Here is a 576,716-nt window from a genome sequence, read left to right on the forward strand (position 1 = left end):
GCTCGTGACGTCAAAGCGCAGTGAGGTCTCGGGAGGAGGGGTAGGGGGGGCGAGGGGAGGAGAGAGGGAGTTTAATCTGCAGCTCTAGCTATTGTATCTCCTGGTGAAATCAGGAGGGAGAGAGAGAGAAAAGCAGGCAGAGGAGCCTGAAAAAGCAAAGCCAAATAAGCTTCTGTGATGGTTTATCTATCAGCAGCAGCAGCAGCAGCATCTGTAATCTCAAGCTGAGTGTGCACGGAAGAGAAGCAGAGAAGGGGCCTGGCTACGTGCAGCAATGACCTTTCTCGCCTGGCATTGGCGCTCGAGCATCAGGCAGACCCGAGAAACCTGCTAAAGCCTTGAAATGAATCTAAAAGGGATGGAGGCGACCAGGTTGGCTGGCTCACCATCTCTGGGGACCCAACAAGCCTCTTTCTCCCCATTGCATTTTCCAGGCCTTGTCCACTTTCAGGTTTCGGCTCAACAGATTTAAGACGAGGCAGGTAAAGCGCATCAGACTTGCACCAAATGCATTCTGGATATCTGGAGGGAAAGCATTTCAGAGCAACATCTCTCTAAGACAAAAGCAGCACCTGTCCTTTTATGCCTTGCACCCTGGTTGTTTTTATCCCCACGTTCTAAGATGAGCCTCAGCATCCTGGAAAAGGTGCAAAAAGTGCAGCCCATACGTGTCTTGTTTTGTTTTTAAAGAGCAAGCACATCTGTGCAATTCTGTCACCTGAATTTCACAGCCTGCGGATGCAGGATGCACCTGCTGAAATTCCTTTTCCTATACTGCTATTAAAAGTCTGAATGGGGCTGGCAAGTGTTTTAAAATGAACTAGGAGTTAGTGTGACGCAGGTGGCGCTGTGCTCTAAACCACAGAGCCTAGGGCTGATCGGAAGGTCAGTGGTTTGAACCCCCATGACGGGGTGAGCTCCCGTTGTTCGGTCCCTGCTCCTGCCAACCTAGCAGTTCGAAAAGCACATCAAAGTGCAAGTTGATATATAGGGACCGCTCCGGCGGGAAGGTAAACAGCGTTTCCGTGTGCTGCTCTGATTCGCCAGAAGCAGCTTTATCATGCTGGCCACATGACACGGAAGCTGTCTGCGGACAAACGCCGGCTCCCTTGGCCTATAGAGCGAGATGAGCGTGCAACCCCAGAGTCGTCCACAACTGGACCTAACGGTCAGGGGTACCTTTACCTTCCATCTGGACACTGCATAGCTGAGATGGCTGCCAGGTTCTTTGTTTTCAGGAGGAGTCAATGGTTGCCCCATCAAGAGCAGCAGGTGAAAGCAGAACTGAATGATGTTGCAGTGTATCTGCTGCTTCCAAGAGCTCCTCTAGTTTAGGGTTCCAGCCAGTCAATGATGCAACTAGGATACTCCATCCTGGTTTTCCTTTTTCTTTTTTCAACTGAATCGTAACTTTCTGTGGTCATCTTCAGTCCTCATTGGGCTTTTTTTAAAGTGTGTCCAATTTATTTATTTATTTATTAAAATAAAGCTATTGCCTACTGACTGCTTCTCAGTGGGCTAAATTTGGCTCCAATCCGGTCAGCACTCACACCTGAATTCGCTGTTAGTGGAAGTGATGATCAGTTGATATGAACCTGGTAGAGAATGGAGCAGGGCTACCCGTGGAAGCAAAAGGGCACGTGATGTTTGGCCGTAGTGCAGGGGGTTTGTTTTGTATGTGAATGATTCCTTGGAGGCTAAGTGGCTCAGCAGTTGAGCATCTGCTTGGGATCCAGAAGGTCACAGGTTCAATCCCTGGTATCTCCAGGTAGGACTGGGAGAAAAACCCTATCTGAAGTTGTGGAGCGCCACTACCAGTCCGTGTATGCAGTGCTACACTATGTAATTATGTGTTTTGTGTTTTTATATTGTGAGTTTATCCTTTGAACCGCCCTGAGACGGGCATAGGGTGGTATACAAATTTAATAAAGAGTAATGACAATACTGAACTAGATGCAGAGGTTTATCTAGGGGTTGGCAAACCAGCCTCTGTCCAGGGGTGCACAAATCACCCCAGAAATCTGTCTCCAGTTATCTATGTAAATTCACGAGTTTAGACACAAGCTGGGAGCTGGATGGTAGGAGACATAGCAAAGCAGAATGTTGGAGGCTGTGGAATGTAAGACGTATATTCTGGGGTGATGCACCACTGCTGCCAAGAAGTGGGAGAAACATTGTTTTTTCCCAAGGGAGGTGGAGGTGCTGATACAGTTATTTGCCAAGGGCACAAGGGACCCTGGGTACGCCTCTGGCTAGACGGAGCAATGGTCTGACTCAGCACGAGGCAGTGCACTATGTTTCTACATAGCGGGGTTTGCCAAACTTGGGTGTCCAGCTGTTTCTGGACTACCATCATCCCTGACCACTGGTCCTGCTAGCTAGGGATGATGGGAGTCCAAAAACAGCTGGAGACCAGAGTTTGGGAAACCCAGCTATGTAGCAATTGCCACTGGAATGGCTCTTCCATGGACCTAATGGAAACAAAAGGTTTATCTTTCCCCCCAAAACACACACACACACACACACACACTGTTCACATGAGAAGAATGGAGGAAAGAAGACATTTTAGCTCCACTCTGGGCATATCTAAATTTTTATATACGTAAGCTTTTTACCAATTCAGCCACCAGGCTGTCCTCCAACAAATCCTGAGAAATGTAGTTTGATCTGCAAAGCTCTCTGTTAGAGACCTCCAGCACCCCCCACCCCAATGATTGCACAGGCAAAAACTATTAAGGCTGCAATCCTATATGCTAGGTGGTGAGCAGTCTGTGGCCCTCAGATGGATTTTATGTGGCTTTTGGCCTGATTTCAAAAGATATCATATACTGAGCCTTGGGGAGTGGGATTGCAGACTTTGCCATGAGTGCTCAGCTTTTGCGTATTGACCTGAAACTACTTGGAAATGGAAAGAGAAAACCTTTTGCAAAGCTTCTCAGAATGAATGCTGTTTTCAAGCCGCAATTAAGGGCTAACCTTTCCTTTCCCCTTTTCGCTCCCATCAATCTCTACCAGCTGCAAGGAAAACAGTACTAAGCGAGTTGATAAGTTGCCCGGGAAATGGCAGAAGACAAGTCGGCCGCTGGTTTCAAACACAGATGAAACAGTGCCCTGAAATATATATATATCTACATCTATTCCGTCTTCCTGTCCGCTTTCAATTTTCATAATGTTTGAAAATGATGGGACAAGATACGGAGTTACAATCACCGGCTATCTGGCCTATGTAAATACAGAGGGGGTGAGAGGGAGCTGCCAGCTCAATGGACAAAGTTATAGGACCTGTATAGAACTGTTTTTCTCCCTACTTTCCATGCTTGCAGCTAGAACAAGATGTATGACAACCAAGCTTGAGGGCAAGGCTTGGTTGTCAGCGATGGTGAGTGATGCAGTTCAAATCTACATTCACTGGTTCCTGGCAGGAGACCTACCTCCTGCCACGTGACAACATTTCTTAAAAAGCCCTTACACTGCACTCTGGATATCACAAGCCTGAATTAACCACCTTGCCAGTTGCCTGTGGCGAGTAAGAATTACCTCCAGGAGGGAAAATCCTTTGTAGACTACAAAAGAGTCCTCCTTTCTTTCCTTCCTAAATTTGAAAGCAGCACTTACAAATTACAGCAACAATAAGAATACCAGAGTGGGGGGAATCCGGAAGTACTGGCTGATTGAAAGAATCACATTTCCAAGTCCTGTCTAAATAACACTATTTTTAGATGACGTCGAAAAGAAGACAGGTATGAGTCCTGCGAAGCCTCTACTGGCGGGGAGTTCCACAGGGCAGGAGCTTCCACACTAAAGGCTTGGTCCCTAGTAATGGCCGGCCGAACCTCAGGGGCACGGGGAAGCTCAAGAAATGCACCTTCAGAGGATCTTGGTGACCAAAGTGGAGCGTAAGGGGTCAAATGGTCCGTACCAAGGATGGAGACTGTGTGGCGCTCTAGATGCTGTTGGACTACAATTCCCAGCATCGCTGAGCATTGGCCACACGGTCTGGAAGGGGCATATGGGAGCTGGGGTCCAATTGATTTGATTTATTGCATTTCTGTACTGCTTTCCATTCAAGTGAATCCCAAAGCAGCTTACAAACAAAAAACAGATCTATAGAACGCTGTTTGAAAAGCAACAACTAAAAAATAAGCTGAACATCGCAGCTAAAGCAAAAGTCATATGATATGATTAACAAATCAATGCAGCATTGATAATCTATAAGGCAAAAATAGCAACCCAAAAATAAACTGAGCTCTTTTAAGTTCATACAGACCTCCATGACTCATAATCTTTCACTCTATTCAGCTCATTAAAATCATAGCTGCCAAGTTTTCCCTTTTCTCGCGAGGAAGCCTATTCAGCATAAGGGAAAATCCCTGTAAAAAAGGGATAACTTGGCAGCTGTGATTAAAATACACATCCACATGATATCTGTGGTAGCAACCACCTCCTGAAGCTTCCTTGGGCTGGAGGTGGGGCACCACAGGTGAAACCAACCACCCGCTGATGGGAAACTCACAGTTTTTCCTCTGGAAACTGCTCCCTTAGGAAGATTGATGTTATGACGCTGGCCCAATCCTCTGCCAACTTCCCAAACACAGAAGTATTGATACCACTGGTCTTGGAACATGAGTTTTCTGACTCTTGAAGGACAGTCTTGAAGAAATATGTCCCATTTCCCTCTTTACTCAATAGACAGGAAGCAGCAACTGTTCCCTCAACAGACTTGCTGGCACAGTCACAGCCCAGCTGCAAATGCTCGAAATCAACTTTGTGGGGGTTGCTTTTGGGAGAGTTTTTAAACCCTCTGACTGACATGCCAGAATGATTGACATTGATGTGGACAGATGGGTCAGCAAAAATGGATACTGTTGTGACGTGGGGTTTGTGATTTCAGCTCTCTTGACATAACATGCTGGAGACAGTTCTCTAGTAACAGCTCTTTATTAAAGCGAACAAGACTGACTGTGAGGGCAGGAAGGCTACATTTATAGGGACAGGGACTAGCTAGAAAGGGATACATTTTGGAGGGAACAATATCAGGCAATCACAGTGCTGCCTTTTGGAGGGAACCAATAAGACAGAGGATCCAAATACAGCAGCTTAAATGAACCAATAGTAGCTGTACCCTCTGGAACCAAAAGGCAGTTACTTTATCCTAATGCAAATACAGACAATAATAATACAGAGATAAAATCCTTTGACTCAATACACAACACCCCTCCCCCCCTAGTGAGCACAGCAGACGTAATCCCTCAGGTACTGTGGGGTCCTACAACTTCTACTTGATCTCCTGACAACAGGTGTTGCAGGTTCTGGATTGGGTGTTACCTGTGGTGGAGGGGCTGCTATAGGGGTTTCGTCAGGAACAGATGGAGTCCCAGACATCTCAGGGTCCCCTACCTGTACCTCGTCATCCTGAGGACTAGCAGACCCTGGTTCATTTGCTGAAGCCCCTGGTGACTGCACCTCTGGGCCATCTTCACTCTGGTCTCGCAGCTGTGCGTCATTAGCCAGGGATGAATTATCTGACTCCTCCCTGCTGAGCGCCCGGCGCCTCAGCTGATCTATATGTCTCTTCCAAACCTGCCCATTTTCCAAGGTCACATAATAGGACACAGGTCCACTAGCCCGGGTGATCACACCGGCCACCCACCGCGGACCTCGTGAATAGTTCCTCACCCAGACCAGATCTTCAGGGGCGAGATACCTTGTTGTGTCAGTCTCAGCCTGGGGGGTTGCTCTTGAATTACGGTTTGGCATTTTATCTGGGTGGACATAATCCAGCACCGTTACCAGTCTTCTACCTAAGAGCAGCTCGGCTGGCGACTTGCCCATCGCAGTACACGGCGTCGCATGCTGCAAAAATAACATTCGCGCAATGCGAGCCGACCAGTTACCCTCCATTAAGCGCGCAATGGATTCTTTGGCTGTTCTTACTATGCGCTCAGCCTGCCCATTGGAGGATGGGTGAAAGGGCGCGGATGTGACCCCTCTTATGAAGTTATCAGCCAAGAATGCCCTGAATTCTTGGGATACAAAAGCTGCCCCATTATCTGATACAATGGTCTCAGGTAACCCGTGGGTAGCAAACAGCTGCCTCAACACCTTGATTACGGCAGCTGATGCCATGCTAGGGACCATCGCCACTTCTAACCATTTGGAATATGCATCAACGATAACCAAAAAGACCTTCCCTTGGAATGGCCCAGCAAAATCTATGTGCAGCCGGCTCCAGGGAGTCCTGGACTGCTCCCACCAGTGGACTGGTGCTCTGGCCACTTCTGGCCGCACCTCTTGGCATGCCTTGCATGTTCGTACCCATTGTTCTATGTTCTGGTCCATTCCAGGCCACCACACATAACATCGGGCTAGCGACTTCATCCTGACCATTCCCGGGTGTCCCATGTGAAGCGTCTCAAGAACCCTGTTTCTCAGTGGTGCTGGGATGATCACCCTATCTCCCCATAGGAGACAACCCTTATGCATGGACAATTCGTGCTGCCTTGTCGCATAAGGCCTGAATTTTTCTTCATGCGGACCACCTGGCCACCCCTTCCCCACCCAAGTGAGCACACGGGAGAGAACAGCATCTTTCCTCATTTTCTCAGCTATATCAGTAGCTGTTACAGGAGCCCCCAGAAGTGTTTCTAGCATCATAATGTGCTCCGCCGGAGCAGGATCCTCATTGCTCCCGCCAGGAAGGGGCAATCGACTCAGCGCATCAGCGTGGCACAACTGTTTCCCTGGCACATGGGTCAAGGTGTACTGGAACCCATTCAGGAATATTGACCAACGCAACATTCTGGGGGAGAGAATTTGTGGCGTTTGTTTGTTTGGGTTGAACAACCCTAACAGTGGTTTGTGGTCCGTTTCAATGGAGAAATGGCGACCGTACAAATAATCATAGAACCTTTTGATTCCCGACACAATTGCTAGTGCCTCTTTATCAATTTGAGCATAGTTGCGCCCCGTGGGTGACAACATACGGGAATAGAAAGAGATGGGCTTTTCCGACCCATCCGGTTCCCTATGACTCAGCACAGCCCCCAGGCCGTATTGAGAGGCATCACATGCCAGGACCAGCGGCTTCGACTCATCATAATGAGCAAGGACGCTCCTGCTACTCAGCATTTCTCGCAAGGAGTCAAAAGCCTTCTGCTGCTCCCGCCCCCATCGCCACACATTCTTTTTCTGCAAAAGTCTATGTAATGGTTCAGCTACCGAAGCTTTCTGGGGTAAGAACGAATGATAAAAGTTAATAAGTCCCAGGAATGACTGCAACTCCGTCTTGTTCTGTGGTCGTGGTGCCTCGATGATGGCCTTAATCTTAGCATCTGTGGGGTGGATGCCTGATGCATCAATCTTAAACCCCAAGAAATCCACCGTTGGCACCCCAAAACTGCATTTTTCCTTTTTCAGTTGCAATCCCACCTCCTTGAACTTGAGCAACACTGCACGGACACGCGCAACCAGTTCCTGTGGGTCTTTTCCAGCAATCAAAACGTCATCAAAAAATGGCAAGACCCCTGGCAGACCTCTTAACAGGCGTTCCATGAGCCCTTGAAAAATCCCTGGGGCCACACAAACTCCGAACTGTAATCTGTTAACTCTGAACGCCCTTTTATGTGTGACAATAGTCTGTGCTTCCGCTGATTGTGGGGTTACTGGCAGCTGTTGGTAAGCTTGTGCCAGGTCAATTTTGGCGAACACCTTGCCCCCAGCCAGTTTAGCCAACAGATGTGATACAACTGGAATGGGGTATGAGTTTCCCCTGAGTGCCTTATTGATAGTACATTTGTAATCTGCACATATCCTGACTTCCCCATTTGCTTTAAGGGGCGTGACGATTGGAGTCTCCCACTTAGCAGAGTCCATGGGTGAGAGAACTCCCTGCTTGACCAATTTATCCAGCTCTGCCTCGATCTTGGGTTGCAGTGCAAATGGCACTCGCCTTGGTTTGAGTCGGATTGGGGCCACCCCGGGGTCCAACTTGAAGTCAACTGGGGGCCCTTTATAACAACCCAGTTTTCCATTAAAGAGACCAGCAAATTCCTTGCATAATGCCTCGCTCATCTCAGGGCAGGTTTGGATTGAATTAAGCCCTGAGATACTCAGTCCCAGGGCGGGGAACCAGTCAGTGCCCAGGAGACTGGGGCGACTGCCCTTCGCAATCACCAGTTTGAGTACAGCCTGTTTGTCCCGGAACTGTACTCTCACGGCACACATTCCCATAACATGGATGCGGCCTGCTGAGTACGACTGCAAGGTTGCCGGGAAGGGCTCCAGAGGGGGCAACTTACCCCTGGGGAAGAATGTCTTCGCGGTCTGGTCCGACACAATGGTGAATGCAGATCCGGAGTCCACCTCCATGTTGCACTGCTGACCCTCAATCTTCACCTTGACGTGTGCCTTGCCTTGCGCTGAAAACTGCACGGCCCTCCCGTTGATCTCCGTTACGTAGTGGCAGTCCTTTAGAAAACGAGTTGCTGTGGGCGGTCTGCGATGCTCCAGTCTAGGTGCTCCTGTCGCTCCCGACGCCGCCGATCTACAGACCCTGACGATGTGACCCGTCTTTCTGCACGTCCGGCACATAGCATCCCTGAAACGACAACTCTTCCGCCCATGGTTTCCGCCACAACCTGGGCAACTGCCTCGGTGATCTTTATGCACTGTGCAGGCCTGACGCACCGACTCGACCCCACGGACTGGGCTCTGGCTTGGAGTAGCCTCTAGCTCGTCCATGGCATGCGCAACTTCTATCTGTGGCTTAGTGGCCTTGCGACTGGCATCAAGCTCCTCTCTTTCATAATTCTCCATGGCGGTGGCCTCCTTCAAGGCTGAAGCAAGGGTAACCTCTTCTTTAGCCACGATGCGTCTTCTGGCTTTCTTGCTGCTCAGACCACCAACAAACCGATCCAGGAGAGTCTCTTCCAGATTTTGGAAGCCGCAGTGCTGAGCGAGCTTCCGGAGTTCAGCCAGAAATGCGGATACAGACTCCCCAGCATGCTGCTGCCTCTTATGGAACTCCATCCTCCAGGCCATCTTGGTCTCAGTAGGCGCCAAGTGGCTTGTTAGGCAGGCAAGAATATCTTGGAGAGATGTCTCACTCAGCTTCGCTGGAGCAAGTAATGCCTTGGCTAGCTTGAAGGTCTCGGGCCCACAGTAGCTCAGGAATGTGGCCCTTCTTTTGCTGGCATCGGTGATCCCTTGAGCCACTGCAAAGAACTCAAAGCGTTCGACGTAGTCTTCCCACGTGTGGGGCTCTGATGGCTGGAAGGGCTCCAATACCCCTGGACATTGTCCTAGCGGGCAGGGTCGTCTTCTCAGCTGGCCAGTGAGTCTTGTTCTACGCTGCAATCCAGACTCTGAGGCAGGGCTGTGTTTAACCGCTCCTCAGCATTCCGGATCCCATCCTCGTCGCCAGTTGTTGTGACGTGGGGTTTGCGATTTCAGCTCTCTTGACATAACATGCTGGAGACAGTTCTCTAGTAACAGCTCTTTATTAAAGCGAACAAGACTGACTGTGAGGGCAGGAAGGCTACATTTATAGGGACAGGGACTAGCTAGAAAGGGATACATTTTGGAGGGAACAATATCAGGCAATCACAGTGCTGCCTTTTGGAGGGAACCAATAAGACAGAGGATCCAAATACAGCAGCTTAAATGAACCAATAGTAGCTGTACCCTCTGGAACCAAAAGGCAGTTACTTTATCCTAATGCAAATACAGACAATAATAATACAGAGATAAAATCCTTTGACTCAATACACAACAGATACGGTCAGAAAAAATCTTTGAAGTTATTTGCAGGAAGGTATTATAAATAGTATCAGTTGTAATACTAAACGTGACATACCTCAGGATAGACATATCCTTTCAGAATTTGCGTAATCCTGTTTTAGTTGGTGGCCATCATTGGAAACAAAAGGTTCTATCTGCAAAATAAGCATCTTGCTGAAGATTCTCTAGTTCTTTTGACATAGCTGCCAAGTCTCCCGTATTCTCCAGGAAATCCCCGTTTTTCCAGCTGTTCTTAGCTGAAAAAACTGATTTTTTTGTTTTTTCCCGGTTTATTCTGGCGCGGCGGCCATTTTGGAACTGGGCGGAGCATGCTCAGAAGTGACTTTTGATGCTGCTTTGCCCAGTTCCAAAATGGCTGCAGTGCGACTTCTGGCGCGGCGGCCATTTTGGAACTGGGCAAAGCAGCATCAAAAGTCACTTCTGAGCATCCTCCGCCCAGTTCCAAAATGGCGGCAGCACTACTTCCGGTCTGCTACTTCCGGCCCGGTCCCTTATTTCTCCGACAGCAACTTGGCAGGTATGTCTTTTGATTGCCCCAAGATTCTTATTTTGAACACTCGCGAGTGAACAGGTGGAAGTAGTCGCCCTAGTTGCCCTCACCATTTGCCAATGAGGTTAACTGCCGGTGCAGTTATCCAGCAGAATGGATTGTATTTGCTAGCCCACAAAAATAGCTGGGAGACAACGGAACCCAAGTTCTTTCGGAGGTAGCAAAGGGTCCCAAAAGTAATTGCAGTATTTGTCTTCCAAAACAACCGAGCTAACAGAAAATTGCACCGTCCTGGTAGCTGCTTTTTGCGATAAAGGAATTGTGCTTCCCACAGACCAGCTCAGCCTTATCAACTCTGCAATACATGCATATCTAACAGTTGGTTACACTTTGCTTCTTGCAGTGCCATACCGAGATGAACCAGCCGGCGGAAAGATGCCTTGAAAGGCTGACTTATTTACTGTGTGAATAAATAAACATGGCTGCCCCCCATCACATCTAGCCTGACCATTAAACAAAAGGCAAAACCTCATCATACAGAGGGTTGTATGACAGCACCGTGTTTTCTTTATAAGCTCATAAACTGCATGCCTTAAGATTTACAAGATGGCTAATAAATCAGAAATTATAAGCCATACCTTTTTTTCTTTTTTATTCGAAGGGGCGGTAGCATTGGTGGCCAGAGCCAATAGCTTTCCCAAACATATTAACAGAAGCGGAGGAACTAATCTGAGGCATACCATGCAAACTAAAGAAATAAAGAAATGGAAATAGGGATAGAAGGTGGAAGGCTGGGAGGTCTGGTGCTGAAGTACTCATTCATTTCCATTTTCAGTTCAGAGTTTGTTCATACATGTAATTAAAGGGTAATGGAGTAGACAGAAAATTTATCTAGTCAGATAACCACATAAAATAAAAAATAGAGGGAGTCAGAAACGAAGCCTACAAACACCCCATATAATCCACTAACAGGATGCAGTCCTAAGCAAGTAGCATCAAGCAAATTTTTGAATGAATATTGATCGGCTGTACATCATCTTATTTGAGTTGCCCTGCAAATCTTTGGGAATAAGAGCAGAATCATATCTTATTGAATACAGCAGAATTTCCTCACTTGGGATTAAGATCCAAAATAACCATTTGAGCTATTGTGGCTGACTGTCATGGAGTAGTTGGACACAGAGAGGACTGGTGGGAGGAACCAGCTGGGGAACCACCCAACCACTGTTCGTCTCCCAGAACCAGAAGAGGCATGAAAACGACAGAGGAGTGGTTGGCTGCATGCAGAGGCAGTCTCTGATTGCTTGGGGAAAGCCTTGGAGGGGAGGGGACTTAGATGGCTATGAGGAGTTGGAGACAATTAGTCTTGGCAACTGATTTTCATGGGTAAAGACCATCGGGAATGAGCTGCTCTGCTCATTAGGCCTGACAATCAAGTCTGCGGAGATAACGTTTTTGCTAATAAAGAGTTAACTCCAGCTTTGAACAGTGTGCTTACCGACATTTTATCCAATCAACAATCCTGTAAAGTAGGTTAAAAAGGTAAAGGACCCCTGACAGTTATGTCCAGTCACAAACGACTCTGGGGTTGCGGTGCTCATCTTGCTTTACTGGCTGAGGGGGCTGACGTTTGTCCACAGACAGTTTTTCTGGGTCATGTGGCCAGAATGACTAAGCTGCTTCTGGGGAAACCAGAGCAGTGCACGGAAACGCCGTTTACCTTCCTGCCGGAGTGGTACCTATTTATCTACTTGCACATTGATGTGCTTTCGAATTGCTACGTTGGCAGGAGCTGGGACTGAACAACGGGAGCTCACCCCCTCGCGCCGACCTTCCAATCGGCAAGCCCTAGGCTCAGTGGTTTAGACCACAGCGCCACCTGCGTCCGTAAGGTAGGTTAGGTTGAGAGATATTGACTAACCCAAGGTCACCCTCAGAGGTTCATAAATACATCATTTTATTTGTGTCCTGCCATTCCATGGTTAAAACCATGCTCAAGGCAGATCACAACATAAAAAATACTTATTTCCATAAAAAAGTACGGGTAGTTATAAACAACAAAGAAAACAACAAAAAGTACAGTACACAAATTGAAACAATTTCCACATAAATCATAATACTGTATGATCTAAAATAAATGGGCACCACAGTTCAAGAAGGATACTGACAAGCTGGAACGTGTCCAGAAGAGGGCAACCAAAATGGTCAAAGGCCTGGAAACGATGCCTTATGAGGAACAGCTTAGGGAGCTGGGTATGTTTAGCCTGGAGAAGAGAAAGTTAAGGGGTGATATGATAGCCATGTTCAAATATAAAAAGGATGTCATATAGAGGAGGGAGAAAGGTTGTTTTCTGCTGTTCCAGAGAAGCGGACACGGAGCAATGGATTCAAGCTACAAGAAAGAAGATTCCACTTAAACTTTAGGAAGAACTTCCTGACAGTAAGAGCTGTTCGGCAGTGGAATTTGCTGCCAAGGAGTGTGGTGGAGTCTCCTTCTTTGGAGGTCTTTAAACAGAGGCTTGACCATAGCTGCCAAGTTCTCCCTTTTTTAAAGGGAAATTCCCTTATGCTGAATAGGCTTCCTTGTGAGAAAAGGGAAAACTTGGCAGCTATGGGCTTGACAGGCATATGTCAAGAATGCTTTGATGGTGTTTCCTGCTTGGCAGGGGGTTGGACTGGATGGCCCTTGTGGCCAACTCTATGATTCTATGAAATATACAAAAAATTAATTTCAATAATAGAAAGAATCCCAACAACCCGCTCCCCAACAATACCCCAACCCAAGAGTCTATTCTGCAGCCTCAGCTTTTGTAGCTGGAGTCAGTCAGGCCAGGTGGGAATAGGTTCATAGTTGAGTAGTGATTTGAACTTCAGTCTCTCCAGACCTAGTCCTACAATACATGCCATGGAGAATCTGCCTGCAGCTGGAAAGCGGACAGAAATAACATCACCTGGGACCCGGGTTATTCGGGTGATGTAAAAGGAAATTAATTTTTGATCCAGCACCTGGCTGGCTCACAGCCAGCACCATCTTTTGACTTTCTCCTCAACTTTTCCTCCTTTCATGTGTGCCAGAAGAGATAAATATTTTAATCGCATTGTTATTGCAGCATCCTGCCTGGAACTGAATCCCTTACAACAGACGACAGTTGCTCTCCGAGCAGATGTACGGGAAGAAACTCTCCAACTTATTAGTTCTGCATCACACCTGTTTACTTGTGTCAACAGGAATGATGGGCACTTTGAAAAAAAAACAGTGGCATATTTTCTTTCTCATGTCAGATTAGCACAGAACCATATGTTTTATATTGATTCTGGCATGAACCAATGCTCAGGTGATGTCTCTATGCAAAATTCACCTGAGCTGGAAAGAGGCATAAATTCCCACACCAGTGCAGCATTAAGGCTTGAATAAGGTGAGTTGTCCAAAGCAGAAAATTATGACTCGGTCACACCAGTCCCCCAATGATTCACACTCCCTACAACTGGAGTGTGGTTTTAGCTCTCCTCTTAAATTATAGTTCAAGCTCAACAACACACAGGAAGACAACAGGGGGACCATTGCCTGGAGTTTTGCAGGCCTTCAGTGTTACCATGATTTGTCATGCGCAAGATACATTTGAGGGCACCCCCCCCCTTACTTAAGAACATTTCAGCAAGCAGACAAGCATCTGTTCTAGTCACCAGCCACCACTGCACATCAGATAGGATGTTTTTATCACTGTTTTTTCAACTGTGGTTCTTACGAGTTGAGTTCTTGACTCTTTAATGTCCCTTCTGTTCTGCCATGATTGCCGATTTTTTTTTAAAAAAAAACCTACATTGGCTCCCAGTACGTTTCCGAGCACAATTCAAAGTGTTGGTGCTGACCTTTAAAGCCCTAAACGGCCCCAGTCCAGTATACCTGAAGGAGCGTCTCCACCTCCATCGTTCTGCCCAGACACTGAGGTCCAGCACCGAGGGCCTTCTGGCGGTTCCCTCGCTGCAAGAAGCCAAGTTGCAGGGAACCAGGCAGAGGGCCTTCTCGGTAGTGGCACCCGCCCTGTGGAACGCCCTCCCACCAGATCTCAAAGAGAAAAACAACTACCAGACTTTTAGAGGGCATCTGAAGGCGTTTAATGTTTAATGGGAAGCGTTTAATGTTTAATTAGGGAAGCGTTTAATGTTTAATAAATCATTGTATTTTAATACTTCTGTTGAAAGCCGAGAGTGGCTGGGGAAACCCAGCCAGATGGGCGGGGTATAAATAATAAATTATTATTATTATTATTATTATTATTATTATTATTATTATTGTTATTGTTATTAGATTGGTGGTTGTTTGTATAACTTGGTATGACGTTTCATTACTGTAAGCTGTGTTAAGTTCTTTCTGCAAGGGAAGAAAGGGAAGAAAGGCAGGAACAAGCAAATAGACTAGGACCTTTCCAGTAGATCATACTGCATGGACAAATCTGTATGAGACGTCTATGTCCTTTGGGTCAGGAAGCAAAGTGGCCACTTACCAAAAAGAGAATAAATGCAGGTGATGATTTGCATGAAATCTGCATATGTTCATGCATATGGATGGATGCAAATTTAGAAATATTTGCTACTGTTTAAATAGACACACATCTTTCCCGAACACTGTGACCAAGTGACCTGTGTGCCTTCTCAGTCTGCTCTCCCTTCTTTATCTTTAAACTGAACTTGCGCCAGACAGCCCTTCAAAGAAGAGGACAGCTTCAAAGAGAAGACGTTCCCTTCTAAAGTAGTACATGTGGTTTCTCTAGCGAGATGTGAGCAAAAAGTTAGATATGAGTCTGCTGGTAGACCCCGTTTCTGGCCCCTCGTGGTTTGGCATCAGTAAAGGTAAAGGTACCCCTGACTGTTAGTTCCAGTCGCAGATGACTCTGGAGTTACAGCGCTCATCTTGCTCTATAGGCCGAGAGCAGGCGTTTGTCCACAGACAGCTTCCGGGTCATGTGGCCAGCATGACTAAGCCGCTTCTGGCGAACCAGAGCAGTGCACGGAATTGCCGTTTACCTTCCCGCTGTAGCGGTCCCTATTTATCTACTTGCACTTTGACGAGCTTTCAAACTGCTAGGTTGGCAGGAGCTGGGACTGAGCAACGGGAGCTCACCCCGTCGCGGGGATTCGAACCGCCGACCTTCTGATCGGCAAGCCCTAGGCTCTGTGGTTTAACCCACAGCGCCACCCACGTCCCCTTTAGCATCAGTACCAACAACAAAACAGCTTTTTCCACCTGAATTAGGGTGCTGAAATGAACAAAGCTAACCAGTAGTGGACTTTTGTGCCAAAGGACTAAGTTAATAGTTCTGTTAAGCTTAAAGGCACCCCACACTTTAATTCTAATGATATGTTTTTTGCAGCTGGGTGTGGTTGGTCGTTCATGGATTTCTGGTGAATAAAACAGGCCAGCGAGCCCAAAGTCTGCTCTCCCCCAATAAAGGTATTCAGATCTTAAGCCATCAAGACTTGGGCTGTGGACTTCCCACCCTGCTTAGGAGCAGCATCCCAGAGGCAGCGAGCTGGCCACCTTAGTATGTGAGGATGGGGCTAGGCCCCCCAATCTTCAGAGACTGTGCCTCCCCAGGCCTCCCCATGGTGACAACAGGCTAGTAAGGCCTTGCAAGCCTCCCCCCCCCGATGCTCATGACATCACACATGTGATGTCACATGCATGTGATGAGTTTGCCCTCTGCTGGCCATGGATGGTAATGGAACAGTGAAATGGATGGATTCCATTGATCTGTAGAATATTTCACAGTTATATGCTAGGCAGTGCATTCTGGGTAAATTAAAATGGAGAGTGGCCATTGTGGATGGGAGGCAAGATTAGCTCCTGTTCAAAAGCAGCACTGCTGCCCATCCAGCACTAAAATTGTGCCCAAGGCCAGGGTGTGGGGAAGGTGATAGGTGATGTTGCAGAAGAAAAGGTGCAGCTAAATTGGCACTGTTCCAAGGCACCCCCCTGATAGCTAGTGCCAACCCTCTTTAGGGGGCCCACTTTACTACAGCACCAGCCAGCAATCGGGCCAGGAGCACATTTTGTTATTAGGCAAAACCCTACTACTCCTAGAAATTCTAACGGTTCTAATTTTAGCCATGGTTCCACAGCGCCTGAAATCATTTGCAACTGTATACCAGTAAAATTGTTTGCTTTTAATTATTTATGTGGGGAGACCTCCGCGATGATCCCTTAATCCTCACCGTTCCATTGTCTTCCATGGAACTTTGCTTGTTAACACACAGCCCACTCAAGGGAAAGTCTGGGAAATGAGATGCAAAGCTCAGGGGGGTGGCACTGGCAAAGCCTGTGAAATGAAAGCAAACCCGAAAGGATTTGCCACAACTCCCGCCATCAGCCGTTCACAAAAATTGTTGCCGGTTCCAAGCAGCTTTTTCCGGCTTCGTGGTTATATATCAAGGCATATTATTCAGAGGTGACAGGAACCTTGAATGTGAGGCTTCCCAGGCAATTAAGTTATAATACAATCATTGTGCAACTGTCATGCATTTGTTGCACAGGATCCCTCAGCGCATTTGCTCAAGGCAGCACTTCAGTTGCGAGGAATATCACATATTCCCAGGGCATGATGCCTACGTCATGTGATTGCTCTCCAGTTAAAATTCCCATTCATAGTTTGAATGCGGTGTGGAACATAGCGGCATGGTTCAGAGGCTCAGGCTAAATGCAGACTGCAGCTGCCTCGGTGTAGGCAGGCGGTGGGTAGGTAGGAAGCATTCAGACTGTATTATACCCATTCTGCACCAGCTGCCCATTTGGGTCTAGGCCTGGTTCAAAGGGCTGGATTTGACCTTCAAAAGCCCTGAACAGGAGAGCCCATTTCATGCCCTCCAACATTCCTCAGATTAAAAGAGGGGCATTTCTCACTCCATGCCCCCCACCCCACAATGGACCCTCCTTGACCATTCATTTTTCTGTGTCTCCCCCACCCTGCAGAGCATTTCCTATCAGGAGAAGGGCGACTGCCACCACCACCATAACAATGGGACGCAGCTGCTAATAATAATAACAACTCTGGGCGGCTTCCAACCAAAGATTAAAAATACATTAAGAAGAGAAGAAGAGAAGAGTTTTGGATTTGATATCCCGCTTTATCACTACCCGAAGGAGTCCCAAAGCGGCTAACAATCTCCTTTCCCCTCCTCCCCCACAACAGACACCCTGTGAGGTGGGCATAGCTACCAAGTCTCCTGTTTTCCCCGGGAAACCCCGTTTTTCTGGCTGTCCCCAGCCGAAAAAACGGATTTTTTAATTTTTTCCCCGGTTTATTCTGGCGCGGCGGCCATTTTGGAACTGGGCGGAGCATGCTCAGAAGCGACTTTTGATGCTCCTCTGCCCAGTTCCAAAATGGCTGCAGCGTGAACTTCTGGTGCGGCAGCCATTTTGGAACTGGGCACAGCAGCATCAAAAGTCACTTCTGAGCATGCTCCGCCCAGTTCCAAAATGGCCGTCGCGCTACTTCTGGTATGCTACTTTCGGTCCGGTCCCTTATTTTTCAGAGAGCAACTTGGCAGGTATGGAGGTGGGTGGGGGCTGAGAGACTTCAAAGAAGTATGACTAGCCCAAGGTCACCTAGCAGCTGCATGTGGAGGAGCGGAGACGTGAACCCGGTTCCCCAGATTACAAGTCTACTGCTCTTAACCACTACACCACACTGGCTGTTTGGCTCACCAATAAAAACTTCCCTAAACAGGGCTGCCTTCAGATGTCTTCTAAACGCCAGATAGTTGTTTTTCTCTTTGAGATCTGGTGGGAGGGCCGTTCCACAGAGCGGGTGCCACTACCGAGAAGGCCCTCTGTCTGGTCCCCTGTAACTTTGCTTCTCGCAGTGAGGGAACCGCCAGAAGGCCCTCGAAGCTGGACCTCAGTGTCTGGGTTGAATGATGGGGATGGAGACGCTCCTTCAGGTATACTGGGCTTAGGCCATTTAGGGCTTTAAAGGTCAGCACCAACACAAGCCCTCCACCGTCTTGAGAAAACCCATTCCCATTGATCCCAATTTCATTCATTGGTAGATACAAAATTTTTTAAAAAACCAATAAATTTTAGAAAGGGGCTAGATTAGACATGGATGCACACAGCATTATTATTATTATTTTTAAATCAAGACCCCCTTGCGCTCCTTTCCCAGTTTCTTCCCGCTCAGGGCGGTCCTGCCTTCTGCCTGCCCCTCAGAGCCGGAGCGTCATGTGGGGCTGGGCCTTGGCAGTGGGCAGCCTCCCTTCCTCCTCTTCTGCTCTCCAGCAGCTGCTCTGAGCTGCCCAAGACAGGATGGTTCCTCGCAGTTGCCGCCGCTGCCGCCATTCTCATGCCTTGGCACAAGCACCAGCTCATCCTTCTCCCTGACCTTGGCAGCGGCGGCACTGATGGGGAAAATAGGGACATTCCAGGATCAAAAAAGAAGCCAGGGTGTCTTTCATAATTCTGGGACTGTCCCTTAGTCCTCTCCCTGGGCCACAACCTTCTCTCTGGACAAGCCCCACACCAGCCTTGTTCAACCCCCTCCTTGAGTGCTTAACTGTGGCAGTGCTTGCCTGGATGGAGAGGTGCAAGTTCAGAAACCAACCAATGGCTTTTGTGTGGCTTGAATTTTAGTCTGTCCTACTTCATCACCATTCAGGTAGCAGCCTGTTATAAGGATTCCAAAGGCGGAAGGAGGAGGTAGCTGCAAACACTCCTCCCTTGATGTTACTCCATAACAACTGCACCCTTCTCCTCTCTGCTCCCTGGGCCTATAATACATGTATGTTGGACAATCATTTATTTTGGAATTTCCATCTTATTACAGAACATAGATGTAATTTTGCATATCCAAAGGTAATGAGCTGGAAAAGCATGCAATAAAACCCCAGTTTTATTTGATCGTAAATTTAGCACTTCTTTCTTTAATATTTGCATAATGACATAAGGGATACAATTTGCCTCTCTCTCCTTCCCCCCCCCCCATTACCATCAATAAAAATGGCTCAGGCATCTGTTTCCAAGATTAGAAAAGTGCTGATTTTCCAGCATGGTGATATGTATCTTAAAGGGAGCTTTCCAATAATTTCCTCACCCCTGCAGCTACCTGGGCCTCCTGGAAAGCCCCTTGAATGGGGGTGGGTGGCTTTTTCAGAGGCTCATGGATAGGGATGGGGATAAAGGTACAACGGTGAGGAAGAAGTAGGAAATCCTCCTTTTGAGATACATAAAATCATGCTGGAAAAAGGCTCCTGAGGGTGGGCGAGTATAGAATCATACAATTGTAGTGTTGGAAGGGACCCTGAGGGAATCTCAACTAAAGTATCCATGACAGATGGCCATCCAACCTCTGCTTGAAACACGGTGGATTCTCCTTCCTTGGAGGTTTATAACAGCGGGCGATGAGAATATAAAAAATGGTAGAGGCTTGTTTGCTTTTGCTAGGAACTGTGTTCCAAAGAACTGGTCCCACTACGTTAAAAGCCTCACTTCACGAAGAAACTCAATGACCTTGTTACTTAAGTCTGTTGATTTCAAAGGGTCTACTCGGAGTATGGCTAATGTTGGATATCGCCCAATATATACCAAATGAAGAATAAACTGCAAAGTGTTGAGTGCTGACGGAATGCACCTGCGGGCCCCGTTGCAAAGAGGGGAAAATGGAATCCAAAAGATGGAGTCAATTTACAGGGGGGGGGCCTCTCCAAACCATTTGGAGAGCACTGCAATTAAGCATTGGAACAAGCAAATGGCAAAATGGCAGTCTTTTCCAGCAGGTCAATTTTAAAATGCCTGTGCAAATAAAAACATTTTCACCTCGCATCTAAATTCTACCAACAAGGTCTCCCTGGGAGAATGTCCAAATTTCTGTCATTTGCTATGACTTCCTGCCCTACAAACCTGAAACAAAACAATTTAAAGAGACTGGTTTGCTTGGGGAGAAAAATGGCGTGAATATGATTATTCTAGCTAGCATTATTTGCTGACTCCTTCAATACAGCATATTAGCAGACATGTCAATTTAAAAACAGTGCGGAATGGATAATTTATGAAACCTCACCTATGGATTACACCAAGCCAGCTGGCATTGAATGATAAGTGAAATCGGGGCAAAGTATTTTGTTTTTAGTTAGCATTTATAATAGAACTGCTTTTTTAATATAGGGGGTAGCCAATCCCACTGCTGCAAATGCCACCGGACTCTGGCAAATAGCATCTCTTTCTGATTCCTTTTTGCATACAAGATTCTAGCTTGCATTTTCAACAATTAAAAACAGCAAATCCATCAATCTGAACCACTAAAGAGTGTTGGATTAAAGCTGCTTCCAGATGCCCCGTTTATTGAGCATTCATCCTGTTTTGTTTGCCCAAAGTCTGAAGGGAGTTTAGGTGACATCTATTTATTTAGCATTTGTTTTTAAGGAGGTTGTACAACATTGTGCCAAACTGTTGTTATCCTACACATCCCAGCAGATTTTGCAATCATCTTCCTCACTGTAGGAATGTACTGCTTGGGGAAAAAGCAGGCTTGTCAATCAAGAGCACCAACCAATTGTCATTTTGCAATCTGAAATTGCCAGTGTGTGATCGCACACAGAAATTGCACCGTTCAAGGCAGAAGGTGTCGGTGGTTTTCCTGTTCTTTCCTTCTTCTTTTTTCTGTGCTACTGAGAAGAATGGACAAGCCTAGAACGTGGTGGATTCATGTCTAACCCCCTGCCCCTTTATACAAACATCTCACGGGCTACCGAGAGTAGAAATGCTATAATTGGTAGCATTAATTCCACCATGCTTTCCACAGCCACAGAAACTTGCCTTCAAACGATGCCTGTTTCAGGCACTTATCCAGAGAACAGAAGGGGAAGGGAAGACGAGAGCAGAGTCTTCAGGTTGTCTGAAATGGCAAAACACCAGAACATTGCAACAGCAGAGCATAAGTCAATGCAAATCGTCACTTTTGGGGAGAACGCTGTTCCCAAAAATGCAACAAGTCTGTGACCCCCGAGACCCCAGATGACTACACCTCTGACTGAGAATCATACATAGAGCTGCCTCACAAAACTACCAAAAGGTTGGGGGGGGGGTTACTGACAAAGAAATAGGGTGAAGTTCTTCTCTCTTAACCTAACCTACCTCACAGGGTTGTTGTGAGAATAAAATGAGAGCCACCCTGGACTGTTTTCCCTTTTCAGGTTTTTTTTAAAAAATATATGCAAAGAACGAATTAGGTGTTTTAAGTAGAGAATATAGAAATGATGAAACAGAACCAATTATTGATGGTTCTGGGTATACTAAAATACTGTATAAGTTTTTGTTTTAACAAGTCTGATTTACAGATACAGGTAGGTAGCCGTGTTGGTCTGAGTCGAAGCAAAATAAAAAAATTCCTTCAGTAGCACCTTAAAGACCAACTAAGTTTTTATTTTGGTATGAGCTTTCGTATCTGACGAAGTGTGCATGCACACGAAAGCTCATACCAAAATAAAAACTTAGTTGGTCTTTAAGGTGCTACTGAAGGAATTTTTTTATTCTGATTTACAGAGTTACTATTTTCCACTCACTTCTCCACATCCTGCAAAGGAAACCATTTAGAGGGTCAATATTACAGGGACCCTGAGCTTCTTGAAGGAAGAGGTAGAGGGACAACATTGACACCCACACACCCACACTTCTGGAAAGATAAAAACATCCACAAGGAATTCAACTTTGTGGGGCGGGGGGGGGGGAGTCAGAAAATGGAAATGCTGTTCCTGAACAGCAATTCCTTTTTATTTCCTTCCTTGGGCTTACATTTTAGTGAAGCCTTCACATCCACCAATTAGAAAGGATGTACAGATCTGGAATCACTAGGGCTGAAAGGAAGAGCAGTTGGTTAATGGTTTCAGGGCCCCCTCTTTAAGCTGGGAATGAGGAGCTTTGGCAGGATGAGAGAAATGAGCTGTCAGGCTGTCAATACCTCACGCTTCACTCGTGTCATTCCAATTTGCCAGCCTCAGTTCCCCTGAGTCTCTGGGGCAGAGATGTTGGTCAGTGGAGAGATGCCTTTGTGGTACCAGAAGCGTTCTCCAGTCCTCAGGCTAGCGCTAAACAGCACTGACAGCAGACTGTTCCTCAGGAAAGCATGCATTATTATGGGCAAAGCGTCCAGTGGTTAAGAGCAAGAGAACAGAAGTTGCTTGTTGTTTTTTTAAACTATCAGGGCAAATGAAACTGTCCTTTTCAAAAAGAGAACAGCAGAAAGTCAGCTGCAGCTGAAGTAGCACTTTCAACTCAAAGAGCCGTAAAATAAATGTTGTGAGGAAATATCCTGACTTGTCAGGGGTTTACAATTCTACCGGTAAGAACCAAATCTAGAGCATGTTGTTAAGTCTCTAAACCTTGGCCACAGCAACGACTCCTACTTTTAAGAAATTTTTAAGGAAGTTTTTTTTTTCATTAAGGGGGAGCAAATTAATTTCTGCTCTGGTTTGGTCTAATGCTCCCTATCCTGCTGCATAGACTCTCAGAAAATTTTAAAGTAAAGGTATGGGACCGCTGGACGGTTAAGTCCAGTTGAATTTGACTATGGGGTGCAGCGCTCATCTCCTCTCTCAGGCCAGGGGAACCAGCATTTGTCCACGGACAGCTTTCCGTGTCATGTGGCCAGCAGGACTGAACCTCTTCTGGCACAACAAGACTCCGTGATGGAAGCCAGAGCGCACAGAAACGCTGTTTACCTTCCCGCCACAGTGGTTCCTATTTATCTACTCGCACTGGTATGCTTTTGAACTGCTAGGTTGGCAGAAGCTGGGACAGAGCAATGGGAGCTCACCCCCACTGCGCAGATTCGAACCGCCAACCTTATGATCTGCGAGCCCAAGAGACTCATTTAGACCACAGCGCCACCTGCATTTATTTCTAATGAAGTCATGATCCATTTTAAGACTTCTTAGAAGTGGTGTTGGTTTTTTGTGGTTTTTTTGGTCAACCCTCAGACACATCTTATTTTTCACATAGTTTGAGCTACGAAATCTTTCTGGTTGAAAATAATAATATTAATAATAATAATACTCTGTGTGTGCACGGGGGGGCGTGTGTGTGTGTGTGTGTGCATGCACACGCACACAAAATTTGTTTACTTATTTTATTTATATACCACCCTTCATCACAAGATCAGGGCAGTTCACAGAGTAAAAAAAAGGTCATCAGCAATCCTTATAAGCTAGTAGTAAGCAGAATGGATGTGTACTTGTATGGCAGAGATGACTACCTCTTAGGAGGAATTGAGAATATTAATCCCTTTTATTCATATGGAATCCACTGCCTGAGAATTCATTTCCTCCACAGATGTACCTAACTGTGCTGAGTCAACAGTGGTCTTTTTATAAAGCCAACAATGGCCTGGATGTATTTTCAGAGCCCACCACCCAAGACTGAAATATGTTCTCCACACTCCATAGCTTCCCCTTTCCAAGTCGCCTTCCTCTTATAGGGTTTAGCATTGTCAAGAACCAGGGAACACCACTGTCTAGCTCAGCCCTGCCGAAATCCTATCCTCAGCACTAGGTGCGCTTTGCCACCTCAGTTTCATGTCTGGAACATGGGGGGGGGGGGGAATTGGAGAATTCTCTTTAATCTCCTGTGAGGCGCACAGCTTAGCTTACTGGACAGGACAGAAAGCTCAAATGGACAGCCTTCTATTTCAGTAGCCCCAGGCAAGTGTCAAGTTACTGACCTTATTGTGAACAACTTTAGGGTGGCCATGTGTCCCCCTTTACAGAGAACAGTCCCATACCTGCCAGGTGCCCTGGAAAAAACAGGACATCACATATTTTCACATAAGATGGCAGTGGCCATTTTCAGTGCCACTGTGCTGGTCCCGTGTGTAATCCCAGAGGTGAGGTCCAGGTCTGGTCCACGGAGTCAGTCCGATGTAGCCAAAGCAGGGTGTAGGGCATGGAACCAGGCAAGGTCAGGAACACAGGCAGGATTTGGCAAACTACAATGTTTCACCCACAACCTGGAGTGGGGTCTGACCGCCTTTTATCCTTGACGGGGTAATGGCCGGTCTCGATCCCCGATGACTCACCACCCTGTCTCGCCCGGAGGCGAGCACTCCTCCTGCGAGTACTCAGGTCTCTCCTTCTCTTAGACCTGCATCTCTGCAGCTCGGGAGATGCCGGTGGATTACTAGACCCAGGAGCCGCCTCGCCACTCCTGACTCAGCCAGTAGTGAGTCAGCTGTCGATGATGACCTAGGTGACGGCTACGAGGTATTCCCCGCATCTGGAGCCAGGACAGGCTCAGCCCCCTGAGTCAGCCCAGCTGGTGCTTGTTGTAGGGGAATCTGTGCAGACTGAGGCTCCTCAGAGTCAGCCCCCAGACTTGGTTCAGCCAATGCTCGAGGCAGAGGATCCGGTGCAGACTAAGACATCTCTGGTTCCGAGCCCAAGCCCCAGTCCCAGGCCATCACAGCCGCAATCTCAACGCTGCACTCTCGGGCAGCATTCCCACCCACCCCCCAAAAGCCCTTTGGGGAGGTGAGAGCAAGGTGTGGATCGCAGGAGCATGTTCTGGAAGATGTGCATCCTTGTTTGGGGTTTGAAATTGTTGCACGGTGTGCAGACCTCTATTTGAAGTGATGCCAGAGGGCAGCCCTCTGTATATGAAAGGCTGCCCGTTCGGAGTCCAGTTTAGGGATAAGGGACGATAAGAATGGAAAGCCCAAGAAAAAAAGCAGGCGGGGCAGAAAACAGAGGGGCCAACATTAGGTGGTGCCAGAGCTAAGGGCTCCATGTTTTAACTTTGTACTCGTCTTCCTCCCGACTGGGTTCTGCAAGAGCAAGACTGAGACTAGGGAGGAAGAAGGCGACAGCCAGTGGAAACACCACAGGAACGGGGTGGATTTAGGGCAGTGTGACTGGCTCCACCGCACTGGGAGCTGCGCTGCAACTATGGGCGCTGCAACTATGACATAGTGAATTGAGCAGAAGCGGGGGGGAGAGGCAGGTGGCTGCTGAATTTTGGCCTCGCATAAGGGGCTTCCAAAATTCGAAAGACCAAAGTCCACCCCTGTTATAAGTCAGAAGGTAGACAGGTGGGGGGGGGGAGTGCCCCATTTGCCAATAGACCACCCTCTGCTGCCTGCTTTCCTGAGAGATTAAAATGTGGGTGATGCCATTTTGACTGCAGCAGCAACATACCTCAGAGGCAGAACATTGGAAATAGAAGGAATGGCGATACGCTCTTAGCCACTTCGGATTACCCCGTGGAAAGAAAGTCATGACATAAATCTTTATTTTTATTTATTCTTAACAAGATTTAATGTCATGACTTTAAAATCTCTCTTTTTCTGTGTGTGGCAGGAGAAGGGGGCCACATAGATAGCTTAAGAATCCCCATTATATTACAATTACAAATGGAGATATTGAGAATATTTTACCGACAGGAAGTCGACAGGAAGCAGCCGTGGTTTTCCTAACTATCCCAATACCTGTGGAGAATTTTCAACCTTGGCAAGAAAGAATTAGCTGGGAATATCAAAGGCTTGGCTGCACAGAATTAAGCTTGTTGCAATACTACTCCAAAATGCTGCCATCACCTGGCTGTACAGAGAAATTGCTTTTTTATATATTTTGCTGGAAGCCCTTCCAGAGTGGCTGGGGAAACCCAGTCAGATGGGCAGCATATCAATAATAAAAATGTTGTTGTTGTTGTTGTTGTTGTTGTTGTTGTTGTTGTTGTTGCTGCTGCTGTTGCTGTTAATGAAAGCACTGTATTTCAGAACATAGGAAACTGCTTAGCACAGAGCATGACTCTCAGTCCCACTAGACAGTGTGGCATAGTGGTTAGTAGAATGCCCGACTAAGACGTGGAATCAGTGGCGGAGAGCAGGCGTGCTGCCCCCAGGGACGTGGTGCGCGTTCTGGGGGCATGGCATGGCGCGCGTTTTGGGGGGCGTGGTGGGCCGCGCGCAGGGGCGAGCCACACATTTTGGGGGTGGGGCGCAGCACATATTTGGGGGGCGGGATGGAGCGCGCATTTTGGGGGCGGGGCGGGCTGCACGCAGGGGTGGGGTGTGCATTTTTGGGGAGCGGCGGGCAGCCGCAATGGCGCCACTGCCCCTATCTTCCCCACCGCCCCTATCTTCCTACGCTACTGCGTGGAATGCCTGTTCTAGTCCTGATGCAGTCATGAAGCTCACTGGTTTTCCTTGGGCCCAGCTACTGTCCCTTGGCCTACCTAGCAGGGTTGTTGTAAGGATAATGTGGAGAGGGGCAGAGCCACATTCTTGGAGGAAGGTGGGATATCAATGTAATAAATACTGTAAATAAAATTGTCTACGCTGACATGGCAGCGGCTTTCCAAATTCTTTTGCAGCCCCGCTTGGAGGCTGCCCACCTTTTGGGATGCCATGCATGTGCTAATGCACTTCTTCCGCTACCCAGGATGGGGGGAATGGGCAATTAGATATATGTGAAAAGAGAGAAATGCCATTTCCTTCCGCAAATATCACGCAAGAATATACTAAAAGCCTAGAAATGTACGAAGGGTAGCATTTACTGCGAAGCTTCCTGAGGCCTGTTGAAGTTTATTGAGGGGAGGGGGGGAATATCCTAATCCTGTTTGTATTCTACATAGTAATTAATATGCTGTTTTAGATGTGCAAATATTGAAAGGAACGATGGAGAGAAAAGCTCAAGGTCGTGTTTAACTATAACTAATAATATGAATTCTCCCCCAGAGCATGAACTTCCAGAGGAACAGCTGTATTAAGGCTGCACAGCAAACAGTTATACCTTTACAGCACATTTGAAACACATTTTCTCCCTCAGAGTTTTCTGGGCCCTGTAGCATGTTAAGGATTGCTGCAAATTGCAACTCCTGTGCGAATTGCAACTACAGTGCCCAGAATGCTTTTGAGGGTTGGAATGTGCTTCAAATGTGCTTTATGAAAATAGAGGTGTCCCCTCCAGCATTAAATCAAAGATGTTGGGTTTGACCTAGTAGTTAAAGCTCTATTTAATACTTGCCTCACTTTTCCCCCAGTAAATAATTCTGACATCTTGATCAATTTTATGGAGGTGCTCATATAAGATGCATTGGATTTGCGATTCCTTTTCGTAAGAGGAAGTAAATTTTGGTCAGAACAACTCCAGAGGAGCATGAATGATTCAGGGTTTGAAGAAATTTCTCTCTTTTTTGTCACCAACTAGTTATTCTTTGGTTCTTAGTGTGCTCAGGGATAAGTAAACCCTTAATTAAAAATGAGGTTTTCGAATGCTCCAAATGATCGAACGGGAGTGGCAAATAAACACAACACCTTTACCTGCCAATTATCTCTTCAGCAGCCTTGGAAAAGCAAGAGCATTCCCAATAGTTTTATTCTGCCGTTAGATCTGCGATAAGGTTTGTGCACTAAAGCACGACAGCTCGTTTTCTGAAGATAAATCTTCCCACGCTGTTTCATATAGAGCTCCTGGGAGGGCAGGGGAGAGAATCCAAATAACCCCTGATGTAGTGGGACAAATAAATGTTCCCGTCTCTCTCTTTTTCTCTTTCCACAAATAGATGACATGGTGAAGCCAAAGTGGGGGACGGATGGACGGGGATGATGCCTAGTTATTTGAAGACTGTCTCTGGTTGCCTCAAGCGACAATGGAGTGTGCCTCTGGGGGTGAAGTCAAACCACCAAAGCAATGCACAAGCTTGGACAGTATGTATGGAAGTCCTGGGCTCCCCACATCACAAGACCTCCTTTCGGCCTCGCTGATGTGGTGGGCATTTTCTAGGGCCCATTTCAACGCTCTCCCCTCAGCGCTATTAGCTGGTAGGTATAACAAGACTCCCTTTGATCAAAGATTATGCCCAGGTAACAGCAAAGAGATTGAAACAATCGGGCACGTTCTGCTACACTGTTTGTTATACCAAGAGACGAGAAAAGAGCTAATTGAACCGCTCCTAGCCAAACAGCCCGGTCGATCAGGAGAAGCTTACACCAATTATCTGCTAGCAGACACTGATATAGAGACCACTAGGGCTGTAGTGAAATATTGCTACTTGGCGACAAGAATAAGACATGCCATGACGAAAGCAACCACCAAAGATAAAGTTCCTAGTTCACCCATAGCAGATGGAGAGGTGACAGAGGCTCAGTTTTATAACAGCCATGTAATATGCTATACAATTTTAAAATTGTGTAGTGCTCAATATTATTATAATGTATGAATTGAATTGTATTTGCTGGTCTTTGACCGTATTACAGTTTACTACTACTACTGATGATGATGATGATGATGATGTGGCCCAAAGGACAGCAGAACAGTAGAATTTGGCACCAGCTTGGTTGTAGGAATTGCCAGAAGGAGACATACAAAATGGCATCCAACCGTCTTAGGGACTCCACTCTGGATTTGTGTGGCGTTTGATTCTTAGCCTTGTAAGTATTTTTACATTACAATTATATTCCCGGGGTGGTTTACAAACAATGTGAAGGATACTGTATATATATATTAGCTAAGATTCACAGGATAAGAATAAACATAGCTGTCAACCCTCCCTTTTTTTGTGGGAAACTCCTGTATTCCAAGCCACAGCTGTCAGCCTTCCCTTTTTTTGCTGGAAATTCCCTTATTCCAGCGTCGTTTCCCGCTGCTATCCTGGATTGTTAGATATACCGTAGACTGTCCCCGGGACAGGTGAGGCTGCTGATCCCTTATTTTCAAATCCGAAAGTTGACAGCTATGAGAATAAATTGATTCAGATATCGTTTAAAGAGAGTATGTAAATAGTAAGAAAGAGAAGATTCACCTGTGTAAAATCGGGTGAGATAAAACAAAGAAAGCAGGGTATAGTTAGAAATGAACAGAAATGATATACCAACAATCGGAAGTTCTTTTTTCTTTTTTAATTTTTTAATTTTTCTTTTTTCTGTTTTTCTATCTTAATTTTGTTTGTTTGAGTATTTTTTTGCTTTGATATGCTGATTTTTGCAGGTGTCCAACAATAATTTTTTTTTGCATTATTTCAATTCTATTTTATGTGGACTTTTGTGAAAGTTTGCTTTTCCTTCTTCTTTGAGTTTACTTTGTGTTATTCTTTGTTTATGTTATGTATTATGATTTATTATGTAATGTTTTTAAGAAGAATAAATAAAAGTATATTTTTAAAAAAGGAGAGAATAAATAAAGCAGGCATCATTTAGGGGTGGGCCCACTCCACCTTGCCGCCCGAGGCGAAATGGGAAGGTGACACCCCCGCCGAAGCCTCCGTTACCGATCTTGTGAGATCTCGCCGGAATAGACCATCACAATTGCACAACTCCCGTGGGGGGCAGGGGCAAGTGGTGTACCCACTGTCACTGAGAATAGTTTTTTATTAATATTAAGTAATATTACTTATAAATATATGAAAATACATACAGAGAGAAGATTGATAGAAGAAATCTGTGTGGGAAACAGAATAGAGTGGTTTTTCTCAGGGTTCTACGGTAGTTACAGGTAGGTAGCCTTGTTGGTCTGCTGTAGTTGAAACAAACAAAAAAATTCCTTCCAGTAGCACCTTAGAGACCAACTAAATTGCTACTGGACATAAAATGGACATAAATCTGACATCAGGAATCACAAGACAGAGAAACCAGTGGGAGAACACTTCAATCTCCAAGGACATTCTATACAAGATCTCAAAGTAGCTCCCTTATTACAAAAGAATTTCAGAAATAGACTGGAAAGAGAAGTTGCTGAACTTATTACCAAACTTAAAACCATGGAGAGTGCTGGTCTGAATAGAGACATTGGATTCTTATCTCATTATACAAGAGCCATCTCACCCCTTGCTTTTTCCTGTAAGACCAATTGCAGTCATTAACAGTCGTCAACAGGTTTACCACACCTATCAGCCAATCACCCATTCCCACCACCCTTCTGAGTAATACCCCTCCCCACCCTCTCACTATATAGAAGGGTCTGGTGACTTCTGTTTCAGAAAGCGCATACCGATGACAAACTTAGTTGGTCTCTAAGGTGCTACTGGAAGGAATTTTTTTATTTTTCTCAGGATATGAGGCTGAGAAAGATGGGAACTGTCCCAGATGGGAGCTGATGTGGATCTCTGTTTGCGAATTGAAGATAAAGATAGCATATAAAATTTTGTGGTTGTGTGGTTGTGTTGCTTTGTTCTTGTTCTTGTTCTTTTTACTCTTTTCCTTTTTATTATTTTGTTCTCTGTAGATATTAACTTTGTTTGACGTTTATTGCATTATATGTTGAAAACCTTTAATAGCATTGATTTTTTTTTAAAGTTCTATCTTCCCATATTCAAGAAATGGAAGCAAATTCTATAGGAGTATAGGTGTTTTTTTTTTAAAAAAAAAATGAAATACTCTCATGAACTGTTGAACTTCAGATACAGCCATCTCTCTAGGGTACTGGTCTTCACCTGGTGGGCCAGGACCTGCTAGTGTGTTTCGGCCTGATCCAAGGTGGGTCATAACAGGAGCTCTACCACCAAGCAAATATATGATAAAGGATTATGAAATAGGTCCCCAAAGTGGGTCCTGAAAGGTTGAAGGTACCTATTTGAGGGCACTCAAGGAAAACACTGGACAGGAGCAAGAGAAGTATTTGTGGTGAAATTTGCTACAGGAGAAATGAACCTGATTTTTGCAGAAAGGTGTTTTACCAGAAAGCGCGTTCTCCAATCAGGGAGAGCGCGGGTTGCGGAAGGGTTAAAAGACATCTCCTGGGTTGGGGGTGGTGTCAGATGAGAGGGAGTGTGTGTGATAGGATCCTTTGGGGTTGCTGTGACCCTTAAAACCTCAGCGTCCAGCAGTTAGTTTCACTTTTGCAAAGTGCTTCGGATCTCCCTCCCGCCCACCGCCTTTATCTAATGGTTTTTAGCCTGACATTGCTTTGCCTTTCATGGGGCCGCTTGCTTTGCAAGGGCCCAGTAGGGATTTTGCCATTTGGCTGATTGGCTGTTGCCATTTGGTTTTTGCCTACTGCTTAGCAAATCGCCACAACTTGTTAGGTTGGCGGTTAGGCATTGGTTAATAATTCTGGTTGGTGGAGGGGTATGGCATGGAGGTGCCTACCCCTCGTTAAAATGCTGCTCCACATAGAAGTATTCCGTTAAAGGAATCCTGGGGCTCCAGGGCTCTTGTCCATACACCCCCACAACGGGCGGGGCTGGGGCCATCACAGAGCACGAGCCTTGGGGAGCATTTCTGGTCGAGGGGAGAGTGCCTGGACACAGCTACCTCCTCTCCCATGGGGTGTTTACTTGACTTCCCTATACGGGTAGGGAAGTCGGAGCTGATCTGTCCCAGGCGGGGGACAGATGGATTAACCAATGCCTAAGCCAACACTCACATTTAATTGTATTTAAATAAAGTTGTGGCCAAATTAATGCCAAAACACAAACTAAAATTCTGTGTGTGGTGTGAGGTATTCGGGGGGGGGGATGTCTGGCAACCTTGATGCGCAACCACGGGTGCTAATGATTCACCTACCCCCTCTGACTTCTTTTCACATCATTGCATGTTTACTAAGCTTGAGAGAGAGGCATAGGCGTGTCCTCAGACATTCGATATAAGATGCAGACTGAAGACAACTCCACGGTGCTTAAGTAATTATGCACCACTTTGTGCTGCAAACAAACAGTGCTTTTTCAATGGCTGCTTAATTATCCTTGCTGTGCTCTATCATGCTGCCAAGCACTGGGCCTGGTTCAAAAGAAGGGACATGCGGTTGCTGTCTAGCGCTGGGTTAGTGAACCTCAGGCCCTGTCATGTGGTGGTCCAGGGTCACAGGGAGACGGAGACTAGGCTGGGCGATATAAGGTCTTCAACGTCGCAATGTATCACAATATGGTGATACATCACAATGTTGAAAAGGAAGGAGCACCAGCGTTGTAATTTTTTTCTTGATTTTGCTGTTTGTTTTATCTTTTGTAAAGCTCTTTGAGGGTGTGTGTGTGTGTTTACAACCCAACAATGTACAAATGTTATGAAATGAAGAAATTTGCCCCTGTATGTACACACAAAAAAAAGTGCAAATTTGGTGAAAGGCAACATGCAGAGATCTGCACAGCGATGCTTCCCTGATTATTTGCCCTTCCTCAGGCAGAAGAAGCAGAATTAGTTGGCTCCGTTTGCCATTGGCTCTGGTTGCTACTGTTTGCATACCGTACCTGCAACCCAGGGGTGAAAGGTATGGGCAACGTGCCCTGACCCACTTTTAGACCTTCCCTTCTGCAACAAGGCTGCATTTTGCTTCTTCTTTGGGTTTAGCACTAAACTTAATCACGTTTGATTTCTAATCCATTTCATGTGACATCATCAAACCACTAAATGGGCCCTGCAGTAATGGCAGTGCAAGCCACCCACAGGAGATTCAGGGAGATACATAATTCAGGATGGCTATTATTATTATTATTATTAATTTACTACCCATCACCCTAAGATCACAGGGCAGTTCACAACATAAAAATGCAAAATGAGAACACAAAATACACAATGAAAACAAGAACAAGGACCAAAACTAATAACTCCCCTCCCAGAAACACATTGAAAAAAGACATTGAATGTTAATCAACCAAAGGCCTGGTTAAAGAGAAAAGTTTTCATCTAGTGCCTAATGTATCTATGGGAAAGGAGGGTTAATACCAACAATAATTTAGAGCAGGTTTTCCCAAAGTTGGGTATATGTTTTGGACTACAACTCCCATCATCCCTAGCTAGCAGGACCAGTGGTAAGGAATGATGGGGACTGTAGTCCGAAAACTGTTGGAGACCCAAGTTTGGGAAACACTGACTTAGAGCATGAAAGGGTTTCAACTTAATGGAGAATGTGCAAATGGAGATGTGTGAAAGTTGAGATTAGACCTGGAGTCATTGTTTATTGGGGCCAGTCAGATGGATGGGGTATAAGTAATAAATTATTATTATTATTATTATTATTATTATTATCATAGCTGCCAAGTCTCCCGTTGAGAAATCCGGGATCAGCAACGGCGCGGCACCGGAAGTCACTTCTACACACATGCGTAGAAGCGACTTCCGGTGCCTGCGCCGCCCAATTTCCGGTGCCCAGACATGGGCAGAGCGGTACCCGAAATCGGTTCTCCCGAAATCGAAGCCTCCCTGGCAGGTAGGAAACTGGGGGGATTTACGGGATTTTTTTCTATTCAGGATAACAGCGGGAAACGGATTAAAATCCGGGGGTTTCCAGCAAAAAACGGGAGACTTGGCAGCAATTGTTGTTGTTGTTGTTGTTGTTTCCTGATAATGTCATAAATTAAATTCATGGCAGAGCTAAAATTTCAAGTCCATTTGGATTGCAACTGAGAAACCAGTGTGGTGGAGATGCTCATACAATACAGTATAGACAAATATCTCCACTATCACAATGCTTTCTGCATGCAACAGAGCAGGTCAGCACAGAGTTATGGAGCTGGCTGCCAGCAGCTCTTACGGTAGTTAAAGGGGAACTTAGAAACTTTCTGGCCTTTAATAGAAGTGTCCCATATGTCCATGTTCTACTGGCAGGTGCAGCCATTCCACTTCTCAAATGCCATAATTCTTAGTCCTAGGGCAAACTTTTAAGAGCGACGTGGAATATGCAAAACCAAAAACCTGTTTCCTGCTCTAGCAATGATTACCATCTGGCCAAGCAGTTGTTGGACATTGGCCATGGAATTCGAAATGGCTAATGCTGGCAGTGCGGCTGAATTTATCCCCTTTCTCCTAGCTTGGCGCTTTGCATGCTGGATGGCACAGCGCAGATTTATTGACCTCATTAAAACAGTATCCCCAAGCAAGATTTATAAGGAGTTATACCTTTATATGGAGGAGGGTCATTAAATTGTTGTCTGCCCGTTTTGCCAGCTGACAGGCTGATGTGCATATCCTCGTAATAATGGCCTTTCTTTTTCAGCACTCCCCTTGGAACAGTATAAAGCACAACGACCAGGATTTCCAATGTCAGATCCAACATAATCATTGCTCTTAGTTTTCCACCGCACATATAATGTGATGGCACTGTAATTAGAGCCGATTTATGACAAGGTGAAGTATTTGTTTACATTCCGATTATCCTTCCAACATTATGAGATAGGCATCAAGTGACGGGACAGAGATGTGGGTATCGCCTGCTCCTTTGCATGGCACTCGCTGCCTTAGAGGAGTGCAGAACCATAAAGAAATTAGGAGTTAGTCTACACATGCAACAGGGTGAGGCTGTAGAAAGGACCGTACCACTTCAGGCTGCCGGGGGGGGGGTCATTTGCGAATGCTTCCCCGTGGCTTGTTTTTTTTTAATCCTTCTCTGTAGGTACAAATGCCAGGGAATTCTGATGAAAATGGGAGCAGAAATTGCTGGAAGTCCACTTATTTGTTCTGCGTCCGGAATTGGCATATCAATGGGTATTCGCTGTTGGTTTTGCTTTATGATACATAAATTATTATGATTCCCACCCACCCCAATTTGTATAGCATGTCCTTTGCACTGAAGTGAATGGAGTGGGATAATGAAATGAGAACGCAACTTACGTAATTAAGCGGAAAGCGAGACAAATAATGTGGATCTTGGCAGAAGGCAAACCGCAGCTAAATGGAAATGGTGCTGCGTGCAACAAATGCAGAACTGAAAAAGAAGTCTTCTGATATCCATACTTGTAAGCAAAAAAAATTGGGGAGTAGCCAAGACTAGCACCATGGATGGAGAGGACCATGGATGGAAAGGATAGGATAAGGCTTCTGAATGCCAGTTGCTGGAAACCTCAGGAGAGGAGAGTGTGGTTGTGGTTGTGTTTGTGTCCTGCTTGCTGGTTTCCTAGTGGCATCTGGTTGGCCACATTGGGAACAGGATGCTGGACTAGGGAGTCAGCTACATTGGCAAAGAAAAATCACTTTATATGTGTGTTGTTTATGCCAGCGTTTCTCAACCGCTGTTCCGCGGCACACTAGTGTGCCGCGAGACGCTGGCTGGTGTGCCGCTACGTGCGGTGACAAGAAGGGCGATTTGCATAGTCACGTGCCTGGCGGCCGCCAAAATGGAACACTAACCCGCCGGAAAGCAATATTTCTCCTCCTCTTTCCCAAAGCTCAGTGCAAACGAGCCTGGCGGCCGCCAATACTCAACTCTAACCCGCCGGAAAGCAATATTTGGCAAGTGTTTCTTACATAATTATAATATAGGGCGGCACAGAGTTAAATTTTTTAACTTTTTTAATGGTGGTGTGCCTCGTGATTTTTTTCACGGAACAAGTGTGCCATGGCCCAAAAAAGGTTGAGAAACACTGGTTTATGCATTCTAACACTGTGACACCAGATGGCACTGTGGAGTTCTGTTTTTGCTAACCCGATTTCTCATACAAAGTTTGCAATGCGTTTAACAGAAACGCTTCTTTGATGTGTCTAGATCCAGCCTAGATGGGTCATTGGCCTTATCCAGCAGGCTCTTCTGATGTTATTACGTTTTAAGGTGGGGTGGGGGAGCAGATCTCTGCTTCAATGAGCTTCCCACATGAATATTATAATTACATGCTGATAAAACTCTTATGTCTGAATTTAGCCATGTACATAAGTATAGCATTTTGGAACGGGCTTCAACAACCTTGCTTCGACCTCACTTGAAGACAGCCTCTTATTTTTCTCTGTGCATGGTTGTGAGTGAACCAGTTTAATCTGGAGACAGCCAAGACAGGGACCCGTCAGGCAGAAGCTTTTCCAAAGGGCTCCAAACCGGAATGCTGCTGAGCACAAAACTCGGCAGTTCTGAACTCTGGAGGGATGAATTTACATAAGGTTAATCCTCTTCTCTTCCCTCTCATCTTCACACACAGTTCAGAGAGTGTCTGGATTTTAAATTAGCTTCTTATCCTAACAATGGAGAAGCTAATTTGTTTTACAACTTTCAGCAGACATTGTTTTTGTGATAGCAAACAGGACTTAGGACTCTCACTCTGCAATGGCTTCTGCCAGCTCCCCAAAGCAAAAGGCTGTGCCTGCAGAAGTAGGGGGTGGATACATGCCAGGCCTGTTTCTTTTTAATGGGAGTAATCTGAAAATTAGGCTGCCGGATTACTTAAACCATGGGGACTAGTAGCAGCCCAGTCTTGTAGAGTTCTAGTACAACTTCCATCAATGCTTGGAGAGAAGCCAACTCATCATCCCCAGCCAAGATGGCCACAAGTGATGCTGGAATTGTAGTAAGATTAGAGGAGTCCTGTTGGATCAGGCCAAGGCTCATCCAGTTCAACATCCCTTTCTCACAGAATGGCCAACCAGATGTCTTTGGGAGGTCCAGATAGGATACAAACACAGTAAATGCAAAGCCAGTGTGGTGTAGTGGTTAAGAGCAGTGGACTCATAATCTGGTGAACTGGGTTCGCATCCCCGCTCCTCCACATGCAGCTGCTGGGTGACCTTGGGCTAGTCACACTTCTCTGTCTCACTCACCTCACAGAGTGTTTGTTGTGGGGGAGGAAGAGAAAGGAGATCGTGAGCCGCTTTGAGACTCCTTAGGGTAGTGATAAAGCGGGATATCAAATCCAAACTATTATTATTATTATTATTATTATTATTATTATTATTTGTACCTGATTTGCAACCTTATTTGGGTGACCGCGGGACGGGTTATTGCTTTGTTTTCTTGTATTTTTATCATGTATTTTGTGTTTTTATCTTGCATTTTATTCTGTGAACTGCACTGAGATCTATGGATGGAAGGCGAAGTTTCTCAGAGCCAAACTAGACGTGACATAAAATGTGTGTTACCATTTAAAGTGCAGGGCTTTCTGGTTTCTGGTTTTAAATGCAAATGCCATCAGTGAGAGGGCTGATAACCATTGAGATTGCAGTAGGCATGGGAGAAGATTCAAACTTTCTCTTCCCTACTACAGTCTCCAAAGACACTTTTTGCATGGGGATGAAATCCTCATTGGCACCCACAAGGGTGAGAAAGAGGTTAAATTTATCCTCCCTGCTGATCATTATATCACACACAAGAGTTGATGCTATTTGCATTTTTAAAAAATAAAATAAAATTTGCTGCACATACATTTCTTGTCCCATCTGGGTTGGCCCTCCAGCAGAAGGTGAGATGAGGAGTTGGTACCTATCTACCATGGGAATCACTTCAGGTAAGTACGCTTTGGTTTGTAAGTCGTTTGACTGGTGTGGGTTGCCAAGGTTAAATGTTGCAGCTCTGCTCTGAGCCTTCTCTCCTCAGCATCATCTAAAGAACTCTCCCCATTTCCCCTTACAGGCGTATAACTAAGGGGCAGGCACACCAAAAAGATAAGACAGGAAATTAATTGTATGCTTGGCATGAAACGAAACCTATTATGAACTTTCATTGTCTGCAATTACACCCAATAGACTCTTGTACTTTCGTATCTGTTCCTTCCATTTGCTGCAGATTCTTTTTTCTTTTTTGATTTTTGTAGCTACGGTATGAGATTTTGTAGGTATTTTTGTAAGCCATCTATGATTCAGAGAGCCCAGACAGTTGGGGTTAAAGAGGACAGTGGCCTGAGGCTGTTCACCATTTTGACTGGGCTGTCAAGGCACTGAAATGGAGGGCGGAGGTTCCTGTTTCAGTCTCTGTTCCTTAGTCCCTGGTCCATTTCTTCCAGGGCCTTGCAATGGATGTTTGCTAGGAAAGAGGCAGTGCAAGAATAACTAAGGATATGTAGACTTTTCTTTTTAAGGATAAACGACCGATTGGCACAATTTTGACACTATACTTTCGTAAAACTAAAGAAAAACATTCTTGCATTGCAGGGGGCTGGACTAGATGGCCCTTGGGGTCCCTTCCAGCTCTACAATTCTATGATTCCATGATAGCAGATATAGGCCCATATATACCGTAGGCTGTCCATAATTGCACCCAATATTGCATTACTTTCTTCCATTTGCAACCAACTTCACTCTGTCCCCCATCCCCCAAAAAAGGTTTGTTCATTGTCTTTCAAACTGATTCCTGCGATCAGCTGCTGAAAGACATTCCCATTAGAGTGTCATTGTGTCATTTATGTGGCTTTTGACTCATGTGACTTAAAGGGCCACCACTGCCAAGACCCTGCTTGTCACTCCTGTCAGCAGGGAGCCTCCTCCAGAGGACATGACTAAGAGCAAGTTGGGTACTGAGCTGGCAACCCTAGCACCAGAAGGTAAAAAATCTTGCCTGTATCAGAAATCTGTTTGCATAGAAACTACCAATTTTAGTAGAACTGCTATGCTGTTCTAGAGTAGGAAGGGAAGAGACAACCCCCATCGTTCAGCCTGGACACTGAGATCCAGCGCAGAGGACCTTCTGGCAGTTCCCTCATTGTGAGAAGTGAGGTTATAGGGAACCAGACAGAGGGCCTTCTCGGTAGTGGCGCCCGCCCTGAGGAAAGCCCTCCCATCAGATGTCAAGGAAATAAGCAGCTATCCTATTTTTAAAAGACATCTGAAGGCAGCCCTGTTTAGGGAAGCTTTTAATATTTAATGCTGTATTGTTTTTAACGCTCGATTGGGAGCCGCCCAGAGTGGCTGGGGAAACTCAGCCAGATGGGCGGGGTATAAATAATAAATTATTATTATTATTATTATTATTATTATTATTATTATTATTATTATTATTATTAACTAAATTGAGCCTGTTTGCTGGCATGCACTGCAGCCAACTATCTATGTGTAGCCTTCCGCCAGCCATGCCAGGTGTTTGACAACCCTCCAGTGTTTGAAGTCCTAAGCAAGCAGAAAAACCAGAGAATCGTAACACACATGGATGGTGAGCTGAATACTGCTTGGTGGAAACCAGCAGCCTTGGAGTTATCCATATTCATGGGGATAGAATGGCAGGCTGCTTTGGAAATGCTGAAAATACTAATTGATGGCAAACCCATCATAGCCATAGCTGCCAAGTTTTCCCTTTTCTCGCGAGGAAGCCTATTCAGCATAAGGGAAAATCCCTTAAAAAAAGGGATAACTTGGCAGCTATGATCATAGCAAGATCCAGGCCCTGTACAAATGCAAAATAGCATGCTGTCACATTTCTGTGCGAAGGATGCTGCCAGAGGCAGGGTATCTCAGTGTTTTTGTTTATTATTACCTCATTTGGGTTGTGGCGGCTGCTGCTGCAGGAGGGAAAGGAAGACTGCTATCCTCTTTAAAAGATGGAGGTCAAGGCCACTCATGGGAGACAGCTGGAACTGTGTGATTGTGGTGCGCTGACATTTAGGATTTATGTGCTGGCTTGGACGCTGCTGGAGTGGATCATTTTGGTTCACCAGAAATTTGCATCCAAATCCCACAACTCTGCGTCTCCAGCGCAAGTGCTCCAGATTCTAGACGGACCATATCTTGACAGCCATCTAATTAATTTGTCAGATTGCACAATACAGTGTCCTTTAAGGGGGGGAAATGAATTTTAAGGCACATGGGGGAGGCAAGCAGGTATTTCACAGCACATGGCAAACCAAGTCAAGAGGTGCATTTAAGCAAAGGCTGTGAACCACAAAGAGAGGTCACATACATACCTTTGAAGCACATGGCTCCCCCCCCCCCAAATTATATATATATATAGTTAGTTTGTTTAGGGCAGTGTTTCCCAACCAGTGTGCCTCCAGATGTTTTGGGACTACAACTCCCATCATCCCTAGCTAGCAAGACCAGTGGTCAGGAATGATGGGAGTTGTAGTCCCAAAACATCTGGAGGCACACTGGTTGGGAAACACTGGTTTAGGGTGCTGGTAGTTGTAACTACATCTGTGTTTTGGATTTGTGTTTTGGTAGCTGCAATCAAATCTTGATTTTACATGCACACTAGGCACACAAGTATAATTTGCTGGCCATTAGCAGGTGGACTGAAATTCATGGGGGTACTGAGGACATTATTAGGGGATAAGCACTATAGTCTTGGTGAGCAGACTGAAGAAGCTTTTCAGACCTGTAAAAGCCTCTTGAGAGACCTTGGAAACCCACCAAGTTTACTGGAGATCAGTTTCTGTGAGTCTGCATGATCACAATCCTGCCTTCTAGAAAATTGTTTTTCCATGGCTTCCCTACTTTTCTCACTAAAAGCAAAAAAGGTGTGGGGGGGGGAGCAACTGCTGTTCAGCAGCTACAGGAGAAAGTGAGCACATTTTCCAAATGACTGCAGTTGAATTCAATTACTGGTGGGTTGCATATGCTCATAAAGGGTATGAATATTAAACAGAAGGTGTATGGCAATAGGTTTCTGATCAACGCATGGTTCTTGAGCAGAAGCTTTATTTTAAAAAAAATGACATAATGAAGGTAGGATTTTTCTTTTTAAAGCACTGCATATTTGGCTATGGATGAATTCATAAATTTTAGATTTTATATAAAATAAAATAAATAATGCAGTTGCTTTTACACCCTAGACTTTTGTTCCTTGTTAACTTACTGAAAGGAGAAAGATGTTTATTAGATGGCTATGTTAAAGTTTGTACGATCTTTGAAGCACCACTTTGAACTTCACATATCCCACCATTCCCCTTTTTTGTGGGAAGGAAGCAAATGCAAGAGGTTTATTATCAGACCCCTGGCAAATTGTTTTTTAAATAATTTTTTATTAATTTCCCATTAATAACATTCCAATTAATAACATATCAAATCTTACCAAATCATAACACAAGTAATAAAACCAAATCATAACACTAATAATTATATATTCCAAATTAAAAAGCCAATTATACATTCCAAATTAAATAATTTAAATGGGACTTCCCATGTTCTGGCTGGAAGTAGAGAATCTTTTATTTTTGTTCCTGCATTTTTCCTCTGTTGCTTATTCCCCATTTCTGACCCTTGGGCAAATTGAATTCCAAGTTTTTATTCCTGGTGACTTACCATGTGGCAATGGTGCACAGAGCCAAGCATTCCCCAGATAAAACATTCAATTTCAGTTAAATTTTTGCAAGCTTATGTTTGCTACATCACATTTCTGCATCAGTTTGCATTTTGGTTGTGTGTTTTTAAATGGAGCCTCACAAAAACTCATCATCATTTATTCTACTATATGCACTTCTGTATGAAATTTTGCCTACTATATCCGTTTTGTAAGCAGGTTCCCCTAGCAAAATGCATTTTGTACATTACTATCAATAATATCTGTATTTTTAATGTACGGTTTTCCCCAATATACACATCTCTGCAAATAAAACTGGTTAGAAAACTGCACTGCAAAATTTCAAGAATTTTGAAGTATAGCGGTATTTTGATTTGCTTACTGCTTCGGAAAGTGCAATTTGGTAGGTTTTCATATAGAGGTGAACCAAACTGAAACTCTCTCCCACCCCTACTCAGATCTAACCAGACAGCAAGAAAGTGAATGAGTTGAATAAACAGCTCCTTTGATAGAAACCTAGGCTGTGGCAATGCACAGCAGAAATTATGGGTTTTTGGAGGGAAGGGGGGAAATCACCTTGGGTTTTTTTGTGGGGGGGGGGGGTTCCAAGCATTCAACCATCCCAGTGTTTTTTTTTAAAAAAAGAAAGAATTCTAGCCAAATATGGATGGCAATAACCAATGGCGGAGGGAAAAAAGTGTTAATTTAGGCTTGCCAACTAATTGCTGGCAAGTTTCTCAGATGTATTTAATAGCTCTGAGGCAGATAAGACTCCAACAAGAGCAGGCTGGTTTGTTTTTCTGTTTGTCGAAGGTGTTTTTTTTAATCCCACCCTTCTCAAAAAACAAAACCAGGATGAAGGCTTCACAGCAGATGAAAACAAAGAACTAATAAATACGAAATACTAAAAACAAATAAAAATGGTAGATCAAAGCAGCATTTAAAACACACACACACACACGTTTCAACAGGAATTAAAATCATTTTAGCAGCGTGGGAGACTCCAACCATAAAGCTGTAATGACAGGAAACGTTTCCGAGTATCTCCTTGTTCAGGTACTGAAGGCAAGAGTTCACTATGGGCTTTTACCTCAGGATTCCATTATTTACCTCAGGCTTCCTCAACCTCGGCCCTCCAGATGTTTTTTGGCCTATAACTCCCATGACCCCTAGCTAGCAGGACCAGTGGTCAGGGATGATGGGAATTGTAGTCTCAGAGCATCTGGAGGGCCGAGGTTGAGGAAGCCTGATTTACCTCATTCCCCACCCTTCTCACCATGGAAAACCTGGGCCCACATCAGTCCCCCCCCACTGTGGTCCACAAACCCAGTGCAGCCCTGTGGCCCCTGGTAGCCATGGCAACAGCAAGGGCAGCATCTAAGCTGAGAGCACTCCTTCAGAGCATGGATACTCTTATTGCCCTCTCCTTCAGGATTCTTGCTAGAAACTGAAGCAACACTTGAGGGGGAGCTGGAAAATGGACACACACACAGAGAGAGAGAGAGACTCCATCAAGTGGTTTCTGGAATCACCTCTTTGCTTGCTTAATTGGCATTAAAAGGCCTCTTCTCCATCTTGCTTCCCCCTACATTGTCTGTGGCAGGTTCATTACAGTGTCAAAACAATAATAGCTTTCTGCTCTGAACACCTTTCTTGTAAGCAGTTTTCAGTTTACGCGCTGGCAGAGTTTAAGAAAAGGAAATGTGTCGGCACGTTCTGCTGACACTCAGATGGACGGCCTTCCTAGTTTTAGGTGCCTTGTCAGTGGTTATACTGGGCTTCTATCCTATGTGCACCCAGTCTTCTCAAAGACATCAGGCTGCCATGTTTCAGAAACCCGCCACAATCAAGCGGCAGACCCCCCCCTTCAGTTGCTTATGTGTTTGCTTGTGCGCAGTGGTTGCATCCATGTTTCTATAAACCACAGTTTATAGTTTCATCCATGGTTCTCTAAACCACAGTTACGAAGCCATAGGTAAGCATGTTATCCATGCATACCTAGGGTTGCCATATTTCAAACACTGGAAATTCCAGATGGAAAAGCTTATTTGGGCCAAAGTTGCTGAGCTTTTCTGGCAAAATATTTTTTTGGGGGGGAACCCCCAAGTTTTGGAGCTATTTTTAAAGAAAATCAGCAAAAACGGCACTGATGACATGGGTTGCCATACATCCAGATTTCCCCGGATATTTTTAGCAATTTCTGCCCAGACACTGCTTCCAATGGCAGTATTCCGAATATGTCCCTGCTGCACCTTGGACATGTGGCCCTCAGAAGGTAGCCTAGGGAGAAATGTGGCCCTCAGCTTGAAAAGTTTCCTTAATCTTGCTTTAATAGGGTTGACATATCTCCGGAATTTCCCGGACATATCCGGAAGCAGTGGGCAGAGTGATAAATGTGAATGTTACCTTTGTAATGTAGGCTTGTTTCTACACGTTCATTCATTCATACATACCCCTCTTGTGTTCCATCCAGGTAAACAAGAAGAATGATCCAGGACACATTCCAGATGGGCAGAAACACTCGAGGTAGGCGCAAGGCCATGTCAGTAAAGGGTGCAACCTGTGCCAGGGGGTTTGTTACCTGGGTATAATCCCAAGGGCCCACAAACTGGAGGTTCCTCATCCCTGCCTATTGGGTCCAAACTGGGAGACTCTGGCATAATGCAAGCCACCATCTCCTTGCAGGAGCTGGTCACAGAGATGAAGGAAGAGGAAAGAGAAGTCGAGGCATTCATAGGCTTGTCCACAGCTTCGTAAACTGTGGTTTCTGACAATTCAAGGATGAATGTCTGAACTTGGTCATTGTCTTGTTGGGGGGTAGTCAGAAATATCTGTAATTTGTACAGGGCCCACTAGAGGGAAGTAAAGGTATACATGAAAATCCTGGTGGACAAAGATTGGTTGCACTTTCTGTCACACTTTCTGCCTCAGCGAATATTTTCCCTGCAGTAATTTGTATCCCTTGGGCACTGTAACAGTTCACCTATCCATTATCCTGCAGCGCATGTTCATGTGTACCTATCAGGAGCTGGGGTGCAAAATATTTTGCAAAACTTAGGAGCCCATCAGAATTTTCAGAAACCAGCATGAAAAGAGGCAGAGATACATAAATAACACTGGTGGAATAGCTGGAACAAGGCAGAGTCGTGGATGGGATATTTAGCAATACGAGGGGAAGAGTAGAGTTCGAAGAGACTGCAACAGTAATCTAGTCCAACCCCAAGGAAGAACGCCAAGGAAGGTGAGTCCACAACCTCCCAAAGAAGACCGTACCATTGTTGAATAGCTCTCACCTTTATAAAGTTCTCCCTGAGGTTTAGTCGGAATCTCCTTTCTTGTAACTTGAATCCATTGGTTTGTGCCCTACCCTCCAGAGCAGGAGAAAACAAACTTGCTCCATCTTCCATGTGACAACCATTTCAAGATTTGAAGATAGCTATCATATCTCCTCTCACTCTCCTCTTTTCCAGGCTAAACCTACCCAGCTCCTTCAACTGTTCCTCATAAGGCTTGGTTTCCAGACCCTTGATCTTCTTGGCTGCTCTCCTCTGCACATGTTGCAGCTTGTCAACATCCTTTTTAAATTGTGGCGCCCAGAACTGGACACAGTATTCCAGGTGTGTAAAACCCTTAAGCTGTTCCACCTGCCTAGGGCTCCTCCTGCAACTCATGGTGTCTGTGGCTGGGTGAGAAGGCAAATTCCCCATAACATGCCTGACTTTTGCTGTGGCTAAGTGGATGGGCAAATGCCAGTGTTCACAATGTGAGCTTGAGTCCTGGGAGCTCCTTCTCTTTTGCGCTTGATATTACTTCTGTTTTATTTTTTGCTGCACATGCAAAAGGTGAACGGGGGCCATTTCCCTCATTCCCCCTGATGGGGCTCAAAATCCCATCTCTTGTTTTTCCAACCTTGTGGAGTGAATCCCTGGAGGTTGCTGCTGTCTGTGGCTGCCTTCATTGTCTGTCCTGGCTCCACCGCTTGGCTGTTTCTCAAAGCAGTTTTGCCTTCTCTGCATGAGTCTTGAAACTTTGCCCCGCAAATAGTGTGTGCTATTTGCAGGCCTCCTGCCCAAGGCACTCTCGATAAGTGCTGTGACTTCTTACTCCTCCTTTCTGTATGCATTGTGCTTATAAAAGTCCTTGCAAGGCACGTAAGGGGATATGAACCTGCAGGGATACCTTGAAACCTGAGGCCATTGCTGGGTGTGCCATTGGGGAGTGGAGGCAGTTTGGCGTCACCTTGTGTGTGCATGTGTGGTGCTCCAGGAGCATGTGCTGAGGGCGTGCCCCCATCATTTTCTTATGCGAGTGCTTTCAGATGACCTCTTTAATGAGCCATTCTCCTATTTGTTTGCAGGAAGGTTAGGCAATGCGGACTACATAATGAACTCTCGTTCCGATTTGTTTATTGGGAGGTTAGAGTAAGTTGCATCAACGCAAGTTTTATCCCACACTGTCCAGTACATTTCCCTGTTACTTTCCTTACTTTCCTTACCTATCACAATCAACTGTAATTGCACAAATTACGCACAAATACGCTTGAATCTCACCTCAAAACAGCAACAGTCTAAAAGCTCCCCACGTGTTGGAGGCATGTGAGCTAGAACCAGAAGAGAATTTCTGGTCCTAGCATAATGGGGGTGTTGCACTGCTCTGTCCAAGGAGGAGGAAACTGGTTAAGTACACAACAGCACACATGGGAGCAAAAGAAACCTGGTTCACTGACTCTTCGGGAATCTTTTTTAGGTACAGGAGGCAGCTAGGAATGTGGAGTTTTGCAGCAATGGTTGTGGATGCTGGGATTTTGATTAGGAAAAAATGTGTTGTCAGAATTGTCCCTGATAAGTGCCCTGTTAGAATTGTAACATTTAATAGAAATCATGCAGTATACAACAAATGCAAGTAAAACGCCAGATGTTGTTTCAACCCTTAAACTAACAATGTGGTGCAGAGCTGAAACAGCTGTTGTAATTTTGGGATGGTTTGCAACTCTTTTTTCTTAAGAAAATGCTTATGACACTTTTGACCTTTGCTGGCTTCTTGAAAAGTAGTCTGTCTAAAAGGTGCCAGGTAAAATTCCTTCTGCCCCTTTAAAATGACTTTTGTCCATCCCATCTCCCACTACAGTAGAGAGCAAGACTCCTGATAATACCAGAAAGCCAATATGGCGACCGATGGTGTAAGTATTAGGAAGGCATGGTCAGGAGAGGTCACAGCTATGGCATCCCCTACTTAATTAGTAGTTGGAAAGCAGGGCTGGAGAAACCATGACCCTCCAGGTGTGGCTAGACTCTAAATCCCATCATCCCTGACCATTGGACATGTTGGCTGGAGCTATTGGGTGCTGTACCTCAGCAGCATTTGAAAAAGACATTTCAGATGAACAGGCCTTTGCTACGGATGTGTATTTTGTATCATTTAGGTTTGCTTTGAATGTATCAGTTGTTTTGTGTGTTCTTAATTTTTTTATTTACTAAACAGTAAGAGCTGTTTGACAGTGGAACGGACTCCCTTAGAAGGTGGTGGATTCTCCTTCCTTGGAAGTTTTAAAGCAGAGGTTGGATGCTTTAGTTCAGGGTTGCCATACGTCTGGGCGGCAATCACTAAAATATCCAGGAAAACCCGAACGTATGGCAGCCCGTGCCGGAAGTGTAGATTTTGGCGAATATCATTAAAAATAGTTCAAAAACTCTTTGGACAATTCCCCCCCCCTTTTGAAATATGGCAACCCTATTTTTGTTGAGGGGAAACAAAATCCTTCCAGTAACACCTTAGAGACCAACTAGGTTTGTCATTGGTATGAACTTTCGTGTGCATGCACACTTCTTCAGATAGTTGAGGGGGTTAGACTTGGGAAGGGGTTGGTCCCCTTCCAACTCTACAATTCTATGATTCTATTATTTATTTTTCTCCTTTATTGTACATCACCTTGAGATGACTGTGAGGCAAAGAGGGTGTCCTAGAAGGACAGTGGCTTTCACCTCCATCTGATCCCAATACCACCTCACTTTAGTACATTAGTACAAGGGTACTACTATAGTACTATTAAAACATGAGCGAATATGGCAAAGAGAAACCCAGGACAAGGGGGTTTACTCCTGCTCAAATGCAGTGACAGCATCCACTACCAGCCTCCTTGCATAGGTCTGCCCTGTCTTCCTTCATTTAGAGAAAGACAGTGCAAGGTTGCAGCTGCACGGATATTACATTGGCACAAAGCACCTTGGGCATGAATTGGGCATTGCCAGTGTGCATGCAAGGGACTGAGTTCAGAATACAGGATTTGGTGCCCTGACTCCCTGTTTAAAAACCAGCTATAGACACACAGAGAGAGCTCTGCATTCTTCAGCCATGCAAGCAAGAAGCACTATTAGAATTCAATGTTCCAGCCAGGCAAAGAACTTGGGCAGGGCAGAAAGCAGAGCCAGTGAAGGATGTGTTGTACGAAGAGGAGATGTGGCCTCAGGAGGGTACTGGGGTTCTGAGAGAGAAGCCAGAAGGGCTGCATTTGGACCCTGTGCCTGAGGTTCCTCACTCCGGCCTATGACTTCAGAAAAGCAACAGCTAATGAAAGGAATTATGTATAAACATATACATATGAGCTGGGGGCACTTAGCCTAACTAGTATGGAGTATATAGGCATGTTGAGTCCAGAGTTTCCCCTTATCCTGTCACCACGAGCAAATTTATGATATTTATGGACCCATCACCAATATTTTTGGCACAGTCTGCTGGCAGAAAGGCCCAAAAGGGCATGCAAAAGACTTAGTACGTGCAGAGTTTTATTTCTCAGCTGTACGACTTTGTTCATTCTTCTTTGGTTTAACATCTAAAGGAAAAGAGCCAAGGGTGAAAAGGGTTTCCTTTGTTTATTTTTTAGAGCAGAACAGATGTGCATTCAAATACAATCCCTCATGTGTAATGGACACAGCTCGGCCTTGCAGCACAGACAAGATTGCATTAACAAAACCATCCGGAGTTTCAGATTTGCCTTCATGTACAGCTCGCCCACTTGCGTTGAAATATGTGCCAAACCACAGCCGACATTCATAGGAAGAAAACACTGCCATCAAGATGAATGAGAATCATAGGCATTTTCAGTGTTCAGCCTCTAAGACCTAACAGTAGAAGGGTCAAGTTAAAATATAAGATGCAGGCATAACCCTAAGATGGTTGGATGGCGCCTTGTTCGCCTCCTTCTGGCAACTCCTGTAGCCAAGCTGGTGCCAAATGTATTGCTCTGCTTTCCTTTGGACCCACATCAGTGAGGCCAAGAGTGGGGTCTCGTTTTCTGGGCAACCCAGGGCCTCCATACACACTGCCCAGGCTTGCATCCCAGGGAGGTTACTTTGGTGCTGCTAAAGCAGTGGTTTGACTTCACTCCTGGTGTATGCCATTGTCTCTCAAAACAAATGGATACCAACAACAACAACAACAACAACAACAACAACAACACATGTACTAGATAGTATGTATATCTACTGGCCCAGTACTAAGATGAAGGTCTACCGGGCTTTTGTGCTGAGCACTTCTTAGAATCATAGAGTTGGAAGAGACCACAAGGGCCATCCAGTCCAACCCCCTGCCAAGCAGGAAACACCATCAAAGCATTCTTGACATATGCCTGTCAAGCCTCTGCTTAAAGACCTCCAAAGAAGGAGACTCCACCACACTTCTTGGCAGCAAATTCCACTGTCGAACAGCTCTTACTGTCAGGAAGTTCTTCCTAATGTTTAGGTGGAATCTTTCTTCTTGTAGTTTGAATCCATTGCTCCGTGTCCACTTCTCTGAAGCAGCAGAAAACAACCTTTCTCCCTCCTCTATATGACATCCTTTTATATATTTGAACATGGCTATCATATCACCCCTTAACCTTCTCTTCTCCAGGCTAAACATACCCAGCTCCCTAAGCCATTCCTCATAAGGCATTGTTTCCAGGCCTTTGACCATTTTGGTTGCCCTTTTCTGGACACGTTCCAGCTTGTCTGTATCCTTCTTGAACTGTGGTGCCCAGAACTGGACACAGTGCTCCAGATGAGGTCTGACCAGAGCAGAATACAGTGGTACTATTACCTCCCTTGATCTAGATGCTATACTCCTATTGATGCAGCCCAGAATTGCATTGGCAATTGATGGAAGTGAGTCGTGGGCAGCTTAACACTCATCAGGAGCATCGCTTCAAAGCCTTCCACACACACTACATCAGGAAGATATTTGGCATCTCATGGCAGGACAGAATCTCAAAGAAAGATGTGCTCTCCCAAGCCCACATTCCCAGCACCTTCTCACTCCTGTCTCAGCAACGTCTACGCTGGCTTGGTCATGTACACAGAATGGAAGATGGCAGGATCCCCAAGGACATTCTCTATGGGGGAGCTGGCTTCAAGCACTAAGCCTGTTGGCAGACCAACTCTGCTTTACAAAGAGGTCTGCAAACGTGACGGGGAGGCTGACCCCATGAGTCAACAGTGTGATGCAGCAGCAAAGAGAGCTAACGCTATTCTAGCCTGCATCAACAGTAGTTTCCAGATCAAGGGAAGTAATAGCACCACTCCATTCTGCCTTGGTCAGACCACACCTAGAATACTGTGTCCAACTGGGGTGTTGATTGGGTTATTGTTTTTACTTTGATTTTATATATTGTGATCTTTTGTGTGAACTGCCCTGAGACCTCTGGGTATAGGGCGGTATATAAATAATAATAATAATAATAATAAATGTGAAAACTGATGTGGAAATGTGGAGAACTGACCTTAACAGTGGGGGGGGGATGAGAAACTGAGAGAAACCTAAAATGACATATTCACCTATTCCATGTGTGCCATTTCCCTGATCTAAGTTGCCTACCAAGCTGCTATTAGCCCTGCAATGGAAAAACCAAACCAAACCCAAAAGCACCTGTGTTGTGTCCATATATTTTCCAGTCTATTTATAGCAGCTTCAGGAATGGGAGAGAATTAAGACAGAAAAATTGATATAAACACGGACTTCCCTGCCACCGCTATTAAAACCAGAGGGGGACCCCCCCCTTCCCGCAACTGAAGACTGAAATGACAGGAGGCCAGTTGCGGCTATTCCAAATGCAGTGTAGTTTCTTTAGGATAGGGTTGCTAGAGGCAAAAGAGGGCAAGGATTGTGCACCTTTAATGGATGTGCAGAAGAGGAAATCTTAGCAGGTGCAGCTGGGACTGCCCTCCCTTAGGGTGCAATGAAATTTCCCTTTGGCTCTTGTTTATTATAGTTTACAGTATAATATCGGGCTACATTCCAGTATACACTTAACTAGGAGGCCGTCCTAGTGATCACAGTGGGATTTACTTATGTAGTGTGCACTCGGGTACAGTCAGCCCTTTTGTTGCAGGGGGTTGGACTAGATGGCCCTTGGGGTCCCTTCCAAAACTCTGTGATTCTATGATTCTAAGCCCATAATTTATGTGTAGGTTACATTCCAGGGGAACACGCCCATATTAGGTGGGATTGCTGAATTATTTTTTTTCCTGGAAGTCCACCCCCTTTCCATCTGTAACAAAATAAAAAATAAAATAAAAAATTTGAAGTGCATAACACTGAATGCATTCAAGTCAAATGTGTGTACGTTGCGGGCTTACTGTATGCCATATGGTATGTATTGCAAGGGTGGGGGGACCTTTGGCCCTTCGGATGTTGCTGGACTCTGATCATCCCTGACCAATTGCCATGGTGACGGGGGCTGATGGGAGTTGGAAGGCCAATAGAATAGAATAGAATAGAATAGAATAGAATAGAATAGAATAGAATAATTTATTGGCCAAGTATCAACCATACTTGGAATTTTGCTTTGACTACACTGCAATGTAAAGAAAAAACGTACCTCATACAACCACTATTCCCCCTCACAATACAACAGTACAGCGAAAAGACCTCATACCACCAATGGGCCTCCCTTCTGCCCACAACTACAGATTCAACAATTTGATGGCACAAGGAAAAAAGCTATTCCTGTGCCTAGACGCTTTTGTATATAGAGTCCTCTACCGACGTCTGGATGGGAGTAAATCAAGTGACGACTAGGATGTGAAGGGTCTACAGCAATTCTCTCTGCTCTCTTCCTGACTCGAGCGGCATGAAGTGTCTCTATTGGAGGCAAACTAACACCAATTACCCTCTCTGCAGTTCTTACTGCTCGTTGGAGCCTCTTCTTATCCAGCTTAGAGGCTGTACCATTGTTGTTGTTTAGTCGTTTAGTCGTGTCCGACTCTTCGTGACCCCATGGACCATAGTACGCCAGGCACTCCTGTCTTGCACTGCCTCCCGCAATTTGGTCAAACTCATGTTCGTAGCTTCGAGAACACTGTCCAACCATCTCATCCTCTGACGTCCCCTTCTCCTAGTGCCCTCCATCTTTCCCAACATCAGGGTCTTTCCCAAGGATTCTTCTCTTCTCATGAGGTGGCCAAAGTATTGGAGCCTCAGCTTCACGATCTGTCCTTCTAGTGAGCACTCAGGGCTGATTTCCTTAAGAATGGATAGGTTTGATCTTCTTGCAGTCCAGACGGTAATGGAATTACAGAGAACAGTTTCAATAGTACCTCTATAAAATTGGACCAGTGATTCTATCCCATTCATCTAGAAGGCCTATCCCTGAACCTGATGTATAGCTCTATGCTACAAATTAGTTAATCCCAGCATGCACACATATCAATCACACTCATGTAGCTTTCATTGCTGTTTTCACCATGAAACTAATAATAATAATTTCAGTAAGAAGACATGCATTGCTAGAAACTCCCCCCCTTTCACAGTCAGGCATCTGTTTTTTCATTGTACACTCTGATGCTCTAATGTGGGAGTGGTTGACACTGACAAAAAAGTGAAAATGCACACCAGAGAAAACTGAGACACTAATGTTTTTAAAAATTATGCGAGGGGCAGAGTAGGCAGAATCCAAATGGTGGTGGGCCAAAACGGATGAAAGCAAGTCCCTGCTGGGTTAAAAGGAAGCAAAAATGAGAGAAGCAGACTGAGTGGGTGGGGGGGGGTTGTACCAAGTTTTATGCATGTGGGGTGGATCTCGTCTACAGAGAGTTGTGAATAAAAAAGAAGTAGGAATGATTATTATGAAACCAGAGCAAAACAAGGATGGGGCAACCTCCTCCAGTTCTTGGAACAAAGCAATGACCTCTAGATTCCCTCTTGGACATTTCTGCAGAGGAAGATAAATGGAAATTATGTTAACCATCAGATGTTTACCATCTGGATTTTTCATGGTTGCTCCTGAGATCAAGAAGCAGGTGGATGACATTTTGAATGAAGATGGTGGACTGAACATTTCAAAACTGCACTGAATTACTGGGTTTCTTAGAATCCCCAGGCAACACTGGGTACAAGGCTGCCAGCAAAAGATAAACTACAATTAAACTAAAACTGCTACAGATATGGGAAACGTGATTGATGGTGCAGTCCTGCACCTCTACTCAGTAAGCCTCATTGAGTTCAAGAGGTCTTACTCTCAGGTGTGTGTGTGTGTGTGTGTGTGTGTGTGTGTGTGTGTAGGATTGCAATCTGTAATCAAATCTGAATCAATTAGCGCTGTTATTTCTGCAGCGTTGCAGAATCTGGAAACTTTAGCAATGAGAGGAGATGTTGTGTTTCCCTCAGTCCATGATAGCACTTACACAGGTGCAGTGGGGAGAGGACTGCAATGCACAGGAGGGTCATATTTCAAACAAACCCTGCTTCAGCTTAACCACAGTTTTAGGGTTCAGATATAATACTAAACTGGGGTTGACCCAAAGCAGAAGCAGAAGCTTGTGATCTCCTCACGGTTGTGTTGGAGGGGAGGGAAAGGGAGTGTGTGAGAGCCTGAGGCTCACCTAGGCTTTTTCTCATCGCAGTAATGCATCACCTATTGTGATGTCTGTGTGCAGCCACTGTGACCACAGGTAAAACACACAAGTACGAAAACATTAATCTCTTCTATGGGAAGAAATCAACTGACAGAAAAAAGGAAAGAACTAGCCAATTGAAACTTGTCAAAATTCAAACCAAGAGACGGATTATCTTCAGAAATTCACTACTTGGGGCAGGGTAAGCCATGTAAAGAACATTCTGCCTTCAGCTTTTGCAAATTACTTTCGTCTCTTTTCTTTTCTTTTTTCTTTAGAGAACAAAACCCCAGTACAGGGGTAGGCAACCTAAGGCCTGTGGGCTGGATGCGGCCTAATTGCCTTCTCAATCCAGCCCACGGACGGTTCGGGAATCAGCGTGTTTTAACATGAGTAGAATGTGTGATTTTATTTAAAAATGCATCTTTGGGTTATTTGTGGGGCATAGGAATTCGTTCATTCCCCCCCCCCAAAAAAAGTCTGGCCCACCACATGGTCTGAGAGACAGTAGACCGGCCCACAGCTTACCCCTGCCCCAGTAGCTACTTTGCTGTAGGATCTTCCAAGCCTGGCAGGGCTCATTCCAGAGAAGGGGTAAAGTGTACAGTATATAATTACCTAAGGAGGGCTGAATTACCCTCCAAGACAACATTAGGTACTTCAGTAACATTAATGTTCCCGTATGTACACAGTCCAATATTCACACACACATTTTCCTATCGGCCCTCCAGACATTCCTCTCCCCTGCGTCCAGGTAGCCCTGCAAGAGCATTTTTTGAAATGCCAAGTGACTGTTACAAGATGATATCATATCGAGTTCTGGGAAAATTATGATGCTGGTTACAGGAAGCTCCTACCTGTAATGTGTTTGTTAGAGCAAACTGGAATGTTTGTATTCATTTCACCAGAAGACAGCCCAAGAACCAAGAATACAGGGATTATTTTGCTAATCAAATACAGTGGTGCCTCAACTTACGAATTTAATCCATTCCGAAGGCACCTTCGTAAGTTGAAAAATTCGTAAGTCGAAAAACGCCATTGGAAACGCAATTTCCCACAGGAATGCATTGGAAACGGAAAAATTCGTAATTCGAAGCAACCCTATCTAAAAATTCGTAAGTCGAAAAATCCCTACCGTGTTTCTCATATTTTAAGACGTGCCTATAAAATAAGACATGGCACGATTTTCTGGAGGCAATAAAATATAAGGCATCCCCCAAAAATAAGACATGCTGGGGTACCATAGTGTTAGTGGTGGGAGCAGGCCTGCATGGCGCTTCTGCAGCGCGCACCTCGCCGAGCACTGCTGTCTCTCCCGGGTCCCGCTCAGTCGGGACTCCGCGCAGTGCACGCTGCTGTCTTTGCCGGGTCCCGCTGAGTCGGGGCTCGGCGCAGCGCGCGCTGCTGTCTTTGCCGGGTCCAGCGGGAGGCCCCGCCATCCCCATGCGGCGCAGCGTCCCTGCGGGTGCTGCCTCAGGAGCAGTGAAGCCACAGCGACCCTCCCGCCCTGCAGGCACCCCGACGCTCCCAGCGCAGCCATGGCGCGGTGACCCGGAACTGGTCCCGCAAGCACTTCCGGGTCGCCGCGCCTCGGGTTTCTACGGTAAGGAAACGCAACCCGGAAGCGGAGTTTGACCAATCCGCTCTAGGCTCCGATGGGGCAGCAGCCTCTATGCTTGTGCCATAGAGAGAGCGCCAGCTTGAAGCTCTGGTGCTGGTTTGTTGGCTCTGCTTTTGAGTCCGCCCCCACCCAGCACTGCGGAGCTTGGTTTGCGTGCAAAAAGCAACAGCGCCGAAGGAGATGCGAAGGTAGGAGGCTGGGAGGGGGAGAAAGCCACCCCGAGATAGGCACCCCGTTCTGGTTTAGCGCTGCCCTGTGAGTTTTAAAAGTAGTGGCTGGGCAAAGCCCCTCCAGCTGCTGCTGTTTTCAATGTCTTGAGTGGGCCACGTGTATGGAGATCCCGGGCTGCCCAGGTGACAGTACCGCCCTCGCGGCCTTGCTGATGTCACAGCGCTGAGTCCCGACCCAGCGGGAGCCGACAAGGGCAGCAGCGCGCGCCGCACCGAGCCCGACCCAGCAAAACTCTCTGAAAGCTTAATACCGGTAAAAAATTAAAAAGCTTAACAAAAAAATAAGACATCCCCTGAAAATAAGCCTCGGGGTGTTTTTTTGGAGAAAAAATAAATATAAGACATGTCTTAAAATGTGAGAAACACGGTATCTAAAACCGCTGCGGTTTTTTCCCCGGATGTCGAGGCATTCGTAAGCATGCGGCCATGACCCCCATTCGTAAGTTGAAAAATTCGGTTGTCAAGTCGTTCGTAAGTCGAGGTACCACTGTAGATTGACTTTTGTATAGAAGAGCTAACCATGGGGAATGGTTATTTTTGCTACTATAAAAGATTCCCCCCTGCCCCAGGCTCATTGGATACAAATTTCAGCTTTTTTTAAAAAAAGTTATAATGCCACATAATGTGAAGGCTGCTGCTCAAAAGATAGGTCATTGTTAAATTACCCACCAATTAATTGTTGTGAGTGCTACAAACCAGAGGGAGGGAGGGAGGATGATGATTTTTATTATTATTTTATATAAATGATTTTTAAAAGGAAGCCAGTCAGTTCATTAAAATTATGGTTTGTATGCTGACAGTTCTCAGAGAATAGGTAATCCAATTTTTATGGACTGAAACGTAGCACAAGCTACTTTATTAGCATTATTCCCACCACTTTCTTCATTAAAATAGAAAGGAAGCAGGGAGGCATGATTCAACTCCCTGTGGAAGCTAGACGACATAGGTGTAGAGACACATGCCTAGGCTTTGGTATTCTCACCATGTAAAGTGGCAGTGAAAGTGGGATCATATAGTTGGAGAGGGCCTTGTAGACCATCCAGATCCTGCTTCATGCATGAAATTCAAAGTGTACATACAGCTCCATATTTCAAAGATCATCCATAAGTGATTTACAATGCCCTAAAATATCACAAATAAAAGTCAAATACAAAAAAAGGGAAATAATAATAATAATAATAATAATAATAATAATAATAATAATAATGTGGTATGATAAATTACAGCTTTCAGCGTGCACCAGTTCACCAAGGGAAAACCACTGAGCTGAAATAATGGGAGAGGTCTGGGCATATTTTGTGGGGAAACAATATTACCTACTACTAAATCATAAAGACTTTCAGAGTTGTGGAATATGGACATTTCGTTGTCTTCGGTGGGATTTGTGTGTGTGTGTGCCTTTTCGTCTGATAAGGCACTGAGACAATACTTCACTTAACAGATGGAAAGGAAGTTGTTGAGTCTATATTGCTTCCTCTGGTGACTGAAGAGTTCTACGTTTGTCGTTAGTTTAAGATAGGAGTTTATTGCTATGGAAATATAAAAGCTTGGAAAATATAAATCACTCCATATCAACCTACAGTATCAGATTATTTCCTATGAATAAAAACGCAAAGAAGCTAATAAATAAATAAATCCCCCTCCTCCTGTAAAAACCATAGTTTGCAATTAGCAGCACTTATATGTGTTGAAACTTGGCTGGAAAATTATGTTGACGCCTTTCATAGCTTTCCAGGGCCCAGAAAGCAGAGATGCAAGCCTAGCCTCTTAATTAAAAGTCAATTATAATTAAGAGGCTGCCCTCCTTAACATCTCCAGTTTCTGAGTGTAAGAAGGCTGTGTAAAGGCAATTACAACATTAGACAAGTAAAGATGAGCATTTTTATTTTTATTTTTTTACCCCTTCAACATTCCAGCCCTCCACACACCCCTGCATGGTTGATCAAGAACAACAGGGAAGGGCAAAAAAGAATGAGGAAGGGAATATATTGACCAGAATGCATTGTTTCAGGTACTAACGTTTTTAAGAGGCCTGTAAAAGTAGAAGCGAGATCGACTCAAACACGTTTCTTCTGTTGCCAAGTGATATGTTGACATAAACCAACATATTTACATAGATACGTACAAGCCGTAAACTTGCTTATGTCAGTCAGTTTCCATTGATTTCTCTAGTAATGAGGCTCAGAGGCTTGAGGAAGAGGCTGGGCATGAAACATTTGTTTTAGATGGCTTTTTCTCCCAAACTGCAGGAGCGGCAAAATTGATCCGTTAAAAAACCTACCCCACTAAAAGAGGCCATGACTACCTGAAAGCCTTAAAATAAGAAGAAAAGAGAAAGGGGGAAAAGGAAAGATTTTGCTTGGTGCTGAAAATAAATAAAGATGGTGCCAGGTGAACTTCCCCAGGGAAAGCATTCCACAAACAGGGGGCCAGCAGTGAAAAGGCCCACTCTCATTTTTCAACCCTCTCTGCACCTTCCATGCTATACACATACAATTCTGCACACAATAAGATTGATGTATCCCGCAGACCCATTTGTGTGTTTGCCACTGTAAAGGATTTCTAACCTGACTTTCATACTGCCCTCACAAGGCAGTTTGCAAACCATTTTAAAGCACCTAAAAATGTAATGTTTACAACATAAGAGTTGAATTAAAACCCAGCAGCATTTAAAAATCATACTCGCACAGCATAATATTCTAAGTACAGACTGGAATAAAAGGGCCTCCACAGTTTTCATTAAAAAATACATAAGTGTCAAAGCCATACATACGTATTTCCCTGGCGAGTTCCAAAGGTGTGGAGACAGGTGATCTAAATTATAATTGTGAAGGTGCCAGGTGGACGTCCTGGCCTGGGGAGGAAATTCCAAAGCTGGGATGCCACCACAGAGAAGGTTATTTCTCCATCCACTTCACTTAGAGAAAGGTTTCAGAAAACCTACTTAAAGGGCAATCCTATGCATGTAGATGTAAACCTCAATGATAAGTAGAAGCCCTGTTGATTTCAATTGGGTTTACTCCCAGGCGTGTATATGATTGCAGCCTTAATTGAAGGGCCAGTATGAAGAAGAGCATCCTTTCCCTGCAGTCTAGGAAATTGTGATACCTCTGTCCTTCATATGAATATTCAGGGGGCTGCTTCCACTGTCCAGTATCTACCCAGAGTCAGTTGCCTCACTTTGGCTAACTGGCTTAGTCTTCCTCCATCATGCAACGAGAAGGCATTATATCAGGTTGCAACACCATTTAAGCCAGAACTGAGTAGCGCCACACAAGTTAATTTTTAAGCAATACACTTAAAGATGATGCCATAAACGGTGACTCTCTAAATGCATGTTTGCAAACTTGCTGCATCATACCAGCACACCAGTCAGAGAGCTACTGGAATGTACACTCACCAGCAAGCCTGAAATCACCTCTGTCTCATTTGTATGAAAACGACTCCCCTGCAGCAGCAGACCTGGCAGATGCGAACTTGAGCTGCTCTACTGAATTGCTGGCATTGGATTGAGAAACAGCAGTGTTAATTTACTTGCGACATTCAAGGCGAGCGTGAAATATACCCTATTGCATGCTGGTTTCCAAGCCTTGCTTACACCCTTAAGGTTTAGGGACCAATTTGAAGCCTGGATTCTGCCACTGGTAGAAGATGCTTCAGTTGCTGACTAGAATACAGTTCCACGAGTCAATTCGTTTTGCAGAAAATTCGGTTTCCCATAGGACTGCATTGAATTATTATTTTTGCCCCTAGGAACGCATTAATTAAATTTCAATGCATTCCTATGGGAAACCACGATTCGCAAGACGAATATTTCGCAAAACGAATTCGTCTTGCGAGTCACCATCAGATCACAAGACGCATTCATCTTGCGAAAAATTCGTCTTGCAGGGCATTCGTCTTGCGAGGTACCACTGTACAGACCTGTGTAATATTATTTTGAATACGAAAAGGTTTGAATTAGAGGGATGAGGAACCCAAGTCACCACCTCCTTTTCAAAGCATTGATTTCAGCTCCCCACTGATGGGATTCTAGGGCAGTGGCATAGCAGTATTTTCCAAATATCACCCTTTTGCATTTGTCTACACTCCTTTGACTCCTGGGCACAATTGGTGCATTGTTGGCACGTGAGCCTCTTCTTCCCTATTGCATATAGAGCTGCTTTGTGTCCCCTTGGCCTTCTTATTTTTGAATAGCCGATGGGGAAATCCTTTGCCTCCTTTCTATAGCTTTTGCCGTTTAATTCCGTCACCTCCCTTATGCCGTGAGTCACTTCACTGCTCGATGATGGTTCGTTTCCCTATTTCATTGCAAGCCATGCAACTTGTGTTATTCTTATTAGAGCCCTGCAGTAATGTGTGATGGGCCACAAACGGAACGCCTAACAAGTGCCATCCATTCGTCAGTAAAACAGTCACCTTGACAGGCATATACAGTAATACCTCTGCGAACATCCGCCCTGTCTAGCATCCATTCCGGCGAACATCCGCAGCAATCCCGGAAGTACCGGAACGGGTTACTTCCGAGTTTGCCGCATGCGCGGAAGCGCAAACCAACCCACACGCAGACACGGCACTTTGCCCTACGTGCTTTCCGGCTAGCGGCCAGGGCTCTGGAATGGATCCCGGCTGCAAAACGAGATACAACTGTATAACACTCTGCACAGGGCAGGTCCTGTTGTTGTTTAGTCGTTTAGTCATGTCCCAAGGACAATGCACACATGAATTCAACATAGAGAATAATTAACAGAGAGAAACACAAAAAGGGATATAAAATTAAACATACTGTCCAGACTTAAAACCACAGAAATCCAAGTATTACTTGCTGGCATATACCACTCAAAACCACACAATTAGGATCCAAAACCTGATGCAAACTTTCTGAAACAGAGATGCTGTCACACAATCTTTTACTACCTACAAGGAGAAAGGACACAGACCAATCCCCCCAAAGCCTTAATCAGCTCTGAATAATCTTTCCTAATCAGGGGAAATATTAATTGCACGTTTTTGGGAACTATCAATCACACCCAGGTTTATTTGCAGACCAACATTAAGCCAGTCCCCCAGGTTGGATGTAACAGGGAACACTGGTTTAACACAAGCCAGGATCTTTGCACTGAAACCAGCAGGCAATGACGGAGAAGAGGAAGGGCAAGGGAGGAAAACTCTGCTTTGCTGCTCATTCCCGGCTTCATAAACCATGGTTTACAAAACCTGCAATAATTGGCCAAACTGGGTCAGTGGCTTATTTATGGCCACTTAGCAAGTACATCACTGGGATGGAATTTTGAATGAGGCCCTCTTAGCTCACACTCTTAGCTACTATATTCAGCGTTGACAGATTTAAACCTTGCTGGATCTACTTTGGTTTGTTTAGGCTAGGAACCTGAGGTTAAGTGCAAAGTAGTGGCTTTGAGGCTCAGAAGCAATTACCTATTGCACTCGAACCATGCATGTGTATATATGAGGTACAGAACTACATTTCAGAACTCCTACAGATGGCCTGCTTATGAGCGCTCCTCCCCATTTCTTTACAGGGAAGTGCTATCCCACACATTCCCACACACTTTCCTTATCACAAAAAGCCTGGTCCTTTGCGGAAGCGGGTTTCTTGCACAAGACTTCCCAATCAAGTATACTTGTATGGCCTGAATTTGCTGGTGTGTGACTGAATCCCATCCAAAAACAGGGAAGTGTCTGGAAATGGCTGTAGTCACCACAGATCAGAAATACTAAAAGCCAAATTTTGTGAAGTGGAGGTGTTCGGGTTTTGCTGAGAAACGCATGTAAATCTACCAGTAACTCCCAATTTACCTTCTGCCCTATTCCCTGCACCACAAGAAACTACTCTCGTGGGGGACGGGGACCACTTGATATTGAAGTTGTTGTTGTTGTTTAGTCGTTTAGTCGTGCCCGACTCTTCGTGACCCCATGGACCATAGCACGCCAGGCACTCCTGTCTTGCACTGCCTCCCGCAGTTTGGTCAAACTCATGTTCGTAGCTTCGAGAACACTGTCCAACCATCTCGTCCTCTGTCGTCCCCTTCTCCTTGTGCCCTTCATCTTTCCCAACATCAGGGTCTTTTCCAAGGATTCTTCTCTTCTCATGAGGTGGCCAAAGTATTGGAGCCTCAGCTTCACGATCTGTCCTTCTAGTGAGCACTCAGGGCTGATTTCCTTAAGAATGGATAGATTTGATCTTCTTGCAGTCCATGGGACTCTCAAGAGTCTCCTCCAACACCATAATGGTAGGGCAGGTCCTACCATTAGGCAAAGCAAGGCAGGTGCCTCAGGCGGCAGATGCTGGGGGGAAGAGGGAAAGCCAGCAAGGTCTTGCAGGTGTTTGCTGCCCAGCACACCCTAAGCTAGCCCCCTGCTCCCAGGTGCAGTGGAAGGAGCCAGTGAAGTAAGATTTGATTGCCAAACCAATATGTTGAATTTGGGAGGGGAGGTGCACCAGCCTGCCCCTTTGTTCTGGGCAGCAAAACATTTTGAGCTGCTCAAGACCCTTCACCCCATTCTGCACTGTTTAAACTGATACGATACTGATTTAAATGTATGATGAAGATGAGGACCAGGACAATAAAGGTCTGTTTTCGCCCACAGATAATCTTTGCTGGATTGAGACAAATGCTTAGAAACTTTGCTGTGACAGGATTCTGGCAGTTCCTTTTTTCCTCAGCATGTCTGGTAGGGAAATTTCCTGAAAGCTATATGCCTGTGGGTCTTCCATAGGGACTGTTTTGCAAGTAAACACAGCAACTTTCCAAGCTGGAGCACTGAAGCTTGTAATTGTTTACTCACTCTCCTGCTGTAGCTCCGCTCCCAAAAAACACAAAGTCTGCATTATGTTTGCTGCATCAAGTCTCCTACATTCACATCCCCCATTTGAAAGAAACAACATATTGTGAATTATTGACAACAATTCAAAGTGAAACACTTTGGCAAAAATTATATTAGGTGCGACAAAAGAATAACAAGCAAAGCAGTGATACGTGAGTTCTTCTTTGGGTAGATAAGGATATTTTTAAATATATTTCTTATTGTTTTTTAATTGCACAAACATCTCAAGGTGATGGACAAAATGAAATAAAAACAGTGGAAAACGTTTTTTTAAAAAAACATAAACAGGTGAATTTAAAAACAGAAAGAGGAGATACCCAAGGCAGAAAGATCCATTCATCCAGTTGGGAAAGCTTGTTGGAACAAAAATATATTTAATTGTTTCCAGAAAGACAGATAGTGGGATTTTGAAGATGTACCAGCAGATCTCAGACAATATTCTGCTTACCCCTGCTCTGTGCCTTAATAAATGTCTCCTTAAGTCTCGAAGGAGCCACACGACTCTTTGTAGGTCTTTGTTATCTTAATTTGGAGACGTGTTCTTTGGAAGAGCTCCAGTCATTCCCACTATTGTTTTTGTGATCCAAGGAGTTCACTCTTTCCAAGTTTATCTTCATTGCCACTGGAAAACATCAGTTTAGGCTTTCACTGTTAAAAAACTCTCATGTTTACCCAGGCATGGTTGAAAAGTTCTGCCTCTGGCAACCTCGAAATGTTTAGTTTGAGGGTAGGTAATTGTTTTTAGGCGTTTCTAACGGGTTATTTTTAACTCCTTAGGGGAAAGAAACGGGGGGGGGGGGGGAGAGAGATAACAATAGAGGTGGCAGAACAGAGAGAGTTCTAAAAGCAGTGGGCCTGGTGGAAAGATGCCTGCCTTCATATAATTCCACATTCTCTTTTTTTAAAAAGATTACATTTTTTTGGTTCATATTGATATTCAATCTTTTGGCTAGGAAAGTGTATTGTTTCCAAGCCTCTTCATATTTGGTGTTCTGCATCCTCGGGGCTCTAGAGATCCATAGAAGGAATCCAAGGAACATCTGGTCCACACCCCTGCAATTCAGGAATCTCAACTAACGCATCCAAGACAGATACACCCAGTGCTTTTTTTTTTTAAGTAGAAAAATAGGTGCTGGTACTTACCATGAAGTTGTTATGGTAAGTGCCACACTTTTTAACAACAAAAAAGGTGCTGGTATTGTGTCCCACAGGATACTTCCCTTCCTGAAACCACACCAGAGAGGTGCAAAACATGGGTCATTTATTCCAGCAAGGTTTTACCTGTTCCCCCACCTGCTCTGGGCGCTAGCAGGGTAGTGTTGCTAATCCATCCACCATTCACATTGACCCAGGGCCCACAGCGGCCTTGTAGACACACCCCTTTCTTGCCCCTCTGTAATATCAGGCTTCTGTCCTTCATTCCTGCCGCTCAGGTAGTCCCGGAAAGAGAACGTCCGTTCGCCTTCATAACCTACCTCCTGAGGATATAACACAGATCTACTTTACTGCGGTAAGAATGACTAAGGTTGTGTATGCAAAGCAGTGCAATGTAAACTGAGCTAGAAAAATATGCATATTGTGGTTATTTTATTATTAGCAATAACTATAATAACAGGATTGAAAAAATGATGAATTTTATTGATGAGCTCTTGCTGGTTTTACAGTTATTTCATTTGAATTGTTGCATGGTGTGTTTTCAATCTTGTTTTGTTGGTGTATGTCACCTACAGAAGGTATTTTATTAGGTGGGTCATAGGTAGAAATAATAAAGCAAAGTATTATTTATTTATTTATTTATAATCCGCCCATCTGGCTGGGTTTTCCTAGCCACTCTGGGCGTCTCCCAACCGAATATTAACAACAATAATAAAAAGCGATAAAGTATCAAACATTAAAAACTTCTCTAAACAGGGCTGCCTTCAGATGTCTTCTAAAAGTCAGATAGTTGTTTATTTCCTTGACATCTGAAGGGGGGGCGTTCCACAGGGCGGGCGCCACTACCGAGAAGGCCCTCTGCCTGGTTCCCTGTAGTAAATAACAGCACCATCCATGTGAATTGTGCACTGCAAAGTAAAAGAGCTAGGCTTCCTGCTCTAACACCTTAAAATTCAACACTGGGAGGGGAATGCAAGCAAGAGAAAATTAGGCGTGCGTGCACACTTCAGTTATTGCAAAGCTATAGTTATTGTAAGGTGATATCTTGTAAGAATCCCATCCCCCCCCCCCAAATCTACACCTGGGGTTCCCAAACTCTCTGTGAGGAACTTGTGCGCAACAGATGCTCTCTCCTTTTAAGAACCTGCAAAGTGAGGACAGTCTGGAAGTGATGGGGGAGGAGGCATCTTAAAGGAGTGGAGAGGATAAGGGTAACCTCCCTTTGGTTGCATTTACTTTGATGGGTTTCATAGAGGAAAAGTTATTTCTTTGGCATGCAGATTTATACTGTAAACCACCCAGTGATCCTCAGATAAAGGGTGGTGTAGAAATGTAAATAATAATAATAATAATAATAATAATAATAATAATAATAATAATAATGGCAAACAGCAACCAGGGGTGACATCATACTCCCAGCTATGAAAAATGTGGCAGTGCTTGGTTGCTGCTCCCCTCAGCTGGTCTCTTCATTTCACAACTATGTGATTCAGTGAGGCTTCTTAGTCAATATCCAGAGGTTCTTTGGTTCAGAATGTATTTCTAATAATAATATTTTGTAATAATAATAAATAACATAGGAGCCAATGAAAAGAATACCTAGTAAAAACAACAAGAACAATAAGTTCTTACTTTTTTTGCATTGACTCCTGCATACACACACACACAGTGGTAGTGGTAGTGGTAATAAAGTAGTAGGAGCCAAGGCAAAGCACAGGAAAAACCCTTATTATTATTAGAAAAGAAAGTATTATATTTATTATCATCATCATCATTATTATGAGCCAATGCAAAGCACAGGAAAAAGTATCGTATTATATTAAATATAATATATTAGATATTATATTAAACGACGTTAAATCTTATTTTGTGCACAAGCCATTGCAAAGAATGGAAGATAAAAAAATGATCAATGTGCAGGAGCGAGTGCGAAGTATAGGAAAATAGAAAACCTAGCTTTATCATCTTGGAAAGATGGGCGGCTTTCCTGGAGCGTTTTGAAAAAGTTAAAGGAGAGGAAGAAACCACGTTGCTCTTGGCGGCGGCGGCGGCGGCAACAGCAAGCAGGCCTGGAGGTTGGCTTAGTAACCAGAGAGCGGCTAGACCTGCCAGGGCCCCAGAACGGGGCGGGACAGGAGGGAGAGAGCGAGCGGGAGACGGGATCCCATCGAGCTTGTGTCAGCAGCTTCCCCGAGGGGCGTGAGTGGCTAAGAGGCGGGCGGGCGGGCGGGGGAGGCTGCTTCGCGGCTGGCTACAATGGTTACAGCCCTGGAGAGGCAGCGTTAGGGACGCGCGCGCAGGCACACCGACACAACAAGCGCGCACGCACTCCGGGAGCAGCCGCTTCGGCTGGTGCCGGGAGGAGGAGGAGGAGGAGGGCGCAGACAGGCGCCGAAGAAAGACCCCAAGCCCGCATCGCCTTGCCTTGCCCTGCCCGCTTGCTCGGGCTCTGGAACCGCCGCGGCTAACTTGCAGGCTCGGCCAGGGAAACTTTGCGCCCTGAGCTGCGTCCTCTTTCGCCAAACAAACAAGCCGGAAGGAGGTGGGGGGGAGAGAGATGGGGGGCTCGGGGCGTTCAAAATAGCAGCCCGGGAGGAGATGCTGCCGGCGCCGAAGCCCCGATCCATCTGCTCCCCCTCTCCGGGCTCATCTGCAGGTTCCAGTTAGCGCCATCGTGGGGGAGGAGAGAGGGCTCTCCATCCCGTGCCCAGCGCTCCAGGATCGAGCTGTTTTGTTTTTTTTAAAAAAAGAAACTCAACGCGGCTGGTAAGTGAAGTCGGTGTATGTTGCCTTGGACGGGTGGGAGGCGCCGGCGGCGTCGTCCTGCCCTTTCATAGTCAATAATTATTTTTCGAGAGCGCTATAATACGGGGTGGGACTGTCCCCAGCTCCAAAATATCCCACAAATACTCTCGAGTCTTTAGTTCGTGTGTGCGCACTTGGGTATCTCTGATAAGGACTACTAAGACCATGATGCAGACTTGGGCTGCGCGCGCGCGTACTGATGGGCGCAAGTGAAAGTCTGAAGGGTGGTAGGCTATGTGTCGGACCCCCTCCCCCCTCCCCGTGGTGTGTGCAGGAGGGGGAAGGGAAGGCTTGTGGTGGGGTTGCTGTGATGATAGGGCGCAGCAGGGACACGGAGCCTTGGGCCCTCCAGATATTGGACTACAAGTCCCATCAGCCTTAACTATTGGCCGCACAGGCCGGGGTTGATGGCACTTTTAGTTCAAAAGCGTCCGAAGGTTTCCCCACCCCTGGAAGAAATTCCTAAAGCAGACCTTTTTTGTTGTTTGCTTTCTGTACTTTAAAAGAGTCGCTGGGAAATTGTGGTGGTGTGGAGGCATCAGTCTGTAGCCAGCTGCAGTGAAAGTGTGTGTTGGAAGGATCAAACCTCTCCCACGTTTGTAAACTACCAAAGGGAAAAGCCATCAAAGTGGTGTGGTTTCTGGAGTCGTAAAGAATCTGTTTCTACATGGATCACCCCCCACGTGGAACATACATAATTGGACTGGGAGGTGAGGGTGGAGATAAATGCCTTTGCTTGGTGTTGGGATGAGCATTTGTGAGTGTGTGTGAGAGAGATGTGGGCTGTGGAGAGACTTTGGTACAGATGGATTTGTTGGAAGGGAAAGAATAAATTTCATAGGGCACATTTTCTTTCACTGCTTTGTGTGTATGTGTGTCTTTTTTCACTCACCAGGCCTGCCTGCCTGCCCATCTCTCTCTCTCTCTCTCTCTCCCTTTTAAATAATTGTGGAAAATTTGTGTCTCATCAGAAGAATGCAAGGGAGGAAAGAGAATATTGATGCAAGCTGTTTTGCTGCTGTTGTTAAAGTTTCCCACTATTTCCTGTCCCAAAACCTCAGCACAGAGCAGAAATTTTGAGGTTCACAAACTAGCAGATGGAGAAGACATTTGGAATAAAACTTGAGCTTGGAAAGTTGAAAGTTGGAAAGTGCCCTGATACAAAAATTTTCTTCTGAGGACCTTGGCCTGCTCGCCTTCAACACTTACTCTGGGTTAATAATCCTGTTGACATTCAGTTGAGATTGGGAGAGAGGAGGAGGAGGGGATTTGTGGGAGAAAAGTTGGAAATCGGGGGAGAAATCTGCTGAGAAATAATACGGGTTTCATTTTTGATATTTATCTACCTGTAATCAACACCTCCGCAAAACCACAGCATAATCTCTCCTCTCATATTGGTGAGTGTGTCATTCTCCCTAAATTGCATGTTTTAAAAACAACAAAGGCAGGACTTGCTTCATAGAGAACCGCCAGGAGTTGCTCTGGAGCAGTCTGATTTTGGTTGGGAATTGAAACGGCGCAACCGGTTTTGTGTGTTGGGTGGATCCCAAACTAAATGCATGGCATCCAAAACTGTGGAGCCACAGGTGGCTGTTGACAACTGGTGTATCTAAAGCAGGCATCCCCAAACTGCGGCCCTCCAGATGTTTTGGCCTACAACTCCCATGATCCCTAGCTAAAAGGATCAGTGGTCGGGGAAGATGGGAATTGTAGTCCAAAACATCTGGAGGGACGAAGTTTGGGGATGCATGATCTAAAGCATCTTCTTCACGGCATGAATTGGCTGTATTTCTCCTGTTCTTGAGATATGGCATTGATTGTGATTGCAGCTTGGCTGGGTTTGTTGGAAAGAGAAAAAGCGGGTGGGCTGGGGGGTAGGATTTTCTGCTGGTGTTTTGACTGTTTGCATCTGGAGAAATTTGGGGCATACTTAACAAAGTAACTACAGTATTTTTAGTCCCACAGGACTGATTGCACAAGAAAATGTGGTGTATTGTTTTTCGTTCCTGGTAGGTTTCAGATCTGCAAGGGCCAGATCCACACCATCCATTTACAGCCCACTCACTTTCCCCAGAGAATCTTGGCAGCTTAGTTTCCCCCCTTCAAAGTTATAACAGTCTTTGGTAATCTTTCGTAATAGGGTGCCCTGCATGAGGCCAAAATCTTGCACGACCAAATAGATCTTATCAATTATGGATCTTCTGAATTTAAAATTCCCAGCATCCTTAGCAAACGACAGTTCCCAGGAACCTCTGGGGTAAGTCCTGTGCTTTGAATGTATGGTGTGGATCTGCCAGATCTACTTTTAATTATGCATAGAATATGGGCGCCATTGGTGAAATGTGGCCAGCTCTCTTATGGCAGGCTCTCTCCATCCAGCTCCTTGGATCCTGAGGCTTCTTAGCCATATATGCATTTGCTTCGGGGCCAGTGTTTAATTAATTTATTTTTAAGTGGGTCTGGGTATACGTTGGACTCAGCCCAAAGGCATCTCCAAGTGCCCCCCCCCCCAATTGGCATTGCAAAAGATCCCTGAACATAATTGGGACCATAGTTCAGTGGCAGAGCGTCTGCTTTTTGCATGAGAAGGTCCCAGGTTCAATCCTAACAACTCTCAGCACCTTTAAGAAACCACAGTCCCCATAATTATTCGCCATGATTAAAGTGGTATGGTAGTGTTTTAAATGTCTAGTGCAGATAGTGCCCTTATCTCAGAAAATGTGGAACTATGTGTTTGCCACCACAGTATACAATTTCACTTTGCTTTATGTGCCTCATCTGTACCTTCAGCCCAGTAACACGTATTGGAAATTTATATTGGAGATATAAATATTTCTGTCCTCATCCTAGCATTTTGTTTACTTAAGTGATGTTGATTGGTGAATGGAATTCTATTTGTCTTCCCATTCGATTCAGAGTTTTCAACTGCAACAGAACAGAAACCAAAGGGTTCAGGATCACTCAGTTTGAACTGGAAAAATGAGCAGGCAAGGAATGCTAAGTGCTTATCCACACTTCTTATTGTCCTGCTGTGGGAGCATTCTTTAGCACTCAATTGGAGAAAATTCGGGTTTTCTCTAGATTGATGTTTGCTCCGATTGAAAGCTAAAGTGTGGGTCTGACCTGGGAAAGCAGCGAGGCTAGGGGGAAACCGCTCTGAAAGCGCATCCTTTTTGGACATTTCTTATTTACAGTACTACTTTGCTCCTTTCACATGCTTGATCGTACCTTGCTCAAGACTGGCTGTCACTTAACCACAAATATACTGCTTGCGTGTTGCCAAGGTGGTGGTTGTTTTTCTTTTACACCGAGTAGTTTGCACATCAAACAAGAGGGCAGGAGAAATAAATGCTGTGGAATGTTGATCCATAATCATTACCGTAGCGAAAACGTAGGTTAGACAATTGCAAATAAGTCACACCACTTGGCTGTTAATAATCGTCTGATTTCTGCTATTAGATAAACACACAGGGCCAACCTCTGCTTTGGGAACAGGGAATCTGTGCTCCTCCAGATGTTGCTAGAGATTACAGTTTCCATCATTCCTGACTAGTACTGATGGGAGTTGTAGTCCATCAACATACAGAGGGTTACAGGTTCCCCATCCTTTCTTTATACTGATGTTTTGCGTTCAGATGGAATTCTAAAACTCAGGACATACTGTGCACAACTTACTTTTGCATAACTTTCGTTATAAAACTTTTAAGATCTTAGATATATAATAAATGTTCATAAATGTACCAAACAAACACGTACATAAATATATAAACCACATGTCTGGAGCAGCACACAGGAAGACAGTCCTGAAACCATTTTGACACACCTTTGTTCTGGGTCCTCCTCCTCTCTTCTATGTGTGAGGGGAGCACCCTGTTGCAACAGCTTTAATAAAGATCAGGCTTACTAGCTGCTTTGCTTCTCAATATTCTCTGGTTGGCCTCTGTTATTTTCTCCTACCGATGGAGAACCTACAAAGGTTTCTATAAGGGCTCTTGTGTACCCCATAAGGGAATTAGCGCAGATTTTGTATACAACACTTGGCTCAGTTTTCCAATTTCTCTTCTGAGAATCAAAGTATGCAGTATGTTCAGTGCACATGCCTTCTGTTTTTTCCTTAATTGGTTAAAGTTTTGAAATGTTTTAAATATTTTGTATTGTGTTTTTTATTGCAGATGTGTTTCTTGCCCTTGGCTCATTTGGGAGAAAAGGAGGGATATAAATGTAAATAAACAAATGAAATAAATAAAGGCACCAGGGGATTATTTTGCTGGTCACAGCAGCGCATCCCTTTCAAGCTGCAATTGGGATGGAAACTGGCGGGTCCGACTCCATTTTGCAGCTTAGGAAGAAAGTTCCCATTGGCTGAGCAGGAACAAATTTCCATCGTGTCTCAGGATAGAGTGGATTAAACCCTTCTGCACCGTGGTCAGGATAATAATATCATCATGTTCCACTCCCCACCCCCTGGCACATATAATAAAAAGCACAAGTTGCAGTTGCATACTACTTATTAAGTGGTTAGGGGCATGAGCGTAGACAGGGAGGGGCAGAGCCCCCCTACATCAAGTAAAACAATAGAAATACTTAACTGACCAATCACGACAGTTCTGCCCCTGCAACAAAGGTCATTCCTCCCCGCTAACAAAAATCCTGGCTGGGCCCATGGTTGGGGATGCACAATAGCTCAGTGACAGAACATCTGCCTTGCATGCAGAAGGTCCCAGGTTCAATCCCTGGCATCTCCAGGTAGGGCTGGGAGAGATTCTTGCCTGAAACTGGAGCTAAAGCTGATACCGAACTACATGGACCAATGGTTTGGCTTCTTCCGAAGTGTAACATGTAGTTTGGCTCCAAAAGAGGGGTGTTGTCTTTTGGTAAGATGTGCTGTGGTGGCCCCAGATGAGAGAGAAACTTTCCTTGTGGCAACAGTTTCCAGGATGGTTTTGTAGCTAACAGTTTATTATGGTTACAGGTAGGTAGCCGTGTTGGTCTGAGTCGAAGCAAAATAAAAAAATTCCTTCAGTAGCACCTTAAAGACCAACTAAGTTTATATTTATATATTAACTTTTGTGTGCATGCACACTTCTTCAGATACACACACTTATTATGGTATAAGCTTTCATGACTTAAGAGTCCATCAGGCCTTACAGATATCCCCTTAACTCAGGCATAGGCAAACTCGGCCCTCCAGCTGTTTTGGGGCTACAACTCCCATCATCCCTAGCTAACAGGACCAGTGGTCAGGGATGATGGGAATTGTAGTCTCAAAACATCTGGAGGGCCGAGTTAGCCTATGCCTGCCTTAACTGAAAAGAGCTACTTGCAATAACAGGCTACAAGAGCACAGACCCTGCAGCGAACCCAGTGGTCAGCTTTGTCCCTGTATCTTCTTATTGCAACATCATCAGCCATGTCAGGGGCTGCTTCACCTGTTCATCTTCCAGCATAGAACCATAGTGTTGTCATGTCGGAAGGGGAGCCTGAGGATCGCCTAGTCCAACCCTACAGGAATTGAACTTGCAACCTTGGCATTATTAGCACCATGCTCTAACCAACTGAGCCATCCAGGCTGATGCGTGCTATCACCTGGCAGCAATGCCCTTCTGTCCTACCGATGGAGGGCAAACAGATCAATCTCTGTGGAAAGGAATAAATGGACACAGATCTAACACAGCCGTTGGCAGCATTCAGAAACCAATAGGAAAATATTTTAGTTTCCCAGGATCCTTCAACAAAGGAACTTCAAAGGGAGGCTCCACCATGAAATTGTCAATGGGAACTTATCAGGGAGCTTGATATTATTTGCTTAGACCTGAATTGAAACAATGGTGTTTTCCCTCTCACTCCAGGTGTTAGACCTAGGATGATTATGTTATCTCCTGCTAATAATGCTGTGTGTATCTGGTTTACTCTTGAGCTTTGCATAGAATTGTCACGGAATACGTACCTATTGCCTTTCATGGTAATTTTGGCTCCTGTTTATATTACATTCCCCATCTATATGTCCATATATATGTGTGTGTGTGCACGCGCACACACACACACACACACACACACATGAATGGAAGATGCTTTCCCCTAAAGATGTGGTAGACATTTGCTGGGAAAAAAACATGGGCAATCAAGGCTTTCCAACACATGCCCTGAGGGATAGCTCAGTCAGTAGAGCATGAGACTCTTAATCTCAGGGTTGTGGGTTTGAGTCCCATGCATTGTAGGGGGTTGGACTAGATCAGGCATAGGCAACCTTGGCTCTCCAGATGTTTTGGAACTACAACTCCTATGATCCCTGACCACTGGCCCTGTTAGCTAGGGATCATGGGAGTTGTAGTTCCAAAACATCTGGAGAGCCAAGGTTGCCTATGCCTGGACTAGATGGTCCTTGCCGTCCCTTCCAGCTCTACAAATCTATGTTTCTGTAATTTAGAGGTGAGGACCAGGGCCTGACCTTTCAATTTGACACACTACGTGCTGGTACAGCTGTGGCAAACATGATGTGTGTGTTTTTTCCTCCTTCCCAGTAGGAAAGCATGGAGGAGTCTAGGTAGGAGGTTATGATCCCATGCATGTTTACTTTGAAATAAGTCCCACTTGAGTTCAGCTGAACTTACTGGCAAATATAGGATTTGTAGAAGTAACTGACTAGAAAGGGTCACAAACATGCTTATTAATAAACATTTCAGCCTTTATAATTAAACTTTTTTTAGACATTGCTTAACACTTGAAGGTGACCTTCGCTATCATGAGGACTTGAAACCTGATTAAAAATAATAATTACAAGGAACAAGAATTATGAAAGGCGGAAATGGCAGTTTCCTAACTCCAGGCATCTTCTGAAATAATATTGGCTCCATGGGATGCTTTGAAGCAAGTCCTGAATGGAGACATAAACAGCAAATGTTTAATTGGAACTTCCCTTCCATTTAGATTTTTCAGGAATGCTTCTGATAGCTCCTCCTTATACAAGCATGCTGAAACAGTTGTTAGGGATGACCAGTTCGAGCACAACATTTCCCACCTGTTTGTGCCATGGAACCAAATGTTATGAGGGAACCGGCCCTCCCTATTGATTTTTAATGAAAATCAGTTTATTACATTCCCATTGTGTGTTCCTAAACAAGTCTGCCTCATTTGAGCTGGGGAAATGATAAAAGAAACCTTGCAACTGTCTTATCAGTTTCTTGTATGGTATTGAGCAACCCCAGTGATATTTCTTGCAAGCAAAATGTGTTTCTTTATTCAGAGTGAATTTTATTCTGCAAGGCATTTCTCTCCATATCAGATTGTAGAGTCTCTAGCTATTTACAAATATGGTAGATCTGCCTTAAGATACAAAGCCTTAAGGTAGAAGTTGAAGCAAGGTGTTTCTCAGCTCTGTGAGAGACATATAAATTGAAACTGACATGACTTGTATCCCTGCTGGGAGGTGACTTCTGAAAGTCTTTTTTTAACACATTTTATAGTAGCAAATTCAGGTGTGTCACTGAATAACATGGAGCCGCAGTCAATCTTGACTTCTTGTTAGGTGTCAATCTTGTCAGGAACTGCTCATCACTTCCCTATGTGTTGAACTTTGTACCTGTAGAAATTCCTCCTGATCTGACCTAGTTCCACCTGCCCAGCCTGGCCATTGGCTCTTCATGGGTAGGAATGGGGAGGGGGGGGGGAAGGACTTGATTTTTTTAGATGAACCTTCCTTGGCAAAGCAAGGTCTACTGAAGTGCTAGCATACAGTAAGCCCGCAATTTACGTGGGGGCAAATTTCCGGGGATTGCACACCAATAGCCAACATTGTGTCACGGTCCGGTCAGCGGGCGGTTGAGGCCCTGGCTGAGGACATCAGGACCAGAGGCAAGATGGTGGTGAAGAAGCAGGAGCAGGTGCAGGGCTGAGGGTCCAGCAGCAGGCAGTCGCAGGGTCAAGGAACAAGGCAGAGGCGAAGGTCTGGGAGTCAAGGAGCAAGGCGTCGGCAAGGCAAAGGTCCAAGGGTTGAGGAGCAAGGCGTCGGCAAGGCAAGGGTCCAAGGACCAAGAGGCCAGAGGCAACCAGGCAGGGATAGCGTTGCTGTGGCAAAGAGCTGAAGGGAAATGCTGAGCTTTTATCCCTCCCAGCTCCTGCCACCAGGTGCAGTGAGGTATCAAGTGGCCTCACCTGAGTGGCCACTCCTTGCTTCTCCAGCACAAGCTGAGGCCTCACCTGAGTGACCACTCCTTGCTTCTCCAGCACAAGCCAAGGCAGGCCCCAGTCCTGCAAAGCACTACAGGCCCCAGAGCCTGACTCCTGCCCATACTCCTGGCACATTGCATATACAGTGTTACCTCTACTTACAAATAACTCTACTTACGAATGTTTCTACTTACGAATGGAGCTCCATCCACCATCTTGGATGCGGTTTAGATAGGATTTTTTCTACTTACGGATTTTTAGATAGGGTTGCTTCGACTTACAAATTTTTCTCCCAATGCATACTTATGGGATTCGACTTACAAATTTTTTCGACTTACAAATGTGTGTTCGGAACGCATTAAATTCGTAAGTAGAGGTACCACTGTAGTCTAAACACATGAGGTTCAATGGCGGATGGGATTGCCAAAGTTCTCTTTCCTGAATGCCTGTCCTCTTTCTGCTACCATTTTAATTTTTTTGCCAAAAATGTAAAGCTGGATGTGTACAACTTAAATGCACATGAGTGTTCATTCTCTGACCTTACCTCCTGGTTGGCCTCATATCCTGCTTTCTCTCTTGGCTCCCGGTTCCTGACTCCTGGCACTCTGGACCACTGCCCATGGCCCAGCCCTGATGCATGTGTATGTGATGTACACCAGGGGTAAGGAACCTTAGGCCTTGGGTGGGGGTCCCAAATGCGCACTCACAAGGTTCTCTATCTGGCCCTCTGGACTTTCCCCAGGCCACACCCCCTCTCAGGATGGCTTTGCACCATCCTTAAATGTTTTTGACTGGTTGCATTGTTTCCTTAACCTCCCTTAATGCCTCTCACTTGACTGGGAGAGGTGTGCATATGTGTGTCTGTACCAAAGTGAAATTTACATTCATTGCTCTGCCCACTTTCCCCTCCCTCTGTTCACACCCACCCCATCTCAGGAATGGGGCCCTCAAACTGAAAAAGGTTCCCTACTCTAATATACAGTGGTACCTCTGGATACATACCTGATCCGTTTTGGGCTGCCGTTCGCACCCCGAAAAGTACGCATCCAGAGCGGCGTTTTTGAGCATGTGTGAAGCACCGATAGAGCGCTTCTGCGCACGTGCGAAGCGCACAGACTGCTGCGCATGCACAAAGCGCGCAGAATGCTTCTGCTGATGCACGCGTGGCGAAACCCGGAAGTAAACGGTCCACTGCATTCTTAAGTTGAAAATACACAACCTGTAGCTAACGCAACCCGAGGTATGACTGTACACTTTTCCAAAATACAAATTTGCCCTCTCTTGGTGGTCACATTTACACTTGGAAAAATAATTTGTTATACTTCTAATAAATAAATATAACACTTGGAATACCTCAGAAGAGAACGAGTGATTATGAACGAATCTGACCTGATTGTGTGTCAAAAGTGGAACCTATCCTTGCGGAGAAATTCAACAAGTGCCCACCTGCCAAGTCATATTTGGTTGACTGTGCTGAGCTGTGGGGCCTGTGGCGAGCTATCTCTGTAAGACAGTAAGCCCTCTTCAGGTGTTCAGCCTGGACATGTGAACCCATTAAGGAGTCGGGCAGTGGTGGCTTGTACCCTTTGGAGCAGCTACAATCAAAAGCAGGGAAACCAACAGTAAGTGGATCCAGAACCAATGACAATGGCAGGGCCAACTAATTTGCCCCCCATCATCTTACTTGCTGCTGAATTCTGCAAGTGCAACACTGGGACCAAGGAGGAGAAAGGGAACAATTAAGGCCACTCCCCTGGACTGCTTGTAAGTAAGAAGGCAGACAGGTGTGTGCTGGCTAAAGGTAGACTGAGGTTGCTGGGGCAGTGCCCTATTCATCCTAATGGACCAGTCTCCAGCCAAGGAAGACATGCATAGCCCCTGCCATGTGCTGTCCTTGCTCCCCCCACTTCTGACATTTGTCTGAAGGGGCTTCTAAGCTATTCAGCTGAACAGGAAGTTCAGCAGTTGCCATGCATGGGAAATGGGGGGGGGCTGTGGCAAGTATGCGCCCCATTAAGTGCCCTGCATGCTTTTGCCCTCACCTTTGTTTAGGTTGAACACCTGAAGAGGGCTGCTCTTCCATGCAGCTCTGTGGAAAATTATGGCTGTCCAGAGAAGGCTGATTGCCGAAGAATTGATGCTTTTGAATTATGGTGCTGGAGGAGACTCTTGAGAGTCCCATGGACTGCAGGAAGATCAAACCTATCCATTCTGAAGGAAATCAGCCCTGAGTGCTCACTGGAAGGACAGATCATGAAGCTGAGGCTCCAATACTTTGGCCACCTCATGAGAAGAGAAGACTCCCTGGAAAAGACCCTGATGTTGGGAAAGATTGAGGGCACAAGGAGAAGGGGACGACAGAGGACGAGATGGTTGGACAGTGTTCTTGAAGCTACGAACATGAGTTTGACCAAACTGCGGGAGGTAGTGCAAGACAGGAGTGCCTGGCATGCTATGGTCCATGGGGTCACGAAGAGTCGGACACGACTAAACGACTAAACAACAACAACAACAACTTCAATATCAAGTGGTTTCCCCCCCCACGAGAGTAGTTTCTTGTGGTGCAGGGAATAGGGCAGAAGGCAAATTGGGAGTTACTGGTAGATTTACATGCGTTTCTCAGCAAAACCCGAACACCTCCACTAAACAAAATTTGGCTGTTAGAATTTCTGATTGTGGTGACTACAGCCATTTCCAGACACTTCCCTGTTTCTGGATGGGATTCAGTCACACACCAGCAAATTCAGGCCGTACAATTATACTTGATTGGGAAGTCTTGTGCAAGAAACCCGCTTCCGCAAAGGACCAGGCTTTATGCGATAAGGAAAATGTGTGGGAATGTGTGGGATAGCACTTCCTTCGTTGCAGCTTCATCTAATCTCCCTGTAAACAAATGGGGAGGAGTGCTTATAAGCAGGTCATCTGTAGGAGTTCTGAAATGTAGTTCTGTACCTCATATATACACATGCATGGTTCGAGTGCAATAGGTAATTGCTTCTGAGCCTCAAAGCCACTACTTTGCACTTAACCTCAGGTTCCTAGCCTAAACAAACCAAAGTAGATCCAGCAAGGTTTAAATCTGTCAACGCTGAATATAGTAGCTAAGAGTGTGAGCTAAGAGGGCCTCATTCAAAATTCCAGCCCAGTGATGTACTTGCTAAGTGGCCATAAATAAGCCACTGACCCAGTTTGGCCAATTATTGCAGGTTTTGTAAACCATGGTTTATGAAGCCGGGAATGAGCAGCAAAGCAGAGTTTTCCTCCCTTGCCCTTCCTCTTCTCCCTCATTGCCTGCTGGTTTCAGTGCAAAGATCCTGGCTTGTGTTAAACCAGTGTTCCCTGTTACATCCAACCTGGGGAACTCTGGCTTAATGTTGCAAATAAACCTGGGTGTGATTGATAGTTCCCAAAAACGTGTAATTAATATTTCCCCTGATCAGGAAAGATATTCAGAGCTGGTTAAGGCTTTTGAGGGATTGGTCTGTGTCCTTTCTCCTTGTAGGTAGTAAAAGATTGTGTGACAGCATCTCTGTTTCAGAAAGTTTGCATCAGGTTTTGGATCCTAATTGTGTAGTTTTGAGTGGTATATGCCAGCAAGTAATACTTGGATTTCTGTGGTTTTAAGTCTGGACAGTATGTTTAATTTTATATCCCTTTTTGTGTTTCTCTCTGTTAATTATGTTGAATTCATGTGCGCAGAGTCCTTGGGAATTACTGACAAATTGTATTTGTGTGTGTAAAATGAGGCAGAAAATGCACGTTCTTGACCTCAACCTACGTTGTCTATATGTATCGGTCCAAATACATTTAGGGTCTCACATGCAACTCTGATGATTTCCAATGTGCTTGATGGTTTTCCTTCCTTGGAACAGCTTATTATCAGGAGCAGGGATTCTCAAAACTCTTCTGCGGAGACTTCTGTCATGGCTCTCTGGTACTCCTTTCGAGACAGAAGGGGTGTGGATGTAAACCCATTAACATTTTGTAAATTTATTGCCTCTAAAAGTATATTCCATTAACACTGTTCATCACTCATCTGAAATCCTGCAGAGCGACTGCCAGTCTGTGTAGACATTACTGAATTCATTCACCTGGGTTATTGAACTACGTATTTAGTGCTCATTCATTTTCAGGGCTATATTTGCAGTCTTCAGGATCAAAATTGTGTTGGCCCTGTTAAAAACGAATGCAGACATTCACAGGATGCTGAATTCTGAGCCCAGCAGTGGGTACCACAATTGCAGAATTGTGGAATATACTCGAGCCTGCGTTTGGGCAACCAAAATAGCTTGGGAAGTTGCCATCTCTCAGTCTAGCCTACCTTACCAGGTTGTTGTGAGAACAATGTAGAGAGAAGGTGAACCCCTCCTTGGAGGAAAGGTGGGATATAAATGTTATAAGGATGATGAATAATAATATGGGCAAAAGCGCCTTATGGTGGTGACTACGGTAGTACTTAATTAAAAAGTACTTCGCTCTGCTCATATTCAACAGTGGTTGCTAGCTTGGATGGTTAGAGCAGGGTTTCCCCAAACTTGGGTCTCTAGCTGTTTTTGGACTATAACTCCCATCATCCCTAGCTAGCAGGACCAGTGGTCAGGAATGGTAGTCAAAAGACAGCTGGAAACATAACTTTGATAAACTATGTTTGAGCCAAACTCAGGGAAGATGGTGATACAGTGCTTTCATCGGATCAGCTTTGAATGGCCAGACCTTTCTTCATATATGTCAAAGTAACTCTTACTAAACCCTTACCTGTAATTTCATAAAAATAACAGATGAGAATCAAGGAAATAGAACCATGTAATAATGGTAGTGGGAGAACTGGCAAAACATAGGCTAATTGGTTCTTCTTTGCTGCAGTGTAAGTAAAGAGCAGAAATAATGAAGTGGCATTCCTTAAGTTAATTGTTAGTTAACAAACAACACACACATATCATTAACACATCCAACTGGTAAAGGAAGTTGGAACTTCTCAGAAGTATGCTTTCCCCCTTTGTAGTGGAGAGAAGTTGGACAAAGATGTTTTATATGGGCATTTTGTTCATCGAAGTGAGATTGGCAGAGATCCGTGTTCACGTGCTAGTGATGTTTTGCTGCTCTTGGCATTTTTTGTACCTTTGCTTGGAGAGGTGAAGAAAGTAGTTGTGCATGTCCCCTTAAACAGCTTGTTCCTTCTGCTGGTGGCCTGTTCAGACATTACTATGTCACCTGAGTGAGGTAGGAAAGAGACACTGGGCTTTTTGCATTCAGATATTTCTAAGCTGCCTTTCAAGTCTTCTCCAAGGCAGCTTACATTAATAACAACAGTTGGCCAACAGTTAAGCAGGTGGACAAGGAACCTCAGACTGAGACCAGACTTGGCAGCTTTGTATGGGAAGTTGAGTTCCTATTGGCTCTTTGTGTCACATGACTTTAGTTGGGCTTGAAGCCGTAGTGCCACCCTCTAGCCATATGCGGCAGAGGCACATCAGCCCCGTAGGGATCAGACTAGCAGCTCCCTCTCTGTGTGAGCTGTCATGGTAGTTGGGCTCCTTTGGTCCCATTTCCATAGTATCTCGTTCGCCACCCCAGGATGACGTTGTGCCTGAACACGCCCAATCAGATCAAAGGTCAAACCAAACTTTGCAAATTGGGAATGGTCACTTATGAAGATGCAACCCCATGCGACTTGTTCTTAACCATTAGGAAATGTGGCGAAGGGTGAAGACTAAATGTGTTGCTTTGGGTGAGACGAGGAAAGACTTATTAGTTGGAATGATGCTTTTCAGGAAATAACCTGAATCTGGTCTTGAATCACTAATGACGTGTTCATCAAAAACTGAATCACAGTATAGATGGTTCATTTCGGCTTCTTGGAGAAAGGGAAAAAAGGAGAGAAATCAAAGCATGTCTGAACATGACTGGCATTTTGTATAAAACTGTCCTGTGTCGAAAGTCAACCTGGGTTTGTTAGGCTGCCTGTGTACAATTACAGGTGAACTGATGATATGCTGTAAAATGGAAATGGAATACACAGCTGTTTCTCTCCTTGTTAAGTCTCTTTCCCAGCTCTGTTAAAAGGGTGGGTTGGGTGCAGAGAACAATGAGGTGCATTTATGCAATCTTATCTAGCACCAAGGTTCTGGGGTTTGTATTGAAACTTAACTCTCATCTCTCTCAGTGGAGAGGAGATTATGGGTGTGCGATCTGCTTTAATCTAGAAAGGCTTGTGCATTTGTAAAATGGCTAACACTTGCTTAACAAATTAAGAGCACCTATTGTTAAAATAGTGAAGGCCTACCTCAGTGAAGCTGAGGCTCCAATACTTTGGCCACCTCATGAGAAGAGAAGAATCCTTGGAAAAGACCCTGATGTTGGGAAAGATGGAGGGCACTAGGAGAAGGGGACAACAGAGGACGAGATGGTTGGACAGTGTTCTCGAAGCTACGAACATGAGTTTGACCAAACTGCGGGAGGCAGTGCAAGACAGGAGTGCCTGGCGTGCTCTGCTCCATGGGGTCGCGAAGAGTCGGACACGACTAAACGACTAAACAACAACATTGTTAAAAGCTGAATCATAGAATTGTAGAGTTGAAAGAGACCTCGAGGGTCATCTATTCCAACCCCCTGCAATGCAGGAATCTCAGCTAAATCATCCATGGCAGGTGGCCATTCAACCTCTGCTTAAAAACTTCCAATGAAGGAGAGTCCACAACCTCCCGAGGGAGACCGTTCCACTATCAGACAGCTCTTACTGTCAGAAAGTTCTTCTCCTTTCCTGTAACTTGAAGCCATTGGTTTGAGTCCTACCCTCCAGAGCAGGAGAAGACAAGCTTGCTCCATCTTCCACGTGACAGCCCTTGAGATATTTGAAGATCCTATCTCCTCCCAGTCTCCTCTTTTCCAGGTTAAACATACCCAGCTCCTTCAACCATTCCTCATAAGGCCTGCTCATTCCCCTCTGCACACGCTCCAGCTTGTCAACATCCTTCTTAAAGTGTGGTGCCCAGAATTGGACACAGTAAATAGGCTTTACAGTAGCTAACCAGGAAAGGCTAACCAGGAAACTTTAGCATCAGCAAACAACATTGCATATATGTCAAGGGCAGAGTACCTGTAGTTCTCCAGATGTTGTTAGACTTCAGCTCCCATCATCCCTCACCATTGACCATGCTGGTTGGGGCTGATGGGAGCTGAAGTCCAGCAACATCTGAAGAACTTACAGTTTCCTCATCACTGTCACACACTTTTGTTGGTGTTAGACATAGATGAGCACCAAAGGGTGCTCATCAATGGCTTCTCCTCATCCTGGAGAGTAGTGACTAGTGGGGTGCCACACGGTTCTGTCTTGGGCCCAGTCTTATTCAACATCTTTATCAATGACTTGGATGATGGGCTTGAGGGCATCCTGAGCAAGTTTGCAGATGACACCAAATTAGGAGGGGTGGCTAATACCCCAGAGGACAGGATCACACTTCAAAATGACCTAAACAGATTAGACAACTGGGCCAAAGCAAACAAGATGAATGTGGAGAAACAAGGAGAAATGTAAAGTACTACACTTGGGCAAAAAAAAATGAAAGGCACAAATACAGGATGGGAGACACCTGGCTTGAGAGCAGTACATGTGAAAAGGATCTAGGAGTCTTGGTAGACCACAAACTTGACATGAGTCAACAGTGCGATGCAGCAGCTGAAAAAGCCAATGCAATTCTGGGCTGCATCAATAGGAGTATAGCATCTAGATCAAGGGAAGTAATAGTACCACTGTATTCTGCTCTGGTCAGACCTCACCTGGAGTACTGTGTCCAGTTCTGGGCATCATAGTCCAAGAAGGATACTGACAAGCTGGAACGTGTCCAGAAGAGGGCAACCAAAATGGTCAAAGGCCTGGCAACGGTGCCTTATGAGGAATGGTTTAGGGAGCTGGGTATGTTTAGCCTGGAGAAGAGAAGGTTAAGGGGTGATATGATAGCCATGTTCAAATATATAAAAGGATGTCATATGGAGGAGGGAGAAAGGTTGTTTTCTGCTGCTCCAGAGAAGCGGACACGGAGCAATGGATTCAAACTACAAGATAGAAGATTCCACCTAAACATTAGGAAGAACTTCCTGACAGTAAGAGCTGTTCGGCAGTGGAATTTGCTACCAAGGAGTGTGGTGGAGTCTCCTTCTTTGGAGGTCTTTAAGCAGAGGCTTGACAGGCATATGTCAAGAATGCTTTGATGGTGTTTCCTGCTTGGCAGGGGGTTGGACTGGATGGCCCTTGTGGTCTCTTCCAACTCTATGATTCTCCTAGGTAAAGGCAATTAGGCCGAAATACTAGTCAGATGCTATATGTTTGTTTTTAAAGCGAATCTGGGAAATAGATTACAGTGGTACCTTGACTTACAAAGATGAACAATTCCGTGGCGCTCTTCGTAAGTCGCGGTTTTTGGATGTCGAAGCGCCTGTTCTGTGCATGCGTGAAGCGCGATTTTGCGCTTCTACGCAGGCGCAGAACGCGCGCATAGCGCGGGGCAAAAAGACTTCCGGGGTTGTCGACTTCGGAAGTCGAAACCTTCGGAAGTCGAAGCATTTGGATGTTGAGGTACCACTGTATTATGAGAGAAGGATAATTTTTTCTCCCCTCTATCACACACACAAAATACACTCCCAGTTGCATATTCTAAATTAAAGGTAAAGGGACCCCTGACCATTAGGTCCAGTCATGACCAACTCTGGGGTTGCGGTGCTCATCTCGCGTTATTGGCCGAGGGAGCCGGCGTATAGCTTCCAGGTCATGTGGCCAGCATGACTAAGCCGCTTCTGGCGAACCAGAGCAGCGCACAGAAACACCATTAACCTTCCCGCTGGAGCAGTATCTATTTATCCACTTGCACTTTGACATGCTTTCGAAATGCTAGGTTGGCAGAAGCTGGGATCAAGCAACAGGAGCTCACCCCGTCACAGGGATTCGAACCACCGACCTTCTGATTGGCAAGCCCTAGGCTCTGTGGTTTAACCCACAGCGCCATCTGCATCCTTTTTTATATTCTAAATTAAAAATCCCCAAATGTCATAACTTCTCATAGGGGAGCGACTCTACCCGCTTGATGAGTTGGGTTGCCCTTTTTCTGAACCATTTCCAGCCCCACAATATCCTTTTTGAGGGGTGGGGACCAGAATTATACAGAGAGTGTGGTTGCACCATAGATTTGTATAAAGCCATTTTGATATTGGCAGTGTTATTTTTCGATTCCTTTCCTGCCTTTATGAGTCAAGCTGTAACTTAGTTTCAGCTTGGCTCGTAAAGGATTTCTGAACTTGGGGACTTAGTATTCCAACCCCCGCACTTCCAAAATTTCCTACCATCACAGCTTGTGATTCCATTTCGGCTCACTCCCAGGCTAAAGGGCTCTTTAATTCCTTCCCAGAGCCCTTATGAGCCAAGCCCCTCTCCATGTTTCAGCTCCTCATGTCTAGATGCCAGGCCTGACCCAAGGCCAACTTTCTCCGCTGCCAGAGCAACAAAGGCTCTGGCAGAGTGTCCTTCTATATCCCTTAGTTTGAATCATAGAATTGTAGAGTTGGAAGGTACCTCGAGGGTCATCTAGTCCAACCCCCTGCAATGCAGGAATCTCATCACGTGTTCCCCAATCCAGTTTGAAACCAGACTTAGCTTTGCAAATGTGCTAGCAGTTTTATTGCTGCATGGCTGTTTGTTTCTCCTCTGCCCCATAGCCTGCCATAAGCTAGGGGCATACACATCTATCAACCGTGGTTTCTCTCAGTTTCTCATTTTTTTCAATCTTAAATTCAGTTCTCCTTGTTTCTGCAGCAATTTGCAGTTATTGCTCAATATTTTATTTTAGTTTTTATATTTCTTGCAATAAAGATATTCTTGCCTGCAGTTTTGACCAATCCAAGCTTTTTTATAACCATTTGCCCCCACCATATAATGCAGGCATCCCCAAACTGTGGCCCTCCAGATGTTTTGGCCTACAACTCCCATGATCCCTAGCTAACAGGACCAGTGGTCGGGGAAGATGGGAATTGTAGTCCAAAACATCTGGAGGGCCGAAGTTTGGGGATGCCTGATATAATGCATATTTTTGCATGTCACTCTCACTAATGTGTGCATTTTTATGCACCCTTTCCCCTAATGAATGGATTTTTGTACACATCGGCTGGAGAGCTGCATTGCAAAATTGAGAGGCGTGTGAATTTCAAAGGATAATTGTTTTAATTTGCTTCAGTATTGGTTCGAGTACTGCAAATTAGGTAGTTTCTCGTCAAAATGAAAACCATACTGGAGTTCTCTCCCATGACAGCTTATGTCAGGCACCCCCAAACTTCGGCCCTCCAGATGTTTTGGACTACAATTCCCATCATCCCTGACCACTGGTCCTGTTAGCTAGGGACTTTGGGAGTTGTAGGCCAAAACATCTGAAAGGCCGCAGTTTGGGGATGCCTGGCTTATGTGGCTGTGGATAAAGAGCTCTTTGCATGTGTCCTGAAGTGAGGAGCAGGGAAGAGGAGGAGGAGGAGGAGGAGGAGGAGGAGGAGGAGGAGGAGGAGGAGGAGGAGGAGGAGCTCTACCAAATCCTCTGCTGTTGTTTGCATTGAGGAGGTGGGCTGAAGAACTCATGGCCTGTCTAGACTTGCAGCAGGACGAGATTGCAGAATGGGCTGTACCACTTCAGTCTGAAGCTGGGTGCTCATATTTTTTCATGCACCCCTGCAAACAGTAAACCAGCTCAGCAGGCTGAAAATTAGGCTAGGACCCGTATCTTTGCTCTGTGAGTTTCCTAACTGCAGGGAGTTCTTTATATGGAGGAGCGTTAAAACTGGAATGCACCACCTGTAGTCTGGTGGGGTGAAGTCCATTGCCAGTTCTGTAATTTTGCCTGGGGGGGGGATATGATACCAGCATTGCAATGGGTGGCTGCTATTACTTTAAGCAAATAGAACGTGACTTATCTCATTATCGCCAAGATTATAGATGCTCTAATTTGCAACTTCTTGTTTTTGCAGTAGAACCTGTTCCCAACCATTAATTCTATACTCTAGTAAAGGTTTAATGCAATTATGGACTCCCCACCCCCCTTTTAGCCAGAAGGATGAATCTGGGAGGCTTGCTCCAGTACGGAATACAGTATGGTATTTAGTTAAACAACAGCAGCAATAATTGATGCATAGAAAGATTAAATGATAAACAAACCGTGATCGTCAACACCTTGATTACAGATGGCGTATGCGGCTAATTAACGTGGAACCTTGAATAAATAACAACCTGACAAGCCAGGAGCTCTGCTCTGGTTTGCTTTTGAAATATAGCACATTTGTAACATTTGCTATGCTTTCATTGTTTGTTTAAGCCTGCAGTGTTAAGGGGAAAATAATGAAAGTTGTCAACCTGATTCATTGCCGCAGTTATGCTGAACCACCTTTATTTAAGGCTACGGTACTTTAATTGATGCTTGAAACAATTTGAGGAAGTGGGCATGTATTAAGATTCTTGGTGGCTATAGCCTGTTGCGACCTATTCCTTCGGTGGTGTATTGAGGCCATAAATCTGCCCCGTTTCAGTGGAATTATAGAAAGAGCAGAAGAAGGGTGCCAATTTCTTTTTCTGCTTCTCACAATGCTGTTAAAGACACAGGAGCCCTGTCCAAAAGGTATGTTGGTGACCCTAAACAGAAGGCTCCATGTGTGAGGCTGTGCCATATGAATAAACACAGATGACGACACGCAGTGCCCTGGCATGTATGCAGAAATGCATTGGTTCCTTCATTGCAAGGATTTTCATTGGCCACACAAAAAACAATCCCATTGGTTCCACAGTGCCCTTTAGTTAAGGACACAGGGAATTCCAAGTTTGGAGGCACATTCGTGCATGCATGTATATCACTCCATGTCTCATTACTTTTTAAAATACAGTATATTTTATTAAGGTAATTTCAGTTAAAATGAAAATAAAATAAAATAAGAAGGAAAAATGAGAGGGAGAAAAAAAGAACAACAAAGATACATATAAAAGCGAGACTATGCAAAAAAAAAAGAAGAAGCAGCAAAAATGCAATATACGATATTCCCATACTGTCAGGGGGTCGTCATGGCTACTCTAGAGTAACTCCACTTGAGTCCAGTTTGTTTTTAAAGACTTTTATTGTGCAAGTATTTACAGTGCAGAGACAGCTTAAAACAGCGTTTCTCAACCGGTGTTCCGCGGCACACTACTGTGCCGCGAGACGCTGGCTGGTGTGCCGCGACGAGAAGGGCGATTTGCATTGTCACGTCGCTGACCCGCCGGAAAGGAAGCCGGCCGGGTCACGATGCGAGGCGAGCCGCCAGGCACGTGACAATGCAAATCGCCCTTCTCGTCGCCGCACGTCGCAGCAAAATTTAGAGTTAGCATCCAGCCGGAGGCCAGAAAGGGCGCCGCCGCCTCCGCCTGGGGAGGAGGAGGCAGGCGGGGAAGGCTGCGCAGGGCTTCCCTTCGCCGGGCCAGAGCAGCGGTGGCTGCCTGGGGCGGCTGGGAGGGAGGAGGCGGCAGCTGCGCGCCCGTGTCTGCCCGCCTGGGGTCTGTGCGTGCCGTCTAACGTGTCCCCGCTCGCTCCGCAGGCTCTGCGCCTGGTGGGTCCGCCTGGCTACCGCGCAGCAGTTCTTCAGTGGCATGCTTTACGTCTCCCCTCCAAACTAAACTAAATATAGGGCGGCACAGAGTTGGTGTGCCGCAGGATTTTTTTTCATAGAACAAGTGTGCCGTGGCCCAAAAAAGTTTGAGAAACACTGGCTTAAAACATGACCTCTCAGTCCCAACCAGAATCCGGCAATGGCGTATGTCTGTGCCTACACCAGCAAAGTAGTTGGGGCACCCCAAAATGCCTCCCCCTTGACCTGCGTCGCGGTGCTCTCCTTAACTCTTGCGTCGGAAGGAGCGATGCCCTCTCAGCCTCCTCCCTGTCAAGGCAGTGGAAGGGCTCTCCAGCAGCATCCTTGAGCCCTTGCCTACATCTCTCCTCCCCTGAGCTTCCCCATCGTGCCGCACGCTGGCTTCTCTCTCCCTCCGAGTCTATCCCCTCTCCCCTGGCTGCTTCAGACCCACTGCTGCTCCCTGTGCTTGACGAGGTGGATGTTAGGATGACGGGGGCTGGCTCCCTGTAGGGAGTCACCCTTACACATACATTCTTGTATAAATTGGTCTCATTACTTGGTGACAAAGGAAGCTGCCTATACTGTACAGTACTGAGTTAGGCCATTGGTCCTTCTAGCTGACTATTGTCAACAGTCCTGGCAGGTACTCTCCACGGCTTCAGACTGGGTTATGTTTCAGCTCTGTTTGGAGATGCTGGGGAATGAAAGTGGGAACTTCTGAGTGCAAAGCAGATTCTCTACCACTGATCCAGAGCCCTTCCAGATCTTGGAGGATGAGGACAGAACTGTGCATTTAAGGTCACATGTAGTTTGGCCTCAGAGGACAATGCGTGCTCTTTCCATGCCCTTTGACTACACACCCTCCTCCTCTTGTGCCTCCAAAAAATAGCTTGATGTAGGCTTCCATGTTGTTGTCTGTGTGTGAGAGAGAGAGTACCGCATCTGATACAGCGTGGAAGAATATGTTCCCCAGTCACCTTAATTTATGCCCAGGCAATTCATGCCCAAACAATGTGGAATTTTGTTATTTTAACCAGAGATCCTGTTGGGATAATCTGATTAAAATTTTGCCTGGAAATGAAAGGTGCATAAAAAGTCTGTGGAAGAACTCAAGAAGAGTTCAGAGACTGGCTTAAAAGTGCAGTCTGGGGAAACCGATCCCTTCCTCACCCCTTGCGTGGGCACTGAATGTCTTGCATCTCGCTGCACTGCAATTTGAGTTGCAGTAAACAATTTAATCGTCCAAAACTCTGTGTTCTGGATAGCTGCGTGCTGTGCTGTTCACCATGGTGTGGTGTCAGTCCTTTGATTGACCTTAATAATGAATTTTAAAGATTATCTCCTTATAAAGAGTTACTGGTGAGCGGGTGCCGAAAGTTCACTTCATCAACTACAGAGACTCATTGTCATTTATTGAGCTGCTTTGTGGCTGGTCTTTCACATGCCCTGCGCGGCCAAATCAGCCTGCAGGTTTAAACACAGGGCAGGGTATTAATGGGAAGAGCCAGGTTAGGAGAGTCAAGTATTAGAAGGGGGTTGTCTGTGCCAAAGGTATCGGTTTCGAATTTTGACTCCTCTTGTTGCATTCCTGCTTGACTTCTGTAACTGTCAGATTTTACCTGATGGAATCAAAATGTTATAAAGAGTTGTCTGATGGATGGATAACTCACGGTGGAGCAATGCCAAGGCTGGTCTGCTCAGTGCCAAAGATGGGAAAAGGCGAAGTATCTCAGATTTCTTTTGGAGAATTGCTTATTGTTAAGTGTGCAGATTTAACATGCAGCAAAATATGGAGACGTGGGTCACATCCACACCGTTTAAAAGCATATTACTTTCCCCCCAAATAACCCTGGGAACTGAAGCTTGCCTCCATAGCTACAATTCCCAGCACCCTTAACAAAGACAGGATTATTTGGGGGAAAGAAATGGTGTGCATATGGCATTATTATTGTTGTTGTTGTTATTGTTATTATTATTATTATTGCATTACAACCCTATGCCCATCTGAAAGATTCCTATACTGTACTCCACTTAAGGATAGTTAATCTCCTTCACCACATTGTCCAGCATTTCTTCTTCTTCTTTTTTAAAGAATATTACTCTTTAGGTTTTATATATGGAGGCGCTGGTTCAGTACACACAGAATGGTTTGGGCACAGTTACTTTTTTTTTTGACGTCTTGAATTTCTTCTCTCTTTTTGTACACTGGGACGGCCATAGCTTGATGACAGAGCGCAATGTTTACAGAAGGTCCCCAGGCTCTCCAAGAAGTGTTGGAAGAGTCTCCTGCCTGAGACTGTGAACAGCTGACTCTACACTGATTGGGTCTCAGTGCAGATTAGGGATAGGGGCCTTGTGCCTCTCCAAAGTTTGTTATTTGTTATTCATTTATTTAAAATTTTGTATACTGCCCTTCTTCCGGAGATCACAGGGAACTTCACAACATAAAAATACAAAATGAGAACACAAAATACATAATAAAACAAAAAGAAACCAATAAGCACCCCCCTCCCACAAGCACATTTACAATGTTAATCAGCCCAGGGCCTGGTTATAGAGACCATAGCTGCCAAGTATCCCGTTTTTCGCGGGAAACCCCCGGATTTTAATCCGTTTCCCGCTGTTATCCCGAATAGAAAAAAACCCAGAAATCCCCCGGATTTCCTACCTGCCAGGGTGTCTCCATTTCGGGTGCTGCTCTGCCCATGTCTGGGCACCGGAAATCGGGCAGCGCCGGCACCGGAAGTTGCTTCTACGCATGTCCAGACATGCATAGAAGCGACTTCCAGTGCCGCGCCGCTGCTGATCCCGCATTTTCAGCGGGAGACTTGGCAGCTATGTATAGAGAAACGTTTTCGCTTGGCACCTAAAGATACGTAATCTTTACAAGCCCAGTTTTCTTAGGACTGTTTTCCATACCAGTGATCCTTGGGGAGAGCATTTTAGTGGACTACAACTTCCATCACTCCTGATCATTGGCCAGGCAAGGTAGGCTGATGGGAGTTGTAGGCCAATAACTTCCTGAAGTGCCGCAGGTTCGCAATCTTTGCTGTAGTCAGCACAGAGCTAGACGAGTCAGTGGTCTGACTCAGTATAAGGCAGCTCCCCGCAGTCCTATATTCTGGCCTGTGGTAATTGCAGGATATTGTGACATCCAAATCAAGCAAACCATCCTTTGCACAAACCACAGTCTGCCTCCAAACCAGAATTTATTTATTTAGCGTTGAGATTTATAGCCTGTCCTTCGGTAAAATTCGCAGGGAGGCCTACAGAATTTTAACATGCAATAAAAAGTGTTTAAAAATATACGAAAAAAGAGCAAAATCAACACGAGGAGCAAAAACCATAAGAAACCCAACCAAGGGGGCGGGGAGAACAAGGTTAACATAACTAGAGCCCCTCAGAATCAGACCAAAGAGCTATCTCACGCAGCCTCTGGGCAGCTACAAGGTGGAAATGAAGGCAATGCAACTTGCCCTCTCCAGCTGTTGTTCCCCAGAAACTGGGTTTCCGGAGTATGCCTCCTCTGAAGGTAGTATAGGGCCATCATCATTATTAGTAGCTATTGAATTAAAGAGCCTGAAAAAAATAGAAAGGCAGTTAGTTGCCTGGCACCAAATCTCATTCTGGGAGCTTCAGTTTGTTAATGGTCCTAAGAGTTGTTAGGAAGACCCTGTTTCCCTCGGAGAGCTACATTTCTCAGAGTGGTTTAATAGCCGAGACCTGTTCTCAGGGAACTCTAGAAACTGTAGCTCTGTGAGGGAATAGGGGCTTCCTGACAACTGTCGGCACCCTTAACAAACTACAGCTTCCAGATTTATTTGGGGAAAGCCATGGCTGTTTAAAGTGGCATCATGGTGCTTTAATGTGTGGTCTGTAAAGAAAAATACACGGGCAGCATTTTCCCTGACTGCTCCATAAAAAGTAAACCTAGGGTCACATCCATTGAAAGTGTTCTCATACCAAGTGTAACGGTTAACACGTTCCCCGAAAGAATCCTGGGAACTGTAGTTTGTTAAGGATGCAGACACCACAGAGCTGCAATTCCCAGCACCCTTAAAAAAACTACGGTTCCCGGGATTCTACATGACTCTTAAAGTGTTACGAAAGTGTATTAAATATATGGTGCGGGCTCTGCAGTCAGATTCTTCACGTCCCCTGAGCGTGAAGCCACTAGGACTGCTGACAAGCACTTGGTGCAAATGTTCACATTTAGTTTTATTTTATCAAAATACTGAATACGCTGACTTTAATGTGCTGTTTCATACACGCTCATATTAACCTCTCCTTCATCATCGCACAATGTCTGGGCAGGAGGCCTGCTTTGATTTAAGCTGCCCTCTCCGCCACATCTTTGTTTACTTAAGTTGAATTAAAGTGATGTGGGTTCTTTTTACACTGTATCAGCTTTTTCGCTGACCTACACCAGAGCAATGCTTTATTTTGACTGGCCGGCTGCCCCTTAGCAAACGGGAGAGTTCCCAGCAGGTGCCAAAAGAAAGGGGGAAAGCAAGAGCCTCGGGCCTTCACAATTTAGTGGGCCACACCACTGAGTTTTATCTCTTGCTGCAACTGAAGAGAAGCAAAAATAGCCCTTGCATAAAATCATAGTATGCATACTTTGGGGATCAAGAAATGAGAAGTAACGGAGGGATGTAACCATTGGGTCTTGGCTTGCAAGGAATAGTGGGGAAATGAAGAAGAGGATTCTGGGATATTTCGTTTGGGGCGGTCCTCTTTCTCAGTGGGTGTATGAAGGAGTGAGTGGGGGGGGCTCTTTAGGCTGTAATTCTGTGCACAGTGCCCTCTGAGTAGGCCTTATTAAACACAGTGGTATTTACCTTTAAGTAAACATGCACTGGGTTGCAATTAGTTGTCTATATATATTATCAGTTGCACCAGACCACAAATAAGTCATCAGTGCGTTTTCTGCACAGAAGCTACCATATCATTGGCACCCAAATACTTAATAACTCTGGAGGGTATTTTTTAGGCATTTCCCCCTTTGCTACTCCTCTTGAGACTCTCTTGCTGTACTCTGAATAAAACTGAAGCGAGGAACTTCACCATAAGCTCTTCTGCCCTTGATTTTTTTTATAAATAATTTTTATTAAGAATTTTCCTTTAAAAATACAGAAAAAGAAAAAAAACATAGATAAAAAATAGAGAAGAAAAAGAAAAATAGACACATAATAAATTAGTTATTCCTTTGTTCAATCACATTCTTTGTGGGGACCTCCTCGGGGTCCCTTTCCCTGCGTTTCTTATTATAATTACATTTTAGCAAATTCTATTCCATTTTAATCACCTTATAAAGAAAAACCTATATAATCTCTAATACTTAACATGTTCATAATTTTCACAGTTTATTTAACACCTAATTCTATTCTTAAAATGTAACTTTTGCATACTTTTTAAAATATAATTTAAATTCTTTCCACTCTTCTTCCGTCGCCTCCTCTCCTCGATTGCGGATTCGTCCGGTCATCTCAGCCAGTTCCATAAATTCTATCATCTTCATCTGCCACTCGTCGGTCGTTGGTAAAACATGGGATTTCCAGTTCTTAGCTAGTAGAATTCTTGCCGCCGCCGTAGCATACATAAAGAAAGACACATTTTTACTAGGAATCTCCTTGCCAACTATGCCCACTAGAAATGCTTCTGGTTTTTTAACAAATGTGTTTTTCAACACTTTCTTGAGTTCATTATAAATTTTCTCCCAGAAGTCACTTACTAGGGGACACATCCACCACATGTGGTAAAAGGAGCCTTCTTCTTTCTTACATCTCCAACATTTATTATCATGATTGTGATAAATCTTAGCAAGTTTTACTGGTGTAAGATACCATCTATACATCATTTTCATTATATTTTCTCTTAGCAAACTACGCGCAGTACATTTAATATTCTCTTTCCACAATTTTTCCCAATCCTCCATCTGCCCTTGACCGCCATTGCCACCAGTCACTTCCCATCCTTTGGAGTCTCAGACATAGAAGCTTCTAAAGGAGGAAGATGATCTGTTAGTTCCTCCCTGCCCCCCACCCTGGATTTGGAAGTTCATTTAGACAAGAGTTTGTGCTATTTTATGTCCCTGCTGCGCAGCCGAGGGCATAATGCGTCCCTTTGTCCAGTAATTCTAATAATATGAAAGGATTTATCGTCTGCACATTGTGAAAGTTCCATGAACTCTGGTTTCTGGCTGTAGCACACTTGGCTTTCCATCATAACGAGGAGGTCTTATTTCCCCCACCTCACTTTCTGGCAACACATGCTCTTTCTGGCCAGCCGTAGAGTGTTTGAAGGGCATCCTATCATTTTCGAAGTATAAAAATATCCTGAGTGTATGCAAGCAGTTGGAAAGGAACCATCACTTTTCTCAGAGTCAGAATCATAGATTTGTAGAGTTGGAAGGGACCACGTGGGTCATCTAGTCCAACCCCCTGCAATGCAGGAATCTTTCACCCAACTTGGAGCTCGAGCCCATGACCAAGATGAAGAGTATCATGGTCTACCATTGTTATGTACTGAGCTGAATCCTAGAACAATAGGATTCAGAATCAGCAGCCTGATTGGCCTGCAGGAGTAGCCAATCAGGCGGCTGGTAGAAGTGAATCTGCAACCTGATTGGCCTGTAGGAGCAGCCAATCAGGCTGCAGGCAGAAGTCAATCCACAACCTGATTGGCCCACAGTTGTATCCCTGAAGTAGCCAATCACGCAAGGCCCATTGTGTAAATAATGTATATAAGCAGATGGTTTTGGGAAAAGAGCCATTCTTCTCTTCTTCTCCTTGATGACTATGAGCTGAATAAAGAGCATGAAATTCACTCTCGACTCCGAGTATATTTCAACCATCTAAGCAATCTCAATTCTATATACTCTCATGGCCCCTCTTCTTTTCCAGGCTAAACATACCCAGTTTTCTTAGGACTGTTTTCTGTACCAGTGATCGTATTTGTTGCCCTCCTTTGAACCTGTTCCAGTTTGTCTCCATCCTTCTTAATGCGTGGCATGCGGAACTGGATAGTTGGAAATATTCATTGTTAGGCCACAATGAGAAATGCAGTGCAAGGCCTATCATATCTGATTCATAGCACTTGCCCTTAGATGTCAGATATTTTTAACCAATATTTGTGCTTTTCTTAACATAGAAAAATTAGTCTTTAATTTGTTCAGATTATTAATTAGGTTCGAAGAGATGCGTGCATATATAGCATGTTTGTATTAAAAATCCAGGCCACTTTCAATTGCTTTTGGAAAGTGACACAATATAACTCAAACTTCAAAAAGCGAGACCTGATTTTTTTTAAAAAAATTAAATTAAAGTTTTATTAAAGAGATAACACAAATAAAATAACATAAAAAGAATATATGTTCTATTAAAATCTGATCCACTTTTTTAAAAAAATCAATTGAATAAAATGCAAATTCCCTTGTGTGCACCAACTTTCTTCTTAACATACACACACCCCTTTCTTCCTTGCCATAGTCGTGCGAGTAGCTTTCTCAGCTAATCTGGAGCTAAACCCTCCTAATTGCAAGATTTATGCTAGACAACATAAGCCTCTCTCTCTCTCAAAAAGAGGGGGAGGGGTTTGTCTCTCCATAAGTGAACAGTGCTTATAGGAAATGTTTGTGGTGCCAGACTATATTGTCATTGACACAGTGTTGCAAGCATTTGAGGCTATATGTCCGCAGTGCTGTTGTAATATTCTTCTAACCTTAACATGAAGGTGTGTTTCCTGATGGTAGCTTGCTATATTGATTGAGGCATCACAGCTGTACTAATGGTCTGGGGCAGCAAATTATAAATTTGCTGTTGCAGGAAAGTATTTGTTTCCTCCAGTCTGCGCCACATTTGTGCTTTTGTACAGATATATTTTTTCTTGCAAATCTGAATCAGTTGATACTAAACAAAAACCACACCCCTAAGTTTATAATGAGGCAAGTGTAGCACTGTGGACGGAGAATTGATTTCAACCCAGGTGACAAATTGACAAAGTGCTCAGATTGACAGGAGTGTGGGAAAGCAAACGATAGCTAGTCCCATTCAGCTGTTGTTCATTCAGCCCCATTCAGCCACCTCATGGGACCCACAGTTCTTTGAGCCATTTGTGCCTACCTGCTTTTTGGGCAACCTTCCCCAACCTGGTCCCAGGTAGACCAAAACGTCTGGAGGGCATCAGGTTGGGGAATGCGGCTTTTAAGGTGACCAGATGCAAAGGAGGACAAGACTCCTTTACCGTCTAATTCAGGGATGACCAACGTGGTTGTACTACAACTCCCACGATTCTTGGACCATTCTCCATGCTAGCTGTGGCTGATGGTAGTTGGAGTTCAGCAGATTCTAGAGGACACCACATTGGCGCCTCCTAGAAGAAGGATTTTTGGTAGCCGATGTTGTGCAGGAGTGAAATTCTGCTGAAATTCTCCTTTCTGCGGGGAAAGGCACCCTGTCCTCCTCTGACAGCAAGCTTGTTTTATCCTGCTCTGGAGGCTAGGACCCAAACCAATGGATTCGAGTTACAAGAAAGGAGATTCCAACTAAACATCAGGAAGAACTTTATGACAGTAAGAGCTGATTGACAGTGGAACAAACTCCAACAAGATGTGGCAGATGTCTCCTTCCTTGGAGGTTTCTAAGCAGAGGTTGGATGGCCATCTGCCATGGATGCTTTAGTTGAGATTCCTGCATTACAGAGGTTTGGACTAGATGACCCTCAGGATCCCTTTCGATTCTATGACTCTGTGACAGCAAGGAGACCCATCTTAAGTTGGTGGTGCGGCCCATTTGTGGGTCCTGACCCATCAACTGATGTATGTTCTAAATAAAACATCCCCAGCGTCCTTTTACCAGTTCAGACCATTAGCCAATTTTATTGCAGTAATTCTGCAGGGCACTAGGCAAAGGTCTTTTCCATAACGTGTGACCTGGCCATAGGAACATACAGGAAGCTGTCTTATACAGAGTCGGGCCAGTATTGTCGACACTGGCTGGCAGTGGCTCTTCCAGACTTCTACATTCCCAGCTCTACCTGGAGATGCCGAGGATTGAAACTGGGACCTTCTGCATGCAAAGCAGATGCTCTGCCACTGAGCTATGGCCCTTTCCCATCACTGATTATGCCAGGGAATTGAACCTGCAACCTCCTACAAGCAAGGAGCATGCTCTGCCACCAAGCTATGTTGGCTTAGACTGTAAAGATACGAGACCTGACAAAAGATGAATGTCAAAGTGGATGGAGCCTGTCCTGGTTGGAAAGTCTTATGGAGATTTTTAATTTTTGCACAGCCTTTCAGTGTAATTCACTGGAATAAAAAGGTACTGTATGTGTGCGACACTTTCAAAATGATTGGGAGGAAATAATATCTGAGCTGCTCCTTTTTCATTTTTCATTTTTCATTTTTTGCATATGAGACAACCCTATAATTAATTCTAGACTGAGACAGCTCTATCTTCAAGTTGTAGGGCTAGAAGCAACCTGAAGGTCAAACCAGGAAGTTCAGGATGCAGAGTCAGGAACACGCCTCTTGTGGTCAGGATCCTTCCTTTGCAGAGCATTGTTTTCTTGGTGACGCAAAGTAGGGAGGGACAAATCTGTCCATTTTGATTTCTCTCTTTTTTCAGACTTTAGTTCAGTTCTCCATATTTTTGTATGTTGTTTTCTCATTCATATATATATATACACACACACACACACATATACACATATATACATTTTTGTACACGTTACTTGGCTGGAGAACTGCATTTCAGAATTCGGAGGCTTGTGGATGTCTGTTTCAGTTCATTTATAGTTTTATTATTATTATTATTATTATTATTATTATTATTATTATTATTTATATAATGCCCTTCATCCAAAGATCACAGGGCACTTTACAATATGAAAACACAAAATACCTACCTACTGCTTTGGAAGGTCTGAGTTAAATGCCTTTAAATGGGAACTAAATCGTATTTCTAGTGCTCAGGTTGCCTTAACGTTCATTGTGGCAAGGTGTGACAGACCTTTGTGTTGCAAGGAATGGATATCTTTACTTTTCCCACTCCTGCCTCTGGCTTGTGTTGCCATGGTCTACTCGTTCTGCCTTCTGCACCCACTTGATGCCCTATGAAGTATATTACAGCAACTATAACAAACGTAGTATAGCCATTATAAGCAATGGCTCAATGGGTTGAGAGCATGCCTTGCATTCAGAAGGTCCCAGGTTGCTCAGTTTATCAGCTTATCAGAAGCTGGGTATCAAATAATAGGAGTGTTTATTGTAAGCCTGTTATTATTTACCTTAAAAGTATTGGGTTGGTTTGTTTAAATCTAACCTAAAGCATGCTTTGCTCACGTTATATACTGACTATATTGTTTTATAGAGTACTGTACTTAAATTTAGAGTGAGAGAGAGAAACTCTATACCAGCTCATTTTATGCTCTCATTATTGTGAAAGGAAGGAAGGGTAGGTCAAAGGTTTAAAGGAGCTCAAGGGGCATTACTTACTGTCTTGCAACTTGAACTGCTACACATTTTTGTGAACAGGAACATTAGTGGAACGTAGTCTTGTGATACGCCTATTCAGAATCAATGCTGAGTATTTTTAAACCTAGAACAACTTGTAAATTGGTTGTAGCCTTGTCTTTGAAAAGAAAAGAGCTGCTTCTTGATGACTAGGCAGGGAAGCAAAAGAAAAGTTCCTACATCTGTCGTCTTCATATAAGGATTTAGGCTGCATATGCAGTACACTCTCAAAATGCATGCTTGCCCCCAAAGAATACTGGAAATTATGGTTTACCCATCACAGAGCACAGTTCCCAGCTTTCTTTGGGGGTCATTTGCTTTACACATATGGCGTGTTCACAGCCTTTGTCTACCTGATTTCAGCCAGTTCCTCTCTCATAGCAGTGGGTATGTGGTGCTGTAATGGTTAAACTTGTCAGACTATCCCCTGGAGAGAACAAGGTTCATGTTCTGCAGGATCCACAGTTCATTTGTAGAGCAGATGTTTGCATGCCAAAGGTCCCATCTTAAAGACACATCTTAAAGTCCCACAAGACACAGTAAACCCAATCTTTGGTTGAGCAGGTCCAGGATAAATGTGTGGGAGCTCTTAGAGATGAGTTTGCAACCAGTTTGCTCCTCCCCAGTTGGGTTTGATCCTGCTTCACACTGAGCTTGGCTTGTCCAAACCAGGATTTGTGGTTCAGGTCTCTCCTCACTATGAGCTGTAGCCAAGGTTAGTTCTTCACTGCTTGGTGTAAGACAACTTTCTATATTTTAACTTTCTATATTTCTGAAATTCATCCTTCAAAGCAGTTCCATCTTTGAACTTTTATTGTTTCTGTTTTTATACCTCCCGAGTTTGTTTTCTTTCTTTCTTTCTTTCTTTCTTTCTTTCTTTCTTTCTTTCTTTCTTTCTTTCTTTCTTTCTTCAAATGCTTTCGGAAAACAGCGTGTGTTCATTTTGCTGTAGCTGATGCCAGTGTGATAGGGATCGAGGATGATTAGACTCCTCTTTGAGACATCTCTCTTTTTTTGGTGACTTGCCTGTGGCTGGTTACGGATATTGTGATTTCTTTAGAATGTTCTTAGGAAAGCAGTCATTCATGGATATTACAGAAATGCCTGTATGATTAAGCTATTAAGCTAGTTCCAACTTGCAATGACAAGCAGTTAAAAAAAGAGCATGTGGAACGGAGCCGGTGGTTGGAAGCTTGGTTCCCTGGGATAAAGGGAAAGCTGATTCCACAACCTTGTCCCATCTGGTGCCTGCGACCAAGTCACTTTAAAATGCACAGTTTCCTGCTGCAAAGCTGTCTTTGTTCCAAAACCTTAATCAGATTTCTAGGGATCCCCTCTATTGACAGTGGCAACCCTTCCCTAGCAGGACCCTAAAATAGAAGTACAATCCCGGGAGATTAAAATTCCACCTGTCCTTCAGGAAATCTCGGCTCTTGTTCAACCACAGAGAGAAAAGCTTTTCTAACAAGGTAGAAACAGTGTGTAGGGCAAGTGGTCTCAAGCTGTGAACTCAACGTTTTGTAGAGAGATTGCTGGGCTAGGTTGTTTCTGAGAATCAGCGTTGTATGAATGGTCTGTGGCTCCCATTTATCACACGATTAAGTAAAACCCAGTCAAGTCTATGCACCTAATCTTCCCTGGAAGCATGCGTGCCTTTGTCTGTGCTGTTGACTCATCATAGGTCATCAGTGGGGGAAACTCAGACCATTGAAGAATACAAACTTTTTCTTTTTGTAAGATCTCAGACCATATTTGCAACAGCCAGACTCAAGTCTCCTCCTGTTCTTTGCACCACCCACTATTGGGCAATAGTACAGCTTCCGGTTTAGTAGTTTTCAGGGTTATAAGACCAATATAGTTCCAGGAAGGGAAATGCCTAGGTGAAGGTTCGGGAGAAATTCAATTTGGTTCATATTCTAAGAGCAATCCTACCTCATTCACATGGTATGAAACAATATGCGAACCGAAACTCTGCCATTCTTTGAAATTATCACGTCTCCAAATTTTGCAGTGCTGTTCTCAAGCCAAGTAATAGGTACTAAAAAGCATATATTTGTGAAAATCACATTAAGATTGTGTACAGGTAGGTAGCCGTGTTGGTCTGACGCAGTCAAAATAAAAATAAAAAATTCTTCCAGTAGCATTAAGATTGTAAAATGTGTGTCATATCTACTTGGATTCCAATGGGGAACAGGCTTTTGCTGCAACTGACACCAGAACCTGCCAGCTTGAATTATTTTTGAGTTCTTCATGAAAGTCAGTGAGAGGGAGATAGGCACTCCTCACTAGGGAAGGCATTCCACAAATGGGGAGCAGCCACTGAAAAGTCTCTGTCATGGGTCAGCACCAGTCAGGCAGCCCTCAGCTACAAGGCCTCACCTGCCGATCATAAGGTCCCGGATGGTTGAAATTCGGGAAGGTGCTCTTTTAGGTAGTTGGAGTCCCAAGCCATTTGGGGCTTTGATTGCTAGTTCTAACACTTTGAATTGGGCCCGTTAGCTCACTGACAGCCCATGCAGCTATCAGGACTGGTGTAATTCTATTAGGCTACTCCATCTGCCTAGCACAAAGTGATAGGGTAGTCCATTTTCCCGAATTCTCTGCATGCAGCAGGTAGGGTTGCCAGACTCAATAGAGGACAGGACTTCTGTGCCTTTACTTGCCCTGCTCTCTGTTGAGTCTGGAAACCTTAAAGAGAAACCAGCAGACCCCTTGCTTGGAAATTAAACAAAGGGTCTGCTGGTTTCTCTTTAAGGTTTCCAGACTCAAAAGAGAGCAGGGCAATTAAAGGCACAGCAGTCCTGTCCTCTATTGAGTCTGGCAACCCTAGCAGCAGAAGACTTGGAAGGAGGGGAGACTGCAAATAGCAGCTAACTAACTGGTGCCATCCAAAACCTGCAGTCCCTTGATGAGAGGGGCCTGGGAGCTGCCTTGGGAGCACAATCCTGCCCATTCTTTGCCTTGCATAATACACCACAGCATTGCACTATCAGGGTGAGACCTTAGAACCTATTGAGCAACTCGGCATTTGAGTCATTCAGTGTCAAGTATTATTCAAGTTCTATGGAACTCTGTTTCGACTCAATATTTTAGACACAATTTGTTTTCTGTTAAGCAGCCATTAAGGCTTTGAATTACAAATGTCATAGGTCAGAAAGGAAGTTGAGCAATTATTTCTGCAGCTTCTATTTTCTGTTTTTCCTACTTGGCTTCCAGAAATGTCTTGCAATACTGGGATGTCTAGAGGGAACTATTAAAGGCGACCACAGCTGAACTAACAGAAGATGATAACACTAAGACAAGATTCTGCTAGCCTCTGTATTATCAGTGAAGTTAGAAATATTTGTAACTGCACTGATATTCCTATCTCCAAATATCAAGTTAAGACTGAATAGATAGCTAACCTATACTGTATTGTCTACGGTAGGTATAATAATCACCTTGACTAGTAGATGACATTTTATTTAATTGCTTATTTGCAGATGTTAAAGGATTTACAACTCATGTTGATTTGCCACCTGGATGTTGCTTGCATACTTCACCCCAGAGGACAAATAGCAGCTTTGGGGGAGTAATTTAGATTGGGGAAATGGCACAAAAACAGGAGATTTGACGGTGCCTCTCCTCCTGTCTGGCCTTGTTCAACCCTTACTGTTTGGATGTTTTGGATAAAATTTAGAGAGAGTGTGTGCTTGGTCAAGGAAGTCTGACTCTTTCATTCATTAGTGGTGCACGGGGGCAGAGATTAGTGGTTAGCTAAGGGCAAGGGCACGAACTAAGGCAGCCTTGGGCTTGGATTCAGTGCACGCAGGGTGCTGCTGATTTCATGACCACCCTTAAGCAATTGTGAGCAGATGGCAGGATCTTATATGCCTTCCTGCCACTCCATCCCTTCTGGACTTACATTTAAGCCAGCAGCAATTCCTGCTTTACTGCCATTCAAAACCAGAGTTTGAAGCATGGCAGCTATTAGCCCAGTTTGGACGTCATATTGAACCATGGTTTAGCATAAGGCGAGTGAGTTGCAATAAGCCTCAGGCTTGCACATTCCCCTGTTTGTCCAGCATGCCTGTGGAGGGGAGTTAGGAAGCCTTCCCTTACATTTTTTGATTGACCACATCTCATTGTTTTTGCAGCCAGCTGTAGTTTATGCAGGAGTGGAGAAACTGTGACCCTCCAGATATTGTTGGGCTACATAATCCCTCACCATGGGCCATTTTGGCTGGGGTTGATGGGAGCAAGAATCCAGCAACATGTTCCCCATCCCTGGATTAATGGTTAAACCGTGGTTTCAGATTGGCTTGTTAACCATAGTTTAGTTAGTTCAGATGCCGCAGTGAGCTGCGGTGAAGCAAAAGTGGAAGCCAAATCTTTCTAAATCACCCTTATAACCTGAGGCTCTGTGTGGCTCATTTGCATCCATCTCTAAACTATGAGTGTGGCATAACGTCTTGCTTCACAAAGCAGTCAGTTGTCATGTGGACCAGGTTGCATCCCGCAGTGGGTGGTGGTGGCCACCAACTTAGATGGCTTCAAGAGCAGAGCAAACAATTTCTACCAGTGGCTACTAGCCACAACAGCTATTCTCAGCCTTCGCTGTTGGAGGAAGTATGCCTCCGTGAACACCAGTTTTTGGAAATTGCAATTAGGGAGAGCACTGTTGCAATCATGTCCTGCTTCTGGGCTTCCCATGGGCATCTAGCTAGCTGCTGTGAGAACAGAGTACTGGAGTATAGCTGAGTTGGTAGACCATGAGACTCTTAAGCTCAGGGTCATAGGTTTGAGCCCCACGTTGGGCAAAATATTCCTGCATTGCAGGCGATTGGGCTAGATGACCCTTGTGGTCCCTTCTCACTATATGATTCTATGATATTCTATTCTATGACTTGATGGGCTATGGCCTGATCCAGGAGGACTCTGCTTATGTTCTTTGTTCCATAAATTAACGATAATTGACACTTGCACAATTTGGGATGAGGAAAACAGCACTTCTGTTCTTGATGGCAACCACTCCTGAGATCTAATGAGCTCATCTGCCCATTTAAGTAGGGTTACCAGTGCTAATGAACTCTTTGAAATCCTGCTAGTCACTTTTGTTTATTGGATTAGCCTTGGTTGCAGTTGCTTGGATCATATGCCAATTAGAAATGGAAGTTGTGAGGAGGGGGCAGACAAACCTAGAAAGACGTGCCGTTTGGGAGCACACTCCGCCGAGGTGGTATAAGACGGCCTGCAGAGGTGAATCCATCCCTTAATTTGAAGAACGCGATTCAAGAACCCTGTGATTACTTACAAGGGCAATTCGCTTTTACAAGAATCAAACTTGCCTTTGTAGTTGAAATTGAATACAGTTTGTTGAATCGCAATTTAGGATAAGGTGTAATGTGTTGGCTAAACGTGGCATTGTTGGAAGTTCAGTGCCTAAAAGTGGGTGTTCCAAAATACTCCTTCCCCCTACTCCTTTCTACTTTATATATCTATAGATATAGATATATATCTATGCTGTTATAAGAACAACAGGAGTTTGGGATTAGAATATGTCATTTGGTTATACACGAAACGTCCAGAAACAAGTTTGTCTCGTTCCCGGGTGAATCTGGGACATTTAAAAACAGAGGTGTGCGTGTTTCATGGGGGGGGAAAGCTTGCCGTTCACCCATTGTGAAATCACTTTGGCATTCGTGACTCCACTTCTGAGAAAAAGTAATGCGGGTCTAGTTCTGTGATCAGGGTGCAAGAGAGGAATGCGATGCGGTGCTCTGCTTGGCACTGATTAACTGGAGTGTCGTGAAGTAGGATAAGAATTGGTGTCGTATATTCCCTGCATTCCCACTACCCAGCCCTAGGGATGCTGTCCTCATATTTCAAAAGCTATTGGCTTAGAGCAGCAGGAGTAGCCAGTGCGGTGCTCTCTAGATGCTGCTGGACTCCAACTCCCATCAGCCCCAGCCAGCCAGCAGTCAGGGATGATTGGAGTTGTAGTCCCAAGCAACATTCAAAATTAGCTGGGACGCCAGTCGCATTTCACAACCGGCAGTTGGCCTTTTGCGACTGGATGGAGATGTCTGGGCGCCCGCTTTTGGCACCTAGCGTCTCCACCTGCCTGGCTGCAGCCAGCTGGTCTGCTGGGCACCGTGGCAGCGTAAGGCGCCATCTTTTGCTGCCGCGCTAGCGCAGACAATGCAAGTGGAAGGAAAACACACCCAATTACATCTCACATGGACCGGAAACAATGGCAGCAGCGAAGACTATACTCACTGGATTGAATTCTGTTCTGGACATGGGATGAATAAGGAAACGTTGGCAGTTTCTGCTCCCATTTATGTTTCCACCGGAATTTTCACCAACCTGGATGCCTTTAAAGGGGGATTAGACAAATTCCTGAAAGATAAGGCTATCAGTGGGTGTTAGTCATGATGACTGGGTGTCATTAGCAGTGTGAGAAGGGAACACACATGGAATACTAGTTGCTGGAAACCAAGTGCTGTTGTGTTCTTGGTTCCCAGGTGCACCTGGTTGGGCATTTTGAGAACAAGATGCTAGGTGAGCCTTAGGTCTTATTCAGCAGGGTTCCCCTTAACATTCCTATTTTTGGCACTCAGGGAGACGGTTAACCCCCCCCCCCCCCGCCCCGCCGTATAGCCCTGATCCTGCTCATCTAGCTAATGCTTAAAGAGTTTGAAAAGTGCTTATGCACATTTTAATGTCATTTGCTACTTGGTTTCCCACCAGCATAATCTTCTTATCACTATGTTCAGCCGACTCCCCAAGAACCACCTATTCGTTCTGACTTCCTTTTTCTAAAAAACAAAAACCCCAACAAATAAAAATTCACATTTACATAATCACATTCATAAGCGAAAATGCATTCGGTAAATATATTGCATCATGTTTAGAATATCCAGCAACACCGACTCCCTTGTATGATGCCGGGTCCAGTGAAGGATAAAGGGAAGCCAGTTTTTCTAAATGTTTCTGTTGAGTCAATTCTTCCATCCCGTAATTGTTTATATCATTTTATTCAGTACTATTAAGCCCCAGATTTTGGTCTGCCTTTGGTCTGTTGAGGGCATTCTATTGGTTTCCCATGCACTGCTCTGCACCTGAAGTTTTGCCTATTCCAAAATCATTAATATTTTTGAAGAATTTCTTGGTTTACAAAAGTACATGCCTCGTCTCTTTTTTTCAGGTTGTACAGTCTTTCTTACAACTCAAGTTACATTTGTTATGAGACATTCGTGTTGAGTACAGTATAAGGTTGGGGAAGAAGAGAGGGGAGAAGAAGGGTGGGGGTCTTGAGGTTTATATTCTTTTATAGAATAATAATAATAATAATAATAATAATAATAATAATAATAATAATAATAATAATTTATTTATACCCCGCCCATCTGGCCGGGCTTCCCCAGCCACTCTGGGTGGCTTCCAACAGAAATATAGTGTACATGTGGGGTTTTCTGTCAGTGTCAACTGAGTAGAAGGACAACCAGTTATAATTTTATTTACTTGGAAATAAAACTGCATTCTTTAATTAAGCAGCAACCCCACCATTTGCAGAAAAAGTTAACTTTGGCCATGATCCCTAGCTAACAGGACCAGTGGTCAGGGATGATGGGAATTGTAGTCCCAAAGCATGTGGAGGGCCAAGTTTGCCTATGCCTGTTCTATCTGCTACAATGCCATTGCCGTTACCAACCTTCATTTTCTTTAACTATTGTTCCTTGCATAATCATTAGTGGTTAAGGCTAACTAAAACTGCCCTTTTTTCTAGAGGGGTAGCTGTGTTAGCCTGTTGAAGCTTAAACAACAAAGTGTCTTGTGGCTGCTTTAAGAGTAATAAATTCACCGTGGCATGAACATTTGTGGACCACAGTCTACTTTGCCAGCGCATGAAGTGTAATTCCGAATTGGCAGACATATATGGGGGATAAATATCAGTCTCATATAACAAGCATGCTTAGCTCTAGTTAATGCGTGAAGGGGTTAAGACCATAGAGTAAGCAGTTCTGCCAGACTTAACTAGGTCACACCCCCTCACCTTGGGAGGAAGGGTTACCAAAGCCTTTGTTTAATCTCTTCCACCATGTGACTCTGATCAGAAAGTATATATGAGTTGGTTGTTCCAAGCTTAGACCGTGTTTCTATAATTTGTGTTTCTATACAAATAATTAAGAAACTCTTACTTTTTTGAAACTGTTTTGCTGCCTGTTTTTTCTTGCTGCTGTATTGAAAAGCACATGAATCTGACCTTTGAAGTGTTTGCAAGTAAACATTTTTAACTGACCAAGCATAAGGGGAACTTTGGAAGGAATTTAGAAGGGAATATCTTAAAGGTCTATCAGCCTATATTTCCAAGCTTTACTTTCTTGCATGTTTTGTGATTTGCTCTGCTGGGGCTCGCTTACCAAGAGAGTGTTTGTCCCAAACCTGGATCTAAGCATTCAGGGAATTCTTCCATTCATTTAAATCAATTACAAACATTTAAAAAACCCAACAAAATATGCACATAGCCGAGAGTTCGTGTGGGAGGGAACATTGGGAGAAAAATGAAATGAGAAAAGAACAGACAGTGATGTAATAACATAAAAGCAAAATAATTACAATGACCAGTTAATGAGGCTGTGCTGGTGATACCACACACTTCCTGGCATTGGTAAGCTAGTTAATGCACAAGACAAGGGGAGAGCGTCTGTGCTTCTCCTCCTAGATCTCACTGTTGGATTTGATAATACCTACCATGGTATCCTCCCAGACCAGGTTTGTAGGATAGGTATTCTGGGTACTATTTTGCAGTGGCTCCACTCTTATCTCCAGGGTTGGTTCCAGAGAGTGATATCTGAGGAGTGCTCTTCAGCCCCTGGTCAGTTATGCTATAGGGCAGGCATCCCCAAACTGCAGCCCTCCAGATGTTTTGGCCTACAACTCCCATGATCCCTAGCTAACAGGACCAGTGGTTGGGGAAGATGGGAATTGTAGTCCAAAACATCTGGAGAGCCGGAGTTTGGGGGCGCCTGCTATAGGGTTTTGCAGGGGACAGTTTCCCCCCCCCCCTGCTGTTTATCATCTACATGAAGCCATTGGGAGCAGAGTTTGAAGAACGGTGTCATGAACACACTAAGGACACGTAACTGTACATCTCCATAAAATTTGAATCAAGTGTGGCTGCTCAGGAGCTCTGTGGGTTGCATGAGAGTAATTAAACTGAGCTTTGAATCTTAGTGCAATGGAGGCTATGTGGGTGAGTGGTTTTCAAGTCAGGGAAATTGCCTCTTTTTGGATGAGGGTTGACTCTGAAGGAACAGGTGCATAGCTTGGCAGATGCTCTTGGATACGTGTTTGACACTGGGTGCAGTTTCATTGCCTAGGAGTGCCTTCTGCCATCTTTTTGACTGGTGCCAACAGTTGTGTCCGTTCCTGGATTGGGATGCTTTAGTTGTGGCGTTGGTCTAGGTCAGGCATCCCCAAACTTCGGCCCTCCAGATGTTTTGGACTACAATTCCCATCTTCCCCGGCCACTGGTCCTGTTAGCTAGGGATCATGGGAGTTGTAGGCCAAAACATCTGGAGGGCCGCAGTTTGGGGATGCCTGGTCTAGGCATTGGTAACCTCCTCCAGATTGGATTATGGCAATGTGTTGCACGTGGAACATCTTTCAAGGTTGGTTTGCATGCTACAGGTATAGCAGAAGGCCAAGGCAAGGCTGTTGAAGGGGGTGCTCTTTCAACGGTATGTGACACTGCGATGAATGAGCTGCCAGTACGGGAAACGTGTAGGGAAACATAGGAAGCTGCCTAAACAAAGTCAGATTATTGGCCCATATAGCCACAGCCTGTATGGGCAACATGACTGGAAACCTTTGTTTCTTTCAGTTGTGCTATATATATTTCCAATACTAGTTGGTTTATGATGATCCATTATTTTCCATGGTATTCCTTTTACCATTACCGGTATATCATGTTGATTAACTTCTTATCATGGACAGAGGTTGGGTGGTGATGTGTCTGGGTTTCTTTAGCTGTGTTTGCTGTACTGCAGGGGGGTTGGAATAGATGACCTTGGGATTTCTTTTCAACTCTTAAATTCTGTGGTTCTTTGGTTCAATTAAAAAAAAAACCTAACCTGCAACTTGCTTAATTTTCTTTCCCCCATCCCTGATATATTTTAGCCAAATTTGCCATGTGGGGCATCAAAAGTTGTATGAGTTCACTTTTCTCATATCTATTATCAAATCAAGCAAACATTGTCTTGGTAGTTTTATGGCAGAAATAAAGGGCTTTTAAGAAACAGCATCATTGTCAAACTGGTGGTTTTCATGGCTGCACCATTCTTTTCTTTACTACATCTGTGGCATATAATTCTTGGCAGTACATGATGATGGGATTACAAGCAACTATGAAATGGCTCTAGGCGAACAAGTGAACTCAAGCTATTAAAACATGAGCTTTCACTTCTGTTTTAGTCACAAAGGTTCAGACTTTCAACCTGGAAATACCAGCACAGGAGGACAAAACCCACGACTCAGGTTGGATTTAATATGTGCCACCTGAAGCACTCTAGAGCCTCTCTCACAATGGTGGCAACCTGTGAAAGACAGTCACGCAATTTTTAATGTGCTTATATTGGGGTGTGTCAGAGGGCCTGGTATGGCTACTCTAGAGTAACGACTCCAGCATGGTCTTTTAAGGTTTTTATTAAGTGCTGATTATTTACAGTGTTCAGAGCAGTAAAAATGCATCCTTAAGGTGAGGTGTCTGAACTCCCGAATGGCGATTGGCGCGTTTTCTTCCAGCACCACAGCTTTGGCAGACCCAACCTCTTCCCCCTACGTTTGCGTCGCAATTCGGGAGTTGGGGGAATTGGCCTCCCCCCTGTGCGTCCTACTTCCTGTCCCACCTGCGGCCTGGGCTCCACAACCTTGCCTGAGCCTCGGACACCACTTCCTGACTCTCCGCTGGAGGCAGAGCTCTCCTTACTCTCTCCCGCGCTTGGGGATGGGCTGGAACTTAAGATGGGAGGGACTTCCCTGTATCCCTCGTCCCTCACAGGGTGTGTGTGTGTGTGTGTGTGTGTGTGTGTGTGTGTGTGTGTGTGTTAATTAACAACTGTACCTGCAACAAAATGCAGTAGGAAGTGCTTCTTGTGGCTCCTTCCAGTTAGCCACAGCCCCTTCAATATGTTTCATTGCATTCATTAGGAATGAAACATAATGTTTCATTCAATGAAACATTAGGAAGAACTTCCTGACAGTAAGAGCTGTTCGGCAGTGGAATTTGGTACCAAGGAGTGTGGTGGAGTCTCCTTCTTTGGAGGTCTTTAAGCAGAGGCTTGACAGCCATATGTCAAGAATGCTTTGATGGTGTTTCCTGCTTGGCAGGGGGTTGAACTGGATGGCCCTTGTGGTCTCTTCCAACTCCATGATTCTATGATTCTATGATTCTATGATTCATTCCCTCTATGCCCCAGCAGTCATCAGATACTCTCAGAAGAATTTGTCCTCAGTCCTCAATAGGCAGTTCTGCAGTTTGTCCCTTAAGTTTTTACTATAAAAGTGTTATGTGCTTCTGGAAATTTTGGTGTTGACGCCTCCCTTTTTTGTGTGGATGGTACTGTTTTGACCACTTTAGGTTCCACACTTGGAAAACTGTGTATCTGAAGAAGTGTGCATGCACATGAAAGCTCATACCAATGACAAACTTAGTTGGTCTCTAAGGTGCTACTGGAAGGATTTTTTAAAATTTTGTTTCTACTACGGCAGACCAACACGGCTACCTACCTGTAATTGGAAAACTGAGTGTGCTTTCAATATATAAGTTTGGCTTCAGAATACAGTGGAACCTTGGTTGTCGAAAGCAATCCATTCTGGAAGATCATTTGACTTCTGAAACATTCAACAACCAAGGTGCAATTGCCGGTCGACAAAATCCATTGAAAAAATTGAGAAAAGCGCCTCGGAAGCTGTTTGACTTCCGAGACACATTCGAAAATGGAAGCATTCACTTCTAGGTTGTTGCCATTTGAAAGCCAAAATGTTCGACTTCCGAAGCGTTCGACAACCAAGGTTCCACTGTATAGTATTTGCTGCAGAATATCAACATTCCTTAAAAAAAAACAGGTTGCTATTCCTTATGGTTGAAAATACATGCTTAAAACGGTGTTTACTGTGCCTGGTGCTAAATGAAGTGCTGAGTGACTTTTCCAAGGAGCAGAGCTTCAGTATCCTGTGTAGCTTCCTTATCTGTCGTTGTGGCTTCCAAAAGCAGAATGAATTGTGTGAAAGGAAGAACTCATTCAAATGTGTTGTATTTGCACAATTTATCCGGGCTGAAGATTTTAAAATTCTTGTTGCAGAAGTTCTGGGGTTGTTTTTTGAGGCGATTCCTCTTCCCCCAGCATACACAGGTCTTGATAGCGGAGGAGCTGTTGAAACTTGAAAGCTGCTTTCTTGATAGCAGCTGGCTGGATACTTAATAAGTTCTTACCCATAAATTCTCTCATCGGTAAATCACTGTCTTGGGCAATAAGATTTATAAAACAGGCAACACCAATTATGTTTAGGGATGGTTCGCAAAACAGCCCAGAGGGAATCGCTGGTCGATTTTCAGCTGTGCTGTAGCGCCATCATTACAAGTGTCTTAAGTGGTGCTACTGCAGCTTCCGAATCGGCAGAGATCAGGTGACACACATAGCCAGTTGGGTCATATTAATAATAATAATAATTCTATACAGGGCAGTTTACAATATGAAAACCTAAAAATACATCCCATGATAACAAACAAACAAAAACCCTTACAGTTTGAAAGTCCATAGATATTTCATTTATCTAGATGCCTAAAGATATGTAATGAAAGCACCAGGCAGGCTTCCATGGGGAACGTACCCCACAAGCGTGGAGCCACCGCAGAAAAGGCCCGTTCTCATGTTGCCTCCCTCTGGACCTCTCATGGACGAGGCACACTAAGAAGGGCACCAGATGATGATCACAGGGTCTGGGTTGGTTCATATGGGAAGAGGACGTCCATGAGGTCTTGCAGTCCTGAGTTTTAAGGCTTAACAGGTCAAAACCAGTACTTTAAATTAGGCCCGGAAACAAATTGGCAGCCAGTGCAGTTATGTGTTGAAACCGTCTTGCCCTAGTGAGTGTACTGGCCCTAAGGAAGCTCTGGATTTTGTCCTGATGCTTCAGTCCGAGCAACTTGCAGTTGGTGAATTGCAGACAGACTGCGTTAGGGGAGGGGTTGTAGCTCAATGGCAAAGCCATACATACTTCGCATGCAGAAGGTCACAGGTTCAATCCTCTGTGTCTCCAGGGAGAGCTGGGAAAGGACCCTTGTCTGGAGAGTTGGTCAGCATAAGACAGTACCAAACATCTCCTTATTTTTCCCTGCCTGTCTCTGGGCTACTAGCCCTGATGTGAGAGACAGGAAGATTTATATGAGCACAAAAATTAACCCTACAGTTACTGAACTTAGCCAGGGCAGTTCTGTAAGGGGGGGGGAATGCTGCTTAGTGCATTTAAGTGAGAATAGAACCTATGGAACTGCCTTAGTCCCAATAAGACCTTTGGTCCGTCGAGTCCCAAACTGTCTACTCTGACTGGAAGCAACCCCTCTTCGTATGCCCTGTGCATGCAAGATGTTTTCAGGAATCTAAATATTGTGTTTTGTAGGTAGGTTTGAATTCCCCTTGCTTTTGTTGCCTTCAGAGCAAAATTCCTCCCGAATTCTATGCAAATAGTACTGCATCAGAAAGGCCTGAATGGAGTCCTGGCGCATTCTTGAACAAGTGTCATCTTGTCTTGATTCCTCAGATAACATGCATGTGTCACTAGCTGAAGCCCTGGAGGTTCGGGGAGGACCACTGCATGAAGAAGAAATATGGGCTGTGTTGAATCAAAGCGCGGAAAGCCTTCAGGAGTTGTTCCGGAAAGGTAAGGTCCTGACTTGCAGCAGAAGCTTTGCAGGGAGTGGGGACTTTGTTGTTGTTGTGTGTGTTGGAGAACATGGTCATGGATACCTGTATAAGGGCAAAAATGGGAATAAATATAGCCCAGTACATTGGAAGGTATTTGGTTTATTAAATCACGTCTGCAAAGTTAAATTTCTAGTATAATGACAAATAAGTGTCAGACATTAGTCTTCCCAGTGCCTCTGTATTATTATTATTATTATTATTTTTTGGGGGGGGGGACAAAACAGTGGGATGTTCTTGCTGGAGAGTGGAATAGAACAGGAGTAGGCAACCTAAGGCCCGTGCACCAGATGCGGCCCAATCGCCTTCTCAATCCAGCCCACGGACGGTCCAGGAATCAGTGTGTTTTTACATGAATAGAATGTGCCCTTTTATTTAAAATGCATCTCTGGGTTATTTGTGGGGCCTGCCTGGTGTTTTTACATGAGTAGAATGTGTGCTTTTATTTAAAATGCATCTCTGGGTTATTTGTGGGGCATAGGAATTCGTTCACCACCACCCCCCCCCACACACAAAAATAGTCCGGTGGACCGGCCCCCTGCTGAAAAAGATTGCTGACCCCTGGAACAGAATAACAGGGACCTGCAACAAAACACTGCAGTGCTTCCTTTTAGGGTGCTAGCCAACCATGTCCTTCTTGAGGCTACTCTATTCCATCACCACTCCCATTTTTATTTTCAGCTGTACTCAGTTTTTTTGTAGCTAATGAGGGTGCTCAGTCGTTGTTGTCGTGCTGTTGTTGGTTTTTTTTTGGGGGGGGGAGGCAGCAGGCGGAGGAGTAGCGCTGATACCTCTTTTATGTTCCGTCATCCTCATCACCCAAGTTTGCTAGTTCCATGGCACTGCCTGCATGTTTCTTTCCCCTTATCTTCATGAGCCAAAGGGCTAGAGACTAGATTTGATCTATATACAGTCGTACCTTGGAAGTCAAACGGAATCCATTCGGAAGTCCATTCGGCTTTCAAAAGCGTGGCTTCTGATTGGCTGCATGGGAAGCTGCGGAAGCCCTGTTGGATGTTTGGCTTCCGAAAATAGTTCGCGAACTGGAACAGTCACTTCCGGGTTTGTGACGTTCAGGAGGTAAAACGTTCAGGAACTTAAGCTGTTAGACTTCCAAGGTTTGACTTTATCATCCAAAACCGGTTTGAAATCCATATCATGATACAGTGGTGCCTCGACTTATGAATTTAATCCATTCCGAAGGCACCTTCGTAGGTCGAAAAATTCGTAAGTCGAAAAGCGCCATTGGAAACGGAAAAATTCATAAGTCTAAAATCTAAAAATCTAAAAATTCGTAAGTCGAAAAAACCCTATCTAAAACCGCCGCGGTTTCCGTTCGGATGTTGAGAAATTCGTAAGCGTGCAGCCATTTGCCCCATTCGTAAGTCGAAAAATTCGGTTGTCGAGTCGTTCTTAAGTCGAGGTACCACTGTATTGATTTCATAATGTTTGAGCTGACAATAGATAGCAAATCATGGTGTGTGTGTGTGTGTGTGTGTGTGTTATACAAAATCACAATGTGGGGAAAACCATGAAGCCAGCCAATACCTCTACATAGTTCCATCCTTATATCAGACATTGTGTTAGTGATATATCAGTATGTTCAGCTGGTATATATCCTGATGTTGAAAACCAGGTACCACCCTTCTAGAGACTTGCTTTTGGCTTTAATGAGTGATGAATGTTCTAGGAAGGGGTCTAGAATATTGGTCAGGGGGAATGTTCCCATAGCCTACCAACAAGCTACGGGTCAGAGTGCATGGTGGTAGCTCTAATGCCGCTGCAGCAATGTGGACCGTTGCGTCAGCCGCTTTTGATTTATCAGCATTAATGAAAAGTTGAGTTGGAGAAATGGCCGTTCTGTAAGTTCCCATCCCAAGCACTTGAAGCTCTGTGACGACACATTTGGCGCCGTGTCAAGGAGAAAAGCCTGGGGCAGTCTCTCCTCCTACTCCAAACTCCTTAATGCGAAAAATGAGTCTCAAAGGTCACGTTTTATTGCCGTTCCAAAAAAGCAACGCCTACAAGAGCCCACCGCCCTCTCTGTGAGTGCATTGCCAAGGTACTTGGGGGAAACGGTCCTTTATCTCAGTAAACCCAGTTGTGCACATCCTGTCATTTTCTCTCTCTGAAAAGTGGGGGATTAAGACCCATTTTCTCTCTTCTGCCTTTGCTTGCTCTTTCTTCATTCGTTTAAAATGCTTTCATTCTCACTGCAGGCCAGTTCACTATTGAAGGTGGGTCACACCAGCGGAGATAGGGGATCATTCTACAGTACTGTATTCTGCATTTATCCTAGGAGGAATATACATCTATATAGAGAGAGAGAGTAGAAATGTAGGGAGAGGAGGTAGCACAGTAATAACCTGTAGCTGACTGCAATTTATATATCCATCATCACTGCAGTAATAGAAATAATAACCGTGCCTAGTATTCCCATAGCACTTAAGACTGTTCAAAGCCACACATTTTTCTCTAGCTTATTGCAGCTCTGCAAAGCAGGTCAGTGTTCTTGTCTCCATGTTAAGGTTTAGGGTCCTCCTGACACTTTGGGAAGAGTCTGATGTGGTCTGAAACACTTTGTTGTTGTTTAGTCATTTAGTCGTGTCCGACTCTTCGTGACCCCCATGGACCATAGCACGCCAGGCACTTCTGTCTTCCACTGCCTCCTGCAGTTTGGTCAAACTCATGTTCGTAGCTTCGAAAACACTGTCCAACCATCTCGTCCTCTGTCGTCCCCTTCTCCTAGTGCCCTCCATCTTTCCCAAGATCAGGGTCTTTTCCAAGGATTCTTCTCTTCTCATGAGGTGGCCAAAGTATTGTAGCCTCAGCTTCACGACCTGTCCTTCCAGTGAGCACTCAGGGCTGATTTCCTTCAGAATGGATAGGTTTGATCTTCTTGCAGTCCATGGGACTCTCAAGAGTCTCCTCCAGCACCATAATTCAAAAGCATCAATTCTTCGGCGCTCAGCCTTCTTTATGGTCCAGCTCTCACATCCATACATCACTACTGGGAAAACCATAGCTTTAACTATATGGACCTTTGTAGGCAAGGTGATGTCTCTGCTTTTTAAGATGCTGTCTAGGTTTGTCATTGCTTTTCTCCCAAGAAACACTTGGAAGGCACCAAACTGGTGAAGCCACTGTAAAGGTGGCAACATTGGTCCAAGGAGCATGCCAGAGCTGCCGCCGCCCCTGTAGAACCTGCCACCTAAGGCAGTCGCTTCACCTTGTCTCATGGAAGGTATAGCCCTGATCCTAGATGCTTGGAAGAAGTCCCTCACTCTTGTTTGATTGGAAGGTTTCTACCCCAGTTTTCCCTTTTTTTAAAAAAAGGGGGGCGGAGCTCAAGGCAACGTTGCAGCTAGCGCAGAATGCAATGGCTAGGCTGTTCTATGAGATAGCCTACCGTACCCACAGGGACGAGGGAGAAATTCAACTTGGTTTGTCGTTAAAGGCGAACCTGCCTAATTTGCACATTCCAAAACAATATGAGAATTGAAGCACAGCCCTCCTTCAAAATACTCCAGATTTTGCAGTGTGGTTCTCCAGCCAAGTAATATGTACAAAATTGCATATACTTGGGTAAAGCATGGTTAAAAATGCATATATTTGCGGAAATGGCATATTAAAAATATTAGGCAAAATTGCATGCAAAAATAAGTATATCAGGAGAAATCCACACTAAAATGCAGATGCTTTTTCATGAGGACTTTTTCATGAACCTCTGTTTTGCTTCCAGTTTGATTGGCACACCACCCCCAAGTTTGCTTTTAGAGGGAACAGTTCTGTTCTGTACGCTCTGAGAACTCCTGTATTATTATTTTTACAATCTATAAAGGAAGTCTGAATTGTAAACCAGCCCTATGCACCTTCACCCAAAAAGATGCCTCGTTTTCTTCAACGCCAGTAACTTCCAAGGACTAATCCTGTTCAGAAAGCCCACTTGCGCAGTCTGGGAATTGCCTGGGATTCATGAGATTTACTGTCCTTGAATTCTGTGATGATCTCAAGCTTGATAGTATCCTCACAAACACACAAATAAAGCCTTTTTATTGATTCGCATGCACACTTCTGAATTGCACGCTTACTTTCGGATCCCTGCATTGTCTTCAGACCACTTTGAGGGAACTGCACAGACGATGTAGTAAGAGTTCCCTGTCCTTTCATCTTCCATAAATAGGGGTTTTATTATTAAGTCGTAAAACCAAACCAAATGGGGACTGTTAAAGCACCGTGCAAATGTGCCTTTCATTGCACATGCTTTTCTTGAAAAGTGGGAAGGAATTGCAGGTCTTGTGCAATGTTTTTGGTATTGATTAGTCACTCTGGAGACTTTTTAACCAGCCCGCAGTCATATATCTTATTGGCAATGTGAAATCAGGAAATGTTACAACCCACCCACTTCCCTCCCCTTCAGCCATCCCTTCAGCCATTTCTTAGCATGCTCTATTGTTGTTTAGTAATTGATGAATGGGATTTTGCGTTTTTCTCAAGGTGATTTGCAAACACTCCATAAAAGAACAACTAAAAACACCATTAAAAGCAGTTGCAAAGTACGCTTTAGAAACTGTACAAAATGAACAGCTAAAGGCAGAGAGACCTTTTCATCCTGCTGGGAAATCTTGCTGAAACAGAAATGTCTTCAGTTGTTCCCGGGAAGTACCTTTTGTTTCTCAATGGGGGTGTCTTTTTCTGCAGAACAGGGGCAGCCACGCTGAAAGCACACCTCTTGAGTTAGTGTGATTTTAAAGAAGAAACTCTCCTGCACAGCACATTGGCCTACTGGGTATAGAAGGGTGATCTCTCAAATAACCTCGCTCTTGAGATGTAGTCCCTTATAAGTTAGTGCCACAAACCTTGAACTTGGCCCAGTAGCTGATTGGCAGCCTGTGCAAATCCTGCAAACCAGGTATTACCATATTGGCCTGAATATAAGCCTCACTCCCCCCACAATTCTGACCGTGAAAAGTTAAAGTGCGGCTTAAATTTGTGACCTTACAAAAATTGGCTTTTACGATATCACTGCTGAAACAGACGTACGGTAAAACAGAACGGGCGTGAGTGCCTGCGGAATTTTAAGGGAGAAGCTTATATTCAGGTATTGACTTTTAAAGTTGTGGCTTATATTTGGGTGCGGCTTATATTCGGGCCAATACGGTATATACTGAAGAGGTAACAGGGCTTAGTGGGCTGGGAGAGTCTGTGGCAGAGAGAAGTCCAGAGGCAGAAGCAGAAACAGGAGAGAAGGGAGGCCAAGAGGCAGACATGAGTCAGGCTGGTGTAGAGGCATCTCAGGACGCAAGGGAGAAACGTGCTAAGAGGAAGGCACTCTTGGCAAATCCACACCGTGATCAACTCCCACCTGGAAACCTATGTCCCCACTGTGGAAGGACGTGTGGATCCAGAATTGGCCTCCACAGTTACTTACGGACCCATTGTTAAAATCGTGTTTATGGAAGGCAATCTTACTCGGCTACGAGTGATCGCCGAAGAAGAAGAAGAAGAGGAGGAGGAGGAGGAGGAGGAGGAGGAGGCATGGGTATCTCCCCCTCCTGCTGCAAAAAGCTCCCCCCTCCCCCGAACCAGGAGAGGCATGAAGCGGAAGGAGCAAAGGCAGGCATGTAGGCACAGTCTCCAATTGCTTGGAAAAACCCCGGAGAGAAGCCTTTGTGGAGGCAGGGGCGTTTAGTCTTGGCAAAGGCTTCATGGGGGCCAGACCTGAGTTGCTGTTCTCACTGGGCCTGACACTCCTGTGCAGATCTTGTTTTGCTAATAAAGAGTTTGCTTGGTGTGATTAACTGCTGGCTTGCTCCTGTAATTTAATAGACCTAGATCCATAGGGTTGAGATGGCAGCTATTGTGTCCAACTTTTGTACGTACAAGGTCATGCCTTCATTAAAACTGATGTGTATTCTCCAACATGTTGACCTCATACTGGAGCTCCTTTCCTCTTGGAGAAGCTCACACAGTTCCATTTTGACTCGGGGCCACTTTACACATCACAAAACCCTTCCATGGGAAGTAGATTGGGCCATCACTTGCGCACCAGGGTTCTGCTGCAATTAACACATGTGCTGCACATGGAGGGAAAAAGATGCATGGCCATTTGTCATTACCTCCATGCTGTTCATGAGCATTTTCCTAGAAGGAACTGTTCTGTGTGCAAGAAATCCTTAATGTCCGAAGAAGCCCCAAGAGAGCATCTCACCGCTCTAGGCTGAGACCCCCTGCTCCCAAGATATCTAGCAGGTTTCATTAGAATACTATCATTATTTATTATATTTAATAATAATGAGGAGGAGGGTGGCGTTAATTCCTCAGATGTTTATGTGAGAGTGCCCTCAAGCTAGCAGAGCACTTGCTTAATACCAGCTTCTAAGATCGAAGCGATAACAACAAAGCCACTTCTTGCTCTGGCTAGGATTCCCAGGCAACACTCCTAGACAATGGGATCACAGATACTCGGTGTATAACTATTAGAGCCTGGCTTCTAGCCCAGTATTGATGATGTACATCATGTTGTAGTAATATTTCCATATTTTTTCCCTGAGCCAAGGAACAGAATATTGTGAACTTGTTACTCCTGACTTGGAAAGCAACCTTTAAGACTGTCCTAATGCATGTAAGATAGAGGTGCATGTGTGTGAATTGTGTGTTTGGTGTTTATGTAGTCCCGGCCACTTTTGGGTCAGGCCCCAGCCACTGCTGGAAGATGACCACTGAGTGCTTTCCACTAAGGTAGTCCAACCCTCAACCCCCACCCCCAGTAAGAATGACATTTCTAAACTAATAGTCCTTGGTTTTTATAGCAACAAAAAGTAGATTAGGAATTGTGGTCTCCTATGGTCAGGCATTGGATGTTGCTCGGCCTGGGTAGCTCAGTTGGTTAAGAGCATGAGGTTGCAGGTTCGCTTCCCACATGGGACAGCTGCATATTCCTGCATTGCAGTGGGTAGACGATCCTCAGGGCCCCTTCCAACTCTATGATTCTACTCCTTATGTTGTCTTGATAATCTGGCCTCCGTAATGTCATCTGTGAAAGGAAGCGATTAATGCATTGACTTACAGGGTAGTTGTGTAGTTCAGTGCTTATCATGATGCAGAACCCAACAGCATTTGGGGGTGACGTCGAAACTTGAAATTGAAGGTGAGCCAACAGAACATGCCTCCTTGCGTACGTCGGTACATGGAGGGAACTAGATGACAGCTCAGTTTTAAACCACATTGCGTGCAGAGAGTTCAAGGTTTGATTCCAGCATTGTCAGTTAAAGGGTCTCTGGTGGAAGGATTCCTGCCAAAGACGTTATAAGGCCACTGCCAGTCAAGAGCAAACAGTACTAAGCTCAATGAACCAGTGGTCTGACTCGATTCAAGGCAGCCTCTTATGTTCAAGAAACATTAATAAGAACGTCAGAATTGTTTTGCTTAATAAGATCAGAGGGCCAGTGTGGTGTAGTGGTTAAGAGCGGTAGACTCATAATCTGGGGAACCGGGTTCGTGTCTCCGCTCCTCCACATGCAGCTGCTGGATGATCTTGGACTAGTCACACTTCTCTGAAGTCTCTCCGCCTCACTCACCTCACAGAGTGTTTGTTGTGGGGGAGGAAGGGAAAGGAGAATGTTAGCCACTTTGAGACTCCTTAGGGTAGTGATAAAGCGGGATATCAAATCCAAACTCCTCCTCCTCCTCTTCTTCAAGCTCAAAATGCTTTCTCCAGCAGTTGCCAGCCACATGCGCCTAAAAGCTCGTAAGCATTATGGACCTGTGGTTTGTCTCTTGCGCTTGGTAACGGGAGATGCAAGTGAGACCTGCAGCAAAGTCTTGCTGCTCCCCTTCTCTCTTCTTGGGATATGTCATTCCTCCTCCGGAATTCTGTTTTTAAACTATTGACAGTCGGTCAGAGGCAGGCTAGCTGCTCCGGCACCCGGAGCGGTGCACATGCTGTGCACCCGGGGGCGTCCTGGCGATGTCACCCCCCCCCAGGGATGACACCCGGGGTGGGCCGCACCCACCACGCCCCTCTTCCTCCGCCAGTGCAGTCAGTCAGCATTCTGTACCCATTGCACACGGCTCTTTCCTCCCTAAAGCTTTTTTGTACGCAGACCTTCCCTGAAATCTTTGGATTTGTGCGTGGAAGGTACCGTTCCACCCACGTAAGGATTCTCTCTCGGAGTTCACAGTTACTTGAATAGGATGCTGACTCTGAATGGTTTTGGGCGTTGATCGGCCTTGTCCTTTGTCAGCTCCAAAGTTATCTAAGCTGCTGATGACCACCGCAACATGAGAAATGTGGATTCTAAGAAGGCGCATCTGCAGGAGGCACACGAGGTCCCCTTGGTAGGGCTGCAAAGCAAGCCGTTTAACACAGTTTTCCATGCCCTAATTCATAGCATTAGCAGGAGTCGCTGAGCAGGGAGGGAAAGGCCAGCAATTTTTAACCTCCATTTCAACATCAAAATATATGCCAGGCTAATCTGCACAAAGATGCCTATCCCGGGCCAGTCCTATTATTCCACCTGTTTTAATTACCCGCATTAGCACTTGTCATTCAGAGGGTGTGTGCTGTGTCTTGTAGTCTTCTGTTGCATGCAGACGCATGCTGCGTCTTGTATGCTTCTACTGCATGAGGTCAGAAACAACAGGTCTTTCCAGTGATGTTTCTTTTATGTGTTATGGGCATCGGTGTATGTAGAAGAGCAGGTCTTTCCTCTCTTTTTGTGTCCCTTTGAAAAGTCAGTCAGGTGTTGCCTCTTTAAACAGGATAGCTTACCAAAACTGCAGAAGGCAACTCTTAATGGAACCTTTCTGCCCTTGCCATTTATACTGGCATTGTTGCTGTTTGATCTTAAGTTTTTAAGAGCGATTTTGCAGTTCATTGTCTGCTCCTTTGATAGGGTTGCCAGACTCAATAGAGGACAGGACTTCTGTGCCTTCAATTGCCCTGCTCTCTTTTGAGTCTGGAAACCTTAAAGAGAAACCAGCAGACCCTTCGCTTGGAAATTAAACAAAGGGTCTGCTGGTTTCTCTTTAAGGTTTCCAGACTCAAAAGAGAGCAGGGCAATTAAAGGCACAGAAGTCCTGTCCTCTATTGAGTCTGGCAACCCTATCCTTTGGTCATATGGCACTGTTGTTGGAGAGTTGAGTGTGGGGTTTTCCCTTCCACGCTAATAGCAGGTTGTGCTTCACTTGAGAACATTTCTGTGGCTGTCACATTCCTTAAGTACCCTCCTTTTCCTCCAGCTAGGAAATGCCTAGAGTTATGAATGAGGGGATGTTCAATTCCATGGCTTATTTTTAAAAAAAAGATTTAATGCCTAGTATTCCAGAATTTGAATTTTATGGGCATATAGGAGATTTGAAGAGGAATTACCATACTTTTCCGTGTATAAGACTATGGTTTTTCCCTTAGAAATCAAGCTAAAAACATGGGGTCGTCTTCTACATGGGTAGTGCATAGAGTGGATGTTTGATTGGTTGCTGTCGTGGCTGTCAGCGGCTACTGTGCATGTCATTGGTTGCTGCGTCAATGGGTGGTGTTGATTGGCCGACGCAATTGGGTGGGCGATTGGCAGCTTCTGCCGGCGGGGGGACAGACAGGAGGCAGATTTTGCGATGCGTGCGGGTGAGCGATTTTCGGCACCCCCCCCCAAAAAAAACCTCAACAACTGTCAGTAATCCCCCCCCCCGCAAAAAAGCTGAACAACTCTGTGCAATCCTCTGCAAAAAAAAAGCTCAACAACTTTGTGCCATCTCCCCCCATTTTCTTAAATTTCACTCCCCCAAAATAGGGGGTGTCTTATAGACAGAAAAGTACGATATATGTCTGCCTGAGCTGTGGCGAACCTGGTAATTGTGACAAAATCTTGTCAGTCTTGCTGTGTGAACATGTACAAGTGCCACCCAACCTCGCACAACTCTGTGCCCGTGACGTGTCGGGAGATTCACAGAATCGGTAGATATTCACGGTGTCGCTTATGCATTCATGACACTGTGACAGGTGGATGGGAGGTGGCGACTCTTGTAAGGAAAGGGAGTGCTCTTGCCTTGTCCCGGACTCACATTGCGAAACAGGGAGGTTCTGTACAAACTGTCAAGTCCTAGTTAGGGAACGTAAGAATAATAAAGACAACTCAATCCATCCTTTACAATTATCGGGCTTACCTAGCAACATAAAACTTTTGAAGATGTTCCAGTTGACCTCTTGTACTCACTACCAGTAACTGCAAACTTGTGTAAGTGAGCGCATATGTATGTATAAGAAACCTAAATGAGTTGTAGTGATCATAGCATGGCGGTGGGAGCTTCCATATTTAAGTGGAAGGTTAAAGTGCAGGGCTCCCTACGCCTGCAAATTAAAGAATCGGAGGACCTAGCCACCTTTTAATTTATTACTTTCCCCTCTTAGGAGCACCAGAAAGCATGCAAAATTACTCCCTCCTCCATTGTGTTTTTCACAACAACCCTATGAGGTAGGTTAGGCTTCATTGCTAAGTAAAGATTTGGATCTGAGTCTGTCCAGGACGTGTCTGACATTCTGACCACTATACCAGTGGTTCCCAACTGTTTCCCCCCCCCCAAAAAAAAGACCTCTTGAGAATTGCTAAGGGTCTTGGCAGAATTCCTTTTCTCTGTGTAGTATTAGTAGTAGTATTAGTAGTAGTAATTTGTTATTTATACCCTGCCCATCTGGCTGAGTTTCCCCAGCCACTCTAGACAGCTCCCAATCGAGTATTAAAAGCAATACAGCATTAAATATTAAGAACTTTCCTAAACAGGGCTGCCTTCAGATGTCTTTCAAAAATAGGATAGTTGCTTATTTCCTTGACTTCTGATAGGAGGGTGTTCCACAGGGCGGGTGCCACTACCAAGAAGGCCCTCTGCCTGGTTCCCTGTAACTTGGCTTCTCGTAGTGAGGGAACCGCCAGAAGGCCCTCGATGCTGGATCTCAGTGTCTGGGCAGAACGATGGGAGTGGAGATGCTATTTCAGGTATACTGGGCCAAGGCCATTTAGGGCTTTAAAGGTCAGCACCAACACTTTGAATTGTGCTCGGAAACGTACTGGGAGCCAATGCAGATCTCTCAGGACCAGTGTTATATGGTCTCAGCGGCCACTCCCAGTCACCAGTCTAGCTGCCGCATTCTGGATTAGTTGCAGTTTCCGGGTCACCTTCAAAGGTATCCCCACGTTGAGCGCATTGCAGTAGTCCAAGCGGGAGATAACTAGAGCATGCAACACTCTGGCGAGACAGTCCGCAGGCAGGTAGGTTCTCAGCCTGCATACCAGATGGCAATTACAATGCACTGTGCTAAATGCTGTGTGGTTTTTAATTGCATCTTTCTTCATTATGTTGTGCTTTGGGAGTAGTTGTTTTTGTTTTTGGTTGCCTTTGTTTTTGTTTCTATTGTGTGTTTTTATATTGTGACTCAATGTTGTAACTGCCCCAAGACCTGCGGGTATAGGGCAGCATACAAATTTAATCAATAATAATAGTAATAATAATACAACGTAAGAAATTAAAGGAGCAATAAAAATGCAGTTATAAATTAGTACGAACATTACATGCAGTGGATGTCTCCCATCTTCAACCCATCTACAACCAGAAACCCACAGACCTGTCATGGACCACCTGAGTGGAGCTCACAGACCACTGGTGGACCACCCTGTCCTGTCCACAGGGCTGAGTGGGTTGATTGTGGGGTCACAGTGCCCACAGTATGGCATTGTGGTGTGTGTTCCCCGGAAAGCAAAAAAGATGACTCTGTTAAGATATTAAGGACCAAGCAGAGATTTTCAGAATCTGCCCACTGTTTTGTATGGGTGCCGACAGGTTATTTTAGCAGAGGAATGCTCAGTTACTGTTTAATTGTGTTTTAATCTCGCCCTTCTTCTAGAAATTTTAAAGTATCCTCACAACAAACCTGCGAGGTAGGTTAGGCTGAGAGCGACTGACTCTAATTCACCCTGTTCGCTTTTTGTTTGGGTGGGGGCTGGCTGAGATGCTTAAGCAAGAGCATACTGTCTCTCTGCTCTGCCAGTGTGGTGTAGTGGTTAAGAGCGGTAGACTTGTAATCCGGGGAACCGGGTTCGCATCTCCGCTCCTCCACATGCAGCTGCTGGGTGACCTTGGGCTAGTCACACTTCTCTGAAGTCTCTCAGCCCCACTCACCTCACAGAGTGTTTGTTGTGGGGGAGGAAGGGAAAGGAGAATGTTAGCCGCTTTGAGACTCCTTCGGGTAGTGATAAAGCGGGATATCAAATCCAAACTCTTCTTCTTCTTCTTCTGCTGTCATTGAGTTGACACAGAGAGAGGCAAAGGAAATGGCTTTGCACCAGTAGTGTGATCAAAATAATTCTGGCTTTTCTTGAATTGTGAAATGGTTGCCTTTTCGTGGCATATGCAAACAGATTGCAAGAAATCATCTGCTTTTTTTTATAATGAGGCTGCATTGCCTTCATAAATACACGCTTTAAAAAACCGAAGAAACAAACTCCCCGCACTACTTAGTTGTCTTCTGGCACTGCTTAGTAAAACTCACAAGGCTTCTGTGACCAGGCTGCATAGCTCTAGAATTAGCTCACCGATCTGGTAGCTAATTGCTGAAAATCACACACAACTGACCAAGGGCCATACAAAAACAAAAAACAAAAAATTCCAGTGGTCCTGGAAAGAAGATTAAAATTCCCTTTTGCTGGAAGAACTCCTGCATTTTGAGGGTGGGGAGATTTAGCAGCAATAAGACTTTGGAGGAGGGAGACAGGGGAATCACTTGAGAGCAACTGTGCAGAGACAGAAACAGGAATGACTTTGGGGGTGGGGGTACAAAAGCACAACTCAACTTAAAAATCACTTTGTACGTGGACACTCTGCATCAAAAGGCTTCTGAGTGGGAGGACCCAAATGGCAAACCACTTCGTTTTCCTCTCTTGTCTCTGCGGAGGATGCAATGGTGCAAGGTATTTAGAAGGGGAACGACAGGAGTCTCTCGGGGCATATTATCAAGCAACTTCCTTTGTTTAATTGACATTTAGCTCAATTAAGGAGTGCACAGCCCTGTCCGCAGCCTCGACAAGGGACAGAGCAGTGGGCGGTTTTGCCTAGACGAGATCTGGGGCAAGACTCAGTCCAGGGAGAGAGGCCAGGCAGTGTAGGAGGTGAAAGAAGACCAGGCAAGCGTGCGAGAGGAGGACCCAGGAGCATAGGCCATTGACATGGCTGCCTGCCAGCTATTCCTTTGTTAGGAATGCTTACTTGGCTGATGGGAGCTCGATTGTTGGGACATGGTCTCCTGATATCCGGAGATCTCTCTTCAGGGCTTTAAAAGAGAGTCACCCCCACCATGAACTAAGGGGAAGAATAGGATGGTGACTTAATGGGTTGCCGAAAAGAGGAAATGCGTCATCTGGAAAGCGGGCACAGATTTGCCTAAACATTGCACACGTGAAGTTCTGTGAATAGAGATGGACATTTAGACATAATTGCTGTGATTTAAATAGGAATATACAACACTTCTCGCCTTAATGAGGAGGTCTGTATCCAGGACAGCTTTGTGCCTGCTCAGTCTGCTGTCTGGGTGATAACTGTTGGTTATCCAATACCCTGCTCACTTGCTCCTACAGTGGACGCTCGGGTTGCGAGCGTGATCCACGCAACCCGCGTCTGTGCATGCGCGGGTTGTGATTTGGCGCTTCTGCGCACGTGCGAATCGTGATTTAGTGTTTCTGTGCATGCCGAACCCAGAAGTAAAACCCTTCCCGTACTTCCGGGTTTGGCACAGAGCGCAACCCGAAAAGACGTAACCCGCAGCTGACGTAACATGAGGTATGACTGTACAGTTCTTTGACTTTAAACTAGACTAGGACTGAACAATGGGACCCAGGTGGCGCTGTGGGCTTGCTGATCAGAAGGTCGGCAGTTCGAATCCCTGTGACGGGGTGAGCTCCCGTTGTTTGGTCCCAGCTCCTAGCAGTTCGAAAGCACGTCAAAATGCAAGTAGATAAATAGGAACCACTACAGCGGGAAGGTAAACGGCGTTTCCATGTGCTGCTCTGGTTTGCCAGAAGCGGCTTTGTCATGCTGGCCACATGACCTGGAAGCTATACGCCGGCTCCCTCGGCCAATAATGCGAGATGAGCGCGCAACCCCAGAGTCGGTCACGACTGGACCTAATGGTCAGGGGTCCCTTTACCTTTACCTTTAGGACTGAACAGCCTTTCAAAGAGAGGTCCATCCCCTGTAACAAATGACACATGGGACCGCTTAGGAAGGAGCAGGCGAAGCAAACATTACGTTGCATTTTTAAATTGGGCCGAAAGGCAGAGGGAGAGCGGAGGGTTAGTTGAAGGTCCCTTGAGGGTTCAGAGCCTCTCTTTGACTACCCAGGACAGGGGTTTGAAAAACCCAACAACACTATGCACAAATAAATAAAGGAATAAATCTAAAGGCTTGTTCACACTTACCCTGAATTTATCCCTTTCCCTGAGGAAGTGAGAAATCATGCAACAATATCTAGGCTGCAGAGGTGGAATGTGTAGCTGCCACAGCAGGGGTACTGAATTAATTTTTCGTAGAGAATGCACAGCCAAGTTTGGTAAAGGAGAGGGTTGTAGCTCCATGGATAGAGCATCAGCTTTGATGCAAAGGGTCCCTGGTCCAAATCTTGGCATCTCCAGGTAGTGCTGGGGGGAAAGTCTTACCTGAAATGCTGGAGAGCCATTGCCAGCCAATAACATGCTCCAGTGGTCTGAATTTGTAAAAAGTGGCTTTCTGTGTTCGTAAAATCCTTAGCACAAAGGCAGCCAGGTCCGTAGCCAAGAAAGGTTTGTTGACCATTTTACCTACAGCCACTTCCTGATTCATTTTGCAGGGCACACTTAGAACCACAGCGAGAGAAATTCAGATTGGTCCATGTGTTCTGGAGTACGGTATTTTCGTCAGGTGTGCCCAGAAGGGGCGTGAGAGAGATAAGAAGCCAAAGAAGGGTTGCAAAGAAAGAGACAGGGTTGTTTCCATAGAACAATGATCTTAGCGTCTGTCAAGAAAGTGGTTGAGAATTGCATGTTTCAGTGCTCCCCCATACCTGAAGCAGAATGTGGTGCAGCTGTCTACATAGGTTGCTGAGCACATGACACATTTGATTGATGCCACACATCAAAATCTTCCTGTATGTGAAAAAGTAGCATGCTATGTCCGATGGTTCTAGCTGAGTCTTCTCCCAGGTGTAGTTCACTTTCTGCTTTCAGGGAGGCCTATACCACATACTGTTTTCTGAATGTTGGAACTGTCTCTTTTGTGACCACCCATGCATTCTCTCTCGGAGTCTGTGAGTGAACAAGGGAGAAGGAGTTGGTTTTCATATTTGATTTTCTACCTCCCCACTCACATTTTCGCAGTTATGTTCCTTTTGCGCTTGCTTCTCAAGAAACTTGGCAAGCAGTTGCATTTGTCTGTGTGTTTGGCTGATTTCAGTTTGGCAAATTTAGCAGGCTACCCCAGAAGAAGAAGAAAACATCTTATTATTTTCTTTTTGCCGTGGTTGGATTCAGATTAAAGTCTATTCTGCAGCTCTAGTTTGATCTTCAAGATGTTGCCTTCAAATATTTCTTTGCAAGCATTGGCCTTGTACAGTATACCTTTTCTTCTGGGCCAGCTTTCTATGACCTGGTGCCCTTCAGATGTTTTTGGGCAGCAACCCTCATCAGCCCCAGGCAGTGTTGCAAATGGTCATGGAGTTGTAGTCCAAAAAAAAACCAAACCTCCATTGAAACCCTATTTGTAAAGACAGCCTGATGGCACTGGGGGACCTTCACCCTATCATTGCAGTCCTATAATATGTTTTGAGAAATTGCACACTCAAAATACAGTCGTACCTTAGATCCTGAACTCCCTGGAACTCGGGACGTTTTGGCTCCCGAATGCCGCAAACCTGGAAGTGATTGTTCTGGTTTGTTCTTTTGGAACCCAGATGTTTGACGGGGCTTCCGCAGCTTTTGATTGGCTGCAAGAGCTTCCTGCAGCCAATCAGAAGCCACAATTTGGTTTTTGAATATTTCGGAAGTCGAACGGAATTCCGGAACAGATTCCGTTCGACTTCCAAGGTACGACTGTACAGGGGGGGAAACATTAGTTCATCTATTAAAGGTGATGTTGGATCCCACTTCATCAAGTATGGCATATGAAAATAGGGTGCAGAAGGAGGGGTGCAGACTGTTAGCAAATTCACTTAAATGGTACAGATGGAAATAAAGAAATCCTGATAGCACTTTACTGATGAGTTTCAAAACTTCTGATTTAAAAAGAAAAAATGGTATCTGGGCAGAGCCAGGAGGTAGAGACTGGCAGATTCTCAAGAGAACAGATACTTTCCAGATGCTATGTCTCAATACTGATGTGTGAAATGCCGTCAGCTTGCTTTTTAGCCCAAAAGTAAAGAAGCTGTGCAGGAAAGTGACTGGGAGAGCAACCCCTTCTCTGTAGCTTCCATAGCCAGTTGCCATGTTGCTCTACAACTGCCCACCCTGCCTATTGCAGATCAACAGAGGGTCCCTCTCTAGACATGATGAGCTGTGCTTGGGATGTTGCTACTGGGGCGGTTATATGCTCATGTGCTCTTGTCACTGAGCCCTTCTCAGTATCGGTTATTTCTGATGGAAGAATGATACTCCTAAATAGTAATATATATTTTTCATATGCATGCAACGAACCTCTTCTAATTTACAAGTTTGGGGGGGACTACGATTGACCACTCTGTGTGCAATCTACCACTTGGGTTTATACATGTCCTCTTCTCCTGTCATCTTATATAATGGCGATAACTCTCAGTTTCTAAAAGTGGGTGAAGATGGTATAAAAATGTCCCACCCACTCCCAAGAGTGGACAAGACAATTTCCCCCCCCCCCAGAGGTGTTGGGTCCTTTTAGACAGAAAGTAACCTCTGCAATAACTGGTTACTGGATACTGGTGTGGCTGACGGTTTGGTCAAGTTCTCTACAGAGAACTTTATTGTTACAAGGCTTGCCATTTCTAGGGGTAGAAGGTTTCCTCTCTTAAAAGGTCAAGTGTAGGCTGAATCATCTCAGAGTTTGCTTTTCCTCATGGCAACATTATTCAGGGAGCATGAATGGAAGTTCTTGTGAAGAGTGCAGCACTTTGCCTTTGCCACACAGATTCCCACCGGTACACCAATTAGGTTCTAAGTTTTGCCTTTAAGAATTAGTCCGGACAGGCACCGTTGCAATAATTTCTAGTTGACGGATTAGTTTTTCAAGCCGAAAAAGGAAACCTGAGGGAGGAAAGGTATTCCAATTTGGAGCGTTCCGCTCTGGCTTTGATGTTTTCTGAGTAATTGCACACACAAAACGACAGGGAAAGGAACATTATTAGTTCATCTATTCAAGGTGGCGTTGGGTCCCACTGTACAAAATGCGGCGTATGAAAATATTTCCTGCCTTCATAGGGTTGGGGAAGGAGGGGTGCAGACTGCTAGCAAAGCCACTCAAATAATGCAGATAAAAAGAAATCCTGTTTGGGGGCAACCGAATCTGAATAAGGTAGCAAACTCCTTTGTGTAACTGGAGAGCAGCAAAATCCAGGAGCAGAAGGAAAGATGTTAAAGACAGGGGTGAGTAGCTGGATCTGACAGTTGAGAGCTCAAACCATAGCCATTTGATAAGTGTGCAGGGGTGTGCAGCTGTCAGTCACCTGACATCGCAGTGACATCAACTGATCTGTTTTTGCCTGTGCTATTTACCTGCCATGCAGGTAAAGGCTCAGCCTAATAACATGAGATAAGCCCTGTTAAATCAGGCCAGTGGCCTATCTACTCCAGCATCCTTTTCTCACAGTGATCAACCTGGGTAGGGTTGCCAGACTCAATAGAGGACAGGACTTCTGTGCCTTTAATCGCCCTGCTCTCTTTTGAGTCTGGAAACCTTAAAATTGGAAATTAAACAAAGGGTCTGCTAGTTTCTCTTTAAGGTTCCCAGACTCAAAAGAGAGCAGGGCAATTAAAGGCACAGAAGTCCTGTCCTCTATTGAGTCTGGCAACCCTAGACCTGGGAGCATTCACAGCACTGGAATTTCTCCAAAGGGGAGTTGCAAGCAAGATGGAGCACAGCAGCACTTTGCACGCCTCAATGGTCAGCTGATTGGCAGTGCATACTGAGGCCCAGTTCACAGTGCTTTGCAAGCCCCGGCAATCAGCTGGTCATTGTTGCTTTCAAAGTGTTGTTCACTGGGGCTTTGCAGGCAATCAGCTGATAGTTGAGTGCCTGCAAACCCCCTTTTAGCCCAGCTGTATCTTACCTGCCCAAGCATCAGGGGCAGGGCTGGTGGGTGTGGCTTGGCCAAAATGACCTTGTGAGCCAAATAGGGAGGCTTATTAGAGGCACTAATTAGGTCTGTGCGCCAGAGGTGCCTTGGGACAAGAATGGTAATTAAATGCATGCATGAAAAGTCCTTTTTTAATACATGTCTGCTATCTTAATTGACACTGGTTCCCTCCTTCCAACTACAGCTGACCCCACTGCTCTGGGATTCATCATTTCCCCATGGTCTCTCCTGCTTCTTCCATCCGGCAGTGTATCCTTTACAGATGAAAATGTTTCCAGCCAAGACCTGCGAGCGTTCACGGCACCAGAAGTCCTCCAAAATCAATCACTGTCGTCTCTTTCTGATGTCGAAAAGGTATTGTGATCAGATCTTTCTTCTGTAGTGTTTCCTTAAGCTGTGGTTTTAATGATGTTTCATGGCTGGTATGTTGCTTTTATTTATAAACTGATAGCCACCCTTTGCTCCAGACAGGAGGAAGGATGGGATATGAAAGTATAAACCCAACAGATGCATGGTGGGTAGAGTAGAACATGGGTCGGCAAACCTTAGTAAGGCCCGTGGGCCGGATCAGGCCCAATTGCCTTCTAAATCCGGCCCGCGGACAGTCCGGGAATCGGCACATGGATCACCAGCGCGCACACGTTCTTTCCCTCTCCCTCCCTCTCCCTCCCTCTCCCTCGCACGGCGGCGCCTCCTCCCTCCCTCCTCCTGGCTTCTCCTCACCCTGCCTAGAGAAGGAAGGGGCTGGGCTTTGTTGCTGCCAGCCCCTCTCTGATGCCCTTTCACGCACCGCTCATCGTCAGTCTGCCGCCAGCCCCTGCCGCTCACAAGACACAGGATCTGCGGTTGGCTGAGCGCCCCTCTCGGGCGACCACCCTTTAAAGCAGTTCCTCTCTGGAGCCCTTTCGGGCACCACTCATCATCCCTCCGTCACCGTTCATTTCCCCCCAAAAAATATAGTCCGGCCCCCACAAGGTCTGAGGGACAGTGGACCGGCTGCCTGCTAATAATAATAATAATAATAATAATAATAATAATAATATAATAATAATAATAATAAATAAATAAATAAATTATTATTTATACCCCGCCCATCTGGCTGGGTTTCCCCAGCCACTCTGGGTGGCTTCCAACCAAATATTAAAAACAGTACCGTATCAAACATAAAAAACTTCCCTAAACAGGGCCGCCTTCAATTGTCTTCTAAAAGTAAAATAGTCGCTTATTGCCTTGACATCTGGTGGGAGGGCGTTCCACAGGACGGGTGCCACTACCGAGAAGGCCCTCTGCCTGGTTCCCTGTAACCTCACTTCTCACAATGAGGGAACCGCCCGAAGGCCCTCGGTGCTGGATCTCAGTGTCCGGGCTGAATGATTGGGGGGGGGGGAGGGATGCTCCTTCAGGTATACAGGACCGAGGCAGTTTAGGGCTTTATAGGTCAGTACCAACACTTTGAATTGTGCTTGGAAACGTACTGGGAGCCAGTGTAGATCTCTCAGGGCCGGTGTTATGTGGTCCCAGAGGCCACTCCCAGTCACTAGTCTAGCTGCCACATTCTGGATTAATTGCAGTTTCCAGGTCACCTTCAAAGGTAGCCCCACGTAGAGCGCATTACAGTAGTCCAAGCGGGAGAAAAATTGAGGACCCCTGGAGTAGAACCACACCTCCTGGTCCCATGGAGGCCCCATCATGAACATCTACACATTGTGTCTGCAAATGAGACCCAACTTCAGTGTACATACAACAGGGTTGGAACCTGCATGGGACACAGTGTGTGTGTGTGTGTGTGTTTAAAAAATACTGAATTTCCGTGTGCTGCTCTAGTTCTCCAGAAGCCGCTTAGTCATGCTAGCCACATGACCCAGAAGCTGTCTACAGAAGTGGACAAACGGCGGCTCCCTTGGCCTATAAAGCAAGATGAGCGCTGCAACCCCAGAGTTGTTTGAGACTGGACCTAACAGTCAGGGGTCCCTTTACCTTTAACTAAGCGGGAGGATGGTGGGAGCGAACCATGATTCGTTCATTTTGTGTTAACAGAGTCATTATCTGAGGACAAGTAACTAAGCAAATCAGTTTTGTGTCTTCAGTTTATTTGGCTCTTCATTTTTTTCCTCGGGATTAAAAAAAAAAGATGCAGGTCAATAACAGAGCATGAAAAAATAATCTTTTTAAGCACATATTATTATTTTAATTACAAAGTAAGTCCATCTCATAATACTGTGCTGCTAAGCACACCGTGTCTTCTAATTACTTCTGGCTTTCAATATTTTGCTTTGTTTCGGCTATAGTTCATCAAGAGAGCTTCTGAGTGGGAATCTGTTTTCATTTTCAGCTCCTGTTCCTGAAATCTGAGCATGTTCCACACAAAAAGTGCTACAAGCCAAAGCAAATTCCCATGTATGATGACCTCCTGAAATACAATGACAGGGTTGCATGAGCCTCTGGGTTATGACTTCATTCCTAAACCAAAGAAATGATGTACTCGGTGATAAATTTCTGGCAGGCTGCTGGACAGACAAAAGAATGCCTTGTTGGTCACTTGCTAAATTCAAACTAAAAAACAAACAAACCCACAATCGTATTAACTCTATTGTTGCCAGGAATATTCGGCTTTGTAGCTCATTTGAGGGATGTGCAGATTTTGAAATCCGCTCCTGCCTTGTAAAAAAAAGGAGCCAGACATGTTTTAGGAAAAGCATCTCAAAGAAACGAGTTGTTAGTTCTGTGTGCTCAGACTGAAGAGTTTTATATATTACTGCCAATTCTCCTAAGAAATCACTTTCTGCAGCAGCTGTTTCACATAAAATGCATCTCATGTGGTTATAAGACACCTTGGAATTTTTCTCAAGTGTCTTGCAAGACTCCATCTTGTATTAACCCCCTCCTCTCTTCCCCCCCCCCTGCGCATCGCAAGCATAATTAGATGCCTTTGCTACAGCATTAATTCCACACATGTCTCTTGTGTTGCAGATCCACATCTATTCTCTCGGAATGACACTTTATTGGGGAGCTGACTATGATGTCCCGCAAAGCCAGGTGAGTAGCGAAGGGATGTTATTGGGGGGCGTAATATGTTACCAGGCAACTTCCATTTGCTTTTCTTGCTGCAAAGTGGGATTGGGAGGAGGCAAACGGCTGGGGAGAAGTAGGAAGCGGAAGGCAGAATGCCTAACCTTTCCTCCATCCCAGCATGTCATGACCACAGATGGGAGGAACTGGTGCCAAATGGGAAAAGTATTCCTTTTTTTTTACTTACACTACTGCCAATGAACAAATAATTGGCATAATGTACAGTGCTAGACAGGGCATGTCATCAGAAGATAACCACCCACTTTGAAAGCTTGAAAGTGAAATACAAAACTCAAAGCCTTTGGTAGCTGGGAAGTCATCCTGTCAACCAAGGGTGTACACTCTTGAGTGTGGGTTTCCAACAGAATATACAAGATGATCAACTAGTAATACAGGAAAAAATGTAAGCAGTTCCCAGCTGTTTGGGTGTTGTCCACTAATTACAAGACTAGGCTGGTTCCAGCTGTCCAGTGAGTTTGCTTCCTTCCTTCTGACTCTGTTCGTATCATGTTTCTGTGTTACGGCCAAGTAGATCCAGACATACATAGGTCCAGTTTCACACATTCGCACACATTTATGGTTATCTGTAGTGCCAAATGATACCTTCCATGTGCAAATGAACCAGTTACTGCAAATGGAACTCTTCCTATTACCTGAAGACTTGCAGCTGAATGGCAGGCAGTGGTAAAACATGTCTGTGAGAACCTGCCCATTGCTGTTCTTCGGGACAGATGTAGCAACAGTGTTTGGGTCAAGGGAAGAGCCATAGCTCAGTGGCAGACCACATGCTTTGTGCGGAGTCCCTAGGATCTCCAGTTAAAGGGGTCAAGTAACAGTTGTTAGATGGAGTTGTTGTTGCTGTGGTTGTTTATTGAATTTATATACCACCCTATACCTGGAGGTCTCGGGGCAGTTCACAGAATAAAATTAAAGTATAAAACCACAAAATACATAATCAAAATAAAAACAACAACCCAATAACCCCACCCCACATTTTAAAAGAGCATAGGATGTCAATCAAATCAACCAAAGGTCTGGTTAAAAGGGAACTTTTTTAGGTAAAGGGACCCTGGACCGTTAGGTCCAGTTGTGGACGACTCTGGGGTTGTGGCGCTCATCTCGCTTTACTGGTCGAGGGAGCCGGCGTACAGCTTCCAGGTCATGTGGCCAGCATGACTAAGCTGCTTCTGGCGAACCAGAGCAGCGCATGGAAACGCCGTTTACCTTCCCACTGGAGCGGTACCTATTTATCTACTTGCACTTTGACGTGCTTTCGAACTGCTAGGTTGGCAGGCGCAGGGTCTGAGCAATGGGAGCTCACCCCGTCGCAGGGATTCAAACCGCCGACCTTCTAAGCCTAAAGGTGTATCATGAAGGCGCCAGGCATACTTAAACCATCGAGGTGTAAACTACTAGCTCCTGTTTTTTACTGGTTTACCAAAACTGTTTTCCTAGCAATATAAACAATTTTATCGGCATCATATTTCTTATGATTTGCCTCCATATATTTTTGTGCAATCATTCTTACAGTGCTTAAGATTGCAGTTGTTTTGTTTTGTTTGTGCTTTAACCATTTATATTGTGCTTTTATCCTGTATTTTTATCTTGTGATGAAGCACTCTATATAATTATAGTCTGCTGCATCTCTGTGTAAGGCTGGGAATGACCCTGACTGAAACCTTGGAGAGCCACTGATGGTCAAGTGTGGACTGAGAGTCGGGTCGCTATAAGGCAGCTCCCTTAACTTGATATTGGCATGATCTATTAAGAGAGAATGAAAACGAGGAGGAGGCAGATGCTAACCAGGCTTTTCTACTCTTTTCTTTTCACCACCAGCCCATTAAACTTGGGGATCACTTGAACAGCATACTGCTTAGCATGTGCGAAGACCTCGTTTATGCCCGTGTGTCTGTGCGGACGGTTCTGGACGCTTGCAGTGCTCACATACGGAACAGCAGCTGTGCCCCTTCCTTCTCATATGTGAAACAGTTGGTGAAACTGGTTCTGGGGAGTTTGTCTGGGGTAAGTGTTTACGAGCAAGTTGAGCAACCGTTGAAAGTTGGCAGAGCTACTGTGAAGAAATGGCCACCTCTTAGTCACCTTCCCAGCCTCCCTTAAAGAAACATCCAACAGAGTTTTCAACACAAATTTCAGAGCAGGATCTCAGAGGGCTCGTGAGAGATTTGCAAGAGAGCTAGTGACGAGAGACCACACACATACACACGTTGCTTTGAAAACCATTCCCCCTTTCCGGGAGTTCTTACTGAAGGCTCAAAGCCCTGCCCCCAAAAAGGCTCGTCGCCTCAAATCTTTGCAAAGGGGGAGGAGCTAACACAAAAGTAGGGGAGACTTGCCAGACACAGGAAAGGTATTGAAGACCTGCCTTTAAGACGTGGTTAAGATTGTCTAGAAAGGGATCGTGGGATTTGTAGTTCTTCCTCCTTCCTTGGTTTAATGACATAAGACTATAGATCCCATGCTCCACAGCCGTCATTACTTGCTGAGGAACATGGGACTATAAGCTTCAGGTGCCCATCTGCAGTGCCCCATGTAATGTGCAAATCCTCCTGTTAAAAAAACACAGGAATGCAAATCTTCTTCTCTGTCCCCTTGGCAAAAACTGAGGTCCATACTTGAGGGAGACAGTGGTCTCTGCTCTCAGACCCTCACTTGAGGGGGGAGATAATGGGGGTGCAAAGCGCCCTCTGCATCTCGTCTAGGGATTGGTGAGTCTGTCAGCTTTGGTTTCCCTCCTTTTCTTTTCAGTCTTTTTTTTTAAATAATGCAAACTGATGTGGAAATATGGAGAACTGTTCAGTCTCATGTTCAGTTCTCCATATTTCCACATCAGTTTGCATTATTTTTTTTAAAAAAGTCCACATGAAAATTCATCAAAGTTTAAGTACAAATTTCTCCCCCTATGCGTATGTTTGTATTCCTAATATATAATTTTTTTTCAAAGCAACTTCCCCTAATATAAAGAAATTTTAGTGTTATTTTCACAAATATATGCATTGTTATGCACGCTCTACCCCAGCACATGCGTTTTTGTACACATTAGTTGGCTGGGAAGTTTGGAGAATCTCAAAGGATGGCTGTGTTTCGGTTCTCACGCCATTTCAGGAAGTGCTGATCAGATAGGTTTGCCTTTAAATGTGAACTGCATCAAATTTCTCCTTGTCTCATGTCACCTGTACATAGGTTAGCATCCTCCAAGAGTTTGGCGGTGAAGGAGCACCCCCCACTACACACACGGGGTTCCCTCTCACTCACCCCCCCCAAAAAAATACTTCCCTCAGACTTTTCCTTTCAGCTGGCTGGGAGCCAACAGATATTCTAGACTTTCTCCAGAATGGTCATGTTTGCTTTCCTTGGAACTTCCCAGGTTTGCTTCAGATGAGCACGCTCCGAATTTTCAGCTGCTCATTTTAATCAGCTGAAGTCGCAGCTGCGAAAGGGTGTCTAAGGAGGAGGATCTTTTGCCTTAAATTGAGATGGCCTTTAAGTTACTTTTTCTGCACACCTACTCAGCTTGTTTCAGCCCTGAAGAATGTCGAGTTGACCCTGTTAAGTATGCACAACCTGGCAGGCTGAGGATATGGATAGCCCTGACAGATTAATGATGCCAAACTACATTAGCCTATATCCTCCTTTGTATGTCTAAATTCTGTCCAGTAAGTCAATTCATTCATCAGATCTCATAGGCCTGTTATTACTGTGTAACAATGCCTCAGATTTATGCTGGCAAAACTCGCCAATGATAAACTAGGGTGAAATTTGGCCTGCAGCATCTTGCCTTTTTAAATTACGCTGGAGACATGCTGCTGATATGATCAAATAATTGCACTGCTTACTGTTCTGTTTGTTTAAATTCGGGAGTGACAGACTCCCGAGTGCAGTCAGGGCCCAGACCATGTAGCAAGGAGACATACAGGGATGTGCAATGTGTGCCATGCAGAATGTTGACAAAAGCTGTGAGTCAGTGCAAGATACAGCTTCCGCAATGTTAGCCCTCTCCTTGGCTCCTGACCAGCACGTCTCGATTTCTGTTGACCAAATAATTGCAAGGCGTAAATATCTGTGTGTTTTGCCCTGAATACGAGCTTTCCCTGCTTGCTCGGCAGCCTCAGGCCTGCAAGGTCAATTGCAATCTGGTGATTTCTCCTGTGATATTAAGAACACGGGAAGCCAACTTAAACTGAGTCAAGCCATTGGTCCATTTAGCTCAATGTTGTCAACACGGACTGGCAGAAGCTTTCTCAGGTTTCAGACGAGGGAGGCCTTTCCCAACCCTGCCTGGAGATGCCAGGAATTGAACCTAGAACCAAGAAATCTCTTTATATTAAGCTCAATGACCAGTACTCAGAAAGAAACTTTGTAAAATATATGCCAAAACAGAGAACCATAGCAATAAAATGTCTAATGACTGCCTTGTGCTATAGAATGCTAGGGATATGAAACAGAATTGTCCATTTGCTAAAATGAGTCTTTGACAAGTTTTACATGCAAGTAGCACAATGGAGAGCTGGACCGTAAAGAAGGCTGATCGTCGAAGAATTGATGCTTTTGAATTATGGTGCTAGAGGAAACTCTTGAGAGTCCCATGGACTGCAAGAAGGAAATCAGCCCTGAGTGCTCATTGGAAGGACAGATCCTGAAGCTCCAATACTTTGGCCACCTCGTGGGAAGAGAAGACTCCCTGGAAAAGACCCTGATGTTGGGAAAGATGGAGGGCACAAGGAGAAGGGGACGACAGAGGACGAGATGGTTGGACAGTGCAAAGCTACTAACATGAGTTTGACCAAACTATGGGAGGCAGTGGAGGACAGGAGTGCCTGGTGTGCTCTGGTCCGTGGGATCATGAAGAGTCGGACACAACTAAACAACCAAACAACAACAACAGCACAATATTCAACCACCCTAGAAGAGTTGGCTGAGTTCTGATCTGAAAGGAGCATGGAAGCATATAATGCATAAAATGCTGCAAATGGTTTGAAATAGCGTGTATGGTTTTTTCAGATCTGCTTGATTGCTTTTTTCTTTTAACAGGTGGATCAACTTCCCTGCACTGGGGACAGAAAGGTGCAGACTGACAGGAGCCAGGCCATCCGGGAGAGGCTGAGAGGGAAAGGACTTCCCACAGGTGAGTGTTTAGCAATGAAGGGAGTGTTAATGTTGGGGAAATGCAGGGTGCTTTTTAATCTGCCTTGCAGACAGGTACACGGAAGGAAGCAGAGTTGCTCCTGGTGCTGTGACCAGCTTGACAGGTTTTTGCCCCTGAAAGCAGATTGCTCACTTCACAGCTAGATGCCACAGTTTAAGTGGCACACTGGTGATGTGGCAAAAATCTGAGCGCATGGTGGCAGCTTTGAGGGAAAACCTGAACATGTATCCAAAGTACAAGGGGGGCGGGGAGGGAGAAAATTCTGTGGTGCAAATGTAAATCCTTGCACTGATGGAATTGAATACTGCCCCGTAGTTCTGGAGTTGTGGAGAAGCGATTGCATGGCTACTTCAATGCAAGACATGTTCACACATTTTTTTGGTCAGGGAAGTATCTTGAAGCCAAACTAGATGCAATGCTAATGTCACGAGTGCAACTAGCGTGTCTGGATTTTATAGAGTAAAAAAGCCAATCGGGATAGGAGCTGCAGTGAGGTAGGTAGCTTTCCCCCCTACCTCCGCAATCCAATTAAGACTCCCCTGGAGCTAATAGTGGCTCAGAGTGGGGCGGGAGGGGGCTCGGCTGAATTGTGTTGTGAAGGGAAAGGTGGGGGGGGAATCTCCCCATGCACATGTGTGGACTCATGCTCACACATACACACTTGTGGTGGCTCATTTGCAATAGAGAAACATGTGCCACATTTAGTTTGATTCTCAGTTGAATAAGAGTCCTAGTATTTCACATGCTTCATACTATACAGTTCTTTGGGAGGAGGAAGGCATAGAAATGTTATACATAAAAGAAAAGATTAATCTGAATGCAGTTTTCTCCCATAAATACACACTTCTCTTCTCCTTAATACACCTGCCATGCTGCAGCCTGGAATAGACTCCCCTGACTTCTTCTCATGATGGTGAGCAGATGTAGAATCATGTGGGCGCCCCACACTTTCACCTGAGAATCTTAATCTCAGGGCCATGAGTTCGAGTCCCACATTGGGCAAAATATTCCCGCATTGCAGGGTGGTTGGGCTATTTGACCCCTCCAGCTCTACAGTTTTCTTCCACCCTGAACTAAATCCACATTGTTAATTCCCTCCTCTTACTTTATGTGCCATCTATCTTCAGTGTTTAACAAGTATTTCAGGGCACTTCTCCCATGTGAAGATTGAGCATCCAATAAAAGCAGGATCTATTTGGCTGTTTTGGTGGTGCAATGCTTGTAACCATGAGATGGATAGTGAGTGGTTTATATGCTAGCTGCAAATTTCTTAGACTGGTATTCAATATGAAAATATATATACCACCCCCCCTTTTCTTCCAGAGTGAAGCGATGCTAAAATATTTATCTAATTCTTTACGGTGAATTCCTTAACAATGGGACCCATGTGTCTGAATAGCAGGATTTGTCTCAGGGTGTCACTATTAAAGTAGAGCAATAGTTACAATTACTTTTAATAATGTACACAGAACTTAAGAATTTAATTCCCCTGCTGTTTAGTGAAAATCTTATGAAGGACTCCATAAATAAGCCCCTTCAGAGCATAATCCCAAAAACTTTGCATCTTATTCTGGGGGGGAAAGTGTGGACCCACAAGGAATTGTGGAAAGGAAGGGATGAAAGTGGGGAAAGGTTATGTTCCAATTCCACTTTCCACTGTTTCTGCTTGTCCCCATTCCCACCTTCCACCCCACATTCAACCAACCCCATTTAACCCTCCCTCTCATGTATCTCTACTATGTTTCTGCTTAGCTTGTTGACAGTCCTGCCTTCTACCCTCCAAAACACCTCTCCATTCTCACCATCTCCCCTCCTTTTCTCTTGGAAGCAACTGGTGAGAAGCAAAAGAGGGATGGAATATCTCAAAGGACCCTAGAATGTGCAACTGACTATCTAAGTGAAGCGAGGCTGGTACTATAGTGATGCCCTTTTTGCAGCAGCTGAAAACCTTGTCTATTTCAGCATCCTCGTGGGCAGTAGGTGGCTGGTACGAGTGGAGTGGTGCTCTGGAGAGAGCAGCTGGAAAGAGCTATGGACAACTAGATCTAGAAAAAGAACTCCAGAAACTGAAGCCAAAACCAGAATTAAGAAGAGACTGGCTGACAGTATTAAAAGCAGCTGTTCTAAGCTGGAGACTCAAAGCCTTGATGTTTTTTTTTGTTAAGAGAATATCGTTAGCAGCTTATCGTTGAGAGCAGTCAAGATAATGAGGGAAGCTGGATTCAAAACCGCAACTATGGTGAACGAGGAGTCAGGTTTTCAGCAGGGAGAGAGAGAGAGTAAATGTTAAAGACATTTGGCAGAAAATATAAATTAAGGGAAATTGGGTGGTGATGATTAGGCAGGGCAGAGAAGATGATCAAGAGAGCACTTTTGAAAAGAAATCAGGAGGTGACAAAAACAATCTCATGTCAAGAAAGTAAAAAGGGAGTTAGACATTAACATAAGTGTCACTACTTTGAAACTGGTCTGAGGTTTAAGGCCATGGCTTGCTGGCAGTGCGATTGCATCAGCGATGACAATTGATTGAGCGTTATATAACTGCGTATGCTGTTGATGTACTTTATCTTTGACAGTTTGGGGATAAAGGCTATATTTATCTCTTGGACTGAATCTAGTCCCGTCCTTCCAATGCACCCTTTGACTTTTTTCTTTTTGGGTCCATGTGGAAACAAGATGTATTTTCCTGCTGCTCACAACACAAAACTTCCATCGAAGTTTCCATCACTGTGAGCCATTGGCAATAATCAGGAGGCTGTCCCAGAATAAAGTTCAAGAATGTTTGGTGGTTTGTGGTAGTGCTTAACTGAATTTTTAAAAAACTGAGTCTACCACTGGCTGGTCTCTGTGGTCACTTTGAGAAGTACATGGCCAGGATTTTATAGGGAAGTTGCATTTTTTTTATTTCATGACAGGAAAAGACAATGAGCTAAAGTTGAAACAACCAAAGTTTCCCTGTATTGCCGTCAGGAGTTTGTTATGTCTATATGTGTCTTTGAGAAGCAACTGAAACTTAGGATTTCTCATGGGAGAAGCATATGGATTCCTTGGGGAGCGGGGCGGAATAAGAGATAAAAATACAATTTTTGTTGTGGCATATTCGAGGCAATTTAGTTCTTTCTGATAGAACACAGCTGTTTCTGCTATTCAGAAAATGGCAACTGATCTTACCTTATATATGCAACCAAAGTGTCCATCATACTGCATGAGCCCCTGTGGGGTATATTGCACCATAGTTGTGTGGTGTGTTTTTTTAAGCAGACATACATTTCATGCTAAAACCTGTAGGATTCCTGGAGGTGGGTAGCTGGGCTGCTAAGTCCCAGTTTTAATGGTGGAGGACAGATTTACAGTGCAGTTCTAACCATGTCTACTCTGATGTAAGTCCTATTGAATTCAGCACAGTTTACTCCCAGGTACATGGATTTAGGATTGCAGCCCTTGACAGTGCCATTAAGTGGAAGTCTTTGCCATTCACTCCTATAGAGAACTGTAACTATCAAGGTAGAGGCCAACTTTTGCTCCCTGTTCACTGCCGCTCCATCGTCTGGAGAAAAATGGCAGATATGTCTGCTGTCCATGAAGCTATGTTTTAAGTCTACTTCTGCAATAAATAAATGCAAAATATAACATTGCCATTTCTTTCCATTGAATTCATACATTATCTAAAGCTGTCAATCTTGCCTTGTAAAGAAAACCTTTCGTTGTTACTCTGTCCAGCCTTTCAAAAGCCAATTAAAGCATCGTTGTTTGTTGAAAAGCGGAAAAAGCTGTACATATCCAAGATGGATTCTTCTTGTTCCAGGAAGAAGCTTAGTGGCTGATGGCCCAGAGGTCCTCCCGGCTCCGTTCTTTGAACAGACCATGCTTAGCAAAAGGCTTAGTAAGTCTATGGGGTTCTTGTCTCTCAGAGGTCTTCAAAGCGAGGAAGACTTTTGCCAGGGTGCTTCCTCCGATTACAATTCTGGCCGTGAAGATGACATGGATGCCGGCTGCCCTTACCGGTGTAGAGCTAGTGACTTGGAAAGGAAAGCAGATTCTGGCCCCAAACGGAAAGTCTGGGCTTCCTCCTCAGATCTGCTGTGCTCAACTGACAAAGTGACCGAGAAAGACCATGTTGGGGAATCCCGCAAGCACTATCATCATGCAGGGACGATCCCAGTACGGACTTCGGCAGCTACGAGAAACAAGGAGGGCAGATACTCCGATGGGAGCATAGCCCTCGATATATTTGGCCCTCAAAAACTAGATCAGGGGCGCTATGTGCCAGAGACGTCGACATCAGCAGCCTTATCAAGTGCCTTTGACAGGATCAAAGAGAGGCAGAAGAAGTTGCAGTTGCTGAGAGGAGCCATGAATGTTGAAGGTCAGTGAATTTTGTGCCATACACATTGGAAGCTCCACCTGCACATTTGAAGCAGTCTCAAACCACTTTAAGCAATCATGGCTTCCCCCAAAGAACCTTTGGGACTGTAGTTTGTTGGGGGTGCTAAGTGTCAGGAGATCCTTATTCCCACCCCAGAGCTATAATTCTCAGAGATTCCTTGGGAAGAATCAATTGATTTGATAAACTGTTCCTGGGAACTGTAGTTTGTTAAAGGTTCTGAGGGCTGTTAGGATTCTTTGATGGAAGCTATAACTCTTAAAAGTTGGTATAAGAGTGTTTTAAATGTCTTGACGTAGTTGTGACCTTAAACACTTGAGTCTTTCCCTCTGCAGTTTGTGCTCACATTTGCTTCCTTGTTAGTGCAGACCAGAGGATGATTTTCCATTTCTGCATGTATTCGAGCCCAGTCTTCTTCAAACTTGGATCCCCAGATGATGTTGGACTACAGCTCGAATCATCTGGAATCATTGGCTAAGACAGCTGGGAATGATGGGAGTTGTCATCCAACAATCCCTGGACTCCCAAGGTTGAAGAACACTGCATTTAGCCATTTTAGGTTTCACAATATGAAGCAATTTTGGCAGCTTCAGCTTTGTGTGTGGAAATGCCATAAGAGCATAAACCAGGAAGTCCCTGATTCAAATCTCAACCAAGCCATTAGCTCAGGCATCCCCAAACTGCGGCCCTCCAGATGTTTTGGCCTACAACTCCCATGATCCCTAGCTAGCAGGACCAGTGGTCAGGGATGATGGGAATTGTAGTTCAAAAACAACTGGGGGGGACGAAGTTTGGGGATGCTTGCATTAGCTCTTTAGGGGGCCTAAGGGAAGCCAGTCTCCCACCTGCACTATGGAGATAGGCCACTGGTTGTTTTAAGAGTTGATGAAATACTCTGTGTTCAGTTGTTTGAAAGAAGTGGTGTGGTAACACATAAGTATGATTCATGGTCCATTTTAGGAGGCTTATTCCTACCAGTCCAAAATCTCCTCTTTCCCCTCTCCTATTATTCTTGTGCACGTAATGTTTGTGGAGTGAAAAATCCAACCTCTTCCAGTATTTCAGCTTCAGTGAAATGTGTGGTTGTTGTGTACACAGGCAACTCCCGATTTGCACGGGGGTTGTGTTCCATGTCATCGCGCACAACCGAAATACCCCGTTCCACCTTACCCTTTCAGTGACATGTCTTATGACATTTCCAGGTCTCTTCCAGTTCAGGTCTGTGTGCGATTGCACACATATCAGTCACACGATTGCCTGTACTACCATGCTTGCAAAAGGAAAATCAAGAGTGGAAGAGTATTATCATTCCTACTAACCGGAGTGTTTGTAATAACAAACACATGGTCACATCTGTTTCCCCGAAACACTTCCAGAATTATCCTGCAGAATTATCCACCCTTCATCAAGGCAAGCGAACAAGAAACATTTCCACAGTTCCTGGGCACATTCCAGCCAGGGGGAAATGTCCAAGCAGGAGCCTGAAGGAAAACCAATATGGGGTGTGGCTTGGTTTTGATGGTCAGATAGGGTAGGGAGAACTGAAGGCTGAATTCAACCTGTGGACTGGACCTGAGAAAAAAATAATAGTTTATTATCTAAGAGACTTAGGATACAAAAGGAAGGAAGAGGGTGTATGTTCAGGTACAACACTTTTGTTCTGTTACACAGTAGGTGTTTCATAACAACCAGGTAGAATTACCTTTTAAAAAATGTTTTGGAGGGGGAGGAGCTGAGATAATAATAATAATAATATAATAATAATTTATTATTTATACCCCGCCCATCTGGCTGGGTTTCCCCAGCCACTCTGGGCGGCTTACAACAAAATATTAAAATACAATAATCTATTAAACATTAAAAGCTTCCCTAAACAGGGCTGCCTTCAGGTGTCTTCTAAAAGTCTGGTAGTTGTTTTTCTCTTTGACATCTGATGCGTTCCACAGGGCAGGCCCTCTGCCTGGTTCCCTGTAACTTGGCTTCTCGCAACGAGGGAACCGCCAGAAGGCCCTCAGCACTGGACCTCAGTGTCCGGGCAGAACGATGGGGGTGGAGATGCTCCTTCAGGTATATTGGACCTATGCCGTTTAGGGCTTTAAAGGTCAGCACCAACACTTTGAAATGCTCTTGGAAACGTACTGGGAGCCAATGTAGGTCTTTCAAGACCAGTGTTTTGTGGTCTTGGCGGCTGCTCCCAGTCACCAGACTAGCTGCCGCATTCTGGATTAATTGTAGTTTCCGGGTCACCTTCAAAGGTATACCCACGTAGAGCGCATTGCAGTAGTCCAAGCGAGAGATAACTAGAGCATGTACCACTCTGGCGAGACAGTCTGCAGGCAGGTAGGGTCTCAGCCTGCGTACCAGATGAAGCTGGTAAGCAGCTGCCCTGGACACAGAATTGACCTGCGCCTCCGTGGACAGCTGTGAGTCCAAAATGACTCCCAGGCTGCACACCTGGTCCTTCAGGGGCACAGTTACTCCATTCAGGACCAGGGAGTCCTCCACACCTGCCCGCCTCTTGTCCCCCACAAACAGTGCTTCTGTCTTGTCAGGATTCAACCTCAATCTGTTAGCCGCCATCCATCCTCCAACCGCATCCAGGCACAGAGATGGCAATTGGTCATATAATAACTACCCCACAAGACACTGCTTCCGTTCTGAAATATTAAAATTAATGATTAGCTGTCACACACACACACACACACACACACACACACACACACACACACAGAGAGAGAGAGAGAGAGAGAGAGAGAGAGAGAGAGAGAGAGAGAGAGAGAGAGAGAGAGAGCCAACTGATAATGTTAGAATCTTAGTACATTCTATGGAGGCAAGCTTATGATGCAAGAAGCTTCTTCCTTGTTATCGACACCCTCAACAGTTTGTGCAAATTTAGCTTGTTTCTTTTCCAGGAAATTTAGAATTGCAAAATTTGCCTATAGAAATTAGGCTAAGTTGCAAAGGATAATTTCTATTGCAAATTTTTCAGTTTTGATTGGAAAATTTCCTGATCTCCTAGAGAGTGATCTGCTTGAGCATGTTTCTTGTACTCTTGTTTAGTAAACAAAGCTAAAAGCTTTGAAGCTTGCCAGCCCTGCTTAATAATTGTTTGCGGCTGGTGCACATTCATTTTTACTAATGAACTTACAAAATGGAAAAATTTCCACATAAAAATAAAGCGCTGGCAAAATTCCCTCCGTGCCCTCCCTACCCCCGCCCCAATCACTGGCACTTTGTGTTTATAATATATTGCCTAACCCTTGGGAACCCTCTTAAGCCTGACAGTATGATATTCAGATAACATCAGTTATGTATAAACAACAACCCCCCCCCCAATAGGCTGGATTTCACCAGCCTTATTGTAAAGTAAATAGATTTGTTGTGCTACTCTCTTGATGCCTGGTGATGGTTGCTCAGCATCATGCGCCAATTGTCCTTGTTCAGGGTCATTCTGTCCCATAGTGTGTGCAATAAGAGCTTTATATTAAAAGACCAGGCTTTAGCTGCATCATCTGCACCACGAGAGCTGTTTATTCCTTCTTGGCAAGCTAACGGCCCTTCTAGACGTCCTTTTTATGGTGCTCATGATGCTATCAGGGCAGTCAAATGAGGTTCTGCTTTCATCATGTTTGGGCTGCTTCATTTTCAATCAGTGCATATCCCATAACTTTCTGCTGAAATTCCATAACTTCTCATGTTTAAGATGTGTGTGTAGAGGCGGCGACCATTTTGCTCGGGGGTGAAGAGGGTATGTGTGTGCCCCGTTCCACGCCGTTCCACCCCTTCCTCCCTCGTTCTGCCTTCTTCCGGGTCCAAGCGGACCTGCGTGTCGGCAGTCATGCGTCAATTGGACGTGCCTAAAATGGTCCCTCCCTATATATGTGCGTGCGTTCCACTTTTGTTGCCCTATAGCCCTTCCAGACAGCCCCAGCATTGGGAAAACATCACAGAACAACTAATAAAGCAGAATAAGTCCACCACAAATGCGCTATTACTGTGTCAAGAACACATTGCAGAATACACCCACAATAAAACACCCATTGGGGAATGGGGTAGACCAATGATTCTTAACATCTGGAATTTGTCAGTATAGCATTTTGAAATTGGATGTCATTCTAACATATTTTCTCCTCACTCAGTCTTTCATGTCACGGTTGTGATGCTCGCTCGCCACCCAAAATTGCATTGTCTTCAAGTAAAAGTTGCACATGTGGTTCAGCTTGCGGTATTGCAGTGAGGGTATCTATAGAACAGGGCACATGTTTCAACTATTACTGCTTGAGCTGTAGCTGTGTTATTTCCTGCGTAAAATAGAGTGACCACCATTTCTCCCAATAAGTTTCTGTTCTGTGTCATTTTGAAGCGGGAATGCTTGGCTCCATGAGTTTAACGTGGGTTTTTCATGCATGAGCAAGTATGGCATAGTATGCAACGGTTATTGGTTAAGAGACACACAATCCCTGTCCTTTAAATGCAGTCATAAATCTAGCAGTGGTCCAAGCATATTTTTTGTGTGGTTAGTGTGGTCTTTTGAACTGGGTTAATCGTATTTTGCTGACTGTGGAAGTTGGCAACACAGACTACTGTTGTTTCAGGGACAGAATGGGTTTGATAGAACATGAGGCTTTCAGGACGAGCCACTCCTAGCTCCAGATATTAAGATTTCTAAATGATACTTGCCAGGAACTTTAATGTTATGTTTTTTAAAATCTTTAGCTAATGTCATTATATATTTTTACCAACATTGGGGGCGGGGGGAGCAGGGAAGGTAACTGATCTTTTTAATCATCTCCTTTAAAAAAAACCTAGAACAGTAGGGTAAATATGTCTCTCTCCAGATGTTGTTAGACTCCACTTCTCATCAGCCCCAGTCAGCTACTTGTTCCCAATCTTAATTTAGATCCAAAATGCTTGCCACAGATTATTTAAAAAGGTGGGAAACCTCAAACATTTATTTAAAAAAATATTAGTAATAAATATACAGATATGGACAACTGTTTCACAAAAATATTTACCTTGTTTTGTTTATGCATTTATGGCGTTTGTATGCCACCCCATAACATAAAGTTATTCTAGCAGCTAAGAATAAAGAAGCTAACAAAATTCAAAGGAAAGCATAAAACCATGAAACATGGAGGAAACCAGCATAAATGCAACAAAGCAGAACTTGTGGCACCTCAAAAACTAAAAACAGGTTTTAGAAAACCGAGGCCCAGACTGCTTTAGTTACTTAAAAGGCTTGGGTTATTCCCATTTTTAAAGAAGAATTCCCTCCCGCCCTTTTGGTATTGCTTGTTTTAATTATCTTATTTCCAGACACACACACACTTGCTGGTGATTTGTATAACATGTTTTTGAGAACTTCTGCATTGATAATTTGAACCTTGTTAAACGTAGGCCTTGTTGTTTCTGCTTTTATTCTTGATGTTTGGCAGCACTGAGCTCTCCTCCATGTTACGACTTTGGGGCTTACATCCATTGCCTTCAATAAGTGATGTGTTCTGTTAGTTTTGAGCCGAGGTTGTTACTTTCTGGGAGCACGTGCTTTCCTGATATTGTCAACCAGGCAGAACAAGCGCAAATTCAATATAGATTGGCACACGCATTGATTTTCCAGCCGCATTACTTGCTCTATGTCAGTCCTGGCTGGCTAACAACACTCTGTAGCTTTAATTCACAGATTCAGCGAGCGTTTGCTAGTTTTAAGTTGATCCTAAGGAATTCTGATTCAGGGTAGATCCACACCAGCTGAGGAAAGGTTGAGATGTCCTACATGTTACTAAGCTCCACCCTAGATGCAATAATAAAGGATAAACATAGCAACAGAAGGAAGATATCAGTGTACACTCTGTTGTGTTCAATATAATGATTGGTGTTGTCCATTCTTTGTTGCCATACTACAAGCTTATTTCTACAACAGAAAAAAGTGTAAACCTATACGCCATTGTCAAGATTTACTTGATCATAAAAGAGTCCTACTGGATCAGGACCACATGCTGTTTCCTATAATGGTCAACCAGAGGCCTATAGGTGCTCACAAGAAGGTCATTAGAACAATAGACCTATCTTAACTTGATTTGTTTTACTAGACCTTTTTACAGAAGGCCACTGCGAGTTAAGTTTTCGATATTTACTGAAACAACATCTTATCTATATTCTGTTAATAATCATCGTTGACTGCTTGATGGATATAGCAAATGGTTTCCTCTGAGTTTATGTCTCATCTTCTTCAGTCAGTACATCAATTATAATTAATGATATTTGGGGCCTGCTCTGTCTGACTGCTGCTAACTACCTTAAAGGGAATTCCCAAATTCTAGTACACATACCGTGTTTTTAAACTTAGTTTCTGAACCTGGGGAGCCTTAAACATGGCCAGAAGAAATGCCATATCTTGAACAGGGGTGATTTAAACAGAAGATTTGAGCATCATCCAGTGATTTCTTCTTTTTCATTGAGTTAGATCTGCGTTAGGCCTTTAAGAAAGTGGTGGTGGTGACAGACTATCAGAACCAGAACAGAGTAAACAATACTATGTTCTGGTAAATTGGCCGAGAGGTCTGCAGAATTAAGATGTTTTGCAGAACCATTTATGCCTCAACAAATTTCTGTGGCGACAAGTTCCAGAACATCACAATGATGACCAGCATTTCCACCCCACATCTTAAAAAGCATGTACAATGGTCATACAATGTATAATGGGTGCCATGTCCCTGTTGACCGTTCATACTCTTCTGTGTTTCTTTAAAAAATCTTTCAGAGCATGTACAGAGATATAAATCGTACCACAGTGACATATACAGCACGGAAAGTGAGACCCCATCGTTCATTTCTTCAGAGGCAGATTTCAGGCAAGGTAAGAGCCAAACGAATGCCAAAAAAAATGGCATTTAGTTGGGTTTCCTACACCACAGATCTTCAACTAATGGGCTGTGACTTGAGCAAAAGCATCACTGCTTTTATCACCAAAGGTGTCAATATCATATTTAATGTTGAATCTCCTCCCATCTCATTGCAAACCACTGATTAGTACCATTGTCTCTTCTCCTTTCACATCATTGGTTTTGGGAAAAGTACTAGGTAGGCTGCACAGGGAAATAAACAACAGAAAAAGAAAGAGAAGAGAAGGGTCTCCCCCAGACAACTTGTTTATTGAGCATTCATTCTGATTTGCTTACCCACAGCTAATCTTGAGGTTTTGCAGTGTCTGCTCTTTATTGAGAATTTCTGATTTGATGTGAAGAAGTTCTATGACAATGTGCTTTCCTCTTGATTTTTTTGCACAGAGGTTATACATCTTCCCACCAGTTGACCGCCATGGCACCCTTTTTAGTGAATCACTTTCTGAACCGCAAAAAGGCCTTTTTTATATAAATAGAGGGAGATTTGTTGCAACAGAGTGCTTTAATCTACAATGCAAACTGGCTTTATTCCAGTTCAACTGTCAAGGTTTTTCTGTTAATTGTAGCTTGGTAGCATTGAACTATCTGGTAAGGTCCTGTAGTTCCCCTTTACAAAGCCCAAAGGTAACCACATGGTAACCACAGAGTAATGGACAATCTCTTAAAAATACGACTGATGCCACTTTCCAGTGTTACCATGTCTCCGTAGATGTAACATGGATGTACTACCCCCTTGAAAAGTGGACACCTTCATCCAGTGAAATTTTTGATGCTACACTAAGATTTCCTGCACAAGCTTAAGTCGGGTTTTTTTCTTTTGGTCTTGCTTCTTTTTCATGTTCCAGTGAGAAGGTTTGAAGCATTGAGAGATGACTCCAGTGGTCCTTCCCCAGGAGCAGATGATCTTTCTTCATCAGGTCGAATACATGGACAAAGGTTGAGGTAAAAAAAGCATGAGAGTCTAAGAGTCTGCTGGATCAGGCAATGGCCCATGTAGTCAGCCATCTTGTTCTCACAGTGGCCGACCAGATGCTTGTGGTAAGTCCAAGAGCAGGAGGTAAGCACAATATCACCTTTCCTACTGCTGGCTCTCAGCAGCTGGCATTTAGAGGCCTATACCTCCTTCAGTAGTGAAGGTAGAACATGGCCATTGTGGTTAGTAGCCATCGGTAGCCTTATTCTCCATGAATCTGCCTAATCCTCTTGAAGTTCTCCAAGCCACATGTCACTGGATCATGTGGGAGCGAGTGCCATAGTTTAAATATGAGTTGTCTGAAGAGACACTGTGAGAAGAATGGAGGAATCATAGTTTTAACAAAAACCAGACAAAATCTCCAGGCCTAGTTCAGAAGTAAGCACATATAGTTTGACCATGAGTAAGCAGTCACCTTCCTGCCCACACCCTCCTCTCATACACCCAGTTGTAGAGGGAAATTCCTGGTTTCTTAGTCTCCTGGTTTGTCATTCTGGTTTTGTAGGGAGAATGCATGGATGGATTTCCAATTCAGGTGAATTTCACGTAACTTCATTTGTAAGTCTGTTCCATCCCATTTCTGCATTAAAACGTGGGTTTTGTTTTTGTTTTAAATACAATGGTATGAAAATGAGTACTTTTTGTCACACTATGTTTTTCTAAAAGATACATTTTAGTACATTTTTTGATGTGCAAATTCTTACTGCAAAATTCAGAGAAGTGTGGAATCCCAGCAATAATCCAAGAGGTGCAGATTAGGGCTGGCTCACTTAAAAATGCATGCCAAACTAAGTTCTCTTCCATCCTTCATGACAAGGCCTCGAACCTCACTTTTCTAGTTCGTTTATCATGGGTTACTGTGATTTAAGAGATCATGGAGTCTCTACCAAAGTCAACCATGTGAGTAGGAGGTGGCTGGAGAGTATAGTTCAGAAGCCCATCAGCCTTTCATACTCAAACTATGGTTTATTGAGTGACCTCATTACATCTGGACTAATGGGTGGCAGTCAACTAAGTTTCATTCAGCATAGATCCATTCAAATTAATGAACACGGCCACATTAGGTCCATGAATTATGGTGCGTCTACTCGGAGTAAAACTTAGTTGAACACCGCCCATTTTGTCTTCGTGAATTTGAGATGAACGAATTTCTTCCCTTGCCCAATGATTTATAGTCTTATATCCCACCTTTGCCCAAACTTGGAACAGTTCAAGGTTTCATCTGTAAATTTTGAGGCAGGATTATTTCTGACTAATTCGCCAAGAAATGTGTGGGCGTACATGAACTTTTCTGCAACTGTTTAAATAAAAAAAGGGGGGAAGGGTTGGTGGTTATTTTGTTTTTTAAAGAAACTATCCTCCCACTTACAGGAAAGAAGTATGTGTCTGGAAATTTGTGAGCGTGTAGGTGTCGCCTTGGGTCACCTGCCAGAAAAGTCAGAGGATGTGTAGGACTGGAGACCCTTCACAGGCCATCAGCTGAATACCAAGTCAGACCATTGGTGCATCTAGCTTAGTATTGTTTACAGCAGGGATATCCAACCTGGTGCCCTTCAAATTCTGGCAGGAGCAATACTTTCAAATGGCAATACAGGCTGGGGTTCTGACAGGAGCTGTCCAGGTTGGAGATGCTGTGGGGTTTAACCTGGGACCTTCTGCATGCAATGATCCTTTCCACTGCTTCATAATGAAATCGGTCTCACTTGAAATACATGTCAATCCATGTAGACATGAGGAACCAGTCTTGCACTTCAGTCTTGAACTGGAAACTGGAGGGAGCCAAACTCTAGTGGCAGTAAAATCTTGGTATGTGTCTGTAAGGGTGTTGTTGCGGCTACTCTTGAGTAAAGACGCCCAAGTCTGCTCTCTGTCTTTAAGAGTTTTATTGTGCATAGTATTTACAGTGCAGAGATAACAGAAAACATGACCTCTCAGTCACTCGCAGAATCCGGGAGTGGATGTTTCTGGCTACGGGACCAGCATAAGAGTTTGGGCACCCCAAAACACCTCCTCCCGACCTTACATTTGGTGGTGCGCCTTAATTTGGGCGTCGGAAGGGGCTGCCTGCTCCCCTCCACCTCTTGGTCCTTGCGGCGCAGGGGCTCTCCAACATCGCTGAGCCCTGACACTTCCATCCCGCTCACTTCCTGATTCCCCTCACCTGACCCACTGCTGTTGCTCTCACTGGGCAAAGTGCTGGTCAGCAAGAGGGGAGGAGGCTCCATGTAGGAAGGCCCCCGGAGAGTGTCCATGACAAAAAAAAAAAATTATTTGCGAATCTGAATATTTCACAAATAGCTGGTTCAATCCATGCACCTCTTCTCTTATTGGAGCTCAATTTATTAGTGTGCTCATTTAAGAGGTACTTGCTGTTGAGCATCATGTCTTGGGCCAATATGCCAAGGGACATGTTTCCTTGGGATTCAGCAGGTGAGCTGCTGTTCTGTCCCTGCTGAGTGCCTGTACCAGCAATGAATCCTTTTGAAGAGTGCAGTGATTTACGGTCCCTCCAATAAATTGATTTGGGAGGAGGTACTGAGAAGAATTGATGCTTTTGAATTATGGTGCTGGAGGAGACTCTTGAGAGTCCCATGGACTGCAAGAAGATCAAACCTATCCATTCTGAAGGAAATCAGCCCTGAGTGCTCACTGGAAGGACAGATCCTGAGCTGAGGCTCCAATACTTTGGCTACCTCATGAGAAGAGAAGGCTCCCTGGAAAAGACCCTGATGTTGGGAAAGATGGAGGGCACAAGGAGAAGGGGACGACAGTATTCTTGAAGCTACGAACATGAGTTCTGCGGGAGGCAGTGGAAGACAGGAGTGCCTGGCGTGCTCTGGTCCATGGGGTCACGAAGAGTCGGACACGACTAAACGACTAAACAACAACTGAGGCAGGTGGCGACTGATGAAGCTATGTGAAACTATAATAACTGCAGCTGTGGGACATAAATGATCGTCGGGGGCAAGGAGGACCACATTGTTGTCAATTTCAGTGCAGCGGGCATTGACATGGGCATTCCCTTGAGGATGATAAAGAGTCTGTCAAAACATGTTTTCTTGCTCCTCCAGCATTGTGAACACTTTTCAGAGGAGAAACCATTTTAACATATTTACCTGTATAATAAGATGAGGTAAGTAATCTACCTGTTGAAATTTCAGTACCAACAAAAACAGCTTTTAAGCAAAGCTGTAATACTTTTTCTTTTTAAACCAAGCTGCTGCACCCTATTTTGTTGTAAAACAGCCCCACCCTTCTTTATCCACCCACAGGAAAAAAGTCCTATTGACTGCAACCTTTCCTCCGGTTCTTAATCATTTCTGGGGCGTTCAAGTTCAGGATGACTACAACCGATGGCCAGTTCTGCCTTTTGTAATGCCATTGAGCATCTGAAATGATCCCTTCCCCTTCCAGTTACAACCCTTTGAAGATATTATCACTGGGTTAGCTGCATTCCCTTACCTTAGTATATTTTTGAGGGAGTCCTCTGAACTGGGAAAAAAGTCTAATTATAAGGCAGAGAGAAAATGAACAGAAACATTTGATACTTAAGCCAGTGTTTTTACTGCCGTCAGTCTAAAAAATGTTTTGGGTTGTGTCTCTCTTCTTAGTGCCGGTCTGTTGTGGGGCCTACCAGTGAGGGAAAGAAATAATGGATACAGCACACAGTAACCCTGTGTGTTTTGAGAGCTTCTGCTCAGAAGACGCCTGTTTCCCTCTCGTCAACCTAATGCGCAGCAGTGCCTCTTGAAGTTCATCGCTGTAGCTCTTACCTTCACCACAATCCCATTTTCCAGTTGACTGGTAATCCTACCAGCACTAAGTTAATAAGTAATTCCTATGGTCTGACTTAGGGAACTAAGCCAAGAAGTTCAGAGGTAGCATTATAAATTTAGGTCTGACCTTGAGGCCATGGATGGTATTGTTAGGAAAGTGGGGGTTTCTTTACAGTGGGTGTTTTGAGAGGCTGCTTCATGTGTTATGAGACTCCTACGCAGAAGGTGTCTTGGTGCAATAATTTATATGCCGTCTGGGTGTAGTCATCTGTGATGATTTTATGCACTGATGTAGTGGTTAGCATGTTGGGAAAGGACCTACGGTATGAGAGACCAGGTTTCTAATCCCTGCTCAGCTGTGAAACTCACTGGATGACCTTGGGCCAGCCACCATCTCTCGGCCTAGCCTACCTCACAAGGTTGGAAATGGGGAGGAAAAGAACCGTGTATACCACCTTGAGCTCCTTGGACCAAACAAACAAGTTATTGACAAATGTGTCAGAAGCCACAGTTGGGCGCATGTGTAGTAGTTACTAAGGGAGGACGGATCAGTCTGTTTCTAGTCCATTTGAATTTTGCCTGTGTCTGTTCACAAGCTCATCTCTCTGTGTTTGTTCATGCGTGTGTGTGTTTTCCTGTATGAAAATCTATACGAAAGTTCATATTTAAATACGTACTTACCTATGAATTTATGATAAATATGCACATAAGATAAATACCTATTGTGGATTCACAATGAAGTATTCATTTTATCACTGTGTTTAAAAACGTACACATTTCTAAACATTTTGCCCTAAAATGTGCAATTTTTAAAAATGCATCTTTGGTGCGTTTTTGAGCTGAATTTTAGAAGATTCGGGGCAGACAAAGTAAAGCATTTCTTCAAATAGCGCACCATTAAACTATGGGATTTGCTCCTGCGAAAAGTAATGGTGGCCACCGACTTGGATGGCTTTCAAAGAGCATTAGACGAATTCATGGATAAAACTTATCAGAGGCTACCAGCCCTCATGGCTGTGTCTTACCTCCAGTAATGGAGGCAATATGCCCCTGAATGCCGGTTGTTAGGAATCACAAGTAGGGAGAGTGCTGTTGCGTTCAGGTCCTACATACAGGCTTCCCGTGGGCTTCTGGTTGGCCACTGGGAGACCAGGATGCTGGGCTACATGAGCCTTTGGCCTGATGAAGCTGCTCTTATGTTCCTAGCATGCCTGATGAGTGCATTTCTTCGTGGCCAATCAACTTTCCTTCCCCCACTTCTTCTTCTTCCCCATCAATAGACAGTACGAAGCGCCACTTGAAGGCAACCTGGTGAGCCAAGAAGTAATGCTAAAGCGCCAAGAGGAGGAGATGATGCAGCTGCAGGCGAAAATGGCCCTCCGTCAGTCTCGACTAAGTCTCTACCCTGGAGAAGTGGTGAGGTCGCCGGTGCTTGACATGACAAGGGACCCCCTGAGAGAAATTGCATTGGAAACAGCCATGACCCAAAGGAAACTACGGGTAATGTTTAGGCATCTGTACTGTTGAGGGAACATCAGACGCATAAGTCACTGTTTTGTTTTAATTATTTACTTCTGTTTCTATCTTGCATTTAATACTGTGCACTGCCCTGAGATCTTTTGATGAAGGGCAGCATATAAATGTAATTAATAATAATAATAAGTGCAAATTTCTGGCTACAGAGTACCAGAATTTCTCCTCCTGCTTTGTCCAAAGTCACTAAAAATGCACACACAGAGACTTCCATTTCACCACTTGTTTTGACTTCAGGTTGAGCTACAAAGTGATTGTTTGCTTGCAGCTCAGTCTTCAGTGGCCGTTTTCAGTTAATCACGTCTCCATTGCTCATGCTTACACTCTCTCCATTATTTGAATTAAATGTGTTTGTATAAGTGCTTCACATTTAAAAGAACATAAAAAGGTAAAGGTACCCCTGACCGTTAGGTCCAGTCACGTACGACTCTGGGGTTGCACACTCATCTCGCTCTATAGGCCAAGGGAGCCAGCGTTTGTCCGCAGACAGCTTCTGGGTCATGTGGACAGCATGACTAAGCCGCTTCTGGTGAATCAGAGCAGCACACAGAAACATCGTTTACCTTCCCACCAGAGTGGTACCTATTTATCTACTTGCACTTTGATGTGCTTCCGAACTGCTAGGTGGGCAGGAGTAGGGACCGAGCAACGGGAGCTCACCCCATCGCAGGGATTTGAACTGCCAACGATTCAAACTGCCAACCACCTGATCGGCAAACCCTAGGCTCTCTGGTTTAGACCACAGCGCCACCCGCATCCCTTTTAAGAGAACGTATGCTTCTTCAAAAAATGTGTTGGGGGTTGGTGACCTTATGTTCTCTTAAAGTTTGTCTGTAAAAAAAAAAAATCTCATTCATACAGGCATTCCTTAGATTCTTACTGGGAGGCCTGCGTGTCCCAACAGCCATGGAGGTGATTAAGCAAATGGGTTGGGACTACCGTGTCTGGTTTTTTGACACCGGCATGTTGAGAAATGGTGAGAGCCATTTAGTCAGTGTTTTCCTAGAATGTCTCCAGGCTACCTACTGCCTGTTGCGGCTGTTGTTTCAAGTCCCTTCCAAGGCACTCATGAGACAAAGCAAAGGATCCTGAGAGCACAGTCTAAATGACTTCCTGGTATATTAGATGCATGACTGCATATGGTTTTCAAGCCTCAATTCCCCCCCCCCAAAAAAAACACCTTACCAGTAATTCCACAATTAGGAGATCAGTAATGACAGACAAGCTTGCCTGAAATACAACTTACCTGCTCCTATTATTTACAGTACTTATTTTATTGATTGCCTGCCCTTTACCCTGAGGTCCCAGGACGGGCTAGAGGATTAAAATGCAACTTTAAAAACAATTTAAAACAACCTTACTACTGATATTCCACCATAAAGGGGAGCATTTGTGGCAACTTGGAGACAAACAGAAAGCTTTGTCAGATACATAAAGTGTTGTTCTTAAATTTGCAATCCCCACATATTTCCCAATAGCTGCTGGTATCTCTGCTACCAAGTCTTTAGTTTTCCATTGTTAATGCCTCTTTTTTAAAAAAATTAAAATACAATTTACTAATAATAAATTCTGTGCTTTGTAGAATTTCTTTGGTCCCGAGTTTGTGAAAACTACTGTTGATCCATTCACCTCCTTGGACCTGCCAAAGTCAATCTTGGTAAGTTAAAAACAAAAATAACACTTACCGTAACTATATTGGCATATTAGTTTATTTATTTAACTAATCTGTAGACACCCTTTAAACCAGAAGCCAATTCTCCAAAACATGTTAAATTGCTTAGTCTCCCGTAAAATGTCCTCTTATATTTTGGTTCCCAACAATACACAGTCCTTTGTAATTTGTTTCATGAAACACAGAACAAGAAAGGGAAGAATGAAGACAATCGCCGAAAAGTAAATGTCGTGCTTTTAAGTGGGCAGAGGCTGGAGCTGACTTGCGATACCAAGACAGTATGCAAAGACGTGTTTGATATGGTAGTGGCCCATATTGGCTTAGTGGAGCATCATTTGTTTGGCTTAGCCACTTTAAAAGGTAAAGGCATTATTTCACTAAGGGGGGACGACGTGTAACACATCACTTTATGGCAGCAGCACAAGTGGTGACTTGCATGTGTGAGTGATCAATAATCACAAATGGAATATCCATATCATCCCAGAACCAAACTACACATTATAATGTACATGAGTGAGAGCATCTTAAAGGTAAAGGTAAAGGTACCCCTGACCGTTAGGTTCAGTTGTGGACGACTCTGGGTTTGCGGCACTCATTTCGCTCTATAGGCCGAGTGAGCCGGCGTTGGTCCGCAGACAGCTTCCGGGTCATGTGGCCAGCATGACTAAGCTGCTTCTGGCGAACCAGAGCAGCACACGGAAACGCCGTTTTCCTTCCCGCCGGAGCGGTACCCATTTATCAACTTGCACTTTGATGTGCTTTCGAACTGCTAGGTGGGCAGGAGCTGGGATCAAGCAACAGGAGCTCACCCCGTCGAGGGGATTCGAACTGATTGGCAAGCCCTAGGCTCTGTGGTTTAGACCACAGTGCCATCTTGGCCTCCTCCTAAAACAGTGGTTTTCAACCAGTGTGCTGTGGCACCCTGGGGTGCCTTGAATGATGGTCAGGGGTGCCGTGGACAACATTGGCCTCTGTCCCTCTTTTCCTTCCCTCCCTCCTCTGATGCCCTCTCATGTCTCTGCCGTGCAAAGGCTTGCACAGCTGTTTATTGCAGCAGCCCTGGCTACAAGCTCTCCGGGCGAACGGTACCTCTGGGAGGCACCTCTCTTTGGGGCCGGATAGCTCAAGAGACTAGGGATGGCAGCGGCAGCAGCTGCCCAGAGGACTTGCAAGGAGAGGGGAGAGGAGCCTCAGGGAACACTCCACAAGGGAGGGTGTTGGGAAAAGGGTGAGAGGCTGCCAGCTCTGCAGGCAAGGGGTGACATAATTGGGCTCCTAAGCCCCAGAAAGAGTGCAATAGGTTAAAGGAGCCGTGGACTCAAAAAGGTTGAAAACCTCTGCTCTAAAAGATTCCAGTAACAGACGCTGATCTCAATTGAGACCATAGTGCAAAGGCAGGGACTAATTTCCTCCTGCACCATTTTTCCTGATATAACTCAAGCCACATGCTGATGTTACCAAGGCAAACAGGATCGGGGGGGGGGGAGAGTTTTTGTAAGGTGTGATGCCACAAGTAAAAATTTTCCCAGATGATCTAGGTCAAGGGTGGAGAACCTCCAACCCCCAAAAGACAGTCTTGGCCAGCCAGAGGATCCAGTTTGGCCTCTTGAGGCCTCCCCCCCCCACACACACACCATGCCCACCTGTCAATCAGCTGATAGTGATGACAGCTGATAGACGGGAGAGCAGAGTTCAATTCTGAATGGGCTGTGGGTGCCTATTCCCAGTGAACACAGCCCAAAGAAAGCCTGTAAAATTAAGGTTTCATTCATGTATTTTTACTCGATGACCAATCGGAAATTGAGTAAACCCAACGCAAGTTTTGTAAAAGGAACAACTGCCAGTGAAAATAATGCCTTAATCAATTATTTCTGGGTTTCCTCCCTCTTTTTTGATGACAGAAAATGAGTTTTTCTTCATCGACCCCGAGTTGAAACTGACTAAAATAGCTCCCGAAGGCTGGAAAGAAGAACCAAAGAAAAAGAGCAAGAACGCAATCAACTTCACTTTGTTCTTCCGCATTAAGTTCTTTGTGGATGATATTAGCTTGATACAGTGAGTATGTGACCCACACTGCTATACATGCATTCTCCTGAGGGATTCGATATGCTTCTAAATGCACCTGCTCTCCCTGAAAACCTTGCACCCCTCGCCCAGGCAAACCACGGTTTCCCATTACATCCAAACCACCCTCCAAACCAAGAATTGAAAATTGGTTTCAGATCTTGATTTGCTATTCTGGCTCGGAGGTCGAACACGAAGGCTGGAGAAACTCTTTTCAGCCTCCCAGTGGCTGGCAGGGCCAGAGGCAAAAATGGGCAGAACAACTTCTATTTCGTTCCTTTCCCTTAGGAACAATAATGTTTGCTGTACAATGGCTTGGCTACAAATAATAATAATTATATAATTGATTTGAATGTGGAGAATGTTTTCAAATCTTAAATTTCTGACAGTAGGCTGGTTTCTGCACGCCCCTCTCTATCCTCCCATCGAAACAGGCAAGAGAGTCCAAGGGCACATTGTAGCCATGCAAAAATACTTAGGGTGCAAAGCTAGGGGTGTGGCCTGGGGAGAGTTTTGAGGGCCATATAGTGAAGCCTGGAGGGCCACACTTGAAACCCCCCCCCACAAGGCCTGAGGTTCCTTATGCCTGTTGTGCACCAGCCATAATTTGCTACTGTGCTTTGCCCAAACATAGAAGTGGCAAAGTGAGTTCACAAAGAGATGGCATGAACACAAAATTTGTTCCCAATCCTCGCAAGTTGTGGCTTGGAATATTGGAAGCATTATGTGCGAGTTGGGCACCATGTGTGGTGCTGCAGAGCATTTTTGATGATGGGAACCCTGGTAGGGTAACTCATATCTGTTAAGCAGGTAGTTAAGATGCTTTCATTCCAACAAACGTTTAGTGCGGGGATGGGGCACCTCAGGTCCTGGGGCTGACTGTGGCCCTTGAGACCCTTCTGTCTGGCCCTCGGGACTCTCCCAAGGTCACACCCCCTCTTCAGCCACACCCTCTTCTCTCCAAGCCACCCCTCTCCAGCCCTATTTCATTACCTTGCTTGAGTGCTTTTGTCAGGCTAGGGTGTGGCCTTGAATTCTCGCTTGCCTGGATGGAAAATAGAGGGTGTGTGCATATATTAACACTGTTGTTCCAGGCACTCTTGCTTCTGGCCCTGCCTACCCCTGGCAAGTGGCCCCCAGAAGGTTACCTAAGAAAGAACGGAGCCCTCAAACTGCAAAAGCACCCCCATCCATGTTTAATGTATTTTAACATTGCCTGTTGCAGATCTGGGTTTTAAGAAATGCACTCTTGTTTGAATTGCAATGAGATTTTTAATCATCGGTGGTGGGTGAGGTGTCCTCTTTAGAACCAAAAGGCAGTGTAAAAGTGTGCTTATAAATAAATACAGTATTGTTACTGTACAGTTCAGAGAAGTTTTTTAGTGTGTGATGTTGTATTGTGCTTTTACTGTTTTTTGTTGGGAGCCGCCCAGAGTGGCTGGGGGAATCCGGCCAGATAGGCAGCATATTAATAATAATAATAATAATACTCATGCCATCGGAATAAAGCCTTACTGAGAAGACTCTGCTTTGATCAGCATGCACTGATTTCCACACATAAAACAAATTCAAGCACAGACTTCTTCCCAAAAAAACCCACCCATTATTATTATTTCCACACTTTTCCCTTTGGCTATCTTGAGACCCCTTTGGGGGCTGAAAGGGGATATGCAAGTAAATTCCAACAGTGTGTGATATTGGAGGAAGCTTATTCCATCTCTTAACCATCTTGCTTGCACATTTCTCTGGCTGTGCTCTATGAATTTGGTTGCTCTCTAAAATGTGGGTTAGAGAAGGGACTGTGCTCAGGTGCCCCCTCTTTTTCTTCCACTAGGCATACTTTGACGTGCCATCAGTATTACCTGCAGTTAAGGAAAGATATCCTGGAGGAGAAGATGCACTGTGACGAGGAGACAGCCTTGCTGCTGGCCTCGTTGGCCCTCCAGGCAGAATATGGAGATTACCAGGCTGAAGTAAGGATAATCTTTCATTTGTGAGCAGCCTCTTGGTTCTGTTTTGCAGCTCCTGTGCCTGCTGTGTAGATCGATGCGTCTCAGTTTTAGAATCTAGAAGGCTATATAAATGCAGATTTTTACTGGTTCGGTTGATCGGCTGCTTTGAACACAGGGGGAAGAACACAAACAAGCTTTCAGGAATGAACCGCGTGATAGCCATAGAATCGACGATTAGCAGCTAGAAACTAGAGCTGGCTGCCTTAGCCCCTAGTGCTGAACCATGGTTTGGTTGCAAGGGTGGCTAGCCTGCTGGCTGCATCCATCCTGTCAAGCATGCAGAAGGGACCTGCCATGGTTGGCATCCTGTCTGTCTAGGGAGACAATGAAAGACTGCACCCAGGGGTGAAGTCAAACTGTTGGAGAGTTACAGTGGCTGTAGAGACCAATAAAGGAGAGACCTGTTTTGTTGCAGCTGGGGCAGATGAAGGCGTCCAGTTTTGCTGATGCAGATACATCATGGCATTTCTTCTCTCTGCACTCCTCCCAGCGGTCATTCCTCCTCTGGTCACTGCTGTGGATACACAACCTGACTATCAGTCTCCGGGCACTGCAGTCTTCTGCAAGGCGGGGTTGATGTTGCTAACCTTCATGTCAAATTTACAGACATCCTTGTGCTGCAGAGTTGGTCCACCAGCAGGCCTGGTGTCTGAAGCCAGCTCCCCATAGATCGCGTCCTTGGGGGTCCTGCCATCTTCCATTCTATGGAAGCGACCCACCAGCCAGTAGATAAAATCCCTGTTACTTTTGGAAGCAATGATCTTTAGGGTTTACATGCAAATTGGGGGCCAGTGTCTTCTCCATTCAAAGCCAAAGTGATCCAATTCTTTTTGGGTCTTTAATTCAGTGCTAAAGGCAGAGGAGGGTTTCCTGTTGATGTCACAGGAGGACAAACCTGAGGCCAGATCCGACTACTAGGACTACATTTCCCAAATCAGATGTCGCTGATAGGATGGTCGGGAGGCAAGCCCAGAGCAAGGCTTCGTGTGGAAACACAACTTGCCATTTGAGGGTGGGCAATCATGCTGTATCTCCATACAAGGATTGAACAAGGCCATCGCCCCTGATGCTCAGGCATAGCTGGGTAGCACCATTCTGCTGCTAGAGGAAGTACAATCTCTTCTATTTAGGGCTCTTGGGAGCGTCCAGTTATTGGGCATTCTTCTGGCCCACTAGCAGTTCTCTCACTTTGCAGTGGCATATCCTGTCTTTCAGTTTAAAGCAGGCTTCCTCAAACTCGGCCCTCCAGATGTTTTTGGCCTACAACTCCCATGATCCCTAGCTAGCAGGACCAGTGGTCAGGGACGGTGGGAATTGTAGTCTCAAAACATCTGGAGGACTGAGTTTGAGGAAGCCTGGTTTAAAGGTAACTGCAATATGTCCTCTTCACATAGGTCTTGAGCCAAGGGTGAGGAACCTTTATTTCTCCAGGGGTTGCTGAACTCTACAACTCCCATGCTTGCTGGGGCTGGTGGGAGTTGTAGTTCAGCAACCTTTGGAAGGCCAGTGTTTCCCTGCACCTGGTCTTGGGTTTTCTGAGGGTCAAGGGGGTTACATTTGCCACTTTCCAGCTTCTCGGTTGATGTTTTTATGAATAGGATCGCTGCTAGCTCCTAGGGAGGTGTGTCATCCATCATCCACATCTCTGCTATTCAGGCATTACCAGGGTGGCACATCATTCAGCCTGCAGCCGGGTTGGGTTGTGCCTGTGGATTCATACCTTGCTCTTACGCTTTTGCTTTCTGTTTCTCTTTTGTAGGTGCACGGCCTATCCTATTTCAGAACGGAACACTATTTACCAGCTAGAGTGCTGGAAAACCTGGACCTGTCTAATGTGAAAGAAGAATTGCCAAAACTGCATAGCAGCTACGCAGGTGCTTCTGAAAAAGAGGCAGAACTTGAATTTCTCAAGGTGAGTACAGGAAGTCAAGCGTGGAGCCCACCACATTCGTTTTCATTAGTGGTTTCCAAGCAGATGAAACCCAAGTGGTGAAAAAGAGAGAGAATGTAACGAGGTTGGGGAGCCTGAGGCTCTGAGAGCTCAGTGTGCCCCTCCAGCCCTTTCTGTCTGGCCCTTAGGATGCTCCCCATAGCACACCCTATACTGGTCCTACTCTTCGCCTTCCTCGATTTGCTTTTGAATGACTGGAATGTGTGTCCCTGAGTGGTGCCAGTGCCTTTTGCACCTGGGTGGAAAGAAGTCTGCATGTAAACCTCTGGCTTTTGTTTAGCAGAAACGCAGCCTGCTGCACAATGGAAAGGGTCATAACTGTTGCTCCGCCCACTTTTGCCTCTGGTCCTGCCCACAACTGGCATGTGGCCCCTGGAAAATTGCCCATGAGGCAATGTGGCCCTTAGGCTGGAAAAGGTTAAACACTCCTGAAGTATAGGAAAGCCACATTATACATTTCGGAACATCCTTACTGATTTTTGGTGACATCTTACACATAGGTTGCAGCTGGCCAGAGGTAACCATAGCAATTATTTTTCAGAGTAACAACCAAGAAATAAGATGTGTTTAAAATACTGTATCTATCTATCTATCTTTCTATCTATCTATCTATCTATCTATCTATCTATCTATTTAAAGTGATTTGTTTCAGATTTAATATGTATTCATTGGCGTAGAACTAAAGTCTCACACGCATACGTACAGTTTTGTTATTGAACATGATTAATGTACAATGTTGTATGTTCACATTTGTTTTTATGTGAAATAAGTAATGAGAACAGAGGGTGAATCTGATTGCAAGGCCACATTTTTCTCCTTTTGAACTGCACAATATCATTTTTACACTCGTCAGTATCCTCAAATTAACTTTTCTCACAAACATTTCTCTCTTTCTGTGCCTCCTTTCTCGTTGCGTAGATTTGCCAAAGGCTGACAGAATACGGCGTTCATTTCCACCGCGTGTTGCCGGAGAAGAAATCTCAGACTGGGATTTTGCTGGGAGTTTGCCCCAAAGGAGTTCTCATTTTTGAGGTCCACAATGGAGCCCGCACACCCGTCCTCCGCTTCCCGTGGAGAGAAACAAAAAAAATCTCATTCAGTGTACGTTGGTAACATTTCCTCCTCCCACCACCACCACCAGTACAATCACAGACTGGACAACTCAATGCCTGCCTGCCCACCCACCCAGGAAACTCCAGTTACTGTATTGGCCCGAATATAAGACGCATCCGCAAATAAGCTGCACCTTTAAAATTGAAGGAGGGAAAAGAAGGAAAGACAATACCCGGGCTGCTTCCTGGGGAGGGCATACTGCTTTGCTGGCAGCCTTCCCCCCTCTTTCTAGCGGCTCGGGGGAGGCTTTGGGGGGCAAGCGGGCTGCGCAATGTTGCCCTGCGTTCCTGGGTTGCTCTTGGGGGGGCGTCGGCAAAGAGACATGGCTCCCCCCCCCAAGAGCAGTCTGGGAGCATGGGGCAACGGCGCGCAGCCCGCCCACTACTCCCAAGACTCCCTGGAACCATTGGGAGAAAGGGAAGGTCTCGAATATAAGCCACACTTTTAACTTATCGCTGTCAGAATTTGGAGAAAAAGTATGGCTTATACTCGGGCCAATACGGTATCTACAGTATTGACATGCCAGCATGCCAGAAGAGAACAAGAGGAGGATACAGTGTGTTCTATAGTTTGTGGCAAATAGTTTAGTAAAAGCATCCCCAAACTTCGGCCCTCCAGATGTTTTGGACTACAATTCCCATCATCCCTGGCCACTTGTCCTGTTAGCTAGGGATCATGGGAGTTGTAGGCCAAAATATCTGGAGGGCCAAAGGTTGGGGGTGCCTGGTTTAGTACTACAGACTAGATGAACAGCAAGCCAGGCCATGTCATGCTAGAGAAGTTGAGGAAATTTGCTAGGCAGTCTGTCCCTGTGCAGTTGGAGGCATCTCATCCACTGAAGACCGATAATGGAGTGGGAGGAAGTTTACAGTATAGTTCTTCTGAGACTGTACCACTTTAGAATGCAAATGGGGGGGTACGGGGGTTGCATGCATAATTGCTTCCTTTCCGCCAGTGCCAAAATTCTTCATGATAGGCATTTAGACTGACCTTTTCCTCTTTGCTAAGCTACCATTCTATATGCAGGGAAGCTTTTCCCTTTTTCTTTTAACAGGAGGAGCTCTCAGACATACAGGCCTCCCTCTGTATTCTGAGGTGGTGGAGTCTGGGGAGGCTTGTGCCACATGGTGATGTGTTTTGCGCCCTGAATGTGTAGGTTGACTCTGACTCTCTCTAGTGTAAAGAGCAGAATCCAACTAATATTATGGCACTTTCGACTCCCATTGATTTCAAGCTGTGGAGTTGAAAAGGTGCTCAATTTAGTGTTCCCTTTTAGTTCTTCTGTTCCTCATTCTTAGCACCAAGTGGTGAACACTGAAAAGCAATGCCTGTGGGACCGAATTACATGTGATGTTAAGTTTGTGTAATCATTTGGAGATTAGCCTCAGTGATGGGTGGGTAGGAGCAGGAATGTGTCACACAAAGGGGAGAGTAGTATTTTCCCTGTACACTCCGCCCCCCCCCCCAGAAAAAAAATGTTTTTGGCATCAGTATAAGCTTCAGTTCTGCAGCAAATAGCAGATTTGGAAAAAGAGGATTGGAGGAAAGGACTAAGAATCCCTCCAAACTGGTGTTTTGCGCAACAGGTACTTTCTGCAACATGTCATTAACACAAAAATTGTGGATTTATACTGGGCCCGTCCACACATCATTCCGCTTTATTCGTTGTTCTGAGATGTTGCCACATTTTTGCCATCTGGTGGGACCCACATTCCCTGTAACGCAACGAGAGTGGAACAAAACCCAGAACATTAGTGGTATGAAATAGGAAAGGAATTCAGCAGTCACCAGCTGGAAAAAAGGCAGTGTGTCCACGCTGAAACTTTTCCAGGCGGAAACTATATTGAAAGTGGAATTGCATATAACTGCCCTGATAGAATCATGAGCCCAAACCATCCTTAATGCACAATAAAAGGGGCCTCTGGAGGAGCGCTAAACCTCCACACCATAATCTTGATCTTGCTTGTCCTGCACTTTGAATACTTTCACGTGCAGTATAACCCTTGCATAATATCCAGCTGAGCTATAATTGCATTTTCTGCACCTCACGTTTTGTAGTAATGAACAGTGTCGCTACAGCAGTCCAGTCAATTGTTTGCTTATTGCACGGTCGGTTCTTGAATAGTGATTCGCATCGCCCCAAAGCTGGAAAGTATCATATATATGTGTCTGTCTCTTACCTGTTTTTCCTGCTACAGAAGAGGAAGATAACTCTGCAGAACACATCTGATGGTATAAAACATGCCTTCCAAACTGACACCAGCAAGACCTGCCAGTACTTGCTACAGCTTTGCTCTTCGCAGCATAAATTTCAGCTCCAGATGAGAGCCAGGCAAAGTAACCAAGATGCTCAGGAAATAGGTAAGCACAACGGCTGGTGCTGTCCTCTTGCTCCTCCTGCTGCTGTTGCTAATCTGTATACCGTCTGTGTGTTGGACCTCAGCTTGCAGAAGAGAGAGCTACTCTGGGAACAACTCTTTGAGAAGAACGGCACATAACTCAGAAGCTCAAAAGCTTGCATTAGGTCCCCAGGCCAGGTTCAAGGTTCTTGCATTAATTTAGAAGGTCCTTAACAACTTGGGGTGTTTGAATACAACTGCCATCATCTACAGCTGTTAAATATAATTGCTTTAAAAAATGTAGGGAGCAATAAAGCATATACAGTGGTACCTCGACTTACGAACGACTCGACAACCAAATTTTTCGACTTACGAATGGGGCTAATGGCAGCGCACTTATGAATGTCTTGACATCCGGAAAAGAACTGCGGTGGTTTTAGATAGGGATTTTTCGACTTACGAATTTTTAGATAGGGTTGCTTCAACTTATGAATTTTTCTGTTTCCAATGCATTCCTATGGGAAATCGCGTTTCCAATGGCGGTTTTCGACTTACAAATTTTTCGATTTACGAAGGTGCCTTCGGAACGGATTAAATTCATAAGTCGAGGCACCACTGTATGGGCAAATAAATTAACATGAATGTTGCCTGCTAATAATAATAATAGTTCTTGCCACCTGTGTATATACTACATATTTGTTGTGAGAAGCTGACAAAGAGACAATAGTTCGGTGGAGAATGTTCAGCCCATGGTGTCTGCCAGAAACCCAGCTAACAAGGTCTTACGGTTAAGGAGGAGGAGGATTAGTTACAAATGGAGAGATAATGGTTTCTTTCATGTAAAACCTTTGTAAGGCGAGTCTTGTGTACAGCACTGGGCACTGAGCTTAAAAATACAAGAGATTCAAATTCTTGAAAGAGTGCAGAAGAGGACTGGCAGAGATTAGATGGAGATTAAGTGTTACATCGAAAGGCTTCAAAGAGCTGAAGACATTTCATGCTGGATAAAAGAGAGAGGCGGCGCAATAAAAGGTGTGTGCATTTGAAGAGCCTCACAGCACACCCCTCTGTATGCTCAGTCAGAGGTTGAAGTCCCAAGAAAAGTATGTGCAGGAGTTTTGGCCTCAGCCAGAAGTCCTGTCTGTCCCAAAACAGGTTGGCATTGTGAAGTTTGGTTACTTTAGAACCGGGTGCTGAAAGCTCAGCTCAGATTTGGGGAGAGGGCTTTGGAGGCAAAACTGCTTCCCCTCTTTTGCATTTCAGGAGACTTTGCAAATTTAGGTATGGCAGTGTTCTGGAATCTGCTGGAGTTCTTGAAACTCTGCCATTTTATATCTCCCAATGTACCCCATTCCGAGAATGGTAGCAGCCACAAATGCATGGAACCATCTTTTTTTTGTAGCAGCCATCGCTAACCCTCCCTCTTTAAAAAAATAAACCTTTGAGAGTGAGGCATTTGGGGCGATCTAAAATGGCAGCCTCTAACCCAAAAAGGCAGGGGTGAAAAAACATGGAAAGGGTATTCCAAAGGTGAGGTGCCACAACCCAAAATGCTCTGTTCCTTGTTTCCTTCACTACTACCTCAAAAGAGAGAGCCAGTCAGAGCAGGTCCTCTGAAGAACATCTTAAATGTCAGACAGGCTGATGTGAGAGCAGATGCGCTTTCAGATATCTTTGTCCCAAACCACTTAGAGCTTTGAAGATTCAGACTAGTGCTTTGAATTGTGCCAGACACAAATTAGCAGCCAGTGTAGGTCTTTAAGTACGGACAATGTAATTATTCGCATCACTGTTGTTTGTACTGGTGAGCAGCCAAGCTATTGTATCATGCATCCAATTTGCAGACGGGCTTTGATGGCAACCCCTCTCCCCCTGGATTGTGGACTGCTTTTTGTCCTAGAAATATTATTATTATTATTATTATTATTATTATTATTATTATTATTAAGACAACTGAAGGCGGCCCAGTTTCAAGAAGTTTTTCATGTTTGATGCTGTATTGTTTTTAATATTTGGTTGGAAGCCGCCCAGAGTGGCTGGGGAAACCCAGCCAGATGGGTGGGGTATAAATAATAATAATAATAATAATAATAATAATAATAATAATAATACAGTGGTACCTCTACTTACGAATTTAATGCGTTCCGAACGCACATTCGTAAGTCGAAAAAAATTGTAAGTCTAATCCCATAGGAATGCATTGGGAGAAAAAATTCGTAAGTCGAAGCAACCCTATCTAAAAATTCATAAGTAGTAAAAATCCTATCTCAACCGCATCCAAGATGGCGGACGGAGCTCCATTCGTAAGTAGAAACATTCATAAGTAGAGTTATTCGTAAGTAGAGGTACCACTGTAATACAGTGCCCACTGGTAAGTGTTATTTTTAAAACATTAACTCAGTGTGTGTGTGTGTGTGCATATAGGGCTGTGTGTGCCCTATGCATTTAAAGTGCATGGCATCCCCCCCCAAAAAAAAAAAAAATCCCAGGAAACTGTAGCTTACCCCTCACAGAGCTATAATTTCCAGCACCGTTAACACATTGCAGTTGCAAGGATTCATTTGGGGGAAGTCACGCTCTTTAAATGTATGGTCTGTACACACCCTAAACATCACCACCCATTTAGAGTTACTGCTGGATTGTGGCTGCTGAGTGTATTGAATTGGTAAACATTGGAGCCCCGTAGAGCTTTAAGAGGCACGGCTGACATATTTATTTCTTCCAGATTTCTCAGTCTACACAGAAGGCATTTTGAGGTGTGTTTCCTTTAAGTGCATAAACTAGTTTCCCATCTCCTTGCAGAGAGAGCATCGTTTAGGAGCCTCAACCTCCACACGGATTCTGTCAAAGGGTTCAACATGGGCCGTGCCATCAGCACCGGCAGCCTGGCCAGCAGCACACTGAACAGGCTCGCGGTCCGGCCGTTGTCGGTGCAAGCAGATATTCTCAAGAAGCTCTCCTACTCTGAACTCTCCCTCTTCCAGTCTGCCCAGAGCTGTTCCAGGGACAAAAACGAGAAGCTGCCCTGGGAGGAGAGGCCCAGAATCATGAGCAAATCCTTTCACGACCTGACCCAGAGCCAGGTGTCTGTCAGCCCACTTCGGAAAAACGTTATCGCCCCCGTGGACGCCTCTTCGCGGAGAATGGAGGAAATGATGGGGAAGATCTTCCAGCAGGTGCCAAAATCTGACGCCGAATCAGCGGCTGGAGGAGCAAAGCTCAACAAGTAAGGATCTCTCTTGCGGACTGGTTTTAACATGGCCATTCCCATAGGTACATCCCTTTGAAGGTGCTCTGTGTAATGTTTAAAGGAGAAATTGATATCGTGGCCCACCACATGCTGGGGGACTCCAGCTCCCATCAGACTCTGCCACCTTGGAGGAAGTTGTGGTCCATCAGTATCTGAAGGGCTATACAGGTTCCCCATCCCTGGTTTAAAGTCTCCCTTGCATAGCCTGAAACACAGGCAGTGCCTCCAAGCCACCTGTGCTGAGTGAAATCAGTGTGTGCATGGAGGGCAAAGCATGGGATAAGAGGCTTTTCATTTTTGCGCCTGCCACTGCCACAGGTTAAGCATTTCTCAGTGGCATTCGCGTGGAGGTTGCAGCATTTAAAGTGGTATTTTTTTTTACTCTTGCTGTACTCTTGGCAAAATCTGTGTACACCGTTTTTAGGGAGGGCGGTTAACCATTGCCACAGAAGTTCTCCAAGTCCTCTCTTGGTATTTACAGCATTTCCTAATGCCCTGCAGTCAATAGTTGGGATCCTTGGCCTATATTAAACGGTTGGTGTCTTTAGGCCAAAAGCAAGCAGAGATCCATTTTTAGACTTGTTTTGGATCGAAAGCGAATTCCTGAGCATTTTTGCAGCACTTCCACCTTGTTATATTTTCCTAAGCTTTTTACAGTTCAGTGACCCATGCCTCAGATGTCAGGGGCCAACCGTGTGTTAGGACGTACTGCAATTTTGCAAAATTGCAGGATTCGTTTTCATTCCATCTTCCTAAAATCTCTTCACAACCAGCTGTTTCATACTTATTCCCCTGGAGCTCTGATTCTATACACACAGAATAAACATCTCCATGTTCACTGATTTCCACTGGTGCATTCTTAACACGCAGAAATGGTGTTATCTTTACACCAGCTTGTGTTTTGTTTGTCATGTTTATATCATCATCATTATTATTATTTACTTTTTCCTTTGTTCCCTTCTATGTTCTGTTTTCCTCTCCACTTCTCTTTTGCTGCTTCTCTTTCGCCATTCCCCAACCACCTTTAGTTCACACTCTCATGCAGGTTTAAATTCCAGCCTAGAAAGAAGGAAAAATGAATCTGATTCTTCATCCACTGAAGACACTGGCCAAGCCTATGTTGTAGGTCAGCATTGTTTGATTCAGAACTTTTTTTACGATGAAATTTAGACCTAATTACTGGATTTCCAAAGGGTCATTAGTAATTAACTTGAACCGTGTACAGACCTAATCCTGGGATAGCTCAGTCGGTAGAGCATGAGACTCTTAATCTCAGGGTCGTGGGTTCGAGCCCCACGTTGGGTGAAAGATTCCTGTGTTGCAAGGGGTTGGACTAGATGACCCTCAGGGTCCCTTCCAACTCTACAATTCTATGATTCTATACTGTCATTTTTAGTGATGCTGATTCCCCCCACCCCACCCCACTGAAGAACTTAAGGACCACAGCTCCTCTTTATAAAAAGCAGATAGCCTGTTCCTAGATAAACATTGCAACAAGAACAGTTGCACTGCAATGGTTAGGAATGTAAGAAGCTGTCTTGATAACAAATTGGGCGGCGACTGGGCTGTCTAGCTCAGTGTTGCCAACACTGACTGGCAGTGGCACTCCAAAATCTCCAGCCCTACTTGGAGATGTCGAGGATTTAACATGGGACATTTTGCATGCAGAGCGTGTGGCTCTCCCACTGAGCTATGAACCCCTTAAAAGAGAGAGAGATCAGGGGACTTCACACACAGGTCCAGTCACTCATCTTGTGCCCCTGTTTAATATAGTTCTACTACCTTTGTTGTGGGTGGAAGCAGGCCCATGCAGAGCTGCTCTGAGGCTCGGGGCAGGATTCTTGTTAGAATAAAGTTATAAACTCGTGGCATGACAGCGAAAGTCTAGGGGGGGGGGCTGGCCTGCTTAGCCCTCCAGGGCCCAGGAGCAAGTGGACCCAGCTGCCCTTGCCCTCCATGGGCCTGGATAGTTCTTCCACTGCATGAAGCCCCTGTAGCGTGGTGTCACTTCCAGAACCATAACCTTTCTTGCATGAGGAATATCTGACTCTGGAAGACCCTGCAAAGGCACAAGTTAGATGGAATCTGCATGCATTAATGTACAGATATTCAAAACGGGGCCTGATTGCTTTGTGGAGATAAAATTGTTAAATGTTCATCAGATTGCATATGCTAAAGGATGCGTTTCATGTAGGAAGGAGAAGGCCTTCCTTTCCCCAAAACGTTGAAGCAGTGTCGAGCCCTATCATTAATGCCCCTCTTGAGTTGCGAGAAGAGTTATATTTAATTACACAGCGAATTCAAATGAAGCTTGACTTGAAAGGGTTCAAGTCCTTCGTGTTATGTCATGTTCCAAGAAATAAATACACCCTGCTGTATCTCAGTGACTCCCCTCCCCTCCCTTTCCCTACAGACGTTCTACAAACAAAGCAGAACCCACTGTTGTTGCCAGAAAGGGAGATCAGCTTGGTAAACTTGAAAAAAGATGAAAAGTATGGCTTAGGTGAGTTGATGTCACTTTGAAAGTCATGTGTAAAGACAGAAATGGTCAGAAATTAAGCATATAGCTTGATTAGGTGGAACAGGTTGTGGTGGAGTTCAGTCTTAAAAGTGCCTTTTGTTTTTTGAATGAAATGTTCCCAGGTTTAGAAAGCAATCAGACATTGGAACAGACTTAACACTTGTTGCTATAAAGTCATCAGCATGGTCTTATGTCCTACTTCACTCTACCTCTAGATTCCTCATTGGGGGTAAACTGACCATTAGCCTTATCTAAGATATTGGAGGACACCCCTTTGCCCAAGGGAATTCTTAGTAAACCACGGTCAGTGGATCTCTGAAAATCTCATGAAACATTGCATGAATGTTTTATAAAATTTACAAAATAACTGCTTTAAACAGGGTTTCAGATCACTGGTGGGGAGAAAACTGGAAAGCTTGACCTTGGGATTTTCATTCACTCAATAACTCCTGGAGGACCAGCAGATTTGCAGGGATCGCTAAAACCAGGTAAATCTTAGGCTTGCTACTGTATGTTGAAAGAAAGCAGTAGAAATACTGCCAGAATATTAAAAACACTGACTTAAAAAAACAAATATAATAGACAAAAGGTACTACATACATATTTAATGTTGAAATGCTAAATGTTGCCGTTGGCAATGACATTAGAAGTAATTGGAAGACACACTTGCCACTAATTTTGGAAAATGAAATGCATTGAACGGCCCTGTCAGGCAATTACCCTTTTTATGTAGGCGAGCTATATTGCTAACCATCTGCAATTGATGGCTGCCTGTTGTTTGGTTTGTTAGTTTATAGCTTAACAGCTCATCTTGGAAAAATAAAGTTTCAGTGCTTCTTATCAGGACCAAACTAGATGGTGATGTGAGAGAGATCCATTATCTTTCTCTCCCTTTGTTGAAACACCCCTCAGAGTGGGGTCTAATTTGCGTGGGAAAACATTGTAGGGTGTGAGTATTATCTCCTATCTCCCTCCCTCCCCAGAACCAATGGGGCTAAATAATAGCAACTTCAGAAGGGAGCTGTGTCGATCAGGGGTAGAGGCCCCTCTGTAAAAGCTTGAAAATGTATTGTTTTTATCTCCGAATCAATCTCTCACCATAGGGGACCGCTTGATATCAGTGAACAGTGTGAGCTTGGAAGGGGTCCACCATCACACAGCGCTGGAAATTATTGAGCATGCTCCAGAAGAAGTGACCCTTGTCATCTCGCAGCCTAAGGAGGGGCATACAAAAGGTATTCCCCTAAGTGTTATCATTATTGTTTGTCTGCCCCACCCCCTGCGGACCAACTTTGACAGGTGGCTGGGAAAACTCACCTGTCAATCAAATGGCATTATCCTGCCCTCCTGTCAGAGTCCCTTGTGCCTAACAGTCAGCTGGTTGTTGGGTGCTTGGAAACCACAGCACAAAGGGACCTGCCATACCTATTCTTACCAAAGCACAGAGCAGAGCTCTAGCAAGGCTACTTTCTGCAGAGATCAGCTGTGTGATTGATCCAGCCACGTGTGTACCTGCCTCACACCTGACATCACATATGAGGTAGGTAGGCATGGTTCAGGGAAGACACCCATGCTGGGCCAAATTTGACCCACTGGCCAGAGATTCCTCACCCCTGTCTTAGATAAATAGTTGGTGTAATCTGCAAATTCTGCTAAGTTTTTCTCCTTTCGTACATCTATACACAATAGCTCAACCCAGTTGCAGTTGTTGTTGCAATTAGAAAGTAATTTCCATGTTCCCCTTAAGGCACTGTTATGCAGCAGGTTTTAGCAGGAATTGGCTATACCTCCGGCCACATATCCAGGGGTTCTGCAACACTAAAACTTGCCAATTAACACCCAGCTAGCATAATTTATCATCCGATAAAATTAGCTTGTGGGTGGAAGGAAAGGGACAGCTTTGGAGCAAAGTTGCAAATCATTGGGGGTGGATGGAATTGATAAGCTGACATGGCTCATTAAATCAGGGTTTGTTTGTTTGTCTGTCTAAATATTTGTACCCTGCCTTTCGGCCCAGATAGCCCCACAAGGATGCTTGCAGTCATTAAAAGCAGACAGTAAAATTCCAAAAGCAAAAGTACAACAACTTATAAGCAGTAAAAGCAGAGAGAGAGGAGTCACCAAAAGGCTTTGCATGAGGGGAATCCAGACTAAAGGCCTGTTGAAGCAAAAATGTTTTTATAACCTGCTTAAAAGGCCATTAAGGAAAGGGTCAGTTTGGCCTAAAGTTTCCTGATCTGGGTGCCAATTAGGGGTGGTAAATCCAGCTTCCAAGCATGATTTAGGATCTTGGTAATCAGATTCTTAGTTCAGATGCAATAGGAAATTACACCATAATGCATTTTATTTATTATTTATTCGCTGGTTTGCTTGAAATTTTATTTTCCACCTTTCACCATGTAGGTCTTAAAAGTGGCTTGCAGCAATAAAAACATACAATATAGAAAAATTTAAAACTAAATTAAACTTCCAAAATTAAAAATTTAAATCCCCAAAGGAAATAAAACACGAAACAACTGAGAAGCATTCCGGTTGCAAAGGCCTCATGAAATAAGACAGTTTTTACCAGTTGTCTGAAGCTCAGTAGGGTTGGCACGCTTCTGATTTTTTGTGGCCCATGTAGGGCTGAGACGGAAAGAGGGAAGGATTTGGCTGTAGGATGGAGCACCCAGGCACAAGACCTGAGCATATTTTGGATTATTAAGCTGAGATATGTATGTCTCAACTGACCAGTATATTAGGTTATTTAAATAATGTTTACTGTTGGGAATTTCCCTTTCTCCTCAGCACCATCAAATCTCCTCAGCGGCACAAAGGGGTATTTTAAAAGGCCGCCACTGACACCAGACAATGAGGCAGAGTCGTCTTCAGAGGAACACAACCGGCCACTGGGCCAGCAGAGGCCTACCTCTGGGAGCTTATCTGGCCTTGGCTCAGGTAAACGGGACGGAAGCCTCAGCTCCCAAGACTCCAGGACTGAGAGCGCCAGCCTGTCCCAGAGCCAAACAAATGGTGGTTTCGGCAACCATATCGGCGACAAGCCCCAGCCGGAATACCAGAATTGCATCGATTCCCAGCTTGCCCCTTCCAAATTCAGCGAAAGAAGCGGAGCATCTTCGGAGGCAAACACAGCAAAGGCCAAAAAGGCTGGGATGGCGGAGGCTGTGGAGTATTCTGACCGAGGAGATTCTGACATGGATGAAGCCACTTACTCCAGCAGCCAGGAACCAGCAACAGCGGCCGCCAAAAAGGCATAGTCCATTTCTATACCACTTTGCTTTACCTCCGTACCATCCACACCATACCTTTAAAGCGCTATGGTGCTGCTTTAAACAGTCATGGTTCCCCCCCCCCAAGAATTCTGGGAACTGGTTTCTTAAGGGGCTGAGAGTTGTTAAGAGACCTCTAGTTCCCTCACGGAGCTGCCAATACCCAGAGTTCCTTGGGAAAGAAGATTGATTGCTCAACCACTCTGCAAAATGGTATCTCTGTGAGGGTTTAGCTCTCAGCTCTCTTAACAGTTCCCAGGATTCCTTGGGGCAAGCCACAGTTGTGAAAGTGGTATAAGAGTGCTTTAAATTTATTGTGTGGATGAGGTCTTACTATAATTACTGGTTTGTTTCGAAAATAAAACAAGGGAGTAAGTTGGACTAGGCGAGGATCTCCTACCAGCGCTTCCATTGCTTAACCGCTCTGGCACTTTTTACTAACACTTTGGGGGCTTATTTTCCCAAGGAGGAATTCCTTGCAAGCGTATATTAGCCTATGTGATCAGCAAAAGAAAAGGCAAGAGCTTAGTTTTGGTTCCAGAAAGCCCATTTCAGCATGCTTGCACTATTGATCGTGAGGTTCCCCACCCCGGCAAATCCCCACCTGCCTGGGAAATGGACACTTGAGATGCCTGAGCTTATAGAGGTCTCTTTCTGTTGTGGGTATGAATCATTTTAACAGGAAGGTTGCTGGTAAACAGGACAGCAGCACACTAAACGCTTTATAAAGAGTGAGATGCTGTTCCAGGTGGTGACGGCTGCCTTATGGGATAATCATGACGAATTCAGTCGGCAGAGACACGAGTCACTTACTCAACATTATTTCCTCTCATTGTACTTCTCCCCCCCTCACTTAATAATAATAATAATAATAATAATAATAATAATAATAATAATTTATTATTTATACCCCGCCCATCTGGCCGGGTTCCCCCCAGCCACTCTGGGCGGCTTCCAACAAAACAGAAATTCTAAAATACAGAAATCCATCAAACATTAAAAGCTTCCCTAAACAGGGCTGCCTTGAGATGCCTTCTAAAGGTCTGGTAATTGTTGTTCTCTTTGACCTCTAGTGGGAGGGCATTCCACAGGGTGGGTGCCACTACCGAGAAGGCCCTCTGCCTGGTTCCCTGTAACTTGGCTTCTCGTAGCGAGGGAACCGCCAGAAGGCCCTCAGCGCTGGACCTCAGTGTCCGGGCAGAGCGATGGGGGTGGAGACGCTCCTTCAGGTATACCAGACCGAGGCCATTTAGGGCTTTAAAGGTCAGCACCAACACTTTGAATTGTGCTCGGAAACGTACTGGGAGCCAATGTAGGTCTTTCAGGACCAGTGTTATGTGGTCTCGGCGGCCGCTCCCAGTCACCAGTCTAGCTGCCGCATTCTGGATTAGTTGTAGTTTCCGGGTCACCTTCAAAGGTAGCCCCACATAGAGCGCATTGCAGTAGTCCAAGCAAGAGATAACTAGAGCATGCGCCACTCTGGCAAGACAGCCCACGGGCAGGTAGGGTCTCAGCCTGCGTACCAGATGGAGCTGATAAACAGCTGCCCTGGACACAGAGTTGACCTGTGCCTCCATGGACAGCTGTGAGTCTAAAATGACTCCCAGGCTGCGCACCTGGTCTTTCAGGGGCACAGTTACCCCATTCAGGACCAGGGAGTCCTCCACACCCACCCGCCTCCTGTCTCCCACAAACAGTACTTCTGTCTTGTCAGGATTCTGCAGTCCTATCAGGGTAATTTTTGTTGCCTCTGTAGTCACAGACTAAAGAGAGCCTAGGGCTTGCCGATCAGAAGGTTGGCGGTTCGAATCCCCGTGACGGGGTGAGCTCCCGTTGTTCGATCCCTGCTCCTGCCAACCTAGCAGTTTGAAAGCATACCACTGCAAGTAGATAAATAGGTACCGCTCCAGCGGGAAGGTAAACGGCGTTTCTGTGCGCTGCTCTGGTTTGCCAGAAGTGGCTTAGTCATGCTGGCCACATGACCTGGAAGCTGTACGCCGGCTCCCTCGGCCAGTAAAGTGAGATGAACACCACAACCCCAGAGTTGTTCACGACTGGACCTAATGCTCAGGGGTCCCTTTACCTTTTATAGTCACAGGATTTGTTTACAGGCAAGGACCGTTTTTCGTGATCGAGCTACATTCCATTCACCCAAGAACACCCAGGGGTGGAAAGAAAGTCCATGTGGAGTGGGTGTGGTCTGGGCAAAGTCTTTCTTTGGGTGACATAGAGAAGTTCTCCATTCCCAGTGTATGGCGCACCCCAGAGATAATCTTGCTTTATACCTTCTTCCTAGGCAGCTATGTAGCAGAGGTCCTCAGAAATAGGAGCTTAGTTACATGCTGGTATTTCCCTCTTAGTCTGACCCTGGAATATCCCCCACCCCCACCCCCCAGCCTAAGGCAGTTTTCACAAAATACTTCTTTTATCCCGTTTTAACATCCTTTATCCTACCCCCCCCTCCCCGCTCCTTAGCCAAAACCTGCCCACCTGGTGCCTTCTGTGACCAGGTCATGTGAGGGTCCTGTAGGTCAGCTGACCGCTTGCTCAGGCACATAATGCTTTTATAGATCAGCTGCCTACACATGGCTGCATCACGCCGAGCGATTTTGGCAGTGTATCTGACCCATGCAGTTATTGGCATATGGATTCCTTCATTCTGAGAGATCTGTCACTGCAGATGCTTTGATCCATAACATCATGAACGTTGCCTGAAACACTCCATCAAATGGTAGTTGCATTTGGATATATCTGCTTAGATTTCGAGAGTGCTTCCCTGTTTTTACCTGTGTTGTGTTTGTGCATGCGTGAATATTTATGTACGTATAATCTCATTTTACCCCCGTTTCAAACCTTTGGCTATCCCTGCTGAATATGTAATACAGTCTCTAACAGGGTATACTCTCTTTTTTTGTCTTTTCCTCTCTGTTTTTTGTCTGTTTTTTTGTAAAGGAGCCTTACTTCATGAATTTGGCCAACTCAATGAATTCTAAAAAGTTTTCTTCACCGCCTCTTAAACCTGGAGATATCTTTGAGGTCGAACTGGCCAAAAATGATAACGGCTTGGGAATAAGTGTCACGGTACTGTTTGACAAGGTTTTTAGCTGTTTTCTCTTTTTTTCTCCACTCCAAGCGACCTGTTAAAAATGTATGGTTTACAGGGTAGCAGTGGACCTTAAAGAGGCACTGTCAAGTAGTTAAACCTGCTGCTAATATTTAACTTCTCTCAACAACTCTCAAGGCTGAGGTTCTGCATGACATTACATGCAAAGGGGAAGGATTCAGGGCAAGTTCTGCACATCAGGAGAAACCCGAGTGTTATGTTTTGTTCCTTGGAAAAAAAGAAACTCACACACAGAGTGATTTGGTTCGTACATCACAGTAAAGCAAACTGTTGTGCATCACATATTGTTGGACTCCAGCTAGGTATGGGGGAGCAATTCAGTTGAGTTCTCAGTTAAAGGCAAACCTCCCTGGTTTTTGCTTTCCAAATTGATACGGGAGCCAAAACACAGCCATCCTTCAAAATCTGCAGTTCCCTGATTTTTGCAGTGCCATGTAATGTGTAGAAAAACACCAGTATTTCCCACAGCACTCAGGATGTGCAGAGCTTCCCTAGTTCATGCATAAACTACAACTGAGATCAGAATTGAGTTTCCTAACGTATTACTATGCTGATAATGAATGGAAGCAACAGCAACAAGAATGCATAGTTTCCCTACTTGTATTTATAACACTGCAGAATTGCAGTTGTGACTCTCCAGGTCCCTGCAGAAAGGCTGCTGAAATCAGTGAATTACCTCTCAAGCTTAATTCTTGACTTTGTATGTGGCTCTGTTGCCACTTATTGGCACCTGACCGCATCGCCAGAGGAGTCGATATAGCCTAGTCACACATCCTCTGAGCTCCCTCTGCCGGTTGCGAAGCAGAATACTACCAAATACTTATATTTACGCACAGTTTCTCTGAGTTGTAACTCATGGGTGCTTTTAAAGGCAGCTGTGCCTTCTTTCACCTTGTTCCGCCCCCATCCCTTCATTCGCGCAAACACCCCACTCTGCCTGTTGTATCAAGCAGAATTTTAGTTGCACCCCACCCCAGTAACCTTGGGTAGGAGGCAGGAGGAACAGGGTGGAAGAACCTGCAATTGCACTGACTCTTGACTTCTCAGCATATTGACCATTTCTGCATTAGAAGCTGGCAGCAGTAACCTCACTTTTTGGCATGCCTTTTCAATTTTATAAGAACGTAAGCTGAGTTCTGTACATGATCCTTTGTACTTAATGGGCTGAAACTACTTGACAATGTCACTTTAAAGATGAAACTCCGAAAGCGGGTATACAATGCCGTTTCCTTGTGTTTATCGCTTTTTGTGGGGGTGTCTGAAAAGTGCTTTTTTAATGGCAATCTTTGGTTCACTTTCCAAAGATCAGATTGAAGGATTGCAACTCAGAATTTTGGAAAGCAGTTTGGACGAGCAGAGTTGAGTAAATGCAGAAGCGGTATTTGTGGCTCACTCAAGGAAATCAGCTCAGGCATATTCCCCAAGGCATTTGTCCAAATTATCTAGAGTTTTCATCCTTTTCAAAGTAAATCAGTTTGCCATAATAATTAAACACATTTCCTGCTTCCCTGTAACACACTTTAGAGTAGCACAGTATTGTGAGCACATTGGTTGCGATTTCTAATCTGAAACAGAAAGCAAATGTGTTTTGCTGGCCCTGTACTGAATACTGTCAGCTTGGAATCCTATTAACACCTACATTGGAGTGAACCTACTGAGCACAAGAGAGATTTACTTCCAAGTATGCATACATAAAATAAGGCTGCTAGTTTAAAAGCATAGGAAGCAGACACTCTTAAGGAAGGAGTAGCCTTTTGCTTAAAGCAGAGATGGGGAACCTGTAGCTCCCCAGTTGTTACTGAACTACACCTCTCATCATCATTGACCGTGCTGGCTGGGTCAATGGGAGTGGGAGGCCAACCATTCTGAAGAGCCACCCTCCAGTTTAGGATTCATAGACCCCTCCCTGCTCAAGAACCACGTTTCTTAAAGTGGACAGGTCCCCCCCCCATTGTGCTTTCTGCAATGTTGTGCAAAAAGAAATACAACAATTGAGCTTTTCCCTTTTTGGAGATGCAGCAGTGTGGAAAGCTTCACCAGTTGGATTCTTGCCTGTTGCGCAGCAGTCAAAGGCACAGTAAACTTAGCAGGAAATGGTGGCCGGCTTACTGCATTTCCAGACATTAAAAGAAACCCACCACCTAGCCTACTGAAGTTTCCTTTTTTTTTCAACTGTGCTTTCCATAACTCAAGAGGAAGAAGTGCATCTTAGTTTCCCCCTCTCTGTGTCTGTCTATATCGGAATGGCTGGACATGCATGATATACCTTCAGACTCATGCTTTGTTAACCTTCACAAATATTTTCAATAGTTCTGTTATCAGAACTTTAAACTAGAATTCTGTACCCAGAAGAAGCCTTGGGAACCATCTCTTCGCTTGCATGGGGCTCAAAAAAAAAAGAAAAAAACACAATTCCTTCTATAACGTTCTGGGTTTCATTTTCGGCTGCCGCTTGTCCTTGCTGATAGCCTGCATGAGTATGTTCTGGATTCCTTTAAAGGATTGGGTTGGTGCCTTTGGTTTTGGATATCTGGTTTTCCATGAAGGTTGTAACATTCGTCCAATTTATTAACCTGCAGGGTGGTGTGAACACCAACGTGAGGCATGGAGGCCTGTATGTAAAAGCCGTTATTCCTAAGGGAGCAGCTGAAGCTGATGGGAGAATTCAAAAAGGCAAGTATAATTAACCTTTATTTTCACATTGGGATTCTGCAGCTTCCTGGTTAGCAAGGATTCTTGGAGAATATGAGAAAAGGGGGCCTATCAAGACCCTACCAGCCTCAGTAGCTATTTAGGACCTCAGTGTACAGAGGCAGCATATTCCTGGATATCAGATGCCGGGGACGGGGGTGGCTGGTCAGATTCAGGGACATCTGGCTAGAAACAGGACACTGGTTTTTGGAGCCTTGGCCTGACCAAGAAGCTTCTTTTAATGTTTTCATTCCACTGGTGCTTTATCCTGCACAAGTCTTTCTCAAATGAATAGCTCAGAGAGGAGACTTATTTCGTTGAGTTGGGCTTAGCCTCTGTTTACGGGATTCCTATAAACCAGGCACGTCCAACAGGTAGATTGTGATCTACCAGCAAATCATTGGACGTCTGTGGTAGATCACTGGTAGATCAGTGGCTCCCCCCAAAGAAGCTGAACAACTGTGGCTCCCCTAAAAAAAAGCTCAACATTTTGGGCCCTTCATCCCCCCAAAAACGGGCCTTCTCTCCTTCCTAAAAGAAGTTCAGCAATTTGACCTGAACCCCACATAACAGGGCTTTACTACCTTAAAAAAAAGCTCAAAAACTTTGACCTGAACACCCAAGAAACAGGCTTCCCTCTTCCCTAAATAAAAGCTCAACAACTTTGACCTGAACCCCCCCAAAAGGGGGTAGATCACTGCCAGTCTTTAACTCTGTGAGTAGATTGCTGTCTCTTGGGAGTTGGCCACCCCTGCTATAACCCTTCGTTGTCGGTTCCTAGGTGACCGTGTGCTTTCTGTCAACGGGGTTACTTTGGAAGGAGCTACCCATAAACAAGCTGTAGAAATCCTGAGGAATACCGGCCAGGTAGGAGGTTACAGCCTTGTTCCTCTGGGGGCAATTCCTTTGTTACATTTCTAAGTTGCAGGAAGTTCCTGGGAGGAGGAGGAAGAAGAGTGGCTATTGCTGCCACCATCCACCAAGCCATTCTCAGCCATAGCAGAAGTGGCTTGCTCATTCTGGCAGCTGCTGCTCTCCCCCTTGGGGCAAAAGCAGCAGCTGCCAGAGTCTTCCCAGGAACTGTGGCTTTTGAAACATTAAGCGGTGCTGCTGCTGTCTTCAAAGATATGGTCAAGTATGTGGTGGCTCTTCCCTTCCAGAACTGTGTGGCAAAGGTCAAGCGAATCCTGGCGCCGTCCGCGTATTCTGGCTGCTGCTGCTGCAATACAGGGATACTTCCTTATTTGAGGTTCCAAAACTGGCAGAAGCAAGACTCAAATGCAAGCATTCATTTCTTAGGAGATTCACAACGTGAATTGGTTATTCATTCAAAAAAATTATTCACAAATCATTTCAGTTGCTGGTACCCTCATCCAGGAGCTAGTCAGAAGAGTTGTGTCTTTTCCTGTTTCCTAAAAGGAAACAATGACGTAGCAACACACAGTAGTGGGGAGAGCATTCCACAGGTGTGGAGCCACCACTAAGAAGGCCCTGGTGCTGCATACTTCAGCCTGTGCTGAATGGCTAAATGTCTGTACGCTTGTTCCTGCAGGAGGTTCGCCTGGTGTTGGAAAAGGGCCAGCCTCCAGCCGCCAGAGTCCATGCTCCAGTTACACCACAGTGCACACCTCCAAACCAGCCCAATCACGCGGGGGCACCAGAGAGACCTGTGAAGAAAATGACACAAGCCAGAGACTACAACTTTGTCACTGACGGTGAGATTCTGTCGGAATGCAAAGTGGGCTTGAACCTCAATGGGTTATTCTTATCTCTAGAATGGCAGGCCAGTGGACTGAGACATAACATGACATTAGAACGACTGCAGTGTCAAACCCTTTGAGTAGAATTGCCTGGTTGATTTATTGATTGTATTACTATTCCATTTCCAGTCAAATGAATACCAAAGTGGCTTACAAGCAACAAATAAATAACAATGATAGAATGGAATATCAAAAGTACAGTGTGAATCATATCATATAATTAACAGATCTTAATTAAAACGGGGACCCAGGTGGCGCTGTGGGTTAAACCACAGAGTCTAGGGCTTGCTGATCAGAAGGTTGGCGGTTCGAATCCCTGCAACGGGGTGAGCTCCCGTTGCTCGGTCCCAGCTCCTGCCCACCTAGCAGTTCGAAAGCACATCAAAGTGCAAGTAGATAAATAGGGACCGCTCCGGCGGGAAGGTAAACGGCGTTTCCGTGCGCTGCTCTGGTTCGCCAAAAGCAGCTTTGTCATGCTGGCCACATGACCCGGAAGCTGTCTGCGGACAAACACCAGCTCCCTCGGGCTATAGAGCGAGATGAGCGCCGCAACCCCAGAGTTGTCCGCAACTGGACCTGATTGTCAGGGGCCCCTTTACCTTAATTAAAACAATTGCCATCTATAAATCACTATTAACAGAGCAGTAACAAACAAACAAAAAAGCTAACATCACACTTACAGTGTGAGTCATAGTACAGTGGTACCCCAGTTTTTGAGTGTTTCAGAAGCTGAACGTTTCGGAACGTGAACGCCGAAAACCCGGAAGTAATTGCTTCCATTTTCAAATACGCGTCGGAAGTTGTACAGCTTGTGCTGTGGTTTTTTTCCTTTTTTCTCCATTGACTTTGCCAACCGCCCTTTGCACCTTGGTTGTCAAACATTTCGGAAATCAAACAGTCTTTCGGAATGGATTATGTTCGACAGCCGAGGTACCACTGTTTATGATTAACAAATCACTGGCATTTAGAATCAATATTAACAAAATAACTTAAAAAATAAACTAAACGCTATTAAGTTCACACACACGCACTCCCCTTCTTCCAATGACTCATAATCTTTCACTCTATTCAGTTCATTAAAATAACAGTAGCCCTACGGGGTGGTGCATGAGCTCAATTAAACCATTTGGACGAAACAGTAATGACCGTAATTATTATTAGCCCGCTTCTCCTTCAAGCAAGAATCATCGCTTACTTGCTTACCTGACCTACCTGTTCTCTGTTTTCATCACTTCCTGTTCTCTTCCCCCCCACACACCATTCACACCATACATTTAAAGCACTATGACACCACTTTAAACAGTCTCGCCTTCCCCCCCAAAATCTTGGGAACTCAACAACAACAACAACAATACTTTATTTATACTTTGCCCACTCTTGGAGGCTCCCAAGAGAATATTAAATTAAAACACGATAAAGCATCAAACATTAAAAACCTCCTTAAACTAGGGCTACCTTCAAATGTCTTCTAAAAGTCAGGTAGTTGTTCATTTCCTTGACATCTGATGGGAGGGCGTTCCACAGGGCGGGCGCCACTACCGAGAAGGCCCACCGCCTGGTTCCCTGTAACCTCACTTCTTGCAGTGAGGGAACTGCCAGAAAGCCCTTTGAGCTGGATCTTAGTGTCCGGGTTGAACGATGGGGGTCAAGGGTTTGTTAAGGGTGCTGAGAGTTGTTAGGAAGCCCCTGTTCCCCTAACAGATCTATAATTCTCAAGAGTTCCCTGGGAAGGATTGATTGTTAAAGCACATTGTAGCTCTGTGGGGGAGATAGAGGACTTCTTAACAACTCTCATTAACCTTTACAGACTTTCCAGTTGTCATTACTGATGTTCGTTTCAGTTTTCCCGCTTGAGACTTTGTTGCCATTGGAAGTAAACCAGGCCCCTCATGTAAAGAAAAGAATTCCTATCTGTTAGTGTGTGTATTCATATCCTGGGTTGTTTGGTTTGGTTTTTCCTTACCACTTGCCCTATGTTCCAATGGAATTAAATTATGAAGGTATTGTACCCTTTCTCCCAGTTCAGTTATTGTTCACGCTTGACACCCTCCATTCTGCACTCCTCCACGTGGCTTGGACTGCATCCACACCTATGTTTAAAGCACTATGCTACCACTTCCAACAGTCATGGCTCCCCCCCCCCCAGGGAATCTTGGGAAGCTACAATTCCCAGAGCGGTTTTGCTATCAACCCCTCTTTCCAGAAAATTCTGGGAATTGCAGCTCTGTGAAGCTAATAATCGTGTAACAACTCCCAGCATCCTTAATCAACTTCAGTTCCCAAGATTCTTTGGGTGAACCCATGGCTGTTAAAGTGGTATGACAGTGGCTTAAATGAATGATCTGGAAATAGATGGATGATGTGTTAATTTCTGGAGTACTGGCTGCTTTCGCTTGGTGGGCAACTTGTCCCAAGTTTCTAACGAGTGGTATAAAAAATGTTCTGTTCTCATACTTCTGCAGCAACCAGAGCATCTTAGGCCGCGTGAGTATCGATTTTTCTGCTTTCCTTTTGTTGTGGATGTGTACTTATGCATCTTGGTGCCTGAGGAGACTGTTTGAGCATGACCAGCGAGTGAGATCAAGCGTCTTCACGTGTCACAATGACATTTGCGATTCTTTTCTGCAGACAACACGTTTGAGGTGAAGCTGGTGAAAAACAGCTCAGGCCTAGGCTTCAGTTTCTGTCGAGAGGACAGCGTTTCTCCAGAGCAGCCAGGTTCCAGCATAGTCAGGGTTAAAAAGCTCTTCCCGGGACAACCTGCTGCAGAAAGCGGACAGATCGAGGTTGGGGACGTCATCCTGAAAGTGAACGGGGCGTCTCTAAAAGGACTGTCCCAACAGGTCAGCAACTCTTTGTGTCCGCTTGTTTCAGTAGTAGACATACCTTCCTGGTCAGCGTTTGTGCCTGATTTTCGAATCTCTTGTACATCTAGGAGGTTATTTCAGCTCTTAGGGGAACATCTCCCGAAGTCACCCTTCTCCTCTGCAGGCCACTTCCTGGGATACTGCCCGAAATTGACCCTTCTCTGCTGGTAAGAATGGTAGTCCATTGGGTGTTGTGAGTGACTTTTTATTAAAAGGTGCATCAAAAGATTCCATTATTATTATTATTATTATTATTATTATTATTATTATTATTATTATTATTTGCATACCGTCCTTCATCCGTAGATCTCGGGCCGGTTCGCAACATAAAATTACAATATAAAAAGCACAAAATATAGAACAAAAATAGACCAATAATCCCCTCCTCCTGCAATCACATTTAAAAGGGTATAGGGCAGGCATGTTCAAAGTCCTTTTTGGGGGCCCAATCCTGCCCATTAGTCGGTTTAATCTGGCCCCTGTGGCAGTTTATTTCCTGGGGTAAAATCCTAAAAAAAAACTCAACTTCAGTCCTAAAAAAAAGGTTAACAATGGCCCTTCACTTCATCAAATCTGGCCCTCTTTGAAAAAAGTTTGGACACCACTGGTAAAAGGTGATAATCAGCCAAAGGCCTGGTTGAAGAGGAACGTTTTCGCCTAAAGATGTACAACAAAGGCACCAGCCGAATCACCCTGGGGAGAGCATTCCTCAAACGGGGAGCCGCTGCAGAAAAGGCCTGTTCTTGTGTTGCCACCCTCCAGACCTCTCGTGGAGGAGGCACTAGAAGAAGGGCCTTGGATGATGATCGCAAGGTTTGGGTTGGTTCATATGGGGAGAGGTGGTCCTTTTAAGCTTCCCCTAAACAAAAAGTGTGTTTTTACTAATCTGGTGTAGGAGTTTAATATCCTCCAAAGTACTTTATGCAAACAATGAAAATCTGGGTGGGTCAACTGGGGCTTGCATGTGCATTGTGCATGACGGCGGCACACGCTTCCTGAAACCGCAGCCAACATGCATGGTCCTGATTCTGCCATACTTTCTTGTCCTTTTTTCCCTCCAGACACCTATCCATTCCCCTCAGCAGATTTTCCCTGACGTCAGCAAAGGCAACCCTCCGCAACCTAACGGGGAGCAAGACGACAGCTCTGACGAAAACGAAGCCGCGGACAAGGGCAGGAAGCGGATCAAGTCCCCCTCTCGAAGGGACAGCTACAGTGACAGCAGCGGGAGCGGAGGGGAGGAGCTTCCTGTGAATGTGGCCCAGATAGTGAGCACAAAGTGGAGCTCCGCCCTGTACCAAAACCCAAACAAGTCAGCAGCTGAGGCACCTAGTCCTTATGAAACACCCTGCAGCCAAGAGGAAACTATTCGCACCATATATTGTGCTCCTCATGAGACACCAGCGAGACCAGAAACTGAGAACAGGCATGTGCTGTTGACTCATTCCATTAAATTAATTTAGTCATATAGTTTTGTTTTTAACGTGATAAAATTCCTACTAGACTTGAAGGGGTAAACCATGTTTCCCGTGGAGTCCTAATTTTTGCATCCGTTTCAGTTGGGGGTGGAATTGCAGCTGCAGCAAAGGAGCAACAAATTCCTCTCTTTCCTCCAAGCCCTGTTCTGATAACTGAAAAGGGACTGACTTAAGAGAAAAATGCCAGGGCCAATTGACAGCAGAGAGGTAAACTCTAGGGTAGGGAGGGAGGAGAAATTTGACTCCATTTGCATCTGAAGGCGAGCTTACTAATTCATGCTTTCCAAAACAACACACGAACCAAAACACAGTCACCTTTCAAAATTTGCACCTCTGAATTTTGCAGTGCAGCTCTCAGGGCCAGGTAATGTGTCAAAAAAGTACATATACTAGGGTGAATATAAAACATGTGTATTAGTGGAAATGATGTGCACAAATGCATTGCATTAGGGGGATTTGGTTTGCAAGAATGTGTGCATTAGGTAAAATTGCATATAGAGAAGTGTGTATTTTAGGGGTTGTTTTCAGGAAACGCTGGTGAATTTTCACAAGGACTGTTTAAAAAAATAAATTTGCAAACTGAAGTGGAAGTATGGAGAGCTGAACTTAAGACTGGAAAATCTAGAAACTGAGAGAAACCCACACACCACTTTTGATTGAAAAATAATGTCCCAGTCCTGCTTTTCATGCAGGGCACTTGGAGGGTCCTGAGTTCAATCCCTGGCATCTCTAGGTATGGCTGGGAGAGACCCCTACCCAGTCAGCGCAGACAGCACCGTGCTAAATGGATAATGGTCTGACTCCTACATTCCCATGTAGGTGAACAGGGCAAACACATGGCTACAACGTGGCTACCTCCATCTCCTCTGCTTTGGCTGTGTGAATGGTCTTTTAAACCAGTGAACTGCCCTGAGGCTCCCATTTCAGAATCAAGAGATGGGTTAAATATATAATCAATAAATGACTACTGCAGCTGCCACTGTTGCAATGTCAACCCTCCTCTAGAGGCATCGGAGCACAACCTAAATTTTGATTCTTTTCTTCGTCTTCTTTTTCTTGTCCTTCAGTAACCCACCGTCTCTTCTCCCAATGGATTTGCCACCAATATCAAGATGTAGAACCTTCACATCTGGTTCAACAGACGAAAAATACAGCTGCTCCGTCTCTGAGCTTGTGGCAGCGCCAGGAGGCTTGGCGTCGCTTTTGAGCCAGCTTGAAAAACATGCCGATGAATATGAACCAGTAATGTCCCACTTTTCCTTCTCAGAAGGTGGAGGGAGGGTTGCGTGTCTTTCTAGGTTTGTGCAAACTCTGCAAAATGCTACAGTTAACCCGGTTCCAGCCAAGTGGAATTTTGCGCCGTCTGCCAATTTGCAGATCAGAACTCTACCCTACTTCGTTCTGTGTGGACTGTACCATGTTGTTTAATTTTTATTGAAATACTCTGTTGCTGCTCTGGTCAGTTAGGACCTCCTCTACCCCTTCGCAGATACTTTTAGGTAAAAGTAAAAACACCGGGTGATCCAAACAGGGATGTTTCCTTGCCTATTGGATCCAATTTTCATATTTAAAAAGAAATGCCTGCAAGTAGATTTCAAATGGGCTCCAGGTACAAACTACAGAAGCTATTTTTAGTGCATCCACTTAGAAACTGCCCAAAAGACACACGGTGACATGCATACCTGACCTCAATTATTTCCTCCTTTGTGTCATGCTATCTTGAACTATCCTTGTGTATTGGGGACGAGTGGATCAGTCAATTTCCGTCCTCAGTTTTGCACATTTTCATGCATAGATCTTCTCCATCCTGTTTCACATTAATCTGCAATTTTTAAAGAATCCAAACAGAAATCCATTATTTAAAAATACTGGTTGGCGTTCACATTGATTAACATGGCTAAGTTAGAGCCATTCGTTTCAGTGGGTATTCTCTGATTTAAAACTAAGTTGAATACCACCCATTTTGTCTTAATTTGCATATTTCTAAACATGCTTTAGAAATAAATATTTAGAAATAATATTTCTAATCATGCTTTAGGGACGGGGGTGGCGCTGTGGTCTAAACCACAGAGCCTAGGGCAGGCATCCCCAAACTGCAGCCCTGCAGATGTTTTGGCCTACAACTCCCATGATCCCTAGCTAACAGGACCAGTGGTCAGGGATGATGGGGATTGTAGTCCAAAACATCTGGAGGGCCGAAGTTTGGGGATGCCTGGCCTAGGGCTTGCCGATCAGAAGGTTGGCAGTTCGAATCCCCGCGACGGGATGAGCTCCCATTGTTCAGTCCCAGCTCCTGCCAACCTAGCAGTTTGAAAGCACGTCAAAGTGCAAGTAGATAAATAGGAATCGCTCTGGCAGGAAGGTAAACGGCGTTTCCGTGTGCTGTTCCGGTTCGCCAGAAGCGGCTTAGTCATGCTGGCCACATGACCCGGAAGCTGTACACCGGCTCCCTCGCCGGTAAAGCAGATGAGCACCACAACCCCAGAGTCATCTGTGACTGGACCTAATGGTCAGGGGTCCCTTTACCTTTAAACATGCTTTATGCTTAAAATATACTGTTTTTAAAACGTGGCAGAACATTTTTGAGCCAACAACTGCATTGCAAAATTCAGAGGAAAATCCAAGGGAGAGTTATGTTCTGATCTGCACGTTAGTCCAGGAGGTGAAAAATTGATTTGTTCACAGATATTGCATTCCTCAAATACCACCACATAGATAGAGAACACATGCAGATCTATGTAGCTGTGTATGTGTATTGTGTTGCTAGTTCTCAGTCTGATACGTGCTGAAAATGTGCTTCCTTCCAGGAGGTGGAGCTCCACGTTGTCCTGACTAAATCAGAGAAGGGTAGCCTTGGTTTCACTGTGACCAAAGGCAATGATAACGTTGGCTGTTACATCCATGACGTCATTCAAGACCCTGCCAAAAGTGATGGGAGGTTACAACCTGGAGATCGGCTGATCAAGGTGAGTTGGAATGAAGCAGAAGAAAAAGGACCACTTTGGTTTGTTTCCTGTTATGTTGCAAAACAAACCCACAAAGGGTCCAGAAGGTGGCAACACGAGAACAGTGGCTCCCCATTTGTGGAATGCTCTCCCCAGGGAGACTCACCTGGCGCCTTCATTACATATCTTTAGGTGCCAGGCAAAAGCATTCCTCTCGTTATTATGCTCTGTATCTTTCTGTTTTGAAGGGCAGTATATAAATTGAATAAATAAATAAAATTAAAAGATAAAACTTGGGGGAAAGGCAAAACAGCACCACTGAGGCTGTTGCTGCAGCAGGCTAAAGATGTTTGCAGTGGGCTAAAGGATTTGCAGTGGCTGTGCATATAGCCTGGTCTGCTGCAGGGACATCTCAAACCTAAAAGTTTCCACGATAGCCTTGTTGGTGTATATTTAGCTACAGTGGCTGTCAGTGCAAGAACAGTTTACTTAACGATAGCTTGTGACGGTTGAATTGGTTGTACACGTCCTTTCTAAGGGTGCATCACTGGTTCCTTTCAGAAGTATTATTCCAACAAGCGTTTAAACTTTCTCAAGGTGATTTGCCTCTATGCATTTTTTATGTTATCCTTCTGAGTGCTTGCTTTGATGTTGGTTTTTATTATGTATTATTTGGTGTTGTGCATCTTTTCTCCAGTTTTGCTTCTTGCAAGTTACTTTGAATGTGTTGTATGAGGAAAAATGGGATATAAATTGACTGGTATTCATACTGTTCATAGTTCCCTCTTCCAATCTTCAGTGTTTGTTTCTTGCGGTGTGTGTGTGTGTGTGTGTGTCATTACCTCACCTGAAGGGGTCCTTGTGCAAATCCCATGTGTTTTTGTAAACAGCTTTGAATCTACAATCAAGTGGTATATATAAAATTTGTGAAGTAAGTAAATAAATAAAATGTCTGCCCACTCTCCCCCATGACAAGCATTCATACATTTTGCCAGCAAATAATAGAGTCAGACAATCATTTCACCGTCTGGAAATGCTGCTTAGGTTGTTTAAATCATTACAGCATCTCAGGTCTCTCTCTTTCTTTGATATTCATCTTCACAGGTTAATGACACAGATGTCACTAACATGAGCCACACAGATGCTGTCAGTTTCCTCCGAGCTGCTCCAAAGACGGTCAGGCTGGTGCTTGGGCGTGTTTTGGAGTCACCCAAGATACCCGTGCTGCCACACCTACTGCCTGACATTAACTTGACATGCCATAAAGAAGAACTGGGTAATCCAAACTTTCACAGCACCTGCCCATCCCGTACTCTCTTGTTTGCAAATGCAAAATATGTATGATTCTGTTTCCTCTCCATCCCGCTCCCCCAGGCATCTCCCTTGCAGGTGGTCACGACAGCCTTTATCAAGTGTTATACATTAGTGATATCGCTCCAAAATCTGCCGCAGCCGCGGAGGGGACTCTTCGTACCTTGGATGTCATCCATTACATTAATGGGATCAGCACCCAGGGCATGACTTTGAAAGAAGCAAAGAGGACGCTGGAGATGTCGCTTCCAACAGTGGTGTTGAAAGGAACAAGGTACTTCCTAGGAATGGCTAAATGCTGTACTACTTATTTTATTTATTCCTGCCTTCCTTCCATGATGCAGCTCAAGGTACTTCCTAGGAATAGCTAAATGCTGTACTATTTATTTTATTTATTTATTCCTGCCTTGCTTCCATGATGCACCTCAAGGTGGCCTACATTGGACTCCCATCTAGGCACCTGACAAGAGCCACGTCGGCTTAATTTCAGTAATGTACATATATTTTGGGCTCAGGTTAAGACATGCTGAGGCCTTAAACTGTAGTAGAAATTGGAGTTCTTGGGAAAGTCCAGAAATAAATGATAAATTACAAGAACTCAGGCCAAAAGAAGATGGATTTCAAAAAAAAACCTTCACAAGGTTTTATTGATGTGATGCGGAGTTTAAATGGGAATCAATCCCAATGTTGAAGGCAAATAAAGGTAAATTGCAGTAAAGATCAGGACAAGGCCCTGTTTCGACTATTCTTCGTCAGCAAAGATTCACAGGTCAAAGTGTACACTTTGACCTGTGAATCTTTGCCCACGAGGCCTTAAACTGTGTCAAGTTTCAGAGGCCCCATAGAATAATGCCCCTTTTTTGTAGTGCTAAGAGAAAAGGCTAACGAAAATAAGAATAACCAAGTTTCATATTTGCATATGTACCAGAATATAGGCAAGGGTGCAACTAAAAGCAAACAATCAAATTAAAGCATGTATATTGAAATTTTTAGTCAATCCAGCACGGAGATCACATGAGATCTCTTTCCAGTTAATAATGTGGTGAAGAATTGCACTTCTTGACTACAGACAGATATCAGGTATATTTTGAACCGTTTGTACAAACTGTGCTTAAGAGTTTCTTGTTTTCTCAGGGATGGCCATCCAGTGTTTCCAAGGTCCAAAGGCCCCGATAGCTCAAGTCCAAGGTCAATAAAGCATAATGGTAAGGGCATAAATGTATACAGGTTTTACAAGTTTATTTCCTATTGTGCTGGGCACAGTTTCTCAAAAGTGGCAACAAGAGAATGGGCCTTTTCTGTGGTGGCTCCCTTGATTGTGGAATGCTCTGCCCAGAGAGGCTCACCTGGCGCCATCATTACATTTCTTTAGGCACCAGGCAAAAACATTCCTCTTTACCCAAGCCTATGGCTATTAAATAGTTTATGTCTTGTGAAAATGTGGGGGAGAAGACTGATATTATGATGACTATTTTATTATTAGGCTGTCCATAAGTTTGCTTTCTATTTTTATGCTTTTATCATTGATGCTCTGTAATGAATTTTTAATGATGCACACCGCCCTGGGATCTTCTGAGAAAGGGTGGTATTTAAATTGATATAACAACAACAACAACAACAACAACAACAACAACAACAACAACAACATCATCCTCAAAATTACATTTAAGAAAGATAAATAACTTTTAATCGCAAGAGATGGCTAAATTTCAAATTATAATTTGATACGTATTGGTTTGTTGGAAAATAACAAATCATGCAATTTCTACACTCTTCTCGTAGGTCATTTACTTGGAGAACCCTATGGCAAAGCAGAAATAGGACCTGAGCCATATGCACCAAAAGTAAGTAACTGAGAACAGTTTCTCTCTCCCCTTTGTTGCTGCAGCAGGAGGAATTGCGCCGCACAATGAAATGTTCGTGTTTTAAAGTGGAACAGCTTTATGCAGGGCAAATTTACATCAGTGGTGATCTTGGCTGTTCACATGGTCTTCAGCTTGTCAACAGCCGGAGCTTGATCCAGCAGATTTCCTTCCTTTTGAAGAAAGGGTATTCTTCTGGCAGATGAAATCTGTTTCTGACAGAGGAAATTCCTTCTGCCAGCGGGAGAAAGCCTTCCCATTAAGCATTTTTGTCTGTTCAGTTATTAATAAATATTAAATACCCAGTATTTAAGCAGAAGTAGACATGAATCAGATAATGCCATTTACTGGATTTCTTTTTAAATATTAGATTAGTCAAGTTTTGAAGAGTCTGGAAAAGCTTATTTAAAATTTGCATGTTTGATGATATCCTTCCTCTGTCTTTCTGTAAGCCGATTCAATCAATTGTTTAGCATTACCTAAAAGTGCAGCTTCCCTCATTTCCTTGTACTATCCCTGCTTTTGAATTCAGAGAGAAACCATAGTTGACTCTTAGGCCTGAACTAGGCAGGTTTTGCCTGCAAACCAGAACTGGAAACCGCTATCAAACCATGGTTCCCAATTTTGGTTTGTGGATATAGGCTATGGTTTGTACGAATCATAGTTTGCCTAGTTCAGATGTTAATAGCAAACCATTTTAAATTGGTCCGTCAGCAAGTCAGGGTGGGAAATGGAGCAAGTGATTGGAGAAAGGTTCCTTCATGCAATGCCAAACCATGGTTTGGCACTGTCTGAACCATGTCATACCTAGTTAGACGGTGACAGGGATTGAATCTGGGGCCTTCTGCAAGTTATGCGTGTGCTCCAGCAGCGAGCTGCATACTTCCTTGAAACGTGGGGCCAAAACACCTAAACCCATATTGCCAGCAGTACTTAAAGAGAAAACTGATGTATGATTCTTGGTTTTGTTAGGTTAATGGTGAAATGAACAACAGCCACTATCCAAAAGGGCCAGGGAATGTCACCGTATCTAAAGACATTAGTAGTCAGGCCTCTGATTTTTCCAGCTACAGTAACAACTCAGGTAAGGATGACAGAGTGGGACAATTTTTTTATCTTTCTCTTACAAAAGCTGTTAGGAGTGCACTGAAACAGTAAAACGAACAAGGGTGCTGTGCCTACATATTCTAAGTTGTATGGTCCGGATTCAGTATAATGTTCTTGAACAATAATGTTGTTAGAACTGTTGTTAGAACTGTACCTACGGGACCTCCTCTCCTGGTATGCCTTGCAGAGGACATTAAGGTCCACAAATGATAACATACTGGAGATCCTGAGTCACAAGGTGGTTAGACTGGCCTCGGCCAGGACCAGGGCCTTCTCAGTACTAGCCCCGACCTGGTGGAACGCTCTTTCTCAGGAGACTAGGGCCCAGCGAGAGTTGTCATCTTTTCGTAGGGCCTGCAAGACGGAGCTGTTCCTCTTGGCCTTCGGACTGACTCAGTCTGACCCCGATGTTACCCTCCCCTAAGGCTTTATCCTACAGATATTTAAATGAGGTTGCACTTGTAGATTCCTAATTTTAAAATTGAATTTTAACATTGTATTTAATCTGCATTTTAATTGAATTGTTTCTTTTATGCTTGCTTTGATATTCTTGTTGTTAGCCGCCCTGAGCCCGGTCTTGACTGGGAAGGGCGGGTATAAATAAAATTATTATTATTATTATTATTATTATTATTATTATTATTATTTGGATGCTATTCAACCAAGTCTTACTTAGCGTTGACCCGTTGAACTTAATCGGTGTGGCTAAGTTAGGTCTGTGATTTTCTCTGGGTTTACCACCCAAAATGCTGCCCAAGTATACATGGTGTTTTGCTGTGAACAGGCCTCTTCCTCAAGGAGCTTTCAATATAGATTTCCAGATTACACCAGAGGAAGGGTGTGGGAAACATGAAGAAACAGAGACAAATGAACGCAAGCAATGGTAGCTGAGTAAACTTGTATAGATCGCACAGCCCTATCATAATTTCATTCTTTTCTGAGGAAGGGGGCGGAAGAGTGAGTCTTCCTGCTTCTTTTTCAAGGATTATCCAGCACTGAGAAACAAAGAAGAGATTATCTAAAAATTGTATTGCCTTCCAGCAAGGGGAGCAGGTGCTTTGCAGCTCCATGGCTGGAGTGCACATGTTTCTCATTTTCTTCTCCCTGGCAGCAGCAACAACTATGTGACATTGTTTTATTTAAAGCAGAGGTGCAAGACGATGATTCTTACGATGCGGACGATCACAATGAAGTCATTCAGTACCTTTTAGATGTTGTAGATGAAGAAGCCCAGAACCTGCTAAACCGTAGTAACGCCGCGTCTGGGAACCACCTACCAGGTACAGTCAAGTGAGCCATTCCGGGGGGGTGGGGTGGAAATCCCACTAATAAGAGACAGTTCCAGAGTTGATGTACTTCGCAAGATTTAATTTTATTAGGCCTGCAACTCATTTCTTATTAGGTCGTCGCTATCTGTGATGCAAATGCCTTGTTAGTGCTAATTCGGTCTGCACGCTCATTAACTTCCAGGGAAGCTTTCTCAGCCAGAATGCTGATAAGCGTTGCTTAAAGTAAACCGTTGGCAAAATCGCTGATCTTTAGCAGTTGCAAAGTTCTGCCTAACGTAGTTTCAAAGCTGGAGGCTCCCATTTCAGCGTATCTTGGAAAATAAACACCGGCATGTTGTGTATTTGAAATGTTTTGTGTGAGTCTTGCTAAACCGCTGCATTTTTTTTTTCTTGAGAGAAGGGGCTTTTGGGTAGTGGTGCCACAGTTGTGATGATGTGTCATGAACTGGCCGGATGCAGAGGACTGGTGGGAGGCACCAGCTGGGGAACCCCAGGGGAAGAAGGCTCGGAGCCAGGGGATTGGTGGTGGGGCGATGATGAATGATCTGAGGGAGAAGAGGGAGCAGACTGGGAGGAAGAGGTGTCAGAGTGCTCGTGTGTGTGTGTGTGTGCGCACACACACACACACTCAGCATAATGAAAGCATAAAAGGCTCAGAAATAGGAAAGTCAGCAATAGATCCTTACCCTAAAGTCATTAGCTTATTTTCCAAAGCCCCTTCAAATGATTTGCTGAATAAATAATGTGGTTCCTTTAGTGTTTGCATTTCAGCTGCTGGTAGTCACTTCCTACCCTTAATTATTGTGCTTGGTAATACTATTCAGATAGCTAAGTGTTTAAGGAGCAGCATCTGCACCTTTTCCAAGTTAGCCCCATGGATGTAGTAAGGAATTCTTCTTCTTTTCTGGCAGGTCTCCTGTGCCTTTTATTAGTTGTGTGGCAGGCAGATGTTCAACAGGGGGCGATCTCCAGCAGCCCCCCACAGCCCTAGCCTTCATGAGGTTTTGTTAAATAGTGGCACACCCTTGCATTTAGTGAGTGATTAAAGCCTATCAGTCCTGATCATTTGTGTGGGTTTTTTTCTTATTTTTTGACACCGTGTTTCTCTCCCAGTAGAGGCAAATGGGAAACTTGCAGAAGAGAAATCAGAAGACACAGACTGCGATGGGTCATCGTTGCCTGACGATTTCCCAGAGGTAAAATAAATATGATAGCAGGAATTTTTTCAATATGTGGAATTGTTGTATATATGCAGCTATTTTTAATAGTTTTCACTTTTTTATTTTGTCTGTAACTGTTTTATTTGTTTTCATAATTGTATATTTTACCTCCCCCCCCCAGGACCTTACTTAAAGGGCAGCTTAAAAAAGAAAATACTGTATAAATGATTAAAACTGTGCAACCTAATCTGCTGATATGTGATTGAAAGCCATCCAAAATATTGACTGTCTGGCAATTCCCATATTGTTTTTAAGTATTATAGAAATTATTGGCATCTTTGGTGGGTATTGTGGTTGTCAGCACAAAATGGTGGCTGTAGGCAGCAAAAAGAAATCTAGTTGACACTATTCTATATTCTCCCATCGCAAAGAAAAGAACTGTATAGAGTAAAGCCCAGAATTTTTTTCATAGAAGTTTTCTACCTTGCTAGTTCCCTGCTATGTAATTATAACTCATTTTACAAATGGTCTTTTTTCTGTTTTTCTCCTTAGCCACCCCAAATAAATGGCTGTGAAGAGTATTGTAATAACAAAAGGATTTCTGAAAGGTGAGTTGTTGTTTTTTAAGGCCAGTCCTCCTTAATTTGGCTCATATTTACTGGTTTTGACAGCTCAAAAAATTGAGCCAGTTTCGTGACTTGAAAGTACCATTTTGGATGAAGCAGTTCATTATTATTGTTATTGTTACTATTATTAATCTTTTACTGGAGCCAGTGGTAGAAGAGCCATTCAATGCAGCATCTTACCTGATGGCCACAATCCAAAAGCAATTAGAGTTGCTTAAGCCCATCAAAAGGAATGCACCAAAGCATGCTTAATGATTCTGGATTGTGTCCTCTTGTCTGTAGGGATTCTTATGTTACATGGGACACTTCCTTCCTAGAAATAAAAATACCATGTGATAATATAGTCTTAGCCACACTTAGCATCATACTTGAAATTGGTGTTTCTTGCTGCTGCATGGAGCCCAACAGCTTGGGCTCCGTCTGCACTGTGCATTTAAAGCAACATCATACCACTTTATAAACAGACATGGCATCCCCCAAAGGCTCATGGGAACTGTAGTTAAGGTTTCTGAAAGTTGGTAAAGGTAAAGGGACCCCTGACTATTAGGTCCAGTCATGACCGACTCTGGGGTTGCGGTGCTCATCTCGCGGTATTGGCCGAGGGAGCCAGCATACAGCTTCCAGGTCATGTGGCCAGCATGACAAAGCCGCTTCTGGCGAACCAGAGCAGCACGGAAATGCCGTTTACCTTCCCACTGTAGTGGTACCTATTTATCTACTTGCACTTTGATGTGCTTTTGAAATGCAAAGGTTGGCAGGAGCTGGGACCGAGCAACAGGAGCTCACCCTGTCACGGGGATTCGAACCACCGACCTTCTGATCGGCAAGCCTTAGGCTCAGTGGTTTAACCCACAGCGCCACCCGCATCCCTCTGAAAGTTGAACCCTCTTCCCCTCACAGAGCTACAGAGTGGTTTAATGATCAGTTCCTCTCCCCAGGAAACTCTGGAAATTTTAGCTTACTGTGTGGGGTAGACAGGTCTTCCAACAACTCTCAGAAGAAGCCTCAACAAGCTGCAGTTCCCAGAATTCTTTGTGGGAAGCCACCCAATGTATAGTACGGGTGGGGCCGGGTATAATGGCCACATGTTTCCATGTTCTCTTCCATATTTCATGTGGCATGCCGTGAAGGTCAGGCTTCCTTTGCCATCTGCAGATTATGCTTCGTTTTCTGTGCCCTCGTAGAATGTCGAATAAGATGGCCATAAAAACACAAATGGAAGCTACCTTCCTCACATGAATCATATTAAGAATTGGCATATATAATCTAATTAAGTTGGTGGTTCCTACTTTCATTTGAACTTGCGCTGCTTGGAATGTTTTGTTTCTTAAGATTATTTTTTGTCCTTTGTGGTGGGAGGTGCGGACACAGTTTGGGGTCTTTTTAAGGAAATGTTTGTATTTTTAAGATTACCCCAGAGACCTCTGCTGGGTCAGGGAGATGACGATGAGATTACCTGGGGAAGTGATGAGTTACCGATCGAATCAATAAACCAGCAGCAGTCTGTTAAAGGTAAGCAATCAAAGAGAGAGGGGCCAATTCGCAATCTTTTTGGTCTTCTGCAGATTATTTACCTGTTTATTCAGTATTCATTCTGATTTGCTTCCACATAGTTTATACAGATGTTAGATTTTGTCCCATCTTTATTAAACAATTTATTCTGACTCTTATACGGGGCGGTTATAGAACAATGATGTCCTTGCTGGGTGCTGAAGTCTTTCTGTCAATCATCCTGTCATCCCACACTTATCCTGTCACTTCCCTAACCACAAAGACCTGGCTTTCTTTAAAAAGTGGGTTGATGTTATTATGATGGTTAATTACATTTGTATACCACACTTCATCTGAAGATCACAGGGTGGTTTGCAACATAAAAATACAAAAAGGAGATCATAAAGTACATAATAAAACAACAACCAATCAATAACACACACACACCCTTCCCACAAACACATTTAAAAGGCCATGGAATGTTCAATCAGCAGAAGGCCTAGTTATAGAAAAACATTTTTGCTTGGTGCCGAAAGGTATGTTATGAAGGCAACAGGCAAGCCTCTTTAGGGAGAGCATTCCACAAATAGGGAGCCACCACAGAAAAGGCCCTTTCTCGTGTTGATACCCTCCAGACCTCTTGTGGAGGGGGAACACAAAGAACACATATAACACGTTGCAGTAATCTAACCGGCATAGCTGCCAAGTTTTCCCTTTTCTCGCAAGGAAGCCTATTCAGCATAAGGGAATTTCCCTTTAAAAAAGGGAGAACTTGGCAGCTATGCTAACCGGTAATATCCCAGGTCTTTGACTAATTAAACAATCTATAGCCTTTTAAACTGTGGGGGGTTATTGTTTTTGTTTGTCATTGTGGTATGTAATTTTTGTACTGTTTTTTATATTGCGAACCGTGCTGCGACCTTTGGATGAAGGGGCAGTATAGAAATTTAATAAATAATAAAAACATTTAAAATACATAGCTATCCCCAAAGAAGCCTGCGAACTGTAGCTCACCTCCCACAGCACCCTTTGCAAACACGGTTCTTGGGAACCTTTGGGGTACGTCATGTGCTGTAAAAATACGATGTGCTTGTCTCTTCAAGAACAGTCCCTCAACCTCTCAGCACCAACGTTTGAGCTGTAAGACTACAGCTTACTAACCAATCTACCTTGTCTACAAAATGCAGTGAATTTGCCTGGCATAAAAGATCTTGCACTGTACTCATTGTGCAAGGAACGTTAACAATGCAGGTGGTTATTTATTAGTTTCTGTTAAATTTGAGCCGACGTTCACAAAAATCTGAGAAAAAGCGCTGTTGGTAGCAACCTTTGAAGCATCAAGCATGGAGGGATAATGAGAAGCGGGGGTGGTTTACCACCCAAGTTATTTATGGGAAGCCTTTAGAAAAGCAATAATCGTGATATGTTTTAATCAGCTGCTGACAGCTCAAAAGTGGCATGTGCTGCCATGCGGGTAACTGCTGCTGTATTTCATGGGGTGGCACCGTAACTGTGGGCTGCCCTCTTTTGGTGGATTTTTATAGGCTCTCATAGATCCCGTCTCCTTCCTCTGCCAGATTGCCCTTTGGTCACCGACGAAGAGCTTTCCGTACTCCCAATCGTCCAAGTACTTCCTTCGGGCAAATATACAGGGTCCAAATTGAAGTCAACTATCCGGATGCTGCGAGGCCTGTTGGAACAAGGTGTCCCTTCAAAGGAGATTGAGGTGAGTGTGCACTCTCTTGCGCTGTGGACACAATCGTAAGAGTTGGAAGGGACCCCAGAGGGTCCTCAAGTCCCCTGCAATGCAAGAATCTCAACTAAAGCATCCATGACAGATGGCCACCCAGCCTCTGCTTAGAAACCTCCTGGGGGAGACTATCCCACTGTCGAACAGCTCTTAGCCTCAGAAAGTTCTTCCTGAGGTTTAGTAGGAATCTCCTTTCTTGTAACTTGAAGCCATTGGTTCCGGCTTTCTCCATCTTCCACATGACAGCCCCTGAGGCGGTCAGGTGGTTTACATCTGCTTACACCACATACTTTAAGCCTGGCTCTGTCTCTTTTCAAAAAAATAATAATCCATGTATTGTTAAACGATGTTAGTTAACGAAGAGCCTACACGTCTCATTCCAGAATCTTCAAGACCTAAAGCCTTTGGATCAGTGTTTGGTGGGCCAAACAAAGGAAAACAGGAAGAAGAATAGATATAAGAACATACTGCCTTGTAAGTCCTGATTTCCAAAAGGCCACTTGTAGTTTAATTTATCTCTCTATCCTTTCCTGAAGGGTTTCCAAAGGACCCTCAGCTTGGTAACTGCGCGTGAATTCTCTGTGCTAGGAGATAATCTGTATTGATTGTGTTGATAGAGGTGCGATGGATGTTCCCCAAGGTGGGATTTGGTGAACTGAGGATGAAGGGGAGAGCGAGTGGGTAGGGTGGCTCCTTTGCGGCATGCGGGTCTTGGATCAGTGGCAGGCATGCCAAAATGGTTACCCAACCAGCTAAAACATGGTACACCAGCCCTGCATAGGTAGCCCACCTGACACTTGATAAATATCTTGTTTCACTTCCTGCTTGTGGTTTTGCACCCTTTCTCTCCCCACCCCCCTTTTTCTCATCCATAGAGGATGGTGACTTAGTGGGTCGCAATCTGCTTGGTCACTTTCAAGAGCCGTAGTTTGATATTATTTGGGGCGGGGGTAATTTTGTATTAAGAAAGCTTCTCTAAAGCTGGAGAAGTGCCAAATTGGAAAGCTGTGTTTAAGCACCAAGACAACAATTGCTGCCATCATTATATTTGGCACTGGGATGCAAGCCCTGCGTGCCTAGTATTAGGTGTTTGGGTGGTAACAGCATTCTGTTTGACGCCACAAGTGCCAAGCAAACTCTCTTGAGACTGAATCCCATGCAGCCTATTCCCTGAGAGCAGTTAATATGTGCCACTATATTCAGATATATTTAAAAGATCTCACTTAAGAAAAGGACTCCCAAACAAAACATAAGGCTGGGTCACTGTGACACATGCACGGACTGTACAGCAATTAATTTAGTATCCTGTCCTGATTATCATGTTGCATCCAGCGGCTTTTTTTGCATGAAAGTTTGTGCCTCACTAAACGGGCACTAACCTTTTACCCTGTGTCCGTTCTGCTTGGGCAGAGTTTACACACTATCCCACTGCTCTGTTGCTCATCCTCTATATTCATTTCCCAAGAGATACTTAGTGGGAGAGGCAAGTTCCAGAAATGCACAGCTCCATCAAATTTCCCAACAGAATCTGAGCTTTATGCAGACACAGTACAGTGTTACAAATTGCAGTATATTGAGACATTTATTTTCCGGGATGTGATTCCTGCTTGCTGCCCGATAATTGTATGCTAGGATCATTGCCCTATTATGCACGAAATGTATGAAAATCCTCATCAAAATAACGAGCTTCATATTCAGAAGTCCAAGATCTGAAGCCACCTCCTAGGAAGGTTCTTGAAGTTCTTCCTGAAGGGCTATAGCCTCAAGTTACTAGTCATCAGGAACTGCAGAGATGTACTTGAAAAATGTTGGTTTTTCTGCATGTGGTGTATTTGGCTGGGGCCAAGCCAACAGGGGCTGGTACTCTCTATCATGCCCCACTTGAGAGCTTCCCAGGGCTGTCCAGTTAGCTATTGTTGGAGACAAGAGTGCAGGATTCAGTAGAGCTGACCTTTGGCTTGACCTTGCAAGCCATTTCTTACATCGTTCTTCACCGTTTTCCCAATGCACTTTATTCAGACTTGCATCTAGGAGACAGCTTCAGAACTGACAGAGAAGAGGAGAAAGCAGGTGTGTGAATCTGACTTGAGTGTGCCGCTTTCTTGCATGTAAATGTCCCAAGGGGGAGAAGATTGCCTTCACCCCAACAGTGAGCTATTAAGTGACCTATCTCCATACAGTGGAACCTCGGTTTACGAATTTTCGGTTTACGAACGCCGCGGACCCATCTGGAACGGATTAATTCACTTTCCATTACTTTAAAAGGGAAAGTTCGCTTCAGTTTATGAACGCTTCAGTTTATGAACAGACTTCTGGAACCAATTACACCCATGCTTCGGGTTAAGTATGCTTCAGGTTGAGTACTCCGCGGACCTGTCTGGAACGGATTAATCCACTTTCCATTACTTTCAATGGGAAAGTTCGCTTCAGTTTATGAACGCTTCAGTTTAAGTACTCGGTGGACCATCTGGAACAGATTAATCCACTTTCCATTACTTTCAATGGGAAAGTTCGCTTCAGTTAATGAACGCTTCAGTTTATGAACAGACTTCCGGAACCAATTGTGTTCATAAACCGAGGTACCACTGTATTTGGAGTTCGAGCCCTCACTGCTGAGGAGATGCACATGCCTTTTGGACTACACTAGGAAGGAACTTGCACACCTGCTTTCCCACATATTTTAGCATTGCATTCACAGCTGTGCAAAGGCATTTTGAAGAAGCTATGAAATAATGTGATTTCATGTTGTTGTGTTTGAGGTTATGCTGTGAGCCTTTGGCATAGCTCACTAGTCTCTGTACTGTGACTAAGCCTAAGTATATGCAACTGAAATAATTATTCTTCCCATGTTTACACCTCCCTCCCCTGTTGCCCCCCCCCCCCCGTGTCAAATTAAAGATTGTAGACTCTTGTGGACAGAGTCCTCTTGAACTTCCTAAAACTTCATGCAAATAGATGTCATAGCCTCGCTCACCTCACAGAGTGTTTGTTGTGGGGGAGGAAGGGAAAGGAGATTGTTAGCCGCTTTGAGACTCCTCAGGGTAGTGATAAAGCAGGATATCAAGTCCAAACTACTCTTCTTCTTCTTCTTCTTCTTCTTCTTCTTCTTCTTCTTCTTCTTCTTCTTCTTCTTCTTCTTCTTCAGCAATAAAAGCAGCCATAACAAAGCACCTTTTAAATTCCTGGTTCCTCTGTTTTTGGAATTGCAGACGACACCACAAGGGTACCCCTGGGGGCCGAAGGTGGCTACATCAATGCCAGTTTTATCCGGATGCTGGTGGGGAGTAAGGAATATGTTTACATTGCTTGCCAAGGACCCCTCCCCACCACTGTGGCGGACTTCTGGCAAATGGCTTGGGAGCAGAACTGCACTCTCGTAGCCATGATGACCCAGGAAGTAGAAGGAGAAAAAGTCAAATGTCAAAGGTACTGGCCCGACGTCCTCGGAAAAACCACAATGATCAGCGATAAGCTCCGTCTTGCTCTGGTGAGGCTGCAGCAGCTTAAAGGCTTTGTCATTCGAGTTATGGAGCTAGAGGACATTCAGGTAAGGGGACAGGGTGTCACACTCTGAATGGCTTTGTGGGCAGTGGTGGAGCTTCATGCTTGGGCATTGGGGACGGAGAGCAGGCAGGGGCAGGGCTGGTGTGCATCCCGGGGGCATGGCGCACCGCACTGCGGGGATGTGGCACCCCACCGGGATCGCGCTGCCGGGGGCAGTGGGCTCCCCCCACACTCCTCTTCCTCCGCCAGTGTTTGTGGGAGAGCGGAACTGAGAAGTCGGGGGTGCGTGAGGTGCAGATTTGCTGTTTCGGTTTGTTCCTTGTATTATTAAACATGTTAGTCACGTGTCGTTTGAAGGTCTCCAAGCGACTTACAGCAAAGAAAACATACACTACTGTACATAATACCACGAGGGAAAGGGAATATAATACCTCAATATTAATGCAACATAATGTCCGTGGAAATACAAACAAACAAAAACCCCAGCTGTATAAATAGTAGTGAACAACATTAACAGGACTCAAATAGAGGAGGGAGAAAAGTCTACACGAGATAGCTGCCTATTGGGTTTTTTAAAAGTGACAGCAGAGGCTATGCCAGGGGCTGATTTTTGCATTTGCTTAGAAGCCTTAGAGACTTGTTACTCTTCACAGAAGCCTCAATTCTTGCTCTTTCTGGGGTTTTTTGTTTTAATTTAAAAATCTAGACTGGAGAACTCCGGCGTATTTTCCACCTAAACTTTACCGCCTGGCCAGATCACGACACACCTTCTCAGCCAGATGATTTGCTCACCTTCATATCCTACATGAGGCACATCCACAAATCAGGGCCGATCATCACGCATTGCAGCGCAGGCATTGGACGATCAGGGACGCTTATTTGCATAGACGTGGTGTTGGGGCTGATCAGCCAGGATCTTGAGGTGAGTGATTATCCATTCTCTTTCCTACAGTTATTTGGCTAGCTTGCTTATTTTACATCCACCTTCCTTCTAATATAATTGGTACGAAAGATACAACATCCCCGTGGGAAGCATAGCTTCAATTTTGATATATACTCAGAGAATTTACAGGTTAGCTACCCTAGGTGCCATTTTCTTCTGAGCTTTTAACGTTCCACTTACATTAGCACTAGGCTGCTGTTCAAATCTCTCTGCGCTTCAGAAATGTGTGGAAAGCATTTGTATAATACGGTGGCTCACACCTCTGGGCAAGACTAGCTGCATATCCTTAGCAGAAGGATGTATCTGAATTGAGCAAGTTTTCACTGACCTCAGAATTAGATGTTCAGCAGTGCACCCAAGCCTACTGGCATCTGTCAGGGATGTGGGTGGCACCATGGTCTAAACCTCTGAGCCTCTTGGGCTTGCTGATCAGAAGGTCAGCAGTTCGAATCCCCGCGACAGGGTGAGTCACATTGCTCTGTCCCAGCTCCTGCCAACCTAGCAGTTCGAAAGCATGCCAGTGCAAGTAGATAAATAGGTACCACTGCAGCAGGAAGCTAAATGGTGTTTCCATGCGCTCTGGTTTCTGTCACGGTGTTCCATTGCTCCAGAAACGGTTTAGTCATGCTGGCCACATGACCCTGAAAGCTATCTGCGGACAAACACCTGAAAGCGAGATGAGCGCCACAACCCCATAGCCGCCTTTGACTGGACTTAACTGTCCAGGGGTCCTTTGTCTTTGCCTTTCCCTTTTACTGGCTTCTTCCAAACATCTGCAAACAGCAGGGCAAGGGGGCAGCTTACAGTGGAGAAGCAGCAGATGGGAAGAGGGATACTCAATCATTCCCCCACCTGCAGACGTTCACCTGCAATCATCTGCCCCACCCCAGGCTTACTGGCGCATTTCTGCATTATTGCATTGGAAGGTAGCTATTTAGAGTGCCCTATTCTGGGCTCAAGGGGCACATAAAAGCAGGCCAGTTGCCACAGTACCATGGAGAGTTCCAAGTGAGCAACTTGCTCCAGAAAAGACTGAGGCCTTTGCCTTCAGCCCACCTCTCCTATGCTGTTGGAGAACTGCAGGCTCTTAAAGGGCCAACCCTTTGGTTTGAAGCCAGACACTTCCTGTTTGCTCCATAGCCCTCCTGCCTAGTGCATTCCTTGGGCTACTCTGCTGGCAAGGCAGTGTGGGAGGTTCTTAGTTTTCCAGGGGGTGATGAGGGTCACGGCTCTGGTTCTATAGTCTGGTGATTTGGAGATCTAACTCAGCAGCTTCCTGCCAGCCCAGCCAGCCCTTGATCACCACTGGCCGCCTCAGAGTCAGAAACTTAATGGAACTTCTCATTAGGGTCCCTGTAGCCATTGGTCACTGCTTAGAGTCTGGGGTCATGGCAAAGAAGGGGTTTCTGTGGAGGTTCAGCATCCACCTGCCAAATCTCCCCCTCGCCCTAGAGGTGTTTTGCAAAGGCCCAGAGCCAAGACTGCTGCTGAATATGTATAGACTGCCTTGGAGACAGAGTTTGTTAAGGGTGCTGGGAACTGTAACTCTGTGAGTGATGAGCATCCGCTCCTAAGACCCTTTGGGGAAAGTCAGGTACTCTAAATGAGCTTTATTTGTATGCCATGTGTGGATTCCTAGTTTTAGCCCTTGCACTGGTGCACTCTTCTAGAACACTTCAGCGCGTGCTTTCCAGACCAGTGGTGCCTACCAGCTTCTTCTTTTTTTTCCTTTGTCAGTTTGACATCTCTGACGTGGTGCGCACAATGCGCTTGCAGAGACACGGCATGGTGCAAACGGAGGTACGTGTGTCCTAACTCAGTTTCGTTTCTGGTTTCTTTGGGAGCTTTTCTCCCGCATATCCCTCTTAACGGCAGGCCAAATAGCAGGAAGGTGAGGAAATTTCAAAACTTGGATACAGGCGGCGGCACTGCATGTTTCTGCAGGCAGGTTTGGCACCGACAAGTGCATTTGCACTTTTGCAAGTACTGTGTGTAATCTGAGCCGTTTAATCCATGAGACCCCAGAATGTGGAGGGAATTAAGGCTCACGATGCATTCATAAGGCCCAAGTTCTATCCTTAGCATCACTGCTTGAAGGATTTGGGGGAGTGATGCTGGAAACAGCTTCCACCAAAGTAACTAGAGAGCTGTTGATGCAATTTGTTAGAATAGACTGTCTTGGACTGGCTGGCTCAGCCTGTCTCCAGACTGCCACTGTTTTGCAAGTGGGATTCAATTGCATACCAGCCAGTTTTGGTTCCCCCCCCCCCAAATCTAAGCATTCTTGCGCAACAAAACCACTTTTTTAAAGGAAAAACAAGGAAGGAAAGTGACACAAAAATGCATGATGTTAGATGACAATCATTTGACAGGAAGTTGTATAACCTCCGTGCAGACAAATCCAGATGGATGCTCAGTAACAGTCATACAAACAAATCAGAATGAACGCACCATAAAGAGATTGGCTGGACATGACCTCAGTTGAAGGAAGATCCTTATACAGTCATCTGCGGAGGAAATTCCTTGAGAAAGGAACATAAAGCACCCAGGGTCATGGAAACAACTTCAGGTGGCTGTGAAAACAACCTTTCTGAAGCCTTGGAGAACTAAGGCTAATTCATTTAGACCAGGAGTCACCAGCCTTTTGGGGCACCACAAAAAAATATATATCCATTTCATGGGGTGGGGAGGGGACTGCTGATGGACAAGCCTCCCCCATAGAAAAATCAGCAAAGCACCTACAAGGGCACCTCCCAAACCAAGAGCAGGCAGTATCCCCACCCCAAAAAGAAAATTCTCGCAACCAAAGATTGGAAGCAGGCCCCTGCAGGTACCTGAGTGTAATCTGTTCATGGGCGTTCGGGGTCCCAGGTACTAGGCTAGATGGACAGAGGCACATAGAAGCAGAGTAAGCTGTGTTCTAATGAGTCACAATATTGGTACATCTAGCTGGGCATTGGTTACTCTGATGGGCAACAGCTTTCCAGCGTATCCAACAGGTCTTTACCAGCCCTGCCTGAAGATCACAAGGGAGTGAACTTGTTCTGCAATTGAGGCAGGTCCCTCCCCCCAAATAGCTTCCATACGAAACGGCATAAGGCCTTCACGGTTCCTATTCTCTTGGGTTTGGCCCATTTGGCACTGACTGAACAAAGCAGGTTCCTGTTTGTTTATTTATTTTTTGCCCTAGATTAATAATGCTGGTCTTGCAGTGTCCCCCAGGAGCAGCATGGATGGTTGGCGACAGGCAAGGGGTGCGGATGGCGGGGTTGGATTTGCGACTTCAGCCCTCTTCCGAAGCACCTTGCGGAATTGCCCTGAAGGTTGTGAGAACGGACGGCACACTAGTTAAAGAAAGGCCCAATTGAAGAAGCAGAGCAAAGCTCTACACCAGTGAAATCTGTGGGGGGAAGGATTAGGATGCAGCTGTGTTTTGTGGGCTCTCCTGCATTGCAGCTGCTTTTTGCAGTTCAGAATTTGTGTTCCCGTGAGTTTATACACAGTTTCCTCCCTTTGCAGGACCAGTACGTTTTCTGCTATCAAGTTATCCTGTACGTCCTAAAACGGCTCCAAGCGGAAGAAAAGCCAAGAAGCAACTAAGCTGTTACAAGTCGAATATGCATTTAAGGGGGAAAGTGAGGTTCTTGAATAATTTGGGCATATCTACACTACAGAGTTAAAACAAGTTAAATGTCTATGTGATGTCTCCCTAGGGGAACAGTGGTTTGGTGGCAGACTTTGGACTGGGATACTCAGTGTCCTCATCAAACTACAAGTCCCAATAATTCTTTGGGGGAAAGCCATGGCAGTTAAATTGGGGGGAAACCTGTGTGTGTGTGTGTGTGTGTGTGTGTGTGTGTGTGTAGTGTAGCTGTGCCCTAGGTGAAATCTGCCAATAGGATTCCAGTTCCACTCTCTATTGAGTACCACTATAACCCCCCCTTTTTTTCAACAGGTTGGGGGTCTTTGTGCGCCATATATATTTAATAACGCTGCACATTTTTTGCAGCTTTTTCAAACTTTGATAAGCAATTAATTGACATATTTTTAAAAAAGAAAAAAAGCCCTGCTTCCTATTTTTTAAGAAGTATTACGTTTTCTCTCCCTCCCAACTATTTTATAGTATATTTCTGATGCAAGGGATGGGCAGTTGGGAAATGAAAACAGTATTTTTATCCTGGTGGTCTTTCTTACTGGTAAATTTTTATTAGTCTGTTTTTAAGCATTTTGTTTATAGCAGAGCAGTCCTTTTTCCAGCATTTTTAATAAAGTAGAGCTTTTTATAGAAAATACTTGAAATCAGTATTTAAGCTTTACGAAACAACTTACTAGCATAAGGAAAAATAGCAAATGTTTACTGTATTACACAATGTTTACTTTATATAGAGTCTTGTGTATATATTTATATACTTTTACAAAAAAAAAGTTCAATTATCAGATGTCTAAGCTTATAACTGCTGGGACGTCTCCACAGTGTAAATAAAACACTTTTAAAAGAGAGTTCGTTTTCATACGTCTTATGTCAATGTGACCTGTTTTTCTCTTCGGCCTCGGATCCTTCTTGCTTTGATCCCTTCCACCTGCTTTGCAGAATTCAAACATTTCTCAGGTATTTCAGTGGAATTGATTGTGCAATTTGACAGACACACAAAAGATAAAAGGCAAGGAAAGTTGCATGGTCATTTTATTATTTGTACCCCTCCCCCATCTGACTGGGTTGCCCCGGCCACTCTGCATCCATTCTGCAGTTACTACCTGAAGTCCCTCTCTTGTTTTGCTTCTTGGTAAGTTAGACCCCTATTTTATTTCATTTTATTTTATATATATTTGTGTGTGTGTGTGTGTATAAAATTATATATATATATATATATATATATATATATATATATATATATATATACACACACACACACACACACACACACACACACACACACACATATACATACATACACAACAATCTACTATATTACAGTTTGTCTCCCATCCCCTACTAGAAAAAAGAAAATTTAAAAATACAAAAAAAATTAAAAACAAAATTAAAAAAGACTTCCGGTTGTTCTCAAAGGAACTAGATCATACTTGTTCTATCTTACACAGTATCATGTTATCATTTTAATTCCTGAACTAATATAAACAAAAAAACAAAAAAAGGACAAAGATTGAATAGAAACATTTGTTTTAAATGTATTATCTCTACATTGCAAGACTCACTCAAGATCTGCTAGGTGGTTTTTGCTATCGCAGTAATTCTTCAGATATTCCTTGAATATAATCCATTCTTGGGACAAATTAGGCATGGTTTGGATCCAGCCACTTGTACATGGAAACTAGCCTGCCAAGAAACAGGATTGCTCAATTATGCTTCTCCACTTCACGATGTGCAGAAGGAATTGTATTGTGTTGTCCTACCTGAGATCCATATCTCCATCCATCCAGTAACTGACTGGATGGACAGGGAACCTCCAGGGGAGCAGCCAATGATAAAGATGGCAAGTGTGTCGATTGACTTTGCAGGGAAGTTGATAGCCAAAATATAGGCTGTCAGAGGCATCAGCCCAAATTGGCACATCATCCCCACAGCGATGCCTGATAGCCTCTTGATGTGGCCCCACATCTTCTTCATCTCTGTAGTGCAACCCATGGAGAACAGAACAAAACCCGCTATAATTGCTATCACAATAGAAAAAGCTAGATCATAGATTGTACTTCCATAATCTTGCCCATCTGTATCGCTGCTTGTTCCATTGTTAGTATACGGGATGCCACTGGAGTTGTTTGCCATCCTCTTTCCACGTTAGTCCCAGTCTTCTCCTTTGCAGCTGAGTGCTAGGAACTGCTGGAGTTCATCCCATCAGGTTACCTTTGCTGGGAATTGTTAATAGGTAACAGCACACACAGAGAGAATGCCTGTTGCCATTGACTACCTCAGCAAGCCCTTACTAATCAGATTAACTAAGGGCCAAATGAGATTTGACATTTGTCATATAACCACATTGCATAGCTGATCTTTGCGAAATGGTCAGTGCTGAGGATTCTAAGCCAGGCATCCCCAAACTGCGGCCCTCCAGATGTTTTGGCCTACAACTCCCATGATCCCTAGCTAACAGTACCAGTGGTCGGAGAAGATGGGAATTGTAGTCCAAAAGGGAGGGCTGAAGTTTGAGGGTGCCTGCTCTAAGCTATATCAGGATTGTGGCCCAGCAGGAGGTTACTTTAATCCTTTCCTCCTGCCATGATCCTGATTGAAAGGCAGCTGCTACTTGCAATGGGACCTTTATTCTCAATCTTTGAGAATTGTGAGCTTCGGTAGTCATGTTAAGCTTTTACACATGAACCTTTGAGTCCGCCCCCTGAGGAAACCATTCCTGTGAAACGGGGAAAAAGCTAACTGCCCGTGAGATGAGGTAAGAACGCATGGGAAGAGATAAGAACGCATGATACATTGTAGCACTTGATTATCGGACTTGATTATCAGACTTGATTATTGCACTTCATACTGGACTTTTAAGACTTCGAGCATGAGATTTTGTACACATTTTTGAATCTCTTTGTATATGTGAAGGTTGTTTGTGCATATACATTTAAATATTTGCACTTCACGGTTGTTTACCTTTTCATTGTTTTGCTAACATTCCCGTGTTGTCTGTCTGTTGCTGCTACATTGCAAGTAGCAGCTGCCTAGTTTGCATGATTTCTATCAAAGGTAAGACTTTTATATTGCCCCAACTTTGTCCCTGGCCCTGCCCATTTGGCCCTTAGAAGGTTGGATAGAGGAAAAAGTGGCGCTGTTTTACTGCAGTTCTCGCTCTCTCTTAATATTTTGAATATCATTATTAGCCTGTTTTAATAGTGTTGCTATCTAAAGTCACCAACATGAGAAAAATTGTTTAAATCAAAGGCACAGCACACCCAGCTAATAAAATTAAGGCAACGTGGTGATGATAAATTCTGGAGCTTAAATGGTCAAGTGGGTAATGTTTTCATGGCATCCCTGGGTCACCCCCAACCCTATGCAATTCTTCTGACCAGACCAGATCAACGTTCTTTATGGTGTGCAGTTTGCTGTTCCAACAGGTGTAGGGTGTGTCAGGCCTGGGGCCAAATCTGGCCCTCTACTTCTCTTCATGTGGCCCTCAGAACTTTCCCTAGGACATATCACTGGCTCCATTTTGCACCCCAAGTGCTTTTGCCTGCCTGGGATGAACTCTTGATAACGCCTCTTGCCTGACTGGATGAAGGTGGTAAACGAGTGTTTGTACAAACTAGGCTATTCTCCAAAGGTAAAATTTACACCTGTTGCCCTGCCCACTTTCCCCTCTGCCCCACCCACCACATGCATATGGCCCTCATAAGGTCACCCAGATGGAAATGTGGCCCTTGGGCTGAAAAATGCCCCTGCCCATCCCTGCTGTTGAAGATTGCATGAAGCAGCCCATTCCACTAACTGTGTGGTTAGGGGAAATTGTATGTGAAGCCTTCCCATCTCTTCCTTGCAGCTGGAAGAGAAGGTGGAAGAAGGAGCAAGTGAGCCAAAAGCTCATGCATGCATTTATAAACCATTATTTATCATTACATCTGACCCAGGACATTGTTCTTTGTCTTGCCTTCCCTGTATTGACCACCATTAGGCATTCGAGACTGCTTTTTCAACTCTGTTTTTAATAATTTGAATTACGTTACTAGATACACATGATCTTATTAAGGCTGCGGAAAGCCCTTTGTTAGCCTGCTCACTTTGTGCACTGACTGATGGGGTGAATAGCTTCTCTATTGTTGATATAACCACCATAAACGTGAGTCAAACCTAGTTGGGACCACTTGGTGGCAGTGGTCTCCTTGCCAAATATATCCTGTGCTTCAGTTCGGACGCCACTTGCTGTGCTAACTTGCAGTGAAGTTCAATCTTCTCAAGTCTTTGGCGTTGCAAAAGCCTGTTGAATTCTATTGCTAAGATTGGGAAACAAAAGAGAAGAATGGAACAAGATTCTCATAGAATCACAATTATTTAGACGTGTAGACCAGGAGGAGCCAGAAGTTGTGGGACTACAACACTGATTGTTCTTCACTATTGGCTATGTTGGCCACAGGGCTGACGGCAATCCATCATCATCATTAAAATGTGTATGCTGCCCTCCATCCAAAGATCCCAGGGCAATTCACAATTTTTTTTTAAAAAAAAGCATAATAAAACAAAAACCAAACCAAACTAAAATTATAACTTCCCTCTGACACATTTAAAAGGCCATAGGATGTTAATCAGCCAATCGCCTGATTGAAGAGAAACATTTTTACCTAGCACCCTAAACAGTGTCGGTCCAGTATATCTGAAGGAGCATCTCCACCCCCCATCGTTCTGCCTGGACACTGAGGTCCAGCACCGAGGGCCTTTTGGCGGTTTCCTCGCTGCGAGAAGCCAAGTTACAGGGAACCAGGCAGAGGGCCTTCTCGGTAGTGGCACCTCCTCTGTGGAGCGCTCTCCCACCAGATGTCAAAGAGGGGGGGGAAACTACCAGACTTTTAGAAGACATCTGAAGGCAGCTCTGTTTAGGGAAGCTTTTAATGTTTGATGGATTACTGTATTTTAATATTTTGTTGGAAGCTGCCCAGAGTGGCTGGGGAAGCCCAGCCAGATGGGCAGGGTATTTTCTATTATTATTATTATTATTATTATTATTATTATTACAGTGGTACCTCGGTTTAAGTACACAATTGGTTCCGGAAGTCTGTACTTAACCTGAAGCGTACTTAACCTGAAGCAAACTTTCCCATTGAAAGTAATGGAAAGTGGATTAATCCATTCCAGACAGGTCCACGGAGTACTTAAACTGGAAGTACTCAAAGATGCCAGGTGAGCCACCCTGGGGACAGAATTCCACAAAGGGGAATCGCAGGAAATGTCCGTTCTGGTTTGCCACCCTCTAGACCTCTTGTGTGGGAGGCACACAAAGAAGGACCTCAGGTGATGATTGCAGGATCTGGGCTAGTTCATATGGGGAGAGAGGTGGTCCTTGAGGTATAGTGGTCCTGAGCTTTTTAAGGCTTTATAGGTCAAAATCTATAGGAGAAGGAACTGACAACCCACTCCAGTATTTTGCCATGAAAACTCCATGGACATAAAAAAGGAGAAGCTTTGAGAAGGAAGTGAGAGTTTCCAAGGCATGCTCTGGTTCACGGGGTCACGGAGAGTCGAAAATGACTAAGACGACTAAACAACAACAACAACAAGGTCAAAATCAGCACCTTGAATTTGGCCTGGAAACTAATTGGCATCCAGTACAGAATTGACCATCTTTCCATGGTGAGCAACCTGGCCACTGAATAGCATAGCAGAGCAGGAATGCAGGGATCCAGTTCTTCTTTATGGCAGCAGAAGTGTGCTAGAACCATATTTGCCAGTATTGCAAACCTGGGGAGGTCAGGTGTCTGTCCTGGCACATGACCCCTTTGTCTGTGAACTTAACGGCTGATCAGGGATGTGAGCCAAGGTCTCCCCAGCCAAAGTACATTACACCAGCTGGTAGCCAAGGTGGCATGTGCTCCTATCACCCTGGACCACTAGCCATGCTTGCTAATTCACAACATCTAGAGGGTACCTTAATGGCAGTAGACCAGTCATCAACTTTTGCCATTTGGTCTTGGTTGTGAGGCTATGGAAACGCAGCAGGGGAGGGTGTCCTGCTTGAACACCTACATACACTTCAGAATTTACCACTGCACCACTTCCCAGTTCAAAAGCGTAGCACTCCATTGTAGCATTACAAACAAATATGTATGCCTACACCCTATGTACATGTTTGATACAAACTTCGCAAACTTAAAAAAAAGAAGAAGAATTTGGTAAGACCATCAGGCCCAGATAAAAGTGCCTATCCCTAATTTAAGATAAAAACACAACATTGGGGTCTCACCACTGCCTGTAACTGAATATTTAAAGTTCTTTTGCAAATGAATATGGTACAAAATTAAGGAAGAGGTCACCAAATGCGTGTTTAGATTAAAGGTAGGTCCAAAGACTATCGGATTAAACCAATGGCCCTCTCCTAGCAGTACATTCCACATATTCATTATGCGTTGAGTAAGCAATTGAAATAAGAAGGAAGCCCCAGGCCAAGAACCCTCCGCTCCGCAAAGTCCACGTATGTACCTTGTACAGAAGGGATGGGCGCCTTCAAAATAGTTTTCACGGGCCTCAGGTGAAAGGGGGAGCCCCAACAGATGTCATGATGGAGGGGGTTGCTGATCTTTTCTCCAGATGCTAGCAAGTAACGCCTTGTTAGTTCAGCAAATTCAAAACGGTTGTGCCTGAAATGTCAGCATTACAATTAGAGGTATGCATTTGGCAAGGGAATCCCCAAAAGTGCATATAAAAGTGTGCCTAAATTGGTTTTAGAACACCCCTCTTCCCCTGTTGCTTTCGCAAAAGGCTTCGCTAAGTATCTCCTCAAAAATCTATAATGCACAGGATGGAAAGACTGTTTTCTCTCCCTGTTCCATTCCTGTTTGCTCGACTTTGTCCACACTGAACACGCCTCCTTAAAGCATACACACATTTCACTGAATGCCAAGATTGGGCACCCATACTCCCTTCTGTTCCAAGCAGAACAGAGTTGCAAAAAACTTTTCTGTGTGTGAGTGCAACAGTGACTGACCTACCGGTAGGGGTCTTTTTCCCATTAATGGAGGTGTGTGCTAACAGGAGGGGTATGCCCACATCATTTTGTGATCCTCCTGTCTCTTTTTCTGCTCTTTTAGGTGTGCCGCCCATTTTGTGTTGTGTCACAGCCCCGCAGCAGCCAGTTTGTGATTGGTGCCCACAGACATTTGTCAAGATTCCAAACGTGTCCAGTAGCCCAGAAAGGATAGTGATCCTGTTCTAATCTGTACATGTCTCTGGAGATTTTAATATAGAAGGAACTCTATTTGAAAAATGCAGTGAAAAAATACATACACTTTATAACCACTGTCTTTCAAGACAGATTCTATTTTCTTCTTCCTGTGAAAATCAAATTCCATGATGGGTGGATGGTGCTGTGTGTTTACACCTGCACTTCAGAAACAGCTGGATATCCTATTGTGCTCACCTGTAATAGAAAAATAAGTGGAACATCTATCTATACAGGGGCAAGGAAAGACGCTGCTACCAGCTTTAGGAAGTGGTGATCACACCATTAATGAACCACCAGAGTCACCCAACTTCCTTGCCAGTGAAAAAGCTTTCAACAAATTGTGTCTTGGGACTTGGCAGGACCTACATCAGGGGTAGGAAACCTAAGGCTCGTGGGCCGGATGCGGCCCAATCACCTTCTCAATCCGGCTCACGGATGGTCCGGGAATCAGCGTGCTTTTACATGAGCAAAATGTGTCCTTTTATTTAAAATGCATCTCTGGGTTATTTGTGGGGCATAGGAATTTGTTTATTTTCCCCCCAAAATATAATCCGGCCCACCACATGGTCTGAGGGACAGTGGACCGGCCCACGACTGAAAAAGGTTGCTGACCCCTGACCTACATGGTCTGTCCATCTCTAGGTGAACTATAATTTTCTCAGAGACGAGTTGTGGGGAAGCTAGCATTGTGCTATACAATATGTACAAGAAAGAATAGAGGTTAATATATAGGCCAGGCACCCCCAAACTTGGCCCTCCAGATGTTTTGGGACTACAATTCCCATCATCCCTGACCACTGGTCCTGTTAGCTAGGGATGATAGGAGTGGTGGTCCCAAAACAGCTGGAGTTTGGGAATGCCTGATATTGGCTGTGTACATGAGGAACGAATGCCAGTGTACTGAAAGAAGCAAAGATCACCAGTGTCGAAGCGATGATTCTTCCACATCAACTTCATTGAACTGGTCATGTGTGAATGCCTGATGATTGCCTTCCAGAGCAACTACAGTACTCTATTCCGAACTTAAAAATGGTAAGCGTAATGCTGGTAGTCAACAAAAGAGGTTCAAACACTCTCTCAAGGCAAATCTTTAAAAATGTAGTATAAACACTGACAATTGTGAAACAGTGACTGGCCTGCGAGCGCTCCAGTTGGAGAACAGCCTTTACCAAAGGTGCCGTGGGCTTTGAAGACGCTCAAACTCAGGGCGAAAGGGAGAAACGTGCTAAGAGGAAGGCACGCTTGGCAAACCCTCACTGTGACCAACTCCCGCCCGGAAACCTATGTCCCCACTGTGGAAGGACGTGTGGATCCAGAATTGGCCTCCACCGTCACTTACAGACTCACTTTTAAAACCATGTTTATGGAAGACAATCTTACTCAGTTATGAGTGATCGCCAAAGAAAGAGAGAGAGAGAGAGAGAGAGAGAGAGAGAGAGAGAGAGAGAGAGAGAGAAGAACACTGGGAACTGTAGTTCAGAAGAACTAATGGGAACTGTAGTTTAGAACTAACACTGTAATCAGGAAAACTCCTGCACTATCCTCCATGTCTGAATTCAGGAAATGTGGGTTCCTCAGGGAGGCTTACCTGGCGCCATCATTATCTATCTTTAGGCACCAGGCCAAACACTGTCCTCTGTAACAAGGCATGTGACCTTTAACTATCTGCGGCTTTTTAGAAGTGGGTGGGATGTTTTAATTAATGTATCTACGTGTATGGTGGTGTTTGGCTGTCTGTCTGTAAAACGCTTTGGGTTGCCTTTGGCAAGATAAAGCAACTAACAAATTCAATAAAGGATTAGAGAGTCCAAGCAAGGGTGAAGCACTGGGCATAAACAGGGCAAAGGGACCCGATGGTGATGGTTCAAGATGCTGGCAGGATCCAATGGTGTGCTTCCTCCAGCCTCCAAGCACTGTCTTGCTTGACCCAAGTAGATATGGATTTGGCAGGCCCAAACACAAAGACTGCTTTCAGGTAGGTAGCCGTGTTGGTCTGACGCAGTCAAAATAAAAATGGTCTCTAAGGTGCTACTGGACATTATTATTATTATTATTATTATTATTATTATTATTATTATATATTACAAAGACTACAGCGCAGGGTGCTGTATGGGGAAGACAGATACAGTATAAGGTACCTAGGAAATATTTGTACCTCAGATTTGGAGAGCTGCAGCCAAAGGAAATGAAACTGGTCTAAATGGACCAATGGTCATACTCAGTGCAAGGCAGGGTGGGGAACCCCTGGTCCAAATGTGGTCTCCAAGTCTATCTGAGCCTTGAGACCCTTGCCTCCCCTTGGCTTCCTGCTCCTGCTCTCGGCCCTCCTCAAAGGAGTGTGGCGTAGGGCAGGTCCCCAAACTAAGGCCCGGGGGCCGGATGCGGCCCAATCACCTTCTAAATCCGGCCCGCAGACGGTCCGGGAATCAGCATGTTTTTACATGAATAGAATGTGTCCTTTTATTTAAAATGCATCTCTGGGTTATTTGTGGGGCATAGGAATTCGTTCATATTTTTTTTCAAAATATAGTCCGGCCCCCCACAAGGTCTGAGGGACAGTGGACTGGCCCCCTGCTGAAAAAGTTTGCTGACCCCTGGCGTAGGGGGTCTTACTAGGACCTGGGAGACCAGACTTCAAATTCCCACTTGGCCATGAAGCTCACCGAATGACATTGGGCTAGTCGTTGCCTCTTGGCCTAAGCTACCTCACAGTGTGAGGTATTAAATGTGTTGGGGGAGAATGGTGTCTCTCAACTATTGCCCCTCTCCTCTTAAAAGAATTTTACTGCTTACAAATTTTATATGAGGGAGTGTGGCTCTAACACTGAGAACAGTTTCCTACTCCTGTTGTAAGGCAGCTTTGTAGGTGCCCTATAAAGGTAAAGGTAAAGGGACCCCATACCATTAGGTCCAGTCGTGACCGACTCTGGGGTTGCGCGCTCATCTCGCATTATTGGCCGAGGGAGCCGGCGTATAGCTTCCAGGTCATGTGGCCAGCATGACAAAGCCGCTTATGGCAAACCAGAGCAGCACATGGAAACGCCGTTTACCTTCCCGCTGTAGCGGTTCCTATGTATCTACTTGCATTTTGACATGCTTTTGAACTGCTAGGTTGGCAGGAGCTGGGACCAAGCAACAGGAGCTCACCCCGTCACAGGAATTCGAACCGCCAACCTTCTGATCAGCAAGCCCTAGGCTCAGTGGTTTAACCACAGCACCACCTGGGTCCCTATACTGCAATCCTAAATATATTTACTCAAAAGTAGATCGTGCAATTGTTATAAGAATTCTAAGGTCCCAAATATAGAATAAATGTGCACAAGGTAAAACACACTATACAGTATACATAAGCATCTAAACCACATGTCTGAAATAGTTAGTGCAGGAGAGCAATCCTGAAGCCATCTTGACTCTTAATGACCCAAAACATTTCCGCTGTGGAAGGAAATATCTTGGAAAAACCTTTCCCAGTACTTCTTTTCACTTACAAATCCTTCAAATCCTGTCTTAAGAGCATATTTTGTGTATGAATAGGATAGGCCTGTGACCTGGATTCAAGAACTAAAGTATTTACCATCTCAAAAGGTGGCCAGGTAATGCAATCAGTAAAACATTGTCTGTTATCTTGGCAGAGAGGAGACATGTGTATGACTCTTTGACTGAGGGGTTGGGCAACTATTAAAAAGGTTTTTTTAAAAGTCCTTGTGCACCTCTGTTCTCACCTCTCTGCAAGAAGGAGGTGGGGGGACTCTGTTGCAACAACAACACCCAAAAAAGATCTGCCTTGCTTTCCACTGGATCCAGCCTTCATCAATTCTTCTCTGACTTAGGGGACCCAGGCCCTTGAAGAGCTGGGCAGCAAAAGCCAAACCCCATTTTTCCTATAACACCATGTTCAGTGGAACTTGCTCCCTAAAGTGTGTTTAGGATTGTAATTATAAAGGCACTTGGGCTCTGTATAAAACAATAAACAAATGTCTGTCATGTATTATAAATAGCTTAATTATTTTTCCTGCTGGATTGGCAATAATGGTTCCCTATTGTGTTTGCTACTCACTTTTTTCATAATCAATGATGGCCAGCTTAGTACTGTAACTCTTTCTTTTCCCCCCTCACAAGTCCATTTCTCTTGAGGATCTTAATTTTTGCCCTCAGGCCTGTCCTGTTGCCCCTGACACTTCCCACAGGTTTGCTTCTGATGTAATAAAGAGTATTGTATTTGTAAGGCATATGGCTGGAGGCAAATATGCTAAAATAAACTGAGGCGATACTACAAACTGATGTATGTGCATTTATTACTTTGACATACATTTCCCTAGAAAACTGGGGTGAGGTTACCAAGATACTTTGCCAAACAACATAAATGGCATCAACTGATGTTTAATTACAAATGTTTTGTAGTCTTCTGGTGTTAGTATTGCTTGTCTATTAGTTGTGGATTGTTCTGAAGAAGAAAAAGTTTTCCCTCCGAGCGGCTTTACAAACACATAAAAGCAAAATGCAATCGATACATGAACTATAGATAGACAGATAAAATTATATGCAGCACACATTTCAGATAAAGGCAGCATGAAATTAATTGCGTCAAGGATTAGGAATTTAACAAAAGTCTCGGGGTAATAAAAAGGATTTTGCCTGGTGCTAGAAAGATAACAAAATAATCACCCCGGCCAGTCTCCCTGGAGAGAGCATTCCACAGTCAGGGTTTCCCACCAGACATTTTGGCACCTGAGGTGAACTACGAAAGGCTTTTACCCCACCAGGGAACAAGTGGGGAGTGAAGATATACGCAGGGAATAAGAGGTGGGTGGGAAATAAAATCAATCTTACCCAACAGTTAAAGTGGGAAGGCTGTGCACGGGGCAGAAAGGGGCCTTTCACAGAGGGTGGGTTCCTCTGTCGTTTCACCTGCTAGGGATAGGAGGAGGCCATCAGCGCCTCCAAATTGGCTTTAGAGGCGGCATTGGGGAAGGGCTGCTGAGGAGGCACCAAATCTGGACTCCAAGAAGTGTGTGGAAGCCATTGCCAGGCCTGATGTCACCACTGAGAAGGTCCTGTATCTCATTGCCACTCCCTTAACATTAGTGGGAGTGCAGAGGCAGAGCCGTATTTAACATATGTGTCATCAGGGTGCAAAAAAATGGCCAGTGCCCCAAATTTGGGGGGGCAGGCCAAAGTTGTTGAGCTTTTTAGGGGGCAGCTCAGAGTTGTTGAGATTTTGTGGGGCACACAACTCTCTCCCATGCCGCTGCGGGTGAAGGGAGGAGAGCAATCCCCGCAAAGGCTTGGGAGGGAAGCTGCGTGCCTCGTGTGAGCAGCATGTGTGCGCTGGGCGAGCCGCTCCCAGGTACGCAGGAGGGTGGAGCCGAACGGCTGCCTCAGCACCCGCAGCAGAAAAGCCTGCAGTATTCCAACAGGCTCTGCTCCACTCGACAGCGGCTGTTGGCTGGCCTGGCTCTTCAATCCCCGGACTCCAAATCTCAGCCCTGGACTCTGGGCCTGGCGCCCCTGAGAGCCCGCACCCCTAGTGCCTATGGGTAAGACGGCCCTGTGCAGAGGTAAACCTCGAAAGATAATATTCAAAGTATAAACAGGCTGGTATAAAGGTAGATGACCCAAAGTGACAGGGCTCTATCCTGCCCCATTGCCCCATTGCCCTATTAGGAACTTCTCCCAACAGCAGGACATGGGGAAGAGCCTCTTCTGGAGAGCTTAAGGCAATTAAATAAAATGATCTAGCCACGCAAACTATTCCACATACCATCAAAAACCCTTCAACACTTCTAACACGCACCATGATCAGCACATGACAAATATATGTGAAATAGAAGATGGATGGAGATCTGCTCCCGCAAAATTCACCTCAGTCCCTCTGAGGGAATGATGTCTTAGTCCTGGAGCACCTTATGCTACTTGCATTCTAAAGAAGAAGAAGAAGAAGAAGAAGAAGAAGAAGAAGAAGAAGAAGAAGAAGAAGAAGAAGAAGAAGAAGAAGAAGAAGAAGAAGAAGAAGAAGAAGAAGACCCCTCTCCACACATATATCACAACTCTCTAAAATTCCCTTAAAGAAGTTTCCATAATGGAAGTCAATACTGCAGCAAACTTCCTTGTGAGGGCTTACCTATCTCTGGGGGTGGAAGCGGGTGGGTGGTAGTGTCCTTGGCATTCTGTCCCAACAGCAGTTTTAAAATTACAGGTAAACAAGCAAGGTCTATTGCAGGGGGGTTGTGCGCATGAATTTGCATTTTAGAGCATTTGAGCATTTTGAGCATTTGAGCACAAATGTAGCAAATAAATAAAAAAACTGTCTGTGTCATTTGGGAAGCAACCATATGGAACCATTATTGCAAAGTACCTGAATCAGTTTATATTTTTGTTCCTCTAGTGCAGTGTTTCCCAACCTTGTGCCTCCAGATGTTTTGGGACTACAACTCCCATCATCCCTAGCTAGCAAGACCAGTGGTCAGGAATGATGGGAATTGTAGTCCGAAAACATCTGGAGGCACAAGGTTGGGAAACACTGCTCTAGTGTAGGCATCCCCAAACTTTGGCCCTCCAGATGTTTTGGACTACAATTCCCATCTTCCCCAACCACTGGTCCTGTTAGCTAGGGATCATGGGAGTTGTAGGCCAAAACATCTGGAGGGCCAAAGTTTGGGGGTGCCTGCTCTAGTGCAGGATGCTTTTTGTTATTTTCACCCCACAGGCACAAGAGAAGGAATATACAGACTTTTTAATTACATCGGGCAGGCTAAGACTATTTTGCACGTGATCATGGGTGGGTGTGCAAATTCTAGGACTGCAATGCTAATGTAAAATTTATTACCCTAAATGTCCTGTTTTTCTTGGCAAGGGATTGGATGGGTGGGTTTATGGAGTGTTTTCTCTTTTAGGGGGGAGGTTTAAAGGAAGGGATATGTGAGTGGGCTGCAGGCTCCCCCTGCAAGGATTTCTATAGTTCTGCAAACCTTGGGATTTCTCCTTGCGCTTTGCTGAAACTTCCCTTGTGCTGGGATGGAGTGATGGTTTTGAGACCGGATTGAGTTCCAGCTGTTGCCAAGCAGGGTGGCCAGTTGTGCGCATACAACACAGCAGTGTGGATCCATTTGTTGCTTGCTATTATTGAGATCTCCACAAAACCAGCTTTGTCATTTTGCTTTTCAGTCTGCTGCCCTGTATGCATAAGGGCTTAAGGTGAGGGTGCTGGAGAGAAAGAGAGAGATGAGAATGAGAATGTGTCTGTCAACCTAATGGAACAGAACGTTCAAAATTTCTGTCGGCCCCAAGTTGTGCCAGTGAAATATTTGAAGTAAGCCAAGAGATGGATTTGTTTTGTTCCCAGTGCTGTTCCAACGAAGGGCATAACATTGTCCAAAGTGGCGCCTCGTCCCAGCTGGAAAGGGAGGCTGCAATTCCTAAGGGAAGACATATTTGAGTTACTTTGCTGCTCTGAGCAAGCACACATTTTAAATTATGTATCATGCTGTTGACGCATCCCAAAAATATTGCTGCCTTCAGCATCTCTTCATAGATGGCTGTATGTAAAGAAAGCTGTTAAAAGCAGGGGGTTTAACTTGGAAATACCGAAGCTATTCTAGCCTTCCAACAGGTTGCCTTAAATACAGTGGATGTTGTTATATATATTACAGTAAATATATATTTTGATGATATGCAATATCCAGACTCTCTATATTCAAGAGAACTTTACTTTCAAAAGAACTTTGCTTTCATAAACATACAACTGAGAAGAACATAGTGTATCTACAAACTCATGTTTATTCACTTTGTTCCTTATATAGAGCACACAGGTTTCTCCCTATTTTAGGGACCATCTTCTGTCTGCTTCACTTCAGACAGATCATGCTGACACGGACTGTCTCAGCAGTATCCAAAGGAGTCTCCCTCAGCAGCCATTCTCCCTGTTATGAAAAATGTACCCCAAAATGCGTTGCCTTTTAAGAAGGACAGACGCAGGTCGGAAGCTCCTAAATTTGCACTAAGTTCAGCTCCGCCAGGAAAATGACAGAGACCACACGATGCTGTCAGGAAAAACAAACTGATCCCTTTATTGCAGAATGCAAAGCTACAGCTGTAGGGTCCCTGCCTCTGGAAAGAAGGAAGGAACCCCGGGAAATGGTAAAGTCCCCTTATATACCCTCCTGTCCCTGCATGGAAATCTCTGGACTGGGAGGGAGGGGGAGACAAGGGCGACGGGTGGGGGATCGGATTAGCTGGGTGCGGAGATGACTTTTTCTTTCAGATGGTGGGATGTCAATTGCCCTTCTCCTGTCGCTGATGGTGCTCCCTGTTGTTTGGCAGGAAGGGCAATCAGTCGAGATGGGTGCAGAGGTGGGGCAGTTCCTGGCGATTTCCCTGGGGTGGAAGTCCGCCCGGCAGGTGTTTTCCTCTAGGCCATGGAAGGGTGGGCTACGTTGAGGATGGCAATTTATTTGAATAAAGTTGTTCCAGCTAATCCCTCTATTGTCCGTGTGTCCTTGAATGGGTATAGGGTGGTAGTAGGGCAAGGTTCAGGTGGGTTGGGATCATACAGGGTTCATACAGAAAATATACCTGGAAAACATACCTAATACAGGGATTTCTAATTAAAAGGTAGCAGTCCTGACATATACAGTTCTAAGATATAAAACAGCAATTCTAATACAGAGGCAGCGGATAGAGATTTCATGGTAAGAGAACATATAATAGGCTGTATTATTAACTTGAGTAGAAAAGTGTCACTTTGGATTTGGGGGGTTTCCCCCCCTTCTTCTGGAAACATTGTTTTGTTCTGGGCGGAGGGGAGGTGGAGAGGGGGAATGTGTGAGTTTATGCTAACTGTTGTGCATATGCAGATCCTTAAGCCTTCCTTCAGGCAGGGTCGCGTCCTAGCGGGAGGGGTGGGGAGACAGGGAAGATGGCATTGAACAGGATTCTGGGTATTGCAGCTGTCAAATTCTGTCACCCCTCTCTGTTCATTAATAATGGTGTCCTGCAACCCCCCCCCAATATGATTTTATAACAGTCCCCTCTCTGAGGCAATATTGTTGTGTAACAACCAATCATTGCCTCACATAATCGACAGTGACGTATTCTCCATTTCCCAGGTGGTACATTGGCACAACCTCGGGGTATGTGGTGGCGGCTCAAAGGGGGGCTTGGGAGAAGCATTTTATAAGAAATGGTCTGTGTCTTACATTTACGGGGATGGTCCACCAATGACTGAAAAATGCAGTTTCCTTGGAGTTTGCCTTTTGTGTGTTCTCAGGTGTCAAAGTTAGCTTTCTGGTCCCACACCTCCATCATGGCACAGCAGCAACAATCCCTGGTGAATCCCCTTAGGGCTTTCATATTGACCATGTCACCTGGCACTCACCATAGCTGCCAAAGGTTTGGACATGTCATGAGAGAGATGCCTTTGCCTTGGCCTTTCTATGGGATTTTTTATTATAGGCTCTGGTCTTGCACTGTAGGGAGTTGCTCAGTTGCTCTTAAAGGGAGAAAGCTACTTGCACCTTGGATACACTTGCCCAATTAGAATTGACCCAATTAGAATTTATACAGCCCCATAAAAACCATTCTGAAAAGGGCACATGTCCAAATTGGTCAATTTAATTCTATAAGGAATCATTCCTGGTAAATCAAGGCATATACACCTTCTTGTATCTGCTGTTTTCACGGATCCTGAAACTGCTTCTTGGTAAAAAGAAGGCTGGCACACTACAAAGTGCCAGGTGAGATAAGGAAATGTGGTCATAAATTGATCTAAATCTCAATAATGGACTATGCAATAGCCTGATCTATTAGAAAACATGAGTCCTCCATTGGGCGTATAAGGAATAATACCACCATACAATAACTCACTATACATTAAACATGAAAACAATTACACACAAAAATGCCCCCCTTTGTGGAAATAACATATACTTGTCAGACATAGGTCAATGTTTCTGCATAATATCACGTAACATAAAACATAATTATATATCAGTTGCATATCTTGAGGCCAACTCTTAACAGGGCACAGAGTTTTGAAGTCAAAAGAGAGTATATGTCCTTGCAATTCACTTTCCCCCCTTTGTCAGCCCTCCACCCCCCTACATAATAACACATAATACACAAAACCTACAAATTAGTAATTCCACCCCAGTTGGATGTCTTTGAGGAAATCGTGGTTTTCAGGCAGTTCTTGCTTTTTCTCACATCCTTAACCATTGGGCACATGGGCTTGAGGTCAGAAAGGGAAAGAAAATGTCCTTACAATTCAACTCCCTCCCCTTTGTAAATTTCCCCAATCCCCCTTTTGTCAGTCCATATCCTTTTGGAATGAGATTGTTGTGGCCAGTTTGAAAACTCTGGTGTCTGTTGTTGCAGGTAAAAGTCTTGTGGTCCGGAGGATTTGGGTTCAAGGTTTTTTTTCATCATTGCGTCTGTAGTAACATCTGTAGAAGGAGTATGCTGTAAGGGGCAGGGTTTGGGGTACTTAAGGGCACAGTTAGAAGAAGGAAAGGGCAGAGGCCAAAGGGAAGAAGAGGGAAAAAAGGGGGGGAATATCTCCTGGAGTTTTCTTGGGAAGCTGCAAACAATAAAATCTTGATGCATTAAGTATTTTATTCATCACATTTCTATATAATTACTACTGTTGTTAGCTGCTAAGTCTGTTTTCCTTTACCTAGGGGTTTATTATTATCATTATTATTATTATTATTATTATTATTACTACTACTACTACTACGGAAAGAATGACTTAGATGTTACATTCACATGTACAGAAATAAAGAGTAGAAATACAAAAAAGTAGAAATGCAAAATAATGCAAAAATAAGAACAAAATAATATTTAGATTACCACTCAAACAACAATTTTTTCAGATGGACTTGACACAAAAATCTCAGATTAAAAAAAAGAATTATTATCAAATAATATGAAGACATTATAAAGACCATACAGGTTAATATTGGACTGTAACCTAAAGATTTGAAGGTGAATGGTAAAATAATGGGAAAAAACCTTAAAAGTCATCATGTGCTATCTGATAAAAGAGAACTCTATGGGGAAAAACACAGATGGTACCTGAATAAAGATCAGTAATAAGTTTTGGAGATGCAGTGAATGAAAGACCTCATTCCACGTGATGGACTGATGGACATGCCCCAAAATATAACAAAACAAAACACTGACCTATGAGGAACCAAAATAAATAAATAAATGCTAAAACACACAATTTCTAACAATGAGCATCTCAAATGAAAATTAAGAGAATAGCAATCTAAAGTTGTGCAGGTATGGTTAGATTAATTTCATAGACATAATGGAAAAACTGATTTAATAAATGAAAGCAGATTATTTGTAACCTAAAGAGAAGCGTCAAAGTAAAGGAAATATATAAAACTATAGCGGGAAGTAAACTAATACAGCAGGGATTTAAGCTCGTTTTGCAGACTGTAAGGAAAGAAATTACTGTTTGTATCTCTTCACTCCCCCCCCCTTTTTCCTTTTTTTTTTGCTGTGGGAGAAAAGAATAGACACTTGTTACTGGGGTTTAGTCCTTCACATATCCTTTAGAAATGTTCTTCCTGGGAAAGCTGTGAGAATAATGTTTGCATGTTAGGTTGGAACTTTGCAAATGAAGGTGCTTCCTGAATACCCATTGGAAAGGGGGAACAGACCCTTGGTTTGCATAATCTGGAGTGTTTTCTAAGCCCTTGACTAAATCACAATCAGTGGTAGAATGAAGAGGAGACACTACAAACAACAACAACAACAACAACAACAACAACAACAACAACAACAACAAATACTCAAGAGATGAACTCAAAGTGGGAGTGCTGAGATATTTACCTCTGGAAAGAATTTTGCATATTAGATTTGGAATGATGGTCCAGCACTTGACCCTTTTGTTTTCTCAAGTGACCCCTGGGGTCAAAGACACATAAGGAAATTTAAACAAATTTCCCCCTGCAGGGCACAGGCCCTTCAGCATTTGGTTGCTGTTTTTGTTTTGTCTTTTAACCTTCTTTTTTCCTCTATTTTTCTCTTCAAGCTGGCATGGCCTCTGTGCATGTACAGAGTTTGTGATTCAGAAATCTATTGTACCACTTGAAAGTGTTGCAGCTGTTGGCTAAGTCACCATTTGAAAAGAGGTAGGGAAGGGTGAATAGGTTAGATTTTACACAGAAACCCAGCAATTTACACTTCCACCAAACCAGCAACAAAAGTGGTCAAATTAAATTCTATGGTCAGTTTAAATCCATTTCTATAGCTTTTGTATCCTGAGATATTTCTGACACCTCTTATTTCCTGTTCCTTGCTGCTTTGGAAGCAGACTTATAAATCTTAAACTTTTAATATATAAAACTTCAACATCCAGACAACCCAATATTTTCACAAGAAAGTTGCAATAAAAGTTTGGTTAAATTAAACTACTTAATGAAGTCATGGCACTAATTAGCCATGTTTACTGTACTATATAAACATCTCATACCCCAGGCAAAATAAATCTAGATTTGCCCCCTTTATCTACAGGGTTTTGGGGTGCAGACTTGTATTCAAGAATATTTCACAAATGTGGATTATTATTATTAGTGTGCTTTCCCTCTGGTCCTTATAATAATAATAATAATAATAATAATTTATTATTTATACCCCGCCCATCTGGCCGGGTTCCCCCAGCCACTCTGGGCGGCTTCCAACAAAACAGAAATTCTAAAACACAGAAATCCATCAAACATTAAAATACAGAGATCCATCAAACATTAAAAGCTTCCCTAAACAGGGCTGCCTTGAGATGCCTTCTAAAGGTCTGGTAGTTGTTGTTCTCTTTGACCTCTAGTGGGAGGGCATGACCCGCCCCCTTATGTATGGGTAAATGACCAGTCAGAATTCATAAATTGCAAATGTTTGTTTGTTTTCAAATAATTTCAGCCATGGGCAGACTAAAATTCCCTGCCCCCTCATGTATGGGAAAATGGCTACAGGGTCACAATTCATAAGATGTTTTCTGCCATTTATTTACAAGGGAAAATGGTCAAGACTTTCATATGTGCTTAAACTTTAAACCTTAATAGACAAAATGGTAAAAACCTATATAATCACTCCTTAGAAAACAACGACACTCTTGTTCTGACTCTGAAAACCAATAATCTTTCCTTGCCAGAAAGCAGAGCTGGGCTGAATTTCAACCCATCACCACATCAGACACATTGCCTTTCACATAGCTCTAAAATGGAAGTTAGAAGGGACCCTGAGGTCATTTAGTCTAACACTCTAAGATACAGGATTCACAAGATTTGAATGAAAATACCAACTTTATACAGAACCCTTTAGCAGATGAGTTATTTGAATAAAGTTGTTCCAGCTAATCCCTCTATTGTCCGTGTGTCCTTGAATGGGTATAGGGTGGTAGTAGGTCAAGGTTCAGGTGGGTTGGGATCATACAGGGTTCATACAGAAAATATACCTGGAAAACATACCTAATACAGGGATTTCTAATTAAAAGGTAGCAGTCCTGACATATACAGTTCTAAGATATAAAACAGCAATTCTAATACAGAGGCAGCGGATAGAGATTTCATGGTAAGAGAACATATAATAGGCTGTATTATTAACTTGAGTAGAAAAGTGTCACTTTGGATTTGGGCGGTTTCCCCCCCCCCCTTCTTCTGGAAACATTGTTTTGTTCTGGGCAGAGGGAAGGTGGAGAGGGGAAATGTGTGAGTTTATGCTAACTGTTGTGCATATGCAGATCCTTAAGCCTTCCTTCAGGCAGGGTCGCGTCCTAGCGGGAGGGGTGGGGAGACAGGGAAGATGGCATTGAACAGGATTCTGGGTATTGCAGCTGTCACCCCTCTCTGTTCATTAATAATGGTGTCCTGCACCCCCCCAATATGATTTTATAACACTCCCTCTCACACAACCATAGAGAAAAGCAGAAAACAGTTAAAAAACATCAGTTACCTTTTGCAGTAAGGAATGCGAAGGGGAAACACGCCGGAAAGTGTGGGATAACACCTGGTTTTTAATTTTTGTTAGGTCATCTAACCACCCCGCAAACAAATCAGAATGAACCTTAGTTAAATAACCAAAGCTGTCTAATCTCCCTGCAAACAAACAAACAAACAAATCAGGATGAATGCTCAATATACATGTTGTTTGGAAGCACTGTTAGATATTCAACCAATAAATCAAGTCTCCATAACTCACTTGGCCAAGTCTGTTAAGACACAAATAGCAATAACTCCATTACACACACACACACACACACACACACAGAGAGAGAGAGAGAGAGAGAGAGAGAGAGAGAGAGAGAGAGAGAGAGAGAGTGTTTGGGTGTCCCTCTTCCTGGACCAACAGACATGTGTTCACACAGTACGTAATGGTATATACTTCCAAGTTGTTGTTAGGAAAGCTGCATTTCATGAGGCTCAGAGCTGAGATTAAGGAAGGTGGTGGACTCTCTCCTTCACTGGAGGTTTTTAAGCAGAGTTTGGATGGTCATCTCTCAGGGATTATTTAGCTGGGATTCCTGCATTGCAGAGGGTTGGACTAGATGACCCTTAGGGTCCCTTCTGACTCTATGATGCACATTAACAACTTAAAATGCAGCAAGGTTGCCTCCCACACTGCATTATTTTGTTTAAAAAATAATTTATACTTTTCAACTTTATACATTTCATCAACTTCACAATCATTTTAACATTTCAAAACTTGACTTCCTTCCCCCTCTTTCTGCGGTTCCTTAAATTTATTTTTAATATCTTCTGCATATCCGAATTAACTTAATTTGCTCATTTATTCATCCACTTTAAGTATATACTCTTATAAAACTGCAGGTTATTACAATAATGCTGCCAATGTTCTGATCTGTTTACAATTTGTCTGTAAATATTCAACAAACCATTTCCATTCTTTTATAAAAAGTTTGTTGTCTTGGTTTCTTATTCTTCCGGTAATTTTCGCCATTTCTGTATATTCCATAAGTTTTTGTATCCATTATTCCTTTGCTGGGACTTCTGCTTCTTTCCATTTTGGGGCAAGTGTTACTTGTCCCACACTGCATTGTAAGTCACTTTTTTATTTTTGGCCCGCTGCATGCACCAGAGAGGGAGGGAGTGGGGAAGTTGTCGCCTGATCCATCAACATTACGCTTTCCATTTTTAAGTTCAGAATAAAATAGTTGCTTTGGAAGATGATCATCAGGCATCTGCACAACATGACTAGTCCAACAAAGTTGAGGTTGAAGAATCATTGCTTCAACACTGGTGATCTTTGCTTCTTCCAGTACACTGATATTAGTTCGCCTGTCTTCCCAAGCGATGTGTAAGATTTTTCGGAGACACCATTGATGGAATTTTTCAAGGAGTTGGAGATGGCGTTTATAAGTGGTCCATGTTTCACAAGCATATACAGTAGTAAGGTTTGTAGTACAATAACTTTGTAAACTTTGGACCCAGGTGGCGCTGTGGTTAAACCACTGAGCCTAGGGCTTGCTGATCAGAAGGTCGGCGGTTCGAATCCCTGTGACGGGGTGAGCTCCTGTTGCTTGGTCCCAGCTCCTGCCAACCTAGCAGTTCGAAAGCACGTCAAAATGCAAGTAGATAAATAGGAACCGCTACAGCGGGAAGGTAAACGGCGTTTCCATGTGCTGCTCTGGTTTGCCAGAAGCGGCTTTGTCATGCTGGCCACATGACCTGGAAGCTATACGCCGGCTCTCTCGGCCAATAATGCGAGATGAGCGCGCAACCCCAGAGTCGGTCATGACTGGACCTAATGGTCAGGGGTCCCTTTACCTTTTACCTTTAACTTTGTAAACAAGCATTTTGGTTTCCCTGCAAATGTCCCGGTCCTCAAACACTCTGCACTTCAATCAGGAGAAAGCCGCACTCGCAGAGCTCAGGCGATGCTGGATTTCGGCATCAGTGTTGGCCGTTGTGGAAAGATAACTGCCTAGGTAGGAGAAGTGAATGACATTTTCCAACGTTACACCATTGAGTTGGATTTGTGGCGCTGCAGAGGGGTTAGTTTGTACTTGTTGGTGCAGCACTTTGGTTTTTTGGATGTTGAGTGATAGGCCAAGCTTTTTGTAAGCTTCTGCAAAGATATATAGGATGGTTTGAAGGTCATCCACTGAGCATGCACACACTATCCATAGCTGAAGTTGAACACTGAAACCCCGTATCTGAAGAAGTGTGCATGCACACGAAAGCTCATACCAAAATAAAAACTTAGTTGGTCTTTAAGGTGCTACTGAAGGAATTTTTTTATTTTACTGAAACCCAGTGTTAGGGTTTAACCCCCGGTGAACTTTGCTTAGCTTAATGCAGCATGTTGTTGTTTTTTCCTTTAAAAATGTATAGGGAGGCTCTCATTTCGACTCAAGAAATCACCATTTTATAGTTCAAATCGGGGAAAAAATAAATACAGTAAATAGGCAAAAGTACATAGATTCACAAAATGTTTAGGGGTATGCGTTCGTCCCCCCAATTAAAAAAGCACTGGCTTAATGAATGTGGTGTCTTTTCCGGAGCATGCTGTTTTAAGTGTCACACTACCCTCCCCGGTTGCCTTATGTAATTAGAATAATATTTAGCGCGCCGGTTGATTTCCCAGGTCTCGAACCCACGGACTTGAGGGTTTTTCAGCGCCCACGGCGCTTCGGGCTTTCCCGGAGACGCTTCGGCTGCAGCGGAGAGGAGGGGGCGGGAGGAGGGGGGTCCGCCTTCGGAGGGGGGCGTGGTCAGAGCGAAGGAGGCGGGACCGGCAGCCCCTGGAGCTGCTCTCTGGTTGTCAATCAGAGAGGCCAGCCAATCCCGCGGCAAGCTCTTGCAGCCCGCATCTCTCTCTGTCTCTCTGCCCGGTGCAATGAGGCTGTAGCAGCTGCAGCAGCAACAGGTTATGAAGGGCAAAGGAAGCAGGAACGCGAGCGAGTAAGCAAGAGAAGCAAGCAAGCAAGCACAGCCTCCTCTCCTGGCTCTATTCATCTGCTGCCGCTGGAGGGGGGAGGCCAATCCAGGCTTGGCCCCCTCCCCTCTTCGTTCCTGATGGGGTTTGCACGGCTGTAAGCGGAGGTGAGAGCCCATTTTCCTACCTCGAAAAGATATACTGTATAAAAGCACTCAATGAGAAAGGTCTTTAAAAAAGCAAGCAGCCGTCTATTTCTGCCTTGCAAAAGCTACGGGGCGCTTTATTTATTATTTATTTAGGGGGGGCGGGGAGGTTATAAACTCAACTAGGCCCGTTTGTGCCGCTTTGAAAGCAAACAGCAGCAACATCCAAAAGTTTTGTTTTGTTCTTTTGTTTGCTTTTTGCTTTTTTGCAGAGAGTTCTCCGGGGCTGTCAAGCTATTAATCCCATCAAAGTGTGTGCCGTGGGATTCTGTTGGGGAATTGCTTGTTTTTTGTTTTGTTTTTAAAAAGCAATGCAGGGGCGATTCGGTCAAGGCTGCAAAACGGTGGAAAGTGCCTCGAATGACTGTGTGTATATGTGTGTGTTATTTGCCTGTGCGTTTTGGTGGTTTGAAAGACCAGGAGAAGGGCGAGGGTGGGGGATGCTGAGCAGTTGTCTCAATGGTTTAGTTTCTGTTGTTGTTATTTATTTACTTAAATGTTTCCTTTGCCCCTTTGGAAACTTCGGAAGCGTTTGCAACAAAAAACGCGCATCCCTCTGGGACAGGCCCCGTTAGCAAATGGAAGTATCCTCTTTGCCTTAAAGTAACTATCCAACAACCCAAATTATCTAAATTATGAGTTACAGTTAAAATGCTCTTTTCAAAATTTTCCACAGGGTTAGTAGCCATGGCAGACTGTTACTCTGCGAAAAGATTAGATGTTGCTATATTGTGTGTCTAGATATATATGCACCATGCATTCGATTTTGTGGTTTTAAAAAGTTTTGGATGTTCTGTAACTGAATAAAAAAAAGATGGCCTTTGTTCCTTCACTCAGTGTGTGTCTGGAAAAATATGGCCTGATAGTGTGCTGACCAGTCTTGGTGCACCCTGATACACAGGGTAGTGATCTAGTATTTGGTGTGTGCCTATATATGTGTGTACCAATTGTGTAACTTTGGGGTGTGGCTCCAGAGCCCCAGGAGGTGTGTGAAGGACTGGGAGTTTGTCCCAAGCCTAGGTATGGCCAACTTTGAGGCTATTATGTATACATTAGCGTATTTTGCATTTGCACATAGATTCGTAGAATTGTGCAGTTGGAAGGGACCCTGAGGATCATTTGCTTCAACCCATTTTAAAACAAAATCTGTGAAATGGTCTTTAATTTGTGCTTGGGGGTAGTAATGTGCAGCAAAACCGTCTTAAAATGATACTGAATGCTGAAGTGAGCTCCGATAATCCACCAGCAGATGAAACGGGTACAGGGTTTGTTATTGCTGTGCAATACAGCAGTTGTTGTTTATGTTAACAAATGGTTTGTCCTGCATTTATTTTTTAATACTCTAGTCATTTGTACAAAACTGCATTGAACTTTGGCCACTAGGGGCCGCTCATTCAATCTCGCTTCAGCCAAGGCCCAATCTCACTCAGTATATTTGCGATTTGCATTGTGCTATTCACAGATGATCCTCTGAACATGTGGATAAAGAGCTTTATTGCGGCATTGGTTCGCATGGGGGTACAGTCGACTTTCCAGATTCTGTACCCTTAATAATTGTAGCCAGGGCTCCTGTATCTTTAATAGTTGTGTAGAAAGGGGATGTTATTGTACAGCGCGTGTGATAAAAGCTGTGCCACCTTGTCATCTGCTCAAGGTACAGGAGACTGCATTCCTTCCTATGTACTAGGTCAGTTGATGAGCATAATAATAATAATAATAATAATAATAATAATAATAATAATAAAATTTTATTATGTTGCCCCCCCATCTGGCTGGGTTTCCCCAGCCACTCTGGGCGGCTTCCAACAGAAATATTAAAATACAATAATTTATTAAACATTAAAAGCTTCCCTAAAGAGGGCTGCCTTCAGGTGTCCTCTAAAAGTCTGGTAGTTGTTTTTCTCTTTGACATCTGGTGGGAGGGCATTCCATAGGGTGGGTGCCACTACCGAGAAGGCCCTCTGCCTGGTTCCCTGTAACTTGGCTTCTCGCAGCAAGGGAACCGCCAGAAGGCCGGGTGTGCAAATGTAGTAGCATACACCCCCCCCAAAAAAAAGAATACACACTTTTGGTATTTGCATGCCATATGCAAACAAAATCCATCCTGTTGCATGAATAACGATTTTGTTTGGGGGAATGTGTTGCCAATTTTAAATTGCACTAGAGAACAAATTAGTATGCTTCCTTCTCTTTCAAATGCATGCCATGTGGGCTTCTGTATGTCTTGCCATCTGTATTGCCATCACTTGCGGTAAGAAGCTTAAATCCGATTTTAGCTTGGACTCTGAGTGAAGCCAGAGAGTCACAGAATAATCCTGTTTGCTACTACTGTGTTTACTTCTTCTTGATGTTGCAAAGTGCTTTACAATATGTATTTGGGTGGATTTGCACAGGCTCTTTACTATTTTTCTGGAACTACAAATTAGGCAAGCCAAATGGTAAAGTTAACAGCACATCGACAGACGTTGCCTAATAAAACTTTGGGTCCAGTGATGAACAGTATAACTGCCTCAGCTTTTTGCAAACATTGGTGAGCTTGTTTGGCTAATTTCACTTCATCTGTAGCAATGATTCTAGCATTGTTTGAATGCAATCCTTTGCGGTGATGTAAGCCAGAACAAGTGGTTGTAGTCTAAAACATCAGAAGAGCATCACATTGGCAAACTGTGTTGTCCAAAAGCATCAGGAAAACACCAGGTTGCCAGAGGCTGTTTTTGTTTTTCACCTGTCCTATTGCAAGGTCTTGGATTGTAGGCTTCCATATAGGCACTAACAACAAAATACTCCCCTCCTTTGGCTTTTAGAATTATTTTTAACAAAATACAGATGAAACAAACCAAACACAATTGATAAGGTCCATCAGTTTCATTCTACCTTAGTCGCTGCTTGACTTGCTAGTGCAGTTGGGTGAGCCCTGGGAGCCTGAGCTTTCTGCTCCCAACCCATAATAAAATGCTTCCTTGGTGGTTTAGAATTTGTTCCAGCAGCCCCATCCTGTCTATCTTCTTTCTTGCACTTTCGTAAGTTCTAGCAGCAGACTTCTGCCCCCCCCCCCACTCCTTCTGTTCCAGATAGAACTCTCTGCATATCTTTTAGTACCTGGAAGGAAGCACTAACTAAATCATAATAGCCTGCAGGGACTCGCTCAAGAGAATCTTATCTGTAATATACTCTTTTGATGTACAGACAAAGATAAGAAAAAGAAATTCATGCCAGGGACAGGAGATCAAAGACCTTTCATGTCTCACAGGTTGGTGTGATGGGGAACCGGCTGGACCCACCAGGTCTTGATGTTTGTAGACTCTGGCTCACAGAGTTTCCACAGCCCAAGAAGCTAATAAAGTTTCTACAGCAGGGCTGTAGGAGCCAACTGTGGCCCTCCATGAGTTTCTACCTGGCCCTTGGAAGTGTCCCCAGGCCACACCCCTCAGTGGCCCTGCTTCGCACCTCCAGGTGTTATTTGCCTGGATGGATGGAAATGTCTCCCTGAACTCTGACCCTGCCTTTTGCTTGGCTTGATGGAACATAGGGAAAAGGGTGAGTTAGCATGTCTAGGAACCAGCCTACTGTACAAAGCCAAAATTTACATCCATTGGTTCACCCACTCAGGCCTCTGGTTCCACCCACCAATGGCCCGCACCCCTCAAAAGGTTGCCCAGAAGGGAATGTGGTCCAGAGGCTGAAAAACATCCCACTTCCCTGTCTCACAGAGCTACGGTATATGTCTATTTTGTGTTTATAAGCATTACTAGCGTTAAATGTGAATTCCAGGCTTTTGAAGCTCCCTCTTGAAAGTAATGCTGGGTTTTTTAGCAAACCACTTGAAAAAGTGGAAATTTCCTGTTTTTGCTTTCAAAGAACATTGCATCTTAAAATTGATTAAATGTGTCAGATGACCAGTATATGTGTGTATGTGTGAGAGAAAATAAATAAATAAGCAGAAGAGGGAAGGAAAGACTATTTCTTGCTGCAGAGCTGTTGTATTTATTTTGATAATTATTCCATTAGGGTTGTTTACACATTACATGGAACACAGATGTTGGCTGTCTCAAGACTTGTACAAGTCTTTGTGTGAAAGTGTGTATGCTTGTTCACATACGTAGGTTGCCTGTTTTATACACAGAATAATAATAATAATAATAATAATAATAATAATAATAATAATAATAATATACCCCACCCATCTGTCTGGGTTTCCCCAGCCACTCTGGGCAGCTCCCAACAGAATACGTATTAAAAACACAATAAAACATCAAACATTAAAAACTTCCCTAAACAGGGCTGCCTTCAGATGTCTTCTAAAAGTCAGATAGTTGTTTATCTGTTTGAAATCTGGTGGGAGGGCGTTCCACAGGGCGGGCGCCACTACCAAGAAGGCCCTCTGCCTGGTTCCCTGTAACCTCACTTCACACAATGAGGGAACCACCAGAAGGCCCTCGGAGCTGGACCTCAGTGTCTGGGATGAACGATGGGGGTGGAGACGCTTGTTCAGGTATATTGGGCCTTCTGAATTACTGTAGGAGTGTACAGCTCAACTGTTTGTGTACATAGATTGTACACTTGTTGAATGTAACAGGTGTGCACCTTTTTAACTGCATCTTCCTCTGCTTCTCCTTATGCTCTCAACTTTAATCCTTGTAACATTCCTCCTTAAGAGGTAGACTAAGGGTAGCCATGTGGTGGATGATCTGTGTTAGATGCTGCACGCTTTTTAAAACTGCATTTTTTACAGACACACCACAGGCCACTAGTGGTCTACAGTTTGGGAACCCCTGCTAAGAAATGGAAGTTTCGAGGCCTGCTTCAGGCTTGTTGGAGTCGCCTTTTCTAGCTGTTCATTTCTACAATGAGAATAAGCGAGAGTGACCTGTCTTAGAAGCAGGACTTGCAGAGACCTTTGCACATGATTTCAAAACAAGAAAACAAAATAAGAAAGCACAAAAAGCAATTGTTGGGATCAATTGAAAAGTCACGAGCAAGCTTTTGGGTTTACCGGAATGCTTCCTCAGGCTGGACATGTAGCAAAGAAGGAAAAAAGGAAAAGAAAAGAAAAAAAAGGAAAGAAGATTGGGGGAGGGGGAGAGAGAGAGGGAGATAAAATGAAAGAATTATTAAAAGCTTGCTGTAATACTCAAGCTGGAATTGAAGAGGTTTTGCCCAGACTTAATTAGGCTAGACTGTGTTTGTAGTGAAGAGATCTCATGTTACGCCAAAGACAATTGGGACAACCCTCTTCTAATATATACCATACTCTTGGCTTTAGTTTTTGATTAGTACCGTAATTAGCCTGAAGAAGGGGGGGGGAGGGCGAGCTTGAAAGCTTGTTTACTACTCTGTGACTTGCTAGTCATAAAGGCATTGTGCTAGTAATAAAGGTGGCATTCTACCGTTGCTGCAGGGAGCAACAAGAATATATTTGAAAGAGCTTCTGCAGTTTTGAAATGCTATACTGTATAATGAGTGACGTGTGATCTTCAAACAGTGATAAAACTTAAGTCTGATTGGCTGATGACTCGCGTTTCCTTTTCAGATGAGCTGATTTGCAGAGGATTGTCAAGATGGCTTCTACGAACGCCAGAAACAGGTAGGACTTGTGGCATCATCTACTTCTCATAAGAGAGGCCCTTGCTTGTTTGACTTTAGTTCTCTTTTTTCCTAAGTACATTTCAGCTATATGGTGGGCAAATTCCATCTTGTTTCGTGGTCTTTGCAGGAACAAAAGGTTACTGTTAAACACACCAATAATAATCATTTAATAATTCTATTATTTGCACCCCACCCATCTGACTGGGTTGCCCCAGCCAGTCTGGGCAGCTTCCAGCATATTCAAAAACAGAATAAAAGTTTATTGGGGCCCATTTAGGGAGCTGATTTGTGCAGCATCTTACGTCCAATGGCTTACCATGCCTGCTGCTTCGCTCCTGTCCAGTCCTTTTTACTACTGTGTTGCACTGAGCCCAAGCCAAGGTAATCTGAGCTGGGACTTGTGCTAACTATGAGTGGTACCCAAGAACAGCCTTAGCTGCTGCTCATGGTTAGGGAGCTGGGCATGTCACATAGAAGAGGGTGAAAGGTTGTTTTCTGCTGCTCCAGAGAAGCGGACACGGAGCAATGGATTCAAGCTACAAGAAAGAAGATTCCACCTAAACATTAGGAAGAACTTCTTGACAGTAAGAGCTGTTTGGCAGTGGAATTTGCTGCCAAGGAGTGTGGTGGGGTCTCCTTCTTTGGAGGTCTTTAAGCGGAGGCTTGACAGGCATATGTCAAGAATGCTTTGATGGTGTTTCCTGCTTAGCAGGGGGTTGGACTGGATGACCCTTGTGGTCTCTTCCAACTCTATGATTCTATGGTTAGTGGGGAAACAGCTTAACCATAGGTCCTGGTTCAGATGACATGCTAATCTGGTTCCCAAACTTTTTTGGTCTACTGCCGCCTTGGCTCCATAAATTGTTTCCCAGTGGCCCTCTATAAAAAGCATTACAATCGTACCTTGGAAGTCAGATGGAATCCGTTCTGAAAGTCCGTTCGACTTCCAAAATGTTCGAAAACCAACTCACGGCTTCTGATTGGCTGCAGGAGCTTCCGGAAGCCCCGTCAGACATTCGGCTTCCAAAAATAGTTCGCAAACTGGAACAGTCGCTTCTGGGTTTGTGACGTTTGGGAGCCAAAATGTTTGAGAACTAAGCTGTTCAAAAACCAAGGTACGACTGTATTCAGAATACACTGGAGAGGATCACAGTGCAATAACATTCAAAACAGTAACAATTAATTGCACCTTTATCCAATTAAAACTATTTAGTTTCATTAATTCAACAAAATTGATGGACTTGATCCTGTGAGAAGGGCTTTTCAAAGTCTCATATTCATTTACACTGCCCACTGCCCCCCAGGCAGTACTTTGAACCGTGGATTGGTAGCGGGTCCCTGGAAAAGAGTTTGCAGGCAATTTGCTCCACCCCAATCTGGTAAAAACAAGCAAAGCGTGCTCTCTTGAAGCCCACAGAGAAGCCATAGTTTAGCTTACTGTGTTGTGTGAACTAGCTCGGGAGGCATTGCTAGAGGCATCTGAGAATTGCTTCTAGTACTTCAGGTTTTGTTTGTGTGTCCTGGGCTTCCCTTTTGTTTTAAAAGTCTTAAGAGACATTGCTGAGGGCTTTCAAGTTTTGTCTTGCACTCTGCACCTGTGCAACAAGCAAGGTGTATGGATCTGTCGCCTTATTTTCCACTTCAGCTTCCTGTTATAAAATGTTGGGCCCACACACATAGCAGACACACACTTCACGGAAAACCAGTCCTTCACCCTTCAAAATTTAGGAAATATTCCCTGAGGAAAAATTACACTTTATTTTAGCACACAGAACAAGCCCCAGAAGCCACTTTAGCTCTCCTAATGACTCTAAATATTTCCTGTGCAGAATGAAGTATCTTGGAGAAACCTTTCCCAAACGATCTTTTACTTAAAAAATCCTTAAAATCCTGTCTTCATGGCATATTTTGCTCATGAATAGGGTAGGCCTGTGACCTGGATTAAATAACAAGTATTTACTATCTCAAAAGAATGGCCAGATAATGCAATCATTAAAGCATTATCAGGTATCTTGACAGGAGAGAAGTCACGCCTCTTTCTGTGACACATGTATGATGCTTTGTGGGTGGTCTTTGGTTAAAGAGTTGGGCTGCAAAAGCAAACCCCGGTTTTTTTCTAGAACTGTCGCATGAAAGAAATTGGCTGTGGCCTTCTCAAGTGCAGGGCTATTCAGAAGATCAGGCAACCTGTAAAATAGATTAGATCAACAATGGCTTACTGGTTGCCCCAAGATAATTCTGTCTGTCTCCTGATTTCAATCAAGACGGGCAGCTGCATTTTGTAATCTTGTTCTCTTGAGTGTCTATAAAAACGTTTGAGTCACCTTTTCAGCTTTAATGGAAAGGTGCTCAAGGCAACTTCCATTGAAGCCATGAAAACCATTCAAAGGTCTGTGGATTATGAATAAATTTGAGCTTGAAAATTTGTTGGCATTGTATTAATTTTCTAGCATTGGGTGGAAGAAATGGCCGTGGTTTCGCTTGCCAGGGAATGGAGAAGTCTTCTCAATTTATAAGGCATGGAGAAATTCCACATTTTTGTGTCCCCTTTGGACTTTGTATACAATTTGACTCCACTCTCTCTGTGTGTGTGTGCTTTAAAATTGTCTTCAAATATTCATATATGTATGCAGTACTGTATCAGCTGCATAATAGTAAGCCCTTCCTGGTGGATGATGCCATGGGGAGTGAGATATATAAGCTAATTGCCAAATGACACCTTAAACTTAGGCTATGGTCGCCTAACGTCTAGGCGCCATTTTCCCTACAAATGAGGTGTGTGTGTGTGTGTGTGTGTATCATTTCTATACTGTACCACATATCAAAGCGGTTGTCAGCACGTTGAAACATCCAATAAAACCACCTGGAATAAAATTAATTGAAGCTTCCAGGAAAATATTTCAGATCCTTCTCTAAGACACATTTTGCTCTCTCCATATTTATTTATTTATTTATTTACTTACTTAATTTGTATAGCTGCCCCATAGCAGAAGTACTCTAGGAAGCCAGGGTGGTGTCGTGGCTAGGGGATTGGACTAGGACCTGAGAGATCAGGATTCAAATCCCCACTCAGTCATGAAGCTCACTGGGTGATCTTCAGCCAGTCACAGCCAATCTTGGCCTACCTCGCAAAGACGTTGTAGGGATTAACTGAGGGGTGGGGTGGACCAGAGAGGTGGAATATGAATGCAATAAATAAGCCCTTTTGCTTACCTGCTTAAGAAAGCCGGGGAGGCCAGCCAGGTGGCGATGTCCGTCGCCAACCTGGCATTCAGAGATCTCCACAACTAGACCTGCGCCAGTTGGAAAACACACCTGGCTAATTTCTAGCACTGATGGAGACTGACCCCTGATAAGGTGGGCTGTGGCATGCAGAAGGCAGGCTCAATGCCTGGCATTTCCAGGTATGGCTAGGAGAGACGCTTGTCTGAAGCCCTGGAGAGTTGCTGCAAGCCAAGATGAACCCAATGGTCAGACTCTGTCTTGAGGAAGCTTCCTAGGTTCCTGTGACATGCATCTCGGACCACCTGATTCCATCTGGGAACTCCATCTGGTTCCCAGACTGGCCACCTCTGCCTTATGTAAATTAAGTGAAGCAACATGTCAAAACATGGCCAGCAATGCTGCTTCATCAGGTTTTAAAGGGATTAAGGAGAAATTTAGTTCCTGGAAGGGGGTCATATGCTGTTCCCATAACACAGCTGCGTTTCCACAGCCAGAAAAGCGGTGCGGCACTTGCGGATTAATCAATCCCTTACCGTCAACTTTCCGGCTTAAGTGTGCTCAGCGTGACAATGTAAGAGGCACGGGGGGGGGGGGGACAAGTCGTATTGAGTTTCAGTTAACTCCCCTTCTAACCTGTAGTATTGTCTGGGCGCCTGTTCAAGGTGCTTACTGCCGCCACAGAGTCCGAGGTGGAAGAAAAGTAGAGCTGGTGTTTCTCAGCATATCGCTGACACCGTGCTCCAAAACAGCGCATGGTGATCTCTCCTGTCGGCAGCAGGTAGTTAGATGTTAAAAAGCAGAAGTGAGACTTCTGTGGTGTGTTCCTGCTCAGTGACCCTCTCCAGGATACTCCCATTTCATCCCACCTTCCTCCCCCCCCCCCAAGCATTGTACATGCTCAGCCCTCATTGGGCTTCCTACACTCTGAAGCAGGGTGTTTTTTTTACCTAAAAAATTGCACTTCTGCAAATTTTTGAGTCTGCTGATTCCTCTTATCTTCTGTGTGGGTGTTGTTGCTTTGGCTGCATAAGCAATGGTGCTTGCCTCTGAACAGTGAAAATGGAGGAAATAGTCAGGGAACAAGATGGGACCTTGGGGCACATCATAGAGGTACTGGAATCGGCACTGGTGGGCCAGTTAGAGCAAAACCACCGCAAAATGGATGTCTCCAGTTATACCAGAAGGAATTTATTTGTGGTTTGGTGACTAGGACCCCCGTCCGCACTGTACATGTAAAGCCAGTATCAAACCACTTTATACAGTCGTGGCTTTTCCCAAAGAATCCTGGGAATGGTAGTTTGTTAGGAGACCTCTCTATTCCCCGCCCCCTCAGAACTACAATTCTCAGAGAGGTTTAACAATCACTTATTCCCAGGGAACTCCCAGAATGCTTTGGGGGATGCCGTGACCATTTAAAGTGGTATGAGACTGCTTTATAATGTACATATAGTGTAAATTTAAGTCTCCCGGCCTCAAAGAGCTAACAAGTGCTCTAGCCCAGGCACCCCCAAACTTCGGCCCTCCAGATGTTTTGGACTACAATTCCCATCATCCCTGACCACTGGTCCTGTTAGCTAGGGATCGTGGGAGTTGTAGGCCAAAACATCTGGAGGGCCGCAGTTTGGGGGTGCCTGCTCTAGCCTGTTGTTATGGATCCTTTCACCAGTGAGGCAACAGGGTAGGAAATTACTGATGAGGAGATATGCATGAAGGTAACTGATCCAGTCTGGGATGCTAACCTGGGAGTAAATATGCTGGGTGATCTCACTTGTTCAAAAGGACTTGACTCAACTGCCTCTTCTCAATTACTTCTTGAAGCTTTTGGTGATTTGAGATAAATGTGCGCTCCCTTTTATTAATGTTCCCAAAGCGCAAACACGCACCCACACCCACAATTCAAAGCCAAGAAATAAAATGATGCATCTCCTGCAGAGTCTAGTCTAGCGCTATCCAAACACTCAGTGCTTTCTCACCCCAGATCAGATATTGCATCAAAATGAATCTGACAGCTGTAGTGAATCTGAAGAGCAAATTGCGTCCTGCCTGTGGATTCTGCCTTTGTTCAGCTGGTATATAAATCATGATCGTTAACACTCTTTATAGCCTGCCTTCTCGCTGAATTGTTCTCCCAAGTCCAACAGGAACATATAAGCCTCTGTGTGTGCTAAATTTGTCTCTCTGCAGAAGCTAGCTGCTGCTTGTAGAACAATTAAAGCAAAATTATTAAGCTTCTCAGAGCAATGTCTGCCTAGAGGATGCTACCTGCAGGATAGGCTAGCAGAGGAAGGGTGGTCTGTAAGACTCCGAGATTCATAATTCTTCTAGCTCTTGGCAGGAGTTCCTTGCATTTACATTGCAGACAGCCTAAGTCTGGCTCAGCCATCCAGGCAGAACAAGCAGTCTCCTGGGGAAAACACTATTCAAAGGGCAGCTGTCATGGTGCATCGTAGCCATTTCTTCCCACAAGTGGAAACCTCACCCTAGTAGCCTGTGAGGTGCTGCAGGGAATACTCTCCCCCTCCACCTAAAGGTGGCAAAAAAACCCTGTAAGCTAGTAATAACAGTGCAGTCCTAAACTCGCATACTTCATTGGGAATTGGGACTAACTGCTGAGAAAAATGCCTGGAAGGTGGTTGGCAATTTCTGGCAAATGGGAATAGGTTTTTTAAAAATCATAATACTATGGATAACTCCCCCCACGCGTCACAGTATTTCCACTCCTAGTTATAGTAAACCACTAATACGCTTGTTTGCTAACGAACCTATCATGAACACATCAGATAGCCTAGCAGTATAAAGTTGAGCACAAATACCACAGAGATCTAGAAGTGCCACTTCTGGTTGGCATCGGTCTGTCTCGAGAGACAATGGAGTGCGCCTCCAGGGGTGAGGTCAAACCACTGCGTTAGCAGCACTGCAGCGACCTCCCTGGAGCACAAGCCTGGGCCGTGCGTATGGAGGTCCTGGGCTGCCCAGATGACAAGACTCCCCTTTTGGCTTTGCTGATGTTGCCCAAAGGGAAGCAGAGCAAATACATTTGGCACCACCTTGGCTGCAGAAGTTGCTGGAAGGCACCATCCAACCGTCCCAGGGAATTGTGTAGGGCTTACTCCTTAGCCTTCTCTCGAAGATGTCTTGCAAGGTAGCAGAGGTTTACGGTCAGTTTTCCTTTTTCTAGATCAGGCATCCCCAAACTTCAGCCCTCCAGATGTTTTGGACTACAATTCCCATCATCCCTGACCACTGGTCCTGTTAGCTAGGGATCATGGGAGTTGTGGGCCAAAAAATCCGGAGGGCCGCAGTTTGGGGGTGCCTGTTCTAGATGGTCTGCCTTCCCATCTGCCCCTTACTTGCAGAAACTGCCTTCATGACTGTTGGCCCCACTAATGGTCTCGTCCGCTCAGTCTGCCAGAGCCTGACTTTTGCATGCAGGTTAAGTCCCTTCCCCAAGACCGGCTACCTTCTCCTGGTCTTAGCTGGCCAATCAAAGCCATTCCTGGGGTGTGGCTGCTGTCGCCTGCTGACAGCTTCTAGGAGCAACAGCTGAGAGCTGAGTGCAGGGTGGGGACCAAAGATGAACAAGCTACCTCAGAAGAGCATGACGTGTCCCCACCAGAGGTACTACCCCTCCCCCAACACCCCGCACACCCCAATGTCCACTTCAGCCGGTGTATGTGTATTCTACAATCTATATTTACTAATATATCAAGTGATTAGAGGCGTAGCCTCCTGAAGCATTTACTATCTGCATTGTAGATGGTGGAAGTTGCGCCTTTCCCGTATAGGCTAATTGCTGTTGCTTTCCTTATCTTCCCCAGTTAAATAGTGCTTGCGGGTTGGAATAAGTGACCACCACTCACATCATTACTGTATAGCTTTTCAACACAGTCGTTTCTTCTCTTGGCACGCAGACCTGGCTCAAATCGTAATGGGTTCTTCCCTGACCTTGATCAACTTGTTAAGTGTATGGGACCCTCCTCTAGATCTGCTCTGCAGCAACCCTGTGAAGCGGTTGAGGCCAAGAGCGGGTGACTGGTCAGAGCCAGCTTAATTTTGGAAACTGGTCTGGTTCAAATTCGAATCCATCTGTCTATACCAGCACACTACCCTGTCTCTCATATGCTGCTCATAGACACTATACCAGGCACCCCCAAACTGCGGCCCTCCAGATGTTTTGGCCTACAACTCCCATGATCCCTAGCTGATGGCAAGCTGAGAGACTAAGGTTCTGGCTCCGGTCCAATTTTAAATCATCAACATAATCAGAAGAATCATGGGGCTGCTTAATATGTGAACTTTAATGTGTTTCGTCTAGCTTTGCCAAAGAAATAATCTCATTTGTTCGTTTCCTCTCTTGCAAAAGCAATGTGCCATCTTCATGGGTGTGGACTGCTGGCAACACAATTTGGAAAAGTTGTCAAAAGCCCCATTGATCACATGGAGCCGCTTGCACAATTCTTTGGGATGTGGCTTTCACACACAAAAATGTAGATTTTGAGGGTTTGCAGGTGCGGTCAGGAGGCTGTCCTCTGCTTCCCAGTAGAATTCATTTTCAGGATGGCTCTAGCCATGTTACGTATTGATACATATGGTTGTAAGGGAGTGTAAGCAGTGGGATGAGAGGGAAATTAAATGCAATAAGTACAGATGGTGCCATATAATTAGAGTGAGAGTGCATGAAAAATAAGCACAGTGCATCTAAACCAGGCATCCCCAAACTGTGGCCCTCCAGATGTTTTGGCCTACAACTCCCACGATCCCTAGCTAACAGGACCAGTGGTCAGGGATGATGGGAACTGTAGTCCAAAACATCTGGAGGGTCGAAGTTTGGGAATGCCTGCACTATACTTTATTCATGCTGTGGTGTATAGTCCGAAAAGGGGCCCTCTGCACATGCAACATAGCGGAATCCTAAGAGTTGCTGCCGGGAAACCCACCACTGCAGCCTCTTTCCTTTGCAGGGAAGGGTTCTTCCTTCTCCATTTTTATCCTCACGACAAACCTTTGAGGTGTGGGTCTGGCTGTCGTTGTGCATGGCTGCAAGGAGCGCCAGTGGGCTGCCATTACCTGCTGCGCAATGCTGTTCAGCAAGTGTGGCCTGCTCAGCTCAGTTGCTTGCATAGCCATTTTACGACGGGTTCCATCTCTGTGCCACCGCCATTTTTTGACTGGTTCTGCTCCATTTCATGACTGGTTCCGGTGCCGTTGCAATGGTGGGCCTTGGCCATTGTCATCCTTCCCCGTGGCTCCTGGCGAGATAGTTTGAGCATGTGAATACCATAGCTACATGGGTACTACATGTCCCTCTTAGGTGCCTAAACTCTGTTTTCCCCGGTCTAATATCCCTAGTGCTACAAGATTGTCACAAGAGTGCCTGGACTAAAATTGTCTATCAGAAACTTCACTCTTGTGGTTTATCATCACAACAGCTACTCACTTTGGGTTTCAGGAAAGCAAACAGGCGAATTTGTTAGCGCCTAAATGATATCGAGCGTCAGAACAACTTGGCCACAATAAGGGAATTTTGCCCATGGTATGACTATTTTCCACCTTCCCATTTCAACTCTCTGGCACCCTATCTGCATAACCGAGCGATGCTAAAATATAGATGTGCTTTTACTCTCGCAAGATTGAATGTATCGCCCTCGGCTGTACTTGAGGGACGATTCCAACAGATTCCACACGAAAAACGCTTATGTCCCTGTGGGGTTGGCAGTACTGAATCGTTGGCACATGCCCTTCTGGCTTGCACTCTTTATAAAGACTTGAGGAATGAGATTATCACCCCTCTTTTATTGTCCATTCCGGGTCGCCCAACCACTGCCACAGTGTCCTTTCTCTTGGCAGTTCAAGATGAGCAGGTGACAGCAAAGGTTGCAAGGTTTTTAGCTGGGGCAATCAGAATAAGATCTGCTATTTGACTATTGATTCAAAACACTAAAACTTATTTTATATAATTGACTTTTTATTTCTATTCTTTGTATATCGTATTGTTGTTTTATTGCTATGGCCAAAGGCTGGCGCAAATAAAGATTTGTTCATATCATAGATGAGGCTGCCGGGACTCTGCAGGATCCAGTCAAGGATGCCTTGACGGTTGTTCCTTATATGCGAGAGTTATGGATGTGTAATGCTGATGGGTGAATCTGTGGTTGTGTTGGCATTTTGGTACCCATATGTGAGTTTATTCTGGGAGGGAAGTGCAGGGTGTTTAATGCTCTGCACATCAGACCTGCAGCAAAATCCCTGTGCATTGTGAGGTAATGGGTAAAAAGGGCACATCTGCAGTCTCAGCTGGGAATCTGGTTATTTTGGCTGTCCAGTAGGGAGACTGTGGAGGGCTATTGAAGCCTCCCTCAATGGGACAATTCATGGACTGGGGCCAGAGGTCTGCTTGCAAATGAAAAGTCCCTAGCTTGCATGCTTGATGCACTTGGAATCACAATAGGGCACTGAGCCCTTTCACCTCCCGCAGCAAAGGAATCTATTGGGATATAAATGGAGGCTGTTAAGGCACATCTCGTTAATTAATAGGCCCCTTTTCAGCTTTGTTTAAGGCCTGCCTCCAGACTTGCTGCTTCTCCATAGTGCTTGCCCAAGATGTGTTGGTTATTAAGGGTGTGTGTGTATCTATCTATAAAACAATGGCTGCAAAGCTCTTTAACTTACAAATGAATATGAATGAAGGGTGTCTGGGTTATTTTAGTGGGTAGGGTAGCAATGGATAGCTTACAAACGGTATTGCACATCAGCAATTACATTGTGTTCATTGGGTTTCAGGATGTCTCAACTTCTGCTGATTTGCCTAGGGAGTTGTTTTGCTGAAGGGAAGGCTCCCAAGTTTACTTTAGCGCCTTCCTAGTTTGCTTTCTTCTCTCTCTCTCTCTCTCTCTCTCTCTCTCTCTCTCTCTCTCTCTCTCTCTCTGTTGTGTGTGTCTGAGCAGGTTTATATCTTTGTTTTACACAACCAACTCTGTTTAGGGTTTTTTGATTATCTGCTACTCACCCTCACCCTCCCTTACTACTGACTTCCCTGCAGTCTTTGTAGATAAAAAGAAGCACCAGTTCTTGCACTTCGTTTTAATATGTATATTTTTTTAAGCTCATCTATGCAGTTGGAAGGCATGTCACTGCTTCAGATCAGATGTTCTGGGTGGCTTGACTTCTCTGTGCAATAGGCCGCCTAGTTTGTCTGCTTTGCACTGCCCCCCCCCAAAATCAAAATATCCTTTTCTCTTTTGGCCATTTATGCAGAATTGATACCTAAGTCTGTTTCTGGTTGTAAGAAAAGCCGTGTGTGAGAAACATTTCCTCATTGGAAAATATATTAAGAACTGAATGCGTACAAAACCCCTTGGGCTGCTGCACCAGCTCAGCACAGATTTCTTTCAAAATAGCTTTAATATGAAGCCATCACAAGCCCTGCTTCGAAAAGATGAGTTACAGGTCTCTAAAATCCCCCACGGTTTAAAACCTCGCAACCTGCTTCCGAATCTGCAAAACATAATTTCCATTGTGACTGCTCTATTCATTTGTATTGTTTGGCAAGGGGTATGTATATACTCTCAAAGAAAAAAAAAACCCTATGTGCTTCAATAAATGAATTCTGCAACCAGCCATCAATTATGCTCACTGAACTAATTTGCATGATTTCCCTTTTGTAATTTAGTTGTTTTGTAAAATTTAATTAACCAAAAAGAAAAGGCTCTCAGAGCATCTTACAACAATCAATAATAAGACCGTTTCCCCTCTCAGACTTAACAGTGTACAACCCACGACACAAAAGGAAAAGCAGTTGGAAGGGATGATGAAAAACAGCAAAGTAGTTCTCAGATGCAATGTTTCTCATAAGTGTTTTTTTCCCCGTCAGGGAAGAGTCTAGCATTCTGTAGCTGCTCCACTGTTATGAAAAAATGTACCCTAAAATGCGTTGCCTTTTAAGAAGGACAGACGCGGGTCGGAAGCTCCAAAATTTGCACTAAGTTCAGCTCCGCCGGGAAAATGACAGAGACCACACGATGCTGTCAGGAAAAACAAACTGATCCCTTTATTGCAGAATGCAAAGCTACAGCTGTAGGGTCCCTGCCTCTGGAAAGAAGGAAGGGACCCCGGGAAATGGTGAAGCCCCTTTTTATGCCCTCCTGTCCCTGCGTGAAAATCCCTGGACTGGGAGGGAGGGGAAGGACAAGGAGGATGGGTGGCGATCGGATTAGCTGGGTGGGGAGATGACTTTTTCTTTCAGATGGCGGGATGTCAATTGCCCTTCTCCTGTCGCTGATGGTGCTCCCTGTTGTTTGGCAGGAGGGGCAATCAGTCGAGATGGGTGCAGAGGTGGGGCAGTTCCTGGCGATTTCCGTGGGGTGGAAGTCCGCCCGGCAGGTGTTTTCCTCCAGGCCATGGAAGGGTGGGCTACGTTGAGGATGACAATTTATTTGAATAAAGTTGTTCCAGCTAATCCCTCTATTGTCCGTGTGTCCCTGAATGGGTATAGGGTGGTAGTAGGGCAAGGTTCAGGTGGGTTGGGGTCATACAGGGTTCATACAGAAAATATACCTGGGAAACATACCTAATACAGGGATTTCTAATTAAAAGGTAGCAGTCCTGACATATACAGTTCTAAGATATAAAACAGCAATTCTAATACAGAGAGATACTAGCAATTCTAATACAGAGGCAGCGGATAGAGATTTCATGGTAAGAGAACATATAATAGGCTGTATTATTAACTTGAGTAGAAAAGTGTCACTTTGGATTTGGGCGGTTCCCCCCCCCCTTCTTCTGGAAACATTGTTTTGTTCTGGGCGGAGGGGAGGTGGAGAGGGGAAATGTGTGAGTTTATGCTAACTGTTGTGCATATGCAGATCCTTAAGCCTTCCTTCAGGCAGGGTCACATCCTGAAGGAGAGGGGTGGGGAGACAGGGAAGATGGCATTGAACAGGATTCTGGGTATTGCAGCTGTCAAATTCTGTCACCCCTCTCTGTTCATTAATAATGGTGTCCTGCAAACCCCCCCCCCCCAATATGATTTTATAACACCACCTTTGGCTGATGCCCAGGAGGAGCTCCCCCTCTTATTGCAATGTTCTTCCTAGGATGCAGAGAGAGACTTTAATATTTACTTGTCCTGTGGAGGGGCAAGAAGTTATGCAGGGCACTGACACATGGGCCAGTGAAAAAATTTGTTCACCCACAACCACCACCTTTGGCTTTTAAATTTTCAGAAGGCATTTCCCCTTTCAGTTCAAATGGTCTTTATGCCTATAAGGACTAGAAACGTGTAGCAGCACTCTTGCAGCCCTGAATATAACATAATGCAACATAACCCAAAACCTGGCATTCATCAAGAGCATTTTGTGTTGAGTTAAACTTCTGTTTTGTAAAGTGGGATAAAGAACCATTGGTGCATGTTGAATATGTAGTTCCTTGGCACACAGAAGCAGGGATCAAGGAACAGAAAACACCTCTGCTTCTGGTTTTTTATTTGGACAGAGTGCAAGCTATTTAACTGTTGCAAATCCCCTCTTCCTACCTACCAAAAGACCCACTAATCCTGGGTAAGGTATGATTCCCCCACCCCGGAAGTAAGGAAGCAGCAACAGCAGCAGCAGCAGCAGCAGCAGCAGCAGCAGCAGCAGCAAAAAAAAAAAAAAAAAGCTAGCGCTATTCTAGGCTGCATCAAAAGACATATAGTGTCCCGATCAAGGGAAGTAGTAGCAGCACTCTATTCTGCCTTGGTCAGCCCACACCTGGAATACTGTGTCCAGTTCTGGGCACCACAATTTAAGAAGGATGTTGACAAGCTGGAATGTGTGCAGAGAAGGGTGACCAAGATCATCAAAGTTATGGAAACTAAGCCTTATGAAGAATGGTTGAAGGAGCTGGGTATGTTTAGCCTGGGAAAGAGGAGATAGAGACCATCTTCCAATATCTCAAGGACTGTCACATGGAAGATGGAGCAAGCTTGTTTTCTCCTGCTCTGCAGGGTAGAACTCAAACCAATGGCTTCAAGTCACAAGAAAGGAGATTGACTAAATACTTTGACAGTGAGAGCTGTTTGGCAGAGGAACAGTTCTCCCTCAGGAGTTTGTGAACTCTCCTTCCTTGGAGGTTTTCAAGCAGAGGTTGGATGGCCATCTGTCATGGGTGCTTTAGCTGAGATTCCTGCATGGCCGGGGGGTTAGACTAGATGACCCTTGGGTCCCTTCCAACTCTATAATTCTGTGATTCTGCATCGGAGCAGCGCCCGAGGGCGATCCTCTTGTGCCCACCGCACCAGCAAAAGTTGCCAGTATCTTTCCACCCGGCGGCGGCTGCCTCTTATCCGCGCGCCCCGCATTGCGCGGAGGCCAGCAGTGCCAGGCGGGAGGGAACTCCGTGTCCCGGCTGGTGCGTGCTTGTACATTGTGAGGGGGGCTGTGAATAATTTTTATTTTGTCAGCGCTCAGCCGCCGTTCCCCTCCGAGGCGGGGCGTCCGCGTGGGCGCTCTCGCCGCGCGCCTTTCCCCTTCTGATAGGCTCGCCACGGCCGGGCTTGTCCATTTCTCCCGGAGCCAACCCTCCCCGTTTCGTCGCCCTTGACAAAACAACATGTCCATTTAAGGGAAGGCGGAGCGTACCATGCGAACTTTTCGCCGGGGGGGGGGGGAGGAGGCGAGGCTAGGTGCGAATCGTTTCACAACCGGCTCCCCAAAACAATCCCCTCCCTTCGTTGGGAAAGCGCAGCCCGAAGCGCGCGCTGCTGCTTTCGCCGAGTTCCCCCCCCCTCACCCCAGCGCCCCATAATGGGTCGGCTCGGAGGCCGGAACAGTCCGGAGCTCCAAATGGCCATTCAGTAAGCGAGCCCAGCCAGCCAGCCAGCCAGTCCCGGGCTTGGCTCGCTTACCTGTGGAGCAGCAGCAGCAGAAGAGCCGCGAGCTCCGCCGCCTCCCCCTTCCCCTCTCTCCGCTCGCCCTCTCAGCTGGCTTGCAATGTGTCGAGCCGGACTGGAGGAGGCCCCCGGGTGCCCGGATGTCTATCCAAATTAGTAGAGGACTGAGCTAGCAGAGGGAGGGAGGGAGGGAGAGGGAGGCGTTACAGCCGAGGAAGCAGCAGCCTTTGGGGAGAAAGGAAGGGGGCGCGTAAAAGTGGGATTTGTGAGCCAGGGGCGCAAAGCGCAGCAGCAAATGGACAGGAAGTTTTTGGGTGGCGGAGGGTAGGGCAAGGGCGAAGAAAGCCTTCCGATGGCCAGGAGACGGTCGGCTTGCTAAACTTAACTATGGCTGCCCAGTCAAGGTAAGGATTACAATTTTTTTTTAAAAAGCCATCTACCAAAACATAAAAACAAGTTTTATGTTTGTTTCCCAGCCTCCTTCCCTGTTGTCGGAGTGTTTTCCCTTTTCATTGCTGCTCGTTCTTCGCCTGTTCTGTCTCTCTCCCCCCCCCTCAAAAGTTTGTGCTCTTCAGAATTTTATTTAATTTTTAATTTGTTTCGAATCGGGTTGAAATGTGTTTGGGTTGAAAAACGAAAGCAAAGCTCACCAGCCCACCCCCCCTTGTTAAAATCCAAAGACAGTTAAAAAAAAGTTTACCTCTCTCTGAAAGGTTGTGAAACAGGAACCACCTGGTATTTAAATGTAATGGTGCTTTTTAAAAAAATTCCTTGTGAGGGAAGCAGTTGGAATCCTCTGATCTTATAAAAGCTGATCATTGATATCCCCTCTTGCAGTGCTTTCCTCCTCAACATCCCCTTTATTACAAAGGAAAGTATATATACTGATGCTGACACAACGGGTATTTTTTTGTAAAATGTGTATGAATTTAGTATGCTTTCAGTTTCCTCTGGATTGTATGCCTTTAAAATGGTAGCTGGGCTGACTGTGAGTGTGAAATCTGCTGAGTAGGCAAAGGATGGAAATGGTCGGTGGAGCAATAAAAGGGGAGTTTGAGTGAACCTGAGTAATTATCTCTAGTTACTGCCAAATTAGGGGATGGGAGATGAATCCAGGTATACATTTTAAAAAGGTTGTTCCTAATCACTTCGGATTACTGCTTCAGGGGGAAGTCTTTTTATTAGTGCTGCTGCTGCTCCTTCCCCTCCCCTCCTTAGGATTATTTCAGAAATCCCATGGCTAAATGGGGTGGGGTGGGGTGGGTTTGGGGGTGGTATCCACCTCACTATATTTGAAGCAGCATGATGAGCGTGGGGTGCAGTTTTCTTCCCTTAAATTCACACCCACCAGGTTCCCACTGTAGTTCTCTTACCACCCTCCAAAAAAATAAAATAAATCGTACCCAGATGACCTATTTCAAAATGATGTTTGGCATTGCTATTAGTCGTGTAGATTCCTGTATTACTTCTCTGGCTGGAAAACGGGAGGTGGGATTGTGGCAACTGGCATGTTGGAGAGAATATATCTGGTCGCTCCTGCGTGGGATAAGTTGATACTTGTATTCTTTTTTTTTTTCTGGATAACTGCAACTTTTCTTGGGTAATGTTGGGCAATAAATAATGGGGAGAATATTGCTAATGAGCCATTGCCATAGTTTTGGAAGGCCATAGTTTTGTAAGTATTAAAGCCCCATCTCTCTCTCTCTCTCTCTCTCTCTCTCTGTCTTTATGTTCAAGGTATAATTTGCTGGCCGTCTTCTAGTTCATAAAAGTGCCAACCTCAACTTTTGCCTTTAAGCGTGCATTGGCACAGTTTGGGTTTGGGAGGTTTTAGGGTGGAGTGAAGCGTTCTGGCTAAACTTGATTTGTATCATTTAAGAGGCAACGTAATTGAACTCAGTCCTTTGTAGTGTCTATGATGTTTGGAGGGCATAGCCTCTGATGCAAACGTCAATGTTCTTGGTTTGGTTGCGGGGTGGGGGTGGGGGTGGGGGGTGGGGAAAAGAATGTTATGTGTGACACTTTGAAAAGAAAACAGCAAAAAAACTGAATACCCTGATTTGACTTTCAACAGAACAGTCAGAGATGCAAACGCTTGGAATGTAGCTGCTACAGGGATTCAGAATTGTTTTCTATGCAGCAGAATCCTCTGTTTTAGGAGAGAGGCTGTTTATGAAATCCAATCCAGAGACTCTTGCTTCTGTTTGCCCTGCAGGTGATTGGGAAGCAGCTTGGCAGCAAAGGTCGGGAAGAGTGAGAAGCATTAGAGCATATGGATTCTCCTCCCCCCCCTTTTTTTAAACCTAGAAGAGAAACCTTTACCAAACAGATAGAGTAAAAAAATATCTACACATTTTGAGCAGCCTGGTTTTCTCCACATGAGCAAATAACCGGGCATCTTTTAAACTGAATAGCATAACTCTGATTTCAGCAAAGATGTTCTGTTTGTGACTTTAGCATGCAATGCCCTGCCTACAGCGTTGAGTCCTGTGCACAAAGAAAAAAAACCCTGCACATGCAGTTCCCTTTGTAGAATTGTGTCAGCTGTGACAATGCCTTTTGGGAGGCACCAAATACAAAGCGGTATCTCAGTGGGACTTACTATTCAGAAGTAAGGATTGGAAGGTTCGGTTGCAGTTTTGTGCACGTTTACTTGGGAGTAGCTCCTATTGAACTCAGTGCAACTGTCTTCCAAGTAGATGTGTGCCTAAGATTTGGCAGAATTAGCTACAGTAATTGTTTGGGGGGGGGGACACACCACTTGGGCTACCCCCTCGCACAGAATTTCTTTGGCCTGGTTTTACATATAAGGAAGAGTACAAATGGCACCACTCCAAAATATCAACTTAAGTTTCTTTTAAAATTAGAAAAACAAAAACGCCCTGCAAGTAGAAAGCTAGTTGAGTTGGTGCCATGTGGCCTCCATTTTCGAACATGTGATGCGGAGTAAGCAGTTATGGGGGACTAACCTAGTAGCTTTGTGGGTTTGTTGGTGCCAGGACCCCCCCCCCCAAAAAAAGTGACATAGTGACATCATTCTGTGGTGAAAATGCTGTAAGTGACCCCCCCAAAGGCAGCATTTTTGCCTAAGAGCTTGCTCAAGCCTGGCACCAACCCTGACCCAAGTTTGCCTCTCAAGTTTCGTAAAAAATTGTTGTCGGCATCCATTTGTCTCCGGAGACTGTGGAAGAGTGCGCCTTTAGGGGTAGAGTCAAACTGTTGGAAGGTTGCAGCGCCTGCTGTGGCTGTAGAGTCTGATATGGGAGACAGGGAGAGACATGTTTTGTTGCAGCTGGGGCAGATGAAGGCGTCCGGTTGTGCTGCTGCAGATGCACCATGGTGTTTCTTCAGAGAGAGGTTTCTTCATAATGTGCTAGTTTTATGCTTAGGAGAATTCCTTTTTTATATATATATATAAAAGCATGCTTTTGAAAATGCATCTACCTCATTATGCCTTCCATTTCACAGAAGCTGTCTCCCTGGTTGCAAGCAGACAAAATTGCTCTTTGCAAGCCAGACTTCGGTTATGGTGTGGGAGTGGAACATGGAAATGGGAGAACTCTGACTAACTTCTTTGGTTAGATTGCTCAGCTTCTGCTTTTGTTTTGATTCAGGGGTAAAGAAGCAAATTCTAGACATTTGGGCTACAAATATCAGCATGCTATCTCAGTGCTTTGATACAGCCTGCAGTGTTCACATACTGAATTGGATTCTAGTTTCCCCCTCTCCTTCCCACAATCTTACTTGAGTAAAATCAATCATACTGTCCAGAAATCGTAGAAACCTGGAATCAAATAACAGTGTATAGCAACCCAAAAATATTAAACATTAAATTAAAATGGAAAACTTGATATTTAAAGTGACCCTGGTGAAGGGGAGAGGGTCACAGTTTGCAACTGAAGGGAGTGATTTTCCAAAGTAAAATGCCACCCAGTTTAGTTATCAGCTCTTTTTGTCATTATGTAGTCTTGAGCAGTGAAATCATTTCATATGTGAAAGTGCAATTTGGGAACATTGCTCACTGTCCACCTCCAAGGCATCCTTTTTTAAAAAAAGGCTGAAACTCATATTGAAGGTTGCATGAATTATGTCATTTATCGATGCAGATTTTGAATTAAATGTTAACCTGATGCAAATGTTGGGAAATTATTTGTAGTGCATGGCAAGTTTCCCCCACAGCTGAATCTGTCTACTACTACTTCTTCTTTTAATGGAACATGCCCTATTGATGTCTAATGACTGGCAGGTGGGTTGTCCCACCTACCTGTCAAAGTGGGTCCACTAGAGTTGGGGGAGACGGGATACATACACATACTGCCCAAGCAGGATTGAACTCCCCAAACAACGGCTGATGTACAAGCATTCTGTTTTCCACCAGATTTGGTTGTGTCAGCCAGTTCCCATGGCCATGACAATTGGGGCACGTGGGCACGATTTCAGGAAAATTGGCTTGTGTGCCAAATTTTGGGGAGAACAGTTCTGGAGGTTCATATTTGGTCTGTAGGCTGGAGGTGCCCCATCCCCGAATTACACTTTTGTTCCAGCTATTCTTACCACGGAATTGTCCCCCCCCAATCTTCTCACTAGATTTCTTTCACCCATCACATGCAGTTATGTAGGAGCTACTGCTTTTTTTCTGCATAGGGGTGTTGTGTGTACCTTTTGACTACAGCCATTTGTGTCCCAAAGTAGCTCATTTTTTTTACTACATTTCCCATCATCCCTGACCACTGGTCCTGCTAGCTAGAGATGATGGGAGTTGTAGTCCAAAAAACAGCTGGAGACCCATGTTTGGGAAACAATGACCTATATTGTAATTTTACTCTCTATATATCGGGAATATTTATTCTGGGCTGCTTCTAAAGGTTATTATTGACTGCGTAGGAGGATTTCCACAGGTTTGTTTCGTAAGCCTCTGGCCGTTTTCTCCAAAGCTTAGTATTCATTGTACGTCGGGATTTGCACTTCGTAAAGGCCACTTCTACAACCGATGTTAGAAACTGAGATATGACGGCTAGGAGCTAAATGGCACCTTAAACCTAGGTTATGAGCACAACAATGGAATTTCTAGGCATGTTTCCCCCCCCCTTTTTTTTTTTAAGAAAACAAGAATACAAAGCTGAAAATGAATGAACTGAAGCTAAAATCTTATGTTCTTTTTTACACATGGTCTAGTCATCATCTGAAGACTGCAAAAAACAAAGCCATGCTTCCCCTGTTCACCCCCCTAATACTTTTAAGAGGATCTCTTCTCCAGTCTTCAGAGAGTGGCGAAGCAGAAAAAATGTCCTCTTTCCTTCCACTGCACAGTTTTAATCTGAAATCTTAGGTGCGGAACTGCGCTCAGAGCTCGGAAATGGCTCGTGCTAATGAAATTCCCTGTCACAAAAAACACCTAGAACAATAGGAGTTTTGAACACTGTCTACACAGCATAGGTGGAACACAGAAAGCTGCCTTATGCTTGGTTTGCATGGGATGAAGTATCACCACTTGGTTGGAAGCCTCAATTACCCCTTTAACAGATAGTTACACATGAGCTACTGTGGGGCACAAATGTCTGTATCTAGACTGTTGCATTGGTACACAACACTGTGGTCCCTTTTCATTGCCTTCCTGGCCAGTGTTAGAAATTCAGATATACCTATAAGCTAGGAGCCAAAACCAAGGTTGCAGTTGTCTAAAAGGAATGTCTAGTTGCCATTTTGGGGCAAGACTGCTCTAAAGTCTTATTTTTCAAAGGATGGACTGACTTTGGTTGATTCTCAGTTAAATATCTGACTAGTTCAGATGACAACCTAGAGCAGGCACCCCCAAACTTTGGCCCTCCAGATGTTTTGGACTACAATTCCCATCTTCCCCAACCACTGGTCCTCTTAGCTAGGGATCATGGGAATTGTAGGCCAAAACATCGGGAGGGCCGCAGTTTGGGGATTCCTGACCTAGAGCAAGGCTAAGAGCTTTGAGAACTTAAAGGGAAAAAAGTCACTTGATCCAGGGACAATCCACACACACACACACACACACACACACACACACACACACACACACTGGCCTATTCCGACCTCTTTTTCTTAATGGTGACTGCTCCTGCTCAGGCTGCACATAAAACGGAATTTGCTTCCAGAAATTCATTCCAATTGTGCAGATAAAATATAACTGATAGAATTCTACAGGATGGGGTATGATCGTGTGAAAATGGTCTGGATCCAACGATCCCCAGATGGTGGAGATGTCAGGCGCCATCATGGCACACAGGTATCTTCACTTGGTTGCAAGTGGTTGAAAGCTAGGTGCAAAAGGCGCTTGGCGCCTGGCTAATTTCGAACGCTGCGAGCATGTTGCAGCATATAGAGGACATCAGCGTGGGTGGGCTCCAAACTGCAGCTGCAAAAAGCAGACAGGATCTCCAGGTGGTTTCTAAAGTAGAACTCTGTGTGTGTGTGTGTGTGTGTGTGTGTGTGTGTGTGTATTGTACTTAGCTTCATTTTGTGTGTGACTGCCGTACAAGCAGAGAATCTGCTGTTCAGGGCATCCACCCACACTCGGGGAATCTTACTCGAATCTATACAGCAAGTAAGGACAGGGAAGAAAGAGAGGTTGAAAACAGCTGAGAGGTTTTAGAAGCCAGATTTTTAGGTTCAGTTGGAAATGGTTGGGAGGTAAATTCAAAACTCTACAAAGTGTCTTGAGTCCTCCTATTGCCACTGTTTCCAGGGCTGTGCATATTGCATTTAATTAAAAAAAAGTGTGCCTGTGAAATAGCCATTGAAAGGCAGGGGATATACACACACACACACACACACACACACACACACACACACACACGTGTACCGGTACCTGTCAACATTTTTTGCAAAAAGAAAAGCTGAAATTCCATTGCAGTCCTGTATACAATCAGAGAAAATGTTGCTGCATTCAGTGGGGCCTTTTCTCCATTAAGCATGCATAGGGTTACAACTTTAGTGACCTTTGTAAACTAACCAGTTTTAAGCAAATTTCCCAGCCCCTGATAACAGGAAATTTCTCCTCCCCGTCTCCTTCTCACTCAGTGTTGTTTTTCCCCTCTCCTTTTCATATTTGCATTTTGTGACCTTCTTAAAACTATTCGGGGACAGGCAGATTTCCCAGCTCCTGATAACCAGGAATCTGCCCCCTACCTCTGTTCTTGAGATGTCGGGAGGCATTGCATATGCTTTTAAACTTTTATTTTCACAATATTGAGGTCTAGAGACTTGCTTTCCATGTATACTAATTTCTGGGTTTGTCCAGTATATACTTGAGGACCTTATACAACAGTAGTTTTCTCCCTGAGTGTCCTATTTTGTTTGTTTTCCTTTCCCCAAATCCTTCCTGGGAAAATATATTGAACTAACAATTAAATTTTGAATTATTTTGTTTAATTTCAGTTCTTCACATAGCAGAATTTGATTAGTTAGTGTTCAGAATTTGAAATGTGAAAGCCGGGGGGGGGGGGAGAGACCTTTCTCCCTCATTATTTTTTTGCACTTTCCTTGCACAACATGTATCTGCATCTCTTTATCCAGACAAACAGGACTACACAAACATATTTTATTTTCTCGCATCAAATGTCTTAAGTTCTCAGGAATCTGGGATTTCCCCCAGCCATGTGGACAAAATCTGTATGAATGCTACAAGCACCAAAAAGTGCGCGTCCAACAGGGTATTTAAAATGTATGAAAACTAAGAACCCCAGAAACTGTAGAACACCCACAATTCTCAGCACCCACAACTAACCACAGTTCCCAGGATTATTTGGGAGAAGTCATGTGCTTTTAATGTAATGGTGTGATATAAGGCGTAAGTCTCCCAACAATTGCAAGGAGAGCCCTGTGCACAAGAGGGGGCAGATTTTTGCATGTCTAGTCCACCCCACCAGCCCAACATCAGTATCTTTGTTAAAAAAACAACACCCCTGCTTTTGGGGAGATGTGAATGACAGAAAAAAACGGGAAATGGATGGTGCTTATTATCTTGAACAAGTCAAAGTAGCTCTAGCTGCAAAGGATCAGAAAGGGCCACTTTCAGTAACACCAGGGCATACAATGTTTGAATTGTGCTTTACATATTAACCTGTGCGCTCCGTTTAAAGTTTTGTTGAGGTTTTGTTTTGTTAGACTGCTGGCTCCAGGTGAGGACGAGCTGCTGAACTGGTTTTTGCTGCGAGTGCTGGGCTGCCTAGAGGGTGCGTGACTTAGCTGGCTTGCACCAGTATGGTTCCCCCCCCCATCCCTGCATCACCCCTGAGCCTTGAGACATAATACATTGGCTAAATTACTACACAAAAGCTGCAGCCAGCCATATAGGCCTCATGGGGGAGGCTGCGGTGGGTGGGAGAACAGTTGGTTAATGCATTCTAGTATTACTTTTAGATTACTGCTATAATCTAAACTATAATCATAGGAACACAGAGTTGACCTAGATGGGTGTTTTCCAGACTTCTTCGTTCCCGTATTGTGTGTTGCAGAGGACTCTGGGAAAACGCACAGGGGTTCATATTGGGCCTCCCCTCTGCTCCACATAAATTGAGTTAAAATTTATTCCAGATACGGTAACTTCGAACATTCCTCTGCAGCTCTGCTGTTTTTACAGGTTTTGTGCTTTGCTGCAGGTATTGGTGGGGAGGGGTGAGTCATCGGCAGCCTGGAAAGATAAAGGTGTTGTGTGACCTTCTTTGGGTGATAATCAGGTTTATCTTTTAGATAGCACCTAGTGGCAAAAGCCTTGGGGGGGAAACGGTTATGTTGAGGAATGGGGGAAACGTGGCCAGATCCTGTTGAACCACTGGACCATTAGCTTCATCATCCCTGACCATTGGACACACTGGCTGGAGTTGATGGGAGCTGTAGTCATAATCTAGAGGGCCACAGGTTCTCTCTACCCTTGGCACGTGGTCTTCAAGGCAAATGACTTCTTAACTTTCTATTATTCGGTAGTGGTAGGATAATAATGTGCCCAGTTTTTCTCTACGTGGGTTGATGCCTTTGAAACAACCTTCTGTGTTAAGGTAGGTGAAGACTCGCTTTATAATCCAGATCTTTGGGGAGGAGGAGGGAGGTAATATTGGAGGTTTCCTATGTTTGGTTTGATGCTGTTGCCTTCTGAGTTTTTATCTGTTTGTTTGTTTTGCTTGTTAATTGTTACATTTGATTTTGAAGTTTATGGGTTTCCACCCTGGGGACACTTTGAGTGAAGGGTAGATTAGAAATATTGTAAGTAAATTACAGTATATATACATATTCTTGAGTATTCCAAGAGGCTTGTATAATCAGAGACGTGTTCGTTAGATTCCTAACTGAACAGTAGTTCCTATAACCAGTTGGACCTACTGCCTCTCTGTGTTACAGCAAAACCTTTCACTCTCTGCTAGTTTGTGGCTAATTTTCACCATGTCCGTGAGATCTTGCTACTAGCGCAGGATCTGGTCCTCAGACCTGGGGGATTCCAGGTGCACAGATCCTTTGCTCATTTAATATTGATTTTTTTAAAATTAAAAAAAAAGCGACTCCCAGCTTTAATGCTTTCATTTAATGTTTCTTTAAGAAATCAATTGGCATTTCCAAACTTTACCTTCCCATCTGCAAAGTGGGAATAGAATTGTGGGTAGCTGTTTTATCGCCCATTCTGAGCATTGCGGATAGAAGAGTTAGTATGCAGAAAAACAAGATTTACTGGATAAAGAGCTTCAAGCTCCCTCTTCAGAGTGCTTTCAGCTCCCTGCTTTTGGACTGTTTCCTTCCTTCTATTGTTCGGATATGGAGATTATTTTTCAGAGCTGGTAAAATGGGGAGAAAAACACCTGCCTGGATGAATGCAAGACTCTACCTAAAGAAGAGGGAAGCATGGATTTTAATGAATGCAGATGGCTTCTTCCCCTCCCCATGCTTTCTGATTGAATCCAGCTACTGGTAGCTAATGGCACTACGGTAGACTCTCATTATTACCTGTAAAATATATTCTCCAAAAGGGAGGCGAGTGAAGTAGTTGTCAGGAGTGCCGTTAATGTATAGTCCTCATTTAGGCTTGCAGGATGGGGGAAGAGTCTTCAATTACCCTGACATTCTCTGCAGCAGAGTACTGCTGCATGATGATGTTTTAAAGCACACTGTCTCTTTCCTGAGCTGGCTTTGCTCTCTACCTGAATGATGGCTGGCAGTGAAGAATTCTGATTTCAGTGTCGGAGATGGGCCGAAGGAGCACAATTCAATGCTGACATTTCTCTGTAAAGATTTGCCTTATGTCCCTCCTTGAGGGGTTGCTCAGGCGGAGGGCATACCAGCAGTTGCAATGGGAAGCTGTGTTGCATGGTAATGTTTCAGAGACATTCTCGGACTGGAACGATGCTCTTCTGAGCCTCCCCCCCTCTCCAACAGCATTATATCTTGGTGTGCTGTGTTTCCCCTGGAGCTGTGGAAGTGCCATGTTGTGACTTGTGCAGATAAAATATAAAAAAATATAAAAATGACCTTCATATGGCTTATTCGAACCCGTGTCTATCTCACCTCCTATTCTGGCAATCTAAGCATTATACCACACTGACTGTGATTTACTGAATGCTTAGCTTCCCCCCAAGTCTGAAATCCTAAACATACTTACCAGGATGTAAGTATCATTGAATTTGGTGCATCAGAGGCTCAGACAAGCGCTCTGCATCCCTTCTACATCTGTAAAATGGGTGCATTGGCGCCAGATGTTGTCTGATGGATTGCAAGTTAAAGCTTGCAAAGTTGTTTTATTGTGATGAACTCCTATATAAATACGTGTGTGTGTGCGCGCAAAAAATGTCCCAAGTTAAAACATCTGCAGACCCAGTGAATAATGGTGCGGCTTTGAGAATGAATGAAGAGACTTAGCAGGCTAAATTTAGGTAATAGGCTTGATCAGATCACAGTCAGTTGTGACCTCCCCAGTGTCCCTTTGCAGTAGAGTTTACAGTAGCAGCTCCTTTAGCTGACTGGAGCCTTTCGGAGTGCAAAGCTTCTTTTTGCAACGTGCTATTTTGAGTGCAAGCATTTTGCGCGTTAAGCGCCTGTCCTCTCCTCCTCCCAGTCATTGCCACCAGCAGCCTTCCTTCATGTCCATAGCTGTGTCTCTATGTATTTGCTTTCTAAGAGGTTTCCTTGCAGTTCAGGAGAACAGCGGTCTGCTTTCTGTCCATCCCGCCCCTTTCCCCGGCCTTCCTCTGGTGTAAAGTGAGAAAGAGGTCAGATGATCTGTGGGTCAGTTTTGAAACCCTCTTTTGCTGTAGAAAGCCGCTGTGTGTGCTTAGTGTGGTTCTGTGATCAAAATGTCAAGCCTTGGAACGGCTCCTGTTTTCAGGTAAAACACCGTTCCTGTTTTTTTTTTAAATTTATTTGTGGGGGTGAAGGAAGAACACAGAGTTCAGTGGGATTAATTCCAAAGTAGGTGGTTTAAGATTATGGCTATGTTTACTCACTGTGGGAAGGAGGAGGTGTGGCAAAACCTCCACTTTTACCAAAGACTGCAGTTCTATGCACACTTCCCTCTGAGCAAGCATTTATATGATCAGGCTGCATAATATTTTAAACAAAATGGCTATGGACAGCTTACAAGGAAAGAGAGGGAAGGAGCCAGCTGGAAATAAAGAGAAAGGAAGAAACCTCAGACATACACCAACATGAAGTGTTTCTCAATTCCTAATACTGCGTATTGGGGCTGTTGACTATAAGACTTTGGTTGTGAGAACCGGGATGCTACAGGTACAAAAATGCCCCTGTTTTCATCTTGCAGGATGTATGCCTTGAAGCTCCCACAATCCTCCTTAGCTTGCTTCTAAGCCTTTGGAGTAGAATGGGAAGTAAGGATTCACTTCTGCTTTCTAGGCATGGGTCCAATCGGTTTTCCGCTTGCCCCACTCCTTTTCCCATGGAAAACCCACTCTCTAGTGCTAAATCTGAGCAAACATGAATTGCTGTTTCCTCCGATAGGGTGCCAAAGAGCAGTTTTCTCTAGGGGAAAGCAGCAGGACAAGGAGAAGCGTGGACATATCCTTGAATATAAATTGTGGTCCAATTCCACGCAGTTGTTGGAGCTCTCTATTAGTGCATGTCTTAATTGGAGAATGAATCTCATTAGTGTATCTGTATTAATGAATTTGACTTCCAACCTTTGTGTATGTATCTGAGAGCACAGAGAAGCTTCAGACTGGATCAGTTCAAGCAATCGGAGCCAATAATTTATAACAATTCCAACCAAATTCCCAAAATTGTGCCAAATGGATTAGGATTCTGAGATGGCACGAAGCATCTTTCTCTGTTCCTATTATGGTTGCTATATCTTCTTTGTTCCCAGTTCTAGAGACTTCCCACAAGCTCACCTCTAAGGGAGTGTTGAAAGCATTAATCGTGGTAAGAAAGAGCATTAGCTAAAGTCCTTTCTCTTCCTCTCAGCACCCATACACACAGTTCAGCTCCAGGTGATAATGCAAGAGGCTTATTACTAAGAGATTACAGCGGAAGGATTGCTGAGCACTTTGGCCATGAAAAGGTGTTCTGGGAGTTGATAAAGGAGAATAGAATTTCATGATACTACTAAGTCATCTTTTTAGCTCTTGTTGATAGTGGTGGTCCCCATCATTCAGTGAGGTTAGGGAACAAGAGAGGGGAAATCCTGGACTGATTTATTTGTGACAGGATCTGCTACAAGACCAGCAGGACATACATTTATATTTATGTGCCGATTACGTTGGTGCAGATGGGGCTCATCAACCTGGGAAGGTAGCCCATCCAGGAGAAGGAAACTCTAGTCACAGACCTCCACTGCCTTGAGGGATATATTCAGAAGAAGAAAAAGCTAAGGAGCAAACCTTACACAAATCCTAAGACAATTGGATGGCATCTTGTATGACTCCTCCTGGCAACTCCTGCAACCAATCTGGTGGCAAACATATTGCTCTGCTTTGCCACCAGTGAGAGTGAGAGTGGATGGGTCTTATTGCCTGGGCCCCCCTAGGCCCTCAATACACACTGCCCATGCTTGTGCCCCAGGGAGGTCACTTCAGTGCTGCTAATGCACACCATTGTCTCTTGGGACAGAGGGATGCCAGCAACAAGCTATGTCATTCATATCCCATCTTCCTTCCATCATGATACTCAAGACAGGGTTCCCTGGTGGTCTCCCATGCGATAGACACTGACCAGACCAAGCTCTGCTGAACTTCAGCAAGTTTAACTACACTACCCTGTTGCCTTCAGGCCAGGCCCAAAGGTATTGGCTAGTTTGTTTGGAGCTAATATTCGACTTGCTGCTATAGTACTTGCAGCTTGATCTCGCCGCATGTTTACTTGGAAGCAAGTCATGTCAATTTTAATGAGACTTAACTTCATGAACGGTGTCCTCAGGATTGCAGGTAATTCTGCTAATAATAGGATTGCAGGCTTAATTCAGAGTGTTTTGAAGAGACATTTGGCAAGCGCAGCCTGAGCTTTGGAGTCCTCACAACTAATAAGGTATTTGAAAGCGTATGTATGTGTGTAGGGAAAAAACCCAGTGCAGATGAGGATAGCGTCCTTAGGTGGAGCCAACCATGCAATATGCACAGGCAGTAGATTGTGAAAGTCTTCAAAAGCTAAACACACAGGTTCTGTTGAGGGTGTGTTTATGTGCAATGAAGCACCCAGTTTAGCAAAGGTTAGTACACCTGAAAAACTGTAAGTACTCAGGGGATGTAGCATGTGGGCAGGTCTTCATAGCATGATCTGTCCTCCCTGTTTGGGTTTTGAGCTCTGTGCTCAGAATCTTGGTCAACCTTTCAGTTGACTGTAAGAGAAAGGGGAAGGCTATGAGAGAGCCTGCTGACATGTTTCCTTGCCTTGCAGTCAAACTACATGATGTTTATTAGGAATGAGGAAGATGAAGGGAGAGAAAAAAAGGGATGAAGCAGATAGAGAGCTTCAGATGGAGAGCTAAGCTTTTGGTCCAGCAGATATCGCTGCCAGATCAAATAAATATATTTGCACATCATCATTCACAAGCACTTTAAGATTTGTGCTGGAACATAGATACTTTAGACTTACTAAGCTTTCTATGAGGAGGCTCTGCAAGTTGATCCCTGAAGTTCTGCTAATGAAATAGTTAGCCAATCTAAGGTGCTGCTGGATATGTTAGACTGAGCTTTTTGCTGTCTTTTTTCAGACATGAGCACCAATAGGTCACGGAGTACATTAAGTCCAGCTCCCTTTCCCATTCAGGCAAACAAAATATTAATGTTTAACTTGACAGGCGACAGCACAGTCCATTCTTGGGACTGTGGATATTTCTGAGCTCTGCCGTCGCTCTTGGTTTTCCGACATAACAGCCAAAGAGAAACACTCAGTTGTGATGTAAAAGATCTGTAAATAAGCCATATATAAAATTGTTGAATCGTACGACATACAGAGGGGTCATGTAATCCAACCTTAGTCCCAGGGGAACATCTTGTCCAGGCCTTCACCACATAGTAATGCTTTCTACAGACATAACACCGCTGTCCAGATTTTGTTTTGTACCTGACAATTTTTTCATCTGTGTCTTTCCGCCATAATAAGTTGGGAACGAAGCCTTCATGTTCAGAGGCAGATGCAACCCTGGGGGAAATACGTTGTGAGCCACAAGTAGCTTGCCAGATGATCATAGAATTGTAGAGCTGGAAGGGACCACAAGGGTCATCTAGTCCAACCCTCTGCAATGCAGGACTCTCATGCCCAATGTGGGGCTCAAACCCATGACCCTGACATTAAGAGTCTTGTGCTCTACCAACTGAGCTATCCCAGACTCCCATAAACCTTGAGCATCTTGAAGGCACCATGTTGGCTATCCCTTTTGGCAATGGCAGGTGGCAATTGCAATTGCTTAATGATGGAGAGCACACTGGGCTGTGTTAACCTTTGCTTATACAGTCATACCTTGGTTTAAGTACGCTTCGGTTTGGGTACTTTCAGTTTAAGTACTCTGCGGACCCGTCTGGAACGGATTAATCCACTTTCCATTACTTTCAATGGGACAGTACGTTTCAGGTTAAGTACACTTCAGATTAAGTACGGACTTCCAGAACCAATTACATTCATACTTCGCGTTAAGTACGCTTCAGGTTGAGTACTCCGCGGACCCGTCTGGAACGGATTAATCCCTTTTCCATTACTTTCAATGGGAAAGTTCGCTTCAGGTTAAGTACGCTTCAGTTTAAGTACTCTGCGGACCGTCTGGAATGGATTAATCCACTTTCCATTACTTTCAATGGGAAAGTTCGCTTCAGGTTAAGTACAGACTTCCGGAACCAATTGTGTACCACTGTATTCAGCATTATTGGGGGTGGGGGAGGCTGTGGACCCGCGGATGTTGTTGGACTTCATCTCCCAACAGCTCTAGCTATCATGGCCAGTGGTCAAGGAGTTGGAAGTCCAAAAACATTTGGAAGGCAACAAGTTTACCGCCCCTGAGCAAGACAGCTCAGGGTATACCAAAAGCAGGTACAAATAAAATGTATCTTGAAAAGAGATTTTAAAGTTTGTGGTTCACACAGTTAAGGCATTTGTATGGGAAATCAAATAAGCAACAATAACATAGAATTGTGTTTTGAAGTTAATAGTTTTAGCTTTTTCTTGGGATCGGCTGTCAGGATACTGGACTCCTCCAGTGGTGCCCAGTGAGCGTCAAAAGAGCCATTAGAACTGCAGCGAATACTGTGACCACTGAATCAAGGTGTTGGGTGTCCTGTAAACTGGAATAAATTGGAAGCAGTGACATAGCATTGTTTAGCTGAATGAGGCACATTCAGACATTTCACTTTTAAAATTACAAGAGGGAAGCAGACAGACAATAGAGCTGGAGCGAACATGGAGGATTCAGGTTTAGGGAGCTGCCAAGGTAAATATTTAGGGATGTGAGTAAAATGCAGTTTCTCGAGTTACCTTGGAGGTAGGAATGAATATAATAAAATGGAAAGTATTTCCAACATTGGTGAATTTGATAAGTTTACCAGGATATTTAAGATAAGCCATTTATATTTAAGTATATTTAAGAATACACTGGTGCCTCAACGTACGAATTTAATCCGTTCCAAAGGCACCTTCGTAAGTCGGAAAGTGCCATTGGAAACGCGATTTCCCATAGGAATGCATTGGAAACGGAAAAATTCGTAAGTCAAAGCAACCCCATCTAAAAATTCGTAAGTCGAAAAAACCCTATCTAAAACCGCCGCGGAGAAATTCGCAAGCGTGCGGACATTTGCCCCATTCGTAAGTCGAAAAATTCGGTTGTCGAGTCGTTTGTAAGTCGAGGTACCACTGTATAGATAAAATTATATATAGCTTCCTTTGGGAAACGGGGGGGGGAGGGTAATTATCTTAGTTAAACTTCACTTACCTATGAATTCAGGGATGGAGGGGAGAGGATTAAGTTCCCCAATATGATCTGTTACTCAGCTTGCATTAGTGAAGATACATTGGCTAATGCAGATCAAATACAGTAGTCAAACCATGGTTTGGCTGTCATGAACAGACTTTAGTCTTGATTGCTCTCTTCCTTACTTATTCTATCCCCCCTCCTCTCGGTTTGAGCAAACCAAAGGCTTGCCACAGTGTACAAATTGGACAAGAATGTTTTTGCTTTTGCTTGCATCCTACCCAGAATTGGAGACCATGATTTGAATGGGATTTAGGATTCTGATCTGGAGGCAAATTATGGTTTCTACAAACTTGGAGAAAAAGAAGAAAACCAGGGTGTGTGTAACGGGATGACTGTGTGAGCCTGAAGGATGGATAAACCATAGTTCACCTGTTTGAGTCTGAAACCCGGGCAGAGAGAATTAGGAGTTCAACTGCTGAACCCTGCCTGAGACAGACATAGAGAGATTATGAACCTAATCAAGAGGGTGTTTCTCTGGCCCTGGAAATCTAGAATTCTGTCATAGTAGTGGTGGGCAGGTTACAGCCTTCCACTTTGCTGTTGGGTTAATTGCTACCACTTGTAGACGAATGCATGGCTGAACCAGTTTACATAACATATGTATTTGTTTGTTTGTTTTGGTATGACAAAGAAGTACACTAATGATGCATTCTCTGGATGATGTGCAGGTTTAATTATTCTGTAGCTGGCAGGACTTAAGAGATCCTTCCTCTGGTTATTTGATAAAGAGTATAAATACAAAGCTGCTTGGGAATAAGTGTGCCTCTTTTGAATGCGTGTAAGCAGCTGTAATTTTAATGTGTGTGATCCAGAAGTTTTGTATTGTGTGTTTGCTTTTTTATTTTATTTTAAAGGAAATTATTGATTTTAAATGAAATGGATCAAACCAAGGCGATAGTAGCCCGAACATATATAACACTCATGACTTCAAATTTTAATGGTAGGTTTGCTATTTTACAATGTGTTTTCTTCATACAGAAAATGAATTAATGAGAAGCAAGTGTGAGTAGTACACTTGGGCTATATAACAGCGGTTTGTTAAAATAAAATAAAAACCCAGAATTGGAAGCCCAGTTCAAATTGTGGGTTTTAATTCTAAATTGCAGGCAAACTATGGTTTGCAGCAACCATAGCTTACCCAGTTCAAACAGAATGATGAACTCTCACTGATCGTGAACCAGGAAGTAAGTGGGGGAATTGGAGCAGGGCTGGAGAATCTCTGGCCCTTCAGATATTGAAATATAACCCCCATCATTCTTTGACCATTGGCTACACTGGCTGGGGCGGATGGGAGTCTGAATCCAGTGACCTGTGGAAGGCCACAAGGAGGTCGGACGGAAGCCCAGGGCAAAGCTTGACTCTGAGTCTTCTTCCCTTGGGGGTTCCCCAACTGGTGCCTCCCACCACTGCTCTGCATCCAGCCGGTCCATGACAAGGGCTTATAAATAGACATTTCTGTACTCATCTGTGGTTGCTTAAGAATCTGCTTCCGGAGAGCAGAGAGGAAAACTGGATAAAATTGTGGTTTCCCCATTCGCTCATCCCTTTAGAGACCACAAATGACTAATGTGACTACATATGGGCAAGTGGGCTAGAACCACTCTTTTGTGGGCCAATAACTTCTCTGGAATAGCAGTGACTGGCAAATCAGCTTTGGGCAATGATTGAGAATTCCTCCGTGCTCCTCCTGTCGAAGGTCTGCCTAGTGGGAGCTCTCTGCTTGTGGTTAATCATGTTGTGCTTGAAGTAATGCAGCTTATGTTTCGGGTGTTACTTATTTAAACCCTAATAACAGCAGGCCTCAACAGAGGCTTATCTGTGACGCAGACTCTCTCTCCTCATGTCACTGAGTTTACGACGACTTCTGAAGAATTGGCACGGCAGCTTCCTGTGTTCCTCATTTTTGAGACTGAACATTTATTTCATAAGATTTCCAGAGCGGTGGGTAGTCCTGTTATTTTGTCTGTTGCCTCAAAGCAACAAAGGGTCTTGTGGCACCTTAAAGGCATTTAACAACTTTTAGTATAGGCAACTTCCCATTTGTGCATGTTGAAGGGGCATGCACACGCTTGCATTGTCGTGAACCCAGAAGTGGCGCAAAAGGGGGGGGGAGCAGCCCCAAAAGAGCACAAAAAATGGCACGAAAGTAGAGTTGCCTGTTCTTTCACTGGGTAGGGACTGTAGCCCAGAAAATATTAAAAGGTGCTATGGTGTCACAAAATCCTATGTTATTTCATATGGCATCAACTTCTGTAAGAGGATGGGGTTCAGAAGAGTTCTCTTTCGAGCTTCTTCTATCCACCACATTTTATGTACGCACCTGAGAAACCACTTGAGTCAGGACAAGAGTCCCGAAGCATGCCTTGCTGATCTGTGAACGTAAAGTAGGGCAGTGAAATGGATACTTGCTCTAAAACGGTCTGCGGACCACAGTTAACTTTTTTTTTTAATGTCTGGGTCACGCCGTAGACTGAGATACTTTAGAATCTGCTTGAATGTGAATTCGTCTGAGTGGATATCTTGGGCTGGAACATTTCTGGAGCCAATTGCATGTGGACCAGAACAGTCTCGTGGGTGTGAGTGTCTTGGGGGAAGATCCTAAGAGCATTTTGGCAGCATGGTCTCCACTCTTTCTCTGCCTGCCTTTCCTTTTTTGGGAATAGGAGGTTTTGGGGTGGGGGGTTGGCCATGCAGCTGCTGGCATGATTTCCACTCTGTCTTCCCAGCTCCAAAGTTGAGAGGAAAGCTGGCTGAAAAGACAACGTCTGATGCTCGCTGGAAGGCAACATTACACTTTCACCGTGCCCTTCTCCCTTCCTTCCTTCCCTCCCGTGGACTACCTGGAGGCAGTATTAAGACCACTGCACTATATTGTTTTAACTCTGAATACAATATCGAAAATCTCGAGGTCTCGTTACTAAGCCTGCTTAAAAGCTATACAGTATCTCTGTGTTTCCTGTGTTGTTGTTTTTTTGAACCTGAGTGAAAAAGTGGAACTGCAGAATGAGTGCAGCTGGAATCATTGAGAAATTCTGTGACCATAAACTGTGTTCAGTAATGGACATGAGGCTGGAAAGGATATCCTTGTTTCCAGTAACAATGAAGTTTGTGCAGTTCCAGTGACTCACAGAATGAGTCTTTAAGAATGTGTGATGTTACCATGAACTTGCTCTGTTTTTCCCGTGCTTGCGTTCAACAGCAGCAATAGAATCTAACTCATCAGGCTGGTGATAAAGATACTGCACATTGGCCACTGTTTTTGCCTCCCTCTCCCCCCCCCCCCACAGAAAAGAAAATAGCACAGCCAAGGGTGGTTTTTAAACCACAAAGCCTGCTGCTTCTGTTGCAAAATATCAGCAAGGCAGAGCCCAATATGTGCAAGAAACGGAAAAATGATTTACAACCCCCCCCCTGCCGCCGCCCAGGAATTCTCAGGACGTTTCAAACATCTGTAAAGCATCTGTATTCTTCCTCAAGGGAAGATGGAAATACATATGAAATATATTTAAGTCAACCCATAAATATGCAGTTACAGGTTGGTAGCCGTGTTGGTCTGAGTCAAAACAAAATAAAAAAATTCCTTCAGTAGCACCTTAAAGACCAACTAAGTTTTTATTTTGGCACAGTATGAGCTTTCGTGTGCATGCACACTTCATCAGATACATTGAAACCAAATATGCAGGTGAGATAAAGAAAGCTGTGGGGCTTGCATATCCTTTCCTTATACAAGTCTTTACGTTCTTCACGGGCGTTGCAATGCAGTTGTGCATCTGGTTTTGCGGACTGTCTTACAATCTCCAAAGCTGATCTAAATAGCAAAATAAAGGCTAGCTTTGGTATAATAAGGTGTGCCGTGTGGCTTGAGGATTTCTGTATGTTATCAAGGCAAGGCCTAATGATGATAACCTGGGGTGCAAAATGTATCCTAATTGCACATTTGCTAAGTATAGCGGGCTCCATTTGGCCACCGTCCGGTCCTTATCCCTCTTGCTGTCTGTTGCCTTCCTCCTTTTCTGTTGGCCACTTTCCCTCCCCTTTATGGCCCTGCCATGGAAGAGCCACCATGTTCAGACATCTTAAAAAGGGAGAGAACATGGTACATGGTGCTGGGAGCTGCAGGAAGTGGGAGCGTGAGAGTTAATAGTTTGCCCAAGGTGAACGGCAAATTTCATAAATCCCCCTACGTCAAATGTAAAATCAAAACAGGCCACCATTTCAGCCATAAGAATTTCCCATTGTACAGCCATGTTTGCATTGGAATGGCTCGTGTGTCTGAATTTTTTCTGACCCTTCATGCAGGGATAGGGAACCAGCTTTTATTGGACTGCAGCTCCCACCACCTGCTCTTTTGACCACCGGGGCAGATCGGTGTTGGGATACCAACAACGTACAGAGGGCCACAGCTTTCCCATCCTTACTCTAATGCAGGCACCCCCAAACTTTGGCCCTCCAGCTGTTTTGGGACTACAATTCCCATCATCCCTGACCACTGGTCCTGTAAGCTAGGGATGATGGGAGTTGTAGCCCCATAACAGCTGGAGGGCAGAGTTTGGGGGTGCCTGCTCTGATGTAGCCTTCAAAACCTCTGTTATCTGGGCCCCAGGACTCTCCCTAAGCCAGACCTCCCCCCCCAAAAAAACTGGCTCTGATTTGCACCTTCCTTGAATGCTTTTGACTGACTAGAATGGGTCTTGATTCCCTGGATGGGAGAGGCAGCGTATGGGGGTGGAGGCTATCTTGCTGTACAAAGATCAGATATGCATCCATTGCTCTACCTCCTTTTGGCGTTGGCCCAGCACTGGCTCGTGGCCCCCCAAAAGGCTGTCCAGAAGGGAATCCGGCCCTTTGTCTGAAAACGGTTCTAAAGTCTGTTGGTGTCAGCACAGCACAAACTTGTACAAAAGCAACGTAGCTACAGAAATGTTATTTTCACATCTCTTTGAGTGCCAATTTCCCTTTGTTCTTGCCTTTGGATTTCTCTGTATGCAATTAGGGGGTTGTGTGGTGGATGTTCGCAGAGCAGGACCCAAACTTGAGTGCGGGCCAGAACTACGCAGAAGGAACTGAGCAGAGAACGAGGGAACGGAACTATATTGTGATTAAAATGTTGAGCTGCGTTTTGATGCAAGAGTAGTCTTGTAATTTCTGAAATGCTACCCACTCAGGAAACTGGATTTGTATAAACAACGGTGGAGCCCAGAGGCCTTTCGGACAGGAAGCAAATGTTGATGTTCAGTATATTTATAGTTGCTTAAAAAGCTAGAAAGCAGTTGCAGCCAGAGGTAGGCTAACTAGATTGATCAGAACATGTCTGATCTTTCGCAGAAGAGATGCAGAGAGAGATAAAATGAATCATGTACACTTGGGAAGATTTATCTCACTCTTGCCTCATTTTTTCCTCTTAAAGGGGGGGCATTACCTTCTAGCAGGAAGGCTATATTCTCCTCCCCAGTGTTCAAATTTCTCTGGGCACCAGACACATTTTGCTACTGGCATGGGTCCAGTTGTGACTACATGGAGATTTCTGGGTGCCAGGTTGGCAACTGCAGTTTAAAATCCTCTGCCTTAGACCATAGTTAATTCCATTTTCATTTCCACTGTGTGTGTTTATCCTTCTTGCGTACTGGGACAAGTGAATTGTTGTAAGAACAAGCCACACTAAAGAAATGTAGTTGACATGATAGAATCATAGAATTGTAAAGTTGGAAGGGACCCCCAAGCATCATCTAGTCCACCCCACTGGCGTATAGACATTCCGTTGTTGTGGCTGTAACCTCGATTTAAGGTGCTATTTGGTGCTTACCTTATATATCTGAGCTTCTAACACAGCTCCTCCTTTGTTTGATAGTAATAAATTGAACTATTAACACTAATAGGGACGTGGGTGGCGCTGTGGTCTAAACCACTGAGCCTCTTGGGCTTGCTGATTGGAAAGTTGGTGGTTCGAATCCGCTCAATGGTGGTGAGCTCCCGTTGCTCTGTTGGGTATGTTTATATTACCACTTATTCCACACCCAGTTTTCTAATCGGATTGAAGCTGTGTTGAAGGGGAAATACCACATTTTTCCGAGTATAAGACGCCCACATGTATAAGACGCCCCCTATTTTGGGGGACTCCAAATTAAGAAAACACCCCTCAGCACTACCTGTGTATAAGACGAGCCCCAATTTTAAACTTTTTTTTTTTGGTAAAAACAAACAAACCCCTAGTCTTATACATAGAAAAATACGGTACATCAAACAGCTGCATTTGTCCAGATGCTGTAGGATCAATATGGATTGTGGCAAACATAATGTGAACACAGTGGTACCTCGGGTTAAGAACTTAATTTGTTCCGGAGGTCCGTTCTCAACCTGAAACTGTTCTTAACCTGAAGCACCACTTTAGCTAATGGGGCCTCCCGCTGTCGCTGCACGATTTCTGTTCTCATCCTGAAGCAAAGTTCTTAACCCGAGGTACTATTTCCAGGTTAGCAGAATCTGTAACCTGAAGCATCTGTAACCCTAGGTACCACTGTACAGTTTAATAAATTAGCTGTGGGAGTACACTGGATATAGAGCGGTAACGAGAGCATACGTTAAGATGATGGCCATCTGTCGTGGATGCTTTAGTTGAGATTCCTGCATTGCAGGGGGATTGGACTAGGTGACCCTCAGGGTCCCTTCCCTGGTTGGAGGGCCAGTACCCCATTGAGGTGCAATCCTGTGCATGTTTACTTGGAAGTAAAGGCTTGGTGGGGCTTGCTCTCAAGGAATTGGGCTTAGCATTGCAGCCTCAGCCTTGTCTCAAACCTCAGACTTAACGTAGTTCTCTCCCACAGAGCAATTGATAGATGTTATAAATGTTTGTCTGGTGTCTTTTACCCGTTTTAAGCGTTTGCCTGATTTAAATAGTGAGTTGGGTACAGAGTAAGTACCACACAGCGTGTAACTTCCGGGCAGTAATTGCAGCATGCCAAAAATGCAGACTTAATGTTTAAATAGTGCTTGTCAGTTGAAAAGGGCCTTGAAGTAAGATTTCATTGCAAAAGAAACCTGTTGTTTCACTCTCTTGCTGCTTATCTGCAATCTAAAAAAACCAAGCAATGGCTTGCTCTGGACCATTAAGGTTGCGCAAGGGAAATGGAGGAGGGCGAGGGGTTATGCGCCCCGTGAATGTGTGCAACTGTGTAAAGGAAGGAGAGCAAACCTTTAGTTTTGTGGGACTCGATTGCACAACCATCTTGCGCTTGGATGCATGCACGCTTTCTTTCCGAGGCATGCACGCCTCCAAATGCGGGTGAGTGCTTGTTTGCACGTACATACCTCCCTCCTTATTTAGGAGATGTGCAGGAGATAACAGCTGTTGTGGGGTATGGGAAGAAGGTGATTCCTTTCTTTTGCAACACCTGACCTGCCTGGAAGAGCAGTAAGTTGGTGTTTCACCTGTTTTGGTTCTGCTGCTACTCTTAACTCTTGAAGCCGGTAAAAAAATGAGTGCTAAATTTGGAAGCTAGGAGAAGTGCTTGTAATCCTCAGTAAAGGTAAAGGGACCCCTGACCATTAGGTCCAGTCGTGACCAACTCTGGGGTTGCGGCGCTCATCTCGTGTTATTGGCCGAGGGAGCCGGCGTACAGCTTCCAGGTCATGTGGCCAGCATGACAAAGCCCCTTCTGGCGAACCAGAGCAGCACACGGAAACGCCGTTTACCTTCCCGCTGTAGTGGTACCTATTTATCTACTTGCACTTTGACGTGCTTTCGAACTGCTAGGTTGGCAGGAGCTGGGACTGAGCAATGGGAGCTCACCCCGTCGCAGGGATTTGAACCGCCGACCTTCTGATTGGCAAGCCGTAGGCTCTGTGGTTTAACCCACAGCGCCACCCGTGTCCTTGTAGTCCTCAGTGCACTTCATTAAATAGGTATGGTATGGTAGAGGTCTGTACTGGGTCTGTGCACTGGATTCAGCCAAAGCCTCAGTTCAGAACTGAATCAGGCCAATTTGAAGAGTGGGTAGGTGTTGCTTGAGTTGGATTGAGAGAGCACGGATCGTTGAGGGTCATGATGATGATACTTTTATCATTTATACTCTGCCCATCTGCTCAGCCCAGAGTGATGCAGTGCTCCCTCCTTGGAGGTATCTAAGCAGAGGTTGAATGGCCATCTGTCATGGATGGTTTTGTTTTGTTTAGATTCCTGCATTACAGGGGGTTTGGACGCGTTGAGCCTTGGGGTCCCTTCCAATTCTATGATTCTGTGAGCACTGACTGCCAGGCAGGAAGAAGGAGAGGTGCCAGGTGGGAAGAAAAAACTGCAAAAAGGTCTGGGACAGCTGTGGGGTAGATGCCTTTAAGCCTGGAGTGCAGAGCTCTCCTTTCTGCCCAATGCCCCACCTCCTGAAGTGGCAACCCCACAGGGAAGCTCTTTCCAAAGCAGCACCCCCTCAGGATTGATTCCCCCTTGCAGCTGCATCTCCTTGTCCTGTCCTCCTCCTCACTGTACTGTATGTTGAATTAGGGTTTCTTTAAAAACCTATTTAAGCATCAGCTCTCGGTCCTCAGTTCGGCCTGATCTGGCAGTCGTGGACTATAGCCACAGGTTGGTGAGTTGTGCACAGCCCTGGTTTATGCACTGAGCCTGTGCTGAAGCATAACAGAAATGTATCTGAATTCCTGGCTGAGTGCAGGCAGTCCATTTGGGGAACTGGGTTTTGCAACTTGGTTAGTATACGTTGACTTTCGAAAATCCTGAATAGTTGTGAGCTTTCGAAGTGAAATGTTGGGTAACAGTGTCTACATATGTGAGTTGCAAAGTAGAATTTCTGGATTTTGAGGAAAAACATACCTCTAGGTTAACTTCTTTGGCCAAGCATGAATCCACAGCATGACAGTGGCTTTTCCCCTTTGCACTATGAATCTTTATTGCACTGATGTAGCTAGGCCCACTTTATTTAATGGGTTTTAGTTCCAAGTTGTGTATCAGATTAAATAAAACACACAGGAAGGAGGAATAGAGACCATATAGAATGCAGAAAGGGAAAACTAAGTGTGCCAACCATTAATGTATGTTGTAATTTAATGTGTTGGGGAACTGGAGCAATCCAGGGATAATTAAAAATATAAGAATCTACTGTTGTTATATAAATGAAATACAATGCAGTCTGCTTAAAAATATGCAAGACCTGTACTTGGCAATCAGAATAAAATTCTAAAAATGTTTTTATTTGAGATTAAAATTACTGTAATACTTTTGGGGCGGTTTTTACTCTCTCAGTTTCACATATGCAGTCTGATTTACAGGTCTTGATGGATAGCTCTCTTGAAGATGTTGGCCCCGTCTTTTGCAGCTGTGAATACCGTAAGGGAAATTTCCTTGTTAGGGATCATTAGGAAAGGGATTAGTTCCTATACAAATCTGTGGGTGCAACAGCACTTTTTACCGTAAATACTGTTTACAGTTCTGGTTGCCTGCCCTCAAAAAGGATATTACAGAGCTAGAAAGGTTTCAGAAAAGGGCACTCAAAATTATCAAGGGGATGGAGCAATTCCCCTGCAAGGAAAATGTCCAGCATATCAGGGGTTTTTTTTTGGGGGGGGAGGTGGGGGGATGGTAGATGTTATACTGTATAAGATTATGCCCAGCATGGAGAAATTGGATAGAGAGCGGTTTTTCTTCCTTTCCCACAATAGGGGGAAATACTGGGATGTGGGTCATCCCAGTGAAAGTGAAGATTCAGCACAGATTAAGGAATGTACTCCACACAGCACCATAGTTAAACTATGGAATTCTTTCCAACACAAAATGTATTTATGACCACCAATCTGGATGGCCATCTGTCATGGCTGCTTTAGCCGAGATTCCTGTGTTGCAGGGGGTTGGACTAGATGACTCTTGGGGTCCCTTCCAACTCTACAATTCTGTGAAAAGAGGATTAGACAGATTCATGGACTACCATGGCTACCAGCCATGATGGTTATGATTGCCTCCACTGTTGGAGGCGGCCTGCCTCTTTATACCAGTTTCCCTGGGAATCACAAGTGGTGAGAATGGCTGTTGTGTTCAGATTCTGCTTGTGGGCACCCCATAGACTGACCCTCTAAGAGAACAGGATGCTGAACTGGATTTGCCTTTGGTTTGATCCAGCAGGCTCTTCTTGCATTCTTAACAGTGGTCAAGCCATGCCCAAGTAACTTTTTTTAAAAAATAAATAAATAGTACCAACCATATGTATTATTTTGTCTGATGTGATGGTCTAAAGTAAGCACCCCCAAACTTCGGCCCTCCAGATGTTTTGGACTACAATTCCCATCATCCCTGACCACTGGTCCTCTTAGCTAGGGTTCATGGGAGTTGTAGGCCAAAACATCTGGAGGGCCGCAGTTTGGGAATGCCTGGTCTAAAGTCAAGGGGTTACCTTTTTATTCCGTCTCATAAGTTTATGCCTTCAATATCTGAGACAGTTCCAAAATGCATGATCGTAAATATTAATGGTTGCCACAATATCTATTTCCTTAACCCTCCCCCCATTATTATTATTTTTTTGTGTAGAATTTCAGCTCCCATGTAAAACAAGGGAGACAACAAGAGCCCTTTTATCAGCTGTGGCAAGGAACAGGAGGGCATTCTGTACTTAACATGTGTGAGATAACACCTATGTGTGAACTTATGAGATAACACCTATGTTGACAGTGTAAAAAATTAGCTGATCCAAGTGGTGAGCTTCCCTGGCTGTACTTGAATAACCAATGAAGCCAACACATTTCGAAAGGCCTTGAGAGATAGCATTTCTGAGAAAGGAGAAAGAGACTTTTAATGGAACTGCGAAGCACAACGTAGACTTTCCTGCTTCAGGTATTCGGTTTTCTCTCCTTGCTTCTCCCCGGCCTGATCCAGTGACATCTGGCCATGCAATGTAATAAACGGATTTGTCTGTAGTGGAGATGGTTCAGGCGGGAAGGTCCTCGTTGCAAGGCAAACTTTCCTGTGGAACTTGGGTCTGGCCATTGTGGGAGTCACTTGAGCAGGTTGTGCCTGAAAAGTCTCTTCCAAGGCTTCCCTCTGGGTGTGTTGAAGTAAATTGCTGGGAGTTGTGTAACAGAAACTGAAGAGTTGTGTGCCACAGAAACTGAAGAGTTGTGTCCCACAGAGGGGGGAGTGTGTGTGTGTGTGTGTGTGTGTGTGTTTTGTGACCAGGTTCGTGTGGAGTGACATGTGCAGGCAGGCCTGTATAGAAGGCTTGCCTGGAAGAGCTGTAGGACAAAGTAAAGGGACCCCTAACCATTAGGTCCAGTTGTGACCGACTCTGGGGTTGCGGCGCTCATCTCGCTTGGCCAAGGGAGCTGGCGTACAGCTTCCAGGTCATGTGGCCAGCATGACTAAGCCGCTTCTGGTGAACCAGAGCAGCGCACGGAAACGCCATTTGGAGCAGTACCTATTTACAGTGATGCCTCGCAAGATGAATTTAATTCGTTCCGTGAGCCAATTCATCTCTCGAATCGCGGTTTCCCATAGGAATGCATTGAAAATTCTTTTTTTTTTTGCCCATAGGAACGCATTAATTTAATTTCAATGCATTCCTATGGGAAACCGCTATTCGCAAGACGAATTTTTCGCAAGACGAATTCTTCTTGGGAGTCACCATCAAATCGCAAGATGCATTCGTCTTGCGAAAAATTCGTCTTGCAGGGCATTTGTCTTGCGAGGTACCACTGTATCTACTTGCACTGTATCTGTTCACTCGGGCAACGTGGCTGCTGCTTTTGGTGAAGAATGCTGATGTAGGAAAGGACCTACCCCCCCCCCCGGATCCCCCAACCTGGGGCTCTCCAGATGTTTTGAACTATAACCCTTATCAGTTCCAGCCAGTGCAACTGATGAGGCTGAGGGGAGTTGTGATCCAAAACATATGGAGGGCCCCAGGTTGGGGATGGCTGGCCTACGTGATGCATCCTGGCTACACCCATGGAAGCAGTCTTCTCCTAAGTCAAATCACCTTTCTTTTTCTGAGGAATACTAGCTTGGTGGGGCTAGTAGTAGTGCTGAGGATACTAGGCTTGCACTGCAATATCAGCCTACAAAAATAGTTATGCTAAAGTAACGTTTCAGAAGGTAGATGGTGTTGAGAATTCTACGTTGCCCAGAAAATTGTGGTAAGCATTTATGGAGAGCAAATGTTTGGTTTAGCTCTGTAGAGATCTAGGTTGAAATCCGTGTTTAGCAATTGCACCCCACTCTTAAGCTAAATTTGACTTGCCCAACCTATTTTACAGGACTGTTTTGAGGACAAAAGGGGAAGTGCGTATCAGATAAGCAATTTGACTTATGTAGCAACTTTTGCCAAAACCAAAGTAAACTTTCGAAGTACACTTGTGCAACATCCAATTTAAATAGCTGTCAAAATAACTGCATCAGACCTGGAATTGTGAGGAAATATATATATTATTTATGTGTATCTGTGAAGGGCTTGCAGCTATCCAGAGGTAGATTGTCTTCGTGGTTTCTCAGCAAAGGAATAAAGTGGAGCTAGTATCTGAAACTGCTCTGCTGCGATTGCAGGGTCACAATTCACTGGGAGCTTTTCTGGTGCAGGTTTACACTGAAACAAATGGGGAGTTTCAGAAGAGGCCTATCTCCATTCATTTTGGTGGAGTTGCTGAAATGAAATGTATCCTAGTTCAAAAAATTGTGTTGTGAGCCATTACATCCAAAAACATTCACACTTTGAGTGAATACAGGTTGTTTATTTAAATAGGATGTTTATGTTCCTTTTTTTTGGCCTGGTTCATAGCAGTATCATTAAATAAACAGATTAAAAAATTAAAAAACAAAACCATCGCTGTTTTAATGAAAATCTGACTTGATCGATTCAGAACACCCTGTGAAATAAAGCTCTTCACTCCTGTGTCTAAAACGAATAGCTGTGGGGCATGATGGGTCACGTAAGGAATGAATTCCATACCTGTGGTGCTACCATTAAAAGGGTTCTATCCTGTATTACCACCATCCTGTACCTCTGACTGTGAAGGAGGAACACAAGGCCTCCTTAGGTGATCTAAGTACTGTACATGCATAGACTGAAGGCCCATGTGAGTTTCCTAGGTCCCAGACTTTTTAGGAAATTGGTTTTGGGAATGATGTAGTTCTGGAGCTAAATACACATACAAACAACTTTCCAATTGATTAGCCCGAAAGAAGGAAGAGGAAATGCTGGATCTGCCAATTGCTGACAATTTAAAAAGAGTTGGCTAGATAACTCAGATTTTGAGTGAGGAAAGATCAAATGTTCTCAAACATCCTAGGAGGCCACACTATTCCATGTGGGGTGTTCTTAGAGGAGTCCCCATAATTATAATTGTAGTGGAGTCTTGGCAGATGAGTAGCTCCATGTCAAAGACTGGATGGATGTGGTTTGGACAGGTTAAAAAAAAGGGAGCTTGTTATACCCAAATCAAATGAACTGTAATGACGTCAAGTGTCAGGTTTGCTGAAAGTTCAGCTGTCCCTGGGTAGCTTGGGATGGAAAGATAAAAGGCCATAAATTAGTTCCATTGTTAAAGCCCAGTAAGAGAATTTGCTGATTGCCTGGGGCAGAATAGCATTTGCCCACAGGCAAGTAGTACAATCACCTGCACACCTTCTTCCTGGCTAATGCAGTGCTGATTTCTGGAGTGGGAGAGACTGCTGTAAAGTTAACTGCCGTGGCGGTGGAAATCTTTGGCATGAAGAGGTGGCCCCTGCTCACTCTCTGGCACTTTCCAGCTGGGTGGACAAGCACTTGTTCCATAAAGCCAGGACGGATTAGCGCAGATAGCCCAGTATTGTTTTGCCAGCCTGCAAAATTGCATTGCGCTCCCATTTTCGGGGCCAGAGAGCACCAGTTGGGGTATCTTGCTTGCCTCTTCTGTGTGGGAGACTGAGGTGGGACAGCACTGGTTAGGGTAAATAGATCCTTCTGTGTCCTTGTCATTAGGGTGGGGTATCAGGTGGTTTTAGGGACGCGGGTGGCGCTGTGGGTTAAACCACTGAGCCTAGGGCTTGCTGATCAGAAGGTCAACGGTTCGAATCCCCGCAGCGGGGTGAGCTCCCGTTGCTCGGTCCCTGCTCCTGCCAACCTAGCTGTTTGAAAGCACGTCAAAGTGCAAGTAGATAAATAGGTACCGCTGCAGTGGGAAGGTAAACGGCGTTTCCGTGTGCTGCTCTGGATCGCCAGAAGCGGCTTTGTCATGCTGGCCACATGACCTGGAAGCTGTACGCCGGCTCCCTTGGCCAATAACACGAGATGAGCGCTGCAACCCCAGAGTCAGTCACGACTGGACCTAATGGTCAGGGGTCCCTTTACCTTTACCTTTATCAGGTTCTTTTGGAAAACGTGCAGCTTTTGCATTTGCTAGACGATATACTCGAGAGCAATGATTTTCTCTTTCTAATGTGGCAGTCATTTACGTAAGGGAGAAAGTAAAACCTACTTACTGTTGGAGTGGTGCTAAAACGGCCTAGAAGATCCAGTGGTTTTGCTTCTCCAGTCTTCAACTATGTCCAAGATTGCAGTCTGCTTACATTAGCCCATAGAATTTGTGTGTGTGTGTTTTGGGGGGGGTGTATTGAGAATCAAATGTGCCGTAATCTACATAGCCATGTCTTTTTAGATGATGCATCCCACCTCCTCCTGCATTTGATCATGCTTGTCGCAAAACCAATCTGGCCCAGGCAGTGACTTTTATGTGTCTGCTACATACACATTAAATTGTGACACCAAGAAACCTGATCAGCTTGCTTCACTCCCTCTCCTTGCAAATACTGCTTTGGCAGGACACACTGTTCTTTGGGAGAAGGAAAAATGATATTGTTGTGCATGCATGCATGGTTTTTTAAACTGTTGGTTAGCGTGCATTTTTAGCAGGTGTCAAAACAGTAAATGGATGGGATTATATAATTGACCTTGTTGCAGCTCCTGTTCCCAGTTACGTAAGGTCTGGGAAAAGGCCTACAGGGCGCAAGTTATCATGTTAGGAACATAGGAAGCTGGTCCATGTAACTCAGTGCAGTACTGTCTACACTGGCTGGCAGTGGCTCTACAGAATTTGCAGACCCATGCCAGTTCTACCTGAAGATGCCAGGGACTAGATGTTCTGCCACCAAGCTATGACATTTCCTATGCTCCATACACAAGGAATATTCTGACAGGCTATTGGCAGAATATTTTAAGGCAGCAGTTCCTAAACCATGGCCTGCAGTTCACAAGCTTCATTCGGGTGGTCAGTGGGATGTCTGTAAAAATACAATTTAAAACAGGCATCCCCAAACTGCGTCCCTCCAGATGTTTTGGCCTACAACTCCCATGATCCCTAGCTAAGAGGACCAGTGGTCAGGGATGATGGGAATTGTAGTCCAAAACATCTGGAGGGCCGAAGTTTGGGGGTGCCTGATTTAGCATCTAGGACAGAGCTTACAACAGGCCCCCCCCCAAAAAAAACATTATGTGGTCGGCCCAAGACCCGTGGCAATTTTCAGGTGGTCAGTGGGCAATTCACATGTGTTTGCTGTTGGAAAACTGATGTGATATATCAGTGTATGTTTGTTGATTTGACCCCTAGCAAAGCAGTTCTTTTCTGTCATCTAGTGCAGAAAAGCCATGACAAAACTATGAAAGCAAAAGAAGAAGTTCCAGCTGCCTTAACTTAAAACCTCTTCCAGGTTCAATGCATTTGGGAAGAAATTATTCCTCAGGTGCTTGAAATAATTTCAGGTGGATTTTAAAAATCTACCAGCTGCTCTAAGTGCTCTCTTTTGAGATTGGAGCTAGCAACCTCTCTAGCCAGTGTGTCTGCATGTGTTCGACATTTTAAAGAAAATGAGTTAAGTGACTGTCATTCGAAAGTCTGAAAAGAGGATGTATCTGGAAAACTAGCTTCAATACTTATTCCGGCAGGAGGTTTGTGTTACTGAATATGCTCACCAATTTGCTCAGTATCCTACATAATAGTGCTTTTTAAGGAAGTGTTGTTTCATGCATTTTTTATTCTTAGACCATTTTTTTCCAGGCAAGTGCAGAGCCTCTTTCTACTAATCCACCTTCCTTCTACTAACTCCACCTTTAAACACCCCTTTCACTTTCAAAGGAGTAGAACTTGTTTATTAATTCCAAGGCAGCAGGTTTTACAACCGACTTACTGGTCCCCGCCCCCAGGAAGACAAATTCCAGATAAACTTTCTGGCTTGTTTTTGTGAGTGACAGAAAGCAGGAATTCTGAAAAACGGGAAAGGGGGACTTGGGCTTTCAGGGAGAGGTTTACAGAAAGCACAATAAAATGAAGCAGAAATGCTGGCATTAGAAAGTTTTCTCGATTTTTTTTTTTTAATGTAAAAAGCTTACTGTGCTAGAATTACTTCAGACCTAAGGAAAAACTGTCCTGTTCAAAAGCATGCTCCAGATTTCTCTGCAAAGTGGTGGGTATAGACAGGCATCCCGGAATGGGAAAACAGAAGCAGTAGGAAGGGAAAATTAAGATTTAGGGAATTTGGCGTTATTCCTCTCTCCTCCCCTTCTTTTTTCTTAGAAAAATTGAACTGCAGCGAAGATAAATTTGCAGCTCCTGCCATTCTGGCAGGGTTAATTATTTGGGGCAAGGGTGGTCATGGTTGTAGTAACAAATAGTCTGAGGTATGTGTTAACTGGAGAGAGCTGAACCGTAAAGAAGGCTGATCGCCGAAGAATTGTTGCTTCTGAATTATGGTGCTGGAGGAGACTCTTGAGCAGGCACCCCCAAACTACGGCCCTCCAGATGTTTTGGCCTACAACTCCCATGATCCCTAGCTAAGAGGACCAGTGGTCAGGGATGATGGGATTTGTAGTCAAAAACATCTGGAGGGCCGAAGTTTGGGGATGCCTGCTCTTGAGAGTCCCATGGACTGCAAGAAGACCAAACCTTTCCATTATTAAGGAATATAGTCCAGCCCCCCAACAAGATCTGAGGGAAAGTGGATTGGCCCACCGCTGAAAAAGTTTGCTGACCCCTGTAAGCCCTCCAGTTGACAATGGACTACAGGACTCATCTCCCCTGACTACTTGCCTTGGTGGTGGTGGGGGGGCTGATGGGAGTTGGAGTCCAACAGCATCTAGAGGGCCTCTGGTCCCAGCCTTGCAGCTGTTAAGGAAGGCTGCTGCAGACAAAGGTGGCATTTAGAGTTGACCTTCTGCTTTCCCCTCCCCTTGCAGCCTTCCTGTGACTCTTAACAGCTGTTAGACAAGCAGAGACTTGGCAGGTGAAGGTTTTTTGCTAGGTCACTCACGGCATTTAAGGGGAGAGGGAGCACTACCTGCGGGTGGAGAGGTGAAGGCATCAAGGCTGGTAAATATTTGATCTCCCCAACTCTCTTATCAAGCTGACTGTTTGCTGCAGATTTTTTCTCCTTTGTTGTCTCGGACCTTTGATGTGCTAATTAACCCTCCCAATTCGGCTGCATGCAAGCACATTCCATCCTCTATATTCTTCCTGCTTGCCCCCCCCCTCTCTCTGTTTTTGTTTTTTTAACAGCCCTGCTGAGATAAAATATATTTTGCTCTTGCTCTTTAACCCTCCAACTGTTCCAACAAAAGATAATAATACTTGGAAGCCAGCTTGGGGAGTCGTCTCTCATTGCACCCAGTGCCCTGGTGCATTCTCACTAGACTCCCTACCAAGAAGTCAGTCTTAATTTTAATCATTTTGCACTTGGAGAAAAAGGAAGTTGGTGTTCCCAGGATTCCCTTTCCTCCTTAACAGAGCCCTCCACCCTGCGATTGCATATCCTTTAGTATTGAGTATACAGTAGTAAATGCTACCTCCTTGTTGCACAGTTTCATTCTTCACACCTTCCCAGAGGGTTAAGTAGCAAGCTGGTGAATTATTGGGTTGATTTCAGGTTTTTTTTTCTTCCTTCTTTGGGATTCTGGATGTTGAGAGAGGCCTGCTGCTATATTAGTTTAGACGTGGTCGTGACATGCTGAGTCTAGCCCAATGTATTGTAGTCAGTTGCAAAGTGTATTCATTCTGGTGTATATTTTAAGATTAGGGTACACAAGGTGTCTTGGCCCTTGAGATGATATGCAAAGCCATAGAGGGAAATGTTTAAGAATGCAGGCATGGCAAGGACTGTTCATGGTTGCCCTAACAGGGAAGGCTCAGTCACAGAATGCTAACAAATCAAGCATCTGTTGCAAGAGAAGCGGGTGTCTACCTTGACTGCTAGTTGAAAATTCTCATAAAAGGCCCAGGGCAGGAAGGGGTGTGTGGTGACGGTCAACCACAGGAGTGTTGCAAAAGCAAAAGGAGTTGTGGTTTGGTGCACAGAGAACTGGGACACTGAGCCATTGGCTGCTGGCTTTCATTGTTAGAAATTTTCCCATCCAGATTTTAGTGAGAAGCAGGACTGGGTGTGTGACTAATGTGATGATACGTATCAATGGCTGGTTTTCGTTTCTCTTAGGAAAGATAATCTTGATTATATATATATATATATATATATATATATATATATATATATATATGAGAAAAGGTAGGGGGAAAGCTCCACCCTTGATCTTGGGAAACTTTAATCGCTCTCTTCTCATAGCAGGGAAGGTGTAGCTTTAATGAGAAAAGGGCTTTATTAAGTCTCTTGATTTCCTGCTGTTGTATTAAAAGGAAATGTTCCTCCTTAATCTTGGGAAGGGAGAAATGCTGTGTGTTCTAGAGCGGAAGCACGTTGCCCATTTCTTACAGCTTCTTGTCCACCCTTTTCCCCCTCCTGCAGTGTAAAACTTAGCAGCTATCACTTGTGATGCTTCCGTTTTAAATGTGTCGCAAAGGCAAAACGGGACATTTGTGTGAAAAGGCGATTTGGGCCGATGGAATAAAGGATGTTTTAGTATGGTGGGCGTTCTACACGAGGTTCCTTTTTTTCCAGAAAACTTCACAGCCTGAACGTGTCAGAAAGTGCATAGTTTGGGTCACTTCAGCTGATGCTAGTTTTAAAAACGGCGATATGAGCAAACTTCAAGCAGGTGAAAAGCAACAAAAAAGCAGCAGCAATAGAAGTCACCTGCCACTCTTGAGTTTGCAATCCTTTTTAAAAAAACTTCCTGGGAGTAAGTCCCATTGAACTTGTCATGGGGGGGGGGAGTAGTTTATTGTAAACCACTCATTTCTAAGCACTTTATCATCCATATCCTCAAATATTTTATTGTTGTTGTTTCTATTGAAATTTAATGTGAACTATTTTGGACATAGCTTATACTGAAAGCCCCATATAAATATTTTAGTAAATGCAAAAATAAAATTAAAAAATTGTGTGGCAGGTTGGATGATAATGGAAATGATATTCTCGTCATTAAAACATCTCATTAAAACATAATGCATTGAAAACATTCCAGTGCTGTACTGCTTTTAATGGCTACACAGTTCAGTCTTTTTGAATATCATCAGTTTCAGTGCTTGAGTCCAGCACTAATTTTACTGAAAGGTACCCTGAAAATTTTTTTTGCTTGGCATATGCCCAGCCTATGTAATAGTATCAACTTTTATATTCACATCCATGTTGCAGCTTCAGTATGTTAAAGTAGAATGAAAAAATGCTGTCACAAATGTTTGCACAAGAAAGGCTGGTTTCCTTTGACGTTTAGGAAATCTTACACTTTTTGGGGGGAACCCCCCCCAGCAGAGGCTTGGAAAACTTTGAAATGAGTAGGATGAGGTGTATCATGTTTGCTTTGCTTTTAGTAAGCAAAATGAAAATGATCCATTCTGAAGGAAATCAGCCCTGAGTGCTCACTGGAAGGACAGATCCTGAAGCTGAGGCTCCAATACTTTGGCCACCTCATGAGAAGAGAAGACTCCCTGGAAAAGACCCTGATGCTGGGAAAGATGGACGGCACAAGGAGAAGGGGACGAGATGGGCAGTGTTCTCAAAGCTACCAACATGAGTCTGACCAAACTACGGGAGGCAGTGGAAGACAGGAGTTCCTGGCGTGCTCTGGTCCATGGGGTCACAAAGAGTCAGACACGACTAAACGACTAAACAACAACAACAACACCTTGTTAATTTTGTTTATTTTATCAGAGTTTACGGAAATATTTAATAGCCAAGTTTTTGTTCCCTGAAATACACTTAATGTGGTTTAATGCAATCACACTTTTTTATAGTTTGGGTTTTACTTTCACTTGCCAGTTGCATAGAATTAGAATTTGAAGTTGGCTTTGATTTGACTTGCTGCTAATGTTATGAAACCACCTAACTATTTAGAAATAAAATAATAACAAAAGAAAAAATAGTTATTTGCATGGGATGCCATGCTTTGTAAAAAGGCATGTTTAAAACCAGTCAGTGTATTTTTCATGGACTATAATTGAATCTGTCTGATACTCCCCCCCCCCTTTCCACGTTTAGTTATGCATATTCTTTTGGTTTCCTTTTCCTTCTTCTCTGTTGCAGTTTGCAAATATACTGTGTGTTGGTTTAGAATACTGGCACTTCCTAGGAAGTGTCACCTGAAAAAAGTTAATTTCAACATTGAAACTGCTCAGTTTGATTGGTGTTATTTGATTCGTCTCCATTAAGTTGCTATTGCTTTTTTCATAGAATGGTGCATTTTAAATAGAAAGCTCCCTGTGGGGGGAAAAAGTAGTGGGAAGTTTTCCTCCTGGAAGAATTCTTTTTTCCGCTGCATCCTCTGTTAGTCATCTTCACCAGTTCATATGACCAGGGTTTGTATGAATCTGCAAAATGATCACTTCCGATAAAGTTTTCATATACTCTGGTTTCTCTTCAGATCGTATAAATCTTTCGCCATATTATAGCGCGTTGAAGTGTTTAATTGATTAAGCTCATGTTAAAACCCATGTGTCAGACTCTCCAGGAATTAGAATCTAAGGAAGCATAGTGTATATTCTAAGCATTGGCAACTAACTTGTAAAAGCTAATTGGGTTTAGGCACATTTCCTGGGTTGTGTATTGGACATGGTAATCCTAGCCAAATCAACAAGTGTTAATGAAGTGAGACAAGCTTTATTTGTGAGGTGATCAGGAGTTCCAAGCTCAAAGGAAAAAGGTGTTAGGATGCAAATGAATTGAGCCCTCATTCCATCAGTAGATGAAGGGCTTAGTTTAGGGAGTGTGATGGAAGCAGAGAGGAAAAGTTGCTCCACAGAGCAATGGAGGCTGCAGAGAAAGGATGCTGAAATTGCTGCTATGGAATAAGCTGGCGTCCTTTGGGTTGCTGTTGTGACAAGCCCTTCTTTTCTAGGCTCCAGGTTGTGTGTGTATATAAATAAACCATACATCATAAAGACACCACAAACTCCACTGTGCCTTATTGTTCCGAAGGAAACACAGACCCTGAGTAAGCGCCTGGGATCCCTGACGTCTTGCTCACGACTCAGCAAACGCAGGACTGGCACGTAACCACCCCCATTCCCTTTGGTTGCCGTTATATGTTTAATAGATTAAATTCAACTTTTTGATTCAGCGATCACTCCCGAGCAACGTACAGCGGAATATAATAATAGGATTTCAAAAGCTTACGAATTATAGAAATTCTGTTATTGTAGTTTTTTCAGGCTGCATCTTGTTTTGGGTATTGGTTTTTTTTGTTTTTGTTTTGGATTGGTCTGGGCGAGGTGGTGCCGGGGGGGGGGGGGAGAAGAGAGAAGTAACTGCCTTTCTGCCGTTTTTGAAACGCCGGCGAAAAATGCGCCCTAAATACAGCAAGGGGAGATTTCCTTGTAATGCAGAAACTCAGACCCGAGCGGTTTAAAGACCAATTATATTTGGGTCAGCGGAACAGCTAGTAAGCAAAAGCAACGGCTTCCTTTAGAGAATCCCCTGCTAATAAAATGAATGTGCAAGTTTTCTCCACTGCACAAAACTCAGGCACAAGGGGAAAGGAAGAAGGTAGAAATGCTGCTGGTCAAGAAAGTACTTATCTCTATGTTTAAGAATTGTAAAGCAAGCAGCCTCTCTCTGCATGTGATAAATGGATGGATCTAGCTAAGTCAGTGGTCTGGGCTTGCCGTTGCCATGGCAGCAGCAGAGGTTCTGTTTTCCAATAGCACGCCAGCAACTAACTTGCTTTGTCACAACACAAGCGTGATGATTCCAGAAGCCTCTGAGTTTCTGCTCCTGTGCCGCATCGCTGCCACCTTAAAGTTTCTAAACCCTTTCCATTCCTCTTGTATCCTCTTTAAAGTAGTGACATGGCGGTGGGAAAAGAAGGGGAGTTTCGTGGTGTGGGAACCTCTTGAATTTAAGTGCTGCAAGAGCTCTGGCTACGTTTGAGCAGGATAAATACATCGGAGGAAAACTTCCAAATTTTTTCCTATTCCCAGCGAAGCTGCGTGGAAGGCAAAAGACGCAGGTGTCGGCGGCAAAGAAAGGCTTACAGCCTCCATCTTGCAGTGGAGGCAATGCAGAGCTTCTCGGCAGGGAGAAAAAGGAGGACTGGATCAAAACTGCATGCAAGGCCAGTCAGTCAGTGCAGTATTGATAGGAAGGAACTGAGCAGTCCAATGCTGGGAATGGGGGAGGCAGTTGTTAGATCTAGACCTTGTGTAGCTTCTGCTCTCAGTGCAACATTGTCAATTTGTGATGCTAAGAGGGAAGCTGAGGTTTCAACCTGAGCAGGTACACTCCTGTAAGCACCACCTTTGTTAAATTACTGTTACGTTTCCCCGCTTGAAAACCAGGTGTAAAGGCCCTTTTTGTTAGCTTTCCCTTATTACGTCATCATGGCTCCTCAGGAGCAAGTGAGTTGGCCCACACAAACCACCACTCTTAACACGCGGTATATTTCACTTCCACCCCACAGTAACACTTTTGTATGGTTTCACTGCTTGTGCTGTGAAACAAGTCATTCATCCGAGTTACGGTCGTGGGGGTGCCTCCCAACGAAAACAAGCAACATGCCTTTCCCACAAGGCAACATTTCCGTGTGCTTGAATATTAATTCAAAATGCCTGACATTCTTAAGCAGACTCCAGTTTTGTTGACTTTCACCGTGGGTTTGGAGAGTTGAATTTCATCCTTCCGGTGGCCGTAGGCAGGCATAGCTCTGTGTTTGCTCCGGCTCCACATATGCTAAAATTGGAATGATGCTGAGAAGTCTATAATGTGATACACATTTCTTGTGAGCCAGTTTGGTGCCATGCATAGAAAGCTGGATGTAGGTCTGGGGAACAGAGGCTCAAATTTGGAGCCCCTAAGATGGGGGTTGTCAACCTGTTCCCTACCGCCCACTAGTGGGTGTTTCAGGGTTCTAGGTGGGCGGTAGGGGGTTCTACGGCACAAGCTGAATCCTCCTTCCATCGAGCACTGGAAGGAAATTTTACCGTCAAGAAAGATGCATTTGTGGGCGGTTGGTATAAAAAGGTAGATGACCTGTGCCCTAAGAGGATCACTGGGTCTTTCTTTTTCCCCAACCTAACATAATTTATAGAGTGGTTAGGGGGCTTGAGCCATCAGCCAGAGTGCTAGAAGAAGACAGGGATCAAAATGTGATACATGAATGAGCGTGGGTGGCGCTGTGGTCTAAACCACTGAGCCTCTTGGGCTTGCCAATCAGAAGGTCGGAGGTTCGAATCCCCGCAATGGGGTGAGCTCCCGTGGCTCGGTCCCAGCTCCTGCCAACCTAGCAGTTAGAAAGTATGCCAGTAGGTACCACTGCGGCAGGAAACTAAACGGTGTTTCCGTGTGTTCTGGTTTCCGTCACAGTGTCCTGTTATACCAGAAACGGTTTAGTTCATGCAGGCCACTTCACCTGGAAAGCTGTCTGTGGACAAACGCCGGCTCCCTTGGCCTGGAAGTGAGATTAGCACCACAACCCCATAGTCTCCTTTGACTGGACTTAACCGTCCAGGGGTCCTTTACCTTTTTTACATGAATGAGATACCCACCGCTTACCCACACAAGCAATATATCTACCAGTCCAAGAAGCAAACCCCTGCTTTGCCATTTTCCCAAGGAACATGCAGGAAAGTGTCTTCACAAATAAAACAAACTCCCCCCTCCCCCTTCAAAACAAAAGCAAACAAAGACTTTAACACCACATTGGAAATCTGGGGTTGGGGTAACTTAATGGGTCTCCCAATATAGGGAATTTCAGAACCTGGTTTCAGCCAGTGAGTTGGTCCTGTTCTGTGTACCCAGCTTCTTAATCTCCAAAGACCTCCAAGGCAGAAACTCAGGCTGATACCTTTAAAAACAGTGATAACTTGAGAGGCAGTGTGGCCTACTGAGTGAAGACTTAGACTTAGACCAGGAAGATGCAGGTTCAAATCTCTGTTCATCCAGAAAGCTTCTAGGGTGACCCAGGCCCATTCACTGTCCCTCGGTCTGCCCAAGAGCAACTTCCATAGATTCTATGAGACTTGCATAGGCTTGGCAGCCTTAACGTCTACTTCACTGCATTGTTAGGTGGGGCATCTCCCCGAGGGCTAGCTAGAAGAATGGTGGGAATAACATTTTAATTTAAAATAAGCCACTTTTTGGTGGAAGAATAATGTTTTTATTTCAACGGAGCTGGTAAGCCCCTGTCTGTGTGTTACCTGAAGGGAAAATAATCCAGGAATTTTGTTGAAACTCGTTGTGCAAATCCCCAAACAGAGAGGTGCAGGAGATGATTCAAATTGTGGTGGCCGCTTGGGGAGACAAACCTTTAAGGACTGACAGCAGAGCAGCCCCAGCCTCCCAAGAACGCCTGCTTCAAACCCCCTGAAATGAATGGGACCGTTGTGGAAGCATTTTCTGCTGAATTGCATTAACGGCTGGGGTATGCAAGGCAGAAGAAAGGTACAGATGCATTGCCAGATATTTTACATAACACTGTTGTCCTCTGGCAATGCACATCTGCCTTCTCAGCTTTGTGTTGATAAGAGAATAATAACAGTTGTTTTAGAGGCTCTGGTTCACACATAGAGGTTGTTCCGAACAAATCAACATTGCGCGGCCTTTTCCATGAGCTTTCTTACACGTAAAGTATTTGAAAATACAGTGGTTTCTTTCCCTTGTTCCCAGTGCATGGCTGTGTGTAATAACACCCCCAAATTTCAGTCCAAGCGTGAAAGCCAAAAAGTGGCTTCTTTTTCTTGGGAAAATGGATTTGCTGCAGTTTTCACGATCTCAGCGAGAAGAGGGCTGGTGGGGGACAGGCGGGGGCGGCAGCAGTGTGTGTGTGTGTGTGTCAAGATGGGACAAGAAATAATGGACTTAAGTGGGCAGGCAAGGGTGGCCCTTGCTGTTTCTCAGGCATGTCTATAGGCAACATACGAAGCTGTCTTACACTGAGTCAGACCATTGTTCCATTTAGCTCTTGTCTACTACACTGACTGACAGCGAGTGGTTTTCTAGGGCTTCGGACAGAGCACGTTCCCAGGATCCCTATGGGAAGGTAGACACTGGGGAAATAAATCCTTCCATGCATGAGAACAATTAGCAAGTGGAACAGACCTGTCCAGGGAGGCTGTGGAAACCTCGTAATTTGAAGCATTTAAGGAAAGGTTGGAGCGCCACTTGACGATTGGGGTCATTTTGGCTGTAATGAACTGTGTGTGCTTCAACCTCATGGTGATCTCTGAGATAATGCATTTTTAAAAGGCCTGATGAAATCTCTATAAAGGCAGCTGTTTGGGTTTTGGGAGGTGTCACATCAGTGCCCCCCATTGCATAGCTTATTATTCTTTCAGCTCCCCCTCCCTCCTCCTATGGCGAGCTGTGTCACACAGATTATGCGAAGGACTAAGCCCATCTATAGCTCTGGTAAACAACTACTTTTTAACAGCAAGGGCTTCTTATCTGCAGAGTTACTCCTCTGCAAGCCAAGAAACAAGGCAAATGAGAGCTGCCTGTCCCTAATCTCTTGTTCCATGCAGTGTCTAAAGAACATGATGACTAGGGTGTGTGAGCCACCTCTGCAGTACTTCTATAAAGGCCACATCAAACAGTTATGTGTGGACCTTGGAAAAGTTTTTTTTTGGTATACAAAAGGTTTGCTAGAGTATTTTCTTGTTCAGACTTTTTATGCAAGCATGTCTTGCTTTCCTTGAGTCTCCCCAGCATGCCTGCAGGCATGTATCTATGTGCTGTGTTGTCTGTCCCAACTATGTTGTCTGCTTAACTACTGAGCGCAAGGTCCCTGCTTAGTTTAATTACCTACCTACCTTTTGCAATTCTAGAAAGCCCTTATTGGCTTGAGGAGGTACTTTGTTAATTGCAGAGGCATAGCCTAGGTAGTAATTTCCCCTCTTTCTCTCTCTCTGCCTACAGCTTGTACAATGAAGAGAGAAATTTGCTCCGCATCCAAGCAAAAGAGAGGAGGAATCAGGAAGCTCACCAGGAGAAAGAATCATTCCCTGCTGATATCCCTCTCTTTGGAGAACCTTACAAGGTATCTGCACATCTCACATTGCACAACAGGATTTACGGCAGGGAGTTGTTGCATTTACAGATTGAGTCTTTGGTCTCTTTTTCCCTGCCTAATGCGTTTCTGCTGTCTCCAGGGCAGTGGCTGTAGAAGCCTGTGGCATTCTTGCCAAATCAAGGAAACCACAGACCCTATCTCTATACCTTCAGCTTTCTTTCAGAAGCAAGCCTCTTTTGCTTGTGGGGATGTAAATAAAAATGTGCAGTTAGTAATTGATCAGCAAGAAGTGAACCCGAGAGGGCCCACAGCACAATGTGAGACCATGTGCTTTGAGTGCAGAAGATCCCAGATTCAATGCCTGGCTTTTCTGCTTTAAAGGACTCGTGTTGCAGGGCTTAGCAAGACCTCTGTGTGTTTTACTGGGGAGTTGCTACCAGAAAATGCTGGGCTAGCAGTCTCACTCTAGCTGTAAGAGAGCTCCAGCTTTTCAGTGATGTGGTGATTTGAGTATAAAAGCAGGGGCATGACTTTAAAAGAAAAAAACTTGGACAACGGACACTTAGTTTTTTAAAAAAACTGTACATAATATTTTATTGCGATTATAGGTATCGCGCTACCTGTATTGTCCCACACTCTTCAATTCACCTTTTGGTTAGCACCACATAAGCAGAAATGCCTGCCTGTGACCTTGGTTCTCTCATTTCATAGCAGCAAAATCTGCTAAGGAATGAGGACATCCTTAGTGAACTGAGGGGGGTGGGTGGGAATGGTTTAATTTCACCTCTTCCATTTGGCGGTTGTTTCCTCCCTGTTTCAGAACAACAAAGCAGATGAGCTATCCAGCCGGATTCAGAAGATGTTTGGCAATTACGAAGAGATGAAGGAGCTTATCGCCATCAAGTCTCAGCAAGATTTCATAGGGATCCCCACAAGCGTCATGTCTCTGATCCCTCAGCGCAAGCCAGATCGCCCACTCTTGCCTGAAAAGACCAGCAGCGTGGTACCTGCCTCATTCCAGAACGGTAGCCATCACCGCAAGCCAGTGGGACCCATTGCTTCAGGTGCTCCCCCTGCGGGCAGCTCTCTGCACCACCCGAAAATTCACTCAAGGATAGAACTGGCCTCGCAAAGCAGTGGGCTGCCCAGCAACCAGAGGCGAAGTCAAGAGCAGAGCCGCAAGACTCAAGAAGGCCAGAACAGCAGAAGCCAGAAGAAGAATGAAAGATGCATTGAAGAAGCCCGCAAGCTGCAGCCCTCCCTTTTGGAACTTTCTCCCTTGCTGTCCTCGTTGTCTTCCCCCGTAGCACCCTTGTCACCTCTACATTCCAGCCAACGTGTCAATTCCAGGCCTCTTGGCAGCATCAACAAAAATCACGGGCAGAATAGCTCCCCTTCTCTGGAGCTGGTGGCTGGAACCCGTGAGAATGAAACCCAGGACAGCTTGAATGCTCCTGTAGCCGTCGCTGCCCAGCCTTCCTCCCAGACTTTCCCCGCGTCGTTGTCTTCAAAAACCAGTGCAATACAGCAGAAACCGACTGCCTACGTGAGGCCAATGGATGGTCAAGATCAAGCTCCGGACGAGTCGCCAGAGCTCAAGCCGCTTCCTGAGGAATACCACGAACAATCCTACGGGAAAATAGCAAACGTGAAAGCAAATGTCAAGCCCAACTTGCCCAGCTTGCCCAAATTGAAAATACCCGTTGAAGCGACTGAGGTTAGTGGAATTGCTGCTTTTTGTTTTTGGTTTTACTTTGGTACAGTAAAGTGATTTATTCATACTTACTTATTTTGGTTTAGGGCGATCCATAATAATAATAATAATAATAATAATTAGGTTTAACCAATATACGGTACAATCATTAAAGCTGGACTTGCTGTAGAGAAGCCAGCTTTTAATAGAATATTGTGGGCTGAGAAGCTACTCAATGCTAGGAATGGACAATTGCCCTCCCATTCACAGCAAAAGTGGAACAAAGCATTTGGGGGAAAAAACCGTTCAGGCAAACACTCCAACACCCCTCTGCAGCTGCTACTTCCCCCTAGCTCAAGGACCCAAAAATGTTGGGATAGGTGGAGACACCAGCAGCTGGTGCTTCAAGTTCCTGGCAATAGCATATCTTGCCATTAGGAACTGGGACTGCAAACTCCCAGAATTCCCAGCGAGAATCTGAAGCTTTCTGTGCATCCTTTCTGGGACTGATTTTGGGATGTGTAGGAAAGGCCCGGGGAATTTGAATGTTTGCGTCTTCTGCCTCATCTTAAAAAGTACTTTGTTAGACCTTTCAGACAGGGGGAAGGTAATGGCAAAGGGGGTTGGGTAGATCTGAGGTGTATGCCGCCTCTTTCAATTATGCCTGCCAGAATTGGGAAAGTGTAGCAGGCCTTGTTCAACAGCTGTTAAGCACCTTGTTGTGCAGGCTTGTTGAAAGCAGTCCAAGGATAGACTTTAGACAAAAGTGATATGGATTCAGGTGTTGTTTTGTGTGTGGGTGTTGGCTTTTATTGCCTGTGTTTGTTTGTTGGGGGAGGGGGCAATTTTGGTAACCAATAATAACTGACAGATACCACAATCAGGTGGTTGGAATTATTATGTATTGATTAATCCAGAATGAAATTGTTAAGAGGAGCCAAGAACCAAGGGGGGGGGGGAGAACCTGCATGAATGTTTATTGCTACAAGGCTAAATATTTCTGTTCTTGGTTTTTATGCGTGTGAGTTTGTTTAGATAACTGTATAAACTCAGCTTTCTGATTCAAGAATTAAACCACCCGAAGCAGCAAACGTAGCAAATTAAAAGCATCATAATAAAAACAAGCTGCTAAAGCAGCGTAAAAAAAAAATTACAGAATAAAAACGGAGAACAATGCAGAGCCAGATAAACTCAAAACTGTGGTCAAACAAAAAAACTTGCCCGAGCCAAAATGCTTTCAGTTGCTGATGGAATGCCAACTACAGAGACGGTCTACTAAACTCCTAGGCGTGGACGCCATAATTGAGAAGGCCTCTGTTGCTTTACTGCCCAGATAATAGCTTATGAATGATGCTGGTGTATGATTTGGAGTTTTACTGCATTTGGGTTCTAAACTCATTTGAGAGTTTTGTTCCCCCCTCTTTTTGATAGCTACCGTTCTTCCCCAGTGCTTGCCTTCGACATCACTTTCATCAAAACGATGATAGACTCACTGAGTTTTTGAGGTTTGTGTGCTGCCACCTGCAGCTGTGAATTTAATTGTTGACGGCATCTGCTTACGGCAACACTGACAAGTTCAGCCCTTTCCATTTGAACAGAGGAATCAGCTTTACTACAGAGTCAATTAATCCTCAGTGGATAGCTATGCTATGACTCACTTCGTACTAGTGCTAAATCTATACACAAGCCTTTCTGCTGTTCCAAATTCTCTTGTCTCTAACTTGCAGTATTCAAGAAGCTATGCAGTGGCATTCACCCTTAAAAAAAAAACCCACCGGTTAAAATAGATATTTAATTTGCAGTGTATGGGTGTGAACTTGCCCACACCTGCTCATCTATGAATGACCCATCACAAGGGTGCTGTTTCATGTGAAGCCCTATATTTAGAACTGGAAAGACTGCCTGCCTCATTTTGGAATTATTCTGACTGGTGAGCTGATGACCAAAGAGTGACCACATTTGGGGTCCACAAAACGGCCCAATTTGCCATGGAGTGCTTTGAATTTTGAAACATTGCAAGGAGGACTCAGAGTGGGAGAGAGGGGGGACCCTTCTTAACTACCTACATTTAGAGGGCTTTTCCTTAATTCTATATGGTGTTTGGAAGTTGCTCTTCAAAGTGAAAAGTCACATGTTCCTCAGACAGGGGAGCTGCACAGCAATGGCCATCCCCGCTCTTTTGCTTCCTGGATTATTTACTTATTTCCCAATCTTTATTTGTGTGTGCTTGCTCTCACAGTAATCCTATGTCAGTAGGAGCACTGCCGTTCTAGTCTTTCAGATTAGAGGTGAAGCGTATTGAGTGGGTGGCTTACCCTTGGCCACCTAATGAGCCCATAGTAGAGCTAGGACAGACTGCCTTCCAGTTTCTGTCTGGGGAGTCTTTCGCCAGAAGTTGTTGTCGGCTGGAGGGCAGAAACCTGCTTCTCTGCAGAAGACCATGTTGCATGCAGGCCAAGCAAGGAGTTTGAAATATATTTTGCTTTTTAAAGAGTGTTTAGTAATCGTGCTTTATTAAGCATCCATGTTGCATTTCTTCGATCCAAAGTGAGTCCTTTGCAGTTTTGCATGTAACACAGCTGTGCTGAAGGCTGTGGCTTATCAACATTTAATAATGCTTCCATGGACTTCAAAACCAGCAGCTGGAAGTTTCAGCATGAGGTGGCATTTGTAGCGAGCAGGGTTGAGTGGCTTTTCAATCATTGTTTTAAATCTTCAAAGAGGGGAATGGGAGCCCTTTTTTAAAACAACAACAACACAACATCTCCCCATTTTGTAAAGCATGCATTTCATTAACATAACATGATAATACTGCATGCTGCCATTCAAGTACACTCCCATAGCGAGTACAATGGCTGTGTTAGGAAGTTACCCTAACCACAGTTTAGTGTGACATCCTAATGCAGACATTAAACATTATATAGTCATTATGTAACCATAGCTTAGCATGATGCGAAGCCCTCCTTTCAAGTTGGCTTGTTTCAAAGAAGCCATAGATTCAACAGTAACAACAGTTTGTTGGTGGTTAAGTAAAAGTGGAAGTTAAAAGCTTCCAAACTCCTTATATGGAGCACAAGAGCCTCAAAATGTCATACTATTATTGTCATACTAAACTCTGGCTAGACTGGCTCTGTGGTCCCTGACTGTTGAAGCAGAATGAAGTGTGCATTCTGGTTCAAGGATAATCATGCTGATAAGCCGATGATGTTCTTAGAAGCTGAGAGTGTGAGTGCAAATATAGCCCAGATAAAAGTAAAAGAGAGGGAGAAGGAGAGAGAGATGTTCTTAACCTGCCATACTGCTTTCTTGAGTGCTGTCAGTAATCAGATGTTTTGAGATGAGAGACACCCTTTGTGCAGAGTAGTAATCTTTCTGAATACATGCAGCCCTTTAAATTGAGAACATCTGGCAAACCCCAGGTAGGAGAAAGAGAACATAAAAAAAGCCTCCTGTTATTTTACTTGGCCTTTATTTTATGGGGCACAGCTTGCCGAAAGTGATAGGTTAGAATTACTAATGAGAAGCTGTTGATCGTTCCGTGATTTGATGGAATTTGCACAGACATGAAAGAAGAGAGGATAAGCAAGAACCAGCAGGAAAAACTTGAGCAATACTTAGGAGCAGATGAGAGGCAAACAGCTTCCAACAAGGCAGGGATGTCGCACACAATGGAGGGAGGGAGAGGTTTGGCCGGGGAGAGAGAGCGAAGAACAGTGCCCAGAAATACAGCAGCATCTAGTCCTCGAGCTTCTAAAGTGAGACCAGACATTTAGCTGCTTTAGTCTGTTTTTCGCTTGCACCCTGTTTGGTAATCCATTTTTACAGGGGTTTTTTTTTAATAAAAAAATTTCAATGGCAGATTGTGTGTGGGGAAAACCCCCACTTTGAAATCGGGATAATATGAGGGTATTTAAATACCCCCTGCCACAAGGTTTTCAGCAGTGCCACTAAGGTCTCTGTTTTTCCTTTATTGACAAGGGGTGCAATCCTGCTTGAGCCATGCAAAGAGAGCATTATACTCTTTCCCTCCTGCACCATGCCGGCGTGGTGTTTGGCCACTGCTGCTCTCTGGTGGGCAATGACATCTGGGCTGGTACATTTGCTGAAAGGCAAGGTTCCCCCTTCTCTCTCTCTCTCTCCCCCTCCCCCAATAACTTAACCTGAAATATTCAGGGGCCCTCTTCTCCACTGGCTAACCTTGACACAAACTGGAATTAGCATTCTGTGCACCTGGCCCCTGAGGCAGGAGGAGTGGGTTGCAGGATGCTTCAAGTTGAAGGGACAAAAGAGGGGAGAGCCTTACCTTGAGTTGAGAAATTCAGTTGTGATGTAGAAGCCTTGCAGAGCACCAGCAGCAGCCTAGCACTGAGCTAGCATTGGATTGCCGGGGGGGGGGGAGAAAAAAAGGGGTGGGGGAGAGAGACAGACAGACAGACAGACAGACCATAGGTAATGTGAAGTGGCTGACTTCCGTTGCATTTTCTGTGGATAAGCCGTACAGTGGGACCTCGACTTACGAATTTAATCCGTTCCGAATGCACACTCGTAGGTCGAAAACTTCGTAAGTCGAGTTTCCCACAGGAAAAGCGGTTCCCCATAGGAACGCATTGGAAATGGAAAAACTCGTAAGTCGAGGAAACCGCATCTAGCCGCGAGCGGGTTTTCCGTTCGGAGGTCGAGAAAATCGTAAGCGTGCGGCCACTTTTTCCGCTCGTAAGTCGAAAACGCCGGATGTCGAGGAGCTCGTAAGTCGAGGTCCCACTGTATTTTCTGGGAGACGGGAAAGAAGGGTTAGTTTTAAGACAGGGGTCAGCAAACTTTCAGCAGGGGGCCTTGTGGGGGGGCAGTCTATATTTTGAAAAAAATAAATGAACGAATTCCTATGCCCCACAAATAACCCAGATACGCATTTTAAGTAAAAGGACACATTCTACTCATGTAAAAATATGCTGACCATCCGCGGGCTGGATTTAGAAGGCGATTGGGCCAGATCCTGCCCCCGGGCCTTAGTTTGCCTACCCATGGTTTAAAGTTTCCTCCTTTTTAACTTATGCTCTGTGTTCTTAACATCTTTCCATGCCGCTCTGAGGTCTTCTGTAAAAAAAACAAAAAAAAAACCCGCCTATAAACTAAGATTTTAATGTATGTTTGTACGCACGCACGCACACACACATACAAAATACAACAATACACGTCCTGCATCCAAATAAATTTGCCAGAACATGTGGAAGTGATGATGAACTATGTTGGTATCTACTGCTTGACTTGCGCTTGGAGATTTCTGCCAGCTCTCCCATCCTGCTCTGCTGTTCCTCTTAGTCTTAGTGGGAGACCACGGTGCAGCGTTGTGCTGCCGCAGAATCAAATGCATTGCTCTGAAAGAGCATGAATAGCGCAGTATTGCTCTTCTGCAAGAGTGCTTGCAGCTGATCCTTGCCCCTTTTGCCTTGTGTAGCAGACCACAGAAGAAGGCAAGGTGGCATGAGAACTGAGAACTGATACTTCCAGTGTAATTCTTCTCAGATCAAACTGTGGTATTGAGACAACAATGCTGGATTGAATCGGTTATATCAAGAACCAGTGTGGTAGCATGGAGGGAGGAGGAAACCTTGGGCCAGGGAGTGAATGAGGCCCTCCAAGCCTCTCTGTCTAGCCCAGGCATCCCCAAACTTTGGCCCTCCAGATGTTTTGGACTACAATTCCCATCATCCCTGACCACTGGTCCTGTTAGCTAGGGATTATGGGAGTTGTAGGCCAAAACATCTGGAGGGTTGCAGTTTGGGGATGCCTGGTCTAGCTTGTGAGGCTCTCTTGCAAGCCACATCTTTCAATGGCTTTGCTCCATACCCTCATTTTGTGCTTAAGCCTTTCTGAAATGGGTCCTTGAATGTTGACAATGCCACTTGCTTGTCAGGATGGAGAGATTGATTTCAGGGGGGGAAAACCTGACTTCTGCATGCCTGGAATGTAGCTTAGTGTACAAAGGGAAGCATCAAACCCATTGTTTCAAATCCATTGCGCCACCCACTTTTGCTTCTGGCCCTGTCCACCCATGAGTAACAAATAAATAAATTCGCATACCGGTACTTGGAAGAAGTATAAAAATGGGGTGGGGTGGGGCTCTGCCCCTCACAAAGAACAACCTGTAGGACGTTAGATGTCTCAAGGTGTGAGGGCGGGACTAGGAGAGTTCATGAATAGGAGCTCTTCACACTGCAACATTTTGTTGTAGATTCCACTTGTATTATTAAAGTTCTAAACACTTGCAGGGTGGTTACCGGTAAATCCTTTGCTGAAAAGCTTATGACATTAACCCAGTTTCTAGTTCTTTATCACAGAACCTCTGTTTGGTGTCATTTCGGGAATTTGAAGTTTTGCTGGTTATTATACGGTATATTGCAGAATTCTCCATAATGTTTGGTTAGGCCAACACTGTGTGCTCACTGTCATAGGCAGAAAGTACTGCCAATAGTAATTTGGGGGTGCACATTTGTGGTGATTTAATGCCAGTTCCCACTGTGTATTTTTCTGTGTAATTGCATACCTAGCCAGAAATGGTTAATAACAAGCGCTGCCTATGTGAACTTGCCACCAATTCGTACATTTTTGTGGCAACTTTAAGTACTAAAATGTGTTGGTTTTTAAGGTGCCACAGGACTCTCTTTATAAACATAAATATATATGTGGGTATTGGGTAGGGAAAATGGTTTTGAGGAAGCATTTAAACATTTTTTAATATATTATTTCAGACCACTATTTTCAAGCTGGTAGAGCAATGTTATTTCAGTGCCTCAATTCATCGCAAAGGTAGCCACATATAAGGCCACTGAGGAAATAAATTGTGTGCTTCTTTGAATTGGATTTAGCCTGGTGTGCTGTAACATATTATCAAACTGTTAGCCAACACTGGGACTACTCATATTGTTAATAAGCGCCCTTATCGTGCTTTTTTCTTTCTTTCCTTTTTTTAATGGCTAAAATCACGAGGTGTCTTTTTTAGTGTTGATGCATAGTGCAAACAGTGTGAGCGAAATCCAGCTCTTCAACATGCCTCCAAACCTCCCTTTCCTACTATGTTTTAATTAATTAGCTACTTTCGATTAACCTTGCTCCACCTTACTTGGAAATGCGAAATCCAACCTATTGTACACACAACAGGCTGATACCCCCACAACACCTATTGACTCTAGATCTCTGGTTAGAGCCACTAATTTTCCTTGAGGGCCATTTTGAAAAGAGGCCGCCAGCTGTTTTCTGTGTGTATGTAAGAAAGCAACATATTCTCCCTCTTGGTATGCCTGATTTGGTCAGGGGACATCTCAGTTGTTTACCCCAACTCTAAAATAGATCTTCAGGTGGTAGTAGGGACACTAGAAGTGAGGCTTCCCCTCTTTGCTTTTTATACACCTGTAGAGCTTAAGCTCTCGATCCATTTTTTTTTTAATAAAAAAAAATAGAAATCATAAAAAGGATAATTTTTAACATGGAATACAGCAAAACAGTGGCAGAGCTCCTGTTTCTCTGTTGGTTCATGTTTCGGTTTTGAGGTGAGATGGGCATGTATAAAATGCAATACTTCCTCATGATTGATGTCTAAATTCCAGCATGAAAAGGTATTCTGACAATGTAACAAAACAAAACAAAACAAAACCCCAAAAAACCCACAGTAACCAAAAAGCTCCCTTTTTCATTCTTGTCATGTGTGGTGTGTATGTATGTGTGTGTGTGTGTGTGTGTGCGCGCACACACACACACACACACACACACTGACATAACCACACACGGACACAACATTTTTATTTTTTAAGGAGAATCAGTTGCTGTGGACCCTTTTAAAAACAAAAACAAGCCTCTGAGCTTAATACAGTAAACGAAAACCGGTGCTATTGATATATTTATTGTAGTCGCTTGTAGCTACTTTATTTATACAGCTACTTATTTATCTGGGGTAGCAATAGAAAAGTTGACAAAGAGAGAGAGAGAGTGTGTGTGGAAAAAGTCGTCTTTAAATAAACAAACCCCAGCCAGAAAGAGCGAGCAAAGAAAAATAAACAAACTACTTTGCTGTATGTGCTTTTGTCAGCGATTCCCACTGGACTTTACGGGGCTTTGCTTTTCCCTCCTTGATCTTCCTCTGGGCGCAGCGGCCGCTGCTTTTGTTTTAAAACTGGAAATGAAATATTAACAAAACCAGCCATTAAGAGGAGGCCAGATGAAACAGCGTGGGCTTCTCCTCTGCTTCTATTTTTTAAGAAAAAAAGAACTCCGCACACGGTCCTTTGCACAAGTCAGAACCGTCAAAGGGACAGATGTTGCCAATTTCAAACGTTAGGAAGAGGAGCGGCGGAGAAGGTGTGTGTGTGTGTTGGGGGTGCGCACTCACGCGCGCACACACACACAGCGCAGCAGATATTGCTTAGCAACCGCGCACTTGAGGGAGCGTTTTTTAGGAGAGGAGCCAAGGGAGTTATGCCTGGGAGCGCTCGCTGGCTTCGCATGGCTCAGTGTGAGGGAAGAGATTAAAAAAGTTCTTTTCCTGTCAGGGCCGCCACTCCAGCCGCTAGCACAAAAGACGCTAACCTTATTGACACTGATTACAGCTGACAAGGGAATGTATGAAAACAGGAAACCTCTCCTGCCATGTAGGAAGGCAGTAAGACATGTTCACGGAGGTAAGTGGCCCCTCCCTCTCCTCCCCGCACAAATACAAAATTGGCCATAGCAGCTGTGGAAATTGGGTGGGGTGGGGTGGGCGTTTAAAGGGCGAGGTGGGCTGCCAAGCAGGTTGTCGAGCTGGTGGAAGCGGCAGCCAGGTGTCGTCCTTCCAGTGCTGTTTACAAATAGCCATGGAAGGGACTTCCTCTTCTGTGGGCTGCCTTGCTTAAGCAAACAGGTACCGGTGACCTCCCTGCATAGGTGACTCGTAAACAAGGATGGCTTACGGGGCTGAGGCAGCCGCACGCCTCCTCCTCCTCCTCCTCCTCCTCTTCCCAGCCTTCCTTTGCAAAGAGTTTGATAGATAATTGACAGGCTTGTAGCCGTTTTCCTTGGCGTCAGCAGTCCTGGATTCCGTTGGCACCGTTTCCTAAAAGCTCCAGGAACGAAATACGTACATATATATATGCAAGCTTCTAAGTCTCTTGTGGCAGAAGGTACTATACCTGGCTAGGCAGGGGAACCTGCCTTACCCATAAAAATAATAACTGCTGAATCATTATGCAAGCAGCATGGAAAACTTTTTTCTTTTTCTCTCTCTTTTATATTGGCACGCTTGCTTTTTAGTTTACACAAACTAAAACTCTGGAGCGATTAAATCCTTCCAAGGCGAAATGCTCTTGAAGCTTAACAGTTTCAGAGTTACTCATAAGCTGCGGTTTTCTTAGCCTGAAATGTTTGTTTTTGTTTTTGTTTTATTATCTGCGAGCTTGCTTTAATTGAGATGGAAAATATTTGCATTTAACGTCTTGCAAAGTTGCTGTGATCTTGTGGCTTCTGAAGTAATGCTTGTGTGACCTTCTTCTGAAAGTGTGCGTGTGGGGCAAGATAGTGACTGCTAGTATTAACTTTCAAGTTGCTGTTTTTGTTTTAGGTTGGGCTTTTGGAGGTGGAGGGCTGAAGGGGGCCTATGTGATTTTTATTCCATTGCAGATAAATTCTAAAACTATTCATAATTAGGTTAGTGATGCATTGATAACATGTGGCACCTGTGGGGCAAACCATAATGAAATACTATAGTCTGATTTTAGTAAAATAAAAATGGGATCCGTTTTAAAGACAACAAGACCTATTCAGAAGTTTCCCCAAGTGCATCCCAAGACTTGTTACATCACAGGAAAAGTCTGGTTCTGGTAAGAATCTCTTGGGCCTATGTACTTCCAACTCCTTGACACAGATGCCCCTTACACTGTAGAGAAATAACCCGTGTTGCGCCAGGTTTTGCCTGAACATGGAATCTCCCCCAATACCACCCTCCAACTTTCAATTCAAGAAAGGTTCAAATGATAAAATCTAGCCCGTGTCCAGTGTGAACTTTTCCACAATGTCTCATAGCCAATACTACATTGGGGCATTGTGGGAAATTAAAATGGCATCCTGGCACTTGGAAGCCATGGTTGCAGCGGGAGGCATCAGCAGTAGACCTCCTGGATTTTTGAAGGTGCTTGCTGGGTGTGGATTGCAGGCCTGTGGAAAGGCCATAAAGTCTAATAACTGCTGTACTAGACTAATGGCTTCTGGAGATGCCTTGCTAATGGGCTAATTAGTTACAGTTAATTCTGTGTTTACTTAAACCCTAGTTAGTGCTCACTGTATTTTTTTTTTACCTTTTCAGGATATCAATACAGTGAGAATATTTAATCATCATCTGGCAGATTTATATGTGCCTAGTTTGTTTTCATCCTCCCCACTTATAGGTCTTTCTTTTACTTGATAAACAAAATGATGCTTTATCAATTATTCACTTTATTTCCTATCCCTAAGGAGTTTTGTCTTCTACTGGCAGTTAAGTAAAATGCATGCAGTTTTGTTTCAGTTTGAAAATGCAGCCTTTGCTCTGGGAGATTTTTTTAAATTTTTATTTTTATTTGTCTAGCCACTTGCGGCTAAGTATCACACCCTGCTCGAAATGTGCACAAAATTAGTTCAGACCTACTTTGTGAGTAACTGAGAGCTTTAAAAACTGAGGGCCTTGAAAGGTTGTAGTGTTGATTTCTTCAACTCTATTTAGTGCCTTTGTATTGTTGCTCTGAGAACTAAAATATTTTCTATAGTACCTAGTAGGATTTTGATTATCTTTTCCCCCTCATTCATTCTGGTTATGAAAAGTTCTTGGCATTACGTCACCATGTGATTGTTTTTATATGCTTGCTGTTAGAACACATTGTGCATTGAGTAAATGCACGAAAGTGCATTTTTGAAGCTGCTGGTGAAAGATTCCTGGATTTCCCCTCTCGTGGAGTCTAGAAGAAACAAGCTGCAGACTCTGGGGTGCTGAATACCATTGCAGCTAACTCTTTTTGGAGGCACATCAAGAGATTAATAAGCCAGCTGTTACACCACTAAGGTCTACTTATGGAGACTATCCCACATCAAAAGGTCATGCGGATTATTTTTCTCTAGGTGACATGTCATGGGTAACTAGTATTCTCTGTCCCATCCAATGGTTCCGAAAGCATTCAACTTGCCTACCTGCATCTATGGCGTGCCATTCAAAAGCAATATATGCTTTAATTTATTTTGTATTACTTCAGAGCTCAATCATCATTCAGCTGACTGATCTAAAGCTGCTTTCTGTGACATCAAAAAGCAAAATAGAAAAATTCCTTCAGTAGCACCTTAAAGACCAACTAAGTTGAAGGAATTTTTCTATTTTGCTTCGACTCAGACCAACACAGCTACCTACCTGTATCAAAAAGCAAAGCCAGGCATGTCCAGAGGGGAAGTAGCCCCTCCTTCTTAGTCGACACAGGTTGTTGTTGATATCTGGTACATCAGCTGCTAACTTGCAGGATACTCTTGAAACCTGTTCTTTGCCAATGTATAGATAGTTGATTGTTTCCCACACATTCTCCCAAATTTCAGGAGGTTCTGGACCTTTAGAAAAGATGTTGCTGTAATCTAAAGGATGCCATCCTTCAGGCAAAACATACATTTGCCAGATTGCTTTGGCTGGCAGTGGGCTGGACTACATTTGTGGCAAGTGGAGATGGTGTGATGGTGTTCTGGCTTGAGTCTCGTTTTTGGGAAGGAAAGTACGTCATCCTCCCTCCTCTCTTCCAGATCTAGCACTTTTATTTTGGAATATTCTATGTCCCAGCTGTCCCAGCACTGCCACTGGGAAAGAAATAAAAAGTGCTGTGGGGAACAAAGTGCTATGAATCCTTAGCATAACCTTGGACAGTGTGCAGAGCTTCCAGCCTCTGCCCAGCTCAGCACTATGATGGGAATATGAATAGTCCTTTCACTGCTTAGCAGATCAATCATCTGATCGATAGGGATGGAATCACCGAAGCTGACGGAAGTACTGGTCTGAGCAATGACTGCCTCCGCCCCCCTGCAGTTGATCTTCATGGATCAGCTGTGAAGGAGTGGCTTGACGGTTGTGAGAACAGGATGCTGACTAGGCAGGCCTTTGGTCTGATCCTGCAAAGCTCTTCCGATGTTCTTAGGTTATGGCTGTCTGTGTCCATGTACTGTATTGGAAAGTGTTCAGAAGAGATTCTCACCAAGATGACAGTAATCAGGAGAGCACCCAAAATCCAGCAGGGATATTCGTTACTGAGCCTACTACAAATGAATTAGAATTAATGTTTTAGGTGAGGAGGTAGGGTGGTGGAAGGGATAATTAATATAGCTCACTAAAACTAAGCAATATAATTATTTAAACAGTTAAATACTGCTTATGTGGACACTATAGCTACCAAAGTGTCTAAGTGGTTTGTAAAGATACAATATTAAAAATAAAAGGCAAAACTATAGAAACTAACTGCAAATTAAAATCTCTTCAGTAGGTGCCAGAGAGTCTGTAGGGAGGGGGCCTGTCTGACCTCAACTGGAATTCATTCCTTGTGCAAAGAATTCCACAGCAATTAATTCATCTTTGTTAAGAGTTTCAAAGAAACTAATCACGTTTATTTGTATGCATTAATATTTTAAAATATTTTTTCCCTTTAAATTTATATTATGAAATTGAAGAAAGGTTCTTTTTAAAAAGTACACTTTTGGGTGCCACCCCATTTGGCATGTATGTGGCTTTGGCTAAACCAGACCTCGATGATTCCAACTCTTTTTGCCGGAGAAAGGGGAACAAGATTTTTCAGTGTCTCGTTGCACTTGGTAGGAATCACTGGAAACGGAACATGCCTGAGTTCCATTCATTCTTCTGCACTGTCATCTACAAAGCCCCATTGCTACATCTGCATAGCATAGCTTTGCCCCATATTTCCCCCCAGTCATACTGGAACCTTTTTAAGCCTGTAGAGGCTGCATTCCCTCATGGGCAACGCACCACTGGTGGCCACATGCCACTGGTGCAGGGGGGGGGGCAGAGACAAAAAGGGGGCAAAGCAGCAGATGAGACTCTTTCTTTGTATAGTGAGCTACATTCCAACCATGCAAAAGCCAGACGTTTCTTTGCAACCACCTATATGTATATCCCTCCCCCTCCCCAGGCAAGCAAGGGATACCAGAGGCATTGTGAACCAGAAACCATTGTGTGGAGGCATGGTTTCTTGACAGCCCCCCCCCCCCCCAGCCTGAGGTTCTCCAGTGCTAGAGTGTGACATCTGATAGCTTCCTTAGAGATACAGTGGACCCTCTGGATACGTAACTTTCGGGTTGCGAATGCGGCGAACACAGAAGTGTATACTTAGGGTTTCGCCGCATGCGCAGAAGTGCTCTATCGTGCCACGCATGTGCACAGAAGCAGTGCCTCCAGTTACGGACTTTTCAGGTTAAGTACAGACCCCCAGAACGAATTAAATTCGTATCTGGAGGGTCCACTGTATCCTATATGAGTTCCCGTTGCTTGGTCCCAGCTCTTGCCAACCTAGCTGTTCGAAAGCACGTCAAAGTGCAAGTAGATAAATAGGTACCGCTCCAAGCGGGAAGGTAAACGGCGTTTCCGTGTGCTGCTGTGGTTTGGCAGAAGTGGCTTTGTCATGCTGGCCAGATGACCTGGAAGCTGTACACCGGCTCCCTCGGCCAATAACGCAAGATGAGCGCCGCAACCCCAGAGTCGATCACGACAGGACCCAATGGTCAGGGGTCCCTTTACCTTTATATATTATCATAGAAATTGTAGGACTTCAGGAAAGGAAATCCAGCTATAAACTCCCTCCCCCAATGCCTCTTGGTTTTACTTTAAAAAAAGGGTGGGGGGAATGCTTGCAGCTTGTGGGCCAAAAGCTATAAGTCCTTGCCTGATTTGCTGCCTTCCAGTCTGAAGAAGGCACACCTTACGATTCCATGGAAAACTAGTCTTGGCTGGCTTAAGCTTTCATAACACACCTTGCCTGTTCCACTGAGGCCTGGTCTAGGTCCCACTGTGTGCACTTTGTCTGGAAGTCTTGGAGCTGTGTTGCTTGCTGCATTACGAGAATGCCGGGGTTTCTCTGCTCTTACCGTTTTATGCCTTGTTTCTCCCCCCCCCTTTAAAAAGCAGTAAGTTAATCTTTGTCTGGAAGAGGCATTGTTAATATTGACAAAAAGCTGTTTCCTGTTAATAGGGAAGGAAGCAATATTGATAATGAATGCAGTGTGGATTTATTGTCGTAATGGCTCTATGTTATGGTAGCAATAATCCCAGAGATCTTTTGCTGAGTCTATTTTGCTCAGATCATTTCCTCAAGAGTATAGATACCTGCATATATTTCCCCTCTAAAGCCATTGGATGTTTCTTTTCTGCTTACCAGCTGGCCGCCTGCTCTGGTAATTCCTCTGAAACGGTTGCAGAGTGAATGCTTTACGATGTTTCAAATGAAGGTGGAATTAACGTTTTATCGTGTTCATATGACTTTGCTTTTTCCTTCACCCCTTTAATACATCTCCCTTCAAGTTTTCTCCATTTCCAGTCATTTTAAAAATAGGAGAACCACAGGGCCCTTAAGTACAACCCCCCACGCTGCTTTTATGTAGTGCTGTCATTTTCTACATGTGTCTATGCAGAAGAAAGGAAAGCCAAAACCTTTCATAATCTACTTGCATGCCCAGAAGCACCCAGCCAGTCACTTCTGGAAACAGTGCTTAACTAAATGGATTTTTGGCAAGGCGATACTTTCTTCTCCAACTCATGAAATATTTTTTGCCGTGGACTGTGGTGCCAAACAAATTGCTCACCTAATACTAAAGGGACAAATGCCAGCAAAAGCAGATAATAGCTTTGGTGGCATTTTCTCACTATTTGTTGATTATTAATATGCTCCCAAAGGAATCAATCTGTGGCAACATCAATAATGGCTAATAAAACCCTCATAGAATATAGCACCAATGATAACTAGACATGCTGTGAGCTAGCTTATCACCTGCATTTGTGATTTATAAAACATGGATAAAGCTTTTCAGGTTTTAGCATGAATATCTAACAGAGACCAGCGGGGGCGGGGGAGAGGAACTAGCAGCAATGAGAGTGATTTGCATTTTCTTTTTTGGCCCCCAAAATAAGTGTCTTAAATGTGGTACCTAAACAAGGAGGATGGAAGGTGGAGCTTTCTAAATAGGGAACTGTATAACGTTGGTGCCACAACAAAGAAGACCCTGTCCAGGGATGCCAACTTGAATATAATATTGAGGGGGGACAGGTAAGCCCTGCCCTGCATAATCTGATCACATGACACAGTGCACACACACAATTTGAACGGCAGTGCCCATCAACTTTGGAAAGGGCAGCCCCCTCAAATATTTTATTGGGGGGGCGAAGCCCCCCACAGCCCCTAGGAGTTGTCTGCTATGGCCCTGTCCCATGTGTTGACCAATAGGTGAAGATTCAGAAAGAGAAAGTTGTAAATATTATGTGCTGGCTATTGAAGTAGAGAGAAATGCTATCTACTGTATAGCAATACAGTATTAGGACTCTGTTTTTGATAAGTTTAAGAACTACTGTAGGATTGTTAACTTTTGGTTTGATTGGTTAATTTTATAACATTGGGGGTTTGGTGGCCAGTTTGGACGGTTGGGAGATCAGCTGGAATACTTGTAGAGTGAGGAAAAATGTTTTACTTTTTTTTTTAAAAAAAACCAACCAATAACATTAGTAAAATTTGTTACAGTAGAATAGAGAGCAGCATTTTGTCTATTAAGAGCCTTGCAACTTTGTTACAGTTATACATAACATTACAGTGTATTAGTTGTTGCCTGTCCGGTGTGAGACAGAAGCATCTACTCTCCATGTGCATGTTTTCAGAGTTAGTATAATTTATTTCATTTATGAATCACTTCCTGTGAGGCACCCAAAAGCGATTTACAATAAAACATATATAAAACAGTTACATTTGTAAATAAAGAGCTAAAAACATTTCCCCCCAAAAAGCAATTATAAACATAAAGACTGTATAAAACAGGAGATGAATATACAAAAAGGGTTTTGTTGCTGCCTGTGCACCTGTGAGACAAAGCAGCATACAAATTACCCCAATATTCTTGAGGCTATGGGGTAATGGAGGAAAATATCTCATTTGACAGTTGACCCATTAGATCCATCAGCAGTTATAATTTTATTTATTTATTAAATTTATATACTACTCTTCATCACAAGATCTCAGGGGCAGTTCACAGAATAAAGTACAGCGGTTGTCCCTTCTCCATGGAAAGAAGCAGGCATATTAATCAGGCACTGCTCATTAAAGCACAGGGCTTGTTAATTGCCTTCCTAGTTGCCCTGAAAGGGTTCAAGGCTTCTATATCGGGTCAGCACACTTTTTCAGCAGGGGGCCAGTCCACTGTCCCTCAGACCTTGTTTTTTGCGGGGGGCGCACTATATTTTGAAGGGGGGGTAATGAACAAATTCCTATGGCCCACAAAACCCAGAGATGCATTTTAAATAAAAACACACATTCTACTCATGTAAAAACACGCTGATTCCCGTACTGTCTGCAGGCCGGATTTAGAAGGTGATTGGGCTGGATCCGGCCCCCAGGCCCACCCATGTTCTGTATGTTCCAACTATCAGAGCCTCAGTGGGCTTCACCGTGTTTGATACAACACTAAAAAGATACAACACTCCATTGTTCCTCTCCTCCCTCTGTGGCCCAGGGGACCAAAATGGATATTAGGATGGCCAGTGGTGTATCCACCAATGCACCCCCCCCCAAACCATGGACTAGGGCTGTAAATCCAGAATCCACAATTCCATCTGGGAGAGGGCCCTCCAAAGCATGTCGGTTTCTCACGTGGGAATCTGGGAGTTGTACCTCTTGCGCACACATGCACACACCCTCACACCCCTTCCCGGGTGCGAAGAAATGCTTCTGCAGGAATTGGAATGGAGATGTATGCATCTGTGAGGTCAGTTTGGGAGCCCTCTGGGGCAGAGGGAGGCAACAGAATTCAAGCAGAGACGCTCACATATGTGAATTCTCAAGATAACTCAGGCCGTGAGGTTTCTCACGTGGGAGGGTTGGACTACTAGACTATCTTTGGGGTGCCTCCTAACTATGATTCTGTGAAGCAAGGCCTCTAAAGATAACCCTGGATGTATGGGTAGGCTGATAAAGGGAGCAGATGGTCTTCATAATATTCTGATCCCAGGTAGCTTAGACCTTTAGATTTAGCCTAGGAACTCATCTGAGAGTTGGCGTTACATGGTCTGAGCTAGGATCCAGACAGCTATTTTCTTCATACCAGAGGTCTTGTGGGCATTCAGTAGATTATATATTTTTTAATCTCCCCCTTCCTTCCCCCAATAGCAGACCACCATGCCACATCATGAATTTTTTTTTTTGACACATGGATGGGTTCTGAATGGGAAATGCAAGCTCAGTGCCTTCTTGGGCACATAAGGAGGAGGCGGATGGCAGTGGAGTGTGATGTTTTTGCAGAAGGAGAGTGGCATCTGGAACAAGAAGAGAAAGTCTGGGATGACTGGTAATTAAAGGCAATTATCTTCAAATTTTTGTGAGAACCACTTGAGACTGTGGTTATTGGAAACGCCTACTTCCTTTATCGTAATGCACAAAACCATATTAGTATCGCATTAGTTGTGGGTTGAGTCTCACACCTTCGTGCATTGTTGTTCCATGTGTGTTAACTGGTGTGAAACAAATTTCCATCAATAAATTCTCTATTGATAATGCAGTCTTTCCCCTTAAAGTCTCCCCCCCCCATTTTTTACAGTATCTAAATTTCCTAAGTAACACTAAATCAGATTATTACCATTGAAATAAATAAAGGTGTCTAGGCAATGCACCATTATTACCCATCTTTCCTGGTGGTCAGACATGAATTTAAGGAAATGCTTAGCCTGGTCTCTCAAGAAAGGATCATGTCCAGCAAATGCGACAGATCTGCTTTTTTTTTTAATTTAAAATTTAAATCTGCTAAGCTTTTACAAAGTGCTTCAAACTATGATTCTCTTAAAGTATTGACAGCAGCGCTACTCTTAATTGACAACTGGAAAAAAGAAATAAACCAGAGTGCCTTTTAATTAAATAATTAGTCCTTGTTAAATATACAGAGCAGGGAGAGTGATGTCTGAATTTTAAATTTCTATTAAGGCCAATAAAGGATGATTAAAACAGTAGCAAGAATAAGTTGGTAACATTTTCTACTGTGTGACATATTTCCATCTTCTTGCTTACTATAACATGAGAGCATTGGGGGGCTAGTACAAAAATAATGTAGTTATCCTTTGCCTGTTGTTAAGGAACCAAGAATGGATATGCAAGTCAAGCTGCAGCTTATTGAAACCGTGTGTGTGTGTGTGTGTTTCCAAACCCTCACCAAGTAAGTTCATCTTTTAATACACAAACAGCAATTTAACTTTAACCAGCAATTTTTAGGCAAACTAAAAAGAGGAATATCTCTCTCAAGCCTGGCTTTAGTGAGGTTTCTTTCTGGTTTCCTAAATCCATTTCCTGTGACAGCCAAACTGGAAAACTGTGGTTTATGATATCCCCTCAGACTAGGATATAATGCCATGAGCATATATCCAGAAAGACATTCCTTTTTGCCGGATCGTACCTGAGGCGCTTGTGTTGTATGCAATCCAGTCCCCTCTACACTAGAAACAGGAAGTTCCAGAGGCTGTTCTATCATTACAGGGGCCCCTCAAGTAAATAATGGCTGATCTGTGGTCCTCCTGATATTGTTGGCTTGCAAATTTCATTAACCTTGACTGCTTGGATACAGCCCCTCAATATATGCTCTGAAATGACTTCCCATTTCCTGATCGGATGGGAGCTCAGCCAAGTTGAGGAGAAACCAGCAAGATAATTGGTGTGAATCCTTAAGGTGAAAGTCCAAATGACATGGAGATGTAATGACAATGCTCAATCAGTCTCCACAATTTTAATCAAGTAATTCAGTTTATTAATCAGTTACTGCTTCATCACTTGTTATTTAATTTTGGTCACCATCTGTTGTGGATGCTTTAGCTGGGATTCCTGCATTGTAGGGGGTTGGACTGGATAGCCCTTGGGGTCCTTTCCAACTCTACAATTCTTTGTTTCTATGCTGCAGGCTAGTTATAGAGAAGAAAGTGGACATTTTATTCAGACTTCTGCTGTAGATGTGTCCTGTGTCCATGAGGCTGCAACTAGGTTCCTTCCCATTTCCCCAGATACCTTCATATTTACACCCTTTGTGTCTCTGTATAAAATAACCATTTTGATACAAGAGTGTGCTGATTTCTGTCTTTCATCCACAAAAACAATAGAGGCAAGGGGAGGAGAGAGGGGCTTTACTCTACATCGGAATGAGGCCTGGGCAAAGTGATCTATCTCTGGGTCAGAAAACCTCGTAAGATCTTGAAAAGAATGTTTGTTTCCCTCCAAGCACCCGTGCTTGAGGCATACAATGCAGCCATTGTTTAAAAACCATTTTCATGTAAAATACTTGAATCCTTTGAGGGGGGTCATCCAGTGCCATTTGTAGAGAGGGAGGCTAGAAGTCCCTGGAGATCTCCCTCCTCTTCGTTTCGGAGTCGGCAGAAGCGAGGGGGGCTTGGATCAGCCGCCTCCTCTATTGGTGAAATGGAGTGTGCTGAGTCTGCATTAGTTCATGCTGGGGGACTTAACTGGAGAGCTATGTATAATCATTAGCTTTGTTAATCTTTTCAGCCGCTTTGGGAGGCAGTCGGTCAGTATTATTACTTCCTTGTTTGGGAGACCTGAGTTCAGGGGGAATTGGGGTGGTCTCCGGCAGGACTTAATGTGTCAGAAGAGAGGACTCAAGCTTGCTTGTAAACTGAAGCATCTTGATTTTTAAACCCCACCCTCTCTTGTCCCTAGCACGTTGGGGAAGCTTCTGGCTGCTTGGAGGGAAATACCCTCTGCACATGATTGAAGCCCCCCTTTACTTAATGACATACTGTAATTATAAGTGAGGCCTATGGGTTGTGGGTGGCATCGTGGTCTAAACCACTGAGCCTCTTGGGCTTGCTGATCAGAAGGTCTGCGGTTCAAATCCACGTGATGGAGTGAGCTCCCATTGCTCTGTCCCAGCTTCTGCCAACCTAGCAGTTTGAAAGCACGCCGGTGCAAGTAGATAAATAGGTACCGCTGCGGCGGGAAGGTAAATGGCATTTTCGTGCGCTCTGGCACTCGTCACGGTGTCCTGTTGCGCCAGAAGCGGTTTAGTCCTGCTGGCCACATGACCCAGAAAGCTGTCTGTGGACAAACGCCGGCTCCCTCAGCCTGAAAAGTGAGATGAGCACCACACCCCATAGTCGCCTTTGACTGGACTCAACCGTCCAGGGGTCCTTTACCTTTTTTACCTTATAAGTGAGGCCTGGCATTGAAAATAGCTCCTAGAATGAAACTTTAATGTTCTGGTGTTCAGCTTTTTTGGGGGTGCAGGAAAGTGGTTGGTGTTTGCAAGGCTCTTATTTCAGCATAAGGGTTAGGATATGCTCTGTATACTAGCTGAGTGGCAGGTGAACCACATGCTGGAAGAGAAAGAAATGTCCATTGGTGGGACATGTTATGCTTAATTTAGGCTTACGTGCTTTTACACACACACAAAGTATTTGGCTGTTCCTGTTCCATAACTGTGGGTTCAGGAACTCTCAATACTGAAATTCTGGGCTAAGCAGAATTGCCGGTTACTGCACAGCCTGGGAGCATAACGATAAGTGCAGCCGCACACTTAGAAATCTGCTTAATGAAGACTGAGTAAGGAGATGCCTCAGGGCTGTACTGTACCATTCATTGCACTGCAGGTTCCACAACCCCTTAACTCTGGAAAAAGGAGCCAGCTGGCTTTGAATTCTGTGTTCTTGACTTCAGTAGTAGAGAGCAGCTAAAGTCTGCAGCTAAAGTCAAGAAGAATTGTGTGGAGAAGGGCTTCAGGCATTCAGTACCAGATTATTTCCCCCCTGCGTTCTTGGAGATGTTAACATGCAAGTCTTCCCAAGGCTGCATTTCCTTCTTGCATACATGCATGTGGAGGAGACCTGTATTCTTACATGAAAAACGGGTTAAATTCAGCTTGGCATTCTTTAAGTGTAGAGACGTGCTTCTAGCTGTCACAGAAAATCTTCCTTCCCTAAATCCAGGGATGTGACCTAAGTGTGCGAAATAATACTAGACTTCTCACAGCCTGCCAGCCTATCAGCTGTATGCCTGGCTTTTCTGGAGCTTCAGCCTGTGGGCAGGATGTGACTCACAGCCAGGTTTCATTCAACCCCCTGGGACAGAGACCCACTCTTGTATTTGATTCTACACACTACTGGAATGTAGCCCCTGACAGGTTTCCTCTGTGGTAATAAATCCCTCACATTATTTATAATAGTGGTGTCCTGTTTATAGCCCTCAAGGTTATAAAGTAATCTCTGTTAAGGGGATAAAACTGACACCTGGTTTTGACTGCTAGATGTCAAAATATCCCAAATTCAGGCTTATGTATCAAATTTCAGAATCAAGCCATGGTTTAATGTTCTGGCTTTGGAACAAACTATGGTTTGAACAAACCACACTTCCCTGTATTCAGAACTGCAGTATCTTCACTTCCTTCCCTTGCATGTGGCGTGGAGCTGCTGCACACAAACCTAAAGGTGACGCCTCCTTAAACCATACCTTAGCATTACATCTGAACCAGATGAGTGAAACAAGCTATTGCTCAGACATAAGCTGTAGTTACGGTTTGTCAGTCAGACACCTACTCAGTTCATACATAATACTTAGCTCAACTATGACTTAGTGTGAACAAGCAGGTGCACTGGTGCACATTTAGAAAACGATGGCTGCTTTGTTCCTCCTGTTTCGTTGCTGCCTCTCTACCAGGAACTAAGCCATAGTTTGGCTTTGTATTAGGTGTTAACCCAGGCAAACCATAAGTGGTCAGCCAAGGGCAAACCTTGGTTACAGCTTGTGGCTTGTTTCGATAAAGACAAACCACTTGCCAGGTTTTGCAGGTATTCCTAAACCAAACCCTGGCTTTAGATACCAGTAGAGATGCTGGCAGACAGCAGGACCAGGGAAGAAGCAGAGCAACTGTGATATATAAAACCAGATGTTTGCTTGTCCATTCTAAAGCATAGTTAGCTTTAGTGTTATGTGTGAACCACGCTATTGTACAAAGCCATGGTTGATCTTTAACCAAAGATTGGCATAATGGTTCATAAAAGAGGTCCAACCCATTGTATATGTTGATGTGACCTCTTCAGTTATTTGTAAACCTCCTGGGTTTTGGATTCTGTGAACCGAAAACCTTTAAACAAATGTTCAAACAAAAAATTAACACTTGGGCTACTCAGCAATAACTAAAATACCCATTTGAGGAAACCTCCACCCCCATCAAAATATGCAAGCATCTCAATAGAAAATTATTCCAAGTTGGTTTGTTGGTAGTATATATTTGCTTCTTTGCTTAAGGCTTAGTTTACACTAACAGTATTTTGCAGCAGTGCTCCTGGGTGCAATTTCTACTGTTCACAGCCTTAGCTTCTAAGCAGTTTTGACAGCAAAATGTCATTCCATCTGCTTTTTTTTAGTTTTTAGCTCTGAATACATTAACTCATGGGTGGCCTACATTTTAGTAACACCAGACAAGTTGGATTTTATACCCCGAGTTGGATAAATATATGCAGTCCCTGCTGTGTTTGTGTTTTTCTTGGAACACAAGTGTTTCTCTTGGAATCTTAAGAATCCTGTGTTTTTGTGTGTGTAAAGTTTCTAGCCCTCATTTGACTGCAAAGATAATGAAACAGTAGTCATTTGTCCCCAAGGCTTAAAATCCAGAATGAGCATAAGAATTACCCTGACATGTATTACTCCTGATTTCAAAGACAAATCTCCTGAGTTTGAAGTGACTACTACCGAATCTCTTTAAGTCATTCCAACTGTTTGAAAGATTACCAGCACAATCCTATATGAGTGTCTTTGGATGCAGGACCCATTTATGTTCAGTGGAGTTTACTGCCAGGTAAATGTGTATAGGATTGGAACCCTAACTAGTTGGGCAGTCTGAAATATACTCGGAGTCCTGTAATGACTTCATGCTCTTTATTGCAGCTTGTAAAACAGTGCAAGAATGCCCCCCAAACTTCAGGCTTTGTGTAATGAGTTTGATTGGCTGATTCTGCTTCCCTCTTGGACCCTGATTGGTCTTTTCCTGCAGGCCAATCAGTTGTTGCATTCTACAATCCTACCATCCTAATAGGCTGATTAACTTCTTCCTGGAGCCTGATTGGTCTTCTCCTGTAAGCCAATCAGTTGTTGCATTCTAGGATCCTACTTACCTATTGTTCTAGGATCCAAGCTTAGTACATAACACAGTCTTAAGTGGGGTGGTAGTCGGATGTGCATGTTGGAGATTTGGGGTGGGGAGAGAGAGGGTGCAAAGTTAATACACATAACAAGGTCATGTTGAGAAGAGGTGTACACTTCCTGAAACATGCTGAGCACTGTATGTGCAGTGCACCAAAATTCTACAAAGAGAAAAACAACTATCAGACTTTTAGAAGACATCTGAAGGCGGCCCTGTTTAGGGAGGCTTTTAATGTTTAATAGATCACTGTGTTTTATTTTTCTGTTGGAAGCCGCCCAGAGTGGCTGGGGAAACCCAGCCAGCTGGGCGGGGTATAAATAATAAATTATTATTATTATTATTATTATTATTATTATTATTATTATTACATCGAGCAATGCTGTTTGGAACACCGATTTCTTTTATTGGCCTTTAGACAAAGCAGATCAAAAGTGTCTGAGAGGGATCACCCGGTCTGGCATGTTTGAAAATGCCTGAGTATTTGTTCCCATAACTGATAGCGTCTTCCAAGACGTGCTCATCTAAAGGATTCAAAGCAGAACTCCTATCTCCATAAGCAGCTTTTTACTCGTACCGTAGAAGTTGCCCCGGGAATTCCTGTATCAGAATATTATTGTTAACTGTCAGTCATATAAGCACACTCTGTCCCTTGCTAACGTGCAGATTGGCATTGCAGAACTCCACCCCCCTTCACCTGAAACTTTGATGTGAATTTCCTTAATGGTGAAGAAAAAATACTCTTGAATAGTTAAGAATATGTTGCAGTTAATGTCGCCCGTCCCCCACTTTCATGAAAGATCTTAGGACCTGGCCCTGACCTAGAAACTCTTACCTCTAAATTGCAGGTGTTTGTGTGTGGTCTTCTGGTGGTGGGTAACAGAAAGTGATTTTGACACATGCTCAGAAGCACAATTGGTGGTTGTTTTGCATGTAGCAGAGAAAAGCTTAGTCATTGAGGACCAGATTAAAGTGTGCTGAGTCTTGGTTCAGATGAAGTTCTGGTCTTCGTGGCTTTTGGCTTTGGTCATCTCTCTCTTATATTATGAACTTTCTTGCTCTTGTGAGGCCTGCGCTAAAGTTAGCTGGGCACATAGGAGTGAAATGAGGACACCACTGGCAGTCTCTAGCCTAATTTCCCTTGCATTTTGTGGAAATCAAGCAGGCCCAGGAAAAAAATATCTCCACGTGGCAAGTCATCCAAGTTCTCCCTGAGAGGGGGAACAAAAAACAAAAACAAAAAACTAATCCCTACTGAAAATGGAATTTAATAGAAACTGAATGCAGATGCCTTGACAAGTCACTGATTTCAAAACCGACTCTCCAGAAAGTAACAAGGGTTATGGCTTAAATCACCCTTTGGCTCTGACTGTAAAAAGCATAAATCTGGTAACCAAGTAAAGGCAATAATAAGTAATAAAATCTAGATATATAGCCTACCCTTGCTGCAATGCACTGCTTATAGGTAACAGTCAAAAGAGCTATAAAAGTTCCATTCAGGGGGGTGGGGAAGCACAGTTCAGTTAAACTGAAATAGAATCACGGTGCAATCCAAGACAGGTCTACTCAGAAGTAAGCCCCATTGACTCCAGTGAAACTTGCTGCAAGGCAAGTGTGTATATAGCATTGCAGTGTAGTATTCGGTATTCTCACTGGCCTGGTTCTCATCTAAAACAATTGGCTTATTGTGAATGTGCAGCACTGCTGAAATCGGGCCACTTTTACCCTTTCTTTTTCCGATTCGAGAAAACAAACCACAGTGCTGGCTTAGCATTACCCACGAACCAGTGCTCGTGCGTCTCTTCTCTCCAAACCCGTGATAGAAAGCCAGTTGCATGTAAGTAACACTAAGCCAATGCTAGTGATGTGCACTCTGTCAGCTCGGCTCAGCAAAGGGCGAGACAGGACAGGTGTGATTTGAGCGGTGTGCCTCAGCACACTGCTCACTCACAGTAAACCATGGTTTGTTTCTAACCATTGCTTACCATTGTGTGTGAATGGGATCAGTGGCAGCAGCTATCCTAGTTCTCAAGAAGAGATTCTTCATATCACCTGCTACCTGATTATTTTTAGCAGCTTAGAGGTTTCAGTGCAATCAGGTGGCATATAAAGGTTGTTAAACAAATGAATAGTTGGAGAGGCCCAGGACATTCAGCATATAATGTGTTTGCTTTTGTAACTGAGCTATGGCTCGTCCCTGACAAACTTGCATCACCAACTTTCCGTGTATGTTACCCCTCTCATCCATCCTGCTCCTCCATTTCTTCCTTGGGATGCTCCTTTCCCAGATTCCTCAATAATAGTAGTAGTAGTAGTAGTAGTCGTCGTCGTCGTCGTAGTATATTATTTATACCCCGCCCATCTGGCTGGGTTTCTCCAGCTACTCTGGGCGGCTTCCAACAAAATATTAAAATAAAATGGTCTGTTAAACATTAAAAGCTTCCCTAAACAGGCCTGCCTTCTGATGTCTTCTAAAGGTCTGGTAGATGTTTTTCTCTTTTACATCTGGTGGGAGGGCGTTCCACAGGGCGGGTGCCACTACCGAAAAGGCCCTCTGCCTGGTTCCTTGTAACTTGGTTTCTCACAGTGAGAGAACTGCCAGAAGGCTCTCGGTGCTGGACCTCAGTGTCCGGGCAGAACAATGGGGGTGGAGACACTCCTTCAGGTATACTGGACCGAGGCCGCTTAGGACTTTAAAGGTCAGCACCAACACTGTGAATTGTGCTCAGAAACGTACTGGGAGCCAATGTAGGTCTTTCAAGACCGGTGTTACGTGGTCTCGGCAGCTGCTTCCAGTCACCAGTTTAGCTGCTGCATTCTGGATTAGTTGTAGTTTCCGGTTCACCTTGAAAGGTAGCCCCACATAGAGCGCATTGCAGTAATCTAAGCGAGAGATAACTAGAGCATGCACCACTCTGGGAAGACAGTCCACAGGCAGATAGGGTCTCAGCCTGCATACCAGATGGAGCTGGTAAACAGCTGCCCTGGACACAGAATTGACCAGCGCCTCCATGGACAGCTGTGAGTCAAAAATGACTCCCAGGCTGTGTACCTGGTCCTTCAGGGGCACAGTTACCCCATTCAGGACCAGGGAGTCTTCCACACCTGCCCACCTCCTGTCCCCCAAAAACAGTACTTCTGTCTTGTCAGGATTCAATCTCAATCTGTAAGCCACCATCCATCCTCCAACCAGCTCCGGGCACTCACACAGGACCTTCATCGCCTTCACTGGTTCTGATTTGAAAGTCATTGTGTGTCTTCCATATCTCAAGGGGGAGGGTTTGGCTTCATCCCATGATCTGGCTTGCAGAAACCCACTTTTTAAAATGAGCACATAAACATTCACTCCCCCAGAGGAACACTGGCTCTATTTTAACTTGCCCTGCATTCAGCTTCTCCTTATTCATTTAAAGGAAATCCACAAACACTCCTAGCTTCTAGGTTCCCAAGCCATGCAATCAACAAAATTATATGCTCCTCATGGTGAGATTCTGCAACCTAACTGTAGTAGTTGTGGGCATGTTATGCAGCATCGGAAGTGTGTCGCAGACTGGAGAGCATTTTATTCGTATGTGTGGTCCGATGGAACAGAGCCTCAGACTTGGTCTTTGGAAATGACAACTTAGCTGTGAACTCGCTGGGTGGCCTTATAGGCCAAGCCCCCCTAGCTTTCGGACTCAATTCCCAATTTGTAAAACGAGAGCAACACTGTCATAGGACAGACAGACAAACAAAGAAACAAACAAAAACTAGAAGCACTTCAGTCATGAAAACCATAATGTAAACAGTTTGTGATGATAGCCACATTTTCTCCACGCACCTCCGCGCAGAAGTCTTGTTTTTCTTCCTCCTCCTCCTCCTCTTCTTCTTCTTCTTCTTCTTCTTCTTCTTCTTCTTCTTCTTCTTCTTCTTCTTCTTCTGAAACTTCTGAAACTTCTGAAACTTCTTGGCTTCGTAATTGTATTTCCAAATTTATTTCTGCAAGCGGGAGTCCTAACAAAGAGCAGGTTGTTCAGGATTCTGACAAGAGCCTAGGCAGAGCTCCAGAAGGAAAGGTAGCTATTCTGGGCAGCTTGCTCCCCATTCGTCTTTCCCAGTCTCTTACTGTTTTCTGTACAAAGTACTTCAATTCGTTGATGTTGATCTGTACTGTATGGTTAACTGGAAGTTGTTGGTTGTTGTCTCCCTCTACCATCCCCTACCCCAGTTTGTCTACACACACAGAGCACCACTCTTTCTCCATCTGTGCTGAACAATGGAAATCTCTCATATGATTTTCACATTGATTTTGTGAAAATACTGTAGCCATAAAAAGAAGCAACCATGGATTTTGACCACCTCACCTAGAATTTGGTCTTACAGTGGAATCTCGGTTTATGAACACCTCGGTTTATGAATTTTCAGTTTATGAACGCCGCGGCCCCATCTGGAACGGATTAATTCACTTTCCATTACTCTCAATGGGAAAGTTTGCTTCAGTTTATGAACGCTTCAGTTTATGAACAGACTTCCGGAACCAATTACACCCATGCTTCGGGTTAAGTACGCTTCAGGTTGAGTACTCCGCCGACCCGTCTGGAACGGATTAATCTACTTTCCATTACTTTCAATGGGAAAGTTTGCTTCAGTTTATGAACACTTCAGTTTTAAGTACTCCGTGGACCGTCTGGAACAGATTAATTCACTTTCCATTACTTTCAATGGGAAAGTTCGCTTCAGTTTATGAACAGACTTCCAGAACCAATTGTGTTTATAAACCGAGGTACCAGTGTATTGGCAATGGCTCTCCAGCTACCCAGCCTTTCTTAAACTGGGGAGGTCATGGTTCTCAGGGCTGATTTGTCCATTAGGTGAATGGATGCAGCAGCCTCAGGTGTCAGGTCGGGGAACAGCTGTCCAATCTACTCTCCCAAGCTTGCTTCTACCGGCAAGTCCAGGGGCCGGCAAACTAAGCGGCAGCAGCAGAGTCAATGGCTGCTCAGACAACTCAGTCTCTCGCCTCAGCCCTGGCATGGCTTGAAGTTGGGATCATCTTGATGCAAAGGATGTGTTCTGCCACCAGCTACAGTCCCTCATATAAAGGAGCACAACTGTTGGTTACACACCACAAGATACTCCCCCGTTTGTTTCCTAATCACATTTTTACACTATTGTGTATTTTGCCGAGGCAGCTCTTGATTTCTGTAGATGCATATATCAGCTCAGAGGCTGAGATAAGGTTAGTCCTCCTTGCATTATCAGATGCGCTTGGCTCTATAGGCTGACATGAAACTCCCTTAACCACTTTGTGTGTGTATTGTTACCTCTTTTGAGTGCAGCCCTTTGTGGGAAAGTGTTGTGCAGTTTGAAATCTAAACACAACCAAAGTTAAGAAAGCTTGCAGAATCCCATACAAGTTATTCCTTACTTTCTTACAATGGCTTTAACCACAGTTAAGGTTTATATCTGAACTGACCATGAGTTAAAAGATCCGTATCCATACCGGTATTAAGACAACTTCATATGGTCGTATTGTTAATCTCTTGTTCCTTATTCATTTTTCCCAGTACAGCTCTGCTCATTCTACTCTTCTTGGCGTCATTCAGACATCACACTAAACAATGGCTATGAGACATGAATGAGCCTAATAATCTTTTCCAGAGATCATGTGCTCTCCTCTCCTGTGTGGCTAGGAGTTCAGAATTTCTGCCTTTTTGTAACCACAGTATGCCAGACCATCCAAACTGAGTTTAATATTAACTGTGGTTAGTTTAAAACAAACTTCAAACCACAGTTTCTGAAGCTGGCTTGTTTAACCATAGTTTGACCAGGCTGCAGGAGGCAGTGGAAGACAGGAGTGCCTGGTGTGCTCTGGTCCATGGGGTCACAAAGAGTTGGACACGACTAAACAACAACAACAACCGTGTTGGTCTGCCATAGTCGAAACAAAATCTAAAAATTCCTTCCAGTAGCATCTTAGAGACCAACTAAGTTTGTCATTGGTGTGCATGCATGCGAAAGCTCATACCAATGACAAAGTTGGTCTCTAAGGTGCCACTAGAAGGATTTTTTAAAATGTTGTTTCACCATAGTTAATGTGAAGTACAATTTACAGGTTTGGACAATGTGGCAAACCACACTAGAAGAGGTACTGCCATTTTTAAATGCAACCTACCCCCCCCCCCCCAAATTGTGTGCCTGAAAATTACAGCACATCACTTCAGGAAAGAAGTCAGCAATGATTTGAATCATGATGGCAGTTGTAGCAAACATATCTGAGTTTTGTAAATACTCCATCCCAGCACTGTATATTTTCCAGGCATTTATCACCAAGATCCCTTTTCATTTTACCCACTGACTGGTTCTGTGAAACCTGGAAATTTGCATATTCCTAACACAGCTTTGATATCATCTAGTAATAGGTGTGCCATTTTGCCTCCTACTTCTGCCTAAAGCACATCAAAGCAAGTGTCCTATCTTTATCGACTGGTTCTGCAAGTTAATAAAAAGGAAAGAACTGGGGACTTTTAACTGGGAATAACCCTTCAGATGGGCTCTTAAAAATAAAAATTTCACAGGCAGTATTTGGCTTAGTTATACCTTAGTTCCTCAGTGTTGGTCTGCGGTGAAACAAAAACTTGTTTTGCACCCAGAAGGTTTTATTGCTTTATGGGTGTTATAAACAACACTGTGTATTTGCAGTAGGCACTGCTAAGTAACAAGAGAGCTCTGCTATTTGTAGCACAGTGAGAGTTTGTGTGACCAGTGTATGGCTATGAGGGTAGTGAGCCAGGTAGCCCCGATTTGAATCTCACCTTGGCAAGGCAATTCAGTGGGTTGTCTTAGGCTAGTCTCATCTCTGAGGACTTGAGTAAGCACTGTGATCAAAAACTTCCCAGGGCTCAGGTAATGGTGACGGTGGTTGAACTCAGAGTGCCTTTAATGAATTCCTTAAACTCCTCCCCTTGAACTTGCCTCCCCCAGTTTAAGCCAAATCATCATCACTCTGTAGCCTTCTAAGAGCAGTATCAAAAGAAGGTGCCGGAAAATAGGTAAGGGGCCCGGTCTCCCAACCACCCAGTAATTTCAGCACTGCTTCAGCCAACCAGTTTCCAAGCAAGGTTATCTTCTGACAAGTAGGCAAACCTTGCAATAGTTATGTTTAGAATTGCCATCTCAAGGACACAGGCTGTTGGCTTCTGTTGTTACAGTGTAAAGATAAAATATTTTCCATACAAAATAAATAATATTCTGCTCAGACAGGGGAGTGGGGTGAGGGGAAATGGGGGTAAGGAGAGTTCTACTGGTAGCCTGATAGCAACAGGGCAGAGTGCCCCCCGATGTGTCATTCCTGGCAGCCAAGTGTATTTCCCTTTTGAGAACACGGATTCTGAAAAGTGGAGTGGGTACAATCCGCCATGGAGTTCTTCACAATCCTGCTTGATCAGGAGCTACATATGTGGGGGTTACGTTCTGGGGGGGCCACACCGAAAGGCAAATCACGTATAGTCAAAACCAATTGGGTTCAATGCCAAAGTCATTTCCCCCAGAACCTTGCCCCCTTTTTCTGCCTATTTTTTTTTTAAATTTTAAAAATAAACTTTATTGAAAATCTGATTAAAAAAAATACAAACGTAAAAACTCATCCATACTCTTACAAAGTACAGCTCATAATAGAAAATAAATCTTAGATTAACAATATCCACAAGTTAAGTTAGCTTAATTTCCATCCCTCCTAATTGACTTCCCCTCATCTCTCTCTCAGGTTCCCTAGATGCTGTTTACCATTACTGCTTCCCCATATATCCACCAATATATACCTTAAAGTAATTTATAAATAAAAATACATCAATTATCATCCTAATCATGTTTAAATCAATCTATGATATTCAATGCAAGAACTAAAAATGAACCCAGGACTTTACCGTGGGACACTGTTTTTTTATATAGTCCCCAAATTTGACCCAATTGAGTTGAAATTTCTTATTCGAATATCCTCTAATTGAATTCGTCAGGTTGTCCAAATCTAGGTATCCAAACAGCTTTTCCCTCCATTCCTCAATATTAGGTATATCTTTGGTTTTCCAGTACGATGCGATCAATGTTCTTGCCGCTGTCATAGCGTACAAGAACAATGTCTCGTCTTTTTTCTTAATTGTGTTGTCCATAATTCCCAATAGGAAAAGTTCTGGAGTCTTTTTTATATTATATTTAAACATTTTTTTGATCTTTTCTGCCTATTTTATTTCACCACCAGCATAAAGCTGAATGTGCACAAGTTAAATGCACGCAAGTTGCAGACTTACTGTAGCTGCAGTTCATTTGAATGAGATGTGCAGAGGAGAATTCTCCAGTGGGAGTGTGCCCAAAATGTGTTTGCCAGGCTTTGGAGTTGCTTGCAAGGTATAAAATGGCAGATATGTTTTGAATCCTTGCTTTGATCAAAAACTTCCATCTTGCAGCTCCAGAGCACCCCGACCTCACGTCTACAGTTCATAAACGCGTAGCATCTGAATGTTATTATTTTTCTGAATTAAACTGCTAACATTTGAAAATCAGAGAGGATAATTGAGGCACTGTGCTGCCAAGATAACAAAAGCATAGATTTTAGTATCTGTATTTATTCCAGCTATATTTCTGAATATATACTGTATGTTTAAAGCAGCATTGATGTTCAGCATTGCCTGTGCTACAAACATGGACAGTAGATGAAAGTCTTTCTTATACTCTGTACATTTTTATGTCCGGTTTAGCTTGCAGGCGAGGTACGCTTGTTAGATAGTTTAGTTGAGTTATGCAGCAGTCAGGCCTGAGCAAAACATAGCCTAATTTGCAATCCAGCTAAGATTCTGCACAGAATTATGATGGAGTCTTGGTTTTCCAAGACTTGGTTTTCATTGGCTGTCATCTGTGACTTTTGGCAAGGAATAATGGGCAAAATCATTTAAAGGAGTAAGGAGATTCTAGGGAGGTCATATTGAGCAGAGCAGTGGTCATCAGCAAGGGGCAGGGGTGGGAAATAAGGTGAAACAGAGGCTTAAAGATAAGGTCGGACAAAGCTTTGGGAAGCTTTAAAATTAAGGTCAAGAAGTTGAGTACATGAAGGAAAGAGGAGCCAGTGAGAGTACAGTGTCTTGGAGCCAGGCTGTAGCTCATTGGTAGAGCACTTGATTTGCAGGCAGAAAGTACCAGGGTCAACCCCAGGGAACTTCATTTTTTCATTTCTTTCAAAGGTTAGGTAGCAAATGGTGTGAAAAAGCTCTGCCTGAGGCCCTGAAGAACTGATACAAGAACTGGACTCAGTTGATCGGTCATTTGACCAGATACATGGCATCTTCCTATGTTCCAGGGAAGGGATTTGGGGGAAGGCATTGCACGGTCTGAGTGACTGGAGAGGTGGGCGATTTTGACGAGATGATAGAAATGTGGAAGTGGGAGGGCCAGAAAGGAGAAGGCTGCAGTAGGCAAGATGGGAGATGACTAGCACAAGAAACTGAATTTTAGCCGAGAGGAGTGGATGGGTTTTAATTATATTGCATTCTTGAATAGGGAGATGCAATGTGGTTTGGCAACTCTTTTGATGTGGTGGAGGGCGAAGGAGAAGAGAAAAAGTCGCAGAGAGAGAGGCATGGAAGGAAAGATGAACATTTTATTAGCCTTTCGGCTTTCTGCTTGTTTCAGCTCCTTGAAAATACACACAAGGCAGCAGAGGTTTAGGTTTGGAGTCTTCCTTCTCCTGGAAGGGCTACCTTCCCAGGTTGATGAGCCCAATCTGGCCCTCATTTCCCTCTGCAGCACATGGAGAAGTCACCTTCTTGATTGTTGGACCCACTATTAGTCTCAGTCTGCCAGAGCCTGTCTTCGCATGCAGGGGAAAGTCCTTAAGTCATTGAAGGTTTGAGACCCATCGGCTGCCCTCACCTGGTTTATCCGGCCAGTTGAAGCCGTTCCCAGCGTGTGGCCGCTGCCACATGCTTACAGCTTCTAGGAGCCACAGGTGATAGCTGTGGGGAACAAAGATGGACAAACTAACCCAGAAGGAGTCCAAGGTGTCCCCCACCAGAGGTATTACCCCTCCCCCAACACCCTGTACATTCAATAATCTGATACTATCATCATTATATATCCTCCCCCCTCTAAATGAGCTTTTTATTTTTTGAATGTTGCCTTCTACTTTCTTTAAGCTTCTGTCTATCACAGCATAGCTTACTGCTGGGTGTTCGAATACCAACCAAATGTTGGATTAATCTGCTGAAGTCTAGCTGAGACTTGCCTTGCTCTCTACTGTGAGCAGAAAAGCCCAGAGCCTTTAAGCTTTCCTGCGTGGGTGTGGTGGACAAAGGTGAATTTCTAAGTGTTTCTGTAACAAAGCAACGGGTGTGGCGCCAATATCTTAGAAGAGACACCGACTATATCCTCTGCACTGGCCCTTTATTCCTTGGAGGGGCAGCCTCCTGCGGCGATTACTTTGTATTCTTCCAACCGGCGGCAAAAATAGTTAACTACATAAAGAGACTGCACGATACGGGAGCTTCCATCTTTAAGATACCTCACTGGGACATGTGGTGCCGCTCTGGCATGCAGCGATTCGCATTGCTAGGAGAGTAAGCTTCGTGTGGCCAAACAGCAACCTCAGTGGTTTGGGGTGTGTGCATGGTTTAATTGAGAAGGAAGCCCCTCCTGAGAGCACTTAAGTGAGGAAAGGAAATCTTTCCCCTAAACAGGGTTCCTGATAACAATGTTCATAAATACCACGCTTTCATTCGTCATACGCAACGTCAATAAAACATCTGTTTAAGCAAATCTGTGATCTGACCGTTTACATTTCTGCTCGTGAATTTGGACCAGTACATGGAATAACCACTTTTTTTTTTAATCCTGCTTGTTTTCCAGCAATCGTTCTCCAATGAAGTCCATTGTGTTGAAGAAATTTTAAAGGTGAGTGTATCTGCCTGTGGTTGGCGTGTGCTTTAAGCAACAGATGTGGGCAGCAGAACCATTTATTTCTGCTGTGTAAAGGAAGGACTTACTTGTTTTTTTCTGTGGCTAGCAACAGGGTGTGAATCCAAAGGTTGTTTGCTTTGGATGAACAATAAAGGTTTCCTTTGAAATGCTTCAAACTACCCAACCTGAATGTTTCTGTGCAATCCTTGTAATAGGTTTGAAACAAAACCATGTGTTTCATATTTTCTAAATTGCTAGACCTAGGTATGCCGTGAAGTTCTATGGGTGGTTTACGATAAATAAGCAAACAATTAAAATTTCAAGTAAAACAATATTTTTAAAAAACAACAACACTTTTTTAAAAGGAAGGGGAAGTGGTGCAAAAATTCAGCCATGAGTTTTGGTTTGTTGCAAGATCTCATTTTCAACTGCATCCTCAAAATTAAAAGCACATTTAAAAAAACCCCCAGAGGCCCAGACAATCTACGTTTTTAAAAAAATATCTAGGTGAACAGAAAGTTACCGAAACAACCACCTGTGAGCCTAACTGAGAAGCTTATTCCATAACTGGGGTGCTGCTGTTGGAAACACATTTCCTAGTGATTATCCACTTCATTTCTTTTAGTGGGGGGCACCAAAAGCAGGGCCCCTGAAGAGGTTTGTGTAGGTCCATATGGCATTTAAAGTAACCTGGTCTATAAAGCCATTTAATTTTTTTAAAAGTCCAATGCCATTTAAAGTGTTGAAACCACCACGTTAAATTGGGCCCAGAAACCAACTGACAGCCAGTACCATGTGGCTGTGTACATACAGTACCTTCAAAGCACATTGCCCGCCTCAGAGAATTCTGGGCACTAGTTTTACCCCACGCATATCAATAGTTCCCAGCAAAAATTCGCAAACTATCAAACTTCTCCCTGACAAGGCTACTCCATAACTGCTATTGAATACACACTTTCTCTAGGGTCCCTCCCACCCCAACTTTTTCTAGTTTGTGCCACTTCATCAAGTATTATTAGCAGAAGTTTTTTCCTTTCCCTTGCCCCGAGAAATAGTGGACACATGCATTTTAAAAACAGCACTGTATACTCTATACCTCGTAATAGCCAAAGGAAGTTGATACGGGTCTGATGTTCAGAGCAGAATCTGAAATTCCAGTGCCCCAGTTCTTCTCGGCTGCTGCTGCTGTTTTTATCCACCAATTCAGACGCAGTTTAAAATTTAGTATGCAGTATATTCAAAATGATTGTGGCAGTAGAAGGTAGAAGGATGGTGGTATTGTGCATTTTCCTGCTCTAAACCAAAGTCCTCATATGCCAGGGAAGAAACACACAGACACACACACACACACACACACACACACACACACACACACACTGTGATAGCTGCAAGGCTCTCAAGCACCAAGAAGCAAAACGTAGATTATAATCTTGTGCTTTCTCAGTGGTTTGGGTTTACATGTCTCTTGATGCTGGGGAAGGACAGGAAATGGACATTAAAGACTGGTTTTCATCTTTTCCATTCTTTTTCTCTCTCTCTTAGGAAATGACCCATTCATGGCCACCTCCTTTGACAGCCATCCATACTCCTAGCACAGCTGAGCCTTCAAAGTTTCCTTTCCCTGCAAAGGTATAATGATGATGATGATGATGATGATGATGATGGTTGCTTAAATCTAATCAGTTAAAAATGTCAACCCATTGAAAGAAGTTTGAATTGAAAAACAATCAAATGATGACTGTAAATGTAATTACTGCAGAGCACAAAGTCAGTATACTCACATTGTCCTTCAGAAGATACTCTGAAGACAAAACAATAACAATAACAATAGTATATGTCTTTATGGTGTTCAAATAACTTCCATTCATTATATCAGTATTCAAAGTACATCATGACCTGTTAATTGTCTTGCGATGCTCCCCTTTCTCCGTTGCCTTCCCCTTATGCCTGGAATTGCCTTTCAGGCCACCTCCTCACTTCTTTGAAATTATTATTCAAAGCTCAGCTTCTCTGAGGAACCTTTAACAAAGACTTTTAGTCCCCATTTCTTACGGCTTTTGCAAACTACCCTCAAAACTCTGTTAAAGGGTGAAACAGATTACTAAAATAAGTAACTGAAATAAAAGCAGTTTCTTTCCCTGTTTACCCCTGTCTTCATTTCTTTTCTGTTGTTCCTCTGTGCCGATTGTAAGCTCCTTGGGGCAGAGACCTGACACCATCCCCCGCAGCGGTATTATATAAATCGCCGTAAGAACTGTTGCAGCATTCCTGTAAAGCAGGCTGGTATTATATCCCTGTATGGTAGATTAAAATACTGAGAGATACTGGTGTGATTAAGGTCACCTAGTTAGTTCATACCCAAAATGAAAGTTGAAGGTGGAAGCTTAGCTACAATTCTATGATTAAAATTTCCATTTTCCCTCTTTCTAGGAAACCCAGCATGGTGGATCAGTCATACAGAGCCAGAGTACGTAAGAGATCTTTAAAAATCTATGTGTGGTTGCTTGGATACAGTCTGCTGTGTCCTGCTGTGGTTGTGTTCATTTCAACGGGGATGGAAGAGAAATTTCCACTCAAAACTTTACTTAAATGAAAGCATGTTGAACAATAGAAGTGTCCGTTGGCTTGAGCCCAGTGTTTGTCTGCTGCATACATTTCTGCATGCACTAAAAACTTTTCTATATTGGTATTTATTGTGCATTTACTTGTAAACAGGGGAAACTTTCAGAAGCAACAAAAACAACCCAATTAATTACAGTGGTACCTCTGGTTGCAAACAGGATCCGGGATCTGTTCCGGAGTTCCGGCCAGATCCTGAGGTTTTTGCAACCCGAGGAGAAACAGTAGACCGCATCTACGCATGCACGCGGGGCAGTAGACAGCTTCTGCGCATGCGTGCGGGGTGATAGACCATTTTTGCGCATGCACGTGCAGTGAAACCGAGGTTTGCGCTTCCTCAACCTGAAGTTTACGTTATCCGAGGCTAACGTAACCCAAGGTGCTACTGTAATTGGAATTAGCAGCAACTTCTCCCGGCTGTCACTGCAATATGGAAGTTGAGGCAGAGCGATGAACCCATGACCATTCCAGTAGTGCTTTTTGCAAGGTTGAGCTCTAGCTATTGTTGGGGCTGATCGAAGCAGATTTACAAGTAACCCCATGTGGTGTAGTTGGCACCACTCCAGGTAACACCTGTCTCTTTACATGTGGTTAAAGCAGATCACACAGCTTACACATGATGGTGTTTTTGGTTATTGTGTCATTAGCGTGATGCACGGCCATGTGATCTTCACTAGCCACATGGAAACAAGATGTAAAAGTTTGCAAGGAATAGTGCTTGAATACCTGTGGAGAGGGGAAGCACTATGCCACCTGTGTACCATTTATTCTTACCTTGGTTGTAAAGCCAATCAACAGTGGTCACTTCAGTCTTTCCTGGGCTCCAGGCAGCCTTCCTGAATCTTCTGTAATGGAATTATAGAATTCCACTGAGCAGAAAGGCATTTAGCTCCTGTCCAAAAGTTTGAGCAGCGTTTATTTATTTGGTCCTTAGCTGCATTGGACATATCGCCGTCTTTAACTTGTGGGATAAAAATGAAAGTTGAAAACTGTTGTGGAACCTGTATGAATGGATTCCCCTAGCATGGATTAAGACTATATACCATCAATTAAAAGTTGCTGCCCTAATTTTCACATATTGCATAATGCATAAATCTTTGTGTGCGAGAGGCACACAGAGAAAGAGGGAGGTAGGGAGGGACACAATGGAAAACAATTGAAATGGTACAATGCTTGTACAGCCTAAAACATTTGTTGTTGTTGTTTAACAGAACAGTATGATGCACCTTCTAAGACGTCTATTTCTCAGCAAGGAAAATCGTAAGTAGCTGCACCTTGTTATTTAACTTGTGCCTCTGAACATTAGTTAAGTCAGGGTGGGGAACTTGGGCCTGCAAGCCTGCCAGGCCTCCCCATTTGGCCTACAACTCCTTTTCTAATGAAGCCACACGCCTCAACCACACACACCTGACACTCACATGTCACTTCAGCTGCAGAAATGAGGGCTGAACTACCCACACATTCATGGGGAGTTCAGTTCTGCTTGGTGCGGCTTCTTCCCTCCCACAACAACAGAGACTTGTGGTGCCTAATTGACCTGGAAAATGTTCTTATTGCCCAAGCCTGCAAATATTAAGAATCCAATTCATCAAATGCATGAACCGCAAACTTTAGTTGTTTGCGCAACTAAACACATCTAAACAGTGTATGTTTAGATACACTGTGCTTATTTTCCATGCACTCTCACTCTAATTATATGGCACCATCTGAACTTGTTGCATTTAATTTCCCTCTCATCCCACTGCTTACACTCCCTTACAACCATATGTATCAATACCTAACATGGCTAGAGCCATCCTGAAAATGAATTCTACTGGGAAGCAGAGGACAGCCTCCTGACCGCACCTGCAAACCCTCAAAATGTACATTTTTGTGTGTGAAAGCCACATCCCAAAGAATTGTGCAAGCGGCTCCATGTGATCAATGGGGCCTTTGACAACTTTTCCAAATTGTGTTGCCAGCAGTCCACACCCATGAAGATGGCACATTGCTTTTGCAAGAGAGAAAATGAACAAATGAGATTATTTCTTTGGCAAAGCTAGATGCACACATTAAAGTTCACATATTAAGCAGCCCCATGATTCTTCTGATTATGTTGATGATTTAAAATTGGACCGGAGCCAGAACCTTAGTCTCTCAGCTTGCCACTGCCTTGACAAAACTTTGCCATGTTGCTCCATTTGTTTGATTGGGAGTAGAGGGGCTTGATAAATTAGGGACAGGGTTTCTTATTGAAGATTAAAATCTCTGACGTGACTTAAGCAACGATACAGGTTTCATCTTGTTTGGCAGAAGTAAGAATTATGTCTAGCTTGATTTCCATGGTCAGCAAATCTACCTTAATTGTCTCTGTGCATGAATGTTTCTAGAAAACAAAACATTTACACCCGCTGTTGCTAGGTATCTTTGCTGTAGGTGTACCTATGCTGGAAGCAATTGGGAACAGTTAACAGAATAGCTCTTGTATTGCCAACCAATACTTTGGTTTCCAAATGTTTTGGAAGTCAAATGGACTTCCGGAACGGATTCCGTTCGAATTCCAAGGTACGACTGTTCTCGCTACAGCTAATGTAACATTACAGAACCCTTCCTAATAGAACTTCTGCTTAGAAACATTTACGTACCATAGAACACTGAAGATGCACATCTCTTAAATTTCCCATTTCATGTTAGTTTCCCAAGTGCTATGTTATTTTTAAGTATGCCATTAGAGTCATGTGATATTTCCCTCCAGCACTGTTATTTTACACATGATGAACTGGGGTTGACAGGGCAGCCCAAGGCTTATGTGTTTAGGCCATGGATATGGCCTCATAAGAACATAGGAGAAGTCCGTTGGGCAGAATCAAAGAGGCATCTCATTCAGCATCCTGCTTTCCTCAATGGTCAGCCATATGCTTCTGGAAAATGCATGAGCTGAGCATGAGAACCATAGACTTCTCCTGTTGCTGCTCTGTAGCATTCAGTGACCTACAGCCTTTGAAGATCCCACGTCACCAATCTGACAATTAGCTGTTGGTAAGAAAGCAGAGACACCACTTTGCCGACAAAGGTCCGTATAGTTAAAGCTATGGTTTTCCCAGTAGTGATGTATGGAAGTGAGAGCTGGACCATAAAGAAGGCTGATCGCCAAAGAATTGACGCTTTTGAATTATGGTGCTGGAGGAGACTCTTGAGAGTCCCATGGACTGCAAGAAGATCAAACCTATCCATTCTGAAGGAAATCAGCCCTGAGTGCTCACTGGAAGGACAGATCGTGAAGCTGAGGCTCCAATACTTTGGCCACCTCATGAGAAGAGAAGACTCCCTGGAAAAGACCCTGATGCTGGGAAAGATTGAGGGCACAAGGAGAAGGGGACGACAGAGGACGAGATGGTTGGACAGTGTTCTTGAAGCTACCAACATGAGTCTGACCAAACTGCGGGAGGCAGTGGAAGACAGGAGTGCCTGGCGTGCTCTGGTCCATGGGGTCACGAAGAGTCAGACACAACTAAACGACTAAACAACAACAAGAAGAACAAGATTCTCGATTAATTTCTCTAATGCCTTGGAAGCCATCCAATAAGCCAACATCCACCACCACATCAGGTTCCACAAATAAATTGTATGAATTGCTAGATTTTGTCTGACCAGAGTTTTCTGCCAATCATGCCCCCTAAACTAAATTCGTCCCAGTTTTTATAGTCCAGAGGTGGGGAACTGGTGGGCCTCCAGCTGTTTTTGGACTACAACTCCCATCATTTCTGACCACTGTCCAGGGCAGTTAGGTGTAATGGGCGTTGAAGTTCAGCACCATGTGGAAGGGCACAGGTTCCCCAGATTTGTTATAAATCCCCTAAATACTGTAAATACATTTGCTGTGTGTGTGTGCGTGTGTAGTGTTTGAAACTCCGATTGTTCTAGGCGCATTTTGCGACAGGGAATTTCATTAGTGTGAGCAGTTTCTAAGCTCTGGGTGCAGTTCTGATTTCAGATTAAAAGTGCAGAGTGGAAGGAAAGGAGGACCCTTTTCTGCCTCTCCACTTCCAGCTACTCTCTGAAGAAGGGACCCTCTTGAGAATATTAGGGGGGTGGGCAGGGGAAGGACTAGATCATGTGAGAAACGAAGATAATGTTTTAGGTGCAGTTCATTCATTTTCAACTTTGTGTTCTTGTTATAAAAAAGCGTGCCTAGACATTCCATTGTTGCGCCCATACCCTAGGCTTAAGGTGCCATTTAGCTCCTAGCTTTCATATCTCAGTTTCTAACAATGTGTGTGAGAGAGAACAGTTATAGGAGGAAGATTTACGGGGTTAACCAGAAGATCTGAATGCCTAACAGCCGTGATGGTAATTGCAGAACCTTCACATTCGATGAATCGGATAAAACTCACAAAATTAATATTTTGCCATTAATATTTATTTAAACCAGTGGCTTCCCCATGTAAAACTGTGAAATGGGTACTGTTCAGGAAACTGATTTTGAATATTTATTCCAAACATAAATAATTTTCACTAAATTGTGATCATAAACATAGTCTTCAAGTTTAATATTTAAAACTAAAGTCATAAAATGCAGCTCATCCCTATTCAAGCAGCTCCATTGACACTTTTTCTTCAAACTGTACTTGGGTGGGCTGTGCTCTCTTACTTACTAGAAAGCTTTTATTTTAAATTGCTCTTATCTGAAGCCCAGAATCTATCAATGCTGCTTTCTTGTCAGGCAAACCTTGCAAAAGCATTGCTCAACAATATTTCTGGGTGGGGGGGACCTCCCCTAATTGGCCTAATCAATCAACTACTGCTTTCAGTTTTAACTAATGTTAACAATTAAAAAGGTGAAGCTAGTTGTTGATGAGAACAAGAGCCAAAGAATGTTCCACACACCAATGTTTTCTGTGTGGGGGTATCCTTATTACAAAGAACTGTGTGTATTTTGTTACCTTTGATGAGTGTACATGCAGCTGTTGTGCCACATGTACACATACCATGGCTTTCCAACATGTTTTAAAGTCATTTCAGGTGAACAATGACTTCACAATATTGAAGCTTTTCAGGTAATTTGGAAAAGGTAGCATGCATGAATGAGCAACCTTTAGAGATATTTCCTTACTGTAATCTTCCAAGTTTTCCTTTAGCCTGCATGATTCCATGTTGTGTTCTTTTCTGCATGAAAATGGCAAGCGCAATGTGTGAAACCACCCCTTCAGATCTTTTGACTTATGAGTTGTAAAATGAATACACAGAATTGGAAGTTATTGTTTGCAAGCCTGGTTTTTGTCCCTTCTGCCTTCGTCCTATCCCCATGGAGCATCTTAAATCCATGTAATTAATGACAGGTTGGTTTTAGAGGAAACCTCCAGGACTAAAGCCAATCTCTTTATAACCAGGGATGAAGGTGGATTACTGAATATCCAGTCACAGCAGAATTACTTGCTCCTTCTTCTGAGTCATCGGCCCCTGTCCCCTGCCAGAACCAGAACAGTGGGACTAGAGCCCTGGGAGTGTTCTGCTTTGGTATATATAACCGCTCCGGAGTCCTGCTGGAGTTGCAATTATGTCTGAACATAAAGCATAGTCCTTGGATGTGGCTGTGTTTTATCAGGTGGCTTGGTTAATACACATCTTACAATGGCAGCCAGAACGTTCTCCCTTTACTTGCCAAGGAAAACTTATTATCAGCAGTTAATGAGAACGTCCTATTGCTCCTCAAAGGTGTAGAAAAAAAGATGGCTTCCCAAATAGCGATATATAAACGGAATAAGCACCGTTTGGACCGGGGACTTAATTAAGTTGATTCCTCAAGTTTGTTTGTTTTAATTAGTGCGCTCTTGGGTTTGTGTGTTGCTTTGTACAATGGTGGCTCTTTATTCTTTCTGTTCTTCCTTTACGAAACGCACGTGACCGCCTGAAACTCCAGCCACCTTGAGTCGCTCACGTTACAGAGTGTAGCCGACTGAAAACAAGCAGCGTTTGTGCTGGCTAATTAGAGGCTGAAATCCCTCTACATCTGCCTGCCCAAAGCAAGCAGGCAAGCTTTCGCAGAGCAAACGCGGATTTCCCAGAGGGCTTTCCATTCTTGAGTTCGGCCCTCAAGTTTAGCACCTGGCTTCACTGGAATGGAAGCAAGGTTTTTGTTATTTACGACAGCAGGTGGCAAGTTCAGTTCCCTCTGACGGCAGGGGAGCCCTAAGAGAGACAAGCTTGCTCGTGCATTAGGATGATCATATTTGGCATGTGACAAGTTTTAGGAGCTACCAGTACATCTGTTTTTAGACAGAAAACACACACACACACACACACACACACACACACACACAAAACACCCCTCTTCCTTCTAAATAATTAATTCCCAAAGATGTAAGAGTGCTTCCCCACCCCACCCCCCGCACACTCAAAATGCAGCATGCCCAGCATTCTTTATTTTTCAAGTCCTCTTTCATTGTTTCTCCAGGGTCATCTAAGGATGACAGATCCAAAAATGTTATATTCTGTATACTCCAAAAGTTCAAAGATTAAAAACATTAAGATACTTGAAAAGATTATTTATTTATTTAACAATTTATTTATTTATTGCCAGCCCGTCACCCTAAAGTCCCAACATTAAAACAGCATTAAAAACAATTTAAAACAACTTTGGACGACGATGCAGGCAGAGTTCGTTGCATTGGTTTTGGTTGCAGAGGCAAGCATGTGCAAGATTTCAAAAGGCTTAACTTTGGCTGTATGTTCTGAACTGTTTGTTTTTTAAAGTTTTTTTAAAAAGAATGAAATCTAGCCTTTCCTCTTAAATTAATCAAAGCATTTAAGAGTTTGCTAAAAAAAATGCTTAGCAAATACTCTTCTCTTGTATGCAGTGAGTGATGACTCTTCCCTTTTTTTAAAAAAAGGGGGGGAAAGCTTCAATTGTCCTTCCTGGGAACAATTCATCAGCTGCAAGTTTCTTGCTGTATTATTAATAGCTTATCTGAAAGCTATTAATAATATGCCAACAGAGGCAATTTGTGTCAGTCTATCTTTCTGGGAAGAAGCCCTTCAGAAGATAATGGAAAAATAAATGGTGCAGTCTTTGGATAATAGATGTAGTCTTCCCAGTCTTCCCACACAATGCCATTTTCTTCTGAAGGTCTTATTTGGAACACTGATGTCTTTATCCGGGATAATAAAACCTTACTGCAGTTTCTTTTGTAGGGGCAGAAAAATTGTGCCTTGGGTTTGAGTGGTAACTATTTCATAATAATACCCCCTCCCACTCAAAAAAGAAAAAAACCAAGAAGAAAGAAAGAAAAACCCCACCACCACAACTGTGGACTGGGTCAAATGTGCAGTTTCCTATGTATTTGTGTTTTGGAGCTCCTGTCAGCTCACAGTCATAGAACGCTGCCTTATATATCGTTGGGCTGTTGTGCATCTAGCTCAGGGGTGGCCAACTCCCAAGAGACTGCGATCTACTCACAGAGTTAAAAACTGGCAGCGATCTACCCCCTTTTTGGGGGTTCAGGTCAAAGTTGTTGAGTTTTTTCAGGGGGGGAGGTAAAATGTTAAGCTTTTTTTAGGGGAGCCACAGTTGTTCAGCTGCTTTGGGGGGAGCCAATGATCTACCAGTGATGTACCGCAGTTGTCCAGTGATCTACTAGTAGATAACGATCTACCTGTTGGACATGCCTCAATATGGTCTGCCTTGAGTAGTAGTGACTCCTCCTCCTCCTCATTTTATTTGTATGCCGCCTTTCCACAGTTAAAAACAGTGCTCAAGGTGGCTTACAACATGACAAGATTTACATAGTTACAAAAGTCATAAACAATAAATAAACTACATCAAAAAAATACACAACCAAATGGAAAACAATTTCCACATAAATCAAAATCTAAAACTAAGGATATAGCATTAATATCACAGTTTAAAATGGCATAGGTAAAAAATAACAGCAATTAAAAGAAAGAAAACAAAAACTGAGCCGTCTCTGCCCAGCAGCAGCGGCAGCAGACCTTTCTGGAGGCCATCAGGCCCCACCCTAGGCCAGGTGGCGAGTGGCAGGACTGGGGCCCTCAGGTGCTCAGCAGGGGAGTTTCACACAGTGGTCCTTCCCATCCCTGCTTTGGAGATGCCATGGATTGAAGCTGGAACCGTATGTACACAAAGCAAAGAATTAGTACAGGCGCCCCCCCCCCCACGGGCATTACGTTCCAGACCCCCGTGCACATAAATGAAATTGCATGAAGTGGGGAGCACCCTTTAAACACCCTCTCTGCCACTCTGTTCAATCCATACCCAAAAAAACACTGTATCCCAAAATATCCCCAACTAGAATGGAGGTTCTGGGGCTGGAGGACATGCAGGAAAGAGGCTGTTGCAACTGTGCTATTCCGCACACCAGCTGTTAGGAGGGGAGGTTGAGCAGGGTAAACAAAGCCCCCCCCCCTCTGCGCTTCCGGTCTCATTGGGGCTTCTTCCACCCTCCCTGACATCCTCTTTGGGCTCCAGAGAGGGTGTATTTTTGTGAGCCACGAGGACTTTCCAGCTCTCTCCCGCCATTTCTGGGTTTGAGTGGAATTGTTTAATTATTTCCCAGTGTTGGCCGCGACTTCAGTGGGTGGGGGGGCAGGACGTCTGCATGTGAACCAGAAGCGCATGCTACATGCGATTGTTATCATGGTGCAATCGAGATGACGTAACTTGGGAGGTGCAGTATAGGTTTTGTATGAGTTACGGGGTCGTAGAATTCTAAACTGCACCACTCAAAAATATAAGCGGGAGGTAACGTTTCTAAATGTTCTCCAGCATGCAAACAGCTTCCCGCAGGTAGAAAAGTAGCATATCATGAAATAGTCTACATGAAAGCTTTCCCTCTGATATGCTGGGTTGCAACATGCATGGAACTTAGAACATGCCTAGAGGGTGGTGGCATAGTCTAGAATTCTGCATCTGCATATTGTCATAGGAACTGCAGCAGTTATGCCTAACTCAGGACGTGTTGCGAGGGCTCATGGACTCTCCTTCCTTGGAGGTTTTTAAGCAGAGGTTGGATGGCCATCTGTCATGGATGCTTTAGCTGAGATTCCTGCACTGTAGGGGGTTGGACTAGATGATGCTAGGAATCCCTTCCAACTCCACAGTTCTATGATGCAGCACCTGACTGTAGCCCAGCCAGGGACTGGGTCTGATCAGTGCTTGAATGGGAGACCACATACCGTAGGAAGAAAGGCAGGACACAAGTGTGCTAAATAGAATAATAACTTAGAAGTACATCATGTGCACCTGATTTTCTTCCAATAAACTGGCTGGGCGTATTGTCTAGTCACAGGTAACTGACAGCAAGTTAAAATGAGCAGCTACCAGCATGATTTTTTTTAAAAAAAATTTACGCCTGGTTCGAGAATCTAGTCAAAGAAATAGTGATTATTTTCTTAAACACTGCTTCACAAAAACGTATTCAAGTGAAAGAATCATGTCGCGTCCAAAAATCCACTAGTTAGCTTCTGGCCTTTCACTGTAGGCTTCTGGAAATTGTCCTCTGTGCTCTTGTCTTTTGGACAACTGCAGGCTTGCTTTTGTGTGATTTTGTATAAACCAGTGCTGAAAAGCCGAGAAGAAAGGGGACATGCGTGTAGAGAACATTATTATTAGCCTTCTGTAAGAATCTGTAGGATTGCCCTCTAGGGTTTGTGGTTATGCTGATATAACCCCTTGGTAGATCTTTACATAATAGGATCCATTGTACACCACACATGCCGAAGGACCAGACTTAATCATTAGGATGTGTTTACATTAACCGAGGCTTAACAAGGGACTGGTTTCGCTGACAGCAGCTGTACTCTAGTACCCTGCCAATACCACAGAATACTGTAGTTTTGCCCCATATGCTTCTAGTTGGGCATAGTTAGCTTTGCAACATTGATTTATTTAAATGCAGTAGCTATTGTGGTAGCTTCCTGGCTTATTTTCTAGTGCTGGGCTTGGAACTAACCTTGGAACTAACCTTGGAACTAACCGGCGAGGCAAAGCGCTAAGAAGCAAAGTGTTTGCTGCAGGGGAGACAATCTAAGGCAGGCATCCCCAAACTGCGGCCCTCCATATGTTTTGGCCTACAACTCCCATGATCCCTAGCTAGCAGGACCCAGTGGTCAGGGAAGATGGGAATTGTAGTCCAAAACTTCTGGAGGGCCGAAGTTTTGGGATGCCTGATCTAAGGAAAGCACCCCATGCTTTTATTGCTTTTATTATTTGATTGTTTTTAGGTGTTTATATCTTGCTTTCATGTAAGTTGTAAAGAAGCTATAAAACTGATAATAGCAATAAATAGTTTTTTAAAAAACCAACAGTAGCACATGTAGCAGCAAATTAAAAAGCAATAACAAACTGGATAACTAAATACCAATACAACTAGCAGTACAAATTGGAAGGACTGGTTATCAGGAAAGCTATGACATGCCTCCCCCTTTTTTTGGGGGGGGGATAAAATAAATATTGAAACTTAATTGTGCAGCCTCTGTTTTATTGTGCTGGATACCTGTTATACACAGGCTGGAAACTTCTTCCCTGATATACTAGGTGAGGCATCCCCAAACTGCGGCCCTCCAGATGTTTTAGCCCACAACTCCCATGATCCCTAGCTAACAGGACCAGTGGTCAGGGATTATGGGAATTGTAGTCCAAAACATCTGGAGGGCCAGAGTTTGAGGGTGCCTGTACTAGGTTTTTATTTTAATGGAGGGGCAGCTGGGCCCCCACCTGCAGCCCGACATGGTCAGAAACAGGGTTACCCTCTCACCTGCCATTTGTGAAAGCTAGATCGCACTCATACGCACAGAAACTGGATGGGTTTGTTCATCCGTGGGTGCCAGCTGGCAAGCCTCAGAAATATCAGATCTTATCCGGCTAACATTCCTGTTCCTGCTGTGGTTTCATTTGGATTTGGTTATCCATCACTTCCGCCTCTTGGCTCTTAGAAGCACTGTTTGTTTGGTATCAAGTAGCTGCCAGGATCCATCCCCAAAGTGGTCATATTTCAGTGTCTGAGAGGTAACTGGATGTACTTTCTGAGTAAAATCTGCAGTGTGTAAATAAATAAAAAATATGTGCCATTATTAATTCATTCTAGCACACGAAGGATAGTAGTTAAGAGCAAAAAGCTTCTAAAAAAGCAACATCCCCTTTAAGGTTACAGATTCAGTGGTTCTTTTTTTTTACTTGTGCTAATTAAGCTTTGAGTGTCTAATTTTCATGATAGTGCAAGGAGTAGTTTGGGAGCAGGGGTTGGTTGGTTATACCTTTAATGCGTTTTTTCAGTCTTCAGGTAGGTAGTAATGTTTAATTGGTGGTTTTTGGCTTTAAGCAAAAGCTTAGGTATAATCTAAACTTTCCTTAGTTGCCCAGTTGCCATTTATAACCTTGTAGTTTTTTTCTTCTTTGCAAAGCTTCATAGAAATACATACTGTGATAATGACATGGAATTGCATCCAGAGTTCTTATGAACAGAACTCTACTCACTGGGCACTCCCACCTGAGGAAGTGGGGAAGCAATATTTGTTGCTTCCTCCTTCTCCCCGAAAGCTTTTTTTTGTGGAACTTGGGTGGTGCAGAAGCCTGCAGGGAGAGTTTGCAAACTTCTACCTCTCCCGCTTTCTGCAGCAAGAGCTTTCGTCCACTCTTTTACATGAAACAAGTTACTGCGTTTGCCGAAGTAACACTTTGGATCCAGCCCACTGGAGGGTATGCAGTGGGGATACAACCCCTGGCTATCTGCATCAGTACTGCACCTGTTTTTTAAATATATTTGAAAGACCACTGTAAATCATTGGTAGGAATACAATGGCACTTGTAAAGTAACATTAACTTTGGTTGTTGTTGTTGTTGTTTAGTCATTTAGTCATGTCCGACACTTCGTGACCCCATGGACCATAGCACACCAGGCACTCCATGGTTACCATGATGATATAATAGATAGATTATAGTAAAAGATGCAGGAATAAAATTTAGAAATGGAACCCATGGAGGGAGGGAAGGGGGTCTAAAGGATCGAAAGAACCTCTTCATTTTTGGAATGGGTGTGTTGTGTACAGCTTTATGCAAAACTAATAAAAATTTATTATTTTTTAAAAAAATCTGTGTATGTATGTGTGTGTGTGTGTGTGTGTGTGTGTGTACACACACACACATACACACACACACACACATTTATTCGTATTTATTTATTAAGTTATTTATATACTGCCCTCTCAAAAAGTATCAAGGTGGAGTGCAGCAATATAAAAAAGCTAAAAGAAACCCTTTTAAAGCTGTCATAAGAATGACTGCGTCCTCAAGCCAGTCATTTCCCCTCTTTTGTTCACATAATTGTTGTTGTTTAGTTGTTTCCGACTCTTCGTGACATGGACCAGAGCACGCCAGGCACTCCTGTCTTGCACTGCCTCCCGCAGTTTGGTCAAACTCATGTTCGTAGCTTCAAGAACACTGTCCAACCATCCCGTCCTCTGTCATTCCCTTCTCCTAGTGCCCTCAATCTTTCCCAACATCAAGGTCTTTTCCAAGGATTCTTCTCTTCTCATGAAGTGGCCAAAGTATTGGAGCCTCAGCTTCACGATCTGTCCTTCCAGTGAGCACTCAGGGCTGATTTCCTTAAGAATGGTTAGGTTTGATCTTCTTGCAGTCCATGGGACTCTCAAGAGTTTCCTCCAGCACCATAATAGCAAATGTTCACATAATAGCAAACTCCAAATCCTTGGTTGCCATCACTTCTGCCACCCGATGGTTCTTCTTGAGTTACTAGTGAGGTTTATGGCACCAGATTGTCAACAGGCATTAGTACCCATGAACACTTTTATTCATTTCACAACCAGTGTGCCCTATTCTGACAGGCAGATAGGAACACTTTCCAGATCTCTGTTTTATGGGAGCATGCAGCATGAATCTTTCTTTACAGCAATGACTATATTAGTTTTCATGAGCAGAGACTCCAGGGAAGATGAAGTCCTCTTGTTCTGCAGAGGAAATAGTTCAGCTTGGCCTTTTTCTTTGGAGTGCAAAAATCAAACCTGTGCTTGTTTTCCAAGAAAAATACTGTGAAGAGACAAAACTTGAGCAAAGAATGCTTTCCCAGCTGAGTAGTATGTTGAGTGTAGATTAATCAAAACTTTGAAAACAATCTTGAAAACATTCCCTCTTTTCTCTTTCAGAATGCTACATGAAGATCTTGAGATCAGCGATAGTGACGAGGGTGACGATGACCAAGTCAGTGTGTGTAGATAAAATTTATAAATCCAGCAAATAACCAGAATACCTTTAAAAATATTTATGGTCTGTTTTCCTGTCTGAGCTGCTTATACTTACCTTTCTCCTTCTTTTTTTTGTTCTTGTTAAATACTTAGGTTTCTGATAAGCCGTCTTCCTCATCCACTCCTCCAAGGTACGATTTCTTGGAAATAACAGGGAGGTGGAGGTGGGGAACATCTCACAAGTTTTTTTATGCATGTAAACAGAAATCTTTGTGGAAGCAGCTCGGGGTTGTGGGTGAGAGGTTAAGAGAGAGAGAGACTGACTGAATTGTTCACTGATTGGGATAATTTGGTAACACTTGGAGGGAAATCATGAGGTTGTTTTAATACTTCCCTGCTTCTTCAAAGCACTAGAATTCAGAGTGTAAGAGAAGTGTTGTTGGATCAGGCCAGTGGCCCATCTCGCCCAGCATTCTGTTCTCTGCAGCAGCCAACAGAAAGCTCACATGTAGGAACTGAGTGCAAATCTATCCACTAGCGAGTCCCAACAGTGGAGGCAGAGTAATTGACCAGTATGATTGGGGTTCTTAGATATCTAGTTCACCAGTGTGATTGTGAAGATAAAATATGATCACCTCATGTACACCATCCATAGTTCCATGGATTAAGATAAAGATTCTTATTTTAAAAATTAAAAACCGTTCTACGTTTAAAACAAAAGCAACATACAAAAATAGAATACAAAATGTAATATGAATCATACGGTAAGGTAATGGAAATCTCTGGAGGGTAAGACCTGAATTAATGGATTCAAGTTACAAAAAAGGGAGTTCCTGCCTAAATGTCAGGAAGAACTTTCTGATGGCAGTAGCTGTTCAGCAGTTGAATTTTTTCAGTTTGGGAGGGTATGCTGGCTGTCCTTCATTGGAGGAGGTTTTAAAGCAGAGGTTGGATGGCCATCTGTCGTGGATGCTTTAGCTGGGATTCCTGCATTGCAGGGGGTTGGACTAGATGAGCCCCACGGGTCCCTTGCAACTCTACAATTCTGCGATTCTATAAAACAAGGTTTAAAAGCAGGCATAGGCCCTCCGGCCCTCCAGATGTTTGGGACTACAATTCCCATCACCCGTAGCTAACAGGACCAGTGGTCAGGGATGATGGGAATTGTAGTCCCAAAACATCTGGAGGGCTGGAGTTTGCCTATGCCTGTTAAAAAGTCCAGGGCGTACGTACATGTTTTGAACTTATTTACTCTCCCCCAGGAAAATTGTGTAGTTTGGTCATTAGATGAAATGTGTTTGATCTTCTGCTTTTCCGGCAGGTGTATCACTCAGTTGCTCTCAAAAGCCCCCTTGTCTTCCTAGCAATGTTTCTCTGTCTCCTTCTCTCCCTCCCTCCCCCCCCCCCGGTGTGTGTGTGTGTGTGATTTAGCACTTTTGCATTTTCATCCTTTTGAGAGATCAGGAGAATGTGATCCCCCAGTGAACAATGATAGAATGTTTTAAATGATGCTGGTTGGATTCTCTCTCTCCCTCCCTCCCTCTCCCTCTCCCTCTCCCCAACCTCCGCCCCAGTGCTGGCCTGTCTGGAGGGGGTGGAAGTGCAGAAAGATGATCCTTACCCGCTTCTAATTTTATCTCATGGTATTGACTTGCAGTGCCCCACAATCACAGCCTGAGAGTGTGGCATTAGCACATTCCAGCAGTCCAGAGTCTGGGAGCACAAGCGACTCGGACAGTTCCTCTGACTCTGAGAGTGAGAGCAGCTCCAGTGAAAGTGAAGCAAATGATCCCCCAACAAGAGCATCCACACCTGAGGTATGGTGTACCTTTTTTTTTTTTAAAGTGCATGATCTGTGTGTTGTGAATAGCCAATAGGAGGCCCCTCTTGACTTTTTTTTTTTAGCCAATCAGATAATTGTTCTATCAGCAGAATGCTGTCGGTCTCTTCTACCACGTTACTGGTCCCTTTCCACTCCCCCAGTTTCCCACGCTGTACATTCAAACCCTGTGCTACAGTAAGTAGTCCAGCTGTCCACATAACACCATCAGCACATACTTTAGCCACCGGCTGAAAGTCACAACCTTCAGGCCATGTAGCCAGAAATGTTTCAACAGAGGCACAGTGCAAATAGAAGAAGACGCCTTCACCCCAGTATGGTTCCCCTTTATCACATACCCGTGTTTCTCTGAAAATAAGCCATACCCCGAAAATAAGCCATAGTGATAGGCAGTTTAACCTTGTAGGTTAAACTGTACCATACTTAATTTAAAAAATAAGACATCCCCTGAAAATAAGCCACCGTGTTTTTTTTTTTAGGAAAAATAAATATAAGACGGTGTCTTATTTTTGGAGAAACACGGTACACAGCCCAACGAAACAACGACAAGAATCCACCAACAGCGTTCAAATCAATCTGGCTAACCTGATCCAAACACACACACACACACACACACACACACACACAAACAAATTTCACTACAGCCAATCAAAGACAACCAACCACACCCTAGGCCCACCCCCAAAGAAATACAACAAGCGAATAGTAAAGAGAACCCACACAAGTGATGCTGACACAAACCCCCACACATATACCATGTAGAAGAATAGAAGCATTGCCACCCGACCCTACCCCACTCACCATTCTCCCCTCCCCCCTCTTTCCCCCTTTTCTTCCTAACCTAACACTGCATGCAACACCAACGTCTCACACCAAATGAAACTGATCTGTAGAAAACGCAACTTGAAAAAAAGAGACAACACACGTATTTTAAAAAAATTACATGAATGCAAAACAGACAAAACCTTAAATCGAAGCATCTAAATATATTCAAAGTGTATTTAATACATTAAATAATTCCAGTACATAATAATAATGATGGCCATAGGGTTATCAGGCATCCCAAGGCCTCTTCCTGCCTTCCAGCCAACAGACTATATCCAGTGGTTGTGCAAGTGGAAGGGAGTTTGCATCAACCAATGTTTCTCTTCCACTCCTCCTTACCTGCCCCCTTTACCTTCCTGGCTGAGGGGGACTGTGTTGTACAGGGCTGCAGAATTGCACAGAAACTGGGTGGAGTGGTCATGATCCAGGAGGAAGGACCTTCGGATACATCCTGGTGTAACCTTTCACTGCAAACTGTTGGCTGGAATAGTGGAAGGTGGGGGAATGTTTTTGCTTCTTACTGAACAGTTGGATACAATGCTACCTACAGCTGTCACCTCGGGTCTTGCCCTATAAGTGCAATGATCAGAAGCTTAAAAAACCCCCAATGAAATTTACAAATTCAGGGATAAGGCCTGGTGTGCTGGTGCCTGTCAATTGCATGTGCTCTGTGTGGTGATGACATCTGCCATATGGAGCAATTGTAAAGTGTCCTCTGAACGATGAACATAAGACCTCTATTATTGCCGACAAATCCAAGAACTATTTGGACAAGGGTGAAATTTCTGTCTGTGTTTTGAGTGGTTTTGAGTTCAGAACCTTCTCTGCATCTAAGTTCTGTTTCGAAATTTTAGCTCAAACCTTTCGATCCCAATTATTTTATTTATATGATTGTATATGTGCAACTTTTTTTTAAAAAAAGCAAATTTTAACAAGATTTAGACCTTTTCCAGAAATCTGTGTGGAACATTCATGTCTATAGGAAGGGTTCCTTCCCTCCTCCTTTTTCCCTGGGACGTGGCTGGACTTGACTTGATTTATTCAGTTTTGGAGGCCTTCACTGACCTACTTGGGAAGCCAAACTGGGAAAGAGCACCATAGTGTCATAATCAAGAGCTGTTGTGAAATAGCTTTGGGAATGAAAATCTGTTTTTATGTCATTGGTATAATGTCAAGCTTAGTGCGGCTATTTGAGGATCTATGGATTTATGAAAACCATCTTTTAAAAAATTGGCCGTAATTCATTGCCCTTCTTGATTGGCACCTTCATTATACGCCTTTAGGCACCAGGCAAAAACGTTCCTTTTTAACCAGGCCTTTGGTTGATTTCGATTGACGTCCTATGGGATTTTCTGGGAGAGGAGGGTATTGGGTTGTTTTTATTTTGATTATGTATTTTGTGGTTTTATATTTTGATTTTGTTCTGTGAACCGCCCTGAGACCTCTGGGTATAGGCGGTATATAAATTCTAATAATAATGGGAGGGGACCCATGTTGCAGTCCTTTATATGAAACAGAGAGAGAAGCAAAATACCATTTGGATTACAGTTTTGATTGTAGAATCATCTGGTTTCCTCACTGTGTCTGGGCTGCACCGCTTTGGGCTGCAGTTGAGGGCTCATAGGACTACATGCTTGTCCATACAAATAAATAAATACCCCTTGTGCATAGAAAATTAGCACATTGGGGACAAGTGGGCTTTTCTCTGACAGGCCTGCTTTCTATGCACAGAGATTTTATTTCTGTTTTTGTATGGCAGAGCGTGAAATCATTAAAATTTCTACCTTCAGTCTGAAGCGGTATAGACAAGGGACAGGTTTGCTATCTGAGTGAGAACCGAGCCTTCGAGTGACTGTACATTTGGCGCAGTTGTCTTGGTGGGGGCTCACTTGACAGTGGTGGGGAGGGCCAAATGGGGCAGAGCGCAATGGGTTTGAATATATACAGTGGGCTACATTCCATGCACACACAACACCCCTCTCCATCCCAAGGGGCTCGAGGGTGTGGAGCACAGCTGGTGAGCCTGGCCTGGGTATGGTCCCAGTGGGTTGGAGGACCACATTTAGTCCCTTACACCTGAAGCCCCGCACGTTGGAAGTAAGAGAAGCTACCTCAGGCAGGTTTCCTGGGAGACAGCCCCAGACATGGCGCCGCAACAAAGAAAAGGCAGAGCCATTTGGGTGATGGATGTGGAAGAGTGAAGCTCTTGGCCTGGGCTTGGGCTCACATCAGGATTACGTTCTTGGGCAAAGCCACCATTTCTGGTCCTTCCAGCCTTGCTCAGTTCAGAATATAAACCATAGCCCCAGAGGTATGGTGCAGATGAAGCAATGCACCTTGTGACAGGCGCACAACCAACTGGTGTTTCTCTTTTTTTGCCACAGCCCGATCCACAGACATCCAACAGATGGCAGCTGAACAACTGGCTGATCAAGGTGAACCAGCCGGTGTCTCCCACCGAGAATTTCCTTGAGGATGACCGCAGCAGGGGGAGTCTCCAGGAAGGCAAGGGGCAAGGGAAAAGTTGCAGCGGCGGCAGCAGCAAAAGGGAATGCTCACAACCAACAGATGGACACTCGAAAACTGCCAGCAAAGCACCTCGGTCAGCTCAAGAGGTACACCTCCCTACCAAGCGCAGCTACCAGAAGTCTCTGGTGCACACAGAGGAACCCCAATTCCACCAGGTCGTGGGCAGTAAGCAGCCCAGGAAGTCCAGCAAAGTCGCAGCACCGGAGGAGCCGAAGAGAGGCCTGACAGTAGAGAGTGAGCCGCCCGGTCTGTATGGAGCGAAGGACCAGTCTTCCAAAGACAAGCCCAAGGTGAAAACGAAAGGGCGGCTGAAGCTTGGCGACAAGAAGGAACTGAAGCTGGCAGTGCCAGAGCCCTCCGAGAAGAAAAAGCACAAGAGCTCACACCAGGCCACTGTTAAATTGTTCTCGGACCAGGGTGCTGCAAAAGACAGTGCGGTTGGCAGTGCCCTGGAGCTGTTGCCCCTCAGCCCTTTGAGCCAGAGCCCCAGGGTTCCCGCCACCGGCAGAACTAGCGGCACGAAACCAGCTGTTGTGGTAAGAGAGGACAAGGACAGGTTTCTCTTGCCTATCAGGGATAAGAAGTTGCTGTCGCCCTTGAGGGATTGCCCGGTCCCTCCGTCGCTTGTGGTTAAAATTGAGCTCGCTCTCCTCTCGCGGGTCCCACATCCACCCAGGAAGGGAGGGGACTGCCCCAAAAGACTGGAGGTCAGAGAGAGCCACAGCATGAAGAAGCAGGATGCAGACAAGAAGAGTGTGGATGCGCCAAGCAAGTCTGTCAAAAAGAGAAAGGTGAGAAAGGGAGAGCTGTGCAGTTGGTACTTCTTCTTTTTAACCCTTCAGTATTTAGTGTGTTTATTTTACCATACACTACAGTCATACCTCATGATACATCCGCTTCATGTTGCATCTTTTCAGGTTACGGACGCGCCATACCCGGAAGTCCCAGAACGGGTTACTTCCGGGTTCAGCGTGTCTGTAACCTGCGTGCATGCACAGAAGTGCTAAATAACGCTTTGCACATGTGCAGATGCGCTTTGCGCATTGCATCACGCGTGTGTGCAGATGCGGCGCTTCATGTTTGCGGCCTTTTCATGTTGCGAACGGGCCGCCGAAACGGATCCCATTCGCAACATGAGGTACCACTGTATTTATTTGTTTGTTTCTTCGCTTAAAAATCAAATCAAAAATAGGACCCACAACATCCATCCCTTCTTAGCTCTATTTTCAGCAGTTAAGAAGAATACATTCAGGGCTACATCACCTCCACTAACCACATTCTGTTGGTGTGTGTTAATAAGTGTACTGTACTGGCTGTGATTCTTTGAGATCTTGAGATCAATGAAAATGGCAGCTCAGCTCAACTCAGCATTATAGTGGTGGAGAGAACAGAAGATTCCATGCTAGAGATGATTAGAAAAGGGATCAGTATCAGGCCCAGACATCCTAAAGCAGCTGCCCTCTCTCCACTGTGACGGCTGCATCTGTGAACCTGCTATTTTAATTTTCTACAGCAACCCCCGGGGTGACAGTAGCCTGGCTCACATGCCACATTAAATGGAGAGTGCTGGTGCACGATGCTCAAAAGTTTGCACAGTTCTCCTCCATTGGTGCTGCCACTGCACCACTGCATGCAAACTGCAAGCAGAAATCAAGGCTTGTTCTTGGCTGTGGAAATAATCTCTAAGAAGTGTGCACCAGTTTAATGGTTTAATGGGATGGATGAATTGGGGGCCCTGCCATGCATTCTGGAGCATTGTGGGATGTATAAATGTGACTCCTGGGCTTCTCTTGCAATCTCAAAAACTGTGTACAAAATAAAAACCAAATATAGAACAAAATATTAATGATCGAATCAGAAACTTAAAACGACCTTACACAATTAAATCAGTAACACGTAGAAAATCCTACGTAATGGTAGCTGGCCAGATAACAACATTACTTTTTGTGCACATGTTGTTTTCTTTCTTTAAGGATAGATAGGTAGGATATTAGGGGTTGGTGTAATCAAAAGTGGCAAGCAAGTAACTTAGCTGCTTAACATCCATATACTGTTTTTTCTTAAAAGCAAGAAAACTAAGCAAGAAAATTAAATGTTGCCCAACATGACACACTGGTTTGAAATGTTACAATGCCTTTGCTGCCTTTTATTCATTTGTATTTAAAATTTTTAGATGCAGCAATTGACTTGGGGTAGTGAGCTGACTGGTAAAAATAGTCACTGAGTAGCAAGCTAATCATTTCTCGGTCTTGTGGCTAAGATCATGCAATTCCAAAGTTTACTTGCTTTGCTTTTCATAGTACGTTCTTTTTTAACTTACTCCTGATTTTCCCCTGGTTCGGACGGTGGTGGTTTTCTGTAGGAAGCATCTGTGTATAAAAGTTGTCTCGGTAACCTCCTCCTCCCCCTCACATGTATCTGATTCTTGTTGAAATAGCTTGGGGGGATCTGCGTGGGGTTAACTCTCTGGTGTGTATTTTCCTTTTGGCAAACAAAACTACTGTACAATCAGATGTCATCAGTGACTTGACCAGAAGGAATTTTTGTGTTGCAGTCTCTGTTGCATTTAATTCATACTCCGCAGAAATTTTAAATCTATTGAATAGACGTATTGAATAGGCTCAAAAGGCAGCCTTATCTGAATCATCCAAGGTCAGGGAAAAAATACTGTATTTTTTGGGTCTTTTTTGGTCTTGCTGGGGTAGAGATTTCTCTCTTGCTTGGACCGTTAAATTACATTTTGAAATCGGCATGCCATATGCTGATTAATAATTGGCAGCTTTTTGTGGGGGAGCAATATGAAGTCAGTCACATTCATCTCTATAGATATAACACTTTCTAGCAAGCAATTAACACCCCCCACCAGCCACATTTTCAGCCAATTGATTCACTCCCCCTGAAGCTTGAGGGCTGAGCAGACAGGCCTTTAACCACCTCACCTCAGTGGCAGTGTGAACAGCAATGAAGACTTGGGCAAATTTCTCCTTTTAGGCCCCTCAGCTGTTTTTGGCACAGCATTTGACCAGTGATGAAGAGCAGTGGACTCTAATCTGGTGAACCAGGTTCGCTTCCCCACTCCTCCACATGCAGCTGCTGGGTGACCTTGGGCTAGTCACACTTCTCTGAAGTCTCTCAGCCTCACTCACCTCACAGTGTTTGTTGTGCAGGAGGAGAAGAAGAAAGGAGATAGTTAGCCACTTTGAGACTCCTTAAGGGGAATGAAAGGCAGGATATCAAGTCCAAACTCTTCTTCTTCTCTTCCTTGCTCGTGCGTGGAGGAACTCAGCAGCTGTGATACAGAAGAAGGCAAGTGCCTCGTTGAAGCCTCTCTTGCTGTACAAACCACATCCAAATATGTTAGACAAGCCCTTTTCCCGAGTCCGTGCTGCATAATTGGAAGATGGCAAAGCTACTTGGGGATCAGCCAGGCTACTTGGGGACCTGAGTTTGTCCACAGGCCTCCAGTAGCTTCTCTCTATTGTGCATTTAGACCCTCCTGCAGCTTGGGAAAACTATGTACATAGAAACATCCTTCCACTAGCTGCATGGGAAACCATGGACGCAAGCCTGTGGCTCCTTCCCTGATCCAGCTGCCCAGCTCACTTGCTGTTAGCCAGGATGGAAAAACAGCAACAATGCTGACTGATTTTAACACTAATATTTGTATGTTATTGACACCTGGCCTGAGACCATTTGGTGAAATGCAGGTAAGAAATCCAGTTGTTAATAATAATAATAATAATAATAATACTGTCATGTTCTGCATCTGTCCTTTTATCAGCAGGAAGATTCTCTGAGAAATGATCAGAAAAAAGTCAAGATGGATAGAGAAACCAAATCACCCCCATTATCAGGTCACAAAGACTCCAGTAAAAACAAGTGAGTATGAAGTTGCTTGTGTAAATAAGTGGGGGACAGTGGCTCCCTTTTTGTGCTTTCAACTTTTATTTAAAAAATCTTTATTTTGGCTAAAGAGTGGCCTAAGTCTACAGCATGGATATTGTGGCTGTGACTGTCTCACTTGTAGGATTCTAACCTTTTCTACTACTTGCACCACTAAAGGCTGTTGGGACTGTGCTGGCGATATCCAGAAACCCCCATACACAGCGTTGTTTAATGTGCATGTTACGAAACAGTTAGCAAATATTTGCTTTGTTATCAGTGCTGCGCTTGTTCCAACTGTTCTTTCCCCTTAGATTAAAACTGAGGCACCTAGTAGATCCCAAGGCTTGCTGGTAAGGACACTTACTTTTAAAACTTTATAAAATTGCCCCGGCTTTGGGCACCAAATCCCTAAACCCTGATGCGGCCAGGGAACTGTGTGTTCTTAACTCTCGCCAGAAGGGGAAGAGCTCGGGCAATTTTGTTGTTGCAGTTTGGGTGCTTAGAACAGGGAGTCCTGCCCTTTCGCCCACAGAACAACGGCTGGTAACGTGGAAATATCTTGCTGAGGCAGTGTTCCTGCAGCCCTGGCTGATGCACATGAATGCATATAAACATATGCATATTTGGATCGGGGGCATAGTGAATTGTGATGAGGATGCAGCATGTTTTTACATAAAGAATAAATCAAACCATTGTTTCTTGAACTTAGCTCTCATTTCTAATTGCAGTTTTTCATTTGTTTAAAAGGAAAAGGGCCCTGAAATCATGTTTGGACCTGGTTAGAACAAAACCACAGTTCCCCACATTCAAATATGATGGGGGACAGAAAATGGGACTCCCTCTGTTAGTGCACGGAGAAGGGAAGGGTTTGCCGCAGCCTGTTCTAGCAGGTGGAAATCGTGGTTTTGCATTACTTCTGAACCAGGCCGCAGACTATCAAGTTCTTGGACTACATTGCAACATAGTTTTGCAAAGTGTCGTGGAACTGTGGAATTAGCCAGCCACAAGGAGTGGGTCCCTAGCTGTTTTTGGACTACAACTGCTATCATGGACCTATATCATGGACCAATTTCCATGATGGAAATTGTAGTCCAACAACAGCTGGGGACCCAACTGTAAGGGAATGGTCGTGCAGGGACCGACCACACCCCTTACATTTGAGCTCCAGTAATGAGGCAGACAGCAGCGAAGGGGGAGGAGAAAGGGAAGAGCTCAGAGGCACAGAGGAACAGGGCTCTGACAACGTCCAGGAGCCATCCCTCCAGCCCTTGTTGTCAGGAAGGGAGAGGGAGGGAAACTCAGGAGCACCGAGTGGAGAAACATCAAAGGGGCACCCTTTTAAGTTCTTGCCGGAACTGAGGAAGTCCTCCTCACGCAGACCTAAGAGGAGGAGATTTCACGTCCCGAAGCTGTTATGCTGGCAACGTTCCCGGCGGGGGGCATTGGGAGAATCTGAAGGAAGCAGCTAGACATGTGTTCTTGAAGCTCTCTTTGCACTGTACATAGAATGCACAATAAAAGCCTTAAAGACACGGAGGCTTGGAGCCTCTTTACTCTGGAGTAGCCTACAACACCTCTGACACCAACTTCAAGAAACACTGAATTAAACCAAGATAGTCTCCGAAGAGCTAGTCTTGAGAGTGTTAGATTTGAGCATGTGTGATGTAGCTTCACGTTCCAAGTTCTGCCATAAAGCTTATGTAACGTATCCAGACCTGGTGCTGGAATTTGAAAAAACAAAATATGATGAATATGTAGCGGTTAGGGTGTTAGGACTGCGAAGACCCATGTTCAAATCCTTGCTCAGAATACATCTTGGGTTAGCCACTATCTCTTGGCTCAAACTACCTCATAGGATTGTTTTGGGGGGTGAAATCTTGGGCAGGAGCGCCATGCATTTTGCTTTGAGCTCCATGGAGGAAAAGCAGCATATAAGTGCACCAAATAAATAGTCTTTAAAGATACTAAATTTCAGGTGGCCATACTAGAATCTGCAACAATAAATCCTTTGAATCTTAAAAGAGCACGTTGTGCAGGATGTTCTTACTATCGTTGCACTCCTACAAATAATCAATTTGCATTCTGACAATATTTTAACATTCTTTGCCAATCCATTGTTTTACTTAATCCTAAAGTAATCGGCAGGATTTTATAGATAAATATGTATGCAGGGTGATTGCAATCTTGAGCCGAAGAAAAATAGGAACAGGTGGTACCTCTGAGCGTCTTTTGTTTGAAAGTTGCTTGTTGCGCTATAAAAGGACTGCATTGTGGTCCCCTTTCAGTCTGGCTAAGAGAATTCTTAGCATTGCAACTGTGAGTCGCTGCCCCAGTTTCCGACCCTGTGTAGTGCAGAGATCACAAACGAAATCTACCGGTATGTTCAGTGTACACAAAATGACTTACTGTGACTTAAGCCATGGATCTGAAAGGGCCCAGAAGGAGTCCTTTTGACAGTCTTGAAAAGCATTTTGTTTAAAAGCAAAATGTTTCTCTGCACAGACTACTACTACTAATAATAATAATAATTAATAAAAACAATGGTTCTGCATCTGCAGTGGGGCTTTGAACAACAGCCATGTTCCTATGATGGCAAACCACTTTTGAAATGGGAGGATAGCTTCGTAAGTTCTTCCACATTTGTCCCGAGCGTTCAAAGCAAAAATAAAATAAAATAAAAACCTAGTAGTTTGCCCAAACTTCTGGGTGCACCTGAAAGTAGCTCTTTGGATCTCAGACATTGTGGGGACCAAATTGTTATGTCTCCCAGCAGCTACATTTAATCGGATCCTTAGCTTCAGTTCTGCTTTACAGACAAAGCCCAAGGGTGTGTTATTCTGGATACATGTTTGGCTTCTGCAGATGGTTAATGTGCCAATGAATTGCCAGAAAGTCCCTAATTCCCCCTCCCCACTGCTCTTGATGAAGTCTTTTCAGCTATCTGCTTTGCAGCATCTCCCACTAAATAAACAGAGAGCCCCTGTGTTTCCCCTGAAGAGTTTCGGGTCTTTCCACCAAGGAACGCTTTACAATAAGCCATATGGCTTAAAACTTGATTTGATTCGCCCTCTCCAGGATTTCAAAGCCATCAGTAGAGACACAAAGAAAAGAGATGCCATTGCCGCCACCGCTGCCGGCTCCGCCGCCGCCGCCGCCGCCGTTGTCTCCTGCGCAGAAACCAGCCAAGATGGCCCAGAAGAGGCCAAAGAATGAAAGCGGTGCCTGCAGCCAGCCTCCTGGCCTCAGTATCAGCACTGCCAAGAGCAAGGAAAGCCACAAGGATTCTTCATCCTCCAAGCACAGGAAACTGGAGGGGAAGCCTTCCGAAAGCTCAAAAAGCAACAAAGTAGGTGTCAATAACTAATGCACAATTGGGAGCCTTTGATGATGACCTCTTCCTTACAGTGCTTGGTCTTGGGCTGCTCAGGGGAGAAGGTTTCAAATACTTATTTTTTGGGGGGGGGGCATTTTAAGGCTTGCTCCAGTCTCCCAAGCAGCCCCTAATATTAATAACTGTTGGGTGCAAGAGCTGTCAGTCTGGGAACTGCCTCTGCTGTATATGCTTGCCCCTTTTCAGTGAGTTTCCCATTCAACATTTTCTGCCTAGTTTATTTGTGTCTCTTTTCACCCTGGGGGTGGGGGGTAGGTGGAGCAAGCAGGCTGATGTTACTTATACCATAAACCGCCCTGTCATGGCAGGTGATGTATAAATTTAAAAATAACACTGAAGTGTTTAAAAATACATTCATCGTGTTGCAGGTTCAGTCCTTGGTATCACACATATTATTACACTTATTTATTATATATATATATATATATTTTAAAAGATTTTTTTAAAAAAATGTTTTTTATTCCTTTCAATCATTAAAACCATACAAATAAGACATAGATATTCATTTACAAGAAAGTGGAAAAGAAGAAATAACAACAACAAATCATAATTATATACAAGGTTTTTCACCTCTAAAAAAAGAAGAAAGGGGGGAAAAAAGGAAAAAAAGAAAAAAGAAGTAAAGCACAAAAAATAAAAGCGATGTCGAAATTTAAAAGGAGAGAATATAGAGGCGAATTTTGTGTGTGTAATAAGATGGAGTTATATAAATTACATAGGATATGATTGGAAGATCACTTTTATTTTATATATATTTAAAAAGATTTAAATACCACTTTTCACTTAAAGTGTACCAAAGCCTTGTACCGCATAGCACAAAAAATACAGTAATCGAATAATGAATGGATTATTGTAGCAAAGTTATCCTGATCTGGGCAAGATTGTAGCTTGTATACCAATCCAAAATTGGTACATAATCCATTTATGGAATTCATTGCTCTGAGTTACGATGATGGCCACCACCTAAAATGGCTTTTTATAAAGCATGGCATAGATTCATTGGGGGAGGGGGGGTCTGTCTGTGGCGGCTGACCATGATAAATAAATAGAATATCCATGTTTCAATGCGTTGTACCTTGTAGTAGCATCTAGCAGCCAAAAGAAGGGTAGGGTTGATGTTTTCAAGCCCTGCTTGTGCAGTTTCCAGAGGCATCTAGCTTGCTCCTCTTGAGACAATGCTGGACTAGCTAAAACCTTGGCCTGACCCAGCAGAGGTTTCTTTCTGTTTTCAGGACTGTTCCCTTCTAATGTCAGGAAGTTAAACTGGAGAGGCAATTTGGCTTCAAATAGTGTTGAAAAGGAGGCCATCGTTCTTTCCTTTTGCTTTTTAAAACAGATTTCTTCATAGTTCTTTTCCAATATGCACGCCAATTACACTTAAGGCAAGGAAGAGCAGTGAAGAAAACAAACCCCTTAAACCCTGCTCCCAAATGGGAGGGTCTGGATTCGTTGTAGCAGAGTGTTATTGATCAACTGATCAATCGGGTTATTTGAGTTTGTTTGTTGTTTGCAAATGTTAAGTTAAATGTTTCGCTGCTTTAGAAACAATGGGCAATTCTGCTAGCTAACATTCAGAACCACGTATTTCAGACCTCTCTGAGAATAACCTTAAGAACTGCTGTCACTTGCATCCAACTGGGGGAAAAATGAGCAGGCTGTTCACCCATCATGTGGGTGAGCAGCAGCAGCCGTATTACTGCCTAACACTAGATGCAAATTCATGCTCACTTTGGGCTTCTGAATCAAAGTGGGTGGGGGGGGGGAGAGTCTGTGACTTCTTCTTTTCCACCCTCTAGAAAATATTCAGCCTGTTGGAACATTTCTAGTCAGAAGCCACGTATCCTCATCATGCTCTGTTAAAAATGAGGTGAAAAGAGATGTCCTGGAACAAATAAATGCATGTTCATCTTAGAAAGGAAAAGTTTTGATGTGGCTATTTTTCCCCCTAAGTACATAACTTACCTGATGCCTTTCCTCTTTGACTTCTCAGAGACCTGCAGACGATGTTCCAAATCCTTTCCCAGTGCCTTCTTTGCCAAATGGTACCTCCAAGCCAGCAAAACCTCAGGGCAAGCCCCACAAGTAAGAAGGCAGTTTCTGTTCCTTTCTGGTTAAGTTCTCTTTTGAGCTCTCGTTTTACCTTTCTTGTTTTCTTCTCTTGTCAACAACCTAGCTTGCCGTTCTCCGGGGGGGGGGGAATCTTGTTTTTTAAAAGTCTCCCCTACCCCACCAAAGTCCAGATAGATGCCATTTTGCTTCTCCATTCAAACTTTCCCCTCATATGGCTTGTACACATGGACCGCTCAATTTATTTTTACAGCTTCGGGTGTTGTCTAAATCTTCAAAGGGTATATATGATAGTAACAGTCAGAATTAGAACCAAGAGGATGTTGTGTATCCTTTGTCTCTTGTATTTCAAGCAAGGAAGCATGACTGAAACTATGGCATATTAAGGTGTTAGAACTCTGTAGTGTATCTCTTGAAAGCATGGGTTGCCTTTTCAAGTGCCTCTCCTCCCGAGGTTTTGTTTCTATGTCTTGACAAGTGTTAGGCAATTAGGTAGTTTCTTTGGTGTAAAAGAGCTCAGTTCATTAATGCATGTTAAAAGGTTTGACTAATTCAACCTGTGCAGAGCAAAAGCACGTACATTTTTCAAAACTAGTATTTCATTTACTTAAAAAACAAAAAACTGAAAAATCCCATTCTGTCTTATGTCTCACTTCAGACAACATCCAGTGGAATTTCACTTAAACGAGGCCAAAAGGTTGAGGCACAAAGCCGACACAATGGTAAGTGCTCAGATTTAGTGCTGGATGCAAGAAAGTTTGTCCAAAGTTCTGAGCAGTGGGATAACTAAACTCCCTTCTAAAGTGTAGAAATCCTGTAGGTGGAACTCTATTTCCTACATTTGCTTAATCCAGGCATCAGTGTTATGGTTCATGACACTAACAGCTTGTGTTACTGAGGCCTGATGCTCTGTGATGCTCTTCTGTGGCAGGGGAGGCTACTTCCCTTTGGCCTCTGTGGTCTTGGCAAGGCATTAACAACACCAAGAGAGCTTGGCTTGGGACGTATCCCCCCCGCGCGCCATTCCCCACCCCCACTTCAACTCTGCTTCTCCAACAGTCTTTTTAGACACGAGCTGTTTATACCATTCTGCCCATTGCTTTTTAAAATGTGGGGGAATGTTCAAAAGTGGTGTACCCCACATTCTGGTGGTGTACAGCCCATTCTGCTACCTCATTCTGAAGGCTACGAAGTCCAATTCTGGGTTTGGTTTCTGGTTGTTGCTTGTAGTGGGACAGAATATAGGGAATAGTCACTTAAGACACGTATACCAGCGTTTCTCAACTACTGTTCCGCGGCACACTGGTGCCGCGACGAGAAGGGCGATTTGCATTGTCACGTGCCTGGCGGCCGCCAATAAACAGCACTGACCCGCCGGAAAGGAAGCCGGCCGGGTCATGATGCGGGGCGAGTGCAGCTCTCAACAGCCACCACCACGGGAGGGTGGTTTTAGACAAACTTAAAGAAGCTGGCTAGATGAGCTCAACCTGAAACTTGCTGAGCAAAGGATTGTGCTGGCAGAGAAATCAGCGGCTTGTGAAGCCTTATTACAGGAGATTGCAGCCAACACAGCAATTGGCAAGTGTTTCTTACAGTCATAATTGTATAGTCAGTATAGGGCGGCACAGAGTTAAATTTTTTAACTTTTTTAATGGTGGTGTGCCTCGTGATTTTTTTCATGGAACAAGTGTGCCTTGGCCCAAAAAAGGTTGAGAAACACTGACGTATACTACTCAAGTCACATAGCACAGCCTTCCCCAACTTGCTGCACAACATTTGCTTTTGGACTACAAGTCCCATCATCCCCAGCCATCTATTTGGGATGCTCTGAAAGGGCATAGCAGCATGCTGTCAGGTAGCTGACATTTGCCAGCACCAGTGTATGCATACATGGACTTTGCTTATTCAATTATGAAAGTAAATTCTTTGCTTTCTAATAGCCCCCGGTCCTTCCCTTCCCTCCTGCTTTGAAAAATCTAAAAAGCTTTTTACTGATTAGGGAAAGCTAGTCTGGTTGCATAAGGCCATTTACCTTAAGCAGCAGTAATGAGTTCTCCCCTCTCAGATGCACCGGTTTCTGAGTGCATTGTGTTCCAGCGGATGACGTAATCATGCTTAACAGCAAGCAGTGAATAGATTTGGTGCTTCAAAATATATGTGCATTCTTTGAAATGGTCTTGTTAAACTTTTGCACAGTTCTGTTCCGTTCTTGGGACCCACCTCTGCCCAGTTGTTCCATGTGTTTGGGGCATGGATTACAATTGCATTGTCCATGGGTCACATGCACCCAGAGAAGCCATCCCTTGAGACTGCAGGGTCCCACCCCCCTGCCCTCTCTTAAATTTGGCCTGGGGAAAAAGCCTTGCATTGGCTCTAACAGAAATATTTTTATCAAGCCTAATTGTTAGTGGCGGGTGATCTTCCTGGAGACTGAAGCTGGGGGGAGGAAAGGTTAACTCTTGTCTCCTTAGCTGCAGGAAAACCACCCCGGCCTCCCAAGAAAATTAAGCTTGGGGGGGGGGAATCACTGAAGGAGGACTTCAGATTGCTGCTTGTTTGCAGTAAACAAACCATAGCTAAGCATGTTAAGTGTGTATGTGGGCGTTAAAGGGGGAGCAGGGGAAATGCCTTCAAATGGAAATCGGCTGGCACCGTGAGGCTAGAGGTTCCCATGTCAAATTCTTGGTGTCAGTCCAAATGATTGCACAGAGCATTGAACCCTTGTTAGTTGACCATCGTTTGTCTTCTCTCCAACAGACAGATGACATTGGAAAGGCCTTCAAGTACTTGGATGCTGGCCTGTCCTTGATTGAGTGTGGCATTGCCATGGAATCTGATCCCCTCTCACCAAAGCCAGCCTATAGCATGTTCGCAGAGACCATAGACCTCATCAAGTAAGTGGGGCACCCCTTGCTTGCCTAGTAATAAGCACGTCCCCTTACGCTCATGCTCCCCATTTCTATTCTCCCTGAGCCTTCCCCCCCCATCCTCTTGCACTTTTTGCTTTGCATTGGCGAAGGACCTGAGCTCGGAAGTGGCGCCATTGTGAAATGGAGAAATCTACAGCTCTATACTTTTCCTTTGAAGATAGCTGGTGGGCTATCAAAATGAGGGGGGGGGGGAGTAAGCCCATGCAGTTTAGAAGCCCTCCCCTATTCCACCCTGGGCCAAATAATCAGTTTTCTAAATTGGCACTGTTTCCTCAATGTCAGCAGGACTATCTGGAATCCGTAAGCAAGTCAGGGTGTATCTTTTCATTATTAAAAACAGCCCCCCTCCTTTTTTGCTTTCCCACAGATACATAATGACATTAAAATACTTTGCGGACTCTTCAACAAACACGCATGAAAAAATCTTCATTGTTTTTTGGTGAGTGGATCTTCTGTTTTCAAGCGTTCTAGTTTGAGAAATAAGGTGGGGGTTTTTTAAAGAAAAAGAAAGGTCCATTAAGTCTAATGGATTCAAGTTACGAGAAAGGAGATTCTGACTAAACCTTAGAAAGAATTTTCTGACAGTGGAACGGACTCCCTTGGGAGGTTGCGGACTCTCCATTATGGCCATCTGTCATGGATGGTTTTGTTGAGATTCCTGCATTGCAGGGGGCTGGACTAGATGACCATTGGGGGTACCAACTCTACAGTGCTATGATAAACTGGCAATGTAGGAAAAACCCTTATGTTTACCCAGTGTACAATAGCATTAAAAGGAAGTTAGGATATCTTCTTCTTTTTTTGTCTTCTGTGTTTTACATTGTTTCTTAAAACAGCAAATTAATTTAAAAAAACAATGTAGCGAGAGCAATACAGAATTATTTTAAAGGTTGTCAAGAAACTGTATGTGACACCCATTAGGAAAAGTGGAATATAAAACCATTCTTCCTCCCCACCCCAGTTCCCCCACCCCCCACCCCTGGCTTCACTGGGTTGCCGTGAAAATGCCCTCACTATTTTAGAGTGGCTGGGGAAACCCAGCCAGAGGGGCAGGGTATAAGTAATAAAATTATTGTTGTTTTATATTTTATTTTCATGAGGAGAGGCACAGTGGTTGAGCATATCCTTTGCATGCCCCAGGTCTTGAGTTCTAGCATACCTGGTGAAAAGACCCAGTCAGCAGAGGTTGGGGAGATGCTGCCAATGAGTGCAGACAGCAATGAGCTACCCTGAGGTAGATGGACCCAAAGGTCTGATAAGGCAGCTTCATATGCTCAATGTTGGTCGTGTTTTCACAGCATGCGCTGCCAAGCCATTCTGTACATGGCAATGTTTCGCTACAAGAAGGACACAGCAATAAAGTATTCCCGGGCCCTTATTGAACACTTCAAGGTAGAGAATGAAAACGTTGTGCGTCGTATTTTGGAAGGGACTTGGGGTTGGTTCTAACGCAGCTTCAGAACTTGATTTAAAAATAAAAACAGAAGCTTTGTGACATCAGTCTTTGGGTCAGATCCAACAATAGTTTGTGGGCAATTTGCACTGAATACTCTGCTTTATTTGCGTGAGCAGCATAATATTGAAGCGGCAACCTCATGCGAGATCATGGCTCCCTTTTCCGTGAACCCCTCTTTGTGTTGTTCCTTTTTCTCTTTTATTACAAAAGGATAATAGGGATCTTGTAAATCGCTCACAAGGTAGTGTGCTAACATGAGAATACCACTGTATAATCTGGCCAGTGGGCATACTGCCAGAACAGACTCTTGATTCTAAGTTCAGAAGTAACACTGCTAGTCCAATAAGCAAAAGATATAACAGACCCAGAAGGATTGTGCCCGCATTGCTTTCCCTCCAATTCTAGCCTCCCTTCTCTTGCAAGACTTGCTGCAAGACTCCTGATTTGTTGAACCAGTGTTTCTGTGGCACGTTTAAACTACAGTTCACAAATCAGGATTGCAAGCTGCAATTTGATCCTTGTTTGCTAGACCAAAGTTTCCCAGTTTGGACATAACAGGAAACTCTGTTTTAACAAACCCCCCAAGATTTACATTGAGGCAAGTGAATGAGTGTGTGTGTAGGCACAACACGCGTTCTCACGTCAGACAGACCTCAGATTACCATTGCTTACCTTACCCAATCCAGACAATTCTCTTAGAAGAGACAGGCATCAAACAATATGAATACATGACATCTTACAAGGTGTAGTTAAAAATGTAATGTTGGAACTGGTTGCAAGTTGGTGTCAAATGTATACTAAGTAGAATTCCGTTCCTTGTTTCAGAGTTCTTCTAGAATTACACAAGCACCTTCTCCGTGTGTTGCCAGGTAATACTGAAATCTATACCATCCTTCTCTTGTTACAAAAGGTTGAAACCTGATTTTGAAATAATAATAATAAAAGTTTTATGCTGTACCTACATGGGAAGTTTAAGGCTGGTTTAGTGCCAAGAGGGTTAATTGGGGATTTCTGTTGGCTTTTCCTCCTGAGGCTTGTAACTATACTTTTAGGCTCCAAACCTATGCCCACTTATTTAGAAGGAAGGTTCACTGAACAGACTTGGGATTGCCTCTGAGCAGATGTGTAAAAGATGGCTCTGCCATCCTTTCCCCTCAAGTCTGATCTGTCTGTTAATGTGATGGAGTTGGGCTGAGGACCTCTTGGCCGAGATCCCACTTCAGCACTAAAGTTCACTAGATGGAAAGCACACTTGCTTAAGGCCTTCTCTTCCACCCGTGTTTAATCTACTTAAATTGTTGGTGGTGATATAGGAGGTGCAGTTTTAGTCTTGCCATTTAAAATTTAATGCCGCAACAGCCACTGCCATTGGGTGTGGAGTTTCTGCTCTCCAACTGGAATTAGCCACCCAAATTGGGTGATATGAACACTGCTTAGTTAGACCACTCCTGTCAAGAGCTCCTTACAGAAGCTGTGGCAAGTAAGATTTGAACTGGCTTGTGTTTGACTCTTACACACAATAATGCAAAAGGCAATGAATGGCTGATTGTATGATGGCGGCCCCCACCTGTTCAGGTTCTTAGCTGAAAACTGCATATTAATGAACAAAGCCAAGTGCTCAGCCTTGGGGTCTGAGTGTACAGTGGAGAGTATGTGAACAGAATGCCAGAACATGTCTTTCCATAGATGTCTTTTTCAGAAAAAGGCAAGTGGGACCATTGCAGTACCCAGCGCTTCTGTTTAGTATTCCAGTGGGCCTGGCTTCTCCTGGGACATCCCATTCCATTCCCCCTCCAGCCCTGGTTCTCTGTTTGCTTCCCCCCGCCTAAAGCTAATGAAACTCAGCTCCTGAATTCACTGATGGCGATTCTTGTGTTTTGTCCTTCAGGAGCATAGGCACACCGTCCCCTCTCTCCCCGATGCCCTCTCCAGCCGGCTCTGTGAGCTCCCAGACAGGTTCCAACGCCAACAGCTGTGGAAGCGGAAGCATTGGCTCCTCGGTCAACGTTCCTCACTTTATCCCAACCATCACTTCTTCCTTTGTTGGCATCACTTCTTATATTCTCTATGCCTACGATTTCTGGGAACAAGCTGATGTTTTGGCCAGGAAGAATAAGAGTAAGGCTTTTGTTTTCCTGCGTTTCAACTGACATAGTCCATGCAGCACCCTGAGGCTTTGCTTTTCCTCGGGAGGCCTATTTTGCACGTTATTTGGCAAGGTTGTTATGGAGAACCGCATAAATAAGCTCAGTGGCATCTGGGAGCTAAGGCAGAGGGCCATTCCTGGTTCTGCTACCTGGTACCCTGGTACCCTGCCAGTCCAAAAGGCAAATGAACAGTAGTAACTGTTTCTGCCTGCCCTTTTGAAATAAAATACCTAGCAGTTTAGTTTCATCTAGCACTGGTCAGAATGCATGGGATCTTAAAAGACAGAAGTAAGGACAAATATGGCAGTCATTAAGTAAGCAAAGCAGGAGACTAATTTTAGGTGGTTTCTTGGTAAAGAGCCAATGCAAGTCAAATTAGGTAGAGTTATCTTATGGCTGGTGGACATTTAATCTCCAATCCTCCAGAAATTGAAACGACATGTTCAGGCACTGCTTGTCTCTGGTGACAACCTTGGGGTGCAGAATATCTGCAATATTGTCTAATTCACTTCCTGTAACTGGGAACTTGTAAGTCACCCAGATTTATCGGGTGCGGGGGTTATAGTCACCTTTTCTTTGCCCCTTGATAATATTCTTAGGAGGCAGAATAGTATTTTCTCCATGTTCTTTAAAAAATGAGAAATCAAAATCATGTACCACGGAAAGCTGGATTCAGTATGAATCAGATTAAGTACATTAGCATGGTTTCACATTATTCATATAATGTACTTTGTTTCTCAGTCATACTGTGAAGCAAGGAGCTCTGCAGGGTGCTGAACCCCCCCCCCCCCAAAAAAAAAACTTTTTTAGCATCCAAGCATATCTTTCTTAATCTCCATCTGGACTAGGAAGATGTTTTGGGGTTCAAATGCAAGATGAGATTCCTGCGAAACTGAATTTTGCTCCTAATGCCAAGTATTATGTGCTGTGGGGGTTGGTCCCCCCCCCCCCCGAACTGGAGCAGGCAGATAGTGCTGCCTGTAAACAGCTATGGTGAAAACTCTGCCCATGCAGGTCTTAAGAGTAAGGTCTTTAGGCATCTTGAACAATGCCTCCTATATTTCTGCTGAACCCTTTCCATGCCTGAGCTGTCTGCAAGGAGCCAAACGTGTGACGCTAGATTTCCTCTTTTCTCTTTTCTCTCCCTCTCAGAGTTTTTCTCCGAGCTCAGTGCTGCCGCCTGTCCTCTCTCGCTGAACAGCAGTATGATCGAACTGGTACACTACACCCGCCAGGGTTTGCAGTGGCTGAGACTGCAAGCAAGTACGCCTTAGCTGGTGACCCTTCGAGGCGAGAGACCCTTGCCTTGGACTCTTTGCACTTTGGAAAGCCTCCGAAAACAGCCTGGTTGGCTGGCTTGTTGGGATTTATAAGCACCTGGAACAAGGAAGGATGGAGCTTGGTGGAAGGGCATCTGGCGCCACTGGAAAACTTTAAGGACTATATTTGCTACGGTGCCAATAGGCCACCTGGAAGATAAGAAGTGGAGAAGAGGCCTCAAAAGTGGAGGGTGCCTGCCTGCCTTTTTTTCTTTTTTTCAAAGGACAAAGTGCAATGTTCTCTTTTTTCATTTCTCTTTCCCCCCCTGTCATGGTTCAATGTGTCAATGGTCTATAAACATTTCGTTACATGAATAACCAGCAGGACAAAAAACAAAACAAAAAAAGTACACACATGAAGAAGTGCCGGCGAGAAGGAAAACCGTCTCCCAAAGAATTTTCTGCAACACCTCAAAGGATGCAACGTCCATGGGCCCAGCGTAGGCTTCAGATTTGTTTGCCTCTCTTCTCCCCCCCCCTCTTTTAAATGTAAACCACAAAATGCAATCTGTAGCATGTATTCTTGTTCCTGGAGGGCGGGATGGACAGAGACTCACAAAGGAAGCGGGGTGATCCAGCAGCACAAGCCCTTCTTTTTAAATATGAAATGGCAAAGCTATCTCCCCCCCCCCTCTCCACTTGCCAGCCGTAGCTATTTGTTGCACTACTACCCTCCCCCCCCCCTTTGATGGGTGGGCATATCCAGATTCTGTAGCTGGCCTGCCCAGCCCCTGCCTCTGCCCTGGTTTCCTTATTGCCTGTGCTGACAGTAGTGTGCCAGTCCCGGCTGTTGTGGTGTTGCGGCCATGCGCGTGGGGCATTGACAATCTCATATGGGAAACAGGAAATCTGGGGCTGCGTTGTCAGAAGCCTCTTGTGAATAGAGGACGCACAGTGTAGGTATGTTTACCCCCTCCCTACGGGGTGGCAAGGTGGGGTGTGTGGGCTGGCTTCCCCTCCCCTCCAAATTTAGTTGAGCAATACTGCACTAATGAATTGAACTGGAATTGCTTGCAACCACTGTCTTCAGTACTTTAAAAAAAAACGCCGTTCTTTCAGTTCCCCTGTAGTCCACACAGTGGACGCACTTGACGTTTCAGCAAAGAGGTTTGGTCTTGGTCTTACAGGGCAAGCACAGTTCATGGTGGCTCTTTTGCACAAGCAAGAATCTGAGGAGTCCCTGGCTAACACAGGAGAAGAAGAGCTTCTCCTCTTGAGGGCAGTCAAAAGGGCTCATACTGGCTGTAGCAAGATTATTTTTCAGTTTTCGATCCTTAAAGCAGAAGGAACTTTGTAGCATGCCATCTCACCTCAAGACGGTCTCTGAAATGGCTGGTTCGGTTTTTGTTTGCACTGGTTATTGATGCCCAACTTCCATTTCTCCTGGCAAGTACGACACCTGACCGTAAGATTTGGCATAACCCCTTCCTTTTAAATATCGCCCCATTTCCTCAACAGTAACCTATCGGTTTGGCCAACTTTCAACCCCTAGCCACGTTCAAGGAGAGTAAATGGCAATTGTCTTAGATTTGCAAGCATATCCTCGTGTGTCTTTATAAAAAAGTCCCAACTGAAGAGAGGGGCTTCAGGACTGTAGCACCTCTGGCCTATTTACTGCACTCTGTTTAGTCTAAAACTCATTAAAGACCCATTTTTCTGTTCTCCCAACTTGTGCCTTAACTGTCCCATTTGCTCCTGTCATCACCTGGCTTTATGACAGAGCAGTGGGAATCTCTTCCAAATAACTGTGCTTGAGTGCGGCATCACAGTTTCCTTTGCAGCTGACTCCCGATATTAAAATGTCAAGTCTGACATTCTCACATGTTTGTCCCATATAAAAACTGCCCTGCAGCATTGAAGCAGTATTCCTGTTTAGAAGGACCTGTTATGTACTTTTGGGTTTCCTAAAATGTCAATGGACCTCATAGCTTCTGTGATTCAGTAGTAGGATGTATTCCTGCAGCTCCTCTGGGAACACAGCCCTGCAAAAGGTCAGCATGAGGAAGCCGGTCTCATGGAAAGTTGAAGCCTTAGTTGATTTCAGGGAAAAGCCACTTTCTTCAATGGGGAGCAACTTCCATATTTTCATCCCAGCGTAATGTTGCTCCTTAGGGTTGAACTAGACTTGGGGCAGACGGCCAGGACCTTCATTGAAGTGCGGCAGAATAGTCCATGGAGGGCACAACTTGTCTGGCACCCTGCTTTCTTGGTGCAATGCAGCCGGAGGAGGGAAGGGTTTAGCAATGTCCCATGCCTGCCCCACCCCGGCTCTTAACACTCCCCTGCCCCTCCTCTGCTTTGGGGCTGCTGGGCAGACCCAGGTCACCAAATTCCAGAGCTTGTGTTGAATGCTTATTAGCTCCTTACACGAGCAGGTTCCAATCAGAAATGATGTGGAAAAGGAAAACAAGGCAAGGGAAAAGCAAATCCAAATTATCAGGTGCTTGCCCTTTCCTGGGAAAGGACACACAAAGCAATTATGGTTGTGCCCAGGTGTCTTATCATAGTAAGCTCTTGGGTCTGGCCAAGAAGCAAATGCACACTAATCTCATTTTGTTTCTCTTTTCCAAATCATGTCCCTCTCTTCTGAATGGTTGACAGCTGTAGTCTCAGGGCTGGCTTTCCCTTCCTTTCTCTGCTCCCCTCCTCCCCACTCCTAGCCAATTGGCGTCCAACTCGGCCAGCCGCTGCTGCCGTCTGCCTTGTTGCTGCTTTTGCTCTGTTAAAACACACCCTGAGCTTAAGAATCCCCGGTTGCCAAGGGACCCACTTTTTGACCTGCTTGTTGAGCACTTTATCCAAGGGGTAGTGACAATTGGTTGCTGTTTAATCCATTTATGCTGCTGACTTTATATTACTGTTTGTGGGGTGATGCAAAGATGAGCAGCAAAGAACATAGGCTTTTTCCTCCTCCTCCAACCAACCAATGAACAGAAAGATTCCAATCTGATTTGGTCCAGGAATGTCCTATTCCAAAAACCAAACAGGAGCACAGCTTCCCTCTTAACGTTCACAGAAGCTAAGCTGAATTACGTGTGACATGTTCTGCAATTTCTTTTTTATTTTACATGCAGTTGCAAAGAAGCAGTTGGTCTGTGGGGAATCACGCTTAGGAAGCTTATAACCTCTTGACTTTTTTTTTTTAAAAAAAACGTGTTATTAAAGAAAGATCAATTGAAGAATCAGAGAAAATGTCATTTCACCCCCTTTCCAGACTCTGGTACCACAGATGTTGATGGAACTGCCATTGATTTCAGCCAGGGCCTGGGGCCCAGCCTACCTAAGGAGCAAGAAGTAAATTTGTTTTGCCATTTTAAACACAGGTCAATGGAGCTGTATACTTAAAGCAGCCTCCTTTCCCAGATGATATTTATTTAGAATTATAATTAATGTATTTAAATTGCCAATGTTCTATATGTCTAAGATACCATTATTTAATAATTTGAAAGTTCCATTGACACTGGAGATGTGGACTGAAAGATTGACGACAATTTTATTTTTAAAGGGCGGTATCCCTTGCCCTCTCCCTCCTTAGTTTCTTTATATATAAAAAAGAACTCTACATTAAAATTTATTATAGGGTGTTGTCTCTCCCATTTGTAAATAACATTTTTCTGCCCTGTATATTGGTGGTATTTCCAGGTTGATTTGTTAAATTTATGTGGGGTAATGAAATAAATATTAAATGAAACAGCATTTTTCTTGAGAGTCGGCGTGGAAATATTTTAAAGCCATTAACCGTTCCTGTATTGGTCTCCAAAAACAAAACAAAACGCCACCAGTGATATTATACTGGTAGGGTAGCGAGCTTCTGCACTGAGCAGAATGCCAGAGCCTCAATTTTCAAACAGGAGAATTCTGTATTGTTGCAATGCCTGGATCTCTGAAAATTCCAGTAACAGCAGCGCTGTCCAGAAAAGACGCCACCAGAATCCTTCAAGAAAGCCCTGCACAGTTTGCACCCCGCTAAGCTGAATAGTCCCTGCCCCGGCTACAAACAAAAGCTGACCTGAACTTCCTATTTTGCTACCTGTCTGCATTAGCCTCCAGTATCCTTGGGCAACTGCCATGGCTCCAATGGAACTGATACCTGCATTGATGTACTCCTTGGCGGAGTGCCCAGCATAAATAACATTACTTCAGGGCACCAAACAGAGTCCCACTACTGTTTGGGGGGCCCACTGAAGGACCCCGAGGCACAAAGGGGAGCTCTCAGATGGCACCATGTTGAAGGCCACAACAAGGTTCTAATCGGCCCCCTTATGTCACCAGGTAGCCCCAAAGACCTGGAGGCTTTTTGTGGATTAGAAGGTGCACATACGTCATCTGGGGTTTTATCCCATAATTGCAAATGAAGCTGGTGATTTTTAGTGACCTTAATAGTGCAGGGTGGTAACTTCTTGACTTTGCTTATGAAGTTGCTTTCAGTATTTCCTTGCTTAATACTATTGGAAGCTAAAAACATGGGTCTCTCTGGCGACTTTGCACTCTTAAAACGCAGAATATAAATCATGCATTTTTATGTTCCTGGCAATATAACGGTGGCAGCCTGAATCCTGGAGTGCAAACTAAAAGCCAGTAGAGCTTGTTGGCTCTCAACTCTTGCATGGCTTTGGCTGGCAAAACAAAACCACTATTATATTTTACCCTCCACCTTCAGTATGTAATAACACTCTCATTATGTTTTAAGATTATCATGCTGTAATGAAGATGCTGTAATTTGTCTTCATAACACTTTCTCTCCCCCCCACCCTGGTATTGTAAGGCCACTAAAACCTGGAGCTTCTTAATCTAGCCCAGCGGCATTCTCATTTCACTAGCCCCTCACCCATTTTTATTTCTTGTCCTAAGAAAGGTACTAGCATATTCTTACTCTGACGGACACCCCCAACGTCTGTGAAATGCTACTTGTAGAAAAACATATTATGCTAAGGATGGGTACAACTCAAAAGGGTAGTTCTCCTAAACACTGAATTTTGATGTGCTCCCCTTCATTTCACAGGGGCTGGTGCAAGAGACAGCCCCTCTGCACCATGCCTTAAAACACTTAAGCATGGAGGTACTGGAGGTACTGTAAAACATTCATAGCTCCCTTGTAGATCCATTTAGACACAGAAGCAGTCAAAGAAAGACAACTTTAAAATTCTTAAAAGAAATAGCAAAATAAATAAAAACAACAGAACTGGAAACAACATACAAGAACAGTATTAAAAAAAGGTAAAGCCATATGTAGAGTCAAAAGGGGTGGGGAACGCTACCCCTTGACCAGTGTCTGAAGATCAGGAGGAAGTAGAGGACAATATGAGACTCCTCACCCTGAGCACAAAGTTCCCTAACCTTGGAACCAACAGGGCCCTGTCTTGGCTGACTCCACCGTAACACCCATAGTGACAAGAGCTAAAGTTGGATCTCCCAGCAGATCTTCAGTATCCTGCACTGCGAAATTCTAACAGGTATTTTCCTACATAACACACTTCTGTTTTCAAAGTTTGCCCATAAAACCCCTGGTTGATAAAATAGCTTTCATGTTCGTTTCTTGCGTTTTTGTACTACCTTTCCCTCCAAGCGGAAGGCGGTGTTCGTGGTTCCCCCCTCTCCTGTTTTATCCTCACAACAAGCCTGTGAGGTAGGTTAAGCTGAGAAACTGTGACTGGACCATGTTCACCCGGTGAGCTTCATGGCTGAGTTGGGATTTGGACTCTGGTTTCCCAGATTGTAATCCAACATTAACCATTGATCCACAAGGCTAGGAAGAGGATCAGACCAGAAACCCTCCTACTAACTAGAGCAGGCATCCCCAAACTTCGGCCCTCCAGATGTTTTGGACTACAATTCCCTTCATCCCTGACCACTGGTCCTGTTAGCTAAGGATCATGGGAACTGTAGGCCAAAACATCTGGAGGGCCGAAGTTTGGGGATGCCTGAACTAGAGCATCCTGATCTCTCAGCAGCCAACCAGATACCTATGGGAAGCTTGCAAACAGGATTGCCGTCTTCCAAGCAACGGGTACAAGGGCACACCCACCTCCAACAAGACTGGAAATTCTATATAGCCATTGATAAATTCCAGTTGTGTCCGACTCTGGGGTTGCGGCGCTCATCTCGCTCTATAGGCTGAGGGAGCCGGCGTTTGTTCACAGACAGCTTCCAGGTCATGTGGCCAGCATGACAAAGCTGCTTCTGGCAAACCAGAGCAGCGCACGGAAACGCCGTTTACCTTCCCGCCGGAGCAGTCCCTATTTATCTACCTGCACTTTGATGTGCTTTCGAACTGCTACCGGTAGGTGGGCAGGAGCTGGGACCGAGCAACGGGAGCTCACCCCATTGCAGGGATTCGAACCGCCGACCTTCTGATCAGCAAGCCCTAGGCTCTGTGGTTTAACCCACAGCGCCACCTGGGTCCATATAACATTCAGCTTCATTGAATGGCCCCAGGTTTTACTATTATGTAATAGCAAGGAAAAAAATACACCCAAAAAGAGAGAAAAATTCCTTCCAGTAGCACCTTAGAGACCAACTAAGTTTGTTATTGGTATGAGCTTTCGCGTGCATGCACACTTCTTCAGATACACACAGGAGGCATGCACGCAAAAGCTCATACCAATAACAAACTTAGTTGGTCTTGTAAGGTGCTACTGGAAGGAATTTTTTTTTATTTCGACTACGGCAGACCAACAGAGCTACCTACCTGTACCAAAAAAGAGAAGAGAGCAAACCCAAAATCTCGAGAAGCAGCACCACGTACCTAAAGCAAATGCTGAATACAAAAACAGAGAGCCGGTCTGATTATAATATACAGTATAAGCAACACAAGGTAGCTATTTCAGGAGTGGAATTTGCTGTGGAGATGTAGGTTCAAATCCCAGCTCAGCCATGAAGCATACTCTCTCTTTATGTGCTGACCTCCCCCACAGGATTGTTGCAAAGATAAAAACAGGATAAACCCCCCACAAGCCCCTCCCTGTACATCAGCCTAGGTTCTTTGGAGCAAGAAGAGATAACGAATGCGATAAGGAATCTGATACCAGAACAAGAGCCAAAGGGAAATGAAATCGATGGACAACATGAAACGCTGGTGCAAGACAAACCCTTCTATATTCCGCTAGTTTGAATTGAGTAACTCAGCTGTGCAGCCACTTCAAAAACAGGCCCTGCCCTCCAAAAGATCGTAATTTTATAACCTCTGTGCAAAGACTCAAATGTTTTCGCTTAGGGGAGTTGCTCCAGGCCCTTGATTATGGTTACAACACCCACCCTCGGCTCTAACTGCATAGTTTCCTACTTAGAGCATTAATGTTCAGGGCCATTAGGTTAACAGCAGGGGAGAAGCAGATAGCCAGCCACTGAGTGGGACACATTAAAAAGCTGCTGCCCTCCAACCTGGCCCTAAGGCTTGCCTGCTTTTCCCGTCCATAATCCATACTGCATGTAATTTATTACCACTAACCGCCCTCAGGCCGTATGCGAATACTACTGCCTTTAAAAAGGCTGTCCTCCTGCAACAATTAAAAAACGTGAAGTTAACAACGTCGTGTTCTGCACCAAAAGATTTCCCAATAGTCTCATTTGTACCAAATGTTGGGATACAGGTTAAAAGCGGAGCTATAAAACAACTGTTCTTAATCTGCTTTTTCTGGCAAAGAGAAATCACTATGTTGGAGCCCTTTAGTCTGAAGGTCTCTCTCAGAACAAGAGCACTGCAGCTGCATCTATATAATGCAAAATTGACATTCAAAACTCCGCTTCAAAGCGCCATGAAATCAGCCCTGCGCATAAGCCAAAGAAGAAGAAAACCTCTACATTTAAGTACCTTTTATGAGCTCAAACAAAAGTCCTGTAACATGCATATGCTATACAGATGTAGCAGAGGCAGCTGGAGGAAAATTAATACAGCAACAAAGGATTATGATTTGCAGAAACATTGACATGGATACATCCATTAAAAAAGTTAATTGAATGCCATATGCACAATCAGCTTTAAGCAAAGTCTAGAATAGGCTGAAAAGTCTAGAATAGAAAAGTGATAAAATAGAAAAGTCTAGAATAGTCTAGAATAGGGACCTAGGTGGCGCTGTGAGTTAAATCACAGAGTCTAGGGCTTGCTGATCAGAAGGTCGGCGGTTTGAATCCCTGCAACGGGGTGAGCTCCCATTGCTCAGTCCCAGCTCCTGCCAACCTAGCAGTTCGAAAGCACATCAAAATGCAAGTAGATAAATAGGAACCGCTATAGCGGGAAGGTAAACGGCGTTTCCATGTGCTGCTCTGGTTTGCCAGAAGCAGCTTTGTCATGCTGGCCACATGACCCGGAAGCTGTCTGCGGACAAACGCCGGCTCCCTCGGCCTATAGAGCGAGATGAGCGCCGCAACCCCAGAGTCGGACACGACTGGACCTGATGGTCAGGGGCCCCTTTACCCTTTTTATGCAATACAGGACCCCATAATCTCGCTTGTTCCTGGTGACATTGATATTGTATTTATTATAGTCAGAAGTGGGGAAATATTTTAATCTCCTAACCCTTCGGTATCAGGCTGAATATTTCAGATTTCTAAGCACACCAATACTTCTTTTTCCAGTCCTGTTTACATCTGCTTTGACTTACCAAAAATTAGCACCAAATGCCAAAGAGGCCTTTGCCAGCTTAGAGCCCTTCCAGCGTTCCAAACTACTTCATGCATTGAGAGCATCAAGCCTCCAGAAGCTCATGCCCCAATAAATCCATTAGTCTCTAAAGGTGCCAGAGGACTCCTTAATTAAGGCTGAGATAATGGACAGCCTGCAGCAAGTTCTCAAGTCGGGTGAAGCCAGGATTTTAAAACCAGCCTCCCACATTGCAAGTCCCTGATGATTCAGAGCAAATTTCCATAAGCTATGTTGCTGGTCTCCTTTGATGGGGACAGGAAGTTACGGCCCTTTCCCTCCCTCTACTGGGGAAGAATGCACAGTGCAGCTTCCTAGACATGAATCGTTCAAATGGTCTGAGATCAGCAGGGGGTATCAGTCCTCCAGCTCCCATAAGGCCCAGTCAGCATGTTCACTGGTCATGAAATAATGTTATCACTTGGGAAGAGAGGCGAACTAGTATCAGTGTACTGGAAGAAGCAAAGATCACCAGTGTTGAAGCAATGATTCTTCAACATCAACTTCGTTGGACTGGTCATGTTGTGCGGATGCCTGATGTTCGTCTTCCAAAGCAACTACTCTATTCTGAACTTAAAAATGGAAAGCGTAATGCTGGTGGTCAACAAAAGAGGTTTAAAGACTGTCTCAATGCAAATCTTAAAAAATGCAGTATAAGCATTGACAACTGGGAAACACTGCCCTGCGAGCGCTCCAGTTGGAGAACAGCCTTTACTAGGGGCCTACTCAGGATCAAAACTAAGGGGGGCAAGGGGCGGGGCCAAGGCATGGGAGGGGAGGGGCCACAAAGTGGGAACGTGGGCGGGCTCAAGCCCATGCATGTGTGTTCCTTCTCAGTGGTTTCCGTGGGAGGACTGCACAGCTGCAGGATGGGTGTCTAACTCCTCTCCAAGCCCCCACCCCCAGGTCACAGCAGACCACCAAGTTAAGGGCCATGCAAACAGTACACAGCTGCTCTCGATTTCAGCTGGTGCAGGGGGGGCTGGACCCACCCCCTCCCAAAAGCACCCCCCTCCTAAAAGCCCACCCACGCCGCCGCCGCCTCATCTTCGGCAGCACTGGCGTCCTCTGCCTCGGCAGGGCGCAGAGCCCATGCTGCTGGTCTAGGCGGCGGAGGCAGTCTCCATGCCACTGCTGCTTCCTTCCCGCTCTCGCCCGCTTCCTCCCGCTCGACCACCTCAGCGGGAAGGAAGGGGCGGCTCCCAGAGGCGCCCACAGCTTCAGATTGGCTGCAGGATCTTCCTGCAGCCAATCAGAAGCTGTGCTGCATCGCACGGCTCCAGGAAGACACGCGCAGCAGCAGCGGCCTCAGAGGAGGATCGCCTCCCGCGTCCTCCTCCCCACAGCGGCCCTGGTAGCCAGGTGCCCCGGTGCCACCCAGCCTGGGCAGCGGGGCAGGCTGGCCAGTGGCCCTGCTTCTAGGGGGGCAACTGCCCCCCCTGCCTATGCCCATGGCCTTTACCAAAGGTGTCATGGGCTTTGAAGAAACTCAATCTCAGGACGCAAGGGATTACATGCTAAGAGGACGGCACGCTTGGCAAATCCACACTGTGATCAACTCCCGCCTGGAAACCAATATCCCCACTATGGAAGGACTGTGGATCCAGAATTGGCCTCCATAGTCACCTACGGAACCATTGTGAAAATTGTGTTTATGGAAGACAATCTTACTCGGCTACGAGTGATCACCAAAGAAGAAGAAGATAATGCAGACTCACCACTGTCATCTATCACTGCCATGTCATCACACTACAGGAAAAGGAGAGAGACACACAGGGTGTCTCCTCCCCTTGAAATCTTTCTCTTCCCACTGCTCATTACAAGAACTCTGTAACCAGTGCTTTTTTTCTAGAAAAATAGGTGCCTGTACTCACCATGAAGCTGTTGCAGTAAGTGCCACAATTTTTAACAACAAAAAAGGTGCTGGTACTGCATACCATTGAGTACCCCCTGGAGAGAGAAAAAGCACTGTCCGTAACTAAGAAATCATGCTCCCTCCCGATCACTTTCCCTACTATGTCTTGTCTTTTGGATTATGTACTGTAAAGGCAGGGATAGTCATCATCAACACTTTTAACCCACTCTGGGAGTCTTAACTGCTCCCGCACAGCAAGCTGTAAGTTTGTGACTTAGTGACATGAGATGCAGCAGGCAGGAGGAAGAAACCCATAGCAGAAACCTGTTGCATTAAAAAAAAAGGATTTGGCGCTAGGAATTATGATTACAATCTCCTCTCTGCTTCATGTTTCTAAAGATTTCTATGATGATCTGTTGCACGGTGCTGCCGGAGCTATCCTCGGACTGCACAACAAAGACACTAGCAGGTTACAAAATATACATCATCTAAACAAAGCGCTCTGACCACAGGCAGTCCTATCAGCAGAGCTCTGTCAAGAAATAAAATTTAATATCATAAGGTAGCTGGTTCACCAACACTAACCCTCAGAAGAGCAATAGTTTCTGATAATTTTATGTGCAGTTTATTCAGATAACTTCTGTATCTCTTAAGTGTCAGTGATAAGGCTCCCAGGGGACCTAAGATGCATCCGCTATCTGCCTTTCAGCACTGAAATTCCACCCAAATGAGAAATAAATGCACAAGCCAACAAATAAATGTATTTTATTACAATATTGCCTATTTTCACACAACATACCACACCACTTCATTCTGCATTTTGTCCACTGGATACCACAGACTAATACAAACCAGGTTTTAGAAGTGGCAGTGCAATAGTAAAGTGATAGAACTACACACAGAGAATCATTAAATAACTGTTTCTCCAAGAAACACAGTGTTATTATGCCCATATTGTGCCTCAAAGCCAATCCCACCCACCATAAAATGCTTAGGCATAAAGCTTTAGCCATATACATTTTCCCCAAATTTCCCCTTGTGAGATGGGAAGCGACACTTTTGTATGTAGTTGTGTTGAGGCAGCTCCCAAATCGCATACTCAACATCAAAATGCCCAATTTCCTTTATGATAAACGGATGTGGCACTCTGTTTCTTGCCCCATGAGCTTTTGCCACAACAGAGGTAAGCTGTCCCTCTTAAAATGCAGCTATACACTGTCTCACATGCAGAGCTCCATAGGTTGAATGCTAAGTAACCAGAACAAAAGAAATTCAGTGCAGTTCTGCCAAAGAATTGGGATGGGGGTGGGGATAAAAACTGGACCCACTCCATCAATCAGGTAGATTAAATTTTAAAGGGAAAAGACTGCAAATTAAGGAAACCTTCAAGTAATGTACACACAAGTCTAATTTCATCTTTCCTTCAGGCTGCCCAATGGAAATATTTAACATGATTTAACAACTATACTCTCCTCTATAGAACAAGACACACTTAAACCACTAGAGAAAGGCTTGATCCATCCCAAAGCACTACCAGTAGCTCTCCCACCAGGAAGGGGAGGGGGGTATGGAAATGAACCAGCATGGGTTAAGACAGGCATAGGCAACCTTTGGCCCCCCAGATGTTTTGGACTACAATTCCCATCATCCCTGACCACTGGTCCTGTTACTGGTAGCTAGGGATCATGGGAGTTGTAGGCCAAAACATCTGGAGGGCCAAAGGTACCCTATGCCCTATGTTAAGAGTACAAAATTTTCCTCCTCTTCAAGGAGCTCACACAGTGATGCTGGGTGCCAACCTATTTCCACAACTTCCTACCATATTAAACATTTCACCTGGATCTCTGCAAATATTCACCCAGGGACAAAGTCACCATCTGACTGGGATTCCACAAAGGTTCCTCCATCCTGCGGTGGCACTGCAGTATCAGGCTCCCAAGTGAGATAACTTCTTTGGGAAATGACTTGCAATGATTGCTTTGAATATAAAGTGAGCATACATGCACACGCGACACATACATAAGTAAAAGCAAAACTAAAAAGCCTATCCCTTTCATTACCATTAAGGCAAATTAATTTTCTGGCTTTGCAAACTAACCAGAAAAAGTCCATTCAAGGTGAGCAGCACAAGGTGACCAGCTTCTAAATAATTTGCTGAACGATTGCCCCAAAATTCACGAGAAATTTGAAAAAGGAATGGCCCAGGAATCAGATGCAAGGTTGGAAACTGAACTAAAAGCCAGTAACCTCAAGGAAAACAGAGAAAGGTGATCCATAAGCAGCAGGAGAGTGGACACAAAAATCTCTAGCTCAGTGGTTTTCAGCCAGTGTGCCATGGTACCCTGGGGTGCCTTGAATGATGGTCAGGGGTGCTGTGGGAGATAGTGGCCTCTGTCTCTTTCCTTCCCTCTGATGCCCTCTCACATCTCTCCCTCCCAAAGGTTTGTGTGGCTGTTTGTTGCAGCAGCCCTGGCTACAAGCTCCCCAGGCAAATGGTGCCTCTGGGGCTGGCCATGGGGTGCTGATTGCCAGGAGCTGAGGTGGCCTTGGAGAAAGCAAGCAAGTGGGCGAGGTAGCTCAGCCAGCCATTCCGCCAGCCCTTGCTGTTGCAAATAGGCAAACAAGTTGGAAGCCGGGCAGGCAGCCAGGCGCTGCACGGGCCTTTCTTGTGCTTACTGTGTGCAAGGCCTGCCTGGGAGCTGAGTGCCCAGTGCTGAAGGGAAGTCTTTCCACCATGCAGGCCCAGCAGCACCCACGGCTGTCATTGCTGCCTCCCAAGTAAGGTGCTGGTCTCACGTTCACCTTTGGCATGTTTCCACTGGGCCTGGGGGCATCCTCTTCCTGTGGGGCAGTGTGAGGAGGCACCTTTCTTTGGGGCAGGGGGACAGCTCAGAGACTAGGGGCAGGAGCAGCAGCAGCTGCCCAGAGGACTCCCAAGGAGAGGAGGCTGAGGGAACAGGCCACAAGGCAGGGCGTTTGAAAAAGGGCAAGAGGCTGACAGCTCTGCAGGCAAAGGGTGACATAACTGGGCTCCTGAGCCCCACAGGGGTGCCACAGAAAGAATGTAGTTGGTCAAGGGAGCTGCGGGCTCAAAAAGGTTGAAAACCTCTGCTCTAGCTATTAGGATGAAATGAAGATGGTTCATAAGCAATATACTTCACCCTGATACAACATCACCAGCAACCACTATTTTTTTCATAATCCTTGATCCAGACAGTTCACGATCCTCGGTTTCTACTGTACAATTTTCAACAAGGAAGCACAATGTAGTTGTTCTGTTACAAACCAATTCATCCGTGTTGCCCGAGCAAACAAAACTGGCATCAAATGCAGTTTCCGAAAACCAAGATATCAGAACACTAGAATCTCTCAAGTGTTGTTCAAGTCAATTTCCTAATTAACGCTTTTCAGGAGTCTGGAGTTTTCCGGGCTTTTATGGGTCTGCATAGTGTTACAACTGTAGAACGAACACATTTACACATAAAGTCAAGAGTTTTTAAACAGAATGCATACAAGTATTAAAGGATTCTTTAGATGACTGTGATAATTGTAAACGCACCAACTTTTGACGACAAACCCCCAACATCTTTGGCAGTTATAAGATGCTTAAAATGAAGACCCCGCATCTCTGTTACTATGAAAACACTGGGGGATGTGTTCTAAGCCAGACCAACCTGTTGCCTTCCAAATGTTGGACCCAAACACCCATCAGAGTCAGCAGAATGGACAATGATCAGGAATGATGAGAGTTGTAGTCAAACATCTGGAAAGGCACAGGTTCCTCACCCCTGTACTAAACAACTGGCGAGGCCATATTTGCGACCTTAGTGCTACATGCATGAGCTAGAATGAGTCCTGGCAATGCCGTGGGTGCCCTCTCTTCCCTTGTGGCCAGAAGGACTTTCCTTGCATCTCAACTGGTCCTGTTTTCCAAAGCACTGGTTTATCACAAACTCTGGGGAAATTCAAGTTAAGCCAGATTCAAGGTATGGGTTATGAAGGTGGGGTTTGTTTGTTTTTTGTAACTTTAAACATTTATATATGAACTGCTGTTTTATGCTGTATTTAGGAATTCTGTTTCTTGGATCAGGTACCCAACACATACAGTGGTTTTATAAGTAGCAGGAAGCTTAGCCTAGCCCTAAAGCTTCTGAGCATGATTGGCATTTAACAAAGGTCTTGCTACCATCTTGTGGTTACACTGACAACTGCAAGGAATCGCAAAGGAAAAAGCACTAGCTACATACAAGGAAGGGGGATGCGGGTGGCGCTGAGGGTTAAACCACTGACCCTAGGGCTTGCCAAAACGGGATGAGCTCCTGTTGCTCAGTCCCAGCTCCTGCCAACCTAGCGGCTCAAAAGCACGTCAAAGTGCAAGTAGATAAATAGGTACCGCTACAGCGGGAAGGAAGTGGCTTTGTCATGCTGGCCACATGACCTGGAAGCTGTGCGCCGGCTCCCTCTGCCAATAATGTGAGATGAGTGCCGCAATCCCAGAGTTGGTCACGACTGGACCTAATGGTCAGGGGTCCCTTTACCTTACCTACAAGGAAACAGCACAGGCAGCCTCTTGCATTTCAGGGCCACTTGGTCACACGGTTTACATTTTTCTCTATACTTGTGCAGATGTATATCATGTATGAAATTAATTACATTTGAAATGGTTCTTGCTTCCCTTCAGCTGTTCTCCAAACCAAGTATGGTGATATCAAAATGCAGCAGTAATAAATAATGTAGTCTCTATTTTCCATATTGCGTGAATTTAACCTACAAATATTTTCCACAATCAAGACCGTAGAATAGTAACATGTTTACCCTTTCATACACACCACATATGTAAGCATATGTTGCACACCGTCCTGCTCTCAATAACAAAAAGGCAAGCCTTCATTTGCCACTGAAGTAGCAATGTTTCTAAAACTATCCATAATAAGGATAATTAATCTCACAACTTGGGTGGGAAAACTAACCCATCAGGGAAGGGACAGGAGTACTATAGTAAAAAGAGCTTCTGTGCTATTTGCTGCTTCTTCCCAACTACTCAATGTTCAACTTAACATGTCTCTTCATGCTCAGTCTACCCACACTCTGATACTAGACTGATATGCCCTACTTTGCTGTCAGCACTATATTCTGGAGACCTATTTTTAACTAGCACAAACAGATGTGTTTTACAATCTAACTGGACTGTGTGTGCCTAGCCATCAAAAAGGCCATTAATGTTCTAGGGCCGGTCAAGTTACCCATCCTCTTTTTGCGCAGATTGTCATTAAGGCTCTGCTTTACTCAACAAAGCATAATTGTTAAAAGTCTACTAGACACCAGCATAAATGCACAAGCATGTAAGAGACACTTGCACCATTTTATACTTGTGTTAGAATTCAGAGGCAACTCTTCCACTTAATTGTAGTTGCCAACCTGCAGCTGAATTTCTGGAATTAAAAGCCTTGCCCCATCGATTAGTTCTGGAAGCACAACATGGATTTACATTTAACTGCCTTTCCATGTTGACCCGCTGGCCATTTGACTGTCTGATTAGTTTTCAAACACAGAGTATTGGAAACCCCCCACAATACAGACATATTGGATAAACAAAGATGCCTATCTAGAAGCCCAAAAGGTGGGTTCTCAGTCCTTGGACCAATTTGGCTATTTTGAAGCTATGTAATCTCCGCTTCTAGTGCCCCTGTCTTCTATTCAGTATTATTTATTAGTTAAACTTTATTTCTGAAACACCCACACAAACACCCACACGTATCTTTATTAACTATAAATGACATGTGGCATCATTTGCTTGTAAAAGAGGCAAAGAAATTTTTAGTTCACCAGAAATGACTGATAAGTGAAAAATAGAAAGCTTTATTCCATGATACTGGAGTAATCAATGTAACTTCCCATTGACGAACTGAAGGAGTGTGCAGAAACTACTGACACATGATCAGCACATATTTGCAGCATCCGGAGCAGCTGCCAAAGTGTGGAAATCCTGATATTCTCACATTCCAGTTCACAGAACAGAACAGAACAGGGCTGCAGTAACAACCTGCCAGCTTCAAGACAGCGTCCACGTCCACACTTATTTGATTCATTCAACATGCACCTATGACCAGAAAGCATCAATTCGAGGCCGGGTGTGATCTCTCTCTGCAGGTAAAGGAAGAGACCTTGTCAAGTGGATATTTATTTTAAAATCTTTTTTTTTCCCCTTAAGCGTTGTCTCTGCTAGCTGCTCTTGGAAATCTTCATTTGTTCCCACCAACAAAACAGTGGCAGAGTTGATTGCTGGGAGCTTGGCAAAAGCAGCCAACGCCACCATTCTCACAAATTACAGCAAGGCGCGACCTCAGGTTTCCATGAAGGTGGGTTGTTTAACCAGGATTTGAGAGAAATCAGGATCCCTGGTCCAGATGAGAAGAAAGGCTGAGATTCAGGGAAAGTGAAACTAAACATTGCCCAAGACGAAGGAGAGAAGAAGGAAAAGAAGCCCAAGGATGCACCGAACTTGATCCAGCTCATGCATGTAATGCTAAACCATGGTTTGCAACCAGGTATGCACATGAAGCAGTGCTGTCAACGTTCCCCATTTTTGCGAGAAATTCCCTTATTCAGCGCCCTTACTTTCATTTCCGACAGTTGACAGCCCAATAGGATTCCTCATTTCCAAATCCGAAGTTTGACAGCTATGCAACAAGTTCTATAAATAAAAAAAGCTTTTGAGTATCTACACATACTCAAAAAAATCAAAAAGTCTTTGCACAAAGGTCGTAAATTATTGTGGCATTTCACAAAGTCTTCAAATTTACATGCAATCCACCACATTGCTGGACCCTTGACCCACGTCGCGGATCTGGCTGCCAAGGCAGGCACACACGGCTACACCAGCCCCAGCTCTGCAGTCAGACACAGAACCAACAAGCTCCCACCTGAGAAAGAATGAAAGAGGAAAAATTGAAAACCAGGGGAGTTAGCAATGCAACTGTCCTGGCACATCAAATATCTTTAAAGTGAAAAAAGCTTAGCTACATCTTTCCTACACAGCTTAGCGTGACCAAATCTCTTGTGCTAGTTTTGAAAATTGCTTCTATTTTATTTTTCTAACTATTTATGGGTTTTACCACCACCCATGAAGGAAACTTTGCTGAAGAAATAAATGCTGGTCCATTTGCATTTAATTAGCAAGACTAGGCAGAGGAGAGTGTTTAGCTTCTCATGTACAAGGACAGCAATAGTTCAAGGCCAAATATTATTTTAAAACAAGATTTTTATAATTGCTTATATCTGTCTAAGAAGAATGAATGAGTTCTGGGGTACTTTCCCCCTACCATCTCTACTTTGTCAAAATTCCTGCTTTTCTGCTTCCTAGACTCATCCATTACAACTGGTCTGTCCAAAGAAAACCCCCTCTTCACTTGTACATTTGCCAATTCCCTAGAATGAATACTAAGTCTAATAACTGCTTGGTGGCAGTTGCAAAGGAGAAAGTGAGACTTTAACATCAACTACACAGATTTTCCCTACTTTTCACAGAATCATGGAATTGTAGCATTGGAAGGGACATCTAGTCCAACCCACTGCCATGCAGGAATCTCAACTAAAGCATCCATGACAGATGGCCATCCAAACTTTGCTTTAAAATCCCCAAGGAAGGAGAGTCCACCACTTCTTGTGGGATTTTTTTCTGCTGAACAGCTCTTACTGTCAGAAAGTTTGTCCTGATGTTGGGTTGGAATCCCCTTTCTTGTAACTTGAATCCATTGGTTCACGTCTCATCCAGCATAAAGACCTAGCTCTGTAAAAGCAAGAATCAAAGTTACCTGTTCGCCGCAGGATCGAAGGCTTCCACTGTATTCAGATAAGCATTTCCATTATGCCCTCCAACAGCAAAGATTTTGCCCATTAATGTTGCTATGCCAACTCCACCCCGAGGCGTCGTAAGCTCCGCTACGTATTCCCACTTGTTGCTGCGAGGGTCAAATCGTTCAACAGAGCTCAGAGGAGAATTGTCATCAAAGCCACCTGCATCAAGGCATATACATACAAGTGAAGCATGAAATTTTCTCTCGGACTATGCAATAGTTTTATCATAAGCTGTTCTGCAGAGCATAGCTACGGGATGCACAGTGACCCAGTTATTCAAACAGTACAAAAAAAAATACAATGGACCTGCTATTTGACCTTAAAAGCCCACAATTCTTATAAAACTAAAGCCTAGTCCAGTGTTAGCACGATCTGTAAGCAAGTGTACCTCAATGTTAGTAAGAAGAGGAGCCCGAGGTTTATGCCTAGAAGTGCACTGTTGCCTTTAAAAAAGATAACTTATTTATCACTTTATCACAAAATACAGTATTGTCTACAGCCAGTGATGAAAATACTTATAATCTAGTGTAATCATTTGATGATGATGTTGTTTCAAACACTTACAGCAAAGCTACAAGAAGATGAGTTATGCACATGGATAAACATCTAGGTGCTACTCACCTACCACATATAGGCAGCCATGGAGTTCACTAACCCCATTGCCAGCTCTTCGCTGACCCATTTCTTTCACTTCTATCCATTTATCTAGATGAGGATCATACTTCTCCACGCTGGAGAGAGAAGCTACACCATCATTTCCACCAACAGCATATACATGGTTCTGAAAAGAGGAAAGATCAAATGAATGTTATATCCCATGTGTGAATTAGGTGTGTTACTGCAGCAAAAATTAAGATGTGTCACTTCTGCTCTCACAACGTATAAAGAAACAGTTGTCAACCAGCTTGCTAGGCAGCAGCAGTCTATCCCCAAGGATAAAACTTTGAGCACCATATAATCATTGCCAACACAACAGCGAGACTTTCAATCCAACTAACTAGATGAGTTTTCAGGTTTCAAAATTATTGTCTGTGGATATTACTAATTTCATACTCGCCAAAGTTATACTGTACTTATATGAATTCACATTCATTATTTAATTCTATTTAGTAAATATAGTCTTTGTCAATTACCCCTCAAAAAAAAAAAAAAACCAAAATCCTCTGGGCGACATGCAAAAATAGTAAGATGAATTAAAATAACAAGATCCACATTAACAACATTCTATATAACAAGACTTAGCACAAAAAACCCTGCAATCAGGTAAATACTGCAACGAACAACGCTTAATAACAAGACTTTGGTTGTAAGTTGCTTTGGGTTGCCTTCGGCAAGATAAAGCAACTAACCAATCTAATTAATAATAATATATATATATAACTTGACTAAGTTCCACAGAGTTAAATAACTATTTTAAGACACAGAATAATAACTGAAATTAAAAATAGTTTGTATTTTATGACACCAAGCAAAGACTTTCCATTTTCACTGAAGAGTTCTATTTTAACTCTGCAGTCTTCAATTCTGTTTTAAATTAAATTCTATTCCTTCCATATTCCATTTCCCACCTTTTATTCAATCTCTTATTTCATTGCCTCTTATCACAACTACAAAAGTGGCACCTTAAACCAATGTAGTGAAGAACAGTCAAGAAAGTTTGACCTCCATATAACCTTAAAGTACTTCAATATACTTGTTGAAGCAGGCAAGGCAGAGCTATACGACATTTCTGTGCCGGTGCCCTTTGAATGCCAATAAAAAACCCAGAGTCGCTTACCACAAGAGCCACAGAACCAACACCTCCCCGGGGCGTATTCATAGGTGCTACAGCACTCCACTGATCAGATTCAATGTCGTATCTCTCCACATCGCTGAAGCAAGTGTTATCATCCAGTCCCCCAATAGCATAAATGGGGCCTCCAAGAGAAGCCAGAGCAATTCCTCTCCTAATAAAATAACGCAATTAGTTATCAGACTACATAATCTTAAAACAAACTGGCAAAGTGAGTTACTAGGTATCATTAGCTCTAACCAACTTTGGCAACTTTTCAAGAATACCAAGGTTAATTAATTCCCAAGTGTAAACCACAAATTGAAACTTCTTTCCCAATTGAAGTATATTTAATCAAAGAGACCTTAAGCAGTGAATAACATTTAAAATGTTCCATCAAGATATTAAAGAACAGATTTTGGACTCTAGAACATTTGCAGGTTTGTAATACTGTCAATTTTCTTTAATTTTTTTCAACCACACTAATCACCAGATAATAATATTCAACAACAACATGAAGGTTAACAGATGTGAGCTGCAAGTTTTGACCATGACATAAATTCTTTCTTGTTATATGCTGGCAAGGGCCAATTTTCTGTAAACAAAAGCCCCATTCATTCATTCATGCATTCAATCAACACATGAGGAATGAAGTGTGGCACATGCAGTACCACCACCAGCTTCCCTGTCCTTTTCAGCTCTAACTCTGATTTCTCACTTCAAGTAGAAAGGTCTGAATGGGGATTATGTGAATGTTGGAAGGTCCATTCCACTCAGTGTTGGAAGGTAAGGGGTGGAGATGGCATAGATGTCCTCATGCCTCCTCCACACTTTATTCCCCATGTTTCTTTGAAGGCCTAAATTCTGTTTTAATTTCCCTTCTGATACCCCATAAACACAGTCCATTTTGCCATTATCAGTCTATTCCAGGGGTCCCCAGACTTACCCGCGCAGCGGGCCGGAGGGCAGGGGAGTGTGCGCACAGTGGGCCGGAGGGTGGGGGAGTGTGTGCCCGTGCGCATGCGCACACACACTTACTGGCACGGTGGCGCGCTTCCAGGTCGGGAAAAATCGCCAAAAATCGCTTGTGCGCATGCGTATGGGCCTCCCCTGACCCGGAGGTGCACCAGAAATGACCTCTTCTGGGTCGGGAGAGGCCCATACGCATGTGCAGAAACGATTTTCAGTGCTTTTTTCCGATCTGGAAGTGCGCCGCCGCGCTGCGCGCCGTAAGAGCGGGCGGCGGGGGTTGTTGCGGGCCAGATTGGGAGGCCAATCTGGCCCGTGGGCTGTAGTCTGGGGACCCCTGGTCTATTCCAAGCTCTCAAAAGAATAGAAGAATCCTCTTATATTGGGGCTTTCCAACAGCTTCACAAAACACTATTTACAATTACCTCAGCTAAAATAATGAGGAGACAACTCTGACGCTTTTCCTAATTTATCTTGTTCCTTCCCCACTTCTGTTTTTCACCTTTTGTGCTCATCTCATATTTTTTATGTCCACTGTTCACCTTCTGTGTTGCATCTTACTTTGGACTGTCTGCATTGGCAATGACTAGGTACTTGTTCTATGTACGGCCAATCTAATGTTTACCTCAATAAATGGTAATGCGTTCCACATGAATCTACTTCTTTAACAACAACAACAATGGAATGTTCAAGCCAAGTTTGCATACCTTTTGGTATTCATTGATGCTTTCAACATCCATTTATTTGTGAGAGGATCAAACATTTCCATGCTGCCCAGATGTTCATTTCCATCATGTCCACCCACTGCATAAACTTTACCTGAAACATATAAAATTTTCTGGTCAGACAAACTAGGCTAACTCCTTAAAGTATTACCTATGGCCATCAAGAAGACAAGATTTGAAACTGTTGCTTCCCAGGTCTTAGCTCACACATAATCACTGTGCCGCACTAGTGAAATTAGATTCACATTTTTTGCCACTCTATTATATATATATATTCCATTACTGCTATAGGGTAATGTCTACAATAATTCTTTTCCGTAAAGAAATCTGCATCACATTATCTAAAGATCAGGGGGAAATAATAGTCTCAGGGACTTGATGATACTTTATGGTTCTAGTATACAAAGGCAGCCTTGTAAGGCAACAACTTTCAATCTTTTCTAATTTAAGATGCAATGCTATTTACTAGTAAATAGTTCCTAGTGTTGAACTCAGTGGTAGGTACTGTGGCTAGACTCATGCTGTGAGTTAAAATTTTAGTACTAGGGAGGACATTTCATTGGGCAGAAACCCAGAACACAAAACCAGTTGACTGCAAAACAGAAACAATTGCATCTTTTTATCGCAAGAAGCCAACTACTATTCTCAGCTATTTTGTATACAAAGGCTGTAATTTTGGTGGATGGAATGGCTGAGTCATTAACTTCAACAAAGTATAAAACAATTTTAGAGCACAGACTTCTTTTTACCAACCTCCCACAGAGATTACACCCACATGCCTCCTCCTACTGTTCATTTCAGGGCCAAAAAACCAGCTGTTCTTATTTATAGAGTAGCATTCAATGCTGCGAAATGGGTCGCCAGATCCACCACGACCACCAACACAGAAAAGGACACCTAACAGAAAACATACAACAAAAGTCACAAACACCTCATTTCTTAAGAAAGTCAGTATTCATCACACAAAGTTCACAGGGTGGCAAAGTACAGAATGCTGCACATGGCACACATTAAAAGTCCTGTTAATAGTACAAACTGGTCTGTTTGGTTGGCTTAGTGTTATTTACTGTTTTCAATGTTCAACACTGACAATTTGTCATTCAACAGTAACAGTTCCACCCTGCTTCAACTTAGGATGAACTGGGTTGAGGCTTCAACACAGACTGAGAGGGAAGTCAGAGCTGGAATAGACAAGTCACCCAATCAAGGCTTGTGGAAAGATCCACAAAAGTTAATAACCCCTTAAAATGTTCAATAGCCGCCCTATTCACATGCATTTTTGACATAAAGAGAACCAGCTTGCTTCAACTTGCAGGAGGCTATCTGCCTAAGGCAATTCTAACTCACCATGGACTTCCGGGCAAGTGGCTCCTTAACAGGCTTGATTTTAGTCCATTCACAATCCCAACATCCCTCTCCACTTTAAAGAGATATGCGTTTTTGGCCAACACCACCACAGGTAACTTTCCATACACTGCTTCAAGACTTCTATAGGGCACATCACTTCAGATGACTCAAGTAAACAACAAAAACCGGGCAAAGTCCAGCTCCTTTAACCATGGGAGTTTTTGTTATCAATTGCAATGGAGGCAGATTACATGCAATGTATGTTGTGTTGAAAACTGTTCTTCATCATTCAAATGCATTAATGTATCCAAGGATTGTACATTGGGACTGTTAGGTTGTAATACATACTGTTCAATACAAGAAATTCAGCACCTCAATTGAAACAGTATTCCATGGTTTAGCATTCAAATCAGGCAATGCTATACCATTAAGTGTGAACCAACCTATTGTGTAGCTACAGATTCTCTCCCCCCCCCCACATAAAATGAATTTAAAAAGCTACACCCTACGGCACTTAGATAAAATGACAAGAAGACGTACTAATGTTATGCTGTGTATAAATTCATTTATGTTGTCTTTTACTATTCTACCATGAGCACATACACCTCTGAACTACAGAACAGACTTTTTGCGAGTTTCTAAAACACTGGTGCCTCAGAAACTAGTTACCTGCTGTGCGTTTCCTTGGTGTTGTCCGTACAGAATACTCAAAATCTGGCACTGTATGACTACTTAGGTGAAGGTGGTAGTTTCTTGCTTCATCCAGCAAGTCCCGACATTTTAGGTTCTGTTTGAGAATTTCTTCTTTTGCCACTACTCCCATGAGAAAACAAATGGGTAACAGTGGTAGGCGCACCTAGGAGAACGGACATTATGGGTGGTCGGCTGAACCAATAGTAACAATTCTCAGCAATTACAAGGCAAGCCTCCAGAGACATAATGGAGAACATCATGATACTCTATTTGCCTTGTTCAGTGTGGTCAATCTGCATCTGTATGGCCTACAACTGAACCCAGTATGCATGTCCTATGTCTTCACTAGGGAGAGAGATCCAGAAGACGAACAGACAAGATTCCATTTAGTTGTAACAACAGTGACCTTGCTCCGCGTATTATAGCTGCTGTGAACCCTGATACATCCTACTTACACACACATTGTGATTACTTGCTGCCTGCACTTTTGAACTATGACTGACATGCATAAAATATTTAATCTCTCCACAAATCAACGCTGCTCATGCATTCAGCTGCAAGTCATCAAATAATGTGTGGTGACAAGATGCAGGTGTGTGTTACCTGGCTCTTAGATAGAAAGTAACTGAATTTGCTTAGGGGAAACCTGTAGTTTTCAGGGGTTTAACAGAAGTGATCCCAACTTCAATTTGTCACAAAGAATGCGTAAGAGAAAAATTGACTTAAGTATCAATCTTGTTTGAGAACAAAAAAGTGATCCAGTTCCAATGTGGAGAACCAGTATAATCACCCCACAGATCACCCCATCTCTGCATATTATGAGACACCAATAGATTTAGTTACTCCATTCTCATCTGGTCCTTACCTGAGCAACTATTTCATCTAACCATGTAGCGTGATGCTGTGGATTGGCCAGAAGCCACTTAATAGCAGCACCATAAACCTGCTTTTCACTTTCAATGCTCAGGTCACTGGAAGACAACAGTTTATGGAGGTGCTGAGGTGACACACTCACAAAATCTTCACATTCCACCACTTCAGCAAAATGTTCACAGGCATAGCGGTCGGCCATATCCATCAAGTCAATACGATTGTGGCTCTCCGCAAAGGATCTCACTGCCAGGCAATTTGAAGGATGGAAGTGTAGTTTCATGTATTCACAGCAAGCTTTGGCCACTACCTCTACCTGCAGAATGCAGGCCGCATATAAGAGAGGCTGGACATTGTCTACCGTCAGAGTCAGTCGAGATGAATAGACGAATTTGACCAAATCTTCTATGGCATCACCATCAAAGTCTTTGATCTCAATCAATGTCTGTTTAGCTTCTGCCATTTCAGAAAGGAACATAGCTCGGAAGTATGGAATAACACAAGCCAGGGCAAGCTTGTGACAGGAGATCAACTTCGAACCCACCTGTGGGATAACATACATTTATATTAACAGAAGGTCAATTGTTTTACCTTAATAAAAAGAAGCTGTGGTCTCAAAGTCTAAAGATGTAGTAACGGATTTTAAAAGTTATTAGCATTAATCAAATCCAGAAGTGCAAAGGGGTATTGACCTCAGAACTATGAAGAAAATTGAATAAACAGAAAATTGACTAACAACACTACACAGATCAATGACAATTTTCTGTATAGATTAGTATACATGTATGGTACTGTTGTAAGAGTCATAACATTTTATTGAGAAGTCTCCATTATATAAATTTGCAAGATAAATTACATTGACCACAGCATCACAACCTTATTTGTATTGGTGAATATTTCAACAATGAATATGCAGTTCATATTCAGTTGTAAAACCTACTTTTTGCTTTAACTGCAAGAGAAAATTATTTCTCATTAGTCCCACTTTCAACTAGCTTAATGATAAAGTTCCACCCCTGAATTATTTCTTGTAGTTTTATCCAGTCATCTCAATTAGCTGTTCTTTTAATTATCCACAGCCACAGCAATCTAATGCAGCCAAAACAGTTTCTTGCCAAGAAATAATGAAAAGGAATTAGCTGTACATGACTTTAGACAATGTGCTGCCATGAAAAAAGAACAGACATCACTATGCCGGGTCAATTTTGTTGCATTACAAGGCTAGTGGATCTGTGCGTACAATTTGACCATGCAAAAGGCAACACAAGCACTTTGGTTATCTACCACTAGATTAGTAACAAATGACCAACGTTCATACACAAACTCTAAAGCAGGAGGAAGGGCAGCATATAAATGGAATAAAATAAATGTGCTATTTCAGCACAGAAATGGAAAAATGGGTTTGCACTGGATAGTCAACCTAGGTGAAAATATTTGTGCCTTATATGATTTTAAAGATTAACTATCAATTGATAATGAGGATATGAGTCTAACAAAAGTTTACATTTTATGATTCAGCAGTCTTTAGGTTCCTTATTAAAGAAGTTAGCTTCCCCCACCCAGCTGGTTTTTCTGAAATTTGCAGGCTGTGTTTTCAGGTACAAAAATCCTCTTGATAATATTTTCTATTAAGCAACTTCTTCTCTCCTCCTGCAAAGATTAGTTTCACTGACAAAAAAAATCATTTTGAGTTGTACGAACAAGCATTCTGGCTTACAAACTCTGGTTATTTAAACAAGTCAGATTCAACCCACAATTTGATGGTAGCTTACTTTGAAACTTACCAGAGTTTGTTGTAACTTAAGATTTCTGGTTTATTTGTTTCAAATAATAAGTGACACCCATCACCACATGCAAGTTCTCCTTCCTGTTGTGCGAGAGGAGGGGGGAAGCGTGCAAGCTTGATAGCAGCAGCAGTAGCTAGCTTTTAGTGTGAAAAGGATAAAAACCGCAATATTTCTTTGCAAAACAAAGGAGAAGCCTTCTGACACAAAAGTCTTACCTGATAAGATTTAACTAGCATAGAAAAATACAACATAAAAACAATGAAAGTGTATAATAAAAAGAGATACAACATAAAAAGCACTAAAACAGGAATGTGCAACAGGAAATGGGCTCCAAGTCATATTTTTGCCTGGGATAAATTTTCTAATCATTCGTGGTGACCAGGTGATATATAGCTGTCACTTTGATCTTTAACATTACAAGAGAACTGTGGGATGAACCCTTGGAGTAGCCTCCATGCCACTATGACAGTAAGAGCAGTGGAATTTGCTGCCAAGGAGAGTGGTGGAGTCTCCTTCTTTGGAGGTCTTTAAACAGAGGCTTGACAGCTATATGTCAGGAATGCTTTGATGGCGTTTCCTGCTTGGCAGGGGGTTGGACTGGGTGGCCCTTGTGGTCTCTTCCAACTCTATGATTCTAAGAGGACCTTTAAAGAAGAAGAAAAGGACAAAATATGTAGTAAAGCTTAGCTGCCTGAAACCCATTAACTAAGCAGCTCGGCTCTCAGGGCATTTTTGTGGATACTAACAGTTGTAAACTGTTATATACTCTCTCAAAGCACTGCAGAGGTTGTATTCCTCTCCTTCCACAGACAAGCAAGAATAGGCTGCCTTGGTGCACTGCTACAGAAATGCAAAACAGTGCTAATGTACTCCCATTCCAATACACCCATACCCACACACTCTGTTATAGGAGAAGGAAGAGGGGAGAGTAGCAACTTAGTTCACCTCAAGATTGTTATCCCCAATATTAGAGAATGGCAACTACTACTTACATGGGAGAAAGTGAAGAGGTGCGCTTAGAAACCTGGAAGCACCACTGGGATTGGCCAACCCACAGCCTACCCTTGGTGTTCAGCAACCTTCACTCTTTGAGAATTGAGCATCCTCTTATCTGATTGGACCTATCCTCTTAAGAAAATGTTAAGACCAGGCTTGCATATATTACATTATCTAAACAAGATGGCAGCCATGTCACACCAGTTGAGTGTGTTTATATAGGTACTGTGGCCCCTTACAAGAATAAGAGGGGGACTTTTTAATTTGAGTTCAAGTCCATAAATTTAGCACACTCACACTCTCCCTACAAGCACAAAATGGTCTGCTGACTTGCAGCATTTCTAGGAACAGTTTTGGTTAAAGGGAAGGCAACACTGCATGGCACCTACTCCCAAATGTTGTCAACGTCAATGATATATTCTAGGGAACACATAAGCCATTCTACACAGAAACTCAAAACACATACACACAGAGGAGGAAATATGGAATGAGCACCTTCAGCGTAACGTCGCAAAGCTCCCCAGCTTCATAGAAACGGAGGAGGGAGCTGTGAAAATCCTTCCAAGCTTCATTTGCTTCGAATACAAATGTTTCTTCTTCACCATCACTGTTCAAAGGTGACCTTTCTTGTGGATGCTGCCTTCTGCCTTTTACCACATGATGCTTTGCTTGCTCTGGGACCATAGACTCAGAAGCCATTAGCTGTTTTGTCTCCTTCCAGGTTTGTTCTGTCTCCATGAAAAAAAGCCCCACACATCCTGCCAAGCAAATCAGGAAGAGCATAAAGTCTTGAGTAGAACTACCATTTCCTCACTACTAGAACAAAATGAAAACAGATTAGGCATTTTCCTCCATCAAGCCCTTGAAACACCATAGGTTGAAGTTCGCTGCTAACTATTATTCTGTCTCTTCAAAAGACCAAGGCAATAAAATCAAGAAGGCAACTTCTAAGCCACTATCAGGATGGGAACATAGGCTTGGATCTCAAGTTGCTCATCCATTCATGTGTGAGAGCGAATGATTTCTACCAACTTTCCCCCTACATCTATAATCTTCCATGGCTTCCCAAACTGCCCAACCTGCAAGAGAGGATTTTCATGGGGCTGCAGAAGGAAAGGAAATGGTGGAAGTGGCAGTCTAGGAACATGGACTCTATTGACTCCTGGAAGGAAAGTTAGGATCCAAGTCACTGCTAGTACATTTCCACAATGAGTTAGAACCAAGCAACTGTGAGCAACAGGAGGAAAACAAGCCTAAATTTGCACAATGCTGTAATAGGAAAGGTTGATGGATTTAGTTTTACTTGTATTGAGGTCTAGTATACAGTGCAAAAGATACAAAACTTCTGGAACAATATGGTCTGTAGCATAGGTTGGGTGGGCTGCAGCAGGAAGGAGAAATGATGAAGTTGGGACACCCTCCAACTGCCTTTCTATTCAATAGGGAACCTTTGGGTCAAAGCCAACGTAACAAACTACAGTTCTAAATATCACAAAATTATTCTTGGCATAGTTAAGGCTGAAGGAAGTTCTCTCAAAGTATATATAATCTGTTGGTTTTTTTATTGTTCAAATTGCTTAGCATCTAAGGAAGATACCTTCCTGTACACAACTGAACTGTAACACTTGCAGATTAAAGTTTTACTATTCACTCATAGCCTCTTAAATCAGGCCATTATTATTTTGTTGTTGTTTAGTCGTTTAGTCGTGTCTGACTCTTCGTGACCCCACGGACCATAGCACGCCAGGCACTCCTGTCTTGCACTGCTTCCCGCAGTTTGGTCAAACTCATGTTCGTACATTATTGTTTAAGTTGCACCATTTACACCTGAGACATATATTACCCACCCTATTCTCTTGACTGTTATTTCATTTTAACTTACTTTAATATTGCATCTTTAAATTACTGTAATCCACCCTGGGACTTCACGGTAAAGGTAGGGAAGAACTCCAAACAGTAATTATTATTAAACTAGTATTATTGTTGTTGTTGTTATTATTCCCATTTACAGATGGGAAACTGAAATGAAAAGTGATTTGGCCATGACAGAGATTAAGCTTGAACTCTTCCATTCAATGGTCCTCCTTGGCTTCAAGGTTAAAGTTGGTTAAAGTTCATATGGATCAATGCTATAAGACAGTAGTTTCCTGTGTTGTAGGGCATCCTGAAGTTCTATAACAAGAAATCTGTAATGTAAATGCCCTTGGTAGTTTGCATCCTCCTACTGATCGTCCCCAGCAATGGGTAGCAGCCAGGATGTATTATACTATAATACATACATTATAGTATGCAATGATCAATTCATGCAAGACATAGTTAGACTCGAATGACATGGCAAGAGCTCCACATAAATCAAGTATGCACCTCAGACCAAAGTCATAGAACATAGAATAGTTTTGCAGCAGGAGTTCATCAGCACAAGTTGTTGAGGAAATGATTCCCTGAAGGTGAAGCTTAAACACCACTGCTCTAAGTAGATAATGACTAAACTACAGAGACAACCAGATATACACTTCCTTTGTCAGTGAGATTTTCAGACTGTATTCATCCAAGAGTTCTTAAACAACTCAAATGTGAAATTACTGATCTTCTACCAAAAAGATATAACTTGTCCTCAAGATCAGCCTCTTTATCAAAGATCTAGAAAATGGTCAAATAGCACCAAATTTTCTAAATGGGATCCAGGGAGAATAAAGGAAATTATATGTGCACAGGTTAAGCTGGTGGACAGCATTAAAGGTAAAGGTACCCCTGACCATTAGGTCCAGTCGTGGACGACTCTGGGGTTGCGCACTCATCTTGCTCTATAGGTCAAGGGAGCTGGCGTTTGTCCACAGACAGCTTCCGAGTAATGTGGCCAGCATGACTAAACCACTTCTAGCGAACCAGAGCAGCGCACGGAAACGCCATTTACCTTCCTGCTGGAGCGGTACCTATTTATCTACTTGCATTTTTGGTGTGTTTTCAAACTGCTAGGTTGGACAGCATTACTAAGTATAAAATAAGCAAGCATACAAAACAGGTTTTGCTGAAAAAGAATCAGTGTGTCTTATATAAAGGCGAGTCCTGTCTCACCAACCTTTTAAAAGCTTTTGACACAGTCCCCGACCAAGACTCCTGAGCAAAGACAGCAGTAACGAGGTCCTCTTATGGACTGGTAACTGGCTAAAGAACAGGAAGTAGAGGGAAAGGAAGGGACAGTTCTTGCAATGAAGGGATGCAAGTTGTAAGCTCCCCATAAGGCTCTGTAATGGGGGTCAGTGCTTTTAACTTGTTCATAACTGATCTGGAATAAAATGCAGCATTTCTAGCCACCCCAACCCCTGAGGTCAAGAAGAATAACCATACTTATTACACACATGTGTCTGCATGCCTGCATGTGTGTGCACAATCAGTTGCATGACTGGAGAGGACATGTAGCGTGCATGGTGTAGCTAGCTTTGAAAAAAATACCTGTGATATGGTTGCAATGCAGCCTCAGGGGCTACTTTGGATTTTCCTGGCTAATCAATTTAAAAATCAAAACAATTAAACAGTTGGACAACTTCAAGCCTCAGAACCTATACATAAAAATAAAATTACCCACTTTCCCATAATTTATTTCTTTTTGAAATATTTTATTTTTACTTACATATACAAAGAGCAACTATCAACATTCAACAATCCCCTCTCTGCAGACGCACTAAATGCCTACTTAATTGCATTACACTGTTAATTCATTTTAGGTATCATTTTATATTTTTGATGGGTGGCCTAAACATACGTTATTCCCCTCCAAGCAAACAGTGCAATACATCAAAACCTCTAACATGCACACTTTTTGCTTAGCACCTCACCCACCCTGACATACAAACCAACAGATTACCTGAAATGAAGTTTCAAAGCCACCAGCGTCCTATAACCTAGATACTCTGTTCTGAAAGCAGCAGAATTCAATCTGATCATTCAATCTGATCTCTCAACATTATACTAATGATCTTCAACCTCTTGAAATTTCTCCAATATTCTGCAGGACCAAACCAAAACAACGGAGAACTTTAAGCCCCCATTCAACAATGCTGCAATGTTCCATTCAGTTCACAAACTGAATCAAAGTCCTTCTCTTTGCCGTCTAAAAATGGGCATTTTTTCCCATTGCTAAACAGGGAAATGAATTACCAGATACCAACTGTCTGTAGTCTCTTAGTCTGACAGTACTGAATACAAACACTATAACTAATTCTAATGAGTACAGTGGCATTTGTTTACCAAGTTCACGGGTATTGTGAGAAAGTTCACATGGATGGCAACTGGGGGTAAACTGACATATACCCAGCTTTAAAGAAATTGTCTGTTACAACAAACCTGGCATAAACATAGCCTTTACTAATTTCAGTGGCAAAATTGTGTGTGACAAATCGTGCCATTCTACAGCCACATGTTTTTTAAAGGACGCTTTATCAATATCAATACTTTTATCTGAGAAACTTTCAGAAAAGTTATTATGTTTAGCAGATGCTTATATAGCTCCAACAACATACAGTACACAGAGCTTAACAGAGCAAAATTTACAGCTGCCACAAAAAGCTTACAGCTGCTACATTCGCTGTACATGTGAGGACTATATGTACAGCCTTAAAAAGGAAACAATGTTATAGACACAGCCTGCCTTTAACATATTTGCTTCATCCCTGATTTATTACATAAGTGGCCAGCTTTGGGGAGAGAGGACTGTAGCATGACGGAATAACAGGAGGGTCCACAGGCCCAGTTACAGCATTAAATCTTGTCTGCTGTTTTTCCTGTCTCTCCTGCTTTGCACTACTGCTGCTTGGTCCTTAGCTCTGCAGACCAAATACTACAGCAAGGCCACGATACATCAGTGCATGGAAGAGGGAGGGAGACTGGATACATATTTACTGCAGCACAGACAATGTGCAATACAATGACACACTTTCACACTGTGGACTTGAGGCGCCCTTCCCAAAGAGGCTATACATCTATATATATATATAAAAATGTAAAAATCGTGAAAATCCAGGTTCCACTTTTCTCCGTAACCGCTTGACCGATCGTCATGAAATTTTGACACAATGATCCAGGCCACTCCCTGCGTGTTGTTGGGGGCATAAATCCCTCAAATCGCACACCTGCGCAGGTACAGACCTGGTTTTCCACCAACTCAAACAGCGCCCTCAAGTGGAATTCCTCCCACAGTACACCCCCTCCCTTCCTGTGAAATCTAAGCCACACCCACAAACCAAATGACATCATCATCAACCAAGCAACTGAAACACACCAAGGCGGCCATTATCTAGGCCTTTGTTTTAGGCCCCTGACAGGCCCGGGGGGGGGACCCACAGCAACGCACTTGGGGGCACGGCAAGGGGTTTTTACTTTACCATTTAGCAACACTACCCCCCACCAAAAAAACCCCACCAAAAAACCAACATTGCCAAGTGGAGGTCGGGGCCTGCCTGGGGGGGGGGTTGCCACAGGACGCAGCACGGCCTTTGATTTATGTAGGCCCCTGCACGGCAAGGGGTTTTTACTTTACCATTTAGCAACACTACCCCCAAAAAATCCACAAGACAAAAATAAGCCTCTGTGTCTTTTTATTATTATAAAAAAACAACCATTCACTTTCTCTCCCCAGTTTAAGTCCTCAGATATTTGCAGTGCACACCCCCCACCCCATTTACAATTCCATACCTTCCCCTTGCCACTTCCTGGGTTTTTTTTATGGAACTGAACAACTCGGGTACTTCAGAACGCGCCTTCTGTTGCCAGGCCCTTACAGGGCCCGGGCCAGGTAGATAATGTGGCCCTGCTTTTAACCCTTTTGTTACTTTTTAATTTTACTGATTGTGAATATGCAGACCGAGGCCCCCTTTAGATTCGGAGGCCCGCGCCAAGTGCCCCATATGACCTCCACCTTCTGTCTGGGCCTGTCTGTTGCTACGGGGCTATGGGGCTTCGCTATTTGACCCCCCCTCCCTGGGTTGGGATTCTTTAAGTAGTTCTCTGGGTCCCAGGGCACATCATCACCCCCGATCCTTAATCTAAATATATAGAAATGTTCATGATGCGTGCGCAGGGGCCAATGTATGGAGATACAGGGGGGAGGGGACAACAGAGGGCTCAGACAAAAGTAAATACTGGGAAATGGAACCCAGAAACTGACAGTTCCTTCTCCAAGGATGGGGGCCAATGTAGGAAGATACAGGGGTAGGGGCCAACACTCCCCAGGAACAACAGAGGGTTCAGACAAAGGTGCATGCTGGGAAATAGAACGCAGAACCTAACAGTTCCTTTTCGAGGGTGGGGGCCAAGGTATGGAGAAACAGGGGGGAGAGGCCAACACTCCCCAGGGACAACAGAGGGAAGGGTATCCTACGGAAACACAGGGATGAGCTGGGGTGGAGGGGCAGGATACGTCATGGATCGTGACAGGGTGGGGGGGATCACAGGAAAGAACCACAGCAACGCGTGGCCGGGTCAGCTAGTTATTCAATATATTTATGCCAGGCTGTTACAAGAAGATTGCACAAGGCAGCTTGCAATTAAAGCATTTATTGTCAAGACAACTCATGTACTGGGGTCACACACATACCCCAAAAGCTTGGCAGGTCCACTTAAAAGCCTTAGGCGAGGAGGAGGCCGAATTGAGTTCTCACAGGAGGAAATTCCACAAGTGAAAAATCTGCGTTCTTGCTTTCCATCAACAGGATCAACCTTATCACGCCTCCAAGGCCAATCTTAAGGATTCAACCAGTTGAGTCTGGGCAATCTTTCAAATAAACTGTTCCCAAACCATTCAGGGTTTTAAGAGTTAGTATCAGCACTTTAAACTGAGGGTGGAAACAAATGCATAACCTGATGTAAATTGGTGAGATATGATCAAACTGCTTAGGACTGAAGTACTGTACAGTACATCACACTCAGTTTTCAGTCCTTTATAGAAAACAGAAGTACCGGTACATTCTCTAAATGAGGAACTAAATGAAGATCTGCTTTCAACATGGAAAACTACATGAAACATTTCATGGTTAAAGTCATAGCCCAGAGCATTTTGATTAATGGCACTGATGTTATGGACCCACACCTGGAAATCAGGAAGTCTTGCTTAGGTATGAGAATTTATGATTAAATGATGGTATTCACTGCATATACCGGTACATTCATCATAATGGCATTAGACTCTTAATCTCAGAGCCGGGGGTTTGAGTCCCACATTGACCAAGATTTCTGCACTCCAGGGGGTTGCACTAAATGACCCTCCAACTCTACAATTCTATTATTCTATCCAAGTGAAAAGTAATGGAAACAGCAATGACAGAAGACAAAAAGCAACAGGGATTATAATAACACAACAATATGCAAGAGCTTATATGCAAGAGCCACCAGCTCAACTCTTTCTACATAGTAAAAATATACAGAGAGCCCATCTATGGAAAATAAAAAAAATCCTTCAGTAGCACCTTAAAGACCAACTAAGTTTTTATTTGGTATGAGCTTTTCGTGTGCATGCACACTTCTTCAGATAGTGTATCTGAAGAAGTGTGCATGCACACGAAAGCTCATACCAAAATAAAAACTTAGTTGGTCTTTAAGGTGCTACTGAAGGATTTTTTTTATTTTGCTTTGACACAGACCAACACGGCTACCTACCTGTAACCCATCTATGGAATGTGTGATGTTTCTGACCCAAATAACCACTGTATTTTACAGAATTCACTAACTAGGAAGCTATCATCAATCTGCAAAGGAAACAAACCTGAATACCACCAGGAAACATTAGCTGAAAGAAAATTAGTACGTAAAGTGTTCAAATTATATGTGTTTCCAGTGCTGTGTAATTCCCCCTCCTCTTTATACATTTCCTCCATTTATCTTTCATTTTCTAAAATCGAGACTTGTAAATGAGCACTTCACATTTAAACCTAGTTCTTGATTTGCTCATTTCCTTCCCCCTCACATATCTGCTCTGCCCTTTGCCAGTTTCACGCATTTCTACATTCTTCCTTCTGCTCTATTTCGTTCGGGCTCCCTCCCATATGGACGACAAGGGAAAAGAGAACTAGCCTTTACCCTAACAACCAAGGAACACCCCCTCAGCTCAGCAAAAGCAGAATCAATTGCACTCCGCCAACTCCACCATCATCACCAACAGCAGCATCATCTCCCGCACCCAAGGAAAACCACGTGCAAAAAAACAACACTCACCCACCCCAGGTTTAGCACCCTGAAGACCCCTTTCCAAGGAGCGGTGCCCTTGCCTTAAAAACACCCCTCCCTCCTCCCCATGTATAACTTGGACCAGCCCCAAGAACTGCTTTACCCTACCAGGACTAAAACCAGAAACGCATAAATGAATGACTGCGAGTTGCTGTTTTTTTTTAATGGGGCATTTCTTCTGAGCATGCACAGAGTGCTACTACCGGTAATGAGCAACCCTCAAACATACAGTACAGGATTGAGGGAGCACGGCTTCTAGGGGAGGCGCGAGGCTTGCTGTAGTCCACCCTCCACAGCCCCCTTCTGCCTCTCTCTCCCTCGGCTCCAGCCTCCTTACCACGCCAATTCCCTACCTCCCTCCTTGGTGCAGCCACGACAGTTGCACCTCAGCAGCCGTCACATCTGGCGCGCGCTCCCCATCTTCCGCGCGCGCAGCCCAAAACATACACAAATACACACACACAGCGGCATATATGCACGGAGGACGCGGCCAACAGCGCATGCGCCCAGCCCGGATCCGACGGAGACCTATATGGAGAGAGAGGGAGGGAGAGGGGAGGCGTGTCAAGGAAGCGCAGCGAGCCGGGTGAGAGGAGGAGCAAGGAGATGGGGACCGCGCGCATGCGCTGCAGGGCTCTCGGCTCGAGCCCAAACCCGTGGACTGCGCGCGCACGCTCTCCTTATGGCCGTTAACGGCTGTTCAATTCCCAAACACGTCCCGCCCCCACCCGGCCTCCTGGAGAGAGAGACGCCGCCGTCCGCCTGAGGGGAGGGAGACTGTGTCTTTCTGCGCATGCGTCGAGTATGTACGCCTCACTACCGGTAGCTCAAAACGCAGCGAGGTTGTGCGTCCTGCTTGTTGCTTCTTCTGCTGCGTTTTAAGTCAGTCCACTGAATTCAATGGGATTTACAGCTTTAAATTTTTCACGCTTAGCCGGGTGGATGGGATACACGCCCATAGCTGTCAAGTTTTCCCTTTTCTCGCGAGGAAGCCTATTCAGCATAACGGAATTGACTTTAAAAAAGGGAGAACTTGACAGCTATGTACACGCCCCCCCCCCTCAAGTCAGACATTTGAACCGTTTCCTCTGTCGCCACACATTTTGATTTAAATCGAGAGTGAACCGGCTTGGGCAAAGGGAAAATAGATCAAAACTCAAGTGTTTCATAATAAAATAAGATGGTTACATTTATATCCCACCTTTTCTCCTCCCAAGGAGTTCAAGGTGGTGCATGTGGTATGCTCACCATCCTCACAACAACCCTGTGAGGTAGGTTAGGCTGGGAGGCAGCAACTGGGCCATGGTTGCATGTGATAGTGAGCTTTCATGGCTGAGTGGGGGATTTGAACCCTGGTCTCCCCCAGGTCCCAGTCTGACACTTTAACTACTACAACTGCACGTAGGGATTGTGCCACTTCATTTGACCTGTCCAATAACTTGCATAATTAAGAACTAGTGTCTGCATTTGCTTTTTTGCCTCCTCCCTCTCACTGACTTTCCTTTTTGTGTTGTGTCTTTTTGATGGTAAACGTGATAGCAGGGATCATAATGTTACTATATTTGCAACCTGCTCTTGAGAGCCTTTTTCCAGCTCCAAATAATAGCCTGCTCCAAGTAATAGCATTTAATTGCCATGAGTGCAAGTACTTTATATTCATATTTTCAGTATTCGGGGCTGCGGTGATGAGGGATTAGGCTTGTATGACCACATAGACGCAGATATCTACTTTGCCTATGCCTTTTCCTCTCTTATGGTGCTGAGTTCCAGATTTTAGAATTCCTACCTTAATGGGATTATGAGTTTTTGGAAAGGGTTAAGCACCCTTTAATCAAAGCACCACACCCCCAGTTCCCAAGACAGCTCTGCAGACCTAATTAGCACACTAAAAATAGGAGGGATGGTCTGGTTTATCCAGTTTCTTATGCCTGTGTCTGCAGACAACTTGGAATCTTTGTTGAGCTGTTTGGACCAAACTGGGGAAGTGCGTGTGTGGAAATAGGATCCTCTTTAATCACATACACTCTTGTCAATCTGTGCAGACACCAGTGCCCTAGGGTGAAAAGCAGGCACTCTAAGCATTGAGCAGATGCAAGGCAGATGCATGTTGTAAGATGGTTTTGTCAGGTTGTAGCTCCATTCAAATATCACCTAAATCACCATAGCTGTGAAATGATATACCTGTATAGGTACCGGTAGCTTCTACAGCTTCTTGAGACAGGCTTATAGAGCCATATACAGTGGTACCTCGGGTTAAGTACTTAATTGGTTCCGGGATGCCATTCGCACCCTGAAAAGTACTTAATCCGAGTGCCTCTTGCATGTGCGAACCACGCAGATCGCTTCTGCGCATGCCGCAGAACCCAGAAGTAAACACTTCCGGGTCCGCGGAGTACTTAAACTGAAAGTACCCAAACCGGAGCGTTCGCAAACTGAGGTATGACTGTAACTAGACCACCAGGGGTTTGGTAACCTATTGTTTTTGCTAGTTTCTTGGGTCACCACGCATCAGAAACGAAAGAGCCCTGCTCATTCCAGCCAGGCCAGCATCCTCTTTACCACAGTGACCAGCATCTTTTTCAACCCATGGACCACTTTCCCTACCTGAGCAACCTTCCGATGCCAACATGGTAGATGGAGTCAGAGGCAAAAGTGAGAAGAGCAACAAATGCATCTTTTACTTGCACACACATTTCTGTCCTCCATCCAGACAAGTAAGAGGCATTATCTCAAGGACACATTCCAGCCAGGGGCATACTTAGGGGTTGGGCAGGCTGGTGTCCTCTAAGGGTGCAGGCTCAGAGAGACGCAAAAATTGCTCCACTCTGCCTTAAAGTGGCTAGGAGCCTGCCTGCCGGTATTATAGCAACCTTGCAGGGCCCTCTCCCCAGTCAGTCAGCAGTCCTGTTAGAAATATGAGCAAGGCTCAGAGGGAAGAAAGAGCCTAGGTACGCTTCTGGTCACTGGTGGCACACAAAAGGCGAAAGGCAATGAAAAGCAAACTTTTAGAGTTTCTGCATCATGGTCTCCCCTGGCTTTGGAGGTCCAGACACATCTCCTTGTCAAGGGTGCAAGGGAGCCTAAGTATACCTCTGATTCAAGCCAGGCAAAAAATACAAAAGCATTTGGGGTGTGAAGGAGGTCCAGTGAGGAGGGTAATGCCTGGGAAAAGTTCCAAAGGATAAAAACTTGAGCCTTCCCACTCCTGAAATTCCCCACGAGCTAAAATGTTTCCAGAAAGCTCACAACCAGGGCATCAAGGCAATAGCTCTTCCCTGCTGTTTCCCCACAACTGGTTTAAAGTAGTAATCCTTTCCTTTTTGTTCTTCAAGGTGCAGTTGTTGGCCCTGTGCCCAATGCCTAATTCAGCTATTGACTATTGGCGGGGTGGAGTCAACAGTTGCTAGCAAGCTTTTTGCACAACAAGCACCTAATCTGGAACCGTCTCTGAACAACACAACAATAAACCTTGGGTTACGTACAAGATACAACCCAAACACAATCAACGTAACCGGCTGTGTTATACCACAAATAAAATCTGTTACAGTGGTACCTCGCAAGACGAATGCCCTGCAAGACAAATTTTTCGCAAGACGAATGCGTCTTGCGATCTGATGGTGACTTGCAAGATGAATTCGTTTTGCGAAAAATTAGTCTTGCGAATCGCGGTTTCCCATAGGAATGCATTGAAATTTAATTAATGCGTTCCTATGGGCAAAAAAAGAAATTTCTATGCATTCCTATGGGAAACCGCGATTCGCAAGACAATTTTTTCGCAAAACGAATTGACTCACGGAACGAATTAAATTTGTCTTGCGAGGCACCACTGTATTTACTGTATCATGTTAACATATCAACAAAGATGAGACATATAATTCAGCTGAAGGATCAGAAGACCCAGTGGGTCAGATACTTAAGTCTATTCAACATGTGTTTGTTAATGTAGTCCAATAGTAATTCCACAATGCAAAAGTTCAAACAAATACTGAAGTCCATTCCATATGCATTTGTTCATGAAGTTCAAAAACAATCCATACATAGGCTATTGTAATTAGATAAGACAACAAGGGTTGGCAAGGATTTCCAGAATATTTTATCCTTGTTTTGCCTTTCTGGGCTTCATCAGTGATATGAATTCTAGATAATACAGACAAATGCAATATAGTAATCTTATACATTTTACAAGAATAATATAAATACCATAAATAAACTATACATACCAAATGTGAGGTTACATGACAATGGATCTGTAGCATTATGGTAGCTGTGATACATACAACTGTTACAAACAGAGGTTATATAGATAAACAGTAGAATGGTTTTGATTTCAGGTGTTGATTTCAGGTGTTGGTTCTACAGCAACATAAAACCTTTCTTAAAGTGACCTTAAAGGTTCCACAAACATAGAATAAACTCCAAATAAATTCAAATCTAATGCACTTGAACAATCCTTTATAATTATGAACAAATTCAAATTTAAATTTATGACAGACATCTAAATATAATGTGATAACAAAAATAATGCTTAATGAATTCTTAAAGAGATCCACACGGTCCGTGAAACTACAAATAGATTTGTGTACTAATATTCCACAAGTCAACTCTAATACGTATTCATAATAAACAACTGTAATCAATATCGGTATTAAGGCCTGAGGGATGCAAGGTGTTGAGTATAAAAATAAACCTAGTTTCTTTTTGCATAAAGATTTGTTTAGCTTGTTCCGTAGGACCTAGGTATGTCCAAATCACAAAGAATATGAAGTCCTCATCCGAATGAGATGCTTCAATAAAGTGCTGTACTAAAGGAGCATCTGTTACATTATTCCTGATCCTGGAACGATGTTCCGATATTCTAACTTTGATAGGTCTGAGAGTGTGTCCCACGTATAACAAACCACAAGGACATCTGATTACGTAAATTACACGTGGAGTGGCACATGTGGCAAATGATTGTAGAGTAAACCTAAAACCTTATTGATTAGTAAACTCCTTAACTTGCAGTGCAAATTTACAAGAAGTGCAATGCCCGCATCCGGAAAAAAACACGAGGGGAATTAGCTTGATGATCTGTTGATACGTTAACATGATGCAGTTATGTACATGATACAGTTTGTTGATATGTTAACATGATACAGTAAATAACAGATTTTATTTGTGGTATAACGCAGCTAGTTACATTGATTGTGTTTGGTCTATCTGAACCACAAAATTGCCCCACCAGTTCCCTTGAAGACCTACAAACACTTAACTTAGTGCCAGTTTTAGAACTAGCAGCCTGCTCTTGCCTTACTTAGAGGTGTCTGTGCCCTCCTTTATATATATAGTGGTACCTCGGGTTAAGAACTTAATTCGTTCTGGAGGTCCGTTCTTAACCTGAAACTGTTCTTAACCTGAGGTACCACTTTAGCTAATGGGGCCTCCCGCTGCCGCCGCATCGCTGCCGCCCGATTTCTGTTCTCATCCTGAAGCAAAGTTCTTAACCCGAGGTACTATTTCTGGGTTGGTGGAGTCTGTAACCTGAAGCGTCTGTAACCTGAGGTACCACTGTAGTCACTCTAGCAGGAAGTGAAAGATTTTTCAAAGCACAGGCAGAAATGGTGTGAAAAGGGAAATGGAGACTCTTTCTTTAGGAACAACCTGAGCAATGTCTACTGTACAAGAAAAGCAGGAATTTGCACCTAGTTAACAATAGGCAAGCTGAGCCTATTTTTGCTCTGACATTTCCAGCTGACTCTGCCATGCACAAGTGCTATATGTGACTCCACTCAAACAGTAGGCACAGCTGAAATGGATGACCCTGGTTTCAGAGTCCTATACCTTCTCAGTTGCTGGAGAATGCTGGGAGGTCACAGGAAGTGACAGTGGCTCATGGACAAGGCTAATCCTTACATGCCACTTCCCATTCCTGTTCAGGAACCATTAAAGGAATGTTACCGCTCTTATCGTTGGTCCATTAGCTCAGCAAATATTTATTTGTATGGTTGCATTTGGGGGATGCTGACCCTTGTCACAAAATTTTAGCCAGTTCTGTCTGAGCACTTATGGGTGAAATTTATTTAGATATACAAGTGAGACCTACAAAAAAGAAAAGAAAAACCAGTTGTCGTGTGGAGTGCCGTTGTTCAGTGTCCAGCCAGTCATGCCCTCTTCAGAATACTCTATTCCATTCTATTACACACACATACTTTCCGCTTAGGGGATTGTTTGTTTTTGTACTTCTGAAAATTTGCCTATTAAACATTAGGCAGGCACCAAAGCTATATATTGTTTTAGATGCCTACTAAGACTTCTGTTTATTTCAGCAAGCCCACGCAGACATGTAATATAGTTTTGTATACGTACTTGTTTTTAAAATTTTGCTGATTTGCTCTGTGTATTATTGATAGTTATTTTATATATAACACAGGAAGCCATTATGAAGCAGTGGATCAACTGTTATATCAAATGTTACCAATATGCCTTTGTCATGTCAGTCCCAGGATTATCAATAATATAAAAAAGGTAAAGGGACCCCTGACCATTAGGTCCAGTCGTGACCGACTCTGGGGTTGCGTGCTCATCTCGCATTATTGGCCAAGGGAGCCGGCGTACAGCTTCCAGGTCATGTGGCCAGGTCCATTCATTATCCAAACTATTACCTAGCTGTCACAGAAACCAATATAAACATGCTTTGATTTCCATTACTGAAGTTAGATCACCTCTGAAATCTATACAAGGTTGTTTAATGATGACTGTTAACAGGTTAAACTCCTTTTTGTTCCAAACTCAGGCTTTTGTTAGTTATTTGAAAGGATTGCTTGATAATGTAAGAAAGAAGCATTTCTGCGAAGTGTGATTTTTAGCCAGAAAAGCTTCACACATGCACTCAGAAGCTTATTTATTTTTTTGCCTGTGTGATACACTTGTAAGAGCAGTATGACGCATGTGCAATTGGATTAATCATACATATTTTTAGAATACATTTCCATCTAGAGATTGGTCTGAGGGTACATTATATTGTTACATAAGCTGTCTGATGCAGAAAGATCACATAGTTTTCTTAGCCCGAATATCTTGGTTTTCTTTTTTGAAGTCAAGCTTTGGTAACTCTGCCTAGTTCCTTTTAGCTCAGTCTAGTGTGGAACTACATTAATTTACATAACTGAGGGAAGCATGCAGTGGTTGCGTTCACACATCACCACAATAATGGTCTGCTGCAAATCTGCAAAGCACTCTTGCTTGCTTGCTGCCTGCTAGTGAGCAGGAGCAATAAACCACTATCTTTGGCTTAGTGGTACTGCTGAACCAAGAATTGTGGTTTTTTTCACTCCAAATAAACCAAAATCTGAATCCAAGGTTTGGTCTTGGCTTACCTATCATGGTTTGTGAGTGAGTGTCTCCTCTTTAATCCAGGATGTGTAGAATGGTGAGCTGCTTCCTTTTGTGTGTGTTAGCCTTGCTTTTGTGATCGCTTGCTCTCCCTCTCCCACCATTGCGTGGTGCGTTGCATTTAGGTCAGTAAACCGAGATGGAATCATTGGCTAAGGGGGTGCACAGGGAGCTGGCGGTACATTCCTAACTGGAAATAAAAAAAGTGAGCAACTGGGCGGAGAATAAATAATAAAGTATTACTATTACTATTATTATTATTTTCTTCCCATGTGCTTGGGTGCATGTGACATAAAAAGCTTTCCTTGGTAGGAGAAAGACATAGTGATGGGGCACTATTCTATAGTTCACCTCAGGTCACAAAATGTATTGGGCTGGCTCAGGGTTAATCCCATTCCCTAGGAAGGAGGAGCAAAACTGGAGCAATCTGAGCACAGGTTGAAACCTTACCTTTCTACTGAGGCTTTTGCTGGTTATTGATGCCAACCATTCATTCTAAAAACAATTCTGACTATCAATAGTGCTTGTTTAATTTATAATATTTTAAAGCATTCTGTTGCATTAAGGTTGTGAAAAGTATGAGATGTTTGCCTAAGAGACGCTAGATAAATACTTTTTATAAATATTTTTAATGAATAAATAGGAAGGCCCTCCAGACGTTGTTTGTTGGCCAGCTCACATCATCCTCAGCCAACAAAAGGTGTGATCGGAATGGTGGTGCAACAACATTCTGGAAGGAAACAGAATCCCCATCCTTGGGCTACAGAGACATTTGTGAGGGCAAACAAGGCACAATTTTATGGAACAAAGTCTTTGACGTATCAAGATGGATCAAAGTCAAACAAATAACAGGACCATGAAAAGGCCAGAAGCAAATCTGAAAGACCAGGAGGAGGAATTACCATCAATGTCAATAAAGGGCAGCTTGTGGAGAAACAGGAAATTGTCCAGAAAAGAGTGCACCAATACTCAGCATTTGTAAGCTTTAACCTGGGAGGGGAAATCTGTGGCCCTCCAAATGTTGCTGAAACAAAACTCCCATAATCTTTGATCACTTACCATGCTTTGCACACATGCTTCCCAACGCTCCCCTTAAATTTAAGGCTTAGGATGAAGTTCAACTTAGTTGAAATAAGAGGGAGAGAGGAAAGACTTGTCTGTTGGTTACACTACAGAGCACTTAATTACCTCTCAGCCCACACCCCTTGGAGATGAAAAAGTTCATTCAGATTTGGCCCACTTAGCACCACAGTGAAAATGCTGACAGGCAGAATGAAGGACTGGCATATTTCTCTCCCTTCCCTGAAGCCCAGCCTTCAAAACAAACAAAGGCATACTTTGCCCAGCTTGGTTGCTATAGTGAATCCATGGAAACAGCTGCACCCCTTGGATGCAGGCAGAAATGGAAAGCTACCACTGTAAGCATGCCATCAGAAACCTACTGCTGCCTGCCTGACACTCTGACCACATGCATCTTTTGTTGCTGTTTAGTCGTGTCTGACTCTTCGTGACCCCATGGACCAGAGCACACCAGGCACTCCTGTCTTCCACTGCCTCCCGCAGTTTGGTCAGACTCATGTTAGTAGCTTCGAGAACACTGTCCAACCATCTCGTCCTCTGTCGTCCCCAACATCAGGGTCTTTTCCAGGGAGTCTTCTCTTCTCATGAGGTGGCCAAAGTTTTGGAGCCTCAGCTTCGGGATCTGTCCTTCCAGTGAGCACTCAGGGCTGATTTCCTTCAGAATGGATAGATTTGATCTTCTTGCAGTCCATGGGACTCTCAAGAGTCTCCTCCAGCACCATAATTCAAAAGCATCAATTCTTTGGTGATCAGCCTTCTTTATTGTCCAGCTCTCACTTCCATACATCACTACTGGGAAAACCATAGCTTTAACTATACGGACCTTTGTCGGCAAGGTGATGTCTCTGCTTTTTAAGATGCTGTCTAGGTTTGTCATCGCTTTTCTCCCAAGAAGCAGGCGTCTTTTCGTGACTACTGTCACCATCTGCAGTGATCATGGACATGCATCCGAACTCTGCGGTGCTTGCTCCCAGGTAAATATGCATCAAATTGCAGCTGTGGTGGGTGGCACATCTACACAGAGGGACTGGGAGCTGCTTTTGGTCTTGAGTTCAAATGGATTTCAACCCACTGATGGGAAAGATAAGCTTGGGTGCATGTTAGCTGCATCATTACAACCACCAATAAACCCTGATTTTGTTTACTCACCTGCTATGGCCTTGTGGTCCTTCTGATTTAGCATTAGCTGATCCTAAAAGCAAACAAGGTCTTAACACTTCTGCTTTTGTTTTGTTCTCACTCTGTATTTCCCAGGCTTTCCATGTGGAATGCAGCTTTAATGACACTGCAAAATGTCAACCAACCGGGGAGTGTCCTGCCCTTTGGTCTTTACTACTCATTTGGTGTCTTGTTACGTTAAATATTACACAAAAACCCCTTGACAACTGGCAATCTTCAGCAAAAGACTGGGTGGGTTAGTTTGACTCAAGATGCAACAGGCAGATGTCACACAACCCCAATGATTTAAGCTCCCGTGTCAATTTCCAAACCTCCCTTGTCTGTAGAAAGAAGGCTATCATTTTTCAATGCAGATTGTAAGTACAGTACAAGAGTGCCACCTACTGAGCTCTGTCTAACATTTCCCAGAAATCAGGAATAAGAATATTCTGTACACCCGCAGACACAGCTGCTGCTTCCAGATTGTCATGTGAATTGTGGCCCTAAGCTATGTTAAAAGGCAATACTGATGTGCATTGATTTTTGAACAAGTGTTCTATATTTCCCATCCTTGGAGAGATAAATTGCTTTTCTGAAAAGAAAATAACCTGGTCTGTATGAACAACATTTTGTTCCAAAGGTCTGTAAAGCAGTCTGAGCTTAAGGGCAAGCCTGTCAAATTCAGCATTTTCTTAATTTCTCAGTTTTTGAATTCTAAATCCAGTTCTCCACATTTCTGTATCAATTTGCATTTTTTTTAAAATGGCCTAATGAAAATTATCCGTATTTTTGTGCAAATTATACACATTTTGTATGCAGTTTTGCCTAAAATACACATTTTTGTAAAGCAATGTTATAATAATAATAATAATAATGAATTATTATTATTAATAATAATAATAATACCCCGCCCATCTGGCTGGGTTTCCCCAGCCACTCTGGGCGGCTTCCAACAGAAAAATAAAACACAATAATCTATTAAACATTAAAAGCCTCCCTGAACAGGGCTGCCTTCAGATGTCTTCTAAAAGTCTGGTAGTTGTTTTCCTCTTTGACATCTGTTGGGAGGGCGTTCCACAGGGCAGGCACCACCACTGAGAAGGCCCTCTGCCTGGTTCCCTGCAACCTGGCTTCTCGCAACGAGTGAACCACCAGAAGGCCCTTGGTGCTGGACCTCAGTGTCTGGGCAGAATGATGGAGGTGGAGACGCTCCTTCAGGTATACTGGATCGAGGCCGTTTAGGGCTTTAAACGTCAGCACCAACACTTTGAATTGCGCTTGGAAACGTACTGGGAGCCAATGTAGATCTTTCAAGACCGGTGTTATGTGGTCTCGGCGGCCGCTGCCAGTCACCAGTCTAGCTGCCGCATTCTGGATTAGTTGTAGTTTCCGAGTCACCTTCAAAGGTAGCCCCACGTAGAGCGCATGTTATGCCATTTTCACTCATATATGTATTTATATGCACTGTTTATTTACACTAGTATATGCATTTTTGTACACATTACTTGGCTAGAGTTCAAATAAGTGGGCATTTTGAAGGATGACTGTGTTTCAGTTTGTATATTGTTTCTTAAAGTGTGGATCAGGTAGGTTCAACTTTAATGTTAACTGAATTGAATCTCTTCCCTCACCTCTGTATCTGAGCCCAATAGTTAAATTGCTTGTTAAAATGTCTCTTATGAGAAATAAAAGCCCTTGAGCGTTTCTGAACACCCCTCTGCTTTCCCAGATGCCTTTTTACGTCTTCCGGTAGCTTGTTATTTGAGCTGTTCTTTATGCATTCAGGAAACCTCCACCATCTTTGCAATGTAGTGCTGCTTTAATTGTAATTTAAAGCTCTGGGTGGTTTTATTTTGCTGGGAAAGCTGTCATAGTTATAATCATGGCGACAAGCATTTTTGAAGAACCCGTTCTTTAGCAACTTAAGTTTAGTAACTTGAGTTTATTGGGGGGAAGGGAAAGATATAGCTGTGAAGAGCACGTAGCAGGTACGCCACAGACTTTAATATGGCCTTGAGAAATTACAGTAGATAAAATGTCTATTATTCCAGAACTTGCTTTTATTTTTCAGGTCTTGCTGGTACATAACTTGCAATAAAGAAGCTGCATAAAGGTGATAAGCAGGAGCGCTCTGATTGTGAGCATACCTATTTTAGCACATGATAAAAGTGCCAAACAGTGAGAAAATAGTGGGGAGAAATGACATTCGCTTCTTTGAAGTGAAAAATATATATAATAATTTGCATATTTGTTCATGGAACAGAAGAAATGCACCCAAGCATTATTTCCATCATATTGTGGAATTAACCAATCGTTTAATAATTTAAATAATGTAAAACATGGTGGCATTCATGACAGCATGGTAAGCACGTTCTGGCAAACACCTAGAAGACATAATGCAGAAGAGTGGTTACAATGGTACGGAAAACACTTGTATATGATTCTTATGGTTAGAGCTATTTTAGAATTACAAAGAAAGATCATAGCAACTATAATCTAATCAGTCTGATCTTGAAACACTGGCATTTATGGCTTATTTGTCTATTTATTCATTTAATAAAATTTCTTTAACACTTGATTGTAAATAGGGGGTTACAAAACAAAACAAAAAGACACCTTGACCTCATTTTTTTGCATTTAAATATATATATAATTATAGACCACTTTTTTGAGTAAAAATACTTCCTCCACCCCGAATAAAACTCTCTCATACGAAGGCCAGTTGGTACTGCTGAGGACATGCTTTTCTGCAACCACCTGGAAGTTGAACTAAAATTATTGTTACTATTGTTATTTATTAAAGAATTTTAAAAGCAAAGGGGTAAGGTAAAAGCAAAGGAGCTGGGTTCAGTTTAAGAATATTTATGGCATAAGCCCTTACTCTAAATGCGCTAGGGGTTTATTTTATCATTTATACATCCACTTTGGAGTGCCCCCCTCCCCACTGCATTAAACAGAACAAAAGGAACATATGAAGAGTTAGTAGATCCAGACTAAGTTCGTCAAGGTTTAGTGCTGTTGGAATGAATGGGATAGGTTAGCCACAAATCCCATTAATTTAAATAGGATTGAAACATGATTAGTTTGGGTCCAACTCAAAATCATTTACTCTCGAGTAATTTGATAAGAACTGGATCTAATTCAGCTAAAATAATTTCTTGTTAACTAAACAATAACATGAGGTTATTAGAATATTTCCGCAATAGATTTTCTCCTTTCCTTTAGGACCCTTGACATTTCGATGGGAAGAATAATAACCCAATGTGGAATAATGACAGTGGAGGCTGATGCCCCTTGGGCTGAAGGATGGAAGGCAGGAAGGTGAACAGCTCAATGATAAACAGATCCAACTTCTTATGGTTTTGCCCATCCTCTTCTCTGCTGAGTTCTACAAAGGCAACACTGAGGAAAGGAGGAGGAGGCTGACAGGCAGTACCACCCCCTAGGCTGGTTGAAAGGAGGTAGGCAGTTCAGGGGCTAGCAGAGGGCAGACTGAGCTTGATGGACAGTAGGAGCTTACTTGTCCTAATGCAGGGGTGGCCAACTCCCAAGAGACTGCGATCTACTCACAGAGTTAAAAACTGGCAGTGATCTACCCCCTTTTTCTGGGTTCAGGTAAAAGTTGTTGAGCTTTTTTTTAGGAAGGAGGAAGGCCCATTTTGGGGTAGTTGGATCAAAGTTGTTGAGTTTTTTTCAGGGAGGAGGTAAAATGTTGAGCTTCTTTAAGGGGAGCCACAGTTGTTCAGCTTCTTTGTGGGGAGCCAATGATCTACCAGTGATCTACCGCAGGCGTCCAGTGATTTACCAGTAGATCACGATCTACCTGTTGGACATGCCTGTCCTAATGGAATAGGAATACCCATGGAATAATGATAATACTCAAAATTAGCACAAACACTGTACATTCCTCAGAAAATGGAACTAATGTTTCCTGGGATCGTACATACTGACAACAATCTCTTTTGGATAGTCAGGCAAACAACAGCAACAATAGCAGACAGATGGAAGTACTTTTTTTACACGGTACACAGTTAAAACTATGGAATCTGCTTCCACAAGAGGCCACCAACTTGGAAGACTTTAAAAATCGAGGATAAGGCTTTCAGTGGCTATTGGACATTGCTGTTGTTTGTCTAACTCTCCAAAAGAAAACTCATCTGTTAAATCACTCAGAATAGCGGCACGCTCGACTGCTTGTCATGGAAGTCACCTGTCTGGGATAGCAGTCAAATTTCCTCAAGGTAATCAGCCCAAATTATCCTGGGTGTATTATAAAAGGTAGTAACATGGATCCACTTTCCCCCTATTTTAGCACCTACATCTTTGTCAACATCTTGACTCTTCAGTTATTCATTTGCAATATAAACAATTTGCATTGCCGAATAGAAAGCTTGGCTTACAGCCAGACAAAAAGAACACCAGTTTCATTATATGCATTAGACTTACTTTATAAGTTGGTGAAATTTGGTCCACCGTGGAACGAAAATCATTTTCTGGTTAGTAAGTATTCCTTCTATTAATGCTTTGGCTGCGTCTTCCACCTCTACGAAAGGGCAGCTGAAGTTATATGGAAAATAATAGTTTGCTTATTCATTCTGATTTATAGCCTGCTTTGTTCAAAGACCAAATCCAGCAGTAACTACCATACAGACCCACAACCAAGTGTTGTGGTGTATTCCTACGCAAGTCCCGTGGAGCAACAGTGCTTCCATATGATACTTGCTCTACTCAACAAGCCTTACATAGGAGCAAAGGAATTTGTGATACCAGCAGTCTGTGAAGCTCAGTATTGTGTATACTGATAGCAGCTCTCTAGGATTTCACATAGAATTCTCTCCTGGTCCTATATGGAGATGCTGGGGATTGAAGTAGGCTTGTTTGCATGTGTAGCAGAAGTTCTACCATTGAACCACAGCTTAGCATTTATGCCATTATGCTTCTGTTCTGGCAGCGGGGGAACAAGCTGATCGGGCGCCTGGGGCGACGCATGTGCCCTGCGCCCAGGGACAGGCTATCCGCCCGTGGGGTGGGGCGGGCCGGGGCAGTATGCTCCGTGGGGCCTCCGAGGAGTCTGCCTGCCTCCTCCCACTCAGCCGCCCTATAGTTAAGGGGGAGGACCATTTGGGGCAGTGCGGAGCCTGCGGGCACCCAAGCCACCGCGTCACTCCCAGGAGAGACACATGGCTCAGGTGCGCTGCTGTGAGTGCCGCCCGGCATTTTGCCACCCCCTCAGGGGAACACATGGGTCAATCCGTCCCCACCTCACCCCGCTTCCTCCGCCCCAGCCACTCTGGACGGTTTCCAACAAAATATTAAAATACAATAGTCTGTTAAACATTAAAAGCTTCCCTAAACAGGGCTGCATTCAGAAGTCTTCTAAAAGTCTGGTAGTTGTTTTTCTCTTTGACATCTGGTGGGAGGGCGTTCCACAGGGCGGGTGCCACTACCAAGAAAGCCCTCTGCCTGGTTCCCTGTAACTTGGCTTCTCGCAGTGAGGGAACTGCCAGAAGGCCCTCGGCGCTGGACCTCAGTGTCCGGGCAGAACGATGGGGGTGGAGATGCTCCTTCAGGTATACTGGACTGAGGCCATTTAGGGTGTTAAAGGTCAGCACCAACACTTTGAATTGTGATTGCAGGTGTCTTTCAAGACCGGTGTTATGTGGTCTCGGCGGCTGCTCCCAGTCACCAGTCTAGCTGTCGCATTCTGGATTAGTTGTAGTTTCTGGGTCACCTTCAAAGGTAGCCCCACATAGAGCGCATTGCAGTAGTCCAAGCAAGAGATAACTAGAGCATGCCCCACTCTGGGAAGACAGTTTGCGGGCAGGTAGGGTCTCAGCCTGCATACCAGATGGAGCTGATAAACAGCTGCCCTGGTCACAGAATCGACCTGCACCTCCATGGACAGCTGTGAGTCCAAAATGATTCCCAGGCTGCACACCTGGTCCTTCCAGGGCACAGTTACCCCATTCAAGACCAGGGAGTCCTCCATACCTGCCCACCTCCTGTCTCCCCAAAACAGTACTTCTGTCTTGTCAGGATTCAACCTCAATCTGTTAGCTGCCATCCATCTTCCAACTGCCTCCAGACACTCACACAAGACCTTCACCGCCTTCACTGGTTCTAGCACTCAGGTTTGGAGCCAAGTACCCCAAACTTTCCTTTGTTTGATGCCGTATTGTTTTTAATATTCGGTTGGAGGCCGCTCAGAGTGGCTGGGGAAACCCAGCCGGATGGGCGGGGTATAAATAATAAATTATTATTATTATTGAGAAGAGCAATTTCTACTTTTCTAGCACACAGTATTCAGGCTCAGAACTGGCCACCGCAAAGCTTCCTTTTGCAGGATAGATTTCTACGCTACACCAGCCCCAACTCAGTACAGACAGTGAGAATTGCATTAGCAGGAGCTACCCTTCGCAGAACACTCATTGTTCGTAACACAGGCTGCGTTCACCACCCCCACCTCCACCATCAATAATTTTCCCATTTCGCATGTCAGATGTGAATTGAAATAAGCACAAGGTTGGTGGATGCTACGGCACCGTGTTCTGTCTTCCGAAAGAGAACTTCTCACTACTTAGAGAAACTGGAAAAAGGAGACACAGATGCATCAAAGAACAGTTAATGCAATGGGGCAGGTGGATACAAACTCCCTACCCTTATTATCACTTACATTGCCTTAAGTTTTACAGAGTCAGTGTTCATAAAAACTGGGCACATGCATGTTGTTTCAATCCCATCCATTTTCAACAAGCTCAGCTCCTCTGTCAGACTCTCGTGAAATCCAACAGCACTCCACTTGCTTGAACTGAGGGAGAGGGGGGCATGGGGTGAGGTTAGACCCGATTTATGGGGAAATAGATGTCTTAGTTTTCACATGTTACTTATTCTAAAGCAGGCATCCCCAAACTTCGGCCCGCCAGATGTTTTGGACTACAATTCCCATCTTCCCCGGCCACTGGTCCTGTTAGCTAGGGATCATGGGAGTTGTAGGCCAAAACATCTGGAGGGCCGCAGTTTGGGGATGCCTGTTCTGGCGAACCAGAGCAGCACACGGAAACGCCGTTTACCTTCCCGCCGTAGTGGTACCTATTTATCTACTTGCACTTTGACGTGCTTTCGAACTGCTAGATTGGCAGGAGCTGGGACCGAGCAACGGGAGCTCACCCCGTCGCAGGGATTCGAACCGCCGACCTTCTGATCGGCAAGCCCTAGGCTCTGTGGTTTAACCCACAGCACCACCCGCATATAAAAAAACCCCTATATATAAAAACCTAATTGGTGTTTGACAAAATAAATAAATCAACAGTATCATTAAAACAAACCTAAAACACAAAACCATCACAACAGAAGTATGAAAGCATATAAAGACAAATAAAACCACACGTTCAAAGGAATAAGCTTCAAATCAATGAAATTCAAACAAATCAGAAACAGGGTCTTATGGGTCAGGGAAACCCCATGTAAAAAAGGTGTGGAAAGAAGAAGTCAGCATTGTGCTAAGGCAACCATTTTGCAAAGGCAAGCATTTCCGCTTGCTAGATAGGACAATTCCCTCCCCCCTTCCCTCCCTACCGGTATATACACTGTTCTGGGTTTTTTCTCCAAGCCAATTTCAGGGCATTCTGAGTTGGGGGCACAGAGGGCGGAGCCCTGTTGTGGAAATGGAAGTCCTTCCATGGGGCTTTTGCTGATGAGGTGCCTTCTCTGGATCCTGCCTTATGTCTTTGCACAATGTCTGAAGCAACTGGTGGTTGCTGCTTCCCAAATAGCGAAGGGAAGGGCATTGCATAGGACAGAAGACAATGGTGGAAGAGAACGTTTTCAGGTCCACCACCCTGTGATATTCTTTCATTTATGCTTATTATGGTATAGCATGCAAAATGTTTCCCCCCCCCATCTCCTTAAAAGCACACAAACACACCCACACCCCTTTATTTATTTCAAATGCAATCCCTTCTTTTTTTTTAAAGTAAGACCTATTGCAAATAGGGCACACAATTATTATTTTTGAAAACCAATCCGATTTTTATTTTAATTAGCTAAGTTATTCTCCAAGACCCTGACTGGGAATCATAGCTGCCAAGTTTTCCCTTTTCTCACGAGGAAGAGTATTCAGCATAAGGGAATTTCCCTTAAAAAAAGGGAGAACTTGGCAGCTATGCTGGGAATGTGGAGGACCTGCAAAGTTTGGACCAAGAACTCCATTTCCGAGGGGCCAAATTCTTGTTTGAAATAGCCTCTTTCTTGGGACTTTGCTCATGTGCTTCTATGTTAGCTAAACACCCCTCTAAACCAGTGTCTCCCAAATGAACAACAATTGCGGACCCCTTTTGAGCTGAGCTTGAACTTGCTACCCTGATAAAAGAAAATCACAATGATTCATACCTGTAGCAAACCATGTATGGAATGCCTAAATGCCCAGCGAATGAAGCAACCGTGACAATATGTCCGTGATTGTTTTTAATCATTGGTGTCAGGAATGTTTTAACTGTCTTGAATGCAAATTAAAACAGAGAAAGAAAGAAAATGAAAAGTTAGAAGCTAATGGTTCCAAAATGTTCAGTCAGAAATCTGTCTGGGGAAGCTTTTGCCCTTTAGATGTTGTTAGACTCCAGTTCCCACCAGCCTTGTGTTATGTACTGCTGATTGGTCCGCAGGAGCCACCCAATCCAGCTCCAGGTGGAAGTCAATCCGCAACCTGATTGGCCTGCAGGAGCAGCCAATCAGGCTGCTGGCAGAAGTCAATCCGCAACCTGATTGGCCCACAGGTGCAGCCCTGAAGTAGCAAATCACGCAAGAACCATTGTGTAAATAATGTATATAAGCAGACGTTTTGGGAAAAGAACCATTCTTCTCTTCTTCTTCTATTGCTACTACAAGCCGAATAAAGAGCATGAAATTCACTCTAGACTCCGATTATATTTCACCTAGCATCACATCATATGGGTAGGGACGATGGGAGTTGTAGTCCATCACCACCCAGAGGGCCAAATGTTCCCCAGGGGCCTCATATAAGCACTATGATTGAAGTGAGGAAAGGCATGAGAGTGAGCAGGTGGATCCTGGACCACGCCAAAATCTGGAAGTAACCTCATGTTTGCTGAAGGGACCATTGCAGCATTTGTCAATCCAGCATAGCCAATGATCAGGGATGATGGGAGTTGTAGTCCAACAACATTTTGAAGACTAAGAGTTTACTATCTCTGGGTTAATGAAATGCGGAAAAAGGGAGGACCCTTAATCACCTCGTAAGGCAAACTGAAATGACCAGAAACCTAAGGTTTATTAAGTTTGTTTTAATCACATTTGAGTGGTGTCCCACATTTTATCGAACTGTTGTATGACTGGTACTTAGACTAAGCAATGAAGATTTTATACTTTGTGAACATTTGAGAGATCCTGACCCCCCCATCCCCCACAAGTCTCCAATTTTTATTTGCTTCCATGGGTGTTGAACATTTCCATGAAAGAGGAGGGGGGGGATATAGTCAGTCCAGCACTAATTTTTAATAGATTCATGTAACTGTTTAATCCAAGGGGTGGCCAATGTAGTGCTCTCTAGACATTGTTGGACCACAGCTCCCATCATTGACCATGCTTGCTGAGAGTGATGGGAGCTGGCAATCCAAACACATCTAGGGCTGATTTACTCTCATGGTTTTTAACGTTAAGGAAGGGTTAAGGAATGGTTTTCATAGCATAGATGGATACATGACACCCTACTTTTTAACCTTGTCTTTTTTATCGCTTAATTTTTAATCGTTTTATGCTGCTATATCGCATTATGAACGTAAAAAGTAGGACGTCATGAATCCATTAAGTGTTGGGAGCTGGCCACGCACACAGCTGGAGAATAAAGTGATGGTTGGCTTCAGGAGAGCCCCAAACCAAGAGAAAGGAAGCAGGTAGAAGGAAGCCAGAAAGGTAGAGGCTGAAAAATGGAGATAGACTGGTGGGGGGAAGCGGAGCAGATATAAATTCAAAAAGTAATAATAATATTACCCAGATATGAGCAAGAACGTTAATGTCGAACATGTTCTGGATCAGCTCATCCTTGGTTGAACACAGTACTGCTTCTTTTGTTGTTGCAGCATTATTTATCAAGATGCTCACATCCCCAATTTCTTTTTTCACCTATAACAAATTTAAAAGCACAAATTATGAAACTTCACACAGAGTTCAGTGCTAGATTGGCACACGATAAGACCATCCTCATTAGGGTGATGAATTTTTCGATTTCTCTCTCTCTCAAAAATTATGTCCTATAGCACAAATGGATGAACGTTTGTCTATTAATGACTAAAATGAGGTATATTCCATTGAAATATTAAAAAAGGTCATGCACAAACCATTTTTAATTTATTTGTATGCTGTTTTACCATTTCATAAAATTGTATTAACAATTCTACAGTATATATATTTTGAATCAAATTTGGACACAACACCACATTCCACAATGGGGAGAGTTCTTAGCAACATAGGGTATACAATGGCACACCTGCGCAAGGTAAAAGCCTCTTTTTGGGACCTCAAAACTCAGCCAGCAGACCCTGTCGGGCATGCTGGGAAAAGAACCTACAGGAGAGGTAGCAAAACATCGTCCTCTAGCGGCGTCTATACTGTTACTGCAGCTAAAAAAAGCTTCCTTGTGTGTTTGATGGCCCTATATAATGTTGTATAGATGTGACTCTAAAGCTTGGGTTCAATTTTATATCTGCTTACAGTGACTTCAAAAATGGTCAAAAAACTGATAAATAATTTTTAAAAAAATCATTTTGTGCGTGAGGTTTTTTTTAATCAAATCTCTTTGAAAGTAAGATTTTATCTAATCTTTAATTAAAGCTCATCAAATTATGATACAGGGAAATGAGGTTGTAAAAAAGCCATCACCCTAATCCTTATCCACAACTTGATTGTAGATGAAGGGGCTGATCGCCAATATTATTTGATATTCATATGAAGCCGTGGGAAGTGAGAAGGAGTTTTGGATCGAGGTGTGATCGGTATGCTGATGACACCCAGGGGCCATGCAAATACTTGGGTTGGTGTCTGGATGCAATAAGGAGAAACAAGCTGAACTTGAATCTTGGCAACCTGAAAGCACTGTGGGTGTCTGAGAAAATGGTATGACAATGATGGTTGCTGCACTCTCCCCGAAGAAGCAGGTTTGCAGTCAAGGGGTTCTTCTGTGTCTGGCTTTGGTACCGTACCAGGGAGCCCCAGTGGCTAGAAGTGCTTTTTGTGACCTGAGACTTCTACAACAGGTATGGCCATTCCCAAGCTGGGAAAGCTTGGCCACAGCAGTCTATGCACTGGTTACTTCAAGACTGGATTACAGTGGTACCTCAGGTTAAGAACATAATTCGTTCTGGAGGTCCGTTCTTAACCTGAAACTGTTCTTAACCTGAGGTACCACTTTAGCTAATGGGGCCTCCCGCTGCTGCTTTCATGAGATTTCTGTTCTCATCCTGAGGTAAAGTTGTTAACCTGAGGTACCACTTTAGCTAATGGGGCCTCCCGCTGCCGCCGCGCCGCTGCCACCCGATTTCTGTTCTCATCCTGAAGCAAAGTTCTTAACCCGAGGTACTATTTCTGGGTTGGTGGAGTCTGTAACCTGAAGCGTCTGTAACCTGAAGCGTCTGTAACCTGAAGCGCCTGTAACCCAAGGTACCACTGTACTGCAATGCACTCTATGTGGGGCTTCCCTCGCGCTTATTCTGGAAGTTGCAGTTTGTGCAGAATGCAACTGCTGACAGGGGCGAGACCCTATCAGCGTAGAACTCCTCTGCTCCGGAGACCTGCACTTGTTGCCGATTTGCTACCAGAGCAAGTTCAAGGCGTTAGTGTATATAAAGCCCTTAAAAAGCTTGGGACCAGCTTCCCTGTGAGATACCCTCGCCTCATAGATGCCCACTTAACCACTTTGGTCTGCGGAACTGGTACTGCTACAGGTGCCACACAATACCTGCTCTGCATTCGTAAGAAATCTATCATTTAGTGTGGCAGCACCCACACTTTGGGTCTCCCAGGCTATTGACATCAGGCCTTCACTGCACTCTTTCCAGAACCTGCTAAGAACTCTTTTGTTTAGAGAAGCCTACCGAGACATGTAGAATGTTGACATGTTTTTGTCTGGTTTTTAGCAGACTGTATTGTTGATGTTTTTAAAAATGTTTTAAATAGCTTTTAAAAACTTTGTTTTATTTTTTATTTTTGGTAAAGAATAAAGGTTTTATTACAATCATGTTTTATACGACTCTTGTGAAAATTTAAATTTGTTTTATCATTCCAAATACATAAAATAATTCAAAAGGTATATTCGATGAGGTCGGGGGAAAGAGGATGTCCTGTGAAACAACCTCAGCCTTTCCAGCACAGGCCCATTTATTTATGATGTTTCTAACCTGCTGAGCCTCTTGAGTTGCCAGGACTGGCAAGCATGGTTCCTCGTCCTCATATAACTTATAACTCTGTGAGGTAGATCAGGTTGGCTGAATGGGGAATTTGAACCCAGCTCTCTGTATTCCTACTCCAGGACTCTGAGTGCTACACACTACAGTATTCTGAATGCTCTGCGCTCACTTAATGGAAAATAGGCATACTGTATATCTCCTCCTGTGCCAAGTGTTGGGGAGTATGCAAGGTTGTCCCACGATGTCCCAATAGGCTTGAAAAAAAGTTTGGAATCATCTCATAGAAATCTTACTTTATCTGCAACACTGTAGATTTCCGTCCTGTTCCTGCAGTCCATGACAAAAGCATGTGCAATGGCACCCAGCTTTCTGCATTCCTCAGCTGTTTCCTCAACACCTTCCTGGTGGGAGAAAACATCTATAAACATCTCTAACCCACAGGTATGATGTTTGAATATTCACGGCATAAACAAAAGACCCATACAGTACAGGGACGTTGTGCTGCATGTGCCAACTTTCAATGAACCATAGTTTAATATACAACCGAGGGAAAGGAAGCAAAACTGAGGCAGGAATAAGCAGTGGGATGTGTATTGATTTCTGTTATGCAAAGCAGGACTTCCTTCTTCCCTGTATTAATTGCACTGCCAGGGATGCAGCTAATAAACGAGGGATAGGCAGACCTGAAAGTGGGACGCGGGTGGCGCTGTGGTCTAAACCACAGAGCCTAGGGCTTGCCGATCAGAAGGTCGGCGGTTCGAATCCTCACGACGGGGTGAGCTCCCATTGTTTGGTCCCAGCTCCTGCCCACCTAGCAGTTTGAAAGCACGTCAAAGTGCAAGTAGATAAATAGGTACCGCTCCGGCGGGAAGGTAAACGGTGTTTCTGTGTGCTGCTCTGGTTCGCCAGAAGCGGCTTTGTCATGCTGGCCACATTTCCTGGAAGCTGTACGCCGGCTCCCTCGGCCAATAACGCGAGATGAGCGCCGCAACCCCAGAGTTGTCCACAACTGGACCCAATGATCAGGGGTCCCTTTACCTTTACCTTTTAGGCAGACCTGAAGCGGGAGGCAAGAGGTAAAGGATAGCAGAAGGGAACATGTGGCCACATCTCTCTCTTTCTCTCTAGGGCAGGCAACCCACCCCAATCCCCATCTCCTATTATTTTTAAGCACATAATAATGATTCATCTCCATCCGGAAGGGGCAGACTTTGGAAATCTTTGGTAGTATGGCACCCTGAGCGAGGCCAAGATTTGGCACCCCAAAATGAATCATCTCAGTTATGGGTCGTCTCAATGTTGCACCCCTTCGCCTCGGCACCCCTTTGCGGAAGAACTGCCCGCACCACCCTACTAAATCCGGTGCTGCAGCTGGTGTTGGGCACCAGGCTGTCGCCTGAAACACTCTGAGGAATTTTCAACACACACAGACATGGAAATATCCATACAAACAATTGTATCCCTTCCTTGGTCAAAAGCCAACGGCTGGCACTGAAGCAGGAATCTTGCTGGAACAACCTGGGATAACCTTGTCAAGCCTTGCCAAGTCTTGGCAATGCACGCACCAAGTCAGCAGCCTCGCCCCACTCTTCTCAAGGAACTGTGGGATTGGTGTCTCTCTGAGGGGAATAGGGGTCTCCTAAGAACTTTTAGCACCCTCAACAAATGGCAATTCCCATGATGCTTTGGAGGAAGCCATGGCTGTTTAAAGTACAGTGGAACCTCGGTTTATGAACACGTCGGTTAACGAATTTTCGGTTTATGAACGCCACGGACCCATCTGGAACAGATTAATTCACTTTCCATTACTTTCAATGGGAAAGTTTGCTTCAGTTTATGAATGCTTCAGTTTATGAACAGACTACCAGAACCAATTACACCCATGCTTCGGGTTAAGTACGCTTCAGGTTGAGTACTCCGTGGACCCGTCTGGAACGGATTAATCCACTTTCCATTACTTTCAATGGGAAAGTTCGCTTCAGTTTATGAACGCTTCAGTTTATGAACAGACTTCTGGAACCAATTGTGTTCATAAACCGAGGTACCACTGTATGCTACTGCTTCAAATTAATAGTGAAGACATGCCCTTAGGTCTGGTTTGCAAATTGGCAAGCCCTGTAAATAATTTGAAACATCTGCTGCATTTTTGGACGCTGCACTGCAGCATTTACCACTGCCTGTTGATACTCAGGATTGAGGGTAGAATAATAGCACACACCTACCTTGTTGATATCCCAAAGAACCAGCTTGCTTTGGCGTTTGGCAAACTCATGGGCTGTTGCTCTTCCAAGCCCACGGGCAGCACCGGTGATCAGAACAATCTCTCCACAAACAGATTTTCTCCTTTTCGGAATAAAGAATTTCACCAATGATTCCAAGAATGAGTAAGTGCATATGACTAAAATCTTGAGGACTAGAAAGATGGCAAGCACCAGTCTCCATATTAGAGGCTTTCTACCTTGCAGCTGCTTATTGTGCATTCTGGCAAAAGAAACTCTTCAGGTAGCTAATACTATAAGGAAGCAGTGAGTGCACATGAACCCTTAAAATGCAAGGAGTTGGCAGTACCCACACCCTGAGGAATTAGGATGGCTCTTCCTGTTCAGAACAGCTTCAGAAGTACAGCTAATAAGAATACGCTGTAATAGTCACCTCTGCTGCAACATTCTATTGCGTATATTCGCAAATGTTACTCAAATTTAGAATGTAGGATGTGATGCTACTAGGTACGTGTATAGGAAAATCTGTCCACTTCAACTTCTCTCAGTTTCCCAATCTGAAACTCAGTTCTTCACATTTCCACATCAGTTTGCATATATATATATATATATGCATTTTAGTGCAAAATTCTCCGTATGTAATGCTTTGTGGGGATGTTATTTCCCAAATATATGCATCTTTTTTGCAGACTTGATCTTCACATATGCATTTTTGTACACCTATTTAGGATGGTGAACTACATTTAGAAGTATGACTTTCTGGGAATGGAATGCTGTGACTGAAGAGGATTTCTTATTTACTGCCACCAGTCAGACTTTGGTGCACATAAAACGGCAGGAGCGATAAGTAGTATAAGTAGTATTTATGGAATATTGATTTATAACTAATGATTTTTGTGGGCTGACAAAGTGAAGAGTAACTCGACTTGACATTTGGGAGTATGTTCTAGTTAAATAAAAGGAATTGAAATATGTACAGCCACGGAGAAATGAATAAGGAGGAAAATAATAATGATTAAATGCTAAAACATTTTAAGGATTGAAATGGAATTAGGAAATGTATGTTACATTAAGCAAGTAAAGGAGGGAAGAAAAACATCCTGAAAGTGAGATGGGAAGTAAACTTTTAAAGTTTGTACTGAATTTGAATTAAATTGTTGTTAATTTGTTAAATTTTTTGAAAAGCAATAAAAATTAATTGGCATAAAAAGAGAAGGATTTCCTGCATTCAGCAGTAGGGAATGCCTTGCAAGGCCCCACAATTCTTTGATCCTACTTCAACACTTAACAGCTGTCTGTGTTAGGTTTTTCCTTTAAGACTGATGTGGTCAATGGTGCTACACAGAGATGTGTGTTTGTAACCTTGATCTGAATGTTAACACATCTGTGAGCTTTTGCTAATTTGAATAATTGAAGGTAGAGTATGCTTACTGTAATGTGATTGGGCAATTGACTATTTTGAATTCTGTATTTAAGCTACCCAAATGGTTCATGGGTGTGGTGGTGATGGATTGTGAAATCAAGAGGAATGTAGTAGAGGAGTGTGTTGTATATAATTGTAAATAAAAGCAAGCAAAGATACTGAAGATGACTTTGTTTTTTCGTCGACCCTGCCGCTGTTGCCACTCGGTTGGTGCGTATTGCCCAACAGTCTGAAGATCGCAAGATTGTGGGAGGCTGGTCTACATTATGCATACTTGGAGATGGCAAACAACTGCAGAATGTGCCATATGCTTTTTGTGCAAATATACCGTAAGATCAGCCCCAGGCAGCAAGGCCAATGATCATGGAAGAGGTTCCACAGCTCAACTGCTCTGCTCATGTTTTCTCCTGAGAGCCAGTGTGGTGTAGTGGTTAAGAGCGGTAGACTCATAATCTGGTGAACCAGTTTCGAGTTTCCGCTCCTTCACATGCAGCTGCTGGGTGACCTTGGGCTAGTCACACTTCTTTGAAGTCTCTCAGCCCCACTCACCTCACAGAGTGTTTGTTGTGGGGGAAGAAGGGAAAGGAGAATGTTAGCCGCTTTGAGACTCCTTCAGGTAGTGATAAAGCGGGATATCAAATTCAAACTCCTCCTCCTCCTCACGTTCCACCAAAATTGACTCTCCTGTAGTCTAAGCCAATTAAATCTGAGCCATTCCTCCTTTGAGATCTTGAGTGCCATGTTTTGAAACAAATGAAACACATTACCGCATAGAAGGGGGACTGGGTTGAAAGAACTAGAGTCTTAAGTTACCTAATTGTGCCACTAATCAAATGGTAAGATTAAAATCCCTAACTAAACTTAAGCCTGGAAATGGTAGAAAGTAAGAGGAACCAAAATTGCCAGATGCATCCTCCATCTGGACTTCCCACCAGAGTTAGGCCTCCTCGTGTGTAAAAGAGAAAGAAAAGGTCACCAGCTTGGAGGTTGGTTCCTTTGTCTGAAGTGGTGATGGAGAGAATGGCTTTCAGTCTTCATCTGGGTCCCTTGAAGTGGTGGTGGAGGGAGCCATAACTGGCAGTGTATCTTTGATCTCGCCTGCCCATTTTGACACATGGAAAGCCAAAGTATGGTACGCAACTCAGAGAACAACCCATCCTGTTTCATTTCCCCCAATGTGTTGACCAAGCAAAAATAGGTTCAACGGGTAACATTTTACTGTGCTTTCTAGCCACATTTCCTAACTCTGTGAACAGAAGACAAATGATTTAACCACCTCTAAAATTACTTATGCACACATTCACCTATTTTGCAATGTTTTACTGCCCCTTAGCAAATATGTTACTTGGGTTGAGTCCAAATTTTCCGCAGGCACATTTTTTCTTAGTTAAGTAAACAAGGTAGCCCAGAGTTGGACTGAGGCAAAAGGTTTGGGAGTTGTGTTCAGATAATGTTTTTCAATCCCCCCCCCATGTTTCTCGATCAGAAATCCAATTTCAAAACAAATGCATGGGGGATAATACATTCTCATATATTATCTTTAATTCTTGCCTGGGGTAGCAGTATATATTAGCCTACTGGGTTAAAAATAGTGCCTCTTTCCCTTTGTCTCAAGGAAAGTCATAGAAAAAAAGACCCCCTTCTCCTTTAAGATGTACTTTGAGTTTCTTAGCCATTTTAAAAACCATAAATTAGTAAACCATCTCTTGCTTCATTGTATTACCTTGCTTTGAAACACAGGCCCCAAAACTTTTCATCCCTTCATTCTATGATTGGCCTTTGGTTTAGGTCTTCCACCAGTTCCTGAAATTTTGGGGACTTGCCTCAGCACAAGAGAGTTGTTGAGCTTTTTGGGGAAACATCTCACAAATGTAGGGTTTTTTTTGTTTTTCATAATTTGTCTTTAAAAATCACGCTAGTTGTCTGGGTTTTCCTGGACATTTTGCTGATGCGAAAATCTGCCCAGACCCCATTTTGACAGTCTAATTCCCGGACGTGTCCAGGAAAACTCAGGCGTATGGCAGTCCTAGACAAGGAAATCCTGGGCTGACTTACACAAACCAGGTTGGCTGACCTATTGAAGAGCAAATCTGTAAACATGACAAATGGTGTTGATTCGCCATCTGACAAGAATCCTTTGGCCGGAGGAGACAGATAGTGCCGGGGAAACTGGGAGTGAGGTGACAGGAAAAGGGAGTCTTTTAGCAAGGTGTTCTGGGAAGAAGAGACGAGAGAAGAAAGACTGGAATCCATCTTAGGCAGGTTGACTGAAGGCTGGCTAGGAGAGTTCCCTTGGACTCCAGGGCTGCACTGCTGAGGGGGACAAGCCCCTCTTGAAATGAAAATGCAGACTGAAGGTGTAAATAGGCGAAGAAACCATATTTCTTAAAGCAACAACAGTGTCCGCCATGTCTCAGTTCTCCAAAGGAACACAGGTCCAGGGTGAGTGCCTGGAACTCCCTGTGATCTTGCTACTGCTCAGCAGAAACAGGGGGAGACCCCCAACTCTTGTAACACTGGGCATTTTCAGGGAACCAGGAAGACACTGAAGACATTAGAGATGGGCGAATATGTCCATTTTGGTTTCTCTCTCCTTGTTTTTCTAATTCGAAGTTCAGTTCTCCACATTTCCACATCAATTTGCTCTTTTTTTCTTTTCTTTTTTTAGAGTCAGGCGCTTTTGCTGTATTATTTTCAGCACTTGCTAAATAGGCAAGCTAATTCCGACATGCAATTTTATTTTATCAGGTACCTTAAAAACAACTTCTCCTCTGTTCTCCCATAGGATGTTTGGGCTTGATTAAGGACCCCCTTACCTGCATCCCAAGTGATGCAGGTGGCGCTGTGGTCTAAACCACAGAGCCTAGGGCTTGCCAATCAGAAGGTCGGCAATTCGAATCCCTGCGACAGGGTGAGCTCCCGTTGTTCGGTCCCTGCTCCTGCCAACCTAGCAGTTTGAAAGCACATCAAAGTCCAAGTAGATAAATAGGTACTGTTCCGGCGGGAAGGTAAACGGTGTTTCCGTGCGCTCAGCGGTGGAGCTTCATGCTCCGCAACCGGGGGCGGAGAGCAGGCGCACTGCCCCCAGGGACGTGGCACGCGTTCTGGGGGTTGGGCGCAGTGCACATTTTGGGGGTGGGCTGCGCGTTTTGGGGGTGGGGTGTGCCATGTGCAGGGGCGGGGCAACGTGCGTAGGGGTGGGGCACGTGTTTTGGGGGCGGGGCGGGCAGCCACGATGGCTCCCCTGGGATTGCGCCGACCCCACCGCCCCTATCTTCCTACGCCGCTGTGTGAGCTGCTCTGGTTCACCAGAAGCGGCTTAGTCATGCTGGTTACATGACCCGGAAGCATTCTGCGGACAAACGCTGGCTCCCTTGGCCAGTAAAGCGAGATGAGCGCCGCAACCTCAGAGTTGTCCGTGACTGGACCTAACGGTCAGGCTACCTTTACCTTTACCCCAAACCCAGTTTGAGCACTGGACTATTTAAATTGCCTGGGACAGATTGGTCAGCTTAATGACTGAGAGAGGGGCTAGGAGGCTAAAGGAAGAAGAGCAGATTGAGTGATTATGTTATTGGGGGGGGGACTTTTTCACCATTTCCCAAAGCCAATAAGGATACATTTCTACTTCGGCCTCCAGCCAGCCAAGCCAAGGAGACCAGGGACTTGTGGCTGTTCCCATGGGGTGGGGGCCTGAGGCTGTTCAGTGGGGTGTGAATTAGGCAGGCCATATATCTGCAAAATGTTTGTGTAAGCCGCAACAGCAAGACACACACACGCCCCAGTGGTGAAGTTTGAAGTTTATTCTTAGTAACGAGAGATCAACCAAGCCACAGGTCTGCTCTCATGACTAAAGGCTACTCTGATGATGACTTACCTGATTCTTCGGCGTTGTTGCTCCTCCCTTTAACCCCGCGTGTGAACACCGCCCTCTTCCTTCTCTCACGTGACATCAGCTCCCCCTTCTCTTGTAACCCACCCCTCCTGCATTCCTGCATGCTAAGTGGAGTTGTGTGGCAATGTCCCTCCCTCCCCGTGAGAATAAGACACAAGACACAAATGATAGATTTTAAGTGGGCGAATAAGGCCACAACTTTATTGGTTACGGATGTTGAGCGGTATTGGCTTAGGCATTGGAACCTAACCGACTGTATCTGACACCAACCCGTGTGTTGGAGTCTGGGAGAAATTAACCACCAGTAAGGAGCCCTGTGATGTACATCTACCGGAACTCCTCCTGTGGCCACCGTTGGGGTGTGCCTTACGGCCCTGACCTATCCAGTAAGCTTTCTTACTGGAGTAAGAAACACGGGTAAGCTTTCTTCTGATGTCTCTCGGAGCTGCACACTCTCCCCCTCCTCTGCATTTCTCAAAACAGACCACCCTTCCAATTCTGGGCTGCCGTCCAGGTCAGACAGCTGTGAGTGCTCCCTTGTTGACACTGGCCTGACAGTTTGCATGGGAAACCAGAACTTTGGAGCATTGCCTCTGGAGCGTTGGGGGTAGCTATGTGGCCATGTGGAACCTAGCAAGGGCGTCGGCTTCTGATTAATAAGTAACAGTGTGCACACAGGTGTCCATTGGCCTCAGTGTGCAAGATCTTTTCTCCAAAGAAGATGCACCTCTTGCTCGAGATCCCTGTGTTTCTCCTTGTAGTCCTCTACTCCTATTTAGAGGCTCTTGTCAAGCTTTTCGTTCCCGTGAAGGAAAAATCTGTCAGCGGACAAATAGTTCTGATCACTGGATCTGGCCATGGGCTTGGGAGAGCCACTGCTTACGAATTTGCGAGGCGTCAATGCAAGTTAGTTCTGTGGGATATCAACAAGGTACAATTGCGTTCTTGCTAGGATTAGAGCTGGGTTAGTCTACACTGACTGGACCTTTTTCAATAGCATCCTCTAAAAGGATTCTAACTGGTTTTTGAGGCCCTTTCCCAGTGAGCTTTCAATCCCTTTCCATTTCTAGAATGGCGTTGAAGAAACTGCTGAAGAATGCAGGAGGCTGGGAGTCACAGCACATGCTTTTGTGGTGGACTGTAGCAAGAAAGAGGACATCTACAGCACTGCAGAGAAGGTGAGCCTTCAGATTCCCCCAGAGTCTTCCCCAACCTGCTATGATGCCAGTATCCTAAAGTTCAGCTCCTGCCAACCTAGCAGTTCGAAAGCACACCAGTGCAAGTAGATAAATAGGTACCATTGTGGCGGGAAATTAAACGGCGTTTCCATGCGCTCTGGTTTCCATCACGGTGTCCCGTTGCGCCAGAGGCGGTTTAGTCCTGCTGGCCACATGACCCAGAAAGCTGTCTGTGGACAAACGCCAGCTCCCTTGGCCTGAAAAAGCGAGATGAGTGCCGCAGCCCATAGTCGCCTTTGACTGGACTTAACCTTCCAGGAGTCCTTTACCTTTTACCTTTTTACCTAAAGTTCAGCAAATTATTAAATATTGCTATTTGTTATTTATATAATAGTGCTATTAGTGCACATGCTCCACCATCTCACTGATCAAAATTGGGACTCGTTTTTGGTCCTGAGGTCTCATGGGAGCCAGCTGGCATGTGAGACCCAAAAATCTTTTGGTCCAGCGCTCTGGAGCGAACCGGCTGACTTGTGCCAGAGCATTGGGCCAACAAATGGGACGTTCTGGGATCCAATCAGAAGCTGGGATGGCTTCGGTAATTCCAGGATGTCCCGTTCAAATCCGGACGATTGATGGGTATGTTAGTGTGCATGTAAATACAAGTGAGGAGGACTCTGCCCTGAGGAGCCTACAAAGAGAGGTGAGAAAGAGAGGTGTCTGTTGCTCATTGGCAGCTAGCCAAATTGCAGAGATATATTCAGTGGAGATTTGTGCATTAGGTCTCCCAGGGCAATGCACCAGTAAAAAATTAAAATATTTTTTAAAGTCCTGCATTATCTCTATACCATACTCTTTTTCCTACCATCAAATCCTTCCACTTCACCTGAGAGAGACCCATGGAGACATTTTCGTCCCTCTCCTGTTCTTCAGAGAATCAGCTCTCTGCACTGCTCAGACAGGAGATCCCTCCCTGATAGAGAGTTCTGGAGAGCCCAAATCTTGTTCCTAGTTTTGTGAAACTTTGTTTACTCCTAATAAATGCATTGCCCTGTTTTAATTATCACCATAATTTTATTTGTATGTTGCCTTTCCGTAGTAAAAACCATGCACAAGGCAGCTTACATGAAAAGATTTACATAAATACAAGTATAAGGAAAGTAGCCGAAAACTATTAATAAAACACATCACAAAGAACACAACCAACTGAACAATTTCCACATAAATCATAAAATCTAAAAATGAAAATGTAAAAAACAAACAAAAAAACCAATAACAGCAAAAACAAAAAAAACCCAACAACCCCACCCCCAAAACAATACCTTGGCCAAAGAGTCTGTTCCGCAGCCTCAGCTTTTGTAGCTGGAGTCAGTCTGGAACCTTCCCTCCCAGGCCAGATGGGAAAAGACCTGAAAGTTAGGGAGCAGACCTTCCAGGACTCACAGCCAAGATGGAATAAAAACAGCCAATAATGAAAATAATGGACAGAACTAGACTTCTTATGCTTTTCGTTTTAGTTAGGGGTTCAAGGCAAGATCCTGTTAAAGTTAAGCACATTCCCACCCTATTGACTTCAATGGGAGGGGGGGATAAATTTAACAATTAAAAATTGCTTTATGCTGCAATCTAGTACCCACCTGCCTGGATTTCATTCGGGGTAGACATGCATAGAATGGCACTGTTAGGACTTCGTTAAAAGATGACTTTGAAGTCATCTTATTTTACTTGTTATTTTGTAGTATATTTACTGTTTTTAATTAGCTTTTTGTAATTTTGGATTATGCGGAATGCTTTATCTGAGTGGATGTAGCAACCGAGTAATTTCGTTGTTCCCGCAAGGGGACAATGACAATAAAGATATCTTATATCTTAGTCTTAGTCTTAGTTAACCCACTCAGCAGGGTCAATGACAAAGGTCATGAGTCATGTAAACCTACCTGTCCATGCTCACTGGTGATAGCAAAATTAATATGAGAAATTCAAGGAAGTTGCAATCCTGGCACATGTGCTTGTGGAGATTGGTGCACAGGGTCATCCTAAATTTCTGCATAAAATTTGAAAGTGCTTGTTTATGTGTGCAGTATAGATGCCCCCGGGAAAGGAAGGTGTTGAGCAGCTGCTAAAGGTGTTCTGTGGCGACACTGTGCTTTGCTGTGTGTCCAACCACCTTCTAAGCAAACTAATGTTTTTTTTTTTAAAGTTTCTAAAAGGAAGGGGCTAGGCAATACAGATCTTGCCACAAAAGACTCGGGGGCTCAGGCCCTAAGACTACCTAATCTAACCTCCTGTAATCTGTAATTATTATTATTATTATTATTATTATTATTATTATTATTATTATTATTAGCATGTATTCATTTCATACATCATAAACTGTCTCAGAGCAGCTAAACACCTCTGCCCCATATTATTCCCTTTCCTCGAAGGTGAAAAGGGAGATTGGTGATGTGGACATCTTGATGAACAACGCCGGGGTGATCTCCCCAACAGATGTGCTGTCAACTGAGGATCAAGCCATTCAAAAAATGTTTGAAGTCAACATCCTTGCTCACTACTGGGTAATAAATTACACCCGAGTAATTTCATTGTTCCCGCAGGGGAGCAATGACAATAAAGATTATCTTATCTTATCTTAAAGAAACATTTAGCACAGCCCTGTTGCAAGAACAGCCCTATGAGCACATCAGTGTGTAATAGGAGGTACTGACAATGGTTACCATGATCTCCTGCATGATCTCCTAGTGGCCTCCAGATTATTTGAATGACAAGCTATCATGGTAGTACTGGCAGGGGCTGGTGGGAGTTGTAGTCCAAAACATTTGGAAGGTGCCACTACTCTCTCACACATGGATAATGTTGGAGCGTTCCCCTGAGTGCCACAGGGCAGGCTGGTGTTATGCTGTTGGAAAAGGCGATCATCTTTGCCCCCTACCTGTAACTAGATCTTTGCCCCCAGTTATATTTTATTAATTTTTCAAAAACAATCACATATACACTCCAATACATAATAATTTTTTCTTTTCTTTTGCCGACTTCCCACCCCAATTTCCACCATCTGATGCAACATTACACCTGAATGAAAAGATGCAGCGTGGTTCAGCACTGTTTTCTTAGTGCAGCGCAGCACTATTTCATTTTTATTTCTGTATCTGGTTTTCACATTTATACCATAAATTGTTCTGCTCATCCTATGGATTGAAGAAGTGTGATATTAAATAACGCATGTACATAAAGAACTAGGGTCCCTGCTCCTTGCCCCTCCCCACTGTAATTGCCAATTGCGCTTGGAAGATGGGAGAGTGGAGCCTACGCCACTGCGTTGGCCCCTACTGAGTAAAACCCACTTCAGAATAAATAAGGGAAACTAAGAACGAACAAACCTGAAACAACTGGCCCAACAGTTGCTACTTGTTTTACTAAATGGCTGACTTCTATGGAAAGTTACCAGGGCTTTCTTACCCATAGGTGCTAGGGGTGCGGGGCACCCGGGTGCCGGGCTCTCAGGGGCACCAGGCCCTGGGGCTGAGATTTGGAGTCTGGGGATTGGGAAGAGCCGACAGCCGCTGCTGAGCAGAGCAGAGAAGAGCCCGTCAGAGTGCCCCAGCTATTCTGCTGTGGGTGAGCGAGGCACTGAGGCAGCCGGCCGGCTCCGCCCTCCTGCATGCCTGGGATTGGCAGGCCGTCAAGAGGCCCACCCAGCGCATGCTGCTCACATGAGGCGCCGGCTTCGCTCAGTCGCCACTTCTGCCTCGGGCTTGACTGCTGTTGCACTGGGCTCTGCTTGCCCACCCCCCGGCGCCCGGCCCCAGCCTTGCTCTGCTGCCACCGCCATTTCCTCGGGCTCCTCTGTTGCTACTGAGGCGGCTGGCGAGGCCAGCTCTGCCGTGTGCGCCTCGCCGTCCCACCCTTACAAAAGGTCATAAAGACCTGGGCAAGCCAGGGGGGCGGCATCAGGTGGATCTTTGCACCCTGGCACCGTATATGCTTAAGACCTCCCTGAAAGTTACCCCCCCCTTCTTTTTAACTTTCAGACCACAAAAGCATTTCTACCGACCATGATGAACAACAACCACGGCCATGTCATCACCGTGGCTTCTGCGGGGGGACACATAGTGGCTCCATTCGTCGTGGCTTATTGGTGCGTATATAGGAGAGACATTTCCCCATCAGCAGAAATAAAAGAAGCAATAAAATAATACCCTACTCTTATTAAATTTGTGAGTACTGTAAATTTACCTGTATTGGTTTTTACTGTATTTACCCAACAACCGATTTTATACGGAATCTTACCTTTTGAGAAATGCAGCTTATAGGAATAATACTTTGGATGGGATTCAGCTTCTTCTTCCTCCCCTCTCCCAGTGTGCACCCCAGAAATGTCTTCCCGAGGGTCCCCCAACTACCTGGAGGACATTCTCAGTGTGTGTGAGGAGCAGCCACAGAGAGGATGGGTGTGTGTGTGTTCTGTTGTGCAAGTGGATGTTTGCCACACAAGCAGAATGGCAGTTCCCGTTCTAAATGCAGCTCCTGTTTCAGAAGCTGCACTCATGGATTCCCAATGGTGTGCTGCCATTTTCTGGCAGCATGAAAGTCTGTGGTGTGGAAGGCAAGGGTTCCGAAGTTCTGGAATTCAGGCGGAAGCTCTTTGGACTACATCATATGTGTCCAGTCAATGCCAATACGTACTTGAAGTCCACGAGCTTGCGATTCTTAATTTATATACTGCTTCTTGGTCCAGAGGACGCGGGTGGCACTGTGGGTTAAACCACTGAGCCTAGAGCTTGCCGATCAGAAGGTCGCCGGTTCGAATCCCTGCAATGGGGTGAGCTCCCGTTGCTCGGTCCCAGCTCCTGCCAACCTAGCAGTTCAAAAGCACGTCAAAGTGCAAGTAGATAAATACAGCGGGAAGGTAAACGGCGTTTCCGTGCGCTGCTCTGGTTCACCAGAAGCAGCTTAGTCATGCTGGCAACATGACCTGGAAGCTGTACGCCGGCTCCCTCGGCCAATAACGCGAGATGAGCGCCGCAACTCCAGAATCGGTCACGACTGGACCTAATGGTCAGGGGTCCCTTTACCTTTACTCTTGGTCTAGAGGTCCCCACTTTGGTGAACAGCGCATTGATGCCACCAAAGATACAATGAAAGTACCATGAAATGCAATAAGCCAATTATCCGTCAAAATTACGGTACATGTAAGGCAGCGGAATCACAGCATCGGGCAGGGGTGGGGAAATTGTGACCCTGCAAATGTTGCTGGACTCCCAACTCCCATCAGTCCCGGTCAGCATGACCAATATAGTGAGGGATGATGGGAGTTGCAGTCCAGCAACAGTTGACGCACCACCATTTCTCGATCCCTGATGCAGAAGGAGAAGAGTAAAATAATTCCCTCCCAAACTAAAGGATTACAGAATGCTCTCACCATTTCCACATCCCACATGCTTAGGAGCTAGAAACCTGAACCCAGTCAACAAGACATCACCATAACTATAGTCATCTTACTTTAACAAGAGGAATTGAGTGGTTCTTGATTGCTAACCTAAAGCTAATTCTCATGACCCTGGGATTGCTGAGTGGGCGAAGATTTCACTGAATATCCAAATCCCAGTGGGCCAAAATGTGCTTCCAGTAGCTGATCAGCAGTTGAGTGGCAAAAGCACATGCATGCATTATAAAATTAGCATGTGGAGAGGAAGCTCATACGTCTACTCCAGAACAAATACAATCACTCCATATGTGTAGGTCTGAGGTTAGTGATGGCCGACAGCTGTAAAAACAGCTGCATGTTGTCCCTGAATATTTGTGATGTTTCATGTGAGATTTGTATTGTGCAGAAGGCAATCACCCAGCCACTAAGCTGTGTCCGAAATTTCTCATAGCTCGTCCAAATTCGCTGCAGTTGGGCTTCACCGAGCTGTGACAGAAGAGCTGTCTGCCTTGAAGAAAGACGGGGTCAAGACTTCATGCATCTGCCCTATGTTTATAAATTCCGACTTCGTCAAAAATCCATCTTCAAGGTACTGAATAAGAAAGGTGTGACACTGACGTTTAGAAAAATCCATTGTTAAAAGTGCCCTTTTGTAGTGCCAGTCATTTAGTCCTTCCTTTCATTCCATCTATTGCTGAGTCCCCCCTTCCAGATGTCTTTTTTTTTATTGAACATTCATGATGATTTGTGCTCATCAAGATGCTATTTTGGCGGCCATACATGATATCACTTTCAATACTCTTTGTGCCTGCAAAAGTTTCAGGGGATTCAGACTGCTTCCAACAGTAACTTCCTGCTGAAATCCTGTAATTTTTCATGCCACAGATTATGTCGGTGGCGTGGCGTGGGCTTTTTGCCGTGCTTCCCAGACAGCAATAACGTGGTAGGTGGTATTGGGGAAGGATCACAGAACAACAGATAAAGCGAAATAAATCCACCGCTAACACACTTTTATAGCATCAGAGAGCATGTTGCAGAATATTGCTGCAATAAAATAACAGTCTGGAGTGGCCCAGCCTCTTTTTAAAATAATCTGAGTTCCCATTTAGATTCGTTTCAGGTCATTCAGTTAAAAGGAATCCTCCCCTACCTTCTCTTGTGTTCTGGCTTCATTTACCTGTGGTCCAGGCCTATTATGTGAGCATCATCTCATTGCCTGATTTTTGTACTGGCCGCAAGTTCCAAGCCTTGAACTTGCAAATAGAATGTTGCCTTTTTCCTCTCTAACTTCAGATTAATGCCTCCTTTGGAGCCTGAAGAAGTTGCAAATCAAGCAATAAAGGGAATTCTAACCAATGAGAGCATGATTTTCATCCCGCGATTTCTGAAAGTCTGTGTCATGCTGGATAGGTAAGCATGCTGAAAAATTAAAGCCAACTGCCAAATGTATTTTTGGCCTAATTCATGTGTCTGTTGCTTTCAGTGTGTAGAAAAATGACAGTGAACATATAGGTCTTCACATGTTGTGATGACTATAACCCTAGTCATCCCTTACCATTGCCTTGCTGGCCACAGCTGATGGGAGTTGAAGTCCAACATTTAGAAAGTTGCAGGATGCCCAACATTGAAATAGGTAGTCAAAACTAATATAGCTTCCTCTTTTCTCCAGGTTCCTTCCAGCTCGTGGAGCTAAAGCTTTGTGGAAGCTGAATGAACTTAAATTTGATTTTACCATTGGATACAAGCACAAGGAAAACTAAGGGGATGGGATTCCTGTTTTTAATTGCTTTTAACTCTTTGAAGCTTTAATTCTGGATAAAATCTAATCTGTTATGAAACCTATCAACACTTTCTTGTAGCAACCTATCTATGTATGAATGGCATGGAGAAATCAACTTTTCCTTTCAATTGAAATGATGTCTTCCTATCTCTTAAGAATGGTGTAATCCAGAGTTACGTTCCCTCCCTCTCTAAACAAAGAAATAATTATGTTTTGTTTCATGAAACGAATGAAGCCTCTAACTCCATTCTCTCAGGGAGAAATGCAAGATGCCATTGGACGGTGGATGAGGCATTTACAACTTCCCCCCTGGAAGTATGAAATAATGCAGCGGAACCCAATAAACAAACATGAGTGTAAAACATGGTTTTCCTACTGTATGATCATGGATGTAATGTTGGTGGGAGGCAGGGGAGGATGTCTCCTTCATACTTTACAAACTCTGCTAGGAAATATCAGGTTCAAACAACATTAATAGCATGAATATTTATGAGTGCCCACATTTTTTCACTCATGGGATCCTTTGTTTTGTGCCTGGAAAATGCATGTCACAATGGCAAGCAATTTAGTATTTCCTGCTGAGAGTCTACAAACAGAAGCATGTCTGGCTGATTTTACCCATTCCTGGATGTTTTTCTCCCATCAAAACCAACCTTTGCCACCAGTATTACCATTAGCACTGTGTCAGTCGTTGCTCCTCTAATTACTGCCTTTATCAGTGAATCATACTTTCTACTTGTGTGTCAAGCCTCTCCCATTGTTTAAATAATTCTATGGCATTGCCAGCTAAACATTTGATATACAGATATATCATGATTTGTGAAATAAGGGTAGAACTATGTAGAGTCGAACAGTAGGGCTGGGTGATATCTGGTTTTCATCATCATGATATATCACCAGCTAAACATCACACGGGTGGCGCTGTGGTCTAAACCACAGAGCCTAGGGCTTGCCAATCAAAAGGTCGGCAGTTCGAATCCCCACGACGAGGTGAGCTCCTGTTGCTTGGTCCCAGCTCCAGCCAACCTAGCAGATTGAAAGCACGTCAAAGTGCAAGTAGATAAATAGGTACCGCTCCGACGGGAAGGTAAACGGCATTTCTGTGCGCTGCTCTGGTTCGCCAGAAGTGGCTTAGTCATGCTGGCCACATGACCTGGAAGCTGTACACCGGCTTCCTCGGCCAGTAAAGCGAGATGAGCGCTGCAACCCCAGAGTTGTCCATGACTGGACGTAACGGCTGGGGATCCCTTTACCTTTTAAACATCATGATAGACTTGTACAGTATATCACAATGTCTGAAATAAGGATGGAGCTATGTAGAGGCATTGTCTGGTTCCACGGTTTTTCCCACATTGTGATTTTTGCATAGTGCGTAAACACACACACACAATTCACAATATATTGCCAGGTCAAAAATTATGAAACCAATATCACAATATGGATTTCAAACCAGTTTTGGATGATATATTGATATATCGCCCAGCCCTAGTGGAGTCACAGCAATAGCAAAGCCTGGATAGCTCAGCTGGTGTTGATAATGCCAAGGTTGCAGGTTCGATCCCTGTATAGGACAGCTGCATATTCCTGCATTGCAGGAGGTTGGACTAGATGATCCTCAGGGTCCCTTCCAACTCTGCAATTCTATCATTCTATGATTGTATGGCAGTGGTGTTGCTGCTGCTTACTGCAAAGGAGAGAGGCAAGGGAACTGCAAGGGGGAGCTGCACAGGCACACAAAGCCACTTCCGCGCCTGCTATGGAGGTGGGGTTGTGGGCTTCCCGACTGAACCATTGCGCAGGGGGCTGCTAGCTCCGCCCCTGCGCGATGGAAGGTTCCCGCCTGCATCACACCCGGATCGACCAATCAGGTTGGTCGGGGGCGGGGGCTTTGAGTTTAAAGCTCCCTGCAGGCGGGAACTCTGCTCTCTGGGGAGGGGCAGGTTACGTCAGCAACTGCCCAAATTTGGAGAAGTAATTCCTTTAAAGCATTCCGGGGGCGGGGCTTGGTCCTGAGCCTGGAGATGCCAGGGCTGTAGGGCACGCCCCTTCGGTGGCCACAGGAGGAGTTCCGGTAGATGTACATCACTGTGCTCCTTACTGGTGGTCAACTTCTCACGGGCTCCAACACACGGGTTGGAGTCGGATATAGTCTGATAGGTTCCAACGCCTAAGCCAATTCCGCTCAACGTTCGTAATCAATAAAGTTGTGGCCTTAACCACCCAATTAAACTCATTTACCGCGTCTTGTGTATTTATTACACGGGAAGGAGGGACATTGCCACACAACCAGTGGAACTGGCTCTGCAAGTACACCCACACAGCCACAAACTTGCTACCAGCTCATCACTCTCCCTTCTGGAAAGCAGCAAGAAGCTTCTAGGGCTGCATTGCTGCATCTCTGCCTTAATGGATGAGCCGCTCTCATAAGGTGGCATATAAACATAAAGAATGGAAGAAAGTACGTGATTGCAAAATACCAGGAAGCAATATAATCACCAAGATATTGTGCTTTTAATATATTTGGGATGGGAAGTTCAGGGGATTCCACCTGCAGGTTAAAGACAGTGTGTTACATATTTTACCCACTGCCTGGCATTAATCAGACACCTGAATAATGGGTTAATATACACCCCAAGTGAAGGCATCTCTTAATCTAATGTTCTTTCCCCTTGCGTCCAACAACTGCATCAAATTTTACGTTTGTGATCTTGTTCAAAGCCACCAAGGCACGCTCGGGTAAGATTCTGCAAAGAAAATAGAAGCATCAGGTTACAGCCGACACAGAAGCTCATCATTCTTTTAGACACAGGTAATTGACTTTGGTTGCCTGCTTTTTGTTGGTGTTGTTTTGATCCCAAGGCATGTTTTTAACCCAAATAACAACTCGGAAACTTATCGCTCCTTTCCCAAGTGCACCCCACATACCTTTCCAGCAGCAGGCGGCATTTCACAAACGAAGGAATAAAAATCATGTTTTGATTGCAAAGAATTCCATTTATGAGTTTCTTCGCAACTATGTCAGGCTCCAGAATAGGCGACAACCTGCGGTTAAAGGGAAACACTAACTAAAATGTTGCCAGAAACACGGGCACGGGGCAGTTTGAGATTAGCTCTAGCAACACCGTTATAATAATTGCCAGAATGTTTCTTAAATGTTGTTAACTCTCTGCAATCCCTCCAAGGGTCTAATTTGTTGCTAGCCCATGAAATTAATCCCATGAGATCAGGGACCGACAGGACTGCGAAGAGTGTGGGGCGGAGGCAGGGGACCAGGAAAGTGACCTAGGAGGAGGAACCAGTGCTTTATGGGGGTTGACCCCCCCACCTTCCCCCACCCTGCTGTCTCCTAGAACCAGGAGGGGCTTGAAGTGTGAAGAGCAATGACAACTTCTGTGCAGGAGAAGTCTCAAGTTACAGGTGTGCAATCTGCCACGGGAGGTTATATAAGCTTGCAGGTGGTTCCCCCTGTTGCTGAAACTGCCCTAGATCTGTGGACAGCTGCCTAGAGGCTAGAAGCATGTGCAAGCTGCTTTAAGTGCTTTTCTTGTCGATAAAGGGTTAACTATCAGGTGTGTGCCTGCCTTAGCTGGGGAGGGCCAGGACACATGCATCCAAAGAGGGATTATATCACAATACTAGCGTCTGTATTTAGCTCTTGAGACTCTCCTCCAGTCCACGCCTCCTCTCCCCCACCCACGCCCCTCAGCTACCCTACCCCACACTCTCTGAATTGCTTTTGACTGGATAGAATGTGCCCTTGAACTATGACAATGGGTGCTTGCTAAATGAGACTTATCCTAGTCTCCTCCCCTCATGCACCCCATGCCCTCCCATAATCTGCTCCAGTGGGTTGGGAGAACCCCCCCCCCCGGACAGATTTTTAAGGGGTGGGCATGGGGAGGGGGAAAGTCCCATTGCAAGAAGTGAAAACCCTTGCTTGGATGGGAATGTGGCTTAGCACTACTTTGGATGCAACCAAATATCTCTTGCTTGCCTGGATGAAGAGCTGTGCATAGACGAGGGTGTGCATGTATGGAAATAGCTGACTTTTGTGCAGCTGGGATATAATCTACTGTAAAGGTAAAGGTAAAGGGACCCCTGACCATTAGGTCCAGTCGTGACCGACTCTGGGGTTGCGCGCTCATCTCGCATTATTGGCCGAGGGAGCCGGCGTACAGCTTCCAGGTCATGTGGCCAGTATGACAAAGCCACTTCTGGCGAACCAGAGCGGCACACGGAAACGCCGTTTACCTTCCCGCTGTAGCGGTTCCTATTTATCTACTTGCATTTTGACGTGCTTTCAAACTGCTAGGTTGGCAGGAGCTGGGACCGAGCAACGGGAGCTCACCCCGTCACAGGGATTCAAACCGCTGACCTTCTGATCAGCAAGCCCTAGGCTCAGTGGTTTAACCCACAGTGCCACCTGGGTACAACTACTGTACAAATAGTTATTTGAGGTGAATGTGACTCTCAGGCTGCAGAAGGTTCCCCAGCCCTGCCCCTGCTATGCATGTTTACCTGGGAGGAAGCCCCACTGAATTCAATGGTGGTTATTTCTGAGCGTACAGGTGCATGCAAAGCATTGGACTATTATACATGTTTTCTTGAACAGGAGCAACTGTTTCAAAAGGGGATTTAAAAAAAATGGAAAAGAGCCTTCTCATAACTTACCTTGATCTTGGATTTTTAATAAAGCCAGTGTTAATAAACACTGGGCAAAGGCATGTGGTTTTTATCCCATCTTTTCCCAAAGCAGACAATTCTTGAGTCAGACTTTTGTGAAACCCAACAGCAGCAAACTTGCTTGAGCTAAGGGGATAGGAGATTTTGGAGATCTTTGAAAACATTTCTTAGCTATTATTATTATTATTATTATTATTATATTAATCTCCGTCTACATAACCATTTCAAGATGTTGTACAATAAAAGCAGGAAAAAAAAATTAATAGCACACAAGAAACAGCTGATACATTTAATACAACTTCTTTAAAAAATGACACTCATAGCAAAGACCTATTTGTCCACCTGGGAAAGTCCCGAGAATACTTTTTGACAAGAAACCCTACTGAATTCAGTGGGACTGACTTCTGAGTAGGGATTTGGATCAGTGTTCTGTACCTTTCAGAAGAAAAATGTATCCAGTTGCGGGCGCCTAGAATCGCAGGGTTTTAAGGGATCCCAAGTGTCACCTGGCGCAACCCCCCTGCAATGCAGGAATATCTCAATGCCTGTGACATCTCAACAGGAATACTATTCCACAGAACAGGGGCAGTCATAATAAGAGCCCTGCTACTGTAGAGATCTTCGGAACTTGCCAGAGAAATGTTCCCACAGACATTGATTGGGTGTTTAAGGGATAAGGCAGTCTCTCAGGTAACCCGGTCCTGAGCTGTATAAAGGACCTTACCTATTACAGTAGTACTAACACCATGAACTTGACACCTGTAGCAGATTGTTGTACATTACCCAATGTGTGTGCAACATGCAAGCTTTCAGAATATAGCCACTATCAATGAATTGCTAAGACAGATAATACTAGAGAATTAGTAACAAACTTACAGAAAATAAATCACTTATAATTGACCAAACTTCTTCACAACTCTTAAACTGATTTCAGTGGGTTTACCCTGAATATGCCTTTGTTGGATATACAAGGCAAAACATAGTGATAACCAGGGCCGGTGCTAGGGTTTTTTTGTGCCCTAGGCGAGATCACCTTCTGACACCCCACCCACCCCAACGGCCAATCATATTTCAAACACAAATGCATTATAGGAAGAATGAAAAGCACAGAATTTGAAATTGTTAATTTATTTTTTTAAAATTGTGAAAACAAGTCATAAAACAATTTCTGATTTATTTTCCTCAAACAGAACACAGTTTTAGCACAGAAATCACTTTGAAAAATGTTAAATGTGATGCTGAAATTTAAGTCTCTTTAATGTTTCAATTTCGAGCAAATCAAGATCTTATTTTACATGCCTTTTCCTTTGCAAATTTTGTTAACAGTTCCTTCAGGTCAAGTGCTGATGCTTCAGCATGTTCGATTGATATAGCTGCCAAACCAACTAGTCTCTTTTGGAGCATAGTTGAGCGTATGTGTGTTTTTATAAGTTCGAGTTTTGAAAAACTGCGTTCACCACTTGCCACTGACACTGGAAGTGTGAGAAGGATCCTAAGAGAAACAAAAAACATTAGGCACACTATTCTGGATTTTGTGTTGTAGTATGAAGAGAAGTACTTTTTGTGGCGGCATAGACTCTGGAAGCCTTCGAGCAACTGCTTGAAGTTCACAGTACAATCTTCAGCATCAATATCTTTGTTTTCATTGTGTGTCAATGAGTGCTCCAAAGTCTTGCAGGCCTTTCGTACATCTTCAGTACATTTTTTGTTGATGCTGTATATATCATATAGGAAGCCAAATATGGAGTTATAGTGTTGTAGTTGTTGGAATCTCTCTTCAACAGATTGAATGGCCATATCTAAAATAGCATAATAGAAATCCACTTTGAATTTTTGCTTTGGATCTTGTGGTGCCTCATCTGGGGCCCCATACCCAAACTGTTTTTTTCTTTCTCCTTTGTCTAAATTGTTCTGTCTGAAAGTTTGGTAATATTTCCAACTCCTTTGCAATCACACTAGCATCTATCAAAACTTTTTCAAAACCATCATCGCACCTACGGCCCACAAGATAATTCTTGGTTACTTGTAATTGACTTGTAGCTGAACTTAAATCAGTTCCCTTATTTTGTAGTAGTTTGCTTGTCCGATTTATTTCAGAAAGCATGTTGTACCATACAACAAGGGATACCACAAACTTGAACTTACTAATGCCTTCAGCAAGACCCTTAGCTTCAACAAGAGATTCACTTGTTTTTTTTAATGTGGGTGTGGTTCATTATAGATCTCCATTAAAGCATCATATACACTACCAAGATGATATCTCAGTGGTTTCAAAACATCAATCCGACTTTCCCATCTTGTTTGACTCAAAGGCTTAATTAACAGTAATGGTAGGCACTAATGGCTAGTTAGTATTTGCCAATGCTGAGTTGATGGAGAGAATTAATTATAGATCTGTTGAACCCGGCAACTCTTGGCAGCATCCAAGACAACCAAATTGAGAGAGTGCGCACTGCAGGGCACGAAAAAGGCCTGTGAATTTATATCAAGAACTCTCTTTTGTACTCAGTGTTCTTTACCTCTCATGTTACTCCCATTATCATAACCCTGACCATGCAGATTCTCAAGTGGTAATCCCATTTGCTCAAGCAGCCAAAGAAGAGTTTCTCCCATAAAGGCACCAGTAGTCTTCTTTAGGGGAACAAATCCCAATAAATGTTCTTTTATTGTAACCTCAGGCTCAGATGTTTCAGTATCTGATGGCATGATTACATTGACAAAAGGTACAATCATAGTCATTTGTTCAGTATAACTAACATCAGGTGTACAGTCCAAAATAACTGAGTAGTATTTGGAGTTTATGGGGTGAGCTCCCGTTGCTCGGTCCCAGCTCCTGCCCACCTAGCAGTTTGAAAGCACATCAAAGGGCAAGTAGATAAATAGGGACCGCTCCGGCGGGAAAGTAAATGGCGTTTCCGTGCGCTGCTCTGGTTCGCCAGAAGCAGCTTTGTCATGCTGGCCACATGACCTGGAAGCTGTCTGTGGACAAACGCTGGCTCCCTCGGCCTATAGAGCGAGATGGGCGCCGCAACCCCAGAGTCGGACACGACTGGACCTGATGGTCAGGGGCCCCTTTACCTTTACCTTTTTATACGTGCTAAAATGTTCTGCTTTATGGAAGTTGCTAGAAGCTCTATAAGCTTATTTTGGATCTCTTTTACTAAGTAGTGAACCATAGTTTCTTCATCTTTAACTCTGTGCACATGTTCAGTCATGACAGGGTCAAAAAGAGCCAAAAATTCAACAAGCTTCAAGAAATTTCCATTGTTCTCACTGTACAACTTTTCAGTTGTACCACAAAGTGCCATGTTTTGCATGCCAAGAAATCTGACCTCAGCAATCAAGCGTTCCAAGACTTGTCGCCAATATTGCTCTTCTTCCCTTATTTTCTGTTGGTTGATATTATCAATTGTTTTTCCTTTCTGTAAGCGCAATTCAAGTTCTCTCCACGCCTGGTAACTGTATAGATGGAGAGCACTCCTTTCATGTGCCGACAGAATTGCTCCAATGTTCTTCCAGTCTTTTGAACCTGGGTCTTTTAAAGCTGTTGCTCCACCATCTCTTTTGCTGAACAGCCTACAGCAAAAACAAAAAACCACATCTTTTGAGGTAGAATATATCAGCCAATGATGGCACATTTCTTCATCATCTGACAGTTTCCTCTTGTAATAGACAGGAGAGAATTTTCTTTTTTGGGAGTCTTTTGGAAATTTATATGATACAATCTGTCGTGGGCCATGCTGAACAAGAAGCTGTCGCAAATTTTCACTGCAATAGTTAGGCCAGTTAGCAGGGTCACTGTAATCCAAGCTAGGCACAATACCAACGTGTTTTGTAGTAATTGCAGTACTCTCAGTTTCCTCAAAATCCTCGGTTTCCTCTGTGTGTTCCACTGGAATATCTCCAGACTGTGAGACTTTGTCCTCGGAAGTAATACCACTTGTGGTAAGACCAATACCACTTGTACTAGGAGTTTCCTCAGTGGTAGTTTCACCAATGGTACTGTCATCTTTTTGTTGTTCTGTACTTGTTTTACAAAGGTATTTCCGGAAGATCACCTCTTGCTTGGCGTCTTCCTTGGCTCTTTCTGCCTTTTGTTTGCGGAACTGATCTCCAGATGGTTTTCCCCCCTGTCAGCCATTTAAAAAACCTTTAAAGAGCTTGGAATGGGAGGAAACAGTGCAGTGCAGTGAGCACACCCCATGCCATTTTGAAAGTGGACCCCCGGCTCAGCTTCTCTTCCCCATAGTGGTGATGGATGGAAGGGTCCACATAGATGCTTTCCGCAGCCACCATTCCTCTCTTTGAGCTGGATTCAGATAGGCCCCTGCTGCCACGCCTTCCCCCTCGCCCACCGCCCTGGCCCCAGGTGGCATTGATGAGGCCTCCGCCGCCTCCTGGCCTGGCGCCGCTGTCAGGAGTATGGGCAGGAGTCAGGCTCTGGGGCCTGTAGTGCTTTGCAGGACTGGGGCCTGCCTCAGCTTGTGCTGGAGAAGCAAGGAGTGGCCACTCAGGTGAGGCCACTTGATAACTCACTGCACCTGGTGGCAGGAGCGGGGAGGGATAAAAGCTCAGCATTTCCCTTCAGCTCTTTGCCACAGCAACGCTATCCCTGCCTTGTTGCATCTGGCCTCTTGCTCCTTGGACCCTTGCCTTGCCGACGCCTTGCTCCTTGGACCCTCGCTTTGCCGACGCCTTGATCCTCGACCCTTGGACCTTCACCTCCGCCTGGCTCCTTGACCCTGCGACTGCCTGCTGCTGGACCCTCAGCCCTGCACCTGTTCCTGCTTCTACACCACCATCTTGCCTCTGGTCCTGACGTCCTCAGCCAGGGCTTCAACCGCCCGCCGACCGGACCGTGACAGCCGCCTTCTTACCTCGTCGTTGTCCGACCAGCCCGCAGCTCCGCCAGCAGCCCAGCACCTCCGCTCGCGACTCCAGGCCAGACGCCAACTTGGCGCCGGCAAGGAGGGAAACTATAGTCTGCTGCTGTGCCTGCGCACGAGGCACGAGCAGCACAGCAGCAGTGCCTGCCTCGGCCTCCGGAGGGCGGGCCGTGGGTAAACAGAAGTGGGCGGGTGCCAGCAGGCTGTGTGGCACGTGAAAGAAAAGGAGCGGCACTGGGCAGTGGCGGGGGGGCAGGCTGGCCAGCTCCCCCTCCATTTTGGTGCCTTGTTCGCCTTAATGGACGTGCTGGCCCTGCCTGGTGATAACAGCAAGAACCTTTACTGAACTACTGAACTGGACAACAGGGGCAAAGCAACTGCTTATATACATTTCTGAAGGCCTGGGCCACTCCCACTCCCAACATGATTGGCTGTCTAAACTTCCAAGCTGCGAATCATAAATCAGAGTTTAAGGGCCAATGGCAGAGGCTCAAATCCTGAAATGTCCTGTGATTAGATATCATGTATTGAATCAGAACACAGGGGCTGAGAATCTTTAGTCCAGACTGAAGCCCAGGCAAACACAGACCACTGAAGACATAACCATTTTATTCTAGACTAGTGCCATTCAGCCCGTTTAATAAACGGGCGCTAGAACATTCGGCCTTTTTCGGTGGCAGCGGCGCGTGGGGGGGCTTTTATAGCTTGTCTAATTGATTGTTCCTCCCCCCTCCCTTTGATCCTTAATTTATCCCTAATTTTCTCCCCCCGTTCCCAAACCCAAAGCCAAAGTCCCCCCCCTTTTTTACCTTTATAGCCCGGGCTCAGCTGGGGTGTGTGTGTGGGGGTATTTCTTCCTTTACCCCCTCCGAAGCTTGTGTTTGGAGTGCGGATCCCTCCCCACCCTGTTTTCGCACGCTTTTTGCGCCTGCCGTTTGGTTCCTAATTTTTCCCCATCAATAGTGCTGCTGCTGCCAGGGCCCAGTGGCCGAATTCTGGCTTCTGGACGGCCCGGGCGTCTGCTCCGGGGTGTACGCCCAGTTTTTCGGGGTGGGGTGGGGGTGGCTCCCGCTACTTTTGTTGGCCTCCGCGGCTGTTTTTCAGTCGCCTGCTGCGTCTGGGAGGGAGCTTTGCTGTCCGGGGGGCTTGCGCCCGCCCCGGCACTTTCTGAGGGTCCCGCGGTTGGCGCTGAGCATTCGGTGGCCTCCCCGCGCCTTTCCTGGCCGTTCCGGCCCAGCGGGGGTCTCCCGGTTGCTTGCGCTGTTTGGGCCTCAATTTCGGGCCTGTTAGCCAGGGCCTCGATTTTTTGGTTGTCCCGGCTTCCTCTTCAGGCCCTTGGGCACGTTGAGAGAGGGCCTGCCCTGCATAGGGGCCTTGCTGCCTGCTCCTGCCTTCCACCTGGTGGCCTCTGTTTGAACTGCTTATTGAGCCAGTGCAGGGCAGAGGGGTGGGGTGGGGGGCGGGGTGAGGAGAGTGTGCGTGTGTGTGTGCGTGCAGTCTCTGCGTCCAATCCCTGTATCCCTGGGGCACATGCTCAGTAGCGTGGAAAACGGGACACAGGGAATCTGGATGCAGAGACACTTGCATATTATTATATAGGACTAATCGGAGCATTTTTGGCATGAACAGAAATGTTTCTATTATACTCACCAATAAGACACCAGAAAAGGGGCTGTCAGATGCCCACCAGCTGATGCAACAGTGACAATATGGCCATGGTTCTTTGTCATCATTGCTGGCAGGAATGTTTTCGTTGTCTTGAAGTTTGAAAAGAAGGGGGGAAGACATCGTTAGATTCCCACATATCTAGTATTTCCTTTTGTTATATTACTGTTTGTTTATATGCTGCTTTTTGGCCTAAAGAGCATATTATCACAAGTGAAATATTCAATAAAAATGCAACAGAAATCAAATAAATATTTCAACACTCCCCCCAAACCACAAATACCCTGTAATCACGCCGGATCCGAGTTCATGAACCACATTCACACTTTACCTAGAGTTCCATGTCTTGCTTGGAAGATGAGTTCACTCACTCCGTCCACAAACAAACCTGTTCAGGTTTACTCCCACATCCCATCAGCTGCCCCAGTTTCTAAGCTAGGAGCAAGCTCATCCACAACCATTTGCCCATGGTGAACTTCTGCACCCTTGTCACACCCTGATGGATTACCTCAAACAGAACTTCCTTATTGGGGCTGGCTTGCAGTGGCACGCCACCATCAGATGCTACGGGTCTGACATGGCAAGAAAAGGAAGGAAGCATCTTCATTCACTTTGCTGGAGATGCTCTTTGATATCAACCTCAGGGGCGATGAGGACCAAATAGGAGCTACACTGATCGCCCAAGGTCTTTATAGACTGTAGAGTTGGAAGAGACCACTAGGGTCACCTAGTAGTCAAACCCCCTGCAATGCAGGAATCTTTTGCCCAACATGGGTCTTGAACCCATGACCTTCAGATCAAGAGTCTCGTGCTCTGCCAGCTGAGCTATCCCAACCATCTATGAAGAATGAATTTTAAATCCAGGCGATGGCTACTTCCTTGCATGCCATGCTTGCAAGGCATTTTCTGCCTAGGGTTTTTGGGGTGGAGAAGACAGTCATTTCCCCTTAAAACAGTTTGCTTTTGAAAATATGTTTGCTTTTGGGGAAAAGGGATGTAGTTTGATGATTTTGACGACCAGCTCAGTGGCGGCATCCAAACGAATAGATTCCCTCCCTGGAAATCAGCTTAAGTTATGGCTAAGTGTGTATCAACCATAATATTTAGCATTGGTCGTTGTTTAGTTTGGATTATCAGGTATAACTGTAGCAGTGAATTAGTAGTTTTTAATGTATTAGTAGCAGTGCTTTTTCTGGGAGGACGCAGGGGTATGCATACCCCTAAACATTTTGTGAATCTAAGTTTAGCCTCAATGAGGGGCAGTATGAGTAGGGCAATGAGAGTACACCTAAACATTTTTTAATAGAGAAAAAGCACCAATTAGCAGTACCCTAACAATATTTACCCAGTGATGAGCGAGGATGTTGACCTCGAACGTTTTCTGTATTTGCACGTCCTGAGTGGAAAGGAGATCTGCTGCTGCTATCACACCGGCATTATTCACTAAAATACTGACATCTCCTATGTCTCTTTTCACCTTTAAAAATGTGACAAACGGGAAGAGCATTCGGGATTAGATTTACAGTCACGGAATCCATAGGCAGGCAATAGCTTGATTACAGGACTAAGCAAAACGTCACAAAATAGTGATGCAGCTACCCCTACACATCCAAGAACAGATCCTCACAAACACACCAGCGGAACCTCGACCAGGAACTTTCTACCTTCTACCTAAAATACACAAACCAGGAAATCCAGGACGCCCCATCATCTCAGGTATTGGCACCATTACAGTGGGTGTTTCCGGCTATATGGACTCTGTTCTGAAACCATATGCTATCAGTGCTCCCAGCTACGTACGTGACACCACAGATTTTCTGAGGAAAATACAATCTTTGAACAATCTTCCTAACAATACTATACTAGCCACTATGGATGTGGAATCTCTATACACCAACATCCCACACAATGATGGTTTACAAGCCATAAGGAACACCATTTCAGATAAAACCACAGCGGACTTTGCTACCAAACTCTGCCACTTTGTCCTTACCCACAACCACTTCAAATTTGGTGATGACCTATTCCTCCAGATCAGCGGCACAGCCATGGGCACCCGCATGGCCCCACAGTATGCCAACATCTTCATGGCAGATTTAGAACATCGTTTCCTAGACTCCTACCCACTCAAACCTCTCTTGTACCTACGATACATTGACGATATTTTTATTATCTGGACACATGGACAACAGACCCTGGAAACCTTCCACCAGACATTCAATGACTTTCACCCCACCATCAACCTAACAATGAACCAATCTATGCAAGAAATACATTTTTTGGACACTACTATAAAAATACAGGATGGACGTATAGACACCACCTTATACAGAAAACCAACTGACCGACAAACATATCTACATGCTTCTAGCTACCATCCCAAACATACCAAACAATCCATCGTATACAGCCAGGCCCTACGTTACAACCGCATCTGTTCCAACTCTACAGACAGAGAATCTCACCTAAGAGATCTACAGCAAACCTTTTTAGAACTAAAATATCCACCTGATGAAGTTAAACAACAGATCAACAGAGCCAGACTGATACCTAGGGAGAACCTGCTGCAAGACAGACCCAAAAAAGAAAATAACAGAACACCACTAGTCATCACATACAGCTCCCAAGTTAAAACAGTACAACGCATCATCAGAGATCTACAGCCTCTCCTGGACAATGACAGCTCCCTTTCTCAAGCTCTGGGAGGAAGACCTTTCATTGCCTACAGACAGCCACCCAATCTTAAACAACTCCTCACCCACAATAATACAACCACCAGACTTAACATGGACACTGGTACCAGAGCCTGCAATAAACCCAGATGCCAACTTTGCTGCCACATACACCCGGACAACATCATTACTGGCCCCAACAACATCCAACATACCATCTCAGGACTATTTAATTGCTCATCTTCTAACATTGTGTATGCCATCAAATGCCAACGGTGCCCTTCAGCTCTCTATATTGGACAAACAGGCCAAACCCTACGCCAAAGGATAAATGGACATAAATCTGACATCAGGAACCATAAGATTGAAAAACCAGTAGGAGAACACTTCAATCTCCCAGGACATTCTATACAAGATCTCAAAGCAGCTGTTTTATTACAGAGAAATTTCAGGAACAGACTGGAAAGGGAAGTTGCTGAATTGGAAATCATTACCAAGCTTAAAACCATGGAAGCACCTGGGATGAATAGAGATATCGGATTCTTATCTCATTATGCATGATCAAGCTTTCTTTAGCACCTCAGCCCAGGACTAATTGCAGCCATCAGCAGCCATTAACACCCATCTTACAGGTTTACCACTCCCATCAGCCCATCTCCCATTCCCACCCACCCCCACCACCCTCTGTATATATATATAGGGTCTGACACTTCTGTTTCTAGTGTATCTGAAGAAGTGTGCATGCACACGAAAGCTCATACCAAAATATAAACTTAGTTGGTCTTTAAGGTGCTACTGAAGGAATTTTTTTATTTTGCTACAAAATAGTGAGGAAGCCTTTGAGTATTCCAGAGTTCTTCAGATTGGATATCACATAAAGGGGAGGGGGGATGAGAGAAAGGGGGACACACACAAAAAAACAAACAAACAAAAGTTGCAGCGTTCAGGTCTCACCTTCTCTGCGGCACTGTAGATTTCCTCTCTGACGCTGCAGTCTACAACAGAGGCATGAACTGTGGCCCCCAGATTTCTGCACTCTTCAGCTGTTTCCTCTACGCCATGCTATGCCATGCAGAAAAGGGAGAAACATGGCTCATTTCCTTCCATTCAGTACATAACTGAGTGTCTAGCTAGGACCTGGGAGACCAGAATTCGAAGGCTCACTTAGCCCATGAGATGACCTTGGGCCAGTCACTGCCTTTCAGGGGCAAAATCATGTATGCCATGGGTAGGCAAACGAAGTCCCGGGGGCTGGATCCAGCCCAATTGCCTTCTAAATCCGGCCCGCGGACTGTCCGGGAATCAGCGTGTTTTTACATGAGTAGAATGTGTCCTTTTTCTTTAAAACACATCTCTGGGTTATTTGTGGGGCATAGGGGCATATTTTTTTCTTCAAAATACAGTGGTGCCTTGCTTAATGAATGCCCTGCTTAACAAAATTTCCGCTTAACGAAAGGATTTTTCGAGCGGAGGTTGCCCCGCTAGACGAATTCGTTTTATGAAAAATTCGTCTAGCGAATCGCGGTTTCCCATAGGAGTGCATTGAAATTCAATTAATGCGTTCCTATGGGCAAAAAAAAAAATCAATGCATTCCTATGAGATTCGCTAGACGGATTTTTTGTTATAAGAAAAGACCTGTGGAATGAATTAAATTCGTCTAGCGAGGCACCACTGTATAGTCTGCCCCCCCCCCCAAGGTCTAAGGGACAGTGGACAGGCCCCCTGCTGAAAAATTTTGCTGACCCCTGATGTATATAAATTCAGTAAATAATAATAACAACAACAATAATCTACCCAATGTTGCAAAACAGTATCGAGAACTGCCATCGTAGGCATGCTTAACTTGAGGATAAACACCACTGAAGTCAGCATAAAGATGTACATACATATGCTACATGTTGGGTAGCTCTTACTCTCACATCTTCCCACACAAAGATCAGAAGCTGCAACTATGCAAAGCAAACACGGAGTGCAAGCCTAGGCATCCTTTTAACAGGATACCCTTACCTGTCAATAGGGCGGCAGGGAACAATCCAGCCTGCCATACGCCAGACTTGGGAGCACACCCCCCCCCCCCGTGGCCTGCCTGCAAAGCCGCCTGCCCCAGAAGCTCAAACGGAGATAATGAAGGAGCACAGTACACCCCACTGAAGTCAATGGAGTTCCTTTCCAGGAAAACATGAATAGGGCTGACTGCAAATGATTCTAAGAATCCAGGAAGCCTGCTAGCCATTATTTCCACGCACCAGCATTTGCCATTCCCGTTCGTTATAGGGTTTCAAGGGGGGAAGCTATTTTGTACCTTGTTCAGGTCCCAGAGAACCAGCTTGCTCTGCCGCTTGGCAAATTCATAGGCAGTGAGTCTTCCGATGCCGTGTCCCGCTCCAGTGATAAGCACAACCTCACCCCTGACAGATTTTCTTTTCGTAGGAATAAATAGTTTCACACAAGCTTCCAGGTACGAATAGATTATAATGCCTACGAGCCACAGGAGATCCAGTATGAGATTCATTTTAATTCCTCCTGTCTGTGACTTGGCTGGCAACTGGGAGGACTTTGTAATACAGCAGGCTATTCATTTACTAAAGTGTGTGTGTGTGTGTGTGTGTGTGTGTGTGTGTTTTAATGGTGATGAGTAATGTAATAATAATACCAAGTGGCGGTAGCGACAACGAAGAAGACTTTCTTTACCGCCTCTATTGTATCTGCAGAAAACAGCAGCAGGAGACTTTTTCAGGTGGTTCGCAGTTTAGTGGAACCACCTGCTCCATCGGGGCCCAGTTCGGGCCGCATGATCTCCTGCAACGATTTTGCAAAGTTTTTTGCAGATAAAGTCGCTCAGATTCGGGAAGAGGTAGACTCCACCGTGGGAGCAGGGTCGGGGCGGGGGAGTGCTAGAGTCCTGTCTAGTCCAGTTGTGTGGGATCAATTTCAATCTGTTACCTCCGAGGATGTGGACAGGCTGCTTGGACAAGTGTCTCCTTGATCCATGCCCATCCTGGCTTATAAAAGCTAGCCGGGAACGGCTGGGCGATGGGCTTCGCAGGTTGGTGAATGCTTCTCTCTGTGAGGGAGCCTTCCCAGACCGGCTGAAAGAAGCGGTTATTAAACCGCTTCTTAAAAAACCATCTTTAGATGCGGCCAACATGGCCAACTATCGCCCAGTCTCAAATCTTCCATTCTTGGGCAAGGTGATTGAGCGAGTGGTTGCTGAACAACTCCAGACACACCTGGAAGAAACGGACCATTTGGATCCCTTCCAGTCGGGATTCAGACCTCATCATGGGACTGAAACTGCCTTGGTCGCACTGTTTGATGATCTTCGGCGGGCTAGGGACAAAGGTGAGAGCTGTTTCCTAGTTCTGCTGGATCTCTCAGCGGCTTTTGACACCATCGACCATAACATCCTTCTGGACCGTCTAGAGGGGTTGGGAGCTGGGGGCGCTGTCATACAGTGGTTCCACTCCTTCCTCCTGGGCTGTGTTCAGAAAGTGGTGGTGGGGAATGAGTGTTTGGGCCCCTGGGCTCTCACTTGCGGGGTGCCTCAGGGCTCTGTCCTCTCCCCCATGCTCTTTAACATCTACATGCAGCCGCTGGGAGAGATCATCAGGGGGGTTGGGCTGGGTGTTCATCAGTATGCGGATGATACCCAGCTCTACCTCTCTTTCAAATCAGAACCAGTGAAGGCGGTGAAGGTCCTGTGTGAGTGCCTGGAGGCGGTTGGAGGAAGGATGGCGGCTAACAGATTGAGGTTGAATCCTGACAAGACAGAAGTACTGTTTGTGGGGGACAGGAGGCGGGCAGGTGTGGAGGACTCCCTGGTCCTGAATGGGGTAACTGTGCCCCTGAAGGACCAGGTGCACAGCATGGGAGTCATTCTGGACTCACAGCTGTCCATGGAGGCACAGGTCAATTCTGTCTCCAGGGCAGCTGTCTATCAGCTCCATCTGGTACGCAGGCTGAGACCCTGCCTGCCTGCAGACTGTCTTGCCAGAGTGGTGCATGCTCTGGTTATCTCCCGCTTGGACTACTGCAATGCGCTCTACATGGGGCTACCTTTGAAGGTAACCCGGAAACTACAACTAATCCAGAATGCGGCAGCTAGACTGGTGACTGGGAGCGGCCGCCGAGATCTACATTGGCTCCCAGTACGTTTCCGGGCACAGTTCAAAGTGTTGGTGCTGACCTTTAAAGCCCTAAATGGCCTCAGTCCAGTATACCTGAAGGTACCTGAAGCTATACTGCCTTCAGCTCCCGGACACTGAGGTCCAGTACTGATGGCCTTCTGACGGTTCCCTCGTTGCGAGAAGCCAAGTTGCAGGGAACCAGGCAGAGGGCCTTCTCAGTGGTGGCACCTGTCCTGTGGAACGCCCTCCCATCAGATGTCAAAGAGAAAAACAGTTACCAGATTTTTAGAAGACATCTGAAGGCAGCCCTGTTCAGGGAGGCTTTTAATGTTTAATTGTTTTATTTCATTTTTCTGTTGTAAGCCGCCCAGAGTGGCTGGGGAAACCCAGCCAGATGGGCGGGGTATAAATAAATTGTTGTTGTTGTTGTTGTTGTTATTAAAACTCACACCCAGTTGCTTAGAAGGTTGCAATTTCTATATTGCAATTTCTGTATTAGCAATTTCTCTGTGTGATTCTATATTACACACTATAGTAAGTGAAATATACTCGGAGTCCTGTAGTGACTTCATGCTCTTTATTGCAGCTTGTAAAACAGTGAATGAAATGCCCCCCAAACCTCAGGCTTTCATTTACATTATTTACACAATGAGTCCTGTGTGATTGGCTGATTCTGCTGCCCTCCTGGAGCCTGATTGGTCTTCTCCTGCAAGCCAATCAGTTGTTGCATTCTAGGATCCTACTTTCCTATTGTTCTAGGATCCATGCTTAGTACATAACAGTAAGCAAACCTCCTCATGAAACTAGATTGCAGATGGTCACAGATCTTAGTTATTCATGGGTTTTATATTTACTTGTGTAGCAATACATTCCTACCTCATTTGTCCTCCAGGGAGCTCAACGCACCATACATGGTTCTCCCTTTCCTCAATTTCCTCTCACAACAACGCTGTGAAGTAGGCTAGGCTGAGAAATAGTGACTGACTTTGAACCGTGGTCTACAGAGGCAGAAATCCTCTCTATATTTGCCTCACTTTCACTCACTTGTGTTCATGATACCACTGTTTTTAACAATGTCATCTCAAAGGTTGCACAAATATTTGCAGTTCTGTAGCACTTTTCAACATACAAATTAATTTGAAAATTACCTAATGCATTGAAATTTTACACCCTTATCACATGGCTTAATATAAACTGAGACCAGCCTTTCTTGCAGGTTACTGAAGAAACAAAGTATTGTAGCAGTGGCTCAGCTTACAGAGAAGCTCAAAGGTCCAAAAGAAAGTACATGAAAGGGTTTCTTTGTCCTCCAGGGAGCTGAAGGCACCATACATTGTTCTCCCCCTGGGGTAGTCGCTATCTTTTAACCTACCTTACAGGGTTGTTTTAAAGATATATTCTTGCAATATATAAGAAAAGACCCTGATGTTGAGAAAGATTGAGGGCACAAGGAGAAGGGGACGACAGAGGACGAGATGGTTGGACAGTGTTCTCGAAGCTACCAACATGAGTTTGACCAAACTGCGGGAGGCAGTGGAAGACAGGAGTGTCTGGCGTGCTCTGGTCCATGGGGTCACGAAGAGTCGGACACGACTAAACAACTAAACAACAAACAACAAAAAATTCTTGCAAGAGGACTCCCTCCCCCATTAAAGCTCTCTGAGCTGCTGCAGTTTTGGGAGCAGCCTGTTTCACAGTGGAGGAACTCAATCTGAGAAAGGACCTTTAAAAATGAGGGCTGGAAGACAGAATCAAGCTTTTTAAAATGCTCTCTGCAGGCCCAGTGGAGATGGTGCATCCCATCAGTGTTGATGGATCAGGAGGGAGTGGAGAGTTAAAAGACAGAACCTGACATATCAGCTGTCAGAAAGAGTGTTTAGAGAGTGTTTGGGTAGGGCTTGGCTGAGGGATGAGCTGGGTGGTTAGGATAATTTCCCTCAAGGGTAGGAAAAGATCCTAGAAAGCATCTGGAAATGTTTTACTGGCTTAGTAGAACAAATAGCCAGTTTATTAGAAGCAGGTTTAAAGTGAAAGCCTTAAGTAAAATTCTCGATTCTAGCATGATAGAATCAGAGAGTTGGAAGGGATCCTGAGGGTCATCTAGTCCAACCCCCTGCAATGCAGGAATCAGTGCGGGGAACAACCAAGTGTTAAAGCACCCCAACCCCAGTCACGTTACTACGCTCCGATCCCTTCTCCTGGTCTCACCTCCCAGGCACGCTTGGTAGAGATGTAGGAGAGGGCCTTCTTGGTAGCTGCTCCTAGTTTGGAACTCTCTCCTTAGACTTTCTTGTTCCAACATGCTTTTGGAAACTAACTGGTTTTAAGGAAAGGGCTGGTGCTATGCTGTTTTTATGGTAATTATGGGCAAGGTTTTTTTTTAATGCATTTTATATAATTTCTGCATTGCAGGGGGTTGAACTAGATGACCCTGGTGTCACCTTCCAACTCTAACAATGATATGATTCTAATGTTGCTCATTGGTCAGCTTTGCTTGTAATGTAACTCTACTCCTGCCTATCTCTGTAATATCAGTTCTCTGTGACCTGGAACTGCGGCGGTATCCCTTTAAGAGGGTTTGCCACGTTCGTCACAGAGACCATAGAGGTAGAAAAAATGTAGAGCGGTACAAAACATGATTTTTTTGGCAAACCGCTCTCGGGTAGCTTTGTGGAGCTGGAAGGGACCCCCAGGGTCATCTAGTCCAACCGCCTGCAATGTAGGGAAACCTCCGTGGGTTCCGACCTATTGCTTATCCGCAACCTCTTGGATGGCGTGTGAGTCTATCCTTCTTCTACCTCTAATGTGTAGAAAGGCGAGAGGGCAGTTGGAAAGGTTTGACTCCTCGGAAGGGCCTGACGCCTCTCCTTCATCTGAAATCCAATCAGAATACGGGCGACGTGTGACGTAGGGCGTTTTTTGTTTTTGTTTTTTGAGGAAAGGTGACAGGCGACGTCAACATCGCCGCCTGCGCTGCCCTATCGACCATCCAGAGTAGGCGGGGCGAACGAGACGCCGCTAATCCCCCGGCTTCATTTCCCTGAGGGTTGCAAGGAGGCGGGATAAAGGACACAAGGGCGTAGCCCATTGGGTAAGGGCGGCGACGGCTTTTCTTTTCTTTTCTCGTCGCAGCCAATCACGGAGCAGAGATTTGCCTGACGGGGGCAACGGCGGCTTGGGAGGAAAAAAGGGCTGAGGAGAGGAAGCTTTGCGGGGGGTGAGTGCTGAGGAGAGAGCGAGAGGGGGAGGGGAGGCCGGGGATGCTGGTCCTCTCCCCCCCTCGCCAGTTCCCGCGCTTTTTTCCCGTATACTGTATAGATAAGGCGAATGTCAAAAATAAATGGCATGCGAACTGTATATAGGTTTAGGTTCTAGAAATATGTATGCAGAGACGCGTATACTGTATATGCGGAACAAATGTTACACGGGCGGCTCTTAACTAAACACACATTGATCTATCCCTCCCTTTCCTCTGAAGCGCAGAGCGCAAAGCCCCCGGTTTAGTCCACGACGACCCTGCGAGGTAGGCTCGCCTGACAGGAGGCAGCCCCGTGAGCTTTTTACGGCTGAGTGGGGGATTTCATATTTCCCTAAGATTTATATACACTGCCTGATAGTAAAACAAAAATCAGAATAGAACACCTCAGAGCAAAAAGATAAAACAACAAAACATATTTATGCCTCGGCTATTACTTCAATGCCTAGCTGTCAAGTTTTCCCTTTTCTTGCGAGGAAGCCTATTCAGCATAATGGAATTTCCCTTAAAAAGGGGAGAACTTGACAGCTATGCTTCAATGGATATTTATTCTGTTTATAGAACTGCTTCTATACCACCTAATTAAAATTAGTAGTAGTAATAATAACTCCTATGTTTATAACTGTCCTTTTTTTTTGGTAAGCTGCCTTTAGTCAAGGAAAAAGGCGGGGCGTAAATAAATGTATAACAATAATTACTTCAATGGATATTTATTTTGTTTATAGAACTGTTTCTATAACACCTAACAATAACAATCTCTATGTTTTAGCTGTTCTTATTTTTTTATTTGTAAGCTGCCTTAAGGCGGGGTGTAAATAAATATACTGTACTGTATAACAGTAATGATGATATATAGACTCAAATGCACCAGAAGGGAGATTCTGACTAAACATTAGGAATAGCTTTCCCTTAGGAAAACTATTGAGTATTTTTAAACAAGAGGTTGGATGGCCACCATCTACCAGGGATCCTTTGGCTGTGATTTCAGCATTGCAGGGGGCTGAATTAAATGACCCTGCGGGGTTGGGATCCTTCAAATGCTACAATGTTAATGAATATCAGGGTGTTTTACAAAGCAAAAACACAAGACTTCCTTTAAAAAAATGCAAATAGTTGTTGACTGGCTAGTCAATAGTACAGTATGTCTGTCTGAATATAGTAAAGCAGCCTTCTTTGTTTATGGCTTTTATCCTGTATTAAAATGTTTCTGAACCCTCAGCGATGTTTAGAAGAATATTGCCATCTGCACCCTGCTGGTTACGATGCCAGATGTATAATGTTTCCAGATACACAGCTTTAATGCAGGTGCAAGAAAAGCTAAACTTGCTAGAATGTCCTCTTCAACTGTTAAAAGCACAAGGTTTCTTGCCCTGGTAACCCAGTATGAAAATGTCACAGTATAATTCAATGCCTATAAGTATAAAGTACTCCTAATAAAACAATTGCAAGTGTTCTGCTTAGTTGTAATTCAACACAATTTAACAGTTACGTAAAAACTGCAATACTGTACACTTTGGGGAGGGGGGCAGTGGGACAACAGTCCAACCCTGTGATATGTAAATGAAAAATATTGACTAATGTTAAGGATTTAAATCAGTGCTTTCTAATCTGAATGGTTTACTTAAATTGTCACAAAAACTAAGATGCTTGGAAGCAACTCCCATTGAACTCAGTGGGACTTACTCCTGGGTAAATAAGAATAGGATCGCGCTGCAATGCAGTCTTATTTCATTTCATACGTCGGGTGTATTTTGCAAAATGGCTTGTCCTAGATAAATAATGCAACAACTGATACTTGTGGAGTTTAAAATGCAGAAATGTGTTTTATCTTTGGCTACACAAGCCGAATCTTGGGGGCAAGTTTACTTTAATTGTTAACAGTGAATGACAATTTATATAAAATAAAGGTAAGATGTCTTACATAATATCCACAACAATACCTGCCTTCCGCCCTGTAATTTGTATATAGTATAAATTGCGAAGTCACTTGTCAGTTTGTCTTGTGGGGAATGAAGACCGGTCAATACATATTATGCTAAGATGTTTTCTATTTGGTCTCCTGACTTTCCAGGTTGCTCCACAACTGGTGGGCATTTCTCTTTGAGGTTACTGCATGGGATGGCAAGAGGTTTCCTGGCCGGGACGGTTACCGTGGTTTCTCTCACTGTGACTTTAACTGCTGTTGCTGCTAAGTCTTCTTCCTGCACTTACCCACTATTTCAAGCATCCAGGAATCTAGCCTACAGGTATTTGTCCCAGAGTTTAATATTATAGTCCTATTTTCTACATAGATCAGTGAGCAAGGGCTCCTAAATGTGTGGGGAACAATGTCAGAATGAAAATGTTGGTAGCTTAATAGTTTTCACAGCCAACTTAATTAATAAAATGCATTTTAATTTTATATATTTTAAATGTAAGCATAAGGGTTTCTGAGTTATTCTAGCTAGCGCCTTTAAGCTCCTTGGCTAGAATGCTGAAAGGTGGGAGCAAGTTTGCTTCTTGGTGGAACAATTGCATAGCGGAAATGGAGCCTGCAACAAAATGTTGCAGTGTATTCTCTTTCCCCCCCAAATAATATTTATTGATTTTCTAACATTACAAATTACAAAAATTCACACACACACACACACACACACACACACACAAAAACCAGGAATTAAAACATAAAAAAGAAAAAAAACATATCTATTCTAACATTTTAATTAACATTGTAGACTTCCTCGATTCCCCTCACACTGGGTCCATTTTTAACTCCAAATTAAGCAATTTTCATTTATTATCTTAAATCATTCTAACACATTTTTTCATTATCTCACAACTATTTCTATTATTAAAAGCATCGACTATCTTCCTCCCGTAATTTATCTTAATCCAAATCTAAATTTATTTTCCCATCCATCTATCCTCTATTTCTCCCCTTAGCCTCAAATTTATATCCAATTTTTTCCCATACATTCAAATATTGTTTCTTTTATCACAATAACATTTAAACACTTAAATCTAATTCAGCCCCCCCTCCCCTGGACTCAGGGTCTCTCAGATGAATCAGCCAGTTCCATAGGTTGTTCCAGTTTCGGGCCATCTTGATCAGTCAGAAAATAACATCCATTAATACTCCTCACCCCACTCCTACTCTTACACCACCTATCCACCACTCTCCCTTCTTCATCCCCTGCTGCCTCCCCAATTTCCTAGCTGTTGCACAATACCATCCAACTGCATTTCCACTTTCCAGCCCTGTCTCAATTTTGATACCCCTTAAGTTCTGGCCCCAGCATGAGTCCTGTCTTCCCTCTCTCACTGGGAGGGCATTATTCCATGCCCTCCTTGATTGCTCTTTGAATCAAGCATGAGTCCTGTTCCCCCCCTCTCACTGAGGGAACAATGTTCCATGCAGCTTCTTCATCATCTTTAAATCCAATTACATTGTCCATGGCTGTTAATTGTTCATCTTGCTTCTCTTCATACTTTGTTGAGATTAGTCCTTTCTCACTTTCCACACAGTTCTGTTTTATTTTTTTAATCTGTATAGCATTCTGATGCAGTTCATCCCTAAAATCCAAAAGCAATTCCAAAAGTTCCTTTTGAAAGTCAATAAAGTCAGATGATGTTGTGTCTACTGACATCCTGGTCATCTCCAATTTCGTGGGAACAGCACAGATTACAGCAGGAAAAGGCGGAGTTCGTATTTCCAATTTTCAGAAACAGAAATTATGCCCAATCTGGTTACAATCTCTCATTTTTAAGTCTTCTTCATATCTTAAAACTCATATATCAATTTATGAAAAAAGCCTCTGTCAAACTTCTTATTCCCAACCTTATATTTTACGCTCTCTTCAATGTTGACAGTTTTCAAAATTAAAGAGGTAAACAAATTCCATCCTATTGTGATGTCATAATGGCGGCTCGCTGATCTCTCCAGGGACCCGACTCCAGCTTCCAGGGGGACTTTCCCCAGGTCAAATTAAAGAACCTTTACAGGGATTTTGCAAAATTCAACTTTTCTCCCCTTTACCCTGCCTTAGGGGGAAAGTTTTAAGTCCGATTTTTGGTGATTAAAAACTTCCTGTCAACTTCCCAGCTTCGGGCAAGTTAACTGCGTCTCAATTCGCTCAATGGGGGAAATCGACTTCCTCTTTTAATTCCCCCCCCTCGTGTCCAAATCTTTTCAATTAAATTTTTAAAAAAATCCTTTTCCTTTACTCACGGTGTCCAATGTTTTCAAATCCTTTAAATCTGGAAAAATCCACTGCTCCACAGGCTGCCGGCTTGGAGCTTCACGTTGCGAGGGTAGCAGATTGACTCAAGGCACCACGTCTCCACTCTGCTCGCTCTCGGCTTCCTTAATAGGGCTTACCGGGGGGCAGAGGAGACACGTAAAGCTGCAGCTGAGTCCCCAAGTCTCCAGAACGCTCGATCTGGAGCTCTTTCGGGGGTCCGCGGTGCTCTCACGGCTCCCCCCTCCCTCGCAGCGCTAGAGAATCTCTGAGCTCAGAAGTCCCAGTGTATCCTCACCTCCTAAAAGCAGTGCTCTTATTCAGGTCTCCAGCCACCACACATTCCTCCAAGATACTCCATTCTCTCTCTCTCTGTCCCCTAATTGCTGTTTGCTGACTTTCTTTTCCAACTAACATTCAGTGTTCCATGGCTACTGATCATACACAGTGTTCATTAGGGTGGTGAGTTTTCCCTTAGGTGTGCATTTAACCTTCATGCATATACCACCTCCTTGTTTCACAGTGACTGTGCTTTGGCTGCAATCCTATCAGCACTCACTCATCGCTCAGTAGTAGAGGGAGCAATATTGCCTTAAAAATGTATTTCCCTAACTAAAATGACTAGAAAGTTAGTTCTTCATTTTCATTTTTTTTAAAGCTGATAATTCATTAAGGAATATTGGGTGGGGGTATTTGCTTATAGTCTTTATTCTTTTTCCCCCTTTTTGCAAATGATTTAAGTCATTTACTAAAGTGTCCCCATCCACTTTCCCCCCTCTTTGAACCAACAAGCATTAGAAATAATAATAATAATAATAATAATTTATTATTAATACCCCGCCCATCTGGCCGGGTTCCCCCAGCCACTCTGGGCGGCTTCCAAAAAAAACAGAAATTCTAAAATACAGAAATCCATCAAACATTAAAAGCTTCCCTAAACAGGGCTGCCTTGAGATGCCTTCTAAAGGTCTGGTAATTGTTCTCTTTGACCTCTAGTGGGAGGGCATTCCACAGGGTGGGTGCCACTACCGAGAAGGCCCTCTCCCTGGTTCCCTGTAACTTGGCTTCTCGTAATGAGGGAACCGCCAGAAGGCCCTCGGAGCTGGACCTCAGTGTCCGGGCAGAACGATGGGGGTGGAGACGCTCCTTCAGGTATACTGGACCGAGGCCGTTTAGGGCTTTAAAGGTCAACACCAACACTTTGAATTGTGCTCGGAAACGTACTGGGAGCCAATGTAGGTCTTTTAGGACCGGTGTTATGTGATCTCGGCGGCCGCTCCCAGTCACCAGTCTAGCTGCCGCATTCTGGATTAGTTGTAGTTTCCGGGTCACCTTCAAAGGTAGCCCCACGTAGAGCGCATTGCAGTAGTCCAAGCGAGAGATAACTAGAGCATGCACCACTCTGGAGAGACAGTCAGTGGGCAGGTAGGGACTCAGCCTGCGTACCAGATGGAGCTGATAAACAGCTGCCCTGGACACGGAGTTGACCTGTGCCTCCATGGACAGCTGTGAGTCTAAAATGACTCCCAGGCTGCGCACCTGGTCTTTCAGGGGCACAGTTACCCCATTCAGGACCAGGGAGTCCTCCACACCCGCCCGCCTCCTGTCCCCCACAAACAGTACTTCTGTCTTGTCAGGATTCAATCTCAATCTGTTAGCCGCCATCCATCCTCCAACCGCCTCCAAGCACTCACACAGGACCTTCACCGCCTTCACTGGTTCTGATTTAAAAGAGAGGTAGAGCTGGGTATCATCAGCATACTGATGGACACCCAGCCCAAACCCCCTGATGATCTCTCCCAGTGGCTGCATATAGATGTTAAAAAGCATGGGGGAGAGGACAGAACCCTGAGGCACCCCACAAGTGAGCGCCCAGGGGTCTGAACACTCATCCCCCACCACCACTTTCTGAACACGGCCCAGGAGGAAGGAGCGGAACCACTGCATGACAGTGCCCCCAGCTCCCAAGCCCTCTAGACGGTCCAGAAGGATGTTATGGTCGATGGTGTCAAAAGCCGCTGAGAGATCCAGCAGAACACCATGCCAGCCCTACAATACCCATGAGCACCATACTTGATATTTTATTTATAATGTGATGAAACTACACTTTGGTTGATAAATCAACAGCTTGTGTAAGGAAATTCCCACCTTCATAGAATTATAGAATTGCAGAGTTGAAAGGGAGCACAAGGGTCATCTAGTCCAACCCCCTTGCATTGCAGGAATCTTCAGCCCAATTAAGATTAAGAGTCTCATGCTCAACTGACTGGGCCATCCTCCTGGGGAAGGATGAACTTTCCCCCCTTGCCCACGTTTTTTAACAGTTGGTTATTTAGTACTTCAATCATACAAGATATGGAGTTTTCCTGGATGGCTATGGTACTTGATGGCATTTGTATGCAATTTACCAGGGGTCAGCAACCTTTTTCAGCTGTGGGCCGGTCCACCGTCCCTCAGACCATGTGGTGGGCTGGACTATTTTTTTTTTTGGGGGGGGGGGAAATGAACGAATTCCTATGCCCCACAAATAACCCAGAGATGCATTTTAAATAAAAGCACACATTCTACTCCTGTAAAAAAACCAGGAAGGGCCTACAAATAACCCAGAGATGCATTTAAAATAAAAGGACACATTCTACTCATGTAAAACCACGCTGATTCCTGGACCATCCGTGGGCCGGATTGAGAAGGCAATTGGGCCGCATCCGGCCCATGGGCCTTAGGTTGCCTACCCCTGCAATTTACTATGTATGAAATGTCCCAGTCCTGCAACATACAACATTACATCAAGTTTATTTCCCCTCTTTGTGTGCAACTCCTTCTATTTTTTCTACAGCGCATCTTCAGAAAGTTGGTTTCACAGCGAGGGTGCTAAAATGTCGAATTGTAAAGATGCAAGAGAAAATTTGCATAACAAAGCAAGGACCTCCCCATATCCAGGATCAAACATTCAGCGCAGCAGGGTTCCCAACGATAAGGTGGATTGGTCAACTGAATGGGAGGATTACAGCCCTGTGGAATATACAGCACAATCTGTTTTGGCAGGACCTAAGTGGGCAGATCCAGAAATTGGGTGAGCATTGTTGGTTGACCAATGGGGTGCAGTAAAAGGGGAGGGCTTGTTTTTGAGAATGACTTAGCTTTTGCTTGACTAAAAGTAAATGGTGGGCATAATATTTATGAATGTGACCATATATTGCCTTTGTTCTTAGTTATAAAAAAAACTGTTGAAAGAGGATTTGTGTTCAGTTATTAAGATGGTTCTCCAGGGAGGCTGCTGAATACAGTTCCAGTTCAGGTTTTTTATGCCCCAAGACTTAAATGGGACTTAAATTTTGGACTAAGGGAGCCACAAATGCTGCAGTTAGAATATGCAGTGCTTGAGCTCAGCATTGTGGAAATAGCTTGCTGAACAGATTTTGGCACTTAAAGGGTAAATTTTCGAATCTTGTTGACATGTAGAAATTTAGCTGTGTTCATTGTACTTCTAACTGTAGTTATATCAAGGGCAGCAAATATTGTCTTCAAGGTTTGCTAATGCACACATGCTTTCTGACAGTGGCAGGGAGTCTTCTTTCTTTCGCGATCACTCGTAGCCGAGTAAGATTATCTTCCATGAATACAGTCTTAACAGTGAGTCCGTAAGTGACTGTGGAAGCCAATTCTGGATCCACACAGCCTTCCACAGTGGGGACATACGTTTCCGGGCAGGAGTTGATCATGGTGAGGGTTTGCCAAACCATTCTCTTAGCACCATTGCCAAACCATTCTCTTAGCACCATTCTCTTAGCACGTTTCTCCCTTTTGTCCTGGGTTCCGAGCGTCTTCAAAGTCCATGACACCTTTGGTGAGAGTGGCAGGGAGTAATGAAGGCTCAAGGGGGAAGCCCTCCCTTCTGCTTGGTGAGTTGGCACTGCCACTTAATCCTTCCAGTTGTTAACTAGCAGCTAAATAAAATATAGTAGCAGCAGCTTTGGATAAGGTGCTTCCTTTGTTTTATTTAGTCTGGTAATAGCAAACATATTAATAGGCATGAATACAATTCCAGAGGAATTGTGCTGAGATCCTACAAATTAACCGAAGTGTTTAATTTTGATATGGTGGGATTAGGGAGGCTACCCACAGTAGCAAAGTTAAGCACTTTATAAATTTGTAGGACTTGTTCACAATCAACAGATGCAAAAGTAATGGATGCATTCCTTAAATTTATCATGCATCTAATATTGTATATATTTATTGTGTCATGCCCTTTTTCAGAGGTTCTGGAAGGAAGAAAACACATTTTTAAGAAGTTCATAAAAAATCATTGCATGCTTGTGGGATAATCTGAACAGTTAGCGTGAGTCCACATTCAGCACCATCTGCTATGCCATACTGGTAGCCTTAAACTTCCACCTTACTTTCATTTATTTTGCTTCATAAAATGTATAGACCACTTAGTTGTAAAAAACAACAACCCTCAAAGCAGTTTAAAAACCTTAAGGAGATTTACTAACTTAATTCCAGAGCACCAAGTAACAAATTGAAACACGAAGGTCTTACTTTACTAGAAGTAAAGTTATAAATCTAGTCTTCTCTTGGTTTACATAATGGAGTTGTTTATCATCCATTGTCCTGCATGTACTGAAAGCTTCTTTGCAGGCCAGGGTGACAACTGAGCCCAGCTGTACCCCTTGGCTGTATCCCAAAGAAGTCCTTTGCCCCTTTCATGTAGCATAGCTACCTAGTGTTCCCAGATTTAAGTACCTGCAATGCTAAAAATAAGCATGATTTGAAAGAAGCCAAATATTAGCATTGTTTTAGTGCAAAATCAATGCCATGATGACTTATTCTTTTGAACCATAAAATAACCAGAGGTTTTACCTCCGTTGGCTCTCTGACTGCATGAGAAAATCAAGAGACGGTCAACGATCAAGCAGCTGCCAAATGTTTGCCAAATAAGCTTTGGCCTTGGGCTACAAACTTCTTTATGTAAGGGCTAAAGAAGGCGACACCTTTTGTCTAAAAAAGATAGGTCAGGTGTGCACACGCTTGAAAGCAGAATGCTTCTTCCACCTACCTGAAACTCTAGGCTGTCCATGCTAAGCTTTAAATTCAGCCTTTTAACTAAGTTTTCTGTAACTGGCATCTGTCCAGCAATAAAAAATGAAAGTCTGCCCTGCATCATTGCAACAGGTAGGCTAGGCAGGTAGGCTAGACAGGTAGGCTAGACAAAGACAGCATGTGATATAGGAGTGAGTTGCAGTATCCAAGCCAAGGTGCCAGGCTATGCTAAAAAAATGAACCTTAAGTGAAAGCACAAGGCATATATTAGTGCAGAGTTCCATAGGATAAACATCACACACACACACACACACACACACACACACACTCATGTACAAGAATACCAAAAGGATAACACACGCCACTTAAGACCTATTCTTTCCCCTGCAGCCATCCCAAAAAGAGTACCCCAACACTAGTCCATTTCCCTACATACCTGCACACCACAAACTTTTCCTAACAGTTGGCACACAAAGTCATGCCAAGCACATACACAGCACATGAAGGTAAATGGATATCATAGAGAAGCACAAATGAAAGGAGCAAGCCAAAGAGCATACACAGCAATGCAAAAACAGACTGACTAGGATTGGGCTGCCAAATTGTGATCCTGAACACAGCTAATGTTGGAAATAAGTTCCATTGAAACTGGGATGTTGCTAATGCACATTGAAGGGGCTTTAATTGTTTCTTTCACTATTATTATTTTCTTGAAAAGGGTGAAAAACTTTTCTCCAAAGTTCAATGAGAAGGATGGGCAAGTGGAGAGGAAGAGCCAAAATGGTTTCTATCATGTGGAAAATGGGAGGCCCAGGTATTTGACATTCTGTGTTGGTGCTTGTGCATGCATCAAAAGTCTGTGTGTGAGTGAAAGTCTTGATCTGATCACATACCTTAGCAGAAATAACCTAAGAGGTCAGCACTGATTCACTGGTTCAGAATCCTGGTTGCCTGTCTGCTAAAAATGTGTGTCCAATACATATTTGCAAGTTTCCAAGCTAAAACTCTTCTGAAACTTTTCTGAAGCCTTGATTGCCATTAGGACCATGGGTTTAAAAGATAAATTAAAAGAGCATAACTTCAACCAGTATTGCTTTTCTGTGAAAGGCAAATTAATGGTTGTTATGTGGCCCAAGTGTAAACAATGAAGCAGGAAGAAAAGGTTTATCTCATGCTGTTTCATAGCTCCTTGAGCTGTCCTTGATAATGTTTTTCTTAACTTTGTATTTAATGTAAACCAAATTATATATTATTATTCCTCAAAAATTATATTCAGTACTTCAGCATTTAAAAAGAAAACACTGAAATTACTACATGCTTTTTAAATGCATTCTAAAAAAAATGAGAATATAAGAAAAACATCTCTAACAAAATCTTGAATACTCTGTAAGCCATTTGTTCCCAAACAATCTCCCCTCCCTGCCTATCGTAGCAATTGTAATGCAGTGTGCTAGATGCTGTATTTAATTGCTTCTTTTATTTCTTACATTGTATTTTATAATAATACTATTTTCATCCCATACATTGTAATACAACAAAAACATATGAAAAATAAGCTGAACGATTAAAATGCAATTAAAAAAATATATCTACAGACCACAGTTTGGGAGCCCCTGCAATAACTCTGTCATAACACTGTTTTGTCAAATATTTTTAAAATACATATGCTTCGAATACCTATTTTGGGTCCACATGCCCAATAGGATTCTGGTCTTTGAGCAACAGATCCACCCCACTCCCAATTCTGTATCACAGACTACATTTGAAAGACTTCCATGTTTCAAAAGTAGTGTGCTAAGTAGCCTTTGGTTAAGAGGGGTCATTGCTGTTCAAGAAAGATGAGCTGCAATCTTCTTTGGCCATGTGGAACTTAAGTTGTATGGGCCTTTGGATCATATCCAGGCATTCATTTGTGCTCTGTTATTTTTCAGGAATCCTGTAGGCAGGACAGGAATAATGGGCCGAGGTCTCTTGGGGCGTTGGGGACCAAATCATGCTGCAGATCCTCTTGTAACTAGGTAAGTAATATCATTGCAGATGATGTCAAATGGGAATATTTTACATTCAAGTCAATATGTGAAATATTAAAAATGCTGATCATGATATGCTTCTAATTCTACTTTAAGATGACTTAAAAACTATATGGAAGCAATTGCTATATTGCCTGAGCCCCCACAATGCATCTTTGCTGAGCGGATCCAAGGTTTCCACATTCATTTCAATTATTCCAATGCTCTGGGTGGGTTCAGACAGAATACCAAACCATGGAACTGTATGAATGAGCCCAGAGCTCACACCCTTTCTCCTTCTTTCTCTTCATTTCCTCTATTTACCTCCCTCACTTCCAGTTCAGCAGCAAGCCTTACATTTACAACTGCAACAAAATCTGGCAAAACATAGTTCAGAAGTAGCAGAAAATCATGGCTTGCAGCTAAATTGCAAGCAAGAGAATCTGAGCATGTGGTATGAGTGGGAAGCATGCCGGCATTGGGCTCATAGCTATGGTTTGACGTTACATTTGAAGCGGTGTTTTCCTGCATGTCTTGAGATGAACCACAGATTAATCTCTCTCTCTTCCCCCCCCCCCCCTTACTCTTTGCAGGTGGAAGAGAGACGGCAGTGGCAATAAAGTAGCTCACCCAGTGTCTGGCAACAGTATCTTGCAGTTCATTGCAATCAAAAGGAAGGACTGTGGGGAATGGGCCATTCCAGGGGTGAGAAGAGAGAATTGACAGAATTGGCTTTCAAAAATGTGCTGGCCTCCAAAAGACTCTCTCTCTCTCTCTCTCTCTCTCTCTCTCTCTCTCTCTCTCTCTCTCTCTCTCTCTCTCTCTCTCTCTCTGTGTGTGTGTGTGTGTGTGTGTGTCACAGCTCCCTTTCTTGCTAAGCATTTGAAGGATTACTAAAATCTTCACCTTTTTCATCATGAGGGCCACATTTCCTTCTGAGGGCTGCACACTAGCTCCTATGCACACCCCTCTGTATTGATTTCTGCATTGCAGGGGGTTGGACTAGATCCCTTCCAACTCTATGATTCTAACAACGCTCAGCAGCTGGCTATTGTTACATGGCATATTAGGCTGTGAGTAAGAGCATAACTGACATGTCGAGAGAACTGTCATCAGATATCTCCATTGTTTTTCATTTTTTAAACTATCATCTGCCACTATCATATTTCATATCATCCCTGCCTAACCCCCTGATGTCGTTTTTATAACGATAATCACCCTCCCTTACAAAGGGAAAGCATCCAGCCTCTAAAGGAAGATGTAACAGGTGACAATGTTTTATTTTAGGGCATGGTAGACCCAGGGGAAAAATTGTCAGCTGCACTAAAGAGAGAATTTAGCGAGGAGGCCTTGAACTCCTTACAGAAAACTGAGGCCGAGAAGGAAGAGATGGAGAAACAACTGAATAGACTGTTCAGTCAAGATTACTTTGTGGTGAGTGCCCTTTCTGCTCCTGTTATAATTTTGCAAGCCCATTAAATATTACATGCAGAGGTCGATGAAACTCTTTTCAATTACATTTCAAAGAGTAGCAGCTTCTTATTAAGCAGCTTTTGGTAGCAGGAAGTATAATAACCTTTAATGGACTGATTAAAATAATCAGTGTACAATATTCTCTCCACCCCGTTTTTAGTACATTTTAAAGAAAAGTGCTTTTAAAAAATGCCAGTGGCAAGCATACATTAAATGGCATTTCCCTTGTTCCAAGACATTACCTGATGCGACTGAAGCATGCATCATTCAAAAACAAATATTTTTTCTTTAAATTTCCCACCTCAAATGCACATTTATGCAGATTTATTTAGTTGACAAACTCACATGATTAGCTGCCTAAGACTTCTTTAATTGGGCAAGAGCCCAAATGGTAAACAGGACAGTTGCCAGCCTGTATCTTGGCTTTCCAGGTATACAAAGGGTATGTGGATGATCCTCGGAACACAGACAATGCTTGGATGGAGACAGAAGCCGTAAACTACCATGATGAAACTGGTGAGTAAGGGATGCTGCCTTCCTTGTTTTGTGGTCACACCCATTGTCATGTTGTTGGAACAAGGGTGGGGAACCTGTGGCCTTCAGACATTCTGCACAATTCTCAGCACGAGCCAGCATGACTAGTGGACAGGGATGATGGGAATTGTAGTCCAACAGAAGAAGAAGAGTTTGGATTTGATATCCCGCTTTATCACTACCCGAAGGAGTCTCAAAGCGGCTAACAATCTCCTTTCCCCTCCTCCCCCACAACAAACACTCTGTGAGGTGGGTGGGGCTGAGAGACTTCAGAGAAGTGTGACTAGCCCAAGGTCACCCAGCAGCCGCATGTGGAGACGAACCCAGTTCCCCAGATGACGAGTCTACCACTCTTAACCACTACACCACACTGGCTCTCAACAGCTGGAGGACCACAAGTTCCTCATCTCTGTTAGAAGATGGGGAGGATGATAATTATTTTTCCAGTTGCTAACCTTTTTTTTTTGGCACATTCTTGACTATAGGAATATGGAGGATGACAGAAAAAGAAATTGAAGTAATACATGAATACCTAATTGTTGGCACACTTACCTGTGCATTGTTATGCTAGTATATATACTTTTAAAGTTCAATGCTAAAAACCAAAAAAAGGTTCCTGATGATTCAGGAGTGTTTCTTATAGTGGCACATGGGTACCATTGCACAAAAAATGTCATCTTCTTGTCATTTGTTGCTTTAAGTTTCAAGCAGCCTTTTATGTTTCTGTATACCAAACCAGTCTATTGGTTTATCTACCGTAGCTCAGTATTGCAGTGGCTCTTCAGATACGTATCTTTCCCAGCTCTAACTGAAGATGTTAGTGATGGAAACTGTGACCTCCTGCATGCAAAATATGCACTCTACTACTGAGCTATCACCCTTCCTTTGTGTTCAAGTCTGATTCCTTGGGACAAGGTGGGCTGTCAAATCTACCGAAAGTATGAGAACCTCTGTCACAAGAGTGTTCAGTGAAAAGAACTGTTTACTTATGTGCTTTGCCGTGGAAGCTGTCATGGGGTACACGTCCTGGTGGAGGATTTAATGGGTTGTGCTTTGGGTTAAATGGAGTCACACTAATGCCAGAATCTCTCTTTGCATAACAGGTGAAGCAATGGAGAACTTACACTTGGAAGCAGGAGATGATGCTGGGAAAGTGAAATGGGTTGACATTGGTGAAAAGCTGAAACTCTATGCCAGTCATGCTGACTTTGTCAGGCTTGTAGCAGAGAAAAGAGGAGCACACTGGAGGGAAGATCCTAACCTGGATTGCTGTGATGGGGCTGAGATCAAGGCCTAAACTAAAGCCTAAACATGGCTGATAGAAGTTTAGGGATAGAATGGGGTGTTAATGCTGCTTGGGTTAGAGAATGAGTTGGTCTCTAAGGGGCTACTGGAAGGATTTTTTTTTTATTTTGAAGAATGAGATTACTGATGTATGGATGCAGAACCTGCAGCCCTTCAGATTTGTTGGATTCCAGTTCCCATCAGCCCCATCCACCATGTGCCAATGGGCAGGGCTGATAGGAGTTGTAATCCAACAGCATCTAGAGTTTCACAGCTTCCTCATCCTTGTTTTAAAGCCACAAAGGATGGGCAGCCAAATTTAAGTGAAGCTAAATCCCCATTCAATTTTCCAATGAAATAAAATCCGTGTGACTTCTAAATGTTCTTTGGCTGAACAGTGCCCTCTCTTTTTATCAAGAAATATTGCTAAGGTATTCGATAACACATTCTGCATCCATTATACGTAAATAAAAACATGTATAAGAGTTTGATTTTTGTTGATCAACAGGAGTGTTGGGAGGCATTTTACAATTATAAAAATTAACAGCCGCAATCTGTTTTACTTCCTGTTATGGAAGTAACCCATTAGTGTCAGCACTTAATATTTATTTGCCATAATCAGGAAGCGATTTAGGTTGCGCTCCTATGCATTTAATCTGGGAATAAACCCCATTGAACCCAGAGGGACTTGCTTCTGAATAAATCATGCACAGAATTGCATTGTGTGTCTTTAAGTCAGAATCTGAATGATCTCTTGCTCATCATACAAAATAAGCCGCCATACTATTGTTGTTTTTACCACACTGATCCTAGTCTTTGTAGAGAAGGGAAAAGAGATCTTTGGTATAATCACAAAGAAAATGTAATATAAAATTTGACCCAGTAGCCTATGATTGAGGAAAGAGAGTAAATACTATGTTTTAAAATATTTACTTGGATGAATGAAACGCACCTCTAGGCTTAGCTCATATTGGAATGAAACACTCCAGTAAGCTTATCTTTTATTGCCATTTCCAATTTTTTAAAAAAGACTGGAATCCAAAAAGCTCTTTTAATTATTCTCGTTTCCTGTACTGGCTGAGCTTTCACTGTTTTGGCCACGGGAGAATATTCTGATATACAGGAACTGGTTGTTTTAGTGTTTGAACAGAAGCTCTCTGACTCCAGTAACAGAATATTCTTGATTGAAACCACCAGCAGTTTAGAAACTTGCTTTCAAGCACTTAATATTTCCACCACCAAAGTGATTGTAAACTACCTTGGACCACTCTGAAGAATATCTTTGCCTCTGAGCCACTGTTGGAGTGTCTTCATGCCATGGCCTTCTTAAAGGTCATTATACTTTGGAACCATCCCTGTAATGACAAAGGCTTATCAGCAAATCACCAATAACGCTAGCCTTTTATGCTAGCCAGCTTCTCATTGGTCATATTTGTAATGCTTAGTTTTTTTCTTATGAACCTTTGGCTAAAGTTTGGGGTGGCTGTTCATTATGTACCCTTCTATTTGTTATGTCAACCTGCCAATATTTTCTGAAACACATGAAGCGATTTTATTCTTTGACTTCTGAATAAATTGCACAGCAGCCACAGTTTCTGGCATGCCTTGCCTTCTGCGTATGTTATCTGTTTTTGCTTTGCTCTGACAGGCCCCAAAGCACCATTTCCCAACAATCGTGCTTCCATCCCAGAGTCCTGACTCTGGACAAATGGGAGGGCAAAATGCTGGAATACAATATAGCTCATCAAGCAGCACAACTGGACACCTTCATCTGCCCCAGCTGCAACAAAATGTGCAGGTGCTGCAAACGTCCAACAGCTTGACCTCATCCCCAAAGGCACACTGCTCTGTTGGCTCCCGAGACAGATTGATGCCAACAAAATCCTGCCATTGTAAGGAGAATGCATGCTTATCATCCTGGGATCTGGTATTTAATCTTTTTGAATGTGAGATGGCCTCCATTTATTCCAGAAGAAAAATTAACCCAGATATCGAATGTTTGGGAAATGCTGATATAATAAAACCATCTGGCTCGCACTTTATGCTAAGGTTTATTAAACAATTTTTTGTATTAAGTGTTATATATAAATCCTGCACAGCAGCTTAACAATGGTTTGTTTACAATATGAAGTGCTTAGCTTATGAACCTTGATTTGTTTTAAGCATGGCTTGGCACTATGTGAGAATGCAATCCCATTCCTTAACCATAGGGGTTTGTGGGGTTGTTTTTTGGCCTCAGACATTCATCAAGCTGCCAAGTCCTGAGCAGCTAGAAAACAAGTCATGGTTTGTTCAGTCACTTGTGGAATGACACATTGTTAATTGTGATTCATTAAGGAAACCACGGCTTACTGTTATGTGCAAACTAGGCCAGCATTGTGATTAGGCTTTGTCAGAAGCTACTGAATCTACATGGAAGAGAAAAAAAACAGACCATAAACATAAATTTGATGTGCTCATTTGTATTCTTTATTCATGCAATTTTTAAAGGGAATACGCCTCCCACTTTCCAGCAAGAAACATAAAAGATATTGTGGGCTGGGTACTGTTAGTTACATCTTAGTACCGTGGGACTTAAGTTAGTCATAACTATTTTTTCTCATTGATTGGAATGGAATTAAAACACAATTAACTGAAAGTGACCTATTTGACTGAAATTTGTTAAGCGAGACATTTCAATCACTTACTGAGGCAGAACAGCAGACCAAAATTTATGCATTTCTATCTATTTGTTACACAATACAGCATTCATACATTTATCATCTTTAGTGGTGTTAACGAACTTTGAATCCATAGTTAAAACAGTGGTCTTTTCTTTTAAAAATTGACAATTTCAAAATGGAACTGTCAGTGCTTACATTTACCCAATCAAATATGAACACTGGTTAGATTAGAAACTGATGCCTTTATATTGCATTAGGTGAAAACAATTCTTCACAAGAGATGACAGATGGTGTATCATTGTCAAAAAAAGAAAGTACTATTACTTAAAGCCATTTAAAGTAAATAACTGCCATTCAAGATGCATACAAATGTGGCTTGAAGACTGCAGAAGGGAAGTAAAAGCAGACATGGAGCACATCCTTCATGTTCTTGCTGTCACCTTTAGAACACAAAAATCAGATTTGAAGCTGAATGAATCTGTTACAACTGGGTTTAAAAAGCATAGGCAACAACTCTTCTTTTTTTTTTTGCAAGATCCCATCAATCTACTCTGCTTCACTCTGTAGTAGAGCATACACTTTGAATCTAGAAGATCCCAGATAGGGTTATGAAAAAGACCTCGGCTGAAAATTCTAAAGAACCATTGCTAGTTAATGTATACAATATTGAGCTTGATGGACCAATAGTCTGGTTGTGTGTTCCTGTGAGAAGAGATTTACAAGCTTCTCTGTCACTTGCAGGGCTGGCCCACCCATGAGGCAAGGTGAAGCAACCGCCTCAGGCGGCAGGACCCACAGGGGCAGCAGATGTAGATCTTTATTCGCCTGTTCCTGGTGTAGATCTTCACTCATTCCTTCTTCCCTGGCGGGGAGGGGGATGCCATTTTGTGGTTTTCCTCTGACATCAAAAATGTCTTGGGCTGGCCCTGGTCACTTGTCTCATTGTGCTACAAATCTGCTCTCCAAGGATATAATTCAGCCAAAGCAAAGTCCTTGAAAATCCCATTGGTTTCTGTTTCTCTCACTGAAAGCCATGGGACACCCAGCCCAATTTTATGCATTTTTACTTGGGGGGTACAATGAAACCTGCTGTCAGGTATATGGAATATGATTGTAGCCTTAAGCATTTTTAAACATTCACTGGAATGTGTCCTGAATAAGTGAGGGAAGTTGGCACACATGATGGGATGCTGTACAGGTTTTGACATACTAGTATTAAACATAAGCATTTCATAAAGCATTTCATAAAGACATGAAACGGAATTTGTCAACAAAACACTTGGTACATACCGCAGGAGAGTATATCAGCTGGGATGCTATTTCTGTTGAAGAAAGTAATGCTTCATTGATTAAAAGTTCTTATTATTGTCTTGGAAAATGTTTAGTAAGGCCAATTCTGGGGTCATTTCTAATGTTTGCTTGGTTATTTTAACCTCTCTCACCACCAAAGGAACACAAGGGAACAACAAAGAACCTGCACAAGCGACGCTGACACCCCCCCAAACGTATATTAAGTAAAATAGAAACACCGTCACCTGACCCCCTCATCTGCCCCCCCATCTACTTCTATCCCTCTCTTTCTTCCCAATGTCTCAACAAATGAAACTGATTTGGAAACATGTTATGAGAGACATTGCATATATTTCTGTAAATCAAGAAAACCTTTAATAATAATAATAATAATAATAATAATAATAATAATAATACCGTAATAATACAGAAAGTATGTAGGCAGAATCTGCTCAGTTCCCAATGTCTGATTCTGGTCCCTAGTAAAACTCTGTCCCAGTTTAGATGATGTTTCAAAGCTTCATCCACCACGGCCCTGGGTGGTTTATTATCCCATCATTCAGTTCATCAGTTCATATGTAATGGGGAACTCTGGCTTAACACAAGCCATGAAGGAAGGAGAGTAGGGAGTACTCAGCCCTGAGGCTCATTCATAAACCATGATTTCCTCATAATACTATGTTATGCTTTTTGAGATGATGTTGGGGGAAGCCTATAGGAGTTCATACACATGCTGTAGTGGTTTCTTTAGGCCTCCTCTCCTTAGGGCATAGAATCATAGGACTGAAAAGTTGAAAGGGACCACAAGGGTCATCTAGCACAACCCCTTGCAATGCCCTGCAATTTGCCCAGTGTGGGGCTTGAACCCACGACCCTGAGATTAAGAACCTCATGCTCTACTGACAGAGCTACAGCTACAGAACAGGTTTTACCTGGGAAAGGTATGGGACAAGCATGGCTGTGGATGAGGGGCATAGAAACTGAACCTTGCGGTGGAAGCAAGGAGGCCATGGCCCTGGGTGCACAATTTTGAGGGAAACCAGCCCCACTAGACGCCAGCTGGTTGTTATTAGTACTGATAGAAGTATAGAAATACTTACCCCCACAACAGGTGTGAAGCCCTAAAAATGTATAAGACAGTAAGACTCTTGAAAAGCGTTTAACATGAATCTTGGTAGCCTCCAAGAAAGGTGTGGGCAGATATCAGGCAGGAAGGAATCTACTTTCTTTGGTCCCCACTTCCCGCACCCAGAAACTGAAATCCACCAATAGAACCATGTGCAAAAAACATTGATTCACCTCCAGGTACCTTCTCTGGTACTCAGAAGGTACCCGTCCCACTTATGAAATTACACTTGAAAGTAATAATCCACTGTAGCCAATGGAATAGGTCGCAGTGTGTGTGACTGGTCATTGCATGTGGTCTGCAATAGTTTGTCCAGATCTCAAATGTGTCCACGGTCCCCAAGAGACTGGTGACCCCTGAATTAAGAGTTAAAGAATTCTGAGCCCAGGAATTTGTTTTTAGTGCCAAACTGAACTGAGCTCTGAGCTTATAGTTCTTCCTAACCCTTTGTTCTTCCAAACCCTTTGTTACTGCCCCATCTGCCCACGTTTTCTTCATTTTAGCACACACACACACATATGGAGGGGGTATTCTATAAAATAATTGGGAGTCAGTAATCCTTGCCAATCTACTTCAAATCACACGGACATTTGCAGTAGATTTCAATCTATTTCCCACCCATCCTTGTATGACAGCACAGTGTAAGCTATCTATATATTTCATAGTTACAGGTAGGTAGACGTGTTGGTCTGAGTCGAAACAAAATAAAAAAAATCCTTCAGTAGCACCTTAAAGACCAACTAAGTTTTTATTTTGGTATAAGCTTTCGTGTGCATGCAAACACACAAAAGCTCATACCAAAATAAAAACTTAGTTGGTCTTTAAGGTGCTACTGAAGGATTTTTTAAAGATATGTTATATTTGCCCATCTAGCTCAACATTGTCTGAGCATGAATCAAATGTATTTCTAGGACTAGGAAAGGTATACACCCTAAAACTCAGTATGATTAGTGACCACCAGCTTTAGAAAACAAGCTCTCTCTCTATTCAACTTCCGCTGACTTGCTGGATATCTTACATTCCCCAAATATAAAAGTCTCATACTTATGAAAAACATAAATGTCCCCTACTCATATAGTCAGAGTATGAGTAAAAGCAAGCTATGATCTCGGTAAATTGAACTCTTGGAATCTTGCAGAATTGAATAAAAGTATTCAGCATGTATATGTGGAGGCAAGGACAATTGTTTGCCAATAAATCTGAAGAATGGGAAACTTCTAGATGGTTTTGGAATTCAAAACCGAGCACTCGTTTGAAGATTTTGTTTGCCTTTTGGTTTTTAAATGAAATATTCTGTTTATTGTTAATTTTTATTGAGTTCATAAATATGTTAAGATTGGCGAGTAATGAAATAATATGTCTTCAAAAGTATGCAGATGCATCATGAGCCACTTTTGATTTTTTTTTAAGTGCAATGGCCCAAACCCACTCATACAATCAGGCAATCATTCAAAGACCTCTGAGTTTCCCCTTGGATCTCTGACTATGGAAATATGATGCAATGAAGATCAATGAACTTACCGCCCCAGGAATTCCAGGATAAGGGATCTAGAGAGAGGCAAAAAATCAGTACACTGCTGTAACGAATTGACATAGTTTTAAATATTTTCTTTTTTCTTTTAGCCTGGCTTTGCAAGGGTTAAACCCACATCCAGCCTGATTGACTGGACATTCTAATGGAGGCGGGTCTGCTTGGAGCTTACAAGGAGGGAGGAGCCGTTTTGTCAGTTGGAGAGCGCAAGGGAGTGGGAGCGTGGGTGGTTGCAGGGTCAGGATAACGGAGGGTTTAGATGAATAAGCAAGTTCCATGTTGCGTGTTTGACAATAGTAACTTATGACAGTAACGAAGCTTGTACACGCATGAAACTTTAAAGCAACCATTATGAATTTGAGTTAATAAACTTTCATCTTTTATGTGCCAAGGAGAAATTGTCTTTCTTATTTCCAGCACGGTATCAAAAACAGTATAGGTGGGAGGCTCTTTAAAGCAGTGGTCCTCAACCTTGGGCCTCCAGATGTTTTGAGACTACAATTCCCATAATCCCTGACCACTGGTCCTGCTAGCTAGGGATCATGGGAGTTGTAGGCCAAAAACATCTGGAGGCCCAAGGTTGAGGACCACTGCTTTAAGGGACAAAAACTTCCCTTAAGAGTGGCGTCGATAGTTTGTGTCCTTGAGTAACATGGTATAGGCTGAAGGTGGACGACCTGGTGTGTCACTAAGTTGCCTAAGCGGATAGGCAAGCTTTTAGAGCGAGGGATTTCAAGCTGAGGGAATCTCCTCACTGGGGACAAAGGGGTTAGTCGCACAAACAGCCTCTGTAGCAGGGGCCCAAAGGGCCCCAATTAAGATGATAATGTAAATCCCTATAAATCCTGGAATATGCTTATAATAGTGAATTATGGGAACTTGTTGTTTAAATAAATTGATGATTTAGCAAGATGCCGTTCTTTTACTAGAACAGAAGGTCAGCTAACACGCAAATCACAAAGATATAATTTATAAGCTAGAACACAAATGGTTACATGGTACACGTAACACAGGTTCCCAACACGCATACTATCTCACAATGTAACATATTATTGGATTTGGATATTGAGAATCAAAGGCCTAGTTAGCAATCCTTGGCCTAGTTAGCAATGCTTATTGCGCATGCATATTAATCAGGTAATGACATACGTATTAAATATGAAATGAGATAATGATGAATATTAAATATTAAATGATGTAATGCTTCATGTGATTGGTTAAATCAAAATCCGTTGTTTGAAATGTTATAAATACCCCTGCCCGACCTTTGGGCGGGGTTGCAGTTTTGCGAAAAGATTCGACTGTAACTGTATTGCTTTGCAATAAACATAATGGACTCCTAACTCCTCTTGTCTCTGAGTTTTATTGGCTAACTCAGAAGATAAGCCATTTTTTGGTTTACAACACCTCGAGTTTCATTAGATGGCCACGTGTGTTGGAAGCAAACTCCACTTACTAATAAACCCAAGATTGAAGAGGGGTTTATAAATGATCTGTAGGGAAATAGGGAGGTGGATTTTGCCTTAGGATTCCATAGGAGTTCCTTTAGTAAGTGAGAGAGAAGACGGGTTCCCTAGGTGCTCTTCTAATAATAGAATAAGAGGGGCAACCATCGCACCGTCTTAGCATTAGGTAGAAAGGATACCTTTCATTAAGTGCAATGGCCCAAACCCACTCGTACAATCAGGCAATCATTCAAAGACCTCTGAGTTTCCCCCTGGATCTCTGACTATGGAAATATGATGCAATGAAGATCAATGAACTTACCGCCCCAGGAATTCCAGGATAAGGGATCTAGAGAGAGGCAAAAAATCAGTACACTGCATTCTTGTAACAGAGGTCAATCACACGGTTATTTGGTGAACATTATGGGCCAATTCCCACAGTGCAGTGTAGCTATGCCCTCCACCTGCCCCCCCCCCGCCCCTGTGCTACGATCTAGTAACAATGATGAACAGTAAATGGTCTTACCAGAACTGGGCCACCAGCAGCTCCAGCTCCAGGGTTCACCAAGAGTTCAATCATATAAAGCTTGGTTTCAAATACTGGTTTTCTATATCAGAGAGCTGCCATAATGCGATGGCAATGAGGAATCAATGAGACCACCCACTTTAGCTAAAGTATTTACAACACCGATGCAGAATTTGATGAGTAGTGTTGTTGTCTTGGTGCATTTTATTCCTTCCCATCTCTTAGATTCGGGGAGCAACCCAGAGAAAGTAAATGACATTCCACAATGCAATCTTAGCCATGTTTGCTCAGAAAGTAACTCCCACTGAGTTCACAGGGGCTTTTCCTTCCAGGTAAAAAGGTATAACATTGAACTCAATGTGGCTTACATCTGAGTAGAGAGGTTTTGATTATTGTGCTGCAAGTGCGGTCATTCAATGATCGAAACTAACGTTACTTGATTGGTGCTCTTTGGAATCCCCACAAAGAAGTCTGTTCTGAAATTGGTTTAAGCTAGAATTGGCACTGTATATTTTTCAGTTCATTTGATCAAATGCGCACGAGTTTTTCTATGGAAGTGCATAAACTGACACCTTCTAAAGGTTCTGGACTAAAACTTCCATCAGCCCCAGTCAGGAGAGTCATGCAAGTTGGTTCTGATAGAAAGAAAGCAGGTTGGCCATGTCAGCATAGACATTCAAAAATGTGAACTTTTTTAATATTAAAAAATTGGACTGATGAAACCATTGGACAGATGGTAGGAGATAACCAAGGAAGGAACTACGCTATGGATGATATTTCACTCGTGAACTCTCATTTCTTATTCAATCTAGGCGTTAACCACGGCTGCTGCTTATGAAAGTCTGAAATCAGTGGTGGTATAGAAAGCAAGCAGAATTTTGAACTTACCACGCCTGGCAGATTGGTGAGAATAGAGGGCAAACCCTAAGGGAAAAGAAGAAAACAATGGAGATTCAATATTAATATTTAAATTTATTAGTCACTTTTTAAAAAACACACACACAAAAGTAACTCAAAGTGACTCACAACAGTAAATAACTCACACATTAAAACCAGCATTAAACAAAACTGAGTAAAATCTGATGGGTTAGAATCATAGAGTTGGAAGAGACCACAAGGGCCATCCAGTCCAAACCCCTGCCAAGCAGGAAACACCATCAAAGCATTCTTGACATATGCCTGTCAAGCCTCTGCTTAAAGACCTCCAAAGAAGGAGACTCCACCACACTCCTTGGTAGCAAATTCCACTGCCGAACAGCTCTTACTGTCAGGAAGTTCTTCCTAATGTTTAGGCAGAATCTTCTTTCTTGTAGTTTGAATCCATTGCTCCGTGTCCGCTTCTCTGGAGCAGCAGAAAACAACCTTTCTCCCTCCTCTATATGACATCCTTTTATATATTTGAACATGGCTATCATATCACCCCTTAACCTTCTCTTCTCCAGGCTAAACATACCCAGCTCCCTAAGCCGTTCCTCATAAGGCATTGTTTCCAGGCCTTTGGGTTACACTATCTAGGTTGCCTCCTTGCGGCAAAGCAGGTTAATTACTAACACAGACTGATCAATACACAGAGTATTCCTTCTCCTAGGTGGGCTCCCCAGGTTGACAAGCCCCACCTGCCCCTCACTTCCCACTACAACATGGGCAGAAACCGCCTTCTTGGCCGTTGGACCCACTATTCGTTTCATCTGCTCAGTCCACTGAAGCCTGTCTTTGCATGCAGGGGAAGTCCCTATCTCACCGAGGGTTCAAGACCTGATGGATGCCTTCACCTGGTTTATCTTCAAGATATACTCATCACAGGTGTTATGTACTGAGCTGAATCTTAGAACAATAGGATCCAGAATGCAGCAGTCTGATTGGTCCGCAAGAGCCACTCAATCCAGCTTCAGGTGGAAGTGAATCAGCAACCTGATTGGCCTGCAGGAGCAGCCAATGAGGCTGCTTGCAGAAGTGAATCCGCAACCTGATTGGCCTGCAGGAGAAGCCAATGAGGCTGCTGGCAGAAGTGAATCCGCAACTTGAATGGCCTACAGGTGCAGCCCTGAAGTAGCCAATCATGCAAGGACCATTGTGTAAATAATGTATATAAGCACACATTTTGGGGAAAGAGCCATTCTTCTCTTCTTCTTCTGTTGCTACTACAAGCCGAATAAAGAGCATGAAATTCACTCTCGACTCCGAGTATATTTCAACAGGATTTCCCACCTAGCCCTTATCCCCCCAGTCTGAATCCTTGCTTTCCCCCTCTGTGCTAGAATTCCCCCATGCATGGATATCAAGAAGTTACCTGAGCTGGATCATAGGTCACATAGATTGGGATCATCTGTAAAAGAAACAAGGCTGTGAAACAAATTGTGCTAACATATTCGCCTTTAATTATCTTGTTATTCATATCCCCCTCATGAAATTTCTCTGTCTGGTTGCTAAGGCATCTTCTCAACAAAATGGTCAGCTACATGAAATGTCATTTTTTCCTTGTGTACAATACACACCAGACTTTGGGGAAGAAAACCAAAGTTCTTATTGAGAACTACAGTTGTTTGAAACAATGGTGCCATCTGGTGGTATAGCAATTCTATAAGGGTTTTAGGAAGTCTTCAGCCATCCAGGAATCAGAGGAAGGAAGGGCTAGTAATGTGGGCTCTACACATAACAGAACAGCATCAAACCAACCTCATACTAGAAATATGCATGTCAGTTCTTGTATGTTACAGCAGCATATTTTATTGCATTTTGTTGTATACTGTATAACCTTGATGCTATTTTTAATTGAAGGTACTTAAAAAGCAGAGACATCACCTTGCCAACAAAGGTCCGTATAGTTAAAGCTATGGTTTTCCCAGTAGTGATGTATGGAAGTGAGAGCTGGACCATAAAGAAGGCTGATCGCCAAAGAATTGACGCTTTTGAATTATGGTGCTGGAGGAGACTCTTAAGAGTCCCATGGACTGCAAGAAGATCAAACCTCTCCATTCTGAAGGAAATCAGCCCTGAGTGCTCCCTGGAAGGACAGATCGTGAAGCTGAGGCTCCAATACTTTGGCCACCTCATGAGAAGAGAAGACTCCCTGGAAAAAACCCTGATGCTGGGAAAGATTGAGGGCACTAGGAGAAGGGGACGACAGAGGACGAGATGGTTGGACAGTGTTCTCGAAGCTACGAACATGAGTTTGACCAAACTGCGGGAGGCAGTGCAAGACAGGAGTGCCTGGCGTGCTATGGTCCATGGGGTCACGAAGAGTCGGACATGACTAAATGACTAAACAACAACAACAACAACTATGCAAATGTGCTCAGTATATAAATGAGTTGAATACAATGCCTAGGGAAACACAGAGTTACTAAGATCACCTCCAGACATCCTATTTATCCTGCATTCATAATGACTTACGCTCATGCTACTGGGCTGCTCATATGAGATCTTGCTCTCAATTCTGTTTGCGCCCGCAAAACGTTCCAGGGCAGTCACACTGCTCCAGGACCATTTCCGATCAGTACATATCCTGCAACAGACTGCTGAGATTCTGCAACTTTTACAGCACAAATGCTCTGGTTTATTTTTGTTTTTCTTTTGTTGTGCTATAACTCTTCACTCCACCCCACCCCACCAGCCCCGACAGCAATAACGCAGTAGTATCATTGAAGAACAAAGTAAAGCAGAATAAATGCAGCATCAATGCACTGTTATTGTATCAAGAGCATGCTGCAAAATACACCCACAATTAGGGGCGCCAACTTGCCCCCCCCCACATTGAGGTGGCCCAGCATCATGTGAAGTCATACACACGACCTCAGTATTGGGAGGGGGGGGACTGAGCTCCCTGCCCACAAATATTGAGGGGGCTGAATCCCCTTCCAACCCCATAGCTGGCCCTGCTGCCCACAACAAAGCAGCAGTCAGGAGCAGCCCTGATTGAGGTGGGACTTGCACACCATCTCTTGTTGCTCCCAGGTCATCTCCAAATCCAGCCTGACAATATGGCACCCTTTAAAATGGCCTCTAGATGACGATGTAGGCCGCCCTCCTGCAACTTGTTATCAGTGGGTTCTTCCTGTTTGGGGAGCGAGGCATCCAGGAATGCAAAAGCATAGCTCTACATTTTGGTAAATGGGGTGTGTGCCATTGAAGGAATGAACTTGGTACTTGCCACAAGCATAGGCATGCTCCCTTCTCTTAATGCCATGCTGGTATTACCTGTGCTGGGTATGGCTGTGCTGGAATTTGAGGTGGTAATGGTTGTCCTGGAAGTGGAGGAAGAAACCGAGGAAGCATCTGAGGAGGAACCTGAGGAGGCACTTGGGGAACCATGATGGGAATGCGCTATGGAAAGAGCAAAACCAGAGAAACAGAAGGTGGAGACAGACAACTAACACCGCAAGTGTGGCAGAAGTGGTTTGAACACACTCTGCTGACACCCAGACTTTCTTCCTGTAATGCTCTCTCTGCAGGGCTACCTTTAAGAATGCAGCTGTCACAATGCTTATGGGATCATGTGACACCCATTCTGTTCCAATTTAATTGGTTGTGTGTGTGTTTCGAGGCTCGATGTATTTTGGTCTTCTTCAACCTGTTGCTCTCCAGGTGTTGCAGAGCCCTATCAGTCTCAGCATGGCTATATTAAAGAGCTGGTTTTGATATTTTAAGCCGTGGACAGTTAAGGACCTGGTTATTTGAAAGGCTACCTGCATTTTGGTGAACCCAAGATCAGTCATCATCAGAAGCCTATCAAAAGCAAGCGGATTTTGAAAACTTATTTGCTCTGGTTGGAATTTGATTGATGGCTTTATGCTTACACACACATCTCATACTGTTTGATATATGAAGTTTAGTAAATTTGGGGAGTGGCCTTGTGAAGAGCCTGCCCTAAAAATACTAGAGTCAACATTAAGGTAACAAACAAGCAATCATATTCATGCTGCTCTTAAAATATCTCCCAGAAATCAAAAGCATCTTGCAGAAGTTGTGCTTTTAATATTGTTTCTATGGCACTAAGGCTCTTGGACACAGGAAATTATTGATATAATTAATTTTTTTATTATATATATGTGTGTGTGTGTTTAGGGAAGCTTTTAATACTGGATGAATCATTGTATTTTAATATTCTGCTGAAAGCCACCCAGAGAGGCTGGAGAAACCCAGCCAGATGGGCGGGGTATAAATAATAATAATAATAATAATAATAATTCCACTTATATATCAGAATGGCTTCTAAGTAGCATACAACATTAAATATACAGTAAAACAAATATAACAATTAAGACAGTTAAAAAAATATAAAAGATGGTTTACCTCATTGCTGGCACTGCCACTTGCTGACCGCTGTCAAAACATGAAATAAAAACAGGGTTAGATTTCATGTTTTTTGTGGGTTAGATTTCATGCTTTATCCTCACAGGATGACATTGGGAGGCTTTGTAAAGTATCCCTCTAGAACCCAAGCAAAGGTTCCACCTATCCTAAATTCCCCATTTCCTCAGGTTCCTATCACCTCCCATGAGAATTCTTCTCACTTCCCTCATCTCACAATGCTGTTGGAGGCACAACTTGTCCTTGTCCATGGATTGGTCAATGAGAGTTTGCTGGGACAAGGCAAGAGTCCCTAGCATGGTGCTTCCAGACACCCCTCTTGCAGCCCATGGAGGCTTCTGCTTCTTCAAACAGTTCTTTTTCATTTGTTTTCTTTTCATTTGGGCAACGCTGGCCTAGCTCGAAAATGAATTCCAGGTCTAGACCCCCCCAGCCTTCCCTAACATATCTCTGAGCCCAGAGACATTTCCCTGAGCAAGGGAGGAGAAGGGCAGCTGGTGTAAGGAAAGGAAGAAGAAGAAGATTTAGAAGCTAGAGGCTGATGCCTGGCTTTCCAGCTGCCTGGCGTAACATGAAGGAAGGAAGGAAAGTAGGAAGGAGATGCTGCTTGGTAAGCCCAGGGGTGCTCCCAGCCCTTCCATTAGGCAGATTGAAGCAGCCACTTTATATGGGCCAGGACTTGTTTATATATACAGAGTTGGTTATCCCATGAATGCCAGTTTGGGGCATTCATATCTCTGAAATGGTGAACTCAAGTGTGATGAATTGCTGTTTGTATAACATACACAAGATGGAAAGAGCCTGAGAAACAGGGTTTCCCATTATATGCGCACTGGGCAAAATGCACATGCGGTGGCACGCTTGCAACTTTCTATGCAGAACTGGTACCCAGAGTAGGAAATATGCCATGTTCTTAGCAGCCCAAATGGCTCTGCTTATCTCTTGGACATCTACCCCCTTTACTTATTTTTATCTCATTTTCATGTTGTTACAGTGCGCAACAACTGTATTACGAAGAGATTCTAGCTGTGGTCGGCCTGACAGTTTTCCCCATCCACAGGTTCAGTGCTACTTACACGGACTGGGACAGCAGCTGCTATGCTCAGAATGCAGGAAAGACAAACCAGCAGTTTCATTGTGGCAGAGGAACCTGAAACAACACAGGCAAGAAACAATGGATGCAGGTTTTTGCCTGCCCCCCCCCCCCCAGCTTGCTAAAGATTGGGTAGTTGGCAGAACTCTTCTTTTTACAAAAATTATCCAGAAGTTATCCAAGACTGCGCGGAGAGAGGGGAGGAGACCCACACATGCTGCTGCCACCCCAACATCTCATGACCCACTGGCTCCACTCCCAGTCCTTCATGTCTACTGGGTTTGGCAAGAATACAAATAGGTTCCTCCTGAAGGCACATCATTTCCCCTTCAGAACTTCCACCCAATGAATGACAGAGCTGGCAACAACTGTGATATTGTGGGCATGGCCAGTGTGTGACCTCACTTCCCCCCATGTGTTCTTCAAGGACAATTCCCGCACAAAATTTTTCTTGGATGTAAATCCCATTGAAATTAATTACTTATTTCTACTAAAGCAATATATTTTTGTAATTTTAGGAAGCAGCTGTTCAGATTACTTTTTGACCACTAGATATACATTTTGGCTCATAGCTGGGGTCCAATCTGGATGCCAGCCCTGATAAGATGTAATGAATATATGTCATTTTACCTGTAGAGTACATTTATAACACAACCAAGTAGTTTAGCCTCTCTAAATTGCAGCAAAAGCCTTGGGTTCATCCAGATGGGTGATTATTGTGGGATCGATGCTCCCAATGCATGAAATTTTTTTTTGGGGGGGGGCAGCAAGCACACAGTGTTGTTGTCATCAAAATGCTACCCTATATCCCACACCCTTCAGATTTTCAGTTTTCAAGGAAAATCCATTAAGTTGAAAACAAATAAACACATGTTGTTAACAAGCCATATTTGACAACTCAGGAACCTTTTTTGCAATTTGAAGCCCCCAAATGGAAGCACCCCAAGCCTTACCTTTGCTTTGCTTTGCTTCAAGGTTGTCTGAAGAAAAATCTAGAAGTCAACTTGATCTCACAACTCTATGTAAGCAGCTGGTATTTATATTATAGTCATGTCCCAATGACATGGCTTTAACCATTGAAGAAAAAAAACACTGGTCTTCATGCGTCATAATTTGTTAATACCCAATAAGATTAGGAGTTTGGGTTTTGTGTCTGTGGTTTACCTGCAGAAATCCCTGGGCCATCTTTTTATTGTGATAAGAAGCGATTGTCAGAGGAACTGCCCCTAACTGAAGTATGCAGCAGTCTTGCTGAAACTAAGGTCACTACCTCAATATTATCTGGGAAATAATATCTCCACTGCATTGAGTACCACAATGGAAAAAATGCCATCTGCTCTGGACAACCTGTACGGTGGCAACCCGGTTCAAAGAGTACCACTACAGTGGGAAGGTAAATGACATTTCCGTGTGCTGCTCTGGTTCGCCAGAAGCGGCTTTGTCATGCTGGCCACATGTCCTGGAAGCTGTACGCCGGCTCCCTCGGCCAATAACGCGAGATGAGCGCCGCAACCCCAGAGTTGGTCACAACTGGGCCTAATGGTCAGGGGTCCCTTACCTTTAACCTCTGAGACAAAGTGTGACAAAAGGACAAAAGGACCTTTAAGAAGGAAAAATGGAGGCTCTCTTTTTCATTTAATTACTTGTTTGTAAAAAATAAATAAATAGGTTTTTTTTGGGAGGCAGAGAAAGTTCAGTGGGGCAGACCCCCATCTCCCATTGGCCAGGGGCCTGCTACCCTTTTCTGAAGTTTTTCCAGTTCTACAATGCCCTTTTTTAAAGGTGCAGCTACCACACAGTACTCCTTGCGCAGTCACAGCTTAGCTACCAGGCTACGCTCAGTGGTACCAGGATATCTGAAAGGTCACCTCCCCTTATGAACCCAATTGATTCCTATGCTCTGCATAGCTCCATTCTCCTCAATGTAGCAACTGGGCTTTAAATGTTGTGGCTCCCACCCTTTGGAATTCCCTCCCCTTATATATGATACAGGTGCCATCCTCTCCGTTTTCTTTTCAGCACCCGCTAAAGACCTTCCTCTTAAACACGGCTCCAGCCTGAGATCTTCAGGAATTTTCACAAAGATGTCTTTATTGTTTTATCATTAGTTCTGTGCCACCCTAGGCTTCTTTGGCAGGAGGGGAGGGATATAAAATAGATTTGTATAATGGCATTATGAATTATGTGCTTTGTACACAATACTGCCCTTTGTGTGTTCTGAGTCTCCAACCATTTGCCATCACTAGGTTCTGGAATTAGGAGCTAGGGAGGTGCTTTCTCTTTCTGTATTGCACATAATTTCATACACATCTTTCCATTCCCTCCACACTCACCTCTCCCCTCTAAACTAAAAGGACCTAAACATCGCATTATTTCCTCATAGGGAAATTTCCCCAGCTCCTTTATCATCCTGCTTCCCATTTTCTATCCCTTGTTTGAGTCTCATCCCAAGGATTTGCGCCCAACATTTTCCCACTAGAAGGAGGATGGTGGAGAGAAGAAGGTGACATGCTGGAGGTAGTGGGAACTTAGCAAAATGCACCCCCCCCCAGCCTACTCTTTCTGTCCTACATGAGTTTCCATCCTGTGTAAAAAACCAAACACCTTAACAGGGTTAAGGAGCTGGCATGATGTTTCTTCAAGGCTTTTGTGAAAAACACTGCCTGCTAATCCCAACCATTGGCTTCTAACTCCAGTTTTACTTTGTTGTGTCTAATACTCACATGGGATTTGTTTTATTTTTGCAGGATTAAGAAGACCTTTCCAGTATGGAACTTCATCATACTTTGCCTCAGTTCGGAGAGTGCCAAACCCTCTCACTGTGGTGAATCTCCTAAGACCTAGAAAGTAACCCGCAGAGTTTACTCACCAGCCAGGGTGGGTGAATGTGTGGGTTTTGGTTTCTCTTGGTTTCTTATTTTTCTAATCTAAGTCCATTCTCCACATTTTCCCATCAGCTTGCCATGTGTTTTTTTTAAAAAGTCTCAGTGAAAATGTGTGTGGGCGCCCCGCGGCATGCCCATGCGGCTGCTGCAGAAGTTTTTTTTGTGTGTATGGGGGCTTGGCCCCCACAGCTCCCCCATACTTGGAGCCTGTGATTCCAAGTCCTCTCCAACCCCCCTCCCTTCTGATCACTAACCTCAAACATGGTTCACTGGGGCCCTACCTGAGCCACAAGGGTTACGCAACTCCACCCTGAGCACTCCCAATGGCCCAGTCTCACGACAGCAGCCTAAAGAAGGAGGGAGCTTAAGCTGTACCCACTTAAACGCCTTCCCATGGAAACCCCATGGAAACCACTGGGAGTGTTTTCATTGACATCACCATCCTCGGGATTAGACAGTAATGTTCAGACTCAACAAAAGCATTTAAGAACTTGTCCCATCAGCAGCAGTATGACACCTGCAGTTGTCTCAGTGGTTTTCTCAAAAAAGAAAGAAAGAAAGAAAGAAAGAAAGAAAGGGAAGAGGGAAAAACAAAAGTGTAGCTTTTTTGTGTGAGGGGGACAAAATAGCTCCTGGAAAACCCCATAGCACAAGTGCCAGTGGCCTGAGACACACTTCCCCACTGCTACTCTCTGGCAGGAAAGAAACCGTTGTAATTCAGTGCCTTTGATACCCATCCTGGTCCAGAAGGATGTCACGGTCAAAGGCAGGGGTCAGCAAACTTTTTCAGCAGAAGGCCGGTCCATTGTCCCTCAGACCTTGTGGGGGGCCGGACTATATTTTGGAAAAAAAAATGTACAAATTCCTATGCCCCACAAATAACCCAGAGATGCATTTAAAATAAAAGCACACATTCTACTCATGTAAAAAACACGCTGATTCCTGGACCGTCCGCGGGTCGGATGTAAAATTGAAATAGAAATAGAAATTGAAATACTTTATTGTCACTTGTACAACTTATATACAGTGAGATTACACAAGCACCCCCACTTAGCTATTGGTCTTAATTCCCCTCATTTACTGACGCGCACCCACCAAACCCAAAAGTCAGTTGCCCTGTTGTTATGTTTTCATTCAGCAGCCTAACAACCCACGGATAGAAGCTGTTCTTTACCCTGTTGGTGCGACTAATCAGAAAGTGCCGGACAGAGTGTGAATCATCCCTAAGAATTTTCCTCACTCTCCCGAGACAGCGGTCTTCCGCAATGTCATCCAGCGGATTCACAGACAGCCCATAATATCTTGTGCTGTATTCACCACCCTCTGTAGGCACTTCCTATCCGTTGATGTCTAGCCAGCGTACCACACCGTGATGCAGTATGAAAGGACACTTTCTATTGTGGACCGGTCAGCTTGCGATTTCTATACAATCTGAACATACAAATACTGCATTTTTTCCTGCCAACCCCAATTCCATTCCAGACTTAACTGGAGTGAAATGACACCCCAAACTCAAAAGGGAAGCCAACTGACTTAAATCAACTGCTTCAACTTGTATCTGTATGCCCTGTTTCTGTATGTTCATCGCAATAAATTGCGTACCATCTTAATAAAGATGCATTTCTTCCTTGTATGTGTTTGTGTGTGTGTGCGCTCTCTCTCTCTCTCTCTCTCTCTCTCTGTGTGTGTGTGTGTGTATGCCTTAAATTATCCTTTATTTTTCTTCAAAAATTGCCTGAAAAATATTTTAACCATAGAATGTACTTGCAGGTTATAATTTGGAAAATTATATTATCTCATACTTGGGAACATCCAAAATTAACAAGGACAGGCAACAAAGATAGAAGTTTCCACCAATTCGGAAATGGGGTGGGAACACAAAAGCCCTGGATCAGCCAGCATCCTCTCCCAGGCCTCAGAAAGTGGATGTTTTTGGAAGAACTGTGATCGGAGAGGGAGCTGCTTCCCCCCACAAGAGCCTTTTAAAAACGTGGGAAGGGCAAAAAGGAGATTTCTATTCTATACATTCCAACTATTCCGACCAATTTAATAGGGAGAGTATCTACTAGTCTAGCTCCATCTGGCCTCCTCTCCCTCAGCTCTCAATTGGGAGCAAGCTTTCCTTTTTTGTGTAAGTAATTTTTATTTGATTTTACAAGTGTGAAATTATAACAATATCAAATGCATACTCAGGTTTAGAGATTCTTCTGAATTTCAAGACCTCCCTACATCCCTTCCATGGGTCCTATTGCCATTTTTTCAAACAGCATATTATTTCATTATCCATATTTTAAATCTCTCCATATTATCCAACGTATTTGTTACCTTACAAGTGTTGTTAAAATCCTGCTAATGTTTTCATTTGCTTATAGTGGTCTCTTAAATACAGTAAATTATAAATCTTTCCCATTCTTTCTTAAAACTTTTGTCTTCTTGCTTCCTGAGCCTTCCGGTCAGTTTTGCCATTTTGGAGTAGTCCAACAGCTTAGTTTGCCATTCTTCTCTTGTAGGAACTTTATCTTATTTCCATCTCTGGGCTAGTAGCATCCGTGCGGCCGTCATTGCATACATAAAAAGTCTTTTCTGTTCCTTTGGAATCTCGGTACCTACAATTCCTAATAAAAATGCTTCTGGTTTCTTTATAAAGGTTATTTTAAATATTTTTTTCATTTCATGATATATCATTTCCTAGAATGCATTTGTTACACATCCACCACATATGATAAAAGGTACCTTCTTGTTCTTTACATTTACAACAAATATTTGTACTTGTCTTATACATTTTTGCTGATTTAGTAGGAGTCAGATACCACCTATACATCATTTTCATATAATTCACTTTCAACGTACAACATGCCAAAAATTATTTATTTTTAAATATATTTTATTAACTTTTATTATAACAAGCATCTTATAACAATAAACATTAAGAATTTTTTTAAAAAAATAAAATTCATATATCATTTTACATACTGTTTATGCAAAATGTGGGATTTCTACAATCCCTTGACTTCCCTCTACCTTCTCTGTGGTTCCATTATTTCCTTGTTAAATCATGCATGTCCAAGTTATGTTTCCATCCATTCGTATCTGATTTTATCTATTATTCTAACATTGCAAATGTTTTTTTTTTAGAATCCTGCTGATGTATCAGCTTGTGTACAATGCTTTGACATGTATGCAATAAAAGTTCCCATTCATTTTAAAATTTGTTATTGTCCTGATTTCTGAGTCTGCCTGTTAATATGGCCAAATTAACATGCCAAAATTTTTAAATCCGTTTTCCGTAACCTTTCCCAATCAGAAAGTTGATCATGCCCCAAATCCCTCGCCCAGTGTATTATTACCAATTTAACCTGCTCATCCTTTGTGTGCCATTCTAAAAGTAATTGATACATTTCCCAGTAATTTTACATTATTTTCTAACTGGGAGCAGCCTTTCCATTAGACTGCCTCAGTGGGAGAGCTACTGGTAGGAAGCAGGACTCATTCCGTCAGCTTTGCTGAAAGCCCATCTCCTGAACTATGGAAATGTGGAGAATTGGACTTAAGATTGGGAAAAAATGAGAAATGGAGGCAAATTCAAATGGACAGATTTGCCCACCCCATTTCTCCCCCTGCTACCACATTCAAAGCCGAAATGTCTGCTTTGGGAACAAACGCCTCAGCATGAGACAACTGTACGATGCAGAAGCAAAAAAAACTAATATTATTCTAGGCTGCACCAACAGAAGTCTAGTGTCCAGGTCAAGGGAGGTAATCAGGACAAAAGGGAGAAACATGCTAAGAGGAAGGCACATTTGGCAAACCCTCACCTTGATCAACTCCTGCCTGGAAATATATGTCCCCACTGTGGAAGGGTGTGTGGATCCAGAATTGGCCCCTACAGTCACTTATGGACTCACTGTTAAGACTGTGCTCATGGAAGACAATCTTACTCCGCTATGAGTGATAGAAGAAGAGGAGGAGGAGGAGGAGAAGGAGGAGGAGTCCCACTCCTGTCTGACATCAGACCACACCTGGAATACTCTGTCCAGTTCTGGGCGCCACAATTTAAGAAGAATATTGACAAGCTGGGATGTGTGCAGAGGAGGGTGACCAAGATGATAAAGGATCTAGAAGCCAAGCCTTATGAAGAACCATTGAGGGAGCTGCAAATGTCTAGCCCGGAAAAGAGGCAACATCTTCAAATATCTAAAGGGCTGTCACACGGAAGATGGAGCAAACTTGATTTCTCCTGGACTGGAGGGTAGGACCTGAACCAATGGATTCAAGTTACAGGAAATGAGATTCCGACTAAACATCAAGAATAACTTTCTGACAGTAAGAGCTGTTCAACAGTGGAACAGACTCCAACAAGAGGTGGCAGACTCTCCTTCATTGGAGACTTTTAAGCAGAGGTTGGATGGCCACCTGTCATGGATGTTTTAGTTGAGATTCCTGCATGACCCTTGGGGGGTCTCTTCCAACTCTACAATTCTATGATTAATATGAACTGGATGGTGTTAGAAGACATGGGGAGAGCAGGGAGTATTTCACATTTCTATGTAGAGTGAACTACGATCAAGGAAATAATAATTATTATGAATTAGTCAGCCACTATAGAGAGGATATTCTCCTGTAGCTTCAATAAAATAAACCATTGCCTTAAAAAAAAAACAGGAAACAGAAAAGGTCTTGTGATGAAATTATAGTTTCACTACAGAATGTGGCAGTGGGGGCAGGAACCAGGCAATGGAAACACACACACACACACATCTTTTATTTTGTGGGTGGGTAAAGTTTCTCATATCTGTATGTCCTGAAGGAAGGAGAAACCAGAGAGGGAGGGAGAGAGAGAGAGCACATGAAACATAAGCATCTCAGTGGAGAGAACTGGGTGAGCATTATTTTCTTTCCCATAGAAAATTAGATGTTTGGGGTCTACTGGCTGAAAATCCCAACCTATTATAAATACCATGTGATTCAAGGGAGGCTCCCTCTGTTGTGTCAACAGGATGTCTGTGCAGAATGTTCATGGCCCAGTCTGAAGCCACACCAAAACCCACCCACCCACCTGTTAAGTAGGCTTCACTAAGTCAACTCTATATTTAGGTAGATTTCCCCTCCAAGCACATTCTATAACTAGAATCAAAATAATGCAGAACACAAAAGGCCATTCTATACAGTCTGAGATTGGTGTGAATACATGTGTGGATTTGTATCTCTCTCCCCCCCCCCTCCAATTCTCTGAGCGGTGTGGGGTCTCTGTTTCTTCTTCTTCTTCTTCTTCTTCTTCTTCTTCTTCTTCTTCTTCTTCTTCTTCTTCTTCTTCTTTTAAATAAATCTTTATTTATTAAATAATAACTCGCAAGAATTACAGGGAAAAATACATTAAGATTTAAAAAAGCAAAAACACCACATCTTGCATTTCATTATTCGTTACAGATACATCAATTCTAGTCCAAATGCACATAAATAAATTAGATTTTTTAAGTTAGACTTTTTGGAAGATAGTATAAAAGGAAAAGGAAAGGAAAAGGAAGAGAAATAAAATAGAATAAGAAAAAGAAAGAACACAGAAATACAAAAAAGAAAGAGAAAAAATATCAGCAAACCAATCCTAAGAGAAAAATAAGAAAGAGAAAGAGAAAGAAAAAAAGAGAAAAGAAATAAAGAAAATTTCAACAAAAACTTTTGACACTTAATTATATTAATTCCTAGAGCACTTCCACCGCCTTCTGCACAGCAATTATACATTTTAATTCTTTATTCTGTCTCAAGAAGACATCAAGAAGAACTTTGAGACAGTGAGCTGTTCGCCAGTGGAACAGTCTCCCTCAGGAGGTTGTGGACTCTCCTTCCCTGGAGGTTTTTAAGCAGAGGGTGGGTGGCCATCTGTCATGTATGATCTAGCTGAGATTCCTGCATTGCAGGGGGTTGGACTCGATGACCCTCAGGGTCCCTTCCAATTCTACAATTCTGTGACTCTATTATTCAATTTTGCATCTCCTGAAGCAATACAATTCAAACCGAAACACAACTATCCTTAAAACTCCTCACTTCTCCAGACTTTAATGATGCAGATAAAAAAAAGTCCACAGGACACAAGAAAATGTCCATAAAATGGGTCAAAATTGCAAGGCAAAATTCAGCATATATTACCCTGAAATGATGAGGACATTTAAAATAAAATTAAAAAAGCTGTAGGCTGATGTGGGAAAGTGAAGAACCTGAACTTAATGAGAAACTGGGAAACCAAAATTGACAGGTGAGCCCATCCCTAGTTGTCCAGAGGGATGTACAGTACATTGATTCCTTCATGGAAGCTCTCAGTTAATGCTGGCTTTCAATCTGTAGGAAGGGCACTGGGCACCCAGAGGAAGTCCATATATGGTGCTGCCTTCCCTGTTGCTGTTGTTGCCTTAAGGGATGCTTCTCCAAAGAACGTGGCAGTTACTCCATTTCCTTGAAGACGACCACAAGCAGTAGTGTGTAATTACTTCCAAGCTCAGCACAAGCAGCCCCCAGTCAAAGGTGGTATGGAAGCTTGCAAGGACGGTCAACAGTGTGTGGCATTTTATTTCCCTATAGGAGATGAACAAAGTTTGCTTCTAAAGGGACTTTAGAAGCCACTGTAAAGCTCAGACGATGGACATCGAAACCATTTTACTTGTGTTCCTGAGCAATAGTGATAAATCACTGCCACCATCAGCATAGAGCACTGTAGTGAGTTCAAAAAACTTCACATATGATTCTATGATTCTAGATACCCAGGGCCAACTTTTGAAAAGAAAAATTCTGGTAGCCAGGAGAGGCCTGGAAAGATCTGCCTTCTGGGTTGGGGCGAAGCCTAGAGCAAGTTCAGGGGTGTTGCCAGTGGGTGGAGAGGTTTGGAGTAGGTTCATCAGTGGGTCTGGGGTTGTAGCCCAATGCAGCGGAAAAATCTGTCTATTTGCCTACATGTATAGTTCAGGGTCAAACTATTCGCTCTATAGGACACACCTGACCCTAGCACGCACATAGTTTTTAGAGGAGGAAAACAAGAAAAAAAATATTTTGCTTTCTTGAATTGTCCTAGGCATAGCAGCCAAGTCCTAGAGGCCTAGGTGCCTTTAACCCCCCCCCCCTAAATATTTGAGGAAGCTTCTTTTGCAAAGGGGGAAAGCTCCATTTTTTTAAGGGTCAGCTGAAAGTTGTACAGCTTTTTTTTGCAAATGGAAAAGCCCTATTTTATTTGGGGGTGGAGGGTCAGCTCAGAGTTGTTCATCTTTTTGCAAAGGAGGAAAGCTCCATTTTTTAGGATCAGCTCAAAGTTGCTGAGTTTCCTTGCAAAGGGAAAAAATCCTGTTTTTATGGGGTTCAACTCACAGTTCTGCAGCTTCTCAAGGAAAGGGACCCATTCAGGGGCGTAGTGAGGTGCCGCGACACCCGGGGCGGCAAATTGCCATGCCCCTTGGGGGCACGGCGTCGCTACATAACGACGCATGCGTCGCTATGTAGAGGGGGATCGCAACCCCCCCATGGATTCAAAAAGGAGCCTGGACACGCCGTTTAAGCTCCGTTTAGAAGTCGAGAGGGATTGCGTCCCCGCGACTTCTAAAAGGAGCCTAAACGGCACATCCAGGCTCCAGGTAGATAACCCACTGGCGCGGCGTGCCCACCGCACCAGTGGGCTATCTGCCTGGAGCCTGGGCACTCTGTTTAGGCTCCATTTTGAAGTCGCGCGCGGGGGGGTGCGATCCCCTCTACATTGTACACATGCACAGCATCCCGCTGCACATGCATGCTAGGTAGAGGGGGATCGCGCTCCCCGTGACTTCTAAACGGAGCCTAAATGGAGCGTCCAGGCTCAGGCGCCGATCCACGAGTGCCCCCCCCCAAGCAGGCACCCGCGTGGCGCCCAATCACTCGACCGGCGTGCCTGCAGTGTCCCCCCCCCCCGAGGCTGTCTTGCAGAAGCGAGGGGCGGGGGCTCGGCCCCGAATGACACCCCCTCCAGGGTGGTGCCCGGGGTGGACCGCCCCGCCCCTTGCTCCGCCCCTGGACCTATTTCTACAGTTTCCAGACAGATAATCTAATCAGCCAGTCACATGTCTCCCTCTGCAGAGAACAATTGAGGCCTAGGCTCTCTTATCTCCCTCCCTGATCTTTTGCAATCAGCTGCTGAGCGGGTTCCTTTCTCTTTCCCACTTGTTAGCCTTTAGCTCTTTCTTTTTTAAAAAAGAAGAAGCACGATCTGCCTTTTGCCCCTGGGCAATTCGGCTCCAGGGACCATGCATTCGCTCCATAAGACACACAGACATTTCCTCTTACTTTTTAGGAGGAAAAAAGTGTGTCTTGTGGAACGAAAAATACGGTACACGTTACACTTAATGCATAGCATGAAGTTACATCTCCATTAATTGCAGGCATGGCGGGGGGATCTGACTGGATCTGACTGAAACTCCCACCACCTTAGCAGCTACAGGCGTGAGCAAAAAAAGAAGTTTCCATTGACACCTATTAGGATTTTCAGGGTGTGTGTCTGTCATGGATGGAGATGGGAGCGATTAATTTGTCCATTGTGGTCCTGATAGCAACCTCCTCCCTGTTATCTAAAATTATGTAAGGGGGGTGGAAGCACACCTGGAGATGTAGCTATGCAATAAGAGTAACAACAACAACAACAACAACAACAACAACAACAACAACAACAACAACAACAACATTCAATATACAAACAAAACCAGTCTTAACAATAAACTCTGTAAAGCATCTTATCAGAAACGACTAGCTATATTATTCTGTGATGGGTAAAGCAACTTTTGTGTTGCCCCCCAGACTTCATAAGCTGGACAGTTGCATAATTTGTATGATTTAATAAGAATAATTTTATTTTAAATGCACAAACTGATAACTTTTATGGGGTTGGGGGAAATGTTATGTTATATATTTGCTATTATATAAAAAGCCAATAAAAGTATATTTTTTAAAAAAATACAGGAGAGAAATGACTTTGCCCCTTGAGATTTTTGGTAACTGGATCCCAAACGGGCAGAAAACAGACTGGCAAAATGACTGTGTGACAGAGGATGGGAACGTAAGAAGGAGCTGGTGTATCCCCATCGTCAAGAGCAGGCACCCCCACACTTCGGCCCTCCAGATGTTTTGGACTACAATTCCCATCATCCCTGACCACTGGTCCTGTTAGCTAGGGATCATGGGAGTTGTAGGCCAAAACATCTGGAGGGCCGCAGTTGGGGATGCCTGGTCAACAGCTACAGAACCTCATAAATGTGCCCCATAGCACAGCGATGGAAGAACCTGAGGCCCTCCAGATGTTGCTCGTCTACATCTCCTGTCATCCCTAACCATTGGCCATGCTGGCTAGGGCTGAAGTATGTCCAACAATGTCTCAGTGGCCACAGGTCTTCCAGTTCCGAGTTAAGTCTTAAACTGGGAAAACCAAGTTCAGAGTTCAGTGAGTAGCCTTGGACCCAGTGATGTAGAAGAGCAGGAACCTGGGGGAACACAGACAATATGTGGACGGCCACAGGTTTTCTACCTCTGTCCTAGCTGGTCGTGTAGATGTTACTTTTAACATAATATTAGCAAAGAGAGACGAATTTTTGAGCAAATTAAACTTTATATATATATAAAAACCTACATTTTACTAAGGTTTATAGAGAAAAATGTAGTATCTCCCCCCCCTTTCCCCCCACCAAACCAAGACTTTTATCTAGATACAATAAAAACACAAAGGGTGGGGGGGGGGAGAGAGAGAGAGAGAGAGAGAGAGAGAGAGAGAGAGAGAGAGAGAGAGAGAGAGAGAGAGAGAGAGAGAAAGAGAGAAATTTAAGAAGCGTAGAAAAGAGGTTAAAAGAGAAAGATACGAAAATAAGACTTGGAAAGTAAAGAACTTCTGATTCTTCATCTGCCCACTATATAAAAACACTCAACTCAACTCAATCCAATATGTTGTTGTTTAGTCGTTTAGTCGTGTCCGACTCTTCGTGACCCCATAGACCAGAGCACGCCAGGCACTCCTGTGTTCCACTGCCTCCCGCAGTTTGGTCAAACTCATGTTCGTAGCTTCGAGAACGTTGTCCAACCATCTCGTCCTCTGTCGTCCCCTTCTCCTTGTGCCCTCAATCTTTCCCAACATCAGGGTCTTTTCCAGGGAGTCTTCTCTTCTCATGAGGTGGCCAAAGTTTTGGAGCCTCAGCTTCACGATCTGTCCTTCCAGTGAGCACTCAGGGCTGATTTCCTTCAGAATGGATAGGTTTGATCTTCTTGCAGTCCATGGGACTCTCAAGAGCCTCCTCCAGCACCATAATTCAAAAGCACCCATTCTTTGGCAATCAGCCTTCTTTATGGTCCAGCTCTCACTTAAATACATCACTACTGGGAAAACCATAGCTTTGACTATACGGACCTTTGTCGGCAAGGTGATGTCTCCGCTTTTTAAGATGCTGTCTAGGTTTGTCATTGCTTTTCTCCCAAGAAGCAGGCGTCTTTTAATTTCGTGACTGCTGTCACCATCTGCAGTGATCATGGAACCCAAGAAAGTAAAATCTCTCACTGCCTCCATTTCTTCCCTTCTATTTGCCAGGAGGTGATGGGACCAGTGGCCATGATCTGGGTTTTTTTTGATGTTGAGCTTCAGACCATATTTTGCGCTCCTCTTTCACCCTCATAAAAAGGTTCTTTAATTCCAATCCAATTCAACAAAGCCACTTTCCAGCGAGTTTAACTTTAGAAGACTTAGTGAACCACCCTAAGTGTCTATGGCTGAAGGGCAGCATACAAATTTAATAAATAAAATAAATTAAAATCCACACTTCTACTTCCCCCTGGAGAAATCTGCTGTTTGCTGCTGAATTGGGGCAGATGTCAAACAGGTTTTCTCCAGACTGATGTTAGCTCTGATTTTGGTGCTAAAGAGTGGGTTTTCTGGGGAAAGCATGGGACAAGCGCAAAGCCATTCAGACTCATGCTTTCTAGTGGAAGTGTGAACAAGCACTCACATTTGTGAGATGATAAATAGCTTTAGCGGCAACAAGATAAAATGACTACAGGTTTGTTTGTTTTTTTGTTTAAAGAGAATTCAGTTGGGAAAAAAGAACTAACTGAACATGCTTTTCTGATAAGCTGATTTAAAACACACCCACCCACCACAATTGTTTGTGCGTGTGCGTGTGGTTCTTAGAGCTGTTATGTCTCATTTCCAAAGCAACCTGCAGAAGTAACTTCCCCTTTTGTGTTTAATACACTGTGGTTTAATCTATTTAAAGGCAGCCTCTCCCCACAAGAACATTGTTTTGCCAGACAGATAATAACTGGGATGAGCACAGTTATTTAGACTGCACACCTTCTTTGACCCTGCCGAGTGCCAAAAAAAGGTAACTTTATACAACAACTCGTTTTTGGGCTTCCAGCAGTTTACCTTTTGCTGCCTGCTTACTTAAGGCTAGTTTACACCAACAGAGAATAAATGCAGTGGAGTGGAGTGGTTAGAGCAGGGTTGGGGGCACTCCAGCTCCCCACATGTTGGTGGACTGGAATTCCCATTCCTGTTCATGAGCCATGCTAGGAATTGTAACCCACCAACATGTGGACAGCCACACGCCTTCCTAAAGCAAGACGTGAACTGGAACATAGCCATCCATCTCTGGATTTTGCAACGCAGTTCTCTGACCGCAGTGTGTAGCAAAAAAGAAGGAAAAAAACTAGGATAAAGTGTGCATAAAAATGCATATATTAGTGAAAAGTGTTTGCTAAAACGTGAAGAAATTGGCACTAAAATGCTGGTGAGTTTTCACGAGGGCTTAAAGGAAGTCGGCAAACTGAGCTGGCAATGTGGAGAACTGCATAAGATGGGAAAGATTAGAAACTGAGGGGAACGAAAAATGACAGATTCACCAATCCCTGTAAATAACTCACTCTGGCTGGTTATTGAAACTTCATAATTTTTGGAATACATAACATAATTTAATCAAATTTGCAAAAAGGAGACCTCCACACTATCCTTTAATTTCTTTTTTTAAATGTGCTCTAGAGTTCTAGACTGATAGACAGATGTACAAAAATGTTCAAAATATGGCCTAGACATGGACAATATTTTTAAATGGCTATTTCTCAGCCGTTCTTCATGAGAATGTTGTGACACTTAACAAGATCATGTACCTTACCAGGTAGATTCACATTTCCATATTGAATGTGAACTTCTACCTCAAATTTCAAAATCTCTACCTCAAATTTCAAAATCTCTACCTCAAATTTCAAAATCTCTACCTCAAATTTCAAAATCTCTACCTCAAATTTCAAAATCTCTACCTCAAATTTCAAAATCTCTACCTCAAATTTCAAAATCTCTACCTCAAATTTCAAAATCTGACTGCTTCAGACTTCTTGGCTGCTTTTTTTTGGTTGTTGCTGCCAGTCTTCAAAATATGAACTATAAACTGTCAGCTGCAAATGTTGTCTAAATCTAAACACAGCATAGTGTTTGAAACACATGTCAACGATCAAATACAGTGGTACCTCTGTTTATGAACACAATTGGTTCCGGAAGTCTGTTCATAAACTGAAGCGTTCATAAACTGAAGCGAACTTTCCCATTGAAAGTAATGGAAAGTGGATTAATCAGTTCCAGACGGGTCCGCGGAGTACTCAACCTGAAGCGTACTTAACCCGAAGCATGGGTGTAATTGGTTCCGGAAGTCTTTTCATAAACTGAAGCGTTCATAAAGTGAAGCGAACTTTCCCATTGAATGTAATGGAAAGTGAATTAATCCGTTCCAGATGGGTGCGCGGCATTCGTAAACCGAAAATTCATAAACTGAGGTGTTCATAAACCGAGGTTCCACTGTAGTGTCTAACACCAGACACCATTGAAATTCAACTTATCAAATACAGCGAAACACTCGATACAGCTGCAAATACTGTGTCAGATGCTAGACATACTGTTCTATGTGTGCTATGATCACAGATGGACAAATAAGTGTTAGGAGTTTGTGAGTGTCTGGCACCTATAATTCTTGGACTCAGCATGTGTTAGAATTAATTTAAGGCTTGGTGTGTGTGCTGGACACTTTTAATTTCTGAACTCAGCAAGTATTAACAGCTAATTAAGCCAGGCTAGTTCCTGTGAGGTGATAGCTTGTGTGGTGGGCCATTAAGAGAATAAAAGATTAAAAGGAACCTGGGCTGGATCTATATTGATCTGATAAGCGTGTTTTTTTAAAAAAAGTTTTATAAAGTTTCATAGGAGTTTCCCATTGCCAGTGGTTTCTGTGATGTCACATTTTAACAATGCATTGATAACTTTTTAGATGACGAGTGTAGATTAGTCCTCGGTGTGAGATGGAAAATGACGGCAGAACTTACGTGAGAGTTAGGAGTTATGCGGCAGAGAAGCAAAGTAGCAGGCAGATCTGTTTGACTCCAAGGCTGTGACTATGGGAGAAACAGGACCTTTTCGGGGTGTTAATGCTGTGAACCCTTCCGTTGAAAGCTCAGGTTCTATATGTGAGTAAATGAACCATATACCTTAAAGACACCTCAGTCTCTGCTGTGCCTGGAACCTCTGGAATCTCAGAGATCAGGTTGGCGTGCAATACAATAGAATTCTGTCAAAATATTGGTGGTTTGTGGATGGATTTTTTTGGGGGGTGATTTTGGCATAAAGGCAAGTCAGAACTGGGGAACCACAATGCAGATCCTAGAAAGCACTGAATAGAAGCTTAAGTCAGACTGTCGCATTCAAAACATACTGTATATTCCGGTGTATAAGACGACTGGGCGTATAAGACGACCCCCAACTTTTCCAGTTAAAATATAGTTTGAGATATACTCGCCATATAAGAAATACGACCTGGCGTATAAGACGACCCCCGACTTTTGAGAAGATTTTCCTGGGTTAAAAAGTAGTCTTATACGCAGGAATATACAGTAAGCTAAGCTATCGCCTGAGAAGGTTGTTGACATTGAGAATAGCACTTTCCCAAGCTTTGAAGCGGTATGTGGTGCTGCTTCCCGACCCTGCTACATGCAGAACTCATATATTTAGACAAATTGGAGGCATAATTACAGGAAACAAGCCCCAAAGGATATCGACTTCCTTCTGTGAGAAAGCTTTAAGGCATTCTATAGGACTGTTCCCTGCCCTCTAAGAGTTCCTATGTTTACTTGCATTCTAGGCGTCAACTTAATTTTCCTGTCTGTTGCGGTCCCCTGCTGCTTCCATTTGTTATGGTGACATTTTTGTCAAGACTGCATGCACACGAAAGCTCATACCAAAATAAAAACTTAGTTGGTCTTTAAGGTGCTACTGAAGGAATTTTTTTATTTTGTTTCGACTCAGACCAACACGGCTACTTACCTGTTAATAGCATCAGGTCATTGCTCTATCCAGCTCACATTGACTGGCAGTCATTCTCCAGAATGTCAGAGAGTGAAATTCTGATGCCTTCCAGAGGTTTCGGACTACAACTCCCATCATCCCTGGCCTATCAGACACACTTCCAGGGGCTGATGGAGTTTGTGGAAGGCTGGTCTGGAGATCCCATGCAGGGCCACAGGGATCCACTTCCCTTCGCAAGCAGGTTTGCTGGGTAACCAATTGAACGGCAATTGCTTCTGCGCTTTTCTGACTTTTAAAACCATCGGCATAAAGGAAAAACCGAGGATGTCATGATGACCCACGAAGGCACAAATGGAGCAATCAATGTTTTATCATGGCTGTTAAGAGTAATTAATGGCCATCCCAAGGAAAGGGTGTTTTTCGTTAATAAAGGCTATTCACCGGGGAAAGTTGGGAGATTATAATGTAAAATGACCACAATGGGAAAAGAAATGTCTGGGTCACCGTGTCTGCAGGCAGCTGATTCTATATTATTTAAGAGAGGCTGTACTGGCTTGAAGTGGACTTTTTAATTAAGTGGAGGGAAAGCAGTCTAGTCACACTGGAACCAAGTTGATTTTCGAGCCCCTGAAAGCCTATTGTCCTGTTAAGGAAACGTGGGTGGTTAATATGTACTTCACCACCGAAGTTGCATCTTGCAGTGCCCCAAGAGCAATGATTGGTTAGCATCCTACCCAAACGGAGTTTAAATTTCAGCAGGTTCAAAGGTGAGGGGCAAAGCGTCCTCCGGAGTTGGTGAGGTGGAATCGAGGTCTAGAAGATAGTGTCTATCTTGGAGGTCAAGGTAAGAACTGACTGTGTCAGCTAGTTAGTTTTGCAATTAAAAAATGTCCTGAGATGCGTTCGGGCTTAACAGATTCATTGTAGCATAAGGCTTTGTAGACTACAGTATTGCCTAATCTGAATCAAACTATAAGATGAAACATCGCTCAGAATCACCCAGATGGGTGGAAATGTGAGATGATTTAGGAGGGAGCAGGAATCCTTTTCTTATTCAGCTGGTCTACTCAGTGTTATCTTTCTAGGAAAAGAGGTGCCAGAACTCACCATTCTTTTAGAATGCCAATGGTGCCCACTTGAGATGTGTCGGAACCGAGTTCTGGCAAGTTCTGGCTGGAAAAAAAGCCCTGGGTTTCCAAAGGGGTTGCAAGAAATTGATTGCAGTTTGAATGTAAAATTCCTAATATATATTAATATTCTCTCTCCCACCCATACACATATCTTAGGGAAATATTCCAGATCTTTCCTCTTCTCCAGTCCATGTGCATGTTAAAATGAAAAGTAGAAAACACTGTTTGCACTGATGTTCCCTTGCATATGAGAGTCTTGAATTACAACTGAGGAAGTTTCTTGAATTATAATTGCTTAGAAAAGGCTAGCCTGTGCCACAAAGCTTTGTTAGTGCAATGCAGGAACTCATTCTAGTCTTGTTTGGAGCTAATAGACCAACAATGCAAGCGGGAGAGTTCATTCTCCTCCTCCTCCTCCTCCTCACTGGTTGCATACAGACCTTACATTTGAAGCACTTGTAAAGCACATAAAAGCACATTTAAAGCACATTACTTCACCCAAAGAATCCAGGAAACTGTAGTTTGTTAAGGGTGCTGGGAATTATAGCTGAATGAGGGGTAAACGACAGTTCCCGGGATTCTTTGGAGGAAGCAATGTATAAACTCCGAATCCATATTAAGTGGCAATGTGGGCAACTCCCCAGCGAGCTTCTTGGCTAAATGAGGATTTGAGCTCTGGTCTCCATGTCCTCATTTGACATTGAAGGTACTACATCCTAGGAAGAAAGAAAGAAAGAAAGAAAGAGAAAATTGGAGATAATTAAATCACACCTGAACAATACACTAAACAGTACGTACGTCATGGTATAGCAATGTGTGCTTGGATTTATAATTCAATGAATGATCTGTTTATTTGCAGTCCCATTTGTAAGGTCAGGCTGTGCCTGCTGATGAAGATGAAGAGAACAATTGTGTTTCTTTGCATTGTTGCCATAGCCTGGGCAGCCCCAGTAAGTTCCTCTTAATGGCTTGCAAAATGTCAGACATGTCCACGGGCACGAATTAGCCGTCAAATGGGCGCATGCAGAGATGTAAAGGAATATATTCTTACGTGAAAGCAATGGCTGTTAGGTAGAGGAACTCGCAGGGCACATTGTACTTAAAGACAGATGAACAGTGCATGGAATTGCTTGAGAAACATGCATGGAAGACTCCAGGTGGAGTCTGAGCAGCGGCGTCCTTAACGCGGCAACATGCCAGAGCTATGCACGTGCAAGGCACGCTGTGGCCTAGAAACGTTTTCACGCTGCAGTAGGGCTCCCAAAGCATGTGCAAAAAGCCACCAGCCTGGCATTCAACACCAGCAGTTGCAGACTCGAGGGCTTGCTGATATGACAACCACAATTCCCTAGGATGGAGGAGGGGCTGGCACACAGCACAGTCACTAACTGCCCGGGCCGTGTGCCCCTTACCCGGGCTGCCCCTCCTCCCAAGTCATACCTCCCCCTAACCAGAACCGCTGTAATTGGGCCTCCCCCTGCTCTCCTCCCAGGCACATCCCACCAAGTGCCCTTACAGTCAGTGAAAAACCGTTGAAACACTGAAAAAAGAATTTAAAAGGCTATTAAAACAATTTAAAAATAATTTAAAAGAGGAAGCCCTCTTTGTTGAGCAGCAGCAGCAGCAGCAGTGCTTATAAAACCTGTCAGACCCCGCCTTGGGCCAGGTAGATCGAGGCAGGAACAGGGCCCTTAAGCCAGGCATCCCCAAACTTTGGCCCTCCAATTCCCATCTTCCCCGACCACTGGTCCTGTTAGCTAGGGATCATGGGAGTTTGTAGACCAAAACATCTGGAGGGGCGCAGTTTGGGGATGCCTGCCTTAAGCTCTCAGCAGAGTGGTCCTTGCTGGGCCTTATGAAGCATGTGAGTAACTGTTAAGGAGAGGTAGGTAGCCGTGTTGGTCTGACGCTGTCAAAATAAAAAATTAAAAAATTCTCCAGTAGCACCTTAGAGACCAACTAAGTTTGTACTGTGTACAGTGGTACCTCTGGTTATGAACTTAATTCGTTCCGGAGGTCTGTTCTTAAGCTGAAATCGTTCTTATCCTGAGGTGTGCTTTCGCTAATGGGGCCTCCTGCTGCGTGCATGCCTCCAGCGCACAATTTCCGTTCGCATCCTGGGCCAAAGTTTTCAACCAGGAGCAGCTACTTCCGGGTTAGCGGAGTTCGTAACCCGAAGCGTTCGTAACCAGAAGTACTACGTATAAGCTTTCGTGTATCTGAAGACGTGTGCCCGCACACGAAAGCTTATGCCCAGTAAAAACTTAGTTGGTCTCTAAGGTGCTACTGGACTATTATTTAATTTGTTGAGAATTGACTCAAATTACAAATGGAAATTATTTTTGGTGGGAAATTCTCAAATTAAATGGGTTGTTTTTCCATAGTCTCTTTAGTTTAAATCTTTCCCTGCTCCCGTTTTGCAGAATTTTCTGTGTTGTTACATAAATTCCCATCATACCCTCCAACTCCCGGTAAGAAAAACCTGGGATCAGCAGCAGTGCGGCACCGGAAGTCGCTTCTACGCATGTCTGGACATGCGTAGAAGCAACTTCTGGTGCCGGCGCTGCCTGATTTCCGGTGCCCAGACATAGGCAGAGCGGCACCCGAAATCGGTTCTGCGCATGTCCGGATATGCGCAGAAGGAGCCTCCCTGGTAGGTCGGAAATCCGGGGGATTTATGGGATTTTTCTCTATTTGGGATAACAGCATAAAACGGGTTTAAATACGGGGGTTTCATTTGAAAAACGGGAGACTCGGCAGCTATGATTCCCACTACACATCAGACCAATTTTTTTTATCACTTTTGATATTCTCTGTTGGTTAATTCTTAAAAGTGAGCTTCAATTGCCTTTTCAACTTTGTTTTTTTATTTAAAAGCTCTCGCAGAGTGAGCCAAGTAACAACAGTAGCATCGGGGGAAATCAGGTGAGTTCATCTTTGTGAAATTTCTTGGCTATGTGATTTGATTCTGCAAAGTTGAATCATATTTCAGATTTCCTTTGACATATATTCAAGACCCACTGCTCCTAGTAAGAGCTTAACCATATTGGCCCCTACTACGAGTATCTGGGGAGCCCAGCTCTCTCATTCCAAATGCAACACAGCACATAAGGTATAGCCTGGGCAGAGAGTTACTCCAGGGTTGGCCCACCCATGAGGCAAGGTGAGGCAACTGCCTCTGACGGCAGAATCCACAGGAGCAGCTGATCCTGATGTAGATCTTCACTCATGCACTGGAGGTGGGGAGGGGGAGTAAGGCACCATTTTGTGATTCGCCTCAGGCGGCAAAATGTATTGGGCTGGTCCTGGGTTACTCTGAACATTGTAGCTCTGTGAAGGGAACAGGTATCCTCTAACAACTCTCAGCACCCTTAACAAACTGCATCTTCCAGAATAATAATAATAATAATAATAATAATAATAATAATAATAATAATTTATTATTTATACCCCACCCATCTCCAACAGAAGAATAAAATAACTGATTAAAGATTAAAAGCCTCCCTAAACAGGGCTGCCTTCAGATGTCTTCTAAAAATGCCTGGCAATAACAACAACAACAACAACAACAACAACAACAACAACAACAACAATTTATTATTTATACCCCGCCCATCTGGCTGGGCTTCCTCTGCCACTCTGGGCGGCTTCCAACAAACATTAAAATACATCAAATTTCACAGATTAAGAACCTCCCTAAACAAGGCTGCCTTTAGGTATTTTCTAAATGTCAGGTAGTTGTTTATCTCTCTGACCTCTGATGGGAGGGCGTTCCGCAGGGTGGGCGCCACTACCGAGAAGGCCCTCTGCCTGGTTCCCTGTAGCTTTCCTTCTCGCAGTGAGGGAACCGTCGGAAGGCCCTCGGCGCTGGACCTTAGTGTCCGGGCAGAACAATGGGGGTGGAGACGCGACCCTACTCTTGTCCCACAATACTCTGGCTGGTTTGTTGCGGATTAAGATGGAGCGGTGAACATTTGGATTATTCTAACTCTGAGGGCCACAATTCCTTCTTACATACCAGGGTTGGGCAGTGCCAGAGGCAAAACTGGGAAGGGTTCCCTAGAAAGCGGGACTGTTGAACCATTCTGGGAAGCCATGACTGTCCAAGTGTTATAACAGTGCTTTAAATGTTATACTGTGTACGCAGCCAAATAATGGCAGCTATTCCTCGGTGGAATAAACAAGACGGTCAGGTGATGCTATCTTTACACCCAACCATGTCGTTTTTGATCCTGCACTCCTTTGAAATCTGACATTTCGCCCAGGCCTAACTTGGCACTTCCTGAAAAACTAATATTTAAAGAACAGCGGTTTTCCTGTCTGTGCCAAATTAAGCTCCCGTTTTAGCTCTTGTCACAGGTTCCAGCATGTAGCCTAAAGCCTTGAAAACAGCCCACCCACCTGCCATTGTCGCCGTCAATTAAGGCTAAGCAAAATCAACAGCAGTCAAGCAAAATGTGTCAACTCTTTTTATTTCTGGTCACCCGGGAGTGACCTCTAGCAGGGAAAAAAAAAGTGTTAGAAAAGGTTTTGTTGGAAGTGCATTGACATATATGTTGCTTGAAAAATAACCCCAAAGCTATAGGAATGGCTAATAGAATGTGACAGATAGACAGGTTTTGGTGTTTTTTAAAAAAAGGAATCGAAAGAGCAATTGGATTATGGAGAGAAGACCACAAACCCACCTTCCCCAAATTTAGGCAACCAATTCTTCCTCTGAAAATGGTAGTAAGAGTGTTAGATCACCTCTGGCCATCCTGCAATTTGAAAACTGGCTTGCACCCTGCTCTGAAAAGAATTTAAAGACATGCTAGCCCAGGGGTCAGCAAACTTTTTAAGCAGGGGGGCGGTCCACTGTCCCTCCGACCTTGTGGGGGGCTGGACTATATTTTGAGGGGGAGAAATGAACGAATTCCTATGCCCCACAAATAACCCAGAGATGCATTTTAAATCAAAGCACACATTCTACTCATGTAAAAACACGCTGATTCCCGGACCGTCCGCGGGCCGGATTTAGAAGGCGATTGGGCCGGATCTGGCCCCCAGGCCTTAGTTTGCCTACCCATGTGCTAGCCCTATTCCAAGAAGAAGGGGAGGGGGAGGGCCCTCCCTAGCCACACCCCCTCAGAGCATCACTGTTGACAGCTGCATTGCCCCTTCATGCATTGGTGGCTGAGCCAGTGTGGTGTAATGCAGTGTTTTTCAACCTTTTTTGGGCAAAGGCACACTTGTTTCATGAAAAAAATCACGAGGCACACCACCATTAGAAAATGTTAAAAAAATTAACTCTGTGCCTATATTGACTATATATAAAGTAATTTTTCAATTTTTTCCACGGCACACCAGGCAACATCTCGCGGCACACTAGTGTGCCGCGGAACAGTGGTTGAAAAACACTGGTGTAGTGGTTAAGAGCGGTAGACTCCTAATCTGGGGAACCAGGTTCGCGTCTCCACTCCTCCACATGCAGCTGCTGGGTGACCTTGGGCTAGTCACACTTCTCTGAAGTCTCTCAGCCTCACTCACCTCATAGAGTGTTTGTTGTGGGGGGAGGAAGGGAAAGGAGAATGTTAGCCGCTTTGAGACTCCTTCAGGTAGTGATAAAGCAGGATATCAAATACAAACTCTTCTTCTTCTTCTTCTTCTTCTTCTTCTTCTTCTTCTTCTTCTTCTTCTTCTTCTTCTTCTTCTTCTGGGAGGCTTCTCTGCTTGTGGCAGATCCCCACAATTTAGAACCCTGGAAGATCAGTATTCTAAACCACACGAGAGACCTACACAGGTAGAGAAGGCTCCCTGAGGTGGCATGTAGAGGAAATGCCCCCAAAGAGATCTATTTATTTATTTGCATTGATTTAAGATCACCACCCTAGGTTCCAGTCTCCTTTTGCATTATGAGTACAGGAGGCGGGCCCTTTCCACCGTGGCACCTTCAATATGGAATTTTCTCCCTGGGTAACTCCAACAGGCCTTCTCTCGTTGAAAGCGATTTTATTCAGGAAAGCCTTTTAGGATACGTTTCCCTTCCCCCTCACCCCCATTGCCTCCAGGAACGGTTTGACATCTCTCTGGGCCCTCTATGGGCTCAAGTCCTCCTGTCACATGACTGCCACGGACCACATTATGGCTGCCACCGCATGCTTTCCCACATAGTCTCCGTAACACAAAGCCAGCCTTCAGCCGAGTATTGCATACTTCTTACTTGGGAGTCTTCCCACTTTTCTTTGAGCAAGGGCTGTAGCTCAGTGGTAGAGCAGCTGCTTTGTAAGCAGAAGGTCTCTGGTTCAATCCCTTGCATCTCCAGGTAGGACTAGCAATGTCCAGTGAAACCCTGGAGAGCCACTGCCAGTCACCGTTCAAAACTCCTACTGTTCTAGGCACATTTTGCGACAGGGAATTTCATAAACGCGAGCAGTTTCTGAGATCTGGGTGCAGTACTGCACCTAAGATTTCGCATTAAAACTGCCACTGCTGGCACTGAGAGTGTGAGAGGAGAAATTCCTCCCTGCTAGACTTCCAAAAGATCTAGGGGTCGTCTTATACACGGAAAAATACAGGTAGGTAGCCGTGTTGGTCTGACGTAGTCGAAACAAAATAAAAAAAAATTCATTCCAGCAGCACCTTAAAGACCAACTAAGTTTTTTTATTTTGGTATGAGCTTTCGTGTGCATGCACACTGGTCATACAAAAAGAAAAAACTTAGTTGGTCTTTAAGGTGCTGCTGGAAGGATTTTTTAAAATTTCGTTACGGAAATATACAGTAAGGTTTGTGAACTGAACACTCAAGGTGGGTGTCTCTGCCATCAGTTGTATAGGCCCTAAATATGTGTTTATTCTGGTGCCAGAAAGATATATTTTTATATGAAGGGAAAGGGGTGTAGGGAGAATCCAGGGCTTGTCTGCAGAGTGGAAGGAAAGGAGGACCTTTTTCTGCCTCCCCACTTCCAGCCACTCTCTGAAGACTGGAGAAGAGACCCTCTTAAGAATATTAGGGAGGTGGGCAGGGGAAGCATGGCTTTGGTTTTGTTTTTTTGCAGTCTTCTGATGAGGACTAGACCATGTGGAAAATGAGTGTAAGATTTTAGCTGCAGTTCATTCACTTTCAGCTTTGTATTCTTGTTATAAAAAAGTGTGCCCATAGCCTAGGTTTAAGGTGCCATTTAGATCCTAGCTTTCATATCTCAGTTTCTAACATTGCTGCCAGTCAGTGGAGACAACATTGAGCTAGGAGGACCTATGACTTGACTCAGTGTAAGACAGGTTCCTATGTTCCCTTTTCATTTCTGTTCAGTTCCTGCTTCCTGATTATGTTTCTCTCCACAGGATGTATCAAACGTGGACCACACCAGCAAACACGATGGTGCAGAGAATGACGAGGGGTTGTATGAAAGTGGAAACAGTGGAAATACCACTGATTGCATCAACAGAGGAGATGTTGGCCATGAAGAATGTAGAAGAATCGAATCTGCCACACCCAGAGATACATTCAATGGAGCTGATGATTTAGTGAATGCTCTTGGAAATGCTGGCAGAAGACCTGAGAGCAACCCTAGTCATTCCACAACAAATGGAAGCAGAGAAGAACCCACTGCTGAAAGGGATGTTACTGGAGAGGACATCCCTAGGGGTAACTTGGAAGGTGGAAACTCAAGTGATGGCAGACGTGGGACTGGAGATGGGAATGTTGATTATACCATCCGAACAGACCTTTCCACAGTCACTCAAAATGACGATGGAATGGAAAACCACATTGGCAACATGGTTGGAGAAGGATATGGTGGCACCCCAGGAGACCAGACTAACGACACCCAAGGCCCAAATGGTGCAGGTGGAGGTGGATATGCAAATGCTGAACCTGAAGGAAACATAACCAGGGGATCTATGATAAATATGGTCCATGGAGAAAGCATTCACTGGGCGGACGTGAATGAAACCGGCAGTAGTAATAGCGGAGATCCAAATGAAGAAGGTTCTAGCGATAGCTGGGGGGAAGGACGTGATGAAGACACAGCAGCTCTGGGGGGAAATGAGAGAGCGAAGCCTAGCAATCAGACTTGCGACGAAGACAGAGAAGTTGGCCATCCTAATGGGGGAAGAGATGTTGGTGGAGACCCTGCAACCAATGGAACTGTGGAGCTGTGCCTCAAAAAGAAACAGAATGACACTCTAGGGTCAGAGGGTGTCGCTACGGTGAGTTGGGACCCATGGTGGGGCAATGTCAAGTAGAGAAGGAGCAGGTGGGAGGAGGCCAAGCCCTGACTTTGCCCCTGCCACCCCTCCCACTTCTGCACCCTGAGACTAGAAATAAGCTTGGTCACAAGTAGAGCAGCTTGAGGGAGGGGTTGCAGGAGCCAAAAGTTGGAGCCGGGGGAAGAATGTAGCACTGCCTCCCAGCTGCTGCTTCTCTGCTTGGAATTGCCGCTTCACCCCTTTATAGCATTTTAGCACAACCCGCTTCTCTGATGCCATTCTCCTAGTGGACAGTGGTGTGAATGCACAATTGCTCAAAATAAAAAAAAATGAAGGCACATCTCTCTTCCCATCTGGAAGGGTTGTTGTGGGGCTTTAAGCCCCTTTGCCTTCAGTTGTGGGTCCTGATCCAGATCACGCTACCTGCACTGCAGCAAAAGCTCCCGTTTGCTCTAATGAGAGCTTCCCTCCCTCAATTGCAAACAGCAAGTGCATGGGCCCAGTCTGGAGCTGAGCTCCGGGGGGGGGGGAGGCAAAGGACTAAAGCCCCTTCAATATACACCAGCCCACCCCCCGCCTGCCTGCAGTTTAAAATCAATTCATGGAATTGCGAACTGCATGATTTCATTTGGGATTTGCTTGCATTTTTGTTCCCCTTTCCTTTTGGTCTCCAGGGCACTGACGGTAGCAGTAATGGATCAGTTGTGAACCATGCAGATGGCAGCAATGTGAATGATACTGGCAGGGATGGGACCCCTGACAACAGAGAGGCCATTGATGGGCTTCCCAGTGCAAGCAGCTCTCAGGACGCCAGTGGAGGTCGCCCAGAGGATACCAGTGACCATGAGGACACCAGCGAAGCCGAGAGCAATAGCGCTTATAGTCTGAGTGTTGAGCTCATGCAAGGGGACGAGCCCGACGAAAGCCCTGAGTCTGAAGGCTCTGAGTCGAGTAGCCAGCAAGAAGCATCAAGTGAGGCAAGCGATGGGGAGGACTCAGAAGACGCGTCTCAGGGAGAAGAGGAAGAAAGTGCCAGTGAGAACGAGAGCAGCGAGCAGGCCGAGAGCAACAGCGAAGACAGTCAACCAGAGAGCAGCGAGAGTGACAGCCATCCAGACAGCAGCCAAGGTCAATCTAATAGCAGCAGTGGAAGTGAGTCTGAGAGCAGCAGCGAGAGTGGGTCTGACAGTAGCAGTGAAAGTGATGGCAAGGCTGACGAAAGCAGCAGTGAGAGTGAGTCTGAGAGCAGCAGTGAGGGTGACAGCAGCAGTGGGAGTGAGAGTGGCAGTGAGAGTGAGAAGTCCAGCAGTGAGAGTGAGAGTAGCAGTGAGAGTGAGAAATCCAGCAGTGAGAGTGAGAGTGGCAGTGAGAGTGAGAAATCCAGCAGTGAGAGTGAGAGTAGCAGTGAGAGTAAGAAATCCAGCAGTGAGAGTGAGAAGTCCAGCAGTGAGAGTAGCAGTGAGAGTGAGAAGTCCAGCAGCAGCAGCGAAAGCAGCAGCAGTGAAAGCAGCAGCAGCGAAAGCAGCAGCAGCGAAAGCGAATCTGACAGTAGCAGTGAGAGTGAAAGCAGCAGTGAGGACGACAGCGAATCTGATAGCAGCAGTGAGAGTGATAGCAGTGGTGCATCGGACACCAGCGAAAGTAGCAGTCAAGCGGGGAGCAGTGAAAACGGCAGCCAGTTCATGCAAGGGGACGAGCCCGACGAAAGCCCTGAGTCTGAAGGCTCTGAGTCGAGTAGCCAGCAAGAAGCGTCAAGTGAGGCAAGCGATGGGGAGGACTCAGAAGACGCGTCTCAGGGAGAAGAGGAAGAAAGTGCCAGTGAGAACGAGAGCAGCGAGCAGGCCGAGAGCAACAGCGAAGACAGTCAACCCGAGAGCAGCGAGAGTGACAGCCATCCAGACAGCAGCCCAGGTCAATCTAATAGCAGCAGTGGAAGTGAGTCGGAAAGCAATGGAGAAAGTGAATCTGAGAGCAGCAGCGAAAGTGATGGCAAGGCTGACGAAAGCAGCAGTGAGAGTGAGTCTGATAGCAGCAGTGAGGGTGACAGCAGCACTGGGAGTGAGAGTAGCAGTGAGAGTGAGAAGTCCAGCAGTGAGAGTGGCAGTGAGAGTGAGAAGTCTAGCAGTGAGAGTGAGAAGTCCAGCAGTGAGAGTGAGAAATCCAGCAGTGAGAGTGAGAGTAGCAGTGAGAGTGAGAAATCCAGCAGTGAGAGTAGCAGTGAGAGTGAGAAATCCAGCAGCAGCAGCAGCAGCAGCGAAAGCAGCAGCAGCGAAAGCAGCAGCAGCGAAAGCGAATCTGACAGTAGCAGTGAGAGTGAAAGCAGCAGTGAGGACGACAGTGAATCTGATAGCAGCAGTGAGAGTGATAGCAGTGGTGCATCGGACACCAGCGAAAGTAGCAGTCAAGTGGGGAGCAGTGAAAACGGCAGCCAGTCAGACAGTGATAGCGAAGACGGTGGTGAGTTAACGAGCAGTGAAAGTGAGAACGATTCGGCAAACCAACCCGACAGCGATAGTGAGAGTGCACCTCTGAGTGCAGAAAACGGTACTGCCAGCGATGGTGCTTCAGATACAGCGGAAATGGCAAGTGACGATGAATCTGCAGCAAGCGAGGAGAGTGACAGTGATTCTCAGTCAGAAGGTGGAGACACTGAGAGCGAATCCATAAGTGAAGGCAGTCAGAGCAACGACCTAACCAGTGATTATTAATGCAAAGTTGAGGAAGGATCAAATTATGGCAATGGAAGCGCTCATGATGGCAGAGGAAGACTGGACAGCGACATAGAAGCCAAGATAACCGGCCGAAACACGTTTGTCAGGAAGTTACCACCGCAAGATCTCTAAATAAGTGTGATTAGGATCATGGTCAAAGTCGAATTGGGGGCACATTACGGTAGCAGGAAAGCTGCCCCAGTCCTCATAGTCACAGGGGGTCAAAAATGCTGTGTTTATACATTTTTGAGTGCTGCGGTTTGGTTTCCAATAAACTATATGCCTTTGCACAATGGGTATTCAATTATTGGTAAACAGATACAATATAAATAAAAGCCCAGGTTCTGATACACATGTTCATTCATCAAAGACCTCCAGGGTTGGTTCTTATAAGTGTTCTTATAAGTGTTATTCATTACTTGGCTGCAACATCATGACTTGCATGTGTGAATGAAACATTGCAAATAGAATTCCTGGTAAACACCACCTGGCCTGTTTTTCTTGGTTTACTTGTTCAATATCGTGGTTCTTAGAACATTATAAATGTGCCCTGTGTGTAAACTGTAAAATAAATTATTATTTTTCATGTTGTTTCATGTATTTTTCTTGGGAATGGCCCATCCAGCTTTTACTCTCTGTTTCAAAAGCAAATCAGAGAAAGGGATGGTATTGAGCCACATCAATTTAACACTGTGCAGGAGGCAATCATGTTTTGTCTTGAATCCAGTGGTTGAGTTCCTATTTACAATTGTACGTGAGTAAATATACTACTTGATGTAAACAACATTTGGTCGCAGGAAATATATTTTCAATTTGCAGCCTTGTACAGCCACAATTCAGTGAGCGCCACAACTGAACAAGAACAACACCAGTTATTGTTATTTAACTTATAGACCACTTACATGCCCAACTGGCTTTTAATATGTTCACAAACAGGAAATCAACCCATAATTAAATTACACAATAACAACATTAATATACATTTAAAAATCAGTTAAAACAATAACATCACAAGTTCAACTCAAGGGAATGCTTCCTGAAGAGCCGGTGGAATGCCAATGCTGATAGGACCTCTAATATTTCAGCAGATAAGGCATTCCACAACACAGGCACTACCAGGCAATGGTAAAATTAAACAGGTTTTCATATGCTGATTGTAGGAAGATTATTATTTTTTCCAGGTAAGCTGGTTCAGAGTTATTTAGGGGTTTGTATGTAAGTAGCTGAACCTACTTACTACTGGTGAGTTGGTGGCTAGGGAAAATGTTACATTTCCTGAACTTTCCGAAGTATGTCAAGAAAATTATTGTTTCACATTCCTCTTTTTCTGAGCCCTGGTCAGGTGGGATAGCTGTTTCCCTTTGAAAGATAGAGCAGATTTATATACAAATGTACAGATTGAGCAGGGATGCGGATGGCACTGTGGGTTAAACAGGGCCGTCTCGAGCAGGTCGGGCGCCCTGGCGCTGAGGCGCGGAGATCACTCCGGCGCCCCTGCCCTCGCAGCGCATAACACGGCTTCCACGTGGCTTTGCCGCGCAGCGCCCCCCCTGCCGGCCCGGCGCCCTGGCGCCCTGCGCCACCAGGACTGCACCTAGAGCCGGGCCTGGGGTTAAACCACAGAGCCTAGAGCTTGCCGATCAGAAGGTTGGCGGTTCGAATCCTTGCAATGGGGTGAGCTCCCATTGCTCGGTCTTCCTCCAAGTTTTGAAATGCAGTTCTCCAGACAAGTAATGTGGATAAAAATGCATGTATCAGGGTAAAACATGCATATAATGAGTGAGAATAACATGCAAAATATTTTATACTCACGGAAATTGCTTTGCAAAATGTGTATAGTAGGCAACATTGCATTCAAACCTGTGTAAGGGAGAAATTTGCACCCGGATCCTGACAGATTTTTATGAGCGCTTTCAAATGATAATCACAAAGTGACGTGGAATTGTGGAGGTCTACATTTAAGTCTGAAAACAATAAAAATGGAAGGATTTGGCCATGCCTACCACCCAGAGGAGCCACTCCCAGAGCCTCAGGTGGAAGTCCCACTTGGAAGCAAGGTACAGTATATGCCCCCTTTATGCCAGAGACAAGTCTGTGAAGTTTTTGTTTTCTTAAGTACTTCTTCTTAGCAATTTATATAAAGCTTGGTTTCTCAAGCAAGCTTGGAGAAGCCCTTCCTGGCAGCTATTCCTAACATTCCTTGTGGGTGTCGTGAGGAAATGGCTGAGCTGAGTGTGAGGAAGTGGGGAAACTGTAGTAGCCGTCATGGATTTTCTTCTGCTTGGGTAAGCTTTCTCTGCCTCCAGTCCCTCATGTCTCACTAACAGGATGTGGCAAGGTTTTATTTAGGTCCAAGCTGGGCGCAGTCATTGGTATATGTTTCCCCAGCACCTCTTCATAAGGATAGACAGTATTATTTCTGGTCTGTGTTGCTTTCACATGTTTTCATTTCCAAGTCCGTTCCGGCCCATTTCCATGTAAATCTGTCATCCGGTGGAAATTTACACTTGGTTCAGCCCATTAATTTGGGAGCATCAATTCACAGCAGAACACACAAAGAAAACTGCCACTATATAATGCCACTATACACATCTATGGTGTGAGATAATAATAATAATAATAATAATAATAATAATAATAATAATAATAATTTATTTATATCCTGCCCATATCTTTAGGGAAGATTTTAATATTTGATGACTTAATGTATTTCAATATTTTTCTGGAAGCCGCCCAGGAAACCCAGCCACTCTGGGCGGCTTCCAGAAAAATATTGAAATACAATAATTCATCAAATATTAAAATCTTCCCTAAAGAGGGCTGCCTTCAGATGTCTTCTAAAAGTAAGATTTTTATTTCCTCTGCCTGGTTCCCTGTAACTTCACTTCTCGCAGTGAGGGAACCGCCAGAAGGCCCTCGGCGCTAGACTTCAGTGTCCGGGCAGAATGAATGATGAGCAATAATAGAGCAATAATATTATGACATATTAGAAACAGAGCCCGCTGCACTACATCAAATGGTTACAGTGCTCTGGTTAGGGCACTCAGCAGTGATCTAGCGCTAGATTAACTTTTATATGTTCCTTGAAACCACAATGATGTTCAGTTTCTGTTAATTGGTTTTCATGGGAAACTTACAGATTCTTGCTTCACACAATTAACTCAAGGCAGTGTCAATTTACTCTTGGCAGAAAGCCAAGGTCTGCCTGGCATGGAAACTACTCTCTGATTGGTTAATGACCAGCACTGAACTCTGTTATCTAGAAATGCTAGCACAGTTATTTCTTGTTAGGTGTTAGGAGTAGAAGTGCTGTGTATATGATTGGAGAGAGAGAGAGAGTAAGGATTTATTTTGCTTTGCTTTGTATGCAGAAACTCTGCTAGTTTTATTTTCTTTTAATAAATCCTGTAAATAGTTATTCTGCGTCTAGCCGACTAGTCATTTCCACCTCAACTAGCTTCTAGCACAATGGTCCAGACCTGATATTAGCTATGCAGTAGGCATACTAAGTAGATTGGTCTCAAAACCCACACTAAATGCCTGGAAAGGGGTAAAGCAAGTTCTGAGATATCTCAAACAGACAATTGGCTATAAGTTACAACTAAATTCTTCAGAGGATGAAATGTTGAGTTGCTACTGTGATAGTGACTGGGGAAATTTGCCAGATAGAAAATCTGTCACAGGATTAGTCATAATGTTCAGTGGAGCTTTAATTAGCTGGCGATCGCGCAAGCAGAACGTTGTAAGTGTGTCGTCAACGGAATCTGAGTACGCCGCATTGAGTGAATTGTGCAACGAGGTGGTTTATTTCAAGCGTTTGTTAGCAGATTTAAATGTAAATTGTGGAGAACCAGTACAAGTTTACATTGACAATCAGGCTGGTATAACCTTAAGTAAAACACAGGGTTTCAAGTCATGTTCAAAACATATTGCTGTGAAATACCAAAATGTACGTTGCAGTGTACAGGACAATGTACTCACATGTACCTATGTATCAAGTGATCAGAATGTGGCAGATATGTTAACAAAACCATTGGCAAAGATAAAGAACAAGCAAATGTGCAAGGGTTTAGGTTTGCTGGAGAAATGAGTGAACAGTAAAAGTTCCTACACAGGTGTTATTTGATGTTAATTGTCCAGAAGAATCTGTGAGGGGGTGTTCAGTTTCTGTTAATTGGTTCTCATGGGAAACTTACAGATTCTTGCTTCATACATTTAACTCAAGGCAGTGTCAATTTACTCTTGGCAGAAAGCCAAGGTCTGCCTGGCCTGGAAACTACTATCTGATTGGTTAATGACCAGCACTGAACTCTGTTATCTAGGAATGCTAGCACAATTATTTCTTGTTAGGTGTTAGGAGTAGAAGTGCTGTGTATATGGTTGGAGAGAGAGAGAGAGTAAGGATTTATTTTGCTTTGCTTTGTATGCAGAAACTCTGCTGGTTTTTGTTTTTTTTAATAAATCCTGTAAATAGTTATTCTGCGTCTAGCCGACTAGTCATTTCCACCTCAACTAGCTTCTGCGCTGTGCAGGAAAACTCTGCTACGTTTGGGCTAAAGCCACTAGAGCTATGCCTGACACTTCAAAATTCTAAGAAATGAAACTAACAAGAGGAATATTTAAATATTCCTTTGAAGTGTTTACCCAGTGCTGGATAGGCAGAGTAGGCCCCATTCCTTTTAGGGGCCCTGTGACAACGGATCAAAATAATATTGATTTGATCTTGAAAGAAAATTAACAACCAAGCTTTCTTTGTTCAATGTTACTGTATTCCACTAGAGTGCATGAATCGGAAACCTCCAGGTACGAAGCTTTCTATGAGTTAGCTTGTTGCAAGTTCCTGCTGACTCCAGATCCTAGTAGAATATTCGCAAGTAGCCGAGTAGAAGCATAAATATTGTTTGTTGCCGCTCTTGTGAGCCCCCCCCCCGAGATTTTGACTGCCTAGGGTCCTCCACAGGGTTTAATCCAGCACTGTGTCTACCACACACTGAAGAGGCAACCCACTTTTCAGTTTGAAATTGAAAAACGGCTTGCCTCTTCCACTGCCTAAGCCAGTGATGGGCAACCTTTTGAGCTTGGTGTGTCAAAATTCGCCAAAAAACCGAGAATAACTCGGGTGGTGTGTCACTTCGAGAAAAAATAATAATTTCATGATATTTATAGTTTAAATAACAAAAATGTATACAGTGGTACCTCTACTTACGAATAACTCTACTTACGAATGGAGCTCCGTCCGCCATCTTGGATGCATCTTGGATTTTTTTCCACTTACGAATTTTTAGATAGGGTTGCTTCTACTTACGAATTTTTTCTCCCAATGCATTCCTATGGGATTCGACTTACAAATTTTTCTACTTACGAATGTGTGTTCGGAACGCTTTAAATTCGTAAGTAGAGGTACCACTGTAATTGTAATATATAACTGTATTTAATAAACCAAAAACTTATTATTTAACCTAACCAAACCAAAAACCCCTTATTTATCACAAAGTGCCCAGAGTTGTTGAGCTTTTTGGGGGGAGCTGCTGACCAAAGTTTTGGAGGGTTTTTTTGGGGGGTGTGTGTGCAAAAGTTGCTTTGCTTTTTTGGGGGGGATGCCCCAAAGCTGCTGCGCTTTTTGGGGGGGAAAGAGAACAGAAATAAATGACGAATAATACCTTCGCTGGAACTAACACACAGCACTGACATAGTCTGCCAAAGCGCCAAAAAACCCAGCACAGAACGGGTTAAAAATGAACGCTGTTACACCCAATCATCGTCTGCCAAAGCGCCAGAAGAAACAGCACAGAAAGGGTTAAAAACCAATCTCTGGCTACCAGCAACAACAACAACAAAAAAGGATCTGGGTTTTAACAGCGGAGACAAGCTGTAGTGGAGCGGGAGAACAAATGGGGGGGGACACAACAACAACAGCGCGAATGGGCCGATGGGGCGCGTGCCAGCAGTGAGGGCTCTGCGTGTCACATCTGACACGTGTGTCATGGGTTCGCCATCACTGGCCTAAGCAGTCACAGCAGACATGCTAAAGAAACTCCTAGCTGGGTGCAAGCTTCTCTCCCTTGGCGTCTGTAGCATGCCAATTTGTTGTATCACAGCTGCAAAGGGCAAATTCAGCAGTTTCATTTCAGTGTTGCAGCTGTTCCTCCCACGTGGTGGCTGTAAGGCAAGAAGATATGGTAGCCCACAAATCTTTTTATGCTAAAGACAGTGCTCGGAAGCATTTCGGTACAAACTGTCTATTGGTATAATACATATATTAGCAGGAAGTGAGTCCGACTGGGGATGACAACACTCTGGGTATAAATGTGGGTGACACTGCAACTGTTTACACTCATAAGCCTGCATGCATGAGAAGTGGCATAAATTTAGAAATCCAAATGAACCCTTAGCAAGATCCCTCATTAAATGCAAACTGGTCTAGTCATTTTGAGAACCACATCTTATTTTTAGGGAAAACGTCCATTTGGAGGCAGAAGGGAAGCGGGGGCGGCCTGGATGCCTGATGACACCTCATGACATCACTCTCTTCCTCAAGGCTTCTGATTGGTCCTTTTGCAGCTGAAGCAGAGTTTAAATTCATGCACCGTCAAAGAAGATGTCAAAAACTGGTGTTCAAGAATTAGATCCCAAACCGATGTGCTTTGGTGGAGCAATTTTGAAAAAGAAAACCTTGCAGCAACCTCATTGAGACAAACACAAAGGTAAAATCTTAAATTATTTTCCTTGTTCCAATGCTGTTAAGAGTTAAAGCCAGCACAGGGGGCACCTGCTGGAACTGTATTAATGAGAAGTCTTAAAGATGTGGGAGATTAATGAGGAAGCATTAATGAATGATGATGATGATGAAGGAGAATGTTAAGTCCCTGTTCTCATTAACTGATGTTTATGAGATTTATGCAAAAGGGGTCTTTAAATCATTTTGATACTCATTGAACAATGGAAATGAGTGTTTTATAAAATGCAAATTTGGATGCATGTGAAGACGAAACAATAAATTGGGAGAATCTTGCCTACAAACTTTGCCTCCAAAATACAAGTTCTGTGTGTCTTGCTGTTAACCAGAAGGTTGGTGGTTCACTTCCGCCTGGGGACAGCTATGAGCAGGATTTCTGCATCGTGGGGGGGTTGGACTAGATGACCCTCAGGGTTTCTTCCAACACTACTATTCTGTAATTCTGTAATATTAATGCCATGTTTGCTAATAATATGTACCTGGTTTCCATTATTTATTGTTGAAATATGTGTGGCCCCGCTGGCTGAACAAGGTTTAGGGCTGATTTTTATGCATCATCTCCTGATATCTCCTCACTTCTTATCTAAACATTTGATGAATCCCAGCATGGTGCCACCATTCAAAAGGATTGGGCTTCCATGTTTATCAGGCAATGCAAAAGGTTCCAGCTGTAGTGATTATTATTGTCAATCTGTGATAGGAGATCTATATGCTACATATGCACTAAGAAGGAAAGGGGCAGCTTCAAAACACGGTGCAAGGATGCATGTACACTTATCACTAACAGAAGTGACTGGTGCCCATTGGGACCAGTAAGGCAAAAGACAGGGAGACCAACAGTAGGAGGAGCCAGAGACAATAATAGACAGTCACCCCCAATTATTATTATTTTAAATAGTGGGGAAGTGCCCCTTCTTCTAATAGACCATCATCCATGGATCATTAGTCCCAATGTGTTTTGAGAATACTGTGTGCAGGTGATCACTTATCTGGAGCTGCTGCAATCATTTCCCCAATGTTGTTGTCTTGGAGGTAGCATCTATATCTAACTGTACAAAGGTATTGTGTGTGGTTGTGTGAAGAGGAATGACCTGGAGGAATGCTTTACTTTCCTAATTGCATTTGCTCCCTTTATTTCATACAACTCAATCATGAAATTTACTAAGTCATGTTGCAAGCGACTTAGGATCATTCTTGTCCATTTCTTTGTGTGTGTGTGTGTGTGTGTGTGTGTGTGAGAGAGAGAGAGAGAGAGAGAGAGAGAGAGAAGCTTAGCACTTAAAAATAAAGAAGGCACATTATTTATTTATTGCATTTATCTACTTCCTTTTCTACAAGTCACTCAAGGTTTCTACAAGCCACTTAGACATGGTTCGCCCTCTCTGCAATTTATCCCCAAAACACCCTGCCTTAGCCCTCCTATCTTTGGACATAGACTTGGGCTCCACACCGCATCGCGGAGAACTAGTAGGCTTCCTACTGACCGCAGCACAATTAGCAATAGCTCAGGAGTGGAAGAACCAGACTGAAATACCCCGGAACATATGGGAAAATAATACCTGGGATCCAGCAATGTCTGAGCGCCTTACTAAACACAGGAGGGCAATTAAAGGCATAACAAATAGGTACACCTTCCAAGAGATGTGGAACCCCTTTCTTTAACTATGTTAATGACCCAAATCAGGACCTTGTTATGCCAACCGCTCAATATTCTCAGTTGAGAAGTTACGTTAAGTAATATGTTTGAACATGGAATGTGTAAGTTTATGTCTAAAGTCAATGGATAGGGCAAACATCATTAGAGGCACTGCTGGACAAGTGTTTAGTGGTTCTTTTATTGGTTTAAAAACCCTGGTCTCCCCGGTCCGAGTCCAATACTCTAACCATTACACCACACTAGTTCTTATGAGTGCTTATGTGGATGTGTGAGATATACCCTTGTTTCTTTCATGTACCGGTAGTTAGGAAACGGAATTTATTTATTAAACAATCCTTTAAATACTATTTCCATAGTTATTAGGGGCAGGGTGTAGTGAGTCACCTATGAGTCATACAAAAATGCAGGTGTTGGGTCCCGATTCTCTGTTTCCCTCTCAGCCTTTTCAGGGGTACCGTTTGAAGTGTTATGAAAGCATGGTGGGACACAAAGCAATGATGGCTCTATATGTTTTATTTATTCAGCAGAACCTGTATGCTGCTTCATTAAAAAAAAACCAAAGCTGTTTACAATTAAATATACCCTATTACTTCAACTTCTCAGAAATGCAGTCAACATTCTGTGTACAACCACTAGATTATGTGCAGGAGGACACATTTGGCAAACAAAGTTCCAGGCATGCCCTCTCTATCAAAATACGGTTTTGTTTGTAGATGTGGTGTGCTTTAAAGTGCAGACCACAGCCAGCTCAATACATTTTGCCACCTGAGGCCAAATGCAAAACAACGCCCCCTTCCCTACCACTACCAGAAAAGAAGGGGTGAGTGAAGATCTACATCAAGAACGGGGGGGGGGGGGGATAAAGATCTACATCAGGATATGCTGGCCCTGTGGATCCCCTGCCACCTGAGGTGGTTGTTTCATTTTGCCTCACAAGTGGGCCGGCCCCAGTGCAGCCTGTGTGCTCAAAACACATGAAGTAATAATTGCCTGGAAAAAATAAAATGCACATGCAAATTTGGTTTCCCCCTATCGTTGCATAGTTGCACATCATACATAGTTTTAGCAAGCAACACTGATTTGTTGCTCTAAACTGGCATGGAATTGGCAGCTGGCCGCATGTGGGCTGAATCCACTTGCTAGCAACATGCAGTGGGCCATTCTGCCCTGCAAAAAGAAATGACTAGCCTTAGCATGGGGTCATAAAGAGTCGGACGCGACTAAACGACTAAACAACAACAGCCTTAGCAAGCCTGGTCTAGGTCTTTCTGCATAAACCAGCCAGGTGTGTACTCTGGCACTAGCATGATGAAAAGGAGCAGTGATGGAGGGACTCTTTACCATCTCTGACCTAAAAATGGCCAATACAGTTGCTGCTCACTCTCTATTTTTACACACTGCTTTTGATGTTGTTACAGAAACTAAAATGATTATGAAGAGGATGGCACTCTTGTTTATCTCCCTGTGGGCTCTATCCTGTGCTCGTCCTGTAAGTATTTTTTTTTAAAAAAAATGCATTGCAACCCTGACATTTTAAACATGTTTGGTTTTAAGTATGTCCTCAGCTCACCCGCTGAAATCAGTAGGATATAAAAACATGTAACTTCAACTGGCTTGTTCCTTTGTGCTGACTTTCTTCTGAATAATTTCTCTAACAGCTACAGCAGGGGTGGCCAACTCTCAAGAGACTGCAATCTACTCACAGAGTTAAAAACTGGCAGTGATCTACCCCCTTTTGTGGGGTTCAGGTTAAGGTTGTTGAGCTTTTTTTTTAGGAAGGAAAGCCCTGTTTTTTGGAGTTCAGGTTGAAGTTGTTGAGTTTCTTAGGGAGAAGAAAAGCCCCGTTTGTTAGGGGTTCAGGTCAAAGTTGTTGACCTGCTTTTAGGGAGGAGGAAAGCCACATTTTGGGGAGTGCAGGGCAAAAATGTTGAGCTTTTTTAGGGGAGCCAAAGTTGTTGAGCTTCTTTGGGGAGAGCCAGCGATCTACCAGTGATCTACCACAGATGTCCAGTGATCTACTTGTTGGACGTGCCTGAGCTACAGCATTCATTCATTCATTCATTCATTCATTCATTCATTCATGTTTTTCTTCTTTTAATATATCCAGGTATCCAGGCACCTAGGTGCACATCACAGGAGCTCTGAGGAACATTGGGTAAGCAGGTCATTGTACTTTCTCTTTCATTAAATGATGAATTCTGCTACAAAATTATTTTAGGAGTCAAAAACAGGAAAGAACTCTGCCTAGTACCACTTGAGATCATCAAGTTACATTGAGTGCAACACAACCAAACAAAAAACAATTCCTTCAGATTTTGAGTTGTGCTATGGATGAAATCACCTGGCCATCTGCCACACTATAATTATTTAGGCAGCCTTTCTTGCCCTCCTCCTTGGTTTTCCCAAGTGTTGCCTTTTGTTTTCTGTCACACAGCCCACAGATGACCACTGAAGCAAGCTGGAACTCAGCCCTTGATAAAAGCAAGTCTTCCTTTGCTACCAGTTGCTGGGGAGCAGCTTCCATTTAGATCTTTGGAGGCAAAGGCTCAATACATTCTGCTGTGTGAGGCAGATCAGCAAATGGTGGTCCCTCCCAAAGTCAAGATGCATAGTACTCAAGGACACCCAAGTTATTATGGTACCTGAGGCAGAAAATCCCAGGAGTTGCCTTGCTCTACCTAATGATAGGGCCAGCCCAGCAAAGGAGTAGGACACACAAACACACAAAATTTGATAGAAATACACCTGTGCACATGTGTCCCTCCAAATGTTGCTGGCCTTCAACTTTCATTAGCCTAGCCACCATGGCCAATGATCAGGGATGATGTGAGTTGTAGGATGAAACAGCTGGAGCGTTAGGGGTGGCTGATATACTCCCATGTGATAGGAGCCACACTAATTTTGGCATTTACTATAACAGTGTTTCTCAACCAGTGTGCCTCCAGATGTTTTGGGACTACAACTCCCATCATCCCTAGCTAGCAAGACCAGTGGTCAGGAATGATGGGAGTTGTAGTCCCAAAACATCTGGAGGCACACTGGTTGAGAAACACTGTACTATAATATAACAAATGCATAAGAACAGGAGCAACAGCAAAACTGCAACAAGGCATTCCTTAATGTCCATCTTTTTGTACAGGCTACAGCAATGGAAGGAAGCTTGAATGAGGTAGCTGATTCCACAGATGTTAGTGACGAAGATACAGAGAGCAGGCTAAGCACAAGCATGGAAAATGGAAGGAAAGATGCCAGTGAACGTGTGAGCACTAGCCATGAGAGCAGTGAAGGCAAGAACTTCATCAGGAAAGTTTCCAGTGGAAGCCTAGAGAGCTCTTCAGAAGATGACCATGAATGGATCACTCGGGACAATGATGACAGCAATTATTTCAGAGTCCACCACCAGACAGTTCAGAGGAAATGGGCAGGTCACAAGGACTACCATGACCATGGGGACAGTTCTGATGATCAGTCTGCTGACGGAACATCTCTGGTAGGTATTTAAAAGGTTACCATATAAACCTTTGAATTGTAGTAGCCAGAATTGACTCCCAGGCTGTGTACCTGGTTCTTCGGGGGCACAGTTACCCCATTCAGGACCAGGGAGTCCTCCACACCAGCCCGCCCCCTGTCCCCCCAAAACAGTACTTTTGTCTTGTCAGGATTCAACCTCAATCTGTTAGCCGCCATCCATCCTCCAACTGCCTCCAGACACTCACACAGGACCTTCAGATGAGAGTCTGAAACCTGTGCAAGCAAAGTTCACAAAGCTTTATAAAAGAACGAACTTCCCTTCAAATATAAGATAATCCTTTCCTATAGACTCCTCCTTATTGGTGGAGTCCTCTTTGGTGAATTGGTGTTGCCCGTGTGGTACAGCAAGGTGATGTTCCCACTGCAACTCATTCTCTTGCTGCTCCTAGATCCTCTGCTGTCCCTTGCAGCTTAGGCTCCAGCACTTAGCTCCAGACTCACCTGCCTGCATATAATGTTTGATCACAGCTCCCGCTTCAATAGATTCACTCCCCAGTGACGTTCCTGCCTCACTTTTCCTCTCTAGTTTCTTGTGCCTTACCTTTCTTTCTCTCCTACCCAGTTGGCAAGTCTCTCTACATACTAACAGCTACTTTCTCCACCCAGCCTTGACCTCCATCTGGCTGAGTCACAGCAGCACACCAGCATGGCAGTGGTGTGGTTGGCACGGTGAAAACACGCCAGCAGGAACGCCAGATTGACTGCTCTGCTGTATTTGCGCTGTGCCAACCTTGCAACCTTGCCATCTCCCACCCCATCCTGGTATACTGCAGCAACTCACCTGGGTGGAAGTCAGTTGAGCTACACAGTCCTACCCTGCTCCCAATTTCACTGCCTGAAAGTATAGAGTGGAGAATTTTAGGAGGCCATTTTCATGCAGTTGTAACATTTTGATAGATACAGCAGCAAAACGCTGTGTCATGGTGCCGTATGGAAAATGTATCCGGAAGACAAAATGTATCGAGGAGTTAGAGGTCTGACACGGAGCCTTTCCCGCCTCTGTTCCTTTCCCCTCCCTCTCTCTTGTTGAGTTTTTTGATGGAATGTATTTTGGCTTCTCATCGTTATTTTCTAATATGAATGTTTTGAGAACAGTCTTTGATGTTTGGGGAACATTGCGAGGAGGTGAAGCCCCAACCCCCTCCCCCAGCTACCTTATCAGTTTGGAAGGATAGTACTTGGTACCTTCTCTCATGTTTGACATGTTTTGAGAAAGTGAGGCCTTGAGAGGGGGTGGCTAATGGATGATCTGCACGTAGCCAGTCTTGAAAGCTACACAGGTTGTCTATAAAATCTGACGGTTTGGGCAGAGTTTCTCTGAAGCTTGTGCACAGACTCATCGGCCGCAGGGCTGTGCAAACTGAGGCTGGGGGAGCCGCTTCTCCGCTTCTTGAGGGCTTCCAAGTGGCAGATTGAAGTGCTTGCTTGATATGAATACATTGCTTGCTGTTTTAGAACAAAAACCTTCAATCTTCTCTCTCACTTGTGTATTTTGTATTGCTTCTGAATCTCACTGTAAAAGAACCACCTTGCTTTTTGGCAAAACAGGTGCTTGTTGGGGTAGAAGCAAGAGTGCCACTTGGCCTTTGAAACTCTAAAAAAAGGTGAAATAATAAAGTTTTGTCCCCCTTCTCATTTGTCGTCTTCTATAGGAGGATCAAAATGAGGTTCGCGAAGACCACAGTGATATCAGAAAATCCAAAGAGCAGTTTGATGTTGAAAATGATGGCATGCTTTATACCCCTGATCAAGTCTTGTATACTTTCATGGGGAAAGGAGGAAGTGATCTGACCAATGATGAGGGTGCCAGTGGTGATGATGGACATAACGAGGAAGCCACTCATGGACACACTGTAACTCCAAACAAAGGAAATGATCAGCAAACTAGGGTGACCAACGAGGAGCAAGATGGTGACAATGCTATCGGCCAACGCCATGATGGCAGTAGTAGTAGCAGCAGCAGTAGCAGCAGTAGTGAGAGCAGAGACCTTGAAAAAGAGAATAACCAAATTACTGATTATAGCAAAAAACAAGGAAGTGATAGTTACAGCAGCAGCAGCCAAGAGGATAGGTATGATTTTGATGACAAAGGAATGCAAGGAGATGACCCAAACATCTTTGAGAGCCATGACAGTGATTCTCACATGCTTCATGGAGATGTCCATTCAAAAGAAAGCAGCCAGGAAAGCAGCCGAGAAAATGGGCAGAGAAAAGCCAAACATCACAGCAAATCAGTGGAACAGTTTGCCAGGAAAGTATACCATTATGTTGATGCTGATTCAGATGAAGATCACAGTCCTGAAGAGAAAAGGTCCCTGCAGGAGGAGGGTGCTGATTCCAAAGAAGAAAGCCAGTCTGTAGAAGACATTAGTCAATCAACAGAAAATGTTCCCAGTAGATCCAGAGAGCATGCAACCAGTCATTCCAGAGAGGCTGTAAAGCCTTCATCCAGAGGGCACAGCCGCAGTCAGTCCAAAGAGACCTTTGACAGCCACTCCAGGGAAGATGCGCATAGCCAATCCAGGGAGGATACACGCAGCCGATCCAGGGAAGCCAAGCACAGCCACTCCAGGGAAGATGCGCATAGCCAATCCAGGGAAGATGCGCATAGCCAATCCAGGGAAGATGTGCACAGCCGATCCAGGGAAGCCGAGCACAGTCAATCCAGGGAAGATGCGCATAGCCAATCCAGGGAAGATGTGCACAGCCGATCCAGGGAAGTCAGACACAGCCAGTCCAGGGAAGATGTGTACAGTCAATCTCGGGAAGATGCACCCAGTCGCTCCAAGGAAGATGTGCACAGCCAGTCCAGGGAAGATGCAGATAGCCAGTCCAGAGAACTCAGGGCTAGTCAGTCTAGAGAGGATGAGAACAGTCAGTCTAGAGAAGATGACGACACTGCATCTGCAGAAGACTTAAAGAGTGAATCCACTGAAGACAGCAGGGGCTCCCATGAGAAGACTTTGAAAAAATCTGTAGAGATAAGCGACAAATCAGATGAACCCAGTGTTAGCAGATCTAAAGAGCAGGAGAGTGACTCTAATGAAGAAGTAGGGAAAGTCCCACCAAGGGGCAGCGAATCCAGAGAGTTTAAGAGACAACACAGCAGATCAAGTGAGAAGAGCACATCTACAGAAGAGAGCGAAGAATCATCCGAGGACACAGATGAATCCAGCCAGGGTGACAGCAGGTTGTCTCAAAGTGCATCGTCTGAGAGCAGCAAAGATTCCCAAGACAGCGCCAGCAGTGAAGACAGCGATTCGAATGCTCTCCGGTCTGAAGAATGGCAAGGCCAGCAGAGCAGATCAACAGAAAGCAGTGAATCCAAAGGCGAGGAGAACAGCCGTTCTATAGAAGGGGAATCCAGCCAATCCAGAGAGGACACAAAGAGCAGCTCTGCAAGTACGGAAGACGACAGCTGGTCAAGGAGCATGGAGCTAGAAAGCCGAAAGTTAATGCTTGACATTTATCATAATAAGCCTTTTAGCGATTACGATGATAACGATTGCCAGGATGGGTATTAAAGCATTAAAAACTCTACGTAATATTTTGAGGTCAAGATGCGAGCTCACCTTTTAATTTATTTTATCATTTTTAGCAATGTGAATATTGATGACAGGAAATTAGAGTCACCGCTGAATTTCACTTAAAGTGAAATTCGAGATGGATCCTATCTGAGGAGTAAGATTAGCAGAACAAACCACGTGAGGTTTGACACACTACCAAGTTGCCACGGAATTCTATCTAAAACACAAGTCAAAGCAAATGTTGAGGTTCCTCCTCAGGTAAAACACCTGAGTAATTCTGAGGGGGACTAAAATATTTCAACACACCTCAGAACAGTGGAAGCCACCAGGAATTTTGCCTGACACAGGGCAGGTCCATGCAGAGGTGGGGACAGCTGGCTAGACTTGCCTCAGGCCTTGGAGGGCTAAGAGGGCTTGAGGGGCCCCTCCAGTGACCAGCTGCATTTTTGTTTGAGTTTATAATTTTATTCTAACAAGGCCTCAGACAAGCTCTGCACTTGCCGGGCACACAGGTTGGAAATTTGGGGCTGCCCCCGTGTTGCTCTCCTACAACTCCCATAATCCCATTTGCCATTCTGACTGGGACTGATGGGAGTTAGGAGTTCAACAACATCTGAAAGGGGGTTCCTCACCCCCATCCTAGCAATCTGTTTCTGCCGCTACCACTGAATTTTTGGAGGGCTGTTGTGTATGTGTCTTGCAAGGTAAAGGCAAATGACCCCTGGACGGTTAAGTCCAGTCAAAGGTGACTATGGGGTGTGGCATTCATCTTGCTTCAGGCCGAGGGAGCTGGCATTTGCGCGGTCAGGCAGAGTCCCCCAAAACCCCAGGCAGCCCCCGAGCGGAATAATGACACAGGACACAACTTTATTAAGATTCAGATGTAGGGAGACCTTGGCTCAGGCATTAGGCGTTTATCCTTCCCAGCCCCCAACTGGGGGTCTGGGTAATTTCAGGGTTATCCAGCATGTGTGGGGGTTGGGCTACCTCTGGCATTTGTCCACAGACAGCTTTCTGGGTCATGTGGCCAGCATGACTAAACCGCTACTGGTGCACAGAGGACCAAGATGAGTGCCAGAGCACACAGAAACACTGTTTACCTTCCCGTCGCAGCGGTACCTATGCATCAACTTGTACTGGTATGCTTTCAAACTGCTAGTTTGGCAGAAGCTGGGACTGAGCAATGGGAGCCCACCCCATTGCGCGGATTCAAACTGCCGATGTTCTGCTTGGCAAGCCCAAGAGGCTCAGCAGTTTAGACCGCAGCATAGTCTTATCGGAAACAGTAGTCCACAGTATTAGCAAAATAAAATTCCCAGAATAGGTTCTCACTGTAGCAGCTGATGCCTGTTCCATTCAAAAGAAGGACTTTTAGTAAAGTACTTGGGGAACCATCTCCACTATGAACCTCAGCTACATTTTAAGAGCCCCTACATCGTGTTCCTTCGATTCAAGAAATTAGGTCAGTAGTGACGTAGCAGAGCTTACTTTAGCCCCTGCCCCACAGCAGTGAAATCCCCTGCTTGTCTGCATGCTGCTTGGGCCTTGTTACTGGCATCAATTGGCCAGTTCCTGTGACGTCACTGAAGAGACAACAAGGAATATATTTCATTCTTGAGCATTTATTTTTTGCTGTTTGGAGAGTAGAGTTTATTTTATTTTGATTTTTTTTTTAGGGTGGGTCCTCTGCCTTATAGCATGATTGCTCCTTCCACTATTTAAACGTGGTGAATGTATGCATGACTGTTTATTTCCTTGGTGCCAATGCAGCCTCGTTTTTAAAGAGGACAAAGAGGGAGCTGGTTTTTCTATGCAGCAAAGTTGCTCACATACAAAAAGGCTTCACACACACACACACACACACACTCCCAAATTTCATTTGAATAACAAAAGCACCCCAAATACAAGACGGGTTCTTGAGGAATGAGAGATCTAAAGGACGACCTGTTTTCCATTGCTTGTACAAAAGAAAAAAAAACGCAGCCATGCACAGCCTAGGGCAAACACTGATTCCAAATATATAGTAGCCAGCTCCAGTATGCACCTGTGTGGTAATGAAAAGACACCTGTTAACTGTAGCAACTGCACAGATAGAAAGCAAAGAAGATATTTGCCACATGCCTGTGCAATAAGTTGTTCACACAGCCTCAGAGGTATAATTAATACAGGATGTATGTAATTTTTTGTAATAGATGTATAGCTGTATTGGAAGAATGTTGTGGGCTATTTTCTAATACCTTTTTTATACAAGTGGTCCTAAATTAAAACAACAACAACATAACTCTGTATTTCCTAATAAAGAACTTTAAAAGGTAAAAGGAAAAAATTAGTTACCTGGTTTAATACATCTCTGTTGAATATTTTTGATATATTGCCTGTGGGGTGCAGGTTTCAGAGAACAGAAGCAGGAGTGTGACAAGTTTTTATGTGGAGATAAAAGACAACAAATAACAGCCCCCCCCACAACCTCCCCAAAAGCTAAACCCTCTCAATATAAATATACAGTGGTACCTCGGTTTATGAACACAATTGGTTCCAGAAGTCTGTTCATAAACTGAAGCGTTCATAAACTGAAGCGAACTTTCCCATTGAAAGTAATGGAAAGTGGATTAATCTGTTCCAGGCGGTCCGCGGGGTACTTAAACTGAAGCGTTCATAAACTGAAGCAAACTTTCCCATTGAAAATAATGGAAAGTGGATTAATCCGTTCCAGATGGGTCCGCGGAGTACTTAAACTGAAGCGTTCATAAACTGAAGCATGGGTGTAATTGGTTCCGGAAGTCTGTTCATAAACTGAAGCGTTCATAAACTGAAGCGAACTTTCCCATTGAAAGTAATGGAAAATGAATTAATCCGTTCCAGATGGGTCCGCGGTGTTCATAAACCGAAAATTCATAAACCGAGGTGTTCATAAACCGAGGTTCCACTGTACAATATTTGGGGCCAGGGGGCATTGGGACCAAGGGGGTATCTGAGAGCAACATGATGCCCAGTATATCCAATCCAGCCATATACCTGCTTCTTCTGAATCTCCAAATTTTGTTAAGCTTGCAAACAGGGGTTGGATTGGGGAATACGTCCAATCTTCTGCTTATGTTACCAGCCCCCCCAAACTCATATCTGGGCCTGAACCCAATGAACTTTGCCAGCATGTCTGTTTGTGTCACCAGACAACCACTGGACTTGGAACTACTGCTTAGAGTATTGCCTGCTGTACAATGCCGTAGCAATAAACAGGCCAGCTGCTCCCTCTTCTGGCGAGCCAACCCAGGGGTAGACAGAGCTGCATAGGTCTTGTTGACAACCGTCTCCAGTTTAGCACCCCCAATCCTTTACACTTTTCCAGCTTAACTTGATGTTCCTCAGCTACTGTTCCCAGAGCAGTTTAACAGTCCACCCTGCTTCCAAGGGAACTCTGGAAATTGTAGGTCTTTGAGGGGATTAGGGGTTTCCCAACAACTCCTAGCATCATAGCTGTCTGCAGCAGATTTCCCCAGGGTGTGCAGCCAGCACTAGCGCCAACTCTATAGGCAGGGCTGTCTTAAGCATATGCGGCACCGGGGTGCAAAGATCTGCCTGGCGCCCCCCTCCCCCGGGTTGCCCAGTCCCAGGCGTGCAGGAGGGTGGAGCTGTCCGGCTGCCTCAGCATCTCACTAGCTTGGTCACCCCCGAACTCGTGGCGCAGAGCCACACGAAAAACACTTATGTACATATGGCACTCCGACCGACAGGCGGGCTCTTCCCCAGATTCAACTCTCGGGCCCTGGACTCTCAGTTTGGCGCCCCTGGGAGGCCGGCGCCCGGGTGCCCCACACCACTAGCACCTATGGGTAAGACGGCCCTGTCTATAGGGCTGAAGTGTCTTCAGACCCTTCAATATCTGCTGGAAGGGGGCAAGAGAGGAGGAGCCACCAGCCATTGAAGCTGTGCCTTACTGGGCCCTCGGCTCAGCCTCGTCCTGATGATGCAATGTTGTGCATGTGCCACATGCATAACATCACACACACACACACGCATCGTGCGTCGTGCACATGATGACACACACTGCATGTCAGGCCCCCTCAATCCTGGGTGCAAGTCAGCATCTCTGGCAGCCAGGGAATTGTGCCTTTGTGGAAGAAGGGGCAGGACCCGGGCTGTTGCCTGAGACCACGTAACAATGCAGGGCCCCCACAGCATGTGTGCCAGAAAAGCACCCCCACAGACCTCTCTTCCCAAAAGGTGGCAAATGGTAGGCTCCTCACAAGCCAATTGAAAACACACTCCCAACCCTTGCAGGAATGGCTCTTCCCATCTCTCCTCAGCCTGTACACACCACTGTTGTCCTCTACATGTTGGTTGGGCTACAATTCCCACCATCCCTGATCATTGGCCATGCTGGCTGGGGCTGATGGGAAATGTAGTCCAACGTCTGTTGGTGGCAACCGCTGTCCTAGAAGCTGCTGCGAAAATAAACTGTGATGCTTTTTAATGGCCAGCAAGTGGCACTGCTGCTTAATGTCAAAAGAATCATGCCTGTTGCTTTCGGGCTGAATTGAAGATCTGCTGTGCAAACCTTCCATATAAGTTTGTCAAAAGAAGCAATGTTTTCAGAGAGAAAAGATTGGGGGGGGGGCGTTTTCCAGAACTGAGTCCTGATGCAAATTTGTAGAAAGCACTTCTACAATAATCTACACGGAGCTTAGTTGTGTAAGGGGGGGAAATATTATTTATATACTCTAGAAGGAAGACTTAGGAGTCAGGAGTAGGAAATATTCTCACAGTCTTTAGGTATAAAGATGATGCTTCAGGACCCAGAAGAGGGCAACCAAAATGGTCAAAGGCCTGGAAACGATGCCTTATGAGGAACGGCTTAGGGAGCTGGGTATGTTTAGCCCGGAGAAGAGAAGGTTAAGACCACAAGGGCCATCCAGTCCAACCCCCTGCCAAGCAGGAAACACCATTAAAGCATTCTTGGCATATGCCTGTCAAGCCTCTGGTTAAAGACCTCCAAAGAAGGAGACTCCATCACACTCCTTGGTAGCAAATTCCACTGCTGAACAGCTCTTACTGTCAGGAAGTTCTTCCTAATGTTTAGGTGGAATCTTCTTTCTTGTAGTTTGAATCCATTGCTCCGTGTCCGCTTCTCTGGAGCAGCAGAAAACAACCTTTCTCCCTCCTCTATATGACATCCTTTTATATATTTGAACATGGCTATCATATCTCCCCTTAACCTTCTCTTCTCCAGGCTAAACATACCCAGCTCCCTAAGCCGTTCCTCATAAGGCATCGTTTCCAGGCCTTTGACCATTTTGGTTGCCCTCTTCTGGACACGTTCCAGCTTGTCTGTATGTCAAAGTGCAAGCAGATAAATAGGTACTGCTCCAGCGGGAAGGTAAATGGTGTTTCCGTGCGCTGCTCTGGTTCGCCAGAAGCAGCTTAGTCATGCTGGCCACATGACCCGGAAGCTGTCTGTGGGCAAACGCCGGCTCCCTCGAGATGAGCGCTGCAACCCCAGAGTCTTCCGTGACTGGACCTAATGGTCAGGGGTACCTTTACCTTTACCTTTAGGCATGGTTAGGATTGCTGCCTTAGTCTCATTCGCCTTCCCCTCATATTTTACCATCCATATTTGAGCTCCAGCGGGTGTCTGGAGTTAACACAAGCCCTTTGCACTCCCAAGGCTTTTGGGAAGCTAACTTTAAGGTATCACATTTTTTTGTGTGTGTGATGGCGGCATCAGGGTAACAACAACAACAACAACAACAACAACAACAACAACAACAACAACAACAACAACAACAACAGTCTGGAAAGCTATGCCCTAGAGTTTGTGCAGCGAGAAAATACAGCCAGTCTGATTATTGTAGCAAAGTTTCCTTGAGGAGTTACGACTTCCTAAGTCAAAGATGTTTTTAAGGAGGAACCTTAAAAGTCGGCTTTGTCTTCCACCTGTTCTGGGGATCACAGAAGGTGAGCTGCCTCTGGATGTGGCGGGCTGGAGTATTTATACCATCAGGCATCCTTCCTGGATGACTGAGGTTAAGGTGGTTTGCCTGCTGGTCCTGACCATTTAAATAGATCAATAAAGCCAGAAGAAGAGGCTCATTGAAATTTCTGGAAAGGATACATTTCAACCTGTTTCAAAGGGACATTTTCTCCCTTAGTGTTTCCATTAGGGGTGTTCCAGAAATTCCCCTTTCAGTATGGTTTGGCTACTTCCAAGAGTTGCCACAAATATTTAGATATACAGATATTACATATCTGAACTATTAATTATTAATATTATTAAATCTATTAATATTTAGATATTATATACATTCTATTTAGTCCGGGAATGGTTAATATGTGGAAGTATATTTTTAATTGTCTTTATTTTTAGATTGTTTTAATTTGTTTTAGAACATTTCTTGGGAGCAGCATATAAATATGATTATGATTATTATGATTATACTTTGTTTTCATTTTAAAATTGTATATATATTTTCTGCCCCATGGCTCCTTAGGGTGGAAGGGTGGGATATATATTCAGTCAATTAATCAACCAACCAACAATATATTCCCAAGTCATAAGTCACAGGCACAAACTACCAATAGATTTTTCCTGTACCCATTTTGAACCAGAGGGGCTTGAATGAAGAGGTGCTGCCCAGGTATTTTTTTGGGTGGTGGTGGTAAATTGCCTGCCATGGTATAGCCCTACCCAGACCTGGAATCTGAGGTCTCTTTAGATGAGGACCAAGGAGAGCAGGACTCTCCAGCATATCTCTCCACGGCCAGCGATCTGGAGAAGTCATTGGGTTTGGACCTTCCAATCCCAGGGATGGACATCACCATACTAGCTGTCTGTATTCTCCGTCAGCTCTCTCAGACTTCTTCTCATCTTCCCCAGAGCCACAGCAGCAGAGGAGGCAGTGAGCCAGACAGGAACTTCAGGCTAGCTACCTGTGAAGGTGCTCAGAAGGAGGGTGAAGTGAAGGGAAACATCACGGTGAATTGCCCTGAAGCCACTCCAGGAGGTATGATAAGAGGCTGAAATAAAGGGTCTGCTTCTTATGACTGGAGCCTGAAAGGTGGACCTCTCTCCTTACCTTGCTAGGTACCACTTAAATGCAATGTATATTTTTACCTTTATGGCAAATTGCATGTTCTTCCTCTACTTAAATGAAGCTGACATCAGCTATTGACAAAGCAAATGATGTCTCTTTCCTTTTACTCCTGGGTTGGGCACATACAAGAAAAAACAAGGGGCAGTAAAGTTGCTCAGGTCTATTGGATGAAATGTTGTTTTGATGATTTTCCAGGTGATTGCCTTCACATTTATTAAAAACACAGTCATTGGTTTCATTGAAGCACCATTAAAAAAGAATGTTAATGAAGCGCACGTAATGCTAATACAAACTATGGCTTAGCAGGAATATGTGAACTTGCAGGCTCCCAGAGTGGATGGTTTGTCAGGAGATGACAAACCATGAGCCAAGGTTTGGACGGCATGCTAAGCCAAACCAATGCTTATACGTTCATAATAAGCTATGGCTTGGCTCAGTGCTACATGTGAATTATCTGCCAGTGGTTTACAAAGCGAATCTTTGAAATTTTCATACTGGATTTTAAATTGCTTCAAAATTGCATTTCTCCTTTAATTCAAGCCCACCAAACCACCCTGGCAACACAACTCTTGGTTTAATATGATCTTTGCCATCAATTTATAAAACTTGGAGCGTTTGCCTCAGAAAGCATGCCAGAATCTCACTGAAGTGCCCACTCCAAACCGTCCTACAGAGTTCTAAATATGTTTCTTGTTTTTGACCACAATGCTGTGGATTTAAAAAAGCGAAGTTCTCAAGCTAAGGTTTGTTACACATGGCTACAGCTCTCTCTGCCATCTTCGGGAGCCCAAGAGGACGCCATGGCAATAGGAAACCTTTGTGCGCTTTCAAACTTTCGGCAGACAAATGTCTTCCCATTGCATGGAGCCCCAGCTTCCCAAGTATAATAACACACCGCCAAGAGCGAGATGAAGGAAAAGTAAGGAAAAGGATTTCAAAGTGTTCTTTACACAAGATCACTCTCTCATTTTGCCTTTTAGTGAGAACCCTATTTTTGGAACACCACAGGAATGCAGCCGAGAGAGAGAGAGAGAGAGAGAGAATGAGAGATTCTTCTCCTCAACCACTGCCCTTACTGTTACACCTTGTACCCTTGGTCTAAATCAGTAGCCAAGCTACAACTCAAATCCAACATTTTAAATGTAGCAACTCTAATGTTCACTACAGTGCTTATTCAAGGTTTCCCTTATCTCTTGGTGGTACTATGAGGGCACTCTGAAAGGCCAAACTTTGGTGCCCTCCCCCAGCCCTTGCTCTGCCTTCCCAATGGTGGGTAAGGAGTCATCAGGCTTTGGGAAGGGGGTGTGAGGGCTCTGGTAGGGTCCTAGAGCCCCCCCACCTCCTTCCCAAAGCTGGGAAAATGCTAACTAGACTTTGGGAATGAGGACCCTGCCAGAGCCTTCACACCTCCTTCTCAAAGCCCAGTCCCTCGCTCATCCCCTTTAGCTCAGCGCCCAATATGTCTGAACAGTCCTAAATTGACCCCTGTTCTGGTCCAGGGATGGACACACTTCAGGCTTGTGCTATCAACTTTGTGTTTTTTGCTAGAACCCCGAGGGATCTAGTAAGGCCAAGTGCAGAACGGCGATTTCGGGCAGTGGTGGTGAATGTTCAAGAGCCATGTGAAAAATGATTATGTTAAAATTAGTTACAGGTAGGTAGCCGTGTTGGTCTGACACAGTCAAAACAAAATAAAAAAATCCTTCCAGTAGCACCTTAGAGACCAACTAAGTTTGTCATAGGTATGAGCTTTCGTGTGCATGCACACTTCTTCAGATACACTGAAACAGAAGTCACCAGACCCTTATGTATAGTCAGAGGGATGGGAGGAGTATTACTCAGAAGGGTGGTGGGAATGGGTGATTGGCTGATAGGAGTGGTAAACCTGTTGATGACTGTTAACGACTGTTAACGACTGCAATTGGTCTTGCAGGAAAAAGCAAGGGCTGAGGTGCTAAAGAAAGCTTGATCATGTATAATGAGATAAGAATCCAGTGTCCTTATTCAGACCAGGTCTCTCCATGGTTTTAAGCTTGGTAATGAGTTGCAATGCAGCAACTTCTCTTTCCAGGCTGTTTCTGAAATTTTTCTGTAATAAAACAGCTACATTGAGATCTTGTATAGAGTGTTCACTTCAATCTCCCAGGACATTCTATATCTCATTATACATGATCAAGCTTTCTTTAGTACCTCAGCCCTTGCTTTTTCCTGCAAGACCAATTGCAGTTGTTAATAGTCATCAACGGGTTTACCACTCCTATCAGCCAATCACCCATTCCCACCACCCTTCTGAGTAATACCCCTCCCCACCCTCTGACTATGTTTAAATGACACACTTTCTTGCTTAGCAATGACCGTGGTCTAGTTTGAGGACAATATATCATCTGGATATCAGGCTGACCTTGCTGCAAGGCTTCTAGCTCTTTTTGTTTTAAAATAAATGAGCCTGTGTCAGGCTTCGGGGAACCCTCCCACGGAGGCAGCCAAGAATCAGAGAAATGATAAAGGTTCTTACCACAGAGAGTGACGAAGGAATGCCACCTTCCCTAAATATGGCATTGCTGAAAGTAAAGTCCCACCCCTCCTACATCCACCCTATTCCTCGTCACTCCTGTGTCGGCTAATCTGAGCTTTCTGCCTCTGAGCTCTCTGTTCTAGTACCCTCAATGCCTGCCTGGTCTTGGGAAGGGGGGTCAGGAATGCTCTCCAAGGACACTGAGTCTGTCAGCTGTCTCTCCCCTGGTGGTTCTTCTTCTTCCTGCTGTTCCTCTTCCAATATTCCCCAGCTTCTGCCCTCTGCAGGCTCTGAACTATGCCCTTCTGCAAACCACTGTTCAAAATCTATACTGTCCTCCTCTTCTCGGGACGGTGCAGGAAGAGGGGCGGCCGTCCCCACTATTCCTCCTCAGTCCAGCCCCTGAGAGCCAGACTTCCTTAAAGCCCCAAAGAGCATTATGATAAACAGCTGCCTGTCAAAGGCGTGGCATAAAGGCAAGAGATCGGCCCAAGTGTTCCACAGTGAGCGTTTTCTATATTAAGGAAGACACCGGCCCTTTGCAATTCAAAAGCCTTATGCAACATCTCACCGGTCTTGCTACTAACACCACCATGTTTTAAATCAAAAGGCTCTTCACTGGTTGTAAACAAGTCCAGAGGTTTGGCCATCTGTTTGGTTATGTGATGTTATTTCCTTGCCATCCCAAAACTTGAAGAATTTGTGCCCACACTGTTTGACGTCCAGAACAAGTCCCCTGTCATATTTGCTTGCGGCTCTATTTAAATTCAGGCCTTGCGCTGAGATTTGAACATTTACCTGGCACCTGGTATTTTAGGAGTCTGTGCTGGATAGGCCTATCCTTTTCATTTTGGAGGGGTGGGGGTATTTTTGTAACCTTTCGGTTGTTGCTCTTGGGAAATACTAATTAAGGATCAGGACTTGTATAGAAATAGAAAATCAATCCAGCAGAAAGGGAAATGTTTGAACAGCTCTGGGTCAAACCCATGGCCATATTTTGATACGTTGCGAGGGAAAATGCTGCTTTAAGTAACTACTTCCCACTCCCCATCAGAAATATTTGCTATCCAAACAAACAGGTTTCTGTGTATATCTATACAGTGCTTTTTTCTTAAAAAAATGTTTAGGGGTACTCTCATTTTCCTACTCATATTGAAATCCTACCTCTCAATGATTCACAAAATGTTTAGGGGTATGCGTACCCCTGCAGAACCCCCCCCCCAGAAAAAAGCACTGTATCTATGTGAAACACAGGGGCAGAACTCCACGACACTGCATAAAATTTGCATTGACTATTTAACATGCATAGATGCAAATTTACACATAATTACTATAATTTAAATAGAAATGCATCATCATTGTAATTATTATAAATATTATTAACCTTTATTAAATCTCAGAAATATAATGTAATTACAACAAATACTTAAATACATGCTACTATATATATGTATATTTATCCACATAGAGAAACTTTACCTTACACAGTATCTATTATTCATAAATTTAATTAGAAGAATTCACTTATCTTTAAAAATTATCTCTCTTGTCTGCTTCTCTCCCTCTAATAAATTCTCTGTGTTTATATTTATTTATTTATTTTATATCCCAATCTTCCTCCCAAAGGAGTCCACAGTGGCCAACATACAGCAATAAAACAATAAAATGTGGAATAAGTAGCCTCATGGAACCATCACACTTAAGTCTAATTAATGCATGAAGGAGTTTCCCATAAAACAAGGTTTCCGAAACTTGGGTCTCCAATGTTTTTGAACTACAATTCCCATCATCCCTGACCATTGGTCCTGTTAACTTGGGATGATGGGAGTTGTAGTCCAAAAACAGCTGGAGACCCAAGTTTCGGAAACCTTGCTATAGAGTAATCTGTCCAGCCAGGCTTAGTGATGTTCACTTCCTCTCACAGTGCAAAGAACTAGGTAATCAAGCCTTTGTTCCCTCCCCAGTCTACCTGATGAACTCAGCATGTGAAGAGGCTAAGCTGGTATGGTTCTCAACAGCCATTCTTGTGTTCCTATGCCAATGATTTAGGAACTTTCACCACTTTGTTAACTAAATCAGGTTTTACTGCCAGTGCAACTTTCCTGACTGAGGTATGGTAAAAGTACATGAACCAGACCTTTGAAGAATTTGTAAGTAAACCATTTTAACTTACTAAATGTGTAGTATTTTTCAACGCTAGGGGACGTGAAAAACATCCAAAGGAGCTTGGAAGGGAATATTTTAAAGGTTATACTGTATTCAGATGCTTTAATTTGCTGCATATTTTGTGCTTTTAAATCTCTGCTGGGGTTATCTCACAAGAGAGTACTTGCCCCAAACCTGGATTGTGGCATCCTGGGAATTCTCCTTTCTATCCCCCCCCCAGCCCCTACACCAATGAAAACATATTCAAAACCATTCCAATACAGATACAGACTGGGAAATATCATAGGGTTGCCATATTTTAAAAAGTGAAAAATGCGTTTTTAAGCTTTTTTTAAGGAAATTCGCCAAAAAACAACAACACTTCTGATATGGGATGCCATTTCAACTGGTTACTGTAAATTCCACCCAGACACTATTTTCAGTGGACGAATCTCATATATGTCTGGGAAATTCCAGACACATGGCAGCTATCACACTAGAGGCCCAGACATCTAGAGGGCAGCTGGGGAGGCTGGAGGAGACAATATGAGCTTGATCAGCCTTCCCCAAACTATTACTGTCTAGATCTTTTGGACTACAGTTCCCATCAGCTCTAGCCAGCACCTGTAGGACACTAGGCTCCGGGAGGCACTGGGGTAGATGACCACATCTCACACATTCCTACTCACTGAGCACCACTGATTTAAGAGAGCAGAAATATCCTTCAATAAAACCTGGGAAATGGCTGTTTGTTAGCAGAAGGGACTCCTACAAACAAGCACTTAGTCCATCTACTGAATGGGGGTAGACTTCCCTTCCTATTTGAAGCCCTGGCTTCCTGAGAATGCAAATCTATAATTTCATCAGAGCCTCCGGGGCTTCGCTTTTCAATAGCGTAATGACTACTGTTCACTCAAGGGTGCCCATTAGGTATATATATCACATACCTGCGAAATCTGCAATATAGTATATAATAACTATTTTGAACAAACACCTAAGTGGCTTAAAAAAAAAGCAGGGCCAGGAGCTACTTTGCTAGAAAAAAAGGGCTTTATATGTTATATTTGGTTGGTATGAATTTTTTTATTTAAAAGAAAGAGAGAATGCCGAAAAGTTAATGTGAAGTCAGAAATTAGCAATAAAACTGTTAGGACAGTTTCACACAACCCTGTGCTTATTTTTCATATTTTTATAGCTGTTCTCTGGGCAGCTCATAAAGCAAACAACATACAATAAAATCATAGAATTGTAGAGTTAGAAGGAACCATGAGGGCCATCTAGGCTTGTAAAGAAGGGATGTTGTTCACACTGTAACTATGGTAGGTCTGTGGCCTTCTGTGATAGCTCTGCCCAGCAACCAGAAATCTTTCTCTACTGACCAATTTTTTTTGGGTTGCCATACGTCCGGATTTTTGCCAATTTTCGGTTATGTCCAGGAAATTCCAGTTATGTCCGGGAAAACCTCAGGAAGCACTTATTTAAATGACCAGTTTCTGGAATTTGCTTGCCCTAGCACTAAGTGGATTCAAAGGTGTATAATGCAAATTCATGGACAAAATTCATGGACGTATGCCCAAAATTGAGGGAGAGGTCATTGGCTACATATTCAGTATTGTTTTGTAATGTTAAGGTGATTGTAAGCATGTTTAGATTTTTAACCTGAACATACAATGATTAGATCTTTTACATTTTAAAAACCCCACTCTCTATGGTTGGTTAGAGTTTGTACAGTTAAATATATAACAAACACTTTTTTAAAAAAAAGTAAGTGAAAACTATTTGGCGCAAAAGAGAGAGAAAGGTTTATTGACAAGCTGACTCCCAATGAGTTTTGGACATTGTTTTTCACGGTACCTTCTTTTTTCCCAGAGATTTTGAGGCCCTAAATATGTGAGACTTTAGTGAAACATGACTTCATTAACAGGGCTGCTTCAAAGCCCTTCCACATTCCAATTGTTCAGTGAATACTGGAAGTTTGCTGTGCCACCACAAAGGTGGTTTGTCAGCTGTGACATCGCAAAATGTCAGCATGCATTGAAATACCAAGATCAGGTGTGTGGTGAAAACACAGTTCTTTTGACTGCATGTGTGAAAAACCTAGCGTGGCTAAAGTCTATCATCTATTCAGAGATGGGATGCTAAGTGATGTGTAAAAAAAGTAGCTGCTGAGAAGGCTTTGATGACTGCAAAAATCAAGGGACATTGCAGTGGGAAACCTAGTTGTCTGAACAAATGGAAGGCTTGTGACAAGAACCAGGCTATTTGATTATGGAGCATCACCAAAAAAAAAAAAAAGCTATTAAAGGGTAGACTGATTTGTAAGTTAACCGGATCAGGAGTGTCACCAAAATTCTACCTTTCAGTTAGAATGCACCTGAACATCTCAAAAGGAAAAACGTAGGTAAAGGAATATAGTAATCACAGAACCAGGGATTTGCCTGGCATTCATAATATATATTATCTTGCAAAAACAAGCCATGGAATATACTTATCTAGCATTCTGCATGAGTGGGAAAGAAGGAGAATTTCAATTTAGTGCAAAGGCACATATAATCATTTCAAGGACAAAAGGGGGGATTAGCGGGTTTTCGCTTAAGACCCTGTGTGAAGTCACAGTTAAGTTGCTAGGCTTTGATTGGTTGCCCAGAAGCTAAAACACTATTTAAATTCTTGCAGGGTACTTCCGTGAGTCCTTACCTCAGAGAACTGAGGCACAGAGGCATCAAAAAACACCACTAATGATTTTAAGATTGTTCACTGCAGCACAGCAAAGAAGGTAAGTGGCACATGCTTTACTTTGAAACAGGCAGTTTCTTGCTGGATTTATTTAATTTTGTAAAAGGACAAACAATGTATACATATCAAGTATTTCCTACAATTAATACAGTGATAACTAATACATTTGCATGTGTGCATTGATGTTCAGCAAGTAGCAAAGCTAGATTTTTTTATTTTAAAAAATCAACAATTTTGCATAGGAAGATTAACAGCAATTAACATTCTGTGGTTTACTGGAAGGAGGTAGAGGTTCTTTGCAAATTTATCACACAATTATATGTGTTGTCAGTTTACACGATCATTTCTACTCAGCAGGCAGAAATCTCAACAGCTCCAGCTTTTCCCAGCAGAGAGAAGTTGTGATGAGGGATGCTCCCTTTTGAATTTCTGTTTGCTGTAAAAGCAGATAAAGGCACAGGAGCCATATAGGGGGGGGGGAGGTGGCATCCTTGGCTAAGGACAGGTTGGTATGAGGTCATCACTATGGCAATAGCAGCTCCTGTGCTATTGTCCATGGGAAGATAACAGCTCAAGACTGGCATTCAGAAGGTCCCAGGTTCCATCGTTGGCATCCCCATTGGAAAAAAAAAACTTTCTCAAGTAGCAGAACTGGGAGGGATACCTGCTTAGTGCGGACACCACCAGAGCAAGCAATTCTGGATCAGAAGAAGCAGTGGTCTTACTTAGGTCTACATTATGCATCATTGCATCTAAAATGTCTCAGGGTTGTTGTTCTTATAATAAAAATGCAAATAGCATCAGCTAGTGGTGCTGATAGTCATTGGTAACACTTTTCTCCCTCGCTGTGGTCTTGAGGAAAATCCCCCCCTTTGGGTGCTGCTCATTGACTTCCCCTCCAAAGCAAATGCTGGCTTCAGGGACGGGATTCTCCTCATGATCACAGCAGGGGAGGAATGTGTTAATTTTTCCCATGGTGCCTGCTGCAATGTTGATAATTGTCAGGCTCCCCATGATGTTATTTGATTTTAAAAGTAAACACACACACACACACACACACACACACACACACACGAGTCTCTACACATTAAATCAATGTCTAGATTGCATTGGTGGTGCTAGACAGGGGGCAAGCAGCCCCCACAAGCAAGGAGCTCATCCCCCATGTGCCCCCCATTTCTGAACTCCTACCAGGTCAGGTTCAATGAGTTACCATTAGTATACGAAGCCCTTAACGACTTTGGACCAGTTTACCTACAGGATTGCCTTATTTGTTTGTTTGTTTTTGTCCACCTAGAAATATACTTTGCTCCTGCTGTGCCCTCCAGAATTCTTTTTCCCAGGATTTGCTTTGAGTGGGGGAGTTACCCAGGTTTAGTGGCAGGAAACTTACCACATTAAGATGTGGTGATCTGATTTGGTGACTGATGCTACAAAGAATGCAAACTTTAGATTTCATTAAAACTTGGTTCATCCCGGGTTCCCCTTCCTAAAGGTTCCCCTGAAGCATCTGCTTACATTTCCATTTGGAACATATGGACATAGGGAGCTACATTATAGAGTCCTTGGTCCAACTAGCTCAGTATGGGCCACACTGACTAGCCATGACTCCAAGATTTTGGACCAGGGTCTCTCCCTGCCCTGCATGGAGATGCTGGCGATGGAAACGTGGGATGCAGATGTTCAACCACCGAGCTGTGGCCCTTTTGGTAACGCTTACCAAAGACACTGGGTACCAACAAAACCCACTTGACTCCCTTGGCGATTGCTTGTGAATCACCCACCCATCTGTGGAAACCGTGAAAGCCAAAAATGGTTTGAAAAGAATTTCTCAATAGGTACATTGGTTTAAACCATGCACCATAATTAACTCTTAGCTACTTTCAAAAGAGAACGTTGGTTCCCCCAGCCTTCCTTTTTTACCATGTGGAATAGTGGATTTTCTCATGTGTCTGGAGATTTCCCCTGTAGCTTTTTTTCTTTCTTTCTTTCCAGACACAGAAGGAGAGCATTTTCTCCACCTAAATGGGGATGTCACACTCATGACTGAAGGAAACCCATTATTATGAGTTTTCTGCCTCCCCTGTGGTTTTGCAACGCCTAGAACCCTGAGCTAGCTGGAAAATGCCCTTTGCTAAGATTGCCCTTTGCTTCATGCAGAATCCTCTAGTCAGCCATAGAAGTTATGATTAACCAACTGATGTGGCTTCTCTGGTCTTGGGTGGCACATCAAGCCCCAGGCCTGGTGTCAATAATTGAGGCCTAGATGTGTACATTTAGTGCTCTGCTGCTTGAGAACAAAACAAAAAAAAGTAAAGCGAAAAACCTCAGCCAGCTGCAGCAGTGTTTATTGTTACCCCTGCCAGATGTTTTCAGCATAATTTACACCTTTGGAGGAATGGGCAGTGAACATTAATCAGTCTAAAAAGTGACTAGGTTTGTTTGTCATCGTGTCACTCTCTCAACGCAAGAAAGGAAACCCAGATCTTGGACTTTGCAAGGGAAATGTATTATTACTCAGGCAGTAAAATTATTACTCTGTATAATATCAAGTAGTCTCAATAGGCTTATTGAGACCGGCAGGTGAGCAACAAAGAGGATTTTATCGGATTGCATGCAAATACCACACAGTTCTCACCCTAATTCTCGTCAAATATTCTAGAGAGAGGAAATAACAGATTAGGAGCTCTCATAGTCAGAGCTCAGTTTCAGCCACCCAGGGAGCCCTGTCCTATATATAAATGACATAGCAGAAGCAAGGGCTTAATGTAATTGTGAGGTCTACATTTTGCATTCAGCACACTTCTACATTTCCAGGAATTCTGCCCCTTTTTGGAGAGGCTGGTATATTTTCAGAAGGGTAGTGGCATGTCTCAGAATAGTACTGCCACCTTTCAATGAGCCCTGGGAGTCTGTGTTACACGTAGGGATGTGCCAAACTCTGTCCTTCGTTGTCTCTGATTCAAAATATAAGGTAAAAGGCAAAAAAATAATAGTAAAGGTAAAGGCCCCCTGGATGGTTAAGTCCAGTCAAAGGCGACTATGGGGTTGTGGCGCTCATCTTGCTTTTCAGGCTGAGGGAGCCGGCATTGGTCCACAGACAGCTTTCCGGGTCATGTGGCCAGCATGACTAAACCGCTTCTGGTGCAACAGAAACTGTGATGGACACCAGAGTGCACGGAAACACCGTTTACCTTCCCGCTGCAGCGGTGCCTATTTATCTACTGGCACTGGTGTGCTTTCGAACTGCTAGGTTGGCCAAAAACAAAAAACAAAATATAAACAATAATAAACCATAAAATAATTTTTATTTTTCAAAATGAAACAAAGCCTAGAGGAAGATGGAAAATAATGTTCATTTTGTATACATCCACTTTTTTATATTAGAAAAAAAGTCTCCTACTTTTTCTAATTGCAGAGGCTTCGATCAGATCCTCAAAACTAATTTTACACAACACATCTGCTTCTATATTTGCTGCATAGTTGTTCTGTTGGGATTTTTTATATACTTCAACTGAGGGTGCTATTTGCATTCTATGGCAATATTATAATGTCAGTTTTGATTGTGGGTCAATATGAATTTGTTTTTGTTCTTTTGTTATTTCCCCTAATGGTTTACTTGTTGGTTCTTCTGGCATAGCCGCCGGCCCCCGCCCCAATGCAAGCTATATGAGCCTCCCTTGTATATCTCTGCTATGTAATTAAATACTCGGTGTTAGTAGTGAAATATATAATACACTTTCCATTTCCTCACAGAAAGCAATCCCAAGCATGAAGACTCTGCTTTTGCTTATATATATCATTGGTATAGCCATTGCTTCCCCGGTAAGTATACAAAATATGAAAAGTCCTAACACCAGATAAATAAAAGATTTAAGGAACATTCTGAGCTTCTGCTAAGCTTACAAGAGCAGGTATTTCATGACTGACCAGTGTTCTGCCTTGCTTCCTTTCACAACTAAGCTCTGTGGGATGCAATCCAAAATGTTGCAGTCTTTAAACAGCTTAAAAGTCCTGCTAATTGCAATACTTGCGTGCTTGAAAATTAGGTGGATGCATATAAGTTCTTTGCAGAAATATGGACTTAATTCTTTGGGAAACACAGGAGTTCCATGGAAGCACATTTCAACAAGAATGGAAAACCTGTTCATTGACATCCATTTAGTGAATTTTGCTACCGTGTTTCTCCAAAAATAAGACACCGTCTTATATTTATTTTTCCTAAAAAAAAACCCACGGTGGCTTATTTTCAGGGGATGTCTTTTTTTTAAATTAAGTAAAAAAAGGTTAAACTGCCTATCACTATGGCTTATTTTCGGGGTATGGCTTATTTTCGGGGTATGGCTTATTTTCGGGGTATGGCTTATTTTCGGAGAAACACGGTATTTCACTGACAATCACAGAATCGTAGAGTTGGAAGGGACCACGAGGGTTATCTAGCTTTCTCCCTGCAACGCAGGAATCTTCTGCCGAATGTGTGGCTCAAACACATGAACCTGAGATTGAGAGTGTCACGCTCTACCATGGAGCCACCTGGGATGAACAAAGACACAGGATTCCTATCTCATTATGCATGATCAAGCTTTCTTTAGCGCCTCAGCCCTTGCTTTCCCCCCGCAGGACCAATTGCAGTCATCAGCAGTTGTTAACAGCCATCTACAGGTTTACCACTCCCATCAGCCCATCACCCATTCCCACCCACCCCCACCACCCTCTGTATATACCTACGGGTCCATGGGCGTACCCAGCATGGGGCAGGGGGGGGCAGTTGCCCTCCCCTAGAAGCAGGGCAGCTGGAGAGGACAGGCAGGAGCGCTGCCTGCTGTGCTCCGCCTCAGCCTGCTTGGCTGAAGTGAAACGGCAGCGGCAGCGAAACTGCCTCTGTTGAAAAAAACCTGGACCTGGACCTGGGCTAACTTCAGCCCACACTTCAGCCCGTGGCACCTCATTTGCATACATGCAAATGAAGTGTCGTGGAGCATTGTGGAGCAGCACTTTCCGTGCTGTGCTCGCTGTGACTTGAAAGAGTGTGGGCTGAAGTTAGCCCAGGTCCAGGTCCAGGTTTCCTTCAATGGAGGCAGCTTTGCTGCTGCCGCCTCTTTTTAGTCACCGCTGCCATTAAAGGAGCGGGGCGAGGCAGGAGTGCAAGCGCGGGTGGCTCCGTGTGCTGCCTTGCAAACGGCCCCCTTTTCTCTGGGGGGCGTGCACGTTGACCATGCCTCCTGGGGGGATCCTGGCCACATCATTGCCAGCTAGCCAATCGGGTGGCTGGGGGGCGTGGCTGGTGTGCCCCCCTAGCTTTGATCCTGGGTACGCCCATGTAAGGGTCTGACTCTTCTGTTTCAAGTGTATCTGAAGAAGTGTGCATGCACACGAAAGCTCATACCAAAATAAAAACTTAGTTGGTCTTTAAGGTGCTACTGAAGGATTTTTTTTATTTTGCTTTGACTCAGACCAACATGGCTACCTACCTGTAATGCTCTACCGTCTGAGTCATCTCAACTTCCTCAGGTTTTCTTTTAGCTGTGTATCATACATTGCATTCAAATTGTTTTAATCTTATAGATTGGTTTCTAGGTATGTTGTTGTTCTTGTTGTTTTTGTTGTTGACTGCTACTTGGAGTGTGACTGCAGAACAACAGGAGATAAACAATAGCTGACTAACTGGCTTCCTGGCCCTTCTGCCGTGTATATTTAAAGCGGTATCAAACAGTCATCGTTTCCCTATCCCTAAGAATACTGGGAACTGTAGCTTGTTAAAGTTGCTGAGAGTTGTTATTCCCCTCGCAGAGCTACAATCCTCGGAGTGGTTTAACAACCAATTCCTCTTCCCAGGGAAATCTGGGAATTGTAGCTCTGTGAGGGGAATAGGGACCCCTTAACAACTCTCAGCACCCTTAACAAACTACAATTCCCAGGATTCTTTGGCTAAGGTGGTATGATATTGCTTTAAAAGTACAATGCAGATGAGGCCATATACTGCCTTTCTGCTCAGCATCAACAGCGCTTTACAAAAAGAGACAAGTACAGTATACAAAATACAACCAATAACAGCAAATATAAAAAGCCTAAAACAGCAGCAATAAGTTTAATAAAGCCTTTAAAAGGTTGGGGCGGGGCACACACCTTTTCCTAGCGCTGAAAAAGTAGGAAATGTTGGCCCTGGTGAGTTTCATAAATGTCCTGGTACTTAGGAGCAATTAGTTGAGTGTATTAGTGTCAATATGGCAGGATTTAAACTGACTGTCTCCTCCTTTTTCTGGAGATTCCATATATACCTTTGAATTGACTTAACACACTGATGTTTTATTTTACTTCCGTGTGACAGATCCAAAGAAGTGGAATTCTATTCAGGAGCAGCTATGAGGGCAATATTAATTCCATCGGTGCAGATAAAGGAGTCTTAAAGACCAGCTCTGCCATTGCGAATGGGAACCAGCAGAATGGAGATGAGGGTCACCAGGGAGGAGAAATATTTCTGGATCTCACCAAAGACTATGCCATTGCTGAAGAAGTTTCTACAGCTGATCCTATCCGTTCCCAAGGGGGCTATCCGCACGAAACCGAGAGCCTGCTGCTCCATGAGGACAACAGCTTTTTGCTGGCCAAAGGCAACCATCAGCCCAACAGAGAAAAAACCAGGGAGACAATTGTTGAATTTCCAACAGAGAAAGAGGTTGACAGCCAGGATGTAGCACTTCTTAAAAAGATTAGCAATGCAGAACAAAATGGCTTGCAGCATTTGAGAGAGAAGAATGCAGTTCATGGTCCAGTGTTGACCACAGGGGAGTCCATCGTTTCGGATCTGTTTGCTGGCAAACATCTGAACAGCTACCATTTCAGCGATGAAGGCATGCAAGGAGATGACCCAGGTTGTACTGATGACTCTGAGTCTGGTCAGCAGGTGGAGAGCCAGAGTAATTTCAGTCAGCAGCCTGGAGAACCAAATAGTTCAAGTGGTTCAAATGAGGAAGAGGTGAAACAGGCCAGCCCTTCAGGGAACTCTGGAAGCCCAGAGTACTCCAGTGGGTCCCCTGACTCCAGCACCTCCAGTGATTCTAGTGACTCCAGTGATTCTAGTGACTCCAGTGATTCTAGTGACTCCAGTGATTCTAGCACCCCCAGTGACTCCAGCAGTTCCAGTGATTCCAGTGACTCAAGCAGTTCCAATGACTCTAGTGACTCCAGCAGTTCCAGTGACTCTAGTGACTCCAGCAGTTCCAGTGACTCTAGTGACTCCAGCAGTTCCAGTGATTCCAGTGACTCCAACAGTTCCAGTGATCCTAGTGACTCCAACAGTTCTAGTGATTCTAGTGACTCCAGCAGTTCCAGTGACTCTAGCAGTTCCAGTGACTCTAGTGACTCCAGCAGTTCCAGTGACTCTAGTGACTCCAGCAGTTCCAGTGACTCTAGTGACTCCAGCAGTTCCAGTGACTCTAGTGACTCCAGCAGTTCCAGTGATTCCAGTGACTCCAGCAGTTCCAGTGACTCTAGTGACTCCAGCAGTTCCAGCGACTCTAGTGACTCCAGCAGTTCCAGTGATTCCAGTGACTCTAGTAGTTCTGGTGACTCTAGTAGCTCCAGCAGCTCCAGTGACTCAAGTAATACTTCTGAGTCTAGTGATTCCAGTGACTCCAGTGATTCTAGCAACTCTTCTGACTCCAGTGACTCCAGTGGACAAAGTGATTCCAGCAGCTCCACTGATTCCACTGATAGTTCCAATGACAGTAGCACCTCCAGTGACTCTGGCGATTCCAATAATTCTAGCACTTCCAAATAAGTGAGAAGTTGCTCAGATAGTACTGGTGCCACCCATAGATATCAGTACTAAGGTGAAAGCTGAAGCCTGTGAACAAAATAAGGCAAAATGGTAGAATTTGGGACAAAATTGCAATAGGGGAGTGAATGGGGACAGCAGGTCCTGTAGTACTGAGGCAATATTTCATGGAGTTCCAAAGCGCATTTCACAATTGAAATGGCTGCCTTGCTCCAGGAGGCATGGAAGGCGAATGTGATGATTCTGTCTAAAGATGAATTTCCAACTATTTCAAATGAGCCCTGCTCAGTTGTATGAAGGGGCAGCAAAAGAGCTTTGTCATTGTTGTCAAATGGCTCCTTCCAGCTTCCCACACATTCTGTACCAACATTTGCAGCATGGAGCCTGCTGTACTCAGGGGGCCTCCTTGCAGAATTTAGAACCTTGACAGTGCATGAGGGAAGCTGGAAGTGACACGTGACAACCGTGGTGGACCTCACAGCCACATTGGACTCACATATCCCCTTCACATACCCATGACCAGATTTTGAGCGTCTTCCATCCTGATTGTTCTCTTGACTTGGCCACAGCAAAACGGAGGGCAACCTCTAAAGAAGAAACATCTCCCATCATTATGACACTCTAGGGCAGGAGGGAGAAGCATCTCCACACACCGTTCTGAGCAACCTTTCAGGAGCCGCATGTCATTGGTGGGTGGGGCAAAAGTGGGTGGAGCAATGAATGATGATTTCCCTTTTATATAGCAAGCTGGTTTCTACACAGAACTCATGCTCCCCTCCTGGCCCTCCATCCAGACCAGCGAGAGGATCATCAGAGCTCAAGGACCCATTCCGGCCCCACAAAAATACCCGAGGGTGCAAAGCATGTCTAGTGGTTGAGGAAGTGTAACTATGCCATGCCATTGCTCACCTCCAGCCCGTCACTATTTTGCGGGAGGGATTCCATCGCGTCTCGACAAGTTTAGGGCTCAAAGTGCTCTAGTCCTCTTTTGCAACAAGCCTGTTTTGAGAACCACCAGGCTTCTTGCGGAAATGAAAGTGATCGGGAAATCCACCAGAAAGTGTGGGAGAACTATGGAGCGATGGGAGGCCATATAACCTTCATGCAGACAAGTCAGAATGAATGCTCAGTAAACAAATAAATAGTGGGCATTGTATGCATAAGCCTTTTGCTAACAAATTAGGACACATGCTCAGTGAGCAAGTCATCTGCAGGTACCTGTAAGGCTTCAGGGAATCCAATCCCTCCCCTGGTGGGCAGCCAAGAAGCAGATAGCAGGGTTTTTACCAAGTCCTTTATTCAATATGCCTCTCCATCTCTCCATCCCAGTAATGGTGTTTCTCCGAGTAAAGTCCCACCCCCTCCATCTCTCCTACTGTACATCATCCCCGCGCTGGCTGATCTGTGCTTTCTGCCTCTGAGCTTTCTGTTCTACTACTCTCAATGCACGCCAGGTCCTAGGAGGAGCAGGGTTAGGAATGCTTTCTAATGATAACGTGTCACTCAGCTGCTCCAGCTCTGCAGCTTCCCCCTTCCTTCTCTTCTGTTATCTCCCAGCTTTCCCCCTCTTCTCTCTCAGAATCAGGACCTTCTGCAAACCACCGTCGTAAATCTATACTGGCCTCCTCTTCTTGAAAAGGTTCAGGAGAAGGAGGGAGGGATGTCTCCACCATACCTCCTCTGAGGTCCAGTCCTTGACAGTACCCTTTAGTGCAGAATGGATGTTGCTCATAAGATTGTCCTGCCATACATACCCACCAAACCCTATGGACATATATCCCTGCACATTGATACCACTACCAATGCAGATGGATTTCTATTATCAGGGTGGTCGAAACAGAATAAAAAAATTCCTTCCAGTAGCACCTTAGAGACCAGCTAAGTTTGTCATTGGTATGAGCTTTCGTGTGCATGCAAGCTCATACCAATGACAAACTTTGTTGGTCTCTAAGGTGCTACTGGAAGGAACTTTTTTATTTTGTTTCGACTATGGCAGACAAACACGGCTACCTACCTGTAACTACCACTATTATCAGGGTAGCTCCTTCAAGCAAGATTTGGACACACACACACAGAGAGAGAGATCTTCCAAATACTACCGTGAGAGGGAAAGGGACTGGCTGGAAGGCCACGGCAGACAAATCCCTTACTCTTGTATTCTCTGTGGTTTTTCTGGGGCATTTGTTTTCTTTTTACTTATTTTGGGGATTGTGGCTTCCTTTTTTGAGCTAGGGCGTGGAAACTTGACAACACAACAAAGCTAGTGTGCTGAAGCTGTCAGAAGGACAAGTCCAGGCTGTGCTGTAAATATCCTGGCAGAAAAGAAACAACAACAAAAAAAACCCTCCGCTTTCAACATGCCTCGGAAAAGTAATAATAAAAAATTAAATGTCCAGATTGCAAACTGCGCCATGAACAAAGGTCTTTTGTAAGCCTCAGGGGCTGCTTTATTCAAAGCTTCAGCTATTAAACAAAATAGTACCCTTTTGTATATTTGGCCACATTCATGGTTTAAGCAGTCCAGTTACAGACTGGGTCATAATCTTCAGGAAGGAAGAAGAAGTTCCCACCAAGGAAGAATGAATAAGTAAGGTGGTGGGCTAGTAATTGGCAAAATTACCAGCCAAAATAAGAGAGCCTAATGATGATAATCTTGTGGAAGAATGAAAGCCTTTCTCGGATTACTTAAAGAAATACTACAGTATGATGAATTCACGAGCAGGATTTGAACCACGAGCAACAGAAGGAATTAGAGATTATTGTATTGTTGTTATGGCATAGAAGATAGGGTGCAGCAAAGGGGGAGAAATGGGGGAAAACACACACAATGGAAAATGGGGTGGGAAGTCGACGAAACAAAATAAAAATGTATTAAGTATTGGAGTGTATATGTGAAACTTTTGAGATTTAATAAAATATAGCTGAAAAAAACAAAACAAAAAAGCAGTGAGGTCCTGAACAGGTGAAATGCCAATAAATAATCCAAACACTGGAAAGGAAGAAAATGGTGGTGAGGGAAGCCCTCTGAGGATGGAGATACATTTTACACTAAACAAGAGGCTGGGGAAGTATATGTAGCAATGAGGTCTAGGCATCAGGTAGGTTGACCTAGCTGTTACCTGGGGGGGGGAGCAGTAATAAAATGGGAAAGGAATTTTACATTGAAAGGCAATCTGTTCACATTGAAAGGCAAATCTACCTAATTTGCACATCTCGAAAGAATACATGGACCAGCCATCCTTGGAAATCTGCACGTCTCTGAATTTTGCAGTGCTGTCCTCCATCCCAAAAATGTGCACAAAAATGCATATGCTTGATTAAAGTGTGCAAATAAATGCGTATATTGGTGGGAAATAACACAGAGAAATGCATGAACTGGGGGGAAATACTTTGCAAAAAGAGTTTGTATTAGGTGAAATTGCATACAAAAATGTGCAAGAGAAATTCTCACCCAAATGCTGGTGAGTGTTTTCTTTTTAAAAAAAACACAATAATTTCAAAATGATGTGAAAATGTGAAAGACTGGACTTTTGGTTTTAAAAAAATGAGAAACAGAGAGAAAAGACAAGATTGACATGTCCTCCCATTCTCGGGAAGTGGGCAGAGTTCTTTTTTATTAAAAAAAAAATACGGCTGAGGAGGGGTTATGGTATGGGTATTGAAAATTGCAAAGTTATGCCCAATGTAGAGAAAGTTAGATGGTTAGGTGGAGATTTGGTCTGATCCAACAGGACACTGATTCTACAGCTTCCACAACAGTGCGCATCCTGCCTTCTTTATAATACATGCTTCTGCCCTGGGTAATGTCGCCTCTTTTCCCTCCATTCAAAAGACTTTGTTTCAGAAAGCGTTTGATTTCACCTCCTAGGCAGCCTTAATGCTTCATCTAGTACACGAGAGTGGAACCCAGCGCACATTCCCCTTTCCTTTCCCTCCCTAATTTTCTCACTAAAATGCTTACTTTCAGAAAAAAATGGAGTATTTATAGACAAGGGGTAGGGATCAAGAGAAAGCTGAAAATGCAGTTTAAGTATACAAGCTGATCCTTCCATAGGGCTGTATGTAATTTGGAGAGTTGTCCCTTTACTTTGCTGGAGTCGTCAAAGTGATCATGGTTACTCGGTAAAGTTTTCCAGTGTGGTGCCATATTGCCTTTAGGTGAATCACCATCACTGAACATGGCTTCAAAATATAGTGGTACTTTGGGTTACAGACGCTTCAGCTTGCGTGTTTTCGGGTTGGGCACCGTGCCGAACCCAGAAGGACAGGAACAAGTTGCTTCCAGGTTTTGGCACTCGCACATGCACAGAAACGCTAAATCATGCTTTGCGCATGCGCATAAGTGCCAAATTGCGACCCACGCGTGCGCAGACACGGCATTGCGGGTTGCGAACGTGCCTCCTGCACGGATCACGTTCGCAACCCGAGGTTCCACTGTACAGGCTCCAAAGCTTACTGGAAGGGACAATTGACTTGTGTATTCTGGGCTGGCTTCAGGTTTGAGGACAAACTGGGCAAAGGGTCTTCTGGTGAACCTCCTCCTCTGTTAGGGTCAGTTTTCCTTGGTGTGGTGGCTGTGCTTTGTGGCAGTTTTTACCAGCCTGCTACCTTCCAGATTTACTGGACTACAATTTCCATCGACCCCAGGAAGCACAGTGGAGGCTGCTCTATGCAACACTGCCTAGCCCATTTTTTAATGTCCCACAATGCACTGAGAAATGCTAGGTTGTGGGCATTATAGGAAATGGACTGAAGGTCTGGCAGACTTGGTCACAGCTTCTTTTATTACTCCTTAGCTTACCCCACCCCCCGGCAAAAAAAGAAATAACCTCCAGCATTCCTGGAGAGTAGTGACTAGTGGGGTGCCACAGGGTTCTGTCTTGGGCCCAGTCTTATTCAACATCTTTATCAATGACTTGGATGATGGGCTTGAGGGCATCCTGAGCAAGTTTGCAGACGACACCAAATTGGGAGCGGTGGCTAATACCCCAGAGGACAGGATCACACTTCAAAATGACCTTAACAGATTAGACAACTGGGCCAAAGCAAACAAGATGAATTTTAACAAGGAGAAATGTAAGGTACTACACTTGGGCAAAAAAAATGAAAGGCACAAATACAGGATGGGTGACACCTGGCTTGAGAGCAGTACATGTGAAAAGGATCTAGGAGTCTTGGTAGACCACAAACTTGACATGAGTCATCAGTGTGATGCAGCAGCTAAAAAAGCCAATGCAATTCTGGGCTGCATCAATAGGAGTATAGCATCTAGATCAAGGGAAGTAATAGTATCATTGTATTCTGCTCTGGTCAGACCTCACCTGGAGTACTGTGTCCAGTTCTGGGCACCACAGTTCAAGAAGGAAACCGACAAGCTGGAACGTGTCCAGAAGAGGGCAACCAAAATGATCAAAGGCCTGAAAATGATGCCTTATGAGGAACGGCTTAGGGAGCTGGGTATGTTTAGCCTGGAGAAGAGAAGGTTAAGGGGTGATATGATAGCCATGTTCAAATATATAAAAGGATGTCATATAGAGGAGGGAGAAAGATTGTTTTCTGCTGCTCCAGAGAAGTGGACACGGAGCAATGGATTCAAACTTCAAGAAAGAAGATTCCACCTGAACATTAGGAAGAACTTCCTTACAGTAAGAGCTGTTCGGCAGTGGAATTTGCTACCAAGGAGTGTGGTGGAGTCTCCTTCTTTGGAGGTTTTTAAGCAGAGGCTTGACAGGCATATGTCAAGAGTGCTTTGATGGTGTTTCCTGCTTGGCAGGGGGTTGGACGGGATGGCCCTTGTGGTCTCTTCCAACTCTATGATTCTATGATTCTATTCTTAAGTCATTGGAAAGGCTTGAAAAGGACTCAGTTTGAAACAATGGTATAGCAAAGCTTGGGAAATTGCTTTGACTGAAAAGCTATCTCAACATTTACAAACAGTTAGAGGTCAGATGAAAAGGGGCTCTTTTGCAGGAGAATGGTGGCGCTTCATTGCCTTTCCAAGCACAGTAAAGACGGTGACCCCAATATTCAGGAACATCTGGCATGTATGAGTTCTGCTCTTAGATTTTATTATTATTATTTTATTTTGGTATCAAGTTTTACTTTATTTTCTATGCCCAATACTTACCTCGATATCCATTATTGGGATATGCACTGCTGCTTCTGTGTGTGGGGTGTGTGTGAGCTTTCATTAACTGAAAAGTGAATTAAACAGATTGATGATAACAATAAGAAATATTCTCTCTTTTTATATATAAAATTTATTTATTTGGTTTTTCAAATTAAAATTTTACAGAGATATCAAACATAAATAATAAAAGCAAGATTCCAAGGAATCTCCTGGACTTCCAGCCTCCCCTTTGTGGGTCCTATTATTAATTCTTTCCTCCCGCATCTTTTATGATACTCCAAATCCTTTACCTCTTCTGTTATGTCCAGATTTCAACCTTAAACTACAAGTGATATTCAAATCCTGTTAATGATTTTAACTGTTTACAATGGTCTTTAAGGTAAGTTATAAATTTCCCCTATTCCTTGTTAAAATCTTGGTCTTCCTGATTTCTGACTCTTCCGGTCATTTTAGCCATTTCAGCATAGTCCATTAACTTCATCTGCCATTTTTCTCTGGTAGGAATTTTATCTTCTTTCCATCTCTGGGCCAGTAGCATCCATGCAGGCATGGTCGCATGCATAAATAGTCGTTTCTGCTCCTTTGGGATTTCGGCACCTAGAATTCCTAAAAGGAAGGCTTCAAGCTTTTTAACAAAAGTTATTTCAACTCATTATATATCATTATATATTTCCCAAAATCCTTTTACTACCTTACAAATCCACCACATGTGCTAAAGGTGCCTTCTTTTTCCTTACATTCCCAGCATACATTTGAGCATGTTTTATACTTTTTTTTTTTGCTAATTTACTAGGAGTTAAACACCGCCGGTACATCATTTTCATATAATTTTCTTTCAACGTATAACGTGCTGTGAACTTTAAATCCCAATTCCATAAACAATTAGAAATATTCTCAATGAAAACTCAGCACCATAGCTGCCAAGTTATCCCTTTTTTACAGGGATTTTCCCTTATGCTGAATAGGCTTCCTCGCGAGAAAAGGGAAAACCTGGCAGCTATGCTCAGCACCCTTACTTTCAAGAGAAAATATGTAGTTTTAGTGTCAGCTGAAGAAAAACACAGGTGTCTGTGGGCTTTCTTACTGCTTTTGAGTGTGATGAAGTTGGGCAGCTGTAGCTTAGTGGTAGTCTACCTGTTTTTCATGCAAAAGGTCCACGTCTCAGTCCCTAGCATCTTCAGGTAGGGCTGAGAATGCTCCATGTCTGAAATCCAGCCAGCCAGGGTAGACCAGGGGTCAGCAAACTAAGGCCCTGGGGCCTGGACGTGCCCCCCCCAGACTCATAAATCCGGCCCGCGTCGCAAAGCTGAGTCTCCTAGCGATGGTGATGGGAGGAAGAGGCCGAGCAGCAGCGGCTCTGCCACTCAAACGCTTGGTTTACCTCAGCTGCGTTTGAGTTGGCAGAGACGTCCCTGCGCCGCGCTGAGGTAAACCAGGCGCAGCATTTGATTGGTATAGCTGCCGCTCGACCTCTTTCTCCCATTGCCAGGAGAGCCACCACCGTTCAGCCTCTTCCTCCTGTCGCCGGCAGAGTTGGCGCCGCTTGGCCTAGTCCTCCCATTGGCATTGCTGTGAGTCTCAGCTTCGTGGTGGGTTCCGGCTTCACGGCGCGGCCTCTTCCTCCCGTCACCATCACCATCGCTGCACTGGTGCTCCTGTGGGCCAGACAGCGGAGCAGACAAGCTCACTTTGCCTACCCACAAGAAGAAGAAGAAGCAGCGGTGGTGGTGGTGGGGGGTGGCAGCGGCTGGGGCTGGGGGCTGGGGAGCAGGACTGCTTACCCCCCTCGCCTCTTCTTCCAGCTTCCCCCGGTGCCACTTCTTCGGCCCACCACAAGGTCTGAGGGACAGTGGACCAGCCCGCGGCTAAAAAAAAATGCTGACCCCCTGGAGGTAGACAATACTGAACACCAGTGGGTCAGGCTGCCCCAGAGGTTGCATTTCCCCACACTGGAATGCATTTGCATGGGGGGGGGGAGAGACAAACAACTGGCTGGAGTTTTTAAGGAGGGCTCCCTAGAAGCTCAATGTGGTCTCTCTTCTGGGAATGATGTCTCAGCAGTAGCATGGTGGTTTGGCGTCTTCTGTGAGTACAGGGATAATTTTTGCTGCACCGTGTCTTCAGCTATTATTGAAATTAAAAATAAAAACACATCCAAGTAGAATTTTTGTTAATGTGTTTCTTGCGCCTAAGCTTTGCTCCATATTTCATTCAGTGGATAAATACAGATGCCTCACCTACACCCCAAACTTAAGCAGTTTACTTCTGCGTAAGCCCATTGAATCAAACGGAACTGGCTTCAAAGCAGGCGTGTTTAGAAGGGGAGCTTCATGCCACAATGTTTACTTGGAAGTAAACCCAATTGAAATCAACCAGGCTGAGTAATTGTGGTTAGGATGAGGATGCTTTAAAATTGAGTGCATGTGTGTCCCCTTTCTACCACATTTTTGGCATTAGCATTGTAGTTAAAGCAAACTGGTGAGCATTAACCCAAAGAAATGTGTTGACATTTCATAGAGAAACAGTGGAGGGTTTAATACAATGGGCAGCCAATCCTCTGCATGTTTACTTAAGTATGATTGATTTCAATGGGACTTACTAAAAAATGAAAGGCACAAATACAGGATGGGGGACACCTGGCTTGAGAGCAGTACATGTGAAAAGGATCTAGGAGTCTTGGTAGGCCACAAACTTGACATGAGTCAACAGTGTGATGCAGCAGCTAAAAAAGCCAATGCAATTCTGGGCTGCATCAATAGGAGTATAGCGTCTAGATCAAGGGAAGTAATAGTACCACTGTATTCTGCTCTGGTCAGACCTCTCCTGGAGTACTGTGTCCAGTTCTGGGCACCACAGTTCAAGAAGGATACTGACAAGCTGGAACGTGTCCAGAAGAGGGCAACCAAAATGGTCAAAGGCCTGGAAACGATGCCTTATGAGGAACGGCTTAGGGAGCTGGGTATGTTTAGCCTGGAGAAGAGAAGGTTAAGGGGTGATATGATAGCCATGTTCAAATATATAAAAGGATGTCATATAGAGGAGGGAGAGAAAGTGGAGTGATTACACCACTTTCAGTTCACATTTAAAAGGCAAATCTAGCAAATTCACTCTTTTTGTGAACTTTCGAAGTTGTCCTTTGAAATTTGTGCTTATCTGAATTTTTTGAGGCAGTTGGCCTACTGAACAATGGTCAGCAGTTTTATTCGGCCCACCCCCTCACTGAAGACAAAGAAGGCAGAGCGGAAGAAGCATGCCGTGGGGATGTTTGCTAGGCAAAATCCCTGGTTGCTTTTGCGAGGAAGTCAAGCGAAGACAAATTCCCGCCTTTGCTTTTAAGTACCAGCAGAGACAGGGGGTGTCTTAGTCTGCACTGTGCAAGCTCAAGATGGAGAGGTACAATAGCCCAAAACATCATAATTCACACTTCCCAAAACAGTACACAAACAATAAGAAAAGCATCCTTTGAAATTTGCACTTCTCCAAATTTTGCAGTGCAGTTCTCTAACCAAGTAAGGTGTGCAAAAATGCGTCATGAGTGAAAATAGCATACAAAGTGCATTATATAAGCAAAGATTGCTTGCAAAAATGTGTACATTGGTCAAAGCTGCATACAAAAATGGGCTTGTTAGAAGAAATTTGTACTAAGATGCAGATAAATTATAATGCAATTTTTTAAATTAAAAAAAATTCCAAATTGCTGCAGAAATGTGGGGAACTGAATTAAAAATGAGGAAAATATGAAATTGAGATAAATTGATAGATTCCTCCATCCCTACTTGCTACCTGATCCTGTTAAACTGCTAACAGCCTTACTCTATTACCCAGGAGGGGTGAATAATTTCCCATTTTTCCTGTTGTGTTCATGATCAGTAGCTTAACTGTGCATTTTTCCATTTAAGGCTTAAGTAATAATGAAGCTGAAATTTGTCTCTCCCCTTGCTCACCGGACTAAACCTTGCTGTAGGCCTGCAAAACTTCAAACATCTGACAAATGATTTTCTTTTTCTAGCAGGCATGTGTTCAGGTATCGTTTTCTTTTATTATGATTTTATTGTTTTTCTGTATGGTTTCTCTTACGTTCCAGTAGTTAGATACTTAGATGATTAAGCAGAATGCAATTGTGTATAACCCAGAAGCAAAAATATATTAGGAAAGCAATGCAGGAAAGAGATTGCATGTTCTTTTCTTTTTTTAAAAAAAAGATACGTTGTATCTCCATATTGCAGATACTAAAAGTTACATCTCATTTCCTGGAATAATCAGACTCTCTGCAAATATCTTTGGCCAGTCCGAAACCACATATTTAGATCACAGTTTCCCCCCATGAGAGGATATTATGACTTGCAAACCTTCAGATTTCTACAGATACACTAACAGAATATGAAGAGGAAGAGGAAGAGGAGGAAGAAGAAGAAGAAGTACTCTTAAATCAGCTTCAGAGCTTTGATAACCTTGTCTCAGGGCTGTTCCTACCATTAGGCAAAATGAGCCTCAGACAGCAAGGTTGGGATTTGCAGCGAGGTGTTAGGAGACAGAAAGACAGAGAGTTTGTTTCAACCAATGCACTCAGCACCTTAGGTGCAGTGGAAAACAATGGCTCACCACCAGTGTTTAAATGAAAATTAACTGCCAGTTGGGTTGGCGTTTTTACATGGAAAGGGAGGGGAGAATCTTGTCTTTTGTTCCTGGCAGCAAAATTTATTGGAGGCGGCCCGGTCTTGTCTTAATTGGTCTTGTCTTCACACAGCTCAGTTCCTTTTGGATCTCATCACAGAATTATTAGAATAATGTCCCATGAAGATTCAGTTTGGATTCGATTTAATAAAGTTCTTTAGCTACCAACCAACATTTTAAAAGAAAAACCAGTAGACAACTCTCAATAGACTACGTCATACCAAGCTCATGATTTACCACAAACACACAATATTTCTGCTTGGAAAGCTAAAAGAATACCACACAACTTCACAAACTAAAGCTATACAGTACAGGTTTTCATTGAAAGTCAACAACAACAACAACAACAACAACAACACAGCAGTCCAGTCATTTGACTAATATGCTTGTTCAGGGTCCATGAAAAAAGCAGAACACTGAACACCAGTCCTTTCTTTTCTCCACTTGAAGTGTGCTGAGCTGGCATCAGATGACAAGGTCTACTTTTGATTTTGTAGGATATTTTTGGCCTGGAGCTTCAATCGAAACCCAAACTGAGCTTCAGACCCTTATAATTAGGCCTCACTTGCAACAGCACAATGGGCTTCAGCTAGGCTTTGAAGTAAATGCCTCAATAAACCAAGTGGTTTGTGTAACTGTTGACACTAGCGTGACACAGCCAACTTGGTTCCAAAAGCCTTGGGGCAACCCCAGCCGTTGGAATGGCTCTGCACGTTCTTTGTCAAAGCAGTAGACATACGGAGAGAAGAATACATGGCTGATTAAGATAAGGAAACAACAGCTGAAACTACTCCCTGCAATTTAGCAATTTATGGAATGTGAAATCAAAAAGATATGAAGACCTCCCTACCAATAACTGGCAGTGCTGGATTAGCCAATAGGCAGGCGAAGGACGTGCTTAGGACACCAGGAAAGCAAGGGCACCAAAAGAAACGAGAAATATAATGGGAAAGAAATTGACACTTGATATTTCAGTCTTCGTGGGGAAAATCAGAACTTTTGTTAGACTTCCTTACACTCGACTCCACAGTCTCCCTCCATTCTTCTGTCCTCTTTTTATTACTTATCCCCACCAAACCACAGTTTCCTGGATTCAGAAGAAATGGAAAACTGCAGCTTGTTAGAACGTTTGACTAGAACCTTTAAATTCCTTCTCTCGCATGAGTTGAAGAGAGAAAAGGAAGCTTCAGGCCTGTGACTCTCTCACTAAATGACAAACCATGTTTTTGCCATTATGTATGAATCTATCTAAAATATTGTACCTGGGCTGGGATAAGTTCAAATCCCAGGTTATTCATAATGCTTACTGGATTTCCTCGGGCCAGTAATTTCCTCCCAACCTTAGCCTATCACAGATCTGAGGATCAAGTGGAGAGTAGCACCATATATTGGGGGGTGGGGGGTGTATCAAACTCCCTGGAAAGCAGGGGTTAAAACTAAAATGGCTTATAAATATTCCTGATGACGTTAAGGGTTCCTAAGCTGTCCTTGAAAAAGAACCAAAAATGATGTGTTAGCCCATGAGCTAAAGTCATCTGGCTATTGCATTGCATTATTGCCTTTTGCCCAATTTTCTTCAGCCTGGTACAGACCATGCTAATGAGATCAGATTATGCAAAGTCTCTTTATCAGAAAAGGCAACATGGAAGTTCTTAGTGAAAAGTATAATGGAAGGCTTGTGAAAGAGATTTATTTTGTCTGTAAACTATTGAAAGGCATCCCCCCCACACCCCAAAAGGATGCTGGGTCCATACAAAAAAACCTCTTTAATCCACCACACACAGACAACACCTTTCTTAGAACCAACTAACATGTCATAAAATAGTGAGTAAGCTTTCAAATTCTCCGAAATTCCTAATTAGGCAGGATGTTAACGTGTGCATCTGGGTAACTGAGCAGGGATTCATGATCTTGTTTATTTGTCTCATTTGACAGCACCCAAATTTAAACAGCGAGTTTCATGCCTGAGTAAGGACTTGAACTCAGCTCTCCTTACACTCAGGTCCAACACTAAGGGATTATACCTCATGACTCTCATTATAATGCAAGAAGGAAGAGTCCTGTGTATGATAATGCCTTCCCTGAGGTGTGCCTTTGAAAACTCAGGATTAATAATCTGTGGCACAACTTCAGTAACTCAGCAAACTTTGAATGGGAGCAGCAAGGGTAGTGGCCATCTTTGCCAGAATGTCCCAACCACATTATTATTATTTTTACCAAAAACTTGGGTCTCGTAGCCAGGTGTTTATAAGCCATTGCTGTGAAGGAAATCCGCCAGGGGTAAGGAATTTGAAGTGACATAACCTTGGTTTTCCTGTCCTATGGAGTTTTCCAGTTTGATTTGGAAATAGGACATACGGTCCTACTCTTGGGGTTTGTCCTTTTTAAAAATAATAATAATAATAAACACCAATAGGTAATTTTCACTCTCTTCTGTTTGCTTTGCTGGGTTGAAGAATATCAAGCATAAACTTGTCTCTGTGGGATTCCTAAGCTCTTGACATGATTTACCCCATAGGCATTGAAAGGCTCACTTTCATTGCTAACCTCACCGGGGCAATCACAAATTATTAAAAATCATGCTTGTGGGATGCATACTCTTACCTAGCTGTTGGGGGAAAAACTAGTTAAAATTCTATAGGTCCCTGCAGAAAAAGTGCTTAATCAATTGGAGCTTGTTGACCTAACCGCTGTGGAGATTTTGGAGAAGCAATAACACCTCTCTCTCTCTTTCTCTTACATTCCATTGGTTGACTTAGTTGCTTCACGCTCAGCTTTTAAAACATTCACTGCAACTGGCCCCATATGTTCAAATGGGGCTTTGAACTTGTGTTCCTCTAATAGCATCCTCCCCATGACTACAATGCAAAATGCTTTTGTTTATGTATGCATTTATTGGTTTTATACGTCGCCTGTGTTCACTGCATCTTACTTCTTCTTAAAATCATTTTTATTTGATTTTACAAATCCAGAGTTATAAAAATCCATATATATATATATATATATATATATATATATATATATATATCCATTTACAGAGATTCCTCCAAATCTCAGGACTTTCCCCCATGGAGTCCCATTTTAAACATTTACAACTGCATTTTCTTCCACACTCTAACTTTTATATCAGTCCATATCATCCATGGTATTTGTTATGTGACAAGTGAAATCAAAATCCTGCCAATGTTTCCATCTGCTTACAGTGGTCTCCTAAATAACTTATAAATTTTTCTCATTCTTTCATAAAGTTTTTGTCCTCCTGGTTTCTGAGTTTTCCAGTCAGTTTTGCCATTTCGGCATAGTCCATCAGCTTGGTTTGCCATTCCTCTCGGGTCGGGACTTATCTTCTTTCCATCTCTGGGCTAGTAACATCTGGGCGGCTGTTGTTCCATACATAAAAAGTCTTTTCTGCTCCTTTGGAATGTCAGTACCTGTAATTCCTAATAAAAAAGCTTCTGCTTTTTTTTGAACAAAGGTTATTTTAAACATTTTTTTTCCATTTCATTATATATCATCTCCCAGAAAGCTTTTATTACAAGTCCACCACATATGATTATAGGTACCTTCTTTTTCTTTACATTTCCAGCAAATATTTGTACTTGTCCTATACATTTTTGCCAACTTAAAGGTAAAGGTACCCCTGACCATTAGGTCCAGTCGCAGACGACTCTGGAGTTGTGGCTCATCTCGCTCTATAAGCCAAGGGAGCCGGCGTTTGTCCGCAGACAGCTTCTGGGTCATGTGGCCAGGATGACTAAGCCACTTCTGGAGAACCAGAGCAGAGCACGGAACCACCATTTACCTTCCCACCGGAGTGGTACCTATTTACCTACTTGCACTTTGACATGCTTTCAAACTGCTAGGTTGGCAGGAGCTGGGACTGAGCAACGGGAGCACACCCCATCACGGGGATTTGAACCGCCGACCTTCTGATCGACTTACAACCATTTTTCCAAACACAAATATTTCTGATCACAGTTTAAGCAATTAGCAGTTCCCACTTGGGCTAGCCAGGATGGGTTTTTCGCCTACCTCATAGCAACTCGTCACAACTTTGGTTTGGCGGTTAGGCGTTGGAAATTAGCATAACAAAAAAGGGAAGGAGGGGCAGGTTACGTCATTATCCATTAAAGGATTCCGGGGACGGGGCTTGGTCCAGAGCCTGGAGATGCCAGGGCCGTAAGGCATGCCCCTACGGTGGCCACAGGAGGAGTTCCGGTAGATGTACATCACTGGGCTCCTTACTGGTGGTTAACTTCTCACGGACTTCACCACATGGATTGGAGCCGGATATAGTTTGATAGGTTCCAACGCCTAAGCCAATACCGCCCATCATCCGTAATCAATAAAGTTTTGGCCTTAACCACCCACTTATAACTTAATTCTTGTGTCTTGTGTCTTTATTTCTCGGGGAAGGAGGGACATTGCCACACAAGTAAGTCCCATTGAGTTCAATAGGGCTTACTCTCAGGTAAGCAGTTTAATTCTCCCTGCCCCTTCTCCTATCACTGAAAACAAAAAAAAGACAGAGAAGAAGACAGCCATCTGTCAAGAATGCTTTGATGGTGTTTCCTGCTTGGCAGGGGGTTGGACTGGATGGCCCTTGTGGTCTCTTCCAACTCTATGATCCTATGATTCTAAGA

The 576,716-nt window shown here is 44.2% G+C and overlaps 11 protein-coding genes, 1 long non-coding RNA gene and 1 other non-coding gene across 33 annotated transcripts; 8 read left to right on the forward strand and 5 right to left on the reverse strand.

The window, feature by feature from the left end:
• The first annotated feature begins 65,062 nt into the window (after window positions 1-65,062).
• On the forward strand, window positions 65,063-209,645 carry PTPN13 (protein tyrosine phosphatase non-receptor type 13). 9 transcript variants are annotated; one of them, XM_035114073.2, is made up of 48 exons: window positions 65,063-65,601; window positions 110,750-110,869; window positions 129,429-129,598; window positions 132,215-132,280; window positions 134,150-134,335; window positions 137,363-137,456; window positions 141,283-141,843; window positions 148,622-148,717; window positions 149,609-149,705; window positions 154,793-155,012; window positions 156,628-156,702; window positions 156,903-157,077; window positions 158,619-158,772; window positions 160,616-160,754; window positions 162,553-162,705; window positions 163,663-163,845; window positions 166,056-166,218; window positions 168,999-169,422; window positions 170,475-170,572; window positions 171,860-171,949; window positions 172,348-172,455; window positions 173,071-173,202; window positions 174,755-175,218; window positions 178,189-178,332; window positions 180,940-181,033; window positions 181,833-181,918; window positions 182,212-182,331; window positions 182,604-182,766; window positions 185,440-185,654; window positions 185,747-185,845; window positions 186,740-187,104; window positions 188,224-188,398; window positions 189,964-190,122; window positions 191,206-191,377; window positions 191,476-191,686; window positions 192,547-192,617; window positions 193,195-193,256; window positions 194,247-194,358; window positions 195,530-195,661; window positions 196,784-196,866; window positions 197,383-197,438; window positions 198,865-198,968; window positions 200,525-200,673; window positions 201,081-201,171; window positions 203,907-204,244; window positions 204,908-205,123; window positions 206,882-206,944; window positions 208,664-209,645. In XM_035114073.2, exons 2-48 carry the CDS (start codon window positions 110,755-110,757, stop codon window positions 208,742-208,744), a joined length of 7,524 nt encoding a protein of 2,507 aa, XP_034969964.2. In that variant the 5' UTR covers window positions 65,063-65,601; window positions 110,750-110,754; the 3' UTR covers window positions 208,745-209,645. The 9 variants fall into 9 exon arrangements, with proteins under 9 accessions (XP_034969964.2, XP_060134399.1, XP_060134401.1 ...); XM_060278416.1 differs by having other exon boundaries at window positions 196,787-196,866; XM_060278418.1 differs by having other exon boundaries at window positions 178,189-178,317.
• On the forward strand, window positions 170,672-170,751 carry TRNAK-CUU (transfer RNA lysine (anticodon CUU)). Its single transcript has one exon. It is a non-coding gene; the product is annotated as a tRNA-Lys (tRNA).
• Window positions 209,646-212,951: 3,306 nt separating the features above from the next.
• LOC118084456 (uncharacterized protein C4orf36 homolog) lies at window positions 212,952-216,160 on the reverse strand. The gene is made up of 3 exons (XM_035113990.1): window positions 216,096-216,160; window positions 215,292-215,449; window positions 212,952-213,094 (listed from the first exon to the last, which is right to left on the reverse strand). The coding sequence occupies exons 1-3, from the start codon at window positions 216,158-216,160 to the stop codon at window positions 212,952-212,954; spliced, it is 366 nt and encodes a 121-aa protein (XP_034969881.1).
• Window positions 216,161-232,845: 16,685 nt separating this feature from the next.
• Window positions 232,846-375,631, forward strand: AFF1 (ALF transcription elongation factor 1). 7 transcript variants are annotated; one of them, XM_060278425.1, is made up of 22 exons: window positions 232,846-233,096; window positions 238,666-238,719; window positions 295,485-295,605; window positions 296,399-297,295; window positions 331,559-331,603; window positions 333,152-333,238; window positions 334,040-334,076; window positions 335,440-335,488; window positions 347,384-347,444; window positions 347,576-347,613; window positions 349,080-349,239; window positions 352,472-353,407; window positions 356,401-356,495; window positions 359,577-359,847; window positions 361,883-361,974; window positions 362,618-362,681; window positions 364,717-364,853; window positions 365,257-365,328; window positions 366,188-366,281; window positions 367,171-367,214; window positions 368,234-368,463; window positions 369,645-375,624. In XM_060278425.1, exons 2-22 carry the CDS (start codon window positions 238,694-238,696, stop codon window positions 369,764-369,766), a joined length of 3,678 nt encoding a protein of 1,225 aa, XP_060134408.1. In that variant the 5' UTR covers window positions 232,846-233,096; window positions 238,666-238,693; the 3' UTR covers window positions 369,767-375,624. The 7 variants fall into 7 exon arrangements, with proteins under 7 accessions (XP_060134408.1, XP_034967761.2, XP_060134409.1 ...); XM_035111870.2 differs by having other exon boundaries at window positions 232,847-233,096; window positions 356,398-356,495; window positions 369,645-375,623; XM_060278426.1 differs by having other exon boundaries at window positions 232,847-233,096; window positions 347,384-347,438; window positions 356,398-356,495; window positions 369,645-375,623.
• Window positions 375,632-386,140: 10,509 nt separating this feature from the next.
• On the reverse strand, window positions 386,141-406,053 carry KLHL8 (kelch like family member 8). 6 transcript variants are annotated; one of them, XM_035111877.2, is made up of 10 exons: window positions 405,890-406,053; window positions 397,815-398,077; window positions 394,532-395,080; window positions 393,643-393,829; window positions 392,380-392,523; window positions 391,609-391,720; window positions 389,939-390,107; window positions 388,783-388,942; window positions 388,119-388,320; window positions 386,141-387,227 (listed from the first exon to the last, which is right to left on the reverse strand). In XM_035111877.2, the coding sequence occupies exons 2-10, from the start codon at window positions 398,055-398,057 to the stop codon at window positions 387,104-387,106; spliced, it is 1,890 nt and encodes a 629-aa protein (XP_034967768.1). In that variant the 5' UTR covers window positions 398,058-398,077; window positions 405,890-406,053; the 3' UTR covers window positions 386,141-387,103. The 6 variants fall into 6 exon arrangements, 5 of the variants coding, with proteins under 5 accessions (XP_034967768.1, XP_060134414.1, XP_060134413.1 ...); XM_060278431.1 differs by lacking the exon at window positions 405,890-406,053 and adding an exon at window positions 399,202-404,768; XM_060278430.1 differs by lacking the exon at window positions 405,890-406,053 and having other exon boundaries at window positions 397,815-404,768.
• Window positions 406,054-417,468: 11,415 nt separating this feature from the next.
• Window positions 417,469-430,041, reverse strand: LOC118083499 (17-beta-hydroxysteroid dehydrogenase 13-like). Its single transcript, XM_035111988.1, has 7 exons — window positions 429,784-430,041; window positions 427,855-427,962; window positions 425,151-425,282; window positions 423,534-423,640; window positions 421,819-421,953; window positions 419,592-419,702; window positions 417,469-417,529 (listed from the first exon to the last, which is right to left on the reverse strand). Exons 1-7 carry the CDS (start codon window positions 430,039-430,041, stop codon window positions 417,469-417,471), a joined length of 912 nt encoding a protein of 303 aa, XP_034967879.1.
• Window positions 430,042-435,787: 5,746 nt separating this feature from the next.
• LOC118084435 (estradiol 17-beta-dehydrogenase 11-like) lies at window positions 435,788-445,775 on the forward strand. Its single transcript, XM_035113943.2, has 7 exons — window positions 435,788-436,029; window positions 436,169-436,276; window positions 438,703-438,834; window positions 440,308-440,414; window positions 442,156-442,293; window positions 442,998-443,114; window positions 443,374-445,775. The coding sequence occupies exons 1-7, from the start codon at window positions 435,820-435,822 to the stop codon at window positions 443,462-443,464; spliced, it is 903 nt and encodes a 300-aa protein (XP_034969834.1). The 5' UTR covers window positions 435,788-435,819; the 3' UTR covers window positions 443,465-445,775.
• Window positions 445,776-445,943: 168 nt separating this feature from the next.
• On the reverse strand, window positions 445,944-459,943 carry LOC118084328 (estradiol 17-beta-dehydrogenase 11-like). The gene is made up of 7 exons (XM_035113740.2): window positions 459,694-459,943; window positions 458,345-458,452; window positions 456,064-456,195; window positions 454,704-454,810; window positions 448,156-448,293; window positions 446,410-446,526; window positions 445,944-446,228 (listed from the first exon to the last, which is right to left on the reverse strand). Exons 1-7 carry the CDS (start codon window positions 459,901-459,903, stop codon window positions 446,138-446,140), a joined length of 903 nt encoding a protein of 300 aa, XP_034969631.1. The 5' UTR covers window positions 459,904-459,943; the 3' UTR covers window positions 445,944-446,137.
• Window positions 459,944-464,472: 4,529 nt separating this feature from the next.
• Window positions 464,473-480,925, forward strand: NUDT9 (nudix hydrolase 9). Of its 2 annotated transcripts, none has more exons than XM_035113699.2 (9): window positions 464,473-464,609; window positions 466,846-467,020; window positions 471,828-472,064; window positions 474,753-474,848; window positions 475,966-476,052; window positions 476,637-476,748; window positions 477,331-477,477; window positions 477,948-478,032; window positions 479,154-480,925. In XM_035113699.2, exons 2-9 carry the CDS (start codon window positions 466,893-466,895, stop codon window positions 479,345-479,347), a joined length of 1,086 nt encoding a protein of 361 aa, XP_034969590.2. In that variant the 5' UTR covers window positions 464,473-464,609; window positions 466,846-466,892; the 3' UTR covers window positions 479,348-480,925. The 2 variants fall into 2 exon arrangements, with proteins under 2 accessions (XP_034969590.2, XP_034969589.2); XM_035113698.2 differs by lacking the exon at window positions 464,473-464,609 and adding an exon at window positions 464,643-464,735.
• Window positions 480,926-492,122: 11,197 nt separating this feature from the next.
• On the reverse strand, window positions 492,123-494,372 carry LOC132592676 (uncharacterized). The gene is made up of 3 exons (XR_009558213.1): window positions 494,302-494,372; window positions 493,208-493,237; window positions 492,123-492,238 (listed from the first exon to the last, which is right to left on the reverse strand). It is a non-coding gene; the product is annotated as an uncharacterized LOC132592676 (long non-coding RNA).
• A 17,990-nt stretch (window positions 494,373-512,362) lies between these two features.
• On the forward strand, window positions 512,363-524,143 carry DSPP (dentin sialophosphoprotein). The gene is made up of 4 exons (XM_060278435.1): window positions 512,363-512,373; window positions 515,537-515,584; window positions 519,980-520,846; window positions 521,521-524,143. Exons 3-4 carry the CDS (start codon window positions 520,394-520,396, stop codon window positions 523,552-523,554), a joined length of 2,487 nt encoding a protein of 828 aa, XP_060134418.1. The 5' UTR covers window positions 512,363-512,373; window positions 515,537-515,584; window positions 519,980-520,393; the 3' UTR covers window positions 523,555-524,143.
• Window positions 524,144-529,398: 5,255 nt separating this feature from the next.
• LOC118084548 (dentin matrix acidic phosphoprotein 1) lies at window positions 529,399-540,485 on the forward strand. Its single transcript, XM_035114170.2, has 5 exons — window positions 529,399-530,261; window positions 533,369-533,439; window positions 534,058-534,105; window positions 535,090-535,440; window positions 537,134-540,485. Exons 2-5 carry the CDS (start codon window positions 533,377-533,379, stop codon window positions 539,003-539,005), a joined length of 2,334 nt encoding a protein of 777 aa, XP_034970061.2. The 5' UTR covers window positions 529,399-530,261; window positions 533,369-533,376; the 3' UTR covers window positions 539,006-540,485.
• Window positions 540,486-557,263: 16,778 nt separating this feature from the next.
• LOC118083501 (dentin sialophosphoprotein-like) lies at window positions 557,264-561,272 on the forward strand. The gene is made up of 2 exons (XM_035111991.2): window positions 557,264-557,317; window positions 559,821-561,272. The coding sequence occupies exons 1-2, from the start codon at window positions 557,264-557,266 to the stop codon at window positions 561,270-561,272; spliced, it is 1,506 nt and encodes a 501-aa protein (XP_034967882.2).
• The last annotated feature ends 15,444 nt before the right edge of the window (window positions 561,273-576,716 follow it).

The sequence above is a fragment of the Zootoca vivipara genome, chromosome 9 (genome assembly GCF_963506605.1).
Source record: "Zootoca vivipara chromosome 9, rZooViv1.1, whole genome shotgun sequence".
Classification (NCBI taxonomy): Eukaryota; Metazoa; Chordata; class Lepidosauria; order Squamata; family Lacertidae; genus Zootoca; species Zootoca vivipara.

What these genes read in the sequence shown, in the direction of transcription:
- LOC118083501 (XM_035111991.2), top strand. Translation starts at nt 557,264, where the DNA reads ATGAAGACTCTGCTTTTGCTTATATATATCATTGGTATAGCCATTGCT. An exon ending in GTATAGCCATTGCTTCCCCG is followed by an intron (nt 557,318 to 559,820) that starts GTAAGTATACAA and finishes TCCGTGTGACAG; the next exon opens with ATCCAAAGAAGTGGAATTCT.
- KLHL8 (XM_060278430.1), bottom strand. Translation starts at nt 398,102, where the DNA reads ATGCTCTTCCTGATTTGCTTGGCAGGATGTGTGGGGCTTTTTTTCATG. An exon ending in TTGGTTCTGTGGCTCTTGTG is followed by an intron (nt 388,943 to 389,938) that starts GTAAGCGACTCT and finishes TCCTCTTTTCAG; the next exon opens with AACCATGTATATGCTGTTGG. An exon ending in TTCGATCCTGCGGCGAACAG is followed by an intron (nt 387,228 to 388,118) that starts GTAACTTTGATT and finishes ATTCTTTCTCAG; the next exon opens with GTGGGAGCTTGTTGGTTCTG.
- LOC118084435 (XM_035113943.2), top strand. Translation starts at nt 435,820, where the DNA reads ATGCACCTCTTGCTCGAGATCCCTGTGTTTCTCCTTGTAGTCCTCTAC. An exon ending in TTCTGTGGGATATCAACAAG is followed by an intron (nt 436,030 to 436,168) that starts GTACAATTGCGT and finishes TTCCATTTCTAG; the next exon opens with AATGGCGTTGAAGAAACTGC. An exon ending in GTCAAAAATCCATCTTCAAG is followed by an intron (nt 442,294 to 442,997) that starts GTACTGAATAAG and finishes CTCTAACTTCAG; the next exon opens with ATTAATGCCTCCTTTGGAGC.
- DSPP (XM_060278435.1), top strand. Translation starts at nt 520,394, where the DNA reads ATGGAAAACCACATTGGCAACATGGTTGGAGAAGGATATGGTGGCACC. An exon ending in GGTCAGAGGGTGTCGCTACG is followed by an intron (nt 520,847 to 521,520) that starts GTGAGTTGGGAC and finishes TTTGGTCTCCAG; the next exon opens with GGCACTGACGGTAGCAGTAA.
- LOC118084328 (XM_035113740.2), bottom strand. Translation starts at nt 459,903, where the DNA reads ATGAATCTCATACTGGATCTCCTGTGGCTCGTAGGCATTATAATCTAT. An exon ending in CCTTTTCTGGTGTCTTATTG is followed by an intron (nt 448,294 to 454,703) that starts GTGAGTATAATA and finishes CTATCCCCTTAG; the next exon opens with CTCAAGCAAGTTTGCTGCTG. An exon ending in ATTAAAAATCCAAGATCAAG is followed by an intron (nt 446,527 to 448,155) that starts GTAAGTTATGAG and finishes CTTTAACCGCAG; the next exon opens with GTTGTCGCCTATTCTGGAGC.
- LOC118084548 (XM_035114170.2), top strand. Translation starts at nt 533,377, where the DNA reads ATGATTATGAAGAGGATGGCACTCTTGTTTATCTCCCTGTGGGCTCTA. An exon ending in GGAGCTCTGAGGAACATTGG is followed by an intron (nt 534,106 to 535,089) that starts GTAAGCAGGTCA and finishes CTTTTTGTACAG; the next exon opens with GCTACAGCAATGGAAGGAAG. An exon ending in CTGCTGACGGAACATCTCTG is followed by an intron (nt 535,441 to 537,133) that starts GTAGGTATTTAA and finishes CGTCTTCTATAG; the next exon opens with GAGGATCAAAATGAGGTTCG.
- PTPN13 (XM_035114073.2), top strand. Translation starts at nt 110,755, where the DNA reads ATGCATGTGTCACTAGCTGAAGCCCTGGAGGTTCGGGGAGGACCACTG. An exon ending in CAACAGCGGCCGCCAAAAAG is followed by an intron (nt 175,219 to 178,188) that starts GCATAGTCCATT and finishes TTTTTTGTAAAG; the next exon opens with GAGCCTTACTTCATGAATTT. An exon ending in AACAAAAGGATTTCTGAAAG is followed by an intron (nt 197,439 to 198,864) that starts GTGAGTTGTTGT and finishes TGTATTTTTAAG; the next exon opens with ATTACCCCAGAGACCTCTGC.
- NUDT9 (XM_035113699.2), top strand. Translation starts at nt 466,893, where the DNA reads ATGGCAAGAGGTTTCCTGGCCGGGACGGTTACCGTGGTTTCTCTCACT. An exon ending in TGGGCAGATCCAGAAATTGG is followed by an intron (nt 472,065 to 474,752) that starts GTGAGCATTGTT and finishes TTTCTTGAAAAG; the next exon opens with GGTGAAAAACTTTTCTCCAA. An exon ending in TCAGTCAAGATTACTTTGTG is followed by an intron (nt 477,478 to 477,947) that starts GTGAGTGCCCTT and finishes TTGGCTTTCCAG; the next exon opens with GTATACAAAGGGTATGTGGA.
- LOC118083499 (XM_035111988.1), bottom strand. Translation starts at nt 430,041, where the DNA reads ATGCACAATAAGCAGCTGCAAGGTAGAAAGCCTCTAATATGGAGACTG. An exon ending in TCTACAGTGTTGCAGATAAA is followed by an intron (nt 425,283 to 427,854) that starts GTAAGATTTCTA and finishes AATTTGTTATAG; the next exon opens with GTGAAAAAAGAAATTGGGGA. An exon ending in TCTGTAAAACTTAAGGCAAT is followed by an intron (nt 419,703 to 421,818) that starts GTAAGTGATAAT and finishes ATATAACTTCAG; the next exon opens with CTGCCCTTTCGTAGAGGTGG.
- LOC118084456 (XM_035113990.1), bottom strand. Translation starts at nt 216,160, where the DNA reads ATGGAATTTGATTTTCACAGGAAGAAGAAAATAGAATCTGTCTTGAAA. An exon ending in AAAGACAGTGGTTATAAAGT is followed by an intron (nt 215,450 to 216,095) that starts GTATGTATTTTT and finishes CTGACATTTCAG; the next exon opens with GCACAACCGTTTTGAATTTG. An exon ending in GCCCATCCCTTCTGTACAAG is followed by an intron (nt 213,095 to 215,291) that starts GTACATACGTGG and finishes TCCCAATCTTAG; the next exon opens with CAATAGAATTCAACAGGCTT.
- AFF1 (XM_035111870.2), top strand. Translation starts at nt 238,694, where the DNA reads ATGGCTTCTACGAACGCCAGAAACAG. An exon ending in TACCCGTTGAAGCGACTGAG is followed by an intron (nt 297,296 to 331,558) that starts GTTAGTGGAATT and finishes CTTGTTTTCCAG; the next exon opens with CAATCGTTCTCCAATGAAGT. An exon ending in AGTTTCCTTTCCCTGCAAAG is followed by an intron (nt 333,239 to 334,039) that starts GTATAATGATGA and finishes CCCTCTTTCTAG; the next exon opens with GAAACCCAGCATGGTGGATC.